The sequence below is a fragment of the Schistocerca gregaria genome, chromosome 3, assembly GCF_023897955.1.
Source record: "Schistocerca gregaria isolate iqSchGreg1 chromosome 3, iqSchGreg1.2, whole genome shotgun sequence".
In the NCBI taxonomy this organism is placed as follows: domain Eukaryota; kingdom Metazoa; phylum Arthropoda; class Insecta; order Orthoptera; family Acrididae; genus Schistocerca; species Schistocerca gregaria.
Genome location: NC_064922.1, coordinates 876,025,576 through 876,602,291, shown reverse-complemented (window position 1 = coordinate 876,602,291; position 576,716 = coordinate 876,025,576). Strand labels below are relative to the sequence as shown.

General features: G+C 43.0%; 2 protein-coding genes and 2 non-coding genes across 6 annotated transcripts; 2 read left to right on the top strand and 2 right to left on the bottom strand.

The window, feature by feature from the left end:
* The first annotated feature begins 183,030 nt into the window (after window positions 1-183,030).
* LOC126354972 (cytochrome P450 4g15-like) lies at window positions 183,031-515,705 on the top strand. Of its 3 annotated transcripts, none has more exons than XM_050005056.1 (7): window positions 183,031-183,278; window positions 225,012-225,213; window positions 291,445-291,672; window positions 353,491-353,721; window positions 404,306-404,506; window positions 448,049-449,390; window positions 515,636-515,705. In XM_050005056.1, exons 1-6 carry the CDS (start codon window positions 183,067-183,069, stop codon window positions 448,487-448,489), a joined length of 1,515 nt encoding a protein of 504 aa, XP_049861013.1. In that variant the 5' UTR covers window positions 183,031-183,066; the 3' UTR covers window positions 448,490-449,390; window positions 515,636-515,705. The 3 variants fall into 3 exon arrangements, with proteins under 3 accessions (XP_049861013.1, XP_049861014.1, XP_049861015.1); XM_050005057.1 differs by lacking the exon at window positions 515,636-515,705 and adding an exon at window positions 492,668-492,867; XM_050005058.1 differs by lacking the exons at window positions 291,445-291,672; window positions 515,636-515,705 and having other exon boundaries at window positions 183,049-183,278.
* On the bottom strand, window positions 406,191-406,265 carry Trnas-cga (transfer RNA serine (anticodon CGA)). Its single transcript has one exon. It is a non-coding gene; the product is annotated as a tRNA-Ser (tRNA).
* Window positions 407,991-408,065, bottom strand: Trnas-cga (transfer RNA serine (anticodon CGA)). The gene has a single exon. It is a non-coding gene; the product is annotated as a tRNA-Ser (tRNA).
* A 2,091-nt stretch (window positions 515,706-517,796) lies between the features above and the next one.
* On the top strand, window positions 517,797-549,219 carry LOC126354971 (dehydrogenase/reductase SDR family protein 7-like). Its single transcript, XM_050005055.1, has 6 exons — window positions 517,797-518,121; window positions 530,367-530,510; window positions 543,797-544,016; window positions 548,329-548,413; window positions 548,506-548,666; window positions 548,952-549,219. Exons 1-6 carry the CDS (start codon window positions 517,972-517,974, stop codon window positions 549,137-549,139), a joined length of 948 nt encoding a protein of 315 aa, XP_049861012.1. The 5' UTR covers window positions 517,797-517,971; the 3' UTR covers window positions 549,140-549,219.
* The last annotated feature ends 27,497 nt before the right edge of the window (window positions 549,220-576,716 follow it).

Below are 576,716 nucleotides of genomic sequence, written 5' to 3'. Positions count from 1 at the left end.
AGGTAAGACATGAATATTCGGATCTTTCCCACAGGGGAAGGCAGTGTAGTGAGGCGAGCCAGTCTTTCGATGAAGAATATTTAGTCTTTAACAAAAGTAAGTAAAAGTGGTATTGAAGCGCCATAGAGTGTTGCGTTAACAGTCGCGGATCGATAATTACAAATTGTGCGACCTGTGGGCTGCAGTAATACACATGCCAGTGCGTTATACGTTGAGGATAGCCGAGCTCGACGGGAAATGGAGCTGCACAGCCATAAGCGTGCAACAAGTGGGGTTCACAGCAAACATAAACATAGCCAAAGCCTTGAAGACAAACAAAAATTACGCGAAGCGAAATGTAGTGTGAGGAGGGCTATGCGAGAGGCGTTCCATGAATTCGAAAGTAAAGTTCTATGTACTGACTTGGCAGAAAATCCTGAGAATTTTTGGTCTTATGTCAAAGCGGTAGGTGGATCAAAACAAAATGTTCAGACACTCTGTGACCAAAATGGTACTGAAACAGAGGATGACAGACTAAAGGCCGAAATACTAAATGTCTTTTTCCAAAGCTGTTTCACAGAGGAAGACTGCACTGTAGTTCCTTCTCTAGATTGATGCACAGATGACAAAATGGTAGATATCGAAATAGACGACAGAGGGATAGAGAAACAATTAAAATCGCTCAAAATAGGAAAGGCTGCTGGACCTGATGGGATACCAGTTCGATTTTACACAGAGTACGCGAAGGAACTTGCCCCCCTTCTTGCAGCGGTGTACCGTAGGTCTCTAGAAGAGCGTAGCGTTCCAAAGGATTGGAAAAGGGCACAGGTCATCCCCGTTTTCAGGAAGAGACGTCGAACAGATGTGCAGAAGTATAGACCTATATCTCTAACGTCGATCAGTTGTAGAATTTTGGAACACGTATTATGTTCGAGTATAATGTCTTTTCTGGAGACTAGAAATCTACTCTGTAGGAATCAGCATGGGTTTCGATAAAGACGGTCGTGTGAAACCCAGCTCGCGCTATTCGTCCACGAGACTCAGAGGGCCATAGACACGGGTTCACAGGTAGATGCCGTGTTTCTTGACTTCCTCAAGGCGTTCGATACAGTTCGCCACAGTCGTTTAATGAACAAAGTAAGAGCATATGGACTATCAGACTAATTGTGTGATTGGATTGAGGAGTTCCTAGATAACAGAACGCAGCATGTCATTCTCAATGGAGAGAAGTCTTCCGAAGTAAGAGTGATTTGAGGCGTGTAGCAGGGGAGTGTCATAGGACCGTTGCTATTTACAATATACATCAATGACCTGGTGGATGACATCGGAAGTTCACTGAGGCTTTTTGCAGATGATTCTGTGGTGTATCGAGAGGTTGTAACAATGGAAAATTGTACTGAGATGCAGGAGGATCTGCGGCGAATTGACGGATGGTGCAGGAAATGGCAATTGAATCTCAATGTAGACAAGTGTAATGTGATGCGAATACATAGAAAGATAGATCCCTTATCATTTAGCTACAAAATAGCATGTCAGCAACTGGAAGCAGTTAATTCCATAAATTATCTGGGAGTACGCATTAGGAGTGATTTAAAATGGAATGATCATATTAAGTTGATCGTTGGTAAAGCAGATGCCAGACTGAGATTCATTGGAAGAATCCAAAGGAAATGCAATTCGAAAACAAAGGAAGTAGGTTACAGTGCGCTTGTTCTCCCACTGCTTGAATACTGCTCAGCAGTGTGGGATCCCATACCAGATAGGGTTCATAGAAGAGATAGAGAAGATCCAACGGTGAGCAACGAGATTCGTTACAGGATCATTTAGTAATCGCGAAAGCGTTACGGAGATGATAGATAAACTCCAGTGGAAGACTCTGCAGGAGAGACGCTCAGTAGCTCGGTACGGGAAAAGTTTCGAGAACGTATCTTCACCGAAGAGTCAAGCAGTATATTGCTCCTTCCTACGTATATATTCGCGAGGAGACCACGAGGATAAAATCAGAGAGATTAGAGCCCACACAGAAGCATACCGACAATCCTTCTTTCCACGAATAATACCACACTGGAATAGAAGGGAGAACCGGTAGAGGTACTCAGGGTACCTTCCGCCACACACCGTCAGGTAGCTTGCGGAGTATGGATGTAGATGTAGATGTAGAGGTGGCACCAAAACAGGGCCTGTCTCTTGTTTTGACTACGTAACTAGTCACCGGCATTTAGAGAAACAAATGGGCTCTTGAGGCACATAAATAAGTCTCGATTTTAAGGTAGTTATCACTTCTCATCGTCAGAAGCCAGTAGTACCACCGCAATACCAGAGCGTCGCGAAACAGTGAGACAAATGGGCTGCGCCAGCTGTAGGCACGGGTTCGAGACCGGGATGCATTTGGCATGCGCATTAAGTCTTTGACGGGACTTGATGGCTCAGCCCTGCCGATCTGCCACGCACGTCTGCCGACTCCAGCTCAGCACAGCGTACTGGGACTCGGAGCCAAAGCGCCAACTGCCAGCCATTTACTGTCGGAGGTCAGCGAATAGTACCCTGCGCAGTCGCCCGGTTTGAGGCGCTTTGTCGCGGTTCGTGCGGTTCCCCCCCCCCGGTCGAAGATTCGAGAGTCCTCCCTCGGAAATGGGTGTGAGTGTTGTCCGTAGTAGAAGTTAGTTTAAGTGTATAAGCCTGGGGACCGATGACCTCAGCATTGTGGTCCCACAGGAACCTACCACCAAGTACCTTGCGCACAGCCATGTTCACGTTCCGTCGTGGTGACATGAGCGGGGCGAGAGGCCGTCGCGCCTACACAATGCTGAGGGAAGCAGCGCACAATAGTCTCCACACGCTACCCCCGCAGCCACGTGTGAATCCGAGGAGCCGTCTCCCGAGTGGGGCGCCATCGCAGAACAACACGACGCCCCACTGACGCAGGGGCCCGTGGCCCACAGAGGCTGCTGGCCTTACAGAGTGTGTTGGTAACCCAGCACCACCAGGCACAACCCGCTGCTCGTTCATCACCTCAACCGGGGCCAGGAGGAGAGACGTTCCTGCCTCACTATGCCCTGTACCAAGATCAATATAATTCTTTGTAATTGCTAACCGTGTTTGCCTGGGCCCAACGGCCTGTCACCTCCACTCAGCCGTTCCCCAGAGTGCCCAGCACGCTACAGGGCTCTGTAACTGCGAGGACTCAAAAAGTTTTTATGTACCAGATACAAGCACACTGCGCTGTTGCATAAAGTACACACTGAAATCAACATTGAAGGCCCGGCTTAGGTTCCTGGCCAAGTTGGAAATTTTCTTCTTTCGGAGACTGGATGTTGTGTTGTCTTTACTTTCGTGTCGTCATTATAGACATTCCACTGTTGAGGTGCCTGTATGGAGACGTGTCAAAAGCCAATACATTAAAAGAAACATTGGGGGATACGTGAGAGTTGGCAAAGTTAAGGAGTCATTGGGAATGGCGATTTTACTGTGTGAAGGTGTCAGCTTCATAGAAGTAACATATCTCCCGGGTGGGAGAGGAATATTGTGCCACGCTAAAGGAGACTTAACTTGTTAAAGGATGTCGTATTCGGTGTTGACTGTAGAAATTATTTATTTCACAATTGCAGTATCGGCCTTAAGACCATTATCGAGTGGGTCTGTAAAATATTTTGCGTCAAACTTTAAAACCGTCTGACTTGTAAACAGATCATCTTCAAAAAATCAAATCAAATGAGTGTGAAACCTTATGGGACATAACTGCTAAGGTCATCAGTCCCTAAGCTTACACACTACTTAACCTAAATTATCCTAAGGACAAAAACACACACCCATGCCCGAGGGAGGACTCGAACCTCCACCGGGATCATCTTCAGAAGTAAATCTTTTCATCTTAAGAATACAGCAACCTTAAATGTGTGCGAAGCTCTATACCTCGTGAAATGATGTAAATCACGTGAACTATTACCAATGTTAACATCCTTAACACGAATCGCAATACGCAATGATGTTACATGTTGTTTACATGAAAAGGACCATTTCCAAATGTACGCCAACGTCAAAATACAGTTTAAAACGTTTTCAGCCCAAGTGTGGTACGCTCTTCAGCGCTGTTCAGCCTGATCAGGTCATTTCGTAGTCCTTCGCATAGGAATTTAGTGTTTGAAAACATGAATCGGCTCAAATAATGTTATGAACGCCGTAGCCGACGGTTAGAAACGTGGCAAGTTCCTCAGCCTGCGTTATTATCCCGCTGTTTTGCTTGCTGTTTCCGCTTTTTTCTTCTTAAATGTCACAGTATAGTGTTGACTACACAACTGTGCAGTTTAGATCACCATGACGGGCTGTTTACCCGGGGAAGAGCGACAGAAAGGAAGTAGGATGACAATTAGATGTGCAAAAATCAGAAGACAGCCTGAAAAGGAAGCTGAATAAGTAAATAATCTGATGTACTTCACGAATGATGAGTTTCAGTGAAATTTGTAATTTCGGCGCATTGATGTGTTACTCGTGTGGGAAGGAGACTGCATAAATGCATGTTTTTATACTTCGATTGAGCTTTACTCTCTGTGGTTATTATGTGACGAGATGTGTTTCGTCTTAGGTGATTCAACCGAGATCCACATTTGAGTAATTTTGAGCTGTCTTGTAATCACAAAGAAGGGAGCTATCTTGTAATCACAAAGAAGGCTGACTGAAGTGCGGAAGCATCCCAGTATTGTACCTGTCGAAATCGAAAAATAAAATTTACAGGCTATCGATCAAAGAGGAAAAAGATTGCACACTCAGTTCTACGCTGAAACTTACATCTCCAAAACAACGAGAAACTGGAAAGCAAGAAGCAGGAAAGCGTAGTCGAAATTTCATTGATAAACCGAGAGAATTACCTGACGCTAAGATATTGGATATCTATAAACCGCTGAAAACAAGATTTGGAGGCGACTGGAAGGAGGCTGATAGAGTGCGGTTTTATATTTCGGCACTAAACGTCGACGTGACGTCAGCTGAAACTAATTAGGACGACGATTGAGACTTTATATATATACATATATATAGGATGGGGCCCCCACGCCCACACCGACGTGGTGACCAAACCAAAAGTTCTACTGTCACCTACGTATAAAATGTTAGTTCTCGAATCTGGAGTCACAGGACGCTGGCTGTGATGTTGCCCAAGCGTCTAAGTAGGATAACTCATTAACATCTGTCCGCAGCTCGTGGTCGTGCGGTAGCGTTCTTACTTCCCCGCCCGTGTTCCCGGGTTCGATTCCCGGTGGGGTCAGGGATTTTCTCTGCCTCGTGATGACTGGGTGTTGTGTGATGTCCTTAGGTTTCAGCAGTTCTAGGGGACTGATGACCATAGATGTAAAGTCCCATAGTGCTCAGAGATATTTTTTTTTTTTTTTCATTGACATGGTTCATCAGGAGACAGAAAGCGGACGAAAGCGATCGAAGGGTAGCGGTTTGTAAGGGCAGAGGAAAAAAAAGTGCCAAGGCAAGCACCAAGGGAAAAAAAGCCTCTGCGTCATCGGAGGTCTAATAAGTGTGGTGTACATGGACCAGGACACTCTCCTATTCAGTGTGCTACACCTGTAAAGCATAGGACAGAGTTGTTTGAGCCTCGCGTTTGCTTTGTTGCTCACGTGTTGAATGTGCCCCCCCCCCCCCCCCCCCCCCCCAGAGTAGTTTCCGGTCCAGCCAGACACCGAGATATCTGACCTTCTCACGGAAACGTATTGGGCGTGCATGTAGTGTTATTGGGTTGCAGTGTTGATGTTTGTGCAGTAGCTTCGGTCTTCAAGTGAGCAGAACGGCTTCGCACTTGTCGACGTTTACTCTAACACGCCATTTCACCAACCAAGGCTCTGCCGCTCTGAGTGCATTTGTAGTCGTGAGTTAATGTTAGACGGCTTCCAATCTTGCGCAAGGATGGCAGTGTCATCCGCATAGATTGCCCCCGTTGTGTTGCGTGTAGCTGGAAGGTCATTAATGTAGAGGTTAAACAGTATGGGCCCTAGGATGCTTCCATGGGGCACTCCAGCCTGAATGCCATGTCATGTTGATTGTTTGCCCTGCACGTCGGTGTTTAAACTCCTGTCCGTGAGACGTACAAGCCCGTCGGGGAACCCTGCGTAGCTGAGTTTGTGTACGAGGCCGTTGTGCCACAGACGGTCGAAGGCCTTTTCTGTGTCTAGGAACACTGCCCCAGTTGCTTTGTGTTGTAGCCGTGTGTTATGTATTCAGCGACGCGGAGGAGGTGTTATGTTGTCGAGTGATGATTCCGAAGCCGAATTGCTCCGGCTTCAGGGTGTCGTTTGTAGTGCAGTGCCTAGTGAGTCGTTTTAGTGTTACCTTCTCAACGATCTTGCTGAGCGCACTCAGCAGACTGATAGGTCGGTGTTTTTGTGGGAGGGAGTGGTCTTTCCCCGGCTTCCTGTACATCATAACCTTGGTCGTCTTCCAAAAGGCGGGGAAGTGTTGGTGTTTAAGGATGGCATTCGTAATGTGTGTAAGGTATTCTACTGCTTTATCCGTGAACTCCTGGAGGACACGGTTTTGAATGCCATCGTGACCAGGGACCTTCCTAGCTGTGATATGCATGATGGCCCATTTGACTTCAGCTGTGCTAGCCTGTCGGATGTCGTTGCGCGATGGTTGGGCCAAGATGCGTGTAACCGCCTGATCGGTCTGAAGTGTGAACGCTGGATCTGAGGCATCCAAGTTCGGTGTGAATGAGGCTGCAAGTGTGTGGGCCATCAGTTCCGCTTTTTCTTGCGCAGAATATGCCGGTCCGTCGGGCCCTTGCAGCGTGGGTGTGTACATTTTCTCCCTGGTGAAGTCACGGGCCATCTACCACCCGTCAGGTCGCGTGGTGTCCAGCTCTTTAAGTTTCTGGTCCCACTGTTGTGTTTTGAATGTTTGGATTTTGTCTCGGATTACTCTCTGGAGCCTGTTCATGTGCTGTTTGAAGTGCTGGCGCCTAGTACAGTGCCAATGTCTCCTGAGGGGGGTTCCTCATTGAGATAAGGCCCAGGATCTCCTGTGGCAGGGCTGCACTGTGCTGTTAATGTGTACGGATTGGTATGCTGTCGGCTATGGCGTCTTGGACGGCGCTAGTGAGGGTTTCGACGGCCTCATGAGTTTGGGCTGTCTCGTTAATCGCGTGGGTGGGTGGGATGCGACTGTCAAGCGTTACCTTCAACACTGTCCAATTCGCGCGCCTGTAGTCTAACATCCTGCGTTGGTCCATGTGCTGCAGTGTTTTTTCAATGTACTGTATAATAGGTTGGTGGTTTGAGGGCAGGTCGTTTTCAACAGCAATGTTGAGTGTCGTTGTGCCCTTGATGAGGACCATGTCTGTCACATCTGGCCTGTGCTGTGACTCCTCCGGCAGGGAATGTGCGTCGGTTGGGTCACCGCTAGTGTAATGTAGTTTCGTCCTAGTGCGTCTTCGTATAGTTTCTTGCCGTTGGAGTTTCGTGTGTGCGAGTTCCAGTCAGGATGTTTTGGGTTAAGATCTCCAGAGGTGCGGTGATATGTTGAGTACAGTGCTGATCCCGAGCGTCTTGATGTTCTTAGGGCTGTTGTATACTGACACCAGTGTAGTGTAGGCTCCGTTGATCATGATCCTGACGGCGGTTGCATTTAATTTTTCAAGGTCAGGAAGCACTATGTTTGTGTGTTCAATGTCTTTGTGTATGATGATAGCTGTCCCAATGTAACTGGAGACGTCCGGTTGTTCAGTACGATAAACGCAGTAGCCGGTGAAGTTTAGGTGGTTGTGTGGTTTGAGGTTAGTTTCGCCCAGTAGTTTTACGTTCCGCCCTTTTGTTGTTGATCCCGTCTGCATTCAAGAACAGCATCTGTGATAGTGTCTGGTTGTTTGCGGTGTGTGTCGGGTGTGGCGTGTTGTCCATGAAGGGGTGTGATGAGCTTGGTGAGTGCTATTTGTATGGCAGCCCTATACTGGCCGGGTTGAGCAGTCATGAGCTGTGTAAAAAGTGGGGTGACGACCGCCATGATCTTGCTTGAGATCTGAGCAGTTGTATGCTGCGAGATAGTGTTTCCAGTATTTCCTCTAGTCTTGTGTTGGTGTTGTGCGTGGCGGCCTGTGGTTCGATTATAGTGTTAGCGGCCGCTGGTGCGGGTGTTGGCGTTATGTGTGGGCTGGCGCTTGTGTTGCTGCTGTGTGGTGCAGTCTGTGATGCCTGTGTTACAGCTGTGGTGAGTGAGGGGGGGGGGGGGGGGGGGGAGTAATGTGTGTGCTGGTGTCGCTGGCTTTCTGACTGTGTGCCTGCATTTCAGTGTTCTGTTGTTGCTGAGCGGTTTGTTGTGGTGCATGTGTGTTCCCACTCCTGTTCCCTCGTGGTCGCCTAAGCTTTCTCTGAGTTCTGGGGGTGTGGGTGTGTCTTCCTGTGCGGTGTGCAGGGTCCGCAGGCCGTGGCCCCAGTGAGTGGGGTCTTGTTGTTTGGGAGAGCTGGTGTTGGTAATGGTGTGGTTGCGGTGTATTGTGTTGGCTGAGGTGGTTGTGTTGTTGTCGTAGCGGTTGTGTCGAGTACATGTGATGGGCGCAGAGGTTCCGCGGCCCATCCCGCTCTTCCAGGACGCATAGCCATGGCAAACGAGACACCGTTCCTGACTGGGTTTGGTGCGGGCCTTGGAGATGGTATGGCGTTGGGTGCCCTCAGTTTTTGTGTTTTGCGCCTCTGTGCCCCTTTGTATACGTCGCAGCCCCTGTAGTTGGCCGCGTGGCCTTGACCACAGTTGGCGCAATGGCGTTCGTTTTGCTGTGTGAGTGTACATGTGTTGGTTGTGTACTTGCCAGCGCATCCGCGACAATGGGGTGCCAGGCCACAGCGAAGGGCCGAATGACCGAATCGCTGGCAATTGTTGTGTTGTTGGAGGACGTATGGTGGTTCGTATACTTCTAAGCTGACGTCCATCCGCAGAAGGCTCTTAATCTGCAGAAGGCCGCGGGAGGTGGCTGTACCGTCCATCTCGACCAGGTAGTGTGGCAGCCGGGCGTGTGAGCGGAAGCCCGTCATCCGGGAAGCACTTTTGCAGTCGAATCCCAGGAAGTTGAGCGCCGCTTGAACTGTTTCTTTTGGGGTACTGGGGTCCACTCCCTTGACCACGTACTGCTGTGTTTGTTGCTCGATCCCATTATCTTTGAGGAAGTTAAGGACATCTTTATATTCTGTATTGGTAGAAACTTACAATGAGGCCCTATCCCCAGAGTACTTGGTGTGAAGCGTGTAAAGTGTATGCCTATCCCCGAATGTGGTGCTAAGGACACTGAGGTCCCCACAGTTGTGTATTACGACGGGGGAAAACCAGTCTTTTGTTGTGCGGGCGTAGCTGCGGTTGGTGTTTGTGTATTGTTGCTGACCGCAGGTCAGTTCGTGTTGGTAGATGTGTTTGTGTCCCTAGTCGGAAGTTCGGTTTTTGATGTAGGCTGCCTTGCGAGTGTGGTTGCTCACTTGTTTGTGACATATTCTTTTGTTTGCGTCGAGAGCCCTCCACCTGCCAGGGCCCAGTGTAATTGTGTTCTGGGTCCGAATCTGCGGCCGCTAATTCCGCCGCTGGAGTCAGCGGCTGCAGCGGGACGGTGGAGCAGGACTCACCAGTTGCAGGTGAATGTAAGGTGATATGAAGTGTGCTTGTTCGTGTAGGGGAGTCGCTTGCGCCGCAGAGGTCAGTGATTATCCGGCGCTGGTTGAGCAGTTGCTGCGCTTGCGCAGCGATCTGGCGATCCTTGCCAGCGAATACCTCCTCTACGGCAGCAAGCAGGACGCTGACGTCGACGGAAACAGCCGAGTAGCCCGCCTCTTTCGCTGCAACCTTGCTGCGGGTGAGGGCTGCGGAAATACCGGCGGAATGTGCCATCTTGGTATTGAAGGAATTTTATTTGGCGGGGAAGGGCACGACAATTTGCTTTTTCGGAAAAGAAAAGAGCTAACGAATTGGCCCTGCGGAAGTGGGGGGATGGTCTACGGCCTAGCGTGCGCCGTTAGCGCAGTGGCGTGGCACCTGAAGGAGGTGCTGAGGAAGAAGGTGGCCTGCAGTGCGCGGGGTTATCCGACGTGAACGGGCCCCTGATTGACGCAAACAGAGAACGAGATAGCCTCGCTGGGGAAGTTGGTAACCGAAGTTACGGGGTAGTTGCGAGTCTAGGACTCTTCACGACAATCTGCTTCTCCGCGATTACGCGGCTTTTCGACGAAAGGGAGCAAGGCTCTTTCTCCGCCGACCCGCCGGACGCTACGGTCGCTTCACAAGAAGACTCTCTGTAGAGCAGAGCGGTCAGCGCGGCATAAGCCTCAATTGCTACCGATGCACCAGCCATCGCCGGCTGAGAGCTCCGGCCGGAGGGCGTCTGACGTGACAAGTGAGACTTTTCTAATGCCTGAAGGAGCCATTATAAATTTTAAACTCACTTAACAAAATACGTTTTAGTCCGTTCATGTTTTCACATAACACTATTTGCAACGTTAATTTCAATTTTTTTATTGATTTTTGTTATTTGCAGAGGAAATAGAGTTATTAAAGTGTTGTTGATGGTAGATCGATGTGTTACAGTCTTGCACTTCGTCCTTCTTCCTCGTGCAGACAGTCTCTCTCTGCACGAGGAAGAAGGACGAAGTGCAAGACTATAACACATCGATCTACCATCAACAACACTTTAATAACTCCATTTCCTTACATGATGGGCTCTGAAAACAATAAAAATCAATAAAAAATTGAAATGAACGTTGCAAATCAAGTTATGTAAGAACATGAATGGACGAAAACGTATTATGTTAAGTGAATTTAAAAAAATTATAATGACGTCTTCATGCAGCAGAAAATGATTTCAATCATGACTGATTCTGGAACACAATCTGAATACCCAGGTCCTGCCGACGAGAGTTTTGACATGTTTCAGTGGGTTAGGAAGAGAAACTTTTTATTCGATTTCTGTAGAATTATGACCTGTGCACTTAATACAATCTGAAACGATGCTCCACACATGTGAATTGAGGCAGCTGAGCCAATGTGGCGCTGTACGATGCTGGCAGCGGCGGCAATTGAGGTCAGCGCTGCTAGCAGGAGCGCCAGACACGATGCATGGGACAGAGCGGAGCCTGCTGCACGTGGCAGCTGCTTCAAAAGGACCCCATTTGAGTGCGAGGTCGCAAAAAGCCCCACATATTGTCTACCATGCAACCACAATACTGGCTGTTAATGGTGACAGGGGACGGGACTCGAGGCATCCAGTGGAGAGCACACCATGAGGGTACGGAGAGTAGTTGAACTGCTCAGTCGACGAGTACCACACAACAGTGGAAGTGCTTTTGAAAAAGAACAGAGAAACAGCAACGGTAAACAAAGCAAATATTACATTATATCTACAAAAAGCAGTGCGGTCTAAGGCATCTTGTCATGGTCCGTGCGGCTCCTCCCTCGAGCATGTGTGTGTGTGTGTGTGTGTGTGTGTGTGCGTGTGTGTGTGTGTGTGTTTTGTCCGTAGCGTAAGTTGAAGTTAGATCACGTAGGGTGTAAGCTTAGGGACCGACTACCTATGCAGTTTGGTCCCAAAGATCTTACCACAAAAGACATTATACACATCTACAAAAACAGCTCTCGAAGTTGACACTTCGTCAAAAACGACTCCAAGGAATTTGACAGAGTGATAAAGACATAGCAGATGATATATTAGCGTTTCTGAAAGAGGAATCAGTACAGTGCGTGGTGTCGCATAGGCTCCACTGTGCTGGCAATGTACATGATGAGTACAATGATGATGACACGCGCTTAACAAGTAAAAGTGATATTGAAACAGGTGTCGATCAATATAGTTCATCATCCTTTTCGGTCAGGGAGCCCCAAATCCCGTCTCCCATGAAACATAATAAATGGCAACTGTTGTCCAAGCAGTGGGTACTAAACATGATTACATATATGCAAGGTCACGTGCAGAATAGTAAGAAAACAATTATGAACAGCTTCGAATCAGTCCGCACCAATATGACTCTGTAGTGCGTAACAAAAACTACAGATATTCAAGGGAGGAGAAGGCACACTTTTTACAAAAACTGTTTTCAAGGATGCTCGATACATTTTACAGAATGTCCGTGATAGTAACCTACTACAATACAGATTACAGTGATTTCAGGGGAAGCAGTGCCTGGTTGCATAATTTCAGTCAGTGGGACAAAATTGGAAGACTTTAGGTAACGAAATTTCAAACAAAGCGTCAATTTGACGATGCACAGCAATCTGCGGAATCGGCCCGAAAATTTGTAGATGAGATGAAAAAACTTATTCCATCAATCAGTAAGGAATTTGTTTTAGACTCCGATCGCTCGTGATCTGAAGAGGAAAATCATATGAAAGGAACCCCGGAAATCATAGGTACCAAGAGTGTTGTATCTAGATCGACTAACTCAAAGGCTTTACGTATTCGTGTACAATTGCGGCGACTGTTAATCTGGATGGTGAATTGGCTGGAAAGTTATTTACCATGCTGCGAGAAGTTGGAGGTACTCTGCCCTATACGATTCTTTCTCGTGTGCGTGATGTTGCAAGGGCAATACGAAATACTCAGATTATAGCAAGTAAGAGTGGAAAAATGGACGTAAGAGAACTACAGCTATGGTATGAGCACGAGTTTTGGCCAATAGCTGGTAAAAATAACTTGCTTTTGCTAGATTCCTGGTCTTCGTATGAAAATCACACTTCTTTAGATCAAATTACACCTCCTGAAAAGAGTTTTACATGAAAGTTCACACCATCCAGAATCACTAGACAAATTCAGCCTGTGTATGTTTGTTTTTTTCCGTGCCTTCATATATTCGCAGTACCTGCAGCTACGCCTTAAAGGACAGCCCGTTCCACGATAAGCTCCATGGAAGACTGCTCTGCATGGCATCACGTTCCATCACTTCTCATCATTCCCTTACACCAATATGATTCTACATGCATTCTTCAAGACTGGACACAGTTTGTAACTTCCAAGGAGTTCGCCTTCGATCTTGATAGCGCGAAGTTTTATGATGACCTTAGTGTGCCATTTTTCATTATGTATTACGAGGTGCATTCAAGTTCTAAGACCTCCGATTTTTTTTCTACGGCCTGGAAAGAGATAGAAACATGCGCATTGTTTTAAAATGAGGCCGCGTTCATTGTCAATACGTCCCAGAGGTGGCAGCACCGTACGGCAGATGGAATTTTACCGCCAGCGGCGAGCATGAGAACTGTTTTAAATACTTAAAATGGCGACGTTTTCCTTAGTTGAACAACGTGCAATCATTTGTTTTCTGAATTTGCGTGGTTTGAAACCAATTGAAATTCATCGACAGTTCAAGGAGACATGTGGTGATGGAGTTATGAATGTGTCGAAAGTGCGTTCGTGGGTGCGACAGTTTAATGAAGGCAGAACATCGTGTGACAACAAACCGGAACAACCTCGGGCTCGCAGAAGCCGGTCTGACGACATGATCGAGAAAGTGGAGAGAATTGTTTTGGGGGATCGCCGAATGACTGTTGAACAGATCGCCTCCAGAGTTGGCATTTCTGTGGGTTCTGTGCACACAATCGTGCATGACGACCTGAAAATGCGAAAAGTGTCATCCAGGTGGGTGCCACGAATGCTGACGGACGACCACGTGGCTACCCGTGTGGCATGTTGCCAAGCAATGTTGACGCGCAACGACAGCATGAATGGGACTTTCTTTTCGTCGGTTGTGACAATGGATGAGACGTGGATGCCATTTTTCAATCAAGAAACAAAGCGCCAGTTAGCTCAATGGAAGCAAACAGATTCACCGCCACCAAAAAAATTTCGGGTAACCGCCAGTGCTGAAAAAACGATGGTGTCCATGTTCTGGGACAGCGAGGGCGTAATCCTTACCCATTGCGTTCCAAAGGGCACTACGGTAACAGGTGCATCCTACGAAAATGTTTTGAAGAACAAATTCCTTCCTGCACTGCAACAAAAACGTCTGGGAAGGGCTGCGCGTGTGCTGTTTCACCAAGACAACGCACCCGCACATCGAGCTAACGTTACGCAACAGTTTCTTCGTGATAACAACCTTGAAGTGATTCCTCATGCTCCCTACTCACCTGACCTGGCTCCTAGTGTCTTTTGGCTTTTTCCAACAATGAAAGACACTCTCCGTGGCAGCACATTCACTGCTAATACCTCAGCTATTTTCTAGTGGTCAAAACAGAATCCTAAAGAAGCCTTCGCCGCTGCTGCCATGGAATCATGGCGTCAGCGTTGTGAAAAATGTGTACGTCTGCAGGGCGATTACGTCGAGAAGTAACGCCAGTTTCATCGATTTCGGGTGAGTAGTTAATTAGAAAAAAGTATCGGAGGCCTTAGAACTTGAATTCAGCTCGTATTTTGCCAGTTGTTGTTTGTTTTGAACATGTCTTGAATGTGGCCGATGTTCATTTTGTGAAGTGTAATGCATACCTCGCATAGAAGGTTGATCTCTGTACCTCGCGAACACTCATTTTCTGTCGCTCTCTTGGTGCACATGGTGAGTAATTAGCCGCTAATATTCTTCCTGTCGTAATTGTCAACACAACGCTTTCATTTGGACGTTACCAAAGATTCTCTTACGACCTCGCACTCAGTCGGTTCCTTCTGAGTGTCGCAACTGCGCCAGCAGACCTCCTACCCCCTCCTTTTTCGCCCGAACGCTGCCAGTGGAAAGCGGGGCATCTTACGGCCGCTCCCAAACCACGACGCCAGCAGAACCGCCAAGCGCTATCTGTCACTCACCCACATACAGGTTTCTTCTAATGCCCTGCGCGCGTTGTCGATAGTTTTGGCACTGAATCTTTAATCTCCGAGCCTTCGTTGACACCTGCAATTTACGACAGTTCATTTCAGGATTATCCAAGGCGCAAACTTTAAGAAGTGTGTTGGGAAGACATTCTGGAAATTTCCAGAAGAAAACAATCCACTTTGAAAGACAAAAAAGAGCTGGGTGTGTAAAAAACACTGTATTTTATTTTACTGAAAATAAGTATTTCGCAACATAAGCGGATCGTGTTTAACAAAATACTCAGTAAATTTGTCTCACTGCAAAATCGCCTTCCTCTCTTTGAGTACCTAACACATTCACTACATTAGGTTCCCTGGTTCGATTCCCACGGGGTCTGAGATTTTCTCTGCCTCGTCATGACTGGGTGTTGTGTGATGTCCTTAGGTTAGCTAGGTTTAAGTAGTTCTAAGTTCTAGGGGACTGATGACCATAGATGTTAAATCCCATAGTGCTCAGAGCCATTTGAACCATTCACTACATCACACTCCGCAAGTCACCTAATGGCGCATGGTGGATGTTACTTATGATACCACTAACTGCTTCCCCCACCCTGTTCCATCGCGAATGCCGTGTAGCAAGAATGATTGTTCTTTTGGTCTTGAACTGTACCGCAGAAAATCTGTAAAGTCAGGTTCAGGATCATTCGAAGGAAGAGCGAATACAGGTTTCATTCATATGTCGTTTCTTAAGACCAGTCCCAGCATAAAAGAACAAAACCAGGAAAAAGAAGTATCTGTCGTCCGGTTGCATCAAGAAAAAGTAAAAAAAAAGGCAGAGACAAAATACGATGACTCCTTAATTACGGAGCTTAACGCAAGTCTGCAGTAAAGGGAATAACTCGAGCGGCAAGGAAAAGACGACGACGACAAATGCTTTTATTGTCTCTACTGAACCCAGTTCAAAGTATTCCCAAAGCAAAAGAAATGACCACTAGAATTAGAACCATAAGGGCCTAGTTCGCAGAATACATCCTTCCATGTGACAGCCACATTCGAACTACGCATAACCACGCACTTTCTGGACAATGTCAGTTGGAGAAAGTATAAATTACCGTCCCTCACTTTCCTCACATCGTGTTCCTCGTGTTCCACGCCAATGACAAGAACTTCACAACTCGGACAAAGCGCATTACTACCCAGGATACCGAAGTTTTTCTCGAAACTAGTTCCAGATTGAAACAGTACAGCTACGTCTCCTGCTGCAGAATTATTTTAAGAAGTAAGACGTGTAAACAAAAGAGGTAGGTCTCCCTATCTTTCTCTCAACCAGTTATAGTATTTGAGTTAAGTATAAAGTGTTTTTGACGTAAAAGTTGAAATATCAATTCCATGTATACGTTACCGTTATGAGAAAGGCTGTAAAAATCATAATTAGCTGCTGATAAGACCTTCATGTCAGGAAAATCTTTCTTTCCGGCTAGAAGGATTTCGTTTTCCCCTCAGCAGACCTCCAGTAACTCATCGAACGAACATAGTAACATGCACACGTAACTGAAAATTCATCACAGTAATTTTTTAGATTACTGTGCTGTGAGTGAAATAACCCGTTTATGTAACAATGAGCAGTGAAGAAATGCACCAAGAATTACTTCTTTTTCTGTAGTCTCTGTTTTTTTCGACGTCGCACACAAAGCACAGCTACAGCCTTCCTACGTCCATTTCGACACTGAGAGCAGACAGAATAAATCTCTCTAGCGTCTAATCCTGGCAGACCGGAGCGCCGCCAGCAAAGCTGTCAACAACCTGTGAAGGCATCTCAGTGAGACAGGGCCCGAAGCGCTCTTCTGCTGCACCACGGCATGGAAGTCATACGGCACCGCGCGTAGAGTATATACACTGATGAGCCGAAACATTACGACTACCTGCTTAATAGGTTGTTTGTCCATTTTGGAACTAAATACATCACTGATCCTGCGTATCAAGGAACCGACAGTTTGTTGGTAGGTTTGTGGAGGTATGTGGCATTAGATGTCCACGCACAAGTCATATAGCGACCCAGATGATTTCCACCGGATCAACATCAGGCGATTTTAGTCGCCGGGACATCAACGTGAGTTCACTATAATGGTCCTCAATCCACTGTAGCATGGTCCTGGCTCCGAGACAGGGACAGTTACACTGCTGAATGATGACATCGCCGTCGTTGAAGAGATCGAGCATGAAGGGATGCAGGTGGTTCGCAGCTATCAGTGTGTCATCGATTACCATCATAGGTTCCATGCAAGGGCAGCAGAATGTCTTCCGTAACACAATACTGCTCCCACCACGCTGCGTCCATGTCGCGCTGCACGTTTCGAGCTGCCGTTCACCACGATGTCGGCGTTTGTGGAGACGATCGTCCTGGTGTAGCAAAAACGACACCTTTCAACTGATGCTCCATGTTCAGCAATGTACGATGAACGTGTAACACGCCCAGGGCTACAATTGGGTGGGGTGGTACCCTATACTGGCTGTCGTTTCGACCGTGCACCCTGTCCACTTCACGTACCTGGTAATGCCGCGGCGGTGGTACTGTTCTGCCCGCACTACAGCTGGCTTGTCTGAAATTATCTATCTAACTATGCAAACGGGTTTAGGGGAGCCACTCAACGTCAAGCACAACACTGTCTTATGTCTGGTATGAACATCTGTATTCTGAGACGATATGAAATCACAGGTTGCACTGTTTACACTCTAAGTCATAAATGTTTACTCCAATTGACAGTCTTGATGATTATCTGTCCACCATATCACTCAGACGAGCGTAAGCGTACCAAACATATCGCGGATGATTGTTGATGATGCGAAAGCCGAATAATCGACCGAAAGTTCTTACGCTCGCCAGATTTCCTTAAGCACCAGTCGTCCGTGACACTAGTAATGATATAACACTGTCCACAAAGTTAATTTCTCAGTTCACACTTGTACGAGCGTGCCCGTAACCGTCGTGGCGCGGCTGATTGTTGATAATGCGGAAACGCGATGATCGAACGCACGTCCTCACGTTCGCTACAAGACGCTGGCACTTGACTGCACTCTTCTATGGTAACTAATTTCTACTGATTCACATCAGTTCATTCTGGTAGACCGAACGCGGCAAGAATGATTGATATAAACTCCTGGAAATTGAAATAAGAACACCGTGAATTCATTGTCCCAGGAAGCCGAAACTTTATTGACACATTCCTGGGGTCAGATACATCACATGATCACACTGACAGAACCACAGGCACATAGACACAGGCAACAGAGCATGCACAATGTCGGCACTAGTACAGTGTATATCCACCTTTCGCAGCAATGCAGGCTGCTATTCTCCCATGGAGACGATCGTAGAGATGCTGGATGTAATCCTGTGGAACGGCTTGCCATGCCATTTCCACCTGGCGCCTCAGTTGGACCAGCGTTCGTGCTGGACGTGCAGACCGCGTGAGACGACGCTTCATCCAGTCCTAAACATGCTCAATGGGGGACAGATCCGGAGATCTTGCTGGCCAGGGTAGTTGACTTACACCTTCTAGAGCACGTTGGGTGGCACGGGATACATGCGGACGTGCATTGTCCTGTTGGAACAGCAAGTTCCCTTGCCGGTCTAGGAATGGTAGAACGATGGGTTCGATGACGGTTTGGATGTACCTAGCACTATTTAGTGTCCCCTCGACGATCACCAGTGGTGTACGGCCAGTGTAGGAGATCGCTCCCCACACCATGATGCCGGGTGTTGGCCCTGTGTGCCTCGGTCGTATGCAGTACTGATTGTGGCGCTCACCTGCACGGCGCCAAACACGCATACGACCATCATTGGCACCAAGGCAGAAGCGACTCTCATCGCTGAAGACGACACTTCTCCATTCGTCCCTCCATTCACGCCTGTCGCGACACCACTGGAGGCGGGCTGCACGATGTTGGGGCGTGAGCGGAAGATGGCCTAACGGTGTGCGGGACCGTAGCCCAGCTTCATGGAGACGGTTGCGAATGGTACTCGCCGATACCCCAGGAGCAACAGTGTCCCTAATTTGCTGGTAAGTGGCGGTGAGGTCTCCTACGGCACTGCGTAGGATCCTACGGTCTTGGCGTGCATCCGTGCGTCGCTGCGGTCCGGTCCCAGGTCGACGGGCACGTGCACCTTCCGCCGACCACTGACGACAACATCGATGTACTGTGGAGACCTCACGCCCCACGTGTTGAGCAATTCGGCGGTACGTCCACCCGGCCTCCCGCATGCCCACTATACGCCCTCGCTCAAAGTCCGTCAACTGCACATACGGTTCACGTCCACGCTGTCGCGGCATGGTACAAGTGTTAAAGACTGCGATGGAGCTCCGTATGCCACGGCAAACTGGCTGACACTGACGGCGGCGGTGCACAAATGCTGCGCAGCTAGCGCCATTTGACGGCCAACACCGCGGTTCCTGGTGTGTCCGCTGTGCCGATCGTGTGATCATTGCTTGTACAGCCCTCTCGCAGTGGCCGGAGCAAGTATGGTGGGTCTGACACACCGGTGTCAATGTGTTCTTTTTTCCATTTCCAGGAGTGTAGTACAGTACGACACGAAACGGTAGGATACACAAATACGTTATCAGCACCACTGCTCTTTTTTAAATACTTCTTGACGAACTTTCCTCTGAATCATTCATCACTAATTTTATCGCTTTACCGTAACAGCACTTGTAGCAACATTTCAACTTCCATACCCTGCAGACGCGGCTGCCCGCGAAGATACTCTACAACTAAGCCAGCGATATGACAATACGCTTACAAACGGCGTGCTCCGAAACACAGCATTGTGCTCTTTCGGCGGAGATGCCACAGACTACTGTCCGTCCTACTTTACAGAGCAGACAAACCTCCGAGCCCCACGTTCTGTGCCGGCCGGAGTGGCCGTGCGTTTCTATGCGCTACAGTGTGGAACCGACCGAGCGCTACAGTCGCAGGTTCGAATCCTGCCTCGGGCATGGATGTGTGTGATGTCCTTAGGTTAGTTAGGTTTAATTAGTTCTAAGTTCTAGGCGACTGGTGACCTGAGAAGTTGAGTCGCATAGTGCTCAGAGCCATTTCATCCTATACACTCACTATTCGATTCAACTGCTCTTCCAAGCCCATTGCTGTCTCTGACAGAATTACAATGTCATCAGCAAACCTCAAAGTTTTTATTTCTTCTCCATGAATTTTAATACCTACTCCAAATTTTTATTTTGTTTCCTTTACTGCTTGCTCAATATACAGATTGAATAACATCGGTGAGAGGCTACAGCCCTGTCTTACTCCCTTCCCAGGCACTGCTTCCCTTTCATGTCCCTCGACTCTTATAACTGCCATCTGGTTTCTGTACAAATTGTAAATAGCCTTTCGCTCCCTGTATTTTACCCCTGCCACATTTAGAATTTGAAAGAGAGTATTCCAGTCAACATTGTCAAAAGCTTTCTCTAAGTCTACAAATGCTAGGAACTTAGGTTTGTAGGTTTGCCTTTCCTTAATCTTTCTTCTAAGATAAGTTGTAGGGTCAGTATTGCCTCACGTGTTCCAGTATTTCTACGGAATCCAAACTGATCTTCCCCGAGGTCGGCTTCTACTAGTTTTTCCATTCGTCTGTATAGAATTCACGTTAGTATTTTGCAGCTGTGGCTTATTAAACTGATAGTTGGGCAATTTTCACATCTGTCAACACCTGCTTTCTTTGGGATTGGAATTATTATATTCTTCTTGAAGTCTGAGGGTATTTCGCCTGTTTCATACATCTTTCTCACCAGATGGTACAGTTTTGTCAGGACTGGCTCTCCCAAAGCCGTCAGTAGTTCCAATGGAATGTTGTCTACTCCGGGGGCCTTGTTTCGACTCACGTCTTTCAGTGCTCTGTCAAACTCTTCACGCAGTATCATACCTCCCATTTCATCTTCATCTACATCCTCTTCCATTTCCATAATATTGTCCTCAAGTACATCGCCCTTCTATAGACCCTCTACATACTCCTTCCACCTTTCTGCTTTCCTTTCTTTACTTAGAGCTGGGTTTCCATCTGAGTTCTTGATATTCATACAGGTGCTTCTCTTTTCTCCAAAGGTCTCTTTAATTTTCCTGTAGTCAGTATCTATCTTACCCCTAGTGAGATAAGCCTCTACATACGTACATTTCTCCTTTAGCCATCCCTGCTTAGCCATTTTGTACTTCCTGTCAATCTCATTTTTTAGACGTTTGTAATCCTTTTTGCTTGCTTCATTTATTGCGTTTTTATGTTTTCTCCTTTCATCAATTAAATTCAATATTTCTTGTGTTACCCAATAATTTCTACTAGCCCTCGTCTTTTTACCTACTTGATCCTCTGCTACCTTCACTACTTCATCCCTCAAAGCTAGCCTTTCTTCTTCTTCTACTGTATTTCTTTCCCCCATTCCTCTCAATTTTTCCTTTATGCTCTCCTTGAAACTCTGTACAACCTCTGGTTCTTTCAGTTTATCTAGGTCCCATCTCCTTAAATTCCCACCATTTTGCAGTTTCTTCAGTTTTAATCCACAGGTCATAACCAATAGATTGTGGTCAGAGTCCACATCTGCCCCTGGAAATGTCTTACAATTTAAAACCTGGTTGCTAAATCTCTGTGTTACTATTATATAATCTATCTGATACCTTTTAGTATCTCCAGGGTTCTTCCATGTATACAGCCTTCTTTCATGATTCTTAAACCAAGTGTTAGCTATGATTAAGTTGTGCTCTGTGCAAAATTCTACCAAGCGGCTTCCTCTTTCATTTTTTAGCCCCAATCCATATCCACCTACTACGTTTCCTTCTCTCCCTTTCCCTACACTCGAATTCCAGTCACCCGTGACTATTAAATTTTCATCTCCCTTCACTATCTGAATAATTTCTTTTATCTCATCATACATTTCTTCAATTTCTTCATCATCTGCAGAGCTAGTTGGCATATAAACCTGTACTACTGTAGTAGGTGTGGGCTTCGTATCTATATTGGCCACAACAATGCGTTCACTATGCTGTTTGTAGTAGCTTACCCGCGTTCCTATTTTCCTATTCATTATTAAACCTACTCCTGCATTAGCCCTATTTGATTTTGTGTTTATAATCCTGTAGTCACCTGACCAGAATATATCTAACTTTAACCTATCGACTTCCCTTTTTAAATTTTCTAACCTACCTGCCCGATTAAGGGATCTGACATTCCACGGTGCGATCCGTAGAACACCAATTTTCTTTGTCATGATAACGACATCCTCTTGAGTAGTCCGAATGGGGGACTATTTTACCTCCGGAATATTTTACCCAAGAGGAAACCATCATCATTTAATCATACAGTAAAACTGCATGCCCTCGGGAAAAATTAGGACCGTAGTTTCCCCTTGCTTTCAGCCGTTCACAGTACCAGCACAGCAAGGCCGTTTTGGTTATTTGCTACAAGGCCAGATCAGTCAATCATCCAGACTGTTGCCCTGCAACTACTGAAAAGACTGCTGCCCCTCTTCAGGAACCACACGTTTGTCTGGCATCTCAACAGATACCCCTCCGTTGTGGTTGAAGCTACGGTATGGCTATCTGTATCGCTGAGGCACGCAAGCCTCCCCACCAACGGCAAGGTCCATGGTTCGTGGGGGGGGGGGGTGCTTTTGAACTACTCAAAGTTATAATTAGCTGTTCAAATTACAACATTAAATTCTAGTTAACCCCTTTTTTTCCTTATATTTATTTTCTTTTTTTTTATACTCGGAATTAAATTTACTAGGATAGGATTGCTGTCCAGGTTTGTGATGTGGGATAATCACGGATGTAAGATAAAGTTTTTAGTAACACCACCATTATTATTAAAGACAAGTAATTTTCACAAATACCTGGTCCATTTACAGAGTGCCAAATACAAAACAATTTAGTGTATGGAGGAGGAGATTAGTGTTTAACGTCCCGTCGACAACGAGGTCATTAGAGACGGAGCGCAAGGGAAGGATGGGGAAGGAAATCGGCCGTGCCCTTTCAAAGGAACCATCCCGGCATTTGCCTGAAGTGATTTAGGGAAATCACGGAAAACCTAAATCTGGATGGCCGCAGACGGGATTGAACCGTCGTCCTCCCGAATGCGAGTCCAGTGTGCTAACCACTGCGCAGTGTATGGCTGGTGGCACTGGTGGCGTAATTTGCAGTGGCTGTTAACCTGTCGGCGATGCAGTCATAGCAATATTGGTGGCCTCGCCCTATTACTGATCTTCTTCGCGTCGAAATAATATTTTATGGGCCAAAAAACATGTCATGATAATGGTATCACCAAATGCAGCATGCGAGGCCCATAAATACTGCCATTAAGCTTTTCTGTCATCAAAACTCCAGGAATACGTGCCACTATGATCCGCTGCTGTTAGCAAGGTGTTAATCCCAGCACTGTTCAACCCAGACTCCTTACTTGTCACAAAGGACGAGTTCCACTTGCGCGCCAACCACATCTTTGCCCCTCTGCCAGGCTACTTCGTAACTGCGGGTCTTCCCCATATCTTTGACATTTAATTTTAAACAACATCGCTCAAAATTTCACATAACTGAAACATGTATAGTAGTCAAAGAATTTCCATGACAGATACTAAGTAAATAGGCAGATAAAGCTTGTACACGACAATATGACTAATTTCTTCCCATTTATGCAGCTTGTGCATGATAAGTTTCCTACCGATTGTCATTCTAACGAAATTACTCGTAATTAAAACAGATTCGACAATGTAAATCATTATTTGAAAAGGATTTTGTATTAATTTATTCTGAGGAAAAATTTTTATGGAATGAGATGATATAAATGCTAGAATGTCAAAAGGGAAGTTTTCTAAGGTAATCTAGTATTTTTATATACGTATATTCGTATTATGTATTTCCTTATTGTTAGAACATTGTGTATGGTTAAAGTTTACTGTAAGAAGTGTTATAGTGAAGTACATGGATTTGTCTTATAATTGAAATAAGCGACAAGGAAAATAATTGAAGACAAGAAAACTATTAAGAAAGAATTTTTGCTAACTTGTCTAGTTGTAAGAAACCTGTGAAAGGGTGTGTTGTTATGGATCAATGAAGCAAAGTTAATACTGACAAATGTGTTTTGTGTACTCGCATTGCACATCACGAGTTGTGTGCCGGAGAAGCATTTTTATGAAAAGTGGTAAGATACCATTTTGCATTGCACATCGCAAGTATGGTAAATAAAAATTGATTTTGACAGTTTCATCATTATCATAATAATAACAGGTTGAGAACAGTCGAGCATTTCGTTTGTACATGTAGGTCAACAAATTTCATTATCAGAAATCTTCATGTCCACTGTAAGGTACAGTGATTGTCGGAATGTATTTGTGAAAATATCGTATCATTTCAGAGGCTTCAAATCAATAACAAATTTCACTTTCGAGTAGTTTTAACACAGTCAGATGTGTTAATTTTTAAGTCCTTTTCTTCTGTAATTACAGTAATAGTTCTGGTATAGTGAATGTTTGCAGACTAAAGATAAAGACTGACAACATTAAGAGGCAAGACTTATTTGAACCATTCTGTTATACAGTCAGGTAGTATATGTAATTTCTATTGAAAATGGAATGCCCTCTGGCAGGGGAATCGTTTGAAATACTGGCTAACCTGGATTTCGCATCATGTAGTGTGAGCTTCACGTATTTCTGTTCAAAATAAAATTTTCATGTAGTCCGGTTACCCTGCTCTGAGATTTACTTATTATGATATTATAATAAGTTTTATACATTTATCACATACCTGACACTGGCAAACACGAATTTAAGTAGAAATGTTACACATTACTTTCACATGTCGACCTTTTCTGTTAGTGTGCATAATTATATGGTAGTCTGCTCATTTTTGCAATCAGATATTGTTTTGCAACCATATATAAATTAATATTTCAATTATTGCTTTTGACTTATCAATTACTTACAAGATTTGTGATGTAACAATCAAAGTGATTTTACACAGCATACCATTACAGCAACACAGTTGTTTTGTATAATTATTACCAGCAAACAATAAGACGAAATTTTCTTGAGAACAATGTAGGTGTCAGACAAATAAAGCACTATATAACACACCTTACACTAAATTCCTGAAACAATTCCAGTTAACTCGATATTTCACACGACATAGTTAAGTGAAAATGTACGAACTTATTTGATAGGCAAAGCAAAGCAGATAAACAAACCAACACTTCGTGAATATAAACTACTAACACTCACACTAGTAATTGCACGCAAGTAATTCCCCTGGTCCGAGCTACGAGGTGCAGTTCTGAGGGAAAGGGTAATTTTCTGATGGCACACCGTCTTGCGCGGCTGAGACCCTCGCCATGGGACACCTGGCGCACACAGTGAGATGCTGCAGCCACTGCGTAGGTCGCCAGCAAAAGCAGCCCTTGCCCCTGGTTTTAATGGCGACATTCGGAAAGCCTGCTACACGAACATGGCCGGAGTTCGCAGGCAAACGTCTGGAGAAACTCAACTCAAAACATTGGTGACTCACTGTAGCTGCCTGCGTTAAGATACGCATGAAAGAAACAGCTGGTTATCTCAATGTTACGTAGCAGAAGTTAAACTCTGCCCTACGAAAAGAAACGACACCTATGATAGGCTACAAAAACTCTAGTGGGTGGAGACATAACAAGTGAGATGCGAGAAAGAAAATGTGTGGCCACCAGCTTTGATATAGGCAAATTGCAGACAGAGTAATTAGCTCCTTCCCTTGCAGAAAATCGTCGAGTGTTTGAGCAAGGCGACTCGCGCCGCGCTGAGACAATTGCGAGAGTCATTATGTGAAAATTTCTTTAAAGGCGTCCTTGCGCAACTGTGGTAGAAAGATACATCAGAACCCGTCTCACACGTGTCAGAACAATTAAAATTTGTTTGAGCATGATCAGAGTTCTGTGTATTTTCTGCAACTTTGAATACCGGTTTCTGACAGACAGCAGTGCAAGAGAGATTCTTCTATTTTATGCATTGTTAGTGTTATATTGTGCTTAGAATAAGTAATTTAGCTATTGCTCTTTGCAGCTGCCAATGATATACTGCCATTTAAAACTATTTTTGTTTAATGAATGTTGAAGTGTTATATGGTTAAACAGACAGTGATTTTTTATGGTGAATGCAGCATTGTGTCCTGTACTCACGTATAGGTATTTCATTGCACAGTGATATTGTCAGAAGCTTGTATTTGCATCTGTTCAGTGAACCCTGTCAGTGATAAATTTAATATTTTTTCTGTTTTCATTAACATTTTAGGAAGTGATTTTTAGTAGCTATCTATGTAGTATTGATCTTCTGTGTGTGACAATTTTCCTTTTTGTTTGCTGTATTACTATAATTGCTTTAAAATTTCAAAACTTACCAGAGCTAGGTCAGACGCCAGAGCTGCATCTGACGTCACTTCTGCTAATTCCGTAGATAGAGATGGGGCAGTTGAACAGGTTTCCTCTCAAAATATTGATTTAACTGAGAGGATACGACAATATCTGTCAGGATTGATCAGGGAAATTTTTCAGAATCAAGCATGGAGAAAGAAAGTGCAGTAGGGACTCTACTTTGGAAACTGAGTCCCCTGAAAGTAATTTTTCATAGCAGTTAGATTCTGTAGTTAAAGACTGAGGTTTTGAATCCACTACTGTTAATCAAACTGAGGCAGTCTCCACCCCTTCCTGTAGTAATGGCAAAGATAATGAAAACGATCATTTGCATATAATAGTATTATATATTAAAAGTATTTGGAAGACAATGAAGAAAGTGACAGGAGATTGGGCAATGTGACAAAAGACATTAAAGAAAGCGTTAGGGAAGATATTAACTGCTTCAAGGGTGAGATGAAACAGATTAGGCAAACCTGTAATCAATAAAGTCGAGAGTGAACACATTGAAATAGTCGAGATTTCACAGTAAAAACAACTGGGAAGTCAGTTTGAAACCTAGATTCAAAGTATCGAAGATCAATGTGCATCGCTGAAAACTAAAGAGACAGATACTGGAGAGCAGTTAAATACCATTACCACAGAGGTAGGCGAACTTTCTGTAACTGTGACCCAACCGTCTAGAAATGAGAATAAAAATTCGAATGTTACACAACCTGTTCCGTCTGTAGAATCGGAAGAATATCTTTCTCTTCATCCTTTTAAACATGGACAAATTACCAGTATACAATAGCGCAAATCAGATGTAAAGAAACTGGATGACGGATTATCGCGCGTTGAACAGAAAATGATGATGCCAATAGCCATACTTTGTGTTTTAATACTTCTTACGAAGTTTCTGATTCGTGGCACGTAGGTGAAGTGATACGTAAATGCAGTGCATTACACAGTCAAGATAGCGCAGAGAGCGAAAAATAATTTGCTCTCTGATCAGAATGGTCCATTCTATTACATTTTGTTACAGTTCGAAAGTTTAAAGTGTTTCAAAATTCTCCCAATGACATGCACCCCAGAGAGTGACTTCAGCAATCCCAGTATTGTCTTCCACCTTTATGGCCAATTGGTCATAAACGTGAATATATGTGTGGCTATTTAGAATCTGAATTGAGAGGAACTGCGCAAGAATTCCAAACAGAAGGCGAATTTTATCACACATTCCTGTCAGTAGATGCTACTGAAGCAACACAAGGCAGAGTCAAAAACAGTATCAGCACGCTAAAGAATTTTGTTCAGTCAGACTTTTCCATCCTGGCAGGCTATTATCAGCACATGATATGTAAGAATTGCTTCTTATCGAATCCGTACAGTCCCTCTGAATTAATGAGGATCTGTTTGACTAAATTACCGTCACACTTGCGACACACTATTTTGTAAGGACGCTTTAAAGATAACATTCAGCCTTTTAAAATTTACTACCAGAACTTGAAGTTCACGGTGAGGAATTTTACTCACAAAATAAATACAGAGACAGCAACAGGAAAAATTTCCAGTCACAACGAAGGAGCTCAGATGACGGGTATTCTACAAATACTAACAAAAGCTGTGATCAGAATAATCAATTTTCTAATGGCCATTATCATAACTATTCATACAATTGGCATCTGAGAGAACGGTCTGACAAAGCAGCAATTTCAAGGCATTAAAAGAGGTCATGGTTTTAGGAACCAAAGAAGCTAAGGAGGTAATGGCGATTCCAAGAGATATCAGAATAAAGAAAGAAATAACAGTAATTGGCTTGAAAGACAAAACTTTAATTCAAATCGAGAAACTAAGAACACTGATTTTAGAAAAAATGTTCAAATGTGTGTGAAATCTTATGGGACTTAACTGCTAAGGTCATCAGTCCTTAAGCTTACACACTACTTAAACTAAATTATCCTAAGGATAAACACACACACTCATGCCCGAGGGAGGACTCGAACCTCCGCCGGGACCAGCCGCACAGTCCATGACTGCAGCGCCTGAGACCGCTCGGCTAATCCCGCGCGGCCACTGATTTTATATCACACGTCTATCATTACAACCAAACACGAGACTATCCGCATGATCGTAACACTTATTACTAAAGAAATAATCAGGAGAGGCGCGATCGTGGAAACTTTAGTCCTGAACGACGCGCTGAAGTATTTGAGATGAGGTCACATAATCCTCGTGATAATGTTAGACGTGACGAGCCATCTCACGGATGTCTCATGCCACGTGTGGCAAACGACGTTTGTCGCTACAGAGACTAACGCCATTCCTACCATAAAATTCATACAATGTGAATCAATTAACGAACAAAGTAAATGGTGTGCGACATTAGTAATTAAAACGACGACCAGATATTAGGTGTAACAGACCATAGTCCAGTTAACAGAGAGACTGCTGAGGATCAGGCAATAGACTTAGGAGAAATCAGTGTTTTTGGCTGGATCAGTATTTTTGGCTTGGTCAGATGATGATAGTGAATCTGGATCAGATGTATATCCACAAGCAGTAGGGAACATAACTAATTAAATGTTAGCGTATGTTGGAGACACTTTCTGAGGAAAAATATTTTTTGACATGGATTCAGAGAAGAGACGAATAAATTTTGTCCAGTTTGATGATACTAGAGATACCTCGCTGGAAGAGAAAATAGTGAATCAGAATATCTTAATCCATCCTATAGTGTAAGTTTCTGTTGTTTCCTTATCAGTGGTGTTAGACTCAGGTAGTCTTATTTCGGCCGTCCAACATTTCCATTGCATGGAACCAAAAGTAAGGGTGTGATTGCTGGAAAAGCTGTAGAAGTTAGAAACAGACACATTTAGATTTCATTTTCCAAGGCCACCAGTTCTCTGTCAACTTCTTCACTACACAAATGGTACTAGGTGTTGATTTCTAGGCGCTGCAGTCCGGAACCGTGGAACTGCTACGGTCGCAGGTTCGAATCCTGCTTCAGGCATGGATGTGTGTGATGTCCTTAGGTTAGTTAGGTTTAAGTAGTTCTAAGTTCTAGGGGACTGATGACCTAAGATGTTCTGTCCCATAGTGCTCAAAGCCATTTTTTTGTTCATTTCTTGACTGAATACAAGGCTATTCTAAACTTTAATGATGCTAAGGCGAAAGCTGAACTCGGAGGCACGCTACTCTGCTTGTAGTTTGAAGTCCTACCGTTAGTCTAACCACAGCGGCAGCATATTGGCGAGGCATTCGTCTTCATAGACGACAATTCGCGCCCCATCGTGCACATCTTGTTAATGACTTCCTTCAGGATAACGACATCGTTCGATTAGAGTGGCCAGCGTGTTCTCCAGATATGAATCCTATCGAACATGCCTGGGGCAGATTGAAAAGGGCTGTTTATCGATAACGTGACCCACCAAGCACTCTGAGGGTTCTACCCCGAATCGCCGTTGAGGAGTTGGACAATCTGTAGCGACAGTGCCTTAGTGAACTTGTTGATAGTACGCCACTACGAATACAGGCATGTGTCAATGCAAGAGGAGGTGCTAGGGCATTAGAGGGACCGGTGTGTACAGCAATCTGCACCACCACCTCTGAAAGTCTCGCTGTATGGTGGTACAACATGCGATGTGTGGTATTCATGAGCAATACAAAGTGCGGAAATGATGTTTATGTTGATCTCGATACCAATTTTCTGTACAGATTCCTGAACTCTCGGAACCGACGTGATGCAAAACGTTTATTTTTTATGTGCGTATAATAGCAAAGATTGTAAATGGAACTGTCTTTCAGTATTTATTGAAGTCCCCCAAATAACGTTCTTCATGTGACTTCACAAAAGGTACTGGATTTACTTGGTGAAATATTCGGTGATCCAGGCACATGTTTGTGAAGACAGTATGATCGTAACTTTGTTAGACAACGCCGATGCAGATCGCCTTTCGGAAATATAAGAGGACGCAAACTACAGTATACGTTCACGTGCGTCTATTGTCTGCAAGATGTCGTGCAAAAAGAGAGCAAACTGCATTTGAAGCGATTCTTATCCCTTAATCCGTTGTGTGAGATAAGCTTATTTTTCTCCACAAACGTCATAACTAGGTTTCCATCTGAGCTCTTCACTTTCATGCAAGTGGTTCTCTTATCTCCAAAGGTCTCTTTCATTTTCCTGTAGGCAGTATCTAACTTACCCCTTGTGAGATAAGCCTCTACATTCTTACATTTGTCCTCTAGCTATCCCTGCTTAGCCATTTTGCACTTCCTGTCGATCTCATTTTTGAGACGTTTGTATTCCTTTTTGCCTGATTCATTTACTGCATTTTTATATTTTCTCCTTTCATCAATTAAATTCAATATTTCTTCTGTTACCCAAGGATTTCTATAGCCCTTCTCTTTCTACCTACTTGATCCTCTGCTGCCTTCACTACTCCATCCCTCAAAGCTACCCATTCTTCTTCTACTGTATTTCTTTCCCCCATTCCTGTCAATTGTTCCTTTATGCTCTCCTTGAAACTCTGTACAACCTCTGGTTCTTTCAGTTTATCCAAGTCCCATCTCCTTAAATTCCCACCTTTTTGCAGTTTCTTCGGTTTTAATCTACACTTCATAACCAACAGATTGTGGTCAGAGTCCACATCTGCCCCTGGAAATGTCTTACAGTTTAAAACCTGGTTCCTAAATCTCTGTCTTACCATTACATAATCTATCTGAAACCTGTCATTATCTCCAGGCTTCTTCCATGTATACAGCCTTCTTTTATGATTCTTGAACCAAGTGTTAGCTATGATTAAGTTGTGCTTTGTGCAAAATTCTACCAGGCGGCTTCCTCTTTCATTTCTTAGCCCCAATCCATATTCACCTACTACGTTTCCTTCCCTCCCTCTTCCTACTACCGAATTCCATCACCCATGACTATTAAATTTTCGTCACCCTTCACTATCTGAATAATTTCTTTTATTTCGTCATACGTTTCTTCAATTGCTTCGTCATCTGCAGAGCTAGTTGGCACATAAACTTGTACTACTGTAGTAGGCGTGGGCTTCGTATCTATCTTGGCCACAATAATGCGTTTACTAAAACTTGTGCATAAACTGACAGAAAGAACATACTTTACCTTTGTAGACCTGTCGCGTAATATCGGATAAATCCAATATTTTTTTGTCACACTTGCCTTTTCCGATGCCTCTGGAGTTCAAATGGTTCAAATGGCTCTGAGCACTATGGGACTCAACTTCTGAGGTCATTAGTCCCCTAGAACTTAGAACTACTTAAACCTAACTAACCTAAGGACATCACACACATCCATGCCCGAGGCAGGATTCGAACCTGCGACCGTAGCAGTCGCACGGTTCCGGACTGCGCGCCTAGAACCGCGAGACCACCGCGGCCGGCCGCCTCTGGAGTATCGCAGCACTTATGGGGCGTTGGGGTATAATCGGGTGTGCGGGTGAAACTGGGAACACTCCTATTCCTCTTTACGACTTGGTAACATTGTTTTTTTTGGCCGTTGGACCATGAAGACAGTCGCAAACTTCAGAGCCGCCATGAGTCTGGTAGTGTCAGGTGCATTGTTATTAAGCAAAATAATTTGTTAGATTATTGTGGTTTTGTATCGTACTTTGTGATATTTTGTGTTCAATGAGGAACCTATACCGTTGTATTACAACCTGAAACTTTTAATACGATGAATAATACATTTAACAGATTTTTATGAACATATGCTAAGTTAAGCGATGCTTCGCCGTCTTTCTTATACAGAAGGAATTTTACAGATACGGTTCATATGAGATAAAACCGAGTAGAAGCAGTTGGGTAAAACCGGAACTACCTGATATTACCCAGGGACTTCGTTACATATGACTTACATGTGTCACCTAAGAGGTATATACCTTTAACGGTACTCTACTTGTGTGTACACGTTTTAATAACTACAATTTAATAATTACGTGTACAATTTACAACTATTTCGCACCATTTTTGGGTAATTTTTGTAACTAGTAATTTGATTGATTACCCATTATTCAAGAGGAATTTTTCATTTGAGGCGGGATCGTTAAGCGCTTTATACGGTCAGGAAATTAAGACACACCTTAACAGACACCTGAGAAGAGTGTCAACTTAGTATCAAATAGCTCAGTGGTTGGGACTTGCATGTACTAGAATAGCAAAAAAAAAAGTGACCTATATGGGCTTATCAACACAGGCGTTTCCCCGCTTAATGCAAATGCCTATGGTGTAAAGGAATTTCCACCGTCACATACAACAGTAAGGATAATGCCAGATTCCCAGAAGACAATAGAGTCAGTTACTGCTTCTTCTCCACATCCCGGTCCGCCGATTGAGGTGCAAGCACGGTTTTCATTCACTGTATCAGCGTAGAATGTATAGTCAGTACCCCGTTACGAGAGCCCGTCATCAACCAGATGAAGGCGAAAATGCACCGCAATCACGGAGTCTCGCTACAAAAATGAACTCAATGCAACAAAAGCATCTTCCCGTTAGGGTAATAAAATGTTGAACGACTCCGTATCTAGGTCACAAAGAAAAAAAACACTCAAAAGAGTGTAAAGACATGTGAGGCAAACAGCTCTTTTGAAGATAAGAATGAAACGCCTCGTCTTCGTTGGAAAGAAACCTAGTCGTCAACAAGAAAATCAGATTGAGTAAAGTACTTAAAGTGTGAGAAGTTTGCCCAAGGGTATTGTACAGGCTGAAATGAAGATGACTTGCGTGAGTATCGGTGTGTCTCATGACACTGATGGAAAAGGTAACATCGCCCGTTTGTGTCCCACAAATTACCTGCCTTTACCCGAAGGCATGGGATATCACTGGGCTGATCAGAAGTCCCAGTTATTCCGGGACGGTTCCAGTTTTTACATGAGTGTGCTGGTGTCCCCAGTAAACCATTCAGAATACTGAATTGTCCCGGTTCTTAATCGAGAAATAAAATGCGTGCAATAATATTTTTCATACAATTAAATATAGGTGAAAAACAAGTTTTCTGGAAGTATAACGTTACGGAAATACATACATTCACAGCATGTTTGCCTGCCGCATATAGTTTAACTCGTCTTTTGCCTAAAGAAAGAGAGAGAGATATGTTGAAACGAAAGGCTGGTATTACCAGCCATAGCCTCTAAAGTGCCGACCTTCCACATTATGGTTCTCAAGACAAATAAACACAAAACCGAAGGAGTTATAAACAAGCATCACTTACACCATTTCTTCTAACGGGACTGCAGCCATATGGGGGTTAATTTTGCGAAGAATGCGTGTGTTAACAATGCTTATTGAATATTGTTTGTTATTCATACACACTTGCGTAACAGTCTGAAATATTAAATTTTGGTACGAAATGTGTAATTTGAAACTGATTACTGATTAGTAATATTACATAGTTTTTACGATTAAAGAATTGTACCTAAGTAAGTGACTAAACTTTGCAGAAAAGATATCTGGGGTATTACAATAAAAAGGCTGTATCAGTCTTTTTTATTTCTGAAGAAAAGAATTTTATTAATGTGTAATCTACCCACATCTCCTTTTCCAATTCACAAAATGAAAATACAGTATTGATATGGGTTTTCAGCTGCTGCACCGTAATAGTCCATATCGATTTCACAATACCAGGATAGGTGACATGAAAGATAAATGTAACTGCAGTAATGAATTTAAGTGTAAAGTACGAACACAACTGTAGCTGATTTTCCTCTCTGAAATCTGGTCAGCATAGGTATAACCGTATATCGCACAATTAGTTACATAGCTACATGCTGCCGACCATTTTCCACGATAGATCGTAATGATATGGAACGATCAATTTTACATTCACACTGCAAATTAATTTGATCTTATTCTTACATTCTGAACATTTCTAAGCCTTTTTTCTACAAACAGAAAAAAGAAATACAGACGTGAGTTAGTAATTCCTACCCACCACGTTCTAAACATTTTCTGCGCCATGAATAAGCACAGACATGGATATGGGGAATTCTTGTAAATTTCGCCAGCTATGGCTGGAAGGCAATAGTTAACACTATGCCGCCCGGCGACACCACAGTGGTGTCGTGTGCACAGTATCGCTCAGTGGCCGGCGACAGCACGTTAGTATCTTTTGCATTCTGTTGGTGTTTTGTTTAGGTAACAGTAAGCTACACACGTCAACAAGTGTTTTGTTTTTATAAGTACACGTGGCCTTTAATCATGGCGGACGAAAGAGGCAATAGGATTATTTACGATGAATGCGCGGACGTCTTGTCTGACGCTCCGGACGACTTGGCCGATTGGGAAGAAGACAATAGATATAAAAAAAAAAGAAAGTGAAGCAAAATCTTAGGAAGATAATGAAATACGTCCAAGATGAATTCGGCGAACGCTAGGATTGCCAACTGATTCGGCTGAATCAGACGAAGAAGACGGTGTACATGGTCTGACTTTGATTTACCGAGGACCAATAATAAATCTGAAGGATCCCCGGGTCCAAACATATTTCCCAAAGATACACAGAGCGTCGAGGATATCGTACAGGTATATATTGGAAACGATCTATTTGAATATACTAGCAACGAAACCAAAAGGTACTACAGTCAACATTGCAATAGAAGTAAACAGGATTAAAGAAACGTCGACGTTACGGGACCCGAACTTAGAAAATGGTTTGGGCTTGCTATCCTTATGGGAACTGTAAGAAAGGCAAGGACCAATGACTATTGGTCAACGAATACGTTGACAGACACGCCGATATTTCGCAAAACGATGTCCCGCAACCGATTCAGAGAAATATTATGACTTTTATATTTTTCCGACAGCAACAATAAACTGGATAGTGCGAAACGGCTTGTCAAAGTGCAATTCTTAATTGATTATTTTTCCAAAAAGTTTAAAGAAACGTTTAATCTAAGTCAAAACATCTCAATAGATGAAGGAATGATACCGTGGCGTGGACTGTTAAATTTTAAAGTTTGCAATCCGTCGAAAATTACGAAATACGGCGTACTCATTCGGATGCTGTGTGATTCTAGTACGTGATACATTTCCTCATTCAAGATATATTCCGGCGCTGGACAGCCTTTAGCAAAAACAGTGACGGAACTATTGATACCTTCTGATGGAAAGTGGCATAACCTCTGCATGGATAATTATTATAACAGACTAGAACTGGCAGAAAAGTTACTTGAAAAGAAACTTCGAGTTTGTTGAACGATACGGCAAAATAGAGGATTTCCGGAAAATTAAAGCGAGCAAAAGTCAATGTGTTTGATGCTTGTCATCAATGGAAAGGTGACAAGTCAAGTAATCCGAATTAGCACAGCCGGCGCCAAGCGAATAAATTTGTACGAGACGTACGGACGGCTAAGTGTTGAGGGATCGATTGGCACGTTGGATCGCAGGCGCAGGCGGTGTTGATGTTTTGCAAACAATTCTCTGAGGCAGGTGTACGACACTGCTCACAGGCTAGAAGGCACGGCACAACGGGTACTGTATACAACTGCGAAGTAATCGAAGGAGCCCAAGGCACCGATGTCCTGTGAAGAATCCATGCTTTGCAGTTACAACAGCACCTAGTTACCTGTGTGTAGGAAGGCTGGCGACGTAATTATGAAAGAGCACTCCGCTTGTCCCCTCCAGACGCGTGGGTAGCTGCGCGGCCTTAGGGGTCTTGCCACGGTTCGGGCGGCTCCCCCAGTTGGAGGTTCGAGAGCTCCCTCGGGCATGGGTGTAGGTGTTGTCCTTAGCGTAAGTTAGTTTAAGTTAGAATAAGTAGTGCGTTAGGTTAGAGACCGATGACCTCAGCAGTTTGGTCCCACACGAACTTGTCACCACCAATTCTCCCCTTCAGAAAAACTACGTTAGAGGCGTAGGGAGAAAGATGTATAAACAGGCGATCCCGGAGGCTCAAAGCAAGCAGTAGTGTCACCATTTTGTCCGCGTCCAGAACCGGAGAGAAGGACTATTAAGTTTCAGGCCAACGGTGATGACCTTTTGGTGATGGATATCGGCGGTCAACCAGGGCGCTGAAGCTACCTCCAACCTCCGCTGCACGGACGCGTCGTTGCTGTGGCGGGGCCCGTTGCATCTTTGAGCTACAACGACGCAGGTAGCGAGATGGCTGCTAACCTCTGCTCTGTGGGTTGCATCGCCCGGCGGACTGCAAGCTGCCGTCCGCATGGACAGGGCAGGGGCGCGAACTCGCGGCCTCCCGCGTGCACAACCGTCTGCGGCCACTGAACGAGCTGCCCTGGGGGCGACAGCGACCGACCGCGGCTGCAGAAGACAGATGGCGACGCTGCCGCCTGCAGTCGGCGTGTTGCGGAACGCAGCGACAGACAAGCTATGCAGTTGCCGGGAACAACTGCGCGAGGCGAGATGTCAGTTAACACCACCGCTGTTGTTGCGCTGTTGTTGGAAGAGGAAGACGATGACATTTTATTGTTGCATTCCAGGAAAAGATGAAAGCTGGTAATAAAAGTAGAACTGCACAAGGTAGTTACACAGCAATGATAAAAAGACATTTGTTAGGTGATGAAAATATCTTCAGGAGCTATTGCCGTTTAAATAAAAGACAGTTTAATTTCGTGCTCAGTTTTATTAAAGATGACATAATGCCGCAGTGCCTAAGAAACGCAATAAGTGCAGAAAAAAATTGTATTTGACGCTGAGGTAGGTCCACAAAATGTTATACAGTATTAGATTATGCTGCAGTTCCAAGACTTTGTGAGAGAGTTGTGGAGGATGGGCTGCTGTTATCACTTGGCTGATATGTGTTGGGCTGTGCAGCCATTACTTCATAAACAGAAACGATCATACTAATTTTTCTTTTGGCTTCTGCCTTATAAACTGGAGGTAAACTCCTTACAACTGTGTAGATTTGGCGGAAAAATAAGTCAATATCATCATCTTTGTGTTCCATAAACGTCTTTAGTAAATTTTGCCTAATTTCGTCCCTTTCTTTCCACATTTTTAATATTGTATCATCATTACTACGAACTTCACTGCGTTTTCTTTTCCGTGCTGGCACATAACGTTCATCGTTTGTTACCACAGATGTTTCACCACTATTTCCTATTGTATGTGTTTCTGCCGTATCTTCTTCCTGTGATGCCGAAAGGTCCAGTTGACGAGTTCGATCTCCACTGTCTTCTTGGCTTTCTTGTATTGTTGTCTGTGATGATGTCAGTGTAATATTTGTTCCTCCAGATCTGTGCTGTGCAACACTGTCAAGGAACGATAGCTGTTTGTGTCTTTTTGTTTTTGAATTTTTTGAGGCAGCGGAGCTTGTTCCTAATTTGCTTTTCTTCTTGAACTTCTGGTAACCATCCCTTAAAAATTTCCACTTCTTCTTACAGTCATCACCTGTAAATGGAAATTATATTGGCTGTCTGTTTTCGTTTGTTTCAGATTCTTGGCCACAGGCGAAAGTTACCGGTCTTTATCATTTGCCTATCGTATACCACCATCTTCCATATCAAGAGTTGTTAAAATGTTTTGAAGATATTAAGAACAAGGCTGTAGCCCTTGTTGATGCCACCTTCTACTGAATCAGATTTCAGACGTATTGAAGAAGAATTTTGGCCTAAAAGGAATATACCTAATTGTGTAGGCGCTATAGATGGAAAACATGTTCGGATAAGGGCACCAGAGCAAAGTGGATCTCTGTTTTTTAATTACAAAGATTTTTGTTCAGTTGTTCTGCTGCCGCAGCGTTCGGCACGCCTCACGTTGCAAACAATGGCAACCGGTGGTGCCGCCTGCAGCCGGTCGGTGCAGCCTGCGGTCTACGGAGCTCTACACGGGTCCTCGAGTTACGAATGAGGGAGCAGTCAGCCGTGTTCTGCGCAGCGGGCACAGTTAACGCACACGGTGGCCACTTCGCCGTGGTGAAAGTGGGATCTCTACAACCGCAAGGCGGGGCAACCAGATGTCGACTTTGGTACTGAGCCACCGAAGCTGTGCGGCGCCATCGCTGAGTTCAGTGGGAGGTCCGCTGTGTATCTTCGACGTAATCTACATCTACATCTGCATGGATACCCTGCAAATCACATTTAACTGCCTGGCAGACGGTTCATCGAAACCACCTACACAATTCTCTATTATTCCAACCCCCTATAGCGCGCGGAAAGATTGTACACCTATATCTTTCCGTACGAGCTCAGATTTCCCTTATTTTATCATGGTGATCGTTCCTCCCTATGTAGGTCGGTGTCAAAAAAATATTTTCGCAGTCGGTGGAGAAAGTTGGTGATTGGAATTTCGTGAGAAGATTCCGTCGCAATGAAAAACGCCTTTCTTTTAAAGATGGCGGGCCGGAGTGGCCGTGCGGTTCTAGGCGCTACAGTAAGGAACCGCGCTACCGCTACGGTCGCAGGTTCGAATCCTGTCTCGGGCATGGATGTGTGCGATGTCCTTAGGTTAGTCCCATAGTGCTCAGAGCCATTTATTTTCTCAATGATGTCCAGCCCAAATCCTGTATCATTTCTGTGACACTCTCTCCCATATTTCGCGGTAATACAAAACGTGCTGCCTTTCTTTGAACTTTTTCGATGTACTCCGTCAGTCCTATCTGGAAAGGATCCCACACCGCGCAGCAGTATTCTAAAAGAGGACGGACAAGGGTAGTGTAGGCAGCCTCCTTAGTAGGTCTGTTACATCTTCTAAGTGTCCTGCCAATAAAACGCAGTCTTTGGTTAGCCCTTCCCACGATATATTCTATGTGTTCCTTCCAATTTAAGTTGTTCCTAATTGTATTGCTTAGGTATTTAGCTGTGATTACGGCTTTTAGATTATTCTGATTTATCGTGTAACCGAAGTTTAACGAATTCCTTTCAGCACTCGTGTGGATGACATCACACCTTTCGTTATTTAGCGTCAACTGTCACTTTTCGCACCATTCAGATATCTTTTCTAAAACGTTTTGCAGTTTGTTTTGATCTTCTGATGACTTTATTAGTCGATAAACTACAGCGTCATCTGCAAACAACCATGAAGGCTGCTCAGATTGTCTCCGAAATCGTTTATATACACTCCTGGAAATGGAAAAAAGAACACATTGACACCGGTATGTCAGACCCACCATACTTGCTCCGGACACTGCGAGAGGGCTGTACAAGCAATGATCAGACGCACGGCACAGCGGACACACCAGGAACCGCGGTGTTGGCCGTCGAATGGCGCTAGCTGCGCAGCATTTGTGCACCGCCGCCGTCAGTGTCAGCCAGTTTGCCGTGGCATACGGAGCTCCACCGCAGTCTTTAACACTGGTAGCATGCCGCGACAGCGTGGACGTGAACCGTATGTGGGGTTGACGGACTTTGAGCGAGGGCATATAGTGGGCATGCGGGAGGCCGGGTGGACGTACCGCCGAATTGCACAACACGTGTGGCGTGAGGTCTCCACAGTACATCGATGTTGTCGCCAGTGGTCGGCGGAAGGTGCACGTGCCCGTCGACCTGGGACCGGACCGCAGCGACGCACGGATGCACGCCAAGACCGTAGGATCCTACGCAGTGCCGTAGGGGACCGCACCGCCACTTCCCAGCAAATTAGGGACACTGTTGCTCCTGGGGTATCGGCGAGGACCATTCGCAACCGTCTCCATGAAGCTGGGCTACGGTCCCACACACCGTTAGGCCGTCTTCCGCTCACGCCCCAACATCGTGCAGCCCGCCTCCAGTGGTGTCGCGACAGGCGTGAATGGAGGAACGAATGGAGACGTGTCGTCTTCAGCGATGAGAGTCGCTTCTGCCTTGGTGCCAATGATGGTCGTATGCGTATTTGGCGCCGTACAGGTGAGCGCCACAATCAGGACTGCATACGACCGAGGCACACAGGGCCAACACCCGGCATAATGGTGTGGGGAGCGATCTCCTACACTGGCCGTACACCTCCGGTGATCGTCGAGGGGACACTGAATAGTGCACGGTACATCCAAACCGTCATCGAACCCATCGTTCTACCATTCCTAGACCGGCAAGGGAACTTGCTGTTCCAACAGGACAATGCACGTCCGCATGTATCCCGTGCCACCCAACGTGCTCTAGAAGGTGTAAGTCAACTACCCTGGCCGGCAAGATCTCCGGATCTGTCCCCCATTGAGAATGTTTGGGACTGGATGAAGCGTCGTCTCACGCTTTCTGCACGTCCAGCACGAACGCTGGTCCAGCTGAGGCGCCAGGTGGAATTGGCATGGCAAGCCGTTCCACAGGACTACATTCAGCATCTCTACGATCGTCTCCATGGGAGAATAGCAGCCTGCATTGCTGCGAAAGGTGTATATACACTGTACTAGTGCCGACATTGTGCATGCTCTGTTGCCTGTGTCTATGTGCCTGTGGTTCTGTCAGTGTGATCATGTGATGTATCTCACCCCAGGAATGTGTCAATAAAGTTTCCCCTTCCTGGGACAATGAATTCACGGTGTTCTTATTTCAATTTCCAGGAGTGTAGATAAGGAACAGCAAAAGATCTATAACACTACCTTGGGAAACGTAAGAAATCACTTCTGTTTTACTCGATGCCTTTCCGTCAGTTACTGGGAACTATGAACTCTCTCACAGGAAATTATAAATCCAGTCACAAAACTGAGACGATATTCCATATTCCATAAGCACGCAATTTCACTACGAGCCGCTTGTGTGGTACAGTGGCAAAAGCCCTCCGGAAATCCAGAAACACGGATTCGATGTAAAATTCCTTGTCAATAGCACTCACTTCATGGGAGTAAAGAGCTAGTTGTGTTTCCCAAGAACGATGTTTTCTAAACCCATGTTGACTTTGTGTGAATAGACAGTTTTCTTCGAGGTAATAAAGTCAATAACACTTGGCTGTGCTTCCCAAACCATACCTCTCGGCCGTTTTGACATATTGCAACCCCTGAGCTCTGGTGCTCAGGAAGTGGTTGTTTCGCTTTCCAACTCTGAAAGTGTCCCTCCAAGTCCAACACTACGTTTTGGTGAGAGAGTTGATTTTGGGGAGCGGTGAGTGAGGTTAGTGGCACTGAACGTAAGTGTCAGTTCAGTTCTCGCTGCAATTTACAACTTACAGGTAAGTCACCACAAACACAGCAGAAGGCATCAGACGCCAGGAATGGCAGTAAATAAAGTTTTAAGGCTTACTGCTAAAACAGAAATACCAAATTAGAATTTTAAAGCAAATGACCAGAATAATGGCTGAAGGCCTTACAACGCCAGGAACGGCAATAATATAAAAAATTTGTAAATCTGCTGTAAAACAGCAACTGATCACCAAACTGATGAAATAAGATGATGGTAAACTTTGTAACACAAGGGACCACAGGCAGTGCCCCAGTAATCGACCTCTGAGAAGGTCCGGCAACAAACACTTTCGCGAGCGGTGAGATACGGAACCAAGAGTTGCATTGACTTCACGAGATGATAACTCAGACTAGTGCAGTCTGACGAATGACTAATGATAATCTTGCTAAAGCTACGTGACGTCCGATAAAGCAGATGCAACGATGCGACAATGCGCCAAAGCCGGAACCGACGGTCTGTATTACTGTCCCCATAACACTGTGTTTAGAACGCCTGGAACGAGAAAGGATCGACTACCACCAGAGTAGAAAGCACTCCACTCGCTGCTCTTCGCCTCGGCGACAGTACGAGCAGCAACACGAACCCAAGTCACTGGAGAACCGCGAGATATCACAATGGTGGTTTCTCTACTTGGACTGAAATGCACTCACCTTAAAGCTTGCTGGGTCCGGTTTACGAAAGAGGTCGTGCGCCCCGACGACCACAGTCCTTCCATCCAGCAGTCCACGCGCGCTACGAGTGGTCCCGACGTGTTCTCGGACTGCGCGCACCCGGCTCATCCCGAGTCCCCAACTGAACTGCCACGCTCACATTACCCGGCAAAAACTAAGACGTCGTCCAAAAGATAGGACAACAGTTTCTACATATCGATAACCGCAACGCTTGCGAAACCGAGTGGCGCCAGTCGACACACGAGAAGAAGACAAACAACCGCAATCATGCCGACTACACAATACTGTCTGGCCTCCAACAGAGGACAGAAACCCACAAACAACACCAAAGCGAGCCGCAGCACGGCTCAGGTACACGATGCTTAGAGTTACTTTTGTGAAGACACAAGGACTGTAGACTTATCTTTGTTTAGAGGTAATGGTGGACGGAGTAATTTATTCGCGGCCGCTGTGAGCTAGCGGTTCTAGGCGCTTCACTCTGCAACTGCGCGCCTGCTATGGTCGCAGGTTCGAATCCTGCCTGAGACATGGATGTGTGTCATGTCCATAGGTTAGTTAGCTTTAAGTACTTCTAAGTCTAGGGACTGATGACCTCAGATGTTAAATTCCATAGTGCTAAGAGCCATATGAACCATTTGTTTTATGAAACTTCCTGGCAGATTAAAACTGTGTGTCGGACCGAGACTCGAACTCAGGACATTTGCCTTCAGCGGGCAAGTGCTCTGCCAACTGAGCTACCCCCACTAAGAAATATGCACTCAACAATGCACATGCCCCCACCAACAACAAAAATAAGAAAAACACCGAAAATGTCGAAAAATTCTGAAACACACTCAAAATACTATGAGCAAAATTCACCAAGATGACGAGAAAATACTAATGGGACACTTCAACTCTATATTTGGGACAGAAAAAACCTGTAGAAAAATCATTGGTACAAATTCAACTCACCGAAACGCTTAGACCAACGGTACACATCTGACTGACATTTGTCAACACTTCAACCTCAAAAGAATGCCTTCAAACTTTAGGAAAAAAACAGTTCCCATGTAACACGCTTGGCTACCAGGTGCAAGCTGCTTTCGTTAGCCTTTCGAGACTCGCTGAAAGTCAGAGCCGGCCGTGGTGGCCGAGCGGTTCCAGGCGCTACAGTCAGGAACCGCGCGACCGCTACGGTCGCAGGTTCGAGTCTTGAATCGGGCATGGATGTGTGTCATGTCCTTAGGTTAGTTAGGTTTTAACCAGTGTAGTTTTAAGAGTATTTTCGTCTAGAAATGAATTGCCTTGACGGTTGATCGATCATGAGTGGGAAAGGTAAAATTTTACGAATATATGACAAGAGGGACAAGTGCTTGAAAGAGTACTTACTTATCAATACAAACGCCTGAGAGGCGACTTTCCTATCAATCTCCTGGATAGTTTTGTTACTCAAATCAACAGAGTGCTTTATCATGCAGTAGCACAGGAGATGTAGTTTTGTTGCTCGATTTTCTTACACTGCGATCGAAAGGTGTCTCAGTTGTTGGCAACTAATTCCAGCTGTGTTGCACACACCCCGTGGGGCAGAATTCGTAGCCCAGTTCACACTTTTGGAGCTATCAGATGTAAAATATTATGTTCACATTACTCTTTGCTCGAGTTTGCGTCTTTTAGTGGGGGCTCAGCCTTGCATTTATTCTTAGGAAGTTAACGATAAAGGCATCATAACACGTCACCAATAACAGTAATGCATACGAATGCTCAATGAGCGACCTGATGACGTTCAATAATAGTCACTCCATGATTTTTGTTGTTTCGAATCTTAGCGTGCAGTACAGCTTCGAGCTTCGCCAGACTTCTGAACTTTGCCTGTTGAATGCAAATGCCGCATGATGTTGAAATGGTAATCCATCACATATATCAGTAGTCGAGACTTCCTTAATGTGGAAAATCAATCATGCCAGAACGATCTTTGTTGAAACAAGAATATCTTTTTCTGGCGTATTTTCCCCAAAAGCACTTTCTCCACACACAGTTCAAATCTTTCTAGTTGCCTCCTCTGCATTTACGCCTCTGTTATACCAAAAGTAAACGTTGTGTTGCAGATGTTACACCTTCTTCCACTTGCACCTCAATTTTACAATGCTTAACCGTAGTTCATGATTTTCAGGTATGCAAAATGCAATGCATAACTGCAAGATGATAACTAGAACTTCAAGTTTGAAAATGACAGTTAATATATACACTGACAGCGTCTGGCCGCGTTCACATGTGTGGCGCCGGATTTCAGGCGGCGGGTGGCGTCTGGCCGGTGGCCGGTAGCCGCTGCAGCGCGAGGAAACGCTCGAGCATAAGCTGTTATGATCGCGACGCAGCCTAGATCTGTCCTGCGGAATTGTTTGTGGAATACTTCTTATTGCTGGTGGGTAGAATGTCAAGAGATTTGTCTTCGATGTTCAATCAAACTCATAACTTTAGACGAGACCCGAAACACAGTAAAAAAAAAAAATGCAGGTGGACGCAGGACCATTTCCATTAGGCCACTTTTTTTTAATTATCAGATTGACTTGGTATTTTTCACGAGAATTCAGACAACCATAGTCAATTCATCATTTAATATTAGCTGCAAAAAGAAAATCAACAAATTAGTTGAAACACAAATAAAACATTTCTTCTGAAGGGGAGGACCAACCCGTTATCCCACCCGTATGAATTTTGGGTGTATATATATACATGCAAAAAAAAAATTACGAAAAAATACAACAAGGGAGGGGACTCAAGCTCAGGGAAGAAACAGGAATCACAGGGGAACTTAACCAACACCTTGACGGTTAAACACAAGAAAAAGCATATTCGCAAAAAGCGTTCGGTATTGTGGTAACCGCTGCCATTTCCAATGCGCAGTTGACAAATAATGGTGAAAAACGCGGGGATCTGGGTCATTACCGCCTTCAATAACGTAGTGGACATAGTAACCCAAGAGCCAGACAATCGTGTTCGTTTTCGTCTGAGGAAAATAAGAGATGTCCGGGTGTAAGAAGATGTCGTCTGGGAATGCGGTTTCAGGCCCTCTAGTAAGAAAAGCTAAGTGACGGCGGAGCCAGAGCCAATGATCCCGTCCGCAAGCAACTAGCCTGTGAAGTAAGGTGTCAGTTTGATGACAGTCCTCACACTGATCAGTCGGACGAAGGCCAATACGAAAAAGACGATCACCAGTAGGTATCAGACGGTAAATGACCTTATACCACGTTGAAACAATCTCCATCGGCAAAACGGGTAGACTAAGATGAGACCAGACCGTTTCCCATGACGTTGACAGGGAAGCAAGTTCAACAGAAGAAGGGAAACATGCTGTACCCCAACGGATTTGTAGCATGTTGGTAGTAATATGAGTCATAGAAAGTATATCAGCACCCAGAATACCGACAAGTACAAAGTATTCACGAATGTGCCGCAATTTAGGATTAATCCGTCCAACATCAACAGGAGGGGTCAGACTGGCCGGCCGGAGGCGGGAAAGTAAACGAGAGGTGACTGAATGCGGAGCCCGCGTACAGGTTAAAACATTGCGGCGGGCAAATAAGATGGACGTCTTCACTTTGATATCTGAAAGACCCAATCCTCCAAGCTTCCGAGGCCTGGCCACAACTTCATACCGGACACGGAAGACATGGCGGCGCCACAGAAATCGACTAGACAGCTGTTTCAGCCTGCGGCCCATCATCGCGGGAAGCGGGAAGACCTGCGCAACGTAGTATATTTTACTGAAGGCATAGGTCTCTAAAACCCGTGCCTTGTGAAGGAGGCTAAGGGAACGGCGGTCATGTTCAAGGATCGCCCCGTGAACACGACTCGTAACCTCACGCCAATTTAGTGCCGCCATTTTGATCGGATTACGATCCACTATGATCCCCAAGGTCTTATGGCGATCGACAACCGTCGCCCAAGGAATGACGACATGATCAAAGCCTCTCAACGGCAGGAACGTGCATTTGCGATCATTAATGCGAGCACCAGCAAGACCACAAAATGAATCCAAGGTATCCTTAAGCCGCGGTATGTCCTCGGCATGTCGTACTAAAACCATGACGACATCGGCGTATGCACGGACTGCAAGAATTTCCCCCAATATATTCCAGCCACGTAATTGCATGGTGAGATGGCGAAGTAAGGGCTCTAAGGATAGAACAAAAAGTGACATGGATAAGGGGCTTCCCTGGGGTAACCCCCGTCTGATCGATATCCGGGGGGTAGGGTGACCGTTCACAATCACCGAGACACTGATACCGGTAAAAAGATTAGTTAAGACTTGTCGAGCATCATTATTAAAGCCGACAGCGGTGAGCACTCTCGATAAAAAATCATGACTGACGCGATCGAACGATTTTTGGAAATCAAGAAAAAGCAAAGCCCCTGGAATATTAGCGGCAGCCGCCACCGAGATTACATCGCGACATTCGAGAACGGAAGTCAGTATCGTGCGTCCAGGCACACAGCTTTGGTGGGCGGCAATAATGGTATCGAGCAGCTTAGAGAGACGGATATTAATTGCTCGAGCGACAAGTTTATAATCAAAGTTAAGGAGAGTAATAGGACGGAGGGAATCAATTGCAGGTCGACCTGTGGATTTCGGGAGGAGGACCATTCTGCCTTCCTGAAAAGGAGCAGGAAGTGAGACTCCCCGCATCACTTCATTTACCATTGACGTTAAGGTGTCACCAATGAGCGGCCAAAATTGAACATAGAACTCCTTAGGAATACCATCTAATCCAGGCGACTTGCGGGACTGCGATCCTGCAACAACATCATATATGTCATCCTTCTGAAAGGGACGCAGAAAGGCGTCGTTTAATTGAGGAGTGACGACGCGAGGCAGCAAGGAGGTAAAGTCGTCAAGAGAGGTTTCCTCCGGGACATGAGTATCGTACAGATCAGTAAAATAGGTGTAAACGAAGTCAGAAATGTCACGGTGAGAGGTGAACACGCGGCCGTCAGCGGTTGTGAGGGAGGCAAGGCACCCACGTTTCCGGCGCGACCGTAAACGGACTAGATGGTAGAGTGACGTCAGTTCCTCTTGTAGAAGGGAACGTGGTTGAGACCTCGTCCGCAGGCCCTCCATTTGAATGCGTTTGAGCTGCAGCAATTTGGCTTTGATGCGCTGTATATCAGTAACCCGTAGGGGAGCATGCGTAGCACTATCGTACAGTTGACGTAAGACAGAATAGTAAAATTCTTGCGTTCGTCGATCTTCTGCCACCTTCGCAGCCCCAAAACGCATGAGAGCCCTACGGATGTGTGGTTTTGCATAGAGTGTCCACCATGCCACGATAGACGGGTACCGGTCCATAGTACGAGAACAACGAGTCCAAATGTCCTCCAGGACGATACCAAGGGAAGTATCTTGCAAATACGCGATATTGAGCATCCAAGGAGGACGAAACAATTTTACCGGTTGTCGCTCGTAATTAAACGTAACGGCTACAGCGCAATGATCGGTAAAACAGGCTGGTATCACATCAACAGCCAGAAGTTGCCCACACAAGGAATCGGAAAGGTAAAAGCGATCGAGGCGACTGCTAGACGTGGGAGTAAAGTAGGTATGTCGCACAAGTGTAGGATAGCGAGAAACCCACACGTCACGCAGGTGCAAGGAGCGCACAAGGTCGTCGAGTTCTTTACTGAAATTAAAATTAGGAGACTGATCTACCGGCCGTAGAACACAATTGAAGTCCCCACCTAAAATTATCTTTGTCGGGGATTTACGAAGCAGGTAAATGACTTCTTCTTTATAGAAACTCGAACGTGCGGTAGTACAACCCGAACCAGAAGGGGCATAAAGAAGGAGTAAACTGAGATCATAAAACGTGCACCCGATCCCCCTTCCACTGTCGAGTACTTCGAAATTCATCAACGGAATGCCTTCTCTATAAAACAAGGCAGTGCCCGTAGAAAGTTCGGAAGCGACATTAAAAAACGTCGAGAACCCAGGAATGGAAAACTGGTCGAATAGGACTTCCTGTAAAAAAACAACATCTGCCCCAGACTGATAGATAAACTGTCGCAAAGCGGCGAGCCGAAGCTCAGAACATATTCTGTTAATATTCAGAGTAAGAAATGTATATGCTTGCATGGAACTTCAACCCAGAAAGAAGAACAAAGATCGGTAGAGAGCCGTCAGCTGACGGAGCAACATGCAAGTAATCATACCAGAAACAAGCGCTGAACCACAGAGAGAAAAACTACGAAACAGAACCCTCATCTTCCCACTGCTTTTTCTTCGGCCGTGACGCGGTTCTCTGTGGCTGTTTACGGATTCGACTGCGGCTCCGCGGTGCCGACGCTGCAGCGTTCGGCTGCGTGGAAGCATCATGTAGACATTCCGTGTCAGATTGCGGGAGAGAGGCCTCTACATCCCACTCGTCCGCAGACATGGGTTCACGGTGGGACAGTTGGTGAATAACAACGGGATCCACTGGCTCTGGAGAATCAATCAGTTGTTTGATGGGAGGAGGCTGTGACCCAGAGGGGGCGACAGAAATTCCAGAAGGGGGATGCGAAACAGAGTCAATAGGAGAAGTGTCAGAGAGAACCGGAGAAGACACGTGGCAACCAGAAGCAGGTTCCGTCACGGGCGTCTCCGAAGAGGCTGCCGCGGCAGCAGGAACAACGTCAGATAAGGTATCAGGAGCTTCTGCAAAGGCGGGATAGCACCTGTGGCGTCCTCATCCACGATTTCCGACTGAGAAAGAGAGTCCTTTACTGGAGGCCCATAGGAAGGGCGAGCCAATAAGGAAGATTCATCAGCCGCATCATCCTGTGTTCGCCGACGCTTGTTGTGAGAAATTCGCGCGGGCACATCGGAATTAAGGGCAGCAACATCCCTACTCAAGGACAACGGGGGAAAATCACGGCCGTTGTCGGGCAACGGATCACTGCGTCCGTCAGTAACAGTGAGCGATTCAGTCCGAGATCCTTGCGGGAGAAGATCAGCTAAAGTCAATTTTTTACGCTGTTCGTATGTAGGTTTTAATACCACCACACGCCACGGACAATTAGTACGGAAATGACCAGTTTCATTACAATAATAACATGTTCCTTCCTGGCCACTGTACGTGATATGGACCCTATAACCACATACCTGTAGGTGAGAAGGAATAGGTTTTTTGACCACCATTTCCACCGACCGAATACCACTATATACCTGTAAGCGGTGCTGAGCAGACCAGCGTTCCTTTCGAATATGGCGTACGTCCCCATAAGGAAGCAAAACGGACTTCAGAAAACAGTCGTCAACCTCGGGCGGAAGGTTAAATATCCGAACATTCGTATATATCACTTCTGCATTTGCCAAGAGAACCATACTAGTGGAACCATCACGGTGCGTAAAGGGTACCTGAGAACCATGACGAGAAAGTAGCCTATCAACATGGAGCGGGTCAAGAAACTTAACAAAAAACACATATAATTCGCTGTCGAAATATGCGGTATGCACCTGATGAGTAGTGACCTTAACTGTATCGACTAACCAGTCATGTATCTCCAAAGAACCGGGCTGGACGTGACGCGTGGATTTGTCAAAGGTAAAACTGACTGTACCTGTACGCGGAACTTTCGTGGGAACCATGGTGGACATCACGGCGAGAGACGACGCCGCGACAGGAAGGGCCGCACGAACACCAAACACCAGCCGACAACCAGCGATGCGACGCGCACGGAGACCAACACGGCACTAAACTGACAAGAGGAAAACACGCTGCGCTACGGTAGAGGCGGAACTAAGAGCACAACCTAGTCGCCCGACGCGCGAAGCGAGAATACCCGGCCACGGGCTCACACAGTCCGAGAACACCTCGGAAGTAGACAACACTTGCTCCTAACACTTCCGCATCTTACAGTGTTGCCAGATTGTGCAGATGGCCGGACTTAGCGTTGTCAGGGGCGGCCAGTTTTATTGGCCACCTTAAGTGAACGACTCGGACTTAAATCTCTGTGGCGGTCAGTTTTTATGTCTAAGACTGTACATCTAGGCTGCCATGGCCTCTAGGTAACTTTTAATCATCAATCCACCTTAATCTTGTTCTACTTTTAAGGTTCTCTTCATGGTCTGCCTTCACCAACTTTTTTCGTGTCCTAGATTCTGGTCCCTGCCATTAAATTTTTCTGCTGTTTATTACAGCAATCACATTTGGTTCATGAAACAGCGTGTTAATTTATGTTTTCCTCTCTTCTGCTTCTTCTTGTCCTTATTCTTCTTACAATTCCCCTTCCTCCTCCACTACAACCACAGTCTCATCCATCTACATTTACATCTCTAGCAATCGTCGACGCTCTTCTTAGGAACTTTTGAATACTAAGTGAAATACACGTTTAAGAAATCGTACAAACATACTGTCGTTCGATCGTGGCACTGACTTCCCTCTGGCAAGAAATCGGCGTCCTTGGCGTACAGAACAAACTAAAAGAAAGAAAGAAAAAATAAGCCAGCAGTTCCAGACAGAAACTCAATTTAGTTTTACAGACATTAGTCTATGGCATGAGCCTCTTACTTTGCTCGCCTGTATTGCAAATCTCTCTCCCAGTGTAGAGTCCCAAGCGACTACAAGAAAAACAGGTGACTCCTGTATACAACACGGCAAAAGAACCTACCCATAAAATTACACACCAATATCCTTAGCATCGGTTTTCTGCAGAATTCTCGAACAAATTCTGAGTTCGAATGTAAATTTCCTTGAGACGGAAAAGCTTCTGTCCACAAATAAGCACATTCCGGAAGCGTCGCTAAAGCGAAATCGGCCATTTTCTCGCATAAAATCCTACGTGCCATGGGTGAAGAGCAACATGTAGTTTCCATATTCACAGTATTTCGCAATATGTTTGAAATGGTGTCACCTGCAGACTGTTAATGAGGGTATGAGTATGTGCAATAGTGGCTCGAAAACTTCTTAAGTAAAGAACCCAGCACGTTCTCGACAACGGCCAGTGTTCATCAGCGACAACTCTATCGTCACTAATGTTCCAGTCAAGTGTGATAGAAAGGCTCATATCCTCTATACATTTACTTGTAAATGGTCTGGTAGTCTTGGATAGAAGCTGTGTGTAGCTGTTTTCTGTTTATGTTGTTGTATACAGGAGCGTGCCAACGTTGAGTAACTTTAGGAGTGTACAAGTTGACTTAGACAATATTTCTAATTTTGTTTTGTGAATGATATCTTGCTGTAAACGTAGAAAAATATAATTTAATACGAGCAGAAAAAATTCGAGTACAGCAGTGGTAGAGTGGCGCTTGACAGAGTCACCTCAATTAAATACCTAGGCATTACACTGATGCATTTTCTCTGTTTGACTCCTCTCTGCATTGCAAAACGGACTCCCAAGCTTCAGCCATCACTAACCATATAGGCAAGGCGGCAGGCTGGTCTCGCGAGTGAGCAGAGCAGTCTTCGTCACAGTCCCCAGAAGTAAACCTACTGACTGCTGGGCTGCTAGGGCACTGCGCGTATGGAGGAGGGACGGCAGTGTCTGAAGCCATACTGAGGTGGGGCTGACCAAGTCGGGTAGCTTCTGCCAGCTGTGGCCTCGTACATGACTTGCATTTGGCACTGTTAATGTAAGTTACGTGTTAACGAATGATCTTAGGTCGATCTCTGTACCCATGTATTGAAGAAGTCAAGGAGTGCTTGTATTCCAGAATGAGATTTTCACTCTGCAGCGGAGTGTGCGCTGATATGAAACTTCCTGGCGGATTAAAACTGTGTGCCCGACCGAGACTCGAACTCGGGACCTTTGCCTTTCGCGGGCAAGTGCTCTACCAACTGAGCTACCGAAGCACGACTCACGTCCGGTACACACAGCTTTACTTCTGCCAGTATCCGTCTCCTACCTTCCAAACTTTACAGAAGCTCTTCTGCGAACCTTGCAGAACTAGCACTCCTGAAAGAAAGGATATTGCGGAGACATGGCCTAGCCACAGCCTGGGGGATGTTTCCAGAATGAGATTTTCACTCTGCAGCGGAGTGTGCGCTGATATGAAACTTCCTGGCGGATTAAAACTGTGTGCCCGACCGAGACTCGAACTCGGGACCTTTGCCTTTCGCGGGCAAGTGCTCTACCAACTGAGCTACCGAAGCACGGCTCACGTCCGGTTCAGTGCTTGTATTATTTGTCGAGGTATGTAGAAAATTGTTCTGTAGCATCATAAACACACATGGCATAACTGCTGATGTAAGTTACTGTTAGAGTGCACAAGCGTACAAGATTTTATTTTTATTTTTGCTCTAAACTAAACGTTATTGCCACTTCAAAACTCTTTGTCAAAATTGGCCTTAGTCAGTCTCATCTCAATATGAAAATCATCCAGAAGTTGTAACGACCCCCACGTCGGGGAGTCAACATTATCTTGCAGTACAAAACATTTATCATTCTTTGCTGATAATGCTGAGATATGTCATCGCACAGTGGAGACTACAAGATATTTCTCACACCATACTTCGTCATTTTACTGAAACCCATCGCAAATGGTGCTGACTTCATGGTACAACAAATAGTAAAAGCTTCTGACAATTTGGTGTAGCATGGGGATGTGTAGGGTATTTCACGATAGTTTTGGAGTAGCACATCGAAGTATGCCAAAAGTTATTATAATTTACGTGCAGCATGTGTATTTGTTGAGTAGTTAGTTACAATTTGGGGTAAGTTTTTGCGATTTGTTATAACACGCTGAAGTATAAAGTATTTTGTTATACACTGGGCAATTTGTTACAAATTTGATGTAATATGTAGTATAGTTTTGTTACAATTTTGTTGTGGCAGAGCGATGTTTGTGGTAATATCTTACAATTTTACTGCAATGAAATGATGTTTCGAGCACTTTGTAACAATTTCGCTGTAAATAAGACGATATAAGAGGCAATTTCTTACGATTTTGCTCTGACATGGGATAATCTATTATAATTTTACTGGAACCTGGTAATACTCGAGGCAATTTGTTATAACTATCCAATGGCAGAAATAGTTGATTTCTTTGTTTGGGGGTCACTGTGATGTTTTGTTGACTTCGATATTGGCTTCAGTTGAACTAAGATTAGTTTCGGCAGGTAATGCACATGATTTAGCTATGGAAATAACGCTGTTCAGTTTCGTACGAACATCGATATATTCTCAATGACAAGTGTTCTTTAGGCTCGCATTCAGATCACGTGCAATGTGTGTTTTGTATTCTTCTAGGAAACAGTTCTACGTATATTGATAAATAATACATATAACTCTGCTTTCTTTAATCTGTGGTGCAAGACTCGGCATGAAATCGTTGATAAACATCAAGTTGTATCACTGTTGCCACCATATGAGTCAAACGTATTGTGCAGGCTAATATAGACAATTTCTCTTAGGAAAGAGCTCTAAGCACTTTAATGAGAGAATATATATATATATATATATATATATATATATATATATATATATATATATATATATATATATATATATATATATAAAAGAATGGATGAAAATGGGGAAGAACTGGCTTTAAATATTTTTGTTATTTACTCTTTCAGTACGAACTTTGTTGTAGAACCCACTTTTTTATGTGTGGTAATAAAAATTCATTTAGACAGAATTAAGCACATTTAAAATTACATGAACTTTAGTAACCCTCTCATGCTGATAAATTCAAACTAACTGATTAATAACATTTATGACTTTGAAAATTACTTAAATTAAATTTTTTTACGTATTTCGGCCTTGGCACATATTTTCTAGATGCAGTGGGTTTTTAATTACACTCCTGGAAATTGAAATAAGAACACCGTGAATTCATTGTCCCAGGAAGGGGAAACTTTATTGACACATTCCTGGAGTCAGATACATCACATGATCACACTGACAGAACCACAGGCACATAGACACAGACAACAGAGCATGCACAATGTCGGCACTAGTACAGTGTATATCCACCTTTCGCAGCAATGCACGCTGCTATTCTCCCATGGAGACGATCATAGAGATGCTGGATGTAGTCCTGTGGAACGGCTTGCCATGCCATTTCCACCTGGCGCCTCAGTTGGACCAGCGTCCGTGCTGGACGTGCAGACCGCGTGAGACGACGCTTCATCCAGTCCCAAACATGCTCAATGGGGGACAGATCCGGAGATCTTGCTGGCCAGGGTAGTGGACGTACACCTTCTAGAGCACGTTGGGTGGCACGGGATACATGCGGACGTGCATTGTCCTGTTGGAACAGCAAGTTCCCTTGCCGGTCTAGGAATGGTAGAACGATGGGTTCGATGACGGTTTGGATGTACCGTGCACTATTCAGTGTCCCCTCGACGATCACCAGAGGTGTACGGCTAGTGTAGGAGATCGCTCCCCACACCATGATGCCAGGTGTTGGCCCTGTGTGCCTCGGCCGTATGCAGTCCTGATTGTGGCGCTCACCTGCACGGCGCCAAACACGCATACGACCATCATTGGCACCAAGGCAGAAGCGACTCTCATCGCTGAAGACGACACGTCTCCATTCGTCCCTCCATTCACGCCTGTCGCGACACCAGTGGAGGCGGGCTGCACGATGTTGGGGCGTGAGCGGAAGACGGCCTAACGGTGTACGGGACCGTAGCCCAGCTTCATGGAGACGGTTGCGAATGGTCCTCGCCGATACCCCAGCAGCAACAGTGTCCCCAATTTGCTGGGAAGTGGCGGTGCGGTCCCCTACGGCACTGCGTAGGATCCTACGGTCTTGGCGTGCATCCATGAGTCGCTGCGGTCCGGTCCCAGGTCGACGAGCACGTGCACCTTCCGCCGACCACTGGCGACAACATCGATGTACTGTGGAGCCCTCACGCCCTACGTGTTGAGCAATTCGGCGGTACGTCCACCCGGCCTCCCGCATGCCCACTATACGCCCTCGCTCAAAGTCCGTCAAATGCACATACGGTTCACGTCCACGCTGTCGCGGCATGCTACCAGTGTTAAAGACTGCGATGGAGCTCCGTATGCCACGGCAAACTGGCTGACACTGACGGCGGCGGTGCACAAATGCTGCGCAGCTAGCGCCATTCGACGGCCAACACCGCGGTTCCTGGTGTGTCCGCTGTGCCGTGTGTGTGATCATTGCTTGTACAGCCCTCTCACAGTGTCCGGAGCAAGTATGGTGGGTCTGACACACCGGTGTCAATGTGTTCTTTTTCCATTTCCAGGAGTGTATTAATAATATGAGACCCTGAGAACACATATAGAATATTATGCAGTACACAAACTAATCACTACTAAAGTGTTCCTCCTGACTGACCTCTCTCACAGTTTAACACTACAAATAATTGCACTAATCAGGTTATCTGTGCAGACATTTAGAGCATGTTTAAGGTAACACTAATTAAAAAGATGACATAACACAAATAATCATAAACAAAAAAGAAAGTCAATCATATTCTTATAACTAAATACTTCTACACTAGTACATTATCTCTACAGATCACACATCATCAATGTTCATTCATTTCCAAAAGAATGGTGCACCTTTTTACACATAACACATAGGAGTATTAGTAATTTACTGTGGGAATATTTTCACATCCTTACGTGGTACAGTCCCCGTACTCTCCCTGATAGGGGATCTGCTAAGAGATAGCTACTATTTCCTTCTTGGACCAAGGAATGGAGTATGAGGCTCGACGGTAGGTTTTGTGAGGCTTCACCTCGATATTGTATTGACATCCCTTAACAATTCCTGGTCCTTCTGAAAATACATCTGCATAGTCAGATAATAACTGTACCAAATCCTGCTGTTGCATTGAGTTCAAATTTTCGGACTGTGATACTTTGTTCACAAGTGCGTCCACATTTGCTTTTAATTGATCACTTTGTACGTCTGGATAATAGAGATTTTGTCCTAGAGAATGATTGTCTAAATGTAGTATCCACTGATTCCTACATTTTATGTTAATAGCATTACAATTAGGCACAGGTATCTCTTCAGATCTGAGCATGGACAATTACATCCTTCTACCCGTGTTCATCAAACTTAAATTTCCCCGAGAAATGTCGATTACTGCGTCACTTTCTCTCAAAAAATCTACCCCAAAAATGCAAGTTCCCTTTAAACCCTTTACTACCAGGAACGAGCTTTTCCCCCTATATACATCTCTACCCGCACTTCAAGTTTAATTATTTGTCTCTGTGCACTGATGGCTCCAGTGACTTTGCAGTTGTTCACAGGAACAGTCAGCATACGCTTTTCTTTCCCCAGTACTCTGAATAGGTCCATACTCATGACACTGACAATAGCACCTGTATCTACTATTGCTTGCACATCAATGTTGTTAATTTTGATCTCTATTATCGTTTGTACTTTATCTTTGTGTTCCTTTATGCACGTGGGTGGTTCAGTTATTAATTCATGTCCCATCTGTACCCCGTCATTATACCTGAGAATACAGATTTCCGATGATTTTTTTTTCTGTGTCGGGCTGCTCTCACTCCAAACCTCAGTCGACGATGGAGAGCGTATCTCGGCTGAATCTAGTTTGTTGGATTATTGCTGGTAGATGGGTGTCGCTGCTCTGTGTCGCTGACCTCCACTATGTGTAAGTTGTGGGCATTTTGTGGTGGCGGTCGGTTATTGTCATAACTTTCACTGCTTTGCCGGTCCGGACTGGGCCTCTGGTTCTGTGGCCAAGTTCGGTTTGCATCGTTATAGGTATTGGTGTTCCACGGCCCCCTGGCATTTTTCCATCTAATATTGCTTGGTGGGCCTGTTTCATATCGGTCATCGAACCTCCTTTTCCGGTCATTGTTCACCGGCGGACTATTGCCGTCCCGGTCTCAACCTCTATTCCCGTTTTGCACATAATCTTGTCTCCTATTGTTACCTCCGCCGTTTCCGTTATTTGGTGGAGGCGTGTTATTTCGAACATTTGTGTAACCGTTTCCGTTACATCTAGCCTGTTCAGAGGCTGCCTTAACATCCTCCTGAATCAGGTCAATTGAGTCCAGAACAGACAAGAAATGTTCCATGTCGTTCTCCGGTACGTGTATAACTTTTTCCTTTACGTGTATCGGCAAGTGTGATTTCAAAAGTCTGATCAAATCCCGGGATGAAATCTACTCGTCCCAGTAAAGGGTCTTATTCATGTATTTCTCAAAATATTTTCGCAAATTGCCTAATCGTGGAGAATGCGGCTCTGGATTATATACCTATTTCCGTAATCTCTCCTGAATACATGTTGTCCAATATTTGGCCAAGAACGCCTTTTCAAATTGCTCATATGTGTCGCAACTGTCAGCTGCTTCGGTTGCCCATAATGCAGCATCTCCTTGTATGTAAGACATAACGAACTGTATTTTCCGTGTATGACCCCAAACACTAGGCAAAATGTTTCTAAATCCCTTGATAAATACTACAGGGTGAACAGATTTCTTCTCCGTTGTAAAGATCTGAAACTGTCAGTTTTTAATCAGGCTTTCTTCAATCACTATTTTGGAGTGACATTTGTGGTTCATGGTGTGGGTTCCTGTAGTAATGTCCTAGTTCATGAACCACGGGCAACGTATGAGTGGCCAAGTAAGTGGTCCCGACAGTCGGGATACCAGTTACTTTGGAATAAGGCTGGGCATCTCGGACATATTCTGAGTCGTGGTCACCTTTGTGCTCATACGGCAAAGACTACCAAATCCACTTAAAGACTAACATTCCATCTTGAGGGCTGAAAAAGAAATTGCTTAACCTAATATTTCACATACATATATATTCATTGGAGTTGGGAGGTGGCAATCTGCTACTTCCTTCCGTATCTCCTTTCACCAATAACGGCATTCCTCAATGCCAACAGCAAACTTGGACTGCTTACACCTATGACTAACTTAGAACTAACTGAGAATCTGTCCTCTCAAATGGAATGTGCTTTCTTTTTCGTACGTCATAATAAATCAAATCTTCAATTACCTCCATAGTTTTTCGCCAAAGTGTGAGTACTCGTATTGGTGTGTTTGAATACCGAAGTGTTTCACAGGTTAAACCTTAGGCTAATGTTCCTTTGCTTGTTACTTTGCCTCGTTATACTTCTTGAGATCCTGGTGGTGATACAATCCTTTAATTCTGCCAGATGCTGGATCCGCTGTTAGATATCTTCCTGTATGTGGTTTTCTAATTACTACAAATGGTCAGTCGTACAATAGCCTCCATTTCCGATTTCTTTTCAACAACTTCGATGACTTAAAATGTGTCCGTAAAAGTACCTTTTCATTAATATCATATGTAAGAGCCTTCTTGTCATAAGACTTCTTGCGTAGATTCGCCTGTACAGCTAAGGATACCAATGCTTGCCTAAGTTTTGCATCTAAATCTAATTCTGGTTCTACAATTTTAGGTATGAGATCTAACCATTCATTTCTTTCCCGATGACTCGTCATTAATTCCGCAGGTGTAAATCCAGTTGAGAAGTGTGGAAGATTGTTGACAATCTGCTCGAACGAAGATACAAAGTCAATCCAACGGTTTTGTCGATTAGATATGTAGGTTCGAATGAATCTATTGAACTCTTTGAAGATACGTTCGGTGGGATTAGATTGCGGTCTGAAACGAGATATAAGTATTTGTTTGATGCCATGTCTGGCAAGAAAATTGCGCCATTGTCTGCCAGTGAAATTCGATGCATTATCTGATAGAATGGCCTCCGGCTTGCCAAATCGAGGAAAATAGTCTTGTTCGATTCGACGGATGATCGGAAGTGCACTGGATGATTTCACTGCATAAAGTCTCACATGTTTTGTGAAAAGATCCAACAATGCGACTAGGTATTTCACCCCTCCCCTCCCTTGCGGCAGGGGGCCGAGATCAAGGACCAGAACTTGATTTGGTCTCTCAGTAATAATTGGATTCAGAGGAATTAGGTTCGAATGGTTGAAGGGTTTTGCCTTCTGGCAGATAAGACATGTACTTAACAACTTGTGGATTCGATGGTGCAAGTTTGGTACATAGCAATACGCAGAAATCTTTCGTTTGCATTTTTCAGGTCCATAATGACCCCAGGAAAGATGTGTGTACCAGATAAGGTGTTCAACGCATGCGTGTGGTATACACACACACCATCTACCAGAGAGGAGAGAAGTTCGATGGAATAAAACATCGTTGTGTAGTTTATAAAATCCGGACAAGTGGTGATCGGGTTTTGTTAGAAGAAGTTGTTTGACCTTACGCCATTTGGGATCTGTTTCTTGGAGTATACGCATCTGCTTGCAGAGCTGAAGGAAATACTTTCTATGTAGTGGGTCATTCATTAGAAGAATTCGGTAGTTAGACATCTGCTCGATAAGTTCACTGGACTCGGGAAGTCCTTGCGGCATGCGTGACAAAGCATCCGCGATAATGTTGTTTTTACCCTTGTTGTATACTATTTCGAAATGATACTCTTGCAAGAAGAGACTCCATCGTGTAAGACGAGGATGAAGAAGTTTACACGAGAGCAAGAAACTAAGAGCTTGGTGATCAGAAAAGACCTTAATTTTCCGACCATGGATGTAGTAATTGAACCTTTTAAAGGACCATACAACGGCCAGTGCCTCCAACTCTGTCACCGAGTATGACCTCTCACATTCCGTGAGAACCTACTTGCAAAGCTGATAACTCTTATCTCTTCTTTTCCATCAATTACTTCTATTTGAAACAAAAAAGAACCAAGCCCCTGAAATGAAGCATCTGACGAAATACAGATTTCTTTATCCATGTCTGGATGGAACAAAATATTGCTGTTAAGAAGTGCTTGTTTAATGCGATCAAAATCTGCCTGACACTCTGGCGTCCAATGCCAGTGAGTATTTTTCTTTAGAAGATCATGCAATGCTTGACTGTTCATCGACTGGTCCGAAATAAACTTTCTGAAAAAGGAAATCATTCCGAGGAAGCCTTTCAACTGGCGTTTAGAAGAGGGCACAGGAAAGTTTTTAATAGCTGCTAGTTTGTCTGGATCTGGGGTAATTCCCTGTGATGATACAAGATGTCCTAAAAATTTAATCTCGCTTTTACCAAATTTAGACTTATGTAGATTAGCTGTGACTCCATAGTCAACAAACCTCTGGAAAACTTTGCTTATTATGTCTAAATGTTCTTCCCAAGATTTCGTAGCAATCAGTATGTCATCAACATACACTGTTACTCGATCCAACAGTTCAGGTCCTAATACATGATCAAGTGCAGCTATGAATACGCCTGAACTCACATTCAAACCAAATGGAACTACTTTGAATTGGTATGATCTACCTGCAAATATAAACGCTGTATATTTTCGAGACTGTGATGTCACCTTGACCTGCCAGTAGCTCGATCTCAAGTCTACCGATGTGAGGAATTTTACTCCATGAAACCTTTGTAATTGTTCATCCATAGCCTCAGGTCGAGTTCTTACTGGAATAATTATTTTATTTATGTTTCTTGCATCCAAAACTATACGTACACTACCATCCTGCTTCAAAACTGACAATAACGGACTACTGTAAGGTGAGTCTGACGGTTCAATGATCTCCCACTTAAGCATTTTACGTACTTCATTTTTCACAGCCTCGGGCCTTGCATACGGGACAGAGTACGTTGTCTTGCAAAAAGTAGAATGGGGAGCGATCTTGATGTCATATTTGTAGTCACGTATTACTCCAGGTTTCGAAGAAAAGACATGAAGGTACCTCATAAGTAAGTGCAGTAAATCTTGCCTTTGTCTGTAAACAAGTTCACTTGATTCGCTTACTTTATTCAAAATCTCTTCTCTAGTCGGAAGTCCGTCATCAGTATCAAAATACGTCCAACTGTTACCCTGTCCTGTCATGTGTGCTTGGTTCAAAAACATTCGCTGTACCAGTCTGCGTACCTTAACTTTGTGCTCAGTGTTGACTCTTTTGACCTTGCCGCGCAACAATTGCAGCGTTACCTCCTCTTCACCTACTCGGATTGTACAGATACCCTTTTCTATATCAATCACTGCCTTATTCTTCCTCAGCAACTCCATTCCTAATAAGCCTGACACTGACAAATTCTTAACTACTAGAAATACACACATGAAAGAAGCTTGCAAATTGACTCGCTGTGATAAAGATCCTACCGCTCCTGTTACTGAACAATCTTGTACTGGTAACGTTAAAATTTTCATCCCTGCAGAAACTTTCTTAAACATACATAGTGATAAAGCATTTATGTTCGCACCAGTATCAATAATAGCTTCTATTGGTGTATTGGTTATGTAAATTTTAGTCATTGCTTGTACTTCGTCTTCCCATACGTCAGTCAAGTCTGTCTCAATATTTTCCTGCAACAAATCGTCTCTCAATCAGTATCGCGATCATAAGGTATTACGTTAAGTCGTTCAAGGTCGAGTTTGCCCCCATTGTGTCCCGCAGCATCCCCAAGGAGGCGAAAAGGTGCTGCCTTTAGTTTTCCGCTTTCTTGTAATGCGACTGATTTGATTCTTCTGTCACATCACTTGACCATCCTCGCTGGTTTTTTACCCATTGTGTGTGTTGATTTTTATCAAACCCTTGTTGGTACTGCACTTGGTTACCAGGCTGAAAAATCGGTACATTACTTGCCTGCGTGGATTGTATTGTTTTCTTGGTTTATTGTTATTGTCTCTAAAGTCCTGTTGTGGTGGCGTGTACTGTTGTTGTTGCATGAATGGTTGTTGCTGAGGCGCGTATTGCTGTTGTTGCTGGTGTTGTGACTGCCCATAGGGTTGTGGTGGAGGTAGCTGACCTCCGCGATTTCGATCGTTGCAACGTTTACCCTTGTATTTGTTCCCATTCTGGTAGAAGTTACTACCGTTATTGTTTGATTGGTATGGGGCATTCCCGTAATACTGTTGTTGCGTGTTGTACACTCCTGGAAATTGAAATAAGAACACCGTGAATTCATTGTCCCAGTAAGGGGAAACTTTATTGACACATTCCTGGGGTCAGATACATCACATGATCACAATGACAGAACCACAGGCACATAGACACAGACAACAGAGCATGCACAATGTCGGCACTAGTACAGTGTATATCCACCTTTCGCAGCAATGCAGGCTGCTATTCTCCCATGGAGACGATCGTAGAGATGCTGGATGTAGTCCTGTGGAACGGCTTGCCATGCCATTTCCTCCTGGCGCCTCAGTTGGACCAGCGTTCATGCTGGACGTGCAGACCGCGTGAGACGACGCTTCATCCAGTCCGAAACATGCTCAATGGGGGACAGATACGGAGATCTTGCTGGCCAGGGTAGTTGACTTACACCTTCTAGAGCACGTTGGATGGCACGGGATACATGCGGACGTGCATTGTCCTGTTGGAACAGCAAGTTCCCTTGCCGGTCTAGGAATGGTAGAACGATGGGTTCGATGACGGTTTGGATGTACCGTGCACTATTCAGTGTCCCCTCGACGATCACCAGAGGTGTACGGCCAGTGTAGGAGATCACTCCCCACACCATGATGCCGGGTGTTGGCCCTGTGTGCCTCGGTCGTATGCAGTCCTCATTGTGGCGCTCACCTGCACGGCGCCAAACACGCGTACGACCATCATTGGCACCAAGGCAGAAGCGACTCTCATCGCTGAAGACGACACGTCTCCATTCGTCCATCCATTCACGCCTGTCGCGACACCACTGGAGGCGGGCTGCAGGATGTTGGGGCGTGAGCGGAAGACGGCCTAACGGTGTGCGGGACCGTAGCCCTGCTTCATGGTTGCGAATGGTCCTCGCCGATACCCCAGGAGCAATAGTGTCCCTAATTTGCTGGGAAGTGGCGGTGCGGTCCCCTACGGTACTGCGTAGGATCCTACGGTCTTGGCGTGCATCCGTGCGTCGCTGCGGTCCGGTCCCGGGTCGACGGGCACGTGCACCTTCCGCCGACCACTGGCGACAACATCGATGTACTGTGGAGACCTCACGCCCCACGTGTTGAGCAATTCGGCGGTACGTCCACCCGGCCTCCTGCATGCCCACTATACGCCCTCGCTCAAAGTCCGTCAACTGCACATACGGTTCACGTCCACGCTGTCGCGGCATGCTACCAGTGTTAAAGACTGCGATGGAGCTCCGTATGCCACGGCAAACTGGCTGACACTGACGGCGGCGGTGCACAAATGCTGCGCAGCTAGCGCCATTTGACGGCCAACACCGCGGTTACTGGTGTGTCCGCTGTGCCATGCGTGTGATCATTGCTTGTACAGCCCTCTCGCAGTGTCCGGAGCAAGTATGGTGGGTATGACACACCGGAGTCAATGTGTTCTTTTTTCCATTTCCAGGAGTGTACAGGTATATTGGATTGTACCGTTGGTTGCCGTAATGCTTGTTTTTGTGTTTACCATTACGGTAACCAATGTTTCGGCCTCTATTGCGGTTATTGTACTGTTTGTTTCCGTATTGTGTTTCGTGTGAACCATTTCCATTACTACCGTTTCCTTTCGAATACGTGCCTGCGTTGTTGTTCTTACGGTTAGCATTCGTACGCGCGTCTTCGTGTATAAGATCGAGCGAATCAAGGACGGATAAAAATGCGTCCTGATCTTCCTCTGACACGTTCACTAATTTTTCGCGTATGGAAATGGGTAGTTTTGACTTAAGAATCATAATAACATCTTTTGTTGTTATGGGAGTGTCCCAATATTGTATCTTTCTCAAGTACTTTTCAAAGTACCGGCGAAGTCCGCCACTGTTCGAATAGAAAGGTTCGGCGTTCTAGACCTCTTTGCGTAGGCGTTGCTGAACACCTGCGCTCCAAAATTTGCTTAAAAAGTTCTTCTCAAACTCGCTAAATGTTTTGCACCTATCAACCATCTCGGTTCCCCATATAGCACTTTCTTCTTGTATGTATCCGGTAATGAATTGTATTCTCTGTTTGTCATTCCAGGCAGCTGTAAAGACTCCTGAAAAGTTCTTTAGGAAAACGACTGGATGAATATTTCGCTTTCCCGGTTGGAATGGTTGAAAAACTCTGTGTTTCAATACACTCTCCTCTTTCATAAGGGTTGTGAGTGTCAATTGTTCAGTGTTGTTGTTGTTGTTGTGTGAATCGTTAAATTCATTTTTCGGTCGCGGAATGTACTGTGGTGTGTTGTGTTGTCTGGTATTGATGTTCATCTGGATCAGAAGGTAGTGAGTGTTTCCCGTCACTCTGGTTATCATACTGTAGTGTTTGAATTTGCTGTTTCAGGTCGGATATCTCATCTGTTACCTGCTTCCGCCATTACGGCAAATCCCGGGTAAACACTCGTCTAATTTGGCCTAGTTCAGTACAAACAGTGTCTCCTGAACTGCCAGGTGCAGATAATATGTCTAAAGTTGCGGATTTAACAACATCTTTCAAGTCACGTGTGACCTTCTCCTCAACAAGCTTCTCTTGTACATCAATCCATTCTTTGTAATGTTCGGTAAGTGCTTTAGTGTGCGAAGCAACACTATTGTTAACTCTTTCCTTAATAGTTCGGTCCGAAATGTCATTCGCCATTGCACTTACTTTTGATTCTACAATGGCTACCGCTGTCGCTAACTCGTCTACCTGTCGTGCAACTGTTTTATACGCAAGTTTTACCGAATCGGTTTCTTTGCGACACGCTTCGATTTGAATTGTGAGATTCTGACCAATGTTATCAATTTTGTTATCCAGAGTACTTATCTGTGTTGTCAAAGTGGTTACTTGCGCCGTGACGTCACCCTTAACCGAATCTATCTGTGCTGTGAAAGAGCCTACTTGCGTAGTGAGGGTACCTACTTTCGCATCAAATGGTGGTATTTACGTCAGTTTTAACGGCCTCGAGTTGCGTAGTGAGGGTACCTACTTTCGCATCAATGGTGGTATTTACGTCATTCCTAACTGAGTCAATCTGTGCTGTGAGAGAGCCTACTTGCGTAGTAACTGAGTATGGTTAGATTGCGTAGTCAGAAAAATATAAACATGGGTAATGAACAACAGTTAGCAATCAGTGATACCGAGTTAGAAAGTGGGGCACAGGGTAATGTTAGTGGCGTAGTTCAGGAAGTACAATGTGAGAATCTGGGGGCAGAAGGGCAAGAAATGCTGCCACTGCCAGCCAATGATTCAGTTGAAAGTAGAAATACTGTGCCACCCACAAGCACTAGACACGGACCAGAGAGTGGTGAGGTGTCAGAAGTGCAATCATTAAGAGTTATGTTCGAGCGCATGCTCAATTTCCAAGCTACGTTTATGCATGAACAAGCAGAGCGTGACCAGAGATTGGTAGCTGAACTTGCACGTATGCAAGCAGAGCGCGATAGAGAACGTGATGCTATGCATGCAGAACGAGAAACCGAACGTGATGCTAAACAAGCAGAGCGTGATCGGTGCCAGCATGAGAGAGACTTGCAGTTAATTAAATCTTTGGAAGCTATGCAAAGTGAGATTGTTAGTTTGAGACAAAACTATGAAACCATACTCAAAGCGGTGCAAGAACTGAGCGAAAGAGTAGATAATATCCAGGTGGCTAACGCCAGTATCGTAGATGAAATCAGTGTACTGGCTAACAGGATGGAAAAATTAGAAACTGACACAAGTCAAGCAATAGAGCAGAAAATATCCCAACAGGCGAACAAAACTGAAAAGGAATTTACGAACTGGTTAGAGGCAAAAGACACCGACCTTAGTTAAACAACAGACGAGAAGGTGCACGCCGCGATTGAGGCCAAAGACTTGGGCTCGAGTGCGGAAGTGCACGGCCTACGAAGGGCGGTGCACACTGACATTCCGCCTGTAGCAGCGGAATGTCAACCGTCGCCTTGCGGAGCTGGAAAACAGCTTGTAGCACTGCGACGCGCAGGCATGTGTGACGCCAGCTAGGTTCAACAATGATAGGCATATAAATAGCAGTGAAAAATTGCGACTGCGAGACAGAACAGCCAACGAATGTTAGCGAAACAAACAAATCATCATCATCATCGTTTAAGACTGATTATGCCTTTCAGCGTTCAGTCTGGAGCATAGCCCCCTTATAAAATTCCTCCATGATCCCCTATCCAGTGATAACATTGGTGCCTCTTCTGATGTTAAACCTATTACTTCAAAATCATTCTTAACCGAATCCAGGTACCTTCTCCTTGGTCTGCCCCGACTCCTCCTACCCTCTACTGCTGAACCCATGAGTCTCTTGGGTAACCTTGCTTCTCCCATGCGTGTAACATGACCCCACCACCTAAGTCTGTTCATCCTGACTGCCACATCTATAGAGTTCATTCCCAGTTTTTCTTTGATTTCCTCACTGTGGACACCCTCCTGCCATTGCTCCCATCTACTAGTACCTGCAATCATCCTAGCTACTTTCATATCCGTAACCTCAACCTTGTTGATAAGGTAACCTGAATCCACCCAGCTTTCGCTCTATAATGTAATAAAATGATAATAATAATATAATAGGATAGGAAATTAATGATAATAAAATGTTGGAATGTGTGGCTTTTTTAAAATGGATGAATTAAAGAGATTAATTCTTTGGCATGAAGGACAAGCACAATAAGCTAGGCATTGCCTGTAACGGGAAAATAATCATTTTAGTTTATATTTATATAAATAAGTCGTCTTCATAGTATTTTATGCGTACCAATTATTAATATTATGTCCGATCGCCGTCTCCTTGACTGTGGCCGGGTTGTTATATTCGGATCTTCGTAAATTTTTCCGAAGTACACAGGTGGGCTTCCGTTCTTCTTATTGCATTACTACTTGAAATAATAATAACTCTCACAAATATTCTGTTAATAAAACACTACTATATTTCTGTTCGATGCACATAGAAAATACACACAATGGCGGTCTGCAATTACTCGCTAAAAAATGGCGGTTCTCACTCGTTCACTCACTGAGCGAAAACTTCCTTCCAACGACTCGTACAAGAACAAAAACTGCTCTGTCTTTTAACATCTGAAAGTCAAAAATACCTGACGGTAGGCACAGGCTCTACGCTGGGCTACTACCACCTCATCTTTTCTCTTTGCTTTTAAAGGGGATGACAACATAAAAGTAAGAAATGCAAAAGGTATATCACAGCCCCCATACAACAAAGTTGGTCGAAAGATTGAACGGTGCACAGATAACTTAGTCTTGGTACTGACTTCCTTCTTGCAGAAGAGAGTAGATCGTAGCTGAGCGCCCACAGCATTAGCTTTGCTACACCTCGCTTCCAGTTCTTCACTATGTTGCCATCCTGTAAGAATATGCATCCTAAGTACTTGAAACTGTCCACCTGTTCTAACTTTGTTCCTCCTATTTGGCACTCAATCCGTTTATATTTCTTTCCCACTGACGTTACTTCCGTTTTGGAGATGCTAATCTTCATACCATAGTCCTTACATTTTTGATCTAGCTCTGAGATATTACTTTGCAAACTTTCAATCAAATCTGCCATCACATCTAAGTCATCCGAATATGCAAGACTGCTTATTTTGTGTTCACATATCTTGATCTCACCCAGCCAGTCTATTGTTTTCAACATATGATCCATAAATAATATGAACAATAGTGGAGACAGGTTGCAGCCTTGTCTTACCCCTGAAACTACTCTGAACCATGAACTCAATTTACTGTCAATTTTAACTGCTGCCTGACTATCCACGTAAAGACCTTTAATTGCTTGCAAAAGTTTGCCTCCTATTCCATAATCTCGTAGAACAGACAATAACTTGCTCCTAGGTACCCGGTCATATGCCCTTTCTAGATCTATAAAGCATAGATACAGTTCCTTGTTCCACTCGTAACACTTCTCCATTATTTGCCGTAAGCTAAAGATCTGGCCCTGACAACCTCTAAGAGGTCTAAACCCACACTGATTTTCATCCAATTGGTCCTCAATTAATACTCGCACTTTCCTTTCAACAATACCTGAGAAGCTTTTGCCCACAACGCTGATTAAAGAGATACCTATGTAGTTGTTACCAACTTTTCTGTTTCCATGTTTAAAGATTGGTGTGATTACTGCTTTTGTCCAGTCTGATGGAACCTGTCCAGACTCCCAGGCCATTTCAGTTATCCTGTGTAGCCATTTAAGACCTGACGTTCCACTGTATTTGATGAGTTCTGACTTAATTTCATCCACCCCAGCTGCTTTATTACACTGCAATCTATTGACCATTTTCTCCACTTCCTCAAATGTGATTTTATTTCCATCCTCATTCCTATCCCATTCTTCCTCGTAATCTGAAACATTGGTGATCGTATTTTCACCTACATTGAGCAACTCTTCAAAATATCCCCTCCATCTGCCCAAGGCATCTACAGGATTCACCAGCAGTTTTCCTGACCTGTCCAAAATACTTGTCATTTCCTTCTTACCTCCCTTTCGAAGACTGCTAATTACACTCCAGAATGGTTTTCCAGCAGCTTGACCCGCAGTCTCTAACCTGTTTCCAAAGTCTTCCCAAGATTTCTTCTTGGATGCTACAATTATCTGTTTGGCTTTGTTTCTTTCTTCAACATAACTTTCTCTGTCTACCTGAGTTGTGGTATGTAGCCATTTTTGATACGCCTTCTTTTTCCTTTTACAGGCTGCCTTGACTGTGTCATTCCACCAAGCTGTTTGCTTCATCCTACTTTTACTCACTACTGTCCAAGACATTCCTTAGCCTCTTCTAGTACTGTGTCCCTGTACCTTGTCCATTCCTTTTCCAATGACTGTAATTGACTACATTCACCTAACTGGTACCTTTCTGAGATCGCTGTTATGTACTTTAGCCTGATTTCCTTATCCTGGAGTTTCTCCACTCTTATCCTCCTACATATGGACCTGACCACCTGCACTTTCGGCCCCACAATCCCAATTTCACTGCAGATTAAATAATGATCAGTGTCATCAAAGAATCCCCTGAAAACACGTGTGTCCCTCACAGCCTTCCTGAATTCCTGATCTGTTATTATATAGTCAATGACAGATCTGGTTCCCCTGCCTTCCCAAGTATACTGGTGAATGTTCTTATGTTTAAAAAAGGAATTTGTGATTACTAAGCCCATATTGGCACAGAAATCCAAGAGTTGTCTCCCGTTCCTGTTGGCTTCCATATCCTCTCCAAATTTACCCATAACCTTTTCATACCCTTCTGTTCGATTTCCAATCCTGGCATTAAAATCACCCATGAGCAGAACACTGTCCTTGTCCTTTAACAACTACATCACTGAGTGCCTCATAAAAACTAACCATCTTATCTTGATCTGTCCCTTCACAATGCGAATAAACTGACACAATCCTAATTTTCTTGCTAGACACTGTCAAATCAATCCACATCAGTCGTTCGTTTACATACCTTATTGCAACTACGCTGGGTTCCATTTCTTTCCTGATGTAAAGCCCTACACCCCATTGTGCTATTCCTACTTTGACTCCTGACAGGTAGACCTTGTATTCTCCCACTTCCTCTTCTTTCTCACCCCTTACCCGACTGTCACTAACAGCTAAAACGTCCAGCCCCATCTTACTTACAGCCTCTGCCAGTTCTACCTTCTTCCCAGAGTAACCCCCATAGATATTAATAGCTCCTCATCTCATTACCATTTGTTTGCCAAGTCGTATCTTAGGAGTCCCTGGTTTGTCAGTTAGAGGTGGGACTCCGTCACCTCCAAGGTCTGAGGCATTTTGCTCTGATTGTTGCCAGCATCACATTTCAAGTACCAGGAAGCAGGTTGCTAGCCGTACTTGCCCTGAGTCCCATTGGGTATTACCCCTAACAGTTGAGGGTCTAACCGGTGGATTTGGTACTCTTTGCCGTATGAGCACAAAGGTGACCATACTCGGAATACGTCCGAGATGCCCAGCCTTATGCCAAAGTAACTGATAACCCGACTGTCGGGACCACTTACTTGGCCACTCATACGTTGCCCGTGGTTCATGAACTAGGACATGACTACAGGCACCCACACCATGAACCACAAATGCCACTCCAAAATAGTGATTGAAGAAAGCCTGATTAAAAACCGACAGTTTCAGATCTTTACAACGGAGAAGAAATCTGTTCACTTTGTAGTATTTATCAAGGGATTTAGAAACATTTTGCCTAGTCTTTGGGGTCATACACAGAAAATACAGTTCGTTATGTCTTACATACAAGGAGATGCTGCATTATGGGCAACCGAAGCAGCTGACAGTTGCGACACATATGAGCAATTTGAAAAGGCGTTCTTGGCCAAATATTGGACAACATGTATTCAGGAGAGATTACGGAAAGAGGTATATAATCCAGAGCCGCATTCTCCACGATTAGGCAATTTGCGAAAATATTTTGAGAAATACATGAATAATACCCGTTACTGGGACGAGTAGATTTCATCCCGGGATTTGATCAGACTTTTGAAATTACACTTGCCAATACACGTAAAGGAAAAAGTTATACACGTACCGGAGAACGACATGGAACATTTCTTGTCTGTTCTGGACTCAATTGACCTGATTCAGGAGGATGTTAAGGCAGCCTCTGAACAGGCTAGAAGTAACGGAAACGGTTACAGAAATGTTCGAAATAACACGCCTCCACCAAATAACGGAAACGGCGGAGGTAACAATAGGAGACAAGATTATGTACAAAACGGGAATAGAGGTTGAGACCGGGACGGCAATAGTCCGCCGGTGAACAATGACCGGAAAAGGAGGTTCGATGACCGATATGAAACAGGCCTACCAAGCAATATTAGATGGAAAAATGCCAGGGGGCCGTGGAACACCAATACCTATAACGATGCAAACCGAACTTGGCCACAGAACTAGAGGCCCAGTCCGGACCCGCAAAGCAGTGAAAGATATGACAATAACCGACCGCCACCACAAAATGCGCACAACTTACACATAGTGGACGTCAGCGACACAGAGCAGCCACACCCATCTACCAGCAATAATCCAACAAACTAGATTCAGCCGAGATACGCTCTCCATCGTCGACTGAGGTTTGGAGTGAGAGCAGCCGGACACAGAAAAAAAACATCGGAAATCTGTATTCTCGGGTATAATGACGGGGTACATATGGGACATGAATTAATAACTGAACCACCCACGTGCATAAAGGAGCACAAAGATAAAGTACAAACGATAATAGAGATCAAAATTAACAACATTGATGTGCAAGCAATCGTAGATACAGGTGCTACTGTCAGTGTCATGAGTATGGACCTATTCAGAGTACTGGGGAAAGAAAAGCGTATGCTGACTTTTCCTGTGAACAACTGTAAAGTCACTGGAGCCATCAGTGCACAGAGACAAATAATTGAACTTCAAGTGCGGGTAGAGATGTATATAGGGGGAGAAGCTCGTTCCTGGTAGTAAAGGGTTTAAAGGGAACTTGCATTTTTGGGGTAGATTTTTTGAGAGAAAGGGATGCAGTAGTCGACCTTTCTCGGGGAAAATTAAGTTTGACGAACACGGGTAGGACGATATAATTGTCCATGCTCAGAACTGAAGAGATACCTGTGCCTAATTGTAATGCTATTAACATAAAATGTAGGAATCAGTGGATACTACATTTAGACAATCATTCTCTAGGACAAAATCTCTATTATCCAGACGTACAAGGTGATCAATTAAAAGCAAATGTGGACGCACTTGTGAACAAAGAATCACAGTCCGAAAATTTGAACTTAATGCAACAGCAGGATTTGGTACAGTTATTATCTGCCTATGCAAATGTATTTTCAGAACGACCAGGAATTGTTAAGGGATGTCAATACAATATCGAGGTGAAGCCTCACAAAACTTACTGTCGAGCCTCATACTCCATTCCTTGGTCCAAGAAGGAAATAGTAGCTGTCTCTTAGCAGATCCCCTATCAGGGAGAGTACGGGGACTGTACCGCGTAAGGATGTGAAAATATTCCTACAGTAAATTACTAATACTCCTATGTGTTATGTGTAAAAAGGTGCACCATTCTTTTGGAAATGAATGAACATTGATGATGTGTGATCTGTAGAGATAATGTACTAGTGTAGAAGTATTTAGTTATAAGAATATGATTGACTTCCTTTTTTGTTTATGATTATTTGTGTTATGTCTTCTTTTTAATTAGCGTTACCTTAAACATGCTCTAAATGTCTGCACAGATAACCTGATTAGTGCAATTATTTGTAGTGTTAAACTGTGAGAGAGGTCAGTCAGGAGGAACATTTTAGTAGTGATTAGTTTCTGTACTGCATAATATTCTATATGTCTGTCAAACTTGAAATATTTCTTGGTACAGTCTTTTCTATTACAACACACACACACACACACACACACACACACACACACACACACACACACACACACACACACACACACACACACACACACATATATATATATATATATATATATATATATATATATATATATGTGTGTGTGTGTGTGTGTGTGTGTGTGTGCGTGTGTGTGTGTGAAGCTGTCAGATTGACAGGTTCGAACCCAGAATAATACCCTCCTGGAAATTGAAATAAGAACACCGTGAATTGATTGTCCCAGGAAGGGGAAACTTTATTGACACATTCCTGGGGTCAGATACATCACATGATCACACTGACAGAACCACAGGCACATAGACACAGGCAACAGAGCATGCACAATGTCGGAACTAGTACAGTGTATATCCACCTTTCGCAGCAATGCAGGCTTCTATTCTCCCATGGAGACGATCGTAGAGATGCTTCATCCAGTCCCAAACATGCTCAATGGGGGACAGATCCGGAGATCTTGCTGGCCAGGGTAGTTGACTTACACCTTCTAGAGCACGTTTGGTGGCACGGGATACATGCGGACGTGCATTGTCCTGTTGGAACAGCAAGTTCCCTTGTCGGTCTAGGAATGGTAGAACGTTGGGTTCGATGACGGTTTGGATGTACTGTGCACTATTCAGTGTACCCTCGACGATCACCAGAGGTGTACGGCCAGTGTAGGAGATCGCTCCCCACACCATGATGCCGGGTGTTGGCCCTGTGTGCCTCGGTCGTATGCAGTCCTGACTGTGGCGCTCACCTGCACGGCGCCAAACACGCATACGACCATCATTGGCACCAAGGCAGAAGCGACTCTCATCGCTGAAGACGACACGTCTCCATTCGTACCTCCATTCACGCCTGTCGCGACACCACTTAGGCGGGCTGCACGATGTTGGGGCGTGAGCGGAAGACGGCCTAACGGTGTGCGGGACCGTAGCCCAGCTTCATGGAGACGGTTGCGAATGGTCCTCGCCGATACCCCAGGAGCAACAGTGTCCCTAATTTGCTGGGAAGTGGCGGTGCGGTCCCCTACGGCACTGCGTAGGATCCTACGGTCTTGGCGTGCATCCGTGCGTCGCTGCGGTCTGGTCCCAGGTCGACGGGCACGTGCACCTTCCGCCGACCACTGGCGACAACATCGATGTACTGTGTAGACCTCACGCCCCACGTGTTGAGCAATTCGGCGGTACGTTCACCCGGCCTCCCGCATGCCCACTATACGCCCTCGCTCAAAGTCCGTCAACTGCACATACGGTTCACGTCCACGCTGTCGCGGCATACTACCAGTGTTAAAGACTGCGATGGAGCTCCGTATGCCACGGCAAACTGGCTGACACTGACGGCGGCGGTGCACAAATGCTGCGCAGCTAGCGCCATTCAACGGCCAACACCGCGGTTCCTGGTGTGTCCGCTGTGCCGTGCGTGTGATCATTGCTTGTACAGCCCTCTCGCAGTATCCAGAGCAAGTATGCTGGGTCTGACACACCGGTGTCAATGTGTTCTTTTTTCCATTTCCAGGAGTGTATTAATAATATGAGACCCTGAGAACTATATTTTCAATCCAGTATTATCAAAGAGAGTAATGCACCCAGTAGTGACCCGTGGGCACCATGGGTGGCAAACGTATTGCAAATTTAAGTAACGCAAAGTTACACACAAAGAATCTTCAATTGAAGCATATGCAGATTGAATCAGTAAAAAGAGCTAGCCTGATACAGTCCAAGTCAATTTTAGCCAACAGAGACTACACTGTAGTTACGTAGGGCCTTGCAAGTAAAGAGAGATATAATTTCAAAGTAGTTATTGAACAATTTGCCTGAATCCGGCTGGAATGCACAAATAAAATCTACTCCAGCATAAATATAGATGATTTTTGGGCAAACAAACTCGAAATTTTAATATTTATTACCATGTACGCAATTATCACACACCTTGGTAAAGAGCGAACAAAGAAGTTACGAATGTGCTGTTACAAAAAATTGCACAATTGACATTGTAACTGAAAAAACTTAAACAAAAGTGTAGTATTCTGTGGCAGAGACAGACAGTGACTGTTAAAACTGCAGCAATACGTCACGAGATTGTTTCGAACAAGCAATAAGAAACTGTATCGCCGTGTGTGCAAATGGACAAACAAAATTCTTTGTGTGTCAAGGGACGCCAGGAAAGCGCACTGACTACAAAAAAAAAAAAAAAAAAGGCTCTGAGCACTATGGGACTTAACATCTTAGGTCATCAGTCCCCTAGAACATAGAACTACTTAAACCTAACTAACCTAAGGACATCACACACATCCATGCCCAAGGCAGGGTTCGAACCTGCGACCGTAGCAGTCCCGCGGTTCCGAACTGCAGCGCTAGAACCGCACGACCACCGCGGCCGGCCCACTGACTACAGAGATACATTTTTTTAAGGTGAAAATTTGCGTGTGATTAATGACAAGTCATGACATGGTCAAAAAATATTGTATGCCCATGAAACGCGTTACTATGACAACGAAACACTGTGCAAACCAGACTAGTGAAGGCCTACTGAATAATAACTGCCAATAACTGTGTGCGTTCTTTCCCACAGCAGGATAAATGACCATAAGGATAGCACACGGTATGTGAACTTGTTGCATGTTTGGTGCAGCATTGCGAGAAGAATTCACACGGGCGAGCTGATACACAACGCAACAGCAACCCGCAGCAGCCCAGACACCTCTCCGCGCCGTAGCTGTCAACACCGGGGGCGGTGACCTACACGGAGTCGACGCGCCGCGCCGAGGGCCGCTCAACAATCACTCTGCACCGCTCACCAACTACAGCATTATTGACATATTCGAAAATATTTACATAAACTGCATAACATGTCAATGAACTCGGTTTTTGACAAACATTGAACACTTATTATGTATACCCATAAACTGACGAGAGAAAATGAACACTAACAAGTGTAGGAGATGGATTTGTAACACGTAGGTAGCGAGGACATTATGAAAGTGACGTTGTACTAAATGATTTCAAAAAACTAAGTGATATATCCTAGGACAAGTGACCTTGCAGTATATCGCAAAATGATAATTACGAGTTGTTAAACTCACACAACAAACTTTCGTTAAACTGTATGTGACTGTGATATTATGTAACCGTTGATGACAAACTGCTAAATTATTTCAAAAGAATTACCGTTAAAGAGACAAGATTAATCATGAACTAACTGGGATGGCACAGTTTTGCCCAGGTTTCCTGTCTGCCTTCGCCCAAATGGGGGAGCCATGAACATATATATCCCTGGGACTAATTAAAAGAGCATTTCCACAAAAAAAACACCGAATTGTAAAGACCGTTACTGACAACATTATGTCAAAGTATAGAAACTCTTGGCCAAATGCTGCCAGGGGGCAATGTAACGTTCCCTGCAGCACACACACTATTAAGAATCTGAAATTTCATTTAATTGTACTATGTACGCCGCTATGAAGCAATTCGTATGTACTGTAATTGTTTAACAAAAAATGTTATTTAATTTTGTATAAAGGACGTTGGTTATTATTGTAATATTTTCTCTAATAATATTCTCGATGTATTTACGATTGTTATATTTCTATACTCATAACGTAATTACGAAATATGTTAATATCTGCAATGCAAAAATTTAAAATATGGCCACAGAGGAGAATAATTATGCAGGATTACGAAGAGATGTTATGGTCAGCAATAATATAAATACCACTACATGGTGTGCGTTCTTTGTCGTCTTCCTCGAGAGCTGAGAGAGAGACGAAGCTGTGACGTAGCATTATATGAATGAGTAGACTTCTTTTGTCTGTATCTAACTTTAGCCGCAATTAGAGGAGAAATTGTAGAGGTGTGTAATTTTAATTATTGTTGTGGTCTAAAGACATTCTAATTTATCAAAATTGCGTCTTACAAATGTAAATTAGCTTGCCCTTGTCATCTATAATATTTCTTTAAAGAATTTTCAGCACATTTAAAAAATTGTTCCGCTATTAAATTAACCAAACCCGTAAATCGGGAGCAGGTAAAATTAGCAGTGAATTATGAAATATTTTTCTTTTACAGCGATTCTGAGGCTGATTGAATTTATTACTAGTTTTACATTTGTGCATTCATAGGCGGGTAATTAACGTTGAAGTTGTTAATCTGTTGGTTCTTTCAATTTATAATGCAAATAACTTAAACGTCTAGTGAAGTGTGTTTTGTCAATGATAATTAAAAGTTCAGGTCGGCTTGGCAATATTTAACCATTTTATGCTAACAGAGACAGTCTTGTGTTCTATAGCTAACGCCGGGAAAGAATTCAGTAAATACACTCCTGGAAATGGTAAAAAGAACACATTGACACCGGTGTGTCAGACCCAGCATACTTGCTCTGGATACTGCGAGAGGGCTGTACAAGCAATGATCACACGCACGGCACAGCGGACACACCAGGAACCGCGGTGTTGGCCGTCGAATGGCGCTAGCTGCGCAGCATTTGTGCACCGCCGCCGTCAGTGTCAGCCAGTTTGCCGTGGCATACGGAGCTCCATCGCAGTCTTTAACACTGGTAGCATGCCGCGACAGCGTGGACGTGAACCGTATGTGCAGTTGACGGACTTTGAGCGAGGGCGTATAGTGGGCATGCGGGAGGCCGGGTGGACGTACCGCCGAATTGCTCAACACGTGGGGCGTGAGGTCTCCACAGTACATCGATGTTGTCGCCAGTGGTCGGCGGAAGGTGCACGTGCTCGTCGACCTGGGACCGGACCGCAGCGACGCACGGATGCACGCCAAGACCGTAGGATCCTACGCAGTGCCGTAGGGGACCGCACCGCCACTTCCCAGCAAATTGGGGACACTGTTGCTCCTGGGGTATCGGCGAGGACCATTCGCAACCGTCTCCATGAAGCTGGGCTACGGTCCCGCACACCGTTAGGCCGTCTTCCGCTCACGCCCCAACATCGTGCAGCCCGCCTCCAGTGGTCTAACGACAGGCGTGAATGGAGGGACGAATGGAGACGTGTCGGCTTCAGCGATGAGAGTCGCTTCTGCCTTGGTGCCAATGATGGTCGTATGCGTGTTTGGCGCCGTGCAGGTGAGCGCCACAATCAGGACTGCATACGGCCGAGGCACACAGGGCCAACACCTGGCATCATGGTGTGGGGAGCGATCTCCTACACTAGCCGTACACCTCTGGTGATCGTCGAGGGGACACTGAATAGTGCACAGTACATCCAAACCGTCATCGAACCCATCGTTCTACCATTCCTAGACCGGCAAGGGAACTTGCTGTTCCAACAGGACAATGCACGTCCGCATGTATCCCGTGCCACCCAACGTGCTCTAGAAGGTGTACGTCCACTACCCTGGCCAGCAAGATCTCGGGATCTGTCCCCCATTGAGCATGTTTGGGACTGGATGAAGCGTCGTCTCACGCGGTCTGCACGTCCAGCACGGACGCTGGTCCAACTGAGGCGCCAGGTGGAAATGGCATGGCAAGCCGTTCCACAGGACTACATCCAGCATCTCTATGATCGTCTCCATGGGAGAATAGCAGCGTGCATTGCTGCGAAAGGTGGATATACACTGTACTAGTTCCGACATTGTGCATGCTCTGTTGCCTGTGTCTATGTGCCTGTGGTTCTGTCAGTGTGATCATGTGATGTATCTGACCCCAGGAATGTGTCAATAAAGTTTCCCCTTCCTGGGACAATGAATTCACGGTGTTCTTATTTCAATTTCCAGGAGTGTAATTAAAAACCCACTGCATCTAGAAAATATGTGCCAACGCCGAAATACGTAAAAAAATTTAATTTAAGTAATTTTCAATGTCATAAATGTTATTAATCAGTTAGTTTGAATTTATCAGCATGAGAGGGTTACTAAAGTTCATGTAATTTTAAATGTGCTTAATTCTGTCTAAATGAATTTTTATTACCACACGTAAAAAAAAGGGGCTTCTACAACAAAGTTCGTACTGAAAGAGTAAATAACAAAAATATTTAAAGCCAGTTCTTCCCCATTTTCATGCATTCTTTTTTACATAATATTCTCTCATTAAAGTGCTTAGAGCTCTTTCCTAAGAGAAATTGTCTATATTAGCCTGCACAATACATTTGACTCATATGGTGGCAACAGTGATACAACTTGATGTTTATCAACGATTTCATGCCGAGTCTTGCACCACAGATTAAAGAAATCAGAGTCATATGTATTATTTATCAATATACGTAGAACTGTTTCCTAGAAGAATACAAAACACACATTGCACGTGATCTGAATGCGAGCCTAAAGAACACTTGTCATTGAGAATATATCGATGTTCGTACGAAACTGAACAGCGTTATTTCCACAGCTAAATCATGTGCATTACCTTCTAAAACTAATCTTAGTTCAACTGAAGCCAATATCGAAGTCAACAAAACATCACAGTGACCCCCAAACAAAGAAATCAACTATTTCTGCCATTGGACAGTTATAACAAATTGCCTCGAGTATTACCAGGTTCCAGTAAAATTATAATAGATTATCCCATGTCAGAGCAAAATCGTAAGAAATTGCCTCTTATATAGTCTTATTTACAGCGAAATTGTTACAAAGTGCTCGAAACATCATTTCATTGCAGTAAAATTGTAAGATATTACCACAAACATCGCTCTGCCACAACAAAATTGTAACAAAACTATACTACATATTACATCAAATTTGTAACAAATTGCCCAGTGTATAATAAAATACCTTATACTTCAGCGTGTTATAACAAATCGCAAAAACTTACCCCAAATTGTAACTAACTACTCAACAAATACACATGCTGCACGTAAATTATAATAACTTGTGGCATACTTCGATGTGCTACTCCAAAACTATCGTGAAAAACCCTACACATCCCCATGCTACACCAAATTGTCAGAAGCTTTTACTATTTATTGTACCATGAAGTCAGCACCATTTGCGATGGGTTTCAGTAAAATGACGAAGTATGGTGTGAGAAATGTCTTGTAATCTCCACTGTGCGATGACATATCTCAGCATTATCAGCAAAGAATGGTAAATGTTTGGTACTGCAAGATAATGTTGACTCCCCGACGTGGGGGTCGTTACAACGTCTGGATGATTTTCATATTGAGATGAGACTGACTAAGGCCAATTTTGACAAAGAGTTTTGAAGTGGCAATAACGTTTAGTTTAGAGCAAAAATAAAAATAAAATCTTGTACGCTTGTGCACTCTAACAGTAACTTACATCAGCAGTTATGCCAAGTGTGTTTATGATGCTACAGAACAATTTTCTACATACCTCGACAAATAATACAAGCACTCCTTGACTTCTTCAATACATGGTACAAAGATAGACCTAAGATCATTCGTTAACACGTAACTTACATTAACAGTGCCAAATGCAAGTCATGTACGAGGCCACAGCTGGCAGAAGCTACCCGACTTGGTCAGCCCCACCTCAGTATGGCTTCAGACACTGCCGTCCCTCCTCCATACGCGCAGTGCCCTAGCAGCCCAGCAGTCAGTAGGTTTACTTCTGGGGACTGTGACGAAGAGTGCTCTGCTCACTCGCGAGACCAGCCTGCCGCCTTGCCTATATGGTTAGTGATGGCTGAAGCTTGGGAGTCCGTTTTGCAATGCAGAGAGGAGTCAAACAGAGAAAATGCATCAGTGTAATGCCTAGGTATTTAATTGAGGTGACTCTGTCAAGCGCCACTCTACCACTGCTGTACTCGAATTTTTTCTGCTCGTATTAAATTATATTTTTCTACGTTTACAGCAAGATATCATTCACAAAACAAAATTAGCAATATTGTCTAAGTCAACTTGTACACTCCTAAAGTTACTCAACGTTGGCACGCTCCTGTATACAACAACATAAACAGAAAACAGCTACACACAGCTTCTATCCAAGACTACCAGACCATTTACAAGTAAATGTATAGAGGATATGAGCCTTTCTATCACACTTGACTGGAACATTAGTGACGATAGAATTGTCGCTGATGAACACTGGCCGTTGTCGAGAACGTGCTGGGTTCTTTACTTAAGAAGTTTTCGAGCCACTATTGCACATACTCATACCCTCATTAACAGTCTGCAGGTGACACCATTTCAAACATATTGCGAAATACTGTGAATATGGAAACTACATGTTGCTCTTCACCCATGGCACGTAGGATTTTATGCGAGATAATGGCCGATTTCGCTTTAGCGACGCTTCCGGAATGTGCTTATTTGTGGACAGAAGCTTTTCCGTCTCAAGGAAATTTACGTTCGAACTCAGAATTTGTTCGAGAATTCTGCAGAAAACCGATGCTAAGGATGTTGTGTAATTTTATGGGTAGGTTCTTTTGCCGTGTTGTATACAGGAGTCACCTGTTTTTCTTGTAGTCGCTTGGGACTCTACACTGGGCGAGAGATTTGCAATAAAGGCGAGCAAAGTAAGAGGCTCATGCCATAGACTAATGTCTGTAAAACTAAATTGAGTTTCTGTCTGGAACTGCTGGCTTATTTTTTCTTTCTTTCTTTTAGTTTGTTATGTACGCCAAGGACGCCGATTTCTTGCCAGAGGGAAGTCAGTGCCACGGTCGAACGACAGTATGTTTGTACGATTTCTTAAACGTGTATTTCACTTAGTATTCAAAAGTTCCTAAGAAGAGCGTCGACGATTGCTAGAGATGTAAATGTAGATGGATGAGACTGTGTTTGTAGTGAAGGAAGAACGGGAATTGTAAGAAGAATAAGAACAAGAAGAGGCAGAAGAGAGGAAAACATAAATGAACACGCTGTTTAATGAACCAAATGTGATTGCTGTAATAAACAGCAGAAATGTTTTAATGGCTGGGACAAGAATCTAGAACACGAAAAAAGTTGGTGAAGGCAGACCATGAGGGGAACCTTAAACGTACAACAAGATTAAGGTGGATTGATGATTAAAAATTACCTAGAGGCCATGGCAGCCTAGATGTACAGTCTTAGACATAAAAACTGACAGCCGGCCGGCCGCCACAGAGATTTAAGTCCGAGTCGTTCACTTAAGGTGGCCAATAAAATAGGCCGCCCCTGACAACACTAAGTCCGGCCATCTGCACAATCTGGCAACACTGTAAGATGCGGAAGTGTTAGGAGCAAGTGTGGTCTACTTCCGAGGTGTTTTTGGACTGTGTGAGCCCGTGGCCTAATGGAAATGGTCCTGCACTATAAACTTAATAGTAGCCTGTTCGCGTCCACCTACATTTTTTTTTACTGCGTTTCGGGTCTCGTCTAAAGTTATGAGTTTTATTGAACATCGAAGACAATTCTCTTGACATTCTACCCACCAGCAATAAGAAGTATTCCACAAACAATTCCGCACGACAGATCGAGACTGCGTCGCGATCATAACAGCTTACGCTCGAGCGTTTCCTCGCGCTGCAGCGGCTACCGGCCAGACGCCACCCGCCGACTGAAATCCGGCGCCACACATGTGAACGCGGCCAGACGCTGTCAGTGTATGTATTAACTGTCATGTTCGAACTTTGCATACTTGAAAATCATGAACTACGGTTAAGCATTGTAAAATTGAGGTGCAAGTGGAAGAAGGTGTAACATCTGCAACACAACGTTTACTTTTGGTATAACAGAGGGGTAAATGCAGAGGAGGCAACTAGAAATATTTGAACTGTGTGTGGAGAGAGTGCTTTTGGGGAAAATACGCCAGAAAAAGATATTCTTGTTTCAATAAAGATCGTTCTGGCATGATTGATTTTACACATTAAGGAAGTCTCGACTACTGATATATGTGATAGATTACCATTTCAACATCATGCGGCATTTGCATTCAACAGGCAAAGTTCAGAAGTCTGGCGAAGCTGTACTGCACGCTCTAATTCGAAACAACAAAAATCATGGAGTGACTATTATTGAACGTCATCAGGTCGCTCATTGAGCATTCGTATGCAGTACTGTTATTGGTGACGTGTTATGATGCTTTTATCGTTAATTTCCTAAGAAGAAATGCAAGGCTGAGCCCCACCAAAAGACGTAAACTCGAGCAAAGAGTAATGTGAACATAATATTTTACATCTGATAGCTCCAAAAGTGTGTACTGGGCTACGAATTCTGCCCCACGGGGTGTGTGCAACACAGCTGGAATTAGTTGCCAACAACTGAGACACCTTTCGATCGCAGTGTAAGAAAATCGAGCAACAAAACTACTTCTGCTGTGCTACTGCATGATAAAGCACTCTGTTGATTTGGGCAACAAAACTATTCAGGAGATTGATAGGAAAGTCGCCTCTCAGGCGTTTGTATTGATAAGTAAGTACTCTTTCAAGCACTTGTCCCTCTTGTCATATATTCGTAAAATTTTACCTTTCCCACTGAAGATCGATCAACCGTCAAGGCAATTCATTTCTAGACGAAAATACTCTTAAAACTACACTGGTTAAAACCTAACTAACCTAGGGACATGACACACATCCATGCCCGATTCAAGACTCGAACCTGCGACCGTAGCGGTCGCGCGGTTCCTGACTGTAGCGCCTGGAACCGCTCGGCCACCACGGCCGGCTCTGACTTTCAGCGAGTCTCGAAAGGCGAACGAAAGCAGCTTGCACCTGGTAGCCAAGCGTGTTACCTGGGAACTGGTTTTTTCCTAAAGTTTGAAGGCATTCTTTTGAGGTTGAAGTGTTGGCAAATGTCAGTCAGATGTGTACCGTTGGTCTAAGCGTTTCGGTGAGTTGAATTTGTACCAATGATTTTTCTACAGGTTTTTTCAGTCCCAAATATAGATTTGAAGTCTCCCATTAGTATTTTCTCGCCATCTTGGTGAATTTTGCTCATAGTATTGTGAGTGTGATCCAGAATTTTTCGACATTTTCGGCGTTTTTCTTATTTTTGATGTTGGTGGGGGCATGTGCATTGTTGAGTGCATATTTCTTAGTGAGGCTCTGAAAGAACATAGTCATAAAACGGTTGTTAATAGGCAGGCCGTGGTGGCTTAGCGGTTCTAGGCGCTTCAGTCCGGAACCACGCGACTGCTACGGTCGCAGGTTCGAATCTTGCCTCGGGAATGGATGTGTGTGATATTCTTAGGTTAGTTAGGTTTAAGTGGTTCGAAGTTCCAGGGGACTGATGACCTCCATTGTTAAATCCCACAGAGCTCAATGCCATTTGAACCATTTGATTGTTGATGGATATGATTTCTTTGACAGAGTTGATGATAGATCTGTGTTCGAGAAATGCAATGCCGAAGATTGGTACGCCTTTCGCTACCTTTTTTTGTATTTTGCCCTTGAAGATTCGATGGTTTCAGTAATGTAAGGTTTCATTGTCTGTTAGTCGTGGTTCTTGAAGAGCAAGGATGAGAATTTTTTGTCGGTCGATTTCTTATGTGAGATTATTTAGTTTTCGTGTTTGGGTCAATGTATCAATGTTGGTTTTCAAGTGCATGTTTTCTGCTTGTAGAGAAATTTACCAGAGATATTCGATATTCTCTCCCGTGCTAACCTGGACTCCCCAGAGTCCGAAAAGGCAACTGCCGCCTGTCGACGGGCGGGTTGTGTACCACCTGGGGTTTGAGTTTGCTTTCGTTGTTCATGTTTGCTTGTGGCTCATTGGTTTGGCCTGGGTGATTCCAAGACCGGACAGGACCATAGGGTGTTGAAGCCTTTGCAGCCAAACATTTTCAACAGAGCTCATTGAGCTAACAGACGGTGACCAGAGTAGCGGTGATTTTCACTCAGACGTGTTTGGATTTTGGGTTCAACGGATTGAGTAGCCGTTCAGGATTGTGTTAGTATTTGGTTCACCACAAGTATTAGATTTCCTCGGTACCACCCATATGGGGGAGGGTTTCCCCTATCCGCCACACAGGATTATTATTATTATTATTATTATTATTATTATTATTATTATTATTATTGTCATTATGTCATCAGCAAATCCGTATTGGTGTATCTTCGAACCACTGAAATAGATGTGTATTGTTCGATTCAGTATTTCCATCACATAAATATGGGTTATAATTACGTTACATTGCTGTTAGCAGACATATTTCTCACTATATCTTAGAAAGTTGCTACCTGTTACTCCATCATAGGAATTTATGTGCGCAGCATTGTTGCAATAAAGTCGACCAAATTATACGATTCCTGTAATTTCATTTCGATACCAGATCGTTCTAATCGGATTGAGTCAGTCAGTCTTAATGTGGATATCCGACTACGACTCTCATCATATGATAGGCTGGGTAAACCACATTCTTAATCGGACTGTTGAATCTCAAGCACTTATATATGATAGGACCTGAATTCTTAAACACTGTGGAAAATAATAATCCAATGTGCTTATTACAAACACATTATTTAAATATAAATATATGAACTAACTACATAACAGTTTATATACAGGAGCAGTGTCCCATCCATCATAGCAATGCAGTGCGAGATTGGTTTCAGGGCCAAGAGAGGATAAAGCTGTTGCCGTTTGTTCCACGATCGCCGAACATCACCCAGATAGAGAATATGTGGGCAGAAGTAATAAGGTCATTGCCATGTTGACCTACAAACGCAAGCGACCTTTGGACGCATATAGACAACGTAAACCATAACGCTACACTGTCGACCGCTTAATGAAATCAATGCCCCTACGTCTGCGAGAAATCTTACGTAATGATCGTTGGTGGGCTGGTTACTAAAAGTATACTCGTCCACAAAAACCATGTGGACAATTATCTGATTTTCGGACAAGCTTTGATTTGTCTCAGCTATTTGGCATAAAAGTCCATTTACTTTCAGTCTCCTCCTTACAATTCTTGCAATGGAAGGTAATTGAAAAATCTCATCCACTCGACGCCTACTGAGGAATTGACTGGTGCTTGTGTTCTACTAACATTAGAGAGACAACCAACAATAAATATTGCATCAAATGTTACAGTAAAGTATTTTAATGCGTTGGGAAGTTGCAGACTGAATTTTTACCCAACCCACGTCCTGTGTATGATGTATTAACTCCATAGTATCGTTAGCAGAGACAGTGCGCGATTAGCAGTGCCCAATGCCGCCGCGCTTTGTCTATGTTGGCTGAGCGTGGACACTGCAGCAGACGCTTCGCCATAAACAGAAAGAAATCACCTTGGCTCTGACTGCAGTGAGCGGATATCACTGCCTGCGTGTTCTTATAGTAACCAACGTGAGACTCAACTCACAGGTGCCATGGAGCAATTGCAACGGGTATCATGTCATTAGCCATCAGAATATCAACCAGTAATGAAATGTCCACTCAATTTGAATGCCACAATCCCACGAAAATAGGAACTTTCTCACAAAGGAATGTGAGGTGATATCAAAATTTATCCAACATACAAAAATTAACTGCAGGGTTTTTATGTATGCAGTAGTGGCACACAAGGAAATATTACGTTTTGGAAGCGTATATTTCTTTTCCTCTTCTCATATTAACGCCATTGTTATAGTATGAAGTGAGAAAATAAACACGAAAAACTAAAGTTCCTAAGGAGCATTTAACTCATAACCTCTTCTCATATCACGACTTTTGTTTTAGTATGAAGTAAAAAATAAAAAGCTTAGGGTTCCGAAGCATAGTATGACACCAGATTCTTATCTTAGGCGCTATCGGAAACGCAAAAACAGGGAGCTGTCCATTATTTTGTCCAACAGTCTGTTTCCTTTCATGCATTACTCTCGCTAGGAGACTCTTATTTAAGGACTTGTGGGCATATTATTGTGATAATTACGGTATGGAAAAAATTCTACAAAGACGAGTTCCCCTAAAGCAGTGAGGTTATTTGCACATGTCTGTATTCAGCAATGACTGCCAGCTGCCACAACACTTCACAGAAACCATCCGGAAGGGCAACCCAACTGTGCATGCGCTTCAGACTTCATTCAGTAAGCCGTCAGGAGATGGATGGAAACGTCGAATTAACGTCGCTTTCCGAATCGTATTCAATACAGAATGAGGTGTTAGTAAGGTAGTTGAGCGTTCTAGCAATTACACTTTCATAATTCCAATATGGATATTCCGACAGCCAAAAGAAGCCGTTAGTGTGAAACCATCGGGAACTCCATGAATAGCAAACTGCAAGAACTTGAGGCAATACGTCGACTCTTCTCTTCGCTGGGTGACCTATTACTGTTATTTACGATTCTCTGTGTCCTAGTCGTAATGCAAATGGAACTTCAGAGGCACTTTCCGCTATTCCTGACAAACATCAGCAACTTGCTGCGAGTTACAACTGCCTGATGATAATGGTTCAGGTCGTCAGTAGTTGTGGTGGAGTCATGCTGTCAAACTGCTTACAGCCTGGGGAGTCCAGGTTAGCACGGGAGAGAATATCGAAGATCTCTACAAGCAGAAAACATGCACTTGAAAACCAACATCGATACATTGATCCAAACACGAAAACTAAATAATCTCACATAAGAAATCGACCGACAAAAACTCAACTCTGTCAATGAAATCACATACATCAACAATCAAATGGTTCAAATAGCTTTGAGCTCTATGGGATTTAACAATGAAGGTCATCAGTCCCCTAGAACTTCGAACCACTTCCATTCCCGAGGCAAGATTCGAACCTGCGACCGTAGCAGTCACGCAGTTCCGGACTGAAGCACCTAGAACCGCAAAGCCACCGCGGCCTGCCTATTAACAACCAACTTATGACTATGCTCTTTCAGAGCCCCACTAAGAAATATGCACTCAACAATGCACATGCCCCCACCAACAACAAAAATAAAAAAAAACACCGAAAATGTCGAAAAATTCTGGAACACACTCAAAATACTATGAGCAAAATTCACCAAGATGACGAGAAAATACTAATGGGAGACTTCAAATCTATATTTGGGACTGAAAAAACCTGTAGAAAAATCATTGGTACAAATTCAACTCACCGAAACGCTTAGACCAACGGTACACATCTGACTGACATTTGCCAACACTTCAACCTCAAAAGAATGCCTTCAAACTTTAGGAAAAAACCAGTTCCCTGGTAACACGCTTGGCTACCAGGTGCAAGCTGCTTTCGTTCGCCTTTCGAGACTCGCTGAAAGTCAGAGCCGGCCGTGGTGGCCGAGCGGTTCCAGGCGCTACAGTCAGGAACCGCGCGACCGCTACGGTCGCAGGTTCGAGTCTTGAATCGGGCATGGATGTGTGTCATGTCCCTAGGTTAGTTAGGTTTTAACCAGTGTAGTTTTAAGAGTATTTTCGTCTAGAAATGAATTGCCTTGACGGTTGATCGATCTTCAGTGGGAAAGGTAAAATTTTACGAATATATGACAAGAGGGACAAGTGCTTGAAAGAGTACTTACTTATCAATACAAACGCCTGAGAGGCGACTTTCCTATCAATCTCCTGGATAGTTTTGTTACTCAAATCAACAGAGTGCTTTATCATGCAGTAGCACAGGAGATGTAGTTTTGTTGCTCGATTTTCTTACACTGCGATCGAAAGGTGTCTCAGTTGTTGGCAACTAATTCCAGCTGTGTTGCACACACCCCGTGGGGCAGAATTCGTAGCCCAGTTCACACTTTTGGAGCTATCAGATGTAAAATATTATGTTCACATTACTCTTTGCTCGAGTTTACGTCTTTTAGTGGGGCTCAGCCTTGCATTTCTTCTTAGGAAGTTAACGATAAAGGCATCATAACACGTCACCAATAACAGTACTGTATACGAATTTTCAGTGAGCGATCTGAGGACGTTCAATAATAGTCACTCCATGATTTTTGTTGTTTCGAATTAGAGCGTGCAGTACACCTTCGCCAGACTTCTGAACTTTGCCTGTTGAATGCAAATGTCGCATGATGTTGAAATGGTAATCTATCACATATATCAGTAGTCGAGACTTCCTTAATGTGTAAAATCAATCATGCCAGAACGATCTTTGTTGAAACAAGAATATCTTGTTCTGTTCCCCAAAAGCACTCTCTCCACACACAGTTCAAATCTTTCTAGTTGCCTCCTCTGCATTTACCCCTCTGTTATACCAAAAGTAAACGTTGTGCTGCAGATGTTACACCTTCTTCCACTTGCGCCTCAATTTTACGATGCTTAACCGTAGTTCATGATTTTCAAGTATGCAAAATGCAATGCATAACTGCAAGATGATAACTAGAACTTCAAGTTCGAAGATGACAGTTAATACATACACTGACAGCGTCGCGCCGCGTTCACATGTGTGGCGCCGGATTTCAGGCGGTGGGTGGCGTCTGGCCGGTGGCCGGTAGCCGCTGCAGCGCGAGGAAACGCTCGAGCGTAAGCTGTTATGATCGCGACGCAGCCTCGATCTGTCCTGCGGAATTGTTTGTGGAATACTTCTTATTGCTGGTGGGTAGAATATCAAGAGAATTGTCTTCGATGTTCAATCAAACTCATAACTTTAGACGAGAACCGAAACGCAGTAAAAAAAATAAAACAAAATGCAGGTGGACGCGAACAGGCTACTATAAGTTTATAGTGCAGGACCATTTCCATTAGGCCACGGGCTCACACAGTCCGAGAACACCTCGGAAGTAGACAACACTTGCTCCTAACACTTCCGCATCTTACAGTGTTGCCAGATTGTGCAGATGGCCGGACTTAGCGTTGTCAGGGGCGGCCAGTTTTATTGGCCGCCTTAAGTGAACGACTCGGACTTAAATCTCTGTGGCGGCCGGCCGGCTGTCAGTTTTTATGTCTAAGACTGTACATGTATCACATTGGAACAACCGAAATAAAATGTTCAAACAAACCTACTTTAATTTAAAAAACCCACCTGTCACCAACTGTTCGTATAAAATTGTGAGCCATGTGTTTGTGACTATTACAGCGCCATCTATCACAAAGCGAAAAAAGTGGTCCAACTAAAAGATACTTATTTCCTTACGTACTACATGAACATGTAATAAAAACAGGGGTTCCTATTAAAAAAAAAAAAAAACGCAGTTAATATCCGTTTGACCTATGGCAGCGCCATCTAATGGGCCAACTATAGCGCCATCTGGTTTCCCCCTTCAAGCTAAACAAGTTTCGTTCTTTGTAGTTTCTTCGTTTGATGCTTATTTCGAGAGATATTTGGCCCGGTCATGATCAATTGACCACCACGATATATATATATATATATATATATATATATATATATATATATATATATATAAGTGTGTTATTGAAGGTGACTAATGGAGCGAAGGGAAACAGTCAACTGCCGTCGTTGCGGTGATCCGTAGCAGCTCTGGCTGTCCGCACAAGGCAGCTCGGTCAACAGCCGTAGACAGCTCTGCACTCGGGAGGCCACGAGTTCGCGCCCCGGCCGTGCCCCGATGGAAGTTGCGGCTGACCGCCACAGCAATGACTCATCCGTGCAGTGGAGGCTCCACGTAGCTTCAGCGGGCCGTTGGGCCCCCGATACCCATAGCCAAAAGGTCGTCGCGGTTGGCCTGCAACTTAAACCATCGTCACTCTCTCCGGTTCTTGACGCGGACAAAGTGGCGACACGACTGCATGCTTTGAGCCTCTGGGCTCGCCTATTTACACATCTTCTTCCCGACGCCTCTGACGTATTTCCTCTGGAGGGGACAAGCGGAGTGCTCTTTAATAATTAGACCGTCATCCTACCTCAGCCCACTCTGGACCTCAAACGCAGCTCACTTGGCGCTGTTGTCACTGCAACGTATGGATTCTTCACAGCACGTCGGTGTCCTGTGATGCCCCGATCATGGCACATTTGTATACATTGCCCGCCGGACCGTGCCTTCCAACCCGCGAAATATGTAAACCTGCCTCGCAGAATCGTTTGAAAGATATCAACATCGCCCGCACCTGCCATCTAATGTGCCAGTCGGTTCCATAGCTACTGCCTTCCAGCCGCAGCAGCTTGGAATTTACAAAAATTCCCCAAATCCACGCCTTTACTTATTTGTGGCGCAGCATAAATCCTTCCTTCTCAGAAGATTTGTCCTGAATCTTTAACATCGTGCTCCTACCCTCCTACCGTAACTCTAATAGTTTATGCATTTAGGACAATCTCCTGAATTCATCATACAGGGCTTCCGTTCCTACCATGTATCCCTTGACATACCCTTACACACTAATTAAGACCTTAAAACCAGTTGCTTCCCCGACCAATGCCGGTCATCCATTCTACTGGTAATTGGTGTGTTGGCACGTCCACAGCCTGTGCCCTATTGCGTCTTACCCAGATACACAGTACGCAAACACCTGCTAAAAACACGCCACAACGAGTGGCCGATACGCTCACCTCTAATACTTTGTGCCCCTGTTCTTTGCGGAAATGGTGTACATGCTGCCACATTTGATCCATCGAAATTCCCCCTTGCTGGGTCTCCATTAATCTGTCTAAAGACTGAAAAAGCTCTGGATTCAGTGTGTCTTTTAAATACGTTAATTTTTAAACGGGTAATATCCTCAGAGACCCTCTTGGTCGATGCAATGTACTCCGCGACAGTGTCATAACAGCTGAGCCTGTGAGCATGGCCGGAAGACGAAAATCCGTTCCGACTACCTCACAAGTCGTGCCATTAATTATCATTCTGCTTTCCCAAAATATGAGCTTTTTCCACCTGACCGGTCTGTCTTCTTCCTAGCAATTCAGCCATAATCTTTCTGGAGTGCATACGGAGAATAACCAATGAGTACCCACGCTTCGGAAGTACATTCTGGCTGGTGGAAGCTCCTTCCCACAATTTGTTCCACATACTTCCCCCGGAAACAAACTCTTTCGCATATCCGCATGTCAGTCCGTACTTGGCCACCCGGACAGAACGCAAACTAGTCTAACACTCTCCCCTCTTTCCGAGAACGCAAAATCCACGAAAAAAAGCACTTTCTGTAATAACTACACGAAAAAAGAAATAACAACAAATATCCCTGTGTCAAAAAATACATACTCCCTCATATACTAAACCAAAAAAAAAACAACAAGTTAGAAACATAAAATTTACTTACGCGACTTTGACCTATACGGCACATCATGCACCTTAAGTTGCTCACCAATTCGAGGTTCCTTCTTTTTACCCTTTGTAACTTTCACCTCCTGATTTGCTGCCGCCAACTGTGGTATCTCTTCCACCATTCCTTTAAACGGTTTTATGCGACTGACGTGTATAATAGACGTTTTTATGGGATACTGTATCTTCACATTGACAGTTGAGGTTATTTCCACGACCTAGTATGGTCGGTATTTTGTTTAAATTTTTTTCTTTTCCCCTTTGATATATAGGCACTAGTGACCATTAACCATAGCCCCACCGGCCGGTGTGGCCGAGCGGTTCTAGGCGCTACAGTCTGGAAACGCGCGACCGCTACTGTCGCAGGTTCGAATCCTGCCTCGGGCATGGATGTGTGTGATGTCCTTAGGTTAGTTAGGTTTAAGTAGTTCTAAGTTCTAGGGGACTGATGACCTCAGATATTAAGTCCCATAGTGCTCAGAGCCATTTTGGACCGATTGCCCCAAGTGGTATTCCTTCAATTTGTCCATGCGTATGTTTGGTTGTTCCTGGCGTCTTGCGCCTTCGTGTCTGCCTTTTGCACCTTCAGACTTCCCTTCTTCTTCTGGAAAACGTCCTCACCTGCTCACCATCCGGTCCTAATTAAGGAATCAAAACGTCATAGGGAGAAGGCACTTTTCTGCCGTACACCACCTCAAATGGCGACAAGCCCGTTGCATTTTGATCCTACGAATTATAGGCGCAAAGCACTTATAGTAAAAAAAAAAGGTGTCCCAATCGTCGTGTCTGCAACCTACATAATAGCTCAACATCTTTTGGATTTTCTTGTGCATGCGTTCCGTTCTCCCATTGGTCTGCAGATGAGACAGACTTGTGCGTAACTTCTTTATACAAAAAATGCGGCATACCTGCTTCATTAAATCCGAGACAAAATTCATACCTCGGTCCGAAGTTATAGTCTCAGCACGCCAAACTTTAATATCAAGTTGTTTACTAATGCCTTCTCTACAGTAGTAGCCCGATGCTCTGGCATCAGTACCATTATCAAAAATCGAGAAAAATGATCGATGATCGTGAGTACATACCAATTTCCTGCAGGTTAAATTGCCCGAGGACATCCAAACCCAACACAGAAAACGTACTGTGGTAACCTTGGCAGAGACCCTTTCTGACGGTGCCTATGTCGGCCCTCTGCGCGCATGGCACACAGTCCTTAACATACTGCTCTAGGTCACGCCTCCTGTTCCTTCACCGAAACTGCTCTGCAACAAGTCTATCTATCGCAATTCGCCTACCATATTATCGTGAGCTTGGTGCAAAACTTTCTCCCGGAAATCCTCTGGAACAAACTTACTTACGCGACTTCCACACCTTATTGTTCTAGACAACAATTCATGTAGCTGTGACTTAACTGGCTGACACTCCTTATCCCTTGCCTGTGTGTGCTGCCACTCTTCAACGCTTGTCCCTAGCGTGCTTAACATTGCTACCCCGCGGGTTAACGAATCTGCATTTGCGTGTGATCACCCTAGCTTATGAATTACCTCGTACTCAAATTCACTAAGCTTAAGTATCCACCGAGTTAATCTACTAGATGGACCTTTCAAACCAAGCAACCATTTCAATGACGCATGATCTGTCGCGACCTTCAAATTCCTGCCATACAGATAACATCGAAAATATTTAATGCCTTATATGACCGCCAAAACATCTCTTTCTCCATTGTTGAGTAGGTACGTTCCAGCTTGTTTAACTGCCTTGAAGCGTAAGCTGCCGGATGTCCCAAAACACAACCGACTGCCTTATTTGGAGCATCACACAAAGGGATAAACTCTCTCTCGAAATCCGGAAAAACCAGTACTCGATCTGAAATTAATATTTCTTTCAATTTTTCAAATGTTTCCAGGCATTCCTGCGACCAATAGACTTTCGTCCCCTTCTTCAGTAGCTTGTTCAAGGGTCTGGCTGTTTTCGCAAAGTCTTTCATGAATTGTCTATAATAATTACAGAGGCCAATGAACAACTGTACTTGCTTAGTTGTTTGTAGTATCGGATAATTTTGAACTGAGTGTGTAAGATGCCACGTTCAATGGTCACTTGCCCCACATGGTTTGTTAATTTCGTGCAAAATGTCACTTGTCCACAAATAACGTTAAACGAGACGATCGTAGTCTGCTAAAGACATCCTCCAAACGTCTCACATGCTCTGGTAAATCCTTTGAATAGACAGTAGTGTCATCGAGATAAACTAGACAAGTTTTTGGCTTTAATCCTCTTAGTAGTGCTTGTAACAACTGCTGAAGAGTTGCCGGTGCGTTCTTTATTCCAAATGGCATGTATTTGCAATGACAATTTCCTGCAGGGATGGTAAATGTTTTCGGCCTATCTTCAGCCGCCATCTCCCGAGGTCCATAGTTGTAAAGAATCGATACTGACCTAGATTATCCAAAGTTTCCGTGATATTTGGAATTCGATAAGCATTCGAAATTTTAGCTCGTTTAGATATCTGTATTCACAGGAAAATCTGTATTTTCATGTCCCGTCCGCAGACTTTTTTTGGCATGATCTCAATATTGGCCTCCAGGGATTATCACCCGGGTCTATGATCCCATCTCGTAGTTGTGTTCAATAAATTCTTCTAGCAAAGGTTGCGGCTGCATTGTTATACGGTATGGCTTCCTATAAATTGGTCCACCATCCCGTTTTGGCATGTGATCTTGCATCAGCAGGGTTGCTGATAACCTACCGCTCGCACAAAATATATCACTAAATCTCAACAACAAGTTCTCCATAGCCATTCGACCACTGCCCTTCAAATGACCCACTTCCTCTCGTAACACTTCCATATTGACGTATAGCTTGTGGCTTTCTTCTTGGCTCGACCTATCGAAGTCTTCATCTTAGACGTTCAGAGTGGGTATTATTGCACCCTTTGACAGAGTCACCTCCCTTTCGCCAAAGTTATCCACACTAACACGAATCATCTGTTCCCCATTAATGTCACTCACATGTCCTAAACTCGTGTGGATAAAACAATGCGAACAATCCAACTCTTCATTGCTTAAGAGTGGTTCAATCACATATAATGTTTCCCTCAGCAAATCGGTATCTACTCAAACCCACACTATCTTTCCCATACATGCTGGTATTTTGTCCTACTGACCGGTATTTACTGTAAAGGTATTTACTTTAGTTGGTCTCACCTCCATGGCAGGTGAATCCTGCGCCACTGTCCCAGTGAGTTCCACTGTGCGTTGCAAAAGATCATTCTGAGCCTGATGTTTGTGAGAAAATCTAGCCCAACAGTCACTGAATAACCTCCACCTACACATCGCAACACCTCCATGCGTTCGCTAAACTTAGTTTTCCCAACTGAAAACTCCAGTACTGCCGTACCCTATCATCGCCAGCACCACTAAACCTGCACTGTCGTGGCCCCAGTGTTCTCTTCCCCATGAGGTCACATTTGCACCTGTGTCTACCAAAAATCTCTGTTTCCTGCCTCCCAATAAGCCCAGCAAGCTGCATTCCGTCTGTGCATTAACTTGAGCCGTGATACGGTCTATCAGAACTGCCTTCCGACTGCTGAAGCAACCCCGTTTCCATTTAACGGTTGCTACTTTTGCCGATGCTTCCCACCCTTCCTACCTCTACACTCAAACGCCTAGTGGCCCATTATACCATACGCGAAGGACTCTGGTTGCTTACACTGCATCCTTTCATGCCCCTCCCGACTTCATCTACAACATTTGATTTCAGAAGCGAACAATCGATGGTCCACTCTCTGCTTTATGGCCGAATCCACCTCCTCCATAAGTGTTGCGATCCTAAGACCCTACTGTAAGTCCTGTGGCTTCTCCATCCATACCCTCCGTGACATTTCAGCGGTTATACCACGCAAAAAAGAAAACATCCACAGCTCGATTTTCTGGCTCCTGTAACAGTAAGCCATTAGCTTCTGCGTTCTGGATCTGTACACATATCTTTGCGTTTAGCTTACATATTCTATCCGAGAACGCTCCCACAGACTCGTTGTGTTGCATCGACAACATACTTAATTTCTCCCGAAAAAATCGCTCTCTGTTCTGCTTTTGGTACCGCTGGCCCACTCCTGGACCGTATGTGCTATGCTCAATGTCTCGTGGTAGAAAACATATGCTTCGGCGTCCCTCGCCAAACGTATTGTACGAATGTACAGGGTTACTTCATCTGACAACCCGTGTGCTTCGTCCCGAGTACCCTTAACGAAAATTGTCACGTCCTCCATTGCCTTGCCCAAGACGGGTTAATCAGTGCGACCACTGCCGGGTTATGTGAAGCAGAAGGCGCTCTCAATCCAGACTTACTTTCCCGATATTCTGACTGCGACTGCTCACGACTCTCCCTACGAGCCTCTAACTCGCGATTAAGTTCGAAATTTCTCTCATTCATGCTTTCAAACTGCTCTGTTAACGCTTGTATTTGCCGAGTTAAAGCAGCAACTACATCTGCTGTGGTAGCACGTGTTTCCACCGTTTTGCGTACTCTACTTCCATCTTCATTCAATTGTTTTTTCTCTTTAAAGATAAAACACAAACTTCTATTTAACCTCACACAAAAAATGCAAACATAAATTAATTCCTCTGGCGAATCGTCGCCGATCTACACTCAGTACAACTACTAGACAGATGATCAGTGCGCCTGCATACAGAACAAACAGCTACTGCCGCTCTGGTACAAGCCAGCTAGTGCCCAGACAAATGCCACGCGGGGTAGCCACGCGGTCTTAGGCGCCTTGTGACGGTTCGCGCGGCTGCCCCCGTAGGAGGTTTGAGTCCTTCCCTGGGCATGGGCGTTGTGTGTTGTCCTTAGCGTAGTTAGCTTAAGTTAGACTAAGTAGTGTGTAAGCCTAGGAACCGATGACCTCAACAGTTTGGCCCTATAGAACTTACCACAAATTTCCATTTTCCTAAGCAAATTACCAAATGGACCCCTCACTGGCACTAAATTGTAAAAAAAAAAAAAAAAAAAGAAAAGATTTTAGAATGAAATTTTCACTCTATAGCGGAGTGTGCGCTGATATGAAACTTCCTGGCAGATTAAAACTGTGTGTCGGACCGAGACTCGAACTCGGGACCTTTGCCTTTAGCGGGCAAGTGCTCTACCAAATGAGCATCCCAAGCACGACTCAAGCTCCGTGCTCACAGCTTTACTTCTGCTAGTACGTCGTCTTCTACCTTCCAAACTTTACTGATGCTGTCCTGCGAAACTTGCAGAACTAGCACTCCTGAAAGAAAGGATATTGCGGAGACATGGCTTAGCCACAGCCTGGGGAATGTTTCTAGAATGAAATTTTCACTCTACACTTCTTTCAGGAGTGCTAGTCCTGCAAGGTTCGCAGGAGAACTTCTGTAAAGTTTGGAAGGTAGGAGACGAGGTACTGGCAGAAGTAAAGCTGTGAGGACGGGGCGTGAGTCGTGCTTGGGTTGCTCAGTTGGTAGAGCACTTGCCAGCGAAAGACACAGGTCCCGAGTTAGAGTCTCGGTCCGGCACACAGTTTTAATCTGCCACGAAGTTTCATATCAGCGCACACTCCGCTGTAGAGTGAAAACTTCATTGTAGAAACATCCCCCAGGCTGTGGCTAAGCCATGTCTCCGCAATATCCTTTCTTTCAGGAGTGCTAGTTCTGTAAGGTCGCAGGAGAGCTTCTGTAAAATTTGGAAGGTAGGAGACGAGGTACTGGCAGAAGTAAAGCTGTGAGGACGGGGCGTGAGTCGTGCTTGGGTAGCTCAGTTGGTAGAGAACTTGCCCGCTAAAGGCAAAGGTCCTGAGTTCGAGTCTCGGTCCGACACACAGTTTTAATCTTCCAGGAAGTTTCATAAAAAAAATGGTTCATATGGCTCTTAGCACTATGCAATTTAACATCTGAGGTCATCAGTCCCTAGACTTAAAAGTACTTAAAGCTAACTAATCTATGGACATGACACACATCCATGTCTCAGGCAGGATTCGAACCTGTGACCATAGCAGGCGCGCAGTTGCGGACTGAAGCGCCTAGAACCGCTAGCTCACAGCGGCCGCGAATAAATTACTCCGTCCACCATTACCTCTAAACAAAGATAAGTCTACAGTCCTTGTGTCTTCACAAAAGTAACTCTAAGCATCGTGTACCTGAGCCGTGCTGCGGCTCGCTTTGGTGTTGTTTGTGGGTTTCTGTCCTCTGTTGGAGGCCAGACAGTATTGTGTAGTCGGCATGGTTGCGGTTGTTTGTCTTCTTCTCGTGTGTCGACTGGCGCCACTCGGTTTCGCAAGCGTTGCGGTTATCGATATGTAGAAACTGTTGTCCTATCTTTTGGGCGACGTCTTAGTTTTTGCCGGGTAATGTGAGCGTGGCAGTTCAGTTGGGGACTCGGGATGAGCCGGGTGCGCGCAGTCCGAGAACACGTCGGGACCACTCGTAGCGCGCGTGGACTGCTGGATGGAAGGACTGTGGTCAGGGAGGCGCACGAACTCTTTCGTAAACCGCATCCAGCAAGCTTTAAGGTGAGTGCATTTCAGTCCAAGTAGAGAAACCACCATTGTGATATCTCGCGGTTCTCCAGTGACTTGGGTTCGTGTTGCTGCTCGTACTGTCGCCGAGGCGAAGAGCAGCGAGTGGAGTGCTTTCTACTCTGGTGGTAGTCGATCCTTTCTCGTTCCAGGCGTTCTAAACACAGTGTTATGGGGACAGTAATACAGACCGTCGGTTCCGGCTTTGGCGCATTGTCGCATCGTTGCATCTGGTTTATCGGACGTCACGTAGCTTTAGCAAGATTATCATTAGTCATTCGTTAGACTGCACTAGTCTGAGTTATCATCTCGTGAAGTCAATGCAACTCTTGGCTCCGTATCTCACCGCTCGCGAAAGTGTTCTCAGAGGTCGATTACTGGGGCACTGCCTGTGGTCCCTTGTGTTACAAAGTTTACCATCATCTTATTTCATTCGTTTGGTGATCAGTTGCTGTTTTACAGCAGATTTACAAATTTTTTATATTATTGCCGTTCCTGGCGTTGTAAGGCCTTCAGCCATTATTCTAATCATTTGCTTTAAAATTCTAATTTGGTATTTCTATTTTAGCAGTAAGCCTTAAAACCTTATTTACTGCCATTCCTGGCGTCTGATGCCTTCTGCTGTGTTTGTGGTGACTTACCTGTAAGTTGTAAATTGCAGCGAGAACTGAACTGACACTTACGTTCAGTGCCACTAACCTCACTCACCGCTCCCCAAAATCAACTCTCTCACCAAAACGTAGTGTTGGACTTGGAGCGAAACAACCACTTCCTGAGCACCAGAGCTCAGGGGTTGCAATATGTCAAAACGGCCGAGAGGTATGGTTTGGGAAGCACAGCCAAGTGTTATTGACTTTATTACCTCGAAGAAAACTGTCTATTCACACAAAGTCAACATGGGTTTAGAAAACATCGTTCTTGCCAAACACAACTAGCTCTTTACTCACATGAAGTGAGTGCTATTGACAACGGATTTTACATCGAATCCGTGTTTCTGGATTTCCGGAGGGCTTTTGACACTGTACCACACAAGCGGCTCGTAGTGAAATTGCGTGCTTATGGAATATGGAATATCGTCTCAGTTTTGTGACTGGATTTATAATTTCCTGTGAGAGAGTTCATAGTTCCCAGTAACTGACGGAAAGGCATCGAGTAAAACAGAAGTGATTTTTGACGTTCCCCAAGGTAGTGTTATAGATCTTTTGCTGTTCCTTATCTATATAAACGATTTCGGAGGCAATCTGAGCAGCCGTCTTGGTTGTTTGCAGATGACGCTGTCGTTTATCGACTAATAAAGTCATCAGAAGATCAAAACAAACTGCAAAACGTTTTAGAAAAGATACTTGAATGGTGCGAAAAGTGACAGTTGACCCTAAATAACGAAAGGTGTGAGGTCATCCACACGAGTGCTGAAAGGAATTCGTTAAACTTCGGTTACACGATAAATCAGAATAATCTAAAAGCCGTAATCACAACTAAATACCTAAGCAATACAATTAGGAACAACTTAAATTGGAAGGAACACATAGAATACGTCGTGGGAAAGGCTTACCAAAGACTGCGTTTTATTGGCAGGACAGAAGATGTAACAGACCTACTAAGGAGGCTGCCTACACTACCCTTGTCCGTCCTCTTTTAGAATACTGCTGCGCGGTGTGGGATCCTTTCCAGATAGGACTGACGGAGTACATAGAAAAAGTTCAAAGAAAGGCAGCATTTTTGTATTATCGCAAATATGGGAGAGAGTGTCACAGAAATTATACAGGATTTGGGCTGGACATCATTAAGAAAATAAATGGCTCTGAGCACTATGGGACTTAACGTCTAAGGTCATCAGTCCCCTAGAACTTAGAACTACTTAAACCTAACTAACCTAAGAACATCACACACATCCATGCCCGAGGCACGATTCGAACCTGCGACCGTAGCGGTAGCGCGGTTCCTTACTGTAGCGCCTAGAACCGCACGGCCACTCGGGCCCGCCATCTTTAAAAGAAAGGCGTTTTTCGTTGCGACGGAATCTTCTCACGAAATTCCAATCACCAACTTTCTCCACCGACTGCGAAAATATTTTTTTGACACCGACCTACATAGGGAGGAACGATCACCATGATAAAATAAGGGAAATCTGAGCTCGTACGGAAAGATATAGGTGTAGAATCTTTCCGCGCGCTATTGGGGGTTGGAATAATAGAGAATTGTGTAGGTGGTTTCGATGAACCGTCTGCCAGGCAGTTAAATGTGATTTGCAGGGTATCCATGCAGATGTAGATGTAGATGTAGATTACGTCGAAGATACACAGCGGACCTCCCACTGAACTCAGCGATGGCGTCGCACAGCGTCGGTGGCTGAGTACCAAAGTCGACATCTGGTTGCCCCGCCTTGCGGTTGTAGAGATCCCACTTTCACCACGGCGAAGTGGCCACCGCGTGCGTTAAGTGTGCCCGCTGCGCAGAACACGGCTGACTGCTCCCTCATTCGTAACTCGAGGACCCGTGTAGAGTTCCGCAGACTGCACCGACCGGCTGTAGGCGGCACCACTGGTTGCCATTGTTTGCAACGTGAGGCGTGCCGAACGCTGCGCTAGCAGCACAACTGAAAAAAAATCTTTGTAATTAAAAAACAGAGATCCACTTTGCTCTGGTGCCCTTATCCGAACATGTTTTCCATCTATAGCGCCTACACAATTGGGTATATTCCTTTTAAGCCAAAATTCTTCTTCAATACGTCTGAAATCTGATTCAGTAGAAGGTGGCATCAACAAGGGCTACAGCCTTGTTGTTAATATCTTCAAAACATTTTAACAACTCTTGATATGTAAGATGGTGGTATACGATAGGCAAATGATAAAGACCGGTAACTTTCGCCTGTGGCCACGAATCTGAAACAAACGAAAACATACAGCCAATATAATTTCCATTTACAGGTGATGACTGTAAGAAGAAGTGGAAATTTTTAAGAGACGGTTACCAGAAGTTCAAGAAGAAAAGCAAATTAGGGACAGGCTCCGCTGCCTCAAAAAATTCAAAAACAAAAAGACACAAACAGCTATCGTTCCTTGACTGTGTTGCACAGCACAGATCTGGAGGAACAAATATTACACTGACATCATCACAGACAACAATACAAGAAAGCCAAGAAGACAGTGGAGATCGAACTCGTCAACTGGACCTTTCGGCATCACAGGAAGAAGATACGGCAGAAACACATGCAATAGGAAGTAGTGGTGAAACATCTGTGGTAACAAACGATGAACGTTATGTGCCAGCACGGAAAAGAAAAGGCAGTGAAGTTCGTAGTAATGATGATACAATATTAAAAATGTGGAAAGAAAGGGACGAAATTAGGCAAAATTTACTAAAGACGTTTATGGATCACAAAGATGATGATATTGACTTATTTTTCCGCCACATCTGCACAGTTGTAAGGAGTTTACCTCCAGTTTATAAGGCATAAGCCAAAAGAAAAATTAGTATGATCGTTTCTGATTATGAAATAATGGCTGCACAGCCCAACACACATCAGCCAAGTGATAACAGCAGCCCATCCTCCACAACTCTCTCACAAAGTCTTGGAACTGCAGCACACTCTAATACTATATAACAGTTTGTGGACCTACCTCAGCATAAAATATAATTTTTCTTCTGCACTTATTGCATTTCTTAGGCACTGTGGCATTATGTCATCTTTAATAAAACTGAGCACGAAATTAAACTGTCTTTTATTTAAACGGCAATAGCTCCTGAAGATATTTTCATCACCTAACAAATGTCTTTTTATCAGTGCTGTGTAACTACCTTGTGCAGTTCTACTATTATATAAAGGCATTACCAGCTTTCATCTTTTCCTGGAATGCAACAATAAAATGTCATCGTCTTCCTCTCCCAACAACAGCGCAACAACAGCGGTGGTGTTAACTGACATCTCGCCTCGCGCAGTTGTTCCCAGCAACTGCATAGCTTGTCTGTCGCTGGGTTCCCCAACACACCGACTGCAGGCGGCAGCGTCGCCATCTGTCTTCTGCAGCCGCGGTCGGACGCTGTCGCCCCCAGGGCAGCTCGTTCAGTGGCCGCAGACGGTTGTGCACTCGGGAGGCCGCGAGTTCGCACCCCTGCCCTGTCCATGCGGACGGCAGCTTGCAGTCCGCCGGGCGATGCAACCTACAGAGCAGAGGTTAGCAGCCATCTCGCTACCTGCGTCGTTGTAGCTCAAAGATGCAACGGGCTCCGCCACAGCAACGACGCGTCCGTGCAGCGGAGGTTGGAGGTAGCTTCAGCGGCCTGGTTGAACGCCGATATCCATCACCAAAAGGTCATCACCGTTGGCCTGAAACTTAATAGTCCTTCTCTCCGGTTCTGGACGCGGACAAAATGGTGACACTACTGCCTGCTTTGAGCCTCCGGGATCGCCTGTTTATACATCTTTCTCCCTACGCCTCTAACGTAGTTTTTCTGGAGGGGAGAATTGGTGGTGACAAGTTCGTGTGGGACCAAACTGCTGAGGTCATCGGTCTCTAACCTAACGCACTACTTAATCTAACTTAAACTAACTTACGCTAAGGACAACACCTACACCCATGCCCGAGGGAGCTCTCGAACCTCCAACTGGGGGAGCCGCCCGAACCGTGGCAAGACCCCTAAGACCGCGCAGCTACCCACGCGTCTGGAGGGGACAAGCGGAGTGCTCTTTAATAATTACGTCGCCAGCCTTCCTCAGCTCGCTTCGGCCGCTACACACAGGTAACTAGGTGCTGTTGTAACTGCAAAGCCTGGATTCTTCACAGGACATCGGTGCCTTGGGTTCCTCCGATTACTTCACAATTGTATACAGTACCCGTTGTGCCGTGCCTTCTAGCCTGTGAGCAGTGTCGTAAACCTGCCTCAGAGAATTGTTTGCAAAACATCAACACCGCCTGCGCCTGCGATCCAACGTGCCAATCGATCCCTCAACACTTAGCCGTCCGTACGTCTCGTACAAATTTATTCGCTTGGCGCCGGCTGTGCTAATTCGGATTACTTGACTTGTCACCTTTCCATTGATGACAAGCATCAAACACATTGACTATTGCTCGCTTTAATTTTCCGGAAATCCTCTATTTTGCCGTATCGTTCCACAAACTCGAAGTTTCTTTTCAAGTAACTTTTCTGCCAGTTCTACTCTGTTATAATAATTATCCATGCAGAGGTTATGCCACATTTCATCAGAAGGTATCAATAGTTCCGTCACTGTTTTTGCTAAAGGCTGTCCAGCGCCGGAATATATCTTGAATGAGGAAATGTATCACGTACTAGAATCACACAGCATCCGAATTAGTACGCCGTATTTCGTAATTTTCGACGGATTGCGAACTTTAAAATTTAACAGTCCACGCCACGGTATCATTCCTTCATCTATTGAGATGTTTTGACTTAGATTAAACGATTCTTTAAACTTTTTGGAAAAATAATCAATTAAGAATTGCACTTTGACAAGCCGTTTGGCACTATCCAGTTTATTGTTGCTGTCGGAAAATTTAAAAGTCATAATATTTCTCTGAATCGGTTGCGGGACATCGTTTTGCGAAATATCGGTGTGTCTATCAACGTATTCGTTGACCAATAGTCATTGGTCCTTGCTTTTCTTACAGTTCCTATAAGGATAGCAAGACCAAACCATTTTCTAAGTTCGGGTCCCGTACCGTCGACAAATTTGACGTTTCTTTAATCCAGTTTCCTTCTATTGCAATGTTGACTGTAGTACCTTTTGGTTTCGTTGCTAGTATATTCAAATAGATCGTACCCAATATATACCTGTACGATATCCTCGACGCTCTGTGTATCTTTGGGAAATCTGTTTGGACCCGGGGATCCTTCAGATTTATTATTGGTCCTCGGTAAATCAAAGTATGACCACTGTGCACTGTCTTCTTCGTCTGATTCAGCCGAATCAGTTGGCAATCGTAGCGTTCGCCGAATTCATCTTGGACGTATTTCATTATCTTCCTAAGATTTTGCTTCACTTTCTTCTTTTTTTATATCTATTGTCTTCTTCCCAATCGGCCAAGTCGTCCGGAGCGTCAGACAAGACGTCCGCGCATTCATCGTAAAAAATTCTATTGCCCCTTTTCCGCCATGATGAAAGGCCACGTGTACTTATGAAAACAAAACACTTGTTGACGTGTGTAGCTTATTGTTACCTAAACAAAACACCAATAGAATGCAAAAGATACTAACGTGCTGTCACCAGCCACTGAGTGATACTATGCCCACGAAACCACTGTGGTGTCGCCGGACGGCATAGTGTTAACTATTGCCTTACAGCCATAGCTGGCGAAATTTACAAGAATTCCCCATATCCATGTCTGTGCTCATTCATGGCGCAGAAAATGTTTAGAACGTGGTGGGTAGGAATTACTAACTCACATCTGTATTTCTTTTTTCTGTTTGTAGAAAAAAGGCTTAGAAATGTTCAGAATGTAAGAATAAGATCAAATTAATTTGCAGTGTGAATGCAAAATTAATCGTTCTATATCATTACGATCTATCGTGGAAAATGGTCGGCAGCATGTAACTATGTAACTAATTGTGCGATATACGGTTATACCTATGCTGACCAGATTTCAGAGAGGAAAATCAGCTATAGTTGTGTTCGTACTTTACACTTAAATTCATTACTGCAGTTACATTTATCTTTCATGTCACCTATCCTGGTATTGTGAAATCGATATGGGCTATTACGGTGCAGCAGCTGAAAACCCATATCAATACTGTATTTTCATTTTGTGAATTGGAAAAGGAGATGTGGGTAGATTACACATTAATAAAATTCTTTTCTTCAGAAATAAAAAAGACTGATACAGCCTTTTTATTGTAATACCCCAGATATCTTTTCTGCAAAGTTTAGTCACTTTCTTAGGTACAATTCTTTAATCGTAAAAACTATGTAATATTACTAATCAATAATTAGTTTCAAATTATACATTTCGTACTAAAATTTAATATTTCAGACTGTTACGCAAGTGTGTATGAATAACAAACAATATTCAATAAGCATTGTTAACACACGCATTCTTCGCAAAATTAACCCCCATATGGCTGCAGTCCCGTTAGAAGAAATGGTGTAAGTGATGCTTGTTTATAACTCCTTCGGTTTTGTATGTATTTGTCTTGAGAACCATAATGTGGAAGGTCGGTACTTTAGAGGCTGTGGTTGGTAATACCAGCCTTTCGTTTCAACATATCTCTCTCTCTTTCTTTAGGCAAAAGACGAGTTAAACTATATGCGGCAGGCAAACATGCTGTGAATGTATGTATTTCCGTAACGTTATACTTTTAGAAAACTTGTTTTTCACCTATATTTAATTGTATGAAAAATATTATTGCACGCATTTTATTTCTCGATTAAGAACCGGGACAATTCAGTATTCTGAATGGTTTACTGGGGACACCAGCACACTCATGTAAAAACTGGAACCGTCCCGTAATAACTGGGACTTCTGATCAGCCCAGTGATATCCCATGCCTTCGGGTAAAGGCAGGTAATTTGTGGGACACAAACGGGCGATGTTACCTTTTCCATCAGTGTCATGAGACACACCGATACTCACGCAAGTCATCTTCATTTCAGCCTGTACAATACCCTTGGGCAAACTTCTCACACTTTAAGTACTTTACTCAATCTGATTTTCTTGTTGGCGACTAGGTTTCTTTCCAACGAAGACGAGGCGTTTCATTCTTAGCTTCGAAAGAGCTGTTTGCCTCACATGTCTTTACACTCTTCTGAGTGTTTTTTTTCTTTGTGACCTAGATACGGAGTCCTTCAACATTTTATTACCCTAACGGGAAGATGCTTTTGTTGCATTGAGTTCATTTTTGTAGCGAGACTCCGTGATTGCGGTGCATTTTCGCCTTCATCTGGTTGATGACGGGCTCTCGTAACGGGGTACTGACTATACATTCTACGCTGATACAGTGAATGAAAACCGTGCTTGTACCTCAATCGGCGGACCGGGATGTGGAGAAGAAGCAGTAACTGACTCTATTGTCTTTTGGGAATCTGGCATTATCCTTACTGTTGTATGTGACGGTGGAAATTCCTCTACACCATAGGCATTTGCATTAAGCGGGGAAACGCCTGTGTTGATAAACCCATATAGGTCACTTTTTTTTTTTTTTTTTGCTATTCTAGTACATGCAAGTCCCAACAACTGAGCTATTTGATACTAAGTTGACACTCTTCTCAGGTGTCTTTTAAGGTGTGTCTTAATTTCCTGACCGTATAAAGCGCTTAACGATCCCGCCTCAAATGAACAATTCCTCTTGAATAGTGGGTAATCAATCAAATTACTAGTTACAAAAATTACCCAAAAATGGTGCGAAATAGTTGTAAATTGTACACGTAATTATTAAATTGTAGTTATTAAAACGTGTACACACAAGTAGAGTACCGTTAAAGGTATATACCTCTTAGGTGACACATGTAAGTCATATGTAACGAAGTCCCTGGGTAATATCAGGTAGTTCCGGTTTTACCCAACTGCTTCTACTCGGTTTTATCTCATATGAACCGTATCTGTAAAATTCCTTCTGTGTAAGAAAGACGGCGAAGCATCGCTTAACTTAGCGTATGTTCATAAAAATCTGTTAAATGTATTATTCATTGTATTAAAAGTTTCAGGTTGTAATACAACGGTATAAGTTCCTCATTGAACACAAAATATCACAAAGTACGATACAAAACCACAATAATCTAACAAATTATTTTGCTTAATAACAATGCACCTGACACTACCAGACTCATGGCGGCTCTGAAGTTTGCGACTGTCTTCATGGTCCAACGCCCAAAAAACAATGTTACCAAGTCGTAAAGAGGAATAGGAGTGTTCCCAGTTTCACCCGCACACCCGATTATACCCCAACGCCCCATAAGTGCTGCGATACTCCAGAGGCATCGGAAAAGGCAAGTGTGACAAAAAAATATTGGATTTATCCGATATTACGCGAGAGGTCTACAAAGGTAAAGTATGTTCTTTCTGTCAGTTTATGCACAAGTTTTAGTAAACGCATTATTGTGGCCAAGATAGATACGAAGCCCACGCCTACTACAGTAGTACAAGTTTATGTGGCAATTAGCTCTGCAGATGACGAAGCAATTGAAGAAACGTATGACGAAATAAAAGAATTTATTCAGATAGTGAAGGGTGACGAAAATTTAATAGTCATGGGTGATGGAATTCGGTAGTAGGAAGAGGGAGAGAAGGAAACGTAGTAGGTGAATATGGATTGGGGCTACGAAATGAAAGAGGAAGCCGCCTGGTAGAATTTTGCACAAAGCACAACTTAATCATAGCTAACACTTGGTTCAAGAATCATAAAAGAAGGCTGTATACATGGAAGAAGCCTGGAGATAATGACAGGTTTCAGATAGATTATGTAATGGTAAGACAGAGATTTAGGAACCAGGTTTTAAACTGTAAGACATTTCCAGGGGCAGATGTGGGCTCTGACCACAATCTGTTGGTTATGACGTGTAGATTAAAACCGAAGAAACTGCAAAAAGGTGGGAATTTAAGGAGATGGGACTTGGATAAACTGAAAGAACCAGAGGTTGTACAGAGTTTCAGGGAGAGCATAAGGGAACAATTGACAGGAATGGGGGAAAGAAATACAGTAGAAGAAGAATGGGTAGCTTTGAGGGATGGAGTAGTGAAGGCAGCAGAGGATCAAGTACGTGAAAAGAATAGGGTTAGTAGAAATCCTTGGGTAACAGAAGAAATATTGAATTTAGTTGATGAAAGGAGAAAATATTAAAATGCACTAAATGAAGCAGGCAAAAAGGAATACAAACGTCTCAAAAATGAGATCGACAGGAAGTGCAAAATGGCTAAGCAGGGATGGCTAGAGGACAAATGTAAGGATGAAGAGGCTTATCTCACTAGGGGTAAGTTAGATACTGACTAAAGGAAAATGAAAGAGACCTTTGGAGATAAGAGAACCACTTGCATGAACGTGAAGAGCTCAGATGGAAACCTAGTTCTAAGCAAAGAAGGGAAAGCAGAAAGGTGGAAGGAGTATATAGATGGTCTATACAAGGGCGATGTACTTGAGGACAATATTATGGAAATGGAAGAGGATGTAGATGAAGATGAAATGTGAGGTATGATACTGCGTGAAGAGTTTGACAGAGCACTGAAAGACGTGAGTCGAAACAAGGCCCCCGGAGTAGACAACATTCCATTGGAACTACTGACGGCCTTAGGAGAGCCAGTCCTGACAAAACTGTACCATCTGGTGAGCAAGATGTATGAAACAGGCGAAATACCCTCAGACATCAAGAAGAATATAATAATTCCAATCCCAAAGAAAGCAGGTGTTGACAGATGTGAAAATTACCCAACTATCAGTTTAATAAGCCACAGCTGCAAAATACTAACGTGAATTCTTTACAGACGAATGGAAAAACTAGTAGAAGCCGACCTCGGGGAAGATCAGTTTGGATTCCGTAGAAATACTGGAACACGTGAGGCAATACTGACCCTACGACTTATCTTAGAAGAAAGATTAAGGAAAGGCAAACCTACGTTCCTAGCATTTGTAGACTTAGAGAAAGCTTTTGACAATGTTGACTGGAATAATCTCTTTCAAATTCTAAATGTGGCAGGGGTAAAATACAGGGAGCGAAAGACTATTTACAATTTGTACAGAAACCAGATGGCAGTTATAAGAGTCGAGGGACATGAAAGGGAAGCAGTGCCTGGGAAGGGAGTAAGACAGGGCTGTAGCCTCTGACCGATGTTATTCAAACTGTATATTGAGCAAGCAGTAAAGGAAACAAAATAAAAATTTGGAGTAGGTATTAAAATTCATGGAGAAGAAATAAAAACTTTGAGGTTTGCTGATGACATTGTAATTCTGTCAGAGACAGCAATGGGCTTGGAAGAGCAGCTGAATCGAATGGACAGTGTCTTGAGAGGAGTGAGTGTATAGGATGAAATGGCTCTGAGCACTATGCGACTCAACTTCTCAGGTCACCAGTCGCCTAGAACTTAGAACTAATTAAACCTAACTAACCTAAGGACATCACACACATCCATGCCCGAGGCAGGATTCGAACCTGCGACTGTAGCGCTCGGTCGGTTCCAGACTGTAGCGCATAGAAACGCACGGCCACTCCGGCCGGGACAGAACGTGGGGCTCGGAGGTTTGTCTGCTCTGTAAAGTAGGACGGACAGTAATCTGTGGCATCTCCGCCGAAAGAGCACAATGCTGTGTTTCGGAGCACGCCGTTTGTAAGCGTATTGTGATATCGCTGGCTTAGTTGTGGAGTATCTTCGCGGGCAGCCGCGTCTGCAGAGTATGGAAGTTGAAATGTTGCTACAAGTGCTGTTACGGTAAAGCGATAAAATTAGTGATGAATGATTCAGAGGAAAGTTCGTCAAGAAGTAATTTAAAAAAGAGCAGTGGTGCTGATAACGTATTTGTGTATCCTACCGTTTCGTGTCGTGCTGTACTACACTCCTGGAAATGGAAAAAAGAACACATTGACACCGGTGTGTCAGACCCACCATACTTGCTCCGGACACTGCGAGAGGGCTGTACAAGCAATGATCACACGCACGGCACAGCGGACACACCAGGAACCGCGGTGTTGGCCGTCGAATGGCGCTAGCTGCGCAGCATTTGTGCACCGCCGCCGTCAGTGTCAGCCTGTTTGCCGTGGCATACGGAGCTCCATCGCACTCTTTAACACTGGTACCATGCCGCGACAGCGTGGACGTGAACCGTATGTGCAGTTGACGGACTTTGAGCGAGGGCGTATAGTGGGCATGCGGGAGGCCGGGTGGACGTACCGCCGAATTGCTCAACACGTGGGGCGTGAGGTCTCCACAGTACATCGATGTTGTCGCCAGTGGTCGGCGGAAGGTGCACGTGCCCGTCGACCTGGGACCGGACCGCAGCGACGCACGGATGCACGCCAAGACCGTAGGATCCTACGCAGTGCCGTAGGAGACCTCACCGCCACTTCCCAGCAAATTAGGGACACTGTTGCTCCTGGGGTATCGGCGAGTACCATTCGCAACCGTCTCCATGAAGCTGGGCTACGGTCCCGCACACCGTTAGGCCGTCTTCCGCTCACGCCCCAACATCGTGCAGCCCGCCTCCAGTGGTGTCGCGACAGGCGTGAATGGAGGGACGAATGGAGACGTGTCGTCTTCAGCGATGAGAGTCGCTTCTGCCTTGGGGCCAATGATGGTCGTATGCGTGTTTGGCGCCGTGCAGGTGAGCGCCACAATCAGTACTGTATACGACCGAGGCACACAGGGCCAACACCCGGCATCATGGTGTGGGGAGCGATCTCCTACACTGGCCGTACACCACTGGTGATCGTCGAGGGGACACTAAATAGTGCTAGGTACATCCAAACCGTCATCGAACCCATCGTTCTACCATTCCTAGACCGGCAAGGGAACTTGCTGTTCCAACAGGACAATGCACGTCCGCATGTATCCCGTGCCACCCAACGTGCTTTAGAAGGTGTAAGCCAACTACCCTGGCCAGCAAGATCTCCGGATCTGTCCCCCATTGAGCATGTTTGAGACTGGATGAAGTGTCGTCTCACGCGGTCTGCACGTCCAGCACGAACGCTGGTCCAACTGAGGCGCCAGGTGGAAATGGCATGGCAAGCCGTTCCACAGGATTACATCCAGCATCTCTGCGATCGTCTCCATGGGAGAATAGCAGCCTGCATTGCTGCGAAAGGTGGATATACACTGTACTAGTGCCGACATTGTGCATGCTCTGTTGCCTGTGTCTATGTGCCTGTGGTTCTGTCAGTGTGATCATGTGATGTATCTGACCCCAGGAATGTGTCAATAAAGTTTCGGCTTCCTGGGACAATGAATTCACGGTGTTCTTATTTCAATTTCCAGGAGTTTATATCAATCATCCTTGCCGCGTTCGGTCTCCCAGAATGAACTGATGTGAATCAGTAGAAATTAGTTACCATAGAAGAGTGCAGTCAAGTGCCAGCGTCTTGTAGCGAACGTGAGGACGTGCGTTCGATCATCGCGTTTCCGCATTATCAACAATCAGCCGCGCCACGACGGTTACGCGCACGCTCGTACAAGTGTGAACTGAGAAATTAACTTTGTGGACAGTGTTATATCATTACTAGTGTCACGGACGACTGGTGCCTAAGGAAATCTTTGTTTGCGTGGCGAGCGTAAGAACTTTCGGTCGATTATTCGGCTTTCGCAATCATCCGCGATATGTTTGGTACGCGTACGCTCGTCTGAGTGATATGGTGGACAGATAATCATCAAGACTGTCAATTGGAGTAAACATTTATGACTTAGAGTGTAAACAGTGCAACCTGTGATTTCATATCGTCTCAGAATACAGATGTTCATACCAGACATAAGACAGTGTTGTGCTTGACGTTGAGTGGCTCCCCTAAACCCGTTTGCATAGTTAGATAGATAATTTCAGACAAGCCAGCTGTAGTGCGGCCAGAACAGTACCACCGCCGCGGCATTACCAGGTACGTGAAGTGGACAGGGTGCACGGTCGAAACGACAACCAGTATAGTGTACCACCCCACCCAATTGTAGCCCCGGGCGTGTTACACGTTCATCGTACATTGCTGAACATGGAGCATCAGTTGAAAGGTGTCGTTTTTGCTACACCAGGACGATCGTCTCCACAAACGCCGACATCGTGGTGAACGGCAGCTCGAAACGTGCAGCGCGACATGGACGCAGCGTGGTGGGAGCAGTATTGTGTTACGAAAGCCATTCTGCTGCCCTTGCATGGAACCTATGATGGTAATCGATGACACACTGATAGCTGCGAACCACCTGCATCCCTTCATGCTCGATCTCTTCAACGACGGCGATGTCATCATTCAGCAGTGTAACTGTCCCTGCCTCGGAGCCAGGACCATGCTACAGTGGATTGAGGACCATTATAGTGAACTCACGTTGATGTCCCGGCGACTAAAATCGCCTGATGTTGATCCGGTGGAAATCATCTGGGTCGCTATATGACTTGTGCGTGGACATCTAATGCCACATACCTCCACAAACCTACCAACAAACTGTCGGTTCCTTGATACGCAGGATCAGTGATGTATTTAGTTCCAAAATGGACAAACAACCTATTAAGCAGGTAGTCGTAATGTTTCGGCTCATCAGTGTATATACTCTACGCGCGGTGCCGTATGACTTCCATGCCGTGGTACAGCAGACGAGCGCTTCGGGCCCTGTCTCACTGAGATGCCTTCACAGGTTGTTGACAGCTTTGCTGGCGCCGCTCCGGTCTGCCAGGATTAGACGCTAGAGAGATTTATTCTGTCTGCTCTCAGTGTCGAAATGGACGTAGGAAGGCTGTAGCTGTGCTTTGTGTGTGACGTCGAAATAAACAGAGACTACAGAAAAAGAAGTATTTCTTGGTGCATTTCTTCACTGCTCATTGTTACATAAACGGGTTATTTCACTCACTGCACAGTAATCTAAAAAAATACTGTGATGAATTTTCAGTTATGTGTGCATGTTACTATGTTCGTTCGATGAGTTACTGGAGGTCTGCTGAGGGGAAAACGAAATCCTTCTAGACGGAAAGAAAGATTTTCCTGACATGAAGGTCTAATCTGCAGCTAATTGTGATTTTTACAGCCTTTCTCATAACGGTAACGTATACATAGGATTGATATTTCAACTTTTACTTCAAAAACACTTTATACTTAACTTAAATACCATAACTGGCTGAGAGAAAGATAGGGAGACCTACCTCTTTTGTTTACACGTTTTACTTCTTAAAATAATTCTGCAGCAGGAGACGTAGCTGGACTGTTTCAATCTGGAACTAGTTTCGACAAAAACTTCCGTATCCTGGGTAGTAATGCGCTTTGTCCGAGTTGTGAAGTTCTTGTCATTGGCGTGGAACACGAGGAAAGTGAGGGACGGTAATTTATACTTTCTCCAACTGACATTGTCCAGAAATTGCGTGGTTATGCGTAGTTCGAATGTGACTGTTACATGGAAAGATGTATTCTGCGAACTAGGCCCTTATGGTTCTAATTCTAGTGGTCATTTCTTTTGCTTTGGGAATACTTTGAACTGGGTTCAGTAGAGACAATAAAAGCATTTGTCGTCGTCGTCTTTTCCTTGCCGCTCGAGTTATTCCCTTTACTGCAGACTTGCGTTAAGCTCCGTAATTAAGGAGTCATCGTATTTTGTCTCTGCCTTTTTTTTTACTTTTTCTTGATGCAACCGGACGACAGATACTTCTTTTTCGTGGTTTTGTTCTTTTATGCTGGGACTGGTCTTAAGAAACGACATATGAATGAAACCTGTATTCGCTCTTCCTTCGAATGATCCTGAACCTGACTTTACAGATTTTCTGCGGTACAGTTGAAGACCAAAAGAACAATCATTCTTGCTACACGGCATTCGTGATGGAACAGGGTGGGGGAAACAGATAGTGGTATCATAAGTAACATCCACCATGCGCCATTAGGTGACTTGAGGAGTGTGATGTAGTGAATGGTTCAAATGGCTCTGAGCACTATGGGATTTAACATCTATGGTCATCAGTCCCCTAGAACTTAGAACTACTTAAACCTAGCTAACCTAAGGACATCACACAACACCCAGTCATCACGAGGCAGAGAAAATCCCTGACCCCGCCGGGAATCGAACCCGGGAACCTAATGTAGTGAATGTGTTAGGTACTCAAAGAGAGGACGACGATCTTGCAGTGAGACAAATTTACTGAGTATTTTGTTAAACACGATCCGCTTATGCAGCGAAATACTTATTTTCAGTAAAATAAAATAAAATGTTTTTTACACACCCAGCTCTTTTTTGTCTTTCAAAGTGGATTGTTTTCTTCTGGAAATTTCCAGAATGTCTTCCCAACACACTTTTTAAAGTTTGCGCCTTGGATAATCCTGAAATGAACTGTCGTAAATTGCAGGTGTCAACGAAGGCTCGGAGATTAAAGATTCAGTGCCAAAACTATCGACAACGCGCGCAGGGCATTAGAAGAAACCTGTATGTGGGTGAGTGACAGATAGCGCTTGGCGGTTCTGCTGGCGTCGTGGTTTGGGAGCGGCCGTAAGATGCCCCGCTTTCCACTGGCGAAAAAGGAGGGGGTAGGAGGTCTGCTGGCGCAGTTGCGACACTCAGAAGGAACCGACTGAGTGCGAGGTCGTAAGGGAATCTTTGGTAACGTCCAAATGAAAGCGTTGTGTTGACAATTACGACAGGAAGAATATTAGCGGCTAATTACTCACCATGTGCACCAAGAGAGCGACAGAAAATGAGTGTTCGCGAGGTACAGAGATCAACCTTCTATGCGATGTATGCATTACACTTCACAAAATGAACATCGGCCACATTCAAGACATGTTCAAAACAAACAACAACTGGCAAAATACGAGCTGAATTCAAGTTCTTATGCCTCCGATTTTTTTTCTAATTAACTACTCACCCGAAATCGATGAAACTGGGGTTACTTCTCGACGTAATCGCCCTGCAGACGTACACATTTTTCACAACGCTGATGCCATGATTCCATGGCAGCGGTGAAGGCTTCTTTAGGAGTCTGTTTTGACCACTAGAAAATCGCTGAGGCATTAGCAGTGAATGTGCGGCCACGGAGAGTGTCTTTCATTGTTGGAAAAAGCCAAAAGTCACTAGGAGCCATGTCAGGTGAGTAGGGAGCATGAGGAATCACTTCAAAGTTGTTATCACGAAGAAACTGTTGCGTAACGTTAGCCCGCTGTGCGGGTGCGTTGTCTTGGTGAAACAGCACACGCGCAGCCCTTCCCGGACGTTTTTTTTGCAGTGCAGGAAGGAATTTGTTCTTCAAAACAGTTTCGTAGGATGCACCTGTTACCGTAGTGCCCTTTGGAACGCAATGGGTAAGGAGTACGCCCTCGCTGTCCCAGAACATGGACACCATCGTTTTTTCAACACTGGCGGTTACCCGAAATTTTTTTGGTGGCGGTGAATCTGTGTGCTTCCATTGAGCTGACTGACGCTTTGTTTCTGGATTGAAAAATGGCATCCACGTCTCATCCATTGTCACAACCGACGAAAAGAAAGTCCCATTCATGCTGTCGTTGCGCGTCAACATTGCTTGGCAACATGCCACACGGGCAGCCATGTGGTCGTCCGTCAGCATTCGTGGCACCCACCTGGATGACACTTTTTGCATTTTCAGGTCGTCATGCAGGATTGTGTGCACAGAACCCACAGAAATGCCAACTCTGGAGGCGATCTGTTCAACAGTCATTCGGCGATCCCCCAAAACAATTCTCTCCACTTTCTCGATCATGTCTTCAGACCGGCTTGTGCGAGCCCGAGGTTGTTTCGGTTTGTTGTCACACGATGTTCTGCCTTCATTAAACTGTCGCACCCACGAACGCACTTTCGACACATCCATAACTCCATCACCACATGTCTCCTTCAACTGTCGATGAGTTTCAATTGGTTTCACACCACGCAAATTCAGAAAACGAATGATTGCACGCTGTTCAAGTAAGGAAAACGTCGCCATTTTAAGTATTTAAAACAGTTCTCATTCTCGCCGCTGGCGGTAAAATTCCATCTGCCGTATGGTGCTGCCACCTCTGGGACGTATTGACAATGAACGCGGCCTCATTTTAAAACAATGCGCATGTTTCTATCTATTTCCAGCCCGGAGAGAAAAAATCGGACGTCTTAGAACTTGAATGCACGTCGTAATACATAATGAAAAATGGCACACTAAGGTCATCATAAAACTTCGCGCTATCAAGATCGAAGGCGAACTCCTTGGAAGTTACAAACTGTGTCCAGTCTTGAAGAATGCGTGTAGAATCATATTGGTGTAAGGGAATGATGAGAAGTGATGGAACGTGATGCCATGCAAAGCAGTCTTCCATGGAGCTTATCGTGGAACGGGCTTCCGCTCACACGCCCGGCTGCCACACTATGGACGATACGGCCACCTCCCGCAGCCTTCTGCAGATTAAGAGCCTTCTGCGGAAGGACGTCAGCTTAGAAGTATACGAACCACCACATGTCCTGCAACAACACAACAATTGCCAGCGATTCGGTCATTCGGCCCTTCGCTGTGGCGTGGCACCCCATTGCCGCGGATGCGCTGGCAAGTACACAACCAACACATGTACACTCACACAGCAAAACGAACGCCATTGCGCCAACTGTGGTCAAGGCCACGCGGCCAACTACAGGGGCTGCGACGTATACAGAGGGGCACAGAGGCGCAAAACACAAAAACTGAGGGCACCCAACGCCATACCATCTCCAAGGCCCGCACCAAACCCAGTCAGGAACGGTGTCTCGTTTGCCATGGCTATGCGTCCTGGAAGAGCGGGATGGGCCGCAGAACCTCTGCGCCCATCACATGTACTCGACACAACCACTACGACAACAACACAACCACCTCAGCCAACACAAAACACCACAACTACACCATTACCAACACCAGCTCTCCCAAACAACACGACCCCACTCACTGGGGCCACGGCCTGCGGACCCTGCACACCGCACAGGAAGACACACCCACACCCCCAGAACTCAGAGAAAGCATAGGCGACCACGAGGGAACAGGAGTGGGAACACACGTGCACCACAACAAACCGCTCAGCAACAACAGAACACTGAAATGCAGGCACACAGTCAGCAAGCCAGCGACACCAGCACACACATTACTCCCCCCCCCCCCCCCCCCCCCACTCACCACAGCTGTAACACAGGCATCACAGACTGCACCACACAGCAGCAACACAAGCGCTAGCCCACACATAACGCCAACACCCGCAACAGCGGCCGCTAACACTATAATCGAACCACAGGCCGCCACGCACAACACCAACACAAGACTAGAGGAAATATTGGAAACACTATCTCGCAGCATACAACTGCTCAGATCTTAAGCAAGATCATGGCGGTCGTCACCCCACTTTTTACACAGCTCATGACTGCTCAACCCGGCCAGTATAGGGCTGCCATACAAATAGCACTCACCAAGCTCATCACACCCCTTCATGGACAACAAGCCACACCCGACACACACCGCAAACAACCAGATGCTATCACAGATGCTGTTCTTGAATGCAGACGGGATCAACAACAAAAATGGTTCAAATGGCTCTGAGCACTATGGGACTCAACTGCTGTGGTCATCAGTCCCCTAGAACTTAGAACTACTTAAACCTACCTAACCTAAGGACGTCACACACATCCATGCCCGAGGCAGGATTCGAACCTGTGACCGTAGCAGTCGCACGGTTCCGGACTGCGCGCCTAGAACCGCGAGACCACCGCGGCCGGCGATCAACAACAAAAGGGCGGAACGTAAAACTACTGGGCGAAACTAACCTCAAACCACACAAACACCTAAACTTCACAGGCTACTGCGTTTATCGTACTGAACAACCGGACGTCTCCAGTTACATTGGGACAGCTATCATCATACACAAAGACATTGAACACACAAACATAGTGCTTCCTGACCTTGAAAAATTAAATGCAACCGCCGTCAGGATCATGATCAACGGAGCCTACACTACACTGGTGTCAGTATACAACAGCCCTAAGAACATCAAGACGCTCAGCATCAGCACTGTACTCAACATATCACCGCACCTCTGGAGATCTTAACCCAAAACATCCTGACTGGAACTCGCACACACGAAACTCCAACGGCAAGAAACTATACGAAGACGCACTAGGACGAAACTACATTACACTAGCGGTGACCCAACCGACGCACATTCCCTGCCGGAGGGGTCACAGCACAGGCCAGACGTGACAGACATGGTCCTCATCAAGGGCACAACGACACTCAACATTGCTGTTGAAAACGACCTGCCCTCAAACCACCAACCTATTATACAGTACATTGAAAAAACACTGCAGCACATGGACCAACGCAGGATGTTAGACTACAGGCGCGCGAATTGGACATTGTTGAAGGTAACGCTTGACAGTCGCATCCCACCCACCCACGCGATTAACGAGACAGCCCAAACTGATGAGGCCGTCGAAACCCTCACTAACGCCGTCCAAGACGCCATAGCCGACAGCATACCAATCCGTACACATTAACAGCACAGTGCAGCCCTGCCACAGGAGATCCTGGGCCTTATCTCAATGAGGAACCCCCCTCAGGAGACATTGGTACTGTACCAGGCGCCAGCACTTCAAACAGCACATGAACAGGCTCCAGAGAGTAATCCGAGACAAAAACCAAACATTCAAAACACAACAGTGCGACCAGAAACTTGAAGAGCTGGACACCACGCGACCTGACGGATGGTAGCTGGTCTGTGACTTCACCAGGGAGAAACTGTACACACCCACGCTGCAAGGGCCCGACGGACCGGCATATTCTGCGGAAGAAAAAGCGGAACTGATGGCCCACACACTTGCAGCCTCATTCACACCGAACTTGGATGCCTCAGATCCAGCGTTCACACTTCAGACCGATCAGGCGGTTACACGCATCTTGGCCCAACCATCGCGCAACGACATCCGACAGGCTAGCACAGCTGAAGTCAAATGGGCCATCATGCATATCACAGCTAGGAAGGTCCCTGGTCACGATGGCATTCAAAACCGTGTCCTCCAGGAGTTCACGGATAAAGCAGTAGAATACCTTACACACATTACGAATGCCATCCTTAAACACCAACACTTCCCCGCCTTTTGGAAGACGACCAAGGTTATGATGTTCAGGAAGCCGGGGAAAGACCACTCCCTCCCACAAAAACACCGACCTATCAGTCTGCTGAGTGCGCTCAGCAAGATCGTTGAGAAGGTAACACTAAAACGACTCACTAGGCACTGCATTACAAACGACACCCTGAAGCCGGAGCAATTCGGCTTCGGAATCATCACTCGACAACATAACACCTCCTCCGCGTCGCTGAATACATAACACACGGCTACAACACAAAGCAACTGGGGCAGTGTTCCTAGACACAGAAAAGGCCTTCGACCGTCTGTGGCACAACGGCCTCGTACACAAACTCAGCTACGCAGGGTTCCCCGACGGGCTTGTACGTCTCACGGACAGGAGTTTAAACACCGACGTGCAGGGCAAACAATCAACACGACATGGCATTCAGGCTGGAGTGCCCCATGGAAGCATCCTAGGGCCCATACTGTTTAACCTCTACATTAATGACCTTCCAGCTACACGCAACACAACGGGGGCAATCTATGCGGATTACACTGCCATCCTTGCGCAAGATTGGAAGCCATCTAACATTAACTCACGACTACAAAATGCACTCAGAGCGGCAGAGCCTTGGTTGGTGAAATGGCGTGTTAGAGTAAACGTCGACAAGTGCGAAGCCGTTCTGTTCACTAGAAGACCGAAGCTACTGCACAAACATCAACACTGCAACCCAATAACACTACGTGCACGCCCAATACGTTTCCGTGAGAAGGTCAGATATCTCGGTGTCTGGCTGGACCGGAAACTACTCTGGGGGGGGGGGGGGGGGGCACATTCAACACGTGAGCAACAAAGCAAACGCGAGGCTCAAACAACTCTGTCCTATGCTTTACAGGTGTAGCACACTGAATAGGAGAGTGTCCTGGTCCATGTACACCACACTTATTAGACCTCCGATGACGCAGAGGTTTTTTTTCCCTTGGTGCTTGCCTTGGCACTTTTTTTTTCCTCTGCCCTTACAAACCGCTACCCTTCGATCGCTTTCGTCCGCTTTCTGTCTCCTGATGAACCATGTCAATGAAAAAAAAAATATCTCTGAGCACTATGGGACTTTACATCTATGGTCATCAGTCCCCTAGAACTGCTGAAACCTAAGGACATCACACAACACCCAGTCATCACGAGGCAGAGAAAATCCCTGACCCCACCGGGAATCGAACCCGGGAACACGGGCGGGGAAGTAAGAACGCTACCGCACGACCACGAGCTGCGAGACAGATGTTAATGAGTTATCCTACTTAGACGCTTGGGCAACATCACAGCCAGCGTCCTGTGACTCCAGATTCGAGAACTAACATTTTATACGTAGGTGACAGTAGAACTTTTGGTTTGGTCACCACGTCGGTGTGGGCGTGGGGGCCCCATCCTATATATATGTATATATATAAAGTCTCAATCGTCGTCCTAATTAGTTTCAGCTGACGTCACGTCGACGTTTAGTGCCGAAATATAAAACCGCACTCTATCAGCCTCCTTCCAGTCGCCTCCAAATCTTGTTTTCAGCGGTTTATAGATATCCAATATCTTAGCGTCAGGTAATTCTCTCGGTTTATCAAGGAAATTTCGACTACGCTTTCCTGCTTCTTGCTTTCCAGTTTCTCGTTGTTTTGGAGATGTAAGTTTCAGCGTAGAACTGAGTGTGCAATCTTTTTCCTCTTTGATCGATAGCCTGTAAATTTTATTTTTCGATTTCGACAGGTACAATACTGGGATGCTTCCGCACTTCAGTCAGCCTTCTTTGTGATTACAAGATAGCTCCCTTCTTTGTGATTACAAGACAGCTCAAAATTACTCAAATTTTGAGCCTTCAGAACAGATCAGATGACTGAGAGTGCTGCAGCCACTACGGCAGCCCCTCGTGGCCACGGTTAACGTTAAGTATGGCGAGCGACAGCGGCGTCCACTAACAGAGTTGCTGGGTGTATGTAAAGATTTCCGATTGGCATTATGACTTCCATCTTTTCAGCTTAATTGAGTTTACTGGCAATCTCGAACACAGCACGTACTCAGTCAAGACAGTGGGTACAAGCATGAGTACTTCTGTACTTCTTTCTTTCATATCTGTTTAATATTTGGGAAGTACTGTGAAACTTTTGCGAACTTGGTTGTTTCCCCAATGTCATTAACCAATCTTTGCCAAAATATGGGTATTTTAATTATACTATGACCTAAGTTAAGTCTTAATGAACATAATAGTTTCCTGTCCTTGTTCGCTCGTGTTTAACATGACATCTATAGCGAAGTGTAATGTATAGAGTCCTATAGTGACCATTGTTTCATTCAGTAGTATCATAAAATCCCTACTTTATCGTCTTATAACATCGTTAGGACCAAATTTTTTTAAATAAATTCAATTTATTAAATTTTGTGTTGCCCAACACCTTTAATTAAACTCATGTGATCGTATAGGACGCGATTTCTTTATTGGTAAGGTCACTCGGTGCAGATATTTCTGACTTCCACAGAGGTATGTCGATGGCTTCGTCGTACCCTCACACAGGGAGCTTTCTAACGAAAACGTAATTTATTTTTACATTATTATCCAGAATCTTGTGCCAAAGTATGTGGATTCTGGCTCTGAGCACTATGCGACTTAACTTCTGAGGTCATCAGTCGAATCATGTGGAGTTTATATGTCAGTTGCCCTGATAAGACATTACTCCTTATATTGAAAGTATTTAGCGACACATAGTAGAGTTCCATGCTGTTCCTTTATAGTATCAGAGCCTCTGTAGCTGCTCGAAGGTTATTAAAGCAGCACAGTTGTGTCAGTTCACACTTACTATATTAGAGCCCTTTATACACTCCTGGAAATTGAAATAAGAACACCTTGAATTCATTGTCCCAGGAAGGGGAAACTTTATTGACACATTTCTGGGGTCAGATACATCACATGATCACACTGACAAAACCACAGGCACATAGACACAGGCAACAGAGCATGCACAATGTCGGCACTAGTACAGTGTATATCCACCTTTCGCAGCAATGCAGGCTGCTATTCTCCCATGGAGACGATCGTAGAAATCCTGGATGTAGTCCTGTGGAACGGCTTGTCATGCCATTTCCACCTGGCGCCTCAGTTGGACCAGCGTTCGTGCTGGACGTGCAGACCGCGTGAGACGACGCTTCATCCAGTCCCAAACATGCTCCATGGGGGACAGATCCGGAGATCTTGCTGGCAAGGGTAGTTGACTTACACCTTCTAGAGCACGTTGGGTGGCACGGGATACATGCGGACGTGCATTGTCCTGTTGGAACAGCAAGTTCCCTTGCCGGTCTAGGAATGGTAGAACCATGGGTTCGATGATGGTTTGGATGTACCGTGCACTATTCAGTGTCCCCTCGACGATCACCAGAGGTGTACGGCCAGTGTAGGAGATCGCTCCCCACACCATGATGCCGGGTGTTGGCCCTGTGTGCCTCGGTCGTATGCAGTCCTGATTGTGGCGCTCACCTGCACGGGGCCAAACACGCATACGACCATCATTGGCACCAAGGCAGAAACGACTCTCATCGCTGAAGACGACACGTCTCCATTCGTCCCTCCATTCACGCCTGTCGCAACACCACTGGAGGCGGGCTGCACGATGTTGAGGCGTGAGCGGAAGACGGCCTAACGGTGTGCGGGACCGTAGCCCAGCTTCATGGAGACGGTTGCGAATGGTCCCCGCCGATACCCCAGGAGCAACAGTGTCCCTAGTTTGCTGGGAAGTGGCGGTGCGGTCCCCTACGGCACTGCGTAGGATCCTACGGTCTTGGCGTGCATCCGTTCGTCGCTGCGGTCAGGTCCCAGGTCGACGGGCACGTGCACCTTCCGCCGACCACTGGCGACAACATCGATGTACTGTGGAGACCTCACGCCCCACGTGTTGAGCAATTCGGCGGTACGTCCACCCGGCCTCCCGCATGCCCACTATACGCCCTCGCTCAAAGTCCGTCAACTGTACATACGGTTCACGTCCACGCTGTCGCGGCATGCTACCAGTGTTAAAGACTGCGATGGAGCTCCGTATGCCACGGCAAACTGGCTGACACTGACGGCGGCGGTGCACAAATGCTGCGCAGCTAGCGCCATTCGACGGCCAACACCGCGGTTCCTGGCGTGTCCGCTGTGCCGTGCGTGTGATCATTGCTCGTACAGCCCTCTCGCAGTGTCCGGAGCAAGTATGGTGGGTCTGACACACCGGAGTCAATGTGTTCTTTTTTCCATTTCCAGGAGTGTAGCTGTGAACATTGTCCTTGCTCTTAATTAGTATCTTTAGGTGCTAAAACTTCAGTATTTATGCTGATCGCGAATGAAGTGGAAATACAGATGTCATGACATCCAGTTTCGTCCTTGCAGTAAACCTATCAGAACCTGCACCAACACTCCTGGGCCATCCCTGATTGTCTCCAGTGAGAGGCAGTAACACTTTTTCACGATTTGTGCTATTGATATTGCCTGTACTCTACCGGCTGATCCTACTATTGTTTCACACAAATAGTATGGATTATTTATGTAGTTGCAAAGTCATGCTCATGTCATCACATGAATAATTGTTGATGGAGTTGTAAGAAACCAGAAAATACCGCACTAAAGTATAACTGATTCTCTTCATGTGTCAGGTCTGTTTCAAGAAACTTAAAGTTGTTCTCGCTGTACCATTTGTGTCAGTCACAGGGGATTTCATTAATACGGTTGGAATGTATATGAATTTTAATTTTGAGCAATTCTTACCAAGTCTTCTGCTATGTTATGGCAGTCATTTGGTTTCTAACATCTTAGATGAGTCACTACTTTCTTGCTGGCATAAATCGCTGATTTGTTGTAACAGTTTCCGGGTGCTTATTAGTTCCTTACTGCCTCATCATTGTCATTGATGGTATTTGCGGCGTCATTGATTTCCAGCTTGTGGTTTCGTGCCTGTGTACCCTACTCAAGTCTTTAGTTCCGCTAATAGTTTGGGGTAATATCACTTATACCTATATTTACGTACAAGGCAGTTTCCTCTTTGATGTGATAGGTCCTGGTACTGGTATTTCTGCTCAGTTTCGGACTGACTGGACGACTGCATAACACCACGGACTATGGTTACCGTGAAGCTAACTTCCTCTTTCCTTGCTAGCAAATAGCTAAGGACGAAATCAGATCGGAGCTAGAGGTTCTTAAGCTCACCCTTTGCTGAGCCAACCAATCGACCAGTTCAGCTCTCAGGTCTGATACATACGCGACATTTCATGTCGCTGGAATAGACAAGCTGAACAAAGACAGTATTTCCAGCATATACTTTAAACAGATGAAGAGGCTAGTTGGTTAAGACGCATTCCCGAAATCAGTATGTGCTCAGTTAAATTCACGTCGTCCAATCGGATTGCGGTTCTTCGTGTTTGCATGAATTATATAAAACCGTTATCGGCATACTTGCGTTTAGAACGAGTCAGACGGTTTCATTACCTGACATTCCACACTTCGAACACGCGCTACATCTATAATGTATTCGTCGAAACTGAAAGTCGTCTGATAGTCTTACACCATGACCTCAAACCTGCAGTATTGTTGGACGCATGTGTCTCCGACTGGCAGTAGTCATTGGTCAGTTGTGACTCGCACACCTGCAGGTCTATAATTGGTGCATGTGAAGCTGCTGTGTTTCACACGAGTGTTATATTCCGAAGCCGTGGATATTTTACATCGAACCCTGCTATCCTACAGTTATAACTATCCGTACGACGCAAGATTTACCTCATCATCTTGTAACCAATCTCTTATATGATTGCTATAAAGTGTATCCCTTAAATTGTCCTTCCGGAATTTATAGTCGAGGCGGCATGTCTGCAGCGTCAGAAATTCTCGACAGGCATTATCTGGCAGAGTGGCTGGTTCTGCAATGCGTGCAGTTTGAGAAGTACCTGTTGTTTCTTAGCTCTCATCCTGTCTGCCCGTCTCTCCCTGCTTGCTCTCCATGGTAGTAATGACGCTGACTTACCCCAGCAGGGCCCTCCTGTGCCGCATCGACCAGTTTATTCTCACGTCTCTTGCGGCGGCGGCGACGCTGCTCGGTGTGTTTGCGCTCGCGGTCGTCAGACGGTGGTATTTCTTCGGCTGCCTTCCTCTTCTTGACGCGCCCAACAGCGTGGCCCTGCGGATGGTTTGATTTTACCATCGCCTATTCAGCTAGGGTGCCATATGTCTAATACATAGAAAACTTGAGACAACACACTTGGCTTTGTTAAATTTATTGTATATTAATTAAGCGGCCCATCACTATGGCTAATAAAGAATGTGAAGTGCGATGCTACAGACGTTTGTCAAAAATTATATCAGATAGAGAACAGAGAGGCACACAAAGGGTGAGAGAATGTTTTAATGTGACAGAATGTTTTAATGGAACACGCTTAACACAATAAGGGCTGGTCGAAACTGCTAAAGTGCGCGTCATTTATGACGACGGCCGAGTTTAGGTTCGTTCTGCGCATCTGACGTCACAAAACACAGTCAGCCAATAAACAGAGGACGACGTTGCCAGAGCTCGATTGCAGTGTAGAGCACGGACTAGTGCCTTCAGTTTTAGAAACCTTCAGTCATAAATAAAGGAATTGAATAAAAGCAGTGTTTTGATAGCAGACTTCTTTTATAGGAAGTTTGGAAAAAGCATTCTTTATAACCATTGCTTCATATTGTATTAATTAATTAAAGCAAACAAGCAATAAGCCTCCTAATTCAGGCCGGAACAAGGAAAGCTGTTTGTATCATTCTCACAAACCGCTTTTTCGCAATAAAGAACAGTGGTAATTGTTTATTTCCTATTGTACTTCGACAAAACGTGAATAATTCATAGTCATACCAACAGTGTTTGTCGGTATTTTTCGTGACCTTTTAAAATCCTCTGGGGAGATTTATTTTGATTGACGAGCTGCGTTAGCGTAATGGTTAAAGTGTATGGTTGCTAAGTGAAAGGTTCTGAGTTCAAGTCTTGTTTGGTGCTTAATATTTTCTTTATTTAAAAACAATATCGAAGTGTCTTACTTCATGAATTTTATTCGTTTGAATGTAATTTTGTGAAATTTCTAGTGACAACTAAAATCGACTATACGGAAAGTATACACTATGGTCTTTTACCTCTGCAAACTCTTCAAAATTTCGTGCAATGGTTTACTACATCTAATGCTGCACAATAACTGCGTTGAACTTCAAAATTAGGTCATTTATGGGGGGAAGGTATCAGTCAAGAAGATGTGTAAAAATCAAATATTTGGGCCAATTAGTTTTTGTGAAATCAAGTGATAAAGTGTGTCAGAGCAGTCGAAACATCATGTGTCTGCACAGGCGAGCAGTGCAGTGATGAGAAAATCGCGCACATTGCGAAATGCGTGGAGCACGTCTCTGTAGCAGCGAAAGCGTTAATGCGGCCGTGGTGGCTTTACTTCATAAACTGCGGCCTCCCCCCTAAACATAAGTGTGCGAACTATACTATGGCGCTGCTTCTCTTGGCGCGTACATCTGGCAATGCAGCAATCACCCGCGTCTGGGCGGGCATGCGCGAACCGTCAAGATAAATGAATTGAACTATAGTGATAAGGCACCCAGGAATAATAAACCACGTATTTGAAAGGGGAAAATATGCAGGTATGCAAAATTAAGTATATAAAAAGGGGATTGTTGCCCACGCACTGTGTAGTACACGTGAAGATATAAAATGATTAACACATGAAGAAAGATGAAACTAGTCAATACACGTTTGATTCGAAAAACACATGGAATTGTCTGTGATCGGTTTTGTATATACCGTTTGTGATGCTCCTTTGTTTACTAATTGCGACAGCACAGCAGGAGTACAAGTACATAATAAAATACGCAGGCAATTGTAAACAAACAAAATTTGGTTAACGACAGCCTGATACCACCCTAATTTCTCACACCTGATCCTCTCATCGACACATGAACGTACGTACAAAGCTCTATGACGCCGTCCAATCTACCACGAATTCCGATTCTGGAACGCACTACGACAACATCGTCATCTTTTGTTTAAGAGCCCCGACATTCTACTTATACCTTCGTGTGGTTTGGTCTGGTTAAATATTCCCTTATCAATTATTCTTCATGTTTCAAAACCTTATTCTGCATGTCGCATTTATTTGTTGTTGTTGTGGTCTTCAGTCCTGAGACTGGTTTGATGCAAACTCCCCATGCTACCCTATCCTGTGCAAGCTTCTTCATCTCCTAGTACTTACTGCAACCTAAATCCTTCTGAATCTGCTTAGTATATTCATCTATTGGTCCCCCTCTACGATTTTTACCCTTCACGCTGCCCTCCAATGGTAAATTTGTGATCCCTTGATGCCTCAGAACATGTCCTACTAACCGGTCCCTTCTTTTTGTCAAGTTGTGCCACAAACTCCTCTTCTCCCCAATTCTATTTAATACTTCATCATTAGTTATGTGATCTACCCATATAATCTTCTGCACTCTTCTCTAGCATCATATTTCGAAAGCTTCTATTCTCTTCTTGTCCAAACTATTTGTCGCCCATGTTTCACTTCCATACATGGCTACACTACATACAGATACTTTCAGAAACGACTTCCTGACACTTAAATCTATACTCGATGTAAACAAATTTCTCTTCTTCAGAAGCGCTTTCCTTGCCATTGCAGTCTACATTTTATATCTTCTCTACTTCGACCATCATCACTTATTTTGCTCCCCAAATATCAAAACTCTTTTACTACTTTAAGTGCCTCATTTGATAATCTAATTCCCTCAGCTTCAGCCGACTTAATTCGACTACACTCCATCATCCTCGTTTTGCTTTTGTTGATGTTCATCCATTCCGTTCAACAGCTCTTCCAAGTCCTTTGCTGTCTCTGACAGAATTACAATGTCATCAGCAAACCTCAAACTTTTTAGCCGGCCGCGGTGGTCTCGCGGTTCTAGGCGCGCAGTCCGGAACCGTGCGACTGCTACGGCCGCAGGTTCGAATCCTGCCTCGGGTATGGATGTATGTGATGTCCTTAGGTTAGTTAGGTTTAAGTAGTTCTAAGTTCTAGGGGACTGATGACCACAGCTGTTAAGTCCCATAGTGCTCAGAGCTATTTGAACTATATCAAACTTTTTATTTCTTCTCCATGGATTTTAATACCTACTCTGAATTTTTCTTTTGTTTCCTTTATTGCTTCCTCAATATACAGATTGAATAACATCGGTGAGAGGCTACAACCCTGTCTCACTCCCTTCCCAACCACAGCTTCCCTTTTATGCCCCTCGACTCTTATAACTGCCATCTGATTTCTGTACAAATTGTAAATAGCCTTTCGCTCCCTGTATTTTACCCCTGCCACCTTTAGAATTTGAAAGAGAGTATTCCAATCAACATTGTCAAAAGCTTTCTCTAAGTCTACAAATGCTAGTAACGTAGGTTTGCCTTTCCTTAGTCTTTCTTCTAAGATAAGTATTAAGGTCAGTATTGTCTCACGTGTTCCAATATTTCTACGGAATCCGCACTGATCTTTCCCGAGGTCGGCTTCTACCAGTTTTTCCAATCGTCTCTAAAGAATTCGTGTTATTATTTTGCAACTGTGACTTATTAAACTGATAGTTCTGTAATTTTCACATCTGTCAACACCTGCTCTCTTTGGGATTGGTATAATTATATTCTTCTTGAAGTCTGAGGGTATTTTGCCTGTCCCATACATCTTGCTCACCATTGATAAGGGGCCACAAACACTGGAACGTTGGTATCGTGTGTATTTTTACTCCAACTACTGAACAGGAATTGAGGTCTGCTTTCGGCTCCTTATTACTGACAGCATATACCCCATTTCAGATGATAGCAGGGCTTAGTTTTATGCTCAGGTATTCAATTAACAGTCCGTATCGTCATACATCGTGTACTGGACACTTGATGTAGCACGTCGAACACACATGGGAAGTCATGGACGACTGAATCAACTGTTAACCTGCGTCTTTAGCTTGTGTTTCAAATGGGTGGTATATTCCGAATTCCTCGTAATTTTACAATGGAAGCTTATTTTCACTGCGTTGTATGTTACATTTATTTTAGAATATTGTAATCAGTGCTGTTTTGTATTAATGGATTAAAATAAAGTGAATTCCTTACTTAATCCTACGTATAAAAATGAGAGATTTATCTGGGAGAATGACTGATTCTGCGATGAATACATGGTAATACTGATGCTGACTCACCTCTGCACGGCCGTCTTTCCGAGTATCGTCCATATTGCTCTCTTCTTTCTTGATGCGAGAGGAAGGACCTGGAGTCGGTTGACAGGGAAAGATCTCGAAGATGGACGGATACTCTGGCTCCCTCCTCTCTCTGAAGCGTCCGTACTCCATAAACTGTGGGTGGTTTGTTTTTACCATTACTGACTCACATAGCATGGTATATAGCCGACAAATAGGAATGTTCTAGAGGTTCGACTTACTACACATGAAAAGATTTTATACCACGTAGACAGTCCATAATCGTAAAGTTTAAAGAATTTGTTACTTAGTGCTATAGGTGCCTGTTATAAATTTAAAAAATCAAATAAAGTAGAGAAATGAGAGGTAGAAGAGTGAAAAGGTGAGTTAAGCATTTAAAGGAACATGCTCAACAGGATTGGACGCAGGTTAATGGGACTGCTGTTAAGCAATCCTAAACTAGTTCACGGCCACTTGAAAGCAAAACTTTTGTGAAAATGCAAAGGTTAGAATATATGAAGCAGACTATTGCCGATGCAGTGTGATAAACATACGACATAAAAAACTAGCCCATGAAGAAAAATGAAACCAGTCAAGAGACTCATGTTCTAAAGTTTTGTTTACTAAATAATGCTGTATTGAAGTTAGCACCCGACATGGGAACGTTACCATCGACACTGGACGTTGGCATAGTGACAGAGCATTTCATGGACCGATGAATCCCACTACCTTCTTCATCACGCCAATGGGCGGACACCAATCCATCGTCATCCAGGTTAAGAACTCCTAGACACCTGTACTGCGGGAAGGAGATAAGTTGGCGCCGGCTGCATTATGCTCTGGGTAACATTTGCGTAGGCATCCGTGAGTTCAGTGGAGTTCGTGACAGTCACCAAGACGGCCAGGAGAATCGTACACTGGTTGCAGACCACGTACATCCCTTCATGACCATCACGTTTTCCGGCAGCTGTAGGATTTTTCAGCAAGATAATACACCATGTCACAAAGCCAGGAGTACGACAGAGTGATCTGTCGAACACAGTCGTGAGTTTCAATTGATGTGTGGCATCGCAACCCACCAGATCTGAACCCTTTCGAATTCATCTGGGATGGGATTAACCGTGAGGACAGAGTTCATGGCCCCCCTCCCCGGAATTCAGGGGAATTACGTGACCTGTGTGTGCAGATGTTGTGACAACTCCCTCCAGTAACCTACCAAGGTGTTATTTCTCCCTTGCCACGATGCGTCAATGCTGTTATCCGTGCCAAAGGAAGACATACAGGCTATTAGGTAGGTCTCGTATGTTCTGGCTGATCAGTGTATAAGTAAAGCCTGTATGTAGCAAAGTTCATGGGCAACTGAAGGCAAATATGTTCAACACGATATCCATTGAAAACCTATATTTATGATAATATTGCCACGGAAATTAATAATAAAAGTGAGCAGACATTATATCATTTGCAATTATTAATAATACACCCCTTATTTTATTTATACAGTCTTCTTTAATTGTTAGTATTTGTGCTGTTATAAGACAAATCTTTCTACTAGATAATACGACGCTTCTCCTTTAAATATAGGTTCATTAGCGATGAAAATATAATTTCTTTCTAATAAAATCGTAATGTGAAATCGGAACCTTTTAGTGGGAAGTGATTGTGGATGGAGTAGAGCTGAGAGATTTGGACAGTGTATCACCAACAATAAAGCAGAGCGCCTACTTGAGTGTTCAGATGAACATGACATTATACAATAAACACAATATTTGAAGCGCATAAAAGAAATTTCAGTGTGATAATGACATCTGTCTTATCGATTTTCAATTAGTGTTGAGAGCGTATAGACATCAAATAAAGTATAGCAACAGTTCTCCAGAATTAGACGTACACATATGAAATGTGTGTATGTTCGTAAAATCTAATTGAAGATTTAATATAAACCAGAAAATCTAAACAAATAGTTAGGTTACTGAAAAACTCTGGGAAGTTAAAAGAACACATTATGCTACTAGAGTAAACATTTTGCTAATTTCAATACTGCTTTAACACCGCTGTGGCGTTTTTGATACATCTTTGAGTTGCTCACCATGTTCAGATCCATTATTCCAACATCAAGGTCTTTCTTCCACTCTTTTCTACTTGTGTAGCGCTCCACATAAGGTGTCGGTGTCTTTGTTTTCTTCGTTTTCTTCCTGCAGGGAAGACACCAACAGCACAAGATGCAGCGTAGCATCTGCGAAGGCATAACAAAATCACGATACGCGTGATCCAGAGGCTGTACATTCATCTAGCGATGAAGCGGCCCCAAACGTGGACTACATAGCACTCAGAATGTTGAGATTTTTTGTGGGCTGGCTCTGACAAGGTGTCGACCGATGCCTCATTTTGTTGGAAAAATCCCTTGAAACTGTAAAATCTGTGTTAATAGACGTATTTTTTCCAAACGTAAAGCAAATAATGCATTATAAATTTCGGACAATGCTTCATGTTCTGTAGGATTATGGTGAAGCTCAGTGTCGTACAGTGCGGGTATACAGGTGTTTTCGAATTAGTTTTGTGTTCCATCAGATGAGGAGTTATGAAACACAATGGAGGCTAGCCCATTATCCTCCCACTTCATATATCCCAGGCGAAAAGGGTGACTATCTTGCCATGTGGTAAGACAGAGGCAGCGCAGATGTCAAACCTGTAGTATTCAGGACGTTCACGACGGTTGGCAGCTTCAATCAAGCCATAGATAATATCCGCAGTCTCTTATTAACAGCTGATGCACAGTCACCTATCAAAGTAGAGTTGGAAAAGGGAGACTTAAGAAATGGATTTTGTAAATATTATTTCCTATCAATGTTTTCAGGAACCTTCAGTGGAACGTTGAGTTAGACAACTTCATCTACAAGAAATATCTGTAGCTTATTTCCGAAAAGTAGTTCAGACTAAACAGGCATATCAAATGTGAAGAGTCCTTTATTACCAAATTGGAGAGACTCAACTGTAAGGGAGGAGAAAGAAGTTAATGTTTCGGATGCAGACATCAGCTCCCTTACTAAGGACTGCAGATTACGGTAAAACAAATTAAATGACGTTTTGTTTCGTCCACGCTGTTGGCGGGATATTGCTTCCCCACAAGTGACGTACGCAAGGCTGTTTGGAGCGGACTGTTACTCCAACTTGAACCACCTGTGGTGCGTGTGGAGATTTAAGACTAGGCAGGCAAGGTGGTGTAAGTTGGAGAAATTTGTGTACAGAAGTCTCAGGGAAGGGCAGAGATCACCCAGTTTAATGGAAGATCTCATTGCTTAATTAACTCTGGAATTATTAGTATACTGCATTTGTACTAAAAATATGGGACTGAGTTGTCTTTATTTGGCTACGCTAATACTTTCACTATGCTGTTCAACACAATTCCTGTTTCCTTATGAGTAATTAGACCGACTACCAAGGAATCTCTCCTCGCTTTCAGAGGCTCACAGTACCAATACAAAAAGGCTACCTTTATTAACGATAAAATGCCAGTTAACCGCTCTTTCACTCTGCTACCCCTGAAAGTATTTGAAATGCTATTACACCTCTACAATAACTATCAAGGGTGAGTCACTAACTATTGCCACCTAGAATAACTCAGAAAGTATGATAGTAGCTCAAAAGATGGTGGGACGAATGTTACATGGGACAATAGCTCTGGTCATAATATGACGATGGTTGTTTGTTGCTAGGTGGGGTCGCATGAGAGATATGGTCAACTTTGTTATTTTTTTTAATGGGATGCTATAGTGCAATACTTATTTTCTAACAGCTGTTATCGAGACGAGTCCAATGATGTATTAACAGTAAGGTCTTTGAAGGTCAACGAACGTCAAAAAAGTGGCATGAACGTCCATTTACAGATGGTGTTCGAAGTGATGACCGTTGGTATCAGTGCAGTACTGCAGTCATCTTATCATGGATTTAGTGGTCTTCCTTACCACTTCGGCACCTACCGAAGTACATTCTTTCTTTTTCTTCTTTTGCTCGTGTCGTTTTTCCCGCGGATACGCAGGGTCAGCATGGTTAATCGGATGTATGCCCTTCCTGCCGCCACCCCCTACCACGCCCCCCCCCCCCCCCCCCCCCCGCGAAGGAATTAGTGTACCCTAATGGTCTGTGACTAGTGTAATCCATCGAATAGTACGAAAGTGTGCAGATGTCTGCAAGCTGTGTAGACCAGCCCGGTATTCACCTAGGGGGATGTGGAAAACCTCCTAAAAACCACATCCAGGCTGACTGGTACACCGGCCCTTAATCCGCGGGGCGGATTCGATTCGGGGCCGGCGCGCCTACCCGGGTGCAGCAAGCAGAGCGTTAGCCCGCTCGGCTAACCTGGCAGGTTAGTTATCGAAGAACATGCTCTGACAGTTCTCTCTAGTATATCGCGCAAATAGTAAATAGTCGCGGAATGCGGCGTATCCATCTAACATGCCATTCACATGTAAACACCATTCGACGGTTTCGCAATACACCACCAATAGAAACGGTAAGACCAGTATCGTCGAATCAGGCGAATGTGAATGATATATTCCTTTGAGGAACAACCACCAATAGAAACGGTAAGACCAGTATCGTCGAATCAGGCGAATGTGAATGATATATTCCTTTGAGGAACAAGTCGATATGCTTCCCATTTACGGAGAATGCCAACGAAATTCAGTGACAGCAGAGACTTGTACGCTGAAAGATATCCTCAACGTACTTACCCTACACGTCGTACATATAAATATGTGTGTTATAAATTGAGAACAACTGGATCTTTAACGCATCGGGAACACATCCGGCAAAGGAAAGTTACTAACGAGGAAACGGAAATTAGTACTCTTGCCATTGTGGTTCGAGAACCTTGTGTTAGTTCGCGTCAAATCACAAGGGAATCTGGCATGAACCAGAGTAGTGTCGTTCGTGTTCTGCATCGCCATAAATATCATCCTTACCACATCAGTCTCCACCAAGAATTAACTGGTACGGATTGAATGCGTCGCACTGAATTCTGACGATGGGCTCAACTTCAGATTCAGAGGGATGATACATTTATTAATTTCATTTTGTTTACTGACAATGCTACATTCACGAACCATAGAAATGTTAATTTGCATAACATGCATTATTGGGCAACTGAAAATCCATGTTGGCTGAGGCAAGTTGCACACCAAAAACGTGGTCGACGAATGTATGGTGTGGGATTCCTGCAAGAAACATTAGGCCTGTTATTGGAAGAAATACCTTTAGGAACAAGGAACAGAGTGTGGTATCAACACGATGGGTATCCGGCACAATTTTCACTGATGGCTAGAACGAGTTTCAGAGACAATTCCGAAATAGTTGGATTGGACGCGGAGGAGATGTGTCGCGGCCAGCTCGTTCGCCAGACTTGACGCCTGTGCACTTTTTCTCGCGGGGATTCATAAAAGACATTGTTTACAAAAACGTTCGAACTACACCTTGAGATGCGCTAGAGAGAATTGTCAGAGCATATGCCTCGATAGGTGCTGATGTGATAAGGAATATCACTGAATCCACGATAAGAAATTGCAGCACGGCACTGACACCAATGGTCTTCACTTCGAACTCCTTCTGTAAACGGACGTTCATGCCACATTTGTGACCCTCGTTGACCTTCGAAGACCTTACTGTTACACATCACTGCATTCGCCTCGATAGCCGCTATCAGAAAATAGTTACCAAACTATAGCATCCCATTAAAAATGAAAAATAAAAAAAACCTTGCCCTTCATATTTCTGAAGCGACCCCTCCTAGCAACAAAAAACCAACGTCTTATTATGGCCCCATTTTTCCCATACAACTTTTGTCCCACAAACTTTTCCGCTACTACGATACTTTCTGAGTTATTCTAGGTGGCAATAGTTAGTGACTCACCCTGTATATTAATCCACTCTATCTACAATTCCTTCAACGTATTAGCACCTAAGGTACCGTTTTGGTACGGACGCCATGCCAATGCGGAAGGCCACACAGAACATACACATAAGTAAAAAAGTAGTTCCTATCATTTGGATGCAAGAGCACAAAATACCATAATCATTTATGCCTTATCTGTATAAAAACAAGGACAGAGTACTTTAAAGGAACATCGAAAGTGGATGTTAAAAGATATCTGATCTAATTCAAAAAAGGTACAACAAATTTGTAGTAAATTCTGAAAGGTCTCTGAAAGAGGAAATATTAGATCACCAAACCAACCGTACTGACGAATTTAGGAGAATGTTACCATCTAAGACTGTGCGTGTCGTCGTATAGAAGAGAGCTGAAGTCATATCCAAGGTCAATATAGTAAAGGTGGTGTCGCTGTCCTGCTGCAGAAAGAAGTTATTTTTCGGAAGAACATATCAGTTCTTCAGCAGGACTGCAGATTTCGCTAGCATCAATTAAATTATGGTCTGCATTATTCACCCTGTCATCCGGTTATTGCTCCCAGAGAACCGAGATAGGTGAAGCAGAGTGGAAAGAACAATTGTATCAGTTCGAGCCGCCTCTGGTGGACTGTGGGGATTTCAGGGCTCACAGCACTATTTAGGGAATTCGTGTACGGAGACCCAGGACAAAGCTCACATAGTGTAATGGAAGGTAGTCAATTCACAGTCCTCAACGACGTCTGTCCTATCTTGGCGTCTCTTCCCCAAAAAAGCGGCTCTGTTGAGTACCTTGGTTCAAATGGCTCTGAGCACTATGGGACTTAACTTCTGAGGTCATCAGTCCCCTAGAACTTAGAACTACTTAAACCAAACTGACCTAAGGACATCACACACATCCATGCCCGAGGCAGGATTCGAACCTGCGACCGTAGCAGTAGCGCGGTTCCGGACTGCGCGTCTAGGAACCGCTAGACCACCGCGGCCGGCCTGAGTACCTTGTGCAACACTCGCCGCCAACTGCAAATGTTTCTACTCTGTCGAGAATAATGACATATTAGGATCATGTCATTTTCCTATTATTTTGGCAGTAGATGTGACGGCAGAAGATGTGAAATTCTTTCCTAACAACCTTTCGAACAACACCAAAGCTAACTGCCGCTCTTTCACAAAATAATCGAAGACACGGCTGCCGTAGTAGCAGAATCGGACCCAACGCAAGTTTTTTGCTACACATTCGTCATAGCATTAACAGACTTCGTTTCCCAAAAACGACATGAGACTACGTTACAGGTTGGAAACTCCGTGGTATGGCGAAATACGCAAAGTTCACGAATGACTGCCGAAATTTGACTAGAACTTCAGCAATATTAAGATCTTCTCATCATGGAAAGATTTTCTGTACTACTGATGGACAGATGCTAAAATCAAGAGGTTTTTTAAAAAGCAAAAACATCTTAACGGACATATTTTTGTGAATAGATGAACAGAGATATCAGGATGTCTGACATGTGGAGAACAACAAGGAAGGTCAGAAGTCCGGAGCAGGCAGAAATGGATGATAGCGTGTCAGAAGCTGTGCTTGACAACGAGGCTTTCTCTTGCGCCATGAGTCCCGCTATTACCGCAGTAGTCAAAGCAGCTGACCGTTTCCCAAGATCGCCATCTTAGCTGAGAGAGCTAAAGTAAATCCTGAAGTCCTCGACCAACATAGTCCTTGGAATGGAGTGTATTGCTTATCTTACACTTTTTGTTCTACCAAGTCGTGCTTTGACGACATTTCCACGAACATTTATCGTCGCGTGGATTACAGTCTGCTTCCTTACTTAACAATTCAAAGAATGGTTCCAGCGCCCTAACCTAAAGCAATGCCTGCAAGTCTAACGATCTTTTATGTCCTTCCAGTTTTCGGCGTGTCAGAAGTGCCCCGTTTGAAGTGGTGCTTGGAATTCGAGAATTTGCTTTCAGAAACCCACTTTGGATTTCTGTAGGGGGTTGAGGAACACTAGACAGTACTTCTATTCAGCACTCTGAAATTTTTCGTGCATTCAACAACAGGCAGCAAGATTTTGTATTTGAAATTCTAACTTTTCTGAATCACGTAATTACGTGTGTATGATCCCAGAACAAACTATTCATAGATCCTCGAGAAGACTACCTCAATGCTCACCTCCCAGTTGTCTTCTGTTTTAATAAGAGCACGAGTTATGGACAACATCATTACATCAGATGCTGAAACTCTCCAGTATGCAAAGATTTACACCTTATTTTCTACATATCGAGATTAACTCTCTTGTCCCAACTTTACGAGCCATTTACGCATAAGCCCGCAGGTTGAGTGCTAACGACCCAACAATTTGACTGAGACACCTTCTGTAGTTCTCTTCAGCTGCAGAAGGGTACGATCGACTAATTCAACCATTTATTAGAAAGCTTCTCCTTGCCGCTGGTGACTGAAGTGAAATTTTCAGGTATGTTATTTGATAATCGCTTAACGTACCTCTTAAAATTAAAATTAAAGGTAACAGAATGAGACCTGTAGTTGGAACTTTGCGGGTTGTGGACCCGAACATTCTCTTCGTCCCCTTTGTCGTCGATCATGGATGCTTCTTACATCACAACTGTGATAATCGTCGATGTCATAAACCTGACACAGGACAATTTCCATGCGTGTAGGTATGCCAGGAGGAACGGGATCGACTTACTAGTGGAAGCTGTTGAATCTCCGCTGTATTTTCGACGTCAGTAGTTGTCTAGAAAATTTATTTATCAAGAGAAACAGCAGCCTAAGAGTAGATTGGTCACCCTTCTATGAAAACGACCGTCTTCCGCGCGTAAAGTCTGCATCGGAAATGAGGAGCCTTTACCATCTACTGGTGGAAGCATTAGACTCAGTGGACAGCATCTACCGCTCAGTTCAAACAGTCACCTCCACAGGCCCATCTGAAACTTCTCTCTGATATCATTTGGAAACCTCCATATTCCACATTACAGTTTTAGGAAAACACAATAAGTTCATGTTTCAGTACTTAAGTTAACCTTTATTGACGCACGTTATTCACGTTTATACTGACAGATTTCTACTTCAAGAGACTTCTGCAGTAGAATGTTTAGTTCTTTTTCCAAAGATGAAATTTTCTAAGCAACTTCATGCATCCCCGTGTTGTTCAATTTTTACTGCGGAAGCGGTAGCGATTCGAGAGGCTTTTATATTTGATGTTCATGGGGGCTGCAGAACCTGTTGCAGTGTTGGACTCAAATATCATATTACAATCCAAGCAAAATCTAAAATGGAACAGTGAACTGAATATTCAAATACTAGAAATTTTACGAGAAACATTGCTATATAGACGAAGAGATATCAGAATCTCCCTTATTTGGGCCCCAGCTTACGTACGATTCACTTACAAGACATAGTCAAACACCTCGCGAAGAATGCCAGTGGTTCTGGCTGAGCAGTCAACGTCAGTCTACGATCCCCCGATTTCAAGCTGAGGGTATGGAATACGACCGTAAAGCCAATGCGACACTGCGATACAACCAATAACTAAGTCCCCTTCCTTCAAGAATTTCAGATGAACGGGAAGCTGATACCAACCTTGGAACTAATTCGTATCAACCATAGTTAATCCTACCCACTTACTTGTAGTAGGTATCAAGGATAACCATTTCTACGACTATTAGGAAACAGAAGAAGATGTAAGCAATTCGCTGTTCGCCAACTATTACTTCGAAACATACAGTACTGTCCATTAAAATTCCTACACCAAGAAGAAATGCAGATGATAGACGGGTATTCATTGGACAAACATATCACTAGACAAACATTATACTAGAACTGACATGTGATTACATTATCACGCAATTTGGGTGCATAGATCCTGAGAAATCAGTACCCAGAACAACCACCTCTGGCCATAATAACGGCCTTGATACGCCGGGGCATTGAGTCAATCAGAGATTGGATGGAGTGTACAGGTACAGCTGCCCATGCAGCTTCAACACAATACCGCTGTTCATCAAGAGTAGTGACTGACGAACTGTGACGAGCCAGTTGCTCGGCCACCATTGGCCAGACGTTTTCAGTTGGTGAGAGATCTGGAGAATGTCCTGGCCAGGACAGCAGTTGAACTTTTTCTGTATCCAGAAAGGCCCATACAGGACCTGCAAGATGCTGAAATGTAGGGTTTCGCATGCATCGAATGAAGGGTAGAGCCACGGGTCGTAACACATCTGAAATGTAACGTCCACTGTTCAAAGTGCTGTCAATGCGAACAAGAGGTGACCGAGACGTGTAACCAATGGCACCCCATACCATCAGGCCGGGAGGTACGCCAGTATGGCGATGACGAATACACGCTTCCAATGTGCGTTCACCGCGATGTCGCCAAACACGGATGCGACCATCATGATGCTGTAAACAGAACCTGGATTCATTCGAAAAAATGACGTTTTGCCATTCGTGCACCCAGGTTGGTCGTTGAGTACACCATCGAAGGCGCTCCTATCTGTGATGCAGCGTCAAGGGTAACAGCAGCCATGGTCTCCCAGCTGATAGTCCTTGCTGCTGCAAACGTCGTCGAACTGTTCGTGCAGATGTTTGTTGTCTTGCAAACATCCCCATCTGTTGACTCAAGGATCGAGACGTGGCTGCACGATCCGTTACGGCCATGCGGATAAGATGCTTCTCAGCTCGACTGCAAGTGATACGAGGCCGTTGGGATCCAGCACGGCATTCCGTAATACCCTAATGAACACACCGATTCCATATTCTGCTAACAGTCATTGGATCTCGACCAACGCGAGCAGAAATGTCGCGATACGATAAACAGCAATCGCGATAGGCTACAATCCGACCTTTATCAAAGTTGGAAACGTGATTGTTCACATTTCTTCTCCTTACACGAGGCATCACAACGTTTTACCAGACAACGCCGGTCAACTGCTGTTTGTGTATGAGAAACAGGTTGGAAACTTTCCTCATGTCAGCACGCTGTAGGTGTCGCCACCGGCACCAACCTTGTGTGAATGCTGTGAAAAGCTAATCATTTGCATATCACAGCATCTTCTTCCTGTCGGTTAAATTTCGCGTCTGTAGCACGTCATCTTCGTGGTGTAGCAATTTTAATGGCCAGTAGCGTAGACAAACGCTTTGTTACAAAACCTTGTGAAACTGAAAATTACCGTTTCAACAAGTGCTCCTGTTTTGCCATTCGAGTTCTAAAATATCTTCAAATGGCTCTGAGCACTATGGGACTTAACATCTATGGTCATCAGTCCCCTAGAACTTATAACTACTTAAATCTAACTAACCTAAGGACAATACACAACACCCAGCCATCACGAGGCAGAGAAAATCCCTGACCCCGCCGGGAATCGAACCCGGGAACCCGTGCGCGGGAAGCGAGAACGCTACCGCACGACCATGTGATGCGGGCTCAAATATCTTCCTCGCTGTTCAAGACGCATGTATGCTACATCGAAATATTTTATTTTTTCTTCTTAGTAAATTAACTAAACTCGCTGTCCTTGATAATAACTTGTACTTTACGCCAGATGCTGCCTGTTCAACACTTTCTTTCGTTTCTGCAAGCTACTAATATGTGTGTTATCATGGTTTAGAGAAATTGAGGTACTTTCTGATAGTTTTTAATAATTTTAACTGGAGTGTCCGTAGAATGCGTTTCAAAATGCTAACAAAGCATACGCTATTTAGAGAAAAAATTATTTGTTTCCCTATAACATTAAGGGCGATATCTTGCATGAATGTAGCACTGAGTTTACGACTTGTATTTTCACATTCCCAATGGGTAATACAAGACGTGTAAGGTAGCGAGGAAGAAGATACTGAAAATGATGGCAAAGGAGATGGATTTCCATTGAGCAAACGCTTCAGAACACCAAATCCTGTCCCAATACCAACAGGAAGGATGTACCATGCAATGTGGCTACCTGAAATCTTGAATAAAACATATAAAACTTGATTCCGACGTGCGTTGCAGGATCACACATTTGTGGAGCGCACTCAAAAAAAACATACTTTTGCTGCAGAGAAAAAATGAACTATTTTTTTCAATTCCATAAGTAATAGCAGAAAGGAGCATACACGTAGGGATTTCAAAGATTAAGTGACACGTATCGCTCCACCTCTAAGACGATTGCGCAACAAGAGTTACGCGTTGTCAGAGGACAGTAAGTGCTCTGGGTGTCATGTAGATATAGTTCAGTTTTAGGAAAACACAATAAGTTCATGTTTTAGTACTTAAGTTAACCTTTAGCTGTTTTACGGGTAACTGGTGACTCACAATGTGAGAGTGAAATGACACGGCAACTGGAAACGAACTCCAAAGCTCACAGCGGCACAGTACGATTGTAGTGGGTAAAACGTCTAAATTGCACACAGATTAACCATGAACTCTGGTAGTATATGGACCAAATGCGATGTTGCATCCAGGCACAGGGAAGTGGTTCCCACAATTTGAGCAAGGCCGCACAGACACGGGTGATGCTGAACGGGAAGGAGGGCCATCGACCTCGACGTCTGCCATACACGACAATGCGAAGGTATCGACGAACTGCTTCATAACGATTACAGATTTTGCGACGACGAAGAAATTTACACAGCGGTTCCGGAATGGCTCCGTTACCGAGGGTCTGATTGCTGTAGTCGAGAGACTGAACGACTAGTGAAACGTCCCGAGAGTTGTTTAGAGAGTTCTGATGATTATATTGCAAAATAGCATCACGTGTTTGTGTCAGTTCGAAGTGTAGTGCAGTATTTATTAAACGTCATTTGGCCTGCCACAATAATGTGTAACTTATTTCTTAAAGCCCTGGAATGACCAGTTTTCTCACAGTATTTTCAGATATAACAAAATTTTGCGGTACTTATTAATACATTCATGTATCTCAGATGACAGTTTACAAATAAAATCCATCAAAGTAACCCGTGAGAATGTCATTACTAGGATGAGAAAGGAGGTTGATTTATGATGTAAACTATGTGCTACATGCCCCAATAAAAGGCACCAAGTAGACTCGCAAGTGAGGTTTCTTTTTCACTTTATTGTTGTGGTCTTGTTTGGAACCAGAACAAATCATTGATCACCATTATTTTCTTTCGAGCCGGCCGGTGTGGCCGTGCTGTTCCAGGCGCTTCAGTCTGGAACCGCGTGACCGCTACGGTCGCAGGTTCGAATCCTGCCTCGGGCATGGACGTGTGTGATGTCCTTAGGTTAGTTAGGTTTAAGTATTTCTAAGTTCTATGGGACTTATGACCTCAGATGTTAAGTCCCTTAGTGCTCAGAGCCATTTGAACCATTTTTTTTATTTTCTTTCACAAACTCTAAGCTTAGGACCTAGGAAGATTAACAAAGCTGTATTATAGTCTGTCTATGGTTGATATGTGAAGATTCCCCATATATATATATATATATATATATATATATATATATATATATATATATATATATATACATATATATATATATAGAGGACGTATGTGAAATAGTCATTGTAGACACTATTTATATTCTGCTTTCTTTGCAATATGAGTATATACACTGAAGAGCCAAAACTCTGGTACACCTGCCTAACATCGTGTAGAGCCTCCACGAGCACGCAGAAGTGCCGCAGCACGTCCTGGAATGGACTCGACTAATGTCTGAGGTAGTGCTTCTAGGGAACTAACACCGTGAATCCTGCAGGACTGTCCATAAACCAGTAACAGAGCGAGAGGGTGGAGATCTCTTCTGAACAACATTTTGCGAGGCATTCCAGACATGCTCAATCATGTTCGTGTCTGGGAAGTCCGGCGGCGAGTGGAAGTGTTTAAGCTCAGAAGAGTGTTCCTGGAGCCACTATGCAGCCATTCTGGACATGTAGGGTGTCGCATTGTCTTGCTGGAATTGTCCAAGCCCGTCGGAATGCGCAATGAACGTGAACGGATACAGGTGATCAGCCAGGACGCTTGCGTACGTGTTACCCGTCAGAGTCGTATCTAGACGTATCAGGGGTCACATATCACTCTAGCTGCACAACCCTCACACCATTACAGACCCGCCACCAGCTTGAACAGTCCCCTGCTGACATACAGAGTCCATGGAAACATGACGTTGTCTCCATACCCGTACACGTCCACCCGCTCAATAAAATTTGAAACGAGACTCGTCGGACCAGAAAACATGTTTCTAGTCATAAAAAGTCGACTGTCGGTGTTGATGGGCGCAGGCGAGGCGTAAAGTATCGTGTCGTGCAGCCATCAAGGGTATTCGCGTGGGCCTTCGGCTCCGATAGGCCATGTCGAAGATGTATCGATGGATGGCTCGTACGGTTAAATTGTTGATGATCCAGCAATGAAATCTGCAACAATATGTGGAAGGGTTGCACTTCTGCCACGTTGAACGATTCTTTTCAGTCGTCGTTGGTCCCGTTCTTGCAAGATCTTTTTACGTTCGCAGCGATGTCGCAGAATTAATATTTTACCGATTTTCTGATATTCACGGTACGCTCGTGAAATGGTCGTACGGGAAACTCCCCACTTCATCGCTACCTCGGAGATGCTGTGTACCATCGCTGATACGCAGACTATGACACGACGTTCAAACTCGCTTAAATCTTGATAACCTGCCATTAGAGCAGCAGTAACTTGTTGTCTTATAGAGGCGTTGCCGACCGCAGCGCCGTATTCTGCCCGTTTACGGGTCTCCGTATTTGAATACGCATGCCAATACCAGTTTCTTTGGCGCTTAAGTGAATTTGAACCAAGCTGTTTGCCTTATGGATAAATAACGCCAAACCAAATAATAATAATAATATAAGTACCACAAAATAAAGCCCCAATTGTGTATTTCCTGCCCTGATAACGCCTTATTCACATTACACTTTGCCTACTCTGCGCTGATTAAAGTCGATGTGGAAGCTGAACACACAGGCCGAATCATAAAGAAACAACAGATTTCAGTTGTTTATTACAGACAAACTATGAAGGACAGAACACTTCATGCACGTCACTGGATAGAGGAAGGTTGAAAGTTAATGTTCGCACAGACGCTATGCCAAACACTCATCATGAGAGCCATGCGTTGCTCGAGAAACAGCAAAACGGTAGTCCATTTCATGCCGCACACGAATCAACAAGTCACTGTTTACTGAAGTGACAGCTTCAACAATTTATTAGTTTTTGGCGAGTAGGTGCCATAGCTGGAACGAAGACTTTCTTTTATGCATCCCCAGAGAAATAAATCTCAAGGTGTGTAGTCTGGTGACCTGGGAGGCCAAAAGCAATGAACAGGATCTTGTTGCTCAACTCTTCCTGTCCAGCGTTGTAGGAAAGCGTTCTTAAAAAAACGCTGCAGCTTTAGGTGAAAGTGACGCGGGCACCGTCATGAATAAAAAATATGGTCATTCGAATCTTCGTGAAGCTGAGGAAACTACCAATTTTGCATAATGTTCAGGATGACACTGCTGCCACTGTTTCCTCCGCATTAAGGAAAGCTTTATAAACACTCCGAACAGAAACGGAACAAAACGCGTTCATTGTCGGTGTTCGAAGACGACAATAGGATTCTGCGATCCCCAAATTGTTACATTATGGCGATTTACTTTACCACACAGATGAAATATCGATTCGTCTGAAAAGCTGAATCCTTCGGGAAAAGTGTCCTCTGCCATATTCTGAAGAAATGAAATGTAAAATTCGTACCTTCTGTTATGGTCGCCGGGACACAATTGCTAAAGCAGCTGCAACTTGTAAGGTTTTATATGTAGACGCCGTTTCAGAAGACGCCACACCGTTGTTTGAGGTACTTTAAGTTCCTGTCCTGCCCGTCTTGTGGACTTGCGGAACCTCTTTGTGAACGCATCTCGGATACGCTCGACCTTTCCATCACACGCGGCTAGCCGACCAGTGCTCTTCCCCGTGAGTATGCAACCAACTTCGAAGGATTTTGTACGCCAGTCATAAATCTGCATGTGCAGAGGTGGCTTCTTGCTGTATCGGCGGCGAAATGCGCGTTGGACGTGAACAATGGACTGATTTCACCAAAATTCCAACACACAAACGATTTCTCTTGTGTTGCAATAGTCATGTTGCTAAAAGCTTTGAAACCTCCCCTATCTAGTGACATACGCAATGTGTAATAAACAACTCAAATCTATTCTTTCTTTTTGAATCATTTGGCGTAAGAGCACAACCTGCAATTTCATCAGATTAACGACCTCAAAAGAAAAAGGGGATAGATGTGACAAATGTATGTAATGCCCGGCAGTTCAGATCCGTTTTCTTAACGAGCAACGACGTATGTTTAGTGCAATGCACTAGAAGGAAGAGCAAGATGTGTTGGCGGAGTGGTTAACGCACTGGAGTTTTATACGTCTCAAGCTACTCACACCATCATTCAGCGATCTCACTTGAAATTAAATTCATTTCCTTTAGCCACTTAAAAAAACCAGATTTGTTCACCTGCAAGGTTTATGATCCATTTAATGGTTCATCTTTGCCCAATCTGGAAGACGACGAGACGGCAAAATCAAGTTTCCTCGTCTGTTATCTAAAGCTTTACAGCATAAGCCAAGCTCCAACATAGCTCTAGAAATCAGGTGGTAAATTTTTGCAGCCTTAATCGATAGATTTCGTCCAAATAATCAAGTTTGCATCATCTAACGTCCTTCTTGGAGCTTACTAAAATCGGTCATTTTTATTTAGAGATGAAGAGTAAGTAGTATTGGAAATGCGTCATAGACTACATTGGCCAAAGTTAGCATCCATACCCATCCGTCTTCTTAGGGTTTAGCTTGTCTCCATCAATCTAATGAATGTTTCCCATGACCAACAACGCTAAACAGTTTCCTTCACTGCATTATTCATAAGTTTCAGTAAACAATCATGATCAGACACTAGAGATTTGCAAAATAACTGCTAGTTGCGCTTACTGTAAATGGTTATCAACAGTACAACAGAGGTCAATGTGGAGCAGCAGCAGCAGCATCAAGAAATTCGGTAACCATGCAGCGTACATCTTGAAATGTATCTGCACACCGGACTTAAGAACAATTAATTAATTATATTCATGTTGCACCTTTCTTGTGACTGATGTATCGTTGTTTCCGAAGAAGAACACTGAAGATCGTGGTTTCAAGCGCATGCAAATAAGTTTTTAAAGTGTAAATTATCATCTTATATCTCTCACTTAGATACAAAATGCTGCGGAAAGGAGCGAGAGTATTACGTACATCCGCTGGCGACATTGTTCGGACACGCATGATGCAGTGTCTTGACCTTCTAACGCCTAAAAAGAGTTACGTTACATAGTTTACTGAACATTTAAACCTTTGTAAAAAGTTTCGAAGAACTTCAGTGGTAATGTTAATGCCAAGCTGATAATGACATTCAGTATGAACGCTATCACTACGAAACACTTCAGTTCTGTCCCCCATAATGTATGGCTCTAAGTAGTAGAACAGTAAATTCTGGCAATCTGAAGCAATAGCGAAAATGATTCAATAACTGGGATTATTTTTAATTATTTTTCCTAGAATTCTTTTAAGATGGATCTAACAACGTATTTTACTTCACTTGCATCTTCTTGTGAGCTGGAAAAAAAACATTTAATCGTAATCAGACAAACAGGTTCGTACGAACTGACAAAACTCGTTATTTAATTGGGATGCTTGTTTCACTAAACTCGTTATTTAATTGCAATACTTGTTTTACTACTTTAGTTCTACATGTACACTACAAACACAAAACAGCTCGCTGTACTGAGTCTCAAAAAAAATAATAATAACAATATTGTTGACAGTGGACATAAAGCGATCTGCTTGCGTAGCATATATGACGAAGGATTTATTTACGATGCCGGTTGGTCGGAGGGTTACAGATGAACCATTTAACAGACCTATTTCCTTCGGAAGCATACTTACAGCTGTTTGGAGGAAGATCCACAGGCCTCGGATGGAGTTAAAATTTAGCAGCGTGCCTTTTTGATTACTGGATCTACGCTGTGGACTGAGGAAACTAGTTTTACGTGATTTAGAGAAGAAGTATCCGTTGCTCGCTTTGTCAGTTTGGTGAAACTCAATAGGTTCATACCAAGACCACAGTAAAAGTTACTCCACTAAAGAAGTGTGAGTTCATTGCAAGTTCCCATAAACAAAAATCTTCTAATCAGTCGCTGCTTTAGCCATACTGGTCCAGAAACAGAAGACAATAAAGAGAGGGTCGTCTCGCTGTATTTGATTTTCAGGAAAAGTTTGAGCACTTAAGATCGTATAACCATTGCTCCTTACAATAATCGCACAAATCCCGAAGAGCTGGTTTTGAAACAAGTGGTCACGAGATAGAAAATTAACTTAAATCGCTCATCAGAGGAAATGCAGTGGGGCGATATGGGATAATGCTACGTTCTACGCAGATTACTCGCACCCCTTAAAGTACCAGTTCATCATAGGTCGCTGGAACTACTGAGGGTACCAAGCGATTGGAAAACAAGCGCAAGCCATTCCCTTACTCAAGAGGGGTCATCGGGTAGACGTCATGTCAGCATGTTATAGAACTGTGGAACATGTCTGATACACACGCATTACGACCTTGTTGCGAAAGAAAATCTGTATAAGGGCGTTCTGCAAACATGGATCTTGGACAACTCGGTGGATAGCGTCAGAAGCTCACTGAGGCTACATGCAGACGAGTCTGTTGGCTATAGGAAGGCCACAACGTCAGAAGGGTGTGAGCGAAATGCGGAAATATCTGAGGAGAGTCGATTAGTAGTACAGAGACTGGCAGCGCCCTTACAACTAAGTGATTTATAACACACTGCGTATAAATAGGCGAAGAAATCCGTTACTTTTCGATTATGCCATTGGCGTTAAATCCCTGAAAACGGCAACTTCAATAAAATATCTGGGATTAACTGACCGAAGCGATCTAAGGAGAAATGATGACATCTAACTAATTCTAGGAAAAGCAGGTTCCAGGCTGGGGTTCACTGGAAGAGACTTAGGAAAATGTAACTCATCCATGAGAAAAGTGGGTTACAAAAATCTTGTTAGACCGATTCTTCACGATTACTGATCAGTCTCGGCCGTTTGTCTGGTTCGAGAAATTGCCGAGATTGAGAAGATCCAATGAAGGTTGGTGCATTTCGTCAAAAGATCGTTGAGTAGGCGCTAGAACGTTACGGATACGCTCATCCTACATACGCAAGTCGCAGACGGCACAAGAGGTCGTTGTGCCCCACGAAGAGGTTACTGTAGAAATTCTAAGAGCGTAAGCATCGAAAGGAGTAGTGCAGGATATTGCTTCCTCCCATACAGGTCTCATGAAACAACAGAGACTCGGAAATCAGAGTAATTGGAATCTTTACGATGGTTTGTTTATAAGAGACCTTCCCCCATACCATGATACCATGTGCAAAATGCTCAAGCACTCTCCACCATACAACGCAAAGTGGCTTTCGGATCGTAGTTGTCGAAGTAGATACACGATTCACACGAGCCTCCCAAGCCAAAATACTCAGAAAATAGCCGTAAAAATCCTCCGTAATATTTTTGGTGTTGGTCGGATTCAAGCTGTATCTTATTCTGATTAGAACATTTAGCATTCGGCAGTAGAAGCTTTTCAAGTCTTTACCTACAGCATAAAATTTCAGCGTGGACGCGTTATGATGCATGGGTATGGATTGATCACTTACCTCCATTCTTCTACCTCGAAAGTCTGCTTTTCTTCAACAGTTAACCTTCTTCCAAACTCTTAATAAACCTCTGTTTGCGAAGATTTGTGGCAAACTTTTTAATCACTATATTCCTCTCAAACAACACCGACACACGTCCGGATAACTTCACCTCTCAAAGCAGACAATTGCTAAGCAACGGCAGCGTCACTTCGCGCGATATTTTCATTGTTGTGAGCCTGGCATGGGACCGATGCTAAGCAGCGAATATTGCTAATGACTAGCGCCCGGATTATTAGGTTTTTGTGAAACTCATTTTAGCACTCCATCTTCTTGGGAAATATTTTTGCCTTTTTGGAGTCACCTATTTAAAATGTAATTAACTCCACTATCAACATAGTAAATTTTTATTATATTTTCAACATTGTCATTCTAGTTCTCTGTGGAAAATCAGCAAGTAATTATTTTCTGTATCGAAACTCGAAAAAATTCATGAACAGTCAAGATATTTGCCGGTGCTAAAACCATTTTCTGCTTTCGTAATACTCTAATGGAAAATCTTCTACGGAAAAATACCTTTCATATGTCACTCACATAAAAACACACACTTGTTATACGTACTTGAGTATGACCACAGTCTGAGGCCTTACGCTACAATAATTTTACATTTTGGAATTGCATTACGCAATGAACTACATTTCTAAGCTGTGTAATGTGAAACTTTTGCTACTGTCTCCCGTGCATTTTTACAGACTGAGGAAGTTCAGCCATAGACGTTAGTAGCCTCGTCGACTGAAAGTCAAATCCAGTGCTCACAAATGTCTTTTTTAATGCCAGCAATAGCCTTTTCATACATCTGTTTCAAATAATTATTCCAGTCTCTACTTTCCTGGTACAATGCAGAAAGTTCTTAAAATGTGGTGTTCTTTACCACGTTCCAGGACACATTAGTCAACACTAAAGCCTCACACAAGTCTAGATGAAAGCTGTTCACTGCAATATTTGTCATAGAACAAAGCAATAATTCAGTCTGTTGTTTTTTCTTCTTCCTAGTGGGGGCGTAATGTGAGCTGTGGAAACTTCGTGTTGAAGGAAACGTGACTTTTTTGGAATGGATTACCTAAACAAACGAACACTAAGAAGATGGCAGTAACTAAAAAATAAGATCGTGGTCATGTAAAATGTCAAGTTCAGTTGAATCACACATGCAAGTCAGTTATCTAATTTTATGAAGGACGGTCAATAAGTTTCTGCTCAGAGGCCGTAGAGTCCAGATCAGGAAAAATCACTTCGCCCATTGAGGAAATCATCCCATCAACGCACTAGGTTGAGGATAACAGTTAGGTAAATCAACGTCTTTTGCTGCTTCAAGAAGTCCGTAACTACCTGCTACACGTCCTTGTCCGACAGGAATCGTTGACTTCCCAAGGTTTTATTTTAAGAGAGCGATGGCGTGGTAATCGCATGGGACGAGATCAGCTCCACAGGTCAGGCGCTCAAATGTCTCCCACTTGAGTTGTCATAAATTCTACGTCACAACATTTTCGATGTGTGACGTGCCTTGCCATGAAGCAGCAGCGCCCCTTGTAGCAGTTTTCCCGGACGTTTCGCCTTACGGCGCAGTACCGTTATGCAGTGAAAGAGACACCATGTTCCTTAAAATCAATAATCAACGGCTTCTGATAATTAAATAACAAGTTAAACAGATGGCTGGCTCTTGAACTTCTTGGGATGAAGGGACGATGGATAACAACAACGTATCGCCAACGCTTTCTACCCTGTGATGGCGCCACATTTGCGACCTGACGCAATGCGCTCAGAGAATGTGTCGCATCAGGTGCCAACAGCCATCCGGTTTGCTTTTGAAGGACATCATCTTTACGCCAGTGACTGTTATACGTTTTTATTACACTATTGCAATAGAGCAATAAGAACTTAGAACAGTCACTGGCGCTAAGATGATGTCCTTCGAAACACTTTTTAGGACTGTGAATCCAGCTGCAACAGGTTTGCTTTTTGTTCTGAATTCTACGCTCGATATCGACGGTCTGCAGACCTTGTGGTAGAATAAATCATGCCAAATAATGTGTTGCATGCTACGAAGCTAATGTTGAGATCCGTTGCTAGCGTACGACTTGTCATGCGCCTGTAGTTTTCCGTAACTATGCGGGTAGCCTCCTAGATCGACCGGCATTTTGTGTCAAATCGTAAACACCGCGGAACTTGGCGCAGCATTTCACCACGATGGTTCCAGACTGGTATGCTGCCCACACAACATTTTCAGTCCGTTGGATGTCTACTGGTGTTCGGCCTTCGACAATCAAGGAAGTAGTAACAGCACACTGGTCCTGTTAGGAGGAATTTAGTAATAATATCGCCGTTCTTCACGTTTCCACATTTATCGCACGCACATAGTACATGTACGAATGCCACACTAACAGCATACGTAGATGATGGCGCGTATGTACCTGCATCGGAGTCGCGCTACGTTGCGTATGCACTACAGCAACGCTCTCAAACGGAAACTTTCCGATCGCCTCTTATAAATTTCGATTTTAAAAACTGAGGGAAGAAGAGTAGCATGAATACTGGAAGATAAAATGAATCATAAGAAGTTTGTTGAGTCTCTGTTTTGATAAATTATGTTTCGGTGGCACTACGAAATGACTTCTTAGTACGTCGAAGTGAAAAAAAAACCGAGTATGGAGCTATGATAAGCAGTAAATTAGCGAATTAACATCCCAATAAATATTTTTTGGAACGAATTTTTTTTGTTCTTACGTTCTGGTACCATATATTTAATCTTCTTTTATCCTTAGAGAAACAAAATATCAATCTCATATACTGACATACTCATAATCCTGTCACAGATACTAGTTCTTCAGTTTCCTATTGCGACTAATATTCTACACCAATAACAAATCTGTAAAACCGCCAAGTCCGTGTGTTTACCTGTTTGAACACACTTCTTCAAAACTATTAGACGAATTTTCATGGGGTTTCCACAGGTAACTCGAGCGTAACATGAGACTCCTTATAGACTTTGTTTCATCAAAATAGGACCACGGAAACGATTGTTATTGCAAGTTTTCTCCCTACTATTATTGTAAATGCGAAAGTAACTCTGTCCGTTAGGTTTTCACTAATGGAACTGACCTCAATTCTAGTTACCGATTCCAGCCATTCGATGGTTCATTAATTACATCGTTTATTAAGCATGTATGTGTACTAAAATGTAGTTAATAGGATTTCTGTACTTGTAACTGATCTGTGAGCTACTGCAAAAAACCGACTAGTATTGGAATCGGTAACTAGAATTGACCTATATAGAAGGTCAGTTCTAGTTATCGATTCCAATTTTTGTTATACACCGCAGTAGTTTTAGAGAATAATTATAAATGTAGCAATGCTATTACGCTTCAGTGCACAAAACTGCAACCATAATTTAAATATGAATAATTGAGCGGTTGGAATCTATAACTGTAATTTTCCTGCATAGGTTAATTCTAGTTATAAATTACAATTTTTTTTTATTTTTTGTAACATTCGTTATTCATGTACGAAATTTCTTCTACAATGTTTTGTGTCAGTTTCTCCACATTTCATGCTATTGTTTCGTGTTTGTTTTTATTCATTTCATTTTCCTTTTTTCTGTTACATTTTAGTTTCTGCTCGTCCAAAACCTCAGCTTTCCTGCGCTTCTCCCGTTAGATTCTATAATTAATAGTCACATTAACGTTATTCTGTAGCAGTATGACTTCTCCATGCGCTTTACTGTTATCCAATTTAAAGGTTCTCTGTGCTTTGGCTCTGAGCACTATGGGACTCAACATCTATAGTCATAAGTCCCCTAGAACTTGGACTACTTAAACAGAACTAACCTAAGGACATCACATAACACCCAGTCATCACGAGGCAGAGAAAATCCCTCACCCCGCAGGGAATCGATCCCGGGAACCCGGGCGCGGGAAACGAGAACGCTACCGCACGACCACGAACTGCGGACACTCTGTGCTTTTCTACTTGCATAAAGCATACTTCTTTCAGACATGAAAATTTGTTTTCAATTCTTGTTCTTAATTATTTTCGTTATATTCAGTTCGTTTCGATATAATTCATGACTTCGTAAATAACTGCGTGAATGTGATTGTAATTTTATTGTGTGCTACATTCTTTTGTTTACGAGATGATCCTTTGCTTTCATAGATTGCCTGTACGTATTGTCTTCGCATTAGGTATGACGTCATTGCTCAAAACCGACGATTGGAATCGAACACTAGAATTTATCCGATTTTAAAAATATTATACGAATTCGAGAAAATTATGTACTCTTTGGAAATATGTTTATTCTCTGAGTTTTGATCTTGTCATATTTCTGTAAATGCTTTTATTGGTTGGTAAGTGCTATGTGAAACAACTTAAAGTAATGAATACTATGCTTATACAATCTTCCACACTATTTCTTGCAAAATGTACATGGTTCGTAACGTGTAGACCACGAGATGCGGGCTAACGTGTAGTTACTTCAGTAACACAATGCATAGATACATGTTCCTGCCAAAGCGTCTCTGTATGCACTGCTCGCCAGCGGCGCTGCGTGTGTCGACGCATTGTGCGTTGGGACAGCTTTGGAGTGGGAAGAAGGGGTGCACCTCACGAGCCGTGCTTACCCAAACAGGCAGACACGTGAAGGCAGCTGATGTTACTGCATATACAGTAGCGTACTTACCCCCACTCACCATAAGAAAACTACCTATAAGTGAGTTCAGCTGCCAGTAACATCTAGTATAAAATAAATCAAATGGTTTGGTGATGTATGTAGTGTAGAGGTATGGACCCAGACTGCCATATATAACTTCATCTGAAGGCGAAAGTTCAAATGGTTCAAATGGCTCTGTGCATTATGGGACTCAACTGCTGTGGTCATTAGTCCCCTAGAACTTAGAACTACTTAAACCTAACTAACCTAAGGACATCACACACATCCATGCCCGAGGCAGGATTCGAACCTGCGACCGTAGCAGTCGCATGGTTCCGGACTGCGCGCCTAGAACCGCGACACCACCGCGGCCGGCGGCGAAAGTTCTTTGAAATGTTTACTGTCTCAACGAATTGATTGGCAGTACAATCTCACATGACCTATTTTGTCTACCACTTTTCTCATTAATATATAGCCAAACAGTCACATTAATTAGCCCTATAACATTAAATGTTTATTAGAATTGTAGTGCAAGATCTCAGTGGGAATGGAATTTGGCTCTGGGTTGTGCACATGTGGGCTCTTCACCGAACACTATGATTTGTTAACGCAAATAACTTACAATGCCAGACTACTTTCGTAAATAAAACAAGAGAAGAATTCGTGCACAGATTTCCTGATTAGTTAACTTCTGATATAACAATTTAAAATTGGTCAAAATAATTACTCGGCTCACAATAATAAAATAAATAAATATCCAAGTGTGCAACAATGAGCTTACTACAGAAATCTTAGTCTAAGGTGCATATTTACATAACATTCCTAGTAACGGCTTCACCTGACAAACTAGCTTTACAGAAGGGAAGGGGTCAGAGGGTACCGAAATCCTGCAGCAACATATACTAGCTCGCTAGGAAGTACAGTAACACCCAACTATTACCAATACTTTGTCCGCCCCCGGTAGCTGAGTGGTCCACGTGACAGAATGTCAATTGTAGGGGCCCGTGTTCGATTCCCGGCTGAGTCGGAGATTTTCTCCGCTCAGAGACTGGGTGTTCTGTTGTCCTAATCTTCATCACTTCATCCTCATCGACGCGCAAGTCGCCGAAGTGGCGTCAAATCGAAAGACTTGCACCTGGCGAACGGTCTACCCGACGGGAGGCCCTAGTCACACGACATTTATTTTCCAATACTCTAATCACACACTGGATAGACAACGCATACTAACGTACACTATCTACACAAACTAACGTACAAAGGACTGTAAAAGTACATAGACTGGCATTTGAATCACACAAAGTTTGTCGCTAGGATGCAGTGCAGGCCATACCACAGCTTCGCCATGCTTCATCAGATAAGTAGAGTTATACAAGGATCTGTGTGTTCTGTTTTGAACAAATAAAACAGTCAGTTGAACAGCCTAATAAAGTAACACTTTATTGAAGCAGAAAATACATTTATATTTAGATATCCACAACTGTGGCTGTGTGACCATGCACGGAATTAATTTCACAAGCAAATGATTTGCTATTCAGATACTCGAGAGGCAGCTGTAGACACTGAGGTGTGTTTAAGTGTCTCCAGATAATAAACTCTGAATGTTTACTGCAGCTTCGGTGAATACATGTCCATCGATGGTGCTCAACAAACTGTACATTTAAGACTGAACTAGGCTGGGATGACGATACGATGACGCTGTCCTCGGAAAGCCGAAGTAGAACTCTGACGAGTGACTGCACTCGGGAACAGACTGCTATGCGGTCAGGACTTCTAACACTGCGTGAAGCGACACAAATTGTGTCTTGATCTTAATCTACAGATTACGCATCTGTTACTAGTGTAGTAACTAAGACCCATACGAAAACTAGCTTTTCCTACTTTGACGAATTTCGATTTCCATATGCAATGGCAACAACTCAACACCATTACTTTTACTTATAAACAAATATGTGAAAACAGGACAATATTATTACAAAATAGTAAAGCGTCGGTATCAGTGTGAACTGTAAACAACAGTATCAAACCAGTACGAATGACTCTTTCGGCTTGATGTTGGCAGCATGCAAAAGATTGAGTACCAGATTCCTAAACTGTGCCCGTAACAGAATAAACTGATGTTGCGGTAGTCCTGCGTCGCCAACAGTCTCAGTACGTGACTTCTTTTATTGCAGATCTGGACATCCGCTACCAGATCGAGGCGGGAAACGAAGACGGAGCCTTCTCCATAGAAACTCGTCGAAGTTACTGTTTTAAATATCTGTGGCGTATATTCTTTAAGGATACAGGGTACTTTTTCGGCTCAATATTTTGTAAAAAATCAACACCTATTTCTTTCAGGCACTGTTTGTTGAAATCAGGTAATGCAGCTCACTTTGTAGATAAATGAGAAGTATTTTCAATATTTTTAAACCTGCTTAGGGTTATTACAAATTACAAAGAAATTGATGCAATTTTTTCCAAATTCTTTCTCAAATTCAGGTACCATTTAATCCAATGTTACACATTTGAAGGAGACCAATTTTTTACCAGATATGAATGACATGATGGCTGAGGTACTATACCTACTTAATTCCACCTATTTTGTACACTACAAGGATAAAAAATATCGTATCCTACATTTTAATTTTGTAAATGTCTTTCCTAATAAAAACGTTATTCTTCTATAATTTAGTAGATTCTGCGAAAAAGCTTAGGTCTAATACGTACGTATAGACTATTGCAAGTTACAGAAAAAAATTAGAGTAAAGCTACATAAATTTTAGGAAATATTTGTACCTGAATTCTGAAAAATACAACTTGAGGTAAATTGCGAATCAGGATATGAGTCCAATTAAACTGTGCCTCAGAACATTCCTGAAGCGTAGTCTTCATCCTGCAGCATTTCTTCATCTTTAAGCTTCCTCTAGGCATTCCTTTTAGCACTTCTTGCTTCTTTGGCAACTTGAAGAGCTAATCTTTCATCTTCAATCACCCGTTTCTGTCACACGCAAGCAATTGATCTTCCATATTAGATCCACATTTTATACCTAAATTTCTCAGGACTTCCAACCCTCCTATCACTCCATCATTGATACATATCACTTCATCTAATACACCAACTTTTAATGTATTTAGTCCTACAAAAACATTCTTGGGTAACATTTCCCACACGCAATGGTTGAAACTTTCATTTCTATTCTGAGTGCTCCCATGAAGACATTTACTGAGCCAAACAGGGTCACTCAGGTCACCAAAATTTGGTTTTATTTCATTCATGACAAGCTCAGGAAGCGAAAGCTTACTATGGTACATTTGATCACTTTCTTTTGCTTTTTGGTAACCACACCAACAATCTGCTCCTTTAGAGCAAAGTCCATGAACAGGGCGGTCATCTGTGGACAACTTATGAACGTAGGTGGCAAATACAGCTTTTCCCATTGCTGTAACATCATTCAGAGGTGCGGTTTGTCTAATTGCCAGTCCATAATAAATTTGAAGATCTACTTCAGTTTCTGTCAATCTGCCTCTGACAGACAGAGATTTTCCATCAGATAGCAACTTTCCTTTCATTTTTCTTCGTAGCTTCCTCAAACTAGCACTAATCCTCTTTTGAACATGTCCACAAGACTCCAGTTTTGTTACCAAGGTATCACCATAAATAATGAACTCATTAACTTTATTCAAAGCTTTAGAGTCCCCTTCGCCTAGGTACTTCTTATATCTAACGTTATAAACTGACACCGACCTCTGAAATATTTGTAGCGTTCCACCACACTCCATACCTCTATTGTAACCATCTTAATGCGTAGAACACTGATGTTCAATATATTCTTCAGTGTTACCATTGCAGGCGTGGCAGTACTTAGATAAGCACTCAACATCAACAACTTTTACATTCCCCAGAGAAGTAGAACTTACAACACCGTTCAAGGAAAGACAACCTAGACGTTGCCCTGTCCCATCAAGGGCAACAGCAATGTCCCTGGTTCCACTAATATTTACAGTTTCTTCAACAGCACGTTTCATACATGCTTTAGACACAACAGTCAAGGAACCTAAAAGTATTTTTATGTAGTTGCTGAGCCTACCGGGAGGAGGAGCAAGGTCTATCTAATCGCAAAAGTTTGAGCACCCTTTTTTTTCCTTTTCCTATTGCACACATCGCATACACTAACTTCAAATCCACATCATTTGAATTATGCACATTATTCGAAATCATTTTCGAGGTGGATTTCTTGCAGGATCTACACAGAACAACTAATTTTGGCACTAAACCCTTCCTACTACTTTGTTGTTCAGTTTCCAGACAGCCTACACCATCACATTGTTTACATTTCGCCACTTCCTTTGTCAAAGAATATAAGATGCTCACATCAACAACAAATCCACTACAAACAGCGTCATTGTTAACACAAAAATACGAGTCTCAGGAGGCGTGCCATGTGGGAGTTTCTTCCCTGAAGGGCTGATACATAGGTTACTTTCAACAGTGTGGCTTGATTTGTTTGTGAACTGGTTACCAAGGAATTTCCTTTTACTGAATTACTTGATGCGAGGCATAGTTCGTATTTATTGCACACTGAAAGATATGTACTTCCACAAATATAAGTTGTACGTGGGCTACAAACATTCAGTAACACATGAACAAACTGTCTCAGCGAAACAAAAGTAAATACTAGCAAAGATAATCATTTAAAGACACTAGAAACCTGCTCTGTTACCAACATATACAATGTATCATACATATAATCGCTGGAAGCAGAACATTCACAGTTCTATTCGAAATAATACTGGTTTCTGCAACAGAAATAAAGTGGGCGTGGCGGCAGACATGACCGTAGCTTTAAAATTTGGTGCATATAGGTCATATTTCATTTGAAACTCTATAATGTATATATCAATGTTGTTGTTGTTGTGGTCTTCAGTCCTGAGACTGGTTTGATGCGGCTCTCCATGCTACTCTATCCTGTGGAAGCTTCTTCATCTCCCAGTACCTACTGCAGCCTACATCCTTCTGGATCTGCTTAGTGTATTCATCTCTTGGTCTCCCTCTACGATTTTTACCCTCCACGCTGCCCTCCAATACTATATTGGTGATCCCTTGATGCCTCAGAACATGTCCTACCAACCGGTCCCTTCTTCTGGTCAAGTTGTGCCACAAATTTCTCTTCTCCCCAATCCTATTCAATACCTCCTCATTAGTTACGTGATCTATCCACCTTATCTTCAGTATTCTTCTGTAGCACCACATTTCGAAAGCTTCTATTCTCTTCTTGTCCAAACTAGTTATCGTCCATGTTTCACTTCCATACATGGCTACACTCCAAACAAATACTTTCAGAAACGACTTCCTGATACATAAATCTACACTCCTGGAAATTGAAATAAGAACACCGTGAATTCATTGTCCCAGGAAGGGGAAACTTTATTGACACATTCCTGGGGTCAGATACATCACATGATCACACTGACAGAACCACAGGCACATAGACACAGGCAACAGAGCATGCACAATGTCGGCACTAGTACAGTGTATATCCACCTTTCGCAGCAATGCACGGTGCTATTCTCCCATGGAGACGATCGAAGAGATGCTGGATGTAGTCCTGTGGAACGGCTTGCCATGCCATTTCCACCTGGCGCCTCAGTTGGACCAGGGTTCGTGCTGGACGTGCAGACCGCGTGAGACGACGCTTCATCCAGTCCCAAACATGCTCAATGGGGAACAGATCCGGAGATCTTGCTGGCCAGGGTAGTTGACTTAAACCTTCCAGAGCACGTAGGGTGGCACGGGATACATGCGGACGTGCATTGTCCTGTTGGAACAGCTAGTTCCCTTGCCGGTCTACTAATGGTAGAACGATGGGTTCGATGACGGTTTGGATGTACCGTGCACTATTCAGTGTCCCCTCGACGATCACCAGAGGTGTACGGCCAGTGTAGGAGATCGCTACACACACCATGATGCCGGGTGTTGGCGCTGTGTGCCTCGGTCGTATGCAGTCCTGATTGTGACGCTCACCTGCACGGCGCCAAACACGCATACGACCATCATTGGCACCAAGGCAGAAGCGACACGCATCGCTGAAGACGACACGTCTCCATTCGTCCCTCCACTCACGCCTGTCGCGACACCACTGGAGGCGGGCTGCACGATGTTGGGGCATGAGCGGAAGACGGCCTAACGGTGTGCGGGACCGTAGCCCAGCTTCATGGAGACGGTTGCGAATGGTCCTTGCCGATACCCCAGGAGCAACAGTGTCCCTAATTTACTGGGAAGTGGCGGTGCGGTCCCCTACGGCACTGCGTAGGATCCTACTGTCTTGGCGTGCATCCATGCGTCGCTGCGGTCCGGTCCGAGGTCGACGGGCACGTGCACCTTCCGCCCACTACGGGCGACAACATCGATGTACTGTGGAGACCTCACGCGCCACGTGTTGAGCAATTCGGCGGTACGTCCACCCGGCCTCCCGCATGCCCACTATACGCCCTCGCTCAAAGTCCGTCAACTGCACATACGGTTCACGTCCACGCTGTCGCGGCATGCTACCAGTGTTAAAGACTGCGATGGAGCTCCGTATGCCACGGCAAACTGGCTGACACTGACAGCGGCGGTGCACAAATGCTGCGCAGCTAGCGCCATTCGACGGCCATCACCGCGGTTCCTGGTGTGTCTGCTGTGCCGTGCGTGTGATCATTGCTTGTACAGCCCTCTCGCAGTGTCCGGAGCAAGTATGGTGGGTCTGACACACCGGTGTCAATGTGTTCTTTTTTCCATTTCCAGGAGTGTATATTCGATGTTAACAAATTTCTCTTCTTCAGAAATGCTTTCCTTGCCATTGCCAGTCTACATTTTAAATCCTCTCTACTTCGACCATCATCAGTTACTTTACTTCCTAAATAGCAAAACTCCTTTACTACTTTAAGTGTCTCATTTCCTAATCTAATTCCCTCAGCATCACCCGACTTAATTCGACTACATTCCATTATCCTCGTTTTGATGTTAATCTTATATACTCCTCTCAAGACACAGTCCGTTCCATTCAACTGCTCTTCCAAGTCCTTTGCTGTCTCTGACAGAATTACAATGTCATCGGCGAACCTCAAAGTTTTTATTTCTTCTCCATGAATTTTAATACCTACTCCGAATTTTTCTTTTGTTTCCTTTACTGCTTGCTCAATATACAGACTGAATAACATCGGTGAGAGGCTACAACCCTGTCTAACTCACTTCCCAACCACTGCTTCCCTGTCATGTCCCTCGACTCTTGTAACTGCCATCTGGTTTCTGTACAAATTGTAAATAGCCTTTCGCTCCCTGTATTTTACCCCTGCCTCCTTTAGAATTTGAAAGAGAATATTCCAATCAACAGTGTCAAAAGCTTTCTCTAAGTCTACAAATGCTAGTAACGTAGGTTTGCTTTTCCTTAATGTTTCTTCTAAGATAAGTCGTAGGGTCAGTATTGCCTCAGGTGTTCCAGTATTTCTACGGAATCCAAACTGATCTTCCCCGAGGTCGACTTCTACTAGTTTTTCCATTCGTCTATAAAGAATTCGCGTTACTATTTTGCAGCTGTGGCTTATTAAACTGATAGTTCGGTAATTTTCACATCTGTCAACACCAGCTTTCTTTGGGATTGTAATCAGTAAAAAACATAGAATTTAATAAAGTCATACAAAAATTCGGTTTTTCCACCATTTATAAGTACCCTGTACCCTTCAGAAACTTACCTCCCTTTAATTCTAACTGCAGCTCGGTTGCATTACAATTTGCTATACAGGGAACCCACTGAAATGTCGACGGTATGACGTTCACATTGATCACCTGGCGTATCACAAATGTTGTACCTTGTAAATCTCATTCAAGAATTTAAGAACTTCCTAATTCTGAGTTACCGTCCATTAGCGACACCAGATTCAGCATCTTCAAAAAAGATGTCTGCCCTACATAAAACGTGCGATTTCATACGCATTTTGAAAGTCATATACTGACCGACAATGGTAACATACTCACGATTAGTATACCTATCGGTCCATAAATCCATTTCCAAACCAAATGCGTTGGTCACTAAGCAACCTTTGGTTTCCTGATGGATTTGTAGGCCTGCTCTGATTTTTTCAGCGGCCATCGAAATGTTGTATGAAATGGTTTACGGATTAAGGAGGCTGTACGGAAGCAGAGAGATTTCTCTTGTTGTGCAGCTACGGCTAAAACTTCTGATAGAGGTTCCTGAAACCTTCATCTGTATCATTACATTAGGAACATAGGACTTGGCGAAAGGCCGAACGCCACTACTGCACCGAGCGAGGCGGCGCAGTGGTTAACACACTGGACTCGCATTCGGGAGGACGATGGTTCAATCCCGTCTCCGGCCATCCTGATTTAGGTTTTCCGTGATTTCCCTAAATTGCTTCAGGCAAATGTCGGGATGGTTCCTTTGAAAGGGCACGGCCGATTTCCTTCCCCATTCTTCTCTCACCCGCGCTTGCGCTCCGTCTCTAATGACCTAGTTGTCGACGGGACGTGGATATCTCTTGAAGGGATAAACAGAATCAAACGAGCTATGCTTCTCGAAATCTATTTAATCGTTCGAGCGCGTAGAATTACTTCTGTTTCTTCTTCTCCCTTTCTTCTTCTTGTGCCTTTCACAGAGTGGAGCCTGAATCTGTTCTGGCCTTAACGCCAACTTTTAGCTGTTCATCCTATGTTCCCTTTTCATTGGCGTTTGTATCAGAAAGTCGTCTTCGAATTTCTTCTTTCTTCCATTCGTTCCCAAAGTTTCTTCCACTGCAGTGTGCAGCCAAAATCTATTTCCATGCTATTGAAATCTCATTCGTGTTTGAAAGAACAAAACATGTTTTTTTTACTTAACTCTGCCTTCACTGTCTCCTTGGTAAGAACGCCCTGTGGCGATGGTAACCTAAACACAAATGACGAAGACGCGGGTAGCAGCTGCGGTTTACCTCCCACATATGAAGTTTCCGAAAGCTCCATGTATCAAAGATACGTCACCACTTACTCTCACATAAAGCTTCACTCTTCCCTAACAACACATCAAGTAGCAGAGTCAGAACTAAACGGGAGTGCATTCGTGCTGGGTTAAAATACTCACCGTGCTAATTTTAGATTATTTCTTATGGTTAAAATAATTCCGAGTACTTCTCAGCTTACTCGATATAAAATTATGAAGCACAATTAAATATTCAGCGAACTTCATCGATTAGCTGATATTCATTTCTCTCACAGACGGTAATATGCTGTTATGTTAAAAGTTATACAGGGATAAAATGTGAACTTACAAGACAGAACTGCTATGTTTCACACTTTCCTTTATATTACTTATTTGGTCGCACAGAGAAAAGCCGGTCCATTGCGTCAGTCATCAGCGTCTTCGAGTCCTCTCTTCCGCTGGCCATGTACAGTCTTAGACATAAAAGCTGACCTCCGGCCGGCCGCCACAGAGACTAAGTCCGAGTCGTTCACTGCTCAGTCTGCTGCCGGCAGTGCTGCGAGGCGGCCACGCGCCAGAGCGCTGCGGGCGAGGCGCGAACGGTGTCTTTGTGTTTACTTCGGCCGCTTTCCCTTCTAGACCACCATGGCGCACAACTATCGGGAGAAGACATTACGTTTCCACTTTTGTTCCGACTTCACCCGACCCAAGGCCCTGCAGGTAGAACGATTTCTTCGCGATGAAGTTAAAATACCACCAACGGATCTAATTGGTGTCCACTTGTCGATAGGTAGCAGTACCGTCTACGTCAAAATGATCAACGATGCGGTGTGCGACAAGGTACTTCAAGAGGCAAAACGTGGACTGCGCTTCTGTCATTCCGACGGCAACGTCGGACACGTTACCGTCAATCACGCAGGTCTCGGCACCCGGACGATAAGGATCTTCGAACTGCCGTTCGAACTACCTGCAGACGTCGTCATCGAGGCGCTCCGTCCAAATGGCAACGTTCTGGAACATGTTGCCGAACGATTGGTACAATTTTTAAACGGTCTTAGACAGGTCCGCATCGAGTTGCAGAAACACGTGCCTTCCTATCTACGTATCGGAGGCTGCCATGCCATTATAATGTACGACGGCCAACCTCGAACCTGTTCCGGTTGCGGGAAAGAAGGTCACCTACGGTCTGAATGCATTCAACGACGTGCCGCGCAGCTCCCGTTGTCGGAAGCGTCCTTCACACCCACGATGACCGCCCTACCGGTCACTTACGCAGCGGCTCTTGCCACGTCTACAGTTTCGTCCAGTCCGTCGCCCGTTCCTTCCGATCGGCACGTCCCACCGTCCCAGTCACCTATGGACGTTGCGGACGTCCCACCTGACAACCTTGCCGCCGAACAGGCTCCCTCACCGGACGCTGAGGAGAACAGTACTTCTTCACAACACCTGTTTGACAATTTCATTGTACCCACCGACGCCTTCGAACCAGGTCGACGCTCTTCCTTGCCGTCGTCCGACACTGAGGAACACGTGTGCAAACAACGCTCGCCACGTAGGCGCAAACGACGTCGCCGTTCATCCACGGGCTCTCAAAGCGTCGCCCCCCTCGACGACGAAGACGACACCCAACCAGCCGACATTTCCACGCAGAGGTCGGCGGACAACTTTCACAATGAACAAGACGTTTCACAGGACGGGACCACTATGGAGGTCGCCACGCACAAGGTAACTATCGGTGCGCCGGTTGAGACGCCTGTCTCCCCGCCGACAACTCCAGATCTCTCTCACCACGACGCAATTCCCATGGACATTGGACGGACCCACGACACAGGAGCATGGGCCGACGAGATTTAGGAAGATACGCCCCCTCCTCCAGATGAGTTGCCACTGCCGGACAAGGCTGCCTGTTAACATCAAAAGCAAGGCACTGCAGCTGATGGGACGGGACTTCCTGTCGGTGCCCTCCTCTTACTTCCCTTGGTGATGGTAGATGCGCGTCCACCACCACTGAAACAAACGTACCAGTTTGCCACACTGAACATCAACATGATCGGCACTGCACCCAAGCTGCAGCTCCTATGTGACATGCTTCGGGCCTGCCTCTGACGTCGACGTCGCCCTTCTTCAGGAAGTACGCGTTGCCACACTACCACCAGTCTACGGCTACGACTCATACACGTCCACATGTGATCAATCAGGGCGTGGAGTGGCTTTTTACATACGCAAAGGAATCCCACTCAAGGACACGACAATGCTTCCCTGTGGAAGAGGCATGCCTGTTACCATCTTCGACACGCGCGTCATCAATATCTACGCTCCGTCTGGCTCCTCGAACCGTCGGCAGTGGTCCACTTTCTTCGGACATGACGTGGCGCCCCTGTTTTCTGGATGCTGTGATCGCCTTATCATGGGAGACGATTACAACTGTGTCCTCCATCCGCAGGACCAAATGCCTGGTTAATCGCCATGTCCGGCGCTTCTCACCTTAATCGAAGATGTTCATCTAGTGGACGTTTGGGAGAAAATTCATGGCAATACCCCCGGTTTTACCCATTATACAGCACATTCTGCGAGCAGACTGGACCGGTTTTATGTCTTTGCCCCCCTTGGCAATGACGTCGCCCAAGCTGAACGATGGCCCCTTGCATTTTCGGACCACTGAGCCGTCATTTGCTCCCTGGCTCTGCCACCTCAGTCAGTGTGGCGCAGCAGAGGTTACTGGAAGCTTACTACCTCCCTCCTTAATGATCCACACTGCCGATAATGTATTGGCACTACATGGGCGTCTTGTGAAAGACGCCTTCCGCAGTACACATCCACGTTTCATTGGTGGCTCAAATGTGCCAAACCTGCGATCAGAAAGGCCTTCATACAATGTGGCAAGGAAGCAGCAGCATGGCATCGAGACACCACAAATTTTCACTACGCCGTCCTCCTTGAGCTCGATGCGCTCCGTCCATCACCTGACACCCATAGGGAACGACAACATACTAAAGCTCGGCTCCTCTCTCTTCACCGTGCATGACTGCATGCTGTCGTGGTGCATTCCCGACGACAAGACCTCCTTCACGACGAAACCCCATCCACAATCCATGCCGCATCCGACAATAGTCGTCGACGTCGACTTTTCGTCCCCAACATCACGACCTCCGATGGTGTTCACCACACAACACAGGCGGCGGTGGTGTCTGCCTTTGCTGAACATTATCGCCAATTTTATGATGATGAACTGATGGTGTCCTCCCCCAGCTCGGACCCTCAAGATAGCGGAGTCCACATCCATGAAGTCTGCAATCACCGCAGAAGAGGTGGTAGATGCGATCAACAAAGGGGCCAAAAACAAATCACCCGGACCAGATAGTCTCCCAGTGGAGTTTTACCGGGCGTTCACCACGTTAATGCTTCCTCGCTGGACGAAAATGATTCAGGAACTCTTTACTCTGTCCTTCTCAATTCCACCTGAATTCGTCACTGGCATTCTTTTACCTGTGCCTAAACCGAAGGGAGGGTCTCATGTCTTACCTACGGTCCTTTCACCTGAGAAGACTGCACGTGGTTGTGGGGGCACCTTACAAACAGCCCTAGGCGAATGCCGTGACCTCATTGCACTGGCGTCGGTTTGTCGCCTTCGTGCAGCACTGGTATCCGTCGAATTCATGAGTGCCTTTGATCGCTTTCGACACCCATTCCTCGTCATGGTGGCGACACGTATGGGGTTCCCATTACTTTTTGTCGATGCCATTCGCCGGTTACTACTTCCCGCTGTCTCGATGGTAGAAGTCAATGGGAGGCTTGTAGGACCGATTCCTATACGCCACTCTGTACATCAAGGATCCCCTATGTCTACTTTACTATATGCCATTGCACTTGAGCCCCTCATCACTGGACTTGACTCTAGACTGCAGGGCCTCACTTTGCGTGACTACACCTTTCACTGTAGGGTTTATGGGGACGATCTCCTCTTTCTCACCTGCTCCTCCACAGAACTCAATGACGCCATCCAATGGATCCACCAGTATGGACATCTTTCTGGTAGCATTCCTAATGTCTGTAAATCGACTATGATGCACATTGGGCGCGGCCTCCCGTCTATGGTGCCGAACCCACTCCCAGTCAGTACCACCCTTCGTTACTTGGATATCGAATTTACGAGCTCCACACACCGCACAGTGGCCCTGGCATATCGGCGGCTTTTTCAGTCGATTCGGCACCATGTCCGCGGCCAAGTGCACTGTAACTTAAACCAACTCCAACGTGTGTCCTATGTCAACATGCATGTAGCCCCTAAACTAGTACACGTCGCCCAGATCCTCCCAATGCCGTTACTCCTTGGCCGCCGCATCCAATCAGCCTTTGGATATTTCGTGTCCGCAGGTGCACTTTTCAAAGTCCGCTACAACACTCTAACATTGCCTCGTGCAAAAGGTGGCCTCTGACTTGTCAACGTGCGGGCACGATCTTCTGCACTCTTTGTCCACACTCTGTTGCGACACTGGCAGGGGATGGTTCTGTCTTTAACACGCAGTATCTTAGATATCCCCCAACCAGCTTCTCTCGATCCATCAATCAATGTGGCACCTATTTCTCCATTGTTGTACCACGTCGCCAATTGTTTCACAGAACTCAGCTACGTTCGGGCCGATCTTCCAGTCACCCGTCCTCCCCGTACAAAAGATTATTATCATTCGTTTATGTTTTCATTCGTTTATGTTTTCCAACCCTTGCGACTCCATGGTGCTACAGCACCATGACATTAACTGGCGCACGGTTTCTGGGTGTGTGCATGCACCCTTTTTACAGTCGTCTGTGTCTGCACACTGGTATGTTTTAGTCTATGGAAAATTCCCGACTTAAAGTCGACTTTATTGCATAGGACTGGCCACCTCCCCACTCTGCCCTGACTGTCAGCTCGAAGACATCAACGCGCACCGTCTTACGTGCCCCCTGAAGCAAAACATATGGCTCCTCATCCAACGAATCGCGGGCTTTTACCTCCGTGCCCCGCCAACAACGGTAACCCCGGATTTCCTGTTGTTGCCCCAGACATTTCTCTTCCCTCGTGCTAAGCACCATACCCTCATCTGGTTTCGAGGACAGGTTTTAGAATACCTCTTTCAAAGTGGTCCGCACACAGTCCTTGACTTCTGGTACAAAGTTGTGACCGCGCATAGCACCCTCACCCGAAAACCGTCTTACAGACAAACTTTTGCTGGTTATCTCTGCAGCGTCTTCCTTGACCGCCCTCAAAGTTGGGGTGTACCATGCCTACCTGTCACATGATACAACACCCTTATCCACGTTCCCATGCATTGACAAAAAAAAAATTTTAAAAAGGAAGAAGACAGAATATGTTATAGTTTGTTGTATTTAATGTTCTTGTTTTTTTTGCTTAACTAACAGTCATTTGTATATGTTTAAATGGAATGGTACCTTGAAGAACTCTTGCATAGTGAATATATATCTACTTTTAGTTTGTTCAATGCAAATTATTAAAAATAAAAAATGAAACAAAAAAATGAAAAACAGGATATGTTATATTTTATTGTATTTAATGTTATTCTAATAATTTGTTTACCCAACACTCATTTGTATATGTTTAACTGGTATCTTGAAGAACTGTTGCTTTGTATTTATATGCATATGTACTCTTCGTGTGTTTAATAAAAAAATGGATAGAGTGTCTGCCCTATAAAAAAAGTGGTAATAGTCGTGCACTATAAACTTATAGTCGCCTGTTCGCGTCCACCTGTAATTTTTTTTTTTTTTTTGCTACGTTTCGGTCCTCATCTAAAGTTATGAGTTTGATTGAACATCTATGACAATTCTCTTGACATCCTACCCACCAGCAATAACAAGTATCCCAGAAACAATTCCGCAGGACAGCTCGTGGCTGCGTCGCGATCATAACAGCTTACGCTCGAGCGTTTCCTCGCGCTGCAGCAGCTACCGGCCACCGGCCAGACGCCACCCGCCGCCTGAAATCCGGCGCCGCACATGTGAACGCGGCGCAACGCTGTCACTGTATGTATTAACTGTCATTTTCCAATATGAAGTTCTAGTTATCATCTTGCAGTTAATCATTGCATTTTGCATACTTGAAAATCATGAACTACGGTTAAGCATGAAACGTCCCCTTAGAAAAATTATACAAGACTGGGCTTAAACTGACACACAATATTTTTGGCGCAAAGCAATTTGACTTTCAATAATCCCTACAAAAGAATGGCCCTGACTAACATTAACCTATACCTTTCACAAATCACTTACCTCACCAAAAATCTTCGTTACTCGAACTACTGCAATACAGCAAGCGCCACTACTGCCAGCTAACTAAAAGATTCAAACTACAGAAGTCACTAACTACTGATAGGCACAGTTAGCAAATGAAAGATTTTAATAGAGAACAAACGATGTATTTACCTTAATAGTCATAATATATATAGCAGTTCATGACATCCAGTCTTACAAATTTCAAAACTCCGCCATCTCTCTCCCCACATCCACCACTGCTGGCGCCTCACCTCCAACTGCGCAACACTTCGCGTTGTTAGCATCCAGCTGCCCAACACTACAATGGCAGACAACAATGCAAACCAGCCACAGGCTGCACATGGCACAGCCAGTAATTTTCATACACTGCGCTACGTGGCGGCGGCGTTACCAATAAAAAATACCTGAACAGCCCACTTACATAGCCCCCATGCTCCCCACAAAAAAATTTACAAATTGTTTTGGGCAGTGGCCAACACAGATTTGAAAACATTTTTCATAATTACAACAACAAAGATATCAAATGCACACGCTTATTGATACAATGTTTGTCAAAAGCTAAAATTTTCTCACAGTCCATAAAGACAGTCCTGATCGTTCATCACAGTAAAATTTCAGTGTGTTTCTCAAAGTCAGAGCAGTAAAAGAAAATGTACACGGAAGCAATGGATTTCCATGCAGTCTTAAAGAAGTAGTGTTGTCCTTCCAATGGACAGACAGTGCTGACTCTTGACATGCAGACAGGTAACAACAAAGCAAACCCACAGCAGAGTCGGTCAAAGATGAATACTATTGGTAGGTAGATCATCACAGAGCAGCCCCACTATAGTCCTAGTAGAGATTATGGTATTGGTGGGCCACCAGAGGTGCAGACCCACTGCAGTCCTTGTAGAGATGGCTAGCAGCCAACTGTTGTGACTATGCAGGTGCACAATCACCATCGAAGAGTCTTGTGGACAATATAGCAAGTCCATAAACCACCACTTGTGCTCTCACAAATTTTTTTGAAATGTCCTTAGAACCAGCAATGCTGTTACCCAGTCCCTTACTGAATTATTAACACACGTGCAAACACTATCAGTCCCTGCTTCTCACATATTATCCATATACTATGGCCAACATAAATGTGTGCAGTGAAATGAAAGAATTTGATGAACTGGTGTCAAATAGAATTTTATAACGTAAGAATACAATGACAAAGGTACAAAATATATCATTAAAGAACATAATAGTACAGATAACTTTTGTAGTAAAACAGGCTTTACAAAAGAATAGAAATAAACATGCACATCAGTGTTACAAAAATTATGACATAAGTACATACATAAAAGATCAGAATAACTTTTGAAACATCAACTTCACTCATGAGCATTAGAACAAAACAGAATAAATAATGTGTAAACATCTTTATGAAGTAAATAACATGTTATTAATGCAAATTATATTTGAGGATAACAGTATTCCTCATCATAGTGAATGTAGCTTAGTATTAGAAGAAGAAAAAATTCTATGAAACAGTACACAGAGACAGAAAGAAATCAAATACACAAGGGTACACAAACACATAGTGGGATATCACAAAAGGAAAGGACAGGGTTTGTTTTCACTGTAACATTTGGTACTGCAGTCCAACCCAAAACTTCATTCTGTAGATCTTTCGTCATATCTCAACATTTGTTTCCACCAAAAATATCCTATCCAAGCATGCTTTCTGTATTTTGTTCATATCATCTTTCAAAAATAGTTTTTCTCCACTGTACACTACTTTTTTTGGCCAAACCATTTTCTTATAGCTTCTCAATGCTTTTCTTCCAATTCATCATAGTTAGTTTCTTATATAGTCCACCCCCTCTTAAGCTAACTTAAACCTACTGAGCTCAGATGCTAAACTAAGGGACGACGCAATGCAGCAGCACAAAACAACTTAACACAAACAGCAATGACCCAAAAAAAGGCAGATTTGCAAAGCAAGCAGCAGTAAATGTAATAACTTATATCTAAACATGACAAACCTACAAGTAGAAAAAATAGTATACTAAAGACAACACTGCAGATAAGGGAAAGTTATAATCACATCTTAATGTCTATGTAATTAAAGTGGTGCACCACAAAAACTAATGCTACAACAAATTACCAAATACTTGAATAGAAAATTATATATACAGTTCCTGTTATTAATCGCATCTTATTGCTGTTTCCATTCCAAGAGCTCCTTTTTCGAAGAATGAGGATCATAAAATAATTATTTAATAGATCTGTTGACAGAAAGTGTTCACATTAGAAAATGCATTTAATTTTATTTAATAAAACCAATGCTGCAACACAGCTGGAAAACAGGCATCAAATGAAATTAGCAACTATGTACAAAGCATTAAAATATCATTCAATAGTCATGCGACATTTCATAAGTTAGTAGAATTCTCTCAACTCTCGTAGAAAGACGTTTGTTGTAATCAGGTGTCAGATGTAAGTATCTTTCCAAGTAATGGGCGTGTTGTATTTGCGATGCTTTCTACAAAGGAATGTCAATAGCGAGGATAATGCCCTTTTTTTTCTCTACCTAATGGCTATCTGTTGTCAGACGACTACCTCTCAGCCGGGCGCCCAAAACGCATTACATCAAGGTCACTTACCTTTCTTACTGAAATATTTATGACAGCAGTTTCCGTTACAGTGGCAGTCTCATATAAAAAATTTCACAGGTCAAGAATTTGCGTTACACATCTGTAGAAAAAATCCTATTGTAATAAATTCACGCATTTACATACATTTCATAACTCTTAAAGTACGATTCTTGGTTTCCAACCACCTTTCTCACAACCCAAAGTCCCTAACCACTACTTATTATTCCTTACCTTATTCGTCGACACTTGTTCAATATTTCATCACAACAGATGCGTAGCATAATCAAATAAGTCATATAGCATCAGCTTATTGATCATAAACATACCGCAACAGCGTAATACACATCGTCATCATAACATCATAAAACCTCAGCCAAAACCTAAAAAAAATTCTCTGCTGATGTCAAAAATGTCAGCTACCTCAAACGTACTTTAAAAATCATGATCCCATACCAAATACATCATTCAACGCTCTCATAATATCACAATGGTTCCGAAAAAATATGGACAGTTCACAAAGTACAGACAAAATACAATTTCGTAAGTGTGAAGTTATCCAACGGTGTAATTACGTAAACATGTGTCACTGACATAATAAAAAAAAAAGTTTGTCTCTCAGTTAAATGATCAGATAGCTGTGTAATTTATGTATTAGAGAAATATGGTACCGATGTGTAAAGTTGTATAAGCAAATACCATATTAGCTAGGGCTCCTTGTGCTTGCCAGACACATGGTACACAAAGTAGGCGTGTACCCCCTGAGGATCAATGCAATTATACCCTCAGGTGTTACATATTACAGCAATGGAATGAAATATATCACGGAAAACCTTTGTATCATTGTACTTCAAATATCTTTAAAAATAAATGTTTTAAGTACAAAATTAATCACTCAAATACGTGTACTGTAGCGCTAAACTGTGCGTCTTGTTGTAAGATAATCTCTGTGGAAGTGTCGTAGTTATCGTCCTCCGAAAGCTAAGTTCTGCAGAAGTCAATGTACTCACCTCATGATAAACAAAAGTGAAATGCTTTGCGTATAGATATCGTAGTTACTACGCTTATTGCTGTGATGAAGTAAGTACTGTACTGTAACGTATTGTTGTGCTGCAGAAAAGGGTGTCTCATTGTAGCTGTACCACAAAGTTACTACTAAAACATGTTTTCCTTTCCAGAAGAATTCAGAAAAACTGTGCAGATATAAAAGAGATACACCACAAAAGCACAATGTAAATTGTGTCACACATTGGTAGCGTCGTGATATAATCGTGTAGCTATCAAAGAAACCAAATGCTAAGTCATCTTTAATCCCACAGAAGGTACTTCAAATAAAGAATGTCTTTTCAAGTAAACCAAAATATTGCATTAAAATCTCATTAGCAGTATATGTTCTAAGTACGTGAGCCTTATGGTCGTTACGTAATCGTGCAACTAACAAGCAAGAATGTACACACACAATAACACTGTGTCGTCTGTTCGCTGCAACAATGCATTCGTAATTTCTGTTTAGATAAGTTCTCTTGGTTCTTGATTGGATATTTAACTTCAAATATTGTTGCATGTTAACAGATTATAAGTCTGACAAAGCATACTAGTAATGTGAAGTGAAATGTTTTATGGCAAAGACAAAGTTAAAAAGCAGATTATATTTCAATAAACGGTTTTACATGTGAAATATGGTGCAATCCTTTACTCTTCATAGTACTCAGAGATTCAACTTGAACGCAATGGTCAAGCGATAAATGTCGGTAAAGAATACTGAAGTTTTTCTCAAGGTTAGCGACTATGTTATTTTTCTCTGAGCCAGCCGGCGCATGCGGCTGCCTGCGGTACGAGTCAGTGTCTGTCTCTTTGTTGGCGCGCGCCGTTCTTGGGATTAGGAGACCTAACTTGCCGAGAGGGCCGAGCCCTGTTTGAATCCTGCCAGTCCTGATACAATTCAGGTCTGTCGTTACGATCATATCGTCTGTCGTCATGTCGGTAGATTCCATAGTTTCTTTCTTGTCGGTCACGTGGTGGAGAATTTCTCCCTGAATCGTAACTGCGCGCTGGACCGTTGCATCTAAAGTTATTCTGTCTCCCTTGATAATAATTATTTTGGTCTCCATATTGTCTGTTTCTAGGGGTATGTCTGTCATATTCATTACTACGGAAATGCGATCTTTCTCTGTAACTATTATTACTCTGCCAGTGGTTGTCATATGGGTGGTGTCTGTTTTGGCCACGATTTGTGTTGTGAGAATAGCCTTGTCGTGTCCAGTTATTGTTTCTTTCATCGCGGAATTGCGACGGATGTGACCTGTAGTGATTGTTTTCCTGTTTTCGCATTCCCGCGACTGTCTGTGTCAATTTCTAATTCTTGTAAGAGTCCCTGAAAAACTTCTATGTCGCTTTTGCATCGTCCTGCTAAAATAATATTCCTTAAATGTTCCGGCAATTTCATTAAGCAAATGCGGATGAGTTCTGAAGGGCTGTATGGGTTTGAAAGATATTGATTCTTATGCAACATGTCTTCAAAATATTTGACAAGACTGGAAAATTCAGATTGTTCAAAGTGTCTCATCATCATGATGCTATGTTTTACTCGGTCCTGTGTAGCTTGAGACCAATATGCTGAGAGGAAGGCAAGGTAAAATTCTCCTTCACTGTGACAATCGTGAATGCCGATCACATTCTTACAGCTGGTTCATTCTCCAAGTAGCCACACATAAATTCTAATCTGTGCTCTAATGACCAGTTGGGAGAATTGATGAAGCCACGCTTGTGGATGAATGTCGTTGCCAGAATTCTTAAATGTATTGAATTTACGTGTAGTAATGAACAGTTATAGTCAAAATCATCATGTCGGCGAGTCGCATGTCGGTCATTGTTACATCGTTTCGGCGGTTCCATCTCAAAATTCGGTGTACCTTGCCAATTTCTTTCATAATTTTCGAAGTGCCTTGTGTTGTTATTTTGTGGTTGTTCCGTATTTCTATGTCCCTCTTCCCGTATTGGAGCGCGAGTGTCCTCTGAAATACGTAATTCTTGTATTACCTGTGTCAGCTGATCTTATACTTCCCGGATTTCTCATTGGTGTTGCGTATTAATTTGATTCTGATTTTCTTTGAATTTCCTAATTTGTTTTCACTCTTCTGTGTCATTCAGATCATCATCTACCTTTGCAGATAAGTTAATGAACTGATCCGAAAGTTTGGCTACTTTCTCCGATAGTGTATTTATTTGCTCAGTGTGTTTTTCTGAACCAAATTTCAGAGTGTCCATTTGTGTTGAAATCGTATCAACTGTGTCCTTTAAGTTTTCCTGAGTTTTTGCAAGTTGCGTAACCGAATCGGTAGATACAACTGAGTCAATTTTGGCTTGCAAGGTCTCATGATTTTCATGAATAATAGTTTGCAGTTCTTCTATGGCTGCTTCGTGATTCTGTAATGGATTTTCATGCCGCGAAAAAATAGGTTGAAAAAGCTCACAAATTTGTGTTTTTACGTCATTACAGACTTTTTGACATTTCGATTCAATGTTATGTAACTCATTAGTTAAATCTTCACGTGTTTGTTCAAGCGTGCTGTGTCACTTTTGATGCTTTTGTTCCATTGTGTCTAACTTTTGAAGATTTTGTTCCATTGTGTCTAACTTTTGAAGCTTTTGGCCCATTTGTTGCATTAATTGTAATAACAATGCACTGGTGTCTGAAACATGTTCCTCAGTGCTTTTCGGCAGTGAAGTTGCACCGGCAACATTCACATTTTGACAAGAAGAAAATGTGTCTTGACTTATTTTAGAAAACGGCGAGGACCCAAAACCTGGATCTGCAGTATTTGCAAGATTGTATCCTGTCATTCCCGATTCCTGAGGCGAGCTGTTGCCGACCGATCGATCGATAATGCTTCCCTGTTCACTAATTGTTTCACTGTCTACACCATTATTTGACGCCCGCTCCATTTCCCTATGCATAGTTACCAAATTACTACTTAGAATGTCTGTTAATTCATTACACAGTGGTGCTGGTAAGCTACGCTCGCTGTCACTATTATTTCTCAGTTTACTTTGGAGCCTAGTGTTACGTTTTTCACACGCCATTATTGTCACAATATTTCACACGACAACACAGAAAACCACAATTTGAAGAGCAAAATAAGAGAACACATTAACGTACCACTGAAAATAATATCTAGTTAATTGCAAGTGTAGCTGCGAAATACTTGGTGCAAATCTACATGCATGCCACAACTGTGTTACTGTACAACAATGAAAAACTACAACTACAGAGGAAATTCTCTCTACAATTACGCGCTAGCAATAAACAAAATCTACACTAATTACACAAACTACAAGAATAAAATCAGAAGATTTCAGTGAGGTATCCTCGGCTAAGGGTCGACATATGAAACGTCCCCTTTGAAAAATTATACAAGACTGGGCTTAAACTGACACACAATATTTTTGGCGCAACACAGTCTGACTTTCAATAATCCCTACAAAAGAATGGCCCTGACTAACATTAACCTATACCTTTCACAAATCAGTTACCTCACCAAAAATCTTCGTTACTCGGAACTACTGCAATACAGCGAGCGCCACCAGTGCCAGCTAACTAAAAGAATCAAACTACGGAAGTCACTAACTACTGATAGGCACAGTTAACAAATGAAAGATTTTAATAGAGAAGAAACTATGTATTGACTTTAATAGTCATAATATATATAGCAGTTCATGACATCCAGTCTTACAAATTTCAAAACTCCGCCATCTCTCTCCCCACGTCCACCACTGCTGGCGGCTCACCTCCAACTGCGCAACGCTACGCGCTGTTAGCATCCAGCTGCCGCTGCCCAACACTACAATGGCAGACAACAATGCAAACCAGCCACAGGCTGCACATGGCACAGCCAGTAATTTTCATACAGAGCGCTACGTGGCGGCGGCGTTACTAATAAAAATCCTAAACAGCCTACTTATAAACATTGTAAAATTGAGTCGCAAGTGGAAGAAGGTGTAACATCTGCAACACAACGTTTACTTTTGGTATAACAAAGCGGTAAATGCAGAGGAGGCAACTAGAAAGATTTGAACTGTGTGTGGAGAGAGTACTTTTGGGGAAAATACGCCAGAAAAAGATATTCTTGTTTCAACAAAGATCGTTCTGGCATGAATGATTTTCCACATTTTCGACTACTAATATATGTGATGGATTACTATTTCAACATCATGCGACATTTGCATTCAACAGGCAAAGTTCAGAAGTCTGGCGAAGGAGTACTGCACGCTATAATTCGAAACAACAAAAATCATGGAGTGACTATTATTGAACGTCATCAGGTCGCTCATTGAGCATTCGTATGCAGTACTGTTATTGGTGGCGTGTTATGATGCCTTTATCGCTAACTTCCTAAGAAGAAATGCAAGTCTGAGCCCCACCAAAAGACGTAAACTCGAGCAAAGGGTAATGTGAACATAGTATTTTACATCTGATAGCTCCAAAAGTGTGTACTAGGCTAAGAATTCTGCCCCATGGGGTGTGTGCAACACAGCTGGAATTAGTTGCCAACAACTGAGACACCTTTCGATCGCAGTGTAAGAAAATCGAGCAACAAAACTACATCTCCTGTGCTACTGCATGATAAAGCACTCTGTTGATTTGAGCAACAAAACTATCCAGGACATTGATAGGGAAGTCCCCTCTCAGGCGTTGGTATTGGTAAGGAAGTCCTCTCTCAAGCACTTGTCCCTCTCGTCATATATTCGTAAAATTTTACCTTTCCCGCTCATGATCGATCAGCCGTCAAGGCAATTCATTCCTAGACGAAAAATCTTTCTAAACCTAACTAACCTAAGGATGTCACACACATCCATGCCCGATTCAAGACACGAACCTGCGACCTTAGCGGTCGCGCGGTTCCTGACTGTAGCGCCCGGAACCGCTCGGCCACCACGGCCGGCTCTGACTTTCAGCGAGTCTCGAAAGGCGAACGAAAGCAGCTTGCACCTGGTTGCCAAGCATGTTGCCTGAGAACTGGGTTTTTCCTACAGTTTGAAAGCATTCTTCTGAGGTTGAAGTGTTGGCAAATTTCAGTCAGATGTGTGTCGTTGGTCTAAGCGTTTCGGTGAGGTGAATTTGTACCGATGATTTTTCTAGAGGTTTTTTCTGTCCCAAATAGAGAGTTGAAGTCTCCCATTAGTATTTTCACGTCATCTTGGTGAATTTTGCTCATAGTATTTTGGGTGTGAACCAGAATTTTTCGACATTTTCGGTGTTTTTCTTATTTTTGATGTTGGTGGGGGCATGTGCATAGATGAGTGTATATTTTTTAGTGGGGCTCTGAAAGAGCATAGTCATAAGTCGGTTGTTGATGGGCAGGCCGTGGTGGCCGAGCGGTTCTAGGCGCTTCAGTCCGGAACCACGCGACTGCTACGGTCGCAGGTACGAATCTTGCCTCGGGAATGGATGTGTGTGATGCCCTTAGGTTAGTTAGCTTTAAGTAGTTCTAAGTTCTAGAGGAATGATGACTTCCATTGTTAAGTCCCATAGAGCTCAGAGCCATTTGAACCATCTGATTGTTGATGGGTGTTATTTATTTTACAGAGTTGATCATAGATCTGTGTTCGAGAAATGCAATGCCGAAGATTGGTACGCCTTTCGCTACCTTGTTTTGTATTTTGCTCTTGAAGATTCAATGGTTTCAGTAATGTAAGGTTTCATTGACTGTTAGTCGTGGTTCTTGAAGAGCAAGGATGAGAATTTTTTGTCCGTCGCTTTCTTATGTAAGGTTATTTAGTTTTCGTGTTTGTATCAATGTATCGATGTTTAGTTTTCAAATGCATGTTTTCTGCTTGTAGGGAAATTTACCAGAGATCTTCGATATTCGTGGCCGTGCTAACGTGGACTCCCCAGAATCCAAAAATCCGACTGCCGCCTGTCGACAGTCGGGCTGTGTACCACCTGGAGTTTTACTTTGCTTGCGTAGTTCATGTTTCCAGGAGTATATATATATACTCCTGGAAATTGAAATAAGAACACCGTGAATTCATTGTCCCAGGAGGGAGAAACTTTATTGACACATTTCTGGGGTCAGATACATCACATGATCACACTAACAGAACCACAGGCACATAGACACAGGCAACAGAGCATGCACAATGTCGGCACTAGTACAGTGTATATACACCTTTCGCAGCAATGCAGGCTGCTATTCTCCCATGGAGACGATCCTAGAGATGCTGGATGTAGTCCTGTGGAACGGCTTGCCATGCCATTTCCACCTGGTGCCTCAGTTGGACCAGCGTTCGTGCTGGACGTGCAGACCGCGTGAGACGACGCTTCATCCAGTCCCAAACATGCTCAATGGGGGACAGATCCGGAGATCTTGCTGGCCAGGGTAGTTGATTTACACCTTCTAGAGCACATTGGGTGGCACGGGATACATGCGGACGTGCATTGTCCTGTTGGAACAGCAAGTTCCCTTGCCGGCCTAGGAATGGTAGTACGATGGGTTCGATGACGGTTTGGATGTACCGTGCACTATTCAGTGTCCCCTCGACGATCACCAGAGGTGTACGTCCAGTGTAGGAGATCGCTCCCCACACCATGATGCCGGGTGTTGGCCCTGTGTGCCTCGGTCGTATGCAGTCCTGATTGTGGCGCTCACCTGCACGGCGCCAAACACGCATACGACCATCATTGGCACCAAGGCAGAAGCGACTCTCATCGCTGAAGACGACATTCGTCCCTCCATTCTCGCTTGTCACGACACCACTGGAGGCGGGCTGCACGATGTTGGGGTGTGAGCGGAAGACGCCCTAACGGTGTGCAGGACCGTAGCCCAGCTTCATGGAGACGGTTGCGAATGGTCCTCACCGATACCCCAGGAGCAACAGTGTCCCTAATTTGCTGGGAAGTGGCGGTGCGGTCCCCTACGGCACTGCGTAGGATCCTACGGTCTTGGCGTGCATCCGAGCGTCGCTGCGGTCCGGTCCCAGGTCGACGGGCACGTGCACCTTCCGCCAACCACTGGCGACAACATCGATGTACTGTGGAGACCTCACGCCCCACGTATTGAGCAATTCGGCGGTACGTCCACCCGGCCTCCCGCAAGCCCACTATATGCCCTCGCTCAAAGTCCGTCAACTGCACATACGGTTCACGTCCACGCTGTCGCGGCATGCTACCAGTGTTAAAGACTGCGATGGAGCTCCGTATGCCACGGCAAACTGGCTGACACTGACGGCGGCGGTGCACAAATGCTGCGCAGCTAGCGCCATTCGACGGCCAACACCGCGGTTCCTGGTGTGTCCGCTGTGCCGTGCGTGTGATCATTGGTTGTACAGCCCTCTCGCAGTGTCCGGAGCAAGTATGGTGGGTCTGACACACCGGTGTCAATGTGTTCTTTTTTCCATTTCCAGGAATATATATATATATATATATATAGGGTGGAGAAAAATTGTGTCATGAAATTTTAATCCTGGATAGCTGATGTCAGTGGAAACCAAAATGTTATGTAGGTCGGCAATGCACCATTTTTTAGATTACGGAAACTTGGCGCGACGCTCTCCGATTGGCCGTGGAATTGCCTTGGTGCCGTTCGTCGGTTGATGCCAGCGCTATGGGTGTCGGTTCACACATACAAACGTCTCTTGCTCCGACACTGCCCCAACGTGATACAACACACACGGGTTGAATAGGTTTTGCTGTTTGTCTCCACCTCCACGTCAGAGGCATCCACATCTAAGCTTTGCCTCTGAGCACACGCACGTCACCTGCTATTTAGTCATACAGTAAGCACGGCGGCACAGTATTCGATTGAAGAACAACAAGATATGGTTTTTGTTTATGGACTGGCCGACGGTAATGCGCATGAAGCTCGACGGTTGTGTGAGGAACGGTATCCAGAAAGACGCCACCCACACCCACAAACGTTTGCAGTACTTCACCGGCGATTTAGCGGAACAGACACTTTAGAGGGATAACATGGTGATGCTGGAAGACCTCGAACACGACGGGATGCTGCACTTGAAGAGACGCTTCTCGAGCGCTTCGAGGAAGTACCTACGACAAGTACTCGAGCGGTTGGACACGACAGTGGGGTCACTCATCGGTTAGTCTTGGAGGTTTTGAGGGATGACTGCTAGCATCCATTTAGCTTCCACCCTGCCCAAGACCTAAATCCTGCGGCGGACTATGAACAAAGCCTAGGGTTTTGCCGGTGATTTCTGCGACGTGTTGCACGAGATCCCGACTTACCCGCCATTGTGTTGTTTACCGACGAGTGCACCTTCCCTCGGGATGGCCTTTGCAACACTCGAAACGTTTATTCCTCACGTCGTGTTCGTCCACGGACACCAGGAATCATTTTCGCTGAACATTTGGGCAGGCATTGTGGGTGACCATCTGATTGGGGTGGTCCGCTTACCTTCTCGACTCGGGAGGAAAACGGTTCAATCCCGCGTCCGGCCATCCTGATTTAGGTTTTCCGTGATTTCCCTAAATCGCTCCAGGCAAATGCCGGGATGGTTCCTTTGAAAGGGCGCAGCCGACTTCCTTCCCCGTCCTTCCCTAATCCGACGAGACTGATGACCACGCTGTTTGGTCCCTTCCCCCAAACAACCCAACCCCCAACCAACCTCATCGACTTACCGGAGTAAGTTACCTTCGCTTTTTGCAAGAAACTCTACCAGGCCTGCTGGAAGATGTTCCCCTGGACATACGGCTATGCATGTGATTGCAGCATGATGAGGCGCCCGCACATAACAGTCGTGCTGTGAGCGGATATTTAAATGAACTCTTCGACGTCGGGGTAATTGGTGAAGGTGCTCGCAGGACATGGTCACGGCGATCACCAGACCTCACGCCACCGGACTTTTTCCTGTGGGGTCTCTTCAAGGTTATAGTTCACCCACCTGGACGCGAACCACCTAGAAACGAAGAGGAATTAATGGATCGCATTCAACATGCCGCCAATCACATCAGGGCAATGCCAGGAATCTTTGAAAGAGTTCAGCAAAACACCATTCGACGTTCCGAAGCTTGGGTTGCTAGTTCGAGCAATGCTTTAAGTAAACAATGTCCTAACTACAAAAAAGGCCCTTTTCAGGGCCAGCACAATTTGTAAAAGACTTTCTGTACGTGAACTAACAGCTATTGACGGGTTTGTTCCCGGTACGTCATATCATGACACTACAATGCACGTCTCGGGACTTAGGCGAATTCGCCCCTAGACCCCCAGAGTGCTGGCGCGCTACCACCGAGCGTGCGGGCCGGCTTCGATACATCGCAATCTCCGGCAGGCAGAGCATTCGCGGCCATGCGTTGTCCAGAGTAGCCGACAACAGGGCAATCCAGAGCGGCAAATAGGAGCACGTGGCGCCAAGTTCCAGTAGTGTAGAGGTTTGTACGTTGTCGACTACACAACATAAATAATTTTGGTTCCAACTGGCATCAGCCATGAAGGTTTAAGTTTTTCCTTACGTTTTTCTCGTGGCCATTGATAGTGACTGGGCCAAATGTCTCACGAAATAAGCGTCAAACGAAAAAACTAAAAAGAACGAAACTTGTCTAGCTTGAAGGGGGAACCAGATGGCCCTATGGTTGGCCCGCTAGATGGCGCTGCCATAGGTTAAACGGATATCAACAGCGTTTTTTAAAATAGGAACCCCCATTTTTATTACATATTCGTGTAGTACGTAAAAAAATATGAATGTTTTATTTGGACTACGTTTTTCGCTTTGTGATAAATGGTGCTGTAACAGTCATAAACTTATGGCTCACAATTTTAGACGAACAGTTAGTAGCAGGTAGGTTTTTGAAATTAAAATACAGAACGTAGGTACGTTTGAACATTTTATTTCAGTTGTTCCAATGTGATACACGTACCTTTGTGAACTGATCATTTCTGAGAACGCATGCTGTTACAGCGTGATTACCTGTAAATACCACATTAATGCAATAAATGCTCAAAATGATGTCCGTCGACCTCGGTGTATGTGGCAATGTGTGTAACGACATTCCTCTCAACAGCGAGTAGTTCGCCTTCCATAATGTTCGCACATGCATTGACAATGTGCTGACGCATGTTGTCAGGCGTTGTCGGTGGATCACGATAGCAAATAGCCTTCAACTTTCCCCACAGAAAGAAAGGGACGTCAGAACCGGTGAAGGCGCGGGTGACGGTATGGTACTTTTACGACCAATCCACCTGTCATGAAATATCCTATTCAATACCGCTTCAACCGCACGCGAGATATGTACCGGACACCCATCCTGTTGGAAGTACATCGCCATTCTGTCATGCAGCGAAACATCTTGTAGTAACATCGGTAGAACGTTACATAGGAAATCGGCATACATGGCACCATTTAGATTGCCATCGATAAAATGGGGGCCAATTACCCTTCCTCCCATAATGCCGCACCATACATTAACCCGCCAAGGTCGCTGATGTTCCACTTGTCGCAGGCATCGTGGATTTTCCGTTGCCAAATAGTGCGTATTATGCCGTTTTACGTTACCGCTTTTGGTGAATGACCCCAAACCATACCTGTCGGTCATTCTGACATATTACAACCCCTGAGCTCGTGAGCTTGTAACACATTACGGTAAGAGAAATTCTTCTACGGAATAGGAGTTACTATGGAGAAATTTTCTCAGTTTGTTATCAAATTTTACTCTCTGCCATACATTTTCTCTCACTAGCTAATTGATCAATAGTCTTTGCTCCAGCATTGTACACCCCTTTTCGTTCTAAAGGCAACCTTAATGTGGAGTAGTGAAAGTGATTTTCCCTTCCAGTATTGTGATTATGCACCTCACTGAGGTACATAATTTATTCACGAAGGAATAAATATACTGTAAAGCGGTAGTCAGATGCTCAACTCCTTAGACAGATATTTATAAGATGATCGTTGGTGAGCACCACATATTATTCTTACAGCACGTTTTGCGCAGTGGAGACCTTCTTTCTTAAGGATGGGTTACCCCGGAACATTATTATATGACATTATTGAACGAAAATATGCAAAATATGTCAACTTACCGACTTGTCTCTCCCCAACATTTGCAATAATATTATTCTAAGCGCAAATGTGGCTGAACTAAGTTGTTTTAGGAGTTCCAAGATGTGTTTTTTCCCAATGTTATATCAAATATAAATGAGACCAACAAAAATAAGTGCGTATATGTTTTTCATGCCTTTTTTATCATTCCCTGGAATAAATTTGAAGTCTTAACAATGAAAATTGTCATTGTTATCTAGCTTTCTCCTTAGCTACCTGATTGTATCCAACTTCTCCTAACGCGAGGACGGCGGTCTTGTTTAATGAAAGAGAATACTAACTGCGTGCAGTTAACTTTGCGCATCTCGTTCCGACACGTTGCTGATGGAATTTCCCGTGGCTTCGTACTGCGTGAAGAAGCGGCCTTGCGCCTACTGCCGACAGCGTCGCACGTGTTGCGTGAACGACCAAACGAGCGCGTGCCGCCGTAGCTAAGGCAGTTTTCTAGCAGGCAGGTTCTGGAAAAACTAGTATACCTGGTTTGAGCGGCGTATATATAAAGGTCGGAGGAAGGGGGCGGCTCTCCAGTCAGTGAAACATGCCTGTGCTAATGGCTGTGTGCGCGGCCTTAGCGTCGCTGTTTTCCGGAGTGCTAGTACTCGCTGCCTGGCTGTGGATGACACGACAGCGGACGTCGATCCCAGGACCTCCGACACTGCCGCTGCTCGGAAACGCTACGTTGTTCTACAAACTGCCCGTGCTCTTGAACCGACTCGGAGACTTAAAGCATCGTTATGGAGACATCTTCAGGTAAATGAACGCGCAAAGTTCTGAGAACTCAAGCCCATCTATTATGATATAACTATTATTATTTTTATGCCCAAACGCGATCCGGTACATTTGCGTCTCATCGGTATGTATTCTTATTGCGGTCGGTCCAATAAACTACTGGCCATTAAAATTTCTACACCACGAAGATGACGTGCTACAGATGTAAAATTTAACCGACACGAAGAAGATGCTGTGATACACAAATGATTAGCTTTTCAGATCATTCACACAATGTTGGCGCCGGTGGCGACACCTGCATCGTGCTGGCATGAGGAAAGTTTCTAACCGATTTCTCATACACAAACAGTACTTCACCGACGTTGCATGGTAAAACGTTGTTGTGATGCCTCGTGTAAGGAGGACAAATGCGTACCATCACGTTTCCGACTTCGAGAAAGTTCGGATTGTAGCTTATCGCGATTGCGGTTTATCGTATCGCTACATTGCTGCTCGCGTTGGTCGAGATCCTATGACTCTTAGCAGAATATCGACTCGGTGGGTTCAGGAAGGTAATACGGAACGCCGTGCTGGATCCCAACGGCCTCGTATCACTAGCAGTCGAGATGACAGGCATCTTATCCATATGGCTGTAACGGATCGTGCAGCCTCTCGATCCCTGAGTCAACAGATGGGGACGTTTGCAAGACAACAACCATCTGCACGCACAGTTCGACGACGTTTGCAGCGGGATCAACTATCAGGTCGGAGACCATGGTTGCGGTTACCCTCAACGCTACATCACAGACAGGAGCGCCTGCGATGTTGTACTCAACGACGAACCTGGGTGCACGAATGGCAAAACGTCATTTTTCGGGTGAATCCAGGTTCTGTTTACAGTATCATGATGGTCGCATCCGTGTTTGGCGACATCGCAGTGAACGCACATTGGATGTGTGTATTCGTCATCGCCATACTGGCGTATCAGCCGGTGTGATGGTATGGGGTGCGATTGGTTACACGTCTCGGTTACCTCTTGTTCGCATTGACGGCGCTTTGAACAGTGGACGTTACATTTCAGATGTGTTACGACCCGTGGCTCTACCCTTCATTCGATCCATGCGAAACCCTACATTTCAGCAGGATAATGTACGACCGCATGTTGCAGGTCCTGTACGGTCCTTTCTGGATACAGAAAATGTTCGACTGCTGCCCTGGCCAGCACATTCTCCAGATCCATCACCAATTCAAAATGTCTGGTCAAGGGTGGCCGAGCAACTGGCTCGTCACAAGACGCCAGTCACTACTCTTGATGAACTGTGGTATCGTGTTGAAGCCGTATGGGCAGCTGTACCTGTACACGCCATCCAAGCTCTGCTTGACTCAATGCCCAGGCGTATCAAAGCCGTTATTACGGCCAGAGGTGGTTGTTCTGGGTACTGATTTCTCAGGATCTATGCACCCAAACTGCGTGAAAATGTAATCAAATGATTCAAATGGCTCTGAGCACTATGGGACTTAGCTTCTGAGGTCATCAGTCCCCTAGACTTAGAACTACTTAAACCTAACTAACCTAAGGACATCACACACTTCCGTGCCCGAGGCAGGATTCGAACCCGCGACCGTAGCAGCAGCGCGGTTCCGGACTGAAGCGTCTATAATCGCTCGGCCACAGCGGCCCGCAAGTAGATGAAGTTATAACCGAAACACCACTGCTCAGTGCTTTAGCAATGACTATTAGAAACAAAGTTCGGTTGACTTTATACATTTTTATTATGTACTCTAATTTTTAATGAACAGTAGTAGGGTGGAAAATTTGGAAAAAAGGGTTTTCAAAGTATGTCATTAATGAAAATAACCAACGTTCCTCGGTTCCTCACCGGAAAAAGAATAATCAAATTGAAACTCAACTGTATACTCGTAATCAATCTTACGTAAGAACTGTTGTCATGACGTAGGAACAGTACCTAACGCACACTTTCGCGTACTTCACACCACACATGTCACAGTAGTCAGGTAATAACCAAATGGCAAACACATAAAACATATTATATTAATATGCAAAGATCAGTTAAAGTAAGATTGTTTACTGGCTGTGGACAAAAACTTTTTGTTGCATTAGTCACTGTGATACTGACTGTAGTACTTGCACCAAACAGAAAGGTTGTTTGAATTTACTCGTTGGTAAGGACTGTCATTTGCCTAGCAGGTACTCTCATATTTCCTTTTAATAAAAGTTATAAATTGTGCCACATGCTATAAATTACAAACTGTGCTTCGACAGTGAGATTGAGTGTCCAAGTTACGTAAAGTTTTGCCACCAACTTCTTATTATGAAAGTTACTCTATTTTTAGCAAATGTATTAAAACTGGCTTTTGCAACATTCTCTTTCTGACACTATTCACACGACAGACAAAGATTTCACTACAACATAATTGTCCCAATGTTCACTTCATTTACAGTTCATTTTCTGATTATCTCGGCTCTTACAAATGGATAGAACAACGACTTAGGGAAACTATTTACGTGAAAACATGCACGATAACAATGTTATTTAAGCGATAAAATTGTAACTACGCTGGTCAGCCTATTACACTTCTAGTTATAAAAATTCTAGATGTTACTTCACGTTATGATGCCATTGGTTTTTCGAGAGGTTTCATTTAGCGGTAAAATAGGACACAGGTTGATTTTCTTGCCATACCATAGCCGGAAACAAGGGTCCATAGTACTCTTGATGTTATGTGAATTACTCTTGCTGCATTTGTACTGTGCCCAATAAATTCCATACACATAGCTTGCCCGTATTAAACATACGCCGAAACAGCCATTTCAGTTTTCACTGCTCCATACATGGGAAACAGACTTTTTATCTCCGCACTTCTGCACAGCCACACCGGCGAATACACACAACCGACAACAATCGTCTCCTAGCAACTCCAAATTACTACTTTTTTGGCGCGCTCTGACGCCCAGCGATAATGCATTTACAATTTATTATACTCTTCGACAATAGCTTTTCCCCTGACTAGTTCAGCGTGTCTACTTACAAAAGTTAATATTCCATGTGTACTCTCTTTTTGTTACATAACAAATAGCAATTATAACTTGACAAGATATTTACAAGAATAATATTCAGCTCAACTAATAAACCAATGTTTGTAAAACACGTAGAAAATGTATGATCATCCGCAGAGTTGTGGTGTTATATAAAGTAACTGACCTCTCGACTATGTCCGTTAAACATTCGAAGGGGTTGATGTCGGGCGATCTGGGTGTTCAAACGAGTCGTGATCAACTGTGGTCCCGTGACATGATGCACTGTCATCCATACAAGTTCCATCATTGTTTGCTGAAAATGGGTCCTGAGTCACACTCTAACCCTACCATCAGCTCTTACAGACTGAAATCGTGACTTATCTGACCACACCACCATTTTACTCTCGTCTAGCGTCCGACCGATACGGTCACGAGCCCAGGGGAGTTGCTGCAAGCTATGTCACGCTGTTAGCAAAGGCACTCGCGTCGGTCATCTCCTGCCATAGCCCATCAACGCCAAATTTCGCCGCACTGTCCTATCGGATAATTTGATACTCTCGGCACACTATTGGTACTGTGAATCTCGGAAGATTGAATTTACTAATGATTCCTGAAATGGAATGTCCAGTTCCAACTACCATTCAGCGTTTAAGGTCTTTTGATTTCCATCGTGCAACCATAATCACTTTGGATACCTTAGGCTATTTACAATTTGTACAGAAACCAGATGGCAGTCATAAGAGTCGAGGGGCAGGAAAGGGAAGCAGTGGTTGGGAAAGGAGTGAGACAGGGTTGTAGCCTCTCCCCGATGTTATTCAATCTGTATATTGAGCAAGCAGTAAAGGAAACAAAAGAAAAATTTGGAGTAGGTATTAAAATTCATGGAGACGAAGTAAAAACTTTGAGGTTCGCCGATGACATTGTAATTCTGTCAGAGACGGCAAAGGACTTGGAAGAGCAGTTGAACGGAATGGACAGTGTCTTGAAAGGAGGATATAAGATGAACATCAACAAAAGCAAAACGAGGATAATGGAATGTAGTCAAATTAAATCGGATGATGCTGAGGGAATTAGATTAGGAAATGAGACACTTAAAGTAGTAAAGGAGTTTTGCTATTTAGGAAGTAAAATAACTGATGATGGTCGAAGTAGAGAGGATATAAAATGTAGACTGGCAATGGCAAGGAAAGCGTTTCTGAAGAAGAGAAATTTGTTAACATCGAATATAGATTTGTCAGGAAGTCATTTCTGAGAATATTTGCTTGGAGTGTAGCCATGTATGGAAGTGAAACATGGACGATAACTAGTTTGGACAAGAAGAGAATAGAAGCTTTCGAAATGTGGTGCTACAGAAGAATACTGAAGATAAGGTGGATAGATCACGTAACTAATGAGGAGGTATTGAATAGGATTGGGGAGAAGAGAAGTTTGTGGCACAACTTGACTAGAAGAAGGGATCGGTTGGTAGGACATGTTTTGAGGCATCAAGGGATCACAAATTTAGCATTGGAGGGCAGCGTGGAGGGTAAAAATCGTAGAGGGAGACCGAGAGATGAGTACACTAAGCAGATTCAGAAGGATGTAGGTTGTAGTAGGTACTGGGAGATGAAGCAGCTTGCACAGGATGGAGTAGCATGGAGAGCTGCATCAAACCAGTCTCAGGACTGAAGACAACAACAACAACAACCTTTTCACATGAAGCACCTGAGTACAAGTGGCAGGTCGGCCATTACACTGCCCCTTAGTGCCTTGTGTAGTTGATACTGTATGTGCGCATATCATTATACCATGACTTTTGTCACCTCAGGGTATTGTGGAGTTAGTTGACGAGCAACCCGGTAATTTCACCGAAAAACGTATTGTTCACGCGTGAAAATATTTCGCGACCTAGTTTAGCGATCTCCGGCAGGCAAAGCATTCGCGGTCATGCGTTGTCCAGAGCATCCGACATCAGGGCAATCCCGTGGCCAATAGTAGCTAACGCTATGGATGGGAAATCTGGATGTATCCAAGCCGGCCCGCACGCTCGGTGGTAGGCCCCCAGAGCGTGAGGCTGCTAATCTCCAAACAACTGTAGTGAGGTATGTAGGATGTTAGCAGGGGACCTGTGAGCAAAAGCAAAATTCGAAGGCTGGAAACTGTTAGTGGAGGAAGAGTTCTCAATAACTCGCTAATATTAAGGGTCGGAAAGTGACTATAGAGGAAAGGAAACGTTCAAACAATTGTAATATAACGAAATAACTATTAATGTTAAATATGCAGATCACAGAATTTTAATAGCAGCATTCATTCCAATTGTATGGTACTGTAGATATTAGAAAACGTCGCTGAACTGGTATAGAGACGTCAACGGCTTGGTAGCAGGAAATACGGCCTCAGAAACAGCGAGCGAGGTGCACCATGGGTCGTGAATCAATAACTGGAGTAAATGGAGAATCAATTCCTAGGCAGTAGCTAAAGTGAAGAGTCAACAATAACTACAGAGAAAAGAAACAGGGGCATTGTTGTATACTTTTGTTACAGTGGAATAACTAGGTCAGAAATACTCTTCATGAAGTAAATATAACTAGCGACATTCACATACGTTTTATGAAATAATTACAATAGGTTTGACTACCTGACCGTGAATGTCTAAAAGTGCTTAATAAATCTAAACACTACTTGCAGAGTCCGCGCAATCTATCGTGGCCGATGCGCAGTGACCAACTTGGGTCCAAAGCGCTGGGCGAGTTCAATCCTTTGTTCGGAAGGGGAGGCCGCCACTGGCAGCTTTCGGCGACGACAAAATTGAGGCGCACGCCCAGCAATCTTTCTCAACCACTTTTACAGAAATTATTCGTTTCAAAAATTTCATTTTTGCTGTACTTGTAGCTTTATATGTGAGGTTCATTAGGATGTGCTTATCATTTCGTTGATAGTCATAGTGTAACATCATAGATTAAGGGTCGACCTGCGACAGCAACCGCACAACTTGCGTACGGTCCGCTAGACGCCGCCGCGAGCGCTAAGAGTGCATTGCGATCGCAGGCGCGCGTGTTGCGTAGGCTAGGCGCAAATTGAGAAGCGTATAGCACGTGTGACGTGACACGACACTACAGCCCGACACGCACGGTTCACGCGGGTCCAGCGCATATAGCGACAGGTACACCACACCTTGCACGCGCCAACTGGCGACACTGCGCTGACTGACCCGAAGTGCGCGCAACCTCTTATCTTTCTCAAACGATTTTACAGAAACTATTCTCTGTAAATATACACTCCTGGAAATAGAATAAAGAACCCATTGACACCGGTGTGTCAGACCCACCATACTTGCTCCGGACACTGCGAGAGGGCTGTACAAGCAATGATCACACGCACGGCACAGCGGACTCACCAGGAACCGCGGTGTTGGCCGTCGAATGGCGCTAGCTGCGCAGCATTTGTGCACCGCCGCCGTCAGTGTCAGCCAGTTTGCCGTGGCATACGGAGCTCCATCGCAGTCTTTAACACTGGTAGCATGCCGCGACAGCGTGGACGTGAACCGTATGTGCAGTTGACGGACTTTGAGCGAGGGCGTATAGTGGGCATGCGGGAGGCCGGGTGGACGTACCGCCGAATTGCTCAACACGTGGGGCGTGAGGTCTCCACAGTACATCGATGTTGTCGCCAGTGGTCAGCGGAAGGTGCACGTGCCCATCGACCTGGGACCTGGGACCGCAGCGACGCACGGATGCACGCCAAGACCGTAGGATCCTACGCAGTGCCGTAGGGGACCGCACCGCCACTTTTCAACAAATTAGGGACACTGTTGCTCCTGGGGTATCGGCGAGGACCTTTCGCAACCGTCTTCATGAAGCTGGGCTACGGTCCCGCACACCGTTAGGCCGTCTTCCGCTCACGCCACAACATCGTGCAGCCCGCCTCCAGTGGTGTCGCGACAGGCGTGAATGGAGGGATGAATGGAGACGTGTCGTCTTCAGAGATGAGAGTCGCTTCTGCCCTGGTGCCAATGATGGTCGTATGCGTGTTTGGCGCCGTGCAGGTGAGCGCCACAATCAGGACTGCATACGACCGAGGCACACAGGGCCAACACCCGGCATCATGGTGTGGGGAGCGATCTCCTACACTGGCCGTACATCTCTGGTGATCGTCGAGGGGACAGTGAATAGTGCACGGTACATCCAAACCGTCATCGAACCCATCGTTCTACCATTCCTAGACCGGAAAGGGAACTTGCTGTTCCAACAGGACAATGCGCGTCCGCATGTATCCCGTGCCACCCAACGTGCTCTAGAAGGTGTAAGTCAACTACCCTGGCCAGCGAGATCTCCGGATCTGTCCCCCATTGAGCATGTTTGGGACTGGATGAAGCGTCGTCTCACGCGGTCTGCACATCCAGCACGAACACTGGTCCAACTGAGGCGCCAGGTGGAAATGGCATGGCAAGCCGTTCCACAGGACTACATCCAGCATCTCTACGATCGTCTCCATGGGAGAATAGCAGCCTGCATTGCTGCGAAAGGTGGATATACACTGTACTAGTGCCGACATTGTGCATGCTCTGTTGCCTGTGTCTATGTGCCTGTGGTTCTGTCAGTGTGATCATGTGATGTATCTGACCCCAGGAATGTGTCAAAAGTTTCCCCTTCCTGGGACAATGAATTCACGGTGTTCTTATTTCAATTTCCAGGAGTGTATAATTTTTGCCTTACTTGTAGCGTTATATGTCAGCTTCGTGCCCATCACCTCGCTAATGACCAATCTTATTGTGATGTACACATTTTAGTAAGACACTACGCAAAATTCAAAAAGTTTGCAACGAAAATTAGGGGTCGCTATGATTTTGCGTTTGGTGCGTATTACACCATATGTTGCTGCGTATGAAATTCAGCTAACATGCTGAATTTTTGTTTAGACTTGGGAGGAGATATCTGCCTCCGATGTCGAGAAAATGGATCCCATGTAGCGCGCTCACTTCCGATCTCACGCCCGCGAGAATAAAATACTCGCAACATCTCTCGTATCCCCTAAACCGCTGGAGACATCGAAACGAAAGTTTGGCGAATGATAGCACACAAGGAGGAGAGTGTTTTGCCAATTATTAAACACACGGAACTTTCTTATCTATGGCGATATATCACTACTTATACTTCTTCTTTTATTTATTTCACTCCAGTGACTGTAATTTTTTAAGAGTTATCGACAGCTAGCGAAACAACAGCTTCCTAGTATGAAAATAAACATGAAATTTCTTCTTTTATGTTACTGCAAACCGATACTATGAGGTTTTTCGTAAACTATTGAGCTCTGTAATTGTCAATTACTTGTTTAATGAGGCCCTACGTTCCGGAATTTTATCTCAATAGCTGCTGTGAGATGAGTTTGGTTTAATTGTACTTTCTTTGTCACAATGTAATTTGCCAGCCACCAAGAGAAATGTGGCCTTTACCCATAAATGATGATGCTTCTTTGAACGAGAAAATTGGCAATTCTGTTGGAATTTTGGTGGAATCCCTGTAACCCATCGTATTTTTAACACTGAGCGACGGGAATGGAAACGTACCAAAGGATTTTATTCCTTCTCTTGATCTGAGCAGTATTAAAATAATGACGAGCGTTCCTTCGGGCGGAATGATAGGCACATGCCAGATACTGTTTACTCACCTAGGGCTCGGCAAACTGACAATGCGTGATCGCGAATAAAATAGTTGTTATTGAGAAAAATAAACAATTGATTTGTCGCACAACACAATGGTCAGTGTATTGTCAGCAGCTAAGGATAATGCGCGCGACAGGAATGCACAAGCTAGCCAAGTGTGGCTTGTGAGATGGAGTTCGAAAAACATTGTCATGAAAGTAGATCTGCCTTTGTCAGCAGCACATGTCAACAAATTAAATATATCTAATCATAACACTCTTTTAGGGTATTCCTACTTTCGTAATAATACTGACCATTTTCTTCATTTGTGTAGCCTGTTGTTGTATAATTAGTTTATTAATGCTGATAATGTCCATGCAACAATTGAAATACTTTTTCTCATCACGGCGAACCAATTAAAACATTGTCATTTGTGACTGCTTTTCGACTGTTTCTAGCTTGCAGTGGAAATATGTTGTTCAAGTGCATGTAGTACAGTGTGCCGTATTACATTATTACATACATATCAGAGTAATCACAGTGAAACTTCTATACTTCAGATCTTGGACGCTTTTTACCACAAGAACAAAGTGATCACACCTGTGGAGATAATTCCTTTCTAAATTTTTGTAACAGATCGTACAGATACGCTAGCTTACTAGGCAGCGAGAATATAACCTTGCTTTACTTTCCTGCCTTGATTCTTAATCACATGATTTTATAATATTCCTTGCTTCCTTATTCACTACCCTCTGTCCCTTCTTGCTATCTGAAAACATCACGGAGGCATATGGTGCAAATTCCAGCGGCCAATGGCTCATCAGTTACTGAAGTATACATTTTTCTTGACAGAAGAAAAACAAAACAAAACTATGCAGATATAAATAACAGAAAAGTATAACGTGCTAACGAAGAAAGCTGGAGCGTTTAAATGGCGAAAAACGAAACACTACCCAAAGGCAATAAAATTCAGTACACAGTAAGGAAAAATTTATCGTATTGGCAATACTACCACTGCTAATATGCGCCGTTCCGATGTGAGCATATGGCCGGGCTACTTTTCCGCTCCCCCCCTCAAATTTCCCACGGTGCTAGCGAGGCAAGCGCGACGCGCGGCGCGAGAAACTGTGCCTCAACCACAACGCCGCGCGACCTGGCATAGTCGCGTCCCAGTCGCGTCGCGTCGCAATTTGCGCGGTCCCATTTGAACCTGTGTTGTTTCAAAAACGCGCGCTGCGCTGCGTCGCGCCACACGCGCTATACGCGTCTCAATTTGCGCCTAGCCTAAGGGCCACGAGGTGCTGCCACGAGCGCAACCGTATGTAAGTGCCGACGGAGTTCGGCCAGCTCTCATGTGGTTGGCATCTCATTTTTGCCTATTCTCTTATTTGCTTAGTTGCTTAGCTCCTATTCGTTTATGGCACATGTTATTGTGCTCTCTTTCAGCCATTCCGAATGTTTTGATTTACTCCCAATTGAGAAGTGCTCATTTTGGCATTTCACTTTTGCATATTTCTCATTTTGCAAATAATATGCTCCTTAGCTTTTTACAGTTGAATTGATTAACATAGTCTCATGTACTGTTTGTTCATTTCAGCCTGTTCATATTTTGATGTTCTTTTAATAGTGCAATAATTATCGGAATCATTTGTTCCCTTAAACATGTGTAAAGTATTATCGATGTAGGATTTGTTCTGTGACACAGGTGTAAAGTTTTGAATATACGAAACTGTGCTTTAAAAGGAATTTATTTTTTCAGTTTGTACTACATCGGACGACAATTTTGTGATATGAGGGAGAAATTTGAGGGGCGAACCCATGGAAATAGTCTTAAGTGATCCCCTTTAAAAATAAAAAAATTGTGTGACACTGATATATATATATATATATATATATATATAGAGAGAGAGAGAGAGAGAGAGAGAGAGAGAGAGAGAGAATAGTAATTGTTATATGTATACAGAAGTAAGACACTATGTGAAATTCGGAAAAGTTTGCAATGAAAAATAAAGGTCGCTGTGTTTGGTGCATATGACATAATATGTTGCTGAATATGAAATTTAGCTAACATATTCAATTTCTCTTTAGACTTGGATGGCGGTCTCTATCTGTCACAATCTCGAGACAATTTACCTGACGTAGCGCATACATTTGCAATCGCGCCGAGCCAGCGATAAAGCCAGGGTGAAATATACACAACATTCTTCATACTTTACAAACGGTTCGAGATATCGAAATGAGATTTTGGTAAATGATACCACCTAACGGGGAGAGTATGTTGCCTTATGGTTATTATGCAAAACTTCATTATCATCGTGTTACTACACTAACTACAGACTTTGTCGATGAAAAAATTTAAATTTTAAGGGTCATCGTTAGCTGGTGAAACGAGAAATTCTATGGATTTTGAAACAACGTTTATTTCGTATCAACGATGTGCTTTTTCATAAGATACTAGCCTGACTTTTCCTCAGTTCCTCACTTAGTACGCTTAATAAACAACTGTTGAGAATTCTCTCACAGTTGCGTCTGCACAACGTGTTATTCAGGTGAGACTGTAAACCCTGCTGTGTTTTGGCGAAAGAAGCAAGTATTAACATGGCAAGAAGAGAAATGGGTAGGTTTCACTAAAAATTCGTCACTTGTGACACTTCTCTGAACATTACAAATGGTTAACATGTCAGGCGAAAATCAATTGTTGCATTTTCGGCGGAATTCCTTTCAGATACGTACCAAAACAGAGGTGACAAATCTTTTTGCATGGTCATCAAGCAAGTATGCTCGTAGAGGGTCCCCACTTTTTATTTACAAAACATGTGTGTGAAGGTTTCAGTTCAGAAGTTCGCTTAACCTCCAGCCCTCAGCATTTAACCCACTGCGCCTGCCTACAGCCCCCACCATTACCACTCTCCCCAGGTGTGCCCTGCCAGCTGCGCATCTACTGACCATGCTATTCTGGGTGGACTACAGCCTACAGCATCTGTAACTTTAAGAGCAGAATATCTACAGGTCATTTTTTTTACATACAGTTAACCAGCTGTGGCAAAAATAAGCCACGTTCGTTAGTTAGGCAGTTTCATATGTGCAATAATAAAGTATTACTTTCTTAATGTAAATTGTTAATGCTTCACCACTTCTAACTGTAGATGAGTAACAAACTGTAACTGTGGATGACCATCTTACTAAAAATCTACGTAAAATTAAAAAAAATACATATAACAATGTACTAAACAGTAAAAGGTTGACTGTTTGTAGCTGTGAGTAGCTGTTTGAATGTGTCAGTACGAGGGTCGTTTGAAAAGTCCGCGCAAAGTTCGAGAGGTGGCACCACCGGTGCGTATCGAGGTCATGTTTCGTTAGTAGCATCTTTGGAAACAACGCACACCAGGTTTCAGCCATATTGGTCTGTTTCTCTGTGTTTGGCATCCGTGTGAATCAAGGAAGCCGAGTGATTGTCAAAAAATGTACGAAAAAGAATTTCGTGTGGTGATTAAACATTACTGTATGAAACGCAAAACGCCTCAGGAGACTGAAGAGAAGCTTGATAAACATTACGGTGACTCTGCACCTTCTATCAGAACAGTTTATAAGTGGTTTCAAAACTGTCATAGTGGCCATATGGGCACAAGTGACGCTGAACCTTCTGGACGCCCTGTGGAGGTTACGACTCTAGATATCATTGATAAAATCCATGATATGGTGGTGGATGACAGAATAGTTAAGGCGCGTGAGATAGCTACTGCTCTGGGCATCAAGAACGAACGTGTACATACTATTTTGCATAAACATTTGGACAGGAGAAAGCTATCCGCAAGATGGGTTCCGCGATTGCTCAGGCTTGACCAAAAGCGTAATCGTGTGAAGTGTTGCAAGAATGGTTTGCAACTGTTCAGGGAGAATCCGCAGGATTTTAAGCGTCATTTCGTCACTGTGGATGAAACATGGATACATTACTGTACTCCTGAGACCAAAGAGCAATCTAAACAATGGGTTTCCAAGGGAGAATCTGCACCAAAAAAGGCGAAGACCATTCCTTCGGCCGGAAAGGTTATGGCCAATGTCTTTTTGGATTCACAACTGATAATCCTCATCGACTATCTGGAAAAGGCTAAAACTATTACAGGTCCATATTATTCATAGTTATTTGGCCGTTTGAAAACAGAGCTCCAAGAGAAACGCCGGCGATTGGACCGCAAAAAAGTCATTTTCCTCACGGCAATGCACTAGCACACACCTCAACAGTTGTGGTCGCAAAATTAATGGAAATAGGATTCCAACTCGTTTCACATCCAACCTGTTCTCCAGACTTGGCTCCCTCGGACTACTATTTGTCCCCAATTTCAAGAAATGGCTGGTGGAACAAAGATTCTCTTCAAACAAGGATGTGATTGCAGCAACCAATAGCTATTTTCCACAGTTGGACAATTTCTATTATTCTGAAGGGATCAACAAATTAGAACAGCGTTGGACGAAGTGTATAAGTCTAAAAAGAGAGTATGTCAAAAAATAAGAAAGGTTTACCCCATACAAGTAAATAGGGTTCTTTTTTTTTCACGGACTTTTCAAACGCCTCTCGTATATAGCTAACTAACGGAAACTAAACAGTGTATGTCCAGATGTCCAGGCTATAGTGTGTAAAGTAAAACTAATGATTGTTGTAAATAGAAAATCAGTAACCATATGAGTATAGCTACTTACTGAAATAATCAATTGCTAGCGCAATTTTCGGAAAATTGATCCGTTATCCATGGTTTGCCGCGAAATTATAGACAGTGCATGAAATCTTCAGCCATGTTAATGACGTTTTTTTCTCGAGTAAGATTCACATGAAGAAATGTCACTGTGGCAAACCTGCCTTCGAATATTTCTATGGGTCTATCATCCGAGGGAATGAACCAAATCTTCCTCAAGAATAAAATATAAGAATTCAGAATTGATATAAGAATATGAAAATACCATATACACACACGTAAATAAATGACACTTACTTTGAAATTCACTCGTAATTTTACAACCAATATTGCCCTCTTATATGCCCTAATTTGATAAAAAAAACCATTCGAGTAGTAAACTTCTGTGGACTAGGGTAGGTAAATTAACAAAAAATCAAATAAATATAAACAATAGTCAGGTTTCGAATGCAGGACGCAAAAAGTGAGAAGCTGCGACGCTAGCCGCTGTGCCACCAGTTAATTTGAGCACAAGGAGGCATCTCAAATACGCCGAAAACAATCCTGTACCTGCGAATAAAACTAGGCAAGTGTTCGCTTATTTAGCTCCTCTCGCATTGAGCTAAGTTTCTGGGAAATCAGGTGATGGCAATTGCCGTGTTCTCGTTAGCTCCAGTCTTTCCAAGCAAGTCAGAGCCGTTGTTTCTGCCAGAAGTTCTGGCACTGTGAACTAAAAACTTTCGCAGCCTTTGCACTCCTAAATCACCCAGATATTTAATGGTGTATCCTTTCTATTGTACTGTAAGCGCGCAATGAATAATATTTCGTTTCTTGCAATCCTTCCTTTTGTTGTAATTTTAATGACGAGCAGTACCGATACGCAGGGTACAGTGGAGATGGGCAGCTCTTTTGAAATATTTGTATATATTGAATCGATATGTATGAAAGTCTAAAATACAAAAATATTGGTATATTAAAATATCGATATTTCAGTCCCATCTCTACGCATGAGCAATTCGGGTTTGAAAAACTTCTGATATGTGTTCTGCGCATTAAATATTGTACTTGCCGTAAATATTTGAGGTAACAAGAGTTCATTTTCCATTAAATACCAGTGCAGTAATGTGCGTGACTTTGTGCTGAGTCTATCCTAATTTTACAGTGTGTCTGTCCTTTGTTGATCCAGGCACGCAGTGGGTAAGGAGAGCGCACATTCTGCGTCATTTTTGGGAGCAGGGAGTGGTAATTGCCACCATTCTCATAGAGTGCTGTCACCAAACATGTTCGTTTTGCACTTCGTACCGTCCATTCGCAATTGGAAATGACACACTGCAGTAACAAACTCTCATGAATGTTAATATAGATAGATTCATGTTCAAAACTATTGTTTATCTGTAGTACTGAATATGAAATTAAATTAAGTCCATTATAAGAAATTTACTGTTAGACTGCAGAGATTGGTAGTAGCTGGAATGGGCAGGAAATCTCCCAATCATGATTATAGTGCCCATGAGTCAGCAAAAGAGACACAATAAAAAAATATCTCCTTCGACACACTACGTTTAATGTCGATAATTTAGATATCGGCGATGTACACTATGTGATCAAAAGTATCCGGACACCTGGCTGAAAATGGCTTACAAGTTCGTCGCACCTTCCATCGTTAATGCTGGGATTCAATATGGTGTTGGCCCACCATTAGCCATGAAGACAATGTCCACTCTCGCAGGCATACGTTCAATCTGGTGTTGGAACTTTTCTTGGGGGAGATCTGCACTGAGGAGAGGTATCTATGTCGGTCGGTGAGACCTGGCACTAAGTCGACGTTGCAAAACATCCCAAAGGTGTTCTACAGGATTCAGGTTAGGGATCTGTACAGGCCAGTCCATTGCAGGGATGGTATAGTCGTGTAACCACTCCGCCACAGGCCGTGCATTATGAACAGGCGCTCTATCGTGTTGAAAGATGCAATCGCCATTCTCGAATTTCTCTTCAACAGTGGGAAGGAAGAAGGTGCTTAAAACATCAATGTAGGCCTGTCCTGTGATAGTACCACGCAAAACAACAAGGGGTGTAAGCCCCCTCCATGAAAAACACGACCACCTCATAACACCCCCTCCGAATTTTTCTGTTGGCACTATACAAGCTGGCAGCTGACGTTCACCGGGCTTCCGACATACCCACTCCCTGTCATCGGATCGCCACATTGTGTACCGTGATTCGTCACTCCACACAACGTTTTTCCACTGTTCAATCGTACAATGTTTACGCTCCTTACACCAACAGAGGCGTCATTTGGAATTTAACAAACTGTCATAGTATTTCTAGTGGATCCTGATGCAGTGTGGAATTCCTGTATGATAGTCTGCATAGATGTCTGCTTATTACACATTAAGACCCTCTTCAACTTTCGGCGGTCTCTGTCAGTTTGTGCTGTAGTGTCCCTTCACGTTTCCACTTCACTATCACATCGGAAACAATGGACCTAGGGATGTTTAGGAGTGTGGAAATCTTGTGTACAGACGTATGACGCAGGTGACATCCAATCACCTGCCCACGTTCAAAGTCCGTGAGTTGTGCGGAGCGCCCCGTTCTGCTCTCTCACCACGTCTAATGACTACTGAGGTGTCCGGTGTGGAGTACCTGGGAGTAGGTTGCAGCACAATGCTCCTTGCATGAAAAACTAATGTTTTTGGGGCTGTCTGGATACAACTGATCAAATAGTTTACATCGATAATATTATGAAAAATATCGTTATTTTGATACACCGATATTTTATGCCCACCTTTAGGGTACAGGAGGTCTTAAGGCTTGGCTAACGAGAAACATCTGTCTAGGTGGGTCAGTGCTAGAGTCTTGCATCGTTCAAGTTTCGCTCCATCGAGTGCGTGTACCACATGCTGGGGCTCTACTCTGTGTTTTTGGCCACTCTGCTGATTGGGTCCGTAGGCGAGCACACCGAGCAGCCTTGTTTTCGAAAGAGAGCCCCCACATTATTCGGTAAGCAGTTCGGAAGTAATGCCGCTCGGTTTTGGCGAACCGAGGCACTGCTGTCAGTTCTCCTCACACCAACCAATCAAAAACAAACTGCTGCAGATACACATACGCACACTGTAGTATGCCCAGCGCCACATACCAAAATTGGCTAGCACAGCTGACACAGGCATACTATTCTTTGCAGTATCGAAAAGTGTGTTTAGAGTACATAGTAATAGTCAAATTTTGCTGATCAAGTGTTTCCAGGCATGCATAATAACGATGGGTATGTGAGTGTGTTCTGAAAATTATCATTTTATTCTCATTCACATTGACACATTGTTTTGGATTTTACGTTTCGGAATATGAGTTAGGTCGGTTGGTTTGTGGGATTAAAGGGACCAGACTGCTACGGTCATCGGTCCCTATGAGTTAGGAATGGTGTGTAGTACAACACTGTAAATTTACATCTATAAAAAAAATTGTTTGAGAGTGTGTCAAAGAATAAGAAGATGAATATAATGTGGTTGCAGCTCGCTCCAAGAGATCAAAATGAATAAGACAACTTCCCTATATGATACATGAATGATTTCGGTCTTACAAACAAAATTTAAAAGACGCCTTAGTGCGAGAGTGTGGCGAGTGAAGCTATTGAAGTTCGTTGTAGTTCATAACATACATCTGCTAAACAAGAATGTTTCATATATGGCGGTATAGCCAAAAAATGTTATGGGGGCAATCTTCATCTTTGTCTACTGCTGTTATGGATTCGACTGCAGATAAATACCTGTCAAAAGCAAGAGTATGAAGATGACTGATGCTAATTTCTTTCACAGTAATTTAAGCTGGGCTCTTAGATTCCTGCGTATTCGGAGAAAATAGTGAATTAATTGTGACAAGAAAAATACAAATGTCACTGTCGGATGTTTCGTGCATGGCAGTTTCGTCTGTAGCAATTTCATTTTTCATTTTTTAAACACACATAAGCCACAAAATCGAAAATACTCATCACTGAGAAAGCGTGTACTTACATGTAAAAGAACAACTTCCACGAACAGTAAAGTCACAGAATGTGTTACAAACACGAAGAGAACAAAGGAAATACCCAGCAGGATGCGAACCTACTACTAGGTCTACAAATTTGCTTCCGCCGTTTTATCCGAATTTCGGGGCTTTATTGCGAAAAACTTACAAAAAATTATGATTCATAATATCGCCCATCGCTGGCTACTACATTCTCCCATCTTCCGGATGCATAAGAATCCCGTGACGGAAGAACTGGGCGTCTTTTGTGGGGATCCATGAATCGATTCAATTTTGCACTTGTTCATATGATCAGAATTGCTGGTCAGCCAGACTGTATGCCACTGATCGAAAAAGATGGTAGTCAGAGAGAGCAACGTATGGAGAATACGGCGGGAGGGATAGAACTTCTCATTTCAACGTTTCCATGTATATTTCGCCGAGTTTTTCGACGTGGGATCGAGCAGTGACCTGCTACAAAATTGCCTTTACGTGTCTAGCACTGTATTGTAGCCGTTTATGTTTCAATACTGGGCTCGAACGCATCAATTGCTGTTGATAATGATGTCCTGTGACTGTCTTCGTCTATTTCAGTAGCTGCGAAAACGTTCTGTCTTCCCCCGCCATGCCAGTCATAGACATCAAAATCACCGTTCTTAAGGCGTTGAAAACGTTCTCTGATCATTCTTCCACTAATTGTTCCCTCACCATTGGTCTTACCCAGCATTTTAAGAGCCACAGCCGCAGGTTTCTTCGTGTTAAAGCAGAAAATCAAAATTTCCCGTAAATAGCGAGAAATGGGTACGTGAGTTGACGTACGTAATCGAGAATAGCCTTATGATGCAATCACAAATCGACTACTATTTTCATGGCATTATGTTTGTAGATGCCTACGTTTATTGTACTACACCTATGACCAACCACTTGAACCCCACTTGCGTCTATTGCAAAACGGCGGAAGCAAAGTTGTAGACTTACTACCTTACCTTAACCGATTGGACACGAAAACTATTACTTAATGAGCGCTCTATTCCTGCTGATTTAAATCAAGTCGGACACAGGCTGACTTCGTTGCCAAACGGTGAACGCATAAGCTGTAAATTTATGAAATTATATAAGATTTCTACTCTCAGGCTTCAGAAAATTCCGTTCCATTGTTACTTAAAAATTGTAAACATGTTTCGATTATTAATAACTAACCCACTTGCGGGAAAAATGCCCAAAGTCACTAGTAATTTTAGTTAATACTCATGTAGTATACGTAGGCAGAGCCGACTTCTTGAAATTTAATGATTTTTTTAATTACCTAAAACACCACTCAGATGCGTCCTGATGATTCTTCAGTAAAAAATAATCACTAAGTCCGAAACTGAAACCACTCAATATTCTAGCTCTAAACAAATCACACCAAACTAAATGAGTGGCCATACCGAAACCGAACCACCTCTCGGTACAGTTGTCGCAAATCGGCGGGCGGACTGGTCGTTAACAGGTCTAAGAAGCTTACAGAACAGCAACTTAGGCTAACGAACCGAAAATGACGTCACTACCGAGCCTAAGACACCGCATCCATCAGTATGAGCGATACAGATAGGGCCCCTGGCCAGTACTCATGGCGGGTCTGATTTGACTCCAATGCGTTGCTTGCAGTTCGCCATGATAACGACAGACAGCGGCGTGTTAAGGCGCCTATGCCTTCAACGAGCAACCTTGTTCATCGAAGTTGCACTCACCTTACTGTGGATTTGTCAAACAAGCCCGTACACGCACAAACAAAGCTTGTCAGTTTAACCTCACTCGTGAACATTTTGACGGTAGTGATAATCGCCACAAATACATACAAAGCAGTTCTGGGACTGATTTTGACACTGTGTTTAAATAATAAGAAGAAAACAAGACGCTCATGCAGGGAACAGCTTAAAATAAGTGAGAGATTTACCTGTGAAAATATTCTAAACAAAATATTATTATTACAGTTTTCTTCAAATGGACCATGAAAGTTTCATTATTTTGTTCAGGCCCTCCTAAAACAGCAAACCTTTTTTGTTACATCCCCCCAGGAGGGGCCCAACAAGCTCGTTCATGTATCAGACAAGTTTGTAAAACCTTACTTTTCAAGCAGACGATTTTCGTTTATGCTGTATTTTGACACAAGGTGGAATGGCTACAAATGCAAATGAAGCATTTTAACATTGATTCTGGCACTGTGTTTACAGAAGTAGAAGAAAACAAGACACTGGTCGAGGGAATGGTTCAAAATGAGAGAGAAATATATGCATGAAAACCTGTTAACTCAAATATTACACACAGAACCTGACGATTACATCGGCTTTCTCCGATACGGTATAGAAGTTCCTGTTGTTAAGGTGAACGATACGGCTACTACAGATGTTTGAAATGTATTCGCAGTTGCGAGTACGAACAATCATTAGCTCCATAGGCAATGACGAAAATGATGATTTGTGCCACACTGGGGCTCGAACCCGGATTTACCTCTTCATGCGAGCGGTCGCCTTAACCGCTTTGGTTAACCGTGAACGAATGAGGGTCACACCCAATATTCCCATATGTCGTCGTTCCCGCTCACAACCTGTGCTCGTACAAACATTATGTAATTCCTGTAGGCGAGAGGACTTCTTAATCGAAAGTGGTTGGCTGGTATCGACAGATAAATACGACATTGCAGTGCCTGTGTTGTTAAGGAAAAAAGATGTAACGTCCCTTCGGACATGCAGAAGTGTTTAAACAGGTTCTCGAAATGAAAGTTGAGCACACTCTCTTTTCTGAGACATCTACTTTAGTAATAACGTAGAAGAAATCGCTTCAATAAAGTGTCACATTCATGGAAATATTTTCACATGCAATTACTCTAAAATAAGAACAAACTACACGAAAATTAAAGAGAGCTTTGGTGAAAAGAGAACCACCTAAAAGAGCCCACATGGAAAACCAGCCCTAAGCAAAGATGGGAAAGATGAAATGTGGAAGGAGTATATAGAGGATCTATACAGGGGAGATGTACTTGAGGTCAATATTATGGAAATGGAAGAGCATGTAGGTGAGATGGGAGATATGATGCTGCGTGAAGAATTTGACGAAGCACTGAAAGGTCTATTCAAATAGAAGCCCTGGAAGCAGACAACATTTCATTAACTACTGATAGCTTGGGAGAGCCAACTACGACAAAACTCTTCCGTCTGGTGAGCAACATGTTTGAGACAGGCGAAATATCCTCAAACTTCAAGACAAATATAATTCCAAAGAAAGCAGGTGATGATAGGTGTGAAAATTACCGAAATACCAGTTTATTAAGTTGGTTGCAAAATACTAACACGAATTCCTCATAGAAGAATGGAAAAACTGGTAGAAGCCGACCTCAGGGAAGAAATGTAGGAACAAGCGAGACAATTTTGAACCTACGACAGCTCATAGAAGACAGGCTGAAAAAAGGCAAACCGACGTTTACAGGATTTGTAAAACAGCATTGTTGACTTGAGTACTCTCTTTCAGATTCTAGGTGTCAGGGACAAATTTGAGGGAGCTAAAGGCTATTTACAATTTTTACAGAAGCCAGATGGCAATAATAAAAATCGAAGGGGGTGTAAGGAAAGAAGTAGTTTAAAAAGGGAGTGAGGCACGATTGTAGCCTATCCCTGTTGTTATTCAATCTGTATATTAAGCAGGCATTAAAGGAAACAAAAGAAAACTTTGGAGTAAGTATTAAAGTCCGCCGACCAAGGTGGCCGAGCTGTTCTAGGCGCTACAGTCTGGAACCGCGCGACCGCTACAGTCGCAGGTTCGAATCCTGTCTCGGGCATGGATGTGTGTGATGTCCTTAGGTTAATTAGGTTTAAGTAGTTCTACGTTCTAGGGGTCTGGTGACCTTAGGAGTTAAGCCCCATAGTGCTCAGAGCCATTTGAACCATTAAAGTCCAGGGAGAAGAAGTAAAAACTTTGAGGTTTGCCGATGGCATTGAAACTATCAAGAGACAGCGAAGAGCAGTCGAACAAAATGGACAGTGTATTGAAATGCGGCTGTAAGATGAATATCAATAAAAGCAATACAAGGATAATGGAATGTAGTTGAATGAAATCGGGTAACACCGCGGGAATTAAATTGGGAAACGACACACTTAAAGTAGTACATAAGTTTTGCTATTTGGGCAGCAGAATAACTGACGACGGTCAAAGTAGAGAAGATATAAAATGAAGATTGCCAATGGCAAGAAAAGCGTTTCTGAAGAAGTAAAATTTGTTAACATCGAGCATACACTTATGTGTCAGGAAGTCTTTCCTGAAAGTATTTGTATCGAGTGCAGCAATGTATGGAAGTGAAACATGGACGCCAAACAGTTTAGGCAAGAAGAGAATAGAGGCTTTTGAAATGTGTGGCTACACAAGAATGCTGAATATTACAAGGGAAGATCACGTAACAATGAGAAAGCACTGAATAGAACTGGAGAGAAAAGTAATTTGTGGCTCAATTTGACTAAGAGAACGGGTCGGTTGATAGGATACATTCTGAGACATCGAGATATCACCAATTTAGTACTGGATGGAAGCGTGGGGGATGAACATTGTAGAGGAAGGCTAAGAGATGAGTACAGTAAGCACATTCAGAAGTATGTAGGTTGCACTAGTTATTCGGAGATGAAGACGCTTGCACAGGATAGAGTAGCAGGGAGAGATGCATCAAACCAGTTTTCGAACTGAGACCACTACAACAAGGAGGAACAATCGCCCTGTAAACAACAATAGACCTGAGCTACAGACATTTCCAAAGTAAATGCAAATTTCTGTGCAGTGGCATGTCTTATCCTTACCTGTTACTCCCCCCCCCCCCCCCCCTCTCCCCTACAATGTTGGTTTTCCATGTACTACATGATTTAAAAGCTGTAGTTTTCTCACTGGATCAGGCCCCAAGGCTGAAAATTTGACAAAAGCCGAAATTGAACGAATTAAAAGTCTTGAAGCTAAGCTGCATTTAAAGTAATATTACTGAAGAGTTTATTTGCGTGGCCACCCTCCGCAACAAGCACAGAAGTATTTATTTTGTAAATAAAAATCGTTTTTTCTTACTGCACTGTATTTAATTTCTCCGAGGTGCGTTTCGCCTTTTTCACTTCACGACATCATCAGTGGGATCTAGAATGACACAGTTTTGTTTTGATATGTGTTATTTGTAGGTTACAGAACACTTCATGTCTCGTTTCTTATGTAAATAAGTGATTTCTTACAGTTCTTCGAGTTTTCGGTTGGCATCTGCGTTTACTTTCATCTGGTCACATGCTGGAGGTCCCACTACAGCTCTATTTGCGAAACATCAACATGTTTTTATGTTCCGAACTTTTTCTTGCTATTTTTCTCTTTGTTTGCCCTCACAAGTCTTCTGTTACTAATTATACATATTTGATCGAAAACTGTGATTTCAAGACATAACTGCTGTGAGTCCACTATGAATCTCATCCTGTTTTGTTTTGTTAACATACAAGTTGCCAGCATACCCAGATGTATATGTGGAAACTAACGTCTATTCATTTCTGTCATGTTTATATCTGCATATCTGTGTGTGTGTGTGTGTGTGTGTGTGTGTGTGTGTGTGTGTGTAATGAGTTGGGTACTAGCATTATTATTACTATTATTTTGATAATAATCCTCTGTTACTCTGTTATTTTATTAATTAGTGTGAACAATGAATTGTTGGCATTTGTACTTGATCATTCAACAGAAAACACGAAGAATTGTGAATAGTCACTTCTTTACATAAAAAAATGAGACATGAACCAAAACTGTATCATTGTAGACCCCACTGACGATGTCTCAAACTGAAAAAAGGGAAACGCCTCTGTGAAAAATAAAATACAGTGCAGCAAGTAAAGGCGACTGTTATTTACTAAACAAATAACACTGAAGTGTGTTTATCGTTGTTATTCCTTATTCATAGTTGCTACACAGCTTAATGTAAACTGTGTCTAATAAACAGTGTATGACGGTTTTCGAGTTTGCACCAAGATTTCATACTGGAATTCTCACTGTGTGTCAATAAAGCCATCACGCCTGTGTCAGTGGGTAGCACTAAAATTGTGACGTCACTGCAGGCAATCTGCGGCCCACTAGAAACTGGGCCCCGCAAAGAAACTTGTGACGCCACGCTAGTTACTTTGTTCGCCGTTACTCGCGAACGCTCGGCTTCGCGCAAGGCCAACAGCAAGACAACATGTCAATCAGAAAGTCTTAACTTTGTTTTGCCCTATCGAGAGCTTTCAAGAATTTAAATGCGTATCAAGAATTACGAAACGCGTCTGAAATAGTTACCCGCTGCCCATCGAAGACAATGTTTCTCATTCTGGAAATATCCCCCAGGCTGTGGCTAAGCCATGTCTCCGCAGTATCCTTTCTTTCAGGAGTGCTAGTTCTGCAAGGTTCGCAAAAGAGCTTCTGTAAAGTTTGGAAGGTAGGAGACGAGATACTGGCAGAAGTAAAGCTGTGAGTACCGGCCGTGAGTCGTGCTTCGGTAGCTCAGATGGTAGAGCACTTGCCCGTGAAAGGCAAAGGTCCCGAGTTCGAGTCTCGGTCGGGCAAACAATTTTAATCTGCTAGGAAGTTTCAGTTCATAGTACTGTTTATGATGAAGACACCGTTACTATTATCATTATCAGGAATATTACTGTGTTCTGCGTGTGAACGGTTCTAAAATATAATGGTATCAGTTAGAACTCAAAACTTCTCTATAATTACAGTTTCTGATCCAGCTGAGTAAACAGAGAGTAGAAAAATATCTTTCAGTGAACAAAAAATGAATGTGGACTTGCAGACTGGAAACTAAGGTCAATATGTTCCCCATCGCTTTCTGGCTGACTCTAAAAATATTTTTCGGGCTCTCGTCAAAAGACGGCGCCGCCGCCCCACAATACCTTCCCTCCTACCGCCCCTCCTCCCTCCCTCTCCACCCCTATAGGTAGGGATACTGCTTCTCCATATCTGTTCTAATCTGTTGACTATGGTACACAGAGATTTCCATCCACTGCACATGGTCTGCTTTGCCCATAGCCTGCGTGCTCTCCTAGCCTCTGGGCACCCAAAACTAGTGACTCTGGAAGTCTTGTAAATGAATGGTCATGCATACACGTACATACACACAAAAATCAATACAGAATAACGCTTCCATGATATCTATTCGCATGTCGGAAAAAACCACTCTCATATTTACACAAGCCAGGAAGCTACAATTCACATTCCCCCCCCCCCCCCCCCCCCCCCTCTCCTCGTTATTTCGTAATTTCTAACTACAAACTCTGTCTGCGGTACAGTTGTCAATGACGGATTAGTAAACTTCAGAGATTGGAGCTTTATAACCATCATTTATGTCGTAGTTCCCTCAATTGTACGAACTTTCCATCAGTTTTAACAATTTTACCAGGTTTTCCATAATTTCAACACGGTTTACCCAATTACTCGAGTTCCAAACCACCACTCTCGACTACTTGTCACATCAGCAAAACGTCTCTTTACGTCGATCTCATGACGTTATCAGTCAATGACATTGCAGAATGATTCTTAATTTCTGTATCATTGCTAAATCACTCCCTCCATTACTTTACAAGTGCTATGTACATATGGACATACTGTGAACCCTGCTACACTGCCTACATCACAAATACTGTTTCATAGCGTGGGAAATAGCTAGCAGCAGAGAGAAGGCGCAAAAACTATGTTCCTTGGTCGAAACGCTTTTTAAATTCGGTAAGATTGTATTACATCTACATCTACATCTACATGGATACTCTGCAAATCACATTTAATTGCTTGGCAGAGGGTTCATCGAACCACCTTCACAATTCTCTGTTATTCCAATCTCGTATAGCACGCGGAAAGAATGAACACCTATATCTTTCCGTACGAGCTCCGATTCCCCTTATTTTATCGTGATGATCGTTTCTCCCTATGTAGGTCGGTGTCAACAAAATATTTTCGCATTCGAAGGAGAAAGATGGTGATTGGAATTTGGTGAAAAGATTCCGTCGCATTGAAAACCGCCTTTCTTTTAATGATGTCCAGCTCTAATCCTTTATCATATCTGTGACACTCTCTCCCATATTTCGCGATAATACAAAACGTGCTGCCCTTCTTTGAAATTTTTCGATGTACTGCATCAGTCCTATCTGGTAAGGATCCCACACCGCGCAGCAGTATTCTAAAAGCGGACGGACAGGCATAGTGTAGGCAGTCTCCTTAGTAGATCTGCTACACTTTCTAAGTGTCCTACCAATAAAACGCAGTTTTTGGTTAGCCTTCCCCACAACATTTTTCTGTGTTCCTTCCACTTTAAGTTGTTCGTAATTGTAATTCGTAGGTATTTTGTTGAATTTATAACTTTTAGATTAGACTGATTAATCGTGTAACCGAAGTTTAATGAGTTCCTTTTAGCACTCATGTCGATGAACTCACACTTTTCGTTTTTTAAGGTCAACTGCCACTTTTCGCACCATTCACATATATTTTCAAAATTGTTTTGCAATTTGCTTTGATCTTTTGATGACTTTGTTAGTCGATAAACGACAGCATCATATGCAAACAACCTAAGGTGGCTGTTCAGATTGTCTCCCATATCATTCACATTGATAAGGAACAGCAAAGGGCCTATAACACTACCTTAGGGAACGCCAGAAATCACTTCTGTTTTACTCGATGATTTTCCGTCAGTTACTACGAACTGTGACCTCCCTGATAGGAAATCATGAATCTAGTCACATAACTGCACGCAATTTCACTACAAGCCGGTTGAGTGGTACAATGTCAAAAGCCTTCCGGAAATCCAAAAATACGGAAACGATCTGAAATCCCTTTCCAATAGCACTCAACACTTTGTAAGTAGGCTGTTTAGGTTTTCTTATTGGTAACGCCGCTTAGCGCTCGGTATGAAAAATCACTGGCTGTGCTGTGCGCAGTGTGTGTTTAGTTTGCATTGTTGTCTGCCATTGTAGTGTTGAGCAGAGGCAGCTGGATGCTTACAGCGCGTAGCGTTGCGCAGTTGGAGGTGAGCCGCCAGCAGTGGTGGACGTGGGGAGAGAGATGGCGGAGTTTTGAAATTTGTAAGAATTGGTGTCATGAACTGATATATATATTATGACTATTAAGGTAAATACATTGTTTGTTCTCTATTAAAATTTTTCATTCGCTAACTATGCCTATCAGTAGTTAGTGCCTTCTGTAGTTTGAATCTTTTATTTAGCTGGCAGTAGTGGCGCTCACAGTATAGCAGCAGCTTGAGTAACGAAGATTTTTGTGAGGTAAGTGATTTGTGAAACGTATAGGTTAATGTTAGTCAGGGCCATTTTTTCGTAGGGATTTTTGGAAGTCAGATTGCGTTGTGCTAAAAATATTGTGTGTCAGTTTAAGCACAGTCGTGTATAAATTTTTCTAAGGGGACGTTTCATATGTCGACCCTTAGCCAAGGATACCTCACTGGAATCTTCTGATTTTATTCTTGTAGTTTGTGTAATTAATGTAGATTTTGTTTATTGCTAGCGCGTAATTGTAGAGAGAATCTCCTTTGTAGTTGTAGTCTTTCATTGTTGTACGGTACAACAGTTGTAGCATGCATGTAGAGTTGCACCAAGTATTTCGCAGCTGCGCTTGCAATTAACTAAATATTATTTTCTATGTTAATGTATTCTCTTATTTTTGCTCTTCAAATTGTTTTTTTCTGTGTTGTCGTGTGAAATATTGTGACAATAATGGCGTGTGAAAAACGTAATACTAGGCTCCAAAGTAAACTGAGAAATGACAGTGAAGACGAAAGCAGTGTGTTAGCGCCACCGAGTAATGAATTAACTAATCTTCAAAGTAGTAATTTGGTAATTGTACATAGGGAAATGGAGCGGGCTGCAAACAATGGTGTAGACAGTGAAATAAGTTGTGAACAGGGAACAATTATCGATCGATCAGTCGGCAACAGCTCGCCTCAGGATTCCGAAATGACAGGACACATTCTTGCAAATACTCTAGATTAAGGTTTTGCGTCCTCACCACTTTCTCAAATAAGTCAAGACACATTTTCTGTTTTTCAAACTGCGAATATTGCCGGTTCAAATGCATTGCCGAATAGCACTAAGGAACATGTTTCAGACACCAGTGCATTGTTATTACAATTAATGCAACAAATGGGACAAAAGCTTCAAAAGTTAGACACAATGGAACAAAATCAGAGATAAACACAGCAAAAGCTTCTAAAGTTAGACACAATGGAACAAAATCTTCAAAAGTTAGACACAATGGAACAAAATCAGAGACAAACACAGCAAAAGCTTCTAAAGTTAGACACAATGGAACAAAATCTTCAAAAGTTAGACACAATGGAACAAAATCAGAGACAAACACAGCAAAAGTTAGACGCAATGGAGCAAAAGCTTCAAAAGTTAGACTCAGTGGAACATACACTTGAACAAACACGTGAAGATTTAACTACTGAATTACATAAAATCTAATGGAAATGTCAAAAAGTCTGTATTGACGTAAAAACACAAATTTGTGAGCATTTCCAACCTATTTTTTCGCGGCATGAAAATGCATTACAGAATCACAAAGCAGCCATAAAAGAACTGCAAACTATTGTTCATGAAAATCATGAGACCTTGCAAGCTAAAATTGACTCAGTTGCATCTACCGATTCGGTTACGCAACTTGCAAAAATTCAAGCGAACTTAAAGGACACAGTAGATACTCTGAAAATTGGTTCAGAAAGACACATGGAGGACATTAATTCATTATCAGAAAAAGTAGTTGAACTTTCGGATCAGCTAAATAATTTATTTACGAAGGTAGATGACAATCTGAATGACACAAAACCGGTAGTCTTTAATGACACAGAAGAGTTCGAACAAATTAGGAAATTCAAACAAAATCAGAATCAAATTAATACGCAACACCAAAGAGAAATCCGGGAAGTACAAGATCAGCTGACACAGGTAATACAAGAATTATGTATTTCAGAGGACACTCGCACTCCAATACGGGAAGAGGGACATAAAAATACGGAACTGCCACAAAATAACAACACAGGGCACTTTGGAGATTATGAAAGAAATTGGCGAAGTACACCGAATTTTGAGATGGAACCGCCGAAACGAAATAACAATGACCGACATGCGACTCGCCGACATGATGATTCTGACTATAAGCTGTTCATTACTACACGTAAATTCAAAACATTTAAGAATTCTGGCAACGACATTTATCCACAAGCGTGGCTCCATCAATTCTCTCATTGTTTTCCTCCCAACTGGTCACTAGAGCACAGATTAGAATTTATGTGTGGCTACTTAGAGAATGAACCAGCTGTAAGAATGCGATCGGTCATTCACGATTGCCACAGTGAAGGAGAATTTTACCATGCCTTCCTCTCAGCATATTGGTCCCAAGCCACACAAGACCGAGTAAAACATGGCATCATGATGATGAAACATTTCGAACAATCTGAATTTTCCAGTCTTGTGAAATATTTTGAAGACATGTTGCACAAGAATCAGTACCTGTCAAACCCATACAGCCCGTCAGAACTCATCCGCATTTGCTTAATCAAATTGCCTGAACATTTACGGCATATTATTTTGGCAGGCCGTTGCAAAGACGACATTGAAGCTTTTCGGGGACTCTTACAAGAATTAGAAATTGACACTGACAATCGCGGAACTCGAAAACAGGAACACAACAATTACAGGTCACATCCGTCGCAATTCCGCAATGAAAGAAATAATAACTGGACACGACAAGGCTATTCTCACAACACAAATCGTGACCAAAACAGTCACCACCCGTATGACAACCGTTGGCAGAGTAGTAATAATTACAGGGAAAGGTCACCTCTCCGCGGTAGTGACTATCACAGAGACAATCAGAGAAACAGACAATATGGGAACCAAAATAATTACTATCAAGAGAGACAGAATGACTTTAGACGCAACGGTCCAGCGCGCAGTTACGATTCAGAGAGAAATTCTCCACCACGTGACCGACAAGAAAGAAACTATGGAATCTACCGACATGACGACAGACGATATGATCGTAACGACAGACCTGAATTGCAGCAGAACTGGCGGGAATCAAACAGAGCAGGGCCCTCTCGACAAGGTGAATTTGTAGAAGTTAGGTCTCCTAATCCCAATAACGACGCACGCCAACAAAGAGATAGCAGACAATGACTCGCACCGCAGGCAGCCACGTGCGCCGGCTGGCTCAGAGAAAAATAACATAGGCGCTAACCTTGAGAAAAACTCCAGTATTCCTTACCGACGTAACCACATGATAATTGCGTTGAAGTTGAAACTCTGCGTACTAGGAAGAGTAAAGGTTTACACCACATTTCACATATAAAACCGTTTATTGAAATATAATCTGCTTTTTAACTTTGTCTTTGCCATAAAACATTTCACTTCACATTTCTAGTATGCTTTGTCACACTGAGAAACTGTTAACATGCAACAATGTTTGAAGTTTACTATCCAGTCTAGAACCTACGGAACATATTTAGACAATATTTGCGAGTGCATTGTTATAGTGAACAGACATCGCTGTGTTATTGCGTGTGTACATTGTTGCTTGTTAGTTGCACGATTACGTAACGACTATAAGGCTCACATACTTAGAACATTTACCAGTATTGCTAATGAGATTTTAATGCAACATTTTGGTTACTTGAAAATACATTCTGGATTTAAAGTACTTTCTGTGAGATACCAGATGCTACAGTGGTTAGTTTATGTGACAGCTACACGATTTTATCACGACGCTACTAATGAGTGACAATTTACAATGTTGCTTTTGCAGTTTATCTGTTTTATATCTGCACAGTTTTTATGAATTTTTTTGGAAAGTAAAACATGTTTTAGTAGTAACGTTTGTGGTATAGCTACAATGAGACTGCCTTTTCTGTAGCACAACAATACGTACAGTACAGTACTTACTTCATCACGGCAATAAGTGTAATAACTAAGATATCTATAAGCAAAGCATTTCAATTTCGCTTATCATGAGGTAAGTACATTGACTTCTGCAGAACTTAGCTTTCGGAGGACAATAACTACGACACTTCCACAGAGATTGTCTTACAGCAAAACGCACATTTAGCGCTACAGGACACGCATTAAACTATTTATTTTTCAACATATTTGAATTACAAAGAAAGTTTTCCGTGATACATTTCATTCCATTGCTGTAATCTGTAACACCTGAGGATATAATTACATTAATCCTCAGGGGGGTACACGCCTACTTTGTGTACCATGTGTGTGGCAAGCACAAGGAGCCCTAGCTAATATGGTATTTGCTTATACAACTTTACACATCGGTACCGTATTTCTCTAACACATTAATTACACAGCTATCTGGTTATTTAACTGAGAGAGTCAAACATTTATTTTACTACATCAGTGACACATGTTTACGTAATTACACTGTTGGATAACTTCACACTTACGAAATTGTATTTTGTCTGTACTTTGTGAACTGTTCACATTTTTTCGGAACCATTGTGATACTATGAGAGCTTTGAATGACATATTTGGTATGGGATCATGATTTTTAAAGTACGTTTGAGGTAGATGACACTTTTGACATGAGCAGAGAATTTTTTTAGGTTTTGAAATTATTGGAGGAAGCTACGACGATTTTGAGAATTTGACTGAGGTGTTATGATGTTATTATTAAGATGACGATGTGTATTATGCTGTTGTGGCATGTTTATGATCAATAAGCTGATGCTATATGAGGAATTTGATTATGCTACTTATTTGTTATGATGAAATATTGAAGAAGTGTGGACGAATATGTATATGTGTAATAAGGTAAGGAATAATGAGTAGTGGTTAGGGACTCTGGTTTGTGAAAAAGGTGGTTGGAAACCAAGAATCGTACTTTAAGAGATTAAATGTATGTAAATGCGTGAATGTACCACAATTCCGCCGAAAATTTTTTGGACACTGTTATATTTACAGGATTTTGTTCTACAGATTTGTAACGCAAGTTCTTGACCTGTGAAATTTTTTATATGAGACTGCCACTGTAGCGGAAACTGGTGTCGTAAATATTTTGGTAAGACAGTTAAGAGACCACCTGCTCGTAATGCGTGGTGGGCACCCAGCTGGGCGACAGCCACCGGGAAACAAGTCATTAGAGTGTGCCTTTCAGAGGCACAGGTGGAGAAAAAAATAAAGAGGCCATTACCCTCGCTATTGAAATTCCTTTGTAGAAAGCATCGCAAAAACGACACGCTCATTACTTGGAAAGATATTTTCTTACATATGCATGCCTGACAATGACAAGCGTCTTTCTACGAGAGTTGAGAGGATTTGTACTAACTTATGAAATGTCACATGACTATTGAATGATATTTTTATGCTTTGCCTTTCATTGTTGCTTGTTTCATTTGATATCTGTTTTCCAGCTGTGTTACAGCATTGGTTTTATAAAATAAAAGTAAATGCATTTGCTAATGTGAAAACTTTCTGTCAACAGATCTGTTAAATAATAATTTTATGATCCACATTCTTAAAAACAAGGAGCACTTGGAAAGGAAAGAACAATAAGAAGGGACTAGTAACAGGAACTGCATACATAATTTTCTTTTCAAGTACTTGGTAATTTATTTAATAGAATAAGTTGTGGTGCACCACTTTAATTACATAGTCATTAAGATGTGATTATAACTTTCCCTTATCTGCATTGTTGTCTTTATTGTACTATTTTTTCTGCTTGTGGGTTTGTCATGTTTAGGTATAAGTTATTACATTTATTGCTGCTTGCTATGCTTACTTGCATTTTTTATTCATTGCTGTTTGTGTTAATCGTTTTGTGCTGCTGCATTGCGTCGTCCCTTAGTTTAGCATCTGAGCTCAGTAGATTTTAAGTTAGCTTAAGAGGGGGTAGACTATATAAGAAACTAACTATGATGAATTGGAAGAGAAGCATTGAGAAGCTATATGAAAATGGTTTGGCCAAAAAAAGTAGTATACAGCGGAGAAAAACTATTTTTGAAAGAGGATGAGAAAAGTACAGAAAGCAGGTATAGATAGGACTTTTTGGAAATAATGAAGAACGAAGGGAGGTCTCCGAGAAGTAAAGAAAGTTTTGTTTGCAAAATACTGCAGTAAAACAAACCCTGCCCTTTCCTTGTGTTATCTCACTATGTGTTTGTGTACCCTTGTGTATTTATGTTCTTCCTGTCTTTAAATGTTTATCTGATAAGACTTATGTTGCAGAATTTTTCTAATACTAAGCTACATTCACTATGATGAGGAATACTGTTATCCTCAAATATAATTTGCATTAATAACATGCTATTTACTTTGTAAAGATGTTTACACATTATTTATTCTGTTTTGTTCTAATGCTCATGTGTGAAGTTGATGTTTCAAAAGTTATTCTGATCTTTTATGTATGTACTTATGTCATAATTTTTGTAACACTGATGTATTTGCTATTTCGATTCTATTGTAAAGCCTGTACTACTGCAAATGATATCTATAGTGTTATGTTCTTTAAAGATGTATTTTGTACCTTTGTTATTGTATTCTTATGTTATAAAATTGTAATTGACACCAGTTCATCAAATTAAGTAACTTGTAAATTACATTTCACTGCACACGTTTCTGTTGGTCATAGTATATGGACAATATGTGAGAAGTAGGGACTGATAGTGTTTGCACATGTGTTAATAACTCAGTAAGGGACCGGATAACAGCATTGCTGGTTCTAAGGACATTTCAAAAACAATTTTTCTGAGTGCACAAGTGGTGGTTATGGACTTGTTATATTATCCGTAAGACTCTTCAATGGTGATTGTGCGCCTGCACAGTCAAACAGATGGCTGCTGGCCATCTCTACAAGGACTACAGTGGGTCTACACCTTTGATGACCCACCAATACCATTATTTCTACAAGGACTGCAATGGGTCTGCACCTCTGGTGGCCCACCAATACCGTAATCTCTACCAGGACTACAGTGGGTCTGCTCTGTGATGACCTACCTACCGATAGTCTTCAACGTCGACTGATTCTGTTGTGGCCCATTTCCTGTCTGCATGTCAAGAGTCAGCACTGTCTTTCGTTGGAAGAACAACACTACTTCTTCAAGACTGCATGGAAATCCACTACTTCCGTGTGCATTTTTTTTATTGCTCAGTCTTTGAGAAAAGCACTACTATTTTACTGTGATGAATGATCAGTACTGTCTATATGGGCTGTGAGAAAATTTTAGCTTTTGACCAACATTGTATCAATAAGTGTGTGCATTTGATATCTTTGTTATAGTAATTATGAAAAATTTCATCAAATCATTATTGGCCACTGCCCAAAACAATCTGTAAAAATTTTTTGTGGGGAGCATGGGGGCTATGTAAGTAGGCTGTTTAGGTTTTCTTATTGGTAAAGCCACTTAGCTCTCGGTATGAAAAATCACTGGCTGTGCTGTGCGCAGTGTGTGTTTAGTTTGCATTGTTGTCTGCCATTGTAGTGTTGAGCAGAGGCAGCTGGATGCTTACAGCGCGTAGCGTTGCGCAGTTGGAGGTGAGCCGCCAGCAGTGGTGGACGTGAGGAGAGAGATGGCGGAGTTTTGAAATTTGTAAGAATTGGTGTCATGAACTGGTATATATATTATGACTATTAAGGTAAATACATTGTTTGTTCTCTATTAAAATCTTTCATTCGCTAACTATGCCTATCAGTAGTTAGTGCCTTCCGTAGTTTGAATCTTTTATTTAGCTGGCAGTAGTGGCGCTCGCAGTATAGCAGTAGCTTGAGTAACGAAGATTTTTGTGAGGAAAGTGATTTGTGAAACGTATAGGTTAATGTTAGTCAGGGCCATTCTTTCGTAGGGATTTTTGGAAGTCAGATTGCGTTGTGCTAAAAATATTGTGTGTCAGTTTAAGCACAGTCGTGTATAAATTTTTCCAAGGGGACGTTTCAACTTCATGTGAACAAGTGGATGAGGGTCACAAAGTATTCTCAGATTCGTAGGATACGGAGATTGACTTGCCGATGTGGCCGAGCGGTTCTAGGCGCTACAGTCTGAAACCGCGCCATCGCTACGGTCGCAGGTTCGAATCCTGCCTCAGGCATGGTTGTGTGTGTTGTCCTTAGGTTAGTTAGGTTTAAATATTTCTAAGTTCTAGGGGACTGATGACCTCTGAAGTTAAGTCCCATAGTGCTCAGAGCCATTCGGAGATTTAAAGATCTCACCCACACTTTTGATGAACGCCACCCCCAATAAGCGAATCACATCAATAGTAGCACTCCTCCCTCTATTTCGAAAACAGCGGCCTCTACGTTGAACCCATCAGCGAAGGATCCTTACCAAAATTCTAGATGTCCCTCTATGCTTCTTGTAACTAGTCCTCTGTCTTTAACCAACCCTCCCTCCCACGTTGTCTCCGCTTTATTCTGGAGTTGACCGAAAGTAGGAGGTCACTATATCTGCTATGCATGATCAGTATGCTTTGACATTTTGCTTTCAGAAAGAGTAAAATACTTGTTCCAAACGTTCAAATCCAACCGACCCTGGTGATATAGACTGTCATTCTCATTCGAGAAGTATAACCACCATTATGAAAAGATTCTTCCATATCAGTCTTATTCACGTCGCCCATTCCATTGCACACGATCCCTCTAGATACATGCTTCCTGAGAAGTTAAGTACTCCTTATTGATGTGGTAGTAGATACGAGCGTGATATATCTGAGAGTGTTGTGGTTATATAACTGACGGTCAAGAAGAAAAATAGTTTGATCAGCAGATTGCTGGATGCTTTTAGAATACATACTGTCATATGATGGACGTTTCCTCGGAGATTACTTTATTTTATTTTATTTACTTTACACGTCTAGTTCTGTAGGACGAAATTCAGCAGCAAATCTCCATTGTCATGTAAAGTGTCAGTACATGAAATTACGACAGGAAAGCTATAACAGATAAAAGAAAATGTTTGTGAATCCGAAAAAGATTACAAGGTAAAAATTCATATAAACTCAATAAAGATTGTAACATAGGAGTTAGCATGAATTTTCAAGGAACTCCTCGGCAGAATAGAAGGATTGACCCATGCGGAAAGTCTTCAGTTTAGATTACTGCTAAGATTTTTGAATTGTTGTGGTAGTTTACTGAAAGTGGATGGAGGAGAATACGGCATGGCTTTCTGCACAAGAGTCAAAGAGTGGTAATCCAAGTGCAGATTAGATTTCTGCCTAGTATTAACTGATTGGATGTTCCTAATTATTGTTAATAAGCTATTACTGTTAACAAGAAACTACATTAAAGAACAGGTATGTTGAGCGGCCAGTTTCAGGTTACCCATACTAAGGAACAGGGGTCAACAATAGGTTCTTGAACTTACAACACTTACTGCCCAAACTGCCGACTGCTGAGCCAAAAGTCCCCTTTGAGAATCAGAAGACATACTACAAAATATAATACCATACATCATAATCGAAGAAAATAGGGAAAATAGACTACCTTTCGTATCGAACTATCACATACTTCATATACTGTTCTAATAGTAAAAATTGCAAAATAAAGTCTTTGAATAAGAAGCCTTTGATAAGAACATGAGCTTTCCAGAGCAATTTACTGTCTATCTGAACATCTAGAAATCTGAACTGTTCAGTCTCACTAATCACATGCCCATTCCCTGTGATTATAACATCAGGTTTCGTTGAACTGTGTGATACAAACTGTAGACTTACTCGTACTGTGATTTAGCGTTAGTTTATTTTCTACAAGCCATGAACTGCAGTATCTGAAAGAGTGTCAATGATGCACACAATATCCTTCATTAACAAACAGAAATATTTTATAATCACCTGTAATACTAGAAAGCGTAGGAGTGGCCCAAGCACTCATCCCTGAGGCACGCCCCCCCCCCCCCCCCCCCCCCAAATTTACTTGTGCCACGCTTAGACCTCATATCATAGCCATTCTCGGTACGCTGGAGAATCTTCTTTGCTGTCTGATCTTAAAGTAAAAATGAAGCAATAGTGAACTACTCGCCTTATTCCATGATGGCCCAACTTATGGAGCAATATTTTGTGATCAATACAACCAAACGCTTTAGTTAAATAAAAAAATATGCCTATCATTCGAAACATTTTGTTTAGTCCATCCTGTGCCTCACAGAAAAAAGAAAATATAGCATTTTCAGTTGTTAAACCACTTCTAAAACCAAACTGTACATTTGACAGCAAATTATGGAGTATGAAATAATAAATTATCCTTACATACACAGCCTTTTCACTAACGTTAGCAACCATTAATGGCACAGAAGTAGATCTAAAATTGCTAATTTTCTCATTTTGAGAGGAGTGAAGTGGGAGCTGTTTAATTGTTAAAAACCATTCAGCTGCCAAGATCGCATTTTTTTTAAGAAAACCAGTTTCAACAGACTATGCTGTCATAATCAGCTCTTAAAATCTTTTGTTGTAAAACATGTTCATTTTATTATGACCTCACACAAAAGATGTCAAGTGGATTCACTGTACTGTACTTATACTGATTTATCAGTAACTCAAACATTTTTATTGCCTACTGAATTTATATCCTCGACATTGTGATGCCGACGAGACACTTTCTTCACAACTGATCATATGATTTAATTCTGTCCTGTGAATTAGCTATTCTATTTGCATACCACTTACTCTTTGCCTTCCTAGTAACATTTTAAAGCTCTAACATTCATGGTGGTGTCTGTTTGTTCTATACCGTGTCTCCCTACCACTTTCGCGCAACGACCCTCAGAGCGTGGTTTTTAGGGAATTGACCAGTTTGAACCTGGGACCTGATGCTGGTAAGGAGACACCAGACCACACATGACATGTAGAGTTCAGAAGAGTTCAGTGAGACTAGCGATGATATAACCAAATACTTAATGATTTCAGCATCAGCACCACTGCACTCCCTGTAAAAGAATCTTAATACTAACTAAATTTAGTGGAAGGGGTTCAAGGCTTTCCTATTTTTAGTTAGCTGGTAAAATAACGTCGAAAAAGCAGTTAAGTTTACCATTGGAAATTTTATTCTACTCACAAAACATTGTTTATAAATTGCACTATTGATAAAAGGAAATGTTTCAGTACAAGATGGTAAAAACCAACTGCATTCAGCAAAAATGTGCACGAATATTCCCTGAGTGGGTTTCCAAGTTCTACAATGGATCGAAGGATGACCTATGCCATATCACATATATAATCTAAGTTTAAATTAAGTTTCACAAAAGAGAAAACTATCAAAATGGTCTACAGTGACCCTCAGTTATCTTTAATTACTTATCTAACTTGTCGTAAATTACAGTGGCTGATGTGGCTTCTCAATGACTATATAACAGAAAAATCATCGCTTTTCAGATCTGCACTTCAAGTGGTAAATGTGAACACCATGAGTTTTAATTAATGATAGACACTAGTATTACGCAAAAAGGGGGTGTAACAGATGAGACTTCTGCAGTTCTGAGTGAAGCTTTATGCGCTGTTATGCGGCATCGCGTGCGTTCATTACCTTGGTGGTGTTCGTCAGGAGGCGGCGGCCGGCGCAGCAGCCATCCAGCTCGCCGTCTCGGAACTAACTTCTCCTTACTACCATTTACCGAAGATGGTTTTGAAAAAACCGTCTGGCTGTGTTTTCATCTGACCAAGCAGGGTCTCAATGTTAACCTTAAGCTCCGCCTACAAAAATTCTGTCTATCCAATGAGAAACGTTATACTTTTCGTGGTGGGGCAATGTTTTTAAAGTTTGCAACGTAACAGAGACGCAAAAAAGTCTCACGCTAAAACTTGCGGCTGGGATGGTCCTAGCGGTTAGCTGGCGACGTGGGTGTAAGTCCCTTATCGTAGGGCCTTCCAGCTTAACACGGTTCAGCTCTCGGCTTCTGTTCTCGTTTCTCCCCTCGGAACTGCGTGTGCCTCACGGTGGGAAGGTATGACATGCATTTAGGCATTCTTGTGTTAGTCTGTGGTATTCCATTTGCTCACTCGTTACTCGTATTACTTTGGTTAATGTAATGTCACGATTTATTCGAAGATATGTGACATACTACTGGATTTGCTTATCATGTCAGGGTTTTCATGAAAGGTGTTGGATTTGCCTGACACCTTACAAAGCATCTTACAGTACTGTTTGTGATGTCCTAACTTAGCTCGATTGTGGCTACTTCTAACATTTTGATATAATTCACGCTTTGTTCTATGTGATATCCTTATCCCACTAGTCAGTCACTCAGGCTGCCTTTTACTGCTGGTAATTTGTTTTGAACGTTCTATTGGAAAGCATCTGTCAAAGAGCAAGACATATGGGTTAAGGAAAGTATTATATTTGTCATCTGTATATCAGCGCTACAAACAGCTGGTCACTCTTGTTCCTTAACGAGGTTTAAAAAATTTCCTATTGCCGTTGGATTAGCTTTTCTACATAGTTTGTAATTATAATGGGTGAACATTAATAAAACAGAGAAACCGCAGGGATGGATTCCTGTCAGGAAAAGGAAAAAAAGAGGTCCTATAAACAAATACCCGGAAAGTCATCGTTGCCACGGTAGATGGCGCTGAGAAATGACAGTTCCTCCAAACAAGTGCCCTGCGTTCCTTGTGTGTTGCGGGCTGCGTAATGGACGCAGCGTTCTGTAAGCAACAGACTGGTCCAGTAATCATGTGGGGAACAAGCCGAGACGGTGTTCGTGTTCGGCCAAGTAGATGGAAATGGTCAAGAGACAGCACGGCTGTACCAAAACGAGTACCCTCACAAGACACCAACCACATCACACAACATTTCAATCCCTCTTTGGGCGTTTGTGCGATGAAGAATCCTTTCAGACAGTGGAACATGCAGGGAGGCGGCGGACTGTGCATACACCAGATCTTGAGGACCGGGCTCTGTAGCGTATTGAGACGAACCTTGGTACGAGCTCCAAGCGCGTGGTCCAACAACGTGGTATCAGCCAAAGTACGATTATGTTTATCGTGCATGACAACCACTACTTTCCGATCACCTGTAATACATAAGGAAAACACGGCACTTGATAAGAGGAACGGTCTTTCGTCAGCGCCATCTCCTGTAGCAACGATGCATTTCTGGACACGTGTTCATAGGACATTTTTCCCTCCGTTTCCAGTCGGGATCCGTCCCTACAGTTTGTGGGTGTTACTAATGTTCATCCCGTATCTAACATCTACTTGAGTACAAAAACCTTTTATTTATAAATTTCATAATATGCTAAGATAATCTTAGTAATTGGTTAAATCAATCTGTATATTAGATTTTTGTTATAAGTCTTAGCTCTAGAGCAATAAAATTTAAATTTATATATATGATAAATAGCAATTTTAAGTTCAAAAAAATTAAATATATTTTACAATAATTCACTTTGAAAAGATTTTGTACTACAAAAAGTTGTGTCATGGCATATAAAAAGTCTGTGGCAAATTCCAACTTTTTATCTGTAATGGTTCAACAGAAAATATTCCTTGTACATTGAAAAATGAATTTTGCAAGCAATACAGATAAAAGATTTTATTGGTTTTTATACGGCAAACAAGTACCATGATGTTGGCCGGAGCTACATATTTGATCTTGTTGGTCTTCATGTAGCTCTTTTATTTTAGTCTGATCTTTCTGGGGTGCCCTTTTGGCAGGATCCTTCACTGACATTTCGGAACAAGCATTATGCAGATCATTAGTCTTCTTCAATAAATTATCAGCAACATGCATCGAATCCTAGTCTCTTAAAATTCCTGATTCTTGATCCTGATTCCTTCTGTGTTACCACCAATGAACACCAGAAAAACATGTGAGGAACTATCGACTATAGTAGGCGAGCAAAATGTTGTGTTTGGGCGCCTCTTCTAAATGACGTTATTGAAGTTTCGTTCCGGTCTTGTGTTTCAGAACGCCTGCATTTCTTTAATAAATCGTAATTAATTGCATCGCAAATCGGCTCACAGTCTTGTGTACTGTACAGATATCTTTTCGGAATGGTAGGAAATAATAAAATAGATCAAAAAAGGAGAGAGATGAGTAGAAAAGGAGCGGGGCTCTGCACATTGGTTGAAACAACATGAGTTTTATATCATTTGCGGCCCAAATTAAACTCTGAAATTGGAGGCAGTATTTCTAACGTGCTACAGAACTATCTGGTGGGAAAAAACCTTTTTTGGCCGATTTTACATACATCCCCCCTTAAGTCATGTTTATGTTCCCTCACTATTGTGAAATATTTGGGACAGAGTTACTACGAGTCGTTTCTTAAAATCAGCAGCGTATTAGAACGTTCTGATATTTGCAATGGTATTCTAATGCTTTTCTAAAGACATGTAATCAGATGTTTTGTCGGAGAGCTCATGCTCCTGGTGACCTGAATCCAATACGAATTTTAAAGTACATGTCATATTTTCAGCGAAGTTTCTCTCTTTTTTTCATCCAGGCCGCGTTGGTTTACACAATGCTGTGTGCAACGAAAACGATGAAATGATACCTCAGGCAGTAGGCTGATTCCTGTCAAAGGTATGCCGTAATATCAGAGATATTTGGCATCTAATAAGTAGTTCCTGTTCTGTCTTTAAGACACAGGTATAAAACTGTTTAGTGAGTGGGATTTACTGGTGAAGGTTTAGAGTGCTGTAACGTCTTTTTCAACGTACGACTTTCTCTTACGCTTTATCTACTTTACTTGTGCAGAAATTACTGCAGTATGACTTTTTAAAATGAAGTGTTTAGCTAAAATTTTACACTTTTTCTCTTAATCTTTTAATGATCAACAGGTGTAAAACATCAGCGCACTGGTAGCCTTGTTTTATGGTAACCCAGCCCTTCGAGCAAGCTGATACTCTTCAGTAATTCACATTGTTCGGTCACTCACGTTTGACTTAAATTCGACTGACAGGTACTTTCAAAATCATTCCAATTTCATTTCTCATAGCCGGATTCCCTTTTTTTAATCACACTTCAGTTCTTCCCTACACAGCAGATGCAGTTCACCTACCCCCACCTCGATGCAGCAAGGCGGCAGGACATTTCTGTGTAGCCCAAACGCTATAACGCTCCCCCGACAAACTCCCATCTCCAATCCACGCCGTATCCTAATCTCCTCTTAGAAACTAGTATCCCTCCCAAACATTATATCCATATCTGGTCGTTAATCGTCAGAAGATCGCCTCAAACTCACACGCACAACAACATTTGCATCATTACATTTTGTGGAAACACAACATCACCAGGATGACCTCCATCTGTGTTTGCAATACCCTGAATTGCGGTAGATTCTTTTCCGGACGATGAAATATTGGAAGTCAGAATGTAGAGACGGATAAAAGCATAACAAAATCAAAGAATCGTTGAGAGGTGTATTTGCTCGGTCATGTCAACAGCGATTTCCTACAACTACTTAACTTACTTGTATTTCTTATGCCACGTTACAGGTTTTACATCGGGCCAAAGCTAGTCATTGTGATAACGGAACCCGAGGACGTGCAACGGCTATTGGTGACCAGCAAACCTCGTGAACGGGACCCGTACCTCGGCTTCATGTTAAGCAGAATCCAAGGCAATGGGCTACTCGTCAACAAAGGCGACGTCTGGAAACTCCATCGGAAGTTTGTCGAACCTGGCTTTCATAATGAGGTAAGTTGAATGAAGCAAGGGACTCTTGTACTTAAATATGTTTTCGAATACAGCTTACATTTGAGTTTCCCTGCGTATTGAAGAAACTTAAATGTTCGGAGGCTTTTGAATACGAAGACAGCACGTACAGTATGGACCTAACGTGAATTATTGACTCCTGTCAGTCTTTAACAATCACCACCGTGCTATTACAAATCTTGCAACAAAACAAATCGGCACATTTTTTTTTTCTTTTTTGTGTTGGTCAGTGACGATTCGTTACATTTTAAGTCACTGCTGAAAGAGTTCTGCAAGTAACAAAATTACCATGCAATTATAAAATTGAAAACAAGCAACATGAGACACAAAAATCGGCATTGCGGAATAGCTCGTGAATGACATAAAATCAATAGACATTAAGAGGAAAAAGTGTACCTGAAAAAGAAAGTCACTCGCTGTTTAGCGTAATAAAGAGTTTTCCAAAATAAACCCCGCACTTGTAATAAAACTGTAATCATGTCTCTATATACAGGATGGTCCATTGATAGTGACAGGGCCAAAATCTCACGAAATTAGCGTCAAACGAAAAAACTACAAAGAACGAAACTCGTCTAGCTTGAAGGGGGAAACCAGATGGCGGTATGGTTAGCCCGCTAGATGGCACTGCCATAGGTCAAACGGATATCAACTGCGTTTTTTTAAATAGGAACCCCCATTTTTTATTACATATTCGTGTAGTACATAAAGAAATATGAATGTTTTAGTTGGACCACTTTTTTCGCTTTGTGATAGATGGTGCTGTAATAGTCACAAACGTATAAGGACGTGGTTTTCACGTAACATTCTGCCAGTGCGGACGGTATTTGCTTCGTGATACATTACCCGTGTTAAAATGGACCGTTTACCAATTGCGGAAAAGGCCAATATCGTGTTGATGTTCGGCTATTGTGATCAAAATGCCCAACGGGCGAGTGCTATGTATGCTGCTCGGTATCCTCGACGACATCATCCAAGTGTGGGCCGTTCGCCGGATAGTTACGTTATTTAAGGAAACAGGAAGTGTTCAGCCACATGTGAAACTTCAGCCACGACCTGCAATAAATGATGATGCCCAAGTAGGTGTTTTAGCTGCTCTCGCGGCTAATACGCACATCAGTAGCAGACAAACTGCGCGAGAATGGGGAATCTCAAAAACGTCAGTGTTGAGAATGCTACATCAACATCGATTGCACCTGTACCATATATCTGTACACCAGGAATTGCATGGTAACGACTTTGAACGTCGTGTAAAGTTCTGATACTGGGCACAAGAGAAATTACGGGGCGATGACAGATTTTTTGCACGCGTTCTGTTTAGCGACGAATCGTCATTCACCAACAGCATTAACGTAAACCGGCATAATATGTACTATTGGGCAACGGAAAATCCACGATGGCTGCGAGAAGTGGAACGTCAGCGACCTTGGCGGGTTAATGTATGGTGCGGCATTATGGGAGGAAGGATAATTGGCCCCTATTTTATCGATGGCAATCTAAATGGTGCAATGTATGCTGATTTCCTACACAATGTTCTACCGATGTTACTACAAGATGTTTCACTGCATGACTGAATGGCGATGTACTTCCAACATGATGGATGTCCGGCACAAAGCTCGCGTGCGGTTGAAGCGGTATTGAGTAGCATATTTCATGACAGGTGGATTGGTCGTCGAAGCACCATACTATCCATACTATGTCCCGCACGCTCACCGGATCTGACGTCCCTGGATTTCTTTCTGTGGGGAAAGTTGAAGGCTATTTGCTATCGTAGTCCACCGACAACGCCTGACAACATGCGTCAGCGCATTGTCAATGCATGTGCGAACATTACGGAAGGCTAACTACTCGCTGTTGAGAGGAATGTCGTTACACGTATTGCCAAATGCGTTCAGGTGGACGGACATCATTTTGAGCATTTATTGCTTTAATGTGGCATTTACAGGTAATCACACTGTAACAGCATGCGTTCTCAGAAATGATAAATTCACAGTCAGTGTGCTCCCTGCCGCCGTTGGATAAGCAGCTGCAGCAGCAAGTCGTATAACCCTAGCCTACTTGTTTGTTAGATAGTTTAATTAATTTCTTTGCGTGTTTTTGGGTACTTGCATTGTTTAATTCATATATTTCGGGCGTATTATAGTATTTGACAGTTGTAGCATCGCGCTATAGTGTTTACTTCGTAGATTCTTATTTAAATTGCGTGCGAGTTTCGTATAGGAGGTGCAATTTCGAGTTTTAGTTACTGTAATCGTAAATTCAGCAGATTGTAGCGCAGTCGTTAGGCATTTGTACAGGTTAGTTGATACATTCTTTGCGTGTTCCGCTTGCGTTATCTAGGCACGGACTCGTGTTTCAGTAACTGTTGTTAAACATCGATTAGAATGGACAGGGACTGCGATTGCTGTGTTCGGATGAGGGCTGACTTGGCATCCCTTCGCTCACAGCTGCAAACGGCGCTGACTTCGGTCGCGCAGCTTGAGGCTGTTGCCAATGGGCACCACTGTGGGGAGCCGGACTCGGGTATCACGGGGATGTCAACCTCGTCCCGTCTGTCCCCAGATCGGTCTGCCGCTGTGGTTGCCCCGGTTGCTGCCCGCAGTGGGGCTGAGCCCTCGCCTGTGGTTGATTGGGAGGTCGTTCCAAGGCGTGGCAGGCAGCGAAAGGCGTCCCCGGAGGCTGATCAGAAAGCCTCCCCGGCGCGTCTGACAAACAGGTTTCAGGCACTGTCTCTGGCTGAGCCAGATGCAGCTGCCTGCCCTGTTTCAGAGGATCATTCTCAGCCTTCAAGGTCCGGGCAATCGCAGAGGGTGGGCTTACTGGTAGTTGGGAGCTCCAATGTTAGGCGCGTAATGGGGCCCCTTAGGGATACGGCGGCTAAGGAGGGGAAGAAATCCAGTGTGCACTCCGTGTGCATTCCGGGAGGAGTCATTCCTGATGTGGAAAGGGTCCTTCCGGATGCCATGAAGAGCACAGGGTGCAGCCAGCTGCAGGTGGTGGCACATGTCGGCACTAATGACGTGTGTCGCTTTGGATCTGAGGAAATTCTCTCTGGGTTCCAGCGGCTATCTTGATTTGGTGAAGGCTACCGGTCTTGCTTACGAGATGAAGGCAGAGCTCACCATCTGCAGCATCGTTGACAGAACCGACTGCGGACCTTTGGTGCAGAGCCGGGTGGAGGGTCTGAATCAGAGGCTCAGACGGTTTTGCGACCGTATTGGCTGCAGATTCCTTGACTTGCGCCGTAGGGTGGTGGGGTTTCGGGTTCCGCTGAATAGGTCAGGAGTTCACTACACTCAGCTGGCGGCTACACGGGTAGCGGAGGCTGTGTGGCGTGGACTGGGCGGTTTTTTAGGTTAGAAGGCCTCGGGAAAGTGCGGGATGGGCTGCAATGTCAAAGGGTGCTTGTCAATTACAGGACGTGCTTGGATCAAGGAACAGTCGGAATTATAGTTGTAAATTGTTGTAGTTGCGCTGGAAAAGTCCCTGAGCTTCAAGCGCTAATAGAAAGCACAGAAGCTGATATCGTTATAGGTACAGAAAGCTGGCTAAAGCCTGAAATAAGTTCTGCAGAAATTTTTACGAAGTCTCAGACGGTGTTCAGGAAAGATAGATTAGGCAGAATTGGTGGTGGAGTGTTTGTGTCTGTCAGTAGTGGTTTATCTTGTAGTGAAGTCGAAGTAGATACTCCGTGCGAATTGGTGTGGGTGGAGGTTATACTTAACAGCCGAATTAAGTTAATAATTGGCTCCTTCTACCGACCCCCAGACTCCGATGATACAGTTGCGGAACAGTTCAGAGAAAGTTTGAGTCTCGTAACAAATAAATACCCCACTCATACGGTTATAGTTGGTGGGGACTTCAACCTACCCTCGGTATGTTGGCAAAAATACTTGTTCAAAACCGGTGGTAGGCAGAAAACGTCTTCCGAGATTGTCCTAAATGCATTCTCCGAAAATTATTTCGAGCAGTTAGTCCACGAACCCACGCGAATTGTAAATGGTTGCGAAAACACACTTAACCTCTTGGCCACAAACAATCCAGAGCTGATAGAGAGCATCATGACTGATACAGGGATTAGTGATCACAAGGTCATTGTAGCTAGGCTCAATACCATTTCTTCCAAACCCATCAGAAACAAACGCAAAATAATTTTATTTAAAAAAGCGGATAAAGTGCCACTAGAAGCCTTCCTAAAAGACAATTTCCATTCCTTCCGAACTGACTATGCGAATGTAGACGAGATGTGGCTCAAATTCAAACATATAGTAGCAGCAGCAATTGAGAGATTCATACCTCATAAATTGGTAAGAGATGGAACGGATCCCCCGTGGTACACAAAAAAGGTCCGAACGCTGTTGCAGAGGCAACGGAAAAAGAATGCGAAGTTCAGAAGAACGCGAAATCCCGAAAATGGGCTAAAATTTACAGACGCGCGAAATTTGGCACGTACTTCGATGCGAGATGCCTTTAATAGGTTCCACAACGAAACATTGTCTCGAAATTTGGTAGAAAATCCGAAGAAATTCTGGTCGTATGTAAAATACACAAGCGGCAAGACGCAGTCAATACCTTCGCTGCGCAGTGCCGATGGTACTGTTATCGACGACTGTGCCGCTAAAGCGGAGTTATTGAACGCAGTTTTCCGAAATTCCTTCACCAGGGAAGACGAATGGAATATTCCAGAATTTGAAACACGAACATCTGCTAGCATGAGTTTCTTAGAAGTAGATACCTTAGGGGTTGCGAAGCAACTCAAATCGCTTAATACGGGCAAGTCTTCAGGTCCAGATTGAATACCGATTAGGTTCTTTTCAGATTACGCTGATACTATAGCTCCCTACTTAGCACTCATATACAACCGCTCGCTCACCGATAGATCTGTACCTACAGATTGGAAAATTGCGCAGGTCGCACCAGTGTTTAAGAAGGGTAGTAGGAGTAATCCATTTAACTACAGACCTATATCATTGACGTCGGTTTGCAGTAGGGTTTTGGAGCATATACTGTATTCAAACATTATGAACCACCTCGAAGGGAACGATCTATTGACACGTAATCAGCATGGCTTCAGAAAACATCGCTCTTGTGCAACGCAGCTAGCTCTTTATTCGCACGAAGTAATGGCCGCTATCGACAGGGGATCTCAAGTTGATTCCGTATTTCTAGATTTCCGGAAAGCTTTTGACACCGTTCCTCACAAGCGACTTCTAATCAAGCTGCGGAGCTATGGGGTATCGTCTCAGTTGTGCGACTGGATTCGTGATTTCCTGTCAGGAAGGTCGCAGTTCGTAGTAATAGACGGCAAATCATCGAGTAAAACTGAAGTGATATCAGGTGTTCCCCAGGGAAGCGTCCTGGGACCTCTAATGTTCCTGATCTATATAAATGACCTGGGTGACAATCTGAGCAGTTCTCTTAGACTGTTCGCAGATGATGCTGTAATTTACCGTCTAGTAAGGTCATCCGAAGACCAGTATCAGCTGCAAAGCGATTTAGAAAAGATTGCTGTATGGTGTGTCAGGTGGCAGTTGACGCTAAATAACGAAAAGTGTGAGATGATCCACATGAGTTCCAAAAGAAATCCGTTGGAATTCGATTACTCGAAAATAGTACAATTCTCAAGGCTGTCAATTCAACTAAGTACCTGGGTGTTAAAATTACGAACAACTTCAGTTGGAAGGACCACATAGATAATATTGTCGGGAAGGCGAGCCAAAGGTTGCGTTTCATTGGCAGGACACTTAGCAGATGCAACAAGTCCACTAAAGAGACAGCTTACACTACACTCGTTCGTCCTCTGTTAGAATATTGCTGCACGGTGTGGGATCCTTACCAGGTGGGATTGACGGAGGACATCGAAAGGGTGCAAAAAAGGGCAGCTCGTTTTGTATTATCGCGTTATAGGGGAGAGAGTGTGGCAGATATGGTAAGCGAGTTGGGATGGAAGTCATTACAGCATAGACGTTTTTCGTCGCGGCGAGACCTTCTTACGAAATTTCAGTCACCAACTTTCTCTTCCGAATGCGAAAATATTTTGTTGAGCCCAACCTACATAGGTAGGAATGATCATCAAAATAAAATAAGAGAAATCAGAGCTCGAACAGAAAGGTTTAGGTGTTCGTTTTTCCCGCTCGCTGTTCGGGAGTGGAATAGTAGAGAGATAGTATGATTGTGGTTCGATGAACCCTCTGCCAAGCACTTAAATGTGAATTGCAGAGTAGTCATGTAGATGTAGATGTAGGTACATGTATCACATTGGAACAACCGAAATAAAATGTTCAAACGTACCTACGTTCTGTTCAAAAATGGTTCAAATGGATCTGAGCACTATAGGACTTAACTTCAAGGTCATCAGTCCCCTAGAACTTAGAACTACCTAAACCTAACCAACGTAAGGACATCACGCACATCCATGCCCGAGGCAGGATTCGAACCTGCGACCGTAGAGGTGGCGCGGTTCCAGACTGAAGCGCCTAGAACCGCTGGCCACTTCGGCCGGCCCTACGTTCTGTATTTTAATTTAAAAAACCTTCCTGTTACCAACTGTTCGTCTCAAGTAGTGAGTCATATGTTTGTGACTATTACAGCGCCATCTATCAGAAAGCGAAAAAAGTGGCCCAACTAAAACATTCGTATTTCTCTACGTAGTACACGAATATGTAATGAAAAATGGGGGTTCCTATTTAAAAAAACGCAATTGATATCCGTTTGACCTATGTCAGCGCCATCTAGCGGGCCAGCCATAGCCGCCATCTGGTTTCCCCCTTCAAGCTAGACAAATTTCGTTCTTTGTAGTTTTTTCGATTGGCGCTTATTTCGTGAGATATTTGGCTTGGTCACAATCAATGGACCACCCTGTATAGGTTGCTGAGTGTATCAGAACTGGTCCTTGGTTACTTTGTAACAGAGAACTTCCGTGCACACATTATCAGTTCTGCACGTTTCATCAAGTCGAGTGCACTATTTCAATACTTTCAGCAGTCATCAAGATAAATTAAAGGAATTTTGACAGCTGTCAGACTTTACTGAGGGAACGAAGTTCAGTTTCAGTAATGACAGAACATAACTGAGCAGCACCCCCACATGCAAATACTACCGGCATAATTAATTCTGAAGACAATTTTTACTTGTCTTCTATTCCTGGAACGAACTAATCTCACAGTTTAACGTTATAAACCCGTAATGTATCTTACTGTGCCCAATAAATTGCAGTTAATATCCACTGTTAATGTGTAGCCCACTAATAAAAGTCACAATTTATTCAGACAGGCAGCTAAAATAATGCGTGCATATATTCCCCATAGTTCCTACTTACATATTCTTTTCAGTCATCTTGAAATACTCAAATGACACTTCTGCAATACGATTAGCTTGATATGTGACTATTAATCAACGGTGATGCAGATAAGATAACAGAAATGTTTCGTATTCCAAGTTGCTTAAACACAAAATTTATCTCGTCGCATAACTTTATTAAAGTTAATACGAGATGTATGTACCAATCTGGAACAAACTGCCTAGTTGCCTGTCTTATCATCGGAGCTGGGCTCACTTGCTGTAACCTGCCAGTACAGTGGTAATGCACGTCACAGGCAAAGGGCTTTCTACATCACCAGGGTTTCGGTGGTGTCTCCGTGTACGTGACCAGAAGCAGTGCTCTGGCATAACAGGTGCGGCGCTCTATGGAAAAAATAGCTGTCGATTTTGTAGCATAATCATTCGCACCCCAGCTGTCTTTCTTACTGGTTTCGACAGCCGCTCCCCTCAGAGCCTTCATCGGCCAGCCACCCAGCCTCAACACTCAGCCGTTAGACTATTTTGACAATGCAGCCACCCCCACCATTCCTGGGTTTGGCTATAAGTTGGCGTCATAAATGGCGGCGACGTCTTCATTGCGCAGCAGAAGGTGTATCGTCCATGCAGCAGGACGTCTGCACCACAAGCTACAGTATGTTTATGACAGGCACAGGATGTAGGGGAAAATGTTACCGTAAGTTAAGGGTTGCTTTTCTTTATGCCAGAGGTGCTAGATGATGCGCCTGAGTTTTGGGGAAACAGCAAGGAGCAGTAATTGGAGCCTTGTGGATGTTCACAGTGTGACCTGCTTGGACATTCTGCGCCATGTGCTGAGTCAATGTCTGTATCACGTGCCACCATTTTTGTCGTGTTGCGAGGCAGTGCAGGGAGTCTAGATAGAAGATGATTGGATGGGAAATGTAATTTGTTATTCGTTTTTCAGTTTGATACTACTGATACAAGATTGTTCCTGCGTGTCTCTGTTACTTCTGGACAGTTCAAGTGGGTAAATTTTGGGCTGTTTAGAATCTGTCAAGGGGTCGCTTCATGATTACATTTAGTGGGTATGGGACAGGGGGTGGAATTGCTGGCCTATACAAGTAAGACTGCCATGTAAATATCGCTTTTATTGGGCCACATGCCACCACTCTGAGTGATGTACACATTAACAGTCATTAAATTGCAAGGACATGACGCGAGTAGAGGGACAAGGTTTGTGCCACCCCACTCACCATTGCTGCCAAATTTATTCAAGATGGCGGCGATGACGTCATCCAAGATGGCGGCATGTAGACTTGGCAACATTGCATGACGCCATCGAAGATGGCGGATTTTGGTGGGAGAATAGTCCAATTGTGCTACGTCCACTAACCTAACCTCAAGAAAAAATGGCGGGAATTTTGAAATTTGGCGGGAAAATAGTCAAATTGTGCTACGTCCACTAACCTAAGCCTCCAAAAGAAAAAATGGCGGGAAGTTTGAATTCCAACAGGATAGTGCATGCAAAAAACCTTACTTTTCTTTATTATTATTCATTAGCATTTATTAACATTCATTATCATTTATTATTATTAATTATTATTCATATCATGCACGCGTGTATACAATCCAACTGTGTTAGTTCATGCCCTTGCCACCAGAGAGCGCCACTGTGACGTCGTTAAAGATGGTTGATTTTGGCAGGAAGGAAGCCAATTGTGCTACCTCCACTGAACTACCATTACCGTTCTCCTGCACACTCAGTCTTTGCTGAGCTGTTGTTGCCATATGTTCAGTCATAGAGATGGATGTGGGTTATAGAGCAGCCTTCAATAACTGCATTTCATGTAGACATTCGAGGGAGGACTGTAGCCACAGTTCACTACATGAGGTGTGGAAGCGTGTGATAATGGAGGAGTGTCGGAGCAATAAGCACAAGAATTCTGTTCAGCAGATTTCGGCAATGCAGAGGGATGGAGCCAGGATGCATTCCATAACCAACATATGCTCATGTGCATGTGCAAACTGCAGGCTTATTTGTCATCAAACATTCATTCTTCCAAAACGCAAGAGATGTTCAGTTGACGCCAATTCATTTCGGCGTAAGCATATTCATATACAATGTACATACCATTGAAGCCCATCCTGCAGAATGTGTTCAATCGATGAGTTATTGGTGTTCGACTGCGATGAGTTTAACATCAGTGTAGTTTGCAAGCATACAGCCGAGGACTGCCCCCATAACCTCCTACATGCTGAATGGAAACGTGCATTAATCCTGGAAGATATGAATAAGAACACAGTCCTTCAAATAAATTCCCTCCAACGAAATGCTTTAAAAATGCATTACCCATCTCATGGAAACATCTGCTACTGTTGGGACTGTCTGCCTTTCCTAAAGCCCACATATAAGCTGCCAGCTTACAAGAGACGACTGCCTCCGATCCAGCAGAGCGACGAACTGATCTAGTTCACGAGTTCTCCGCTAGAGGGCACTTTGATAGGTCACCTGTTCATCTTATGCAACCAATAGCAGCTCAGCATCATGATGACGTAAGTGGCTTCTATATAAGGAGGAGTCAGCAGCTCCTCCATCTCTGCTCCAGTCGGTCAAGATGAAGCGTCAGTCACCACCACAGCAGAATAGCAGGAGGATCAAGCAGCGCCAGAAAAGTAATTCCTCGAATTATTATTATTATTATTATTATTATTATTATTACTATTATTATTATTTCTCTACCAACATCACATCATTTCTTATGGATATTCGTCTTGGTCCTCCAGCAGCTCCACCCGTGATGTCAGCATCAACAGGTCCCAGCATGTCCCGGTCCACGCAAGTGATGGCCTCGGACTCGTCCACACAGGATCCTGTAGCACAGCTTCTCAGCATGCTGGAGTAGGATAGCCAGAGGCTGCGCTTGATGGGGTTTCACAGTACTGGACTCCTTCGTACGCGCAGTCCACTGATCATAATCTCACAAGGGACATCCCACCATCAGTGCAAGAGCAGCAGGCTAACAGCGCTGGTGTGGATGTCGTGGATGAGACGATATCGACCGCCGCTTACCTCAACCTTCACTATTCGCCTCAAGCTATGTGTTAACAGTTAGTGGTTCAAAACGTATCCTACCTACAGTGTCCACACATACTTGGGCTATTAAAACATCAGTGCAGTTGGAGGCACCTCGATTCATCATACTCGCATTTCAAACTCAAAGGCATGCTAATGTATCAAAGGACTCAACTGAATTTGACCACTGCAAGTTAACTAACGCCAGAGTCTACTTGAATTCAGAATACTACCCATATGAGAATCTACATCTACAGTGGGAGAGCAATGTATACAGTCTGGCATTTGACATGTATGCGAGATTCCGAGCATCTTACTACGAAGGTGCCTAAAATGAAGGATGACTACTCAGCCCACTGAGTTTCAAGAAGCTAGCGCCAATAATCGTGATTGCCTGTTCAAAACAGAATGAGATAATTATGTACGGATTGAATTTGAATCTTCAGCAAACTTCCCTGATCAGACTTCGGCATGTGCTCTCGTTCTGCATGATCGTCTCGTTAACTACTGTCCGCTCATTGGTGTAGTGCAACGAGTTGTATAAATTAATACGCACTCTGCTAGCTCTAGTGTAGATCACGATGTTACCTGAAGGTGTGAGGATCGTAGCTGACGTTCAAGGATTTTACTACGATGAGTGCAGGCGTTTCATAATTAAAGGCTGTGCATTAGTAGCATTCACGCAAAGTGATGGAGTAATAGGAACCATTTAAAGACGTCAAGTGCAATAAGACAGTCAGAAGCGCGATGTGGCTAAAAAATTTCTATCACGGCATTATGTGGGACGCACCTGGCATCTCTTATGAACATTTGATGCAATTGCTGAGTATTTGATCACAAGGAGACAATAATCTACGTTAAAGGTGATGAGAAGAGTAGCTGGCTGCGACGAATCTTCAAATATGCGGCTATCCAGAACCTGGAATACTACGATTGTCTACCTATCCATCAACTTAGACAGCGAAGGTGTGAAGAAGAAAAAAATAGTTTTGTGTCAGCATCTGAAAACGTAAAATTACTTTTAAAATGGCTCACAAATAAATAATGTTTTTTCTCCATAAGAATTCTTGTTGTTATCTTTCTGTAACACCTACTTCCACAGAAGTAAGTTCATTGGTAATACTGTTCGTGAAACGCATTCCACTGGAGCTGTTTGAGCCAGTTTACCTGCTTCCACCTAGCCGGCGCGGCGATGAGTCAGCCGTTGAAAGTAACAGAACCTGAAAGAGAGAGTGCTAGAGTCGGCTTCGCCAGATGCCCGCCGTTTAAAGTGACAGGACCAGAAAGAGAATGGCGGGGTTTGTTAGTGACTGGCGGACGAAGTCCAGCACGTGTCATTCAGATTTCATCTCTGTATTTAAATCAGTAAAAACCTAATAGGTCTCTCTCTGTGCCAGTGCAACGTATATGGATCATGATTGAGGGTCAAATAATAACAAACTCAGGCTTTTTTTTACAATAAACTAATTGAATTTATTATTCAATACAGATTTTGTTTGCGACATATCGGTCTACAGTAAAATGATTCCCTTTTCCGTGTTTTTACATTATTCATAAATATATAAGCACTGTACTATATAAAGCAGAGGTACTAGAACGTAATTATATTATCTTACAAGCTGAATAATATCTCTAGTGAAGTTCCACAGGAAGCACTCTTTTTTAACTGAAGGTAAACGTATTTTTAGTTCAAGATAGTGGCTCTAAAACATTTTCCACCAGCAATTTAAATTATATTTCATTGAAGTAAGTGGCTCTAGACATTTTTCACTACAACAAGCAGGTGAACACATATTTCTCGGTATAAAGATTTTTTTTCCACAGTGAAGTATATACAAAGAATTTAATTGGTGGAACTCACATTCTTAAAAAACTAGTTCTGACTGGATGGCTACCAGCAGGTGAAACTTACAACTACTACTAAGATCAAAGCAGATACAAACTGCGAAAATTGTATTTTCGTCTTCTTCTATTTGATTATAAGAGGTGTAAAATTTTTATCTGCTTTCAGTCATATAGCCATCGACTAGTAATAGTGGGGGAAAAAATATAGAAATATATATAAAGACTTTTTTATAAATGGGATTATTTTAGTTTTTATGTTTTTATGGTTTTTTTCTTTGATAGAATAAATAATATTTACACACAAGCACACTTAACACAGGCTCGCACACATTCACACACACTCAGACATACACAGAAGTTCAAAAAAATGGTTCAAATGGCTCTGAGCACTATGGGACTTAACAGTCCCCTAGAACTTAGAACTACTTAAACCTAACTAACCTAAGGACATCACACAACACCCAGCCATCACGAGGCAGAGAAAATCCCTGACCCCGCCGGGAATCAAACCCGGGAACCCGGGCGTGGGAAGTGAGAACGCTACCGCACGACCACGAGATACACAGAAGTACGGAAGCTGTTACACACTACAAAACACTCACATTCAGTATTTACACTGATAAAAGGGTCGTACTATTACTCTGCAGACACCCTCGCCGTCTCTCTCTCTCTCTCTCTCTCTCTCTCTCTCAATCAGAGTCCCCCACCCCTTCTCTTGCTACAAGTGAGTAGTGGGAGTACAGGCCAGTTTCAATGCCGTCATCACAGAGGAGCCTTTTATCGTCATGAGGCGACAGACCGATTTTAAACTGCAGCACAGTGTACACCTCGTGCGCTATCGATCGAATACTTGTTTGCCGGACAATATGCGGCGGCTGCAGCTCAGCACCGCGAACACCACCACATAGGCGCTGCAAATATTCTTCGATAGACACAGCTCGTGATGCCATCCGTCGTACCCCCTTAGCCCGTCTCTGAGTGGGACCTTCCAATGTGCGATATGCGTACATCTTGGACCGAAGACTTACAAACTCTACAATCGGCAATCCATTCGTCTCATGAGACCGATAACCTTGTTTTGCGGAACAATACCATAAGGATATCGGCCGCATAAGAAGACGTGTCGAATTCCTTGGCGTGGTACGTAATTACTTCATATGGATCGCAGTTCTTCACCAAATAGATGAAACTATCTGTATCCATATAAAGTAATTTAGGATCTGCGAAATGAGTTTTACCAAGCTCATAATGAAAGCGGTACATGTGGAGTTTGGATAGGTCCAGTATGCACATCCCCACATATATAGGTTTAGTTAACTGTACTGCAGTTTTAGCCATTTCCACAGCAACTAAATTCTTGTTGAAAATAGTGACCCGTTGAAAATTTGGTCTGGCAATGCATTTTCGTACGCCATAAAACCCATCCCAAAATTTCACGTCGTTCCCTCAAATTCTCCATAGTTTTTCCGAAAATTGAATTATTCATTAATTTATAAAAATCTTTCTCAAAGTCACACGACGCGGAAGTTCTCTGTCTCGTATTCAGATCAACGTACTCCTTCAACCAGAGGGACTGCTTGAAGGAGATGGCCTGAGTGATTTTAACCAGCTCCACACCCAATCTGAGGCATTGCAGGAGGTTAAGATGGTGAATGATGTACCTCTGCTCATCCCCCAGCGTTGTCACCAGTTTCGGTGTGGAGCCTCCTCGCAGAACTAGTTGCTCTGGACACAGCGGCAAATCGGCATGCGCGTCATGCAAAGTAACAGGGTATGTGAGTTCTGCCTCCACAACATACCCTACATCAGAATCCCCCCCCCCCCCACGGTTTTTCCACCTAATCCCTTGCATTCATCTTCGGACAGCCACGTCAACTCGCGAATAGGCAGACATTCCTTCGTAGCGTGTCCGTATAAGTTATTCACATGTAGATACTTTATATAACTTGCATCAAGGGATGCGTTAAACCTGTCACCCATCCGTAGGTTATTTGCTTTCGCGTGTCTATGAATACATTGGCAGAGCCCTCCACGGATCCCTCTTTCAAAGAAAAGAAGCATGTCAGGATCGGTCAATAATTCGATACTGCACTTCGTTTTCTTGAGCATCGCGTCCCAAGACAACCTAGGTGCCGTGTAATAAAAGGCAGGGTCCAGAGAATATGTGGTCATACACAGACTCCGGAACTTCTCGAAAACGTTCGCAAGCAAGCACACGTCTGTGTCCATGTAAAGACGTGCGTACTCTCCTAAATTTGAAATGTTGAATTCCCGCCAGACATTCACGGCATGCTCATACTCTGCATCCGTTATCGTGTCGCCTGTGAGGTTGCTGGAGAATGCAGTCATGTCGGGTAGCCTGGTTTCGTCGAGTTTGACCATACTATTCACATAGTCGTATGGAAAAACCCCTTTCCTAGTCACAGGTTGAAACTTTTCCTCGTCGGGAAATGCAGCTCGAGTGATATGCATATCCCCCGTAAGTAGAGTTTCAACAAGTTTCTGTAGTGGTGCCTGCATAAATCGTAGTGTATCGAGGAAGCGCATCGTAATTCCTGGCGTCATTCGTTTGGAGAATGATATATACTTCTCGACGCTCTCAAGTAGGACACTCACCTGATCTTTCTCCAAACCGAAATCGGCCAAGTGCTCAACTAGAAACTGAGCGTCATACCCACTTAAATTATGAAAGAAAACTGGTATGTGCTTAGGTAATTGGTACTTCAAATTGCACGCATTGTGAGCAGCGCCACGGAATTTCCCTGTAAGGTGACAGTGGTCCCTACGAGGAGTTTTCGCCAACGGCAGCCCACAAATATGACACTCGGTGGCTTTATTATACAAATCTTCATTCTCCTTCGATTTGGTCATTGGAACGTTGCCTCTGTACAGCTTATCAACTTGAGAGCAACCAAATTGATGGATTATCGCCGACGTAAGATTTGTATCGGTTAAGGTTGGTGTCATATGACGATACAATTTGGTACGCTGCGGCATAAGGTACGTGTGTTTCTGTAAAGGTGGTGTGTGAGGTCGTAGGATCGCCTCCACAGCGGGTCACAGGAGCGAGGAGGCACTCAAAGTCGTCGTACACAACGAACGGACACCGGCCCTGGTGGTGAGCATTCCTAAACTTTGTGAATTTGTTTTCCTCAGTGGGCATAATAACACGTACCGCATCCTTGGAAGTTCGGTCTACTAGATGCGTAGCTAATAACTGTTCAGAGGAGAAATAATTGAGACACCTTAAACAAATATGTTTTACATTATGATGAGCTGATAGTTGGGCGGAAAGGAGTCGGGACATGTCCTTAATCCAGACATAGTGATAATTGTCACCTTCAGAAACGAGAAGCATATTTACCATGCAGCTCACGCTCACCGGCAAATTTTGAGAAATGGAGGGGGCCAACTACGACATCCTTGTCTTGCTCGTCTGACTTGCTTTTCTTCTTCTCCAGACCATAAACGTGCACCGATATTCCGGTATTCTGCGCCTCAACTTTAGGCATGTCCTGGATCTTGATGGGGAAGTCAAAAATGGTTCAAATGGCTCTGAGCGCTATGGGACTTAACATTTATGGTCATCAGTCCCCTAGAACTTAGAACTACTTAAACCTAACTAACCTAAGGACGTCACACAACACCCAGCCATCACGGGGCAGAGAAAATCCCTGACCCCGCCGGGAAGATGGGGAAGTTATAAGATGAATAAATATTATCACCTACATTGTATGTACTGGGACGTTCAGGATGAGCTCTATAATTGTAATTTCTATCGCAAGCCTGGATTGACCATGCAAAATAAGCGTGATCTTTTGTATTTTGCACATTAATGCATGCTTGTTTATTAGCTATTTCTTTAGGGAGCTTGATATAGCTGGACCCTCCATTCAATGGATCGTGGACATGTATATGGTGTAGAATTCTGCTGAGTGCCTTAGCTGAGCCTTTGACGTCCATCTCGGAAAAGCGGCCCAATACGACACTCAAGGTGGATTTACGGAACCACCCGGCGATTGATGTGCTCCGCGCTATCACGCCATTATCCCCCCCAAAGATAATGAATGCTGGTCTCTTCCTGACCAGACTGAACTTTGTGGGGGTGCGATAAGTCAATGTAGAGCACTGCACTCCACTTAACGGCGGGATAACGTGGATTATCGACTACCGCGATGAGGTCGGTTTCCAGGACAGGTAGGCACGCATTTAAAAAACCCCTGTCGGGTTTTCGATTCGAGTGACCGAGATTCGCTCCTCGAAGGCGTCGGCAATCGGCGAGTACTGCAACTGAGGTATGGTGTCACCGACCTGATCTACTTCACTAAAAGGGTGGGTTAGAGAACTGCCACTAGCCACAGGATGATGTCTAATACTATTACTGCTAATGATACCAGGGGTCCAGCCGGTGGATGACGGTGTTGGCGATGGTGCGTCATCATCATTTAATGGGAGGGGTACGCGTGTTGGTACACGAACCTTGCGCTGGCGGTGTCGTGGGCAGTCAGCTTCGGGAGGGGTAGCGGCGGTGGCCACCGCTCCCCTTGCGGCGGCTGTAGGCGGCCAGTGCGAGCAGCCGGGCAGAGGTTCGGCTATCTTGCCAGCTGCAGCTTCGCGCACACGTGCTGGCTGCTGCGAGGGACCCCTGGCAGTTCTGCTACCCGCTTGTTGGGTCGCCCATGGGCGCCAGATAGTTTGGGCCGCCGCCGCCGCCGCATGTCGAGCTGCGGTGATCGGTGCGATGCAAGGTGGAGCGTGTCCTCGCCCACCCTGCAACCCCGCGCCTCCAAACGCCGCTCGCGGAACACGGGCAATGCCGTGTGATATACCAGTAACATAAATATAAGTTTAGTGATCTGGATTTAAAAGAGGGATAAATAATAATAATTATTATAACAGCAAATAATGGTAATTATTTTAGACTAATGATGAAAGCTATTCACCTTCTCCGATCTCATTCCACGGCTTCAGCGTTTCATTGCCGCATTCGACAAGCCCCTCAAGCCAGTCAGGCATGTCCAGTTCGTCCTCATCTAAAAAGTTATTACTGTGTTCGGCTCCCTCGCTCTGCGTGGAATTAGGAGGATCTAGAAACAAAATATATGTTAACGCTAGATCAATACACTAGGAAGAAGAGTATATATTAAAAGAACAAGAAGAAAAAATTATTTAATTTTTTAGCGAGTATGATTTTTATTATTATTAGAGATGTACTTACATTCACGACGAGCTCTCTGCATTTCGAGTTGGCGATCAAGCTCTTCTAGCGCTGGGCCGATGTAATCTAGAAAGATGGAATATAATGAGTATAATATAAAGTAAAAAATCTTTGTAGACGAGGGCAGATATACAGGGAGAGTCACCTAACATTACCGCTGGATATATTTCGTAAGCCACATCAAATACTGACGAATCGATTCCACAGACCGAACGTGAGGAGAGGGGCTAGTGTAATTGGTTAATACAAACCATAAAAAAAATGCACGGATGTATGTTTTTTAACACAAACCTACCTTTTTTAAATGGAACTCCGTTAGTTTTGTTAGCACATCTGAACATATAAACAAATACGTAATCAGTGCCGTTTGTTGCATTGTAAAATGTTAATTACATCCGGAGATATTGTAACCTAAAGTTGACGCTTGAGTACCACTCCTCCGCTGTTCGATCGTGTGTATCGGCGAGCACCGAATTACGTAGGGATCCAAAGGGAACGGTGATGGACCTTAGGTACAGAAGAGACTGGAACAGCACATTACGTCCACATGCTAACACCTTTTTATTGGTCTTTTTCACTGACGCACATGTACATTACCATGAGGGGTGAGGTACACGTACACACGTGGTTTCCGTTTTCAATTACGGAGTGGAATAGACAGTGTCCCGACATGTCGGGCCAATGGATGTTCAGTGTGGTGGCCATCATTTGCTGCACACACTTGCAATCTCTGGCGTAATGAATGTCGTACACGCCGCAGTACATCTGGTGTAATGTCGCCGTAGGCTGCCACAATACGTTGTTTCATATCCTCAGGGGTTGTAGGCACATCACGGTACACATTCTCCTTTAACGTACCCCACAGAAAGATGTCCAGAGGTGTAAGATCTGGAGAACGGGCTGGCCAATTTATGCGTCCTCGACGTCCTACGAAACGCCCTTCGAACATCCTGTCAAGGGTCATCCTAGTGTTAATTGCGGAATGTGCAGGTGCACCATCATGCTGATACCACATACGTCGACGCGTTTCCAGTGGGACATTTTCGAGCAACGTTGGCAGATGATTCTGTAGAAACGCGATGTATGTTGCAGCTGTTTGGGCCCCTGCAATGAAGTGAGGAGAAATGAGGTGGTCGCCAATGATTCCGCGCCATACATTTACAGTCCACGGTCGCTGTCGCTCTACCTGTCTGAGCCAGCGAGGATTGTCCACGGACCAGTAATGCATGTTGCGTAGATTCACTGCCCCGTGGTTTGTGAAACCTGCTTCATCGGTAAACAGGAAGAACTGCAACGCATTCTCTGTTAATGCCCATTGACAGAATTGCACTCGATGATTAGTCATCACCATGTAATTGCTGATGTAGCGACACATGAAACGGGAGAAAGCGGTGACTATGCTGTATGCGCATGACACTTCTTTCACTCAGTCCACCGGCTCTCGCAATGTCCCGTGTACTCATCTGTAGGTTCATGGCAACAACAAGTAACACACCAACTGCACCCGCTTCTCCTGTGACGGGCCTGTCACGAACCCGTTTGCGTGCTACGACCATACCTGTTGCATACAGTTGGCGGTAGATGTTTTGCAATGTGCCGCACGTTGGATGCTCTCTATCTGGGTACCGTTATTCATACACCCTGCAGGCTTCAGCTGCATTTCGTCGACACTCGCCATAGATGAGAATCATCTCCGCCTTTTCAGAGTTAGAATACGCCATGGTCACAGTTCCTACAAAACTACACTATCACAGACGTCTGGTAACACGGTGTACTACAGTTGGTCTGCGTGTGGAGACGAATGCAGAATAACAATAGCAGCAAGCGCTACATGCGGACACTGCGACAGCTAGACCAAACCACAACAGTGCACTACAGCCACACTCGTAAACACGGTCGTCATCGTAAACATGTCCCTGCAGATGCTGCTCGCCGACCGTGGCCCGTGTTGGTTACAACACGCAACTGAACGTCGGAGGTTTCAAGCGTCAACTTTAGGTTACAATATCTCCCGATGTAATTAACATTTTACAATGCAACAAACGGCACTGATTACGTATTTGTTTATATGTTCAGATGTGCTAACAAAACTAACGTGGTTCCATTTTTAAAAAAAACTTAGGTTTGTGTTAAAAAACATACTTTCGTGCATGTTTGTATGGTTTGTATTAAACAATTACACTAGCCCCTCTCCTCACGTTCGGTCTGTGGAATCAGTTCGTCAGTATTTGATGTGGTTTACGAAATATATCCAGCGGTAACGTTAGGTGACTCACCCTTTATATAAAAAAGTGAAATCTTTATAGAGAGCGAGTGTAGCACACACACACACCAAGTGAAAAGCGGATCTTTATATAGAGCTACCCAAAACAGATGTAGCGCTCGTAGACGGAGTTAAAGGGTAGAGATATCAACACATTGAAAAAATGTACTTACCAGGTAACGGAACTTGTTCAGGAAAAGGCTGATTGACGCCACCTGCTGGTTCCTCAGACTCGATGATAAAGTCCGCGAGTTCAGCTATAGCAATGAGATATATAATTAATAAGGAGAATATATAAGACATAAATGAAAAATGATAATTAAAAATAAAAATTATTTGCTTACTCGATAATGGTGAATCGTGGAGTCTAAGTCTCTTCACAGCAGACTCCTGGGTGTTGTTAATTCGCATCATCTTAAGAAAACAGATACGGCACACACACACACACACGAGAACAAACGCACGATGCAGCGGACAACTGAAGAGTGAGAAAGATGACCAGGGGGTGGCTCCTTATATAAGTGTGATGACGTAGTGTTACATGATCTTAGGATGAACGAATGGCTGTTGAGAATTCTGTGGGGGTGGTGAATGAGTTCACTAGCGCCCCTAGTAGCTGAAAGCTGAACTAGTCAGATGGTTCCTGGACATGGTGGAGGGCTGAGCATTTTATAATTTATAAAATTATACACAAATAATTCGTAGTATGAGTGAAGATCTTATTTAGATTAGAGAGAGGATGATAGTGAGATTATGTGTGTGTTAGGATGAATGATTATTATTATTATTATTATTATTATTATTATTATTATTATTATTTAAAAGTATGTTGTACAGGCGTAATTGGAGGTTGATGGTATTAAGAATGGCGTTGAAGGTAATGTTTTTGGAGATGAATATTGTTAGCTATTTTTTATTGGCGAGGAGTTTATGGTAGGGAGCGAGTATATTTTGAATGAATAAAGGAGAGGTTAAGTATTTTGGGACCCTATAGAATTTGAGTGAGTTGATAGGTATGTGAGTTTGCTAGGAGCGTGTGATGGCTCCCGCATGTGCGCGTGATATTGACTTGTTAATTTTTTTTTTATTTGAGCTGAGAGCTTCGTGTTAAATTGGCTTGAGGAGGTACGTATCTTGACGGGAGCGACGGTTCACGCGTATGTGTGTGTTTTCGCGAAGATCCTGGATTAGGTAATGGGGGTATGTGGGGTGAATAATGAGAATCGGGTGATCAGTTGACTTAATGAGAGCGTTGTTTGTCCCACAGAGCCATGTGGTTGATCACCCGTTGTGACGTCAAGGAAGTTTCCAACTCGGTAGCAAACATTCCAGTTCGAGCTTGTCTGTTCCTGTCTATCGGTGAGAGAATTGCAGAGCTTACGGGGCGAGAGCGTAGTTTGTGCTCCATCACCACACGTGCTGGTGGCGCCGTGGAGTGGCGGGAGTGTGGCGTGAGGGTGGTTTGGAGAAAGCAAGCGTGTCGGTTCCTGTCCGTCGGTGCTGGGAGTTTGCGAACTTTAGGACCGATATAGCTTTTAGTGTGTCATGTGACAGAACTTTCCAAACATCTCGGGCGGTTGTGTGAGGTGGGTATCGGCAGGTTGGAATCTGTTCAGAGAAAAAAAAAAAAGAAAAAAGAAATTGGGGTGCACCGTGTCCTTTGTCCAGCACATGGTCGACAGGTTCCATCCTGTCCAGAGTTAAGTGCTCGCGGGCGGGTGAGGATGTTTACGTAGCTGGACTGTTTGTAGTGCCGCCCGGCGCCTACCTGGCCCGCTGGCCGTGGGGGCTGTGCGGGCGCCGTTGTATGATTCAGCTCCGAGGCAGACAATTTTGGCGAAAAACGTGCGTAGGTGACTAATACACGTGGTGAGCGGACAAGAGGCCGCTGTGACGTCAAACTCGACAAGTTCCGGCGCGTCCAGCGAAAACATGTTTACGACGTGGGAGCGATCGCTGGGCTGGCCCCCCGCGCTGGTGGCCGGCCGGCTCACGTGACAGGCGTAGGCAGGGTCTCCGCGCGCTGGCCAGGGGGTGGCGAGGATTTGAACTAATTCAGTTGGAGCGCGGACGTCGTGGTGACTGCACTGCGATATCAAAGATGTGTGTGCTGGCTGTGTTGGAGAACAAGTGATGACCGTACTGTTTGAAATAAAGTCTTCAGTCCCTCCCCCCCTGCAAAATCAAAGGACGTGAATTACGTTACTATAAAAGCAGTTTATTCTTTGACGCAATTATGATAGGCTACCAGCGAAAAAAAAAAAGATAAGTGATGGAGAAAGCTCGTACGAGTGATCAATTATGGTGTTGGGATTTGAACTTGTGATACATTTTTGTTATGGATGTAAGGAAAATGCCTTTCTCACCGACAAAATCGGACATCTTGAATAAATAATAGATTAATAATACATAGAAGTACAGTTTTCGAGAGAATATCGTGTTGGGATTTGAATTTGGCGCAATTTTCTAGTGGAGGTAGGCCTATAATAATAAATGACAATGAATGATAGTGAATGTTAATAAATGATAACGAATAATAATAAACAACAGTTAGGTTTTGCAGCCATTATCGTGTTGGAATTTGAATTTGGCGGGAATTTTCTAGTGGAGCCAGGTCAATAATAATAAAAAATAATAAATGATAATAAATGATAATGCATGATAGTAAATGACAATGAATGATAATGAATGTTAATAAATGATAATCAATAACAATAATAAAGACAAGTACGGTCTTTGCATGGAATATCATGTTGGAATTCAAACTTGCCGCCATTTTTTCTTCTGGAGGCTTACGTTAGTGGATGCAGCACAATTGGACTACCTTCTCGCCAAAATTCAAACTTCCCATCATTTCTTCTTGAGGTTAGGTTAGTGGACGTAGCACAACTGGGCTATTTTCCTGCCGATACCCACCTCACACAACCGCCCGAGATGTTTGGAAAGTTCTGTCACATGACACACTAAAAGCTATATCGGTCCTAAAGTTCGCAAATTCGCAGCACCGACGGACAGGACATCAGACACATCCATGCGCGAGGCAGGATTCGAACCTGCGATCGTAGCAGTCGCGCAGATCCAGACTGAAGTGCCTAGAACCGCTCGGCCACAGCGGCCGGCCCTTATACAAATAATGAAATGTCATATTTATTGCTATACATTGTTATTGTTATTGTTAAGTGCTTATCATTTACTATGTATGTGGTAATGATTACTATTGTTATTACTGCTACTACTGTTGACATGTCTGGATAGACAAGAGCGTTTTTTTGGGGCGGCGCGCCATCTCCACATTCCACCCAGTGTATGAACGATGAAGGCTAACCTGCATTTGACTTTTAGGCAGTTTCTCACATCAGCCTAGGTGAATACTGGGTGATAGTCATGTCCAGCCTCAGTTACATTTAGATAATGTTTGCACACTTTCACACTGGATAATACCAAACACAAATATATTTGGCAGGTAATTGCCATTTGGAAGAGGAGGGGGAGAGGGAGAGAAGGAGAGGGGAAGGGTGAGAGCATGGTGACAGGAAGAGCACCCCGGCACCCTCTGCTACTAAGATTGCCAAATTCGGTAACTAATATGCTAACCTCAGGAAGATACAGGAAGAAGGCCAAGGAAAAGAATGATTATTAATATTGTTACTTTTGGGGCTTCGATTTTTGTGATAATGCATATACACTAATCAACCAGAGCATTATGACCAGCTACCTTACAATCGATGTAAGTCCGTCCAGGGGATGGCAGCATCACCTGCTGTGGAATGACGGCTAGTCAGACTCATCCATGGTGCATGTACAATCAGTGAGTGTACTGCCCCATGTGTAGAATGGGGAAAGTGCACTATCTTTCTGTGATTCAATGAGGGCATATTGTAATGGCCCAGATGCTCGGCCCAAGAATTTCAGAAACTCCATGACTCGTCAGGTGTTCGAAGAGTGCTGTGGTGAGTGTCTTCAACACATGGCGAAACCAAGGTGATACCACATCCAGACATCATGGGGTTGGGCGGCCATCCCTCATTACAGATGTTGGACGCCATAGGCTGGGCAGACTGGTAAAATGGGACAGGTGGAGAACTGTGGTGGAACTAACATCAGACTTTAATGCTGGGCAGAGTGCTAGTGTTTCTGCCCTGAACAATACTAGCGATGAGACTCCGCAGCCGACAACTCACGCATGTGCCAATGTTAACACCACGACTTGAGCAACTGCAACTGAAATAGGCGCATTACCTCCGGCACTAGACGTTGGTCCAGTAGCAAAGAGTTGCATGGTCTGATGAATACCGATACTTTCTTCATCATGCCAACGGGAGAGCATGAATCCGCCGTGTTGCGGGGGGACAGCTCCTTGACACCTGTACTATGGAACGGAGACAAGCTGGCAGCGGCTCCATTATTCTCTGTGGGAACATTCACGTGGGCATCCGTGGGTCCAGTGGAGCTTATGGAAGATACCATGATGGACAAAGGGTATCGTATATCGGTTGCAGACGACGTACACCCCTTCATGACGATCATGTTTCCCTACGGCAGTGATATATTTCGGCAAGATAATGCGCCGTGTCACAAGACCAAGAGTATGATGAAGTGGAACATAGTAGCGTGTTCTGATTGATGTGATGGCCTCCAGTTCGCCAGATCTACGAGTAAACCCAATCGAACACGTCTGGGATGTGATTGAACATGGCGTCAGAGCTCATCGCCCCCCTCCCCGGAATTTACGAGATTTAGGTTACTTGCGTGTGCAGATGTGGTGCCAACTCCCTCAAGCGACTTATCAATGCCTCGTTGCTTCCATGCCACGATGCATCGCCACTGCTAGCCGTGGACATATTAGCTATTTGGTTGGTGGTCATAATGTTCTAGCTCATCAGTGTATTTTTCGATAAGGCTAACAAGTTCAGTGAATATATCTGAATCCTTCTCATGGAAAAACTAAATAAACTACTGATACGGGATTCCTTAATCGTACCACACTTACACACCATATCTTAAATACCATAAAAGAGGAAGTGGGATGGATTCATGGTTGGTGGTCACAAAAAATTTACAATTACCAATTTTTGGCAAAACCACTATATAAAACTTTGCAAATACAGTTAGAAACCCAGCGTATTCAGTACTCTAACAAACAATTTCAAATTAAGAGAAGGGTTACTGACAAACTTGAGAACTTCAAACTCCCGTATAGGACTTCCCTCAAATTTCATATAATGAAACAATTAAACGTAAAGGGTGATTTAATAACACTTGAAGACTAGTGTCAAGCTAAGATGCCATTACATAAGATAATAGAATCACTTAAATAAGAAAACTACAACAGAGACACTGATCTTTAAAAAATAAATGTTTACGTTCTCAGACGTGTAAATAAAAATTACTAGAAAAAGCTGCACAAGGAACTTAGCAAATCCTATGCAATTTGAGGTTTAGCCAGTTACCAGTCCTTAATACATTTCAGAAAACAAGTTCATATACAAACAGATTACATTATACACTCCTGGAAATGGAAAAAAGAGCACATTGACACCGGTGTGTCAGACCCACCATACTTGCTCCGGACACTGCGAGAGGGCTGTAGAAGCAATGATCACACGCACGGCACAGCGGACACACCAGGAACCGCGGTGTAGGCCATCGAATGGCGCTAACTGCGCAGCATTTGTGCACCGCCGCCGTCAGTGTCAGCCAGTTTGCCGTGGCATACGGAGCTCCATCGCAGTCTTTAACACTGGTAGCATGCCGCGACAGCGTGGACGTGAACCGTATGTGCAGTTGACGGACTTTGAGCGAGGGCATGAAGTGGGCATGCGGGAGGCCGGGTGGACGTACCGCCGAATTGCTCAACACGTGGGGCGTGAGGTCTCCACAGTACATCGATGTTGTCGCCAGTGGTCGGCGGAAGGTGCACGTGCCCGTCGACCTGGGACCGGACCGCAGCGATGCACGGATGCACGCCAAGACCGTAGGATCCTACGCAGTGCCGTAGGGGACCGCACCGCCACTTCCCAGCAAATTAGGGACACTGTTGCTCCTGGGGTATCGGCGAGGACCATTCGCAACCGTCTCCATGAAGCTCGGCTACGGTCCTGCACACCGTTAGGCCGTCTTCCGCTCACGCCCCAACATCGTGCAGCCCGCCTCCAGTGGTGTCGCGACAGGCGTGAATGGTGGGACGAATGGAGACGTGTCGTCTTCAGGGATGAGAGTCGCTTCTGCCTTGGTACCAATGATGGTCGTATGCGTGTTTGGCGCCGTGCAGGTGAGCGCCACAATCAGGACTGCATACGACCGAGGCACACAGGGCCAACACCCGGCATCATGGTGTGGGGAGCGATCTCCTACACTGGCCGTACACCTCTGGTGATCGTCGAGGGGACACTGAATAGTGCACGGTACATCCAAACCGTCATCGAACCCATCGTTCTACCATTCCTAGACGGAAAGGGAACTTGCTGTTCCAACAGGACAATCCATATCCGCATGTATCCCGTGCCACCCAATGTGCTCTAGAAGGTGTAAGTCAACTACCCTGGCCAGCACGATCTCCGGATGTGTCCCCCATTGAGCATGTTTGGGACTGGATGAAGCATCGTCTCACGCGGTCTGCACCTCCAGCACGAACGCTGGTCCAACTGAGGCGCCAGGTGGAAATGGCATGGCAAGCCGTTCCACAGGACTACATCCAGCATGTCTACGATCGTCTCCATGGGAGAATAGCAGCCTGCATTGCTGCGAAAGGTGGATATACACTGTACTAGTGCCGACATTGTGCATGCTCTGTTGCCTGTGTCTATGTGCCTGTGGTTCTGTCAGTGTGATCATGTGACGTATCTGACCCCAGGAATGTGTCAATAAAGTTTCCCCTTCCTGGGACAATGAATTCACGGTGTTCTTATTTCAATTTCCAGGAGTGTATATACCAGCTTATCGCACCTTGACGGAAGGAAGATAAATACTAAATTTTGGAAGGGGATAAGTGAAGAACTGCGGTAGTGGCCAGGTTCTTAAACAATGCCAGGCCTAGACCTCGGATGACATTTCACTCCCCGCCAAGGCACTGTCACAATTAAAAGTTTCCACCCGAATCACAAAGACATTCCAACAACTCTGAAACATAGAAACACTCGGCAGAACCTTTGACTCACACATGGACAACTGTATTAATAGAGTACAGGCTTTAAACACAGCAACATAAAATCATTTGATTGCAAGAGACACAAAGCACTAGTAAAACTTCTGAGAAAATTTTGAAACAATGGCCACAATTTAACTAGGCCAACTGAACTCTTCTACTCCTTCTTAAGGTTCGACTATGAAAGTCTCACCATAATAATAAAGTTTAAAATCTCTGAATGCGTCGGTGAACAAACAATTACAACGATTTACTCCATATCAGGTACACAATACGAGGGAGTGGGTTCCACAGCTTCACCACTTCCCTTCAAATTTTGTCCTCGGCGAAGTCACAGAACTTGTATCTCCAAGCTGCCCTCGTCGGCAAAACGCCCAACAGATTTCACACCACAACGTGTAACGGTCATCACACTCGTTCGGCAGCCGTTGGCACTAGTCTCGCCGCGAATGTCACGAGATCTCGGGGGTTACCCGTCGAAGGCTAACAACCAATTCGCTTCGCCTGCGAACCCGCAAGATAAGACACGCGAAAAGCAAAGATAGCTTACCTCAACCACAATCGATCTCAACGATACACGAAGAAAATAAGACTGGCGCCAGCTCGCCACGGCTCAACTACTGTAATAAATTAAGTCATGTTTATACATATGTGGCCGTTTCTCTCTGAAAGAACATATTTTAGTACAGTAGGTAAATGGTCATGTCAATAATACTACATCAAGACAAGTAGTTGCTTAACGTTGTTGCCAAAAATCTCGAAAAGTATTTGGCGATTCAGCTTCAGATCTATACATGATACTCTAATAACTGATAAACCTACAAATGTACATAGGCTACATATTTTAATGTACATGGTATATAAATATATATTTAAAATCGACACTACTGTATAAGGCCGAGTTGATGTTTAACATTGTTACCAAAAATCTCGCAAAATCCTTCACTGACTTACTTCAGATTTTTACACAATATTCCAACAAACTCAGAAAAAACATATTTGTGCCATCAGCTGTACAATTTTACGTTTATTCTCTGCCGGATTTGATTGTTACAATCATCTTCAAGGAGAGAACTGTAAGATACAAAAAAACAAAAAAAAACAAAAAAAAACAGAAATACAGAAGCTTCATAGCAAATGGAGGAATTAAAAAAGATTATTTTTAAACCGTAATACTCACACACTGTAAGCGGAGTTAGTGGAAGCGTACTACAACAATGCACCATCGTATGGCACAGTGTAGGCGCAGAAGATGTTTCCGGTGTGGTCAGTTCTGAATGACGAAGAACGAAATGGCTGGCCATCTCTCCCTGGAACACCAGGAACAAGTTAAGTGGCGGTCCTGATGCTCCAATAGCGGCATGTCATAATCGAGGTGATACGGGAAAAAGAAAAAAGTCTGTCATGAATTAGTTTTCAACACCTCTCACGACATTTCCAAAGAGACGGGGTTTGCAACCAGCAGGTTTCCGTGACTGTTCACACCGATTCAAACAGCGCGCCAAACCAAGGCAGCAGAGGAAATGTTGCACGTGGGAGTAGGCTGGTCCATAACCCTTTTTAGCTTCCTGATCACCATGATCGGGTGCTGTGTGTATCGCTATGATCACGAAGCAGAGGAGAAAAGCAAGAAATGGAACATATGCATTCATCACCGCCGAAAATGGCAAAGACAGAGCCATTTTCGGACATAACAAAATCCCTTCACGAGGCTGTGGGAGGATGTGAAGACGAGGCATCGAAGCATCGCAGCATGCCGTCTAAGGAGGTCTTTTTACTCCACATAATTCTCTGGGTGCAGTATAGCCACCGGCAGACGACTGTCAAAATGCGCTCCACCGAACCTACCACATTTCGTGACATGGAACAGGCGCTCACTGGTACAATTTTCTGCCATCACTGCCGGTATCCAAATCAAAACACTATTTTTTGCCCACTTGCAGGAAGCAATGGAGTTTGAGTATCTACGTAACTCAGAAACCGCAATAGCTATCCGGTGACATTCTGTCTGGCGTCCTGCCGCACTGGTCCACTTTAGCTGCTTACGCAAACTGTTTTCATTGGGCTAGCAGCTGCTGATCTCGCAGGGAGGGCCACAGTAAACGTCAGGTAGACATTTGTTGTATCGTAGGAATGATCTCTATTCAAGAGAGAACAATTATAGGGCACCGGTACCCAAACACTGTTAACCCTATTTAATACATTTTTATTAAAAATTAAACTCCTCCAGCTGTACTTAAGATTTCATATTTATTTGGCAACTAGTTTCAACGTTGCGTCAACGCCATCTTCAGGCCCGTACACTCTGATATCAATTGTGTGTGACTGAGAACAGGAAGTCAGCGGTGAGACCAACACTTGCTCCACATGGATCCATGTGGAGCATCAAAGTGTACGGACCTGAAGATGGCGTTGACGCAACGTCGAAACTAGTAGCCAAATAAGTATGAAATCTTAAGTACAGATGGAGGAGTTTCATTTTTATTAAAAATTATACCAGCTAATGTCCCACCATCATCCAGTTTAAATATGGATGTACGAATACTATTTGATAAATATCATATCCATCACAGAGCTTCCTAAAGCGACGCCAGAGCTGTAATTGTATGAGTGTTGGAACTTTAATAGTGGCAACTATTTATTTACAGCTCGTACAAAATAGATACGTGGTTCAAAGTTTTACTGACCTTCAAACTAGTCACCAGTATTGTGTATAACCCGTTACCAGCGATGTGGAAGTCGTAGGATACTCTTAGCAATGCCAGTTGTGTTTATAGTTCGAGTGGCGCGGTCTATTGCCCGAAGAATTTGCAGCAGTTCTGAAGCGAATGCCGTGAAGTGATTCCTTCAGTTTAAAAATCGAGTTGAGCTCACGAGAGCTTAAGACAGGGGAGTGCAGTAGGCGGTATAGTACTTAGCAGCCCCATTTGTCAAACAAATCAGTAATAGCTTGCACTGTAAGTGCTTGAGCATTGTCTTGCAAAACGATGGTCAGATCCTGCAGAAAGTATCATCACTTCTGTCTCTAAGCTGTTCGTAGGTTGTGTTCCAAAAGTGGACTGTCAAAGTTGCAACCCTTGTACGTGTCCGATTTACTGGATAGGTCAAGTGAAATAAAGGAGAACCCTAAAGACTTGCCGGCTTTTAAGCTTCAAGAATTTGTGTTTTATAAATGTCACAACACAGCAAATCTATGCTGACAGGCAGAAATGAATCCTCTTTGCCAAGTGGGACTTACCATAGACCGCTAGGATAGTTAATTAGACATTCTCCACGCTTGTAAATTCTACTGAATCACGAGTCGAGACAGAATCATGACACTTGAGTAGTGAACAGCTCACCAGCATACTGATGCCGCTCCCAACCTACCTTCTACATCTACATCCGTACTCCGCAAGCCACCTAACGGTGTGTGGCGGAGGGTACCCTGAGTACCTCTATCGGTTCTCCCTTCTATTCCAGTCTCGTATTGTACGTGGAAAGAAGGATTGTCGGTATGCTTCTGTGTGGGCTCTAATCTCTCTGATTTTATCCTCATGGTCTCTTCGCGAGATATACGTAGGAGGGAGCAATATACTGCTTGACTCTTCGGTGAAGGTATGTTCTCGAAACTTTAACAAAAGCCCGTACCGAGCTACTGAGCGTCTCTCCTGCAGAGTCTTCCACTGGAGTTTATCTATCATCTCCGTAACGCTTTCGCAATTACTAAATGATCCTGTAACGAAGCGCGCTGCTCTCCGTTGGATCTTCTCTATCTCTTCTATCAACCCTACCTGGTGCGGATCCCACACTGCTGAGCAGTATTCAAGCATTGGGCGAACAAGTGTACTGTAACCTACTTCCTTTGTTGTCGGATTGCATTTCCTTAGGATTCTTCCAATGAATCTCAGTCTGGCATCTGCTTTACCGACGATCAACTTTATATGATCATTCCATTTTAAATCACTCCTAATGCGTACTCCCAGATAATTTATGGAATTAACTGCTTCCAGTTGCTGACCTGCTATTTTGTAGCTAAATGATAAGGGACCTATCTTTCTATGTATTCGCATCACATTACACTTCGCTACATTGAGATTCAATTGCCATTCCGTGCACCATGCGTCAATTCGCTGCAGATCCTCCTGCATTTCAGTACAATTTTCCATTGTTGCAACCTCTCGATACACCACAGCATCATCTGCAAAAAGCCTCAGTGAACTTCCGATGTCATCCACCAGGTCATTTATGTATATTGTGAACAGCAACGGTCCTATGACACTCCCCTGCGGCACACCAGATATCACTCTTACTTCGGAAGACTTCTCTCCATTGAGAATGACGTGCTGCGTTCTGTTATCTAGGAACTGCTCAATCCAATCACACAATTGATCTGATAGTCCGTATGCTCTTACTTTGTTCATTAAACGACTGTGGGGAACTGTGTCAAACGCCTTGCGGAAGTCAAGAAACACGGCATCCACCTGTGAACCCGTGTCTAAGGCCCTCTGAGTCTCGTGGACGAATAGCGCGAGCTGGGTTTCACACGATCGTCTTTTTCGAAACCCATGCTGATTCCTACAGAGTAGATTTCTAGTCTCCAGAAAAGACATTACACTCGAACATAATACGTGTTCCAAAATTCTACAACTGATCGACGTTAGAGATATAGGTCTATAGTTCTGCACATCTGTTCGACGTCCCTTCTTGAGAACGGGGATGACCTGTGCCCTTTTCCAATCCTTTGGAACGCTTCGCTCTTCTAGAGACCTACGGTACACCGCTGCAAGAAGGGGGACAAGTTCCTTCGCGTACTCTGTGTAAAATCGAACTGGTATCCCATCAGGACCAGCGGCCTTTCCTCTTTTGAGCGATTTTAATTGTTTCTCTATCCCTCTGTCGTCTACTTCGATATCTACCATTTTGTCAACTGTGCGACAATCTAGATAAGGAAGCACAGTGCAGTCTTCCTCTGTGAAACAGCTTTGGAAGAAGACATTTAGTAATTCGGCCTTTAGTCTGTCATCCTCTGTTTCAGTGCCATTTTGGTCACAGAGTGTCTGGACATTGTGTTTTGATCCACCTACCTCTTTGACATAGGACCAAAATTTCTTAGGATTTTCTGCCAAGTCAGTACATAGAACTTTACTTTCGAATTCATTGAAAGCCTCTCGCATAGCCCTCCTCACACTACATTTCGCTTCGCGTAATTTTTGTTTGTCTGCAAGGCTTTGGCTATGTTTATGTTTGCTGTGAAGTTCCCTTTGCTTCCGCAGCAGTTTTCTAACTCGGTTGTTGTACCACGGTGGCTCTTTTCCATCTCTTATGATCTTTCTTGGCACATACTCATCTAACGCATATTGTACCATGGTTTTGAACTTTGTCCACTGATCCTCAACACTATCTGCACTTGAGACAAAACTTTTGTGTTGAGCCGTCAGGTACTCTGTAATCTGCTTTTTGTCACTTTTGCTAAACAGAAAAATCTTCCTACCTTTTTTAATATTTCTATTTACGGCTGAAATCATCGACGCAGTAATCGCTTTATGATCGCTGATTCCCTGTTCTGCATTAACTGATTCAAATAGTTCGGGTCTGTTTGTCACCAGAAGGTCTAATATATTATCGCCACGAGTCGGTTTTCTGTTTAACTGCTCAAGGTAGTTTTCAGATAAAGCACTTAAAAATATTTCACTGGATTCTTTGTCCCTGCCACCCGTTATGAACGTTTGAGTCTCCCAGTCTATATCCGGCAAATTAAAATCTCCACCCAGAACTATAACATGGTGGGGAAATCTACTCGAAATATTTTCCAAATTATTCTTCAGGTGCTGAGCCACAACAGCTGCTGAGCCCGGGGGCCTATAGAGACATCCAATTACCATGTCTGAGCCTGCTTTAACCGTGACCTTCACCCAAATCATTTCACAATTCGAATCTCCCTCAATTTCCTTCGATACTATTGCACTTCTTATCGCTATAAACACGCCTCCCCCTTCACTGTCCAGCCTATCTCTGCGGTATACATTCCAATCAGAGTTTAGGATTTCATTACTGTTTACGTCTGGTTTCAGCCAACTTTCTGTTCCTAGTACTATATGGGCGTTGTGACCGTTTATTAATGAGAGCAGTTCTGGGACCTTTCTATAGACGCTCCTGCAGTTTACTATTAGCACATTAATATTGTTATTCCTTGTTGCATTTTGCCTACTCCTGCCTTGCCGCGTCTCAGGAGGCGTCTTGTCGGGCCTAGGGAGGGAATTCTCTAACCTAAAAAAACCCCATGTGCACTCCACACGTACTCCGCTACTCTCGTAGCCGCTTCCGGCGTGTAGTGCACGCCTGACCTATTCAGGGGGACCCTACATTTCTCCACCCGATAGCGGAGGTCGAGAAATTTGCACCCCAGCTCTCCGCAGAATCGTCTGAGCCTCTGGTTTAAGCCTTCCACTCGGCTCCAAACCAGAGGACCGCGATCGGTTCTCGGAACGATACTACAAATAGTTAGCTCTGATTCCACCCCGCGAGCGAGGCTTTCCACCTTCACCAACTCCGCCAACCGCCTGTACGAACTGAGGATTACCTCTGAACCCAGACGGCAAGAGTCATTGGTGCCGACATGAGCAACAATTTGCAGTCGGGTGCACCCAGTGCTCTCTATCGCCGCCGGTAGGGCCTCCTCCACATCTCGGATGAGACCCCCCGGCAAGCAGACAGAGTGAACACTGGCCTTCTTCCCCGACCTTTCCGCTATTTCCCTAAGGGGCTCCATCACCCGCCTAACGTTGGAGCTCCCAATAACTAATAAACCCCTCCCCCCGTGTGCCTGCTCGGACCTTGCTGAAGGAGCAGCCACATGTCCACTCACAGGCAGAGCGGGCGATGCCACACGGCCAGCCTCCACATTGACCCACCGCCTCGTGCGCCGCGAACGCCGCTGAACCCGCCACTCCCCTTGGGGAGAGGGTGGCCCAAACGCGCCCGGTACCCGCGAAGATGTCTCGACAGCAGGGACAGTGGGTGAAGAATGTAACACCTGGGGTGTACCTTGCGACGCAGCAGACTCCCCACTGCCGCTACACTCCGAGGCAGCAGCCTGAAGACGGCTGACCGCGGACATCAACACGCTCAGCTGTTCGCGAAGAGTGGCCAGCTCCTCCTGCATCCGTACACAGCAGCCACACATCCTAGCCATCCTAAGAAATCAATTTACTATAGAGTGTTAATCAGCTTTTAACTAGACTGCTAATTCACTAAAGGCGGTTGATTATTGACTAAACTGTGATTGCTAACCACTTCTTGTAGAAACAAGGAAAATAGCACTACCTGTCTCAGGACGGTATTGAAAACAAACACTAGCACTACTAGCACTATGGCTGACTAAAGGGACTCCCTGGCTGTATTCAAAACAAACACGAGATCTATGGAACACTTAATAGCACTCGACTATTAAAGCTTCCTAAAAGCAAAAACACGCAGAAGAAGAAGTGACAAGTAAGAAAAATACAGATAATACTTAAATTAAGGTAGCTCGCTGCACAGCAGACGTGAAGCAGACGGCGGTTAGGGCGACACTGCTCATGAGTGCTCATGAGTGATGCACTGCACATGACATAAGCTTCACTCATTAATACTTGTGTCTAAACCTCAGCAGTTTGCCACCTACAGAAATATACTTAAGACGCATCCACTAAGTTCACTGCCTGCGCGGTTTCACTTAGACAACGTCAGAAGCACACGATGAGCATTACCAAATCTTATTGTGCAATCCCGGCAGAGCAACACTTGATCCACATCCGTCTGGTCCAAACTCTGAGCCGCGTCTCTCCTGACAATGGCGTGTAGTCCCAGTGCTCCCATTTTCGTGGCAGTCACGTCAGACCCTACAGTTCGCCAAATATTAACCCTGCTTCTAATTATATCACTCTCTACGATTCACTGCCTTGGCGACAAACTCTAAACATTACTTCAATAAATACTTCAAATTTTCTGCTACCTGCCACAATAAAATGTAAAAGGGATTGCCGGCCGGGGTGACCGAGCGGTTCTAGGCGCTTCAGTCTGGAACCGCGCGACCGGTAAGATCGCAGCTTCGAATCCTGCCTCAGGAATGTATGTTTGTGATGTCCTTAGGTTAGTTAGGTTTAAGTAGTTCTAAGTTCTAGGGGATTGATGAGCTCAGAAGATAGTTCTCAGAGCCATTTTTTTTTTTTTGTAAAAGGGATTATTTTTTCCTTAGGCTGCGTCTGCTGATGGGCCTGTCCACGGGAATCAAAGTGAAAATGTGTCCACCCCCAGAAACTACGTGTTAAATTTTCTTTGGTCTCTTTCCAAGTATCTATGCAACTGCTCCTGTTCTAGACCCCACTTGCTTGACACCCCATGCTGGCTGACAAACATCTGAGGGTCACAGACAATGCATGCCCACGAGTGTGCTATCTACCCTTCTCGCACTATACCCACCACTGAACGGACTCTAATAGGCTTGCTGAGTCGAAACTCAAGTTCCTTCACTATTTATACTCATATTGTTACGCTATTTTCAATATTATTAGTGTCATAAAATACATCAGTTAACGTGTTTTCCAGTTAGTAAATTATTATACTTAATTTTTTAATTTATTTCATTACTAACTTGACCATGTACAGTGTTAGCACAACACAGTGCCACATCTCACCTGGTGTCTTTTTTACACTTTTCATCAGCTTTAAGGAACAACATCATAAACTAAATTTTTTTATCAGTATGGCTAGAATTTGGGTATTTTTTCATTCCTCTTTCATTAACACTACACACACATCAGAAAAAGATTTGCATCACCTCAGTTCCTTCAGTTCAAGAACCTATTGAGCCGTGGTAAAAACCGCTGTTTTGAAGAGCGCGCCGCAGCGCTTAGTGTGAAGCAGTCGCCCTCCGTTTCTGGCGGTGGCGCCGCTGTGGCAATCGCAGCTTTGGTGTCTCCCTCTGGTGGGAAAGGGGAAAGGTTGCTGTTCATGTGCATTTAAGAGGCGCTATGAACTCGCCAGTCAGTCAGTCTGGGTCTGTCTCTCGTCCGCATTTGTGAGGCACTTAGTGTCTCTCTGTCGGTCGGAGTGCTAGTATGTCTGTCGTTCGGAACAACCTTTAAAGCCGGAAAAATGAGTCTTTCCACTCCGCCAGTAAGAGAACTCAGCGAGTGGTCGTCCGGTCGGGGATTAGTTCCGACATTTGAGTCTACGCGTTAGGCCGCCGTCTGCTCGAGTTTGCTCAGGCAATGGCCATTGGCGGTTGGATCGATCGGTTGGTCGGTCGCGCACTGAGACACAAGATGACTTGTCCGTCTTGAGGTCGGCGCATGTGAGGTCGCCACGTGAGCCCAGTGGACCGCGCCGTATAGCGAGGGGTAGTGGCTTCGCGGTCGACACGAGAGCAACAGGAGTCAACCCAAGACATCAGTCTGGCCGGTGCGAGCTGCGACGCCGTGAAAAGGAAGATCGGCGCGAATTCCTACATCCGTGGCAGCGGACGGTTCGGGAGAGCGATTTGCGGTTGCTGCGCCAGGACTTCTCAAGAAATCGCAGTCTATTAGAAGTTAAGCGATTGGTGATACGTTGTGTGATTTACTCTTGTTAAATTCTACTTGTTTTCTGGGTCAGTCTCTCGTCCCAAGCTTGCTAGTCTGTCTCTCGTCCGCGTTTGTTCGGCAGTTAGTGTCTGTCTGTCGTTCGGAGCTGCCTCTGTCATGCTTGTCGGATTTGGTGTGTTAACGAATTTATTGCTTGGAGTGTAACGGCCCAATGCCTGCAACATGTTTTGATCTTGCCTATCATCCTGAGAGGCGTTACTGTGTACTGTAGAGCATCTTAACTATTGTTTGGCCAACCTTGTAGAATTTTAAATAAGATTGTATTTCATGGGCTTTTATTTAAACGATCATTTTAATACATTAACTTGCTACCCATTCACCTTAACACTTTTCTTAGAAGTTAAAATCAAGTTGCACCTTCGGTAGCAACATTAATATTTTAATTGTTAGTGTTTTGTACCATTTCCATCCCTCCTGCGGAGGTGCATAGTTTGTGTGCTTGTGTAAATTGTTAAAACTTTTAATTTCAAGTAATCTGGTGTGTTGCAGATTTGCACCAGTGTAGTCTTTCAGAGGCTGTTGTGAACGGTCGTAGCTACGGCCATGTCAAAAGAGAGCAGCAAGGTTCTCTGCCCGAAAGCTCATACAGTCAAAACTTGTTTCATTCTGCAGCTGAATAAATTGTAACTTGATATTTAGAGGGTGCTTTATGATTATAATTTTAAATCTGATTCTTTTAAAAAATTCTTTTAGGCGCTAGTAAAGTGAATAAAATTCCCGTTTGTTAAAAGGAATTTGGTTATGATTTCATGTTACTCCCTGGAAACTACTTCCACGATTACATAGTGTGATTAAATGTGTTAATGTTCTTGATGAATCGCTAGTAAATAAAATAAATTCTTAAGATTATTCTTTGAAAATAAATCCCGGTTCACCTATACAGAAAATTGAAATATAGATCAACATAAACATCATTTCTGCCCTTTATATGGCTCATGAAAACCACACATTGCATGTTGTGCCATTATACAACGAGACGTTCAGAGGTGGTGGTACAGATTGCTGTATACACCGGTACCTCTAATACCCAGTAGCACGTCCTCATGCATTGATGCAAACCTGTATTCGTCGTGGCATACTGTCCACAAGTTCATCAAGGCACTGTTGGTCCAGATTGTCTCATTCCTCAACGACCATTCAGGGTAGATCCCTCAGGGTGGTTGGTAGGTCACGTCTTCCATAAATAGCCCTTTTCCATCTGCCCAAGGCACGTTAGATAAGATTCATTTCTGGAGAACATGCTGGCCACTCTGGTCGAGCGATGTAGTTATCTTGAAGGAAGCCATTCACAAGATGTGTACGATGGGGGCGCGAGTTGTCGTCCATGAAAATGAATGCCTGGGCAATATGCTGCCGATGTCGATCCACTATTGGTCGGATGATGGCATTCACGTATCGTACAGCCGTTACGGCGTCTTCCATGACCACCAGCGGCGTACGTCTGCCCCACATAACGAAACCCTGAAACAAGAGGGAACCTCCACCTTGCTGCACTCGCTGGACAGTGTGTCAAGGCGTTCAGCCTGACCGGGTTGCCTCCAAACACGTCTCTAATCATTGTCTGGTTGAAAGCATATGCGACACTCATCGGTGAATAGAACGTGATGTCAATCCTGAGTAATCCATTCGGCATGTTGTTGGGCTCATCTGTTCCGCGCTGCATGGTGTCGTGGTTGAAAAGTCTTCACCATGGACGTCGGTAGTAAAGTTGCGCATCAAATCAAATGGTTCAAATGGCTCTGAGCACTATGGGACTTAACATCTGTGGTCATCAGTCCCCTAGAACTTAGAACTACTTAAACCTAACGACATCACACACATCCATGCCCAAGGCAGGATTCGAACCTGCGACCGTAGCAGTCGCGCGATTCCGGACTGAGCGCCTAGAACCGCTAGACCACCGCGGCCGGCAAATTTGCGCATCATGTAGCCTATTGCGCACAGTTTGAGTCGTAGCACGACTTCATGTGGCTGCTTGAAAAGCATTATTCAACATGGTGGCGTTGCTGTCAGTTTTCCTCCGAGCCATAATACTTAGGTAGCGGTCATCCACTGCAGTAGTAGCCCTTGGGCGGCCTGATCGAGAACATGTCATCGACAGTTCCTGTCTCGCTGTATCTCCTGCATGACCGAACAACATCGCTATGGTTCACTCCGAGACGCCTGGACACTTCTCTTGTTTAGAGCCCTTCCTGGCACAAAGTAACAATGCGGACTCTGTCAAACCGCGGTATTGACGGTGTAGACATGGTTGAACTACAGGCAAACACGGGCTGTGTACCTCCTTCCTGATGGAATGACTGGAACTGTTCGGCTGTCGGGCCCCCACCGTCTGATAGGAGCTGCTCATGTATGATCGTTTAAATCTTTGAGCGGGTTTAGTGTAATCACTGGACAGTCAAAGGGACTGTATCGGTGATACAATACCCACAGTCAAGGTCTATCTTCAGGAGGTCTGGGAACTGGAATGATGCAAAACTCTTTTTTATGTGTGCAGTTTAAAACGTTCGTCCTGCAGATCCTGGCTGCTTTCACTACTTATCCTAAGTAGATTTTAATTTTTGTCATTACGGTTGAACGTTATTAGCTGCTGCTCAGTCGAAACATTTTTTTATTGTTATGAGAATTTTGTCTCTTATCTTATAACTAGTATCTGATACTAATACGAGCAGACGGAATTCTGACAGTTTCAGTTCATCACCTCCGTTCCGAGAATTCCGGAACCTATACAGAAAATTAGAATAGGGATAAACATAAACATCATTTCCGCCCTTTTTGTTGCTCATGAAAACCGCACACCGCATGTTGTTCCATCATACAGCGATACCTGTATGATCTAGATTGCTGTATATGTCGGCACCTCTAATACCCAGTGTGCAGTTTAGAACGTTCGTCCTGCAGATCCTGGCTGCTCTCTCTACGTATCCTAATTAGATATTGATTTTTTCATTAAGGTTGAACATTATTACCTGCTGCTCAATCACAAAACTCTTTTATTATAATGAGATTTTTGTCTCTCCTTCTAATACTAATAAGAACAGATGGAGTTCTTGACAGTTTCGTGTCACTCTGCTACAAACACATATTAAAAATTTTTTTACATCACCCCCGTTCCCAGAACTTCTGAAGGAAGTCGTTGACTGTGGATATTGTATCACAGACACAGTCCCTTTCACTGTTCAGAGATGTCACCAAAACCGCCCAAAGTTGTGAACAGTCATACATGAGACAGCTCCTATTAGACGGTGGGGGCCCGACAGCCGATCTGTTCAGGTCATCCCACCAACGCCACCACGTTGAATAATGCTTTTCATGTTGTTCTCTATTCCAATTTTCTGTACAGGTTCAAAAAATGGTTCAAATGGTTCTGAGCACTATGGGACTCAACTGTTGTGGTCGTCAGTACCCTAGAACTTAGAACTACTTAAACCTAACTAACCTAAGGACATCACACACATCCATGCCCGTGGCAGGATTCGAACCTGCGACCGTAGCAGTCGCACGGTTCCGGACTCCGCGCCTAGAACCGCGAGACCACCGCGGCCGGCGCTGTACAGGTTCCGGATCTCTCGGAACCGAGGTGATTCAAAACTTTTTTGATGTATGTATATCATTCCCTATGATTTGCTGACTTGGAGAAAAGACCTTAAAGGTTCTTTAATAAATGATGCGAAATCTCAAATGTTATAGTAGAGGATACTGAGAATTTCAAACGAAGCATTAGGCGACGATTTTCTGAAACAGGGAAAAACTATACAAATAGATGACAAAAGGATAACTTTGTGAGTGAAATTGAGACACTTACCTTGATAAACACAAGAAATTATGTTACGTCAGGAGCTTCCTGCTGCTGCAGCGAGCACTGTCGCTGAACGGGCAAGGCTACCTCAGATTATTACCAAGCAGAGTGGCCGGCGGTGCAGTGGCATTGACACAGCAGAAATGAAGAACAACAATGGTGTGGGTGGTCTGATTACTTCACTCTCCAAGACATGGTTCTGTTTTGACTTGTTATTGTTGTGGTCTTCAGTCCTGAGACTGGTTTGATGCAGCTCTCCATGCTACTCTATCCTGTGCAAGCCTCTTCATCTCCCAGTACCCACTGCAATCTACATCCTTGTCTCCCTCTACGATTTTTACCCTCCACACTGCCCTCCAATACTAAATTGGTGATCCCTTGAGGCCTCAGAACATGTTCTACCAACCGATACCTTCTTCTGGTCAAGTTGTGCCACAAACTTCTCTTCTCCCCAATCCTATTCAGTACTTCCTCATTAGTTATGTGTTCTACTCATCAGGTCTTCAGCATTCTTCTGCAGCACCACACTTCGAAAGCTTCTATTCTCTTCTTGTCCAAACTATTTATCGTCCATGTTTCACTTCCATACATGGCTATACTCCATACAAATACTTTCAGAAATGTCATCCTGACATTTAAATCTATACTCGATATTAACAAATTTCTCTTCTTCAGAAAGGCTTTCCTTGCCATTGCCAGTCTACATTTTATATCCTCTCTACTTCGACCATCATCAGTTATTTTGCTCCAAATAGCAAAACTCCTTTACTACTTTAAGTGTCTCATTTCCTAATCTAATACCCTCAACATCACCCGACTTAATTCGACTACATTCCATTATCCTAGTTTTACTTTTGTTGATGTTCACCTTATATACTCCTTTGAAGACACTATCCATTCCATTAAACTGCTCTTCCAAGTCCTTTGCTGTCTCTATCAGAATTACAATGTCATCGGCGAACCTCAAAGTTTTTATTTCTTCTCCATGGATTTTAATACCTACTCCGAATTTTTCTTTCGTTTCCTTCACTGCTTGCTCAATATACAGATTGAATAACATCGGGAAGGGGCTACAACCCTGTCTCACTCCCTTCCCAACCACTGCTTCCCTTTCATGACCCTCGACTCTTATAACTGCCATCTGGTTTATGTATAAATTGTAAATAGCCTTTCGCTCCCTGTATTTTACCCCTGCCACCTTTAGAATTAGAAAGAGAGTATTCCAGTCAACATTGTCAAAAGCATTCTCTAAGTCTACAAATGCTAGAAACGTAGGTTTGCCCTTCCTTAATATAGCTTCTAAGATAAGTCGTAGGGTCAGTATTGCCTCACGTGTTCCAACTTTTCTACGGAATCCAAACTGATCTTCCCCGAGGTCGGATTCTACTAGTTTTTCCGTTCGCCTGTAAAGAATTCGCGTTAGTATTTTGCAGCTGTGACTTATTAAACTGATAGTTCGGTAATTTTCACATCTGTCAACACCTGCTTTCTTTGGGATTGGAATTATTGTATTCATCTTGAAGTCTGTGGGTATTTCGCCTGTCTCATACAGCTTACTCACCAGATGGTAGAGTTTTGCCAGGACTCGCTGTCCCATGACCATCAGTAGTTCTAATGGAATGTTGTCTACTCCCGTGGCCTTGTTTCGACCCAGGTCTTTCAGTGCTCTGTCAAAATCTTCACGCAGTATCATATCTCCCATTTCATCTTCTTCTACATCCTCTTCCTTTTCCATAATATTGTCCTCAAGTACATCGCCCTTGTATAGACCCTCTATATACTCCTTCCACCTTTCTGCTTTCCCTTCTTTGCTTGGAACTGGGTACCATCTGAGCTCTTGATGTTCATACAAGTGGTTCTCTTTTCTCCAAAGGTGTCTTTAATTTTGCTGTAGGCAGTATCTATCTTACCCCTAGTGAGATAAGCCTCTACATCCTTATATTTGTCCTCTAGCCATCCCTGCTTAGCTATTTTGCACTTCCTGTCGATCTCATTTTGAGACGTCTGTATTCCTTTTTGCCTGCTTCATTTACTGCATTTTTATATTTTCTCCTATCATCAATTAAATTCAATATTTCTTCTGTTACCCAAGGATTTCTACTAGCCCTCGTCTTTTTACCTACTTGATCCTCTGCTGCCTTCACTACTTCATCCCTCAAATTTACCCATTCTTCTTCTACTGTATTTCTTTCCCCCATTCCTGTCATTGCTCCCTTATGCTCTCCCTGAAACTCTGTACAACCTCTGGTTCTTTTAGTTTGTCCATGTCCCATCTCCTTAAATTCCCACCTTTTTGCAGTTTCTTTAGTTTTAATCTACAGGTCATAACCAACATATTGTGGTCAGAGTCCACATCTGCCCCTGGAAATGTGTTACAATTTAAAACCTGGTTCCTAAATCTCTGTCTTACCATTATATAATCTATCTGAAACCTGTCAGTATCTCCAGGCTTCTTCCATGTATACAGCCTTCTTTTATGATTCTTGAACCAAGTGTTACGTATGATTAAGTTGTGCTCTGTGCAAAATTCTACTAGGCGGCTTCCTCTTTCATTTCTTTGCCCTAGTCCATATTCACCTACTATGTTTCCTTCTCTGCCTTTCCCTACTACCAAATTCCAGTCACCCATGACTATTAAATTTTCGTCTCCCTTTACTATCTGAATAATTTCTTTTATTTGATCATACATTTCATCAATTTCTTCATCATCTGCAGAGCTAGTTGGCATATAAGCTTGTACTACTGTAGTAGGAGTGGGCTTCGTATCTATCTTGGCCACAATGATGCATTCACTATGCTGTTTGTAGTAGCTTACCCGCATTTCTATTTTCCTATTCATTATTAAACCTACTCCTGCATTACCCCTATTTGATTTTGTGTTTATAACCCTGTAGTCACTTGACCAGAGGTCTTGTTCCTCCTGCCACCGAACTTCACTAATTCCCACTATATCTAACTTTAACCTGTCCATTTCCCTTTTTAAATTTTCTAACATGCCTACCCGATTAAGGGATCTGACATTCCACGCTCCGATCCGTAGAACGCCAGTTTTCTTTCTCCTGATAACGACATCCTTTTGAGTAGTCCCCGCCCGGAGATCCGAATGGGGGACTATTTTACCTCCGGAATATTTTAATGTGGTGCGTTAGCAAAACAAATATGGCCAGGACCATGTAAATATTCTTCATTTCGTGTGAGAGGATCCGTGGTCCACTAGTCTACAAGTCTATGAGGCTTCATGGTTCTACGGGTCTTCCCCTCCAGACCTCGCCACTGCTAACTGTGACACTGCTGTTCCTGCTGAGACTGGGGCCGTTCTGCCACTCATCCACAATTGCTCAGGCAGACAGATTTCTCGTACTAGCGTAGTCTACATAATGCCAATGTGGCGTAACCGATAGCCCATCTGCCTAGTAAGCAGAAGACTCTAGTTCGAATCGACGCGCTGTTACAAATTTTAACTCAATGCTGTGCCCTAGTTCATTATCAAAGATAAATACGTTAAATGTATTCGGCGTCTCGAATATGGACAACCATTAACTGTATAACTGAATATTGCATATTCCCTGAATTTATAAAACACGTAGAGGAACATGGAAGAACTTGGTTGAAGAAGCTCTACAATGATGTACTCAAGACCGGAAGGGTGCCTCAACAGTTCAAGATCGCACACACATTAGCAACCCTCAAACCTGGGAAGCCAATAATGACCCCTCGAGCTACCGGTCAGTTGCATTGCTGCGTGTGTGCTTCAAACTACTGGAGCGACCACTCTATAACAGAATACAAGGTATAATAAACAACATAACCCCAACATATCAGTCTGGTTTCAGAAGCAAACAGAGCTGCTGTGAGAGGTCATACCCTTGACATCCTACATTGAGGCTGGATTCCGAAAGAAACTAAAGACATTAGTGGCCTTTGTTGATCTGTCAGCAGAATATGACACTGCGTGGCTAGATGGACTCCTGCTGTAGTTAAAAAAAACTTTTCCCAAGTAAGAAACTGACGACACTAGTGGGATATATGTTAACCAACATCTACTTCAAGGTTAGTGTTGGACAAAAACAGAGCAAGTCATTTACCTTGAAAAATGGTCTCCTCCAAGGGTCCGTCCTAGCAACCCCACATTTCAATCTGTATACCAGTGACATGCTAAACACTGCTAGCGCACAGTTTTGCTATGCCGACGACCTCTTCATAGCTGTACAAACCAGCACACTTGAGGAAGGAGATGCTACGTTATCTAGAGACTTAGAAACTCTCAACACATACTACAAAGCATGGAGACTCCATCCAAATGCTGCAATGACAGAAGACTGCGCATTCCATCTAATCAACAGAATTGCAAACCAGCAGTTGACTTTGAGCTTCTGCCAACAAAAGGTTAGACATAACTTCCAGCCTAAATACCTTGGTGTCACACTAGATCGGTCTCTGACGTATAAAAAACACTTGGAAAATAGAAGCCAAAAACTAAAGAACCGAAACAACATCGTAGAGAAACTAGCTGGTCCAACATGAGGTGCCAACGCATCGACTCTACATACTACAGTATTTACACTGGTGTAGATAGTTGCCGAATACTGTGCTGCATTGTGGTAACACAGTGCCCACACGAGGAAGCTGGACGTACACTTGAACGAGTCAAAAAATGGTTCAAATGACTCTAAGCACTCTGGGACTTAACATATGAGGTCATTAGTCCCCTAGAACTTAGAACTACTTAAACCTGACTAACCTAAGGACATCACACACATCCATGCCCGAGGCAGGATTCGAACCCGCGACCGTAGCAACAGCGCGGTTCCGGACTGAAGCGCCTAGAACAGCTGGGCCATAGCGGCCGGCTGAACGAGTAAATGAGGATTATTACTGGCACATTAGAATCCACCCCGATCCCCTGGCTGCACACCATCAGCAACATCCCACCATCGGAATTACGACGCCAAGAAGCAATCGATCGAGAATGGAGGAAACTACACCACCCATATTACCCACAAGACTTCCCAGTTCATACAGTCTTAAACAACCCTCCCCCAGATCGCTTAAAATCTCGCAATCCACTGTGGCATAATTGAAAGAACGATAAGAAGTTCGTCATTAAAGGCCAGTGGCGCAAGAGGTGGAATGCTGCAACAGTAGCACATCGAGGTATCCAAGACCCAACTGCCAGCCTACCAAGATTTCGTCTGCAGAAAAGTGAGTGGACAAGGCTGAACAGAATTAGAACTGGCCGCGGCAGGTGCAGCACTATGGTGCACAAGTGGGGACTCCGGTATTCTCCAGCCTGTGATTGTGGGACCCGAGAACAAACTGTTCAACTCCTCAGAGCAAGTATCCTGGACCATATAGTGACTTTATTAATGCTACTTCCTCTGTTGTTAGTTGGCTTCAATCACTAGATATTGAACTGTGATTAAATGTATCTGCCTTTTTTTTAACTTGCAGTTATACCAGTAACATTAGTGAGTAATATTAAGCTAGTAGTTTCCACAATTTAAAAATGTGTAGAAAATTTGTGTCAAAAAGTAAAACTAAAGTACATGTAAATACTTAACTAGATATACATGTAAAATTGAACTTTATATACTTGTCAGTGTTTGCTATTGTTGCCATACGATAATGAGAGTTGAAACTTCCTGGCAGGTTAAAACTGTGTGCCCCACCGAGACTCGAACTCGGGACCTTTGCCTATGGCGGGCAAGTGCTCTACCATCTGAGCTACCGAAGCACGACTCACGTCCGGTACTCACAGCTTTACTTCTGCCAGTACCTCGTCTCCTACCCTCCAAAGCTGTGAGTACAGGGCGTGAGTCGAGCTTCCGTAGTTCAGATGGTAGAGCACTTGCCCGCGATAGGCAAAGGTCCCGAGTTCGAGTCTCGGTCGGGCACACAGTTTTAATCTGCCAGGAAGTTTCATATCAGCGCACACTCCGCTGCAAAGTGAAAATCTCATTCTGCATAACGAGACTTGGTAACAAGGAAGAGAGGATGAGTTACGATTGTGGACGGGGCCGTATTCAATTACTGTTGGTTACTTTATTTTTCAATCACGTACACTTTACTTGGAAACAACAACAATAAAAGGTGACAATAAATTAAGAAGTGTTTCACGACCGAAGGCCTTAATGACAACAAATTCAAAACTATTTCTCGATTGAAGGCCCCAATAGTGATAATTTAAAACTGTTTCACGGCTGACGCGTAAATAGCCATCTTAAGAAACAGATAAACTACTTCAACTTGCAATTACAGTTATTAAATTTTTTTTAAAGAACAATCATCAAAGTCTCACTGCTAGAATGGAATTGTCTAATTAAAATTTTAAGGCAAGTGACACTCACGGCTGAAGGCCTTAATGAGAGTAAATTCAAAATTACTTCTTGGCTGAAGGTTCCAATAGTAATAATTTAAAAACTGTATCATGGCTGAAGGTCTGACTAGCAATCCCATAAGAACCAGTTAAACATCTTCAAATTACAGTATTCAATTTTTTTAAGGTCTGCCATAAATCTGACCAAACGAAGGAAACCAAGGAGAAGGGGGGGGAGGGGGGGGGGGGCGCAGACGTTGCTCCAAGGATCAACCTGGGAAAGTCCCTCAAAACTTCGGAAGCGATGAGACAGGCAACCAAGAGTTGCATTCACTTCAGGAGATGGTATCTCAGACTAGTGGCAGTTTAAACACATGACCTGTAATCATTTGCCAAATCTACCTAACGATGGAATAACACACCCAAGCCGGAACCGGCGGTCAGCACCATGTCTTCAGACTACAGTGTTTAGAGCATCCGGAAGCAGAAAGGAACCACTACTACCAGAGCAGAAAAAAAAACACACCACCTGGTTCACAAATCAAGGAAGCTGTCGATCTACACTCCTTATCTGACAGCAGCGGCAAGGCGAGGAAAAGTACACTCACGTAACAGACACTAAGCTCCATGGCAGGTAACTGGGGCGTTGGCAGCCACTAGGCAGGAAAAATACCCTGGTTGAACTTCACCAGTAACAACATATAGAATTCAAAAATTGATAATAAGAAGTGGAGGAAGGCTAATTAGGTTCACCTTCCCCAAATGCCCCACTCACTGGTCTTCGTCTCGGCGACACTGCGAGCAGCAACACGGAAGCAAATGGCGAAAGCTCACAATGGTGGAGGTTTCACTGCGTGAATTATGGTCCACTCAACTTAAACTTCTTGGGTCCGGTTGACAATGAGGTTGTACCCCTCGCGGCTACAGCTCTACGGTCCGGCAGTGCTTGCGTGCCACCAGTGGTCCCGGCGTGTTCCCGCGCTCCGCGCACCTGGCTGCTCGTCCATCCCCAACCGAACTACCGACTCACACGACACGGAAAACACCACAACGTCGACCCCAAAGATAGTGCCACCATTACTAGATATCGATAACCGCCGCTGCTGCCACTAGCGGACACACAACACTTGGAAACGGATTGGCGCCAATAAACACAAGAAGAAGACGACAACCGTAACTGCACCAGCTAAACGATGCCAACCTAGCAACGGCACTAACGCGAGCCAGAGCACGGCTCAGATACATAAATAAATATACAAATGACGACATTGAAAATTTGTGCTGGACTGGAACTGAAGCCTGGATTTCCCACTTAGAGTGTGCAGACGTCTTACCATTTGGCTATCGGAGAACGACCCATGGCCAGACATAATCATCCGCACATCGTCAACTATGCCTCGTAATTTGGAATATCGCAGGCACTGCAATATCGACACGGGGCTAGTGACTGTCAAGTGAAGTGTCTCCCCTATACAGGAATATACGTAATGGATGTGTCAGAACCTACTGTAGGTACATAGTCGACGGCATATGGAAGTTTGATCTAGCAGTGGTCGTGCTCGGATATCCAATTGGTAAGGCGACCGTTAACGAGGAGCTGGAAATCCAGATTCAACATAAATTTTCATTTTCCTCACTCCATTCTACACCTGATGGTTGTCCATATTCAGAACTGCTAATACATTTAATGTACCTCTTAACGGCTGTAGTCGTCTCAGTGCCTGTTATTTAGTACACTACTGGCCATTAAAATTGCTACACCAAGAAGAAATGCAGACGATAACCGGGTATTCATTCGACAAATGTATTATACTAGAACTGACATGTGATTACATTTTCACACAATTTGGGTGCATAGATCCTGAGAAATCAGTACCCAGAACAACCACCTCTGGCCGTAATAACGGCCTTGATACGCCTGGCCATTGAGGTAAACAGGGCTTAGATGGCGTGTACAGGTACAGCTGCCCATGCAGCTTCAACAAGATACCACAGTTCATCAAGAGTAGTGACTGGCGTATTGTGACGAGCCAGTTGCTCGGCCACCATTCACCAGACGTTTTCAATTGGTGAGACACCTGGAGAATGCGCTGGCCAAGGCAGAAGTCTAACATTTTCTGTATCCAGAAACGCCCTTACAGGACTTGCAACATGCGGTCGTGTATTATCCTCCTGATATGTAGGGTTTCTCAAGGATCGAATGAAGGGTAGAGCTACGCGTCGTAACACATCTGAAATGTAACGTCCACTGTTCAAAGTGCCGTCAATGCGAACAAGTGGTGACCGAGACGTGTTACCAATGGCACCCCACCCCATCACGCCTGGTGATACGCCAGTGTGGCGATGACGAATACACGCTTCCAATGTGCGTTCACCGCGATGTCGCCAAACACGGATGCGACCATGATGATGCTGTAAACAGAACCTGGATTCATCCGAAAAACTGACGTTTTACCATTCGTGCACCCAGGTTCGTCGTTGAGTACACCATCGCAGGAGCTCCTGTCTGTGATGCAGTGTCGGGGTAACCGCAACCATGGTCTCCCAGCTGATAGTTCATGCTGCAGCAAACGTCGTCCAACTGTTCGTGTAGATGGTTGTTGTCTTGCAAACGTCCACATCTGTTGACTCAAGGATCGAGACGTGGCTGCACGATCCGTTACAGCCATGTGGATAAGATGCCTGTCATCTTGACTGCTGGTGACTCGAGGCCGTTGGGATCCAGCACTGAATTTCGTATTACCTTCCTGAACCCACAGATTCCATATTCTGCTAACAGTCATGGGATTCGACCAACGCGAGCAGCAATGTCGCGGTACGATAAACCGCAATCGCAATAGGCTACAATCCGACCTTTCTGAAAGTCGGAAACGTGATGGTACGCATTTCTCCTCCTTACACGAGGCATCACAACAACGTTTCACCAGGCAACGCCGGTCAACTGCTGTTTGTGTATGAGAAATCGGTTGGAAACTTTCCTCATGTCAGCAAGTTGTAGGTGTCGCCACCGGCGCCAACCTTGTCTGAATGCTATGAAAAGCTAATCATTTGCATATCACAAAATCTTCTTCCTGTCGGTTACATTTTGCGTCTGTAGCATCTTCGTGGTGAAGCAATTTTAATGGCCAGTGGTGTAAGTCATGAATTATCTTGTATGTTGTGACAGCCAACTACATGTGCCACACGGCGACATTATGAGCTTGAAACGCATGTGCGCTCAGAGTCTCAATGGGCTGTCATCTGTCATAGGAATCAGTGTGATTTTCTAGTGCCTCCATCCGAATGTTTGGGGTAGATATCCTTTTTTCTGATGTAGTTTAAGTACATCGTATTGTTACAGAGTGGCTCGCAAATGCCAAAAACACGAGCAATGACAACACGGGAGGTGGCTCAATGTTTCATAAAGCAGATGACCTAACTAGGGGAGAGGAATGCCGCGTTACAGAGGTAGGCAGACACTTTAATGGCAGATAGTGAGCATCGATAAGTCGGACAACGTATACCCGATCTTTCTGGGGGACTCTTACAGATAGTCTAGTGGCTCATTTTTCCAGTAACTGAGGATGTGTCAGGATTTATTGCCATACTGGAAGCTGCTGCTAGCATGGGTAATTGGCCACACGACATACATGTGCGTGTGGCTAAGTTACGATTAGTAGGCGACGAAAGTACGTACAAGTACCAGAATCTTGAGCCGTTAAATAAGGTGGACTCGTTTGAACAACTTTAGAATGTGTAACCTCCCGCTTCCTAATCGGCCTACTGGATTGCGATATAACTGACCACTACCGCATATGCCTAATGAAGTTTTACACTGGCGTGGCAACAGGAGATTGTCACGCTTTTCCACAGCACAACAATTCATGAGAAAATAAATGAATCAGAAGACACTGTATTTGCAGTCACTTATTCTGAAATACTAAATTTTTGAAAGTAAAATTAAATGAAGTTACTGGCTTATCTTAAACTTTGTTATATTAAAAAATGACTTTCAGTAACCTCAGTGTGACGCAACGCAAAATTTAGGAAGAGGCAAGAAATTTACTTGTGATTAGTGAAAGACTGAATTAATTTACTTTAAGCAAATAGCAATTGATTTTTCTTTTAAAATAACAACAATAAAATACATGTAAAGTCAGCAGAAATCACTCGCTACGCTAAATACAGAATAAATGAAATTGCACGCTCTTACTTTGTGCTGTATATATGTTTATTACATTTGACAGTGAAATTTTACTTTACTTTAAGTAGCCTCTGTCGTGCAATACAAGAATGAACAGTTGCTGAGGCAGAAAATTTAGGCTGAAACTGGTCATTAGCAAACACACAAAACGGGCGGTAAATACAGTATTTAATTACGACACTGGGCCACTGCATATAAAGGAAATGGACCTCGCCTGGTAATAATCTCTGAGGACAATGACATCACAGGTGCCCTGCAAGCTTTGACTATTGCAAGTTATTATTCAAGTTATTCATACTTTGCGAAAGAAATGTTGCTGGGCAATGCCTATGTAAGTTTATAATTTTTCACTTACCAGTCTTACGATGTTGTTGACGGTCGGACGACGAGGAATGTAGTGCAAGGCAACGCTGAGCTGCCGTTGTTGCTGCTGCTGCTGTTCGATGAGAACCCCGAGTCGCCTCCAGAGCCTCGGATAATTGTGGGACAGGCAGTTGGAACTGCAGCTTCCTCCCCCTGTCCACTCGCTCCTACCGTGCGCTCAGGTTAACAAACCAGGTGCGTCTACACTGGCGCAAGCATACCTGCTCACCGCGGTGGCGGGAGTCCCCAACAATCACTTTCGCACTCTTTCATGACTCAAGCTACTCTGCCTCCTGAAATGAAATGATCGTATGGCGTTGTTGGCCGGGGTTGCTCGGGCGCCGTATTAAAGTCCTTTTTTGGTGACGCCACATCGGTGACTTCCGAGTCAATGATGAAAATGATAATGAAGGATGCACAATACCTAATCCCCTTCCAGCAATCGAACTCGGGTCACCTGCACAGCAGCCGGTAACGCTACTGCTACGCTACAAAGGCGCAGTACTCTGCCTGGTTTCGCGACAGTGACTATCCATACGCAAAGATGAACAATGCCACAGCTCGTATCATTTTGTCGTTGCTATCGATACATTTCAGTTAAGTTCCCTTGGCTATTACCCAGCAATTACAATATTTTCTTTATAATTACAATCAATTATGTACAGTCAAAAATAAACACACTTGTACATCGGTTACGTATTAAGTATAGTTTATGTGACACAGCTTACAGCTTCAAAAACAAAAGTACAGCGCAAGTTAAATAACAGATATTAAACGGCGAAAATTTTGGATGGCGCAGAAGGTAGTTTATCTGTATTTTCGGTGGTACAAATGGACTGTATCAGGTGTATCACAAACAGAATAAGTCCTCAGGGAACAACTTAATGCGAGGTATCAGAAACGAAACGAGTAGGTGGAGACATTCTTGGACAGAATTACGAAATTTAATGCACTAATTTATGACGTGAGGCAGAATGACGAGATGGATAAACTTATCCTGCAAGATATAAAAAAAAGAATGGCTCTGAGCACTATGGGACTTAACATCTGAGGTGATTCAGTCCCCTAGAACTTAGAACTACTTAAACCTAACAAAACTAAGGACATCACATACATCCATGACCGAGGCAGGATTCGAACCTGTGACCGTAGCGTTCGCGCAGTTCCAGACTGAAGTTCCTACAACCGCTTTTTTTTTTTTCTTTAATCTCATTTTGTTCGCTTTTGTTCGTTGCATTTGCTCGGGGCGGACGTCGTAAGACATCCATTAAAGTTCGTTGTTGATCGATGAGCTCAGTTTTTTTTATTACAGAGGGCACATAACCCTCTGACCGAACACGCTAAGCTACCGTGCCGGCTGTCGCTCCGCCAATCCTGCCGGCTGCAAGGTATCCCGATATATCTAGGAGAGTACATATGGAAAATATAAAAGGACTGAAGTTATCACGAGATATGTTTTATGATGTAAGGGACAACGATGTGGTATCACTGAGGTCAGGACTGCTCAGTTTTTGCTTTGGCGCAAGGAATTTTTAGGAATTTATATAATTATTGCCCTGTGACAACAAGGGGTACAACATAATACTACGGCTGCAATTTTTGAATAAGTATCATGTAAAAATTGATCTTTCGCAGCATACTATCGAACTCAGTCAGATATTGATGCAACTGGGAACGATCACTGCAAGTGGTACATTGTCGCAAGGCTCACTGAATAAATTGTGAACGTGTTCGCACAATATACAGAACCGAGAAGCACAGGAAAATTACTCTGGGTGTGTGTGGATATTGATCTACCGAAATACGTAATGTCTGATAAAACCGTTGCGAAACAGTGACGAATTGAGGACGAATTCCACTGGGAACGCTATTCAATGACCGCAATATTAGTACTGCAAACAAGAAAAGTGGAAACCTTGGTTGTAATACACATGAAATGTATTCGCAGTTGTGAACGCGGACAACCACCAGCTGTATAATGGAATGACGACAGTCAAAATTTGTAACGGATCGGGACCCGAACCCCGATTTCCCGCTCATCGCGGTTGGTCGCCCTACCATTTGGCTTCCCGAGCAAAATCTACGACCAGACCAAAACTTCAATACACTGGTGAGACCTGGTGGTAGTCAAAGGGAAGCAGGATTCGGTTACGATTGTGGACGGGACCGTAATCAGTTACTATTGCTTGCCTTTTACAATTACACACAATTTATTTTAAACCAGTAATTCCAGACTCAATAATAAATAAAAAAAATACCAAACGTTATTAATGAAGGAATAAACACAGTATAAATAATAGTGGTTCAAATGGTTCTGAGCACTATGGGACTTAACAGCTGAGGTCATCAGTCCCCTAGAACTTAGGACTACTCAAACCTAACTAACCTAAGGAAATCACACACATCCATGCCCGAGGCAAGATTCGAAGCTACGACCGTAGCGGTGTTGCGGTTCCAGACTTAAGCGCCTAGAACCGCTCGGCCACTGCGGCCGGCAAATAATAGTGTTTTCAGTGAGTTACAATGTAGCAAATCACCATTAAATACAGATACAACAGATAATGCTTTAAAAGCAAGCTAACCTATCTACCTCTTATATATCTCTTTCACCCCAGTCTATCGTCTTATGTCTGTGCTCGATGAGAATAACTTACAAGCTGCAAGAATATAGCGAGAAAATTCCCAACTAACAATGGGACTGACATTCACAAAAGAAAAGTATGTTTACTTTCATATACACTCCTGGAAATTGAAATAAGAACACCGTGAATTCATTGTCCCAGGAAGGGGAAACTTTATTGACACATTCCTGGGGTCAGATACATCACATGATCACACTGACAGAACCACAGGCACATAGACACAGGCAACAGAGCATGCACAATGTCAGCACTAGTACAGTGTATATCCGCCTTTCGCAGTAATGCAGGCTGCTATTCTCCCATGGAGACGATCGTAGAGATGCTGGATGTAGTCCTGTGGAACGGCTTGCCATGCCATTTCCACCTGGCGCCTCAGTTGGACCAGCGTTCGTGCTGGAGGTGCAGACCGCGTGAGACGATGCTTCATCCAGTCCCAAACATGCTCAATGGGGGACAGATCCGGAGATCTTGCTCGCCAGGGTAGTTGACTTACACCTTCTAGAGCACGTTGGGTGGCACGGGATACATGCGGACGTGCATTGTCCTGTTGGAACAGCAAGTTCCCTTTCCGGTCTAGGAATGGTAGAACGATGGGTTCGATGACGGTTTGGATGTACCATGCACTATTCAGTGTCCCCTCGACGATCACCAGAGGTGTACGGCCAGTGTAAGAGATCGCTCCCCACACCATGATGCCAGGTGTCGGCCCTGTGTGCCTCGGTCGTATGCAGTCCTGATTGTGGCGCTCACCTGCACGGCGCCAAACACGCATACGACCATCATTGGCACCAAGGCAGAAGCGACTCTCATCGCTGAAGACGACACGTCTCCATTCGTCCCTCCATTCACGCCTGTCGCGACACCACTGGAGGCGGGCTGCACGATGTTGGGGCGTGAACGGAAGACAGCCTAACGGTGTGCGGGACCGTAGCCCAGCTTCATGGAGACGGTTGCGAATGGTCCTCGCCGATACCCCAGGAGCAACAGTGTCCCTAATTTGCTGGGAAGTGGCGGTGCGGTCCCCTCCGGCACTGCGTAGGATCCTACGGTCTTGGCGTGCATCCGTGCATCGCTGCGGTCCGGTCCCAGGTCGACGGGTACGTGCACCTTCCTCCAACCACTGGCGACAACATCGATGTACTGTGGAGACCTCACCACGCCCCACATGTTGAGCGATTCAGCGGTACGTCCACCCGGCCTCCCGCATGCCCACTACACGCCCTCGCTCAAAGTCCGTCAGCTGCACATACGGTTCACGTCCACGCTGTCGCGGCATGCTTCCAGTGTTAAAGACTGCGATGGAGCTCCGTATGCCACGACAAACTGGCTGACACTGACGGCGGCGGTGCACAAATGCTGCGCAGCTAGCGCCATTCGACGGCCAACACCGCAGTTCCTGGTGTGCCCGCTGTGCCGTGCGTGTGATCATTGCTTGTACAGCCCTCTCGCAGTGTCCGGAGCAAGTATGGTGGGTCTGACACACCGGTGTCAATGTGTTCTTTTTTCCATTTCCAGGAGTGTACATGGTCACTATCATTATTATTATTATTATTATTATTATTATTATTCCTGATTGTTATAATTATTTTTATTGTTATAATTATCATTTTACTACTGTTATAATCTCAATTTTTTTGTCTAACATCAATACTGCATAATACGTTAAATGTCCTTAATGTTATTTAGAAACTGTAACTCGTTCAATCTGAGTATGCCTGGTTAGGTGTAAGAGAGGTCCTGAAGGCCCTAATCTTGCCAGGTAAAATAAATGCATAAATAAATGCATAAATAAATAAATACTGTGATCTGGGCAGAAGACCTTACACGCCAGGAATGGCAATAAATTAAGAATTGTTTAAAAATCGCCGCAACTTACAAATTACAGGTTTTGAAATATTAAAGACAAGTCGCCACAAACAACAACAGACAGCATCAGATGCCAGGAATGGCAGTAATAAAGGTTTTAAGGCTAACTGCTAAAATACAAATACCAAATTAGAATTTTAAGGCAAATGACCAACAATCACGGCTGAAGGCCTTACACGCCAGGAACGGCAATGATATAAAAAAATTTGAAACCTGCTGTAAAACAGTACATACCGTAGCAAAAGTTAATTAAAAAAACAAGCAACTGATCCAGACGGTTCTCCAGGAATCGACCTCTGAGAAGGTCCGGCAAAAAACACTTTCGCGAGCGTTGAGATAGGCAGCCAAGAGTCGCATTCTGACTGACGTCCGATAAACCAAATGCAACGATGGAACACTAAGCCAAAGCCGGAAATGGTAGTCTGCACTACGTCGAGAATACTGCGTTCAGAGCCCCCAGAACGAGAAAGGAATCATTACCGCCAGAGTAGAGAAATCACCAACCGACCTACAATGAAGAAAGCTGTCAAAACTACGCGCCTTACCTGACAGCAGCGGCAAGGCCAGGAAACGTACACTGCCGTTACATACACTAACCCCAGGACAGGTAACTGGGGCGTTAGTGGCCACCAGGTAAGATAAATTACCGCTGACTGAACTTAACAAATTGTAACAAGTTGAACGCAGTAAATAATAATAAGAGGGCGAGGAAAGCTAATCAGATCCGCCGTCCCCAAGCACTCCGCCCGCTGCTCTTCGCCCCGGTGACACTACGAGCAGCAACACGAACCCGTCACTGGAGAATCGCGAGATATCACAATGGTGGAGGTTTCTCCACTTGGATTGAAATGCACTCATCTTAAGGCTTGCTGGATCCGGTTTACGACGAGGTCGTGCGCCCTTGTGACCACAGCCCTCTCATCAAGCAGTCCAAGCGTACCAAAAGCGGTCCTGTAATGTTCACGCACTACGTGGATCTGGCTTCCCCTGCGTCCCCAACCGATCTCGCCACTCACACGACCCAGCAAAACGACAACGTCGCCCCAAAGATAGGGCAACAGTCACATATATCGATAACCGCCGCTGCTGCCACTAGCGGACAGGCAATGCTTGCGAAACGAGTCGCGCCAGTGAGCATGAAAAGAAGAGACATAACCGCAACCATGCCAAGTGAACGGCACCGTCTGGCCTCCATCAGAGGGCGGGAATCTACAAACAGCACCAACGCGAGCCGCAGCACAGTTCAACTTCAACCATGTGTCTATAACCTGTGCTCAAACTTCCACTGTGTGTATTTCTGTGCAGTCACTCACCCGGTGTCGGTGGATAAATACGATATTGCAGTGCCTGTGTTACTCCGAATTATGATGCGTGGTTGGCGACGGATGGCAGTTTGGGTCATTCAAATGGCAGTCTGACTTTGGCAGGGCAACAGTGAGGAATGTGCTCGGCCGTCCACGCCGCTGCGCGCGCGGAGTGTTTGTTTACTTCCACGTCACCCGCGCTTCTCAGTCGAACAAACTATAATGGCCATCTCTGAAACGTCCCCTTAGAAAAATTATACAAGACTGTGCTTAAACTGACACACAATAGTTTTTAGCGCAACGCAATCTGACTTCCAATAATCCCTACAAGAGAATGGCCCTGACTAACATTAACCTATATGTTTCACAAATCACTTACCTCACAAAAATCTTCGTTACTCGAACTACTGCACTACAGCGAGCGCCACTACTGCCAGCTAACTAAAAGATTCAGACTACGGAAGTCACTAACTACTGATAGGCACAGTTAGCAAATGAAAGATTTTAATACAGAACAAACAATGTATTTACCTTAATAGTCATAATATATATATCAGTTCATGACACCATTTCTTACAAATTTCAAAACTCCGCCATCTCTCTCCCCACTTCCACCACCGCTGGCGGCCCACCTCCAACTGCGCAACGCTACACGCCGCTAACAGCCAACTGCCGCTGCCCAACACTACAGTGGCAGACAACAATGCAAACCAGCCACAGACTGCACACAGCACAGCCAGCGATTTTCATACAGAGCGCTACGTGGCGTTACCAATAAGAAAACCTAAACAGCCTACTTACAACTCTTACAGGAACAACACCTTTAAATTCACCTTTTCAAATGAATACGCATGGCCCAAAGCAATGGCCGTTGAACGCTTCCTACACGAGGACATGAAGATTCCCCGTGACGATCTCACCGGCATACACCTACAGATCATTTGCAGCGTCGTTTATGGTTCAAATGGCTCTGAGCACTATTGGACTTAACATCTGTGGTCATCAGCCCCTAGAACTTAGAACTACTTAAACCTAAAGACGTCACACACATCCATGCCCGAGGCAGGATTCGAACCTGCGACCGTAGCGGTCACGCGGTTCCAGGCTGAAGCGCCTAGAACCGCACGGCCACACCGACCGGCAGCGTCGTTTATGTTAGATGACTTCAGACATTACCTGCAACGAGATTATTCAACGGACGCGACATGGAGTAAAATTTCGACACTCCAACGGCAATGTCGGGCCTGTCGATGTGGACGACACAGGACTTGCCCTTCGAACGATCCGTGTATTCGAACGGCCTTTCGAGGTGCACGAAGAAAAGTCAGCGAGCCGCTAATCCCGTATGGATACGTCCACAGTCATGTAGCCGAGACATGGGCGCAATTTACGATGTATCTGGTGCTTAGTGGTCTGAGACAAATCTGAATAGATCACAAACGGAGCGTCCCATCGTACATTTCTATAGGCGGCTGCCGTGCTGTGGTCATTTACGACAGACTGGTTGTGGCAAAGAAGGCCACGACCGTAGTGAATGCCTGCAATGCTGCATCACACAACTACGGCACGACGATACAAACGGCGACGGAACCACAGCCACGCTTCCAATCACCTACGCGGTGACATCGCAATCCAGCCCTCAAAAGACGCAGTTGAGCGTCTCTCAGGACTGATACTCCCAAACTCGTCACAGCAGTTTGCCACCGGCAGTGAACATGACTTACAACCGGACACACACACACACTACGAGTTCAGAAGGATACCAGTGAGAGTCTTATGGAAACTGAAGCTCGCATCACAGCATCCGCACCGGAAAGGCACCACACGCCGATACACATTGCAGGAAGCAAAAGTCGCCTAAACGCCGAGAAAACCGCAGCAAGACATGAGAATCGGCCACTGATCCACCTCCGCAGGACGAAGAGACGAGCCAGCCGATGTGGTCGAGCGGTTCTAGGGGCTACAGTCTGGAACCGTGCTACCGCTACGGTCGCAGGTTCGAATCCTGCCTCGGGCATGGATGTCTGTGATGTCCTTAGGTTAGTTAGGTTTAAATAGTTCAAAGTTCTAGGCGATTAATGATCTGAGATGTTAACTCTCATAGTGCTCAGAGCCATTTGAACCATTTTGAACGAAGAGACAAGCATAAATCTGACGGCATACACAACAAAACATTCTCCGCTACTACGAAGACTCGTTCTCCACAAGAGGGCGAGGCGTCCAACAGAGATTGTGAGCAAGACCCGCGCCCAAAAGCCATGGAACATGGCACGCCCGTCGTCGCAGAAGCAATTGAGCCGACTCGGTCAGCACTGCCACCTCTCACCAAAGTTGAAACTGACGGTCCATTTTCACCGGCGGATCACAGGGATTTACGACCTCGACCCCAAGCGGAAGTGAGAGCTGTTCCTTCGCCAGACCAACACTAAAATGAGGGATGCTCCTACGACGACTCCTGCGACCACTATGGACTTTCACAATACTCTATCGCAACCTTCACCAGCTGTGAGCATACCGACAGCATACCAAATAGTTACCATCAACACCAATAACGCCAGCTCCCAAGTTCAACTGCTCCGCGACACGCTAAGAGCAGCGGACGTCGACATCGCCCTACTACAATAACTGAGGACAGCAACTTGGTCCGGGTCTTATGGATATAAGACGTACGCCGCGCCGGAGGCTATGGAACACACGGACGCAGCCATCCCCCTCCGAGATGTCGCATATCTCCCAACGACGCGAGGGGTGATCGTAGCAGTTGATAATAAATCTCTACGGCCCATCCGCACAGATAAATGAAGAAGTCGCTCCCAGTTCGTCACAGAAGATATCACACCTTTAGTTTTCGGCAGAGGCGATCACCTCATCGTGGGTGGAGATTTCAAATGTGTTCTCGAGAGTACAGACCAACCGATAATTGGACATCAAGAAACCGTCAGATTTTTAATGGAGGGAAATGTGTTGGCCACAAATTAAGGGAGACCAAGACTTGAATATAATAAGCAGGTTGAATTGGATTAAGTTGCAGTAGTTACTTAGAGATGAAGAGGCTTGCACAGGATAGACTAGCACAGGCAGAACGATAAAGCCAGCTGAAGACCACAACAACAGCATCTCACGACTGTGTGGCGCAGTTGTTTAAGCCGTAAACCACAAGTCCAAAATCCCAGGCTTTCTTCTGGAACTAGTCGCTTGTTTCACCGCCAGCAATGATTTATCAATAACAACAAACGCAACCCAGAGCCGGCCGATGTGGCCGAGCGGTTCTAGGCGCTTCAGTCTGGAACCACGCGACAGCTACGCTCGCAGGTTCGAATCCTGCCTCGGGCACTGATGTGTGTGACGTCCTTAGGTTACTTAGGTTTAAGTAGTTCTAAGTTCTAGGGGACTAATGATCTCAGATGTTAAGTCCCATAGTGCTCAGAGCCATTTTTTTGCTACCCAGAACCACAACTCGGGGACCACTTCAAATTTCAGGTGCTTCTACGGCAGTTTATAGAAAGGCAATGGTATGATTAGATTTATGACAAGTAAAGCATTGTGACGTATACACCAATCTCTGGCTTGATGGCAGTTTTACTTCCTTTCTGGGGACCGCCCACTAATATTGTAATATATCTGAAAGTGTCTGTTACGCAGTTCCGCAGTCTCGTCTGCCACTGATATCAATGGAGATGCTGTTTCATGTGGAAATGAATTTTCCAGAACTAATGGCTAACATTCCTTTGAAATTGATATTGTCCCCTGTTTAAAATCAACTTCGAGCTAAATTGCAGCAATTATTATGCTTTCTACTGGAGCCCAGGAGAAATTACAAGTCTTCCTAGGAAAGAAAACTTGAGACAAAACATTTACTCTTTCTTTCTTCTGATTAATCACATTCAACACATACGTGATTTCATGTGTGTGACAGATATAAAACTGAAGTCATCATCTTGTGGTTGAAGTTCTTCTGACCGTGTTTGCTTACAGACACATCGTTTTTTGGGAGGGGTCCACCCTGAGCTTAACTAGTTTCTTTTTCTTTTCTTCTATTGACCACACATGTTTAGTTGCAGTTTCAACATCATCAGTGGACATTCGTTTTCTTTCTATTAAAAAACAAGAAAAAATGTTCTTTACTGCTTTCGCAAATGTAAAACCGAGTTTTTAAGAAAGTGTTTAGAAATCTGATAAAGAAAGAAACATTTGTATAGCATATACACATTGTTACCACATGCTGTGATTTACTTGTTCTTTTATGTTTTCCATTACATTTGTTTTTCTTTCACTGTCTGTCATCTGTCTGCAATCGTATCCCCACACTGCATAATGTAGCATTTTTGCTACATGTAAGTTATTTGCTTGTAAATCTGTAGAATGCCAACAGGTGGCAGCAGCGCTTGTGTCAGAGTGTCTCCTTGACTTCTGTGAGCTTATGTGTAACATTGTTGTTTCTTAAATCTCTTAACTCTCTGTTGTATTGTTGTTGTATCTTTGGGCTGTTGTGGGGGAGGAGACCAGACAGCGAGGTCATCGGTCTCATCGGATTGGGGAAGGACGGGGAAGGAAGTCGGCCGTGCCCTTTCAAAGGAACCATCCCGTCATTTGCCTGGAGCGATTTGGGGAAATCACGGCAAACCTAAATCAAGAAGGCGGGACGCGGGATTGAAACGTTGTCCTCCCGAATGCGAGTCCAGTGTGCTAACCGCTGCGCCACCTCTCTCGATTTTTGTATTTTTGACAAACGTGTTCTGTGATCTGTAATGGCGGCTGTCTAGTGATATTGAATTAGAGTGCACATTTACAAAGCAAATATGGAATTCTGAAGTTTCAAAAATTATCTTCCTATAGAAAAGATACAGAATTATAGATATCAATGTTGGCTCCGTGGCTTTTTTTTTGTTTTTTTTTTTGTTCTAGTAAGGAAAATATGTCAAAATGTAAGTGTGGCGTTTTTGCTTCAACATGCAGCAAAGGTATTTTTTACTGTCTACAGTAATTGCCAGATACATTTATTTGTAGTTGTTTCTTACATAGAAAATCGCTATTTGAATCTAAGTAACAGTTTTCGCTGCTAATGCTGTTAATGGGAGTAGTAATGGATGTAAATTATTTTTATTTTAGAGGTATGGACGTACAATTCATTGACAACAAAGGTGACTCAGTTTCTGACCTGACTGTAAACATAGACACAATAGTTGACAATATTGAGGAGTATTGTCTAACAGACTCTGAATCTGACGACTGTAATAATGAAACTTTACATGTCTCCATAGTTCCAGCACCTGATTCCTTGCCTCATATGCCTAATATGAATGGTAAATCTGGGTCATCAACGAAAAAGCTGAGAAGAGATCATGTAATATGGTAGCTGCGTAGCTTTGATTTCCGACTTGACACAAAAACATTCAAGGAGAACCTCCATCTACCAGATGAAGTTCGCCCTTTGGAAACACCATTTCAGCCCTTCGAATATATGTTTACAGATGAGTTACTGAATGACATTGCAAAACAAACAATATTATATAGGTTCAAAAATACTCAACGAAGCCCAATAATACGAACTCTGAAGATCTTTCAAAATTCATAGGAATTTGTATCATATCATCAGTCATGTGTGCAAGAAACACTAGGCTAATGAAACCCAGCCATGGGGTTATCTCTGATACGTGAAACAATGTCAGTGAATAAATTTGAGAAATTGGGGCAGTTCTTGCATTTCAGTGACAACATCAAGGAAATTTCTCATGATCAACCAAATTGTGATAAGCTGCATAAAATTCGTCCAGTCATAGAGTCACTAAAGAAGCAGTTTTTCACAATACCACTTGAAGAAAAACTTGCAGTAGATGAGCCGATGTGTGCAACAGATTCAAGGCACCATCTAAAGCAATACATGCCTCATAATCCACACAAATGTGGCTACAAAATTTTCATGTTGTGTGGTATATCTGGCTTCACTTATGATTCTGAAATTTATACTGGACAAGAAAATCTTCCTGACACACCTCCTCGAAGATGAACTGGCCTTGGGTGACAGTAGCAATGGTTCTCAGAGTAGCACGATCTATTCCAAAGCATGTGGGTCATAAGTTGTACTTTGACAACTACTACACATCTTTACCTCTAATGACATACTTGGCTTCTCAAAGAATTTTGTCTCGGGGAACTGTGAGCAGAAACAGAATTCCAGACTGTAAACTTCCAACAGACGATGATTTGCTAAAGGAGTGAAGGAGAACATCTGTGAAGCATGTGACAGACGTAAGTGGAACAGATGTATCCGCTGTAGTGTGGAACGACAGTAAATGTGTGTCACATTACTGTCAAAGTGAGCAGAGGAACTACCGAGGTGTGCAGCCGAAAGGTATAATCGCGAGAAGAAACAGAGGGAAGTGATAAGGGTTATTATGTGATACAGGAATATAACAAACATATGGGGGTTGTGGACCTTCATGACAGTCTGCTTGGACGTTACAAAATTGTAATGGTACTTTAGACTATTTTATCATCTGATAGACGTTGCAGCCATCAATGCCTGGATTCTCTACAAGCTTGTTGCAAGGTAAAACACAGGTTTAAAAACACTGAAATTGTCTAAATTTCGGATGGACGTTGGGAGCACTCCCTGCAAAGTAGAAGGGACACAAGGAAAGCGAGGTAGACCAACATACAGTCCTTAAATGAAGTGAAAAGGTCTCCTACTGCAGCTCAGCCAACAATTGATGTACGGAGAGATGGTGTCATTGACCAAAAGTGATGGAAAAGTGTTAACGCTCTACGTGTGCCAACTGCAAGGCGTTTACGGTAGTCCAGTGTGAAAAGTGTGGAGTAGCTCTGTCTCTGAAGAAGAACACTGATTGCGTCAATTGAATAACGGTCCTTTTTTTACTGTGTGCGAGGTACCGGGGCTAGCAGTGTATTTAACACTAAATTCTTCTAGAATATTCATATGGAAATGATGCTCTAAGCCCCCCCTTTTCTAAATCCGACTTTTGATGTTGCACATGGATTAAGAAGAAACGCGAACTGACTGTAATCGACCCTGAAAGTGGAGTAGAAAAAAGTTTGGCACTTGCGATCATTTAATTCGATTGAAATTAATTAGATAAAGGAAAGTTTCATTTACATAGTGAGAAATGAAAGGAATGCTCTAACGATTAACAGAATGAAAGTTCTGTCCAAAATAACAATTTGATTTGTTATGACTAAATTCAAAATAGTAAACAAACACATGAAACATTTACAATACGTCAAACGGGATACTCAAATAAATGCTGTGAAGGTGAGGTTGTCCATAAACTAGATTGTGACATTTATGACCAAGTGGTATGTGGAGCCAATTCCTTGCAACCCAAATCTTAAGAGAAACACTCAGACAACCCTACATTAATTGCTGGAAGAGTAGTGAGAACTCAGGTAATGAACATCCAAGGCAGAACCACGTTAGAAAAGACGGGAACAGGTGCGCTCTGCTGATCTCTGGTTAATAAAGAGCAAATTCCCCAATCTGCCGGTGCTGCGGATACACATTACCAAGCTGTCTTCTTAGCTGCAAGGACACGATCTGGCGTACCGGAAGCGATGGCTGGTTGCTTCGACGTCCCGTCGTGGTGATGATAATGGTGCGAGTAAAGCCAGAAACAAATAGTCCTGGTCTGGTTGTTCCAGACTAAAACTTCCTATCAATACAAATGCCCTCTGAGGATGACGAATAAGGCTCACCACACAATCACTAATGGTACAGTGATAGACTTTAACAAGCGAAGTCACACAGTAACTCCAATACAGTAAACTTTAGCCAAAACTGCTCAAGATGGACAACATAGGCCGCTTGTACACAGAACGCTCAATTGCCAACTGTACTCATAAAGTTACATTGAAGTCGAAACTTTAGCAACTTCGTCAAACAGTTACAATTTATTGAAGGTATATTAGACAGCCAACAGAAGGCAGACTGTCCAGAGCAGCGAGAGCTCAGTCTTGTAACCTACCCCAACTGAAAGGCAAGAGACGACCCTCTCAAGAGCACCTGTACAAGCCAAACACAGAACATTCCTGCCCCCACGACAGTGGCCATGGTTAAACGTTCCAATCAGCAACTCGAAAACCGGCGGAAAATTCCACTCTATTGCCAACGCACTACTATTTCACCACTGGAGATACTTGGCGCCAATTTCTGCGCCGATTGTGCTACATCACAGAGCTATCCCCTGAGCCAGCCAATCACAGTTAGGATTTTGCAGAAAACGCGGGAATTAGCCCGCCAAGACTGCCTGGGAACACAAGTCATTCCCACGCCTCGCTGGTAGCCCGCCAGAAAGAGTTTTCAGTAAGTTTCTGTGCAGTAACGGAATCTCTAGCCCAGCAGCTCCGTCAGACCCCTGTGGGCATGTCGCTCCCTCTCTTACGACAATGTCGGCGTCTGGAAAGCATCCACTCGACTCCCTCATACCCATCCGCTTAGCCCTTTCAAGTTCAGCAGAACCCGACTGTTACCGGACCACCCGGGTGACGAGAGATGCTGCGTGGGAAGTCCGCATGTGAAGGAATAACGACTTTTCACCGTGCATGCAATTAGAGAGGAAAATCGTATTAGATAGAAATATCAGAGGGGGCTCATGCAACCTCTCAAGTGTCATGCCGTTTCTAAATATATCATGGTGACTGACAGTTTTGCAAAAATAAGACTGTTTTACTATATTGTGCTTAATTGTATCTTAGAAGTTATGAAATATTGATAGTACAGTTTGTTAAATTGTGCTAATCTAACCTATTTCATGTCACATTGTATCAAATATTAGTCTCACTGCATGATGTAAAGATTCGGCGCTTTTTCGTTTTGTACCCATAATGCAACAATAAATGAAAATTTAAGGAATCTTAATAGTTATAATTCACTTTTTCTACTCAAAATTATTGTAATAATTTTTTACCACGATTTCATAACCAAAAATAAATTCACGCAGTGTAGGGATTTACAAATGGTGCAGATGATTATTTTTTCCTGATTTTTTATAGAAAGAAAATTAAATCCCACTGATGATGTCGGAATTCCAGCAAAACAAGTCCGAAAAATTGAAAAAAAGAGAAAACTGAGTTATGTGCAAGGCGGGGCCCTTCCAATAACTAATTTATGTAAAGCTGCATTGTTGTGCCATCAGCACGACACAAACTTAATTCTAGTGGGGACACGGGCAAACAACTGATTAATTACATACAGTCATACAATTTTGAATAATCAGGATACCAGAATGCCCTTTTCTATTGATCGTTAAAAAGAATCAGTACTTGTTTAAAAATCTCCAAACACGATTATTCCTTCCTGACAGGAGCTGGAGAAATTCATTGACACGTTCAACGCAGAAGCGAGCTTCCTGTGCGAAAAGCTGGCGGAATCGAATGGTACAGAAATAGACCTGACTGTCTGGCTCATACTGACCACATTACGCACTATCCACGCCACAGTTTTTTCCTTCAAACTGGAAAATATAGAGCCAGATCTAAAGAAGCAGGAGGAACTTGCTGCTGAAATAGTTGATTGCACAAGAGCTTTCTCGGTAAGTTACTGAAATTTTCATCATCTGTTTTTTAACAGTTTTGCTAATTTTCAGATTATTTTCTGGAAATTATGGTGCTCACTCACAAATCCATAACTTAGTTTTATGCACACCTATTTTTATACAATTTAAGTTTTTCGTGACACAAGTGGAGAAATTATCGACGCATTTTCGCTAATCATTAGCAACTAATTCATCGTGCTTATTGGATATATTACATAGAGCTAAACTTCTAAAAACTTTGCAAAAATATTTCAATACTTATGCTGCATTAACATAAAACAATTAAAATAAGAAGTCTACCTAGTTTCGATTTTAAATAACAACCACCTTTAAATACGGAAGAAACATACAGAAAATCGCCTTAGAAAATTCTCTTAACAAGAGAAAGATGTTTGCAGAAAGTACAAGATGACAGAGTATATCCTACTACTCTGCTAAAAAATGATTTATCATAGGTGAAAACCATCATATATAAAAATAAACCTACATCACAGTCGCCTTTACAGTGTTGCTCGACAAAAATTTATACTTTTAAATTAACGTACCATGCATATACAAAACGCGGGTTGAATACTAACTGGATATACCAATAGTAATGATCGTGATTTGACATGCCTTCGTAAAGACATCAACATGAATAAGAAAAATTTTTTGCACAGCAACAACAATACTGAGTTTGGATGTAGAGCTGCAGAAATACACAAAAACAAACAAATATCTTAGCAACAAATATTTCTGCCATACTAGATAATCTAGAATTAGTCATAGCAAAAATTTAGTAAGCCGCGTTTGTAACAAATATCCTATAAATTAGACATTTGGAAATACAGGGTTCCAGTATAACATCGAAAAGTGTAACAAAATACCGTATTCTTACGATACGTGGGTTGAACAAACTAGCTGTATCAGTAAAAATCGCATCAGTCATTAACGTTTGACTGTATGAAAGGCAAGTTGAGCGAAAAAAGGCTTTTATGCAACGGCACAAAAACCGAGATAAATTCAATACCTGTAGGAAATTAACTATAGTAAATAGTCCAAAATGAGATCTAATATTACAAGCAGTAATAAAATTGAGGCGAAGAAAGTGCCCAGCTTGATTAAGTAGTAATCATCTCTACAGCAAATCATCAAAAATACTAATTAGTTTTACTGAACTCTTTCTGCTCTCGGCTAATTTATCAATGAAAGACCTCAGTATTTCCGGCCCTTGGGCTATGTGACTGCACAGCCCCCATTAGCCATCCTAACTGCCCTCTGTACGTAGATTTGCATTCAGAATCGCTTCTACGTCTCAAGAAGAGGCGCACTTTCATCATTAGCTTTTTCTCGCTGAGGCTTATATATATACTGTTACATAATGACTTCGAATGGGCTTCATTAGGTCAGTCCGGCTGGAGATGTTAACAGTGTATTAACACTGATGTAAAAATGGCTATTTTATATATTATGTTTAATGACTACTTTGTCAACCAGTTTGTAATATGAAATTCTCATTTTGGACTGTTTACTAAATTCTGATTCATTCATTTTCCATAGGTGTTGGACCACTCTTAGTTTTTGTGTCGTTGCATAAACGCCATTTTTTCCGGTCAGCTTTCCTTTCATGCAGTTTCAGGTTAGTGATTGGTGTGATTTCTACTGATTGTTCAGTCTCTGTCTCGTAAGACTGTGGTAAATTGATAAATTTTTCGGTGTAACACAGGAACCTCATGTATTTTCAAATGACTGTTTTATAGGATATTTGTTCCATATGTGACATGTTCACGTTTTATGACTTTGTTGTTTCCTTTAGTTACTTTAAAATTTTTGTCTAGTACGGCAAAAAATTTTTGTTGCTTAAGATATTTGTTTGTTTTTGTGTATTTCCAGAATGCACAGCCTGGACCTACTTTGCTGTTGCTGTCTAAATTGTTTTTCATGTTCATGCAGGTTTCTATACGAGTGCATGCCACAGCACGATGGTCACTACTGGTATATCAAGTTCGTGTTCAACCCACACTTTGTGTACGCGTGGTAGCCTAAAATCTTTGTTGAGCAATACTGTAAAGCTAACTGCTATATATGTTCACTTTTCTATATGATTGTTTCTGCCTACGATGCTACGTCATTTTTTTACCAGAGTAGTAGGGTACATCCTCGTATTTTGTACCTCCAGCAAACATTTTTATCTTGTATATTCAACTTGTTGAGAGGTTTTCTTAGGCGATTTTCTGTATTTTGGCTGTTTTGCTTCTTTGCGGATCTGAAGATGGATGTCGTTTACAGCCGAAACTAGCTAATCATCTTATTTTAGTTGTTTTATACAAATGTAACCTAGGCATTACAAGATTTTTGTAAAGAAAATAAATTTTAATAAATCACATAAAGGCCGCTTTTCCATTCCTGACAATGTCAGCCATTACTAACAGAGCTATTTCTCATCGGTATAGGGAAGAAAGCAATGTGTCAACATAAGAAAATGAAGAAAGTAAGCTAATTTCGTGATTGGTGAAGTACGATGTACGTACAGCTCATATAAATTAACCTTAGGATGCTACACAACGTAAACATTACGTGTGATCAATCAACGACAAATGTCGGTATGCAAAAATTTCGCTGTGTGTGTGTGTGTGTGAATGAGTGCTTGAGTGAGAGAGAGATAAAGTACACAGAAGTTGCTTAAGTTTAATACAAATGGCGAACGTGTAAATGGTCAGTATTTGCTATACTTTTTGCTAATAAATTGTACTGTAATTGTGGACTAACTGATTCCTTCCATATCATGGTGAGAGACAGCAATTTTGATACATGGAATATACTAATAAACAGCTAACTTACTGAATCTGCTCACTAGATGGAAACATAGCAGCTTTACGCAAGACCCTAAAGAGTTACATTTTAGAGCACATCCGTAATTGTTGTTTTCATAGGTGTATATATGTGCCTAGCATTCACGATATTTGACTGGTAGTGAATTTGTTTGTTGCCTTCCAACAGTCTGAAAGTGGCGAGTTTTTAATTTATTTTATAATGTAGGAAGCTAAAAAATTGTTCTTCGTGTTCTGCTGTATGTGTGATGATTTACAACTCGTTAAACGCTGTAAGTACTTGAACAATTTCATACTTGATTCCATCGAAAAGAATCAATATTTCATTGACACAGGATGATGTATTTGACACAGACCGCACAAAATATAAGCAGAAAGAATAAATATATTGAGTTGTCGTTTTCCTAAGCTCTGTGGACAGTGTAGCAGATGTTATCTTAAGTAAGTGCTTTTCAGTTTTTGTAGCTGCTGAGTTAGGACACGAAAGTCTTTGTGAATGGAATTCAGAGCTGGTTTATTTATTTTTTTGAACTCAAAACGATAACTTGTGCAGTACTGCAGGCAATTGAGCGGTTCCGGGCAGCATATTGTCATAAATAGAGTTATGTCGATGGAAACGCTTTTAACTGTCAAGACGAAAAAGCTAAAACCTTAAATGACTAAGACAGCAGAATACTGAAGTAAGATCTCTCACAGAACCAAAAGAAATTCCGGTTTCTTGTCAGTATTACCAAAGCTGAACGAAGCGAAAATGAGCGTAAGGAGATGAATGAGAGATGCTGTCAGTGACGTTAAAGGTAAAAGTTTTACGATACATCTCACACAGTGGTCCTTGTGGCGGAAGTGTTGAATGAGACACAGCTGTACAGAAACTTCATGGGTTTCGTGGTAGGTCCATAACAAAAGAGCATACGTTAACACCATAAATATAATAAATATTTAACCTTGAAGTCAGGGTAAACATTTATAGACACCCTGTATACTAACGACCTGACAAAATATATCAACAGCAATCTCAGACTTCGCAACATTTATAGACACCCTGTATATTAACGACCTGACAAAATATATCAACAGCAATCTCAGACTTCGCAGATGATTAAGTAATGTGTGGAAAAAGCTGCAGAAGTATTCAGCCAGATATTGATAAAATTTCGAAGTAGTGCTAAGACTGACAGCTTGCTTTCGATAAAATCATCTAGATCTAAATCTACATCTTTGCTCCGCAAGTCACCTGTGTGGAGTTCTTTGTGTGTCACCGTCGCTTCTCACTTTTCCTGTCCCGGCCGCGTATGGCTCGTAGGAAGCATGCTGGTTGGTAGGACTCAGTGCGGGCTCGAATGTCTCTAATTTTATCTTCATGGTATTTTGCCGAGATATGAGTAGAAGGAAGCAATATATTTGTTGCCTCCCCTACGAACGCAATCCCTCGGGACTTTAATAGTATATACCAATACCACCTATTACTACAAACTTAGCAATACACTGAAAATGTTACTCCATTGAGAGGATTTTAAATTTTGGCCGTGACAGAGTGCAACGGAAACGTATTGGGTTGTTTTTCGTCACTCGTAAGATTTCTAAAGAAAGGAAGCAATAGTAAAGCAAACGGGAATCGAACCATGGTTCTATTAGTAATAAAGTAAACTGTAATTATGTAGAAGGAAATGTCGCCAGCCTAATTAGGCTAAATTGTGCCAAGTATTAGCGCTGTTAATAAAGATAGTTAACAATTAAGACTGACTGTACTTGATACTGAAGTTCTGTTTTGCAAATAAGATACAAGGCAGTTGCATATTGTAGCAATTAATGTGCCATTGGTTTGACATGAACTAGACAGGCGTAGTACTAACGCGTTTTTCCAACAATTGGCTCTCAATAAAACTATCTGTACAGTAAAGCGGCAAAGTAATGATCTAAACTCCATCCGAACAGGTCTCGGAAAGCCCAACGAGACCGACCGACCGACACGTTATCCTCAGTCGAGGCGTCACTGGATGTGGATGTGGAGGGGCATGTGGTCAACACATCGCTGTCCCGGCCATTGTCGGTTTTTTTGACCGGAGCCGCCACATCTCATTCAAGTAGCTCCTCAGTTTGCCTTACTAGGGCTGAGAGCACCCCACTTTCCAACAGCGTTCGCTAGCCTGGACGGTCACCCGTCTAATTACTAGCCGAGACCGACAGCGCTTAACTTTGGCGGTACCACTGCGGCAAGGCCGTTTGCCAAAGTAATGGTCGTCACAGTTGAAGGATTTCCTTATGGTGAAACACTATTAATTTGGACCTAAGATTCTTTTATTAGTAGAATTATTGGAAAATGCTGTCATTGAAATGGTTTTCAAGTAATTACATACTCTATATATATATATATATATATATATATATATATATATATACTCCTGGAAATGGAAAAAAGAACACATTGACACCGGTGTGTCAGACCCACCATAATTGCTCCGGACACTGCGAGAGGGCTGTACAAGCAATGATCACACGCACGGCACAGCGGACACACCAGGAACCGCGGTGTTGGCCGTCGAATGGCGCTAGCTGCGCAGCATTTGTGCACCGCTGCCGTCAGTGTCAGCCAGTTTGCAGTGGCATACGGAGCTCCATCGCAGTCTTTAACACTGGTAGCATGCCGCGACAGCGTGGACGTGAACCGTATGTGCAATTGACGGACTATGAGCGAGGGCGTATAGTGGGCATGCGGGAGGCCGGGTGGACGTACCGCCGAATTGCTCAACACGTGGGGCGTGAGTTCTCCACAGTACATCGATGTTGTCGCCAGTGGTCGGCGGAAGGTGCACGTGCCCGTCGACCTGGATCCGGACCGCAGCGACGCACGGATGCACGCCAAGACCGTAGGATCCTACGCAGTGCCGTAGGGGATCGCACCGCCACTTCCAGCAAATTAGGGACACTGTTGCTCCTGGGGTATCGGCGAGGACCATTCGCAACCGTCTCCATGAAGCTGGGCTATGGTCCCGCACACCGTTAGGCCGTCTTCCGCTGACGCCCCAACATCGTGCAGCCCGCCTCCAGTGGTGTCACGACAGGCGTGAATGGAGGGACGAATGGAGACGTGTCGTCTTCAGCGATGAGAGTCGCTTCTGCCTTAGTGCCAATGATGGTCGTATGCGTGTTTGGCGCCGTGCAGGTGAGCGCCACAATCAGGACTGCATACGACCGAGGCACACAGGGCCAACACCCGGCATCATGGTGTGGGGAGCGATCTCCTACACTGGCCGTACACCTCTGGTGATCGTCGAAGGGACACTGAATAGTGCACGGTACATCCAAACCATCATCGAACCCATGGTTCTACCATTCCTAGACCGGCAAGGGAACTTGCTGTTCCAACAGGACAATGCACGTCCGCATGTATCCCGTGCCACCCAACGTGCTCTAGAAGGTGTAAGTCAACTACCCTGGCCAGCAAGATCTCCGGATCTGTCCCCCATTGAGCATGTTTGGGACTGGATGAAGCGTCGTCTCACGCGGTCTACACGTCCAGCACGAAGGCTGGTCCAACTGAGGCGCCAGGTGGAAATGGCATGGCAAGCCGTTCCACAGGACTACATCCAGCATCTCTACGATCGTCTCCATGGGAGAATAGCAGCCTGCATTGCTGCGAAAGGTGGATATACACTGTACTAGTGCCGACATTGTGCATGCTCTGTTGCCTGTGTCTATGTGCCTGTGGTTCTGTCAGTGTGATCATGTGATGTATCTGACCCCAGGAATGTGTCAATAAAGTTTCCCCTTCCTGGGACAATGAATTCACGGTGTTCTTATTTCAATTTCCAGGAGTGTATATATATATATGGAGGCGGGCTGCACGATGTTGGGGAGCAACAGTGTCCCTAATTTGCTGGGAAGTGGCGGTGCGATCCCCTACGGCACTGCATAGGATCCTACGGTCTTGGCGTGCATCTGTGCGTCGCTGCGGTCCGGTCCCAGGTCGACGGGCACGTGCACCTTCCGCCGACCACTGGCGACAACATCGATGTACTGTGGAGACCTCACGCCCCACGTGTTGAGCAATTCGGCGGTACGTCCACCCGGCCTCCCGCATGCCCACTATACGCCCTCGCTCAAAGTCCGTCAACTGCACATACGGTTCACGTCCACGCTGTCGCGGCATGCTACCAGTGTTAAAGACTGCGATGGAGCTCCGTATGCCACGGCAAACTGGCTGACACTGACGGCGGCGGTGCACAAATGCTGCGCAGCTAGCGCTATTCGATGGCCAACACCGCGGTTCCTGGTGTGTCCGCTGTGCCGTGCGTGTGATCATTGCTTGTACAGCCCTCTCGCAGTGTCCGTAGCAAGTATGGTGGGTCTGGCACACCGGTTTCAATGTGTTCTTTTTTCCATTTCCAGGAGTGTATATATATGTATTCCTCTATGTACTGTACACTCTGGCCTTAGTTATCTGAATAACCGCTCAAGTTATACAAATATGTAAGATGAAACTTCCTGGCAGATTAAAACTGTGTGCCGGACCAAAACTCGGGACCTTTGCCATTCGCGGGAAGGGCTCTACCATCTGGTGATCTCGAAAAGCAAGATTGCAAACAGAGTTTCGCAGTATTTATTTAAAGTTGTGCAGACATGCGTGAGTTAACCTGCGATGACTGCCATTTAGCATACCGGTATGTGTGAAAGACAAACACAATATTTGTCATAAGATACTCTGAACACCTAAAGTAATGAAATGTGGAAACACATACCATAAATCACATTTGCAAACCACTTCATACAACAGAATCACCACACTACTGGCATTAAAACGCCCGTAAGCAGCGGTAATAATTTTAAGATGGCTAATTCCATTCTACTACACCGAAAGACAGATCCCCTACAGTCACTATAAGCATAATATACGTCAAACTTCACAAGTGAACAAAATATTTTTTGAGGTTACAATCATACCTAAAATACCTGATAAAGATTTTGCCTACATATGGTTTCCAGCAAACGTGCGATTTCAGCTCACAGATTCCGAACTTCATCCCGATTATGATATTTTCAAGTCGGCTGTTGTGGCCCAGCGGCTCTAGGCGCTTCAGCCTGGAACCGCGCGACCGCTACGGTGGCAGGTTCGAATCCTGCCTCGGGCATGGATGTGTGTGATGTCCTCCGGTTAGTTAGGTTTAAGTTCTAGGGGACTGACGACCTAAGATCTTAACTCCCATTGTGCTCAGATCCATTTGAACCATTTTTTATATGTTGATCCACAGGATGCCGCAGAGTCACTCTTTCTTGGATTAAATTTATCAGTTTCTTACACTCAATATGTAGTGTGTGAGAACGTCGGTCGATTTGACCTAAAAAAAAACTAATTTGTATTTTACCGATTGTCGTCCGAAGCCTGTACATTCGGACGATGAGATCGGCTACAGTGTAACCGTGTACGTAGTGACGTGGCTGTTTGAAAAGACCGGTGTCGGTCGCCGGCGGAATCCACCGATATCGGTGCCACTGTGAGTGCAGCCTGAGGCCGCTTACGGTAGAGACGCGGATCAAGCCGACTCTCGACCACGAACAACTTGTAAGGCATGTATGAGTCTGGCGGGGAACGCCTCTGCGTAAGCTGTAATACAGCTGTTTTTGTCATCATGGTCCCCAGTGAAGCTATACGCTGGCGGTTGGAGAACATTGCTAGATTCTTCACTTCACACGGTTTCTTGAATTTTTTTTAAATAGGACTTCGCTGGATAATTTGCGCTTATCTTCAAAAATCTGCTACCAACCAAAGTGGCATAGTGGTTACAGCACACTGGACTCGCATTCTGGAGGACGACGGCTCAAATCCGTGTCTGGTCATCTACATTTAGGTTTTCCGTGATTTCCATAAATCACTCTACACAAATACCGGGATGGCACAAATAATATTGATCTAATAGACATCGTCATGGCGAATACAGGGATTAGTGAACACAAGGTCACTGTAGCGAGGCTCAAAACCATATCATCCAAAACCACTATGAATAAACGCAAAATATGTCTATTTAAAATAGCAGATAAAAATTCGGTTGATGCCTTCGTAAGAGAGCGTCTCCATTCCTTTCAAGCTAATTATGGAAGTGTAGACCTCATATGGCTCAAATTCAAAGATACAGTATCGACAGCAATAGATAGATTCATACCGCATAAGTTAATAAGAGACGGGACTGATCCACCATGGTACACAAAACACTGTTTCAGAAGCAACGAAAAAAGCGTGCCAAATTCAGAAGAACGCAAAATACCCAAGACTGACTAAGTTTCACAGAACCTCGAAATTTAGTGCGGATGTTACTGCGAGATGCTTTTAATAGTTTCCACAATGAAACATTGTCTCAAAATGTGGTAGATAACCCAAAGAGATTCTGGTCGTATGTAAAGTACACCAGCGGCAAAAAAAAAAAAAAAAAAAAAAAAAAAGAAACAGTCAATACCGTCACTGAGCAATAGTGCTGGAAATGTTAACGATGATGGTGTCACTAAAGCTGAGTTACTAAATATAGCCGTAATTCCTTCACGAAAAAAGACGAAGTAAATATTCCAGAATTTGAAACCAGAACAGCTGTTAGCATGAATGACATAAAATTAGATATCTTAGGTGTTGTGAAACAAATCAAACCAGTTAAAAAAGGCAGGTCTTGTGGCCCAGATGGCATACCAATCAGGTTCTTTTCAGAGTATGCAGACACAATAGCGCCTTTCTTAGCAATCATATACAACTACTCACTTGACTCAGGGTCTATTCCTAAGGACTGGAAAGTAGTACAAGTCACACCAATATTCAAGGAAGGAAATAGTAGTAACCCATTGAATTACAGACCCATATCACTGACCGCAATTTGCAGTAGGATTTTGGAGCATATACTGTACTCGAACATTATGAATCACCTTGAAGAAAATGACTTACTCATACATAACCAAGACGGATTCAGAAAATATCGTTCTTGTGTAACGCAGCTAGCTCTTTATTCCCATGAAGTAATGAGTGCTGTCGACAAGGGATCTCAGATCGATTCCATATTACTAGATTTCCAGAAGGCTTTTGATACCGTTCCTCACAAGTGACGATTAATCGAATTGCGTCTATATGGAGCATCGTCTCAGTTGTGCGACTGGATTCGTGATTTCCTCTCAGAGAGGTCATAGTTCGTATTGACAGACGGTAAACCATCGAGCAGAACAAAAGTGATATCTGGCGTTCCGCAAGGTAGTGTCATAGGCCCTCTGCTGTTCCTGATTTACATTAATGATCAAGGTGATAATCTGAGCAGTTCCCTTAGATTGTTTGCAGATGACGCTGTAATGTACCGTCTAGTAAAATCATCAGACTATCAATTCCAATTAAAAATGATCTATAGAGAATTTCTGTATGGTGTGAAAAGTGGCAATTGGCACCAAACAAAGAAAAGTGCGAGGTCATCCACATGGGTACTAAAAGAAAGCCGATAAATTTTGAATATACGATAAATCACACAAGTCTAAGGACTGTCAATTCGACTAATTAGCTAGGAATTACATTTACGAGCAACTTAAACTGGAAAGACCACATAGATAATATTGTGGGGAAGGCGAAACAAAGACTGCGCTTTGTGGCAGAACACGTAGAAGATGCGACAAACCCACTAAAGAGACAGCCTACATTAGACTTGTCTGTCCTCTGCTGGAATATTGCTGAGAGCTATGGGATCCTTACCAGGTAGGATTGACGGAGGACATCGAAAAAGTGCAAAGAAGGACAGTTCGTTTCCTGTTATCGCGTAAAAGGGGTGAGAGTGTCACTGATATGATACGTGAGTTGGGGTGGCAGTCACTGAAACAAAGGCGGTTTTCTTTGCGGCGAAATCTATTTACGAAATTTCAATCACCAACTTTCTCTTCCGAATGCGGAAATATTTTGTTGACATCCACCTACGTAAAGAGAATTGATCATCATAACAAAATAAGAGAAATCAGAGCTCGAACGGAAAGATTTAGGTATTCTTTCCTCCCGCGCGCCTTTCGAGAGTGGAATGGTAGAGAAGTGGTATGTAAATGGTTCGATGAATCCTCTGCCAGGCACTCAAGTGTGAATTGTAGAGTAACCATGTAGATGTAGGTGGTTCCTTTAAACAAGGCACAGTCGATTCCGTTCCCTGTCCTTTCGTAATCCGACGTTAAACTCCAACGTTCCTTCTTTCTTCCTGAAGAGTCTGCTGATTGAAGTTTTTCGACTCTTGTGTGAGTTAAGCACACCTGTTACCATTCGTGCAACCCTACTTTGTGGACATTCGCTACCACATATTAGCCATGTCTGGTACGTAGGAGACAGCTGAGCTATGTTCTGAGACAGGACGCGGAACTGGTACACTTATACACTGACAGGATTTTACCAGTACCCAGCGAATGAACCCAAGTCTCCCACCTACGACTGAGCATTTGCGAACATTCCGCTTAACATACGCTTATAAGCCAAGTCATTATGACCACTGCCTATGACAAGGGATTTCAGATCGATTCCGTATTTCTGGATTTCCGGAAGGTTTCTGAAACTGTAACATACAAGCGGCTCGTGGTGAAATTGCACGCTTATGGAATATCGTCTCAGTTATGTGACTGGATTTGTGATTTCCAGTCAGAAAGGTCACAGTTCGTAGTGCCGAGCGGGATTTGCCGAGCGGTCTGAGGCGCTGCAGTCATGGACTGTGCGGCTGGTCCCGGCGGAGGTTCGAGTCCTCCCTCGGGCATGGGTGTGTGCGTTTGTCCTTAGGATAATTTAGGTTAAGTAGTGTGCCAGCTTAGGGACTGATGACCTTAGCAGTTAAGTCCCATAAGATTTCACACACATTTGAACGTTTTGAACAGTTCGTAGTAATTGACGGAAAGTCATCGAGTAAAACAGAAGTGATTTCTGGCGTTGCCCAAGATAGTGTTATAGGCCATTTGCTGTTCATTATCTATATTAACGATTTGGGAGATAATCTGAGCAGCCGTCTTCAGTTGTTTGCAGATGATGCTGTCGTTTATCGACTAATAAAGTCATCAGACGATCAAAACAAGCTGCAAAACGATTTAGGAAAAATATCTGAATGGTGCGAAAAGTGGCAGTTCACCCCAAATAACAATAAGTGTGAGGTCATCCACATGAATGCTAAAAAGAACTCGTTAAACTTCGGTTACACGATAAATTAGTCTAATCTAAAAGGCGTAAATTCAGTTAAATACAATTACGAACAACTTAAATTGGAAGGAACACATAGAAATTGTTGTGGGGAAGGCTATCCAAAGATTGCGTTTTATTGGCAGCACACTTAGAAAATTTAACAGACCTACTAAGGAGACTGCCTACACTACGCTTGTCCGCCCTCTTTTACAGTACTGCTGCGCGGTGTAGGATCCTTACCAGATAGCACTGACGGAGTACGTCGAAAAAGTTCAAAGAAAGGCAGCACGTTTTGTATTAGCGCGATATATGGGAGAGAGTGTCATAGAAACGATACAGGATTGAGGCTGGACATCATTAAAAGAAAGGCGTTTTTCTTTGCGACGGAATCTTCTCACGAAATTCCAATTACCAACGTTCTCCCCGGATGCGAAAATATTTTGTTGACGCCGACCTACATAGGGAGGAACGATCAACAAGATAAAATAAGGGAAATCAGAGTTCGTATGGAAAGATATAGGTTGTAATGGTTCTTTACTTACGTGACCATTACGGCACTCCAACACCAGTTCTCGATACCAGTAATATCGTACTACTTTCTGCGAAGTAACAGACATATTTTTGTGACAATACTCACATTTGGTTTTATTAATGTATAGGTACTCCGATGTATCGATATATTCCAGTGATATGGTTCTTGTGTGTATTCATTTCTGTGAGACAGTCATAATCTTTGACTTACTTGTAACTGTTTTGGCGTGAATGCTCACAGAGAAGTCTTTGTTTCACTTTGCAGAAGTTAAGTTGTTATTTCGCTTTGTAAAAGAACAGTCAAGTCTTGTGTTTGGTTAAAGTGGAAATTAAATATATGAAAATTGATACAAAACCGTTTTCTTGATGATGTGACAAGTAAGAAGAAGTATATGTGAATTTACAAGTTTAATAAAAATGTGGATCGTGAACACCAAGTCAAAAATTATTTCTACCATACCATTGTTCTGATCTGGGATTGTTTGATCATTAAGAATTTCCTGAAAAACGCATTTGTTAGGTCTTCAAATATTGCAAAAATCCAGATCTGTACCTTCTAGCAGTCAAAGTGGAATCACCTTAGAATCAACAAGATGAGCCATCACAACTTCGACGAAATCTACTTGGGTATCCATTCAAGGTAAGTGCCAAAATTAATGACTTTTTTTACAGAGACTTCATTATTTACATTCTGCCGATACCTTCCACAGTCAATAACTTTGTTGCTGCCCGATAAAGCGAACATATTCTGCGTGAGCAACATTATTAATCTGATTTCTAACTTACTTTGCAAGTGGTGGTATTGTTAGAAGGTGTTCATTCTTTCCGCACGCTATACGAGATTGGAATAATAGAGAATTGTGAAGGTGGTTCGATGAAGCCTCTGCCAGCACTTAAATGTGATTTTCAGAATATACATGTAAATGTAGATGTAGATGTGGACGCAGCCTGGTGGCGATGTAGGCACGTGACAGGGTGAAAAACGTATGTAAGCGGAGCGGACTCCAACAGGGAATCACCTTAGCGAAGATATGGGCCGCAAATGGGGGAGACCATTGAGATAGGCGACTTTGACAAAGGGTAGATTATTATTGCGCAGAGCTTGTGAACAAGTAACCCGAGAACAGCGAAGCTGGTCGTATGTTCACGTGCTCTTGTCGTGAGCATCGACAGAAAGAGGTAGAGGGTCAGTGAAACTACCACTACGCGTTAAATGGTTGGACATCCACGACTCTTCACAGAACTTCGGGTTTGGAGGCTTGTCTGCTCTGTAAAGTATCATAGATGTTGATCTGTGGCACCTCTGTCGATATGCAGGTGCACGCACAAGTGTTTCTGGGCATACCGTTAATCGTACATTGTTGAACATGGAGCTCCGCAGCAGACGACACCTATGGGTTCAAATGTTGACCCAATGTCATTGTCAGTCACGATTGCAGTGAACACGGGACCATCGGGATTCGACAGATGACTAATGGAAATGTGTCGACTCTTCGGATGGATTACATTTTTGCTACACTACACCGTCATCGAGGTGACCATTGACTCGGTACGTGCAGCGCGCCACGGACGCTGGCTGGTGGGGGTAGTATTACGGTAAGGCCGTTATTACAGTATCAAATTTCTTTGTCCAATATCTTTCTCAAATATCTTTGTCAAAGAAATTTAATGGTGTAATAGGGAACTTTGTCAAATGTCGTCAAATATTTGATCAAATCTAGGGCCTCGCAGCATATTTGATCAAAGACGTCGCTTGTCTTCTGTTCACTGCAATGTGACATGTTACCACGTGGAGCGCTAGCATCGCTGCCGCGGTCTGTCATCTATAGTGTTTTTATAAACATTGCCGGGCGCTTTATAACGTGACGCACCCTGAATACAAAACTAGATTAAGAAGATTGGAGACCTGACGTTACCTAACCTAACCTAACCTAACTCTCTCCTGTAGCAAGGAATCGGAGTGTTACAGTGAGCTTGTCTTCTACAGATGCAGCAGTTTTTAAATGAGTATTCTGCTTTGTGATATGCGGATACACTTCACTGAGCACATACAGAAATGTATGCTCATCCGTTCTTAAGTATTGATGTATGACTTGACGTCCTCCACTATAAGCTCACGTAACAAGTTTTGTTGAATGCTTTTATCGTGTCGTCCTAAAACCCACGGATTCACCTAGGTACGTTTCCTTTTTTTCACCCACTTCTCTTCCGCATGTGCACACAGTGCAGTTGTGGTACATGCAACTGCTGCGGTTAATAACAAGTTGTTGTTGTCAGCCATCTTGAACTTTGACGATAAATATTATGACATTGTAATACCCCTTTTTAGCGCCACATCAAAGATCTTTGTCAAATACATTTGACGAATATTTGTTCACATCTTTCATAAAATCTTTGACAAAGAAATTTGATAGTGTAATACCAGCCTAAGAGAGATATTAGGCCTATCCTAGGCTTGCATGGTACCAATGGTAGTAATGGAAGACACTCTGACAGTTGCGAACCACCTGCATCCTTCCATGCTTGATGTGTTATGTGCGGTGTCATCTTTCAACAGGGTAATTATCCGTGTCACAGAGCTAGAATCGTGTTACGGTGGTTCGAGGATCATTATAGTGAGCTCAAGCTGATGTTTCGACTATCAAATTCGCCTGATATAAATGCTACGGAACCGATACGGGTCGCTACCGGGCGCCACCACTGCCTACGCAAATCAGCGGCCTATTATTTACGCGGATTACATGACCTGTGTGTGGACATCTAATGCCACATACCTCCACAAACCTTCCAACAAACTGTCGGATCCCTGATACGCAAAATCAGCGATGTATTTCGCTCCAAAGACAGGCACGCTATTAAGTCGGTGATCATAATGGTTTGGCTAGTCAACAAATTATCACATATGATATTTACATGCTATTAGTCATTCTAATTGTGACTTCTGGCGTTTGGCGTTTGCTGTTTCCCTCTGAAAATCTCTGAAACTGTGTGCTATAACTGTAAAGAATGCGTAGGCTGGGCACTCCCACACAATGTAGTGAAATTTGCTTTTAAGCCAAAAACGGGGTCGTTCTTCCTTTCCCTCGGGCAAATGCTGCTGTCTGCTCTATGGGTGGTCACCAGCCGACATACACTCCTGGAAATGGAAAAAAGAACACATTGACACCGGTGTGTCAGACACACCATACTTGCTCCGGACACTGCGAGAGGGCTGTACAAGCAATGATCACACGCACGGCACAGCGGACACACCAGGAACCGCGGTGTTGGCCGTCGAATGGCGCTAGCTGCGCAGCATTTGTGCACCGCCGCCGTCAGTGTCAGCCAGATTGCCGTGGCATACGGAGCTCCATCGCAGTCTTTAACACTGGTAGCATGCCGCGACAGCGTGGACGTGAACCGTATGTGCAGTTGACGGACTTTGAGCGAGGGCATATAGTGGGCATGCGGGAGGCCGGGTGGACGTACCGCCGAATTGCTCAACACGTGGGGCGTGAGCTCTCCACAGTACATCGATGTTGTCGCCAGTGGTCGGCGGAAGGTGCACGTGCCCGTCGATCTGGGACCGGATCGCAGCGACGCACGGATGCACGCCAAGACAGCAGGATCCTACGCAGTGCCGTAGGGGACCGCACCGCCACTTCCCAGCAAATTAGGGACACTGTTGCTCCTGGGGTATCGGCGAGGACCATTCGCAACCGTCTCCATGAAGCTGGGCTACGGTCCCGCACACCGTTAAGGCCGTCTTCCGCTCACGCCCCAACATCGTGCAGCCCGCCTCCAGTGGTGTCGCGACAGGCGTGAATGGAGGGACGAATGGAGACGTGTCGTCTTCAGCGATGAGAGTCGCTTCTGCCTTGGTGCCAATGATGGTCGTATGCGTGTTTGGCGCCGTGCAGGTGAGCGCCACAATCAGGACTGCATACGACCAGGGCACACAGGGCCAACACCCGGCATCATGGTGTGGGGAGCGATCTCCTACACTGGCCGTACACCTCTGGTGATCGTCGAGGGGACACTGAATAGTGCACGGTACATCCAAACCGTCATCGAACCCATCGTTCTACCATTCCTAGACCGGCGAGGGAACTTGCAGTTCCAACATGACAATGCGCGTCCGCATGTATCCCGTGCCACCCAACGTGCTCTAGAAGGTGTAAGTCAACTACCCTGGCCAGCAAGATCTCCGGATCTGTCCCCCATTGAGCATGTTTGGGACTGGATGAAGCGTCGTCTCACGCGGTCTGCACGTCCAGCACGAAGGCTGGTCCAACTGAGGCGCCAGGTGGAAATGGCATGGCAAGCCGTTCCACAGGACTACATCCAGCATCTCTACGATCGTCTCCATGGGAGAATAGCAGCCTGCATTGCTGCGAAGGTGGATATACACTGTACTAGTGCCGACATTGTGCATGCTCTGTTGCCTGTGTCTATGTGCCTGTGGTTCTGTCAGTGTGATCATGTGATGTATCTGACCCCAGGAATGTGTCAATAAAGTTTCCCCTTCCTGGGAGAATGAATTCACGGTGTTCTTATTTCTATTTCCAGGAGTGTAGATAGGCTGAGTCGTCCTCTGAAGGGACTGGCTCCCCGGCGTGCGGTTTGCGTCTCCCGAACTAAAAGCTCCTGTGACCGTCGCGTCTGGAATGTATGTGTGTACGCCAGCCTCGAGTATTTCAACGCCAGTGCGCAATTGATTTTATCTTATCGAGTCTGGGTTCGAATGAAGCGTTTTGATGTGCGGAATATGATTATGAGGGCGGAATATGTAAGCAATGAAGGTATCTTGCTGCCTTCTGCCCTTCTTCATTTTGCATCTTCTGTTCTTCTCTTCTTTCTTGCATTCTTCTGTTCTTCTTGGGCTAGGAATATGTAAATTTTAGTGTAGGAGTGATATAGGATTTTTAGGATCGGACTGCCTTTCCAAATGTTACTTGATGAGTTTGTAGATCTTAGTAATTTTTTGTACCTTCATTGTCGTCTCGTCGTATTATGATTCTGCTCACGCTCTTCCGTTGTGTAGCAGTGTCATGAGATATGAAATGTCCGTGCTGCGCGTTGTCCTCCTGAAGTCCAACCTGGTTGCAACCTGCATTTCTAGTGTGGCGTTGGTCTTCATGTTGTTGTTGTCATCTGAAGTAACTCGTATTTAATTTTGTTTTGCGCCTCCTTAGACCAGTATCTTTCGAGAAATGCTGTTCTGAACTGTAGGTAAGACGTACAGGTATCCGCGATCTTTTGCATCACCTCTGATACTGTCCCTGACATGTGTGCACAAATGAAGTCAAGTTTGTGAGCTACACTCCAGTGGTTTGGTAAGCCTACTTGAAACTGATAGATGAATGTGCCTGCATGCAAGCTACCGCCTTCTTCCTTGAAATGTTGAACTTTTCTAAATGTAAGGAAGTGGTCTCTATCATATCTACTCATAAATCCGGTTTGAGGCTGATTCATGGACTCAAATAATCTGCCACTGCTTGTGTCGTCGTGTTTATTCTCTGGTAATCTACTGCCTGTCTGCCTATTCTCAATTTTCTGACTCATATCCGCGTCATATCGTATCATTGGTGAACAAAAGTGTTGTTCGTGTGTTTCTACTCTCGTCGTTCGCGGTATAACACATGTGCTGCTATTATGTTGTGTTATTGGATTTACTGGTTCAGTTGCCTGTCTTTATTGGCTGAATGTATGTGTTCCGTTTTTCTAGATACTGTGTCTGGTCCTGTGGAATGTCATGTATTACTTCAGTCGGGGTTTTCTGTTTGTCTTTGTTTATCTGAGTGATCTGACTATCAATTCTGGCGAGCCCTTCTTCCATCTGGATTTTAACCTGTTGGATCTGTGTCTTAATCTCTTGTCTCAAGTTCTGATTATACTGTTCCAATTCCTGACATTGTTTTGTCATCTGTGTATTCTGTTTCGTTATCTGTGTATTAATATCCTGATTCTGTTTCTTAATATCCTGATTCTGTTTCGTCATACATATTACATGTTTTGTAACATATCAATGATCGCGTCCTGTCCTGTAACACTACCTTCTGCTGAACTATGTATTCTCGATCTATTGTTTTCTACTCAGTCAGTTACGTCGTTTACTGGGCTATGCTGTGACGTTTCTAAGTTTGATAACTGCAACAACCCGTGCTGTCTGTGTTGAGGACTAGTTGCGTTTGTCATTGAACCATTACGTGGCGCAAACAACACCGCATTCTGCCCTCTCTGTTGTGTATGTCGTCTGTTTGGTGGTACAGTTGCGTCTGTCACGGAACCTTTACGTGCCGCTCGTAACTCCGCAAAATTCTGTGTCTGTTGTTGGGGCATGTTTAGAATGTGTATGATAGGTACGACATATTCTAAATGTTCCCCCTCTTACTCACTGTCTACTTCTCTTTGAACGTTAGCTAACCGCCTGTTCATTGATTGTATTGACGCGTATTCTGTCCCTGAATATGCGGCAACCAAACGCGTTTCCTGTGCTGGTTTTGCTTCTAATCTTTGCCATTTCCTACGTGGGCTCAGAGTGTGCCCCACCTGGGATTTCATATTCTGGAAATTCGATGTTCTCGTCACTTCGATTCCCATCTGTCTGATCTGCTTCAATTTCATCCCAGGTGAGCCTGCTGATTCTGCTGCTCCCCGACTGTCCTATTCTCTGATTCACCGTCTGTCCCATTCTCAGGTTCACCTTCTGTCCTATTCTCAATAAGCTCGTTTACTTGCTGTCTATCTGGTAGGTTCTCTCCCATCTTGTCTACTTGCTGTCTCTCACGTAACCTTTTGGCTTGTGTTCTCGATAACATGGAAATTCTTTCAACACACCACAACCCTATCTACAAAACTGTACGACCACTTACCAATTGGTTGAACCAAAAACAACAACAACGTCGTGACTTCTTGGCTAATGTTCTGTCTGCTCTACTACAGACTCCAATCTCCACCTGTGCACTTTCAAAGAGAGAAAAATGTTATTTCTTAATTCTCACTTATATGATGCTGTGTCACACTGCGTCTATGCGTCACTCTGCCTCTGTGCCTGTCGCCTGAAAATCTTATGCCCTAACAGCTACACAAAAATCGTAAAAAATGCTAAATTTTCCAACACAATAACAGACGCCTTTGTCCCTACAATTATCCTTTCTTCACTACCTGTATCTATTCTGATCCCAATCTTTGCAAATACCTATTTAATACATGAAAGAAATGAAATTTTCACTCTGCAGAGGAGTGTGCGCTGATATGAAACTTCCTGGCATATTAAAACTGTGTGCCCGACCGAGACTCGAACTCGGGACCTTTGCCTTTCGCGGGCAACTGCTCTACCTGGCGGAAGTAAAGCTGTGAGTACCGGGCGTGAGTCGTGCTTCGGTAGCTCAGTTGGTAGAGCACTTGCCCGTGAAAGGCAAAGGTCCCGAGTTCGAGTCTTGGTCGGGCACACAGTTTTAATCTGCCAGGAAGTTTCTCATGAAAGAAAGTTCTTCAGTGCTACTGCTGCGACCTACCATACCTTACTATCCTGATACTTTCCTATCCTGGTAGTTTACCTATTTTACCTATCCTGGCAGAGTCGCCATTTTCTGTGAGCGTGTGTGTGCTATTCTGTCATTCTGCGCAAGGGATTCATCTGAGATGTACCCTTTACCCTGTGGCTCCTGCTAGATGCAATTTCCACCCCCACACTACTACAGAAGTCAGACACACTCCTAACGTTCTAAAGAGAAATGCCTGGAAACCTGTCAGCAATAAATATCTTCTGGAGTCATCCGCTGTAAGGAAATGACACAAAAGTTTCTTACGTAACTAGTGGGATACTTGAGTACTGGAGTAGTGCTAGTTAGTGTAAGAAAAACATGAAACTAACGAAAATTATTATTTATTTTGCTAAAATTCTGAGAAATCACAATGGCACCTTTATTTATGAACTGGGAAGTTTATTTTTGGGTTCTTTTCGGAATATGAAGTTACCTCTTAAGGATAGGATTCGCTAATGTAATTTCTATACAAAGTTTAAGATTGTTAATGACTTGGCAGAATGGCTGAGAGCTGCGCCTACTGAACTTGAATAATTATCTGTTAGATTGTTGCTAGGTACGGTCAAGGCTGCCGCATGTGAAATTCAGTGAAGTGTACTGTTGTGGAGGAAATATGGGGCTCACAAGAGCTGTAGCGTACAATACCGTAACCTGAGATGACTGCTGTCTGCGCCGCTCGTTGCTGACAAATAAGATAACTCTCGTTCTATCTGGATTTACCTTCGCCAATCAAACACTCCCTACACCTTGATGAAGTCAAAGACTCCTATTCGCCCCTAGTCTAACTATTGGCGTGGTACACCAGTCAGATAACCAGTCCACTGCGATGCCACTCAAAAATTCACTCTCAGGTGTTTAACTGTAACTCTGTCCGTTCACACAGTGAACAACGCTTAATCGCAAGGACTCAATATAGAGTCGCACTCCCATTCCCTCTCAACAGAGGTGCTCCCCCAGTGAAGTACTGAAGAGAGACTTGTTCCTCGCTCTTTGAGTACATGTGCGAGCACGCACGCACTCGTTGTGTGTTCTTGCTCCAAGAGCGACAACAGAACGGCCCCTCTCCACGCCAGAGGAGAAGGGGTATATTCTTCGCTCTCTTCCTTTGCTCCTTCAGCTCAAGGCGTCAGAAGTATCGTCTGCCAATCAGCATTGCTCTTCTAAAATGGGAGAATGACGTTTCGTTTAAGGCGACCAATCCGTAAATCTGTAGCATCAGCGTTTGGTGTTTGCTGTCTCCCTGTGAAATCTCTGAAACTGCGTGCTATGTTTATAAAGAATGCGTAGGCTGGGCGCTCGCACCCAAAGTAGCGGAATTTGCTTTTGAGCCAAACACGGAGTCGTTCTTCCTTTCCCTCGGGCAAACGCTATGGATGGTCACCGGCCGACATAGATAGGCTGAGTCGTCCTCTGAAGGGACCGGCCCCCCGGCGTGCCGTTTGCGTCTCCCAAACTAAAAGCTCCTGTGACCGCCGTGTCTGGAATGTGTGTGCGTACGCCAGCCTCAAGGATTTCAACCCTGGTGCGCACTTGTTATTTGCGTATCGTTTACATGAATTCATACAACACTGACTTTATCTTATCGAGCTTGGGTTCAAATGAAGCGTCTTGATGTGCGGAATATGATTGTGAGGTCGGAATATGTAAGCAATGAAGGTCAGGAGACCATGACGTCTTACAACGTAACTAATGAGGAGGTACTGAACAGAATTGGGGAAAAGAGGAATTTGTGGCACTACTTGACTAGAAGAAGGGATAGGTTTTTAGGCCATGTTCTGAAGCATCAATGGATCACCAATTTAGAACTGGAGGGCAGCGTGGAGTGTAAAGAATACACTAAGCAGATTCAGAAGGACGTAGGTTGCAGTAGTTACTTGGAGATAAAGAAGATTGCTCGGGATAGAGTACCATGGGAAGCTGCACCAAACAAGTCTCGGGACTGAAGACCGTAGCAGTAACAACTTTTTTGTCTGATTTTATTTAATTTAACTTTTGTATAACCATGATATTTGATATGACAATTATGTGAACGTTTTATTCTTTATTTATAACCATTTTTTAATTCTAATTAATCTATCGATGTAATTCCAAAAGTAATGTATTGTAAAAGAACGGAAATGTTAAAAGTTTACTCTAAATAGTTGTTCATGCGTGTTGGTTTGTAAAAATTTAAAACGTGGAGGGAAGCAGCTCTGCAATGAACCTGGCTTGTTTAAAATAGAAGAGGTGGGTTTGGCCGGTCGAACTGCAGGGTTGCTTTGTGCCAAGAGTTAGTCAGTGGTAGACAGTGAAAGTCGATGGTTAGGTAGTGAAGTGTTCATATCTTGTAAACTCAACGAGGCAAGAGGAGTAGCAAGATTATATAATATAGCCTCGGATGTGGAAGAAATTTGGCTTACTAATCATGGCATACTTCGGTTAGCTCTGTAATGCGATAATCGGACGCTAAAAAAAGAACTTTCAGAACTTGTTACACAGCAAGAACCATGGATAGTTTTGCCGACTTTTTTGAATAGCCACATGAAATCGACACTGGCACTACCTTCATCTCAAAGAATCGGTTGAGTAGTGTACAACTGCGTGGACCATTATACAGTTCATTATGCAATAATAAGTTTGTATTCTTTAAACTTTGTGTTGAGCACCCATATTTTATCATTAGTCATTTACCTAAACAGGGCCCTTTTCCAAGTGCTGCAATAATTCGAGTAACCTATTTTATTAAACTGAAAATCAGTTACCCTCCTTAATAAAATCTAATAACTTTTGTGGAGTACTAAATTTCATAAGAACTCAGTGGACCTAATTTTTAAGGTACTCCACGTATGTATCAAAAAAGGATAGTTGGAGTTTTACTAAAGTATAACTGCCAAGAAAAGATTTAATGTATTAAGCTTTAAAATTGTTCCTGTTGAAATCTCAGTCCAATATTATAGTTGTCTGCAAAAACCATGATAGTTAAGAATAATGACTGGCTAGTAGACTTGAAGGGTCAGATTAAGGATTAATTATTTCGCAGCTTTGAAAGTAAAAGCCTTTACATTTTTAATAGCAAAAGCCGCAATGCAGCAATCTTCTACACGTTCTGATCTATACCTAACCTCTTTGTTCCCGCCCAAATACTGAGCTGTGACCACATTGTCGACAGATTTTGTTGCATGATCTCTGGTGACGGCGTCTCATGACCATTGTCGGTGCCGTTGTGAACGCATCCTAAGCGTTGCAGTGTTCTGACCCGATCATGCGGACTCCTGGGACACTTGGCATGCTAACACGAGCCTGGACCATGTTTACTCGACCTAAAGGGGCGTTTTTTCAAGAGTCGACAAATGGAAGAAACAGTAAATATTTCAGAAAGCGATTTCTTAATTGTCATACCGAAATATTAATTATATAACCGAGATACTTAAACATTTACACTGCTTTGTAGGCACGATTCCTATTGTGTTGCAGGGTTTTCTAAAATTACCATTGTTTACATCAGAATGGAGGGACAAAGTTTCCCAGTTTTTCAAAAGTCTACATATGTAAAGGTGGAAGTCAAAGATTTTGTTAGTATACACATTCAACGTGATATTTTTTCTGTTTTTTTATCTTTAATTACAAAGAAAGCTACTTTATAGTTAATTTTGCAAAGAAGTATACGACCTCCCCACAGTTTCGTGCCAAACTTTATTATTCGCATACGCTGAAGATGGAGTTATATTTCATTAATTTTGCATCAAACTCATTGTACTCTTCTGTTATTCTGAAATCTAAGGAAAACTACTAAATGTTAACATGTTCTTTCTCCACTACTGGATTTTATTAATTAAAACACCCTTTTGGTAAACCAACGTTTATTAACTCTCAGTGGAAACCAAATACTGTCTGCCATTACATTTTGCCACTAATCTCCGGCCTCGCTACCGCGCAAACGTCTCTGGCCTCTCGTACACCCGACTTCCACTCATGGACTCTTTAACAGTCGACTCCCTCTCACTCACTCGCACATTGTTGACTGCACTGCAGTCTTTGCTTTAGTTTATGATCGCTGCATAGAGCGTATGATCGATACTGTGTACGGTACAGGTAAGAAAAGGTACTGCACCCTTGAAAGTACAATAATGCATTAAAATATAATACTTTAGCATATCACATTTCCATAAATGTTTGATAAGCAGAAGAGCAAAATAGCAACAAATGCTAATGTAAGACCACACGAAATAATGACTACAAGAATACCAAATTGGAAAGATACTGATCACTTTCAACTATGTCCTCATAGAAGTCTTCTCTTCCTTCTGGAACGTTAAAATGCCTCATAAGCTTTAAGACATTCTCTTTCTTTTCCTTGCTGACCATCTTCTTTTGCATTGTTTTTGCATTCCTCATTACCTGGCCGCAGTTTCACGATTTCCGTACCTAAAACTCTATAGGACTTTCATTATAAGTGTACGATACTGATGATAATACCTTCTTAAACTTAGCAGTTACTTTGAAAGGCATCTTAGATCGGAGGGCTTTCACTGCACTGGGTTGGACTAATTGCGAATCCTTTGCCCTCCAGTCTTTATTTAGTGTCTTGAGTATGCCGTGTTCTTCCAGCACTTTGTAGTATTCATTCGTTGCAAGAATGTCTTCCTTTCTTCTGTAGTTTTTATCCAATCTAACAAACATTCTATTAACAAGCATATAGCTGTGACCATGAGTAGGGAAATAATGTACCACCTTACCAAATTATCTGCTTTCTTCCATGAAGGTCATTAATGTGCATATCGTTACTGTGTTTATATTAGGACTGCGGCAGGAGTCAGAAAATAAAGGAATTTCATTTGGAACATTTTCTCGTTGCAACACCTCAAGCCTTCTGAGAAAATACAATAGAACAGAGGCTACTTGGTTTGATCTTCACAGTCCTTATGTTTCTGGCCGACTATAAAAAGCAATCCTTCACTCCGTCTGCTTGGGAATAACTTATAACGCAAAAACGTTTTTTCCATGTTGCTATCAAGATATGACTTCTGTAAACACCATATGTAGGCTGAGTAGTAAATTCCAAAAAATACACTTACGTATAGTAGTGGTACATTAATTCAACTTAATAATCTAAATATGTTACATGTTGTAAAGAGAGGACTTGTAGCTTATTACCACTGAATGAATATAGATACTTGTTTACTAGGAAAGCTGTTAATTCCCTTCAGTATAGTTTTCTTCACGGGTTTCCAAAATGTGTGGCAGCTTATTGAAGCACATCTGCCCCTTAACATAAGGAGAAGTTTCATTTATTTTTTTATTCGCTACTGTTATTTATTTTTAACTTAGTCCTCTGCTTGAAACGCTTACTCTTACTTCTAATAACATAGTTATGTGTGTCAGTGCACTTATTTATTTTGTGTTTACATTCACAAAAAGTATAAAAAGATTACAAAAACATAAGGAATATATTCTTAAATATTTATGTTGAACAAAGGTTTCATCAAAGGTCTGTCTGGACATTGCTTGCTCCATGCGTTAATCTAATTGCTCCCTTCTGTATTAATAATGTTTTGTTCAGATGCAGGTCTGCCACACAGTCCCATAGTTCAGTACCAAAATTAAGAAAAGGATAAATTGTTCCATATCACACGGTTTTTAAGATTTGATTTGGAACTATTATTGCCAATTGGCTTATCAAATACATGCTACTGCCGATTTCCTCACATACAGAATTAATATGATTTACCAACGAAGATTTTTGATCAGGTGGACACCAAGAATTTTAATATTATCTATTGCTACTTACATAAAATGACATACGTTGTATATTTCAACCTTATGAGAATTCGTTGTTTCAAATGTTGGAAGCATTAAGGTCGTGGTGTAGAAAACAACTTGTGGTTGCTTGTGTGACACCCTCAGCAGCAACTGACTATAATTCCTTATAGTCTTTCTCATAAAATGAGAGGAAGGTGTCATTAGCAACGCTTATTATATGTTATTTGAAGGAAGCGACCAAGGACTGACCCCTGTTGTACCCACTCGATTAGTGTATCTGTAGAGGACTCGAATTCTATGAGCTTGTTATCTATTTTACATGAAAGCTTAATACTCTGATAGCAATTTGTTGAGCATGTGGACAGTAAATGCATAGACCATAGACGAGTGTTTGATGTAAGCCTTCACTTCCAAATGAACAGCTCATGCATGACAAAATTGAAAGCTTGGGAAAGATCTAAGAATATGTCCATTGTCTTCATTCCTTTATCTTGGAGGGTGTACAATTTATGGAGCAAATCAGTAACTGCAGTGATCTTTCCTAATGCCATGCTGTGTTTCTGTTAGCAACTTTTTTTTGTAAGATAAGAAGAGAACTGAGAAAGGATAACCATTTCAAAAGCCTTACTAAAGATAGGGATCAGTGATGTCAGATCATAGTTTGAAGGCTATTTTGTACTTCCCTTTTCATCCATTGATTTAAAGATGCTTATTTTCAAACTACTGGGACAAGTCTTTACCCAAACACTCCTATTTATGAGGTAAGTTAGGGGTTTAATACTTCTTTTAAGAATATGTAAGTACAAAACTCGACACACCATCCCATCAAGTAGAGTATTTGGTTTTTAATGTGAGAATTAGTTTGCTTACTGCAGTTTCCTTAACCTCATCAAACTCAAAATCTAATGCCTGAGTAATGTGACTCAGTATCTCACAGTACATGTCTATATTGTGTGTTGGTTTTCCTGTAGATGAAATGTCTGTCAAAAATGTTGTGTACTACTTTTGTGTCTTTTATAATATCTGTCTTCAACAAAATACTTCGCCTATGGAGAGATTTGCTTTTCGCTGATTCTGTTGTGTAACGAAACTTACTTTAACCAAATTTGGATTTTTTCTGCCATTATTGCACAAAACTTTTTCCACAAAGTTTGTGCAACTTGTGATATTTTATTAATTGATTATTTTTCTCCAGATCTTATTCGTAATTTCAATAGGACAATCTGTCTGTCTCTATGGGGAATTTCAAATGACAAATTAAACTGCTGCTAGAAAAGATGTTTTACTTAAGTAAAAAGCAAGTAGGAAGGACCAACGCTTCTCTTTTTTTGACGAAATGTTTCCACATAACGACTGTATTCAACTTCGATGGTAAATATCCTCGTTTTGGACTTTTCCCTTTAACAGACGCTCTCTCCGCACCTGTATGTCTTGATATTATTCTTTACATCTTGTGCAACTTCTTTATTTCTAATAGCACTGCAGTCTCCCCCTCGGTTTCCAGCTGTTAACGTCCATGTTACATGAATTTATTGGTCAAATTTAAGAGTCTGTCTTTGGTCATCCCTATGTTGCTTGAAATGTTGGGGCACATACAGGTACTTTCAGGTCGTCATTTTTCTTTATGCTGCATTTTATCGAAATAACACTCTCAGTTTTTGCTTCTTTCTTGTTATTCCTTCGTTTTGGTGATTCCTTTAGCACACAGTTTAGAAATACTTCATCCCCAGTTTCGCTTAAACTATTTGTATGAGGATGAAAATGTGTGATACCGTCATAAATGATATCAGCTGATCTGTATTCTTTTCTTCATAAGCCTTTTGGGTTCACTGCTATGTATGGTACCCTTGCAAGCCAGCTCTAGCTTTAACATAAATACGTCTGAGTGTTGCTAAAATTTATTATTTTTATGTAAAGAAAAGTGTTACCTTCTCAATAATATTCGAATTGTGAGTTACACCCTTAATTTCTATATATGAATTGGTGAATTTACTCATAGCACTTATGTGATCACTTTCAGAACACAAATTAATAGTCAAATTCATTAATTTAATAAGATGTAACCTTAAATATCTGGTGTACTCATGTACCACCACCACAATAAAACAAAAACATTGAAAGTTAAGGTAATATTAATGAGAAATGTTGAAATGGCTCTGAGTACTATGGGATTGAACTGCTGTGGTCATCAGTCCCCTAGAACTTAGAACTACTTAAACCTAACTAACCTAAGGACATCACATACATCCATGCCCAAGGCAGGATTCGAACCTGCGACCGTAGCAGTCACACGGTTCCAGACTGAAGCGCTTTTAACCGCACGGCCACACCAGACGACTATTAATGAGAACAGTGGCATATTTAAGCTTATAAAATAATGACAGGTTTTATTAATCCTTTTGCAACTGCAACTAGCTCATAAATCTTACACAAAAATGACAAACACAAATCATAAAAGGAATGGTGTTTGATTGGTAAACCATTCACTCAGGTGAAAGCTATAGAAATTCTTCCCCGAATTAATCCGTTTTAAGACACAACCTGACTTTGCTTACATGAATCCACTGTGAGTCCCAACACTATTCAAATGGAATCCACTACGACCAAATAAACCACAAACTATGGTTCACCTCAGAACAGGGAGGTGCGAATATCATTTGACAAACTTACGCCAGTGTAGCAGTATTTTATCCTTTCAACGTGATTCAGGGGCACCAGGGAAAGAGCGCACTGTGTGTAAGGAGCACTGCGCTGTCAGTTATGAAGATGTAATGGATCCACAAAAATTTGCAAACTATGCAGTCTGGCGTTCTGATTATCAGAACGCGGGACACTTCCCTGTCAGAGCCCTGAAATCTTGGGTGATATCAGTGTGAGGTGCACTCGTTCACCGGTATCGCCGAAGCACTTTGATTCACAGGCATGACAGTTATGCTGAAATTGTCAAACATGAGACGGCTGACTCAGGACGAATAAGATCACCCTCATGAGATACGATATGTCTGATACGCAGTTCCACTGTCAGTACAGTTGGAAACTGCCCCTGGCTCTTAGATCACCACAATGTGCAGACCACAAGTCCCACCCACTAGGCAAACACGTGTAATTCTCCACCAGGGATGGACCATAAGAGAAAGAAAGCGAAGAATCACGATCTCTTTCCACCAAGCCTTGGTATTGCAGCTGAATTAGCAGAAAAGAAACCTTCCCCACATTGCACAAACCAATTGAACCATCCTCTACTCATTGACTCTCCCCTCTTGACTATGTTGGCCTGGTAGCCAATGCAGGCACAGCACCGGGGTTCCCACACAGGGGGAGCAAGCCTCCACTTTACATATCTTGAAAGGAGCTAGTAAACGCCTCCAAAATCTCTTGTCTGAAAAAAGAAGATTTTAGACTAGAATGGCGACTTTCTCTCGGAAGGCATGGTCATCTTTCGGCAAAAAACTTCTACCTAGATGAGACCATAGACCCTCATTTATGGCGAGATCTAATCTTTCCAGGCCGACCATTTCCAATTTCTGAAATACAGCTGTTAAGCTTCCCAGAGGTCATGCCCATGAAATATATGTTTTGCCGCTCCCTAAGTCTTCCCCCCCCCCCCCCCCCCCCACTAAACATCTTCACCGGCTGGTCCCAGCATAGAGTTTTATGATCTTCCCACCACTTGCATTGTTTGGTTACAGCAGTCTCTCTTAAATGACCACCCAGTTTCTGCCAACTGGTCGCCTTCACAACAGACTGCCACCTGGCCCAGGTAAAGTGTTTTGCAAGCTGTCACTCTCTTCTCTGACCCTAAACAGAAAGAGGAGAGGGCTTCCGCCAGGAGTCCCTCTGCAGCTAAAATCCACTGAGCGCTGGTTCTCAGAATCACTTACACAGCCTGGTCGCCGCAATCAGTATTTATGGCCCCCAGTTCATCTATCCTATTCTCTGGCGTCTAAACTGTGACCCCTTAGGTACAATTTGCTTTCACTATCGACTTGGACTTCCTACCACATTAGCACTCAGTTACATGTAAACAATTTTCTGAAGCACTTGTGTTGCCTCCATTTAATTGTTTAACAGCCCATTCTTTTGCTTCAAACTTCTTCCCAACAAACTGAACAATAATCAGGAAATACTGTTGTTCTGTAAATCACTAATTTTTATTGTTGGTTCTGGCTGTAAGTGCTTGGCTACAGCTTTTCCTCCTTTTTTTGCAGAAAACTATCTCACATTATCATTGACATTGATGTCCTACACTGTAATTCTCCCTTCAGGTTCTCTCTGACGCAAAGCACAGTTTGAGTTTATTGACTTTTGATCTAAGAGGTTGAAAGCAAATATCGAATTCGCAAAATCTTACCATTTTCAACATCCTGTAACAACAGCAAATATCATAATCTGACCAAACCAGAATCTGCCAGGAAGTTTCATATCACCGCACACTCCGCTGCAGAGTGAAAATTTCATTATGGAAACCTCCCCCAGGCTGTGGCTAAGCCATGTCTCCGCAGTATCCTTTTTTTTCAGGAGTGCTAGTTGTGCAAGGTTCGCAGGAGAGCTTCTGTAAAGTTTGGAAGGTAGGAGACGAGATACTAGCAGAAGTAAAGCTGTGAGTACCGGGCCTGAGTCGTGCTTCGGTAGCTCAGAAGGTAGAGCACTTGCCCGCGAAAGGCAAAGGTCCCGAGTTCGAGTCTCGGTCGGGCACACAGTTTTAATCTGCCAGGAAGTTTCTGACCAAACCGTTTCAAAAGATCATGCAAGGCAACAAGCTTGATTTATAACAACAAAAATATGTACTTCGAAAAACTGAGTGTATACCAACTTTTGAAAAAACATTCATCTCCGGTGTAGGCTTGCTTTGCATAATTGTTAAATTATTCACGCTGCCAAACTCTTAAACTTTTAGTGTTTATTCCTGACCGTGTTCTTCGGACATTTAGCTCGCTGTCTTGTTTGTGATCCGGTGTTCCTCATGGGCACCACGCATACTGGTACTCTGCACACACTACGTTAGATGCAACAGATGGCGACTTCTATTTGCTCTTGCGTACACATTCGCTTTCGTAACATTGTTGTGTATTGTGGCCATCATGGACGCAGCGTTTCCACAGTGTTGAAGATAACAAATGTAGCTGGAGGAAGGGCAGCTGAAAAAGCAACAGCAGTACAACAACAATGCAAACGGCAGTTGGCAACACCAGTAGTAACGCCACCAACACCTGCTGCACCGGCAGTGGGAGCGAATACAGGGGCTCACCCATTTGTCGAGAATGCACCAATTGAAATGTCCCCTTAGAAAAATTATACAAGACTGTGCTTAAACTGACACACAATATTTTTTTAGCGCAACGCAATCTGACTTTCAGTAATCCCTACAAGACAATGACCCTGACTACCATTAACCTATACCTTTCACAAACCACTTACCTCACCAAAAATCTTCGTTACTCGAACTACTGCAATACAGCGAGCGCCACTACTGCCAGCTAACTAAAAGATTCAAACTAAGGAAGGCACTAACTACCGATAGGCATAGTTAGCAAACGAAAGATTTTGATAGAGAAGAAACAATGTATTTACCTCAATAGTGATCAAAAGTCATAATGTATATAGCAGTTCATGACATCCAGTCTTACAGATTTCAAAACTCCGCTATCTCTCTCCCCACATCCACCACTGCTGGCGGCTCACCTCCAACTGCGCAACGCTACGCATTGTTAACATCCAGCTGCCCAACACTACAATGGTGAGTATTACAACAATGCCAACCAGCCACAGACTGCACACAGCACAGCCAGTGATTTTCGTACAGAGCACTACGTGGCGTTACTAATATAAAAACCTAAACAGCCTACTTACATAGCCCCCATGCTCCCCACAAAAAATTTTACAAATTGTTTTGGGCAGTGGCCAATACAGATTTGAAACAAATTTTCATAATTACAATAACAAAGATATCTAATGCACACACTTGATACAATGTTGGTCAAAAGCTAAAATTTTCTCACTGTCTATAAAGACAGTCCTGATCATTCATCACAGTAAAATTGCAGTTTTTTTTCCTCAAAAGTCTGAGCAGTAAAAGAAAATGCACACAGAAGTAGTGGATTACCATGCAGTCTTGAAGAAGTAGTGTTATCCTTCCACCGGAAAGACAGTGCTGACTCTTGACATGCTGACAGGTAATGGGCCACAACAGAGCAAACCCACAGCAGAGTCAGTCGAAGTTTTCAAGAATATTGGTAGGTAGGTCATCACAGAGCAGACCCACTGCAGTCCTGGTAGAGATTATGGTATTGGTGAGTCATCAAAGGTGTAGACCCACTGCAGTCCTTGTCGAAATAATGGTATTGGTGGGCCATCGAAGGTGCAGACCCACTTCAGTCCTTGTAGAGACGGCCAGTAGCCACCTGTTGCGACTGTGCAGGTGCAGAATCACCATCGAAGAGTCTTGCGGAGAATATAGCAAGTCCATAAACCACCACTTGTGCACTCACAATTTTTTTTTGAAATGTCCTTAGAACCAGCAGTGCTGTTATTCAGTCCCTTGCTGAATTATTAACACACGTGCAAACACTATCAGTCCCTACTTCTCACATATTGTCCATATACTATGACCAACAGAAACGTGTGCAGTGAAATGTAACTTATAATTTACTTAATTTGATGAACTGGTGTCAATTACAATTTTATAACATAAGAATACAATTACAAAGGTACAAAATACGTCATTAAAGCATAACAATACACATAACATTTCTAGTAAAACAGGCTTTACAAAAGAATAGAAATAAACATGCACATCAGTGTTACAATAATTATGACATAAGTACATACATAAAGATCAGAATAACTTCACATATGAGCAACATAACGGAACAGACAAATAATGTCTAAACATCTTTACAAAGTAAGTAACATATTATCAAAAAAATTCTACAACGTAACTCTCATCAGATAAACACATAAAGAAAGGAAACCTAAACAGCCTACTTACACAATTTGTGAATAGTTGAGCTTTGGTGAAGGCTATTGGCCATTCAGAACCATCCGAAAACTTAAGGGACGAAATCGCTTCCACTCCATACTGGGATGTGACTGTCACGATTATCCATGGCAAGCCCATTGTACTTGGCATCAGGCATGGCGCCACCTTGGGAAGATCCCTAACCCACTGAAAGCATGTTGACAGGCGGCCGTCCTTGTACAGCTGGTTTAGGAGGCATGCAATTTGCACCACCTGGGGAATACACTGGCATCGTACGTTATTGTACCCAGGATCAACTGCAAGTGTTTAAGGTTGATATGGCTCGGCATATTAGTGATCATGGCGACTTCGCTACGCGTGGGCATGACACCTTGAGGATAAGGTCTCAGGTATTTCATTCTGGGAGCGAAGAAACTGCACTTTCCCGACTGACACTGTAAGCGATTTACTTGGAGCGTTTCCTGAGATTCGAAGTGCTTCCGGTGTTCCGGATGCACCGACTCTGCGACAGTGATATCATCGGAATAATTAACACAACACGGACACCTTAAATTTTGGAAAACGATGGTTGCACTAGCAACCTCAAACAGTAAACGATTGTACCTTTATAATTCGAACGGCGTAATTAAGACTAACAGCTGATGTGATGTCTCATCCAGCGGCAGTTGCAGACATGCTTTCTTTATCTGTCTTTCAAAAATAACGGCCCCCAGCCGGTCTAGTTAACAAATTCTGCTGTCGAGGCTTAGAATAGAGATCAATGTCGGACTTAAAATCACTACATATGGCTAATGAACGGCGTGCTTTTCGAAGGACAACCATAGTAATCGCCCATTGACTGTGGGAAACCTGAGAAATGATGCCTTGGTTCTGAAGCCAGACGAGCTCTGCTTGAACAGCCTCTCAAAGGCAACGGCCACACCGTATGTGTTTCGCTTGGTGCCTATGTACCTGGCAATTCGCCTGATGCCAAGGCTTGGATGCTTCGTTCAAAATGGCTCTGAGCACTACGGGACTTGACATCTGAGGTCATCAGTCCCCTAGAACTTAGAACTACTTAAACCTGACTAACCTAAGGACATCACACACATCCATGCCCGAGGCAGCATTCGAACCTGCGACCGTAGCCGTCGTGCAGTTCCAGACTGAAGCTCCTAGAACCGCTCGGCCACACCGGCCGGCTTAGATGCTTGGTGGCCACACCAGAGCGTCGATACTCGTCGCCATGGGCGTGTTGCTCGCTCGCACTGTGAGAATATCTTTCCTTTCCAATGCTGCATCAGATAATGTTCCTGGTGGAAAATATTTCTTTGAAATAGTTACAGTCACTACCATCATGCTGGATACATTGTACTAATTGTGAGAAAAGTGAAAGTAATGGTTTATAAACTACTTCTGGAGGTTCAAGACACATTTTTTGGTTGTTTACGAATGACTGAAAAATCGTTCGACATCCTTCTTAAGGCTATTACAGAGAAACTACAAAATACTAATTACAGAGCTAGTATATTTGCTGACTATATCTCCATGAAGTGGAGATGGAACTGATGATATTGCCACAAGCTCTACAAATCTTGAACAGATACAGTTTCCAAAACTACCGCAATTACCTCCAAACACAGAGATTCTAGTATTTTCGAAATTGAATGCCAATCAACAACACATGAAAGCGGACGTTCACTCTCCGGAGTTGCCAGATGTTCCTGAGACAGTTAAATCACCTGAATCACAGAGGGACAAAAATGCTTTACACTGTGTCTAGTAATAAAAGCAGACCAGTTGATGGACGTTGATCGAAACAAAAACTGAAATACGGGAGCAAGACATTGACAGGAGCTAAAATGACCATCTTCTGTTTTCCAGAGTCGGTTACCATGTAGAGCTGAAATTCCATTTTTGCAAAATCTTATAGTACGAAGCATAATTCAAAATTTAATTGTGCAAGACTTCACTCAGTTCGCAATGTCATTTCACTTTTGAAAACCGCTAATATTAATACTTTCTCATCCACGGTACACAAAAGAAATCACGCAACTCTAGTCTGGTGAGTGTTCCAGCTTCCCCCCACAACTGCACTGTTCCGAGAAAATGTGTGAGTGAGACAGCTGTATGGCAAAGGAGCACACCCGGGAAACTTAGGAAGACTAGTTCGCAACGCACTTAGACTCTTCTAAGCAGGAATTTGCCACCAGAGTTTATTTTCAACTTTTTTCTTGCAATGCAATAATTTTTTACTTAATTAAATAAGCATGTTAGATAGCACTAGTAAGTTCAGCAGGACTACAAATAATAAATAAATGTCGTGTGATTAGGGCCCTTCGTCAGGTAGACCGTTCGCTGGGTGCAAGTCTTTCAATTACATCTCACTTCGGCGACTTGCCCGTTGATGGGGATGAAATGATGATGATTAGGACAACACAGCACCGAGTCCCTGAGAGATGAAAATCTCCGACGCAGCCGGGAATCGAACCCGGGCCCTTAGGACTGACAATCTGTCGCAGTTATCACTCAGCTACCGGGGGCGGACAGCATGACTACAGAGAGCCTTATATGCAGCCCTTTAATAGCAATTTATGTTGTTTATAAATTTATACACATTCAGATTTCGAATACGTAATATATTTGAAAGTATGATTAGTGATACAGTCAAACATATGCATTCACGAAGGTTAAAATTTGTTAAATCCGAACGTTGGTGGGACTTTGTCAATTTCATAACATGATATTGCTGTTGGGGTAACATTTTATACAAGATTTATAAATTCCTCTATTGGTCAGACAGAGAACAGGCGGACAAAGAAATCGAAATCACTCTTCAGCCATGCAAAGTTTTTGAATCTCTTTGAGAACTCATGATGAAATATTTCAGTTACTGAAACATTATCAATCATATCTTGTTCAAAAATGACTGCTGTGAGATCCGCAAAATGTTCCATGTCATGAACTTCATGCTGATTTTTTCCACATGATTATTTTTTGTTTAATAGGCTTTGTCATCCAGTCATGCCCTCTTTGCATTAAGAGATTCAGTGAATTCTAATAATTGGTGATGTTGACCGGAAAAATTTTGTCACCACTCTGTTTACCCTTAGCTCACTTTTTCCCTAATGGCCACCTCCAGTACAGCTAGAATACTTATCGTCTTTGTGGGTGGAGTTGTAATGACTGTTTTTGGGGCTCGTAATAGTGTAATGGCAACTTCAGCACCTTAAGTGGCCTTCAAACTGTAGAAAAGTAAAGCAATTCCCATCCCACACTGAATATTGTGGGCTCCTCACTTTTTTTTTAACGAATACATATATGCCATGGTCTTCCAAATGCAGAATATGGATCTAACTGAAAGCAAGTAGTACCGCTAGCGGCCGATCTCTTAAGTTAACATCTGTTTGTATAGCAAGGTGAGAAGCCTGGTGACTCCCGAGGTACCTAGGCGACAAGCGAGGCGCGTCCGGCGTGGCCTCAGCCTAACCTCAGACCTTCAGCAGCTCTTGGCCTTGTCTATAGCTTTGCTGTCTCTCGATCACATGGTTCGAAGCCAGGGCGGGGATTTTTCTCCACTCGGAACTGGGAGTGTGTGTGTGTGTGTTATCCTCATTATCATTTCGTTATCATCGTCATGCAAGTCGCCGAACTCAACTAAAGAGACTTGCACCAGAATGGGACTCCCAGCCACACATACCAATCACACACATTTCTAACCGCAGACGATAGTGGGTGACTTGTACAAAATTTTGATACCGCTGAAGACTTGATATAAATCTAAATCCACGTGATTACTCTGCTATTCGCAATAAAGTTCAATGAACCACATTCAAGCTGTCTCTCTACCGTTCCACTCTCTAACGGCGCGCGGCAAAAACGAGCACTTAAATGTTTCTGTGTGAGCCCTCATTTCTCTTATTTTATCGTCATGACCATGTCTCCCTTTATAGGTGGGTGCCAACAGAATGTTTTCGCAATCGGAGGAGGAAACTGGTGATTGAAATTTCTTGAGAAGATCCCGTCGCAACGAAAAACGCCTTTGTTTTAATGATTGCCACTCCAGTTCACGTACCATGTCTGTGGCACTATCTCACCTATTTCGCGATAACACAAAACGAGCTGCCCTTCTTGAATTTTTTCAACGTCATCCGTCAGTCTCACCTGAAGCGGAGCCCACACCGCACAGCAGTACTCCAGGATATGGCGGACAAGCGTGGTGTAAGCAGTCTCTTTGGTAGACTTGTTCCACCTTTTAAGTGTTCTGCCAATGAAACGCAGTCTTTTATTTGCTTTACCCGCAACATTATCTGTGTGATCGTTCCAACTTAGTTTATTTGTAATTGTAATCCCTAAGTATCTAGTTGAATTTACAACCTTCAGGTGTGTGTGATTTATCGTGTAATCGAAGTTTAGCGGATTCCATTTAGTACTCATGTGAATAACTTCACACTTTATTTAGGGTCAATTGCCACTTTTTGCACCATACAGACATCTGATCTAAATCATTTTTAAATTCGTTTTGGTTATCTGATGACTTTACAAGACGGTAAATGACAGCATCATCTGCAGTCTAAGAGGGCTACTCTCTTTGTCTCCTATGTCGTGAATATAGATCAGGAACAATAGAGGGCCCATAACACTTACTTGGGGAACGCCGGATGAACCCGCGAAATTATTACTTGTTCACCAAAGCTTATTAATCACAATTAATACACAAAATGTAAACTGTAAGTAGGTGCAAAAGAATAACTGGTGAAACTACACACAATTTTCAGTAACACTCTTTATTCAAATTTGGTGCAAGACTTTACTATATTTTTAAAAAAAACCAACAATCATTTAACGAATAAGTCATAATTTACGATAGGAAATGACTTTTAAATAACCAAATTATTATAAAAAATTTCACGCTAGTAAAAGGCAAGTACAGGCAATCGATTTAACGGATACAACGCGACGCTGTATAATATTTTAAGCTCAGCTAAATTATAGGTGAATTTCACTCCATTAATACATGAATACAATTTGAATATGTGGCTTCGCTTTTGGGCAGACAAATTTCCCATTTGGTTACAACAGCCATAGCTACAGCCGCTCACAACAGCCTCACTCAGGCTCATTAAATGGCGCAGAATCTAACTTGTCTGTAACATATAAAGACAATCCTACAAACCTATTTACAAAAGTTCTCAAAATAGAAAAGCCAAAACGCATGAATCATGCACACGGGGGGAGGGGGGGACACTCTCACAATTAATAAGATAAACATTTCCAAAATATATAAAAAAAGAAATTTTACAAATTTCTGCCAGTTAAATTACGGTAAACACACACGCTTGCAAGGTAGGACTTGCGAACTTTTACATCATTCTACTTTCAAGGCAACAATTTCTACCCGTAATGGAATGGCAAACTTTTGCATGGCAAAAATACACTAATAACCAACTACTTGTATTGAGTAAAAGCCTTAAAAGGTATTGAATTGGAAAAACACACAACAGTTTTTGCTGACTAGAAACAATATAAAAAGATCCACTACGGCGTACATTAACAATCTTGCTTGATTGTAGCCAAAAATACATAAACATAAATTTACGTAAGTTACAGCTTCCAAATGAACAGGAATTCGTTATGCAATTGACTAGTTCTTACCACGAGGCAAAAGGAATTTTTCTTCTTTCTTAGAGTACCTTTTACACGTGAGTCTAGTAATGCTAGTTATGGCAGGCGAGGGAGTGTATCAGGTCTTAGTGCCTTGCATTTTAAACAGTGCAGTCATTGGTGTCTTAGACTTTCACAGACATGGCAGAGTCTAACAGTCGGATAAACCCGTAGGTAAGCTGGGAGGGGAAAGAAGCAATCCGAACCACAGATTTACTCTGACACCCCCCCCCCCCCTCCCCTTTGCCAGCCGCTGTGGCCGAGCAGTTCTAGGCGCTTCAGTCCGGAACCGCGCGGCAGCTACGGACGCAGGTTCGAATCCTACCTCAGGCATGGATGTGTGTGATGTCCTTAGGTTAGCTAGGTTTAAGTAATTCTAAGTCTAGGGGACTGATGACCTCAGATGTTAAGTCCCATAGTGCTTAGAGCCATTTGAACCATTTTGAAGCTCCCCTCCCCCGTTTCGTCCTCAAAAGGGGACAAACGGACCCCCCACTCTAATATTACCACCTTCCCGCTGGTGGGCAGACGAGAATAAATGGCGGAAACCCCCAAAATATACGGCTTGTATAATTAACAAGAATAAGAAAATTGAATTCAATTAAACTTCAAAAAAATCTGTTAACAATCAATACTCAACTCCTGGTGCGTTACTACTCCCAGGACTGAACCAACGCAGCACCTCCAAATGCTCTGCCGAGTCGCCGTTGCCAGCCGTTTCAACGGACGCAGGAAGACTCGCCGATTTTCAGAAACTCCTCACGGGTCGACGGCATATGGCCGAACTGTAAATTAGGCCCCTCGCGGACGCACGCTCAGGAAGATTCCTTTCGCGACGAGCAGTTACCGCCCCATACAAAGGATCCGCTGCTCGCGTCGCTTACGCTGATGCAGCGGTCTGCGTGCTGTCCCTCTAGCATAAGGTGTCCATTCGTCCCGTTTTTCCCGGGACAGTCCCGTTTTTTACCAAAATGTCCCGCTGCCCCGAAAGTTTTTTTGGGGACACTCAAATGTCCCGTTTTTTTATGATTCCGCTTGGCTAGATTATTTTACGCTACTGGTTGTTGGACTTGTTATTAACTGCGCAATTATTTACGCTAGGAAGCGTGTGATGACTTTCAACATACCCCAAACATGTACCGAACTGTCAAAAATCGCAAGTAATTTTAAACGCACAATAGGTTACGAATAACAACGAAGATTCTTCTCTTCTAAATCGATGCACTGAATCCGTCCCTTCGGTCCAGAGATACTGTACACCACTGATACTTGCTTTCTGGCTTTCTTCACCATACTGTTAATGTTTTGCACTGTGCAATCACTGTTTCATTATGCCAAAACGAAAGTGTAATTTTAACAGCAATATAGAAAGCGAGTTTCCTTTTATCACTGGTAGTGGAGAAACTGCAGAATGTACGTTGTGCAGATCAAAATTTGCTATTGGTCATGGTGGAAGGTCTGACATTGTGAATCACATTAAGACGAAGAAACATCGCATGAGTGATCAAACGAAAAGAGCAAATAAATGCGTGAGTGACTACTACATAAACTTAAAATCAGTAACAGAAATGGATAGGCAGTTGGCAGCACAAGAAGCTACGCTTGATTACTACTGTGCAATACATAACCATAGCTTTAAATCAATGGACTGTACTACAGCAGTTGTTAAAAAACTTTTCAATCCTAAATTCACATGTTGACACACAAAATGTAATGCAATCATAACAAATGATATTGCACCGTATGCAGCTCAGCAGGTTTTAAATGAACTGAAATTGCTCGATTCATTTCTGTAATGATTGATACATCGAATCATCTGGATTTGAAGTTGGTTCCTCTCCTTATTAGGTATTTTTACACTGAAAATGGCATCATGGTGAAAGTGATCGAATTGGTTAATTTATCTAGAGAACTTCAGATTTACTTCAGAATTATATGCTGGAGATTTTAAAGAAATATGATCTTGAGGGAAAGGTGATTGCAGTTTCTGCAGACAACACTAACACCAATTTTGGTGCTAAGCAGAGGAAAGGAAAACACATTTTGTTCTATAAACTACAACACAACACAGTGAATAAAATAGTAGGTGTTGGCTGTCCAGCACATGTGGTGCACAATTCCTTACAAACTGGATCAGACTGCCTACCCATCGACTGCCAATTAACTGTAAACAAACTGTACCAGCATTTCCACATATATACAGTAAGAGTTGAATCTCTGAAGTAATTCTGTAAGTTTACTGAAACTGAATACAAAACTGTACTTGGGCACAGCAAGACAAGGTGGGTATCTCTGCTATCAGCATTGGAAGGAACTGTAGAGATATTTCCCGCTTTGAAATCATATTTCATTTCCCTTGATAAGTGTCCTGTTATCCTTAAACAATTCTTTGATAACCTTGTGTCTATTGTTCTTATACATTTTCTTGTTAGTCAGCTAAAACCTTTCTCCACAACAATTAAATGTATTGAGAAACAAGAAATCACAACAGTGGAAGTTTATCAAGAAAGAAACAAATTATTGGGCAAATTACAATGTAGAAAATCTGAAAGACTTCTCACATCCATTGTACATGAGACTCTAAGAAAGCTGGAAGAAGAGGGTGAAATTATTGTAGAACAATTTCATATTTATGCTAACATCTTCTATGACTTGCATTGAGTATATTAAGGAATGGTGTTTACCATTTCTCACACCTTTTAAAGCATTTGACTAGGTTAATACTGAAAAGGAGTAGCTACAGTGGAAGGATATTCAGGACTGTTGTGTTTTTGTTAAAAGTATTGTACCAAATTTTCCTGTTGATGAAGACGAACTGTTCGATGAATTTTCATGTCGACAGAACTTCATAAAAAGTGAAGAAGGAGACAAAGAAAGTGTTAGTGCATTGTGGTGTAAAATATTAGCTTATTTCAAAAGTAAAAACATTTACATGAAAAACATGATTCATTTGGTGGAGTTTTGTCTGGCAATTCCTGGGTCAAATGCTGCTGTGGAACGTGTGTTTTCGTTAGTGAACTCTTTGTGGTCAGATGAAAAAACAGAATGAAAGTTGAAACAGTGAGGGCCTTGCTCATTGTCAAAACACGCTTTAATGGTGTATCGTGTACTGACTTTTATTACACAATTTCAAACGAAAATGCACTTCTTGATAAAGTACATAAAAGTGAAAAGTACGGTGATAGCGTGGCAGAATAATTGTAAAAAGTTATTTGGGATCATCTGAGTGCACGTTGTAAAGGTAAACCTCTATGTCTATTAAATTTAGGTAATACAATATTTATGTCCCGTTTTTTTTTCTTCTTCTTTGTCCCAGGTTTCTCTCTAATTTATTTTAAATGTCCCCTTTCTCAATGAAAATGAAATGGACACCCTACTCTATCACTGGCAGAGAAGTCGCTTCTTGATGCCCCGACTGCCAGCTCTCCACGAGAGCCCGTACAGCCACTTCTTAAACCCACGTGAACTGCCCACTTTTCCCTTTCCCGCTAGAGGGAGACACCGAAGCCTTCAATTGCGACAACAGCGCCACCGCCAGAAAACGGAGGGCGACTGCTTCACGCTACGCGCTGCGGTGCGCTTTTGAAAGCTAACTTTACTACGGCTCACCGGATACTATTTCTGTTTTACTCGACGACTTTCCAGCCATTACTACGAACTGTGACCTTTCTGACAGGAAATTACGAATACAGTCGCACAACTGAAGCTATATTCCACAGGCACACAGATATCTTAGAAAATGCTAGTGAGGAACGGTGTCGAAAGCTTTCTGGAAATCCAAAAATATGGAATCAATTTGACATCCCCTGTCGATACCACTTATTACTTAATGAGTATAAAGAGCTACTTGTGTTTCACAAGAACGATATTTTCTGAATCTGTGCTATGTGTCAATAAATCGTTTTCTTCGAGGTAATTCATAATGTTCGAACACAGTTTATGTTCTAAAACCCTACTGCAAATCGACTTAGGGATATGGGCCTGTAATTCAGCGGATTACTCCTATTTCCCCTTCTGGGTATTGGTGTGACTTCAGTAATTTTCCAGTTTTTAGGTGTTCATCTTTCTGTGAGCGAGTGGTTGTATATAAATGCTAAATATGGAGCTATTCTATCGGCATACTCTGAAAGGAACCTGACGGTTATACAATCTGGACCGGAGGTCTTGCCTGTATTAAGTGATTTAAGCTGATTTGCTACACCGAGGATATCAGCTTCTATGTTTCTCATCTTGGCAGTTGTTCTTGATTGGAATTCAGGAATATTTACTTCTTCTTTGGTGAAGGAGTTTCGGAAAACCGTGTTTAATATCTTTGCTTTAGTGGCACTGTCACCAGTTCAAATATTTCCTTATATGAACTGCACCGAGCATCAGGGTCAGGAAAAGACACTGCTGCAGACACCAAATTGACTTGATCCACTACTTTTCAACCAACGTGTTAAAGTGTCTAAAACTGCAATGGCAGCAGAGGTAGGGGAGCACACAACTTAGACTAAGGTAGTTATACGTTCAAGGTTTGTGGGCTGCCAGCAACATGTCTCCGAGAAGCCGAATGACCTTGTGGCAGCAAGACAGGATGCAGCGCTGCGCCTTTAGCACTGAAGGAGTCCGCCCCCGGTAGCTGCGTGGTTAGCGCAACAGGCTGTCAATCCTAAGAGCGCGGGTTCGATTCCCGGCTGGCTCCGCTCAAGGACTGGGTGTTGTGTTGTCCTAATCATCATCATTTCATCCCCATCGACGCGCAAGTCGCCGAAGTGGCGTCAAATCGAAAGACTTGCACCAGTCGACCGGTCTACCCGACGGGAGGCCCTCGTCACACACCATTATTATTGTTATTGTTATTATTATTATTAGCACTGAAGGAAGGGCCAGCTGACGTAGGGGAGTCCTGGCTGCCACCTTCTGGCCAGGTATGGAGTTTCTGCGATTTGGGTAAAGAACGTCGCAACGTCCAAGAGCATGGCCGTTTCCGCTGCTCCCAGTTAACGTTAGTAGGAGTAGGAGGAGCAGAATGATCGACGTACTTAAGCTTCTCACGAGTCACCAACAACCTGGACGCCGTTAGCTTGGGTTGGACTTATAGTCGGATGAAGAAGAACGTGAGTCCGAATTACAAGGTGACTGCTGCTCGCAATGACGACAAAATACTTTTGATACTTCAGTTTGTTAAAGAATACTGAGTCTCAGAAGCAGCGTCGTAAGATTTAACCATTTTAAGCACTTTAGAAAGAGTACGACCGGTCGTGGGTAAAGCTTTTGGTGTGACCGTCCTGTCGGAGGCAAGGTGCAGGATCACCTCCCGCATCACATCGTGCATCACATCATGTAAACTACTACTAGAAGACAATAGCAACGCATTTAAATGGCTGCCATGCACTGAGGTGATAAAAGTCATGGGATAGTTACATCCACATATACAGGTGGCGCTAGTAATTTTTACACAAGGTATACACGGTGGCCCATTGATAGTGACCCAGCCAAATATCTCACGAAATAAGCATCAAACGAAAAAACTACAAAGAACGAAACTCGTCTAGCTTGAAGAGGGATGGCGCTCTGGTTGGCCTGCTAGATGGCGCTGCCATAGGTCAAACGGATATCAACTCCGTTTTTTTTTTAATAGGAACCCCCATTTTTATTACATATTCGTGTAGTACGTAAAGAAATATGAATGTTTCAGTTGGACCACTTTTTTCGCTTTATGATAGATGGCGCTGTAACAGTCACACACGTATAAGTACGTGGTATCACGCAACATTCCGCCAGTGCGGACGGTATTTGCTTCGTGATACATTACCCGTGTTAAAATGGACCGTTTACCAATTGCGGAAAAGATGGATATCGTGTTGATGTATGGGTATTGTGATCAAAATGCCCAACGAGCGTGTGCTATGTATGCTGCTCGGTATCCTGGACGACATCATTCAAGTGTCCGGACCGTTCGCCGGATAGTTACGTTATTCAAGGAAACAGGTAGTGTTCAGCCACATGTGAAACGTCAACCACGACCTGCAACAAATGATGATGCCCAAGTAAGTGTTTTAGCTGCTGTCGCGGCTAATACGCACATCAATAACAGACAAATTGCAACGAGGATCGGGAATCTAAAAAACGTCAGTGTTGAGAATGCTACATCAACATCGATTGCACCTGTGCCGTATTTCTATGCACCAGGAATTGCATGGTAACCTCTTTGAACGTCGTGTGCAGTTCTGATACTGGACACAAGAGAAATTACGGGACGATGACAGATTTCTTGCAAACGTTCTATTTAGCGACGAATCGTCATTCACCAACAGCATTAACGTAAACCGGCATAATATGTACTATTGGGCAACGGAAAATCCACGATGGCTGTGACAAGTGGAACGTCAGCGACGTTGGCGTGTTAATGTATGGTGTTGCATTATGGGAGGAAGGATAATTGGCCCCCATTTTATCGATTGCAATCTAAATAGTGCTATGTGCTCATTTCCTACGTAATGCTCTACCGATGTTACTAACAAGATGTTTCACTGCATGACAGAATGGCGATGTACTTCTAACGTGATGGATGTCCGGCACATAGCTCGCGTGCAGTTGAAGCGGTATTGAATAGCATATTTCATGACAGGTGGATTGGTCGTCGAAGCACCATACCATGCCCCGCACGTTCACCGGATCCGTCCCTGGATTTCTTTTTGTGGGGAAAGTTGAAGGATATTTGCTATCGTGATCCACCGACTACGCCTGACACCATACATCAGCGCATTGTGAATGCATGTGCGAACATTACGGAAGGCGAACTACTCACTGTTGAGAGGAGTGTCGTTACACGTATTGCCAAATGCGTTCAGGTGGACGGACATCATTTTGAGCATTTATTGCTTTAATGTGGCATTTACAGGTAATCACGCTGTAACAGCATGTGTTCTCAGAAATGATAAGTTCACAAAGGTACATGTATCACATTGGAACAACCGAAATAAAATGTTCAAACCTACCTGCGTTCTGTATTTTAATTTAAAGAACCTACCTGTTACCAACTGTTCATCTAAAATTGTGAGCCATACGTTTGTGACTATTACACTGCCATCTATCACAAAGCGAAAAAAGTGGTCCAACGAAAACATTCATATTTCTTTACGTACTACACGAAAATGTGATAAAAATGGGGGTTCCTATTTAAGCAAACGCAGTTCATGTCCGTTTGACCTATGGCACCGTCATATAGCGGGCCAACCATAGTGCCATCTGGTTTCCCCCTTCAAGCTAGATAGGTTTCGTTCTTTATAGTTTTTTCGTTTGACGCTTATTTCGTGAGATATTTGGCCCGGTCACGATCAATGGGCCACCAGTGCCTCGGCGGAGGTGTCATTTGTACTTAGGTATAACCGTGAAAAGGAGTTCGACGTGATTATGGTCGCACGACGGGGATTAACAGACTTTTGAACTCTGAATGGTAGTTAGAGCTAGACGCATGGATCATTCCAATTCAGAAATCCTTAGGGAATTCAATATACCGAGATCTACAGTGTGAAGAGTGTGCCGAGAGTATTATATTTCAGGCATTAGCTCTCACCACAGACAACACAGGGGCCGACGGCCTTCACATAACGACCGAGAGCAGCGGCGTTTCCATAGAGTTGTTAGTTCTAACAGATAAGTAACACTGCTTGAAATAACCGCAGAAGTCAATGTTCCACGAAAGTATCCGTTAGGATGGATAATGCGGCGAAATTTGGCACTAATGGGCCATGGCAGCAGCCACGACATCGCCTGCAGCGCCTCTCCAGGGCTTGTGACGATATCGCTTGAAAACTAGACTACTTGAAAATCATGGCCTGGTGAGATGAGTCCCGATTTCAGTAGATAAGAGCTGATTGTAGGGTTCGAGTGAGGAGGGGGGGAGGGGTGGAGGGTGGGGGGAGCCCACACGAAGACATAGACCTAGAAATTGTCAACGGGGACCGTGCAAGCTGGTAGTGGCTTCACAATGGTGTGGGTTATGTTTAGATGGAATGTACTGGGTCCTCTAGTCCAACTGAACCGATATTTGACTGGAGAGAGTTTGCAGTCATTTGTGGAGTTTGCAAAAATTTGCAGATCTGAAGATGGTTCTAGAGGATATCAATAAATATTTTGCAAACAACACGGATTGTAAGTAACATTGCATTTGTGGGATTCATGTTTCCAAGCAACAACTAATTTTTGTGGATGAGACTGCGTCATGTCATCGGGTCACAAGTGTTCGCGACTGGTTTGAAGTACATTGTGGACAACTCGAGCGAATTATTTGGCCATCTAGATCACCCGACATTAGTCCCATTGAACGTTTAGAGGACATAATCAAAAGGTCAGTTCAACGTGCACTAAATACAGCACCGGCAATACTTTCGCAATTGCGGACGTCTATAAACATTTCATGGCTCGGTGTTCCTGTTTGTTGAGTCTATGCAACGGCGAGCTGCGGCACTACACCAGGCATAGGTATTAGGACGTATTCCAGGACTCTTGTCATGTCACTGTAAATGCTCTAAGCAAAATAGTACAGTTAAAACCGATGCAGTTAGACTTCCCAGCTCTCGAAAAACTCGTCGAAGGCAGCGAAAGGCAGTGGGCCGTGCTCGTGACCACCTACTGGCGCTGTTGTTGCTGCTGAGACATGAAATGCAGGACAGCAGCACGCTGTTCACGTTACTGTTGCTGTTGTCCATCGTACTGCTACTGTTGCAGTGACAGCTGTTGCTGCCGAAGTCCTAGAAACTTGAGATCTATAACACTGGTAGTGGGTTTGAATGTATCGCCACTTTTCGGTCTGCTCACAATACGAATGAATAACAGCGACCAAAAGCAATTTATCGAGGGTACATCACTGAATGAAAGCCAATAATGAGATCCAGAAACATAGGTACAGCGAAAGTACGAAACCCAGTAAGCAGAACGGCACGATCGACAGTGGCCCACGCAACGGACTGTATTTATTAATTTATTTACACGGCAAGTTCCGTAGGACCAAATTGAGGAGAAAATCTCTAAGGTCATGGAACGTGTCAGAACATGAAATTGCAACATAAAACTAATAACAGATAAAAATAAATGTTCATGAATCTGAAAATAATCAATCCATATGTTTAAGAAAACGCTATCAGCAACACAATAAGAATCAGCTCAATTTTTCAAGGAACTCCTCTACAGAATAGAAGGAGTGACCCATGGAGAAACTCTTCAGTTTCGATTTGAAAGCGCGTGGATTACTGCTAAGACTTTTGAATTCGAGTAGCAGCTTATTGAAAATGGAAGCAGCAGTATACTGCACATCTTTTTGCACAAGAGTTAAAGAAGTCCGATCCAAATGCAGGTTTGATTTCCGCCGAGTATTAACCGAGTGAAAGCTGCTCATTCTTGGGAATTGACTAATATTGGTAACAAGAAACGACAATAAGGAATATACATATTGAGAGGCCAATGTCAAAATACCCAGACTAGTGAACAGAGGTCGACAAGGGGTTCGTGAACTCACACCATTTACTGCCCGAACCGCCCTTTTCTGAACGAAAAATATCATTTTAGAATGGGAAGGTTACCCCGAAATATAATACCATACGACATAAGCGAATGGAAATAAGCAAAGTAGACTAATTTTCGTGTCGAACGATCACTCACTTCTGATACCGTTCGAATAGTAAAAATGGCAGTGTTAAGTCTTTGAACAAGATCATGAACGTGGGCTTTCCACTACAGCTTGCTATCTATCTGAACACCTAGAAATTTCAACTGTTTGGTTTCATTAATCATATGCCTGTTCTGTGAAATTAAAACGTCAGGTTTTGTTGAATTGTGTGTTATAAACTGTAAAAACGGAATCTTCCCTTGATTTAGCGTCAGTTTATTTTCTACACGCCATGAACTTAGGTCATGTACTGCACTATTTGAAACCGAGCCAATGTTACACACAACATCCTTTACTACCAAGCTAGTGTCATCAGCAAACAGAAATATTTTAGAGTTACCCATAATACTAGAGGACATAACATTTATATAAATAAGAAACAAGAGCGGCCCCAACACTGATCCCTGGGGCACCACCCACTTGAAGGTACCCCACTCAGATCCCACATCACAGCCGTTATCAACATTGTGAATAATGACTTTTGCTGACTGTTGCTAAAGTAAGAGGTGAACCAATTGTGAGCTACTCCCCTTATTCTGTAATGGTCCAACTTTTGGAGTAGTATTGTGAGATCAACACAGTCAAATGCCTTTGTTAAATCAAAAAATACGCCAAGCGTTCGAAACTTTTTGTTTAGCCCATCCAGTACCTCACAGAGAAAAGAGAATACAGCGTTTTCAGTTGTGAAGCGACTTCTAAAGCCGAACTGTATATTTGATAGCAAATCGTGTGATATAAAATGATCGATTGTCCTTACATATACAGCCTTTTCAATAACTTTTGCAAAAACGGATGGCATTGAAATAGGTCTAAAATTATCTACATTATCCCTTTCTTCCTTTTTATAAAGTGGCTTTACTACTGAGTACTTTACTCGCTCAGTAAACTGACCATTCTTAAAGGAAAAATTACAAATATGGCTAAATACAGGGCTAACATGTGCAGCACAGTACTTTAACATTCTGCTAGACGCTCCATCATAACCATGAGTCCTTAGTCTTCAGTGATTTAATTATTGACTCAATATCCCTCCTGTCTGTATCCCAGAGGAGTATTTCAGACGTCAATCTCGGAAAGGCATTTGCCAAGAAAGTTATATGATTTCCTGTAGAAACTAAATTTTTATTTAACTCACCAGCAATGTTCGGAAAATGATTGTTAAATACTGTACATATATCTGATTTATCAGTAACAGAAATATTTTTACTGTAAACTGACTTTATATTGTCGACCTTGTGCTGCTGACCAGACAGTGAATCATGGCAGCCTGCCTCTGCCTGTTGCTGCAAACTGCTCGGCCCTTGCAACGTGCCACTCACGCCAATGGTGGCGATCGTCAACCGTGACCTCTGGCGCCTCTCCGTTGCAGCAGATATCGGCCGCTGGTGGGGATATGTAGTAGTAGTAGTAGCTTTATTCATCTGTAGATCTCTTTCTGCAAGGATATAGGACATGTCAAAGTATTTACAAGTTTAGACCAATTTAAAATAAGCTAATTCGTATACACACACATTTACAGACTTCTAGTTAGAGACAATCATTAGACTTACTCCTAGTATACAATACTTTTTTTTACAAATAACTTATTAAATAATATAATATCTCACTATCAGTCACTGCGCACACTATACACACATCATTTCATAACACTTCACTCACTACACATACAACACATACACACTGGTGATCTCTGAGCCATTTTCTATAGAGCAACTTCCCCTTTGCTATCCTGAAAAACTGAGTCAGTATCCCTCTATAATGAGTGAGATGTTGAGCTCAGAAAGAGGAAGTATTGTACTATGCTTAGCTTGGGGGTAAGTATTTCTAGAAAAGGAAAAAAGAAGGGAAAAAATAGTGTGAAGGTGTTACGTGGAATGTTGGATGTTCCATAATTGTTATTTATTTGCCTAGTATTTTTTTAAAAGCCCTACTCTTTTTTATATAACTTATCCTACAATGTATAAAATGTATTGCAGAACAGGTACTTTTTAGCTGCTTTTTTAATAAGTGTTTTTTTTGCAACTTCTTTAATCTCTATTGGTAATTTATAGTACAGTTTTATTCCTTGGTAGAAAATGCTGTTTTCAGTTTTGTGTTTATTTTTTCTTGGTAAATATAAGTTGAGTCTAGCTCTTGTTCCATGGTCATGGACAGAGCTGTTTGTACAGTAATTAAGAATGTTATTTTTTATGTGTACAGTTTACTGGTAAATATATTCACATGGAGCAGTTAAAATTCCCTGTATTTTGAACAGATCTTTGCAGTGAGCTCGATTACCATTTTTGCTTGTTATTTGTATGGCTCTTTTCTGGAGTTTGAAAATTGCGTTCATATTTTGTGCATTTGTTCCCCATAAAAGAATGACATAGATAAGAACTGAGTGTATGTATGAATAGCGTATAACTAAAAGACACTGCATGTTACAAACTGATGATAGGATTCTAAGGGCATAACATGCTGAAGACATTCTGTTTGCAAATACCTTTGTGTGTTCATACCACTTCAACTGAGAATCAATATTCATTCCTAGAAATTTTGCATTTGTTACACAGTATATAGGGGTGCCATCTACATTGAATTCAACATTGACATTTTTCTCTTCAAACTGAAATTAATGGCATTAGTTTTCCTTACGTTCATAGTCACTTTATTGCTCATTGACCAACCGTAACCTTCTTTGAGAGCTTCATTTGCTTTCTCGGCAGTTCTCTTGTTTTCTCAGTGGCTATAATATTGCTGTCATCAGCGAAGAAGATTTTCTCACCATGAGTAACACTACTGGGAAAGTCATTGATGTATATCAGGAATAGTATTGGTCCTAATATGCTACCTTGTGGAACCCCTAATTAATGAATTTTCGTTCTGATGAATCTTTTACTAAATGTTTAGATCTATTTTAAGTTTGTGTTTTCTCTACTCTTTGTACCCTATCTGCTAGGTACGATCGAAACCAGTCATTAGCTACCCCTCTTATTCCTAATGCTTCTAATTTATTTAATAGAATCTTGTGTTCGACTGTATCAGAGGCCTTAGAAAGATCCAAAAATGTGCCTGTGACACTATACCGTGACGTCGTTGTGTTGCATTGTAAGGCGCCACGTATACCATTTGTATATGTATACGGGTATGTCGTCGTTGTCGTCGCTTCTTTCCCTCGTCGATATCGAAGCATGAGAAATGTTTATGTTTGTGTTTACTTACTTGTTGTTGACAACACACAATTGCACGCCCACGATACCACCTGATTCCAGAATAGCTAGCAAACTATAATGTAAAGATAGTGAGCTTCGATGCAGCACTATCTAAGTGTGATTTTATTCTTCACTTAATCTTTGAGACTCTAAGAACCATCTACTCTTAATCAGGCCCAAAACTCGACTTGTAACGAGAGCAGTTACGACCAGCCTGTCACAATATTAATAGTATGTAGGGCTCTACACCACCATAAGAAAATATCACTGCCCGTAAAATAACGAAATATACGAATAAACTTCTTTATATCTTTCCTTTTATTCACTCAAATGTTTTCAAAAGTTTATTTCGCACCCACAAATCATCCACACCTCTATTTAGAGTGTAAACGTGTGCATGGAAAATAATACGCTGTTTCTGCTGATAACCGCGTATGAGCTTTTGCGTTGCTAGGCTACTTCGATCAACAGGATTTATATTGGATTTTGAAACTGATCTTTCTATCCAAACTTACGTCCTCCGCAATGGCCCATCAACAGTGCGATAACCATCAAATATTCTACCCTTTCGCTATAATTAAGAATTCGCGAAAATTGTATTCTCGCAAGTTTATAGCAAACCATCGGCGGCGCGAAAGCAGTCTTGAATCTGCGACACACTCGCGGCGCTTACTAGCCTCACGAAATTGACCTGCATACATCTGCAATCAGTTCCAAGGTAATATAATTCGCCCCACACAATTGTGTGAAATTGAACTTCGTCAAATCAATTATTTCTCGAATCGTAGTCACTGCTCGCGACAGTAACCGTTCAGAAACGCACAATTAACACTCTTTTTTTCCTAAGACTAAAAGAATGACGTCATGCCATCTACATAGCTATTAAGATATAATTCCAAATGACCTCAAACATTTATCGTCATTATTTTTAACGGCAATCAGAAAAAATATTATTTATTATCGGAAAATAAAACATGACATGTGGAAAATCGCACGTAACGAAATGAAGTTTTGCGTAGCGTCGGTACTTAGTCACGCAAAACTATATAAAGAAATGCCCGAAATCTCAATTCCTCCCAAATAAGATTTTCTAGACTTCACAGATCAATCCCGACCTTTAATATTATAACACACTCATCTTTATCAAAAGCATCAAGTACAACTTCTTTGAATTCTACTACGGCTGACACCGTATTTTTGCCGCTTCGGAAACGAAACTGTGATTCGCTTAAAAGATCGTATTTATTCAGGTAATTCATTAATCTGTCTTTCATAATTGCTTCAATTATTTTTGAGAATGGTGACAGCTGGGAAATGGGCCAGTAATTTTCTGTCTTCTGCATTACCTTTCTTAAGCAAAAGTACAACTCTTGCCTGTTTTAACTGCTCTGGAAATGTCCCTCATGTGAAGGATTCATTTATTATATTTGTTAAGGGGCCTTGTATAATCCCTATGCATTGTTTCACACATTGGTACTTCATCTAAGCCTACTGACTTTTATTTTTTAGTTTTTGAACAGATTTATTGACTTCATTCTCTGTGATTGTAAGTAACATCATTGTATTTAGTATTTTACAGGTGTTATATTTGTTTTGGGGAATTTGCGCTGCACCTTCTCTGTGATACTTGAAAAATGCTCGTTCACATAGTTTTCTAAGTGTTGTGCATCATTTATTACTTATCCCCCTCTCTTAGCAGTATGTTATTTAATATCCCAGACTGCTTTGCTTTTCTTCTCTGAATTATATATTATTTTTTCATTAAAAGACTTTTTGCCGCAATCAGCACCTTCCTATAGATTTCAGGGAAAGAAAAGGTTCCTAACATTCTGCGTGGTGTCTGTTTGTTCTATATCGTGTCTCCCTACCACTTTCGCGCAACAGCGCTCTGAGCGTGTTTTTTAGGGAATTGACTAGTTTGAACCTGGGACCTGCTGCTGGTAAGGAGACGCCAGACCACACATGACATGTAGAGTTTAGAAGAGTTCAGGGAGATTAGCGATGATATAACCAAATACTTAATGATTTCAGCGTCAGCTCCACTGCACTCCCTGTAAAAGACTCTTAATACTAACTAAATTTAGTGGAAGGGGTTCAAGGCTTTCCTAGTTTTAGTTAGCTGGTAAAATAACGTCGAAAAAGCAGTTAAGTTTACCATTGGAAATTTTATTCTACTCACAAAACATTGTTTATAAATTGCAGTATTGATAAAAGGAAATGTTTTTATACAGAATGGTAAAAACTAACTGCGTTCAACAAAAATGTGAACGAATATTCCCTGAATGGGTTTCCAAGTTCTACAATGGATCGAAGGATGACCCTTGCCTTATCACATCTATAATCTAGGTTTAAATTAAGTTTCATAAAAGAGAAAACTATCAAAATGGTCTACAGTGACCCCCTATTACCTTTAATTACTTATCTAACTTGTCGTAAATTACAGTAGCTGATGTGGCTTCTCAATAACTATATAACAGAAAAATCATCGCGTTTCAGATTTTTACTTCAAGTGGCAAATGTAAACACCATGAGCTTTAACTGACGATCGACACTAGTATTACGCAAAAAGGGGGTGTAACAGATGAGACTTCTGCAGTTCTGAGTGAAGCTTTATGCGCTGTTATGCGGCATCGCGTGCGTTCATTACCTTGTCGGTGTTCGTCAGGGGGCGGCGGACAGCACAGCTCCTCTCACCGCGTCGTCTCGGAAGCAACTCTTCCCTAACTTCTCCTTACTACAATTTACCAAAGTTGGTTTAAAAAAGCTATCTGGCTGTGTTTTCATCTGACCAGTCAGGATCTCAATGTTAACCTTAAGCTCCGCCTACAAAAATTCTGTCAATCCAATGAGAAACGTTATACTTTTCGCGGTGGGGCAATGTATTTAAAGTTTGCAACGTAACAAAGACGCAAAAAAGTCTCACGCTAAAACTTGCGGCTAGGGTGGTCCTAGCGGTTAGCTGGCGACGTGGGTGTCCAGTCCGTCCCTTATCGTAGGGCCTTCCAACTTAACACGGTTCTGCTCTCGGCTTCTGTTCTCGTTTCTCCCCTCGGAACTGCGTCTGTCTCACAGTGGGAAGGTATGACATGCATTTAGGCATTCTTGTGTTAGTCTGTGGTATTCCATTTGCTTACTCGTTACTCGCATTACTTTGGTTAATTTAATGTCACGATTTATTCGGAGATATGTGACATACTACTGGATTTGCTTATCATGTCAGGGTTTTCATGGAAGGTGTTGGATTTGCCTGACACCTTACAGGTTTTGTCCCAAATCCTGTCGACACACGATCTGTATCCTGCAGTCTGGGAGCATCATTTGTCTCCGAAACCTCCTGTAATACACCGAGGTGACGAAAGTCGCCAGATACCTCCTTTTGCCACTGCGTAATGAAGCTCCTCGACGTGGCATGAACTCAACAAGTCTTTGGAAGACCTTTGCAGAAATATTGAGCCATGCTTTCTCTATACGGTAGCCGTTCATAAATGCGACAGTGTTGCAGATCTTGGACGTAATCTCTCGATTACGTCCCATAAATGTTCTATGGATTTCATGTCAGGCGACCTTGGTGTCCAAATAATTCGCTAGAATTGTCCACAACGTTCTTCAAAACAATCGAGAACAACTGTGGTCCAGTGACAGCGCTATCTCATCCATAGAAATTCCATCGTTGTTGGGGACATGAAGTCCATGAATGGCTACCAATGAATTGCAGACGCAATTCCCAAATCGTTGTATTGGACGCGGAGGAGATGTGTCATGGCCGGCTCCTTCGCCGGACTTGACGCCTCTGGATTTTTACATGTAGGGATTCGTAAAAGACATTGTTTATAAAGACAACTACGCCTGAAGACATGCGGGAGAACTGTCAGAACATGTGCTTCGATAAGCGCCGATCTGATAAGGAATACCACTCAGTATATGATAAGAAGATTGCAGCACTGCACTGATACCAATAGTCATCACTTCGAACACCTTCTGTAAATGGACGTTCATGCCGTCTTTTGAACCTTCGCTGACCTTCGAAGACGTTACTGTTACCCGTCTCGATAGCCACTATCAGAAAATAAGTACCAAACTATAGCATCCCATGTAAATAAATAAAGTTGACCTTCATATCTCTGAACCGACCCCACATAGCAACAAAAAACCAGCGTCATATTATGGCCCCCGTTGTCCCATGCAACATTTGTCCCACAAACTTTTCAGTTACTATCATGCTTTCGGAGTTATTCTAGGTGGCAATAGTTAGTGACTCACCCTGTGTATGTTAACACGTTCGATGACATAGATTAAATATCAGACATGATAAATTGTTCAGTTTTGTGGTTTAACAAAGTAATAACCTGATTTTCTAAAAACTAAACCTAAACTCCTCGCGCACGGGCCATGAAGGCCCAAAGGTATCGACTGGCCGCCGTGTCATCCTCAGCCCACAGACGTCACTGGATGCGAATTTCGAGGGGCATGTGGTCAGCACACCGCTCTCCCGGCTGTGTGACAGTTTGCGAGACCGGAGCCGCTACTTCTCAATCAAGTAGCTCCTCACTTTGCTCCACAAGGGCTGAGTGCACCCCGCTTGGCAACATCGTTTGGCAGACTGGATGGTCACCCATCCAAGTGCTAGCCCAGCCCAACAGCGTTTAACTTCGGTGATCTGACGGGAACCGGTGTTGCCACTGCGGCAAGGCCGTTGGCAATAACTGATTTTAGTACAAAGTAATTGTTGGTAAGTTTAGTTGTGTTTCACGTGGTGGTGCGAAGTGTGGTATGTTGCATCACAGTGTTTCAATGTACCACGTTCTTGGTTAGCTTGACTTTTTGAGCGTGTTGGATAACATAATGCTTTTATTTTCCTTCTTCTTGTGTTTTACGTTTACTCAGTTTAAATTTTTTACTTTCGGATAAACAAAATGCTTGTTTACACACGCAAAACAGAAATAGGAGTGACACAGTTAGTTGTGATGCAGAGAGCAGCCACTTTGGTTCCGGAGAATAGAGGAAATGGCAACTATTCTATTAGAAAAATTGCAAAAGAATGTAATATTTGTTACTGACCTTCTCTTTATTCATCAAAAAGAAAAGGGAAGCAGGTGAAACAGTTACTTGTGTGTACTCTAAACACATGAAAAAAATTTTCTGACATATTCATGGATTATATCACGAGATTCAGACAAATTACATTCTGGTTGACCAAAGTGGAAGTACGAAAAACGGGGTACCTTTCTAGAAAATACTTTAACCTGAAAATGCCATCTTCTTGTGCATGCAAGGAAACATCTGGAGCTGACTGGCTTTCAGGGTTTTTGGAGAGAAACAATGATCGCTTCATCGGGCAACCCTAAAGCACAAGCATGGTACGAATGACACAATTTAATAAGGAAAGTGTTGGTTAGCTTTTTCCAAAAGGGTAGGAATTCTCGTCATCCTCTTAAGCCTTCAAGCATATGGAATGTGGATGAAACAGGTGTAACTACAGTGTTAAGACCAGACAGAATAGTTTTGCAGAAAGGTGTGAATCAAGCTGGAATTGGGAACTCTGCTGAATGGAGAGAAATGGTAGTGGTGGAAGCCGCTAAATGTATTAAAGAGACCTTATTTCCACCTATGACAATTTTTCCGAAGAAGAAATTTAAAGATCATTTTATCCGTGACGGGCCTACAAGATGCATCAGTGCTGCCACATGTTCTGAATGGGTGGTGGAACAATCTTTTTCAACATTTCTGGATTATTTTATTAGCCAAACCAGACCAACAAAAGAAGACCCTGTCCTACTACCTCTGGACAGCCATTCGTTCTATCTCAGTTATCATTTCTACTCCACTGTTCTCACAGATTGCACCCCCTAGATAGAAGCGTTCACAGCCCTCTCAAGAAGATGTGCAGCAGGAGAATCGGTGTCCGTTTGAAAGCTAATCCAGGAAAGACAGTGATAATTCATGATTTATCTTCGATTGTAAACAAAGGACTTCTCATTACTTTCACACAGCAAACATCACTTCAGGATCCTCAGCAATAGGCATATTTCAGTTCGACCCCGAAAAATTCCAAGAAAGTGATTTTTCTGCATCTTTTGTGACCAATATGCCTATTCCAGAAGAGAAACTTTCCGATCTTGTGGCTAACTCCGAGAACGTGGCGAATGCGTTAATGCTGTTGTAGGAACTTCAGTGGAGACACTTTTTTCCCCCTACGTACATTCGACCTTTCCCTCATGCTGACCAAGGAAAGATAGAAACCATGGAAGAAAGAAGAGGAAGTGCGCTATCTTAACAGACACACCTGAAAGATAGGCTCTAAAAAGGAGAGGAAACAAATGATGAGAAGGTACAGAAGCATGGAAAGAAAAAAAGGAAAGAAGGGAGCAACATCTAGCAGCATCTTCCGAAGAACAAGACGAAGAGGAACTTATTGTTTGATCTGCGGGAATGTTTATAGAAAAGGAGAGGAATGGATACAGTGAACTAAATGCAATTATAATCGCACTGGTCATGGGCGAATAATGATCCATTCTACGTGTGTGCAGAGTGTGGACACAATGAAGACACTTCTGATATGTCAGACATTTCAAACTGAGTAAGCTATTGTCAGTGAAATTTTGGTATATTGCAATGTGACCCACTGGCGGAGTAAATTGAAACACATGTCAACCTCTCTTCTACATTTTATTTTAGCCATTCTAACGGTCGAATCGTGCATTTTGCTTGTGATTTCTAGGTGTAATAGTACGTAGTTTCTCAACAACGTTCTCAAATGTAACTAGTTTAAAGTAAATAAATAGTAAAAATTGAAAAATATTTATTGTTGCGACTTGCCACTCCATCCCCTATATCGTCGCGCTGATGGTCTTGTTTAAATAATTTAAAAAAGCGATAAAGCGTCTAACTAGGAACCGAAAGGTAGTGGAATGAAATCCAATGTACGTCAGTTTTTTTTATTGTGCCTTTTACCCAGCATTCACCTCTCAATGATGTGGAAATTCGCTAGAAAGGAAGTGTGTTCAAAAATGGTTCAAATGGCTCTGAGCGCTATGGGACTTAACATCTGTGGTCATCAGTCCCCTAGAACTTAGAACTACTTAAACGTAACTAACCTAAGGACATCACACACATCCATGCCAGGGGCAGGATTCGAACCTACGACCGTAGCAGTCCCGCGGTTCCGGACTGAGCTCCTAGAACCGCGAGACCACCGCGGCCGGCTAAAGGAAGTGTGTCCCGCATTTCATGTTCCACTGTAGCTCCTCTTTCCCCAGTTGGATAGCTGGTTAGGAACATAAATGCTGTATAAGTGTCATCCAATTGATTGCAATCGTTTCAGAACAACTACACAAGAAAACGACACGCGAATACAAAATTTGTGGGTTTCAATTCTTTGTACATAAAGTACAATGCAGCGCACGACACAGCTTTGCTCCATTTGAATTAGGAAAGTTTTACAGCAGTGCAGCATATGGATTCAACTTACAGCTTTCTGCTGTCCTTGAACCAAACATAGGTGCTGGGACGTTAGAAGGAACAATACTGGGGGAGGGGGGGGGGCATCTTTGCCTTTAGAATGCTCTGTTCTTCTTGCTTGATGAAAAAACTGAGTAAGGGTGAGGTTACTAACTGTTGCTTACATTAAAGTTCGACCCGTGACCGCCCGCATGCGTTATCAGGAATAAAAAATTAAACAAAGCTAGAAAAGCACTTATCATAGGGTTTCCCAGTGCGCGGCTGAATTTCACATTATTCGGTTCACTGTCCAGACGCCAACCAAGACATCTATCGCATTTAGCCCTAAATGAAAGCAGTCACACTAGTTTATTGAAATTGTAGGCAGGAGATAAAATAATGTTCACTTCTCACTTTTCACAGACTGAATTTATTCCAGAAAAAACAAACGAAATATCCTTTCACACTCTTCACAACAGTTTATTATCAAAATAATATTTGTCAGTGCGAGAAACTAAGTAGGTCAACCAGCATCAAGCGTTCGCTTAACGACTTGAAGGGGCAAGAAAATTATTCAAAGTGCTTCAACACACTTCTAAGTTGGAGTTCTGCAAATCGCGAACTAACGATATTTTTAACTGCAGATCGCCATCAGAGGTAACTGCAGAACAGTTCGTAGATGTTTAGACAAAGTCTACAAATCAGAATCCAAACGTTGAACAATGTTTTAAATTCCACAATGAGATTTTCACCCTGCAGCGGAGTGTGCGCTAATATGAAACTTCCTGGCAGATTAAAACTGTGTGCCCGACCGAGACTCGAGCTCGGGACCTTTGCCTTTCGCGGGCAAGTGCTCTACCGGCTGAGCTATCCAAGCACGACTCACGCCCCGTCCTCACAGCTTTACTTCTACTAGTATCTTGTCTCCTACCTTCCAAACTTTACAGAAGCTCTCCTGCGTAGGAAGGAAACAAGATACTGGTAGAAGTAAAGCCGTGAGGACGGGGCGTGAGTCGTGCTTGGGTAGCTCAGACGGTAGAGCACTTACCCGCTATAGGCAAAGGTCCCGAGTTCGAGTCTCGGTCCGGCACACAGTTATAATCTGCCAGGAAGTTTCAATGTTTCAAATTCTTTGCGATCGACGCTCGCGAAATGTTAAAAGCCCCAACCATCCGTTCACGCGACTTGAATTTCTTCTAAGTACGCAAAATCTAAAATTATTTTTGCGTTCATTTTGCGTGAATCTTTTACCATTCCCGACCGAATACCTCGAAAATTTTTCAGTTACACATATGAGAAAACTTTCAACCGCACATACGACCCCGACCTGTCTGTATGCTAACTCTGCTACAACCAGGCTCCGAAATCCCAATGTGTCACGTGAAACTGGATTCTGATTCTTATACCTCGCATTAAACATGACTCATCTCAAGTATCTCCGACTTTGGGAAACATATACAAACTATAAATTTAATGTTATATGAATCTGGGCACAAATTTCATTAGGCTTTCAATGCTGCTCTTAGTTTTCGTATAGCTTAATGGGGTTCCCACAGAAAATATTTTTGCTCGTATACAAGCTATTTTGCTTCGTTATATCACCAGTAAATATTGAACAATTAAACTAATTACAGTCATACATCTTTACTTAGCTCTGTTTACTAATGATGCCGCTTCTTCTATTATTGAATGTTTTGTCACTTTTTTATGCACGGTATATTCACCCACAGCGTAATTTGAAATACAAAATATTCACAACAGATTTGTCAGAACAGTCCGATAGTGGTTACTGAGCCTGCGTTTGTCTGAATCTCTTAAGGAGTTAGTAAGTTATTAATTTTTGTAGATCAGTTTATGTCCAAAACGTTTAACAGTTAATAAGTCTGAAACCAAATCTCATAGGGTGAGTGCGTCTTCACCTCTGCACTCATCTAATTTTTCCCATTAAAACCATGTTACTGGTTTCTCTATCACTGGTTTGGTACAGTTTTTATTTAGTCTCCCTTGTTTCATATTTTCTTCTTAGTTCGTTCAAATGGTCTGTACAAGAAAATTACTTCTTTTAAGAAATTTATCGGCTGATACTGAAGAAAAGCTATTGACATGATGACAGCTTTGAGAAGCAAATTCTAGCTCATGATAGTCATGATTACATAAACATTTGTTTATAATATTTTAGTTTGCAATCTTTAATACAATCTCTACATTTGTAGCTACCTACTCATTATATTTCAGTTAATGTTCCTCAAGGAATAAAAATACTTGCATGTACTATGAAACTTTAATATTGTAGAAGTTACATTACATATAGATAATGCATTACAAATATTTAATTAATTTAGTTATTAATACTCCTGTAATGAATGAAACATTAAAATTTCAAAATTTTAAGTTTAGTGTGTTTTTGTTATTTATGCAGAAGAACATACCTAATGTTTGAAGTATTAGAAATTTATGACTCATGAAGACTAACCATTTAGGAACAAAGCAGTTCTATAATATTTCCAAAGAGTTCAAAAGTAAATATGTTAAAACAAGATATTTCGCTCTACTCATAAAAATTCTATGACTTACAAAGGTATACTAAATGTGTTAAAGATGCTACAACCATTTGAGATACCTGATGTGGCTGAAACGTCTACTTATTCTAAAACATTTCAGACACAGCAGATAACAAATATATCTGTTATCATTTAACTTCATATTCTTTTTCTTTCTTACATGTAATACAAGTAAGGCTAACGCTGAAGAAATAATCAGTTATTAATTGAATGACTTATTACTAACATAATTTCTAAATCATTTATTTTATTTTAGAAGTATATGTTTCTGTAATGTCTTTTGTACCATTTATTTATTCCGTTGCAAAATGGGACACAATTTTCAATGGAGTTTTTTATTCACACAGACATAAATGCTCACACATTTGGGTGATTCATCTATTACTAGTTTGCGTTTTCTTGTATTTTATGCTACTGATATTACCTCATTCTACATGTCATTTATTTCTGTTTCAATTACAAGCTTATGAAAACAAAAATCACTTGAAATTATAATCGTTTGTTTTTAGTATTTTTACAACTTCTAACCTGGTTGATTAATTAGTTTCAAAGTTGCCTCTCACTAGAAAACTCTCGTCTTCATTTTCAGAGGATGTTATACCGCCCATGGACAGCAATCAGTTTTTTCAAGTGGTTGACTGAAGATGGTCGGAAACTTGTAAAAATTCAAGCTTTTACCAAATCTTTCGCGGAGGAATCAATTTCCCTCGTAAGACGAAATCTTTCTAACAAAAATATCAGTGCAAGATCACTGTTAACTTGCCTTCTGCCAGAAAACAAACTGGGAGTAACGGCGACTGAAAAGGAGATAATTGACGAAGTGAGTATTTCGCTCTGCAGTCACAGGCAATTTGTTCATAATTTTGTGCAATAATATTAGATGATTTACTCACAGTAGCATGATATATGAAATGTCCATTAGGGCAGATGTAAAATTTTAAACAAGGTTATTTCAAAAACTGTTTTATACATTGTTTAGTAGCATTTAGCATCATCTGAAATTTATTTTCTGGTCGGACAAATTAACACAAATTAGAGTGCATACAATCACAGCATCACACACAATTAAGTCGTCATGCATTAAACAAGCCAAACAGTACCATAATTGAAGCTTGTAGGTAATGAAACCTCTGGAAGTGGTTTATGAATAGGGTCAATTGTAAAAATATATATCTCGAAGAGGTACCACTATCATAATGTAACTAGTAAACAATAATCATATAGCTACGAATACATCAGATGTATTGCAGTCTTACTATGTCAGATATGGTGTCCTTATACTCTTGTTGCTAGGTAAAAAATCTTTTGTTGTCACGATGCCATGAAATATTTATTACACATACACACCCTACATAACGTAGCTTATGCTAATTCTCCCATTTTACCATTATATTATTCACCGAATTCCTAGGACTGACAAATAGCTAGTGTGTATAAACTATTGTATACCATTTCCAAGTCGTTATTATCAGACTGTGATGACGAATCGAATGTGGCATCAAAGAGATTAATAAAATCAGCTATACAACACGCTGATTATATCTCATATCAAAGACTGGTTTATAGTGCAACGTTGGTGGTTTTTAAAAGTGTGGAAAAGCACATAACTTTGCGACACAATGTGCAGAAATTGTTTTCAACGCTACTTATTCCCTTCTTCCAGTGGAAGTTTAGATACAGGGAATCTGGGGACACCGTAAATTGTGTAACAGACAGCAAGTGATGTCCCATGAACGACACAGCACGATGTTTCCCATCTCCTAATATGAAGACCCTCCTGTTAATGAAATGCACTCAGTTCTATACAGCACTCCGAGTGTTCCTACAAGCAACAGCGATACCGACACTCATGTGGCCTCACTTATCGTGTCATGTGATAAGGCGTTTTATGGAGAGCTGTAAATGTCCCTTGTAGAGAAAAGTAACAGGTTTTGTGAAATTACATTATCGTGAGTGATCCTTTACAGGTCCTTTTTTAAGTGGTGTAAAAGATTCACACAAAATTTTCAGTTTTTTGGAATGCTTAAACCTCATCAAGAGCTTGTGAAAATTTGAAGGACCTCACAACCTACAGAGGCGCTGCTCAACTGGTACCTATTTTCGACCAAAACTCTCTATGCTTTGCTTCTCTGGGGCTGCCACCCTCAATCTCTTCTATAATTTTGCGATATAGCATTCAGGCTCTACTCTAGATTTAAAAGCTATTGGGGTTGCCACTTTTTGTTGCCAGTCTGTAACTGCTTTGATGTGGCCTACCATAGTTTCCTCCAGTATCACCGTCTTCATCTCAGAGTAGCGTTTACACACAATGGCTCTAGTTATTCGTTGTATAAATTCTAATTTCTGTTCTCTCTTATAATTTCTGCTCCTTACACCTCCCTCTACTACCGTGAAAATTATTCCCTGATATAACATATTTCTTACCATGCTCCCTGTCATTGTAATTAATGTTTTCCACAGATTCCTTTCCCTGCCCATTATGCCATCCTTTATGTGTTTACTCAAATTTCAACACAATCCTACTAGCCTGGATGGCTACTGTTGTCAATTCACCAGGCACCAATAGCACAAACAGTAGTGCTGCCAAGCTAAGAACCCAGGCCAGATCAAGGTGAATTTTATTCCAATTACAAATATTATCAATATTATATATTAATTGCTGATTCCTCAGCTCTTTACAACAGGCAAACAACAATCTTCATGAGTTCATATACATTGTAACAAGATAAATAAGTCTCATAATTATCCAGTTCGTTAACAAGACTGACCATCGCCATTATAACACTTTTTTTTTAAACTGAAAGGACTGTTTTCAGTTTTTCTACAAATATTGGATATTTCCAATTTGCCTGAAGGTTTGCGAATAAAATTATATCTTTTTTAAACTTAAAGTAAACCATAGTACTAACAATAAGTTCAGTTATTTAAATTAAATTCTCCAGTTAGTTAAGCATGACTGATAAATGGTCTGAAAACCGTAAACGAGCACAATATTTTTGCTATCAAAGTCACTTCAATAATAGTTTAGGATACTGATTTGCATTTAATGTCATATCAGTATTATATACATCAAAACCTATAGATTTGCTGTGACAGCGGTCTGGGGATAACCCACAATATAGGCAGCCATACTGTAGGTACATTGGAGAGGTATCTGTGGAGAGGCAAGAAAAACTTATGGTTTCGATTGTTGTAGGGAAAACAATATGGAAGACTGGCTGATCTGGCCTTGTAACATTAACCCACATAGCCTTTATACACTGGAACTACTACTACAACCATATGAAAATTAGAGGAAAGTTCAGTCATTATATTTCCTGAGAACACGTAGCTCGGCTGTATAGTTTAATAATGACAGCCTTCTCCTCGGTAAAACGTTCTTGAAGTAATATAGTCACACATATGAATGTGGGGATGGGGTTACTCTGAAGGATGTTATCGTTAGAGAAAACAAATCTGCCATTCTACTGGCTGGAGTGTGGAATGCCAAAACCCTTAATCAGATAGGTAAATTAAAGAATTTAAAGTGAAACATTATTAGACAGAAGTTAGACATTGTGGGAATTGATGAAGTGGACTGGCAGGAAGAAATGGCCATCTGGTTAGGTGATTTGAGGCTAGCAAACTCAAAATCAGATACGTGTAATGTAGGAGACTTGTTGTTGTTGTTGTGGTCTTCAGTCCTGAGACTGGTTTGATGCAGCTCTCCATGCTACTCTATCCTGTGCAACTTCTTCATCTCCCAGTATCTACTGCAACATACATCCTTCTGAATCTGCTTAGTGTATTCATCTCTTAGTCTCCCTCTACGAGTTTTACCTTCCACAATTCCCTCCAATACTAGTCAAGTTCTGCCACAAACTCCTCTTCTCCCCAATTCTATTCAATACTTCCTCATTGGTTACGTGATCTACCCATCTAATCATCAGCATTCTTCTGTAGCAGCACATTTCGAAAGCTTCTAGTCTCTTCTTGTCCAAGCTGTTTATCGTCCATGTTTCACTTCCATACGTGGCTACACTACGTACAAATAATTTCAGAAACGACTTCATGACACTTAAATATATACTCGATGTTAACAAATTTCTCTTCTTCAGGAACACTATACGTGTTATTGCCAGTCTACATTTTATATCCTCTCTACTTCGACCATCATCAGTTATTTTGCTCCCCAAATAGCAAAACTCATCTACTACTTTAAGTGTCTCATTTCCTAATCTAATTTCCTCAGCATCATCCGACTTAATTCGACTACATTCCATCACCATCGTTTTGCTTTTGTTGATGTTCATCTTATATCCTCCTTTCAAGACACTGTCCATTCCGTTCAACTGCTCTTCCAAGTCCTTTGCTGTCTCTGACAGAATTACAATGTCATCGGCGAACCTCAAAGTTTTTATTTCTTCTCCATGGATTTTAATACCTACTCCGAGTTTTTCTTTTGTTTCCTTTACTGCTTGCTCAATATACAGATTGAATAACATCGGGGAGAGACTACAACCTTGTCTCACTCCCTTCTCAACCACTGCTTCCCTTTCATGTCCCTCGACTCTTATAACTGCCATCTGATTTCTGAACAAATTGTAAACAGCCTTTCGCTCCCTGTGTTTTACCCCTGCCACCTTTAGAATTTGAAAGAGAGTATGCCAGTAACATTATCAAAACCTTTCTCTAAGTATACAAAAGCTAGAAACGTAGATTTGCCTTTCCTTAATCCTGCTTCTAAGATAAGTCATAGGGTAAGTATTGCCTCACGTGTTCCAATATTTCTACAGAATCCAAACTTCCCTGAGGTTGGCTTCTACCAGTTTTTCCATTTGTCTGTAAAAAACTCGCTTTAGTATTTTGCAGCTGTGATTATTAACCTGATAGTTGGGTAATTTTCACACCTGTCAACACCTGTTTCCTTTGGGATTGGAATTATTATATTCTTCTTCAAGTCTGAGGGTATTTCGCCTGTCTCATACATCTTGCTCACCAGATGGTAGAGTTTTGTTAGGCCTGAGTCTCCCAAGGCTGTTCTAACGGAATGTTGTCTATTTCTTGGGCGTTGTTTCGACACAGGTCTTTCAGTGCTCTGTTAAACTCTTCACACAATGTCATATCTCCCATTTCATCTCCATCTACTTCCTCTTACATTTCCATAATATTGTCCTCAAGTACATCTCCCTTGTATAGATCCTCTATATACTCGTTCCACATTTCTGCTTTCCCTTCTTTGCTTTAAACTGGGTTTCCATCTGAGGTCTTGATATTCGTACAAGTGGTTCTCTTTTCTCCAAAGGTCTCTTTAATTTTCCTGTAGGCAGTATCTATCTTACCCCTAGTGAGATAAGCCTCTGCATCCTTTCATGTGTTCTCTAGCCATCCCTGCTTAGCCATTATGCCCTTTCTGTGGACCTCGTTTTTGAGACCTTTGTTTATTTTTTGCCTGCTTCATTTACTGCATTTTTATATTTCCTCTTTTTATCAGTTAAATTTAATATTGCTTCTGTTACCCTAAGATTTCTACTAGCCCTCGTCTTTTCACCTACTTGATCGTCTGCTGCCTTCACTACTTCGTCTCTCAGAGTTACCCATTCTTCTTCTACTGTATTTCTTTCCCCCATTTCTGTTAGTCGTTCCCTTATGCTCTGCCTGAAACTCTATACAACCTCTGGTTTATTCAGTTTATCCAATTCCCATCTCCTTAAATTCCCAACTTGTTGCTGTTTCTTCAGTTTTAATCTACAGTCCATAATCAATAGATTGTGGTCGGTGTATACATCAGCCCCTGGAAATGTCTTACAATCTAAAACCTGGTTAATAAATCTCTGTCTTACCATTATATAACCTGTCTGATACCTTCTAGTATCTACAGGCTTCTTCAATGTAGACAACCTTCTTTCATGGTTGTTGAACGAAGCGTTAGCTATGAATAAGTTATGCACTGCGCACAATTCTACCAGGCGGCTTCCTCTTTCACTTTTTACCCTCAATCCATATTCACCGACTGTGTTACCTTCTCTCCCTTTTCCTACTACTGAATTCCAGTCACCCATAACTATTAAATTTTCGTCTCCCTTCACTACCTGAATAATTTCTTTTATCTCATCATACATTTCATCAATTTCTTTGTCATCTGCAGATCTAGTTGGCATATAAACTTGTACTACTGTAGTAGGCGTGGGCTTCGTGTCTGCCTTGGCCACAATAATGCATTCATTATGCTGTTTTTAGTAGCTTACCCTCACTCCTATGTTTTTATTCATTATTAAGCCTACCCCTGCATTACCCCTATTTGATTTTGTATTTATAACCCTGTATTCACCTGACCAAAAGTCTTGTTCTTCTTGCCACCGAACTTCAGTAATTCCACTATACCTAACTTTAACCTATCCATTTCCCTTTTTAAATTTTCTAACCTATCTGCCCAATTAAGGGATCTGACATTCCATGCTCCGGATCGTAGAACGCCAGCTTTCTTTCTCCTGATAACGACATCCTCTTGAGCAGACCCTGCCCAGCGATCCGAATGGGTGACTATTTTACCTCTGGAATATTTTACCCAAGAGGACGGCATCATCATTTAATCATACAGTAAAGCTGCATGCCCTCGGGAAAAATTACGGTTGTACCTTCCCCTTGCTTTCAGCCATTCGCAGTACCTGCACAGCAAGGCCATTTTGGTTAGTGTTGCAAGGCCAGATCAGTCAGTCATCCAGACTGTTGCCCCTGCAACTACTGAAAAGGCTGCTGCCCCTCTTCAGGAACCACACGTTTGTCTGGCCTCTCAACAGATACCCCTCCATTGTGGTGGCACCTACGATATGACTATCTGTATCGCTGAGGCACGAAAACCTCCCCACCAATGGCAAGGTCCATGGTTCACGTAGAGGGGGAGGGGGGTGTAGAAGACTAATACTGAATAATAAAATAAAATGAAAGAGTGGGTGAGCTACTTTGAATAGCAGTTATGCGGCTACTAGCTCCACAAATGATAAAGAGAATGAAAGAACGTACAATGAGATAAATTATTCAGATTGATAAGGGAAAATATAATTCAATTGTTCTGATTTATTGTAGTTCGATGGAAGGAAAAATTTTATGAGAACATGGGCTGGGGTGGGGGAAGAACAAAAGGGGGGGGGGACAATGAGAAGGAACTCAGTCGAACTGCAGAAAAGGTGTGGTATGGAACAGCTTGATTAACAGAAGGAATCAGTAGGAGGTAAGTTGTGGGTGTTCTGGCCCAAAATGTGTCACTGATGACCATCAATAATGGCATCAAAGACATCATCTATGAATCATGGGATTTCCCCCTCCCCTTCATGACATAGGCCAGTTGCCCTGTATAAAAAGCAGTAAATTCAGAATTGGCGAAAAATCCAAAAAATAGTCCAATTGCACTAGTGTGTGTCCCCACTCCTATGGCGTAGGGCTGTATAAATTGGCGGGAAATAAAGAAAAACAGCTGGTGTATCGTCATGCAGGCTGATGTGGAATACTGGCACTGACTGCATGACGTTAGAAACCAAGATGGCAATGCAGGATGGCTGACCCACAATAGTGGGACAGTCTCTGTGACATCAGATTCCAAGTTCTGGAATAATGGCCCTGGCTCTGTGATGTGAGAGACAAAGGATGTTTTTGCAGGTCTAGGCTGTGTGCTGGGCAAAGGTTGTCCTGCGTAAAATCTTTCCCTCCCAGCTATTATTCACTCGAAGGTGTATGGTCACTGCTTCTCCTTATTCTAGATTTGTATCTGTAACACCACACCAGATAGCACTGTCATCAGATATGATTTCAGACACCATAATATAGTGCATTCTCATTAAGTATTTCCCTCTGATGTCATCATTTAGATAGTCAACACGTATGTTTGTGTGTGTGTGTGTGTGTGTGTGTGTGTGTGTGTGTGTGTGTGTGTGTGTGTGTGTGTGTGTGTGTGTATGTTATTTCAGTTCAAAAATGAAGGGTCCACATTTCCTCCCAACCCACTTGCATTATGCTTAAGCTGAATGATTGTCACTATCATGTATAATTTAACAAGAGCAACTGCATCTTAATTTAAACAAAGGCTGGGAGATGAGAAGGGCCCTATACCCCTATGCCAAACCCAAACAGCTCCCACCGCACCTGCATTGCCCCCCTCCCCCAACTCCAAATCACATTTACGCCACTGTTTCCACATGCAATGCGTCAACCAGGCCACAAGTCTCTGCACCACTCTGGGATTGGTTCACTGTAAGGCAACAACATCCGCCACTGGATGAAGCATGACTGTACCAGAAGTAACCAAGTTGGCCACCATGTGTCCTGCTGGTCCCACCACCTGTGACCTGCAACAACAGGCTAGCCACCCAACTGCAGGTAGACTGGAAAGTCCACTACTGATGTGGCACACGACATTTACTAATGGCCACCTCCTTCCACCCAGCCACCAACTCAGTGCAGCACAGCACTATATACCATGTGGCATCACTTGATTCACAGCAGTGGCTACTGTGGTTCTCTTGCATGTTCAGTCACATTATGAAATGTAACCCTTGATACTGTGCTGCACCAGTCCAAGACACATGATTAACCCTATAGGTATCGGCATGATCGGAAACTCAAACATGCTTGTTTGGGTTTCACTCTGCTTCTAGCTAGGTGTTAAGACAGAATATGTTTTGTCTAAACCCGTTAGGTACTGCCCAATACTTTCACTCTATAGTCTCCTGTTAACTCAGATGTTCTGTGTATGCAGTAATCAGCCTCCTATGTATGTAGCTGTCATGCTTTACCCTTCCATATTGTTCACTCAGTAGGAATTTCGGTGCTATTTGCAACAGACCCATGAAAATTTAACTTCTCAGGAATCCAAACAAATGTACTGCATAACTGACAAATTCTGATCAAGTCTAATGAATATCAGAGCAAGACAATTTGGCATGTGCTAAGCAAAGAAATGTGCTAAGCAAAGAGTACTTTGATTCAAAGCTAGTAGAACTCAGTCATGGAATAAAAAGCTTGAAGATGCTAACCATACATGAACAGTGTTTCTTTTTGACCGTCGTTCACCCACAAAATGATTTAAGTCGTGAGATCAGTGTATCAGAACTCTTCTAGTCGTAAATTCGACATAGAGCTGTAGTATCATTCAACAAACACAATCTTCTATCCTAGCAAACATTCTAAGATTAGGTTCTTCCCTCACATACAGCCACACAGCCACAATACATTGATCATACATTTTTCTTCCTTGAAGTTACCAACACTGTATTGCGAAATATGTATTTTGCAATGTAGTGTTGGTAGTATAATGAAAAGTCGGCTACACCTACATCATGTATGCATCATCAGTGTTCTTGAATGTGTGGTATACACTGTGTGTGTGTGTGTGTGTGTGTGTGTGTGTGTGTGTGTGTGTGTGTGTGTGTAATCTACTGTGTGTCTATGTTTAATGCGTTGTAGTTTCCAATTTCCAGATGATGTTGTGGAGTACCTCCTAATGAACAGATCTCAACAGGAGTACACTTTTATTTTCAGTTTTTCTTTCACCCAAATTCAATGTTGGAATGCTTTATGATCGTTAATTCAACCCAGTCGTGGTTTTTGCAGACACACGTTAAAGTGATACGAAATTAATATCTCCGTTACAGATTAGTGTAAGCTGCGTGACAACTTAATAGCGATTGCAGGCATCTTTGTTGCTCAAACAAAACCTTCAGTGATACCAGATGATCACAAGATCGGTGCTGGTGAATCTCCATGAACAATAAAAATTTTCTTACTGAATAGAATCGGTTCACATAAAGAAACAGACCTTCAAGAATTTAATGTACAGTAGTTTTGCCATACAGCATGCAATCGACCAGAGATTCAGTCAGCAGCCTAACGTTTATAGCTTTTACGAAGCATTGTGGATTAATTTACAGGAATTTTTGCTGCGAATCCACTGGGAGAAGATGTAGTACAGTATTACGAGGTACGTTGTAGGTCAGTACATGGAAGTAAGTTTGAGTTTACAATACTTCATGTAGGCATAGAACTGACATATTCTTTGGCTATATGTACATATCTGTAGAAATAAATGAAGCATATTTTTGATCTTACTTTATCCTATAAAACCCCTTCAATGCTAGTGTAGCCGTATAACATTCATTATGAGTGGATGGACGAAGCATCCTCGCCACAACGACTTCTTTGTAACTGATGATCTGATAATGCCTTAGAAAAATATATAACAAGAATGGGGCGCTACCGCCCAGTATATCAGGTCGATTGTTTGTTCAGCGTCTTATGTAAAAACGACTCTCCTCATGTCATTGCTAATACATCCAGATGATATTCACTTTGAGAATGTGTATATATTTTCAAAAATACTGTTTCAGGCAAAGTCCCAACTACTGGAGGAAATACCCTTTCAGGTGTTGACGGTATTGCGTATAAGACTTTCAACCAAAGTGATGGAGTACCACCACTTGAAGGGGTAAAATATAATAAGGTGTTCATATGCGACACTGTCATCGTGGAAAATCAATATCAAAAATCCAAATACTTCTGTTTTGACAGATAGATAGAAGTCTTAATATCTTCCAGACAAATTCAAGGATCTCGACGAAACTGATATTACAAATCGTATTATTGCCTTCAAATACACACACTCAGAGACACGGTTTTGCCTGTCACACTATCTCTCGGATGATTCTTGAAGGCTAAAGAATAGGATGAAGAATATACTATTGGTGATTTCATTAAACATTATATCGATAGTGGGATACGTAGAACTTACAGAGTCAGCAAGGAATAATCATATATGCTGGGTAGTCAGGCTACAAATTTAACCAAGAATGTAGCACAGATAGGAGACACATAATCCGAAAGAACACCTCATTTACTGAAGCTAATATTCTTAAAAACTACAGAACTAGACAGATATTGAAAATTATGGTCGGATATTACGTATGGTGGAGGTATTTAAGAAAGCCAGTGACGTAGCTCGAAATACAAAACCTTTCAAATACGCATAACACATGAACCTGGCAATGGTATTATCGGCATTCAGAATAAACAATAGATCCCCACCAATACGTTCATTACATCGATCCGAACGAAACAGTTGAACAATTACAGCTGCTCATAGTATTGTCTCCAGTAGGGAATGGAGCACATTCGAATGACATCATTTCTTGAAGTTCAGAAGATGTACAGGGTGATTAACCAATACGTAATGGCACTGCAACTTATGTTACAATAGGACATAATTTCAGTACATTTGAATGTGACCACCTTGCATGTCTAGGTACCCTCCACCCCCCCCCCCCCCCACCCCCCACCCCAGCACTCCACTATAGGCCGAAAAACCTGCTCAAGCATATCTGGTGTAATCTCAGCAGCTGCGGCTCGAATCCGCTGTGTTAAGTGTTCATTGCTGCGCATCTTCACCTGGTATACCTTAGACTTGATAAACCCCCATGCAAAAAAGTCTAACGGTGTCTAGTCCGTAGGGAGGCACGACCAATCCATCTGCCGGGAAATGCTTGATTCAGATAAGCCCGAACAACGAGGGCAAAATGGGGTGGTGCACCATCCTGTTGAAAAACAACAGTAGCCATAATCCCGTCAGATATCAACTGGGGCTCCAAAAACTGTTCCAACATATCTAGGTGTATGGTTCCAGTAACGGTTCGTTCTGCGAAGAAGATGGGCCCGTACACTGTAGACCTCCTTAACCCTAACCACACGTTCAGTTTCGCTGTGTGCGGTTGCCACTCCTGGAGCACACTTGGTTGTTCGTCTGCCCAGATCCTGCAGTTTTGTCTGTTCACATGTCCACAGGTATGAAACGTAGCTTCATCGCTGAACAAGACATTTTGCATCAAATTATCATTTTCCACAGCTTGTAGCAGGTCATGACACGTAGTCCTCCGCTTCAGGCTTATGTAAGACCTGGAAATGGTACACACGTTTGTGCAGCTTGTAATGAAGAACTCTCCACACAGTCGTTTGAGGAATACCAATCTCCCTACTAAGTCTCCTGGTAGATGCGGAAGGGCTACATGTGATCGCATCCTGTACACTTTTCACGGTGTCTGGCGTTATGGCCGACCTCCCTGGACGTTCTTCATCTGCAGCACTACCAGTAGGCTGGAATTTATTGACGAGGGTCTTGATGGCAAGCCTGATGGGTCCTGTTTTCCGGAATCGACGGGCAAAGTCTGTCCACACCTGCTCATACGTCATTCCACGAAGACGAGCAGAAACAACATTGATTCGTTCTTATTTGGATAGCAAATATTCCGTTCCTGTATCATTGAAATGTGTAGTTACTTTAGAATCACCCTGTATTATCGAATAATTATGGAGACAGTTGTTCAGGAGCTCCAAAAATTAGCACAAAAGACAGTCCCACGTAGGCAGGTTATAATTTGATGCCTTATGGCAGGGAGATCTTGTGAATACGAGGCAATATTCACAGGAGAATAAATATTTCAAATACATTTAATGGTCACTGATAGGTACGTACTCGAACTTTGATTGGGTTCTAGCTGTGAAAAAAAAAAGGTGAGGAAGGCTGTTGTACAGGTTTCTGAACTACTGTTATAGACAGGAACCAACCACAACACACACAATCTACGAACAGATGATAAGGGTGAGTTCTGTAACTCATATTTGAAGGTGGTAATCCAAGAGTATGGAATCCATCACTATTCGACGTTCTACTAGGTGGAAGCATTTATTGTTGAATGTTTGAACAAGACAATAAAGGGGCAAATGTGGACGTATTTTAATCATAGCAGTTCTTTTAAATGGACAGAGGTACCCCCAAAAATCATCAACATGTACAACTGCTCTGTCCATAGGCGAATAGAAACCAGTCCAATTCACATACATGATCATGAGAATCTAAATACCGTTTATGGTCGTATTAAAATGTTAGATCCACCCAAAAAGAAATTTAAAGTAAATGATTTTGTACATATTTCAAAACAAACTGCTCAACAGAGATATTTACGGTTTCCAAGGTGCAACCAACAAATCCTAGAACTCATACCTCAAAGGATAGCGCCGGTGGTCAAATTCTCAAGCTTGAGAAATGACTCACCGCTGGTGACAAGCGGATCACTCTTTTAGACGAGGTCTGCAGGCGTCACCATATCATGTAAGCAGCAAACTGCAATCTCTCAAGATGTAACACTGAAGATAGAATATTAGCTGACCGAGCTAAGGAAATACGTACAAGGAGGCATATCAGTATCTGTCAGTGTATCTTCACATTTCCAGTAATAGAAAGCAATGTCCATAACGTTTGACCTGGGTATGGGATTAAATTTCAGTCGAGGTACGAATACCGCTTATAGTCTACTGAAGAATAAAAATAAGAAACAGAAGGGTATGTAAGGGTGTTCAAAAAATGTATTCAGCTATCAGTCGATGCAGCTAAAAGATCTACAAAAGGAAAACTGGTTAAAATGCATATACTTGGAAGGTAAAGTCACTAAAAAGAATGGGACTCCCTCGGCAGCATTCCATATTATATGCAAGGCAATTCTGTTCTTAATTACAGTATTGGCAAGTCTTTCAGCGGGCGGCTCCCTGGTTTGACGAAGCCAAAAGGCGTAATAAATCCATAGAATCTGTAGCTCTTGGGAAGGGATTACATTTATTAAGTCACTGCAATGGGCTTGGATTGCTCATTTAAAAGAACTGTTTGCTATACTACTTGACAAAAGACTTATAAATGCCTGTCTACTTAAATTCGTCAAAAAGTTATCTAACCCCAGATTTCCTGGAGACTTCATGTGGAATACACTACCCGAGAAAATGTGGGAGTCTAATCAACGCAGAATTCTAAATTTACAAGTTGTAGGAGCTCCTGGCACTCACCGGGTTGAGTGTATTGGAAGAAGAACCCAAGAGAACATTTATTACTTAGACTCATTTGGTGATTTGCAATCTCCAGAAGAACTACGCCGTTAATTTGAAAGTAATCATATATTTTACAACTTTCAACGATGCGAGAAGTTCAATGCACACCTCTGTGGACTCGTATGTCTCAAGTTCTTCCTGACAACTAAAAGGAAGATACAAAAACAGTAGTGCCGCACGCCAACATGTCAGTTGATCTTGAGAAGCGATGTCATAAACGTTGACTTTCAATGGCCTATCGTAAGTTGCTTCTCATCAATCGAGCTAGGCGAAGGCGGTTGTAGTACTGCGCTGATAGATATGGTTGTGCAAGTACCTTGCGGTAGATACGACATTGATGATTTAAACAAATATATTAAACAGGCAGTACAAGGTTGAATGCTACGCGTGAATGTCAACAAACTTAAGAAGTAAATGAGAATGACCGAGAGCATAATAGACTTTGCAAAGGAAAATTAATTTGGATCGATATTACGCTTCACAAAACATCAAATTCTGCAAAAAGATCTGAATAAATTTTGTCATTCAGCTCTTTCACTGGATATACTAACGGTTATCACACGTTGAGTCGAGTGCAGTATTGCGACAAATGCATTTCTCAGCAACAAACTGCGTTTATGGGTTTTTCCCTACATTAGGTCCAGGATCTAAATTTGTGGAGACACCAAGTCACATGATTTACATCCCAGTGATTGTTCAGACATTAGACAATCTTGAGTGAGGATTGTGGACCACAGTGGCTGCCTTGTCAATTTTCGCTGTGGAGAGATCGTGATCATGATATGTCTTTATTTGAAGCAGGATGGGCGTACAATGTAATACCAGCATACACAGCGAGCAGCACGTCACCTTACAACTTAAACGAGACGTATTGACACCAGAGAACCGCCAGTTCCTTACATCGCTAGGTTTGAAACTGTGCAAGAACGTAACGGCTCCGGTTGAGTATGAAGAATGAACCACTTGTCAAAAATGCTTCACACGCAAACCTTTCCCATCAGTCACATTCAAGAACAATGAGATCCACATTATGATCCAATATCACAATGCTTTGACCATTTCAAGCAGGAGTTTCCTGTACTTGGAAGGTAAATTCACGAAAAAGAAATGAGATACAAGCTGAATGTTGCAGAAATTGACTGCAGTAGGAATATAAGTATCACATTACCCTTAAAAACTCATGTTTCAGCGTCAAAATCGGTCTCGATCGCTTTGGAAAACGCGTGATAGTTTGTAGATAAACCACCATCAGCAAATGAGTATAATCAACTTAGTGCATGCATACCTGTCCAAAAGCTTGTGGGATACTTTGAGGATATGATGAGAAGTCTAGTTAATTTCAAGCAGGAAATTTTATTAGTAACATGTGGAACACACCGTAATGCATAATATCCAAGGTGTCAGTGGAGAAGAGAACAACAGTGTGATCGAGAAATTAATTTGTAAGGTGCTTCATGCCTTTATAACCGATAAAGAACATTTGAAACTTTTAAAAACACTTGTATCTATCACTCAGCCGCTGTTAAATTTCAAATCATGATAGCTCTTTCGGTACCGTCTACTTCCAAGCTAATCCTCTCATTCGTGGACCGTTAAAACGCCAGTCCCGTTAAAAACACATCGATTTATCGTCCTTGAATTTCAAACAAGGAAAGCGAACCTCAGACTGATTCGTGTGAATTCGACAATTTTCTTAGTATACTCATATGCCAATATAGAGCAATACAGGTTAAAAATGTATACAGCCTCATTTTTTATATGTACGACACGTTTCATCCAGCGTACTATGATAGTGAAGAGAATGAGGAATGTCTGCTCGGTCCAAAGGAATTTAAGGTGCTAAATTGCATTACAGACTGTTCCAAACAAAATGAGTAAGAGAAGGGAGGTCCTTATGGTCATATTGAATCAGAAGCCTCTGAGACCTTTCCAGGACACGCAGCAGATTTCGATTAATATTATACCAACGGTCCATCAACTACAGCCCACTTACTTGAATCATGTAGAGATTCGTACAAATTATTTATAGGTGTAGCACAACGACTAAACCATTTCGCGATGGCATCACAAACTGCTAACATTGCAATCGATGTGCAAGGCTTTCTTGACGAATGTGGCTGTTTTGTATTCAAAGACGTTGCATCTTACGCCTTTATGAATGAGGGGTGAATTAGCACAATACTTTCAACATTCGTGGCTCCTAGATAACCTTTCAAAGACATCAGCTGTCTCAAAACGCATAAACGTATGTTTTGGGTAAGCCGATATTATCGTGATATCAACTGGGAAGTATACGCAATGAGTTTTGAAGGTCAAGTGATATTACATCGAAATTTCAGTTATACTGCCTCGATTTTCTATGTGAAAGGTGGTGGGAAACCTTTATGGATTTGTGACATTTGAGATCTACAAAGATATGGATATCCTGACTTACGCTGAAGAAGAAGTACTGTCATGTAACTGCATTGGATAATGTGTACTGTATGTACTATTTAACTGGATTATAAGTAAATTATTTGAAAAGTACATGTCATGTCTACTTATTTCACAAAAACCGTCCCCCTATGGATTTGTAATGACTTAATGACTTGCTTCCATTCCTTGTGAAAGGTACAGGCATATTGGCTTGATTTTACCCCCACTACCTCTCCAAAATGAGGCCCACCTCTCCACTAACCGAGTATATAAGATGGTCCATCAGGTGCGCCTTCGCCTCAGACTGCTTCTAGCACCCGTTAGTGTCGTGTGTGTGTCAGAACTCGTCATGATGAAAAGATCAGCAGCAGCAGGAAGCATTCTCGTTTCGAGGGGGTCACCAATGAGGACAGTGTCGCATTGAATCTTTTTGATGATGATGAATCTGCTGCTTTGGTGCAGAGCGTTGGAGAGGATGGTTCAAATGGTTCTGAGCACTATGGGACTTAACTTCTGAGCTCATCAGTTCCCTTGAACTTAGAACTACTTAAACCTAACTAACCTAATTACATCACACACATCCATGCCCGAGGCAGGATTCGAATCTGCGACCGTAGCGGTCTCGCGGTTCCAGACCGTAGCGCCTAGAACCTCTCGGCCACACCGGCCAGCTGGAGAGGATGCAAATCATGATCGTAAGTATCAGCCGGCCGCGGTGGCCGTGCGGTTCTAGGCGCTTCAGCCCGGAACCGCGGGACTGCTACGGTCGCAGGTTCGAATCCTACCTCGGGCATGGATGTGTATGATGTCCTTAGGTTAGTTAGGTTTAAGTAGTTCTAAGTTCTAGGGGACTGATGACCTAAGATGTTAAGTCCCATAGTGCTCAGAGCCAATTGAACCATTTAAGCCAAGTATCATTTCTAAATATGTGCTTATGTATATGTAACTGTCTGTCTGCATTTTCGATGCCTACAGTGTCTCATGTGCTTTTCCATCTGAGGTCTTGATGTTCATGCAAGTGGTTCTCTTTTCTCCGGAGGACTCTTTAATTTTCCTTTGGACAGTCTCTGTCTTACCCTAGTAATATATGCCTCTACATCCTTAAACTTTATATACAATTTAATCACAAATTTACATCCAGGCTTTGAGTATAATCGATAGCCTCCTCTTTTGCAGTTAGGAAGTCGACGAAGATTAGGTTGTAAGCTCGAACTGGGCATCCTTCTACTATGTGCTAGATTGTTTGGTTTTCAGCAACGTAGCTGCAGTTTGGATTTGGTATCTACCCCCATTTGTAGAGGGCGTCAGCGCTTCTTCCGTGGCCAGTGTGTATGTGGTATAAAGTTGTCCACACTTTGCGTGACTGAGTGAAACCAGATGGCTTCTCATTTACGAGATACATTCAAGTTCTAAGGCCTCCGATTTTTTTTCTCTGGGCTGGAAAGAGATAGAAACATGTGCATTGTTTTAAAGTGAGGCCGCGTTCATTGTCAATACGTCCCAGAGATGGCAGCACAGTACGGCAGATGGAATTTTACCACCAGCGGCGAGAATGAGAACTATTTTAAATACTTAAAATGGCGACGTTTTCCTTACTTGAACAGCGTGCAATCATTCGTTTTCTGAATTTGCATGGTGTGAAACCAATTGAAATTCATCGACAGTTAAAGGAGACATGTGGTGATGGAGCTATGAATGTGTCGAAAGTGCGTTCGTGGATGGGACAGTTTAATGAAGGTAGAACATCGTGTGACAACAAACTGAAACAACCTCGGGCTCGCCAAGAGGGTCTGACGACGTGATCGAGAAAGTGGAGAGGATTGTTTTGGGGGATCGCCGAATGACTGTTGAACAGATCGCCTCCAGAGTTGGCATTTCTGTGGGTTCTGTGCACACAATCGTGCATGACGACCTGAAAATGCGAAAAGTGTCATCCAGATGGGTGCCACGAATGCTGACGGACGACCACATGGCTGCCCGTGTGGCATGTTGCCAAGCAATGTTGACGCGCAATGACAGCATGAATGGGACTTTCTTTTCGTCGGTTGTGACAATGGATGAGACGTGGGTGCCATTTTTCAATCCAGAAACAAAGCTCCAATCAGCTCAATGGAAGCACACAGATTCACCGCCACCAAAAAAATTTCGGGTAACCGTCAGTGCTGCAAAAATGATGTTGTCCATGTTCTGGGACAGCGAGGGCGTAATCCTTACCCATTGCGTTCCAAAGGGCACTAGGGTAACAGGTGCATCCTACGAAAATGTTTTGAAGAACAAATTCCTTCCTGCACTGCAACAAACACGTCCGGGAAGGGCTGCGCGTGTGCTGTTTCACCAAGACAACGCCCCCGCACATCGAGCTAACAGTTTCTTCGTGATAACAACTTTGAAGTGATTCCTCATGCTCCCTACTCACCTGACCTGGCTCCTAGTGACTTTTGGCTTTTACCAACAATGAAAGACACTCTCTGTGCCTGCACATTCACCAGCCGTGCTGCTATTGCCTCAGCGATTTCCCAGTGGTCAAAACAGACTCCTAAAGAAGCCTTCGCCGCTGCCATGGAATCATGGCGTCAGCGTTGTGAAAAATGTGTACGTCTGCAGGGCGATTACGTCGAGAAGTAACGCCAGTTTCTTCGATTTCGGGTGAGTAGATAATTAGAAAAAAATATCGGAGGCCTTAGAACTTGAATGCACCTCGTATCATGAAGCTTTGGCATTCTGGTAGGCAGTGTTCTCGCCAGTGTTGTTTCCAGCGATTGTGAGTGTCATACTTAGAACTACTTAAACCTAACTAACCTAAGGACATCACACACATCCATGCCCGAGGCAGGATTCGAACCTGCGACCGTAGCAGTCGCACGCTTCCAGACTGCGCGCCTAGAACCGCGAGACCACCGCGGCCGGCAGTTGAGTAGTCCTGACCTTCCCGATTTAAGTCTTCTGCACTCTAGGTCAGCTGTATCATTATCTGAGGCTTATTAATTACGTCGTTGTGTTCTCTGAGAAGAGCACTTTTTCACCGTATCTCTGGTAGTATATGGCTCAGGGTTGTCATCCATACGGTAAGGGTGGATTTTATTGTGCCGCTGATGATGCGGATGATATCGTTTGATATCGCATCAATTCTGTACAGGCTATTAATCCATACTGGAGATCAGTATTTTGCCACTGAGTAGACAAGTTCAATTGTAGATATACGGGCGGAGATTATGAGCTGTGGAGCCCCAAGTAGTGCCACACAATTTATGGATGATGTTATTTCTCATTTTGCCTGCAGTCTTTTTCTGGTGCTCCTTGTAAGAGAGGTATGTGATACGCTAGTGTCATGTGACAAAATTATGTCCTGCTGATAAACGGCGAGAACTAGATAACGCACGTCTAAAAGTAAAAAGAATCTGACGAGGATTCGAACCATAGCTCCGTGTTGGATGTGTCTGATATCCGAGCAGCCTACTCGGTGAGCTGCGGTGGCTGTTGTGGTAGTATGGGGTGATACAGGGTTCTCTGTACATTCCAATGCGCTGAACCATACGACAGTGTTGTCAGCCCCTCGTTTTTACACCTGTATTTTCAAATTTCATCCAGTGTGAGTTTGTTAGATGTTTTTTTGTCTTGTATCTGCATGAGGAACCGCATTTCGACCCCAAGTGTGGCACTTTTTCTTCACCCTGTAGTTAGGTGGAATGCTTTGATAGTTTTCAAGGAAAGCCGGATTGCCTATTTGCAATGTTATAATTTTATTCATTGTGTTTGTGCCGTTCTGCCTGGTTCCTCCACATGACGTTCGTGCAGAATTACTCCTAGATGTCTTGTTACTGCACATCTCCTTATCGTTAGATCATTTCATTTTATTTTAGGTTCCTTTTCAGCAGGATTCACGTTGCTTCGCGAGCTGCTAGTGACCCTTTAATACTTCGACACCAGCCCTCAAGTTCGTCGGCCGCCGCATTACATTTGTCTTCTGCACCAGTTACAACGACCAGAACGTTATCCGCAAATGCTACAAGTCCGCTTATGCTAGCGCTACCGTGTAACTTCTGTAGTATGGGCTACAGTGCCGCAACTCAAAACTCCGGACCACACACTGATCCCTGCAGACAAACTTTGTTATAGTCTTAGGCATTTTCTTTCTTCGACATACTAAAGAAGCATGTCGCCCACGGCAATAATCTCTAAGGCAGTTGAACAGCGGTTCTGGGCACTTCAACTCCCTTACATGACGACCACCATAGATTATCGAAAGCACCAGCAACATTGACAGTCATCGCTAGAGCGTATGTAAAATGAGTATCTTTCGACAGCGAAACTACCTTATTAACATCGTCTTCAGCTGACTTGCCTCTTCTAAACCCGCACTGGTGCATGTTCATCCCGTGTAACAGGTGTAACAGTCTATGGTCTTGTAATCTCTTGCATAACAGTTTTTCCAATATCTTTCTGAGAAAGTTCAGAAGACAAATTGGTCTGTGGGGCTTGGACGTCATTGGATCATTGTCTTGTCCTTTGATAATTATTACCACCTCAGCATTCTTCCATGGTGGAGGGATCCTTCCTGATCTTGGAGAACGTTTCTTTCGTTCTTAAAAGTATTTTCCAAATTTCTTCTCGTGCAAAGGGGTACACAAGTTTATTGTATTTATAGTTTTCCCATTACATTTTTCAATACCTACACTAATCTTCTGACAGTTGGGCAACAAGATCCGATTTCCTCATGAATGGATGCCTCCTTGTTGTGGAAATGGATCTTTCCTAGATCTTATTCGATCGGTGCTACGCCACTATAAGTGCTTTGCTATGATATGCTGAGAGTTTACGATCCCACCTAAGGGTGGTAACTTGAAGAATGTCGTCATATCTAAGTGAGCTAATAATGGTGACGTACTGCTGGAGAGTTCGATTGCTAAATGGTTTGATAATTTTGCCTTGAAGCCAACACGGACCCAGCTCTCTGATTTCCCACAAAGCGATTCAGGCAAAGCTCTGCATACAGTCCTGCTTTTGAACGTTCGTGCACGTGAGAATGTTGCAGTATGTGGAGGATCCTCACATACCCGACTTCCAGATGATGCAACTGATAAAAATGTCATAATTATTGTCCAAAATAACGACCAGTACTGGTTTCTGCGGTCGCTTCTTGATTGTGAATGACATTATAAGAAAGAAGAATAACGTCCAGAACCATACCATGTGAATATTAATGAATGTTATAAACATAGTGGTATTAAGAAACTTCCTGCCAGTTTAAAACTGTGTGCCGGACCGAGACTCGAACTCGGGACCTTTGCCTTTCGCGGGCAGGTGCTCTACCGTCTCAGCTACCCGTCTCCAACTTTCCAAACTTCACAGAAGCTGTCCTGCCAACCTGGTAGAGCACCTGCCCGTGAAAGGCAAAGGTCCCGAGTTCGAGTCTCGGTCCGGCACACAGTTTTAATCTGCCCGGAAGTTTCATATCAGAGCACACTCCGCTGCAGAATGAAATTCTCATTCTGGAAACATCCCCCAGGCTATGGCTAAACCATGTCTCCGCAGTATCCTTTCTTCCAGGAGTGCTAGTTTTGCAGGTTCGCAGGAGGGCTTCTGTGTTTGGAAGGTAGGAGACGAGGTACTGGCGGAAGTAAAGCTGTGAGGACAGGGCGTGAGTCGTGCTTGGGTAGCTCAGACGGTAGAGCACCTGCCTGCGAAAGGCAAAGGTCCCGAGTTCGAGTCTCGGTCCAGCACATAGTTTTAATCTGCCAGGAAGTTTCATATCAGCGCACACTTCGCTGCAGAGTGAAATTCTCATTCATAGTGGTATTAAATTTCCCATGAGCCGCCAACACATCGGTAAATTTGAGAAGAAGAATCCCTAAATATCTATTAATTTATATACTGCCCAAGCCTCTTCATTTCTGAACGACGACCTACACCCACTAGAACCTCATTACTCATTCCTTGGTGTCACTCTACATTTCTTCCAGTACCAAACAAACAATTTCTTGATACCTCGGAACGTGTCCTATTGACCAATCGTTTCTCATAATAATGTGGTGTTGTAAATTTCTTTTTCCCCAACTCGATTCGCTACCTCCCCATAAGCTATTCGATCAATATATCTAATTTTTAGCATGTCTCTGTAGACCAAATTCGAAAAGTTTTTTCCTTCCTGTCTGAACTGTATTTTGCCCACATTTCACTTTTGTACAAGGCTACACTCCAGATATACGTAGGTTGGAACTTAAATAGTGGCAACACTGCTGTGGAGACACTATGCATTGGAATCCACTATTGTCGCTGATAGCACAAGTTGTTGACATACCTACCTTACCTCAGAGCAAATGAACTCGCCCGTCCTACGTCACCGGCGTACGCACAACCGGGGGAAACACAGTCACTAGCGAGCGAGAGGTCTAACGCAACGGTGTCGCTATCTTTTCGAAACAGGAACAACGGAGTTTGATCAAAACTGAATGAGACAGATGTCGTACAGCACGACAGTGTCATCAAGGTCTTCAGGAGGCGCGCGCGGAATCGGCATTGCCGTACAGAACAGTGGCGCGTTGGGTAAAAGCCTTAAACGAAGGTCGGCAAACTGTGGCAGACACGCATCGGGCAGGTCGTCCTAGCGCCTCTGAAGAAGAGCTGCATGGTGTTGCCGCGTTAGTGGAGGGTGATCGTCGCCATACGATTCGTGAACTCGCCCACGAAACCGTGTTAGCGCATACGACTGTGCTAGGCATCCTGAAGGAACGCCTGAGCATGCGAAAAACTGCATCACCATGGGTTCCGCAGGAATTGACGGAAATGCAGAAATGGATGCCTTACAACGCCGCTCAGACGCACATGGAGCGCTATGAGCCCAAAAGAGAGGCTTTCTCACGCCGTATCGTAACACTGGATGAGACATGGACCACATCGTACGAGCCAAAACTGAAACGCCAGACCAACGAATGGCGCCATTAGGGGTCGCCACGGAAGTCGAAAGTGCGCCAGAGTCCCAGTATGGTGAAAGTTATTGTGATTCTCGTGTACGACTGTGATGGTGTTATCCTAACGCATTACGTTCCTCCTCCTCCGTCAGTGCACAGTATTACTGTTCGTATTTGGAGCACCACCTGCGACCAGCTTTGTGAAAGAAGCGGTGACCCGTTCTGCGCAACCCACCCATCATTTTGCACGACAATGCGCGGGCGCATACAGCGCAAGCTGTGGCTGCTCTGTTTGGTCGATTGGACTGGGAAGTACTGTACCGTCCACCATACTCCCCGGACTTAAGTCCTTGTGACTTTGATTTGATTCCGAAGATAAAGGAATCACTTCGTGGCATTCGCTTCAGAAATGTTCCAGAGATTCGACGTGCAGTAGACCGCTCCATTCTCACCATCAACAGAACAGGCTCTGCTAACGGTATACTACGCCTTCCACAATGTTGGCAACGGGTTATACACAACGCTGGTGACTACTTTGAAGGACAGTAACAGGTGCAAACATGTAACTCTTTTGTATCGGCTGTGAATAAATAATTGCCACAATTTCAGTTCCAGTCCTCGTTTATCTTGAGAAAATATACACTAATTGTTAAATTTATAGCAGCTGTTAACAAACTCCCCTTTTTCAGATGCTTTTCTAATTATAACCAGTCTACATTTTGTGTCTTCTCTACTTCAGCCATCATAATTTATGTTACTGCCCAAAACCGAAGTCATCTATTACTTCTAGTGTCTCATTTCCTAATTCATTTCCCTCAGCATCGCCTGATTTAATTCGACTACATTGCATTATCTTTGTTGCTCTTCCAAGTCCTTTGCCATCTCTGAGACAATTACAATGTGGTCGGAAAACCTCTTAGTTTTTGTTTCTTCTCTCTGTCATTTATTAGCCCTTACCAGATTAATCCTTGGTTTGGCGTAGTACTTCTTCCATGCAGGGACTGAATGGAATACAACCGTTTTTCACTCCTTTGTCAACTACTGCTTCCCTTTCATATCCTTCGACTCTTAAAATAGCAGTATCGTCTCCGCAAAAGTATCTTCACAGATTAATCGTGGATTCAGTATTGCCCCCCATTTTCCTAAATTTCTCTGGTACATTTCTCTGGCACCCAACTTATTTCCCAGAGGTCGGCTCTACTAGTTTCTCCATTCTTCTATAGATACTTAGTACTGAGCAACTATGATTTTTATTAATCTTTCTGATTCAGCCGATGGTTTGTTAGTATTCATAAATATCAGCACGTGTCATCTTTGGAATTGAAATCACTACATTCTTCTTTAAGTCTCAGGACATTCTGTCTGTTTCGTGTACCTTCCATACAAAGTGTAATAGTTTTGTCATGGATGGCATCGCCAACGAATTCAGTAGTTCTGAGGGAATGTCTACTCCAGGGGCCATGTTCCCACTTACGTCTTTCAATTCTCTACCAAATTCTTCTCGCAATATCATATCTCCCACCACAACTTCATTTAGTTCCTCTTTCCTTTCTACAATATCGCCATCAAGTTTGTCTCCCTTGTATGGCCCACTTATGTATTATTTCTATCTTTCAGCTTTCCCTTTCTTCTTAGTATTGGCTTGCCAAGTGAGCTGTAGATATCCTTACAGCTGCTTCTGTTTTCTCCAAAGACCTCTTTAATATTCCAATAGGTGGCAGCTACATATCCCCTAGTTATGTATGCTTCTATAACCTTGCAGTTGTCCTCCAACCATTGCTACTTTGCCATTCTGGATTTTACCTGTCTTATTTTCAGACGTCTGTATTCCGTTTTCCTGCTTCATTTGATGCGCTTTCTTAGTTCCTCCTCTGTCCATGAAGTACACTATCTCTCATGTTATCCAAGTGATGGGTTCTCAGTAAACCGCGCTAATTAATTTACATAATAATTTGCAAAATTATTACAGTGAACTGCCAATTCCTCAATATTACAAAAAATTTCCTGTAAGGTATTGAAGTAAAATTTCTGGTATCTAAACATGCTAAGATTGATAATAAAAAAGAATAAAATAGCTAAAGAAGTGAAAATTGACACATACGCCTGAAATCACATGGGGTTTTATTGAAACCAGTAATGGTTACAAAAACTGGCCAACAGAAGACACTGGACAGGAACACGTCAGTGATGCCTCATGCAAATCGTGTATAAAATGGGCTTTAGTGAGAGATGGAGTCAGGTGCGCAAGCAAACGCGGCATTTTCACTTCACCAGAAAAGGTAGTGTCAGCGCAATTTTCTTCAGAGCATGGAGAATCCGCTGCTCCAGCTTAACGATCCTATTGCCATAGTCGCATAAGCGAATTGGTAAAGGTCCAGTGACAAGTGCTGCTGCCAAGAAAATGATTGCGGGGTTAGCAACCCTGGGTTGTTTAGACGATCAACCCCTTAACCGACGACCAGACACAGGTGCTACTGCTGCCTGGAAAGTTCGGGCAAGAAATGGAGGCTTCAGTGGGTTCATGTCCGTATGGTGAAGTCGGCGCTCGTAATGCCGCACTTCGCACCAGTATTCCACACACTCTGTCTGGAGAACACTAAGGCGTACCTTCCAATGCTATCCGTACGAAATCCTGCGTCATCATGAACTTTTAGCCATCGATTTTGTGACACGGAGGCACTTCAAAAAATGAGAGAGGACGGCGACCCGCAGTCTGACGTGTTATGGACCGACGAAGCTGATTTCACACTTCGAGGTTCTGTCAACATGCAAAACTGAAAGATTTGGGCTATCCAAAATCCTAGGACTATCGTGGAAACCCCACTGTGGTTTGCATTTACCAAATCAGTTGTGATCGGGCGCTTTTTCTTCGAGAAAATGTGGGGTGCTACTTTTGAAACAGTCAGCGTGACGGCTGCGAGGTACGCCGATATGTTACAGAATTGCATCGTTCCTAGCCTGGTTGATAAACTCTTGATGGAAGGCATGACTTTTGTGCTGGATGGCCCTCCACCCCATATTGCTATGCGCCTGAAAGATCTCTTGTTGACGTCGTCTGGCGAGTATCGCCCATTGGGCCATCACTTCCGCCATGCTTGGCCTCCCACGTCCCCAGACCTCAGTCCGTGTGAGTATTAATTGTCTGGTCACCTGAAGTCGTAAGTCTACCTCGATCGTCTGACATTATTAGGGATGCCAAAAGACAATATGCGACAGCAATTTCTCACCGTACCCACTGACATGCTAAGGACGGTGCTTTTCACAACATTGTCCCTCGACTACAGGTATTGTTGATGATTGACTGCCGACATATTGAGCATGTGTTATAAAGAACGTCATCGCCGCGTAAATAAAATTTCCTCCACTGATATTTCAGCAGCGTATCGTCCGGCGATCCTCAGAGTGAGTCACAAGACTGCCGAAAACATGCCAAGCGCCAGCCGGGATGACCGAACGGATCTAGACGCTACGGTCTGGACCGCACGGCCGCTACCGTCGCAGGTTCGAACCCTGCCTCGGACATGGATGTGTGTGATATCCTTAGGTTAGTTAGGTTTAAGTAGTTCTAAGTTCCAGGGGACTGACGACAGCAGAAGTTAAGTCCCACAGTGCTCAGAACCTTTTGAACCATTTTAGAACATGCCAAGCGCGGCCTTATATGCTCCACCGCGGCGGTACTGCGCATGCGCGTGACAGATGCTGGTAATCGGCCAAGAAATACGCTTACGCACGCGACGCCAGTGGCGAAGGCGTACAGACTTTCGATTCACTTATCGATCTATGATCGTCGGCGGTGACGCCATGACGACTTCCCTGCAGTTTAATTACCTCAAGAGCCGGATTCCATGCTTGATCCAAATTAAAACCATTATCTCTATTTATTAAATTATTAGCTAATCTTATTTCTATAGCTTCCTTGAAAACAGACTCCAAAAAGGAAGAGGTTGATGTTATAATCTTCACATCATTGTAATTAATGGCATGCCCTGTATCATTACAATGTTCGGCCACAGCTGACTTGTCTGGCTGTAATAAGCGTGTGTATCTTCGATGCTCCACACATCTCTCCTGAACGGTGCGTGTTGATGTACGACTTCTCACCATTTCTGCAAGGAATCTGATAGACACCCGCTTTATGAAGCTGTAAATCGTCCTTCACAGAGGCGTACATAGGTCAAACAACGCGCGCTGTTTATGAGAGATGCGTGGAGCATCGAAGATACAAATGCTTATTACAGCCAGACAAGTCAACTGCGGCCGAACATTGTATTGATACAGGGCATTCCATGAATTACACCGATGTGAAGATTTTAACATCCAACTCTTCCTTTTAGGAATCTGTCTTCAAGGAAGCTACAGAAATCATATTAGCTAATAATTTAATATAGATAATGGTTTTAATTTGGACAAAGTATGGAATCCGGCTGTTGGGGAATTAAACGGCAGAGAAGTCGTCATGATGTCACCGCCGACGATCATTCATCGATAAGTGAATCGAATGTCTGTACACCTTCGCCACTGGCGGATCGTGTGTAAGCGTATTTCTTGGCCGCCGACCAGCATCTGTGACCCGCTTGCGCAATACCGCCGCGGTGGAACATATAAGGCCGCGGTTGGCATCTTGTCGCCAGTCTTGTGACTCACTCTGAGGATGGCCGGAGGAATCGCGGCCGAAATATCAGTGTAGGAAATTTTATTTGCGCGGCTGCATGCCCGAAATTTAATGGACTATTCATTACGCAGCGAGAAGTTGAAAATGCACATCAATTGTTACGCTAATTATTGTTCTTGTGTCTTGTGAAGATCTATTTGTTCGTCATTATGTGCACTTTTGTATTTTCTTTTTTTTTTCAGTAAAATCCTATGTCACTTCGATCATGAGTGCGGATTTTTATCTCTGTACCTACATCATTCCGTGAAGTACTGAATTTTCAAATGTTAATGTTGTTTTGGGTAATCCTGTATTTAACCCTAAAACACTTTTCATAAACACTGACTAATGATATACCCCTTTATTTAGATGCGTGCCATGTTTAGTTAGGTACTTTCTTTCCAGATCAACAATGCTGAGAAAGGGAGCATTTGAAGCGGACTGTCACATAACATTCAGTTTATTGGCGCTTAATTCTCGTGACGTACGTCAACATCTACACGCGTCGGAATTTTTCTAGCACAGTGCACTCATTTCCATTCCATCTGATCTGTGATGGTTCAAGTCCGTCACGTCACCGAGGTGTATGGAACACCTGCCGAACGGCTTTGGCTCCTACAGCGCACGACGCCGAAGAAGTACACACGCTCACCGCAACAACAGAGGGGGCGCTTCGGGGTTCGTTCTGGAGACACGGCTGCAGAGCAGGGATGGCGGTTGTCGCTAAAACAACCGGTTTTCTGTTATATCGGTTTCTTTCGATGCCATTCTGAGCTGGTTGTTAAAACCGCTCAGAATAACCGGCTCTTGAAAAAACAGATGTTCAGGTTTTCATTCCTTTTATTTCCTACAGTAAACGTAAAAATTGAACAACAATTGAAAAACAAAATGACTTCAGGATGCAAAGAATCAAAATATTTAGCTAAGTAGGCAAAAAAAGAGAACTTAATCGATCCACCGCTCGCTGCTTTTCTCGGAAAGTGATAACAGGTTGAATACTGCGAAAAATGACCATTGACTATTGATTCTAATTTTTTGAAACTGTGCTCAAAAATCATACTACTATCGCGGATCCTACTACAATGTTAAAGGGTGAAAAATGGGCTTGAAGATATTTTTCGTGTTAATTTGTCCGCTTTCAAGGAGTAGAAGCAGATAAAGACATATTATGTAGACACAGACAGCAGATTATCTGCTTTCTATTTTCATTACATACTGTGACTGAATTATCGTTAAGTTTTTAATTTATTACTGTTATCACAATGTCCTTCCACTTATTTATTTCATAGACTTCTTTTAAACAAATGAAGCACTGTACTTCATTGCTATGCCACTCCACAAAAGTATTTCCAGATTAGAGTTGGTGCCATTCTGCAACACAACAGATGTCCAGTGACGACACTGAGAAACTACCGTATAGGTGGGGACAAGTCTTGTATATTGCACATACACATGTATCACACGGCAAGAGGGACATTATTGTTTCAGCAACGCTGTACTAATTCTTATGCCATATGTTTGACGCTCGTTTCTGTTTGTGTTGTTATTAAAACAGTATTGATCCTATTCCAATTTTCTATGATACCGCAGTGTACATTTTATGGATAAAAGTTACTCTTTTCTTTAAAAAAACATTTATATTAAAACGAATAATTTTGGCACTACTGCTATGGCTAACTGATGTTTCTGTTTCTTACTCGGTTATTAATAGAAAACGAAAAACACTTGTTGTTACCGAGGCCAAACAAATACCGAAAATTCAGAATTAAAATACCAGTACCATATCGGTTTTTCCCATCCCTGTAACAGAACGCGGTCTCCCTTTTTGAGCCATCAGCACGAAAACATTCTCTGCGGTCACACAAGCAGCCCGTCGTATGATGATGATGATAATGATGTTTGGTTTGTAGGGCGCTCAACTGTGCAGTCATCAGCGCCCGTACAATGTCCCAATCATTACACAGTCCAGTTTTAGCCACGTTCACAAATGATGATGATGATGAAATGATAAGAAGAACACAAACACCTAGTCCCTGGGAGGAGAAAATCGCCAAAGTGTTCGGGAATCGAACCCGGGACCCCGTGATCCAGAGGCAGCAACGCTAGCCACTAGACCACGAGCTGCGGACGCAGCCCTTCGGTTGAGAATCCCACATGTCTCGACCTGCACTTGCCAACAAGATTTGCCACTGGCCTGTTACCTTTGTCTGTGTCGACTCAGTTTCACTTGTATGGAATGGAGCTCAAATTTATTGTATTTTTGGCTCTCTAGAAACTTGAGTGGCATAGGCACTTTCCACACTGGACAGACACCCATTCTTGAAAAGAATCAAATCCTAATTGTCTGTATTGTGTATGTAGGTGAGCAATATCCTGTCTCCAAGTGTGGCTCAAATCACTGCAAATGGTAATTCTGTGTGACACATCTGAATATCCTCATTTTTGTTGACAGAGTGGGTAGAAGGGCTGCTGCACTAATACTACATGAACCCCATCCGGATGGCCCAGTTTTCAGTGACAGTGACACTATTCCTCACAACGATGGTGATGCTGACGTGGACGGCGCGGCTGCTGTTCACGATGGTCCAGCTGCTGGCACAGGCGCGGTCGCTGCCATCTGAGCAAGTCGTGGTCCAGTTCTGTGTTGTGTCGTGGCCACAGATGGCGTGAGTGCTCGCAACGCTCATGGTGTGTGGTGACAGGGGTGGCAGCTTCAATCCGTCGAGCATTTCTGAAACAGCGCAGTACAATAGTCAGCATCAAAAAAATTATACACACACAAACACAAAACACAAGTATAATGGAGGCAGGCAAATATTTACGGAGGAACTCTGTCTCGCTTGACTGTCATGGGTCCGTATCCTTCATTAAGCCTCTCTTCCAGCTCCTTCACGACCAAATTATTCGGAACTGAAGGCTCGGCGGCGTTACATGTGGGGGTCATGCAGGAGGCACCTGTAATGCAATGATAATTTCTAAAAAAAAAAAACAGTCCTAGAGTACCGGAAAATTTCCATACTCACGCACGTACACACACACACACACACACACACACACACACACACACACACACACACACACACACACACACCTACCGGGTGATCAAAAAGTCAGTATAGATTTGACAACTTAATAAACCACGGAATGACGTAGCTAAAGAGGTAAAAATTGGCACACATGCTTGGAATGTCGTGGGGTTTTATTAGAACCAAAAAAACCAAAGTTCACAAAAAGTCTGACTGATGGCGCTGGACAGCAAAACGTCAGTGAGTGCGCATAACAATCGTGTATAAAAGGAGCTGTAATAAGAGAGAGAATCAGATGCGCCAGCAGTCGCAGCATGTTGACGTTACCTGAAAAGGCGCGTTTAATGAAGCTGTATTATCAGAATGGGGAATGTGCTAGTTCAGCGTTACGATCCTCTCGCCATAGGAAGGGGATTCGAACGGGTAAAGGTCCGTTGACAAATGCAGCTGTGGCGAGAATGATTTCGAAGTTCGAAGCTACGGGTTGTTTAGACGATATACCCCGTAGTGGCCGACCGAGCACAAGGCGTAATGCTGCTGAGACAGTTCATGAAGAAATGGAGACTGTAGTGGATTCGTCTATGCACGGGGAAGTCAGCGCTCGTGCAGTCGCACCGGCATTCCATACACTACTGTTTGGTTGGCACTGAGGCGTACCCTCCGATGCTATCCATACAAAATCCATCGGCATCATGAACTATTACCTGGCGATGGCGAAAGCTGGCGATTGGTTGAGCAACGTGTTGTGGACCGGCGAAGCTCATTTCACGCTCCGAGGGTCTGTCAACGCCCACAACTGCAGAATTTGGGCTACCGAAAATCCTAGAACTGTCGTGGAAACTCCATTGCACGACGAGAAAGTCACGGTATGCGTTGGATTTACCACATCTACCGTTATCGGGCCTTTTTTCTTCGAGGAAATGCGTGATTCTGGTTTTGTAACTGCTACCGTGACGAGTGAGAGGTACGCCGATATGTTACAGAATCGCATCATCCCCAGCCTGGCTGATAAACACCTGCTGAAACATACGATGTTTATGTAGGATGGCGCTCCACCCGATATTGCTAGATGCGTGAAAGATCTCTTGCGCGCGTCGTTTGGTGATGATCGTGTGCTCAGCCGCCACTTTCGTCATGCTTGGACTCCCACGTCCCCAGACCTCAGTCCGTGCGATTATTGGCACGCAAGTGTATGGTGATCGACCGACATCTCTAGGGATGCTGAAAGACAACATCCGACTCCAATGCCTCACCAAAACTCCGGACATGCTATACAGTGCTGTTCACAACATTATTCCTCGGCTAAAGCTATTGTTGAGGAATGATGTTGGACATATTGAACATTTCCTGTAAAGAACATCATTTTTGCTTTCTCTTACTTTGTTATGCTAATTATTGCTATTTTGATCAGATGAAGCGCCATATATGGCATGAGCAGCATCTGAGTACACAGGGTAATGTTTACCTGCTAACCATCAGATGCTTACGGTGCTCAAAAGGGTGTGGGAGATGGAACATTAAGCCATTCTGAAACAGTATGAACGATACTGCCTAAGTAAAAGGCGAGAAAAAAATACAAACACTCGCGCATGTATAGAGATTAGGGACCCTGGAATGGTACACTCACATCAGGCTCCTGTGACTGCGGAGCCATAGCGGTTGCCCCCAACGTGTAATCATTCATCACCCCTATAACAACAACGTAACAGTCAATAAGTACCGTAAATACAGAGAGGGGACATGCGTAATTATGGAAATAAATAATACTTACTTTCAAGTTTCCCGTCGTCTCCAGTGTACCACAATAAAGTAGCAAACACCGCATCATCGAAAATGTTCAATGGAACATTATCCTCATGCGCAGCCCCCACAGAACAACGATAATTGTTGCTGCTGCTGCTACCAGTGTCACTGCGTGACCGAATCATGATGGATGCCAGGTATACATATCACCTGTGAATACTAGGAGTAGACTGAGTGAAACTAGGCATGCTGAGCCACCTTAGGTAGACGCAATCAGTGGAGTAGTGGTGGGGATGGATTTCAGACAGTACCACTCCAGCGTGGACTGATGCTGCGGTAGCTCTTAAGGTGAAGTGCTAGGGGCGTATCCGTGAAATAAGAAGACTGAGAGACAGTTTCAAAATAATTTATTTGTAATCCAATTACATACCACTTTTAATTATCTAATGCATACACAAAACAATTATTTTTTTCTTCTGAGCCTAAAAGGATACAGTAGAGGACATCCATATCTTTGTAGATATCTAACAGAGGCATTCTTGTAAATGTCATGTATCCATAAACATTTCTCACGGATACAATTGAGCTTGTATGATCGAAATTTCGAATTAATGCCTCTACATATACAAAAATCATTCCGTCTCCTTCCCAGCTGACATCATGACAATATCTATTCAACCATGCCCGCATTTTTACGTGTTTTGAGGCACCTAATAGCTGTGGAAGGCTTACTAGCAGCTATGATTGTTGAAAATGTTTCGGCAACTCTCCCCCCATCTGTAAAGACGAAAATTGCCACGCTTTTAAATACGAAACGTCCATGTTTATTAAGAAAGCCTTGTACATCGATTATAACATTAGCAGTTTGAGGTGCCATCCTGAAGTGTTTCAGCTGTTGTGTTACACCTTTTAATTTATGCAGGTCTCTGCACTATTCCGTTAAGTGGGTTGTAGTTGATGATCCAATTGTGTAGTATTAATGTTCTGTTTTCTGGGAAGTTTTTAGAGGCTTCAAATTCAATACGAACGTTAGTGGGACCGCTTTTCACTGCCTCGTTCAGTCTGGTTCAAATTGCTCTGAGCACTATGGGACTTAACATCTGAGGTCATCAGTCCCCTAGAACTTAGAACTACTTAAAGGTAACTGACCTAAGGACATCACACACATCCATGCCCGAGGCAGGATTCGAACCTGCGACTGCAGCGGTCGCGCTGCTCCAGAGTGTAGCGCCTAGAACCGCTCGGCCACACTGGGTGGCCGTTCAGTCTGGAACAATTTATGACGACAATATGAGCTAGCTCCTTACATTTGTTTGGATTGAGTAGACCTTGTTCCTTTCACTTTCGTAGTATGCATGACGAAACTTAGTGCATATAAAAAGACAGGCTGTGGACATTACTCGGCTAATCCTGCTGCAAGCGGTCATATGGATACAATTCCTCATTAAGTATACTCGTGTGTTAGTAAAATTAATTTGTCAAATTCACTTAAATCACGTTTGAGGATTGCTTTCCTAGCGGACTGAAATGGGGAGATAATAAATTGAGGTGGAACAGATTTCTCAAAGGTCCGTAATCGTCTAGATGAACGTAGATGTAGAGGTTATTTAAACAGTGGCCATGACCTCAACTTTAAAGGCGGTTGAGTCACAAATCCAAGTGTTTTTAGAAGTTTTTAAGTCTTCTTCATCGGTTACAAAGACACGAGGCACCATCCAAACTAATTACTCGAGCACAATCTTGTTCTCTTTTTCATTAGCACCGTGAATATTATGCATTACCGAGTGCTCCACTAGTAATTAATATAAGAGCCTCCTTCAAATGAACTAGACTTCTTGTATCCCCAAAGTACTCCGTAAGCATTTTGAGACGTGTGCATGCACTAAATCCCTTGTACTCATTTGTTGTTCTCGCTTCCCGCGCCTGGGTTCCCGGGTTCGATTCCCGGCGGGGTCAGGGATTTTCTCTGCCTCGTGATGACTGGGTGTTGTGTGCTGTCCTTAGGTTAGTTAGATTTAAGTAGTTCTAAGTTCTAGGAGACAGATGACCATAGATGATAAGTCCCATAGTGCTCAGAGTAATTTGAACCATTTTGAACTCATTTGTTAAGGGAATATCCACAAAACATGCCACATTTTCTAACATGATTTGAAGCTGAAACCTATACTTTTAGGTTGATGTGATGCCTATATTCCTGCTGCAGTGAATTTCTACACCATACACCTCTTACCTAATTTTCTGAGACGGGAGGGCGAATGCGTTACATGTAAGATGTCATGCTGCGGTGGGGCTCCCAAGTATAGGAAACTCCTACTTGGAATGGTCAAAGAATTTTGGTGTTCAATCGTATTGCAGATCTCATTGTTTTCGGATGTGACTAATGGAAAAGGTTTGTGTGTGAACTATTCTTGTCAAATGCTTCGTTCATCTTACTGAACTGGAGCGGTTATGTTCAGTGATGTCATTGTTCGTATACAATTCCAAGCCGAGAGATTTAAGGAACTGACGGTTCTTTGAAGTTAACACGTCGCGTTTCATTTGCAAAGTAAAGTGCTGTAGGGAAAAACTCATAGATGTAGTTTGTCGTTGACAAATGAATTCATCTCAACGACCATTCAAATCTATTTGAATTCTTTATTGTCTCATATTTACGAGACCCCGTCGTGTAAGTCAACCAAACATTGACTTATAACCTGCCTGTGTGGGAACGTTTTGTGTGCTGGTTTATTGAGGTCCTGGACAGCTGTCTCCACAATTATTCGGTCGTACATCTTTCTCTAAGCTCTGAAGTTACAGAAATGATTTCATTTGAATGTGATTTATTCCCAGTTGCATATAGTGCTCTAAGCAGCCATAATCGAATTCCGTTGGGGTCGTCATAATAGATGTGTCAGAGGGATCTGTGGTTAATTTTCTTCTCCTACATTTCGATAATGCCATCCCCAGGTATGTAAGCTAAGACATGTTTAAAAATGTTTTCGTATTTCGAACTATCGGTGCACTTTGCTCATACTCCATTGGCTTCCTTATATACCTATGCCATTCGTAATTTTCAATCTCTTTCAGTGAAGAGTGGTCTAGTTTTGTAATTTTAAAGAATATTACATACAGTTAAAATGTCATTCTTTAGACATCTCTATACTGATCTTTATTGCATTCGTGGTTAAACCTATAGGTAGCTTTTCAGTTACATCAACCCTTGCAGTTAAGTCATTGTTTAATCTAACAATGGTTTGAGAATAACTGTTTAATTCCTTGATACATTACGTTGAGTCGGTTTTTGCCCTCTACAGCTCCCTCTAGTACCATGGAAGTCATTCCCTCATGTCATAGCAGATGTCCTATCATCCTGTCCCTTCTCCTTATCAGTGTTTTCCACATATTCCTTTCCTCTCCGATTCTGCGTAGAACCTCCTAATTCCTTACCTTATCAGTCCACCTAATTTTCAACATTCATCTATAGCACCACATCTCAAATGCTTCGATTCTCTTCTGTTCCGGTTTTCCCACAGTCCATGTTTCACTACAATACAATGCTGTACTCCAGACGTACATTCTCAGGAAATTTCTTCCTCAAATTAAGGCCGATATTTGATATTAGTAGACTTCTCTTGGCCAGGAATGCCTCTTTTGCCATAGCTAGTCTGCTTCTTATGTCCTTCTTGCTCCGTCCGTCAATGGTTATTTTACTGCCTAGGTAGCAGAATTCCTTAACTTCATCTACTTCGTGACCATCAATCCTGATGTTATTTTCTCGCTGTTCTCATTTCTACTACTTCTCATTACCTTCATCTTTCTTCTGTGTACTCATAAGACTGTTCATTCCGTTCAGCAGACCATATAATTCTTCTTCACTTTCACTCGGGATAACAATGTCATCAGTGAATCGTATCATCGATATCCGTTCACCTTGAATTTTAGTCCCACTCCTGAACTTTTATTTCCATTATTGCTTCCTCGCTGTACAGATGGAACAGTAGAGGAGAAAGGCTACATCTTTGTCTTACACCCTTTTTAATACGAGCACTTCGTTCTTGGTCGTCCACTCTTATTATTCCCTCTTGGCTGTTGTACATATTGTATATGATCCGTCTCTTCCTACAGCTTACCCCTACTTTTTTCAGAATTTCGAACAGCTTGCACCATTTTACATTGTCCAGCGCTATTTCCAGGTCGCAAATCCTAAGAACGTTTCTTGATTTTTCTTCAGTCTTGCTTCCATTACTAACCTCAACGTCAGAATTGCCTCTCTCGTCCCTTTACTTTTCCTAATGCCAGACTCATCGTCATCTAGCGCATCCTTAATTTTCTTATCCATTCTTCTGTATATTATTCTTGTAAGCAACTATGATGCGTGAGCTGTTAAGGTGATTGTGCGATAATTCTCGCACTTGTCAGCTCTTGCCGTCTTCGGAATTGTCTGGATGATACTTATCCGAAAGTCAGATGGTATGTCGCCAGACTCATACATTCTACACACCAACGCGAATAGTCTTGTTGCCACTCCCCCCAATGATTTTAGAAATTTTGATGGTGTGTTATCCCTCCAGCCTTATTTGACCTTTAGTCCTCCAAAGCTCTTTTACATTCTGTTTCTAATACTGGATCCCCTATCTCTTCTAAATCGACTCATGTTTATTCTTCTAGCACATCAGACATATCTCCCTGCTCATAGAGGCTTTGAATGTATTCTTTCCACCTACACTGTCAACATACAGATGAGTATTCTGCCTTCAACTATTTGTGGTTGGATGGTTTTATGAACGTGTCCAGAAAGCAGCATTTTAAATAACTACTTTGGCTTGTTAGCGTTCCGTGATTTTTAACAAACTTGTTGTGTATTCCGTGACTTTACTAGTGAATTTCTTTCTCATAGTAGACTTGACTACTGAAGGACGTGTTTGAAAATGGTTCAAATGGCTCTGAGCACTATGGGACTTAACAGCTGTAGTCATCAGTCCCCTAGAACTTAGAACTACTTAATCCTAACTAACCTATGGACATCACACACATCCATGCCCGAGGCTGGATTCGAACCTGCGACCGTAGCAGTCGCACGGTTCCGGACTGCGCGCCTTGAACCGCAAGACCACTGCGGCCGGCGACGTTTTTGAAAAGGAGGAGTACTTCAATTATTTAAAAAAAGAATCTACAGCCGCCATTGCTGAGAGATAGCAGAAAATATTAATTTTTGACAATACACGATCTTGTAAGAGGCTGAATATATACTGTAATAGTTGAGCTCTGAGAAGAACGTTTTTATGAAATAATAATTGTTATCTTAAAAGGTAATTTTTTTCTCGTTTCTGAAGTGAATAATATGCTCATCTTTCCTCTCCTAGTAATTACGATACAAAGTGCAAGCAAGGAGAAGACAGGATTTTGAATGCTAGGTAGTCCTGTGCGATCCCTGTTTAATAACACTGTCTTTTGGAATGAACAGATTCTCTTTTGTGATAAGAAAATTTGTGGAACTTGCCCTACCGACACAGACCATCATAGTTGTTCAGAATCGTATCCGTCTGACTTGCTCTTCGCTAACAGCGTCAAGAATTTTTCAGAGCTACATTACGACGCAAATCTTGAAAAGATGTTTCTTACGCTGGCTGATAAGAACTTTAACCTCGTGTGGGCTCGATTGCACTCCGGAGACGCCAAGCATTACTGCAAAATTAATAATTTAATCTTTTTCAGCCAAGAAGACAGTAATTAAGATCCACGGCACTAAATATTTTATTTTCGATGAAAAGGTCAGTTTCAAATTTCATATTCAAAAGTAACACCAAAGGAAATATTTATTTAAATCATTTAATACTAGGTAGGAAAGAGGACCTGCTAAGAGTAGGGAACAGTAGTTATAGCTAATTTTGCAGCGCAAAGTTTCGAGGCAACCTGTCTGTTCTTTTTGCTCTTATCAAGAATACTTAATAATTTTTCTTGTGGCCGAGGGAGGGTCATTAGAAATATCATCAACTCTTTTTGGAGACCGAAAATCTTGTCTATAAAAATACCTAGCATCAGAACAGATTTACGACTGGATTCAAAACTTCCTTGCAGATAGTACTCACCACGTCATGGCGCTCTTAACGGAAGAATATTGCGAAGTGTAAACGCAATATCCGCGTACTCCAAGGAAGTCTGAAGGTACCTTTACCGTTCACAGTGTATATAAATGACATGGTGTAAAGTGTCGGATGGTCTTTAAGTCTGTCGCAGATGATGCGGCTGTCTATAACAATACCAGAAGACAGTATCCATTTTGCAGTATGGCCTGCAGAAGGAATGATTAACGCTGCAGGCTCTAGTAGTTGACCTGAACGAAAATAAATGAAACATATTGTGCATACATAGGAAGAGATATCCCTACTGGACAGTTACTCTACTGATGATATTATCTACCATAAAGTACGTAGGAGTAGCTATGTAGAGTGACCTTAAGTGGAATGACCACATAAAGAAAGTAGTAGGAAAAGCAGTTGCCAGACAGATTCATAGGAAGAATGTTAAGGAACTGTAACTCATCCATGAATAAGTGGCTTAAAAGCCGCTTGTTCCACCGATTCTTGAGTATTGTTCATCTACACGTACATGGATACTCTGCAAATCACATTCAAGTGCCTGGCAGAGGGTTAATCAAACCACCTTTACAATTCTCTATTATTCCAATCTCGTGTAGTTCGCGGAAAGAATGAACACCCACATCTTTCCGTATGAGCTCTGATTTCCCTTATTTTATTGGGTTTGATCGTTCGTCCCTGTATAGGTCGGTGTCAACAAAATATTTTCGCATTCGGAGGAGAAAGTTGGTGATTGGAATTTCGTGAGAAGATTCCGTCGCAACGAAAAACGCCTTTCTTTTAATGATTTCTAGCCCAAATCCAGTATCATATCTGTGACACTCTCTCCCATATTTCGCGATAAGACAAAACGTGCTGCATTTCTTTGAACTTTTTCGATGAACTCCGTCAGTGCTATCTGGTAAGGATCCCACAACGCGTAGCAGTACTCTAAAACAGGACGGACAAGCGTAGTGTAGGCAGTCTCCTTAGTAGGTCTGTTACATTTTCTAAGTGTCCTGCCAATAAAACGTAGTCTTTGGTTAGCCTACCCCACAACATTTTCTGTGTGTTCCTTCAAATTTAAGTTGTTCGTAATTGTAATACCTAAGTATTTAGTTAAATTTACGGCTTATCGATTAGATCTGGGATCCTTACCGGATATAACTGACAGAATACATAGAGAAGATCCAACGAAGAGCGGCGTATTTCGTCACAGGATCGTTATCACTTTAGCTGTAAGTCTTACACGTGATATCCAATAACTGAAAATACGTCCTTCCATGAACCACGGACCTTGCCGTTGGTGGGGAGGCTTGCGTGCCTCAGCGATACAGATGGCCGTACCGTAGGTGCAACCACAACGGAGGGGTATCTGTTGAGAGGCCAGACAAACGTGTGGTTCCTGAAGAGGGGCAGCAGCCTTTTCAGTAGTTGCAGGGGCAACAGTCTGGATGATTGACTGATCTGGCCTTGCAACACTAACCACAACGGCCTTGCTGTGCTGGTACTGCGAACAGCTGAAAGCAAGAGGAAACTACAGACGTAATTTTTCCGGAGGGCATGCAGCTTTACTGTATGATTAAACGATGATGGCGTCCTCTTGGATAAAATATTCCGGAAGTCAAAAAGCCCCCCATTCGCATCTCCGGTCGGTGACTATTCAAGAGGCCGTCGTTATCAGGAGAAAGAAAACTGGCGTTCTACGGATCGGAGCCTGGAATGTCAGATCCCTTAATCGGGCAGGTAGGTTAGAAAATTTAAAAAGGGAAATGGACAGGTTAAAGTTAGATATAGTGGGAATTAGTGAAGTTCAGTGGCAGGAGGAACAAGACTTTTGGTCAGCTGAATACAGGATTATAAATACAAAATCAAATAGGGGTAATGCAGGAGTAGGTTTAATAATGAATAAAAAAATAAGAGTGCGGGTAAGCTACTACCAACAGCATAGTGAACGCATTATTGTGGCCAAGATAGACACAAAGCCCATGCGTACTACAGTAGTACAAGTTTATATGCCAACTAGCTCTGCAGATGATCAAGAAATTGATAAACTCTATGATGAGATAAAAGAAATTATTCAGGTAGTGAAGGAAGACGAAAATTTAATAGTCATGGGTGACTGGAATCCGAGAGTAGGAAAAGGGAGAGAAGGAAACATAGTGGGTGAATATGGATTGGGGGAGAGAAATGAAAGAGGAAGCCGTCTGGTAGAATTTTGCACAGAGCATAACTTAATCATAGCTAACACTTGGCTCAAGAATCATAATAGATGATTGTATACATGGAAGAATCCTGGAGATACTAGAAGGTATCAGATAAATTATATAATGGTAAGACAGAGATTTAGGAATCGGGTTTTAAATTGTAAGACATTTCCAGGGGCAGATGTGGACTATGACCACAATCTATTGGATTAAAACTGGAGAAACTGTAAAAAGTTGGGAATTTAAGGAGATGGGACCTCGATAAACTGACTAAACCAGAGGTTGTACAGAGTTTAAGGGAGAGCATAAGGGAACAATTGACAGGAATGGGGGAAAGGAATACAGTAGAAGAAGAATGGGTAGCTCTGAGGGATGAAATAGTGAAGGCAGCAGAGGATCAAGTAGGTAAAAGGACGAGGGCTGGTAGAAATCCTTGGGTACCAGAAGAAATATTGAATTTAATTGGTGAAAGGAGAAAACATAAGAACGCAGTAAATGAACCAGGCAAAACGGAACACAACAGTCTCAAAAATGAGATCGACAGGAAGTGCAAAATGGCTAAGCAGGGATGGCTAGAGGACAAATGTAAGGATGTAGAGGCTTATCTCACTAGGGTTAAGATAGATACTGCCTACAGGAAAATTAAAGAGACCTTTGGAGAAAAGAGATCCACCTATATGAATATCAAGAGCTCAGATGGCAAACCAGTTCTAAGGAAAGAAGGGAAGGCAGAAAGGTGGAAAGAGTATATAGAGGGTCTATACAAGGGCGATGTACTTGAGGACAATATTATGGAAATTGAAGAGGATGTAGATGAAGATGAAATGGGAAATACGATACTGCGTGAAGAGTTTGACAGAGCACTGAAAGACCTGAGTCGAAACAAGGCCACGGGAGTAGACAACATTCCATTGGAACTACTGACGGCCTTGGGAGAGCCAGTCCTGAGAAAACTCTACCATCTGGCGAGCAAGACATATGAGACATGCGAAATACCCTCAGACTTCAAGAAGAATATAATAATTCCAATCCCAAAGAAAGCAGGTGTTGACAGATGTGAAAATTACCGAACTATCAGTTTAATAAGTCACAGCTGCAAAATACTGACGCGAATTCCTTACAGACGAATTGAAAAACTAGTAGAAGCCGACCTCGGCGAAGATCAGTTTGGACTTCGCAGAAATGTTTGGAAAACGTGAGGCTATACTGACCCTACGACTTATCTTAGAAAATAGGTTAAGGAAAGGCAGACCTACATTTCTAGCATCTGTAGACTTAGAGAATGCTTTTGATAATGTTGACTGGAATACTCTCTTTCAGATTATAAAGGTGGCAGGGGTAAAATACAGAGAGCGAAAGGCTATTTACAATTTGTACAGAGATCAGATGGCAGTTATAAAAGTCGAGGGGCATGAAAGGAAGCAGTGGTTGGGAAGGGAGTGAGACAGGGTTGTAGCCTGTCCCCGATGTTATTCAATCTGTATATTGAGCAAGCGGTAAAGGAAAGAAAAGAAAAATTCGGAGTAGTTATCAAAATCCATGGTGAAGAAATAAAGACTTTGAGGTTCGCCGATGACATTGTAATTCTGTCAGAGACAGAGACAGCAAAGGACTTGCAAGAGCAGTTGAACGGAATGGACAGTGTCTTGAAAGGAGGATATAAGATGAACATCAACAAAAGCAAAACGAGGATAATGGAATGCAGTCGAATTAAATCGGGTGATGCTGAGGATATTAGATTAGGAAATGAGACGCTTAAAGTAGTAAATGAGTTTTGCTATTTGGGGAGCAAAATAACTGATGTTGGTCAAAGTAGAGGGGACATAAAATGTAGACTGGCAATGGCGAGGAAAGCGTTTCTGAAGAAGAGAAATTTGTTAACATCGAGTATAGATTTAAGTGTCAGGAAGACGTTTCTGAATGTGTTTGTATGGAGTGTAGCCGTGTATGGAAGTGAAGCATGGACGATAATTAGTTTGGACAAGAAGAGAATAGAAGCTTTCGAAATGTGGTTGTACAGAAGAATGCTGAAGATTAGATGGGTAGATCACATAGCTAATGAGGAGGTATTGAAAATAATTGGGCAGAAGAGGATTTTGTGGCACAATTTGACAAGAAGAAGGGACCGGTTGGTAGGACATGTTCTGAGGCTTCAAGGGATCACAAATTTAGCACTGTAGGGCAGCGTGGAGGATAAAAATTGTAGAGGGAGACCAAGAGATGAATAAACTAAGCAGATTCAGAAGGATGTAGGCTGCAGTAGGTACTGGGATATGAAGCAGCTTGCACAGGATAGAGTAGCATGGAGAGCTGCATCAAACCAGTCTCAGGACTGAAGACAAGAACAACAACAACGTTCTCAAGTAGCAGATTCATGAGCTAAGAAAGAGTTTTTGAAAATATATAAACATTCTAGAAATGAACACCATCTTAATGCATTAACAGGGACTTGTGAATGTTCCTCTCCAGGTGGATCAACGATAATCAACCGGATGCTGCAGGGCAGCAATGACACATTCTTGTTTTTTTTCTGAAGTATTCGCAGACCAGTCAGCTATCACGAAGGTCTTGTGAAGAGTATGTTTCGTCCTTCCACTCATGTTGAATGCTATATGACTTCACTAGCATACAGGAGGCTTGAGAGGGAAAAAGAAGAACAGAGATGTCATAAACATGCTTCGTTTATTTCTACAGGTAATTAGGAACATATACATACTCAAGAAAGATCGCAATCCTATACCTACGTCAAGCGTACATACTATCATGTCGTGACACGTGACACACTTCAAACTACTGAGTAATATCTCCTTCCATGTAGAAGATACTGTATAAGCGTAAGGCTGGCAACTGAATCTCTGGTCGATTTCATTCTGTATGGAAAAGCTGCTGCACACAAAGTTCCTGAGGGTCTGTTCCAGCATGTAATCGACTCTGCGTTGTTAAAAACATTTATTGCTGGTGGGAAGTCGCCAGCATTGATCTTGAAGTCACCTGATATCATTGTCGGTTTTGTTTGAGTAAAGATTCCTGCAGTCGCTACTGATTTGCCACACAGCCTAACTACTCTGTAGGGGTTAATATTACTTTCGTACATCTATAACGTGCGTTGTCAAGAATCATACCTGGGTTGAATTCACAATCAGAAAATACTTCAACATCACGACGTATAATTCACTACAATTTAGGGTGAAAGACGTATTGGAAATGTATATTTACTTCTGCCAAGACGTGGATAGTCCACAATATCATCTGGAAATAAGAGAATGAAACGAGTTAAATCCTAGACCCACGGTACACGACGCCCATACACATACACGAGAATATTGATGGCGCTTACATGATATTCATTGGTTCGATGGAGATTGACGTTTCATGATGGTGATATTACCTCACTGATGGCTCATTGTTAACTTAAATAATTACTTATTAATGTTATATATATATATATATATATATATATATATATATATATATATATATATATTAATTTCGCAACATAATATTGGTAATTTCATGACAAAAATTGTGTGGTCGGTGCATTACATTGGTATGTGCGGGGGAACCTAATGATTGAATCTTTGTTACAATTGAAGATTATGTTGAATCTGTGAAATGAACATGTTATCACAACTCTCTGTGGAACCTATTACTAAATTTACTGCGCCACACCGACCACATGGCTCAAACCACATATTATTAGGCAGATGATTGTCTACCAGAAACACTATTACTGTACGGTTACCATCTTCAAGCTTCTTTATTCCCTAATTGAGTTCTAACAGCTACAACCCTGTCTCACTCCATTCTCAACCATTGCTTCCCTTTCATGTCCCTCGACTCTTATAAGTGCCTTCTGGTTTCCGAACAAATTGTTAACAGCCTTTCGCTACCCGTATTTTACCCTTGCCACATTCAGAATTTGAAAGAGAGTATTCCAGTCAACATTGTCAAAAGCTTGCTCTTAGTTTACAGATGCTAGAAATGTAGGTTTGCCTTTCCTTAATCTATTTTCTAAGATAAGTCGTAGGGTCAATATTGACTCACGTTTTCCAACATTTCTGATGAGTCCAAACTGATCCTCCCCGAGGTCGGCTTCTACTAGTTTTCAATTCGTCTGTAAAGAATTCGCGTTAGTATTTTGCAGCCGTGACTTATTAAGCTTATAGTTCGGTAATTTTCACACCTGTCATCACTTTCTTTCTTTGGGATTGGAATTATTATATTCTTATTGAAGTCTGAGGGTATTTCGCATGTCTCATACATCTTGCTCACCAGATGGTAGAGTTTTGTCAGGACTGGCTTTCCCAAGGCCGTCAGTAGTTCCAATGGAATGTTGTCTACTCCCGTGGCCTTGTTTCGACTCAGGTCTTTCAGTGCTCTGTCAAACTCTTCACGCAGTATCGTATCTCCCATTTCATCTTCATCTACATCCTCTTCAATTTCCATAATATTGTCCTCAAGTACATCGCCCTTGTGTAGACCCTCTATATACTCTTTTCACCTTTCTGCCTTTCCTTCTTTCCTTAGAACTGGTTTGCCATCTGAGCTCTTGATATTCATACGGGTGGTTCTCTTTTCTCCAAAGGTCTCTTAAAATTTTCTGTAGGGGGCATCTGTCTTACCCCTAGTGAGATAAGCCTCTACATCCTTACATTTGTCCTTTAGCCAACCCTGCTTAGCCATTTTGCACTTCCTATCGATCTCATATTTGAGACTTTTGTGTTCCTTTTTGTCTGGTTCATTTACTGCATTATTATATTTTCTCCTTTCATCAATTAAATTCGATATCTCATCCCTTAGGCAAGGATTTCTACTAGCCCCCGTCTTTCTACGTACTTGATCCTCTGCTGCCTTCACTATTTCATCTCTCAAAGCTACCCATTCTTCTTCTACTGCATTTCTTTCCTCCATTCTTGTCAATCGTTCCCTAATGATCTCTCTGAAACTCTGTACAGCTTCTGGTGCTTTCAGTTTATCCATGACCCATCTCCTTAAATTTCTACCTTTTTGCACTTTCTTCAGTTTTAATATACTTTTAAAAACGAATAAATTGTGTCATAGTCCACATCTGCCTCTGGAGATGTCTTATAATTTAAAAACTGGTTCCTAAATCTCTTTCTTACCATTATATAATCCATCTGAAACCTTCCAGTGTCTCCTGGCCTCTTTCACATTTACAACCTTCGTTCATGTTTCTTAAACCAAGCGTTAGCTATGATTAAGTTTTGCTGTGTGCAAAATTCTGCCAGGCGGCTTCCTGTTTCATTCCTTACCCCCATTCCATATTCACCTGCTACTTTACCTTCTCTTCCTTTTCCTGCTATCGAGTTCCAGTCCCCCACGACTATTAAATTTGTGTCTCCCTTCAATATCTTAATAATTTCTTTTATCTCATCATACATTTCTTCAATCTCTTTGTCGCCTGCGGAGCTAGTTGGCATATAAACTTGTACTACTGCGGTATGCGTGGGCTTCGTGTCTATTTTGGCTACGTTTACTATGCTGTTCGTAGTAACGTACCCACTCTCCTATTATTATCTATTTTTAAACCTACTCCTGCATAACCCCTATTTGTTTTTGTATTTATAAAATCTTGTTCCTCCTGCCACCGAACTTCACTATTTCCAGTATATCAGACTCATACCTGTCCATTTCCCTTTTCAAATTTTCTAACCTACCTGCCCAATTAAGGGATCTGACATTCCTATCTCCAGTCTGTAGAACGCCATTGTTTTTCTCCTGATAACGACGTCGCCCTGAGTAGTACCCACCCAGAGATACGAATGGGGGACTATTTTACCGCAGAAATATTTTATCAAAGAGGACACCATCATCATTTAACCATACAGTAAAGCTGTATACTGAAACTAAATTTTGTGATTCTGAACCCATTAACAATAGGTCTTTTTCACATTCTTAGGAAGACTGCACACTTTTCAGCTCATGTGATCAAATTATGTCATGTAGAAACTGCTTCAGTAGTTCACCCACCCGATAATAATTCTTCAGACACGAACTTTGTATTTTAGTCCTTCTTACGCAATGTCTATGTTGAAATAAAGACGTCTATTATCGACACATGAATGTAACGTGCCTACTGCTGCTCAGTAATTGTATGGAGGTGGACTGTACACAAGTTTTGTGGTCGCTGTTATTTATCCCTATTAACCGTCTGAGCGGACCGTGTAACTATACCTTGAGGCAGCAGTCTTCGTTATCAAAGATGGCAAATCGATGCCAGATGGAAAATCTCAAACACCAGTCAATACAAAAAAAGGTCAAGTGCTGTTTGTTTTTCACTCACGTATTTCACCTCCATTATATGCATTCCATGTTACAGCATATGACTTTAACAAAGTTCACAGTACATATTATCCTTTGTGCTTTCACTCTTTACGTCTTCTCTGAGTTTCCCGTAAGAAGAGACGTTATGACCATTGCCTTGCTCGACAAGATTCTGTGTTCCGCAACGAGTCTTCAAGGCGGGGTGACGTTTTCTTGGAATGACTGCCCTGAGCACCAGGTGCCTCCATGCACGGGAATCCAGGTGCACATCGCACCTACAGTGCAAATATGCTGCGTCTACTTTCGTTCTAAAGACATGGGAACAGAAACAAAATTTCTCGCGCAATATGTGGCCCGAAACAAACACTCACTTACTAAAATAGCAAAAATACATGCTTAAGGTCATGACTATCCTTCGTCGGATACAAAGACAGAGGGAATAACACACCACTTTCTGAAAGTGATTTATTACCTCTCAAAGCATATCTTACTTTTATGCCTGAGACCTTCTATCGTTTTGTATTAATTTTGACTTCTTGAGTCTCCAAGACTGCAGCCATCTCCTAGTGAGAAGTTACCTCTTGAGATCGCTAAGAATTTGCTATTTAACTAGTTCTGCAACCTAATACCCAGTCCCAGCAGTGATTCCCAATATCACCAACAGTCTACAAATAACGTAAGGAGTCCTGAGAGACTCAAGAAGAGATCTAACTACCGGGTGATCAAAAAGTCAATACATATTTGAAAACTGAATAAATCACGGAATAATGTAGATAGAGAGGTACAAATTGACACACATGCTTGGAGTGACATGGGGTTAGAGGAATAGTAAACTGCTGTCAGTTTCGTGCTCTAAAGTAAACACAATTTTGCTATGCGTGACGTTGAACATTTTTACAATTGTATCATTGACTTCATTGGAACGTCAACAAACAACAAAGTATGGTCTGTGTGTCGTTTATAACAAACAATTTTATCCACAATGGATTGGTAAAACTTTGAAACATTGTCTTCTAAATCACCAAAAAAATGTCAGCAATGGTACGTGAAAAGCTGGACCTCTTGGCTAAACCATTGTCTTGAACATAAGACTTACGAGTAATACTGAAATGGTGAAAACTTGTAAACAGCTGTAAAAGTTCAGTGAATTCGATGGTCTCTTCTCTTGAAATTTTACTGAACTTAAGTAAATTTCTTTTCCTTTTCACTATCATGTCATTAACTGGAACACTGGAGCATATATGAATGTCCAGTGAAACCAAACAGCAAGTGTCAGATCGATCACAGTCATCTATGATGTACAGAATAGTTATTTTCATAGACTTAAATTTAATAGGTATTTGGTTGAGCAGTGTACTTATACTCTGCGCTTGTTGGTACAGTTCACTATTGGACGAACTGGATGGCGATTCTTATTTATCTTCAGCTGTGATTTTAATTTATAAACAGTTAATAGCAACAAAGATAGGAATAAGCAACAACAGGGCTCCTTATCAGTCAATTTTCGTCTATGGGTGATCAACAAAACTAACATTACATTTGATAATGAGGAAGTATTAAAGTTAAATAGAGGGCTAAAGCTTAATACTGAACCGCCATTTAAGGAAAACATCATGAATAAAATAACTGCTCTCGCTAAAATGACAACTAAACCTAACAAATTAAATAATAATGAAATGGGTCTCGTCAGTCATAAGATGCTGAAATTAGTCAAGACTGAACTGAACAAAGCAAATCAATAAGAATCATAAGACTAAAGTTGACCAATTAATCGTCAGTTCCATAAATAAGAAGCTTAATTAAAAGAAGGCCATTGCCAAAAAGCAGAGAAACGTAATACAGTCGTAATATTAAAGGTGGAGCAGTACGCTGGGAAGATATTAGCTTTTTTGTCGAAAATGACTAAAGGCCTTAACATCAGACTTCCAAGGCAAACTAAAAAATATTAAAACTAAAAAATATTAAACGCTTGAATTTCCTGCTAAAAGACGTTGAAAAGAGAATATGTATTATTATATTAGATTATAGCTGAAGATACATAAGGATCAACATCCAGTTGTCCAAATAGTGAATTGTAGAAACAGTCGAAACAGTCCAGTCTATAAAATAACTAGACTGCTCGACCAAATTTCTAAAAACTTTCATCTATGACAACAAGTATTCGGTAAGTGACAGTGCGACTCTAATCGATGAAAATAAGGAAAAACCAATCACTGGTGCTTCCCGTTTGGTTTCACTGCATGGCTCTATAGCGATTAAGCGGCAAACTGATAATACTGAAAACAGCAAAATGAAGGCAAGGGCTATTGATTTTCTTATTACAATCTTCAGAAACTGATAGAAGATTGCTTGTTGTCGCTGTCTGCTCTTCAATAGTAGGCACTGGTTTTATGAAGAAACAGAGGTGGATGAATGCCGGAGAATTACTAGTGTAAGCCAATTGTCTCCAATCCCTACATTTATTAGAAGCTAATCAGATCATGTTCACAAGACTTGTACCGAACCGACTAGGCATCTGACTGATGTAATAACCCTTTGGTATTAAGCTGTCATTGTTATTCGCTGATTTATCTTGAAAATGGCCAAACAAAGAATGTTCAAGATAATTAGTTTCCTCTTTTTATTAAATCTGAGGACCATTATTGCTCTTGTTGTTTTGGAGAACGATGTGTGAAAAAATTTCTCTTCTTCTTTTATTTAACAAATCGACAATCACTGGTTTTACAGTAATAAATAATTCTGAAATTGACTGTAATGATTGTCATCCATTTATCACTCATAGCATTCTTCAATACGACAATAATATCTTACCGAACAATCGCATTGTGCATTGAAGAATACAGTAAAATTATGAAGTTCGGAAACTAGATTAGTGAACAGAAACTATATTTCAGTGGTTGCATTGCCTACCTAAAGCCGACTTCAGCTATACCTATTTTTAAAATAATTTCCACATGAAAAGGCCTCAGTCCAGAACGGTCATCGGTATGGAAGTGACATTAAATTACCATGATCGTGTTGTGACAAGATTGTAGATTACTTTCTATAAACAAATTTCTCTTCGCAGACTTTATTGTTATGCTGGTCTGCAGTAACAATTTCGGCGCTTTAATCTGACAGTTGTTTGTTGTTGTGGTCTTCAGTTCAGAGACTAGTTTGATGCAGGTCCCCATGCTACTCTATCCCGTGCAAGTTTCTTCATCTCCCAGTACCTACTGCAACCCACATCCGTCTGAATCTGTCTACTGTATTCATCTCTTGGTCTCCCTCTACGATTTTTACCCTCCACGCTGCCCTACAATACTAAATTGGTGATCCCTTGATGCCTCAGAACATGTCCTACCAACCAATTTCTCTTCTCCCCAATCCTATTCAATACTTCCTCATTAGTTATGTGATCTACCCACCTAATCTTGTGCATTCTTCTGTAGCACCACATTTCGAAAGCTTCTATTCTCTTCTTGGCCAAACTAGTTATCGTCCATGTTTCACTTCCATACATGGCTACACTCCATACAAATACTTTCAGAAATGACTTCCTGACACTTAAATCTATACTCGATGTTAACAAATTTCTCTTCTTGAGAAACGCTTTCCTTGCCATTGCCAGTCTACATTTTATATCCTCTCTACTTCGACCATCATAAGTTATTTTGCTCCCCAAATAGCAAAACTCCTTTACTACTTTAAGTGTCTCGTTTCCTAATCTAATTCCCTCAGCATCACCCGACTTTATTCGACTACATTCCATTATCCTCGTTTTGCTTTTGTTGATGTTCATCTTATATCCTCCTTTCAAGACACTATCCATTCCCTTCAACTGCTCTTCCAAGTCCTTTGCTGTCTCTGAGAGAATTACGATGTCATCGGCGAACCGCAACATTTTTATTTCTTCTCCATGGATTTTAATACCTACTCCGAAATTTTCTTTTGTTTTCTTTTCTGGTTGCTCAATATACAGATTGAAGAAAATCTGGGAGAGGCTACAACCCTGTCTCACTCCCTTCCCAACCACTGCTTCCTTTCATGCTCCTCGACTCTTATAACTGCCATCTGGTTTCTGTACAAATTGGATCTGACAGTAACAATACCATTCTGACATCTAGAACACATTCTGGGCGGTGTTGATGATTATATAAGAACGACGAACATCCGTCTGATTTAGCACTATTGCACGTCAAGTAGCACTTTCATGCGCTCTGTTCTTTCCCCCGCAGGCTCTCACACTTTCTTCGACCGGTACGGAGACAACGGCGGACACAATGGGTTACCTGATGACTCTGCTCGGACTGCACCCAGAATGGCAAGATAAGGCACAGCGCGAGCTAGACGATGTTTTCGGGGCCGGAGGCGACTACCTGAGGCCAGTCACCACTGCAGACTTTGCCCAGCTTCCAGTACTCGACGCCATCGTCAAGGTATGTTGGAAGATATATGCTGGAAGATAGCCTAACCGATTTTAATGGTTATCTTCTTTTCCAAGAATCGGCTACCAAAAATTAAGCAGCTGCAGCTACCATCGTTACAAAATGTTCCTTATTCTAAACTCAGCTGCACTTTATTTATTTATTTTATTTATTTATTTATTTATTTATTTAACCTGGCAAGATTAGGGTCATCAGGCCCTCTCTTACATCTAACCAAGCATCCTACTTATTTTACATTCATATGTTTTAGTAGGCATGTTAAACTACATCTAATACAAAAAGTGAAATAAACAATTAGAAAGGTACACCTGGAAAAATTCATTATTGAAGAGAAAGATTTTAGACAGGAGTGCTGGCAGCAGGGAGTATGAGGAAGACTCATGGTGAAGGGAGGAGAAGAATAGGGAGACATGATGAAACATAATTAAGGAAATGCACTTTAAATGTTATAGTGTGCAGAACTCATTCCCTTTAACGAAGTAACGAAATGTAAGTAATTTTGAAACTAACTTTTATAAAAACATGCAACTCCAAGGAGGATACGTCCGACTTTATGCCATAGATGAAGTATATGCCAGCATACAAGTAACTAGAGTGACGCAACAGTAATCGGTGTCTCTGTCTGAGAATTCAGTGTGTGTCAAAGTCCCATGTGCAGATCGTAGTCTCTGAGTGGCGAGGCAATGGATGCGTGAAGAGCTCAATATCCTTTCTTCCAGGAATGCTTCTGTGAAGTTTGGAAGGTAGGAGACGAGGTACTGGCGGAATTAAAGCTGTGAGGACGGGGTGGGAGTCGTGGTTGGGTAGCTCAGCTGGTAGAGCACTTCTCGCGAAAGGGAAAGGTCCCGAGTTCGAGTCTCGGTCCGTCACATACTTTTAATCTGCCACGAAGTTTCAGAGCTCAATAAGTTCATCGCTGATACAGAAATTTCTTGTCACGTCTTCGATAACTGTTCTTCTTAACTGAGAATTAAACAATGTAGCCTTTATAAGAATGAATCAGTCTCCAGAATGAGATTTTCACTATGCAGCGGAGTGTGCGCTGATATGAAACTTCCTGGCAGATCAAAACTGTGTGCCCGACCGAGACTCGAACTCGGGTCCTTTGCCTTTCGCGGGCAAGTGCTCTACCAACTGAGCTACCGAAGCACGACTCACGTCCGGTACTCACAGCTTTACTTCTGCCAGTATCCGTCTCCTACCTTCCAAACTTTACAGAAGCTCTTCTGCGAAACTTGCAGAACTAGCACTCCTGAAAGAAAGGATATTGCGGAGACATGGCTTAGCCACAGCCTGGGGGATGTTTCCAGAATGAGATTTTCACTCTGCAGCGGAGTGTGCGCTGATATGAAACTTCCTGGCAGATCAAAACTGTGTGCCCGAACGAGACTCGAACTCGGGACCTTTGCCTTTCGCGGGCAAGTGCTCTACCAACTGAGCTACCGAAGCACGACTCACGTCCGGTACTCACAGCTTTACTTCTGCCAGTATCCGTCTCCTACCTTCCAAACTTTACAGAAGCTCTTCTGCGAAACTTGCAGAACTAGCACTCCTGAAAGAAAGGATATTGCGGAGACATGGCTTAGCCACAGCCTGGGGGATGTTTCCAGAATGAGATTTTCACTCTGCAGCGGAGTGTGCGCTGATATGAAACTTCCTGGCAGATCAAAACTGTGTGCCCGACCGAGACTCGAACTCGGGACCTTTGCCTTTCGCGGGCAAATGCTCTACCAACTGAGCTACCGAAGCACGACTCACGTCCGGTACTCACAGCTTTACTTCTGCCAGTATCCGTCTCCTACCTTCCAAACTTTACAGAAGCTCTTCTGCGAAACTTGCAGAACTAGCACTCCTGAAAGAAAGGATATTGCGGAGACATGGCTTAGCCACAGCCTGGGGGATGTTTCCAGAATGAGATTTTCACTCTGCAGCGGAGTGTGCGCTGATATGAAACTTCCTGGCAGATCAAAACTGTGTGCCCGACAGAGACTCGAACTCGGGACCTTTGCCTTTCGCGGGCAAGTGCTCTACCAACTGAGCTACCGAAGCACGACTCACATCCGGTACTCACAGCTTTACTTCTGCCAGTATCCGTCTCCTACCTTCCAAACTTTACAGAAGCTCTTCTGCGAAACTTGCAGAACTAGCACTCCTGAAAGAAAGGATATTGCGGAGACATGGCTTAGCCACAGCCTGGGGGATGTTTCCAGAATGAGATTTTCACTCTGCAGCGGAGTGTGCGCTGATATGAAACTTCCTGGCAGATCAAAACTGTGTGCCCGACCGAGACTCGAACTCGGGTCCTTTGCCTTTCGCGGGCAAGTGCTCTACCAACTGAGCTACCGAAGCACGACTCACGTCCGGTACTCACAGCTTTACTTCTGCCAGTATCCGTCTCCTACCTTCCAAACTTTACAGAAGCTCTTCTGCGAAACTTGCAGAACTAGCACTCCTGAAAGAAAGGATATTGCGGAGACATGGCTTAGCCACAGCCTGGGGGATGTTTCCAGAATGAGATTTTCACTCTGCAGCGGAGTGTGCGCTGATATGAAACTTCCTGGCAGATCAAAACTGTGTGCCCGACCGAGACTCGAACTCGGGACCTTTGCCTTTCGCGGGCAAGTGCTCTACCAACTGAGCTACCGAAGCACGACTCACGTCCGGTACTCACAGCTTTACTTCTTGCAGTATCCGTCTCCTACCTTCCAAACTTTACAGAAGCTCTTCTGCGAAACTTGCAGAACTAGCACTCCTGAAAGAAAGGATATTGCGGAGACATGGCTTAGCCACAGCCTGGGGGATGTTTCCAGAATGAGATTTTCACTCTGCAGCGGAGTGTGCGCTGATATGAAACTTCCTGGCAGATCAAAACTGTGTGCCCGACCGAGACTCGAACTCGGGACCTTTGCCTTTCGCGGGCAAGTGCTCTACCAACTGAGCTACCGAAGCACGACTCACGTCCGGTACTCACAGCTTTACTTCTGCCAGTATCCGTCTCCTACCTTCCAAACTTTACAGAAGCTCTTCTGCGAAACTTGCAGAACTAGCACTCCTGAAAGAAAGGATATTGCGGAGACATGGCTTAGCCACAGCCTGGGGGATGTTTCCAGAATGAGATTTTCACTCTGCAGCGGAGTGTGCGCTGATATGAAACTTCCTGGCAGATCAAAACTGTGTGCCCGAACGAGACTCGAACTCGGGACCTTTGCCTTTCGCGGGCAAGTGCTCTACCAACTGAGCTACCGAAGCACGACTCACGTCCGGTACTCACAGCTTTACTTCTGCCAGTATCCGTCTCCTACCTTCCAAACTTTACAGAAGCTCTTCTGCGAAACTTGCAGAACTAGCACTCCTGAAAGAAAGGATATTGCGGAGACATGGCTTAGCCACAGCCTGGGGGATGTTTCCAGAATGAGATTTTCACTCTGCAGCGGAGTGTGCGCTGATATGAAACTTCCTGGCAGATCAAAACTGTGTGCCCGACCGAGACTCGAACTCGGGACCTTTGCCTTTCGCGGGCAAATGCTCTACCAACTGAGCTACCGAAGCACGACTCACGTCCGGTACTCACAGCTTTACTTCTGCCAGTATCCGTCTCCTACCTTCCAAACTTTACAGAAGCTCTTCTGCGAAACTTGCAGAACTAGCACTCCTGAAAGAAAGGATATTGCGGAGACATGGCTTAGCCACAGCCTGGGGGATGTTTCCAGAATGAGATTTTCACTCTGCAGCGGAGTGTGCGCTGATATGAAACTTCCTGGCAGATCAAAACTGTGTGCCCGACCGAGACTCGAACTCGGGACCTTTGCCTTTCGCGGGCAAGTGCTCTACCAACTGAGCTACCGAAGCACGACTCACATCCGGTACTCACAGCTTTACTTCTGCCAGTATCCGTCTCCTACCTTCCAAACTTTACAGAAGCTCTTCTGCGAAACTTGCAGAACTAGCACTCCTGAAAGAAAGGATATTGCGGAGACATGGCTTAGCCACAGCCTGGGGGATGTTTCCAGAATGAGATTTTCACTCTGCAGCGGAGTGTGCGCTGATATGAAACTTCCTGGCAGATCAAAACTGTGTGCCCGACCGAGACTCGAACTCGGGTCCTTTGCCTTTCGCGGGCAAGTGCTCTACCAACTGAGCTACCGAAGCACGACTCACGTCCGGTACTCACAGCTTTACTTCTGCCAGTATCCGTCTCCTACCTTCCAAACTTTACAGAAGCTCTTCTGCGAAACTTGCAGAACTAGCACTCCTGAAAGAAAGGATATTGCGGAGACATGGCTTAGCCACAGCCTGGGGGATGTTTCCAGAATGAGATTTTCACTCTGCAGCGGAGTGTGCGCTGATATGAAACTTCCTGGCAGATCAAAACTGTGTGCCCGACCGAGACTCGAACTCGGGACCTTTGCCTTTCGCGGGCAAGTGCTCTACCAACTGAGCTACCGAAGCACGACTCACGTCCGGTACTCACAGCTTTACTTCTTGCAGTATCCGTCTCCTACCTTCCAAACTTTACAGAAGCTCTTCTGCGAAACTTGCAGAACTAGCACTCCTGAAAGAAAGGATATTGCGGAGACATGGCTTAGCCACAGCCTGGGGGATGTTTCCAGAATGAGATTTTCACTCTGCAGCGGAGTGTGCGCTGATATGAAACTTCCTGGCAGATCAAAACTGTGTGCCCGACCGAGACTCGAACTCGGGACCTTTGCCTTTCGCGGGCAAGTGCTCTACCAACTGAGCTACCGAAGCACGACTCACGTCCGGTACTCACAGCTTTACTTCTGCCAGTTTCGCAGAAGAGCTTCTGTAAAGTTTGGAAGGTAGGAGACGGATACTGGCAGAAGTAAAGCTGTGAGTACCGGACGTGAGTCGTGCTTCGGTAGCTCAGTTGGTAGAGCACTTGCCCGCGAAAGGCAAAGGTCCCGAGTTCGAGTCTCGGTCGGGCACACAGTTTTGATCTGCCAGGAAGTTTCATGAATCAGTCTTACTGTAGCATACTTTGGAGGGATTCTTTCTCAGTAAGGAAAATGTGCACTTATATTTTAATTTTCCCTTATGAGAAAAAGTGAACTTGTACTTCCTTTTACCCACTTTTCTAAGAGCAAAATCTTCTTTGCATGTCTTTCCATACATCACACAGATTTCCGTATTTTCTAGCGACAGATTAAAAAAACTGCATACACTTTTTAAGGTAAAGTGTTTCATTCACTCTGTTGAGCTGGGTAGTACGAAAGTGGATAGCTGTCACCCTCCTCCGTTGTGTGCCCTGATTGTGTTTGGTGGGGAAAAATTAACGGTAAAGAAAGTTTCTTCAGTTAGAAGACAAGAAAAAGTGCTATTCCCTCTGTATCTATAAAGGAAGATTTTGATATTTCCAATGGGAATCAGATAACTGAAATTTCTATGAAAACGGAGCTCAAGGCAGAAATTCAAAAACGGCAGCCCCATAATAAGAAAGGACTGGAACAGTAATACGGTATATTGGCCATAGTAATTCAAGAACGTATACACTTAACATGAAGTTACTGGCTATTTTAATACACGTTGTATGACATAGAACGTGAGTAATCAGATTTTAAATGAATGCTACTGAGATTTAGAAAAAGGAGGTAAATTACATTAACAGTATGATCAGTACAAGATTTGGTATGTAGGACATCCACAACTGAGAGACATGATAATTAATTTAGAGGGATCCGCTTCAGTTGTACTAATTATTTATTCAAACCATGACCGGTTTCGAAATTTTAAAATCCAATCTTCAGGCATGAAATTATTATATTTGGTAACGCATAACATGCGGTCGGGTCAGTCAGTGTAAGAGCTCGAATCACTGCGTGCTGGCGGAAACTGTCCATCGCCGAGCAGCCGCACAGTAGAAACACCAACTACAACTCAGGTTCCGCCAACATGCAATGATTGGAGCTCCAGCACTGACTGGCCCAACCGCATGTCATTTGTTACCAAATACAATAATTTCATACCCCTGAAGATGAGATTATAAAATTCCGAAACCAGTCGTGGTTTGAACAAACAATTAGTACAACTGAAGCGGATCCTTCTAAATTATTTTGTATTATCAGAGATCCAAGCAATGCTGAACCCAACACGGAAGACAAAGGCAACTTCTATAACTGTCATAATGAGTCATTAAGTATCAACGTGAAAGTTACAATAGAGGATGCAAATACCTTTACCTATTCAAATAGTTCAAATGGCTCTGAGCACTATGGGACTTAACATCCGAGGTCATCAGTCCCCTAGAACTTAGAACTACTTAAACCTAACTAACCTAAGAACATCACACACATCCATGCCCGAGTCAGGATTCGAACCTGCGACCGTAGCGGTCGCGCGGTTCCAGACTGAAGCGCCTAGAACCGCTCGCCCACATCGGCTGGCTTTTACCTATTCAGCAGCGAACTTTGGATTTGAAATAAGGCTGGCGAGTTAAACAATTAATTTTTTCCAGTATAGAAACACTATTACGTCTCTAAGTTGGCCATCCAACACTTCCTTTCCCAGCAGGCTCAAAACATGAAGGGAGGAAGATTAGTGTTTAACATCCCGTCGACAACGGAGTTGAAATGTTCAAATGTGTGTGGATTCCTATGGGACCAAACTGCCGAGGTCATCGGTCCCTAGACTCACACACTACTTAAACTAACTTATGCTACGAACAACTCACACACCCAAGCCCGAGGGAGGACTCGAACCCCCGGCGGGAAGGGCCGGACAACGAAGTCATGAGTGGAGCACAGGCTCTGATTAGAGAAAAATGAAAAAGGCAGTCAGCCGTGTCCTTCCAAAGGAACCATCCCGGCATTTGCGAGAACCTTAAGCGATTTAACCGAGCGAAGTGGCGCAATGGTTAGCACGCTGCACTCGCATTCGGAAGGAAAACGACTCAAACCCGCTTCCGGTCATCCTGGTTTAGTTTTGCGGACGTCCTTGCCGCAGGGGTAACACCGCTACCCGTCAGATCACTGAAGTCAAGCGCTGTCGGGCCAGGCTAGCTGCTGGCAAGCGGGGTGCAGTCATCCCTTGTGAGGCAAATTGAGGAGCTACGTGACTGAGAAGAAGCGGCTCCGATCTCGTAAACTGACATACGGCTGGGAGAGCGGTGTGCTGACCACATGCCCCTCCGTATCCGCATCCAGTGACGCCTGTGAGCTGAGGCTGACGCGGCGGCCGGTCGGTACCGTTGGGCCTTCCAAGGCCTGTTCGGACAGAGTTTATTTTCTTAAGCTATTTAAGGAAATCCCGAAAAACCTAAATCCGGATGGCAGGACGAAGATTTGAACAATCACCCTCCGGAATGCAAGTCCGGTGTGGTAACTAACCACCGTGCCACCTCTGTCGGTGGGCACGCTGATGATCTCAAAGTCTGCTCCTATCTTTAGATGACACGATGATTGTCTCCCGTTCATCGAGATCCACTGATATTGCCATGACTCTGAACCAATGTTTCCGTGTATCTTTCTTGACTTTATTTTTCGTTGTTCTCTTAGTCGCTCTGACAATTAATTGTTTTTTAAATTTTATTATTAATATATATTTCACTAGATACTACACATGCACACCAGAAAGTTGAAGAGATTATGTATTTGTTGAAAATTTTGTCATCTCCAAGTGACAGGCAACTTTCCCACTAAAGCCATCACATTAAAATTTACTTTGCAGCCAATCAAATAAAAATTCTTAGTTATACAGTGTGTTCGTAAAGTTGCTTTGAAATTAAAATATGTGATGCGTTATCAAAAATACGGTGGATAATTGTATTAGAAATAAATTAACAAGCTTACGTGGAATTTGATGTAGTCTCCTTCTAGCTACTGTCAGTAGGTAGCAATTCATTTATGCCAAAGTTGAATACACGACTGCAAGCTTCTGTGAAAGGCTTCTTTTGGAAGGGCGTTCAGAGCTTCTCTGTCATTGCCCTTTCAATGTCAGGCATGATGTCAAAACGCTTTCCTTTTAGCACGGTTTTAATTTTTAGGATGAGCCAGAAAGTCGCACGGTGTTAAATCTGGTGAATAAGGTGGACGTGGACAGGCAGGAAAACTTTCTCCTGCCACAAACTCTCGAATCAAAAATGAGGCGTGTCACGGCGTGCTATCGTGATGAAGGAAGCCATTGGCGCATTTTTTCTGGTCTCTTTCTTCGTCCATCGTTTCACAATCGTTGCAGTGCCCCCTTGTAAAATTCGGCGTTTACAGTTATTCCCCTAGGAACGAACTCTATCGCACTATGTCCTCAATATCGGAAAAACAATGAGCATGACTTTTGTGAGTAGGCTGTTTACGTTTTTATGTTGGTAACGTCACGTAGCGCTCTGTATGAAAATCACTGACTGTGCTGTGTGCAGTCTGTGGCTGGTTTGCATTGTTGGAATATTCGCTTGTGTAGTGTTGGGCAGTTGGATGTGAACAGCGCCTAGCATTGCGCAGTTGGAGGTGAGCCGCCAGCAGTGATGGATGTGGGAAGAGAGATGGCAGAATTTTGAAAGTGGACGATCTGGACGTGGGTCCATCAGAAAGAGTAAATTTGTAAAAATGGATATCATGAACTTATATATATATGATCACTTTTGAACATTATTGAGGTAAATACATTGTTTGTTCGCTATCAAAATCTTTGATTTGCTAACTATGCATATCAGTAGTTAGTGCCTTCAGTAGTTAGAATCCTTTATTTAGCTGGCAGTATTGACGCTCGCTGTATTGCAGTAGTTCGAGTAACGAAGATTTTTGTGATGTAAGTATTTCATGAAAGGTATAGGTTATTGTTAGTCAGGGCCATTCTTTTGTAGGGATTATTGAAAGTCAGATTGCATTGCGCTAAAAACATTGTGTGTCAGTTTGGTGTTGATCAGAAGAAAAAAAGATGGAAATGTCTGAGTACGTTCAGTTCTGCTCATTTGTTTGAAAATCAAATAACGTAAGCGGTTTTCCAGCACTTTCATTTTTAAATTTGTCTAAGGGGACGTTTCATACTTTGATATTCGATTTTGGCTGAGGTGCCTGTGTAGGGAGAGGAGATTCACTAGTTATCTATTGATAACTCTGAATTTCCATCTCAGGGTCATGGCCCCAGACCCCAGTTTCATGTCCAGTAAGACTTTTGGACATGAAGTCCGTATCTGAATGAACGCAGTCCTTCAACTCCGTGCAAAGTGACACACGATATTCTTTCTGTTAACCACTGAAAAGCCGGGAACAAATTTTGCACTCATTCGTCCCACTTGCAAATTATTGTTTAAAATGCGCGTCTTCTACCGACGCAATTTTTTCAACTTGTAATAGATCTTAATGTTCACGCGTTGTTCGAAATCCACGATGTGCGACAAACACGGTAAACACAGGCTCACTCTAGCGTCTCAGAACGTTGATTGACAAGTCTGAGCGAGTTCTAAGTGGTTGTAGCGTGTGCAGTTACTGCTAAAAAAATTCATTCACCGTATTTTTTGTTCACCTTATGCGATTTATAAAATCACAGAAAATTTCAATCTGGATGGCCAGACGAGTATGTGAACAATCACTAAAAATGGTTCAAATGGCTCTGAGCACTATGCGACTTAACTTCTGAGGTCATCAGTCGCCTAGAACTTAGAATTAATTAAACCTAACTAACCTAAGGACATCACACACATCCATGCCCGAGGCAGGATTCGAACCTGTGACCGTTGTGGTCGCTCGGTTCCAGACTGTAGCGCCTAGAACCGCACGGCCACCCCGGCCGGCGAACAGTCACTCTCAAGAATGTAAGTGCAGCGCGCTAACCACTGCCCCGCCTCTGTTGGTGGGCAGACTTATCATCTTATATTCTGCTACTACCTTTAGTATAATGAGCTAGTTTCCAGCTCACTGATGTCCACCGATGTTGCCACGACTTTGCACCAATGTCTTCGTGTACCTTCCTTGACTTTATTTTTCAAAGTTCTCTTAACTGTTCTGAATTATTTTTAGTTTCATTATTAATATCTATTTCACTTAAATATAATACACGACTCGCTAGGAAGTCAAGAAATTTAGGTACCCATTGAAAATATTGTCGTCTCCTAGCTGACGTAATTTTCTCACTGAAGTAACCACCTTTAAATTCCTTTACAGCAGATCAAATGAAAATTGTTAGTTATGTAGGGCGTTTTGAAATTTGCTGTGCAATTACAACAAATGTTCGAAGTGACACTCATGGGCGGTTATACAAGTCCGAACCCGTTTAATTTGGTGGGAAACGCAGACTTGATTATGATATGTCCCTACTTACCCAGTTATTTCAGTTTTTGTGTCACAAAGAGTGTGTGGGCGATTGCGGTACCCTACAGTTTTGCTGCTACCAGAAGAAAGAAGTCTGGTGGAGTAAGGTCAGGCGAGCGAGGGGACCACTGGTGTATTGAGATGCAGCGTCCACAAAAAAAAAAAAAACAAAAAAAAAAACGCATAGTGTTGTTGCCTGCGTTCGCACTAGCACTGTCTTGTAGAAACTGCGAGTAGCTGATTTCGTCTTCCTTTAGCTAGCGAATGGAATCTTGGGTCATTAAACAATAACGTTCAGTGTTTACAGTTTGTTCTAAAAATAGAGGTCCAATAATACGCTATGGGATGGGAAATTTCGAAATTTCTGGTAATGTCTTATGGGACCAAACTTAAACTACCTTACAATAAGGACGACACACGCACCCCTGCCCGAGGGAGGACTCGAACCTCCGACGGGGAGAGCCCCACGGACCGTGACAAGACGCCACAGCGGCTACCCCCCGCGCGGCGCGCATTATCTCAGTTGCATTATCCTAGTTGCTGCACACAATCCAATTTCCTGATCACGCAGTGGCGTTTCAAGCACCGATTCTCCGTTTATCATAATAGTGTGTTAGTATTATCAGAGAGGTGGAACCAGACTTCGCTTGTGTATAAGGTGAAATCAAGGATATCAGCGGTATTCCTCCCATTGAAAGATGTACACAGTTCGCAGTAACGGATTCGCTTTTCATAATCTCCATCTTTCAGTTCTTTCACTAATGTCACTTTATAAGAGAGCAATTTCAGTGTTTCTCTAAATTCTTTCTGCGCGGTTTTCTTGAGCCAGCGCGCGCCGTTATTTTACTGGGCTCTGCTGCGCAGACTCAGAGATATCCAGCAGCTTCTGTTCGTTTAGTTTACGTGGTTCTAACTCTGAGCCTGCCTCCCGAAATTTCTCAGTAGGCAAATGCCTCCTGCACTAAATCTGTGTCTCTATCGTCTTGATGAAAAACACGCTCGCCAAGAAAAATACGTTCGCCAAGAAAAATACGTTCGTCAGTTGAAAGCGCCATAATTTAAGAACAAGTTACACGTTTAAACACCACACATCGTAATTAGTAGCTTTCATTAACTGAAGCTAACAGTTAAATGCTACGCAACAGTACAACGAATTGAAAAACAATAACGTACCTAGTATAAGGCAGTTTTACCAACTTATGTTCTGCCATCTTCCAACTTGGTTTCGAATTTCGAACGCAGTTTACATCCATAGTGGGTAGTGAAGTGCACCCCACCTGTCTGAACTCGCTGTATTATGAAGTTCAAATAGCCTCTGTGTAAAACATATCCATTATTTGAAGAAGTCATTGGCATATACGTTGAAGCGCCAAAGATACTGATATAGGCACGCGTATTCAAATACAGAGATATGTAAACAGCCAGAATACGGCGCTGCAGTCGGCAAGGCCTATATAAGGCAAGTTGTATCGAGCAAATGGACGTGTACGGGTATGGAGACAACATCATGAATCCATGGACCCTGCATGTCAGCAGCGGACTGTTAGAGCTGTTTGAGGCTCTGTAATGGTGTGGGGCGTCTGCAGTTGGAGTGATATGGAACCCCTGATTTGTCTAGATACGACTCTGACAGGTGACACGTACGTAAGCACCCTGTCTGATCATCTGCATCCATTCATGTCCATTGTGCATCCCGACGGACTTGGACAATTCCAGCAGGACAATGCGACACCCCACACGTCCAGAATTGCTACAGAGTGGCTCCAGGAACTTTCTTCTGAATTTCAACACTTCCGCTGGCCAGCAAGTTCCCCAGTCTTGAACATTATTGAGCATATCTGGGACGTCTTGCTGTTCAGAAGAGATCTCTACCCCTCGAACTCTTGCGGATTTGTGGAGAACCCTGAAGGATTCATGGTGTCTGTTCCCTACAGCACTGCTTCAGACATTAGTCGAGTCCACGCCACATCGTGTTGCGGCACTTCGTGCACGCGGGGGCCCTACATGGAATTAAGTTACCTTTTCCTAGCTGCGGGAATTTTCAGATCGTGCAGTGGAATACGCCGTGCGATGCGGGTTGTAGGGTGCTGCGTGAAACGTTTACCTAGGCGCGGCGCGGTGCGCGTCAGAACCTAAAAAAATAAAACTATTTTTTTTATTTATTTATTTTTTTTTTTTAGATTTGCCAACTGATACCTTCTTTTAACTCAATGAAAATTTTGTGCTATTGAAATAGATAAATACTTGAGATTTTAAGACAAGTTGATTTTTCGCGCTGCTCGATATTTATCACGCCATATCTCCAAAGTAAGTGTCGTACAACAACATAACTTTATAATTGCCTTCAGCAGTGAAAGCGAGAGGAGCCATCTGCTAGGTCCGACGCTGTGCAGCGCTACAGTAGCAGCGAAGGCAGTGAAGACCTAACATGCAGTGCACTGATCGAGCTAAAAAACTGTTAATTTTGGCGCTCCGAAAGTACATGGAAGTTAGGGAAGAGGAGATGGCCTGTATTTGATTGCAAAGAGTACTCAGGAAGCCCAATACAATGAGACGAATGTTCTTGCATCGTGAAGAAGGAGCAGCACATAAAATTTTAGTTACAAAATATTTGCTCGACGATTCGGAGAAGTTTATGGCATTTTTCAGTGTCACACTCAACCAGTTTCATTATTTCCTTTCGTTAATTGAAGACAAACTGAGAAGTAATTCCTGTAACCGAATGGCAAAATGTATTCCATTGGACATAATAAAAGACATCTACATCATACTCCACAAGCCACCTAATGGTGTGTATCGGAGGGTACTTTTGCTATCACTACCTGATCCCTCCAACCCTGTTCCACTCGCGAATAGTTTTATTCGTTTTTCTTTCGATTTATGACCAAATTAAGTCTTTTTTTTTAAAATTGATTTTCCCATCTGCGTCTGCCATATTCGACAAAATTTGCTTTTCGGGAACTTGTTCGGTAAGTTGCTCATCCTCTGAGGCATAAAAGCGGTCAGCTGACATTTCTGGTGATTGTTTCTATAGCAACGCTGTTAAAAATTGTCTGTTGTCGCCTGTGCGCGCGATAAAGCAGTGCATCTGTCGTCTCGCTGGTGTCCAGATCGACTACCGCCGCTCCTCCGACCAAGCAAATCGCTGCGACGTGCGGGACAGACTCCTTCCGAATAACGCAAACGTTTCTCGCAGGCGGAGCCCGCTGCGGCACTGCGTTGTCCGCACTCGCGAACTAAAGGGTCCAAAGAAACCGCTCACTAAGATGAACGGAACGAGCGAGGAACGAATTCTAAGGAATGGTCTTTCATAGTTCACTTCTGTCGGTCTCGTTCCCGCAACGGCACGGCTCTCGTTCCATCCTCGGTCCCGTTCCCACCGATCTCGGTCTCGCTCGGCTGGACTCGTCATTCTTCGCGTGGCCGCTCGTCGCAGTTCCACTGCCGACTGCTCATAGTTCAGTATCGAGTTGTTGTTCGTTTCGTTCGCTTCGCACGCCCTTTCTAGATCTGCTTCAAACCTTTTTCTGAACTCTGAACTTCTGGTTCTTTTCGTATTCTATTCAGCGTCCACGACCGGTAATTAAAATGTATTTTATAATTACGTAAATTGCATAAAAATTACGTGGTACGTAATACATACACCTTTTCAGGTAAGAAAACGGCGTATCAGCTTACTTCACTATTTCCATAAACAGCAGAAGAAATACTTGTAAAAAGGCAAGACTTTTTGTTATTACACATGCAAACGACGTCGGCACGGCACACACGAGTGGCCATTTTCGGTCTTTTTTTTTATTCAAGGTAAAAGAGCGTGTTTATTGTTATGGAAGGCAGACCGACTTACAACCAAATCAATCCTGCGCTTCGCAATCGAGTATGTGGTATCACATTTTGTAAAGAGATGCGATAACTCCTACAATATTATTTCGGTGGCACAGGGTGGCGCACGAAAAATCGTCCCCGAGTACTAGACTGCTCATTGTCGCTTACCAATCGTCATCTGTTGTTTCAAAGTTCTTTGCATTAGCTTATCTGTTATTTCTTCACTGCATGTTTATCTGTTCTGCTCGTAGTGATCAACAAATCGTGCGTAATTGGCGAGCAGTCTGTACTCGGGGCCGGTTTTTCAGGCGCCACATAATATTATTTCACTGCGATCAGCCACATAACACTATAGTTGGCTAAACGACAGGTTTTGCTGAATCACGAAAATTACAAGTGTGTGAGAATTCTGTTATGTATAAAGACTCTGTACTCCAGGGGGGAGGCAAGTGCCCCCTCTCGGCGCCTTCCATCTTTAGTCACCTAGGCTACTAATTTCCAATTTTTCATGAAAACCTATACCAAGTATAATGAACGGTGAACGAGCAAAAATGGACGGTTCCCAAAAAAGAGCGAACACCAGTGACTTAGTTCCCAAGCATGAACGACTTTGACCATCTCTAGACCGCAGCCTAGGAAAACGGTCTCGTATGTTTGCATTGTGCTAGTCAGCAGCGGGGTCTCGCAGGCGTTTTACGCAGCGCGCTGCAGGAAATCCCCGCAGCTAGGAAAACGCAGCTGTAGGCAGGTGTACCAATTTCTTTGGATCTTCAGCGTGTAAACCACGTTGAAGATATAGTGAGGCAATCTCACAAGAGGAGTAAACTCTGTAAAGAAACCCCCACCTCTCAGGAACCAAGGAAAGACAAATATGTTTACAAATTTAAATATAAATGGATTTACAACTTGTTAGGAAAGATAAAGGGACGCATTTTTGTCCAGAATCAGATAATCATTTCTAAAATATAGATACAATGAACCTGTGCAATTTTTACTCTGTACTCCAGTTCTCCGAGTAACATCAAATAACACACGCCAATCTGAGCGCCTGTCTTTTCTGATTTACCTGTTTACTAGAGACAAAAAAAAAACGCGTCTGAGACGACAGGAATCTTTCGTTACAAGTATGATACGGAAACTGACACATTTGCGATGTCTGCCGCCTCTTTTGAGAACTACGCCTTTCCAACAGCGAATGCCTTGATGTCAGTTCTTTCACACATTCGTATGTGTAACAACAACTTTGTGCCATATTAGATACAAATAATACTATAGCATAACGGAGCAAAAATTTGCTTGTTCTTATAATCATCTAAAACAGTTATTCATATTTGGTATTATGATATCGTTTCACACATATTCTAAATTATTCTTACTTCCAAAAATGAACAAAGAGTCACATAAACAAGTGCATTATGGCCCCTTGTTACTAAGTGACTGCATCCGTGTAACAACTGGAGTTAACCTCTGTCGGACATTTCTCTCTCTAGCCACATAATTTTTTATCCACTCTTTCGTCTAGCATCCCAATCCAGCAACACTTCCTTAAATTGATTGCTACACGCTACTGAATGCAATTTCCGCTTAGTTGGATTCACACATTCAAATAGTAATTGTTAGACAAAAAATCATTCCCATCGCCGCTTCTTCTGGACAGTTATTACAATACCCACCCTGTTCATATCTTGAGTCTTCTAATTTCACCGAGCGAGGTGGCGCAGTGGTTAGCACACTGGACTCGCATTCGGGAGGACGACGGTTCAAATCCACGTCCGGCCATCCAGATTTAGGTCTTCCGTCATTTCCCTAAATCGCTTCAGGCAAATGCCGGGATGGTTCCTGTGAAAGGGCACGGCCGACTTCCTTTCCCATCCTTCCCAAATCCGAGATTGTGCTCCGTCTCTAATGACCTCGTTGTCGACGGGACGTTAAAACACTACTCTCCTCCTCCACCTCTTCTCATTTCTTCAGTAATTTTCCTCATTGGTCCACTAAATTCGTCCAACATATTAATTCTGTTCACCTGTGTGATCACTGGAATTCGCTACTTATACAGGAACATCACGTGGAGCGTCGCCAACGTGGATCACTCTTTTGTTTCATCATTATATTTTTCTGAAACATGTCAGTTTTGAAACTTACGGTTGATTGTGAAATATTTATACTTCCAATTTATGCAGCTTGTGGCTCATAGTTTTTCTTAAGCAGTTCGAAAGAACTTCCGATTTTTTTTGTGTGTGTTTTGATATAGCTTGATGAACAGCACCTACATGTACATGGATACTCTGCAAACCACATTTAAGTCTCTGGCTGAGGGTTCATCGAACCATCTTCACACTTCTCTTCCATTCCAATCTCGAATCTCGTATGGCGCCTTGCCATGGTTCCCCCGTCGGAGGTTCGCGTCCTCTCTCGGGCATGAGTGTGTGTGTGCGAGTATGTGTGTGTGTGTGTGTGTGTGTGTGTGTGTGTGTGTGTGTGTGTGTGTGTTGTCTTTAGCGGCAGTTTAATTTAGATTAAGTAGTGTGTAAGCCTAGGGACCGATGGCCTGAGCAGCTTGGTCCCATAGGAACTTACCACAAATTTCCAACGCGCGGAAAGAACAAACACCTGTATCTTTCCATGCGAGGTCTGATTTATCATATTTAATCATTGAGATCGTTTCTCCCTTTTATAGTCTTTTAAAATGTTCGTTAAGTGTTCTCTAACTCGACACATATCCTCTTTTTCCTATTTGTTCTACGTCTGCATATATACATACTCCGTAAGCCAACGTAAGGCGCATGGCGGATGGCGTCTTTTCCCACTACCAGTTATTTCCTGTCCTACTCCAGTCATAAACAGAACGAGTGAAAAGAGAGTATCTATATGCCTCCTTGCGCGCCCCAATCTCTCTTATCTTGTCTTCATGGTCTTAATGTAAAATGTTCGTTGGTGGCAGGCAGCAGAATCGTTCTGCAGTCGCTTTAAATGTCGGTTATTTAAATTTTGTTAACAGTGTTTCGCGAAATAACATCTTCCCTCCTGGGATTCCGGTTTGAGTTCACGAAGCATCTTCGCGATACTAGCATGTTGATCGAGCCTACAAGTAACTAATCTAGCCGCCAGCCCCCAACTTCGATGTTTTCCTTAAATCCGAAATGGCGTGGATCCCAAGCACTCGAACAGTACTCAACAACGGGTCACACTAGTATCCTATAAGCATTATCTTTTACAGAAGAACCACATGTTCCTAAAATTCTCCCAATACCACGAAGTCGACCATTCTGCTTCCCTACTATCTCTCTAAGCCCTTCTTCTATTTCACATCGCTTTGCAGCGTTACCCCTAGATATTTAATCGACTTGACAGTGGCAAGCAGTAACGCTTTGTTCAGACAGCATCGGTATGTTTTCCTACTCATCTGCATTAACTTAATTTCTCTACATTTAGAGCAAGCTGCCGTCCATTAAACCAACTAGAAATTTTGTCTTAAGTCGTATTGTATCCTCTTACAGTTACTCAACGACGACACCCTGCCGTACCTCACAGCACCATCACAAAACAGCCGCAGATTTCTGCTCACTCTGTCCATCAGATCATTTTTGTACTAGAGAATAAGAGAGATCCTACCGCACTTCCCTGGCGCACTGCTGAGATGCTGTTCTCTATGAACTCTGGCAGTCGAAAACGCCATACCTGGTTCTATTACTTAAGAAGCCTGCGAGCCACTCACATACCTGGAAACCTAATCTGTATTCTTGGACAATCATTAACAGTTTGTAGTGGAGCGCCGTGTCAAATGCTTTCTAGAGAACTAGAAATATGGACTGTGCCTATTGCCCTACGTCCATTGTTCGCAGGATATCACGTGAGAAAAGGGCACCCAAAATACACCAAAAATTATTAATGTAGTTATATCAAAGTTCGGGAACACTTGTGTCTACTTAACATACGAGGACTATTCGGAAAGTAAGGAACTATAGGTCGCGAAATGGAAACCACAGTGAAAATCAAAACTGTTTTATTTGCAACAGTTAGCTACAACTTCCAGCTACTTATCTCCATAGTCGCCGATCCGACTTAGACGTTTGTCGTTGCTTTGAACCAACTTTCCAATACCCTCGTTATAGAAGGCAGCCGCCAGTGCTTTCCGCCAGTTCTCTACGCTGGTCCATAGCTCGTTGTCTGTGCCAAAATGTTGTCTTCATAACCAGATAACCAGCGGTTCACGTGAGCAGAGATGAAACAGAGGGAGACACTTATGGGCCGCATTGTAGGTAATCAAACATTTCCAACCGAAAACGATGCACAAGAATCTTCATGGCTCCTGCAGAATGCGGCTGAGAATTGTCTTGAAGAAGAAAGCGCACGACAGTTATGTAATGTTGGCTGCAATGTCAAGCGAAATTTCTCACCAGGCCCTCGTACTAGGCGGGAGACACTATTGTTCTAGGTATCTTTATGTGCTGCCTGTGTGCGCAGAACTAAAAAGAACGACGTAACGCGATCGACAGGCATACTAGAGACGCTACCCAACACACGTGTGCAAAACGTCATCGGATATTCACTGTGGTTTCCATTTCGCGACCGATCGTTCCATACTTTCCGAATACGTTTCGTACCAGGTAATTCCAAAAGTTTACATCAGTTTACAGAGTGAACATTTAGCTATTTTTCGACATAATTATCATTTCTGTCGATGCATTTTTGTAGACGCTGTGGCAGTTTTTGTATGCTCATGTCATACCAGCTCGCCGCCATTCTGTTCAAAAAGCTATGAACCTCTTCTTTCACCTCGTCATCGGAGCTGAATCGCTGGGACAACAATTAACGCTAACAGGTACTGTGAGACTCTGAAAAAAACTCAAACGGACAATTCAGAACCGGAGAAGAGGAATGTTGATCAAGAGCGTACACATTCTCCATGACAACGCTCGCCCACACATCGCTCGGCAAACCTTTGCTCTCCTGCAACAGTTTCAGTGGAACATAATCACCCACCCACCCTATAGTCCTGACTTGGCGCCCAGTGACTATCACCTGTTCCGTAGGTTGAAAGAACATTTGGCCGGAAAGCGATTCAGCTCCGACGACGATGTGGAAGAAGAGGTTCATAACTTTCTGAACAGCATGGCGGCGAGCTGGTATGACATGGGCATACAAAAACTGCTACAGCGTCTACAAAAGTGCATCGACGGAAATGGTGATTATGTCGCAAAATAGCTAAATGTTCAAGCTGTAAATGTTGTAATGGTATTGTAGAAATAAACAGGTCTATCTACTTATAAAAAAAATAGGAGACCTGACTTTTGGGATTACCCTCGTATTTAGGTCATTAACATAGCAAGATCACAGGTTAATGTAAACGCGAGATAAGCTATTGCATATGTGAAATGCTGGGACATTAACAACCATTGTAGGTGCCATAATATTGAATGCAAGCATGCAAACGTGCTTGTATTGTGTTGTACAGGTCATTTTGTGGGATGGAGTTCCATGCCTGTTGTACCTCGCTAAGACTGAACGAGGTGTGTTATAGGGCTACGGGAAGCTGTATGGTCATTGTGCGATATTGCAGAAAGACTTAGCAGGAATGTAGCCGCTGTACTGACTGCTGGCAGTGGTTCTCACGAGAACGTTCGGTCGGAAGTTTAAAGTTCTTATTTTTATTCTATTATTTAGTGAACGTTTTATTAATGTGATTAAGTATTATTATTAATTGATTTTTATTTATGGTTTGGTTTAGCGATTCCTTTTTACTGTCGCTACTTTTATTTAAGTCGAGTCTTTTTAATTATGCTTGTGGTAGTTGTGAAGTCTATATTGCTTACTGTTCTCCGTAAGTTAAGGAATACGGTAATACCACACGCGTTTCGCAGCAGCAGATCTCGTTGAGTCTCCTTGCTGGAACTTCTCTACCTGAAATCGCTAAAGATAATTTATCGCTGTACGGAAATCGATCGGTACAGCCAAGTGTTATGCTGTGTCATGTGTATGGAACGTGCTGTCCAACTTTAGTTCGTGAAATTATTTAGGTCTTCGGAGAAATATTCTCGACGAATCCCAAAACCGTGTAAAACTGCAGGTTCGCACCATCAAACCACACAACGCTTCCGAAAGACTAGCGTCTTTATAATGACAATATTTCTTTTGAAATGATTCAGGGTTATGAACTCTACACTTGATACTCCTTTTGTGCTTTTATGTGTATTTATTTTCTTCAATACCATAAAACATAGATTAGTGCCTTAATGGCGGCTTCCACCAATCTTCTCTCAATCCGACATAGAATATCTCTCTTCCAGTGTCCAACATGGGATAATTATCTATTTTCCGAAGCTTAATACAGTCTGTATATCTTTGTTCGAGTTCGCACGGAGATGCTTAAATTCCACCAAGTATTTATCTCTCGCGCAGGTATTTTACTTTTATCGTTGTATTAATAGTCCGTCGCAATTTGTCTCACCGTAATGTCGAGCGAGACTCCGCCGCAGCAGGTTGTGTTACGGCTACGGCTACGCTCTTGTTAAGCGCTCGCGCGCACAGCACACCCGACAAATCTATCTTGTCTCTTTCATAAAAAGCAAATTGTCATGTCTGATAGGGCGTATCAGAGATAGGGCAGATTTTCCAGAGAGCTGGAATTAGGGCGGTTAGATAGGGTATACGCGAACCAGGGCCCCGTTCACGTCGGACCAGCCCGCGCTCGCAGAGGCAAAGAAAAAGGTGCAGGGCCAGAACAGTACACCCGCGGAAAGAGAAAGGTATACACCTAACCAAATAGGAGACACAAACGACACGCACCACGCGCACGTGGGCGAGCCGCCATTGTTCACCGGCCGACCCCACTTCCGGTCCAGCCATGGACAAAGAAAAGAAAAACACAAAGGCTAAGACACGATCCAAAACGGCAGCAGCCCCCAAAGGGCCAAGCCCACAAACACCGGCAGGAACTCGAAGATCATACTCGGACATCACGGCTACACCATGTGCCAAAACTCCGAAGTATGTGGCATCGCTGACGCCGAACGGCAGGAACATCGTCGTGTCGACACAAAAAACAGCGAATACAGACGAACCTAAGGCAGAAGAGAGCAGCTCAGAACAACCATACACTAAACCCACAACCCTGACGGTGCAAAACCTGGCCGCAGAAGAGACACAAAAATCGTTATGCTATGCGCTGAAAGCGCTAAACGTGGCACAACACATAACGGAGGTAGTGGTACACCGCAACAGATCCGCCACCATACACAGTTCGCATCCTGACATCAAAGGCAAGATAGACAAATTCTTGGCACATCACCGGCCAGAAGCGAACTGCATCGTCAAAGAATACCGCTCGCCCAAGGAGAGGAACACCACCAGCAAACCATGCATGTGCGTGGTAATTAAAAATATCGACTTCGATATCACCACTAATGAAATTGAAGACCAACTCACCACTCTGGGATACTCTTTCGAGCGTGCGATCCGGATCCGGTCTCGCAACACGTCAGAACTCACGCCGAATATCCGGGTTCTGACCAGGGACCAAACCACTGTAGACAAACTCCTCACTGAGAATTTCAGAATTCACATGCGATCATACAAGGTAGAACCACCTCACCTGCCCCCACCACAACCAGCCCATTGCGCAAAGTGCTTTAGCTTCGAGCACTCTACCGACAAATGTTCCCAATCACCAAAATGCGCCAGATGCGCGGGGAACCATTACGCAAGTGAATGCAGCTCAAAAGAAGTAAAAGTCAAATGCGCAAATTGCGAAGGCGATCATCATCCAATGGACCCTAAATGCCCGAAAAGGCCATCAGCCCCTGCTAACCTAGAATCAACGCAAACGGTGAAGTGCATCGACAAACCCACAAAACATGAACCAGTAACAACCACAAGTGACCAATTCGTCAAAACTGACGACCTGATCAGAGCCATCACGACAGCAATGATAAACATCCTTCCAGACAGGAAAGCAAAAGTCGTGGAAGCAATGAGAGAGGTATCAAAGTCCTTCCTGGGCAGAAAACTAGAACCGGTACCGATCGGAAACAAACTGCACTTCCACCTGCAGAGTACAAAGACTACAGAAGAATCCCGCTACAACAAAGGCAGCAAAGAAGCACCAGAAACATCCGAACACACCAGAAAACAACAAACACCCAAGGAAGACACAACGTCAGTCACTTACAATCAAGAACCGAAAGCACAGCCACCCACCACACGCAAAGAGAACAGTCAAAAACAGATACCAGCTGTGCAAGAAGTACAGTCCCAAAAACCAAAGCCTTCGCACCTATAAACCAGAGGGTACAACAAAAAGAACACAGAACCAGTATGGATGACACGGGTCAAGAGGACTTAAACATGGGCTTCGTAAACGCCAATGGCTTCAGAACGAAGCACCCATTACTGGAAAGGTTAGTCACGAAAGAAAATCTAGCTATCTTAGGAGTGCTGGAAACGAGGACTGTCAACTACCCACTCCGTATACAAGACTATATAACACACGAACTAAAAGCAATTCCAGTACCGAGAAGCTCCCCAAAGGGCGGCGTGGCGGTATTCCATAACAAGAAAACACCAGCCATTAAGATCGATCTGCCTCCGAAATTCTCGAATATCCAAGCCATACATCTTCAACTTCAAACCCGCTCAAATAAATTCTTACATCTAATAACGATCTACAATCCACCTGATGAAGAAATTCCAATTGACTTCTTAAACTATATCAAAAACCTAGGCGACTTCATCATCATGGGGGACTTCATTGCCAGATCTGAAACTTTCGGCGACTCAAGATCCAACAGGAACGGAATAGCTCTAACAATACACCTGGATGACATCAATAACGGAGTTAGACTACCCTACAACAAGACCACGTTTATAGGACACCAAGGAACATCCATCCCTGATCATATCATCTGCGCAAAAACCATATATAGACACCTCAGCCCCCCATGGGCGGGAGATAGCATAGGGTCAGATCACCTGCCATTAATCATACGCACGCACCTGATGAGCGCACCACACCACAGGAAAGATAGAAAAACCATCATAGACATGAAAAACCTAAACATCCCAAATTACGAAAACGAACTAAGGGAAAGCTTACCAACGACTAGAAACATTGCAAACATTGAACACCTAGAAGAGTACAACAAAGAAATCATACAAGCAATCACCAAAGCGACAGAAAACAATGCTCCAACCAAAATCATTAAACCAAATGCGGACCGCATACCGCAGAGAATATTAAACACGATAAAAGAAAAAAGGCGAATATACAACCTTTTCAAAAGAACAACGGATTGCGAGTACAAGAGAGAATGGAACAGACTAAACAACTTGGTAAAGCAACAACTGAAAGAATTCAGAGCTGACAAATGGGGAATAATAAGCAAAAACCTAGATCACAAACAAGTAAACAGATACTGGCACACGTTCAGGAAAATCACAGGTGCAGATCATAAACAGGATCCACCCCTCTATCAGGATGGTAACATTATCACCGACGACAGAGAAAAGGCCAACCTATTCAGAGCAGTCCTCAACGAAATTCACAGCTTCCCAACCGACCCTAACTTTGACCTAACGCACGAAAAAGAAATCACAATAGAATACGAAAAATTGCTTAAAACACTAAATACACCAACAGAAGCCGAAGCCTCACTCACAGAGGAAATCACAAGCACAGAAGTGGAGGAAGCATTACTAATAGGAAAAAACAGCGCGCCAGGCAAAGATGGGATTAAAAGAAACCAGCTACGTCTAGCCCCCAGAGAAGCAATGATAACTAGCCTCAAGACCCTCTACAACGCAGCGCTGACGTTAGGCGATATCCCTGTGCAGTGGAAGGAAGCAAAAATTGTAATGCTTCCCAAACCGGGGAAACCACCAAACGACCCGCGATCGTACCGCCCTATCACCTTGCTTCCAGTACTAGGAAAAATTTTCGAAACCATAATCAAAAACAGATTAAGCAACTTCGCAGACAAAACTCAAGTAATACCTGCCTGCCAATCAGGCTTCAGAAAATTCCACTCCACGATAGACCCCATAGTACAACTATGCAGCGGCGTCATCAAAGGCCTAAACATACTGGACTGCGCCGCTGCGATATTCTTAGACATAGAAAGGGCGTTCGACAAAGTGTGGCACAAAGGCCTATATTATAAACTTCTCAAAATTGGCGTACCAACGAAGATAACCACACTTCTGTCGAACATTTTAGAAAACCGCCCATCCAGAGTAATCGTCAACGGCGCAGAGTCGGACCCTTTCACGCCAAAAGCGGGTGTCCCACAGGGAGCCATCATCTCTCCCCTGCTGTATACACTATACACAGCAGACATCCCACTCACGAACAAATGGAACGAGGGCCTAACGCTATACGCTGACGACACGGCTTACTGGTGCCATGCACCAACAATACAAGAAACCAACAGGCAAGCGCAAGAATACCTAATTCAACTGCAAAAATGGCTCACCCAATGGAAAATAAAACCCAACGCAAGCAAAACGCAGCTAATCCTCATTAAACATAGACATGCTCGCACCCGTCAGCAAAACCCAGAAAACTGCAAATTACAACTATGGGGACAGACTATCAAGGCGACAGACAAGGCTAGATACCTGGGCATTACCCTAGACAAGTACATGTCATGGGAGCCACACACAAGAGACATCACAACAAGAGCGAAAACGAGAGGGAACCTACTTCGCCTACTCAGAGGCAGAACAAACGGAGCGAAAACAGAAACAATTATCTACACATATAAAACGTTTATTCGCCCCATACTGGAATATGCTGCTCCAGTATGGATGACCAACAAAACAGCTACAAGGAAAATAATGGCGACAGAAAGAAAAATATTAAGGATAGCAGGCAACATGAATCCCAGGACAGGAAACGAATTAGTATACCAAAACGCAAAAGTAAAACCTGTAAAGAAAAGATGGCTGGAATTAACTGCCAAAATTGGCTCCAACAGACTACAGAATAAAACAGCAACAACAGAAATCCTGCTAAGAGACTACACAACACTGAACTATCCGAAAACAAAATATCCATACCCACCAATAACAATCAAAACTAGCATGAAGGCTACAGACATGAATGCAGCAGCCCACTTCACGAACAATGACATACAAGAGGACACGATAACACACCTGCAAGACGACGGACCAGAAGAAGAAGATGAAACATAAATCAAGAACACAACACATTCTGAAGCAAAATCAAAGAAAACACTCTACAAAGAAACAGCATACAGAAGACTACACAGATCCTTGCTGAGGTTTTAGGGAGGTTTCCCTCAGCACTTGGGCAAATGCCAGGATCTCATCACCCTCCCACGCGACAAGCGATCAAATAAGAGTTGAAACTCGAAATATAATGAACAGAAAAATATCATTCCCCATTCTTCCAAATAAAATGTGCCACCACAGCATAACTTAAGATAATATAAGGCACCAAAGAGCAATAGGCTCTCCATGTGCCCGCCTCACCCCTTCTGGGAGAGGAATGAAAGATGAAAAAAAAAAAAAAAAAAAAATGCCAGGGCTGCTGACGTTGTGATCGCACCCATCATCGCCACTGAGATTGGACTCCAGTGCTGCCGCCTCAACCCCAAGAAGGCGGGTGGCTCCGACCGGCGATCCATCACTCACTGGCGGACACTCTCAACTGTGTTCTCAGCTTCGGGATCCTCCCTTCCGCGTGGAAGCACGCGGAAGTGGTGGCTGTGCCCAAGGCCGGCAAAGATCCGCGTCGGGTGGAGCAGTACCGGCCGATCAGCCTGCTCCTGTCTCTCCAAGATCTTTGAGAGACTGTACGTGGAGCGGCTGTGGCGCCACGTCGCTGCCGAAGGGCTCCTTCCAGCGGAGCAGTTCGGATTCCGGCGGGGCCACTCGACGACGCAGCAACTCCTACGCCTGGTGGAACAGGCGCTGGAGTCGAGGGAGTACCTTGGGGCGGTACTCCTCGACGTCTCCAAGGCGTTCGACTGCCTGTGGCACGAGGGCCTCGTGTACAAGCTCCTTGTGCATGGGGTCCCGACGTCACACGCCCTTCTGCTGCGGTCCTACCTCGCAGGCCGCACCTTCCACGTCCGGGCCGGCGGCGGAACCTCCACTGACCGGCCAATTCGTGCGGGGGTACCGCAGGGGTCGGTCCTCGGCCCCCTGCTGTACACCTTGTACACCGCTGACGCTCCGCGGGTGGCGCGCGTGGAGTTGGCTCTTTGTGCCGACGACACTGCGCTGATCACCCGCAGTATGAACGTGGTCGCGATGTGCCGCCGGCTCCAACTAGCGTGCGATGTCCTGGGGGCGAGGTCCACCAAGTGGCGACTCAATTTTAACGCCGCCAAGAGCCAGGCGGTCGTTTTCACTCGGAGACGGCTGCCTCCTGACCTGCCGTCTGTCTCGATCTCGGGAGGCCCCATCCCGTGGTCACCGACCGGCACATACCTCGGTGTGACGCTTGACAGGCATCTCACCTGGCTGCCGCACATCCGCGACATCAGGGGGCGGGCGATTGGGCGTCTCCGGGCGGTCTACCCGCTGCTGAACCCCTCATCCACGCTCCCCCCTCGGCATGGCCTGACCGTGTACTTGGCCCTCATCCGACCGGTACTCAAGTACGCCGCCGTTGTGTGGGGGAATGCCGCCCCATCGCACGTTGCGATGCTCCAGCGTGCCCAGAATCGGGCGCTGCGGCTCGCTCTCCACAAGCCGCCTCGTTACTCCACGAGGCTCCTTCATGAGGAAGCTGGCGTCCTGTTGCTGCGGGATCGCTTCAGGCAGTCCGCCAGGGTGTTCTATGCCTCTGCAGAACATTCTGGCAGTCGTCTTATCCGTGGACTGGGACACCAAGTCCACCGCAGGCCGACCACGCGTTGGCCTGATCTGCTGCGGGAGTAGTTTCTTCCGCAGCCTCTATGACGCATTTTACGCAGCGTCCGCCCCCACGCGACCGCTCCCATAGGCCAATCCTAACCGTGAGGCCCCACAATAGTTCTTGAGATCCACACAGGAACAGTAGCTTCGCTGCTTAGCCTGTCTCCCTCTGGTAGATGTAACCAGAGATTTGCAGTGCAGTGCAGTGCAGTCGCCGTAATGCTGTATTGTAACATATCACGAAAAAAACGTATGGAATTGTATCATAAAGCGTAACAGAGAAGACACTCCTGATGGCTAAGTGGAACTGCAGAGGGCGTCTTCGAAGTATCAGTCTTGCACCCCTGGCGCATCGCATTGCATCTGTAGCAGAAATCGGAGCAGCAGTTAACACCACAGTGGCTCAACGAGCTGTTACAGATGCCCGTTGTGGATGACGATGGAGTTGTCCGAAGATGACCCATATGAGCCCGATTGCAGACAGGTCTAGTGATCGGCAGCCCGAGGCAGCGTGTTGACACCCAGTAGAGCACGATGGGTTACAACAGCGGTATGTGTGCGAGAGTTATCCTGTTGGAAAACATCCCCCGAAATGCTTTACATCAGTGGCAGCACAACAGATCGACGCACAGTTCTGCCGTCAGGGTGCACGAGGTGGTTGTGAGAGTGCCCCTGCTATCAAACAGACCAAAACTCCAGGTGTACGTCCAGTGTGTCTAGCGCGCAGACAGGTTGCTTGCAGGCACTCAACTGGCCTCCTTCCAATCGACACATGGTCATCGCGTCGCCGAGGCAGAACCAGCTTTCATAAGAAAACAGAACAGACCTCCACCGTGTCCTCCAGTGGGCTCTCGCTTTACGCCGCTGAGGTCGTAAACGTCAGTAGTTTCGGGTCAGTGGAATGAACATTTGTTTCCGAGCTGTCGTTGGAGCAGTCGATTTGTAACAGCTCGTTGTGCCACTGTGGTGCCAGCTACTGTTCAAGTTTCTGCTGCAAACGCAGTGCGATGCGCCAGAGATGTAGGTCTGATACGAAGGTCTTCCCTCTCTGTAGTGCCACGCGGCCGTCTGGAGTCCGGTCGTCTTCCGACCGAAGGTTCTCGTCAGCACCACTGCCAGCAGTCAGTACAGTGGCTACATTCTTACCAAGTCTTTCTGCAATATCGCAGAATGAACATTTCAGCTTTTTGTAGCCCTACTAAAATAGTATCTTTTTCGCCTTAAAGGTAATCTTTATCAATATAAACTCACTGGAACCTACTTCAACCAATAAATCCTGTTGTTACGGAGATGATTCAATTCCTGCTTCCTCATAGATTGAGGTGACAATACTCACGAGATAGAGAAATGCATATACACATGCGGCAGTCCTACCGCGCACACAAGATATAAAAGGACAGTTCAACGGCGGAGCTGTCTTTTCTTCTCAGAATATTTATGTGCAAAGCTTTCTGACTTGATTATGGCCACACTACGTGAATTAACAGACTTTGAGCACGGAATGGTAGCTGGCGCTAGAAACATGGGACACTCCATTTAGGAAATCGTTGGGAAATTAGATCGATAGCGTTAAGAGTGTGACGAGAACATCAAATTTCAGGTGGTTCAAATGGTTCAAATGGCTCTGAGCACTATGGGACTCAACTGCTGAGGTCATAAGTCCCATAGAATTTAGAACTACTTAAACATAACTAACCTAAGGACAACACACACATCCATGCCCGAGGCAGGATTCGAACCTGCGACCGTAGCGGACGCGCGGTTCCAGACTGTAGCGCCTAGAACCGCTCGGCCACCAGCGGCCGGCTACCCCTCAGTGGCTAACGACCTTCGCTTAACGACCGAGAGCAGCGGCGTTTGCATAGAGTTGTCAGTACTAACAGATAAGTAACACAGTGTGAAATAACCGCAGAAGTCAATCTGGACGTATGATGAATGTATCCGTTAGGATAGTGAGGCGTAATGTGGCATGAATGGGCTGTGGCAGCAGACGAGCGACACGAGTGCCTTTGCTAACAGCACGACATCGTCTACAGTGCCTCTCCTGGCCCGCGACCGTATCGGGTGGATCAAATGGTTCAAATGGCTCTAAGCACTGTGGGACTTAACATCTGAGGTCATCAGTCCCCTAGACTTAGAACTACGTAAACCTAACTAACCTAAGGACATCACACACCTCCATGCCCGAGGCAGGATTCGAACCTGCCACCGTAGCAGCCGCACGGATCCGGACTGAAGAGCCTAGAACCGCTCGTCTACAGCGGCCGGCTCGGTTGGATCCTAGACGACTGTAAAACCGTGGCTTGGTCAGATGAGTCCTGATTTTAGCTGTTAAAAGTTGATGATAGGGTTCGACTATGACGCAGGCCCCACGAAGTCATGATTCAAAGTTGTCAATAACGCACTCTGCAAGCCGGTGATGGCTCCATAGTGGTTTGAGCTATGTTTACATGCAATGTACTTAGTCCTCTGGTCCAACTGAACCGATTATTGACTGGAAGTTGTTATGTTAGGCAACACGGAGAGACCATTTGCAGTCATTCGTAGACGTCAAGTTCCCAGACAACCGTGGAATTTTTATGGATGTGGCCGAGCGGTTCTAGGCGCTTCAGTCCGGAACCGCGCTGCTGCTACGGTTGCAGGTTCGAATCCTGCTTCGGGCATGGATGTGTGTGATGTCCTTAGGTTAGTTAGGTTTAAGTATTTCTAAGGCTAGGGACTAATGACCTCAGATGTTAAGTCCCATAGTGTTTAGAGCCATTTGAACCATTTGAACAATGCGCCATGTCAATGGGGCACAATAGTTCGCAATTGGTTTGAAGAACATGCTAGATAGTTCGAGCGAATAATTTGGCCACTCAGATTACTCTACGTGAATCTCAACGAACATTTATGAGACATAATCGAGAGATCAGTTCGTACACAAAATCCTGCATGGAAAACACTTTCGCAGTTTTGGACCGCTATGGAGGCAGAATGGCTCAGTAGTTCCGCAGGGAACTTCCAACGACTTTTTGAGTCCACGTCACGGTGAGTTGGAATTAAATAAAGTCGTTGGTGATTGAAATCCTAAAAGAAACAGAAGAGGAGCTGGTTGGCACGGTCCCAACGGCTTGTATCACGTCACGTTTGACAACAGGATATTGGGAATCATCAAACTCAAATCTGATTATTAATTTCCGTGTGACTGGCGCAAAACATGTTTAATATGCTGTCCACCGTTTTCTGCAACGAGAAACAGCATGTTCCACAACTGATCGAAGTGTTGCCGGGGTCACGTTCAGAATTTGTTGCTTAATGTGTGCCTTCAATGCAGCTAAGTTTGAAGTCGGAACACTGAACACAACATCTTTCAGATAGCCCCATGGCCAGAAGTCACATAGATTAAGATGAGGTGATAGAGACGGTTAGGAAGTAGGGAAATGGAGGGTGATAATTTTGGCATTTCCGAACTGCTTCAGCAGCTGCTTAACTGGATTTGCAATGTGCAGAGGTGCGCCATTTTGCATAAAAATGTTCCCATCTACACACCCACGATGTTGGAGAGCTGGAATGACGCGGCTGCGCAAAAGACACTCATAGCCCTTCCGACGAGAAGGTGCATCAATCATGACAGACTTCTTCGCAAAGCAGGAAATGGCGCCTTACCGAACGGTTATCATCGACCTGGTGTGTCCGTAGAATGATTGCCTCAATGTTCACTGCGATTTTGCCTGATCGCATACCGATTGTTAGCTACAGGGCCTTAGAACGAAAACATTTTGATCGCATCCTTATAACTTTTATCATTTTCCTTTCTATTCTTGTACATATGGTCTCAACTTCTCCCATGAAATCAAGAGTCAGCTCTCAACGTTATTGTCCCATGGGCTGTGTTAAGAGTTCAGGTTAATCGGGAGTAGTGGTTTCAACTTAGAAGATTTCTATTTGCGCTGAACAGCCAATTCACGATGTTTTTCTCGTATTACTAACCAGTGCAGAAACTACTAAAGCCACGAATACAGCAAGTATTCACATGTATCTAAATGTAATTTGCCTGACAGAAAAAGAAAGTGTAGTAATCTCATAAATAAAAACTATACTTTCACAGTTGAACAGATACCTTGTAAGTAGGCTGTTTAGGTTTTTTTATTGGCAACGCCGCCGCCACGTGGCGCTCTGTATGAAAATCACTGGCTGTGCCATGTGCAGTCTGTGGCTGGTTGGCATTGTTGTAATACTCGCCATTGTAGTGTTGGGCAGCGGCAGCTGGATGCTAACAGCGCGTAACGTTGCGCAGTTGGAGGTGAGCCGCCAGCAGTGGTGGACGTGGGGAGAGAGATGGCGTAGTTTTGAAATTTGTAAGAATTGATGTCATGAACTGATATATATATTATGACTATTAAGGTAAGTACATTGTTTGTTCTCTATTAAAATCTTTCATTTGCTAACTGTGCCTATCAATAGTTAGTGCCTTCCGTAGTTTTAATCTTTTATTTAGCTGGCAGTAATGGCGCTCTCTGTATACCAGTAGTTCGAGTAACCAAGATTTTTGTGAGGTAAGTGATTTGTGAAACGTATAGGTTAAAGTTAGTCAGGGCCATTCTTTTGTAGGCATTTTGAAAGTCAGATTGCGTTGCGCTAAAAATATTGTGTGTCAATTTAAGCACAGTCGTGTATAATTGTTCTAAGGGGACGTTTCAACCTATTATAAAGTGGTAGTATTGCGTTCAATTAATAATAAAAGCAGTGTTTAGTAGTTCTGAGTTACAACTGTGTTGTGCATCCGTGAGCATACAGTCCATTGTGGAATTGTTGAATAATAATAATGACCCATTCAAGGGGAATGGTCACACTCTCTCAGTGAACACTAAATGGGAAAATGATTTTCACTTGAACAACGTCACATTAGCCATTGTAGAGAGATGAATTGGCTTCATTTTCAATATGGTTCAACGTGTTTTAGTGATAAATCCCAAATTTTGAAAAGAAGTTGTAAAGCTTCCTTGTGGCATAGACCTTCTCTTCTGTAGAGGAGCTCCCTGCAGTAGTTTAGAACCTTGCGTTGTAGCGTGTTCTTTCTGTTTTGTAATTTTAAGTCTCCTTTTCAAATTTTCTTACAGCCATATGTGAATTATGTAGTGACTCGCGCCAGTACCATATTGCTTTGGCTAGCATGGACCCATGCAGTATTACGGGGGTTGTTTGAAAAGTTCTCGGAATCACCACAAGTTGTTTACGTGATATTCAATGCTATGTTGCCTTTAAACATGTGCCACGTCAGTCCTCTTGGAAGAGAGCTGTGGCGGAGGCGTGGCTCTGTTGTTCCCGCGAAGTGATTTACAAAGACGGAAGAAAATCGAGATTCAAGCAGTGATTAAGTACTTTGTATAGAAAGATATGAAAGCAAAGGAGGTTCATGCCGATTTCCAGAATACACTGGGAGACTCTGCTCCTTCATATTCAACTGTTGCCAAGTGGACAAATGAATTAAAATTTGGTCGGGACAGCTTAGATGATTATCCACGTAGTGGTCGGTCAAGATGTGTCAGTACTCCAGAAATCATTGCGAAAGTGCACAAAATGGTAATGCAGGATCGCCGATTGAAAAGTGCGTGAAATTGCTCGCGCTTGCCAGATGACATCTGAAAGGCTATATCATATTTTAACTGAAGAATTAGAAATGAAAAAATTATCTGCAAGATGAGTGCCGCAACTCTTGACGTGCGCCCGCACACATGGGCCGTCGCCATGGCAAAATTACACGAACTAAGGTATTAATTGTTGCCACACCCGCCTTACTCACCTGATATTGCTCCGTCAGACTTCCATCTCTTCCCAAAGGTGAAAATTTTTCTTGTGGACGAAGATTCACTTCAAACGAAGAATTGATAGCTGCAGTTGACAAGTATTTTGCAGGCCTGGAAGAAACTCATTTTCGAGATGGGATCAAGGCACTGGATCATCGTTGGACCAAGTGCGTTAATCTACAAGGAGACAACATTGAAAAATAAACAAGTTTCACTGATGTAAGTAATTTTTTCTATTCCTTTCTGAGAATATTTCAGACCACTCTTGTATTAAAAAAAAAAAATAAACAGAAGAAGCCTTGAAAGCAAGAGGCGAAAATAGAAACAGCCTTCTAAACCATACGAAATATTTAGAAGTGCCTTTCCATAAACATCAAAATTTATAATCAGAACGCCATCTGTCATAAAACCAGCGTGTCTATACGCTTCCTGTCTTATTCTTACTGAGAGATGTTTGCTGGGATAATTAGAGAGGAAAGAGAGAAAGCTCTCACACAATATGCCGGGTGAGGTTGTAAAAATGGTATCTAAGTAAGAAAATCGAGTAAAAAATATATTCTATAGTAGAAAACATTACAGACGCAAAGTGCAAACGCAGAGCAGGGTTTCCTAGACACATCATAAGTACGATGATTCCAGATAGACGAAATGTATCTTCATTATCTTTGTCTTTAAACCGAAAACAAGAATACTCCAGCAAGAGTGCTCTATCATGCTAAAGGAATATAGGCATACAATCAGAAGCGGCGCTGAACTGTGACAACTTCAGAACAGCTGTAGGGACGTTTGAGACTTTCCGCGACGAGAAAAGAACAGGTGGTACCAAATGGTCAGATGAAACACCGCGGCAGTCACAGTGTATTGATAAAAACCCTCTGACCTAAAAAAAAAAAAACTGAGCCTAACTGTCATAAGGGTTGTAAATGTAACGTGGCCCTTAGATGTCCGATTAATTACATGACAAAAATTTTTAAAATAAAAGGCAGAGACAAACGTCAGATCAACTATTAGATATGGGAAGAAACAGTTACAACACCTGGAGGTTACTTAGACACCTCAGTAACGATACAACGAAGTCCTCACTACATAGTAACATCTCTGCAAATCAAACTGCAAGTCAGCCCGTGGAGAACGGCAAACCAAAAGCTAGAATTGGACCCAAACGAAAATCCGAAAAACTGATGTGTCAGGAAAACAGCATGCTCTCTTACCATCTTACAGTGAAAGATCTGAACAGAGCACTAAATAAATGCAAAACTGTTAAGGCGGCAGGTATGGATGACATCTGCGTTGAACGACTTAAAAGCTTTGATCCTGCCAGTAAGCAATGGCTCTTGCACTTATTCAACAATTGCAACAACTACTGAGAAATCCCTAAACTGTGGAGAAAAGCCAGAGTTATTGCAATACTCAAGCCTGGCAAGAACGCAAGCGATCCCAAGAACTGCCGACCAATGTCCTTACTGTGTCATTTATATAAAATCTTGGAGAGGATGATTTTGGACAGACTACCTGATGTGGTAGAACCATTTCTCATACCAGAACAAGCCGCATTTCGACCAGGGAGAAGCTGTACTTCACAAGTACTTCACCTAACACAATATATAGAAGACGGCTGTGAAAACAACAAAGCCACTAGTGTACCTTTTATTGACTTGGCGTCAGCGTAAGATACTGTTAACCAGCGTACACTGCTAAATAAAGTGCTTAAGATAACTGAGAATTACAAACTCACCCAAATGATTGAGTGCTTTCTTCAAAACAGAAGGCTTTATGTTGAATTACGAGGTCAGCGGAGCAGATGGAGGAATGTAAAGAACGGCCTTCCACAAGGGAGTGTGCTAGCGCCTATACTTTTTAACATCTACACAAATGATCAGCTCTGCCCGCAAGGGACAAAGAGATTTATATACTCTGATGATGTCACTCTAGCAGTTCAAGGAACATCTTGTGAACATTTTGAAGAGAAGCTCTCTCATGCTCTAGAAATTCTAAGTGGCTATTACCATAGCAACCAGCTGAAGCCAAACCCAGCAAAAGCACAGATTTGTGCGTTCCATCTTAGAAATAGAGATGCAGCAAGGAAATTGCATGTGTTCTGGGAAGGTAAGCAATAAGAACACTGCTTCACTCCCAAATATCTTGGAGTAACTCTTGATCGAGCACTTACCTACAGAGTACATTGCTTGAACACCAAACAGAAGGTCTATGCAAGGAACAACATTCTCCGGAAATTATCGGGTACAACCTGGGGGACGCATCCTCGCATCTTAAGAACTTCTGCTGTAGCTCTTTGTTAATTGTCTGCAGAATATGCTTACCTGTCTGGTGCAGAACTGGTCATGCTAAAGCCGGCCGGTGTGGCCGAACGGTTCTAGGCGTTACAGCCTGGAACCGGGCGACCGCTACTGTTGCAGGTTCGAATCCTGCCTCGGGCATGGATGTGTGTCATATCCTTAGGTTCGTTAGGTTTAAGTAGTTCTAAGTTCTAGGGGACTGATGACCTCAGATGTTAAGTCCCATAGTGCTCAGAGCCATTTGAACCATTTGGTCATGCTAAACAAGTGGATATCGCCTTGAATGAAACCTGCAGACTCATCACGGGATGTCTGAGATCTACACCACTTGACAAAGTTTATTGTCTAGCGGGCATCCCACCTCCAGATATCCGTGGTGAATGTGCATCCAGACTGGAAAAGTCTAAGGCATTGTATCTGAAGACCCACGCATTACGCGGGTAACAGCCAATAGTACCAAGGCTCAAGTCATGGAAAAGCTTTTTCCATTCAACTGAAAGCCTCACTGAACCACCTTCGAACTTCAGAGTCAATTCATGGCGTTTCCAGCCACTTTGCAGGGTGGATGATCCCGACCGAAAGCCTCCCACCAGTCACGAAGAAAGCTGGTCAGTATGGAAGACCCTCAACAGGCTGGATTTGGAAGAACGAAGACCAAGTTGAAAAAGTGGGGATATGCATGCGACTCCACAGCATGTGAATGTGGTGAAGAACAGAGAATGACTCATCTTCTTGTCTGCAGCCTATGCCGAACGTCATGCTCGCCACAGAATGTCATCGATGCCACCAAGGAAGCATGCGAAGCTGCTGCGTACTGGAAACACCGCATTTAATTGTAATTGTAATGCTTATAGTACCATGTTTTGGAACATTTTATATAATTTGTAAACTGTAGTGTGTGTTTCTGACACGAGTAAATAAAAAGCTACAAAAGATTTCGTTGTTTTACGTATAGAGCTCAAATAAGTGCGGTAGTAAAAAATTTGTAATCAGCATCTTGAAAAATATAAAATTACGTAAGTAACTTTTTATTTGTTTTCAGTTAACTGTCTGCACTCGTGTCTGCTTGAAATCCGCGAACAACAGTGCCATAGCACGACGCTAGAAGGACTAAAGCAAAACAGTAGTGCTCATTGCTGTAGTGGAGCACCGTGCACTTATTCGCTTGCTGCATTTGAAGGGGAACAACGCTGCTGCAGTCCGTTCTGAGTTGGTTGGAAGTGTACGGCAACAGTGCTCCATAATGCGGCACAGTGATTATATTGCGTATATCAGCGATTCCCAACCTTTCTGAGTCCATTAACCGCGAATGTAATCACATATTATCCAATGACCGTCCCCCTCCCTCTTTCTAACACCGACAGCTTAAGAATAAAAAAGAATTTTCTTCCAATGGTTATTTTCTTAAATGACGAAAGATAAATTATTTTTAGTCTTAATAGGTGTGTTGTTAAACCACGAACTAATGAGTCAATGAGGCATTTGGTGCTGCTTACTTCTAACAACCTTCTTTATAGAATGATGAAGCAATTCTCAGTATATGCTGCCTACACCTTCTCAGAAGAGAAAAGTAACTATCCACATTGACGTCAGACACTTGTAAAAAGTGCTTCCAGTGCACCAATCCTGTGCCTAGCGACACTTGCTTCATCAACACCCTGCATCCCCATATAAAATTAACCAAGCTAAAATGTGTGCGCTATGCTTATTGTTTGTAAATCACTTGATTGCCTGACTTCTCACTTCTGAACTGGCAGCAATTGGATGACTTATGCCTACCAATGGTTTTTGTTTGACCACTGACACACAATAATAATTATAATAATACTGTGTATACCTTACAGCAGTTTAGCAACCATTGACTAGTTAACTGTTGAGTTGTGCTTCTGTTGCGAAGTGAATAATGAAGCAATTTCTGCTCCATTGTGGATGAGATACTGACATATTTAAGCGTACTCTAAGACAATAAAAGATGCACTACGAAGAAGTAGATGTGATGTAGATGTACAGGCACAAAAATGACTGCAGTTTCAGAAAAATTGGATGATTCATTCAAGACAAAGAGCTTCACAAATTGAGCAAGTTAATAATACTTCGGTCCAACTCAGATTCTTATGTAAGCTGTACATGGTGGCAGCCAGTCAAGGATTATTTTAGGGAATTGGTTTAAAAAATTTATTTCAATGGCCCAGTCAGATCTTTACAAGTCTACTCCCAGAGCAACTTACGCTGTGCCTACGTGAGACAAGTTGCCTGTCTTTCAAAACCGAGGCAGTTCTGTCCAGTTCAAGCTGCTGACGAGAGACGCCTTGTGCCCTCTGCTGAAACTGCTAGCGAATTCACGTCATTGGTTTTATCCAATAGCGTACGTGGGATGCAGATCACGCGAGTGGACGCAGGGGTGTTCTGCGGAGCGGAACACAGTTGCCTCTCTCCTTTGTAATCCAGACTTCGAGCAGAACAGACGTCTTCTTGGAAGTCAGAGCCTCTGGCTCTGCTTTTCACGACCGGCCACCTACGTAAGTTACCATGAGCCGCTTCCCCTTCCGTTGCCCATTTCAGTTAATTGTTCGACCTCGTAGACTGGCCTAAACCTGGTAACTTCCGACCCTAGGCGCACCGTACATTGAAATACATCCTCTTTATTGTACATAATTTCCTGTTTTGTCATTTAACGGCAGCCCTGTATGCCCTCTCACTAATGCTGACTGCTCGACCTCGTGCACCCTATCGTCACGAGGCCTATGCACAAACCTTCACTCCCCCTCCTCTCTGCCCACGTACACATTAACACTGGTGTCAGATGTGGGGTTCGTTCCCACCGTTCGATCCATAGGGTGGCCGTTTTCTTTTTGGTCATGTTTGACGTTGTGTGGTCGGTCAACATCGGCCGCTGTTTTCTCGCTACGAGCCGAGCCTGGGCGCTGCAGCCCGCCGGGCGCGAAGCCGCGCCACACCCTACGTTCGCACATACATCGAGTGAAAATTAAAAATCAAATTTTTATACTAATAAATCCATTCAGTAACGGCCCCCACTGTACAAAGCAGTTAATTGGCTCAGCATTGATTGATAGAGTAGTTGGACGTCCTCCTGAAGCATATCGTCCCAAATTCTGTCCAATTGGCGCTTTAGATCGTCAAAACCGCGAGCTAGTTGGATCACTCTGTCCATAATACTCCAAATGTTATGAACTGGGGAGTGATCCGGCCATCTTGCTGGCCAGTGCATGGTTTGGGGAACACCAAGACAAGCGGTAGAAACACTAAAGATGTCCAGGCAGACATCATGGTGAAATGAAAGTCCAGGATGGCTTGCAATTAAGGACAACGAAACGGGGCGTAGAATTTCGTCGACGTATCGCTGTGCTGTAAGGGATGACAACCAAAGCGTTCCTGTTATGAAATGAAATGGCAGACCATCATTCACTGTTCATTGGATCCTATGGCAGGCGACATTCTTGTTCGTATCCCAGTGCATTATTAGCTTGCTCATTTTGTGAAGCTCTTTGTCTTGAATAAATCATCCAATTTCTCTGAAATTGCAATCATTTGTTTTTTCTGTACATGCACAGTCGTGGACAAAACGAGCGAGACCCCTCGCCTTTTCGTTACGCTAATCCGCACAGCTTTAAAGTCTGCTACACAGCATAACGGGCAAGGCGACGAAGTGCTACCAACATACTATGCACTGGCGTGAAACTGAAAAACCATCCGAACTTTGTCAGACTGCTTTCAATCACGTGTTAAATACAAGACGTAGCCGGCCGCTGTGGCAAAGCGGTTCTAGGCGCTTCAGTCACGAACCGCGCGGCTGCATCAGTCGCAGGTGGAATCCTACTTCGGGCATGGATGTGTGTGTGATGTCCTTAGGTTAGGTAGGTTTATGTAGTACTAGGTCTAGGGGACTAATGACCTCAGCAGTTCGGTCGCATAGTTCTTAGAGCCATTTTCTGACCTTTCGCGTAAATTTTCTTTACAGAAACGGCCGTATCTTTAGATAACGTTGACATAGAAACTCAATTTTTTACACCACCAAGGGACCGTACACCGCAGGAAGTGCGAAAAATTTCCGCTTATTATGTCTAACCGTACTCGAGGTAAACGGGTTTTAAGCGTTGGGTAGACAGATAGGCGGTCAAGTAGGGATCCAGTTTACCGATTTAGGTGACGAAATCCTAACAAACAAAATAGCTACGACAGTTACTGAAGATAGGGTCCTCATAAATAATTCTCCCTGCTCTTTATTCGAAATGTTCTAGTTGCAGTCGATACATCAGCATATTAATCATAGCTATGCTTTCGATCCAAATCATGTTTACGAGAATGCAAATAAAATCCATTTGCCTATACACATGATAATTCAGATCCCACTTCGGCTAATGAACGTTTTCTGGCTGTGGCGAGTCTAATGGAGAATTCGAAACATTGTAGAATACGCTGGGCAGCTATGTCGCCGTTTATTTCCTGGGGTGGTGCAGAATTATCCTACTAAATTTACTCTCTAATAACAATATTTTGTTATTTCGATAAACATCCCGAATGATTGTCACATAAGCTGTGACATAAAGGTAGACAATTAATGTTTTTCAGTCCAGAAAGCTCTATGCAACAGAAACTGTAGATCATTTTGTCATTTTCATTGCGAAATTGCCGGTTTATTCATGTCTGGGGTAATAGTAGAGGGCTGTTAGCCTGGATTGTCTGTTAGCGTAGTGAAAGGTGTTTGCTAATGCAAGGGAGGTGCGGTATGTTTTCGGTTATAATGTCGATGGAGCCAGACAGACTAACAATAAAGCAATTTTAAGAAATTCTCACTCCCCCAATACGTTTTATTGCTACCTTTATTCTGCGCCAGCGCCCTGTGCATATCAATATGAAACTCTTGTAGAGTTTTGTACCTGATACTGCCTACTTTTTCCGCTTATGTCAATAACTGAATTGACTTAAGTGTGGCATTGAACGATTTTTAACTGAATTTCGTTACGAGTCTTCCCCCATTGCTAAATTTGCACACCTTCATGGTTGGTCAGCAACGGTAACACAGTATGACTGCTCTGAACGTTGACACAGACCGTTTCGAGGCCGAATGCGCATAATATTTTGCTAATTCGCAACGATATGGGGTACTTTGTCTTACTAAAACAGTTTTATTATCCCTAGAAGCTGAAATTTAATTTTATTAGTACACTACATACTAATTAGCGTTTCTTCTTCCATTTATATCTAATATTTACGTGTTACGTTTAACAGACTAATCAGCAGTAAAATAGTCTTACACACGATTGAAAACAGGCTGACAAAGTTCGGATAGTTTTTCAATTTCACGCCTGTGCATAGTATGTTGGTAGCACTTCGTCGCCTTGCCTGTTATGCTGTGTAGCAGACTCTAAAGCTGTGCGGATCAGCATAACGAAAAGGCGAGGTGTCTCGCTCGTTTTGTCCACGACTGTACATCACATCTACGTTTTCGTAGTGAATCTTTTGTTTTTTTGTCTTAGAGAACGATTAAATATCTCAGTATGTCATATCCCATGCAAATGTCATGTCTTCGCTGATCACCTGGGCTAAATTCGAAGCAGGACTCATCACTGGAGACAATTCTATTCCAGTCAATGAGATTGCACCCGAAGACGTGTCTGGAGACGACCTCAACAGCGGTGGGATACTGCCACTTCCGACCTAGACACACAGACTTTTGAATGACACTCCCATTTGTCATCTGACACAGTAGTTTAGAACTGTTTTTGTAGGATCGTTTCTATTCACGCCATTGCTTCTAATCATCCCTTTTTATGGAAATTTCGGGGCAGAATATTTCCTGAAAAGTACAAATGCAGACTTACACACCACTGTCTCTGACAAGTCATCCACCATTGGCAAAAATGTGTCATAGTGAAGGTCGAGTGTGTAGCGAACAACTAACACCATCATCACGTATTATGCTCACGATTTCATATTTTTCGAGGTGATATTTATAACAGTGACTAACATAGTGTTCTACTGGTCTTGTATGCTACCGCTTCTCTTTTGCTCTTTTTTGCTTATGGGTAAGCCTGCGAGCCGAACGCATAAGAGAAAAATTTTGCATAATGGATTTTATAACGCTAATTTGTCGCCCTGACACTTATACGCTCTCCAGAACGGTAAGCTTATCCTTTGCTCTATATGTGACATCAACTAGTCGTATGCAAATCTGGTTGATTTCTAACCATATCCTCAGTATATGCTAGAATGTTCAGATGTGCTGACCTTCAAACATTGCCGCCACCAGGTGGTTGCATACATGAAATAAATAAGGAGATAATAAATGACAAAGGAAAGTACCAGCTATAAAATGATATACTCAGTAGTGTTACTCTTCTGCAATTTACTCTATACAAGATTACACAGTACGAGGAACATTTTAGTTCAGCCTATTCACATTTGGTAATCGCTCTGTCTGCCACTAAATAAATAATTGTCGTGTTACTAGGGCCTCCCGTCGGGTAGACCGTTCGCCAGGTGCAAGTCTTTCGATTTGACGCCACTTCTGTGACTTGCGCGTCGATGTGGATGAAATGATGATGACTAAGACAACACAACACCCAATCCCTGAGCGGAGAAAATCTCCGATTCAGCCGGGAATCGAATCCTAGCACTTGAGATTGACAGTCTGTCGCGCTGACCACTCAGCTACCATGTGCGGACTGTCTGGTACTGTCCTGTGATATATTCGCAGTCCTTAATTCAATACTGACGTCAGCTACGACAATTGCAATTATGTTTAGAAATACAATCACGACTAGCAACGTGAAGCCTCAGCATAAAACGTAAAAGACACGTGATCAGCAATTTACTTTACTTCCCTAACCGCCATTGCGAATGCACGACCACTACAGTGATCTAACGCTTATCGCTGCAAAGATAACATAAATTCTACCTCACCAAAAGCTTCCGTAGGCACCTCCACGGCACCGTGGAACACCAGACGATCCTCAGGCTCTCGCTACAAGTGCTCTGTCGCAGTAACGAGGTTGCACATCTCGCCAGGACCAAACTCTCTCCTCGACGCCCCAGGAACAAGTATTTCACAGTCGCTACACTTTTTCGTAGCTCCTGTTCTTTTTTCTTCCCCCCTTTAATGAGCGTGGCCAATCATGTTGCTGGAAGGCGGTCGTTTCCGAGCGCCGGCCAATCTCAGTTTTGCAACCGACTGAAGCTTCTAGAAGCTTCCAGACTGTTCGAGAAGCTTCCGCTCCGGCCTTTGGTAAAACCACCTACACGCCGCCACGCATTTTGTGAGCGAGCCCCTGTGTCTTCTCCTTGTCCTCGGCCACGTGGCTGCCGCTAAGCCGTGGTCCACCCGTATGAGGTTTCCAGGAGCTTACGGGAGCTGTCGTCTTCGAACTCACCACAAGAATCTACAGAAACTCCAGACATTCGCAGAACCCATTTATTCTGAATCTGAGGAACTACGACCACAACCATAGATGGAAACATAAAAGACCAAAAGACATACTTGTAAGGACCTAACATCTATGGCCAAGCATACGCAAACATAACGGTACAGGTGAGCCCGTGTTAATCAGACACCATTACCACGCAGGGAAGCCGTACTGTACACTGCATGCAAACAAGCTCCACACAACCCCCACACAGTGAGATGATCTATGGCCGATCTCCCACTACTGTATAACGATCTTGATTGTTCCAGGAATGTAGCGGCTGCAGCAACTGGGATACATCGCCATCGCTTGCCACGATAATGGTGCATAATACCCGTACTAAAAAATCCAACCTTGCATGAACTGTCGCAGCTAGTAAGCCACTACTGCTCTTACTACCCATCCCACTGTCGCAGAGGTTTTTTTCCCACGACACGATCCTTGGCACTTTTTTTCCTCCGCTCTTCAAATCGCTACCCTCACTCGCGTTTCGTCCACTATCTGTCACCTGATGGAGCGTGTTAATGCTTAGTCTTACCCAGACGCACGGATAACATCACAGCCCAGCATCCTGTGATCCACTTACTAAGATAACTAACATGTTTACGGAGGTGACAGCAGAACTTTTGGTTTGTTCACCACGTTGGCGCAGGCGTGGAGGGGCCCCATCTCTACGTAAAAGCTCTCAGGCCTGCCTGCCCCACTTGTGTCTCTCCCATTCCCCTTTCAGCCTCCCGTCTCTGTTCGCTTCGCTATCGCCCAACACGCAGATATTCTGCTACAAATTAAGATCCCTAGACGATGTCAGTATCGTTTATGGTCTCCTGTCTCGGTGTGTATACTATTAAAGGGTCTTCTTTCCGGAGTGGTAGTTGTAATGTGGCTCAAAATGATGCCACCTTACAAAATGATGCCACCTTACAGTCTCAATAAACAAAGCTGAACATGTAGCAGACATTGTCCAACCTCGCAGCCACGTCATGTGACGGTCGTTCATTGGCGTTCCTAATACGTGCGACTTTTTGTGCACATGCTCTATGTTACACTTTTTTTGTTGCAGGAGACGCTACGGCTGTTCCCAACAGCGCCTGCCGCACCATATCTGGTGACTGAGGACACCCCCCTGGCAGGGGGTCGGTATGTGGCGCCACGTGGCAGCACCGTGATGGTAGCCTACTACCTGTTGCACCGCCAACCCCAGCTGTTTCCAGACCCGCACAAGTTCGACCCCAGTCGCTTCCTGGAGGGTGGCAGCGCGACAAACAGGAAGCCCTACAGCTACGTGCCTTTTGGCGTCGGCCCTCGCAAATGCGTGGGCGGCCGGTACGCAACTTTGCAAATTAAAACTGTACTGTCAACGGTGCTGCGGCGTTATCGTATACTGCCTGGATCCAGCAGGAAGGACCTAGAAGAGAGTGTATTTTCCATAGCACTCTTTCCACTCACTGGCTATAGAGTTACTTTTGTCCCACGAGACAACATACCTTCGAGTTCTATGTGAAACATTTCCGCAGTGGAAAATTAAATGTCAGCAATCTTTCTACAAAGTTTTAGCTGTCACTAGGGCATTTTTGCTGAGATTTCCCGTTAAAATAATGACAAGTGAAGCTAGTTAATTCCATATTCCAAGGATTATATCGTCTTTGAAGAAGCAGTATTATGTAAATGACTTTTCCGGATTTCAGTCGGTTCATCTATTTCATATTGTTACTGCGGGAATAACAAATTTTCAAATATGTGCAATGAAAGTGAAGATGAAAGTCAAATGAGGTAAAAAGAGACGTTTACACCACATAAATGCGAAAGAATAGAACAATTCTAGAGGGGAGGAGCTCCATAAGGCTGTTAGCAGATATTGCTGTCGTCTATAGGGAGATGGATACGCTGGAAGACTGTAGCGAAAAGCAGGAAGGCCTGCACACAGAGTATCTAACATGGTGGAGTGATTGGTAGCTGTCAATCACTCTCAGAAACAAATCTCCTCTTTCATACCCTGTTATCGATGAGTATCGATTTCTTTCTTGATTAAAACACTGTCTTGTGATGTGCTGTATATTCTCATCAATCGAAAGTTTCACCAGAGATCCACTTTTCAACACAGAGAGAAATATAACTGTAGAAGGTGCTGTCATTTATGCGCTTCTGAACTCATGTGGCAAATTGGTAGAGTCAGTTACACGGTGTTTTTTCTTCAACAATGATATTCAGAACAAATGTTATGATATGAAACATCTTCCTTGAACAAAAAACATAGCACAGAAAATTTAAAAGCATATATGGATACATGCTGATCATATACAGGTTTATATCTGACTACACATTTCTATTGAAGAAGAAGTTGTTAAAGAAAAACAACTTTACATTTGAGAACACCGCTTCTGCCTATGAGACGTTTTATTTCCGTAAGTAGATTGTCAATTTTTTTATAATTAAGTATTTTTTAAAATTAGATTCACTTTTTCCTTTTATTATTTGTGAATATCTCTATTGCTCTCAAGATGCAATGGACTGATGAGATCAATTTTCAAAATTGAATAAATCTGCTATAATGCTCTGGTTAATATTCTTAATTGCTAAATAGATCGTTAGATTCTACATGTAGGTAAACCCTATAAATAATTCTAATTATTACCTTTTATGCAATGAACACTTTTTAAGTGAGGAATTACTCCACAATACTATCGTGTAGGACATCAGTGAATTAAAATTTGCTGTAGCATCTGAATCTTAACGTTTCAGTCTGCTACATAATCATTCCAGTTGACAACAGTATGTACACACAATTTTGTCCTCTGTAGTCCTATTTATAATTTTTTGTAGGCACAATACATTAATTGGAGGTAGGGGTTTTAAAAACCATAAAAACGCGTGAGGTGTGGTTGTTCTAAATTTAAAGCTACTCCACTTCTGCAAAGATTGCTAGAAACTTCAACAAAACCGTAATTTACTATGATTGCTGTTAATATATCTTTGCTCAACTTGACAGTATTGCTTTTAACATCTGCAAAAAGGACTAACTCTGCCTCCTGACTCAAATAAAAGATTAGATCACTGACATACATGATGTGTCAAACATGTCTTTTTCTTTACTACCATTTGTCTATATTAAACTGGTCCTTGTGTATAGGTACTACTGCACAATGAGAAACCTTCCAGACAGTTTACTGTACCCGCATTAGTAAAACAGCTAATGAATACTGGACATAAAATCCAAAAGATTATAATAAATAGCAAGAGTAAATTAAACAATATTGTGTTGACACACAGCCTGGTGCAAACTTCTTTATTTAACGACATTTTGACTGAAAGTGAATTTCATTAATTCCCGTATGTTATGACTAGGTCACCAGGAGTGTGACAACTCCAATAATACAAGAAATTAGGTAAATTTTTGCTCATTAATATAATATTAGTAAGGTCTTTAGCTTAGCATTAGAACAATGCAGGAGAATGTTGTACCTGAAGGATAGTGCACCTAGGAATACATGATGTTTCTGATTGGTGTTTCAATCTAGTGATCGATTTTAGAATTACGTGAAGGAATGTGGACTAGATACTACCAGAAGGAGTTTCTGGCTTTTTATACTGTTTTTGGTTTTGTGAGACGTGGGGCTGTGTTTTGTACAGCATCTGCAAATATTACAGGTTGTACCTATTTAAGAACTACATAATATATTAGAGCTATCTGGGGATATTGTTACTTCCTCGTTTAGAGAAGAAAAGTTTGCATATTTTTGGAACTAGTTACCTAACATGTGGGTGGTTAAGCGACACTTCGTCAGTTGTGCACCATCTTGTACCTTGAAGCGGAAGAAGATCTACGATGGAACGTGTGATATTTACAAATGAACTATGTTTCTTTAATTTTCCCTGTGTTGAAAATGTGAATTTGTCATAGTGGCCAGTACGTATATTTCAAAATGCCTTAACTGTTTTTATATTACTTCTTCTTAATTTGATTTCACTTACTGATAATTGATATGTATATCAGCAATAATGTAACACATAGACTATGAAATTCAATACTGACAAGATTTTTTCGACTGCAGCGCACATAAATTTGACTACAATATTTGTTCCTAGACATATACTGTGGCTCCTCTATACGAACCTCTTAGTATTTCACGAGACAGTTTCCTTTTTTTAAGTAATTTTATGTGTATATAATGAAAATGAGTATAGCTTACAGTGATATAATTTATGTACAGTTCAGTGTTCGTCAAAGGGTAACAACACATTAAGGAGCCAGTACTCCAAGTCTGTTTCCTTTTTCATGTTATATTGCCATATGCTACAATGAAACGCTCATTGCTGTCTTTGTTCTGATTGAGATCGTATCTCATAGCACTTCTTTACTAATGAGTGTAAGTTTCTTGTTCTAATTGGAATAATAATAATTGAAATGACTTCTTTAACTTACTTTATTTAACTCTCCACCATTTTATAATCCTGAAGAATTGAAGTTAAATGTGACCCCTGTGGCCGTTCTAGTGGAAGCTACTGTGGATTTGCATAACACAGTTAACTTATTTTCATTTTTAAAAGCTATTTCTAGAATCAGCCGTTTATCATAACCTTAACATGGTTTTGTTACTTTGAAGTTCGATGCTTTCATTGGGTCACGCGATGTAAACTAATTTTCAGTAACTATGTTTTTCAAACGCAACCATACAAGCCGAAGCTACTCAGTAACTTTTACTTGACCATAAAAATTAGTTTATTTTAAGAAAAATGGAATTAAATCAAAATAAGAGTTAAAATGAATTTCCTACAAGCAATCTTTGCTGACAATTCAGTGCTTGATTCAGATACTGTTTAATGCAGATAATCATTTTCTCAGTTACAACTAATTTATAACTGATCCTCACGAAAAAATACCGCAGTCCATTGACGTAAGGATTTCGTTACGTTCTCGTTATAAAATAAAGTCAAATTTTAATAAATTGTGGGAAAATCTTAGTCTTTGGGAGTAATTTCTTTAATTTCAGAAAAAGAGCGCATCACACATAAATTGAGTGCTATGATTTCAAAATGGAGTAAGAAAACATATTAAACTTATGGTACAAGGCTGGCTAGATGCCGAAGTCTGAAAAGTGTTTCAAGACACAATACTCTCCCTTACTACAAACTTCAACATGTTTAATACGCTTCTGGTAACAACACTTATGTATCGCAGTAAAACTACGCACGGGCATCCTATAATTTGTAGAAGGAAACGAATTCAAATGCCGCTACCATTTATACCAAGACGGCATAGCAGTCGATCTACCTGTCACCTGCAGTACACCGAGCTTCCGAGAGAAGTGAAGGCCACCAAGCATAAACTTCAGCAAAGCTCTACTGGAAGTAGTTGCTTCCCGGGAGAAAGACATCACATTTTTACTCTCCAGAATTTCGCAGTCTTTATGCCCTTTATGGTGGCACTTAAAACATCATCTTGGGTATAGGACTCGTCCATGTTTTAGCATTCTAGTAGGAGGGGTAATTAAGAGTCTGGACTGCTCCGTAACTGCACATAACCTCATCTTCATAGTCCATGAGACGAAATTTGTTCTGCACCTTCACATTCCCACTGTTAATCTATTGAGACTCCCGTTCTTATCTATTAACGTTTATCCAAGCTGTGCAGCTAATTTCTTCCCTTGGAGTGAAGCCTTTTTGCTTAGGAGCACTTACCTGTCACATAGAAACATGTCTAAGATGTAACTGTTTGTCTAATGGTAAGGTTCACCGCAAATATACTTACATCTGGGCCTGCAGCTTTGTTTCTGTTCATTTGCTTTATGGCACTTATGGTACCAACCCGGTCCTTGTAAAAAGCAAGACCGAAAAGTTATATTCCTCTGTGTATCGCGAGGGTTTGTTACTTTCTGATTTCTTCTCTGTTTTACCTTTAATAAGTAGTTGGTTAGCTATTTCATTTGGCTTTAGTAAGGTGAATTCCTCTTCTGCTTGTTTAGGTTCATTGCTTAATGGGTCCCCAAAAGCTCAACATTCATTGCACCATAACACTGCGTCACTGTATTGCGGGAAACTGCAAAGCTAAGCACGGCAAAGTAGTATTGCCCGATATTTAAGCCAGGGACGCTTCAGTTGTAATTCTGCCTTCGGCTCTCGACGATGTGGAGCTATTACAATGCATTGCGACTGAGTTGGTTCCCTTGAAAAACACAAGTAGAAGTTGCGCACGATGGACGAAATAATTCTCAGTCGCTTCCAGAATCATTTCAATAGACGAAGGGCTCATTCACTGCAGCATCGATCCGTGAATAACAACTACTAATTACAAATTAAACAAGTGAATTGCGTAATTCATCGTGTATATGTGCTGTTTCTATGTACCTCTCTAATGTTATAGCTGTTGGAAACAACATAAAACAATTGTTTACTGATTGAAAGTTTACATGGCCTTATGTACAAGGTGCAACAAGTCTTGAAAAAAAAAACATATGTTTGCTTACTGGACAGATGCCTTGATCTTATTTGTCATTTCTGAAAACTGTTACCAGCGAGATAAATATTTCTGCTTACTGTAGCCAGTATTCCCTGACAGTCATTTCCCTTGATCTTTTGTCATCTGCATGAATGGAAACAAGTAATCAAAATGCCTGTTTATAAGTAACACAGTTCAACTAATTATTAACGAAGCAATACAGACAATCAAAAAACTTATTATTGGTAGGTGTCTTTAACATGTCGTTTAGAACCTCTTGAGCCGGCCGCGGTGGTCTCGCGGTTCTAGGCGCGCAGTCCGGAACCGTGCGACTGCTACGGTCGCAGGTTCGAATCCTGCTTCGGGCATGGATGTGTGTGATGTCCTTAGGTTGGTTAGGTTTAAGTAGTTCTAAGTTCTAGGTGACTAATGACCACAGCAGTTGAGTCCCATAGTGCTCAGAGCCATTTGAACCATTTTTTTTTTTAGAACCTCTTGCTTTAACTTTTTCCGCAGTAGATTTTGAAACTGCGTCGTAAAAACTGATACCTTTAGCTAAACTATTTTCGATTTATTCTGTACTTGGCCAAGTGGTGTAACAAGGTAGAACAGAAATAAGTACTTTGCAATAACACCTTTTGATTATTCAACATGAATTAAACACAGCACACCTTCTGAGGACGAATTACACAGAACTTGGTTGCAACTGAAATTTCAAATCTTGATTATGCCTAACAGGTGCTCATTGTCACGAAGTGCATTAGCGTTGTTGTGAGCGATGATCAGGGAGCGCAAATGAGGAGTAAACGACAAGATGCCATGAGACTGGGGGCTCGTGGGCAGGCAACATGCAGATCCTGATAATCAGTGCACTCGGAAGAGCGTAATGGAAGTCCATTGTCATCCAGTGCTCACAACGAGGGCGAGACGACACCTTCTGGCAGATACTGGTGTGGGGTTGGTAGCGGAGACCCGACGCAACTGATGGTCAGTCTGGAACCTGGAGTGCAACTGGCTCTCGAGGAGCCGAGCAGTGACTCAACTACCCACAAGAAGAAGATTACAAGCGTGGTGTCACATGGACAGTAGGCTGCATCGGGGCAAATAGGTGCCTGCGACTGTAGGGCTATTTACCGGACCTACACACCACATACCACATACCGCCCAGACTACAGCTGAAGAAGTCTTGGCGGTAAACAGATCAGAGGCTCTTCTGCTGATGAACAATCTCCAACGTGAGGCAGATGCCTTACCTGAAAGCCCACCACGAGCGTGGTGGCCGAATATGTAGGAGTGAGGTCCTGCATACACCACAGCCCGGGCACGGCCCCCACCATTAAAGAGACAGTGCAACCATCTTAGATAAGTGCGACACCCACAGAAAAAGCACAAAGCAGCCACCAGAGCAGACTGCCCCAACAATGAAGCTATAGCACAAGCAGCCAATGTGCAAACATTTGTCTGTGAATTTACCAAGAAGTTGCTGATTAATGTAACACAACCTTGTATGCCTAAGATCATTGAACACGCCCAAAACACAAATCACATATACACTACTGGCCATTAAAATTTCTACACCAAGAAGAAATGCAGATGATAAATGGGTATTCATTGGACAAAAATATTATACTAGAACTGACATGTAATTATATTTTCACGCATTTTGGGTGCATAGATCCTGAGAAATCAGTGCCTAGAACAACCACCTCTGGCCGAAATAACGGCCTTGATACGCCTGGACATTGAGTCAAACAGAGCTTGGATTGCGTGTACAGGTACAGCTGCCCATGAAGCTTCAACACGATACCACAGTTCATTAAGAGTAGTGACTGGCGTATTGTGACGAGCCAGTTGCTCGGCCACCATTGACCAGACGTTTTCAGTTGGTGAGAGGTCTGGAGAATATGCTGACCAGGCCAGCAGTCGAACATTTTCTGTATACAGAAAGGCCCGTACAGGACCTGCAACATGAGGTCGTGCATTATCCTGCTGAAATGTAGGGTTTCGCAGGGATCAAATGAAGGGTAGAACTACCGGGCGTAACACATCTGAAATGTAACGTCCACTGCTCAAAGTGTCGTCAATGCGAACAAGAGGTGACCGAGACGTGTAACCAATAGCAAACTATACCATCATGCCCGGTGATACGCCGGTATGGCAATGAATACACGCTTCCAATGTGCGTTCACCGCAATGTCGCCAAACACGGATGCGACCATCACGATACTGTAAGCAGAACCTGGATTCATCCGAAAAAATGAGGTTTTGCCATTCGTGCACCCAGGTTCATCGTTGAGTACACCAATGCAGGCGCTCCTGTGTGTGATGCAGCGTCAGAGGAAACCGCAGCCATGGTGTCCGAGCTTATAGTCCATGCTGCTGCAAACGTCGTCTAATTGTTCGTGCAGATGGTTGTTGTCTTGCAAACGTCCCCATCTGTTGCTCAGGGATCGAGACGTGGCTGCACGATCCGTTACAGCCATGCGGATAAGATGCCTGTCATCTAGACTGCTAGTGTTACGAGGCCGTTGGGATCCAGCACGACGTTCCGTATTACCCTCCTAAACCCAACGATTCCATATTCTGCTAACAGTCATTGGATCTCGACCAACACGAACAGCAATGTCGCGATACGATAAACCGCAATCGCGATAGGGTACAATCCGACCTTTATCAAAGTCGGAAACGTGATGGTACGCATTTCTCCTCCTTACACGAGGCATCGGAACAACATTTCACCAGGCAACGCCGGTCAACAGCTGTTTGTGTATGAGAAATCGGTTGGAAACTTTCCTCATGTCAGCACGTTGTAGGTGTCAACACCGGCGCTAAACTTGTGTGAATGCTCTGAAAAGCTAATCATTAGCATATCACAGCATCTTCTTCCCGTCCGTTAAATTTCGCGTGTGTAGCACGTCATCTTCGTAGTGTAGCAATTTTCATGACCAGTAGTGTAGATACCATCCCACGGGCGTCATAGCAATGGTATTGCAAGTGTTCGTGAGACACCGACAGTGGTCGTGCATGATCTGGTGGACCCAGTGAAGAACGCCCACTTGGCTACACCTCCAGCAGCTCGCTACTCCGATCTCCCTCTGCCGCCACAATATAGAGGAGCCGGCAGCAACGGCTCAATCCCCTCAAGCGCGGAGCGACATCGCTACGCGCATGTGGGAACGGCAGCCGCCGCCGCAGGTGACAGAGAAGTCTGTACACAGGCAGGGCAGAGCTGGCGCGGACAGGAAGGCGGACTGTGAAAGGACCAGCGATGACTGGGCACACGCAGAAAGGGCCAATGATGAGAGGGTCAGCATCCAGTAGTGTCAAGCGCAAGTGCTGGACCAGTAGCAGAGGGGACGGCCACGGTGACCGAGCGGTTCTAGGCCCTCAGTCCGGAACCGCGTGACTGCTACGGTCTCGGGTTCGAATCCTGCCTCGGGCATGGATGTGTGTGATGTCCTTAGGTTAGTTAGGTTTAAGTAGTTCTACGTTCTAGGGGACTGATGACCTCAGATGTTAAGTCCCATAGTGCTCAGAGACTTTTGAAGTAACAGAGGGATTTCCGCCATAGAACTCTATGAACTAGGAACCGAGTGCTGCACAGCGTGACAACATTCCAAGGAGGCCCCGCTTGCCAAACACAAACCTCTTGGACCGCCAGTCCGGCAACTATTTATGAAAACATGAAATGTATTCGCAGTTGCGAATATACAGGGTGGTCCATTGATCGTGACCGGGCCAAATATCTCACGAAATAAGTGTCAAACGCAAAAACTACAAAGAACGAAACTTGTATAGCTAGAAGGGGGAAACCAGATGGCGCAATTGTTGGCCCGCTAGATGGCGCTGCCATAGGTCAAATTGATATCAACTGTGTTTTTTAAAATAGGAACCCCCATTTTTTAATACGTATTCGTGTAGTACGTAAAGAAATATGAATGTTTTAGTTGGACCACTTTTTTCGCTTTGTGATAGATGGCGCTGTAATAGTCACAAACGTATGGTTCACAATTTTAGACGAACAGTTGGTAACACGTAGGTTTTTTAAATTAAAATACAGAACTTAGATAAGTTTGAACATTTTATCTCGGTTGTTCCAATGTGATACATGTACCTTTGTGAACTTATCATTTCTGAGAACGCATGCTGTTACAGCGTGATTACCTGTAAGCACCACATTAATGCAATAAATCCTCGAAATTACGTCCGTTAACCTCAATGCATTTAGCAATACGTGTAACGACATTTCTCTAAACAGAGAGTAGTTCGCCTTCCGTAATGTTCGCACAAGCATTAACAATTCGCTGACGCATGTTGTCAGGCGTTGTCGGTGGATCACGATTGCAAACGTCCTTCAACTTTCTCCACAGAAAGAAATCCAGGGATCCGGTGAACGTGCTTAGACGACCAATCCACCTGTCACGAAAAATGCTATTCAATACCGCTTCAACCGCACGCGAGCTATGTGCCGGACTTCCATCATGTTGGAAGTACGTCGCCATTCTGTCTTGCAGTGAAACATCTTGTAGTAGCATCGGTAGAACATTACGTAGGAAATCAGCATACATTCCACCATTTAGATCGCCATCGATAAAACGGGGGCCAGTTATCCTTCCTCCCATAATGCCGCACCATACATTAACCCACCAAGGTCACTGATGTTCCACTTGTCGCAGTGGGGGTTCCTATTTAAAAACCGCAATTGATATCCGTTTGATCTATGTCAGCGCCATCTTGCGGGGCTACCATAGCGCCATCTGGTTTCCCCCTTCAAGGTAGACGAGTTTCGTTCTTTGTAGTTTTTTCGTTTGATGCTTATTTCGTGAGATATTTGGCCCTGTCTCTATCAATGGACCACTCTGTACACAACCATCAGTTGTGCAATGGAATGATGAAAATGAAAATTTGTGCTGTACTGGGACATGAACCTGGATTTTGCGCTTATCGCTTTGGTTGCCTTATCATTAGAGTATCAGAGCACACTTCACAGACAGACCCAAACTTGCAGATGTCGTCAACCATGTGTCTATTAGCTGCACTCGTACATCCATTCTGTATGTCCCTATACAGGTGAGACATTTTAATTCAAACTCGCTTGCTCACTGTTGGCAGATAAATACGATATTGTAGTATAACTGTTGTTCAGAGGTACGACACACGCACTGCAGTATCGTGTGTATGAACACGCTCACTCGAACACTGTGGGAAAGACAATTCATAATTAACGAAGAAACTGGTACACTCCCTGCTTGCCTGGAGGCGTCTGTCGCTACAAAAATGCAATCTAACTATTCTACTACTAAGTCAAAGTCTGACTCTTTCAGACTATAGTCTGGGACAAGCAACAACATAAACTAAAGGTTTCCGCACACGCATTTACAAGGAAGTCAGCTCAGCGCTGCATATAAATGCTGTATACTATGAAGTGCATCTCCAGTTGTTAACGGTATATAGCCGTGCAGAAACCAGTCTCAGGACTGAAGACCACAATAACAACATGTGGGACCGCCTTTCCAAAACGTGGCCACCGTAATAAGAAGCTGAGTGAGTTGAATTACACTCAGTAGCCGTTTCTAAATCTTCTCCTCCTGTCACTGAATGGCTTCAGTTAAAGCCAGATATGACGATTGGACATATATGGTAATTAATAAGGAAGCTCAAACCATGTGTGAAAACAAGCCACCAGCAAACTGGAAACATAACTTTCAAATCATCAAGTAAGACAATTCTTCAATCGACAACAGACGAATGGACCACACTGGCTATGTAAAAAGAGAAGTGTGACAAACTGGTTGAACGATCTCACATAACCTGAGAAACTTGCACCTTCTTTGGAAAATCAATGCTTACCAAAAGCCAGACAATCAATTATTGAGAAATTTGAACACCATTTGCAAAACCATCTTTAACCTGGACAACCAAATAGACACACAAGTGTTGACTCCAAGGAATGAACAGTTATTGTCCTGTAGTTGGTTGGACATATTCGCGTTGTAGGAAAGTACTGTTCTACAGTAGAGTAGTAAGTAAGTGCATGAATAACATTTTGTTATAAACCAACGGAGACGGCTAAGTGGGGCCCATCTGCCGACTACACAGTGGCGTAAATTAATGTCAACATGAGGGGCGCAAGGGACAACATATAAGTGAGCTCATTTCATGACAGTATTTGAGAGGCAAGCCAAGAACAGTTGATTCAGCTCTTTGGCAACAGTGCACAACAGACAGAACGCGCTAGTGAATGAGGCTAAAAGTGGCAACCCACTTACAAGGCAACCCTTGAATGCGAGGTCGCAAAAGACCAATGATGTTTACGGCATTCGACGCCCCACATATTGTCTGCCATGTTAACACAATATTGGCTGCTAATGGCCGCAGGGCGAGGAGTGCAGTACCACAAAGTGAGCACAGCATGAGGCTATGGAGTATAGTTGAACCGCTTATTCGACGAGTAACTCGCTACACTTCTACAGTGCTGGTGAATTTGATACACAACAGAGCAACGGCAACGATAAACAAAGCGAACATTGCATTATATCTACAACAACAGTTGCCGAGGTTGACATTTCATCATCAAGAAACCCAAGGAATTTCGCAGACAGACAAAGAAGCAAATGAAATATTAACGTTTCTGCAAGGTGAGTCAGTGAAGTATGTGGTACCGTATACACTGCTACAATGCACATGAGAACTGCAGTGGTGACGATCCGTGCTTAATAAGTGAAAGTGCTACTGAAGCGGGTGTCGTGCCATGTAGTTCATTTCCCTCGTAGGATACAAAACCACGAGTCCCGTCTCTGCTGAAAAGTAGTAAAGCACAACTGTTGTCCAAAAGGTGAGTACTAAAAGTAATTACGTACACGGGAAATCAGCCGGCGGGAGTGGCCGTGCGGTTCTAGGCGCTACAAACTGGAGCCGCGAGACCGCTACGGTCGCAGGTTCGAATCCTGCCTCGGACATGGATGTGTGTGATGTCCCTAGGTTAGTCAGGTTTAAGTAGTTCTAAGTTCTAGGGGACTGATGACCTCAGATGTTGGGTCCCATAGTGCTCAGAACCATTTTTTTAAACGGGAAATCATCTGCAGCATAGTAGAGATAAAAATTATGAACAGATTTCGAAAAGTTCGCAGTAGTATGACCGTGTAGTGCATAAGAAAAACTACGAACATTCAAGGGAGGACAAGGCGCGCTCTTTACAAAAAGTGGTGTTTGCGCGTTTCAAGGACGCTCGGTGCAGTTTACAGCATGTTCATGACAATGACCTACTACTTAATTGCGCGTGACATAGATTACAGTGATCTCAAGGAAAGCTGTGGATGGTTGCATAATTTCAAACAGGCCTACAGAATTGTAAGATAACCAAATTTCAAACAAAGCGCCAATTTGACAATGCGCAGCCAATTGTGGAATCGCCCCGAAAATTTGTAAATGAGATAAATAAACTTATGCCATAGGTCAGTAAGGAATTTGTTTTCAACTCCGAACAACCGGGATTTGAAGAGGAAATGTATATGAAGGAACCATGGAAATTAGGGGTACCAAGAGAGTTGGTCAATGGCTCTGAGCACTAAGGGACTTAACATCTGAGTTCATCAGTCCCCTAGACTTAGAACTACTTAAACCTAACTAACCTAAGGACATCACACACATCCATGCCCGAGTCAGGATTCGAACCTGCGACCGTAGCAGCAGCGCAGTTCCGGACTCAAGCGCCTAGAATCGTTCGGCCACAGCGGCTGGCTAAGAGAGTTGTATCAAGATGAACTAACATCAGTGCCTCAACGCATTCGTATACTATTATGCCGACTGTTGATCTAGGTGGTAAATTAGCTGTAAAGTTATTTATGGTGCTGTGGGAAGCTGGACGTGCTTTGACTCCCATGATTCTTTCTCCTGTGTGTGATCTTGCGTATGCAATAGGGTAAGCAAGAGTGGGAAAATTGCCGTAAGAGAACTACAACTATGGTATGAGCTCAGCTTTTGGCCAATAGCTGGTCAAAATAACTTGCTTTTGCTTTATTCCTGACCCTTGATTAATAATTATACTCCTTAGAGTAAACTATCTGTCCTGAAAATGTGTGTTCGTACCACCTGGAGCAACTGGACAAACTAATATCTGGGTGTATGTTTTTTTCCGTGCCTCTAAAACATATTATTGCACTGTCTGCAGCTACGTCATAAGTGACAGCCACTTTTACGACAGTCTGATTCACATTCACTGCAGCGACTACGGCCGTTATGAAACATGTGAAATGTATTCGTAGTCGTGAGTATGAACAACGAGCAACTGCATAATGGAATGGCAACAATAAAAATTTGTGCCAGACCGGGATTTGAACCCAGATTTCCCACTTACCGTGAGCAGTCGCCTTACCATTTTTTTTCTTTTTTGTTCGATATACACTCCTGGAACTGGAAAAAAGAACACAATGACACCAGTGCGTCAGACCCACCATACTTGCTCCGGACACTGCAAGAGGGCTGTACAAGCAATGATCACACGCACGGCACAGCGGACACACCAGGAACCGCGGTGTTGGCCGTCGAATGGCGCTAGCTGCGCAGCATTTGTGCACCGCCGCCGTCAGTGTCAGACAGTTTGCCGTGGCATACGGAGCTCCATCGCAATCTTTAACACTGGTAGGATGCCACGACAGCGTGGACGTGAACCGTATGTGCAGTTGACGGACTTTGAGCGAGGGCGTGTAGTGGGCATGCGGGAGGCCGGGTGGACGTACCGCCGAATTGCTCAACACGTGGGGCGTGAGGTCTCCACAGTACATCGATGTTGTCGCCAGTGGTCGGCGGAAGGTGCACGTGCCCGTCGACCTGGGACCGGGCCGCAGCGACGCACGGATGCACACCAAGACCGTAGGGTCCTACGCAATGCCGTAGGGGACCGCACCGCCACTTCCCAGCAAATTAGGGACACTGTTGCTCCTGGGGTATCGGCGAGGACCATTCGCAACCGTCTCCATGAAGCTGGGCTACGGTCCCGCACACCGTTAGGGCGTCTTCCGCTCACGCCCCAACATCGTGCAGCCCGCCTCCAGTGGTGTCGCGACAGGCGTGAATGGAGGGACGAATGGAGACGTGTCGTCTTCACCGATGAGAGTCGCTTCTGCCTTGGTGCCAATGATGGTCGTATGCGTGTTTGGCGCGGTGCAGGTGAGCGCCACAATCAGGACTGCATACGACCGAGGCACACAGGGCCAACACCTGGCATCATGGTGTGGGGAGAGATCTCCTACACTGGCCGTACACCTCTGGTGATCGTCGAGGGGACACTGAATAGTGCACGGTACATCCAAACCATCATCGAACCCATCGTTCTACCATTCCTAGACCGGCAAGGGAACTTGCTGTTCCAACAGGACAATGCACGTCCGCATGTATCCCGTGCCACCCAACGTGCTCTAGAAGGTGTAAGTCAACTACCCTGGCCAGCAAGATCTCCGGATCTGTCCCCCATTGAGCATGTTTGGGACTGGATGAAGCGTCGTCTCACGCGATCTTCACGTCCAGCACGAACGCTGGTCCAACTGATTCGCCAGGTGGAAATGGCATGGCAAGCCGTTCCACAGGACTACATCCAGCATCTCTACGATCGTCTCCATGGGAGAAAGCAGCCTGCATTGCTGCAAAAGGTGGATATACACTGTACTAGTGCCGACATTGTGCATGCTCTGTTGCCTGTGTCTATGTGCCTGTGGTTCTGTCAGTGTGATCATGTGATGTATCTGACCCCAGGAATGTGTCAATAAAGTTTCCCGTTCCTGGGACAATGAATTCACGGTGTTCTTATTTCAATTTCCAGGAGTGTAGTTCGCTGCGTTTGGTCTGGGCAGACGTCACAAGACATCCGCTCAACTTGATCAGTGGTGTTTTTTTTTTTTTTTTTTTTTTTTTTTACAGAGAGCACGCAGGCCTCTGACCGAAACGCTGACCTACCGTGCCGGCAACCATTAGGCTATCCGCGGATGACTCAGAACCATAGCCAAACTTCCATATGTCGTCAACCACGTGTCTACAGCCTGCACTGGTACATCCATTTCGTGTATTTCAATACAGGGGAATATTTTACTTGAAAGTCACTTGCCCGGTGCTGGCATATGTATACGATATTGCTGTGCCTGTGTTATTCCGAATTACGATGTAATGTTCCTTCAGACATGCATATGTGTCCAAAGGAACAGGCACTGCAGCGATCGCGACCTCTGCGGTCGCAGCTTCGAATCCTGCCTCAGGCATGGATGTGTGTGATGTCCTTAGGTTAGTTAAATGTAACTAGTTCTATGTTTGAGGGGACTGATGACGTCATAATTTAAGTCCCATAGTGCTCAGAGCCATCTGAAGCTTTTTTTTTGTTTTTTAATAGCCGTTATGACACGTATTCGCACTTGAGAATATGAACAACTTTCAAGTAAAGTGTCTCCTCTGTACGGAAATATACACCATGACGTACGAGTCATTTTTAGGTGCGTGGCTGACGAAATATGGCAGTTTGATCTGGTTCGTAGTCAGCTCAGGTGGCTAATGGCTGTCTGATTTCCACAGCGCTGCGTCGAGGACGTCTTGTTTAGGTCCCGTCCACGCGGTCGCGAGTGCCCGTAGTTGCTTACTACTTCGTTAAATGGTTCAAATGGCTCTGAGCAGTATGGGACTTAACAGCTGTGGTCATCAGTCCCCTAGAACTTAGAACTACATAAACCTAACTAACCTAAGGACACCGCACACATCCATGCCCGAGGCAGGATTGGAACCTGCGACCGTAGCTGTCGCGCGGTTCCAGATATAGCGCCTAGAACCGCTCGGCCACTCCGACCGGTATTACTTCATCGCCGCTAGTTTAGAGTCCATCACTGCCGGCGTAATATGGCACATTCGTACAGACAAACCACCACCAAGATCAGTTTCCAACCTGAGATTTTGAAGTGGAACGTTTTCTACGTGATGATGTTAAAACTGATCCGCATTACATAACTGGTATTCCTCTCTCTGTCGCGAGCAGTGTTGTGTACACCAAGTTAGTAACGAGGTGTGCAAAAGAATCGTGCGCGCACATGCGAACGATCGTAAATTCAAACATTCTGATGGCCATTCTGGGGCAGTCTCTATCGATCATGCAGGACTTGGCCTCCGTACAATACGAGTCTTCGAACTCCCGTTTGAAATACCACCGTACGTAGTCAGCGCGGCTTTCCAGCCTTACGTCACAGTGGTCAGCCACATGGCCGAAAAATGGACCACCTGTGCAACGCACCCGGCTCTAACGGTGTACGACAGATCAAAATTGAACTGACAAAACATGTACCATCCTTTAATAAAACATTCTCGGGTTTCAAACCGCTTCAAGCGGTTTACTGCCCACGAGCTTTCTGTAGAGATCTCCTCTGCCATTGTCATGTGTATGACTGTCGTGTGTTTGCCATTGCCGTGCTTATATAGGCGCGTCGTCGCTCGTGACGTCACTGGTGCTCGGTCCCGCACCATATATGGTAATGTTTTGGCCGTGCGACCGCCGGGCCCGCTTCAACTCCATCAACACCGGATCCCACGCTGTACTCAGCTACAGTCCACCGTCTCTATTGAATGTGTTGTCAGAAATTCTAATCTCTATGGCCTCGTTTATCACGCTGTCCCAGAAGCCATTAGTCCGTTTAATAATAGATGTCTCATCGAATGCAATTGGGTGTCCGTTTTCCAGAGCATCTTCTGCTGCAGCTGACTTTTCGGGATAGAGCAGACGGTAACACCTTTCTTGTTCTATGCTGCGCTGTTCAATAGTGCGAACAGTCTGGCCGACATAGAACTTCCCACACCCACACGGTATCTTGTTAATTCCTGGTGTTCTGAGGCCTACATCGTCTTTTACAGATTTCATTAGTTGCCGCATCTTTGCCGGAGGCCTGAATATTGTGTCTATTTTATGCCTCTTCAGGTGCCGACTAATCTTCCCTGTTGTCGAACCACAAAACGGTAAGAATGCAACTTGCTTGGGGTCTTCTTCAGAGATCTTCTTCCTTTGAGGCTTGGATGACATTGCTTGTGAGATCTGTTTGTTGTTGTAACCGTTTTTCTTAAAAACTTTGCGAAAGTGGCTCAATTCTCTCGGCAAGTTTTCAGCGTCTGAGACGGTTTCAGCTCGATGTACTAAGGTCCTCAGAACTGTCTGTTTCTGTGCTGGGTGATGGAAGCTGGTGGCGTGCAGATACCGATCCGTGTGGGTGGGCTTGCGGTAAACGCTATAAGCTAGAGACCCATTGGGTTTACGGCGGACAAGCACGTCCAAGAACGGCAGGGAACTCTCCTTCTCTACTTCCATTGTTAAACTGATGTGGTCGTGTATGCTGTAGAGGTGCTCCAGGAACTCTTCTAACTTTTCTTGTCCAAGTGGCCAAGTGACGAAGTTATCGTCATTTGTCCATGTGGCCAAATGACGAAGGTATCGTCGACGTAGCGATAAAAACAGCCCGGCTTTGCAGGAGCCGTGTCCAAGGCAATATCTTCGAAATGCTCCATAAAGACGTTGGCTACTACTGCAGCTAATGGACTTCCCTTCGCCACGCCGTCAGTTTGTTTAAAATATTCTCAATCGTGTAAGAAATATGATGACATCAGAGTGTGCTTAAATAAATCCACGATGGTGTCGTCAAAGAGCTGGGACAAGAAGTCAATAGAGTCTGTGACGGGGACACACGTGAAACCACATCGAAGCTAACCATAATATCCCCTTCAGTAAGTCGCAGACCTTTAATCCGATTCTTTGTATGGTGTCCACAGTGTCCAACGTGCGTAGAGAGGAGGCTGGCCAGATGTTTAGCAGGTATGTAGGTCGGCGATCCGATGGTACTCACTATCGGCCTCAACGGTGTGTCCTTCTTATGCACCTTCGACAGACCATAGAACTTGGGCGGTCTTGGTGCCTTGGGGAGGAGGTTCTTAATAGTATTCTCTTCCAGTGGCGACCGTTTGAGAAGCTCTGAAGCACGCATTTGTACATGTACCATCTTATCTTGTCATCAGTGAATGTAGGGCGATTATTTTGTATGACGGGCAGCCACGCACTTGCTCCGGTTGTAGTCAGGTCGGATTGTCTTCGACGATGGCTTGCTTAAACCCCGACAGGTGAACCTATGACTCCTACGGTGGCGACCCTTCTTCTCAATTACGTCGGGGTTGCACGGGCAGCCACTCTTTCCGATACCGACCACATTCGTCCGATAGCCACTATGGATTCTGCAGTTCCGGATCCAGCCACTACAACTGCACCCCCTCTGTAGGACAATAACACACCGACCTTGCAAGAAAGCACGGATGACAGGATGGACATTGACCCACGGGTTCTGCTGACAGCGACTTTTCTTCCAGACACCGGAGCAGCTGAAGAGGTCCACCCACATTCGGATACTGAAACACACGTCATTAAACAGCGATCCCCGCGGAAACAACAGACGGCGGCGTGCTCCATCAGACGAGTGCTTGCAGCGAACTTCTCACATGGACTGTGGACAATCCGACGACGGTACCGGCGGTACAGAGGCCGCAGTAACATCCCATCCAACAGATTGCCTTGGTGATGGCTTCAGTCCCTCCGACCCCACAGAACAGCAGGCCCACATGCAGACAGCCGCTGGCGATTAGCAGCCAGTAGCGCAGAAGGAGGCTGCGCCGAGTGACGCACCAGTCACCAACAGCCGATGGTATTTCTTGGCGACTAGGCGACGACGGTGAGGGAAACTCCTCGCCCATCGTGTTGTATGACACGCAGGACAATTCACCCCACCAGTGTTGATCCTTTTCCACAATCAGTGAGAGCGATGAGACAGCTTGACGTCACGTGCACACACCCCTTACAAGGGTGTTGATGGCCCACACGGGTGCTATGGATAGACCTTCTACTTATCGTGTTGCGACTATATAAACATCAACAATATACGGTCGTGCACTATGTTATCCTTGCTTCAGGATATGTTGAATTATGTTTCCATCGATATATCCCTTCTCCACGAGATGTACGTCGACGAATTCCCAGGCATGTACGGTTATTAGGTTCCTTTCAGATTACGCTGATACTATAGCTCCCTACTTAGCACTCATATACAACCGCTCGCTCACCGATAGATCTGTACCTACAGATTGGAAAATTGCGCAGGTCGCACCAGTGTTCAAGAAGGGTAGTAGGAGTAATCCATTTAACTACAGACCTATATCATTGACGTCGGTTTGCAGTAGGGTTTTGGAGCATATACTGTATTCAAACATTATGAATCACCTCGAAGGGAACGATCTATTGACACGTAATCAGCATGGCTTCAGAAAACATCGCTCTTGTGCAACGCAGCTAGCTCTTTATTCGCACGAAGTAATGGCCGCTATCGACAGGGGATCTCAAGTTGATTCCGTATTTCTAGATTTCCGGAAAGCTTTTGACACCGTTCCTCACAAGCGACTTCTAATCAAGCTGCGGAGCTATGGGGTATCGTCTCAGATGTGCGACTGGATTCGTGATTTCCTGTCAGGAAGGTCGCAGTTCGTAGCAATAGACGGCAAATCATCGAGTAAAACTGAAGTGATATCAGGTGTTCCCCAGGGAAGCGTCCTGGGACCTCTACTGTTCCTGATCTATATAAATGACCTGGGTGACAATCTGAGCAGTTCTCTTAGGTTGTTCGCAGATGATGCTGTAATTTACCGTCTAGTAAGGTCATCCGAAGACCAGTATCAGCTGCAAAGCGATTTAGAAAAGATTGCTGTATGGTGTGTCAGGTGGCAGTTGACGCTAAATAACGAAAAGTGTGAGATGATCCACATGAGTTCTAAAAGAAATCCGTTGGAATTCGATTACTCGATAAATAGTACAATTCTCAAGGCTGTCAATTCAACTAAGTACCTGGGTGTTAAAATTACGAACAACTTCAGTTGGAAGGACCACATAGATAATATTGTCGGGAAGGCGAGCCAAAGGTTGCGTTTCATTGGCAGGACACTTAGAAGATGCAACAAGTCCACTAAAGAGACAGCTTACACTACACTCGTTCGTCCTCTGTTAGAATATTGCTGCGCGGTGTGGGATCCTTACCAGGTGGGATTGACGGAGGACATCGAAAGGGTGCAAAGAAGGGCAGCTCGTTTTGTATTATCGCGTTATAGGGGAGAGAGTGTGGCAGATATGATACACGAGTTGGGATGGAAGTCATTACAGCATAGACGTTTTTCGTCGCGGCGAGACCTTTTTACGAAATTTCAGTCACCAACTTTCTCTTCCGAATGCGAAAATATTTTGTTGAGCCCAACCTACATAGGTAGGAATGATCATCAAAATAAAATAAGAGAAATCAGAGCTCGAACAGAAAGGTTTAGGTGTTCGTTTTTCCCGCTCGCTGTTCGGGAGTGGAATAGTAGAGAGATAGTATGATTGTGGTTCGATGAACCCTCTGCCAAGCACTTAAATGTGAATTGCAGAGTAGTCATGTAGATGTAGATGTAGATGTTATGACACATGCGTCTCTCTTCCCCCACAGGCATCGGCGTTGCTGTACCTCTTCTGGAAGGGATAGTGGCGGACGATCTCCTCTTTCTGCCTAGAGCAAGAGTATAAGTAGCCTGTTTAGGTCTTTATGTTGGTAACGCCAAAGCGCTCTGTATCAAAATCACTGACTGGGCTGTGTGCAGTCTGTAGCTGGTTGGCATTGTTGGAATATTCACTATTGTAGTGTTGGGCAGTTGGATGTGAACAGCGCGTAGCGTTGCGCAGTTGGAGGTGAGCAGCCAGCAGTGGTGGATGTACAGAGAGAAATGTCAGAGTTTTGAGAGGTCACTTTAAGCGGACGATCTGGACATTTGTAAAGATGGATGTCATACATGACTTTTGAACATTATTAAGGTAAATACACTGTTCTCTATCAAAATCTTTCATTTGCTAACTATGCCTATCAGTAGTTAGTGCCTTCCGTAGTTAGAATCTTTCGTTTAGCTGGCAGTATTGGCGCTCGCTGTGTTGCAGTAGTTCGAGTAACGAAGATTTTTGTGAGGTAAGTGATTCATGTAAGGTATAGGTTATTGTTAGTCAGGGCCATTCTTCTGTAGGGATTATTGAAAGTCAGATTGCGTTGCGCTAAAAAAATATTGTGTGTTAGTTTAGTGATGATCAGAATAAGTAAAGAGAGAAATGTCTAAGTACGTTCAGTTTTGTTCAGCTGTTTGAAAATCAAATAACGTAAGAGGTTTATCAACACAGTCATTTTATAATTATTCTAATGGGACGTTACAAGAGGAATGGCACTCACAGTACTGGGTGTCCGCCTTATCAATATCTATGCACCTTCCGGGACGGACAAACGTCGTGAACGTACACGATTCTTTGCGGAAGACGTCGCCCCGCTCTTCCAAGGCCGCCACGATCATCTGGTGTTTGAGGATGACTACAATTGAGTACTGCAACCCGGAGACCAACTCCCACGACATAATCCGTGCCCGGAACTCGCCACGCTAATCCGAGACCTGCCGATGATGAACACTTGGGAACATCTTCACGGCCACCGACCGGGATTCACACACTACACGAGTCACTCTTCCAGTCGCATCGACAGGATTTATCTCCCAAGGCTCTGCTGGGAAACAGGATGCGGAACTGTGGCCTGCAGCTTTCTCGGACCATTCAGCTTACATCTGTGCCATCACCCTACGGTGACAACAAGTGTGGAGAAGCCGCAGCCCGCGGAAATTAAACGTCGCTCACCTGCCGTACTAGGATTGCCGCCAAGCCGTTGAGGATACCTGGCATTCGTGTGAAAATCGCCTCCGCGCATATCCCACAACGATCCGCTGGTGGTTGGACTGCGCCAAACTGGCACGGAGGCTAACGATGATAACCTACGGCCACGACCACGCTTCATCGACACGGAGGACGGTCATCGCCTCACCACGCAACAAGACATAAACACAGCGTTCTACAATCATTATTCCCAGCTCTATTCCGCTCAGACCCCTGATCCGACAGCACTGGAGGACGTCTCTCAGACGACTTACGGCGCTGTCACCCCGGTAATGGAAGTGGATTGAAGGAAGAAATTACGAAAGACGAAATGACCATTAGAAAATGAGCTATAAACAAGTCTCCGGGTCCTGACGGCCTACCCTTGGAATTTTACCGGACTTTTCAACATTTATTAGCCACCCGATGGACGGACATCTGTCATGAACTACTATCCCTAGTAGTGCCGCTCCTTCGGCCCTTGTAGAAGGGATGATTATTCCTATTCACGAACCGTCCGGTGGCTCACGGATGCAGGACCACCGTCCGCCGACGCTTTTGAATTGCGACTTTGTGATATTTTCTCGACTGTTGGCGGCGCGGAAACGCCAGACCTTACAACATGTCATCTCACCCGATCAAAAGTCATTAGGAGGAGACAATAATATTCAAACATCACTCAATGAATATCGTGACTTGATCTCACTGGCAAGGGCATGTCATCTGAAGGCTGCGCTGGCGGCAATCGATTTCAGTCCAGCTTTCGATCGCATGGACCACGACTATTTGGAAGCGGTCCTCCAATACACGCGATACCCGCAGCCGTTCGTCACTGTCGTCATGCGACTACCCCATAGCATGGCATCCAAGGTGATCGTCAACGGCCGACCTACGCAGCCCCTCACCATTTCTCGATCGATACGCCAAGGCTGCCCTCTGTCCACTTCACTTTACGCTGTGGTCATGGAACCATTCCTATGCGGCCTGCGCCAAGGACTAACGGGCATGACGTTACGGGGTCACTCCTTCCGATATAAAGCATACTCTGACGACCTGGTGATCTACATCTACATCTACATCCATACTCCGCAAGCCACCTGACGGTGTGTGGCGGAGGGTATCCTGAGTACCTCTATCGGTTCTCCCTTCTATTCCAGTCTCGTATTGTTCGTGGCAAGAAGTATTGTCGGTATGCTTCTGTGTGGGCTCTAATCTCTCTGATTTTATCCTCATGGTCTCTTCGCGAGATATACGTAGGAGGGAGCAATATACTGCTTGACTCTTCGGTGAAGGTATGTTCTCGAAACTTTAACAAAAGCCCGTACCGAGCTACTGAGCGTCTCTCCTGCAGAGTCTTCCACTGGAGTTTATCTGTCATCTCCGTAATGCTTTCGCGATTACTAAATGATTCTGTAACAAAGCGCGCTGCTCTCCGTTAGATCTTCTCTATCTCTTCTATCAACCCTGTCTGGTACGGATCCCACACTGCTCAGCAGTATTCAAGCATTGGGCGAACAAGCGTACTGTAACCTACTTCCTTTGTTTTCGGATTTCATTTCCTTAGGATTCTTCCAATGAATCTCAGTCTGGCATCTGCTTTACCGACGATCAACTTTATACGATCATTCCATTTTAAATCACTCCTAATGCGTACTCCCAGATAATTTATGGAATTAACTGCTTCCAGTTGCTGACCTGCTATTTTGTAGCTAAATGATAAGGGATCTATCTTTCTATGTATTTGCAGCACATTACACTTGTCTACATTGAGATTCAATTGCCATTCCCTGCACCATGCGTCAATTCGCTGCAGATCCTCCTGCATTTCAATACAATTTTCCATTGTTACAACCTCTCGATACACCACAGCATCATCTGCAAAAAGGCTCAGTGAACTTCCGATGTCATCCACCAGGTCATTTATGTATATTGTGAATAGCAACGCTCCTATGACACTCCCCTGCGGCACACCTGAAATCACTCCTACTTCGGAAGACTTCTCTCCATTGAGAATGACATGCTGTGTTCTGTTATCTAGGAACTCTTCAATCCAATCACACAATTGGTCTGATAGTCCATATGCTCTTACTTTGTTCATTAAACTACTGTGAGGAGCTGTATCGAACGCCTTGCGGAAGTCAAGAAACACGGCATCTACCTGTGAACCCGTGTCTATGGTCCTCTGAGTCTCGTGGACGAATAGCGCGAGCTGGGTTTCACACGACTGTCTTTTTCGAAACCCATGCTGATTCCTACAGATTCCCAACGGCGATGACAACGCCTACGCACTGAATTGGATAGCTATATATAGCATGGCCATTGGTAGTCGTATCAACATCGCAAAATCAGTGGCGATGAACATCGGAGTCGGGCTGCCTGAGGACAGCGTCACCCCCTTACAGCTCAAAGATACTTTGAAATGCCCCGGCATTGATTTCACAGACGATATATAACGAACCGCTGCTCACAACTTTCGACGGCTTTTACGAAATGTTCGGAATGGGATAGCCAACAACTGCCTACGAGCACTGGACATCGTCCAACGGAGCCAGTATTTCAACACACATTTAGCGTCAAGCATTTCGCACATCGCCCAGATTTTACCTATACCGGTGATGTTAGCTCGACGTATACTGGCGCCTTTTGGGTCTTCCGTTTGTTCAGGAATGCTTTTCAAGATCACCCTTCCCCCTGATCGGGGAGGGCTTGGGCTTTACCACGTTCATGACAGAGAGGTCGCCCTATTTGTGAGCACGTTAGCCAAACTATGGCACCGCCATCCTGACAGTCTGACGAGTTTGTTATTATAAGAACTAGTGCCGCCCTCCCTCTCGCCACCTGTACCAATACACCACATCCCCTCGTCACCCTTATATATCGGTTACGTTCGACTTGCCTTACCAGCGACTTGACTGGCGACGGCGCGAACGGTTTATCGGGTCCTGCAGCGTGGACGACCCGAGGAGAGGAAGCATCCGAACGTCAACTGGCGAGTAGTGTGTAGGACGATTCACCCCGTAACATGGGACACTGCCGTCACGGCGATGTGTTATATCAAATGTTAACTGCAGATTTTTCAGCGCTCTTTTAACTTTAGGACTCTGTATCTCAAAATGAAGAAAAATGGACTTATACCACTATTGAAATAAGCCCTTCATACATTGTTGTAAGTGAGACATTAGATAATGTTCAGGCATGTCCAAGGACGATATGCCAGTTGCAGTTAACTCAGCAAAAAATAAATAACTGTAAATCTTATTACAGCTTACAGCGCAGAAAATATTTACCTTAGGCAAGTACCGTACATGTTTGATTATGTGAGTTGTTTTCTGCTTACCCCATATCTGAACTTTATTACAATTCACCTACCCCAGGTAAAGAAGGTGGCTTCATCAGTGAACACATATTTCATTTTTTTAAGAAAATCACTTTCAGTCGGCAGTTTTTAAACATTTCTACGGAAAACTAAGATCGTTTTTCTTTGTCACTTTCTCTTAAAGTTTGCAACAGTTCTAATTTGTATGGTCTGAATGACAGGCGTTTCCATAATACCTTCCACACTGTAATAATAGATATATTCAATTCTAAACTGGCACATCTCGTTGATTTACCTGTACTATGGATGTAAGACTACCTAACTTGTTCAACTGCTGTGTCAGAGACAACTGGCCAACCCCGACTCGGCATCCTACGTGATGCACAGTCAGTTTCGGTAAAATGGTTGTACCAATAAACAACAGTTTGTCTTTGAGGTGGTGGCTTGCAATATTTAGTCCAAAATTCTCTCTGAACTCTAGTTGTGGATCTGGATCCATGAAAACAAACAATACTGCGTATTCTCTGCACCGTTATACAATTCCATGATGACTGTTGGAATAACTGATTCATGCATGTCACGAAACAGGAACGTCAGGGCTAATAGTGTTAAGTGGCAATAAAACTTGAAGATATACTGCACTCAGTGCTGTATCGAACATTTCAGTACGTTATTTACCATTTTTTCAATTAAAGGTTATTTTGTGTAACTAATTTATAAGCACTCAGTACTCCGGATACCAAGGTTTTAAATTTCCTTGCACAGAGGCCTCTCACTGCATGTGTGTCCTGAAATGCCATGGTATACAACCACTGAAATATCGGCGGTTGTCGAAGATGTCACCCAGATGCATCCCTATGACTTATTGAAACAATCATTTGGTTAACAGAACAGAAAATTATTACTGAGCTTATCTGAAGAAACTTGATTTGACGCACACAGTATCAACAGAATCTCTTTACAAAATAACAATGAGGGATTGTAGCTATGGTTCTAAATTACATAAACAAAATTCAAAGAAATAAGTATAAAAAAGTCACAAACAGTCTTAACGGAAATGGTTAAATGGTGAGCTCTCTCTATCACAATCAAAATTAACTCATCAACTTTACAAATAACGATTATATAATCTCTCTGTTTTTAATGGTTTAGAACTGTTTGAGTGAAATAAAAATGATCAAAATTCAATGCAGCTCCAACACTAAAAACCGAAACGCAAAGCAAACTGCAGAATTTTTTTTTTCAAGTTCGAAAAAAAATAGTTTTAGTATGCCAGTATTATTGCATAAATAATTTTACTGTTTTTTTAACATCACTTTCTTTGAAACTGTAATGATTTGCATTGTCTCTTATTGTTTAATTAAACAAACTGTTTGATTGATTAAGCAATTATTTGTTAATGATTTAGATCGCTCTCCAACAAAACAAAATTCATATAACTTTGAAGTACTTTTTTTCTTTAGTTAAAAGATTAAGTAGTTGTCAGCGGCACTTGTTTTATAACTGTAAGAACAGCTAATTTCCTTTAACTGGTTCCTGTTGCTGTTACCATTAGATAAAGACTGTTATATGTAACTCAATACTGCTGTAGCCCAGCTATGGGTCCTATTCTACAGGGGCATACAACCAAACATCTGCCATTTCTCTATATTTCAACTCACTTGACCGAGGTTGCAGACACAAAACACGATATCACACACAAAATGAATACATGTAAGTTATTCACGAAAGCATATAAATCGTATAGTAATATTTGAGAGTAAGTGTTGATGTGATAAACGTCCCTATGACTATCAGTAGACATAGTTCCAAGAGATCAACAAAGCGAGGAAGCAGTCTACTTCCAATAATTTTGCAAAATACCGTTCTTTACGCTTCAGTTTTGTCATGTCTGCAGAGTAATAAAGTAGTAAACTAGCGTCTTCTATGTAAATCACTGTGTCAACACACTTTGTTACGTGGCAATTTATGAAAGGTCCTTGCATTGAACTGGTCATTTACAGCACATATGTCTTTTTATCTGCTGAGCATTACAAAAGAGATCTGCACCCATTTGACACTCTTTAAATGTTTATACTCGGTAATTTTGTATTGAGAAATCCAGTTAACATCTAGCGATGTGATTGCACAGATATGTATTTAGCTGTTCCCTACCTGGATAATTGCTCCGATATCTTTGGTGCCGACACTTCGTTGTCTCGTTGATCGCTGGTCTGGAGCAAATACAGCGATGCTAATTTTCATAACTCATATGAAGCGACTCCAGACCCTCCTAAAAATACTGCGACATAAAAGTCACCCTTTCAAAATTTGCCCATTTATTCATACTTCTCATAGTCAACCAGTATCTGACGCTCGACCTGTACATACAATACCAGTCATGACTGCATCTAATCATGAATACAGTTTACTACATAAACGGCTATAGTACATCGTACTTGTCTCGACAACGTAACACAGCTCAGAATCTATTTTCGAACGTCAATTACACTCATGTGTCTGGTCCTGTATACTCTGGAATGATCTGTAGCATAGCTGAATTATTCCAGTTTACCACCAGCTGTATCTGACACGTTCTGAGGCTCTAATATGCTCTTAATATATTGTGTCTTCTATGATGAATCTTCCTCAATCTCCTCTCTCTTCCAGGTCTTCCTCTTCTGCTTATTTCTCTTCTTGCGATCTTCTCCTCTTGCAAATTCCCTTTCCTCTTTAAATTATTGGTTATTACAAGCCACAGAATAATAATATCGGGTATGCAAAAGTAGCTTTATCTCTAAATACCACTGTCCTCGCCCTACATATCTCCAACAAACTACATTGACCAAAACTCTTTCTCTTACCGATAACTATCTCTCTTCTCAATAAAACTGGCGAGCTTTTTCCATAATATATTTCTTCTTGGTTCTGTTCTGAACTGGCCCTAAACACCCTTCAACCGTCTCTCTCTCTCTCTCTCTCTCTCTCTCTCTCTCTCTCTCTCTCTCTCTCTCTCTCTCTCTCTCTCTCTCTCTCTCTCCCCCTGTGTGTGTGTGTGTGTGTGTGTGTGTGTGTGCTATTGACATTACACAGTGATATTAAATTTCCTATCGGGCCGAGACTGAGAATTAAAATGAAATTACATATGCATCTAAAATACATAGATACACATTACATGAAATTATCACAACACAAAAAGTATGTAATGTAAAGAAAATCAATAAAGAAAAGATGATTTTTTTTAAAAAAAGGTGTACTGTAGAGGGACGCACAAGGCCTGGTTCAGATTGGCCACAGGTTGTATTACAATAGGAAAGGTGAGGAATTCTAGTCGGGGGAAAAATGACGGAGGATAATGACAAGATGAACGAGTTAGAATTTTACACGATGAGCGTTATCATTCACTTGAGCAGTTCTGAATGAAATTCAGTGGGTATGCATTACGAAGGTTCTAGTCTAATCTGATGCGAATAGTCTTAAAGGTTGTAGATGTTGCTGAGGCGACGGTATCGGCTTCTGCAATAATGTTCGATTACCTGCAGTCGTTACGAAAAGGCATTGGTTTAATTGATGATGATTTCGGGACAGTCTCTTAAAGTTATTTGGAGCTTAACTCGTCTGCCCACATTCTCGGTCGCACTGTGTCTCATAAACAAGACCTGACCTCACGTGGACCAATACGATTACACACACACACCACATCGTGGCTGGCATCGGAGCGCCGAGCGCGCCTCTGGCGGAACAAAAGCAAGGCCCAGAGGCGAAGCTAGCATCACAGGTTACTTCCCAACAAATATAAAAAAGACGTAATACTTTGGCCAATATTTCCACACCGACATAACCCAGTGCAATAATAGTTTACATAAATTCGTAAAGGTTGTTAAGGGTGTACAAAATCGGTATCAACGAAAAAATATTTTGTTTTACTCACAGTGAAATTTCGAAGTTAAAGAGAAATAAATATATTATCGTGCGAAAGTAATGGACGAAATTAACTTTCACATGAAGTGTCACTGTCAAATAACATAGCTCGATGGAACTTGGACCACACAGTGCGCAAAACAAGCTGCAGAACAGTACAGTACAAAAGGCAGCTGAAAGAAGTACATCTACATCTACATCTACATGACTACTCTGCAATTCACATTTAAGTGCTTGGAAGAGGGTTCATCGAACCACAATCATACTATCTCTCTACTATTCCACTCCCGAACAGCGAGCGGGAAAAACGAACACCTAAACCTTTCTGTTCGAGCTCTGATTTCTCTTATTTTATTTTGATGATCATTCCTACCTATGTAGGTTGGGCTCAACAAAATATTTTCGCATTCGGAAGAGAAAGTTGGTGACTGAAATTTCGTAAAAAGGTCTCGCCGCGACGAAAAACGTCTATGCTGTAATGACTTCCATCCCAACTCGTGTATCATATCTGCCACACTCTCTCCCCTATAACGCGATAATACAAAACGAGCTGCCCTTCTTTGCACCCTTTCGATGTCCTCCGTCAATCCCACCTGGTAAGGATCCCACACCGCGCAGCAATATTCTAACAGAGGACGAACGAGTGTAGTGTAAGCTGTCTCTTTAGTGGACTTGTTGCATCTTCTAAGTGTCCTGCCAATGAAACGCAACCTTTGGCTCGCCTTCCCGACAATATTATCTATGTGGTCCTTCCAACTGAAGTTGTTCGTAATTTTAACACCCAGGTACTTAGTTGAATTGACAGCCTTGAGAATTGTACTATTTATCGAGTAATCGAATTCCAACGGATTTCTTTTAGAACTCATGTGGATCATCTCACACTTTTCGTTATTTAGCGTCAACTGCCACCTGACACACCATACAGCAATCTTTTCTAAATCGCTTTGCAGCTGATACTGGTCTTCGGATGACCTTACTAGACGGTAAATTACAGCATCATCTGCGAACAACCTAAGAGAACTGCTCAGATTGTCACCCAGGTCATTTATATAGATCAGGAACAGTAGAGGTCCCAGGACGCTTCCCTGGGGAACACCTGATATCACTTCAGTTTTACTCGATGATTTGCCGTCTATTACTACGAACTGCGACCTTCCTGACAGGAAATCACGAATCCAGTCGCACATCTGAGACGATACCCCATAGCTCCGCAGCTTGATTAGAAGTCGCTTGTGAGGAACGGTGTCAACACAATGAGAAGAATAGGAATGGCACTTATTCAAAGGCAGTAATTACACTGAAGTCTCTGCCATTCATGCCCTTGGACATCACAAAAGGCGGAACGTGGTTCTTATTAGGGTGTGTGGAAACCGTGGACGGCATGCTCTGCAAGACATTCTGGTGCTGGCCACAACACCAACGCATCGCTCACGTGCTCGGTGGGATTTAACGTGGGGGAAGGAGAGGCCAGTCCATTCGCCGAATATTCTCTCGTTCCATGAGCTTCTTCAACTGCGCTGTTCTATGCGGTCTCTCATTGTCATCCACAATAATAAAGTCAGGGCCAAAAGACCTCTGAAAAGGCGCACGTGTGGACAGAGTACAGTGGGCACAAAACGTTGAGCGGTGACTGTAGCGTGTTCGAAGATTTGGGGGTCAGAATGCCCAGCCAACATTATGCTTCGCCACATCGTAACACCTGTGTGGTGCGGCGAGTTAATAATAATAATAACAATATCAGTCATAAATCAAAGTAATAGGAGAATATTTTTCGCCGTCTTTTACGGCAGCCTGTGAACTATTTTTGTGGTCAGCCAGAAAGTGATGGAGAACATACTAACCATAGTTTCCAGTCTTCCAAGTCCGCATTCTTGCCCAGCCCAATGAAAGAAATGTTTCGATTCTCTATCTAATCAGTGGGGTCAGGAACTATGATTATAAATGAATATTTTGAGTTCTAATTGATAGATATATTTTTGATTCACTTTCACATGCTCGACATAGTAACATTCCTGACGATTATACTATTAATAAATGACTCTATCCTAAACAGCACTATTAGCAGTTCAGAGACGACCTCTACAGTAAGTTCCCGTTAAGTGGTCTATCGCCCTGACTTCTGATAGTCTAAATAATTGCTCGCCAAAAGAGTGGAAAATAATTATAACCACTTGCCACGCAGATTTGTTAACATTGTGGGCGGGGCACTGACAGTTACTTTCGTAAGCCGGTCGCTGTAGCCGAGCGCTTCTAGGCGCTTCAGTCTGGAACCGCGCGCATCCTACGGTCGCAGGTTCGAATCCTGACTCGGGCGTGGGTGTGTGTGATGTCCTTAGGTTAGTTAGGTTTAAGTAGTTCCAAGTCTATGGGACTGCTGACCTCAAATGTTAAGTCCCATAGTGCTTAGTGCCATTTGAACTTCCGCGAAATCTAAGCGACCCAAGACAGTGTACAGTCCTCTCGAGTTCACTTCCTACTTGAACTGATAAAATTAGTTTAGTTGCAGTCTGTCTGTGACGTAATTCGAGGCAGCGCGTACTCTGACGTTTGACTGACGTGGGCCGCTTGGTAGCTGGATGCGAAGTGAAGTCTTACCTCTCAGGCCATATTTATATACGGGCGCAGTGGACGACCAAGGGAACACCTGCTGTTACCCGTTCTATGCCCACGATAGTAGCCTCTAATCGGCCGCTTTCTCGGACACACAGTATTTTATAAACCCGTGAATCAATTTAGAATCTTCGTAATTTTTTGTACGAATGTAGTCAAGTTGATGAAAATCACAAAAAAAGTTTTAGCTCGTCTGCATTTAAACTTTGCCGTCTAGAATTTTTAGAACGGTACTGACAGTAGAACATGACCTCTGAACTACAACTTTAAGAGACCTTTTATGTGTTATTATTTACACCCAGGCCTTGAAATTTGTTATAGATCTATTGTTTAATAGATTTCATCAAGTTATGTAATCAGAAATTTCTAGCATTAACATAACAGATACTTCATCTACGACAAGCAAGGACGTTTTTTGTGGTGTCACCAACAGACACCACACTTGCTAGGTGGTAGCCTTTAAATCGGCCGCAGTCCGGTAGTATACGTCGGACCCGTGTGTCGCCACTATCAGTGATTGCAGACCGAGCGCCGCCACACGGCAGATCTAGAGAGACTTCCTAGCACTCGCCCCAGTTGTACAGCCGACTTTGCTAGCGATGGTTCACTGACAAAATACGCTCTCATTTGCCGAGACGATAGTTAGCACAGCCTTCAGCTACGTTATTTGCTACGACCTAGCAAGGCGCCATATTCAGTTACCATTGATATTGTGAATCATGTACTGTCACGAGCGACGTTCATTTTTAATGGATTAAAGTTAAGTATTCCACAAGCTACGTCCGTTTTTCTCAATTCTAATTCCCTTGTCATGTTCCAGACCTCACGCCAACCTGCGTGAGCTAAAACGCGTGCATTTCGGCCTCCTCTAGTAACACGGTGTTGGCTCTCCTGCCAACCACAACACTTTTGTTCCAAATTTAGTTTGTAGTAAATTATTAGAAAACTGTTAGATGAAGCTCAATGGGATCACGTAGTCACTCCTTTTATGTTGAACTGAAGCTTCATACAAATTTTCTTATTTCTAAATCTAATATTTAGCGCTTTAAGTTTTTCTTGAAAACGTGGACTCTGACCAAAATATTTCTTTAATCACGTTGAGACTTGTACCACTTAATTTTGACGTACATCTGCACATTCTGACCAGTTTTTGGCTTTCTAGCTTTATTGTTTAGCGCCACTTATTTTTTTCTCAAAAACATGTATTTAGGGAAAGATATTCATCCAATTACTCTGAGTTTTCACAATTTAAACATTAATATACTAAATCACAGGCTAACGAAGTTTGGAAAAGCAACTTGACCTTTTAATTTCGTTCTTAAATTATGGTGCAATACTTGTGTGCTATAGTCTGTCTGTAAATTCAAGAGCGAACTGCGCTTTTGGTGGGGAAAGTGGCCTTTCCCGGAAAAACGCTGCCACTGGACTTCAGGGGCACCCAGAATCTGTTGCCCGTTACCTGTTTAGCGGTGTAGATCGGCGTGCAGTGATATACGTGGTTTCTGTTCGTGGGATTTTAGTTGCCAGTGTCAGTTAACTTTGTATACTTACTGATATACTTCGATATCCGGAAGTCATGTATTATCGTCTAGCATTGCAAGAAAATGTGCAGAGTACGAAGAAGAGGAGGTATTTGCGGAGTAACGAGCGTTCGATCGTCTCTAATGTTAGTACAGCGTATGTTAAAGAGGCGACGCAAAAAGACCTGTTGGCTTATATTACCACTCCCAACCAAACGGCTGCAATTTAGGCAAACGTCAGCCTCGCCCAATAGGACGCATAAAGAAGGAACGCAAAAATAAGCCGCATGGTTTACTGGAATCGCCACGAAGGAAATGGATAATTTTATGAGGAAACCCATCGCTATAAACAGTTTTAAAATCACGTAAAACCTTTGATGCTGATGGAACACTAATCTCTATCTCGGTCACTATTCAACCGATTCTAAGACATGTTGCTTAAAACATGCGCGCACTAGCTGTTCTAAACACTGCTGAAATTTCCTTCAAAACACACACCCCGATTTTGGACTTCTAAGCAGAAAGTTTGACATACGAGGTGCGCTTACATATTAACTTTTATTTTTTTGTAAGAACTTTATTTGTTAGTTTACAGCAATGTTATACTCTTCAAAATATCCCCCATGTAATCTTTTTGACAACTGACAACAGAGTAAATAGCCAATATGCATAACAATGTACGCATAGTTTTGAGACATGTTTACGAAGACAGTGACAAAAAAAGTAGTGCAAATCGGACTAACACACAAAATTATATATTTCTACTTACTTCTTAAACACTCTTCATGTTGCAATAATTGTTAAATTTCAATACAATCCCTCAAAGAATACTTCTACCTTTCAGTAGACACACAAAGTAAGAACAAGCCTTAAATTCTACAGATTGATTGCATTATGTGCGGTTCGTTTTACGAATAGCAATAGAGGAATATATATTCACATGAACAGGCATTTGGTTCTATGTTTGTAGTAGAATCATGACTTCCGTTCTTATGTTAATATTATTTACTCTATTGTTGTGTTTCGAAAGAAACTATCGTTTTTGTATTCCTTGTGGTCTTAATGCATTTGTCTAAAAATAAACGCAGCCGAGACGTATCTGTAGACGGCGTCGCCACAGATTTAAAGCGCGCGCTGCGGCAGGGCCGGTACTACGTTGTGAAACAGCCTGTAGAAGTGCCTTGTGACGTAACTGGGTTGGCAGAGTGGGGACTCGCTCGCTCGCTCTTAAGTTTACCCTCGCTAATACAAACGATCTGAGATTTTGTAGTGCTACTACCACCTCCAAAATATTCCTTGGTAGATTTTTGTGACATACTGCAGTACCACACCTAAAATAACAAATATTAATAATCGTACATAAATATCAGCCTTGACCCATGGATCGATGTACACATAAAAAGGGAACGAAAAGTTAGATACTAAAATTTAAAAATGGCGCTATAGCCACTAACAATGTGTCGCAAGTAGGAGGAATCACTGTAAACATTTTTGAACATCATACAGTGAATTACAAAAAGGTCGCAAATCAGATCTTAAAGCAATACTGCAGTATAAATGGAAGAACATTAACATCGGATAGAACAAACTTGCACTGATACCAAATCAGTTACCACTGATGATTTATTAGAAGGAAACTCACATGGTGAGTAACATATTTTCATCTGTACAGATAATGTGTACTACCATTTTGTTCAATGATGAGTTGGTAGGACAAGTTCTGAGGCATCAAGGGATCACAAATTTAGCCTTGTAGGGCAGCGTGGAGGGTAAAAATCGTAGAGGGAGACCAAGAGATGAATACACTAAGCAGATTCAGAAATATGTAGGTTGTAGTAAGTACTGGGAGATGAAGAAGCTTGTACAGGAGAGTAGAGTAGCATGGAGAGATGCATCAAACCAGTCTCAGGACTGAAGACCACAACAACAACAACAGCAACTGATATTCTTGGTCCACTGTTGTTGTTGTGGTCTTCAGTCCTGAGACTGGTTTGATGCAGCTCTCCATGCTACTCTATCCTGTGCAAGCTTCTTCATCTCCCAGTACTTGCTGCAACCTACATTCTTCTGAATCTGCTTAGTGTATTCATCTCTTGGTCTCCCTCTACGATTTTTACCCTCCACGCTGCCCTCCAATGCTAAATTTGTGATCCCTTGATGCCTCAAAACATGTCCTACCAACCGGTCCCTTCTTTTTGTCAAGTTGTGCCACAAACTCCTCTTCTCCCTAATTCTATTCAATACCTCCTCATTACTTATGTGATCTATCCATCTAATCTTCAGCATTCTTCTGTAGCACCACATTTCGAAAGCTTCTATTCTCTTCTTGTCCAAACTAGTTATTGTCCATGTTTCACTTCCGTACATGCTACACTCCATACAAATACTTTCAGAAACGACTTCCTGACCATTAAATCTATACTCGATGTTAACAAATTTCTCTTCTTCAGAAACGCTTTCCTTGCCATTGCCAGTCTACATTTTATATCCTCTCTACTTCGACCATCATCAGTTATTTTACTTCCTAAATAGCAAAACTCCTTTACTACTTTAAGTGTCTCGTTTCCTAATCTAATTCCCTCAGCATCACCCAATTTAATTTGACTACATTCCATTATCCTCGTTTTGCTTTTATTGATGTTCATCTTATACCCTCCTTTCAAGACACTGTCTATTCCGTTCAACTGCTCTTCCAAGTCCTTTGCTGTCTCTGACAGAATTACAATGTCATCGGCGAACCTCAAAGTTTTTATTTCTTCTCCTTGAATTTTAATACCTACTCCAATTTTTTTCTTTTGTTTCCTTTACTGCTTGTTCAATATAAAGATTGAATAACATCGGGGAGAGGCTACAACCCTGTCTCACTCCTTTCCCTTCCACTGCTTCCCTTTCATGTCCCTCGACTCTTATAACTTCCACCTGGTTTCTGCACAAATTGTAAATAGCCTTACGCTCCCTGTACTTTACCCCTGCCACCTTTAGAATTTGAAAGAGAGTATTCCAGTCACCATTGTCAAAAGCTTTCTCTAAGTCTACAAATGCTAGAAACATATGTTTGCCTTTTCTTAATCTTTCTTCTAAGATAAGTCGTAAGGTTAGTATTGCCTCACGTGTTCCAACATTTCTGCGGAATCCAAACTGATCTTCCGCAAGGCCCGCTTCTACCAGTTTTTCCATTCGTCTGTAAAGAATTCGTGTTAGTATTTTGCAGCTGTGACTTATTAAACTGATAGTTTGGTAATTTTCACATCTGTCAACACCTGCTTTCTTTGGGATTGGAATTACTATATTCTTCTTGAAGTCTGAGGGTATTTCGCCTGTCTCATAAATCTTGCTCACCAGATGGTAGAGTTTTGTCATGTCTGGCTCTCCCAAGGCCGTCAGTAGTTCTAATGGAATGTTGTCTACTCCCGGGGCCTTGTTTAGACTCAGGTCTTTCAGTGCTCTGTCATACTCTTCCCGCAGTATTGTATCTCCCATTTCATTTTCATCTGCATCCTCTTCCATTTCCAGTACATCGCCCTTGTATAAACCTTCTATATACTCCTTCCACCTTTCCGCCTTCCCTTCTTTGCTTAGAACTGGGTTTCCATCTGAGCTCTTGATATTCATACAAGTGGCTTTCTTTTCTCCAAAGGTCTCTTTAATATTCCTGTAGGCAGTATCTATCTTACCCCTAGTGAGATAGGCCTCTACATCTTTACATTTGTCCTCTAGCCATCCCTGCTTAGCCATTTTGCACTTCCTGTCGATCTCATTTTTTAGACTTTGTATTCCTTTTTGCCTGCTTCATTTACTGCATTTTTATATTTTCTCCTTTCATCAATTAAATTCAATATTTCTTCTGTTACCCAAGGATTTCTATTAGCCCTCGTCTTTTTACCTACTTTATCTTCTGCTGCCTTCACTACTCCATCCCTCAGAGCTATCCATTCTTCTTCTACTGTATTTCTTTCCTCCATTCCTGTCAATTGTTCCCTTATGCTCTCTGGTTCTTTCAGTTTATCCAGGTCCCATCTCCTTAAATTAGCACCTTTTTATAGTTTCTTCAGTTTTAATCTACAGTTCATAACCAATAGATTGTGGCCAGAGTCCACATCTGCCTCTGGAAATGTCTTGCAATTTAAAACCTGATTCTTGAACCAAGTATTAGCTATGATTAAGCTATGCTCTGAGCAAAATTCTACTAGACGGCTTGCTCTTTCATTTCTTCCCCCCAATCCATATTCACCTACTATGTTTCATTCTCTCCCTTTTCCTACTACCGAATTCCAGTCACCCATGACTATTAAATTTTCGTCTCCCTTCACTACCTGAATAATTTCTTTTATCTCATCATAGATTTCCTCAATTTCTTCATCATCTGCAGAGCTAGTTGGCATATAAACTTGTACTACTGTAGTAGGCGTGGGCTTTGTGTCTATCTTGGCCACAATAATGCATTCACTATGCTGTTTGTAGTAGCTTACCCGCACTCCTATTTTTTAATCATTATTGAACCTACTCGAGCATTACCCCTATTTGATTTTGTATTTATAACACTGTATTCACCTGACCAAAAGTCTTGTTCCTCCAATCACCGAACTTCACTAATTCCCACTATATCTAACTTTAACCTATTCATTTCCCTTTTTAAATTTTCTAACCTACCTGCCTGATTGAGGGATCTGACATTCCACGCTCCGATCTGTAGAATGCCAGTTTTCTTTCTCCTGATAACGACGTCCTCTTGGGTAGTCCCCGCCCGGAGATCCGAATGGGGAACTATTTTACCTCCGGAATATTTTACCCAAGAGGACGACATCATCATTTAATCATACAGTAAAGCTGCATGCCCTCGGGAAAAATTATGGCTGTAGTTTCCCCTTGCTTTCAGCAGTTCGCAGTACCAGCACAGCAAGGCCGTTTTGGTTAATGTTACAAGGCCAGATCACTCAATCATCCAGACTGTTGCCCCTGCAACTACTGAAAAGGCTGCTGCCCCTCTTCAGGAACCACATGTTTGTCTGGCCTCTCAACAGATACCCCTCCGTTGTGGTTGCACCTATGGTACGGCCATCTGTATCGCTGAGGCACGCAAGCCTCCCCACCAACGGCAAGGTCCATGGTTCTTGGGGGGAGGTTTGGTCCACTATTAAAGAGAAAAGGGGGATTCTGCAATATCTTTGTGATTATTGATGTCTGTTCTAAATTTATTAATCCACTGACAAAAGCAACAAGCAAAAAGAAAATTTCTAAACCAACAGGTAACTATTTTAGAAAATTTAGTATACTACAAACTTTTCTATCTGACAATGGGTCTCAGTTTAGACATACATCATGGAAAATCTTTGTGGCAGAATCAGAACTAAAGCCATTGAAATTTTAGCGTGTCACCCTACAAGTAACGTGTCTGAGAGATACACAAGAGCAATAGACAGACATTGCAGTACATGTAGGACATGTTAATTGTATTGACTATGCCAGTCATTTCGATGGCATAATAAATCGTTTAGAACATTCTTCAGCTGGAAATTGTTGTTGTAGTGGACTTGAGTCCAGGGCCTGGTTTGATGCAGCTCTTCATGCTACTCATCCTGTGCAAGCTTCTGCATCTCCCAGTACATACTGCAACCTATATCCTTCTGAATCTGTTTAGTGTACTCATCTCTTGGTCTCCCTCTACGATTTTTACCCACTGTGCTACCCTCCAATACTAAATTGGTGATCCCTTGATGCCTCAGACTATGTCCTACCAACCGATCCCTTCATCTAGTCACGTTGTCCCACAGATCTCTCTTCTCCCCAATTCCAGTTAATACCTCCTCATTAGTTAAGTGATCCATCAATCTACTCTTCAGCACTCTCCTCTAGCACCATATTTTGAAAGCTTCTAATCTCTTCTTGTCTAAACTATTTATTATCCATAGTTAACTTCCATACATGGCTACATTCCATACAAATACTTTCAGAAAAGGCTTCCTGACACTTAAATCTATACTTGATGTTAACAAATTTGTCTTCTTCAGAAAAGCTTTACTTGCCATTGCCAGTCTACATTTTATACCTTCTCTTCTTCGACCATCATCAGTTATTTTGCTCCCCAAATAGCAGTACTCATTTGCTACTTTTAGCATCTCATTTCCTAATCTAATACCCTCAGTATCACCCAATTAAATTCGGCTACATTCCATTATTCTCGTTTCGCTTTCGTTGATGTTCATCTTATATCCTCCTTTCAAGACACTGTCCATTCCGTTCAACTGCTCTTCCAGGTCCTTTGCTGTCTCTGACAGAATTACAATATAATCGGCGAACCTCAAAGTTTTTATTTCTTCTCCATGGATTTTAATACCTACTCCGAATTTTTCTTTTGTTTCCTTTACTGTTTGTTCAATATATTACTGTTTCCTCCATATACAGATTGAATAACATCAGGGATAGGCTACAAGCTCCTCTAAATCCCTTCCCAACCACTGCTTCTCTTTCATGTCCCTCGACTCTTATAACTGCCATCTGGTTTCTGTACAAATTGTAAATAGCCTTTCGCCACCTGATTTTACACCTGCCACCTTCAGAATTTGAACTAGAGTATTCCAGTAAACATTGTCAAAAGCTTTCTCTAAGTCTACATATGCTAGAAACGCAGGTTTGGCTTTTCTTAACCTATTTTCTAAGATAAGCCATGAGGTCAGTTTTGCCTCATGTCTTTCAACATTTCTATGGAATCCAAACTGATCTTCGCTGAGGTTGGCTTCTACCAGTTTTTCCATTCGTCTGTAAAGAACTCATGCTGGTGTTTTGCAGCTGTGGCTTATGAAACTGATAGTTCGGTAATTTTCACATCTGTCAACATCTGCTTTCTTTGGGATTGGAATTATTATATTCTTTTTGAAGTCCGAGGATATTTCGCCTGTCTCATACATCTTGCTCACTAGGCGGTAGAGATTTGTCAGGGTTGGCTCTCCCAAGGGTGTCAGTAGTTCTAGTGGAATGTTGTCTACTACCGGGTCCTTGTTTCGACTTAGGTCTTTCAGTGGTCTGTCAAACTCTTCGTGCAGTATCATATCTCCCACTTTATCTTCATCTACATCCTCTTCCATTTCCATAATTTTGTCCTCAAGTGTGTCGCCCTTGTATAGACCCATTACATACCCATCCACCTTTCTGCTTACCCTTCTTTACTTAGAACTGGGATTCCATCTGAGCTCTTAATATTCATGAAAGTGGCCCTCTTTTCTCCAAAGGTCTGTTTAATATTCCTGTAGGCAGTATCTATCTTACCCCTAGTGAGATAGGCCTCTACATCTTTACATTTGTCCTCTAGCCATCCCTGCTTAGCCATTTTGCACTTCCTGTCAATCTCATTTTTTAGACGTTTGTATTCCTTTTTGCCTGCTTTATTTACTGCATTTTTATATTTTCTCCTTTCATCAATTAAATTCAATATTTCTTCTGTTACCCAAGGATTTCAGTTAGCCCTCGTCTTTTTACCTACTTGATCCTCTGAGGCCTTCACTATTTCATCTCTCAAAGCTACCCATTCTTCTTCTACTGTATTTCTTTCCCATATTTGTGTCAATCGTTCCCTAATGCTCTCCCTGAAACTCTCTACAACCTCTGATTCTGTCAGTTTATCCAGGTCCCATCTCCTTAAATTCCCACCTTTTTGCAGTTTCTTCAGTTTTAATCTACAGGTCATAACCAATAGATTGTGGTCAGCGTCCACATCTGTCCCTGGAAATGTCTTACAATTTAAAACCTGGTTCCTGAATCTCTGTCTTACCATTATATATCTGAAACCTTTCAGTATCTCCAGGCTTCTTCCCTCTATACTACCTTCTTTTATGATTCTTGAACCAAGTGTTAGCTATGATTAAGTGATGCTCTGTGCAAAATTCTCCCAATTGGCCTCCTCTTTCATTTCTTACACCCATTTCATATTCACCTACTATGTTTCATCTCTTCCTTCTCCTACTACTGAATTACAGTCACCCATCACTATTAAATTTTCGTCTCCCTTCACTATCTGAATAATTTCTTTTACCTCATCATACATTTCATCAACCTCTTTGTCATCTGCAGAGCTAGTTGGCATGTAAACTTGTGCTTCTGTGGTAGGCGTGGCCTTCGTCTCTATCTTGGCCACAATAATGCGTTCACTACGCTGTTTGTAGTAGCTTACCCACACTCCTATGTTTTTATTCATTATTAAACCTACTCCTGCATTATCCCTATTTGATTTTGTATTTATAATGCTGTATTCACCTGACCAAAAGTCTTGTTCCTCCGATCACCAAACTTCACTAATTCCCACTATATCTAGCTTTAACCTGTCCATTTCCATTTTTAAATTGTCTAATGTACCTGACCGATTAAGGGATTTGACATTCCACACTCTGACCTGCTGTCCGCCAGTTTTCTTTCTCCTGATAACAACGTCCTCTTCAGTAGTCCTCGCCCGGAGATCTGAATGTGGCACTATTTTACCTCCGGAATATTTTACCCAAGAGGACGCCATCATCATTTAACCATACAGTAAAGCTGCATGCCCCCGGGAAAAAGGCTGCAGTTTCCCCTTGCTTTCAACCGTTTGCAGTAGCAGCGCAGCAAGGCTGTTTTGGTTACTGTTACTAGGCCAGATCAATTAATCATCCAGACTGTTGCCCCTGCAACTACTGAAAAGGCTGCTGCCCCTCTTCAGGAACCACACGTTTGTCTGGCCTCTCAACAGATACCACTCCATTTTGGTTGCACCTACGGTATGGCTATATGTATCACAGAGGCACCCAAGCCTCCCAACCAATGGCAAGGACCGTAGTTCATAGGGGGGGGGGGGGGGAGCTGAAAATTATGTTTAACGGAAAACCTACCAGTTCCACTTTTTGAAGTATTTAATACTCACTTTACCAACTCATTACACCTCAGAAAAGGGAAGGAAATGGTAAATAGCCCATGAAAATGCGAGGAGAAACAAGGAAATTGTGACATGATGCAAAAGGTAACTGTGGTCAGTTTGGGATTGGAAATTTTGTTTCGGTGAAAACACAATTAAAAACGTAAAATAATGACTTCTAAGTGACAGAATTTTTTCATATTTACATAGCGCCCTTTGAGATTAAGCAGAAGCCTCACCCAAATGCGCGAATGCTCAAAAACACAAATCTAGGAGATGATTTGGACTTCATAATGTAGATCAATTAAAACCTTACAAGCATGATCCTTAAAGCAATGATTTGTCTTGTGGATGTTTTCTGGGTTTTCAGCATTACAAATTACAAGAAAATAGTGAAAATTTTCGCAACATTTGAATACTCACCTGTCTATGATTGAAAATTGAAAAACCTGTTCTTTACGTGAGAGAGAAATAGATTTAAATGACAATTGCTCTATGTGTACTTTAACTGGAATAACATATAATGATGTTGAAATGCAGTATTCAATAAGCAATAAGTTGCAATTGAATAAAACTACATACATACACACACACACACACACACACACACACATATATATATATATATATATATATATATATATATATATATATATATATATATATATGATTGAACTGTGATTTTCATATAAAAACTATATCTATCCCTATGACACTTACATATTTTTTCTGTCATCCTATAAAAACCTCAAGTCTTGTTTGTCAGAGAGAAAAAGTAAGACAGATGTATAGGTGTAAGTTTAATGGAGGGGGAAAGAGCATTAACCTCAAGTTATATTTTTTATTTTTTTTTGCAAGCTTTTCCTGATTCATATGTTAGCAGTCAGAAAGCAAAAGTTGATGAAGATGATTACATACCTAATGGTAATGAAGTGAGAAGTAGGAGCAATAAACATATTAAGTACTGATTATTACTATAATTTTGTTATCAATATATTTTGAGTCTGTCATCAGCATTCTTGAAATAAAGACTGTATCTACTTTGCTACCCCATGGTGGGTTATAGAATTCATAATTTAGTAATTAGAATTCTGTCTGCACTTACATGTTCCTGTATATCATTATTTTTCTGTAAAAATGAATATTTCAAATGTGGGGCTTTGCAGAACTGTGCATTTGTACATTGGAGTATATTAGTCTATAGATGGAGGGATGGTAGAATTTGCAAGTCTGCTCAAAACATAATGTACTATAAAATTCAAATATAAATCTTAACAATTAGCCTATGAATAAAAAGATGCTGATTCAAGATTCAACTGTGATGAAATAAATTATTTGCATTAACTGTACTATTTTTCTTACAGGCAGAAGAAAATTTTATTCGTTATTGAATTCTAAATTTATTACCATGTTATGTGTAATTGTTTGTGTTACGTAAAGGGAACTTTCAGTTTTGCTATCTACTTGTGTTGTGTGTGGGCACCAAATGCATAGACATTGAAACAAATATGATAATACAATGATAATTTTAAAATGATTGTAAATGTTTGTAGAACTGTTTCCATTTTTCTGAGTTACAGGGAGTCATGATTAGGCTTTACATAGATGTATCCTGTTAAATCCTGAAGTCCAGCTAAAATGTCCAAAGTTTTTACTTTTGTGTACATGTGATTACGTTATTTTTCGGAATTGTGGGAAAAATGTGAAAAGCATTACACTGTTGAAAATCGTTAGTTACAGCAAAGTTTAGTTTTGTTGTATTTACAATGAGCTACAAGAAATTTTCATTACAAAAACAAAAACTTATTTAAAATTCAGAATATTTTGGCAAAAAAGTGTTTCAAAACTTATGGGATAATTAATGTTGTTACAAATACTTATGTTCCATAGAGACACGCAATCTTATCAATATATGATTTTGTGTATGTGTATGTGTGGTGGAGAAGTGGGATGGGCATTATAACGAATCCATAGTATAGGGACTTCTTTTCAATAGAAGAGTGTAATACATATTCTGTTTAACGAAATTTTCAACTATGTTTTATCAGACCTTTGGGATTCTTTCGAAATTTCTTTCTTTTCAACGATGTCTAAAATATTTTGGAAATCAGTTTAAATCTTTGACTACTAAAAACGTTAGTTCCCCTATATATTTCAATTATTTCTTTTGACTGACATTGGCACATGTTTACATAGTGAAATATTTAATTACAAAACGTCCATCATAATGTCAACTATCCATAAAATAAAAACTGTTATAAATTTTCAGAAGTACCAGAAAAGACTGTGATGTTAATATTGTACAACTGTATTTTGATGCTTTGCCTGGTAAGTCGTGCTTTGTGTAATCTCTGGGTAGTAGTTTGGAGTGACGAATTATTTTGTGAACTGTTGACTGTATACACTGTGTACCACATAAACTGTCCATTTTTGTAAATCTTGAATAAAGAAAAGAAATGCAATAACATCAATTACAAAGTCAATGAAAGTAACCAAGATACGATTTGTTGGAGACATTGAAATTGACAATAAGCCATGATGTTTTATCCTCTACAGATTAATATCTTCACTGAAACATTTGAACCCTGGCCCTCTTGAACTATCATTACCCAAAATATATTGGGCAGTGTGCCTAGCCACAAATTTGTTAAAAAATGCACATGAGTGTTATTATTGATTTATAATTTATGCAACAATGAACAATGGAGTTTCTGTTCTACAGTGCCACTTCACATCACACATATACTGATATACATTTACATGTCTGGTAGTGCCAACAAAGAAATGTTATTATTAAAATTAAATAATTTTAGTAATCATTCTTTGACTAGACTACAGGGACAGGACTGTTAGAACAAGTGAACTGTAGACCTCAATCTGCATTAATATTAAACGATCTCTCACTATATTGAAATGTACTATTCATATCTGCTCTAGCTGAATTGTATCTTGTAATGTAAAAAGAAAAACACCTACTTTGAAAAAAGATGTTGGCTCCACAGTTTTATTAAATAGTTGTTGTATATTTCCTGCTAGTACCTTAAGATTTACTTGACAATGCTTGTATTTTGTAAACATAATAGTTACATCTGTTGTATACGTGGAAGAACCCTGGAGATACTAAAAGGTATCAGATAGATTATATAATGGTAAGACAGAGATTTAGGAACCAGGTTTTAAGTTGTAAGACATTTCCAGGGGCAGATGTGGACTCTGACCACAATCTATTGGTTATGACCTGTAGATTAAAACTGAAGAAACTGCAAAAATGTGAGAAATTAAAGAGATAGGACCTGGATAAACTGAAAGAACCAGAGGTTGTACAGAGTTTCAGAGAGAGCATAAGGGAACAATTGACAGGAATAGGGGAAAGAAATACAGTAGAAGAAGAATGGGTAGCTCTGAGGGATGTAGTAGTGAAGGCAGCAGAGGATAAAGTAGGTACAAAGACGAGGGCTGCTAGAAATCCTTGGGTAACAGAAGAAATATTGAATTTAATTGATGAAAGGAGAAAATATAAAAATGCAGTAAATGAAGCAGGCAAAAAGGAATACAAACGTCTCAAAAATGAGATCGACAGGAAGTGCAAAATGGCTAAACAGGGATGGCTAGAGGACAAATGTAAGGATGTAGAAGCTTATCTCACTAGGGGTAAGATAGATACTGCCTACAGGAAAATTAAAGAGACCTTTGGAGAGAAGAGAACCACGTGTATGAATATCAAGAGCTCAGATGGCAGCCCAGTTCTAAGCAAAGAAGGGAAGGCAGAAAGGTGGAAGGAGTATATAGAAGGTTTATACAAGGGCGATGTACTTGAGGACAATATTATGGAAATAGAAGAGGATGTAGATGAAGACGAAATGGGAGATACAATACTGCGTGAAGAGTTTGACAGAGCACTGAAAGACCTGAGTCGAAACAAGGCCCCCGGAGTAGACAACATCCCATTAGAACTACTGACGGCCTTGGGAGAGCCAGTCATGACAAAACTCTACCAGCTGGTGAGCAAGATGTATGAGACAGGCGAAATACCCTCAGACTTCAAGAAGAATATAATAATTCCAATCCCAAAGAAAGCAGGTGCTGACAGATGTGAAAATTACCAAACTATCAGTTTAATAAGCCATGGCTGCAAAATACTAACGCGAATTCTTTACAGACGAATGGAAAAACTGGTAGATGCAGACCTCGGGGAGGATCAGTTTGGATTCCGTCGAAATGTTGGAACACGTGAGGCAATACTGACCTTACGACTTATCTTAGAAGAAAGATTAAGAAAAGGCAAACCTACGTTTCTAGCATTTGTAGACTTAGAGAAAGCTTTTGACAATGTTGACTGGAATACTCTTTTTCAAATTCTAAAGGTGGCAGGGGTAAAATACAGGGAGCGAAAGGCTATTTATAATTTGTACAGAAACCAGATGGCAGTCATAAGAGTCGAGGGGCATGAAAGTGAAGCAGTGGTTGGGAAAGGAGTGAGACAGGGTTGTAGCCTCTCCCCAATGTTATTCAATCTGTATATTGAGCAAGCAGTAAAGGAAACAAAAGAAAAATTTGGAGTAGGTATTAAAATTCATGGAGACGAAGTAAAAACTTTGAGGTTCGCCGATGACATTGTAATTCTGTCAGAGACAGCAAAGGACTTGGAAGAGCAGTTGAACGGAATGGACAGTGTCTTGAAAGGAGGATATAAGATGAACATTAACAAAAGCAAAACGAGGATAATGGAATGTAGTCAAATTAAATCGGGTGATGCTGAGGGAATTAGATTAGGAAATGAGACACTTAAAGTAGTAAAGGAGTTTTGCTATTTAGGAAGTAAAATAACTGATGATGGTCGAAGTAGAGAGGATATAAAATGTAGACTGGCAATGGCAAGGAAAGCGTTTCTGAAGAAGAGAAATTTGTTAACATCAAATATAGATTTATGTATCAGGAAGTCGTTTCTGAAAGTATTTGTTTGGAGTGTAGCCATGTATGGAAGTGAAACATGGACGATAACTAGTTTGTACAAGAAGAGAATAGAAGCTTTCGAAATGTGGTGCTACAGAAGAATACTGAAGATAAGGTGGATAGATCACGTAACTAATGAGGAGGTATTGAATAGGATTGGGGAGAAGAGAAGTTTGTGGCACAACTTGACTAGAAGAAGGGATCGGTTGGTAGGACATGTTTTGAGGCATCAAGGGATCACAAATTTAGCATTGGAGGGCAGCGTGGAGGGTAAAAATCGTAGAGGGAGACCGAGAGATCAGTACACTAAGCAGATTCAGAAGGATGTAGGTTGCAGTAGGTACTGGGAGATGAAGCAGCTTGCACAGGATAGAGTAGCATGGAGAGCTGCATCAAACCAGTCTCAGGACTGAAGACAACAACAACAACAACAGTTACATCTGTAAGTACTAATTCCTGTTTGCAGTGCATTATTACTTGACATTTAGCTGTACAACAAACACTCATACTTGCCATGTAACAAACAGAACTTTTTAATCTTCAGTCCAGATCTTCAGATAATTTTTAGAGAGTGGCTAATTAAGCATATTCTTAAATTTTTAATTTGAACTGGTAGGAATTTCCAGTTTCTTGCTTTATGTTTCACAGGAGCCTGTTGAATACCTTATCTGTGCAACAGAATCAATAACTTCCCTCTGATCTCTAGGCCACAAGGCAAAGTGCACATTAATGTTATTTCAAGTGTGTTGTATTTTGGTTGTACATCACGGTTGCACTGAATCTTCTTTTCATTAGCAGTAACAGAAACGACTTCTGCTCATGTACTGGGAAGTGAGTGTAAGAATTCCTGGAGCCTGGAAACTCTTTCTCTACAGTGTATTTTTATCAATTTTACAGCATAATCTTTTTTATCACTCTGGTGAGTAAATGCTTCATTTACTTTACACCCACATTCATTGACAACAAAGAGTGAAAATATGCAAAGAAGCCCACATCAATGTTTAATCCACCCAACCCCCAAATACTTTATCATTTACATAAACAGTATTGCATTTCTGTTCATCCTAAACATTTCCATTTATATGTGGATAATCATGAGACTAGAGTATTTGTCTTCATATTATGGTTTGGTAGTTTTCTCTAGTAGGTGCAGGAATCATACAACTAATGAAGAAGACACATTGATATGATAATACTGCTTTATTACTCATAACCCAACATACAAGACATTCACACAGTGTGAGATTCTAAAGCGAACTAACTTCCCTGAAGCCCGCCCAGATATTGTACTCAGCCAGTCTGTTTTCTGGTTGAATGCTCATGTGTCCACAGGGCCTACGCTCCCCTCCCCCCCTCCATAATGGCCATAAAGCTGGCCAGATTATATCACCCTCTATCATTATGAAGTCACACTTACTCAGTGCCTTGTGGGCGAAAACATGTGGATTAGTATGTGAGGTAGACATTGGCTCCCACATATGGTTAATATGGATCTTCTACATTTACATCTACATGGATACTCTGCAAACCACATTTAAGTGCCTGGCAGAGGATTCAACGAACCACCTTCACAGTAATTCTCTATTATTCCAATCTTGTACAATGCGCAGAAAAAAACGAACATCTATGTCTTTCCATGCGAACTCTGATTTCCTTATTTTATTATAATGAACTTTTCTCATTAAGTAGGTCGATGTCAACAAAATATTTTCGCATTCGGGCGAGAAAGTTGGTGATTGAAATCTCGTGGAAGGATTCTGTGCAATGAAAAACAAATTTGTTTTAATGATGACCACCCCAACTCCTGTATTATTTCAGTGACACTCTCTCCCATATTTCATGATAATTCAAAATGTGCTGCCCTTCTTTGAACTTTCTCGATTTACTCCTTCAGTCCTACCTGGTAAGGATCCCACACTGTGAAGCAGTATTCTAAAACAGGATGGACAAGCATAGTGTAGGCAGTCTGTTTAGTACATCTGTTACATTTTCGTAAGTGTAACGCCATTAAATCGCAGTCTTTGGTAAGCCTTCCCTACGACATTTTCTATGAGTTCCTTCCAATTTAAGTTGTTTTTGCAATTCCTAGGTATTTAATCGAATTGACAGCCTTTAGATTTGACTGATTTATCGTGTAATCGAAGTTTAAAGGATTCCTTTTAGCACTCACTTAGATGACTACACACTACTCGTTCATTAGGATCAACTACCAAGTTTTACACCATACAGATATCTTTTCTAAATCGTTTTGCAATTTGTTTTGATCTTCTGATGACTTTACTAGTCGATAAACGACAGCATCATCTGCAAACACCTTAAGACAGCTGCCTAGATTGCCTCCTAAATCGTTTATACAGATAAGAAATAACAAATGGCCTCCTATATCACTACCTTGAGGAACGTCAGAAATCACTTGTGCTTTACTCGATGACTTTCCTTCAATTACTAACAACTGTGACCTCTCTGACAGGAAATCACGAATCCAGTCACATAACTGAGACGATCTACCATAAGCACGCTGCGATACAAAGTTAGAAATACGGAATCACTTTGAAATCCCTTGTCAATAGCACTCAACACTTCGTGTGAGTCAAGAGTCAGTTGTGTTTCACAAGAACTATGTTCTTTAAATCCATGTTGACTGTGTGTCAAGAGACTGTTCTCTCTGAGGTAATGGTTAGTGTTTGAACACAATATATGTTCCAGAATCCTACTGCATATCGACGTTAATGATACGGGCCTGTAAATTTGTGGATTACTCCTACACCTTTCTTGAATATTAGTGTGACCTGCACAACTTCCCAGTCTTTGGGTACGGGTTTTTCGTCGAGCGAACGGTTGTATATAACTATTAAGTATAGAGCTATTGTGCCAGCATACTCTGAAAGGAACCGAACTGGTATACAGTCTGGACTGGAAGACTTGCTTTTACTAAGTGATTTAAGTTGCTTCATCACTCCGAGGATATCTATTTCTACGTTAATCATGTCTGCAGCTGTTCTTGGTTCAAATTCTGAAATATTTACTTCGTCATCTTTGGTGAAGGAATTTCTGAAGTCTTTGTTTAGTAACTCTGCTTTGGCAGCCCTGTCGTCGATAGTATTTCCATTGCTGTCATGCCAAGAAGGCACTGCTTGTGTCTTGCTTCTATTACACTTTACGTACGACCAGAATCTCTTTGGATTTTCTGCCAGGTATCGAGACAAAGTTTCGTTGTTCAGACTATTATAAACATCTTGCATTGAAGTCTGCCCTACATTTCAAGCTTCTGTAAAAGATAGCCAATCTTGGAGATTTCACGTCCATTTAAATTTGGTATGTTGTTTCCGTTCTTTCTGCAATAGTGTTCTGGTCCGTTTTGTGTACCAAGGAGGATCTGCTCCGTCTTTTGTTAATTTGTTTGGTATAAATCTGTTAACTGTATCCGATGCTATTTCTTTGAATTCAAGCTACATCTCATCTACACTTACATTGTTAATTTGGAAGGGGTGAAGATTGTCTCTCAAGAAGGCGTCAAGTGAATTTTTATCTGCTTTTTTGAATAGGTATATTTTTCGTTTAACTTTATTTGCTGTACCAGCGCCGGTAGGTCTGTTGGTTCAAGAGGTCAGTAGAACAAACTTTGTGGGAAGTATGAACAATTCTCCTTACAAGATGTCTGCTAGTGATCTGTGAAGGTCTTCACTGAATGCAGTATGAACACCTAATAGTACCCATGGCAAGGCTTCCATCCACAATCCTCCATGGTTTAGGGCTCTGTGCCATCACTCCACAAGCCCATTACTCTGAATGTGGTATGTGGTCATACAATTACATATAATGGAAGAGGTTGTACAGTGCCTCGAACAGAGCGGACTCAAATTGTCTCCTGATTTGTTGTTATTGTTTCAGGGCAGTCGAATCGAGCTATATAAACGTCAATGAACGCACGAGCTGTTGCGTTACTGTAACGTCTTTAACCCCAGAACGGTTCAGCAAAAAACAGTTTTGAGAATGGCCAGGCTGCGTCTGTGGGACCCAATAAAAAAATCAGTTATAGCAAGTGACAAACAGTATATTAACATCAAATAACGAATTTTTATTTTGTTCAGGTAGATCTACATGCTATAGTGACATTGTTCTAACTTTCTGAAGTATACAATACCTAAAAAATGGAAAACATACTTCTTTGTAATGCTAAATTTAAGTGAACTGGAAATATAAGTAAATTTGATTGAAATACGAATGTAAATGACAATAAGTTGTAGAACTAAGAAGAAAATATGTCGAATTTCCACTAGAAACAGAAATTGTGAAATAATAAACAGTGGCTGCAAATCATTTCAGGAGGCACTAAGCGTTACCACACTTTGCAAACTTGGCAAAAATATGTGGTTTCGCTGTCCTTAAATTTGTAGAACCTTCCCCTTTTTCCTAGCTGTGGATCTTAAACTATTCTTTGTTCCTGGGTGCTGGAGAGATTAGAGGCAAGCCTGCGAGCTTTGCACAGGAGGTTTGGCTGGATTTCACATACTGTCAAATGCGATGTTATGAGAGACTTTCCTAGGGTTCTGAGGTATTCTCTTGTAACTGAAACTTTTTTTATAATCTTTGAATACGATGTAGTCATTGAGACCCATAATGTCCAACAACTGAAAAAAAACAGGGAGCTCACTGTCTTGTACGACACCTACATCGCCCTTTGTTTTGTTGTAGAACATTACCATACTTGGTTTTTTTATCATAACTAATCTGACATATGCCTGAAATCCAAACATACTTGAGTACTCATTTTTAGATTTTTTGGGTAAAAATCGAATGGAATTTCAAGCTTTTTTTAATGTATCAACAACAGTAATATTCTTTTGTTGTACTACTGTTTTGACGACTGGGTAGAAGTGAACCAACTGTCTATTGTCACATTTCTTCCAGACCCTTTTCTGGGTCTGTTGTTGTTGTTGTCTTCAGTCCTGAGACTGGTTTGATGCAACTCTCCATGCTACTCTGTCCTGTGCAAGCTCCTTCATCTCCCAGTACCTACTGCAACCTACATCCTTCTGAATCTGCTTAGTGTATTAATCTTGTGGTCTCCCTATACGATTTTTACCCTCTACGCTTCCCTCCAACACTAAATTGATGATCGCTTGATGCCTCAGAACATGTCCTACCAACAGTTCCCGTCTTCTAGTCAAGTTGTGCCACAAACTCCTCCCCAATCCTATTCAATACCTACTCATTAGTTATGTGATCTACCCATCCAGTCTTCAGAATTCTTCTGTAGCACCACATTTCGAAAGCTTCTATTCTCTTCTTGTCCAAACTGTTTATCGTCCACGTTTCACATCTATACATGGCTACACTCCATACAAATACTTCCAGAAACGACTTCCTGACACTTAAATCTATACTCGATGTTAACAAATTTCTCTTCTTCAGAAACGCTTTCCTTGCCATTGTGTCTACATTTTATATCCTCTCTACTTTGACCATCATCAGTTATTTTGCTCCCCAAATAGCAAAACTCCTTTACTACTTTAAATGTCTCATTTCCTAATCTAATTCCCTCAGCATCATGTGACTTAATTCGACTACTTTCCATTCATCTCTTTTTGCTTATGTTGATGTTCATCTTACATTCTCCTTTCAAGACGCTGTCGATTCCGTGCAACTACTCTTCCAAATCTTTGCTGTCTCTGACAGAATTACAATGTCATCAGCGAACCTCAAAGTTATTATTTCTTTTCCATGGATTTTAATACCTACTCCGAATTTTTCTTTTGTTTCCTTTACTGCTTGCTCAATATAAAGATTGAATAACATCGGGGAGAGATTACAACCTTGTCTCACTCCCTTCCCAACCACTGCTTCACTTTCATGTCTATCGACTCTTATAACTGCCATCTGGTTTCTGTACAAATTGTAAATAGTCTTTCGCTCCCTGTAATTTACCCCTGCCACCTTCAGAAATTGAAAGAGAGAATTCCAGTCAACATTGTCAAAAGCTTTCTCTAAGTCTACAAATGCTAGAAACGTAGGTTTGCCTTTCCTTAATCTAGCTTCTAAGATAAGTCGTAGGGTCAGTATTGCCTCACGTGTTCCTATTTTTCTACAGAATGCAAACTGATCTTCCCCATTTCGGCTTCTACCAGTTTTTCCATTCGCCTGTAAAGAACTTGCGTTAGTATTTTGCTGCTGTGGCTTAGTAAACTGATAGTTCGGTAATCTTCGCGTCTGTCAACAACTGCTTTCTTTGGGATTATTATATTCTTCTTGAAGTCTGAGGGTATTTCGCCTTTCTCATACATTTTGCTCACCAGATGGTAGAGTTTTGCCAGGACTGGCTCTCCCAAGACCATCAGTAGTTCTAATGGAATGTTGTCTACTCCCGGGGACTTGTTTCGACTTAGGTCTTTCAGTGCTCTGTCAAACTCTTCGTGTAGTATCATACCTCCCACTTCATCTTCATCTACATCCTCATCCATTTCCATAATATTGTCCTCAAGTGAGTCGCCCTTCTATAGACCCTCTACATACTCCTTCCACCTTTCTGCTTTCCTTTCTTTGCTTAGAGCTGGGTTTCCATCTGAGTTCTTGATATTCATACAGGTGCTTCTCTTTTCTCCAAAGGTCGCTTTAATTTTCCTGTAGGCAGTGTCTATCTTATCGCCAATGAGATAAGCCTCTACATCCTTACATTTGTCCTCTAGCCATCCCTGCTTAGCCATTTTGCACTTCCTGTCGAACTCATTATTGAGACTTTTGTATTCCTTTTTGCCTGCTTCATTTACTGCATTTTTGTATTTTCTCCTTTCATCAATTAAATTGAATATTTCTTCTGTTACCCAAAGATTTCTACTAGCCCTCGTCTTTTTACCTACTTGATCCTCTGCTACCTTCACTACTTTATCCCTCAAAGCTACCTACTCTTCTTCTATTGTATTTCTTTCGCCCATTCCTGTCAATTGTTCCCTTCTGCTCTCCCTGAAACTCTTACAACCTCTGTTTTAGTCAGTTTATCCAGGTTCCATCACCTTAAATTCCTACGAGTATTTCGTCCGAGGTAACGTTTTCTGACTGAGCAAAATATACTTTGCGGTTGGAGACAATCAAATCGAGAATGTCTCTTATGGCAGCAAGATTTTCTTTCTTTCCTTGTATGAATTAGTCAAAACTCTGAACCTTTGCAATGATGCATTTTCTCGAAAGATTTCTGTTACAGTCCCACCTGTATTCCAAAAGTCTTCAATACTGGTGCACCATATCGTTATGTATGGTGTATTGTTTACCTTTCATTCATGGCTGGTTGGGTGGGGGAATAGTACACTCATTCAGTGAGATAAGGGACAAGGCTAAGTACACCATAGTGATCTACATTAAACACAGTGTGCTCGGGATCATTGACTGAGTGACTTGGGTCATAATGGCAGTGAGACATGGTCGACCAGAGTCGACGTGGCAGAGGCAATGCCGACATTGGCTGTGTGATGCATGACCCTCTTGCTTTGCTCACACACATGTGTGAGTGCAGCAGACACGTTGTGTGTGCACTGATGCACCACTGCGTTTTTGGAACACAGTGCATCCAATGCTTTGCATGTGTCCAGATAAAGCTGATTACCTTCTTTATCATTGTGATGCACGACTTTATTGCGTTAGAGTACACATCATAGTCTTGCTGATGGCCAGTGGGGCATGAGGTAGTTTCCAATGGACGAGGAGGTTTTGAGGCAAAGAGCCTCAGGATGAATCCTCCAGTGTGCAGTTTTTAAATCCGGTGAAAGGTGAAAGCATAGTAGAAAGTCGATTCCTATCACTTAGTTTCGTGGTACAGTTGGTGGTTCCATGCACGGTGATAAGCGAGTGATCTGCAGCACAAAGTTATAGAAAAGTTGTACCAGACAAGGTTGCATTTGTGTCTTTTTGGAATATACTTGTCTCTGACCCTGTGTCGACATGGAAGTGTTTATGCGTGCTTCGATCATATATAGAGTTGTGCACCCATAGCCCAAAGTTGAAAGAGACGCAAAGAATAATTGCCCCATTCATTGTGGGTGTTGGCACTTTGACATGGTGCTGCAAGCCGGTGCGCCTACTGCGGCCCACTTTTGGAGTTTGGGTAGCTACAGGGAGGCCAGCAGTTATGTATGGCTTCGCCGAAATGGATATAATACCAACAATTGGCGGTATCAGGGCTTGGTGCATCGTTGCTGGCTAGGACAGAGGAGTGTGTTTGTGTCATGCAGTTTGGTGTCCTGGCCAGGGGTGATGATGTCACTGTTGTGTGCTTTTGACACAAGTCAGAGTGGTTCAGCAAGCATGACATTCGAAGAAGATCGAGTATTGATACACTGTCTATGCTATAGCACAGTGAACATTCCGTATGCCAGGTACAATTTCTTGTCTAATGCCTCTGTCTCACAAGCCGTCATGGTGAGCTTTAGCTGCAGCAGAAGCTTGACAGTCCATAGAGTTCATACTGCGGTGTCTGGCATGAGGTTTGCATCAAGTAGAGTCCATAGTCAGCACTACAACTGGGTCGGCGTCTTGTTGGCGAGTCGTTTGTTATAGATTGCCCGTTTCAGTTCTTCTGAGATGCATGACAGGCATTGGATCCAGGCAGATTTTACCGCTTCATACCTGTTTTGATCCGGTGGCATGGGGGTGTCATTGGTGAAAACATCAGCATGCTTTGCTATGTGGCAAATTAGTGTCTCAAATCGAGACCCAAAGCTCCCAATGAAGTAAACACCCAGTGTATTGTCACAGACCAAAGTACTGATTGCTCCTACCAGACTAGTGGAAGCTTAGATTGTGTGCTGGGTCTTTGACTGAAGTATGACTGAGTTGGGGTTTCAACGACGCTGTTGTACAAAATTATATAAGTGACAAAGAATCGTGGAGCATTCACAGCAGCGTTATGAAGCCAGTAATTGTGCCCAGATGGTCTCTACCACACCTGGAGATCGTATTTCTTAATAGCATGTGCGACACGGCTGATGCAGCTAGCATGGGAGTAACTGTTCATATTTAGTTAGCCCCATTCTGCTGAATCATGAACTGATGCACTTCAAGCACTTCATACCTAATCTTGTACAATGCCCAGCAGTAGAAGGTTTGATGGTGGCCACTTTTGAGGCATGCTGAAGCGTGCATCTCTGTGCAAATATAGTACTTCCAAAGCTTTCTGGACACTACTCAGTCCAGATTCATCAACATTATAATACCTTCAAAAATCGTAAAGAATCTGTGACAGGTTTGTTAAAACTTCCTAGGCTAGCTGCAGGGTTGCTGCAGGTTTACACAGCTAACATCTGGATTTCACTTTAAGAAGCCAGCAACCCAGTCTCACCCAAACATCTTCTTTTCCTTGTTGAGTCTGTGCTCAATGCAATTTTTCTCAGCTATGTGGAATGCAAGTTTCTCACCTCCTTCATAGTCATACCAAACATGTGCAACTCCAATAGTTTCAGGTGTTGTACCAGTTAATGCCCCAGTGCAGTGTTGAAAGATGGGTGGAATCTACGCAACCCTTTCTGAACACCAGTGAAGATTTTGTTTGTATTCCTAGTTTATCTTCTAAGCATAGCTGGGGAACTCCAAATGCTTTCTATGCCTGCAGACATTCCAACTCACCTCTGGTAATAGCATCTACTGCCTGCTGCATTTGCATGGCCTGTCTTGACGATTTTCTTACTTTATTGCCTGCCATCTGAAAGGGGAACTTCATGTACTTATATGTGGCCTATGCAAATGCATTGCATTTGTGTTTCATTGCACATTTATCAGTTCAAGGGAGACCAATTATATTTAATGTCCTGTCGACATCGAGGTCATTAGAAATGGAGCACAAGCTCGGATTGTCTCAAGGATGGGAAGGAAATCGGCCATATCCTTTCAAAGGGACCATCCCAATATTTGCCTGGAGCGATTTAGAGAAATCAAGGAAACACCTAAATCTGGATGGCCGGACATGGATTTCTACCATCATTCGTCCTGAACGATTCATCAATTCACGTATAATGTTTTGTTTAATTTATTTTATTATAGAGTGATCTACTGCTATAGTTATTTAAATTTAAACAGCTACATAAAATCAATAGCTTAATTAATATCAAAGTTCGCACATAATAGCCATAGAACCTGCACAGGGGGTAACATGACACAGTGTTCCACTTTGACTTGACACATGGGATGTCATTGAGGTCTGAAACGTCTTCTTTGATTCATTCGAGAGACTTTCAACTACTGCATGCTCTAGCAGTATCTCTCAAAACATAGCTAAAGGTATGCTTTACAAGATAAAGTATACTATTCTCAAACATGTCTTTACCTACAGTACTAACGAATGAATATATGTAGATAAAAGTAAAAACTTGTAGACTTCACTATAATATTTCGTACACACTACCAAGAAGGAAACTACCAGTTCATCGCCATATACATAGAAACAGGATTGCCAAATGATCTAACGCTACAGCTTAGTACAGCTGATGCCACACATCTGGTTTCATCTATAGACTTGCTTATGTTATTTTACCCAGGTATGTCATTATAGCATGACTTCACCTTATAGTGAGTAAACACAATAAAGTGTTGACTGCTTTTATAGTTATATGTTTTACAAGTGAATACAGAATCCCCCTAAAAAGTGGTGAGTGTCATTTAACCTTCAAAGAACAACTAGGAATCTCACTTAGGTATTTCTGGGGATTACTCGCTGAATTGCTTTGTTTTGAAATGCGAAATAAATAGCTCAAACTGTTATTCAAGTCGCTGGTTGACACATAACGAAATTTTATTACCACTCTTATCGCTGCAGTTCCCAAGCAAAAAATGTCAAATCTGACTGTGACCTCCTTATGACATTTGTAAACAAAAAGTCCCCATTACTTTGTATTTAAAATATCTGTTATTTAGATAATGAGTTACCCCATTCTAGCCTTGTGTTTCTTTTCTGTCGCCTTTCACCACAATTAACGCTGCACATATTGCCATCAAAGAAAGGTGTGCGCAGTTAACTTCTTGAAGGACGAGGCAATGTGTGGATGTGAGAAAACGCGTTCTTCTTACTAATTTTTGTGCATGCGTTTTTGCTCCAGTGCATCAGGGAACAGGCATCATGTGGATGTGGAGTGTGCTCCCTGCTGCCGTTGGATAAGCAGCTGCCAGCAGCAAGTCGTTTTACTCCTAGCTCACTTATTTGTTACATAGTTTAATTCTTAATCTCTTTGCGTGTTTTTGCTACTTGCATTGTTTAATTCATAAATTTCGGGCGTATTATAGTATTTGAGAGTTGTAGCATCGCGTTTTAGTACCTGAATAGTGTAAAATCGCGTAGTCTCCTTCCGCCGCCGAGCAGTGTGTCAGCAGTGCGCAAGTAGCGGCATTACAGCATTTACTAGGCAATATTGTATTTTAATAACCGTTTAAATTTTGTGTCGAATTGTTTGTGCTCTCTGTAGATTAATTCAGACGTTCTTGTTCTTTGCACAACAGTTTTTGGCATGGATAGGGACTGCAACTGCTGTGTTCGGATGCAGGCTGAGTTGCCATCCCTTCGCTCCTATCTTCAGGCAGTGTTGGCTTCGGTCACACAGCTTGAGGTAACAGCCTCAAAGGGTGTGGGGCAAAGTCAGGACATGCAGGAACCAAGCAGCAATCGGTATTGTAATTGTAAACTGTCGAAGCTGCATTGGTAAAGTACCGGAACTTCAAGCACTGATAGAAAGCACCAAAGCTGAAATCGTTATAGGTACATAAAGCTGGCTGAAGCCAGAGATAAATTCTGCCGAAATTTTTACAAAGGCACAGATGGTGTTTAGAAAGGACAGATTGCATGCAACCGGTGGTGGCGTGTTTGTCGCTGTTAGTAGTAGTTTATCCTGTAGTGAAGTAGAAGTGGGTAGTTCCTGTGAATTATTATGGGTAAAAGTTACACTCAACAACCGAGCTAGGTTAATAATTGGCTCCTTTTACCGACCTCCCGACTCAGCAGCATTAGTGGTAGAACAACTGAGAGAAAATTTGGAATACATTTCACATACATTTTCTCAGCATGATGTAGTCTTAGGTGGAGATTTCATATTACTAGATATAGACTGGGACACTCAGATGTTTAGGATGGGTGGTAGGGACAGAGCATCGAGTGACATTATACTGAGTGCACTATCCGAAAATTACCTCGAGCAATTAAACAGAGAACCGACTTGTGGAGATAACATCTTGGACCTACTGATAACAAACAGACCCTAACTTTTCGACTCTGTAAGTGCAGAACAGGGAATCAGTGATCATAACGCCGTTGCAGCATCCCTGAATATGGAAGTTAATAGGAATATTAAAAAAAGGGAGGAAGGTTTATCTGTTTAGCAAGAGTAATAGAAGGCAGATTTCAGACTACCTAACAGATCAAAACGAAAATTTCTGTTCCGACACTGACAATGTTAAGTGTTTATTGAAAAAGTTCAAGGCAATCGTAAAATGCGTTTCAGACAGGTATTTGCCGAGTAAAACTGTGAGGGACGGGAAAAACCCACCGTGGTTCAGCAACAAAGTTAGGAAACTACTGTGAAAGCAAAGAGAGCTTCACTGCAAGTTTAAACGCAGCCAAAACCTCTCAGACAAACAGAAGCTAAACGATGCCAAAGTTAGCGTAAGGAGGGCTATGCGTGAAGCGTTCACTGAAATCGAAAGTAAAATTCTATGTACCGACTTGACAGAAAATCCTAGGAAGTTTTGGTCTTACGCTAAATCAGTAAGTGGCTCGAATCAGCATATACAGACACTCCGGGATGATGATGGCATTGAAACAGAGGATGACACGCATAAAGCTGAAATACTAAACATCTTTTTCCAAAGCAGTTTCACAGAGGAAGACCGCACTGCAGTTCCTTCTCTAAATCCTCGCACACACGAAAAAATGGCTGACATCGAAATAAGTGTCCAAGGAATATAAGAGCAACTGGAATCACTCAACAGAGGAAAGTCCACTGGACCTGACAGGATACCAATTCGACTCTACACAGAGTACGCGAAAGAACTTGCCCCCCTTCTAACAGCCGTGTACCGCAAGTCTCTAGAGGAACGGAAGGTTCCAAACGATTCTTCAAGAAGGGTCGTCGAGAAGATGCACAAAACTATAGACCTATATCTCTGACGTCGATCTACTGTAGAATTTTAGAACATGTTTTTTGCTCAAGTATCATATCGTTTTTGGAAACCCAGAATCTACTCTGTAGGAATCAACATGGATTCCGGAAACAGCGATCGTGTGAGACCCAACTCGCTTTATTTCTTCATGAGACCCATAAAATATTAGATACAGGGTCCCAGGTAGATGCTATTTTCCTTGACTTCCGGAAGGCGTTCGATATAGTTCCGCACTGTCGCCTGATAAACAATGTAAGAGCCTACAGAATATCAGACCAGCTGTCTGGCTGGAATGAAGGGTTTTTATCAAACAGAACACAGCATGTTGTTCTCAATGGAGAGACGTCTACAGACGTTAAAGTAACCTCTGGTGTGCCACAGGGGACTGTTATGGGACCACTGCTTTTCACAATATATATAAATGACGTAGATAGTGTCGGAAGTTCCATGTGGCTTTTCGTGGATGATGCTGTAGTATACAGAGAAGTTATAGCATTAGAAAATTGCAGCGAAATGCAGGAAGATCTACAGCGGATAGACACTTGGTGTAGGGAGTGGCAACTTACTCTTAACATAGACAAATGTAATGTATTACGAATACATAGAAAGAAATACCCTTTATTGTATGATTATATGATAGCGGAACAAACACTGATAGCAGTTACTTCTGTAAAATATCTGGGAGTATGCGTACAGAACGATTTGAAGTGGAATGATCACATAAAATTAATTGTTGGTAAGGCGGGTACCAGATTGAGATTCATTGGGAGATTCCTTAGAAAATGTAGTCCATCAACAAAGGAGATGGCTTACGACACACTCGTTCGACGTATACTTGCTTATTGCTCATCAGTGTGGGAAACGTACCAGATCTGGTTGACGGAGGAGATAGAGAAGATCCAAAGAAGAGCTGCGAGTTTCGTCACAGGCTTATTTGGTAAGCATGATAGCTTTACGAAGATGTTTAGCAGACTCAAGTGGCAGACTCTGCAAGAGAGGCGCTCTGCATCGCGATGTAGCTTGCTCGCCAGGTTTCGAGAGGGTGCGTTTCTGGATGAGGTATCGAATATATTGCTTCCCCCTACTTACCCCTCCCAAGGTGATGACGAATGTAAAATTAGTGAGATTCGAGGGCGCACAGAGGCTTTCCGACAGTCGTTCTTCCCACAAACCATACGAGACTGGAACAGGATAGGGAGGTAATGATAGTGGCACGTAAAGTGCCCACCGCCACACGCCGTTGGGTGGCTTGCGGAGTATAAATGTAGATGTAGATAAATATTGTTTGAATTGTTTTTTATAATACATTTGCTAGTAAATAAATGTAAAGGTTTTCACATGATGTTTCACTTGTCAGCAGTTTGTCACACAAAACTGATTAAGAAAATACTTTATGAAGTGTTCTCTGGCCGTTAATAAACTTTATCATTACTAGTTCCTGAATTCCAGTACTACACTCTGACTTTTTGCATTGTGGATGGTATTTCATAATCACACTTTCGTCATTTGTTACTAATCTGGAAGACTGTCAACATGCAGTGATCTGTCAGTGCAAATCACTTCTGGTCAGACAGACCATTGAGTGTTAACAGGAAGTATGTGCAGAAACGAGATGTGTGCAATACTTGGAAGTTGAAGTTGCAGGTTTGAGCAAAACTGCTCAAATCTGCGAGGCCAAATAACGTCTGCACAGACAGTTGGAGTGTGTGGATAGGAGATTGCCATAATCTGGCATACAAAATTGTTTTTAGCTGTTTGCTCAGTCTAGAGTTTCTCATCTGTGCACACAGACAATTTTGAAACAGCAAATATATGTCAATTCTCCAGAGAGTCGTCATATTTGTTTCACAGAAGAGTGCAGTCAGAATATTGTGTTAAGCTTGTAATGGAGTACCTTGCAACAGTGCCTTCAAGAACAAAAGCATTATTACACTTGTTTTATAGAACTTCCTAAATCATTGCATGGTTCATAAGACTGATTTAGAGATGAATCATAGAATTCACTAGCGCAAGATGAACTGTAGAAATCATTTCCACCAATACTAGAAATAAAACTTTCCAGATAGACTATGAACCCCTATCTAGAGTTAATAACAAAGTTTTATAGTCTACTACAAAAGTTTTCAACAGATTGCTGGTAGAATTGAAAACCCTAACTCTTACAGAAACTAGATTGTAGCTCATAGGCAATGTACATAATTTCTAAGAATATACTGTGTTTCAAACTTGTCTAAAACAGTAAAAATATTATCTGTAATTCGTCAGGACTGAAGTACAGTAATTTACGTAATTTCCTGAAATCATCTTTCAGAACAGCATAAACAGCTTCCAGTGTGTTGGGTATGATGTCACTCAAGCCTTATTTCGAAACTGGAGTAGCAAAATCTCGATAATTCGTGCTTCCAGGAATCTTAAAGTGACCATTAGCCACACATGTAGAGAAACTGATTCCCTCATACAAGTGATTTTCTGTGTTACACAGGAACTTATGATGCTATTTCGCCTAAAACTGACGTAGTGAGACTGTGGCTGTGTACAATTAATGTAGGTTAATTCTTACAAAGAAGAAGACAGCAACCAGTCACTATTAAGACTGCTATTTATTTAAGTAAATAGCGCCATTAGCTGTTTCGAACTGACAAGTTCATCATCAGAATCATGTGAACAGCTGTCTGATGATGAACTTATCAGTTCTAAACCGGTTATGGCGCTATTTACTTCAGTAAATAACAGTATTAATAGTGGCTGGTTGCTCTCTTCAGCTTTGTAAGAATCAACCGACATTAATTAGAAGTTATGAACATTAAAAGATAAGTAGACGTTTCCAAATTCACACCTACATAATTATGCCAGTCATTGGGTTCACCCTGCAACTCATGAACTAAATTTATGAGCGAAAACTGCCTTCACTTAGGCAGCCACTGTCTAGACCAGTTTGATCAGTATTTCTGTACCTTGTGTTTTGGCTGCATTTCCTTAACATTTCAAGTTGTGAACACACACCATAATAGAGTTTTTTTCCATTAAGTCACTGAACGCAGGATGGGGTAGGGCAAGGTAAGCATGGAAGAGCGATCCCAGAATAGCAGCATTATTTGTCATTTGATAGCTTACATTTATTTAACCACCACATTATAGCATGATTAAATTGATACAATAACCACAAATAATTATGAGTGACAGAGTAAGGCTAATTAACTGCCTACACCAATAAACTGCTTCAACGAATGATTTTATCATAACATGCCACAAAACTCAGTGCAAGAATAAATATAAACAGTATAAACGTTTTTAAAAACTTCTTTCCTTATAAAACAAACTATTCGAAGTGTAACAACAACAATCTCTTAAAGCAACTTAAGAAAAAGTGAGAAAGCCTTCAAAGGATTTTTGGGAAACTAGTTGGCAGTTCTTCTATCAAACAGGCCCTTAACGCACACAAGAGCAAATACACTGCTAAAATTCAGTGTAAATCTACTGAAAATCTTATTAGGCACCAAAACAGCAGAATGGATTTAGATTATCCATATCTGAGGTAAGTACAATGTCGAGTTAGCCTCAGATAGTAATTATGGTTAAAACATTTAGAAACATTTGCATAACATAATAACCAAGACAGTGCTTTGTTTAAGAAAACCTAGCCACCCATAATTCACAGAAAGTAATATAGCCACTACTTAAAATCTTTTGGCAGGCAGCATAAATCAGCAGGCTAAGGCAATCATGGACATGCCTCAAAGGTAGCTGATAAACACTAAAGTGGTGTGTACAGAATCAAGCCGCACACTCACCAGCCGCTGAAAACCTGACTGTCAGGCTCAGAAGACCACACAAGGCTGTTAACAAACGCCATTTAGGTGAAACAGTGACCAAACAAACAAGTTAAGCAAATATTAATCCCACCATCTCGAGGAATGGTCAATGTAAGGCCTCTTAATCCTCCACGAAATTCCAAAATTTTACCCTTAACCAAATTTACATAACATAAAATGTGTAACAGTGGCGAAAGTAAGGTCTCTTAAGGCAGTTAGCAAAATAAAATGTGATACATGAAAACTTAATAAGTGCTCGGAATAAGATCTGACAGTAACTTAGCCAAATCACATGGCAAGGAACCTTGTGTGAAGCAGACAATTATGTAAAGAAAATGAAAGCTTTCCCCAGAAAGGCAGTACTTTTAGATCTTACAAGCAATGCCTCCTTCCAAGGTATTTAGACATGTAAAGCCACAACACGATTTTAATACATTAAGGGGAGTTAGAGCGTTGGGTGGCTTGCGGAGTATAGAAGTAGATGTAGATCTAAAACATATTTCAGATTTTTGGATTTTTATCTCATTATAAAGTTCGCAATTTTCCAATACATGGGAAGCATTTTATTTTATTTTTTTAAATATAACCTACACCGGTTCAAAATGTTAGAATTTTTACGTGCATTCCTTCAAGATATAATAAAATCGGTAACTTTTTATATAGGCTGTGGATTTCCGTATTATAAACATTAAATTACGTGTTTGTATGGGTATCACTCTTGAAAAAAACGGTATTGTATCGTTTCATAGTATAAACAAGCGTTGTATGTCGAAGTACTAATGTTTTTCAGAGGAAAAGTGATGAATAGATTGGTAAATCTCTCAAAAAGTAAAGTATGGCACCAAAACAAAGTATTTTTAAGAAACGTGGGTTCCATGGTAATAGATTTGCGAATAAAGGGAAACATGGTGTTCAACATGTGGCGTGTGAAGTTACTGACAATGAAATACAAGCAAACTTGTCAGTATCTAGAGAAACACCCATTAGTGCTTCAAAGATTAAAATAAAACGTTGTGATACACAGTTTTCTCAAAACAAAAGCGATGTAAATGGTAATTTATGTTACATTCTGATAGATTTACACATCCTAACAGGTGTGTTAGGTGAATGTGAGTGTTGTAAAATATGTGGAGGACCAGTTAGTTTACATAAAGACAGTGAGGTATCAAATGAACTAGCCAGGAAACTTATTAACTGTGCCAGTTATAGATATACTAATTCATTTTAGAATTCTGATAAGTGTAAAGATAATTTTTGAAGTGCATGTTAGGTGGTTTTATGGATTGAGAGCTATTGGCAAGCAGAAACAAAGTGTGCCACAATGAATATGCCACAGCCACCTTGTAAAGTCGACAGGTATGCAGGATTATTGGACCTGCTGTGGAATCTGTTGTATGTGAGTCAATGAAGGGGGCTGCAAACGAATCTGTTGAAATAAATGATGGTATGTCTGACATACCGGAAGCTTTTGACGCCACATAGCAGAAGTATGGGTACAGTTCTAAAAATTCTGTTGCTATGGTGACCAGTGTGGATGCTGGAAAGGTAATAGATTTCCAGATTTTAACCAAACATTGTTACAAGTGTAAATAAGGGAATGATGAAAGGCATATCTGTAGCAGAAATTATGAAGGAACAAGTGGTGGTATGTTAGTCGATCTATCAATGAAAGAGGAGTGTGTTACACTAAGTTCTTAGGTGATGAAGACTCAAAAGCATATAATAGTGTAGTAGCCACTCAGCCTTATGGTGAGAAGATTGTCACAAAACTTGAATGTGTTGGTCATGTCCAGAAGAGGATGGGCACCAGGAAGAGGAAGTTGAAACAAAGTTTGAGAGACAAGAAACTTTCTGATGGTAAAATCGTAAGAGAAAGGGTGACAGACAAAATGATTGATGAACTACAACAGTATTTTGAGATGGCCATTAGAAATAATACTGAGGATTTCTTGAAAATGAAGCAGGCTGAATGGGTTACCTTCTTACACACTGTCAACTGATGAAAAACCAGTACACCACCTTTGCCCTCATGGACCTGATTCATGGTGCAATTACCACAATGCCCAGTACTAAAACAGTTCATACATTCCATCCCGCCAACAGTCGTGGATATCATATAACCTATTTACAGATACCTGGCAAATCCTGAATGACTGAAGAAATGTCTGCATGGTCAGTCTCAAAATCCTAATGAGTCATTCAGTAATCTTATATGGACTCGCTTATCAAAAAATGTTTTTGTTGGAATGAAGACACTAAACGGGGGAGGGATCAGTGATACTGGTATTGCTTTTAATTATGGCAACATTGGTATGGTGAAAGTGCTACAGCATATGGGAATTAATCCTGGAGGAAAATGCATCAGAGAACTTGAACGGATGGACAAGGTTTGCACTGATAAAGCAGAGTATGCGGCACGATTGGCCACTAAGGAGTCCAGGAAGAAAAAAAACAGTAAAAGATCAAGAGGATGATACACAGTATGGTGCAGGGTGCTTCTAAGTGACTAAAACTAAAAAAATAAGCATATACTAAGTGAGTTACTAAAAGAAGAACATAATGTTATGTATAATTAATATTGTGTGGAATAACATACAAAAAAGGTACACAAAATTCTAACTATGTAATTAAAAAATTGTATTTCCTAAAGCAGTGGCTGAAATGTAATTATTGTAATTCAGTAGACTCAGAATGTACAGTTTAATGCCCTGTAGAAGTTTCATGTCAATGGCTACAGTGGTTCATGAAACACAGGGAAGCCAAGTCACTAACTTTAACATTGTTGGGAGAGGACGTTCCAACTCCCCGTAAATACAGGAACATTTTTTATTAAAGTAACAAATATAAAATAAACGATTAAATGCAAAATGCTTGAAACACTGAAAATACTAGTACAGTTATACATATAGCCAAATTTTACTTATCAGAAATATGAACAATCTGAAGCAGAACCTTGGCTTAGATAATTACAGTCAAACAAATACTTCAGCAAGCCACCAAGTGCAGGCAATGGGGACAGACGAATCGTAGTATGAGAAATAGTGACAATAAGCGCACAGTGTGGCAGATATTTGATAATCCTGGAGATATCCAGTCCAGCTCCCAGCACCCAGTCGCACACAGTATAGAATATCAAGTCCAGACAAATCCGCAGCCATAGACAGGAGGACACTGTGCATAGCTCTATGTTGCAACTCCAACTTCACCAAATCTGAACATAAAAAGAACTAACAACCAGCTGGCCCACTGTGTTCAAAATTCGGCTCGTAATGCCCTTTAGTGCACTATGACTCGCTGCCTGGATCTTACTGCTCTCCTAACGTTTTTCTTTTATTGTGTTTCAGTGCCCCATCTGGGTTGGACTGGCAGCAGTATATGTGCTGCTCTTCAGCCGAAAGACAGTAATTATACAAAGAAGACATTTAAAATAACAGAATGGAGAAAATGTGGGGTACATAGATATAAAAAATGGGAACAGTACGAAAGAGAACAGACAAAAAGGAAAGACTGTAAAATGGAGATTAAAACATTAAAAAAATTAGCCCACACAAAACAAAACCACACAATGGACCATAAAAGTATCGACAAACGGTGTAGCACATAACAATCACTGACAATAACACTATGTGCAAGTCCAGCACATAATTAAAACAGAACAGAACAGAACAGCACCAAATACAACGCTGTCATAGTTCACTGATGATGATGAGCAAACAGAGACGATCTTCCAGGGGAATACAGACGAAGGAGGAGGGAAGAAGGGTGGGAGGGGAGGAGTGAGGGGAGGAGGGAAGAAGGGAAGAGAGGGGGAGAAAGGAAGAGGGGAGAGAGGGGAGGAGATGGGGCAGATGGGCGGGGAGGGAAGGATGTGGCAGGAAAGCAGCCGAGGAAGGCGTGCAGGGACTCAGGGAGGGAAGGAGAAAAATCTGCTCTGAAAGAAGGGAAAAAGGGGGTCTTGGGGAGGGAACAAGGCAAAGTTACAGTTGGAAGGAAGGGTAGCTGTCACAGTGAAGTTCAACATCTGGGAGGGGGAGGTGCTGGTAATTGCCCTGATGAAGGAGATGGGGGGTACGGAGGTGGAGAGAGAGAGGGATACAGCGATAGAGGCACAGTAATGGGTGTGGGGTGGAGAGGAAGAAGGAAACCAGGAGGTGAGGGGATCAAGCCTGCAGACAGTGTAAAGGATGCGGAGATGTTGGTGGAAAAGGAGGATGTGGGGGAAGGGGATGAGGTCATACAGGAGCCGTGTGTGGGAAGGAAGGCGTGTGCGGAAGGCAAGGTGGAGTGCATGGCGTTCGAGTATTTGGAGAGCCTTGTAAAAACGGGTGGGTGCGGAGATCCAGGCAATGCGTGCATAACAGAGGATAGGATGGATGAGGGATTTGTAGGTGTGGAGGATGGTGGAAGGATGCTGTCGCCATGTCCGGGCAGACAAGAGTTTAAGGAGGCAGAGGTGGGAATGGGCTGTCTGCTGGATGGTCAGCAGGTGAGGGATCCAGGTGAGGTGACGATCGAAGGTGAGGCCAAGGTACCTCAGGGTGCGGGTGAGCTGGGTGGAACGATCATAAATGGTGAGATAGAAACCTCCCAACGGTGCGCAAGACGTACTTTAGTAGTCGCTGTGCCAGGGATAATCAGCGACAACCTACAATCGATTCACGTTTCCGGTAGTGACGCCAGTGAATAATGCTCGGAACCCAGGCACACGACATCTAATGCGAGCCTGTCACAGCTCGCTCAATTTCTGAACTAATGAAATAAACTTTGGTGGTACGAGAGCGCAGTCGCTTGCCACTTTGCCACAGATTTTTTTTTTTTTTTTTTCGACAGGCTGCGGGCGAATCGACTGGAACTTGTGTCGCGTGAACACGTCATATTTGCAGCGATCTATTGCATGCACAGATATTTGCGTAAACAGATCTTTGCGTATAGACGGACCTTAAGGGAAGTGACGTCGTGTTGATGTTCCTTATAGCGTGAACTCACCACCATTTGACGCATAATTTACAAAAGATTTTTCATTTTACATTTGGGTCCTAAAATTTAACAAAGTTTTTGTGGACACATAGCGTTACACTTATATACGCTCTATACGTTTTACTTACTTCCTGAAAAGTCTCTTTTGTAAACCATGCATCACAAAAAGTTTGCCATATTTTAGAATACAAATGTAAAACTTGCAAGAAGTCAACGCTACTATCTGACGATGGACTCAAGCCTGAAACTAGTAACGGCCTAATAAAATCATTTCAAGAAAACTTGTGGCTGGTTGCAGTATTTTCTACAGTGTAACTTATTAAAACAGCTGCGCTATTCTCCATCCAAAATTGACACAGTAACGTAGTATGAATCAGCCTTTTAACATATAATGTTGTATACGGTAGTATAATTCTATGTATCTTCTAGAGATCTGTTGGCGAGGAGCATGTAGTTTCGATACCGATCAGGAAAAATAAAAATATAGTAAACAAGCAGCCTTGTCCTTCTCTATACACAAATGTTACTATTTCGTATTCCGTAATCGATACATCGATATGAAACAAAATTTCGATAAATTGCAAACAATATGATCTGTCAAAAACGAAGTTAGGTTAATGTTCCCATCGTGATGATTGATGACGGTAGCATAAGAACGAATGAGAGGTGCATGTCATAAAGTAAGCAGCGAAGGGCCACGACAATGAGAAGTATAGTTAGTGAAATAAAAGACATGTCTGTATGGCGAATACTGGCTGCTGTTTGCGCTTCAGTTACATTTGTCCCGTTTTCGATATTTTCTGCCTACAATGCAATGCAGAGGCGCCGTCTTAAACATAGATTAAGAGACAAGGTATGTTGTATGGCAGAGTTTGTAAATTTTCGATGATAGAAGCTTTAAGTTTTGCGGGGTAGTAATTTCATGTGTACACAATAGGAAGTTTTCCGCATTTGTATCGCCTCTTACTGCGAGTGTTTCTTCTTTGGGTATGGCTGCTTTCTAGTGTTTCCTTTTGAATCTATATACTTTAGCGTGTTTGTAATTTACCACTAAATTAGAGATAGAGAAAATAGCAAGTGCTGGCCGCGGTGGCCGAGCTGTTGAAGGGGCTTCAGTCCGGGACAGCGCGACTGCTACGGTCGCAGGTTCGAATCCTGCCTCGGGCATGGATGTGTGTGATGTCTTTAGGTTAGTTAGGTTTAAGTAGTTCTACGTTCTAGGGGACTGAAGACCTCAGAGGCAAATAGCAAGTCACTGTTTACCTTATGCAGAAAAATTCTATTGCAGCCAATAGAAATATTTTAATAATTAGTAGAGGATACTAATTCAAGGCTTGAGACTGTGTACGCTCCTTCAGCTTTGAAAGCAGGGTTCGTTGAATAGGAGTCAAATCCTTGTTTGGGAGGGACCTGCCAGTTGAGAGGACAAGATGGAAGAAAATGTTAGGTAGGGGATCCTAAACTGAGTCTACATGGTTAGAAACTAATGTTCAGAAATGAGTAATAGTTTGTTTTTATTGGCATAACAACTGCTCAAAGTAACAACCTCCAGTCTCGATGGGTGGGCGTGAGAGCTGGTTACTGCATTATACAGAAGTTGTCACCCTTCCTGTCCGTTCTAACAGTTGAAGTTACACGTTGTGTTACTTGTACACATTAATTCCGAAGTGAGGTGGTGCATCAATATATTGAAATTACCTCTTCCCATGGACATAAAGATGTATAGTTTCCAATAACAATAGCAGCTTACCTATATTTAATACCAGGTAATTTGCATCATTCAAGCTAAATGGCAGCAAATAATGGTCTATTACTCCATGTTGTACAATTCCAGCTTGGTGATTTTATTTTATTGTTGTGCATTTTACTTGTTTACTTATCCATCTATCACCGTACAATGGTATTGGGTTTGTCGTCATAATACAATGAAAATAAGTAGGTCTGTAATCTACATTTAAACACTGACTATGCAAGTATGCTTTTATGAGGCTAGGGTCGCCATGAAGATGAAACTATCTAGCTTTTGTCTGAAATTATTGAGGAAAACCTAAGCCACAGTTGTCGGATAGAACAAATTTTATCCTCTCAAATATGGAGCCAATGTCTTAAGAGCTGCATGGCCTTATTCAGTTGTACTGTTTATTGCTACACTTGAGGATACTCACTGGTGATTCTGAAGGATGCTCATTGGTGATCCAGAACCATAAACTTGCTGCTGTGCTCCTTGCACTAACTCTAATCAGGAAATTGACTCCATGCTCATAAAATACAGCATTACTCTAGTGTACTGTAGATCCTGGCACATGATTTTCTTGCAAAAGCATTACAGTATTGTAATATGGCAAGGTGTTTTAGTTATTCCCTTTTATGTAGTACACATTACTTATGAAAAATGTTTTAGCTCCCTATTTAAACAGATGTTTTAGTAATCTTTAATCTCACTGGACAATTTATTATGCGATTTTATTTCCTGATAGGAAGCGCTGTTTGGTACATACAAGCTTATGGATGTAACATGTGTAGAATTGATATTGAAGTATTAGCATGAAAGCAAAAGAACACAGACCTGAATATAAAAAACATACAACAAAGGTTTGATGGTGCAAGCTGTGTTGATTTGCCTGTAAGCAAAGGAACAGGAAGCCTTACAGGCAAACCTGACTTTTCGTGGGATGGCCCAGTTTTGAGTTATTTTGTTGGTTTTTTCTTGGTAAATGTAAGTCCAGACTGGCTCTTATTCTAAGATTGTATGTAGAACAGTTAGTGAAATACTAAGTAATGTTTTCTGTGACATGTACAAAAGTTTGGTAGCTGTACTGGATATAGAGGAATGTTCAATACGGCTTTGATCAGTGAAACAGAAAACATCCGACAAATGCTATAAACCATGGTGACTATAACATGTATTTTGGCAATTTTTTTCCATATGTGCTAAACTACAGATCAGATGTCTCCACAACCAGGCTTTTTTAGTGTCACATTCATTGGCATAGCCATCTCGTAACCAAACTGTGTTCAAACCTAACCTATACCTATGGCAAAGCTATAGATCAATCTATAACCACAACCATATTGTTTTTTTTTTCACTAGATAACAACAAAACTGTGAATATGTGCATAAAATATGATGTAACAACATCCATTACCACTGTCACTGGCCAAAGCCAATGACTCGTATCAACCATTCCTGTTGATCCAGTGTATTCATGTAATTCTTTTTAAATAGTTATTTACAGTGAGCCTGGCTACTAGCTACTATTCTGCAGGGCCTTTTCTCCTATTTAAAATTTTATCTTTTTTTTTTTTTTACCTTTGATTTCAAAACAGAATCCCACAGGTAAGAAATGAGTGTACATAGGAATGATGTCACCACAAGGCATTGGCTGTCCGTTACAAACTGATGATAGAACATTACGAGCAAAATGTGCTGAAGACATTCTTTTGCCACCATCTTTTTTTGTTCATTCCATATTGATTCTCAGTGTTCATCCCTAAATCTTTGTGCTTATTACACAATCTACAAATATGTTCCGTATGGTTAATGTTACAGAATTTGTTTTCTGTTTATGCTGAGTTGCATATGATTTGTTTTCTTTATGTTCACTGTTAATTTATTACATACAGCCTTGTTGTAAAATCGTTGGAAGTTTCATTTGCTTTCCCTAATAGGAGTTCTGATGTTTTATAAGTGATCATGATTTTGCTGTCATTAACAAAGAGAACTACTACTTCATACATCATACTGTCTGCTTGTCTCACATAAAAAATTATCAGATGTGTGAAATATTTTTATATTCTGCACCCATTTTCCCAGTAAGACTGGTATAATCATTTGCTGTTCCTCTTACACCTAGTGCTTCTAACTTGTTAGTAGTATTTTGTGCCCAACATTAACAAAACCTGTTGACAAGTCAAAGGATATGCCTGTAACACAAGCCTTGTTAACAGCTTCAAACAGACTACCAATTTTGTGATGGCTGATATTGTACTTCTCTCATTTTCGATACCAAACTGTGCTTCATTAAATAGATTCTATTTACTAGCATAATTCGCTAATCTGTATAATATCTGCAGTTATCCGTCTGTTTGCCTTAGCTGCTACTGTTGAATTTGTTAGGCTACTTTTGGAAATGTCTCCACAAAAATTAATTTAAGCAACGCACAGAATTTTAGGAATATAGGAGCTACAGTGTTTTCCATATACAACACATCCCAGGTTTGATTTTCCAATGCCCTATAAAAAGCATACACTTTATATGCTGAGAATATCCTTATGTTGACATGCAGTTTTTGTGTGTTTTGCGAGACCAGCCTTTAGCTTCATTTTCAGACAGTAATGATCCAAAAAGGCCAAGATGTCATAAATGTGTAACAATTTTCCCTGTTGATATATGCAAGTACATTGTCTAAGTCTGATGTTGACCTTTTTGAAACCTTACAGTAGTGGTTTTAGCATTTTTGCCATTCCAGATGTGCTCAAAATGTTTAGGATGTTGTTACTAATATCAGATTCAACACTTGTGTTAATATTCATGTCTCCACAAATTATTACATTGGTTTCTTTTTTTTGGGGGGGGGGGGGGGCTTTGGCTTCCAAGGACTTCAATTAATTTGCAGAAGAAAGTGTCCCCATTGCCACTGAGTGACACACACACACACACACACACACACACACACACACACACACACACACACACACACACACACACACACACAATGATTAACTCCTTATAGGTTTCTAACTCTGTTAGTTCAACAGCTGCAAATTCAAAGTGTTGCTGAAAGCAGTATAATAATTGAAGCCTCATCCTAGAATAATGCAGAATGTGAAAACTTAAGCCTTTTAGTACTGTGGTGGGTGATCCAGTGACAGAACTGTACTCTTGTACCCATTGTTAATGAGAAGAGTGCAATAGCAGCTTCACTAGTACTCCACTGTATACTACAATGTGTGCACTTCATATAAAAATTGATGAGTGCCTATTCATGAATCGTCTCCCATAGATTCCAACACTCTCCAAGTTCTGCCCAGCAAACATTTATTTGTCTCTCCCAGGGAACACTACCGTATCATAAGCATCTTTAGTGCTGAGTGGGAGAGTTTGAATGACTCAGTGATGCTGAAAGCTAGGCCAGTGGCAGCATAGCTACTGGCATGATCCCTCAAGCTGCACAGGCCTCATCAGAGGGACCTGAGAAAGAATGTCCCAAAACTTAAGGAAGGGAGCACCGTTTTTCCTAGGGAGCTTCACCAACAGTGGTTGAGTACGTGTAGGGTGACCTTGGGTTTCCTCAGTTGTGGACTCACCAGCATCACCCAATCTCTTCTGTCATAAATTCTGGGCGTACTTCAGGGGCCATCATTAGGCACGGGGGCAGGATGTTGTGTGTTTAGGGGAACGGGGCCACTGGCTTCACCATCTAGACAGTGAGGAAGATCTTCGGCCTGAAGGTGTGTTACATGCTGATCAGGTAAAAAAAAGTCTCTAGTGTGCAACCTCTGGGGCACCACCCCCTCCCCCAAACCCACCCCAAGTTGTATGGCTGCCTCAGACATGCAGGGCTTTGTCTGAATCAACATTTGTTTCCCTAGTGGCTTGTGGGATCCCTGTGAAGTGACCTAAATTCACATCTACTGCAGGATGGGATGGTTTTTGCATCAGGTAGTACCTAAACCCAATCAACAAAGAGAGCGCAGTTGCCCAGTCCACCCAAGTAGTAGTCTCAATATTTCATAATAGGGCACTAGTCTGCCATAATACTTCCATCATAATCAAAAGAACAGGGGGATTTTTTTGGGAAAGTCTCTTCCCCCCCCCCCCCCCCAAAGAAACTTCCACATGGGAAAAATAGATTAAAAACAAAGATTCCAAGACTTACCAAGCGGGAAAGCACCGGTAGTTAGGCAGAATAAATAAAACACACACACACACACACACGCAGAATTTCGAGCTTTCGCAACCTGCGGCTGCTTCGTCAGGAAAGAGGGAAGGAAAAGGAAAGATGAAAGGATGTGGGTTTTAAGGGAGAGGGTAAGGAGTCATTCCAATCCCGGGGGCAGAAAGACTTATCTTATGGGGGGAAAAAAAGGATAGGTATACACACACACACACACACACACACACACACACACACACACACACACACATACATACATACATACATACAGACACAAGCAGACATATTTAAAGGCCAAGGCCTCATACTAATGTTTGGAATTTTTGGGTGTACTCCATACTATTGCTAATAGTTCCTTGTCAGTAGCTGTGTAGTCCTTTTTCCCCCTTACGGAAGTCTTTCCGCTCCCGGGATTGGAATGACTCCTTACCCTCTCCCTTAAAACCCACATCCTTTAGTCTTTCCCTCTCCTTCCCTCTTTCCTGAAGAAGCAACCGTCGGTTGCGAAAGCTAGAAATTCTGTGTGTGTGTGTGTGTGTGTGTGTGTGTGTGTGTGTGTGTGTGTGTGTGTGTTATTGGTAAGTCTTGGAATCTTTGTTTTTAATATATTTTTCCCAAGTGGAAGTTTCTTTCTATTTTATTTAATTCATGTTTATTAAGACTATGGCTTTCAAAAGTTATAGATCTGGGTTTTACATTATCTATACCCCACTCTCCCTGGAATAGTTTTGCTGAAATTCCATAATCAGATGCATCGGTTGTAATTTAAAATAGTTCGACCATACTCGGATGATGCAGTATGGGTGCTTCAACTAGTGCTCTTTCTGCATTTTCAAACACATTATTTGCCTCTTCATCCCAAACCCACAGTATTTCTTAACAAATGTAAAATTCTTGCGTCATTTAGTCCTTGTCCCCTAATATACCGTCTATAGTACCTGACCATTCTGATAAATCCCTTCAATTGTCTCAGGTTTTTAGGGGGTGGACATTCTTTAATAGCTCTTATGCACTCAGGACCCAGTCTAATCCTCTTTACCCCTACAAGATGCCCTAAAAACTTAGCTCTTGCCTCGCAAAGTAAAATTTCATTGTAATACCTTTTTCTTTAAGTTTTTTTCAGGGTCTTACTCAATGTTAGGCAATGTTCTTCTCAGGTAGATGAGGTTATGAGAATATCATTGTGGTGTCACCGCCAGACACCACACTTGCTAGGTGGTAGCCTTTAAATCGGCCGCGGTCCGTTAGTATACGTCGGACCCGCGTGTCGCCACTATAAATGATTGCAGACCGATCGCCGCCACACGGCAGGTCTAGAGAGACTTGCTAGCACTCGCCCCAGTTGTACAGCCGACTTTGCTAGCGATGGTTCACTGACTTCTACGCTCTCATTTGCCGAGACGATAGTTACCATAGCCTTCAGCTATGTTATTTGCTACGACCTAGCAAGGTGCCACTATCCGTACTATTGATATTGTGAATCATGTACCATAAAGAGCGACGTTCTCCATTAATGGATTAAAGTTAAGTATTCCACCAGCTATGTCCGTTTTTCTCAATTCTAATTCCCTTGTCGTGTTCCAGACCTCACGCCAGCCTGCGTGAGCTTAGACGCGTGCATTTCGGCCTCCTTTAGAAAAACACAGTTGGCTCTCCTGCCAACCACAACAATCATCTACATACATTACTAAATCCGTCAATAAATCTCTTCCTAATGCTTCATCCAGAGCATGTATAAATACTGATATGGATATATTAAGTCCGAAAGGTAACATCTTGAAGTGATAAGATTTACCATCAGACAGGAATGCGGGGGAATGCTGTATACTTTTTGACTCTGAGTGTAACCTGATTTGCCAATATCCAGTAGTCAACCATTGTGCTAAAAAAACTTTGCTTTCTCAAATTTGGATAACAGTTAATCGATATTAATTGGTCTATCTTGTTCTGTTTCTGTATGCTTGTTCAATGTATGCATGTCTAGCACTAATCGCACACCACCTGTAATCTTTTTTACCACTACTAAAGGGTTATTCATGACACTAGAACTATGTTCTATTATATTGTTGTAAATCATTTTGTCAATTTCCTTCTTAACTGCTGCTTTCAAACTTACCTGTATTGGATATGGCTTACAGAAAAATGGAGTGTCATCTTGCATATGTAATCGCTGATATTACTGGGACGATTGGAAAATACTTTTTCATATTCCATTAGAATTCTATATAAATCTAGTTTTTGTGCATTGGTTAATATTGGGGATTCTTTTACTTTGTTTTGCAAGTCAATCCTATATGCTAATTGGTCTACATTATAGATCTCCGTTGACAGTTGTGGTGTAGCTGCTAATCAGAGACACTGACTCTCAGTTGTTTGACTCTGAGCACTATGGTTCAAATGGCTCTGAGCACTATGCTCAGTTGTTTGTTTACCAATGTAGCTGTCTACCAGAAATGGTACCCAATGTCTACTGTCCCCTTTCCCAAAACATAGAAGATTTTCTTCAAAATTTAAAATTACTTTAAATTCTAATAACCAATCTAATGCAAATAATACATATCTATTGATATTTTCTACTGTTAACAATTTCTGATAAAACAAATTACTTCCAAGATTGCAATTCACCTGGATTTCGTGTTTCACAACTTTGGTCTTTGTTCCTGTTAAACCAACTGTGTAAACTCCAGTTACTGGTAACAGACGTAGGTGATGTTCACTTTGTAATAAATTAAATAACATGCTATAAATGAGCGCACCTCACTCCCTGAATCTATAAATATGTTAACTTCAAAAGTCTCCACGTTTCCTACTATTATTGGTAGTGAAGTTTGGTTCTTCCAGTAACAACCATTCTTTTGTCAGTATTTTGTGCATGAAATTAGCATACTTATAATAAACCAGGCCTCCTAGTGTATCTCAACAACCTGGGCCCTGGCCCTGAATCCAAATCGCACTAAGTTTTCCTCATTACTAATAATTATTGGTTGGTTACCAAAGCAGGGTACTACGTTACCACTTTGTGGCACAAATTCATGCGAAGTTACTGGACCTCAATTCGAAGGTGGATGCTTTTTCTGATAATTGTCATTAACATAATTTCGGTTACACTGGTATACTCGGCTAAGTTAGCCTCATGTCTTTTAAAGTTATTATTACTATTCGTTTTGTAACTCTGTTTTTCACTTTGGTGTACACTCATTGCACTCCAAAGGCATCAAGTACGCCCACAAAAGATAATAATTCTTCAACCATTCTCCACACACTACATAGTATATCCTTCTACGTGTAAATGGGCAATCATCTTATAAAATTCAAACTAACCCCTCTTCCTCCATTGGCTTATCCAAGTACTTGGCTCGTGTTAAATGCCAGTTGAAATACTTTCGCATTGTGCCCCACATATTACTGTAATACTTCGGGTTCCACAAATCCGATAACAGTTTTTCTTGGGCACTAGCTGACCAATACTTTTCTTTAAACTTCTATTGAAAATCTTCCCAAGAGGAAAAGTTTTCAATGTTTACCCTACGTCACTCTGAGGCTTCGTCTAATAGATGCCCCACAGCAAAGTCAAACTTTTTCGCATCCTCCCAGTTGCTGGGCAAGGCTTGGTTGAACCTTTTAAAAAAATGGGTAGGATGTACTTCCCCGTCTGGCTTAAACTTAGGGAATCGCCTGGATAATCCAGAATTGGCTCCCGATTGTAAATCTGTCATTACCTCACTAGTCAATACCACATTAGGAAAAGTCACCCTATTGTCTACTTTGTCCTGAATAAGTCTGAATTTCTCCCATAAATTATCTATACCTCCCTTGGTATTCAGAAGGCAAATTTGGAGACACTTTGTCGGGGGTTATTCTAGTGGCCACTTTTCGGCCTATCATTTCCTCTACTTGTTCCTCCTGGCTACTTATATTTGTCATACCTGAAGTTGCTAGTTTCTCTGTAAAGTTTTGTTCCACGTTATCTACTCAATTATTGATGCCTGCAATTTGTGATTGGACTATAGGAATTAGCTTATCCTGTTTCTCGACACTCGGCACTTGCCTTTAAAGTGTGTAGTCTCTGCCTTACTACATCAAATATAACATTACATATACTTTGAAATGATCCTAATCTTTCACCAATTTCAGCTTCTTCATTATTACATTTATCTTCAGTATCCAATTCTAATTTTTTAGCTAAGTCCTGAAGTTGGTGACTCTGTGTCTGACTAAGGTTACTGAACAGTTGATTTACATGACTGCTTAATGGACTAGTTAATTCCTCTTTCAAATCTATTTTAAAATTTTCTACTTTAGTTGTTAAAGTATCAAATTCAGTCTTCAAATTTCCCATACCTTCACATAAATTAGTAAAGTCTTTACTTTGTGAATCTCCTTTATCACTTAACAATCCCAAAGTTTCATTCCGAACATCCAATTTATTATTTAATTCAGTATTCACTGTATCTATTTCTCTACTTAAATTAGCACTCTGTGCATCAAGTTTTTCACTTAGTTGCACTTGTCATTTCTCAAAGGAGTATTCTGAGCAGTTTGTTCCTTTCTTAAAGCTTCTGAATCTGCCCTTTGGGCTTTGATTAACTTTACTACTTCAGACCAGTGAGGCATCTCCTTACTCACTTTCATAGCCATGGCTGGTTCTGAAGTTCCACCATTTCTATTATTCAACAGTTTCTTTTTAACTTTACTCTCAATTGTTGTTTTGTGTTCACCCAGTGTAGAGTTCTAGCTGTATTGGTGAGTGGATGCGTAATCAGCACAAGTGAACAGCACTGGCGCCGGCAGCGTCAATTTGTGGTTTCAGCATTGGTGGGCGTATGGGGAATCAGCACCAGTGATCAGCGACTAGTGCTGGAGTCGTCAGACTTAGGCTGGATTCCTCATCTGCATCCCCGCAAAGTGTGTGTGAGCTGCTTGCTCCTGACACCGGATCTTCTTCGATGAATTATTCTTGTCGTATTTCTTCTTAGTCTAAACTGTTGAGATTTTCCTTGTATGGTATTTATTAATTGTGGCCCATTTTAAACGTTTATGTAGAATCCAACTCTGCAAAACAAGTGTCTTGTCTTGTTATACCAGGTTTCTATGGCAATACATCACATCTTCTGCTTCGATTTCCTCTCAAAATTCCCGTTCTTTAAAGTCCTTTCCACTGGTCACCACATTCTAAAGATGTGCGATGATAAGAAGCGGTGTGACCTTGGATTTGCAAGTAAAATCCACACCTCTCTCACATTGGTTGACTTACTTGATCTGTGTAGCTGATCTTCTTCTCTGGATTGCCAGCTCTGTCATTCTCCAAAACCTTATTGTCCGAAGAATAATGCTGGTTATGGGATTTATAAGACATTCGATTTATTAAATAATTTAGTACTCGAAGAATACTTTTAACTCAGGCATAGTATATTTCAACTTCCACATAGAACAAATTCAATATTTCTCACATCAATATTCGAATGTTTATAAGTCAGCCAATTTGTTTCATGTTAAACTCAATGAAATACATCTGCAATAGTGTAGTTTCTACAGCTACACAATTTATGAACATGTCTTGCTTCTAGCAAGTCCAATACATGAATTACAATTAAATGTCTATAATGGGTTGTTCATTTTTCTTTAGCAATAATCACAACACTAAAACAGCAAGGAATACTACACAATTACTTCTGGCTCTTCCAATCTACTTCCGTGGCGCGAGCAGCAAAAACCTGTCAATGCCATTCGACCGTCACGTCTACCTTGTGCTCGTGACTCCTATCCAGCCTGCACACACAAACGTCACGTAGCATGTACATTCTCTCACACTTATTTTTTAAATATCTTGTGTTTGAGACAACAAAAGGATGAGTGGTTCTGGAATTTATGTGGAAATTCTTGAAGCACTACACATTCAAGTGCTGCTTTTGTTGATGTCCAAATGGATTTTCTCAGTCATTCTGAAATTTTATATTTCAGATTTTTAATTTCATTGTCATCCTAACATCATTAGAATAAAATAAATTTGTGCAAATTTTTTACGTCCATTTTATAACTTATTGTTTACCCTCTATGAAATAATATGGCGGCATAGTTTGACTGTTGAGCAAAAACTGGAGCATGCATATCCTTTTTAACAACATCAAAGGGTTGCATATACTATTGAAATATGCATATTGTTAGTATCAAAGTAATCTACCCTAAAGATACTAAGTGGATAATGATTGTGTTAGATACAATTACTTTTGTATACTTCCTGTCAAAATTAGGGCTTGGGGCATATTTCAGACTAACTGAATCAGTTATATCAAATATGACAATTTTAGAATGTTGCTCTTCCCCCTCCCCCCCTCCCCCTTGAAAAAAAATTGCAGGCATTTATAGACATTGTTGTTGTCTTCAGTCCTGAGAGACTGGTTTGATGCAGCTCTCCAAGCTACTCTATCCTGTGCAAGCTGCTTCATCTCCCAGTACCTACTGCAACATACATCCTTCTGAACCTGCTTAGTGTATTCATCTCTTGGTCTCCCTCTTCGATTTTTACCCTCCACGCTGCCCTCCAATACTAAATTGGTGATCCCTTGATGCCTCAGAACATGTCCTACCAACTGATCCCTTCTTCTAGTCAAGTTATGCCACAAACTTCTCTTCTCTCCAATTATATTCAATACTTCCTCATTAGTTATGTGATCTACCCATCTAATCTTCAGAATTCTTCTGTAGCACCACATTTCGAAAGCTTCTATTCTCTTCTTGTCTAAACTATTTATCATCCATGTTTCACTTCCATACATGGCTACAATCCATACAAATACTTTCAGAAACGACTTCCTGACACTTAAGTCTATACTCGGTGTTAACAAATTTCTCTTCTTCAGAAACACTTTCCTTGCCATTGCCAGTGTACATTTTATATCCTCTCTACTTCAACCATCATCAGTTATTTTGCTCCCCAAATAGCAAAACTCCTTTACTACTTTAAGTGTCTCATTTCCTAATCTAATACCCTCAGCATCACCTGACTTAATTCGACTACTTTCCATTATCCTCGTTTTGCATTTGTGGATGTTTCTTATATCCTCCTTTCAAGACACTATCCATTCAGTTCAACTGCTCTTCCAAGTCCTTTGCTGTCTCTGACAGAATTAAAGTGTCATCGGCGAACCTCAAGGTTTTATAAGTAATATTATAAGCCTGATTTGTTGACTGTTGTTGCAGGTGGTTCTTATAACAGGTGCTAGCTCTGGCTTAGGTGAGGCACTGGCCCATGCTTTCTATCAGGCTGGATGCAGGGTGATTCTTGCAGCAAGACGTGAAGATGAGCTCCAAAGAGTCAAGAATGCTTTGTTAACTACTCATAATGTAAGTAGAAAAAAATTGCTTATTTCATCTATTTATGGCTCTTTGTCTTGTAGCAAACTTTCATTGTTATATTTCTTCTCAGACTGGAAATATGCTTACGCCACACACACACACACACACACACACACACACACACACACACACACACACACACACCTCTTTTCAATTTCAGTCCCTGCTAACTTGTCATAATAGGCAGAACTACTGCATAGAAACTTGGATCTTAAGGTGGCTAATGAATAGCTGAAACCCACTGTTGTTATCCTGGCTGTTAATAAATTTGATGCATAAAAGGAGATTTACGTCTGTTAGAGACACAACAGTTAGACATATAATGGTATGTCATATTTAGGAATTAATGGTCTCACACTTACTGTCAATGATTTATTTTAAATTAAAGTATAATAATTTGCAGTAAGAAAAATTTAATAAATGATAGCTGAAGCTGAACAATAAATGCAAAGACTGGCATGTCTGGTGTCTGCGCATTCAGGTTTAAAAGGAGCACAGTGTAGGCAGATAGTCTTAATGGAGATTATAAGATATAGTTGTAACAAAATTTTTCTGTATTTGGGCAGTAAAAGCATGGGCTTTGGAGGCAGAGTGGGGATACGGTAAATAGCAAGCTGTGACAGAGAACAAGGAACAGTGTGTGAACCAGGCATTATCTTAAAAACGTTCACATGTTGTTGGAGTCTGAAAGTTTAATGGAAGTTATGGAGATGGACTGTAGGCAGCAGGAAAGCCACAGCATTGAACTTTGCACATTTCATTGCAGAAACTTTAGCTCCAGACTTGAAAGGGAAATCGCTCAGCAAACAGATTTTTTTTTTTTTCTGTAATTTTCTATATTCGTGGTATGTGAAGTTCAGAAATCGAATATTAATCATTCAAAGTAGTTCAATGTAACTTGCAAAAAAAAAAAAAAGAGAAAATCAACTTTGAAATTTTCTAAGTGTCTTTAATTCACTAAAACTTAGTAAGATTTTTGCTGGGCAGCTGTGATCTGTGTTAGAATGCTTGACTGTCACACCAACAGCCTGCATTAGATTCCTGGCCGATGCAAATTTTTAAACGAGGGTGGACATTCCACGAGCATTTTCTTAAAGCACAAAATGAATAAAGATTTGGTGGCGGGGGAGGGGGGGGGGCTGAGACTGGTAATCACTGGTTTCTCATTCTGGTCATTACTTTTTTCATTTTGTTTCCATTCTGTTAGAACACCTACATCATTTAAATATAAAATTCATAAAGTGTATGCTAATTAACACATATATCTAATTGGCATTTTGACGAAAAAATTTTATGCTTCGTGAAAATGCTTGTGGAATAACTTCATCCCCCTGGAATCAAACCCAGGCTGCCTGCCTGGCAGTCAAGCATTCTATTATAGAGCATTTGCAAAGCTGCCCAATGAAAAATTTACCCTGATTTAGTGAATTAAAGGTGTTCACAAAAACTTCATGCACCATAAATATAAAAAATTACAAAATTCCATTTGCCACATGGTCTCTTTGTTAGTAAAACTTGCCATACAGTGGAACATCAGAGGAGACATATCATGTTGGGCATAGCAGAATTTTGGAAAAGTGGTACCAAACTTGAATGATTTAGTGTGAACAGTTGGAACTCTGAGCTTTACTGGTTAGTGGTGATAGTCTTCAGATTAGTTTAGTGTTCAGATCTGAATAATCATGGGGCATAGACTGCAACATAAATCTGAAATATAACATCACTCCAAGGCAATCTTATACCGGACTAGATACTTATTTGCCCATTCTGTGTGACAGTGCCAATATTTATTGCTGTATTATGTTTAATAAATAGAACATCATAAAAATTCTCATATCACCTCGATTTATGGAGTGCCCATTTCGTACATTTCAATAATCACAGGGACTAGAGGCAAGAAATTTGAACTTCAGTGAACTGTCTAATGATATATGGTTGCTCCCATAGACAACAGTGCCAAACAAATTACAATGAAATGAACACCCTTAGCTGCTTACAGGCGTTGACGTACGTCAACAGGGACAGATGAAAATGTGTGCCCCGACCGGGACTCGAACCCGGGATCTCCTGCTTACATGGCAGACACTCTATCCATCTGAGCCACAGAGGACACAGAGGATAGCGCGACTGCAGGGATTTATCTCTGGCACGCCTCCCGTGTCCCCGTTGACGTATGTCAACGCCTGCAAGCAGCTAAGGGTGTTCATTTCATTTTAATTTAATTCTAACGAGCTGCTTGGTCACCGATGATATCTGTTCTTTTGGACATGTCCGAAAGGACAGATACCATCTTAGTAAATACAGAGCCAAACAATTTAGCAGTCACACATCATTCCTTGTTGCAGGTAGAAAATATTTTTCTTATGAGGTTCCAACAGTAACTTTTCAGTGAGTGATTTTTCACTGAAGGGTGCTTTCCAAAGTGATTGTACAATAGTTAGACACACAAATGATAGGATGATGTGGCTGTTCACTGAGGTAGTGCTTAAACATCAAAACTCTCAAGATGGCATTTGTTCTCCTACCAGGAATTAATAATGATTGGAGAATGACAAGCAAAAAGCAAACCAACAAATGTTGAAAAGAAAAGGAACACATTGAGTAATTTTACTATCCTTCCAGTAACCCCTAAAAGTGCCGAACAAAAAATGTTGTAAGAAGGAAACAGGATCTTCACGCATTACCTAAAAATCATTCCAGAGAGAGGCAATTAAAACATCATGGACCAAACCTAGATCATAGCAGAGTTTTCCTATGAAAAATCGAAGATCTGATTTTGGGCCATAGTCGAATACACCGGTTTAATCTGTTGGGGTGGATAATTTGTCAGTTTTCAGCTGCTCACTTACGTCAACTTTTTGTTGCAGAGTGAAAGTTTCATCCTAAAAATCTGCCTGTTAGGTGCTGGGTTCAAAGCTCCAAATACAAAAGTCAACGTACTAATTGAAGAAACTGCCCAAGGTCATGCAGAAAATCATTTCTTTGATGTATTTTTTGAGAACTTGTGTCTTAATTCACGAACTATGGCATTTTTTGTTTTCAGATATTCAACTGGTTGGTGGGAAAGCCTACAATCATGTACAAACCATGGTATCATGGTGGTAAAAATGTGCCAGCAAAATTTTTTTGTGTGAAGAAATAGCTGTTACCTTATGGTATTCTGGTCTGTTACTGTGAGTTTCGTTAAAGAATTTTAGATCAATATAATCATTGTCAAACAAAATCTACTATTTTTGGGTAGCATGACAGATAGTTCAAATTCCACAGGTATTAGTACTGTGAAGGGTAGATAACGTCGAGATGAAGAACAACAAAATAAGTACCACAACAAACAAGTGAAACTGCTGCATAATAAGGCCACAAGTTGGCCCCAATGAGGATTTGTCAGTGTGCAAACTAAAAAACAGTAAGGACACCTGTTACAGCGTGTATCCAGCTCTTAAATAAAGATTCCTACTTCTTTTATTTAAATTAATTGGAAAGCCCAAAATGTCATTTACATCGATTGTAATCAACATAAGTGGATTTGACGTTTACAAAAGTTCTTTCACAGGACACCGGGGGCACGTGGTCAAATAATTTAACATAGAAAATATTAAATAAGAAATAAAAAAAATTGCAGAACTGTTACAAATTCCATTAACCACCTACATCTATAATCTGCAAATCACTGAGAGTTGCATGGTGCAGGTTGCTTTCCATTGTACCAGTTATTAAGGCTTTTTCCCCTTCCCTCCACATATGGAGCACAGGAAAAATTATGCTTAAAGTCTGTCTTCATGTTGTAACTTACCTTTGTGATCCATATGGGAGCAGTAATATAGAGGGTTCTAGCATAATCCAAGAGACATCACTAAAGTTGGTTTTAGAAAATTTCTAAGTAGGCTTTCACAGTACAGTTTGTGTCTATCTTCAGTAGTCTGCCTGTTAACTTATTTCAACATCTCGATGACACACTTTCATGCGTCAAATAAATCTGTGACCATTTGTGCTGCCCTTCTCTGCATCTATTCAGTATCCCCTGTTAGCCCTATTTGGTACAGTTCCACAACACTTGAGCAATACACCAGGATGGGTCATGGTCTTGGTCACATTAGTTCAGTTATGTCATGTTCCATAGATCATTTTCGCAATTTTTATCAATATCTACCAGTTCTGAAACAAACTTGTCCATGGAATAGGAGCTGTCCAAAAGAAATGATTTTAAGCTACGTTTAAAACGTGAGCTGCTGCCTGCCAGACACTTTTTGTTGTTGGGCAAATGATCCAAGATTTTTGTTTCTGAATAATGTACTCCTTTTTGAGCAACTGACAGCTTCAATAACGGATAGGAAAGGTCATTTTTTCCTCCAGTGTTGTAAATATGAACATCACTGTTCTTTAAGAATTGAAATGGATTATTTATAACGAATTTCATTAGCGAATATATGTACTCTGATGGTGCAGTTAAAATACCTAACTCCTTGAACAGGTACCCACATGACATCCTTGGGTGAACACCACTAATTATTCTCACTGCTCTCTTTTGTGCATTCAGTACTTTTTGTCTAAATGGTGAGTTACCCCAGAAAACTATTCCGTAAGACATTACTGAGTGGATATATGCAGAGTACATTAGGAAGCTGATCTGTGTATTACCAAGACTAGTGATTGTACGAAGAGCTAAAGAAGCTAAACTTAATTGTTTGAGAAGCTCAGTAATATGCTTCTTCCATTTCCAGTTGTCATCAATGTAAAGACCCTAAATTTTGGAGAAATCTACCCTGTTAACTGAGCCCTGTTCATTTGCTACATCAGTTGTCGATATGACTATTCGGTGTACAGAACTGGATATAGTGAGTTTTTTCCAAAATTAAGAGAGAGTCCATTTTCTGAGAACCACTTAATAATTCTTTGAAAGACATCCATCCTTAACAATATCTTCAGCTGCTTTTTCTGGAATGGGATTTATTATAACACTCGTGTCATGTGCAAAAAGTACTAGGTCTGTTTGCGGAACGTTAAGTGAGAGGTCATTCACATGAATAAAGAACATCAGAGGACCCAAAATTGAACCCTGTGGGACTCCCTTTGTGATAATTCCCCATTCACTAGAATTTACCACACTCCCAACATTATTTGTGTTATTCAGCGCAACTTTCTTGCTTTCTGTTCATGTATGATTCAAAGCAGCTGTGTATAGCCTTCAATTCCATAAAACCTGAGTTTTTCTAAGAGTGTGACATGATCCACACAGTCAAATGCCTTGGAAAGATAAAAAAATACCAACTGGCAATAATTTGTTATTTAGGGCTTGTACTATTTCATGGGTAAATGTGAGATTGGTCTATAATTTAAGTCACTCTTGTCCCCTTTCTTATGAAGATGTTTGACAGTTGCATATTTCAATCTGTATGCAAAAATTCCATGTGCCAACGAAGCATTACATATATCACTAAGTGCTCCACTTGTTAGACTAGAACAACACTTCAAAATTCTGTTAGAGACTCAAACACCACCACATGAGATCTTGTTTTTCAGTATATTTATAATTCCCCTAATTTCAGTGGGGGATGTTGGTGCTATTTCCAAAGGCCTGACGTCCTGGGGAATGACATTTTTAACATACTTTTTTGCTTCTTCGACTGAACCCATTAACCCGATTTTTGCTGCTACATTCAGAAAGTGATTGTTAAAAATACTTGCAACTTGTGAATTATCACTCTCATTATCATCATTCAGCTTTATTGCTATGGTATGCTGTGCACTGTCAGGCTGCCCTATCTCCTGTTTGACAATATTACATATAGTTTTAATCTTATTATCCACATTATTAATTTCTGTCAGAACACAGTCTTCTAGACTTCTTAATGACTTTCCTCAAAATATTACAGTATCTTTTGTAGTAAGCAAGTAATGTCAGATCCTGACTTATTCTGGCCTGTCTATATATTTCCCTCTTCCTCTTACACGATATCTTAATTCCCTTAGTAATCTATGGCTTGCTTTACTTTGTATTGGCATTCCAGGAAAGCAACTCTCCAATATTTAGCCAAATTTGCAGGGGAATAAATTGGCATCATCATCATTTTTCTGGGTATATTTCATCCCATTCTACCCTTTCTAAGCTGATCTTAAAACTGTGCCCAGTTCGCATCAATAAGCCTCCCTGCCTTGTATGAACCTGCCTGAAGCCTGTAAGGTGCTATATATGTTATTTCCATTAACTGTGCATCATGATCAGATAGCCCGTTAACAACTAGGGACACATTAATTGTTTGTGCCTGAGCACTGTCTATGAAAATGTTATCGATAAGTGGTCTACTATCCCACAGCACACAAGTTGGAAAATTTACAACAAATACTAGACTGAAACAACCAAACAAAGATTCTAGCTCATTTTTCCTGTCTAAATCTTTTAAGAAATCAACATTAAAATCATCACAAACCACTCACTAACTGCTTCTTTTTGTCTGACAGGTAGCTCAATAGTGCCTCTGGAATTTTCATGAGTAGCTGAAAGTTACCTTGAGGGGATCTGTAGACTGTTAAAATTACTACAGAAGTATATTGCAGAAGCAACTCACAAGTACATGCTTAAAGGATCTGATATACACAAAAACTATTTATTTCAATATTTTTGACTTTGTGTCCAGTTTTTGTATAAGTAGTAACTCCTCCTTTTCCCATGTTGACTCTACATAAGATGCTATTCTGTAATCCCTTAAATTTAACTTCTCCATCCCTGTGGTTACATGGTGTTCAGAGACACACAAAACGTCTATACCTTCAGAATTTACCCCATTTTCTAGGCATACAAGAAGCTCATCTATCTTACTTTTCAATCCTCTAATGTTCTAATGAAACACACAAATTTTATTTCCTTGGATACTGCTACAGACATTATGGCACTGTTCTGTTTAATCTCTTTAAATACTCTGTCTGTAACCTGACTCTAGCCTAAAAAATGTGTCCCTCTGACTCCAGTAACGACAGGTATTTCGTCTTTTGTGCATGTGCCCGTCCCCCCTCCCCCCCCCCCCCCCCCCCCCCAAAAAAAAAATATATTTTCTGCAGGCCATGACTAGTGTAACCCCACCTCCCAATTGCATCAACAGGCACAGCACAGACATGAGATTTACTTTCTGCCAACAGCCTGAAGAAGGAGCCACTGGCTCCGAAAGCTTGCTGGTCACAACCACCTTTTATATGTGTGTTCTGGCGCTGCTTGTTGAGTAGATTTTTCATCTGTTCAATTAAGTAATAATATCCAGACACTTGTACGAGTTGACCAATTCCAGCTGTGACTCACTGATGTTATAGTCATAGGATAATACTTTTCTTGTGATGTGTACAATTTTACACTTCTGAATATTTAAAGCAAGTTTCCAGTCTCTGCACAGCTGGGGAAATCTTACCAAGATATGACTGAATACTTGCGCAACTTTTTTCAGAATGTACTTAGTTACAGATAACTGCATCATCTGCAAAAAGTATAAGATTACTATTGATATTGTCTGGAAGCTCATTAATATACAACATGAACAGCAGGCGCTTTACTCCTACATCTGTCAATGATTCTCTATCCTCCAAGATAACGATGTTGTCCTCTCCACCAAGAAATCCTGAATCCAGTCACAAATCTCACTTTATACCTTGTGATTGTAATTTTGATAGTAAATGTTTGTTTTGATAGTAATTATATGTATGGTACTGAGCCAAATGTCTTTCAGAATTCATGAAACAATGCATCTACCTGCCTGCCTTGATTCACGGCTTTCAGGATGTTGTAAAAAAAATAAAATAAAATAAATGCAAGTCGGTTTTCATGTGATTGATGTTTTTGGACTGCTTGGTGGCTGCATGCGGGAGGTCCTTCTGTTGGAGAAATCTCATTACAATTAAACTTGGAATATTTTCTGAGATTGTACAACAAAAGGATGTCAATGATATTAGATAATAGTGTTGTGGATCACTTCTGCTGCCCTTGTTGTGGTTTGTATGACGTGCTTTCTTCATATTACCACTGGAGCCAGTTTTTTGTTTAAGAGTTCTTCTGTACATTATAGCTAAAAGAGAGGCTAACTCAGCCACAAAGTCAGTATAGAATATGGTAGGAATCCCACCAGGCTCTGGAGCGTTGTTCGGTTTTAATTATTTATGTCTATTTTTAAATGCACTGACACTAATATCTATTCCACTTACCTTTGCAGTGGTACATGAATTAAATTGGGGCAGTACTCCTGGGGTTTCCTTTGTAAAGCAATATTTTAACACAGAGTTAAACATTTTTGCTTTTACTCTACCACCCTACATTTCAGTTCCTGTCATATCCGTGATTGTTGGACACTAACTGTGGTGCAACTAACAGCTTTTACTTAGGGAAAGATTTATTTGGGTTTTGTGAGAGATTTTTCAATAATATTCTGCCAGGATAATTGCTGAAAGTGTCTTGCGTTGCTTTACATGCAGCCAAACTCGTTTCACTTTCTCTACCTTCAGCATTATTTTTTTCATATTATGCAGCAATCTCGATTTCTTTAAATGAATCTTTACAGTAGTGGGAGGTCTCTACCATCTTGAAGTGATCTACTATGTATTTATCTATCCAATGCATGGTTACCAGTTCTTTTAAACTTCAGCTATAGTTCCTCTACATGCTCTTGTCCTGGGCCTAAAAGTTTAAAGTTCCTCACTGGGATATGGCAGTTCTGCCTCTTTACCTAATTTACTGAACATGTCTGTTTGCTTACTTTATTTGCTTTTTGTACTTTAGTAAAAATTGTTGCCACAACTACTGCACGGTCACTGATGCCACTTTCAATGTGAACATCCTCAGAGGAGTCAGGTCTGTTTATTGCCATTACGTCAAATATATTTGCATCATTACTGGGATTCTGAACTACCTGTTCTAGAATAATTTTCAGAAAAGGTATTTGGCAATGTTTCACAGGGTTTCTTGTTATGCCTACTCCTAATGAAACTGTTGTTATCCCAGCTGACTGTTGGATGATTACAGTCTTGTCTGATTATTTCTATATGATTTGGAAATTTAAGTGACCTGAGGTTTTGTCTAAAGTTTATTGGTTACATCTGGAGGTGAGTGTGTTGGTTGACAAAAGTATCTAATTGTAAGCTTACACCAACATCTGATGTGTCTTCCCCAGACAGTCTCACAAGCAGCTTCAGTTTCTGTCTGAATGGAATGGAGTTTCATTTCTGACAAGACATTACCTTATTCTTTTGATATACTCTTAAATTTTCCCCAAAACTTTCACTGTTCATAATTTGGGTTTTAACCACCTTCCTGTTCCTAGTATTATCTGAACTTCGATGTTTTCTACGAGCATTTTAAGCTGTGCCAATCTGTACTAAATGTTTCAGCAGTTAACCACTAGGAATTTAATACTCTCACCTGAAGTGTTGATCAATAAGAATTCTTGAGGATTCATACCCTTGCCCAGAAATGTGTTGCTATGTTCGGGACAATGTTTGTTTGTGAACAAATGTTTTCAGTTATGAGTATTAACAAAACAAAAACAAGGTGAAGCTTGTCTGATGCTTCATTGGAAGTTACACTTTGAATTCCAACTGCCAAAACAACTGTTCCAAATATTGGAAAATTACTGGCTTCGAAGTGATACCAAAGATAAACAAGGAATCTTGTAAATTATTGCAATATAAGGAGCATAAGAAAACTATTCTTTCTGTCTGTACACAGAATTGGCAGTATTATCATTATCATCATCATCCATTTAAATACTGGTGCGTCACCTGACATGCTCTAATTTGCCCATCCCCATTCACCAAACAACAACATGACTCTCCCCTCACCTCGCTAAGCACTGCCACAACACGTTCCTCTCCTAAAACAGCCGCAACAGTGCTGTGTTTTCCCTCCATCAGCTTCCTCGGGCCAATTACCAATACAGGCACTACAGTGGGAAATTAGCAGGCAGTGATTATGCTTGTGTACCTACAGTTCATTCACTATGATCTGTCTGGAACACGTTTTGGAACTTCTACTGGCATAAGGAATCATGGTGTTTATCATAGGAACACCAGAGTATAAATGTGTGAATCAGATACTAATTTCTAAAATGAATGTTCGGAGACTTTCTCTTCTTTTATGCTGTTGACCAGCCAGGCAGTATTTCCCAGTTTGAGCTTAGGGGGAACTTTATGTTCATTAAGCAAACCAGGAAATCAATTTGTCTGGAAAGCACGCAATACAGAAACAACATTGAGATTCCTCTGAACTTTTTCATTTAGGTATAGCCCCATGTATTGCTGTCCACCATGTCAACATGAAATGTGCTGTAATGGGATGTGTGTTCAGTCACAAGCTTTTCATTCCATACAACAAGGAGGATTTATTTGTGATTGTATTTTAATTACTCTCTATAGCTCCAGATCATGTTTTTATCCTGTTCTTTACATTCGAGACACTTATTTTCGAAAAGGCCTTACTCCAAATTTCGACAAAATGAATTACGAACAATACCAGATGTTGTATACAGGATGTTCCAAAAAGGTACGGCCAAACTTTCAGGAAACATTCCTCACACACAAATAAAGAAAAGATATGTGGACATGTGTCCATAAACGCTTAATTTCCATGTTAGAGCCCATTTCAGTTTTGTCAGTATGTACTGTACTTCCTCGATTCACCGCCAGTTGGCCCAATGTTGACTTCGGTGCTTGTGTTGACATGAGACTCATTGCTCTACAGTACTAGCATAAAGCACATCAGTACATAGCATCAACATGTTAGTGTTCATCACGAACGTGGTTTTGCAGTCAGTGCAATGTTTACAAATGCGGAGTTGGCAGATGCCCATTTGATGTATGGATCAACACGGGGCAATAGCTGTGGTGCGGTACATTTGTATCGAGACAGATTTCCAGAACGAAGGTGTCCCGACAGGAAGACGTTCGAAGCAATTGATCGGCGTCTTAGGGAGCATGGAACATTCCAGCCTATGACTCGTGACTGGGGAAGACCTAGAATGACGAGGACACCTGCATTGGACGAGGCAATTATTTGTGTAGTTCACAATAACCCTAATGTCAGCGTCGGAGAAGTTGCTGCTGTACAAGGTAACGTTGACCACGTTACTGTATGGAGAGTGCTATGAGAGAACCAGTTGTTTCCGTACCATGTACAGCGTGTGCAGGCACTATCAGCAGCTGATTGGCCTCCACGGGTAAACTTCTGCGAATGGTTCATCCAACAATGTCTCAATCCTCATTTCAGTGCAAATGTTCTCTTTACGGATGAGGCTTGATTCCAACATGATCAAATTGCAAATTTTCACTATCAACATGTGTGGGCTGACGAGAATCTGCACGCAATTGTGCAATCACATCATCCACAGATTTTCTGTAAAAGTTTGGGCAGGCATTCTTGGTGATGTCTTGATTGGGCCCCACGTTCTTCCACCTACGCTCAATGGAGCATGTTATCATAATATCATATGGGATACTCTACCTGTGCTGCTAGAACATGTGCCTTTACAAGTACGATACAACATGTGGTTCATGCCCGATGGAGCTCCTGCACATTTCAGTCGAAGTGTTCGCACGCTCCTCAACAACAGATTCGGTGACCGATGGATTGGTAGAGGTGGACCAATTCCATGGCCTCTACACTCTCCTGACTTCAACTCTCTTGACTTTCATTTATGGGGGCATTTGAAAGCTCTTGTCTACACAACCACAGTACCAAATGTAGAGACTCTTCGTGCTCGTATTGTGGACGGCTGTGTTACAATACGCCATTCTCCAGGGCTGCATCAGCGCATCAGGGATTCCATGCGATGGAGAGTGGGTGCATGTATCCTCTCTAATGGAGGACATTTTGAACTTTTCCTGTAACAGTGTTTGAAGTCACACTGGTGCATTCTGTTGCTGTGTGTTTCCATTCCATGATTAATGTGATTTGAAGAGAAGTAATAAAATGAGCTCTAACATGGAAAGTAAGCATTTCCGGACACATGTCCACATAACATATTTTCTTTCTTTGTGTGTGAGGATTGTTTCCTGAAAGTTTGGCCATACCTTTTTGTAACACCCTGTATATAGGTACAGCTTTCTGCATGGAAAGAGCTTTATTCCTCACATTGTAAAGGTGTTTTTGCATCTTTGTTACAGATGCATCATTTTTGAAACGGCTTTACTCCTGGAATAATTTAGTAGCAGTGGTGATCATCTTTGCATCCCATTTGTTGAAAGCTAAACACTAAGTGTTAAATTATGCTTTTTGTAATTCCCCAAGTGTCAAGTATTGAGTTGGAACATATTGAAAGTATCAAGAATATTTTATTTCCAGAAGTGTATGTTGTTTTTAATTTTAAATATGCTTACAATTGGCCATTACCTATTAACAGTAACAAAATGCAAGGCATACAATGTTTACTTGATCATATTCCTCATCAACATAGGTATTGCTGCGCGGTGTGGGATCCTTACCAGGTGGGATTGACGGAGGACATCGAGAGGGTGCAAAGAAGGGCAGCTCGTTTTGTATTATCGCGTTATAGGGGAGAGAGTGTGGCAGATATGATACACGAGTTGGGATGGAAGTCATTACAGCATAGACGTTTTTCGTCGCGGCGAGAGCTTTTTACAAAATTTCAGTCACCAACTTTCTCTTCCGAATGCGAAAATATTTTGTTGAGCCCAACCTACATAGGTAGGAATGATCATCAAAATAAAATAAGAGAAATCAGAGCTCGAACAGAAAGGTTTAGGTGTTCGTTTTTCCCGCTCGCTGTTCGGGAGTGGAATAGTAGAGAGATAGTATGATTGTGGTTCGATGAACCCTCTGCCAAGCACTTAAATGTGAATTGCAGAGTAGTCATGTAGATGTAGATGTAGATGTAGATGTTCTTTCCTACCTTTCCATTCCCCTTCCCCCTCTATCATACCGCACCCCCTCCACCCCTCTGTCTCCCCATCCCCCTACCCACTCTGTCTCCCCGCCCCCCTACCCGCTATGTCTCCCTGCCTCACCCATATATCCTGGGATCATAATCACAAATTGTATAAATTTTATGTAACGTGTGAATAAATTTGTTTTCCATTCATTTAGATCTATGTCAGGATATTCATTTTCTGTTTTCTGTTAGTAACAGTTGTTCCTATTAAGAACACACTGCCTTGCTTTTATTGGGACTGACAGCTGTATCTCAATCTTAAAGATGGCAAACAACTAACATTTAATGTGTGGATACATTTCATTATTCATTTGGTCACAAGCAATCTTTTGTAAGCAGAAACTAAATTTGTTTCAGACAAAAGTTACACATCCTCCTGTTGTGCTGCCTCTGGATCTTTCTGATCTGAACGCTTTACCAGGGAAGATTGCAAAAGTCCTTGAGATAGTTGATCGTATTGATATTTTAATAAATAATGGAGGTATCAGTTATCGTGGCAATGTGTTGACTACGTCTGTTGATGTTGATATTAAACTTATGCTGGTTAACTACTTCGGACAAGTAGCACTTACAAAAGGTAAATTAATCGCACATTTAATATATACATAGAAATATTTATTCATGGCAAATACCTGTGTCAATAAATACTAGCCTTTTAACCATTGTGTCAATCATAAGATAATCCCTTTTGCTTCTGGGAAAAAAGGTTAGCAGCTGTCTGTCAAACCGTATCATTGTGATGCCCTCCAGTTCATCAGTTTTCATGTTATTTGTGGCCCCAAGCACCTATATAGTTGTAGAACATTATGCATATCTATTTAAAACAAATGAAGGGGCACGTTGTTGTCTGTGTGTTTCTTCCACACACTGGTGCCCAACCAAATGTTGGTGCTCCAGTTCAGAAACTTCAGTTATTCACATGAGAGATGAGGTGCCCAGCAGTTCAGATTTGGCACCAAGAGTCTTTCATGTTTCCCTGGAGTTTAAGTGACTGGGCTGTGGTGGCATTTAATCTTAAATTAGAAACAGCAGGGTACAGTGACAATATGACTTGACAGACATCGTACTTTTTTGCAGAAGGGATAGGAAAGGTGGTACACAGTTACCACTAATACTCCAGTCGCAGTAGAGATTATTTTGAAAAGGAGTCGGTAAGTGTACATAGTATCTGCACATAAATCCTTCCTGGTGGTTCCTTTTGCTTTTTATTCCTAATTTTATCAGAGTCTGGAAAAGCATTTGTCGTATTAATTTAACAGTTTGTCCCTTGTGGTAGTGTGCTTGTTTGTTGGTAACACTGAATGAATGATGCTCTACATTTGTAATTTATCTTTGAAGCTACAAAATGGATGTGCACTATGCCCACAGACAACAATGCCACCACATGTGTCTCTTTCAGTTACTGAATAAGATGTAGTGGTGTATCAGCTTTTGCTATGTTTCAGAACAGTCTCAGGCTGTGCAAAAAGCAGTCAGTCAAAAATGTTCTTTAAGTCCTACTTGGAGGTTGCCAAGAATGATGTCTTCACTGTCATGTACTAGTTCTTTGAAAGAAGAGCCGCCACCCCCCTCCCCCCCCCCCCCTTTCTCTCTCTCTCTCTCTCTCTCTCTCTCTCTCTCTCTCTCTCTCTCTCCCTCCCTCCCTCCCTCCCTCCCTCCCTCCCCCCACCCCTCTTTCTCTCTCCTGTGCAGTCTCCCAGTCCCAGCCTCGTTGGTTGAGGGTTTCAGATTTCTAACTTTGTACCTCCACGAGACATTTTATGAATCTTTCTGTTTCTAATTGGTCACTCTAGGGAAATCCATAATGCACATAACATGCAAATCCCCTAAATGAGCCCATGTGTACATCATTTTGCAATGAATGGTGGGACTGAAGCTATTTCTTTATCTTCTCATTTCATCCTTCTGCCACTCGTAACAGGCTCATCACACATTTGATCCTATAGACATAAACTGTATGACTGTCAGTTCTTACTATCTTATTTTTGATATTTTGGTTATACATTACATTAACATTATATTGTAACTGAGTTTAAAGCGTATTTAAATTTGCACTATTAAGTTCTTCCAGCCTTTGTTGAAGTTTATCTGTACTAAAGAAAATAATACAGTATCATCAGAATTTTTTTTGACATGTTGCTTCTAGTTGTGGCTAACACCCTCTTCCCCAGTTACAAGAGACAATTTCCTTGAAAAAGACTGGGAGGCAGTCAAACATTTGTAACTCAGGCACTGGATTTTTAAGCTTTAATATGTGGAGGAAGAACTGAACCACTTCCTCTGCACATGCAGTCAGGTATACATAGGAACCATCAAAAGGACCATCAGTACAAGTAGTTAGTGTCTGTGTAATATGGACAAAGGGACAGAAATGATTGTGCTCTGTATTCATCAAACAACCACATTTGTTTCTCTGACATGCAGTCATAGTATGTCCAGATGCAGTCATTGCTGTGGCAGAATATGTAGTCAGGCCTCTGGAATTCAAAAATATGAATTGTTTTAATAAAGGTTGTTGTTGTAGTTGTATGTGGTTGTGGTCTTGAATTCAAAGACTAGTTTGATGCAGCTCTCCATGCTACTCTACTGTGGAAGCCTCATCATCTCCAAATAACTTCTGCAGCCTACATCCTTCTGAATCTGCTTAGTGTATTCATCTCTTGGACTCCCTCTGTGGTTTTTACCCCCTCACATTTCCCCCCAATACTAAATTGTTGATTCCTTTGTGTCCTATCAACTAGTCCCTTCTTCTAGTCAGGTTGTACCATCAATTTCTCTTCTCCCCAATTCTATTCAGTAGCACCTCATTAGTTACTTGATCTCGCATCTAATCTTCAGCATTTCTTTATAGCACCACATTTGAAAAGCTTCAATTCTCTTCTTGTCTGACCTTTTTATTGTCCATGTTTCACTGTCATACATAAAATGTCATCGACAAACCTCAAAACCTTTACATCTTCTCCCTGACCTGTAATTCCCGCTCCAAATTTTTCTTTTGTTTCTTTTCCTGCTTGCTCATTATACAGATTGAATAATGTTGGCAATAGGTTGCAACCCTGCCTCAGTCTGTTCTCAGGCTCTGCTTCCGTTTCATGGCCATCAACTCTCATAATGGGCACCTAGTTTTTGTACAAATTGTAAATAGCTTTTCACTCCCTGTATTTTACCCTGCCACCATTTTACCCCTACTACCTTCAGGATTTCAGAGAGAGTATTCCAGTCAGCATTCTCAAAACCTTTTTCTAAGTCTACAACCGCTATAAATGAAGATTTGCCTTTCCTTAATCCATCTTGTAAGAAAAGTCATAGGGTCGGTATTGCCTCACATGTTCCTACATTTCTCCAAAATCCAAACTGATCTTCCCTGAGGTCAGCTTCTAAACCTGTCAGCATCTGCTTTCTTTGGAATTGAAGTTATTACAGTTTTCTTGTGGTCTGGGTGTATATTGACTGTCTCATACATCTTGCACACCAGGTGGAAGAGTTTTATAATAGTGGGCTCTTCCAATGCTACCAGTACTTCTGACAGAATGTTATCTACTCCCAGAGCACTTCTGATGTTATCTACTTCCGGGGTCTTGTTTCAACTTCATAGATCTTTCGGTGCTCTGTCAAATTTTTCTGACAGCGTCATATCTCCTCTCTCATCTTCATCTACATCCTCTTCCATTTCTATAAAATTTTGTTCATCTCTCTTGTACAAACCTCCTAAACAAAGAAGGGAAACATGAAAGGTGGAAGGAGTATGTAGAGGGTCATTGTTTCATTGTAGGTCACACAACTGGTTTCATAACTGAATTAGTCTTCTTATCACAGCATCATCAACATATGATCAATTTAAAAAGAAATAAAAAAAGAGGATAGCAAAATTCCAGGAAACTAAGTAACAAAATTAAACAAATTGTCATGACTTTGATCACTTGAATACATTACCTAGCTACAAACCAAAGTATGGTTGAGCAGTTGTACTTTGACAGGTTGCTGTTTAACATTTTCAGGTGCATATAGTTATGGGTAGAAGTTAATTTGATTTTATGTTTGTTTCCAAGTAGTTCACATTTTCCTTTTCTTTCTTTTTACACAGGTCATCCGATGATGACTTGTTAAAAATTCAAAACAAATTATGATACCATCCTTGATGCTGAGGCTGACAAATACAATAAGAGAATTTTGTTAACTGGGCATTTGCTGTGTTTCTTTTGAGCAGCAGGCCTAGTTTGTATAAATCAAACAGCACTTCCTCTTCTGCCAATAAATCACTAACATATATTTACATGAGTTAGTGATCTTCAGGTCATATGACCACAGTTTTGCGAATAAAAATAATAGTTCAGCTGTTGCTGCTAGCTGAGTGAGGAAAGTGTGGATTGTATTCATGTTATTAAAGTCAAAGAATCACCCAGCTATCGTCATAGCCTTAGAGGATGTCTCCAGCAGCAGAATGCAATACTAAAGGCAGAAAAATATACTGCATGCTGTATATGTGCAGATTGAAGTGACAATTGAAAATTTGTACCAAGGTTGGGATTCAAACCCGGATCTCCTGCTCACTAGGCAGATGCTCTAACCACTATGTGACCCTGGCACAATAGCTTTGCACAACTGCGCAGACTACTCTAGTATGCTTACCTCCTCAATCCAAATTCCCATTGCCTTAGTACACAAATTTTCATTCATAGCTTCAGTCTGCATATGAACATAATAGATGTTCAAGACTTGAAAACATCTCTGGAACAAGTTTCATTTGAGAACCAAGACAAAACACGAAGAACTGATTATTACCAAAAATATAAACAGTGACTGTGAAAGTGTGTATTTTACTGATTGTAAATGAAATTGTGTGTGTGTGTGTGTGTGTGTGGATTAATATATTCATTTTTACTTTTTAGCGGTCTTACCATCGATGATAGAAAAACAGAATGGACACATCGTTGCCATTAGCAGTGTCCAAGGAAAAATAGCAATTCCATACAGGTGAAGATCATTTTCATTTGTCTTTCTTGTGAAATGTAATGAAATGTAATAGGTTGCTTTTGACAGAACTTTGACAACAAATTTTCATTCAGATCAGCCTATGCTGCATCAAAGCATGCCCTTCAAGCATTCTGTGACACACTGAGATCAGAAGTTGCATCTCACAATATAAATGTCACTGTTGTGAGTCCTGGATACATACGTACGAAGTTGTCGTTAAATGCATTGACAGGAAGTGGACAGGCTTATGGAGGTGAGACAGCCAGAAAGGCTATTTGGAAACAATTATTTTGAATGTCATGTAGTGTTGTGAAAATATTTGCTTCTGTTATAACCAAATGACAATAGGTACCTTCTTTGAAATGATAAAAAATTCTACAATATAAACCAGTCACTATTTAATCAAAAATTTACAAAGTTCATTGTCACGTTACTGTTGCTGATTTGCTTATGCTTTCCAAATTTTTTAATAAAGTTAAAATTGAGAAACAGTACCTTGATACAATAATTTTGCACAGCATTTTTATAATATTTACAGTAATGGATGCAACTACAGAAAGTGGTTCACCGGCAGAGGAAGTGGCAGAAGACATACTTCATGCTGTTGCTGCAGAAAAGAAGGAACTCATCACATGTCCATTTCTCCCACGAATTGCAATACTGATCAGAACACTTTATCCAGATCTGTACTTCTGGCTGATGAAAAAGAGAGCAAAGCCCCATTAGCAGTGTTTGTTTAGACTTAGTACGAGTTATAATGTGAATGTTGAAGTTTTTAGATTTTTATATTAAATTATTGTTTTTTTCTTAAGTTACTTTCTTATTTATCTCCAGGTATATTTGGTATATCTGATCATATTATGCCTCTTAGTCAATGTCCCCGATAGATTTGTAATACAATAGCTCCAGAAAGAGAGAGAGAGAGAAATGCAAATGGTGATATAGCTATCAACAGAACAAAGTGTCTCTGCACTAACATGTGCTTAAATTTAGATTAACCAGAGGAAAGAAGAGGACTCAGCTAGCTGATCAATTACACTTCAGTGCTCGAGACAGTAGTGTGTGTATGTGGGGGGGGGGGGGGGGGGGGGTTCTTCTGGATGAGGACTTTGTCTGAAAGTGAATTTTTGTAACATTATTTTTCACTGAGGCTTAGCACCATCTCTTTGTGGTAGCAATCCATCTTTTTCATATTGTTGTCAGTTACAACTCTAATAGATATGGGAACATGATAATTGGAATATTGAACAGTACAATTATGTTTCTTTGTCCTGTTAACTTACGGCAATGATCTTAAAATATCCCAACGTGACTTACATAGGACCATTGTGGCAGTATTATGCTACGGAGAACATCAGATAAGATTTCCATGGGCTGTGGGTGTCGCAGAAGGCAACATAAAAGGTTTGCATAAGTCTGTATTATTGCCCTGTGTAATTCTTTGTAGTCTGATTTTGGTCTTGTGTTATTGATATTTTTTCCTACTTTAAAATGCCTTGTCAAGTGTTGCTGGTATCATCAGTCAGAATGTGAAAGAGTTCGCTTGACCACTGCTTTATTAGAGTTTATGTTGCTATCAGAATTAGTTTTTTTCTAAAAAAAAAAAAAAAAAAAAAAAAGCCAGTCAGTTTCCAATGATAAGGAAGTTAATTTGCCTGATTTCATCTTCATTGAATGTGAGAGGCAGGGATTTGAAGCTGACTGCCGTCCAATTCTACTGCTGCTCACATACATTGTGCGCAAGGACCACGAAGATAAGATACGAGAAATTAGGGCTCATACGGAGACCTAAAGACAGTCATTCTTCCCTCACTCTATTTGCAAGAGAAACAGGAAAGGAAATTACTGGTAGTGGTACAGGGTACCCTGCGCCATACTCCGTATGGTGGCTTGCGGAGTATCAGTGTAGATGTAGATTATTGTAATAATGCAACAGGACACAAATAAAGAGGAACAGGTTCTTCCAAACTAACAAAGAAAATTATGTTTGTAGTAAAATGCATATAAGTTATCTACAGTATGTATAACTGATATTCCTGAGCCAGTGTCCTAACTAAGAATTTACCATTTATCGAGATAGTATTAATTAACATACAGAAGAGTTATTCAATATTCGTGATGAATTATACAGTGATAATTCCACTGACATTTTCATATATTCTGGATTATGTGGTTTTTCTGCTGTTCAGCTCTTCCGTGAAGGCCTTACTTCATTCACTCCTGCAGCAACAGCAGGTACATACGGCCATGTTGGAACAGTTGTTAGCTGCATTGATCCAGGGTCAGCTGTCAGTTGTTCACCCACTGCCGTCCCCCACCTATGACGAATCCATGAACGACTGAGACACTTATGAGCAAGGCCTTCACCAACATTTCATGGCATTCCGAGTGGTCAAGATGGAGGTCTGTAAAGCTCTTTTCTTATTGTGGATAGTCCCTCATATGCATCATTTACTGTGCCTGTTGGCTCCGCTGCAAGAACCAGCATCATTTTCTTTTGACAATATGTGTCATTTTCTGTCATATACCACAAGCATAAGCACGTGGTCACTGTACATGTTGAATTCTAAAAATGCCACAACAATTGTATCGAGCTTTGGTGGTAAGGCTTCATGGCCTCATTTGTAAGTGTCAGTTTGTCGTGGTTAAGTCTCAGGAGTCTTATGCAGCCACCATGATTAGACACAGTCAGTCATTCAGCCCCAGGTAAGGAGGTGTTGCTCACAAAGTTGGCTGGGGGTCAGTTGTTTCCAAAAATAGATTTGGCCAAAGCCTAACTGCAGATTCAGTTGGATGAGGTATCAAAACAGTTACTTGTGGTTAATACACCTTTCAACCTCTACCAGTATCAACAGGTAATGTTTGTGGTCGATAGTGTGCCGGCCATCTTTCAACAGTTGTCCCTCATTGCATTAAATATCTTGATATCATCTTTGCAGGTGCTACCACGGAGGATCACCCACGTAACCTCCGTTCTTTGTTTACTGTTCTACAGGATGCAGGCCTCAAGTGTAATCTCACTAAGATTCACTTTTTCCAGCCTTCCATTGTTTATTTGGGTCATGAAATTTCCCAGCAGGGCATGCACTCAAAGGAAGGGCATTCCTCAGTGATTTGGTGTACTGTTAAGTTTATTCTCAGAGTGGCTACTATTGCACACCCTTTGCATCTGTTGCTTTGGAAAAGTGCTCCTTTTGTTTGGTCTGCAGCCTGTAAGTGTGCTTTTGTGCAGCTTAAGAACAGTCTTCGCTTAGTGTTGTGCTTTGGCACATTTCAGCCCAGCAAGCACACGGTCCTGGCCACAGATGTGTCCCAGTACGGGTGGGAGCTGTTGTGACCCATTGTCATTTGTATGACTCCTAACAGCCTATTGCCTTCGTGCTGACAACATTCTACTTGGCTCAGCAACCTTATTCTCAGGTGCAAAATGAGGGTCTTGCTTTTATCCATTCCCTAAAAATATTTCATGTATTCTTGAATGTTGCAAAATTTTAATTAATTGCTGATGATAAGCCCTTGTTTCCCTGTTTAGCCTGTTGGCAAGCTTACCAGACAAAGCATTGGGCTCTTTCTTCTTGTCCTGATATAATTGTGGGAGCCTTTTTCATCAACACACTGCAACATGCAAATGCAAATGCAGATGCCCTGCCCTGGCTCCCCATGGGCTTTGAATCCTCGTTTGACAAGGAAGAAGTGCTTCATTTTCAACCAGATACAGAGGCAAGGTGCACGGTGGATGGCTTCCGTGTTCCCCTATTGCTTCTTCTGTAGTGGTGGATCTGGTGCTCCACCAGGTCATAGATCATATGCATGATAAAACATGGGCAGCCTGACCATCCACTGGGACAAGCATCAGACCCACTTCAGAATTTATGCATTGTGCCATCACCCCTCCATCTTAGATGGGATTATTCTCCATGATGTGCCAGTGGCTCTCTGGTGGGACATCCTCTGCTTATTACATCAGTTTCATTGGGGATCTCTTGCCCAAAATAGTTAGTGCACTGCCACGTTTTTTGACCACTCTGATTTTGCTAGTCCTTTTTATACACTTTCTGGTTATTGAAAAGTGATGTTTTTTCTCATTTTCCTTATGTTGTCCGTTTGCCTATCTGTGACAACAGATGTGACTGTCAAGGCCCTGTTAAAAATATTGTCCATTGAAGGCTTGTCTTGCACCTTGGTTTCAGATAATGGTCCCTTGTTTGTAGTGCAATCTTTCAAAGACTTTTGTGCACACAGTGGCATTTGCCACATTGTGCGACACTTCCTTTCCATCTGCAACCGAACAACAAGGTGGTACACCTTGTCCAAACGTTGATGCAAATACACAAGTACTTAGAATGTATCCCAGCTGTGGAAGTTCTCACTTCTTTTTTAACTTACAGAATGACACCAATTGGGGCCAAGGGTCCCACCAAGCTCCTGCACAGCCACCTGCCATGGATGTTGCTCATCCTCTCACTGCCAGACAGGCATCTCCCAGCTGCACTGGTTTTGTCAATGTTTGCCTCAGACAATCCAGTGTGGATCAAGCATTTGGATGGCACCTTCACAGGACGCCACCAGTCGTCCACAACCAGCGTGATCATAACATCTTCATTGTTTGCACCGAAGGTCAACTCTTACCATGGCACCACAACCAGTGGTATTCCAGGAGGGTGCAGGGTCCCTTCTCTGGCCATGACCCTATGCCTCGTTCCTCATGGGCCCTGGTTCCGGAAGTCAAACAGACCTGGTTGTGTCCACCTACCTCAGCTGTCAGGGCTTCATGGGGACACTGTGCTGAGCAGGTGCCACCATCAGTGGAGACAGAAGCCAGGTCTCCGTCACCAGAGCCTCTCATCTCCAATATGCTGCTATCACTGTCTACACTGTCCTCATTGTGGACTCAGACATCCAAATGGCTCTCCCCCTCCCAGTAACCTATCCTGTGTACCAGTCAGCCAGTCGCTGCAGTGTCCACAGGCGGCAAGGGTCTACTCGCTTTCATCCATACGCACCAGTCCCGGCAAATCAGGAACTTCTTGTACCTTTGACTGCTGTCCTCTGCCCTGCCATGGACGTCTCTTCACTCACAGTAATGTGGATGACAGCATCTGATCCTTGCCCCTGTAATCAGTGTTGAGACTCAGAGAAAGTAATTGTTCACTGCTAAGCGAGCAGAGCAGATTTTGGCAGGACAGCCGACCACAGTTACAATGGCTTAACGGCTACGTGTGTCACACAACACCATGGGCCTGACCCCCAGCAAATACGGAAATGGCATAGAATGATTTGTTTATGTGTTTAGTGTGTTCATTTGTGCACTGTAATAATGTGGCACCCGCACCGGGCACCAACACTGACTGCATTGTGGGCTGTGCATTCAATGCTACATGAAGACAATTGGCGTGTGATGATATCAATAGGCGACATGTGATAAGTTAACTGTTATTGTTTTGTCATATGAAGGGAGTAAGTGCCTCATTCGTGCTGTTCAGACATTCTGTATATCACCTTGACAACAAAGTGTGTACCGATTACTGCTTCCTGACATCATACTTAGCTTTGTTGGCTTTGGTGTGAAACAATTCCCATGCAGATATAAACTGATCAGCCTTTATCAGTTGCACAGGGTCAGACTATTCTAAACTGTTAGACTATTATCCATTAGTTAATGACAGTGAGCTGACTCTGGGAATGTTTAAATCTGTAGCACACACCGTATGCAAGTCAGGCCAATACAGAAAGTGTCGTGCACGCTGACATTCTGGTAGTGTGCCTGCAACCACCCAAGGTGGCCACCAGGGGCAGCTGGATCACTGGATGCCATCACTAGGTCTGAACACCTGGTGTGGATAGCATCTCAATAAGGGCATGCAGAGGCCTCCGGGTCCTCAATTGTTAAATGTGTTAACTACATTTGTTGTTTTCTTGTTGATGCTTTTCTAGTGAGAACAACTGCCATTGCCTACTTTCTCACATGTCATTTAGAATACTCTTGAAACCTAATTAACACAAAATTTTAAAAAATGAAACAAACAACTGCTTACAATTTTAGACATTACAAAACTGAGTATGATGAATTCTATTTGACATCCTGATCTCTTCTCCCCCCCCCCCCCCCCCCCCACTCCCTTCACCATGAGTCACCTTTAAAAATATCTTGTATTTAAGGGAGAAGAGGGTAAATATCAACTGGGACATCATATAGCACCAGTTAATGATTCATAAGCCACCACTTTGCAACTCCTCCCCCCCCCCCCTTCCCCCTGGGGGGCTGGCTACTCTTTTGCGGGTTCATGCATGGCAACCACGGAGCGCCAGCCTTTGCAGCATTTTTTCCCTTCCATGCTGCATGACTATCCTCTTGCTATTCTTTTTCTCCTCCCTTGGGCAACATGTCTGGAGTATTATTGGGAATGTTCTGCATTCTGTCGTTGACATGCAAACAGTCTCCCCTTTGTTTTTCGCACCCTTCCCTTTTCTTTGTTTTGCTTCTCCCCTCATTCCTCCGCTTCAGCATTTGAGGATCCTCTTTATTTCTTCTTCCTCCTTGTGTGCTCCTGAAGGCCAGCCCACGCGCCTGACACGTAATAGGTGACTGGGTAATGTGTAATTTCCAGCCCCAGGTTGACAGGTAGGGCTCGCATGTCTCCCCTGGTACAGGCCACGCCCAGGGAGGGGTGATTCCCTGAGCTGTAACCTTCCCAATTTGACATTTGTTCCCCTGTCAGGCATTTGGGAGGTGTGAACAATCACCTAAGACGGGTGTGCCCACTTGTAAAGGGGGCCCCCTGCTAGAAGGAGTGCACCATTGGAAATGCTGGCAATCATGGGGATTTCCTCACAGTGAGTGAATCATCTTCCCACTCGGTGTCTACCAAACGTAAACGAGTGGGGCTAATGATTCAAATACCCTTCCCACTGCACCATGGTTCCTCGTGGGCTCACATGCTGAAGGCAGTCAGTCCTTTGCCGTGGTAAATCAGTTTCTTATTCATAAAGATGTAGATGCAGGTGTTGGCCCTGTGAAAGCCTGCTCTCATTTACGGAATGGCACTTTGCTTTTGGAGACTACTTCTGACTCTCAAGCACAACTACTGCTTGCTGCCTCACTTCCCTATGGTTACACTGTTCGTGTCTAGGCCCATAGGACTTTGAATTCGTCCCATAGTGTAATTTACACCAGGCTGCCCGATGGTCTAACCAAGGCTGAAATACAATCTTACCCCCTCTGATCAGGGTGTCATTGCCGTTTGTGTAATGAAAAAGGTAGATTCCTCCTTAGTGCCCACCTGCACTCTTTCTCACCTTTGATAGAGTGGTGCTTCTGTCAAAGCTCAAAGCAGGCTATGAAATTATCACAGTCAGGCTATACATTCCGAACCCGATGCGCTGCTACCAGTGTCATCGTTTCAAACTCACTAGAATGTCTTGTCGACACCCAGCCAAATGAGTCACCTGTGGTAGGGATGTGCACGAGGGCAGTTGTGCACCTCCTCCTCCCCGCTGTATCAACTGCAATGATGGCCATGCCCCCCCCCCCCCCCCCCAGTAGTGTCCCAGTGTCCCGTGTATCTTGATGAGCGGGCTGTTCAAGAGATACGGGTAAAGGAAAAGGTGCCTTATCCAGTCGCTTGCAAGTTACTGGCTGGTCACAAACCCTGCATTCTACCGTCTGGGCTGGTACCTAAAGTTCTGTTCTTGTTACCCCTCACTCCATGAAGGACATGGCCATGCAGACATGCAACCTGCAATTCAGCTCTGGTGTTGTGAAATCACAGAGTGTCAAGGTCGCATGCCTCCACCCCCCCCCCCCCACCCCCATCCCCTCGCATCCAGCTGTGCAACAAGCTGTCAAACTCTCGCCTCAAGGGGGCAAAGCCATCAGCTACGCAACCGGTAGACCATGAAGACTTCCTCCGTCCCTCCAACCAAACAACACCTGAGTCTTCACCTAACAGGAAAGGCTCAAAGAAGTCCACCAAAAGCAAATGGTCTCCTCCTTTGCCACCTAGAAGATCCTCTTCAATGGTGTCAGCACGTGATACCTTATCCCAGCAGCCTCCATGTCACTGGTGCACACCGACAACCGTTTGTCAGTGTTGGACTCCACAAACCGACTGCACAAGCAAGCTGATGCTTCTGTGGACCCCATGGGGCAGGATCCTCCTGCTTCTGTGCCCTGTAGTAGTGCCTCTTCCCCAGCTGTCACTTGGCAGCCGCCGAGGTGACACCCCTACGTCTCTTCATCGTGACTCTCCTTTAGTGGACATTCACAGCCTTAGCTCCCACAATGAGGATTTCCGGCTGCTTTTAGTGTCGCAGTGTCCACCTGTACTCTGCTTTCAGGAAATAAAATGGCACCCTCACAACCGTTCTGAGCTTTCACATTTCTTACCAATTTGTTTTGATCTTCCCCCTGAGGTCAGCATTCCCTCTCATGGGATGCTCATAAGGGATGACATTCATAATCAGCCCATTTCCCTGACTACCAATCTTCAAGCTGTTGCAGTTCGCCTTTTACTTCCCCACCTGACTTTTTCCCTCTGTTTCATATATGTCCCTCCATCATTCGCTGTCACAAGGACAGACTTCCTTCCACTTATTTGGCAGCTATTGCCCCCATTTTTGCTACTTGGTGACTTCAATGCAAATCATCCCCTTTGGGCTTCTCTCAGGATCTGTCAGAGAGGTGCCCTCTTGGCTGACCTCCTTAACCAACTTAAACCCTTCTGCCTTAACTCTTTCAGGGGCAGTGGCTATCACCAGGCATTCTCTCTTTCAAGGGCGGCGGTAATCAGTGTTGACCACCTATTTTACGACACCTGGTGACCGAATGGGGCAGCAGTTATCACTGCGAGCCACACAGTTAATTGAGGGAGTTCTTCCTAGATGTCACGGCATTGGATATCACGCATTTCGCTTTCCTGTTATTCGTACAGACAATTCGTTTGTTGCCTTGCAGCAGTTTTGTGCTGTTTGATTGGTGTATGTTTTGAAGAACAAATTTGGCACATGTATACTACTTTCATTTCCAAGTAAGTATTTCCATATGTAAATTTAATTCATGCTAATGTCCTTCAGTGCAATAGTTACATGAGACAAGTTTGTTTATTTCATATTTTTATTACTTTAATCTAGGTTAGTTCTGGTAACCACTGCACAAGTGGGATACGGCTTTCATTCAATATGGCTAGGAGGTGTCTTAGTGGTGATGAAATACGAAAACTACTTTTCGAGGACCTTCCATCAGACTCAGATAGTGAAATAAGTTTGTTTGAAGACTCTGACATCCTACATATGAACCTGACTGTAACAGTATTGTGTTATAATGTTCTGAAGAGGTAGCAATGAAGCAGATAATTTACCAGAAAGTAATCATCACTTGTGCGATAATAATCAACCTTGCATGGCTAAAATTCCATCAAATGATGATTCTTCAGCCTCTGAATCACTTTCTCTGTCCATGCCTAGACGTTTGAGATCACCATTGGCTAAAGAAAAAACATCTGTGACAGTTAGTTCTTGACATATACAGCCAAACATCCCGAACGACATACAGCCAAACATCCCAAATCATTCTGGTACCTCTGGTGGAACTAGAAGTGTACCCATTCATCAGGATGATCCTCCACAATGGATCCAAAATTTCAGAGTTGAAGCACTGCCTGATTTTGTGGAAAAAACAGGCCCTACAGCTGTTTTTACAGAGATATCAAATCCATCACCACGAAATATTTTGTGAATTTTTTACTGATGAAATGGTAAAACATTACATTTCACACCAATGTGTACAGCGCACAAAAAGAAAAGCCTTTCATCCCAACTACTGAAGGTGAGATAAGGGTTTTCTTACTCATCAATTTATTTATGAGTGCCAAAAATATTACCAAATTATTGAGATTATTGGCCTTCATCTACAGATTTAAATGAGTCCTATATATGTCACTTGAGGACTGTAAAATGATTCGGTTTTCTTCTCAGTCATATCCATTCAAATGACAACTCAATGATGCCTAAAAGGGGACAGGCCAATTTTGACAAGCTTTTTAAAATAAGGCCTCTTGTAGAAATGTTGAATAAAAGGTTTGCACAATGCTATCAGCCTCATCAAAAAGTATCAATTGATGAGCCAATGGCGAAATTTAAAGGAAGCAGCTCAGTGAAGCAATACATGTGGGACAAGCCTGTGAAAAGAGGTTATAAAATATGGATGCTGTGTGATTAATCTGCATATAATTTGAAGTTCGAAATTTATACTGGAAGATTAGCTACAGAGAAGTCTGAACTGGGACTGGGTGCAGGTAACAGATTTATGTGAAGGACTTTAATGCAAAAATCATATTGTTTTCATGGATAATTTCTTCACATCTTATAATCTATTTGTCCTACTAAAAGCCCAGAAAACATTTCCAGTCGGAACTGTGAAGCCTACACTTAAATTCCTCCCAAAACTGAAAGAAGATAAAAAGATGAAACAAGGGGACTTTAACAGCAAAGTCAGCAATAATGGTGTAGCATTTTACAAGTGGATGGTCAAATGAGCTATGAATTTGATCTCTACTATGCATGATCCTAGTGACACCACAAGTGTAAATAGGAAGGAAAACGATGGATCAACTAATGTAGTGGCATGTCCTCGTGTATTGAGTGACTATAAAAGGAGCATGAATTTTGTTGACAATTTTGATCATCGAAAAGGAGACTGGTTGTGATCGCAAAAGTAAAAAATGGTGGACTAGGCATTTTCCCCCACTTTATTGATAGTGTGTAGTGAATGTGTTTATCATACACAAAGAAATTGAAATGGAACACTTCACAAATAAAGACCTCCGAAGGAAAACATACAAAGGACTGCTTGCCAAGGCAATTTTCCATCGCAGTGGTCTAAGTCAAAAAGGGAAGAGCGTAACTCTCAGTAAACATAAACCACACGTGAACAAACATATCAGATTGGAAGGTAGTGCACATCAGCCAAAATAGGCCACATCAAGATGATGTGCAGTATGCAGCACACGTGCTGTTCCTGTTATAACAGTGTGTATGTGTTCATGTAATGTGCCTCTTTGTCTACGAAAAGGCAAAACTTGCTTTCAAACACTTCATTCTCAATAATATACTTTTGAGCTGTTTGTGTAAATAATTTCCTAAGAAAACTATTCAAAATTTTATTTCTCAAAATTTCTCCACAAATAACTAACTAATGCATATTATGGGCTTTGGTTAACAGAGGTAACCACAATTTAATTGACTGTAATTAAAAAAGTAAGCAAAATATTGTAAAACTGTATTAAAATAAATGGTTTTGTTCGGTAAGAAGTTCTATAATTTTAACAAATCATGTGTTTTCATTTTAATAAACTTACCTGCCCCTCAAAGAGTCAAGAAAAGGCACCCACTTTCCTTTCAGACTCCTCACACACCTACTCTCATTTGGACCTATCCTTCTGCACTGCCCAGCTTGCATGTCAAATTGAGTGGTCCATTATTTTTTATGCCTACTCATGTGACCATTGCCCATGTGCTATCTGTTTGCTGACTCCTACCCCATCTGCCTAAATGACAGCTTTACTCCACCCTAGTGTCCTTTGAAGAACAGGATTTCCCCAGTTGTGATGACCAGGTGGAATATCTCACAAATGTTATCCTTACTATAGAAATTCTTCCAATCCATATGTGGCATACAGCAAACCTGTGTGTAATAGTATTGGTTGAAAACAGTCTTGGTTGCAATTTTAGTTTTTTATTTTTCAACGACGCATTTCGCCTTATTTAGGCATCTTCAGGTTATCTTTTCTAAATGGACGCAAGAGGCATCAAGATCTGCATAACGCGTTCCCATTCACAGGAGTGAGTAACAGAGTAAGATGGGGGCTCAGGTAGACTGTTTTTAACCAATACTGTTATCCTTACTAACTCAGAAGGTTCCATCCCCCACACTTCCTCTCTATCACATCATGTCCCAGTCCCTTCGTGTACTCAGGCATGCCGTGACGCAATTCACGCATGTCAACGAGCTCTCCTCGTTTCTAACTGCCACTCTGCACTTATGAATTGCATTCATTATAAACTGATGCCTGCAAAGTGTCATGTTCTTCAGGACAGCAAAAGAGCTAGCTACAGTTCTACATGTTCGTCTTCCATGTGGACCAACCTGCGACAGCTCTTTGGAACCAAGATCCATTCACCAATTTCCAGCCTGACAGTCGCTGACAGTGTCATCGTAGACCCTATTGCTATCTCCAACACCTTGGGCTGCCATTTTGGGAAGTTTCGAGCTCTTCCCACTATAACCCTGCCTTCCTCCATTGGAAATGAGTGGAGGCGGCTCAGGTGATACCCTTCTCTTCTCTGAGTAGCGATTGCTACAATGCCATAGTTCATGAACTCAGTTCATCCTGATTTTCCGCCCCAGGGACAGACGCTTTCCACATTCAGATGTTGCAGCCTGTTTTTCTTTCAGGAAAGCAAGCACTTTCTGCTTAACACTTCTACAACCGCATCTGGGCCGAGGGCGCATTTCCTGGATGCTGGCATGAGGCCAGCCCAGTAAGGACAAAAACTTTCCTTCTAGTCACCGCCCCATCTCTCTAACCAGTTTCATTTGCAAGGTGATTGAATGTATGATACATGTGCCCAGCTGGTGTGGTTGCTCGAGTCTTGACATTAACTAACGAATGAACAGCGTGAATTTTGAGCACAGCGTTCTGCATTTGACCATCTCGTTACTTTGTCCACCAATGTCTTGAATGGTTTTCTGCAGAAATTCCAGACTGGCTGTGTTTTTCAATTTGAAGAACTGGTCTCCTCCATACTCTTTATACGTGGGGCTTCGGTGGGCATGTGCCCTGTTTTCTGTGGGCATTTTTACAAGACTGAGTTATCAAGGTGTGCCTCAGGGTTCCACCCTGAGCATTGTCATCTTTGCTATTGCCATTAATCCTATAATGGCCTGTCTCCCACTGGGCATCTCCAGCTCTCTATTTGTTGACAATTTGGCACTACTGCAATCTCCATGGGCCTGTCTCACTGAGTGGTGTCTTCAGAACTATCTTCGTCTTTACTCCTGGTGCATCGACAGTGGCTTTCGCTTTCCACTGGCTAAACTGTCTGTCTGAATTTCTGGCAGTGCAAATGGTTTCTCCCACCATCTCTCAGGCCTGTTTCCCTTCTGTTCATTGAAACTTCAAAATTTCTGGGGCTCATGCTTGATAGGAAACTCACTTGGTCCTCCCGTGTGTCCTACCTGGCAGCCCGATATACACATTCCCTCAATCTACTACGCGTCCTCAATGGTACTTTCTGGGGTGCCAATCGAACCATACTCCTCCTTTTGTACTGGTCCCTTGTCCATTCGAAACTCGACCATGGGTGATTTGTGTGTGCATCTGCACACCCATCCCTCTTACGCCATCTCAACACTATCGACCATAATGGCATCCGTTTGGCCATGGGTGCCATTTACAATAGCCTGGTTGAGAGTCTGCATGCTGAAGCTGCTGAACTACCTCTGTCCTACCGCTGTGACTTTTCCCTCAGCAGGTATGCATGCCATTTGTCTGCCACGCGTGGCCACCCCTCCTATGGCTCCTCATATGACAATTCCTGTGATCATCAGCATGGGGCTTGTCCCTCTTCTCTGCTACCTCCTGGTGTCCGCTTTCACCACTTGCTGTGGCGTCTTAACTTGACACTACCTGAAACTTTCCCAGTGGGTGTGAATCCTTCACCACCTTGGCTTCGTGAATCAGTCCATGTTAACGTTGGCCTTCATTCGCTTCATAAGGACACTACTCCAGCCTCGGTGTATCACCTCCAGTTTCTCGACCTTCGCATGGAACTTCACAATAGTACCTTTGTGCACAGTCATGGCTCTGTCTGACTGTGGGGTCGGGTGTGCTTTAATCGTTGGCACCCTTTCGATATCGGCTTCCAGCACACTCCTCAGTGTTTATAACCCAAGCTCTTCACCTCGTATCAGGCCATGGAGTATATCCGGTGACACAGCCTTTCCAATTGTGTCCTTTGCTCAGACTCATTCAGTGCCCTTCAAAGTTTGTTTGCTGTACACCGCCCATTCCTTAGTGCAGTGGGTCCAGGGAAACTGTCACTTGCTCATTCTTGGTGGAGCCAGTGTGATGTTTCTGTGGGTCCCTGGTCACGTCTGTCAGGAAATGAGGCTGCTGACACTGCTGCCAATGCTGCGGTCCTCGTACCCCAGCCTGTGAGTACCTATATTCCCTTTGATGATTGCTGCATTCCTGTCTATCAGGATTTGGTGTCCCTTTGGCATTGCCAAGGCGAGTAAGCTTAAGCTTATTAAGCCTCTCCCAGGAAGTTGGACAACCTCCTCTCAGCCCTCCTGCCGGGAAGAGCTTATTTTAACTCAGCTGTGTATTGGGCACTGCCTTTTTAGCCATCGTCATTTGCTAAGTGGCGCTACCCCACCACTTTGTACACATTGCACCCAAATTTTAACTGTCCCCCCACTTGCTGCTGGAATGCCCTTTTTTCAACCATTTACATTCCAGCTTGGGTTTGCTGCCTGATTTATCAGTCGTTTTGGCGAAAAATGCGTGGGTGGTTGACCATATTTTGCTTTTTATCCACCAAAACGATATGGTGCAGCCCATTTAATTTTTAGTTTTGGACCTCCATTTCTGTATGTTGTTATTTTGGTCCTTTTTCTATGTGCCTGATTTTAGCTGTCGTCTATTCTGTCCATTGGGTCTGTCGTATAGTCGTTTAACTCCTCTCTGTGTTTGTGTTCTATAATTTTGACTTGGGCTCATATGACACCAGATTGTTTTTGTACCCTAAAGCAAAACAAAACAATACTTTGCAACTACAGGAACTCCAAAACTGTGTGTTCATTTACTTTCATCTACCTACAGACGCACAAATTAAGGCTGGTAGAATCTATGTCTTGATGAACTGGGGTTCATTTGCATGCTGTTGATGGATTAATACACTATAATTGGTGCTTTCAGTGCTCTGGCAGGTCAGTATATGTAGTTATTGAATCATCTTTCTAAAGTATTTGCCAAATGCAAACTGCCAAAAATGTAACAATTTAACAAACCTAGTGTACATCCCAAAAACATACAAGATTACAGTTCAGTGTAATATTCTCTGAAAGAGAGCGAGCATGATGATGAGGTGTATATAGACAGTCTTAAGTCTATCTGTGGCACCTCTGCCTTTCGAAAATTGGTCAACGAAGGAAAGAATGCATCAGGTAATGATTCTGCTAGTGAGTTTATTCATGTAAAAATATCTCACATAAACAATCCATGTTTGTTGTGGGCCTCTTTAAGATGAGAGAAGGTACAGTTAAACTATATAAGCTTCTTTTTCTAGTGTGTAAAAAGAAATGCACTGCAAACCAGTAACTGTAAAGTAACTGATCACTGTTTGGAAAAGTACAAGATTACATGCTTGCTCAACTGCAGCTAGCTTGGCAAAAACGCAAAAACAATAATTTCAACAGTACAATGCTACAGCATTATAGTAACGAAAGTAGCAAAAGAAAAGGCAATTTAGAAGATACAGCAGCAGTGATACACAATAATCTATAAATAAGGTCAGTAACTATAATGCACCAAGAAAACATCAGCAAGGGTAGTTTTTGTCCCATATGGAATCTTGCATGTCACCTGGTAAGTATTAAATGGTGAGTGCTTCAACCAAGCACATATTCAACACTGGATAACCCCTAGGGGTATCCAACTTGTACTGGTATCTTCTCGTGGGAAACATAATGCTTCTCTCATTAACTAATAGTGCTCCCAATAGGATGGGCATACTCATGTATTCAGCAAGGTGGTGCGTTGTGAGCTCCCATCTACAAACAGCTGTTAAACGATGCAGAACTCTTATATGTTTAAGAATTTGAAACAAAGTTATTCAAAATATCACGGTTGGTTTCATCCAGAGTTGCAATGCATATTGACAACAAAGAGCTATAATACATTTTTAAAATGCAATGACAAATGTCACTGAATTGCAATTGAAAACAGATGCATTTATACTGTCATTCAGTTTGCTATTACCTGCAATACCATTCATCTGAAGATTGTCTCAGAATCCCAAAACATTACACTGTCCTAAGTATTGTCGCAATAAGAATACCAGTATCTGCTGTCAACTGCTTGTTTCTGAGCTGTTTGAAAAATAATCCAGTGTGGGGAAGCATTCCTTTTTCCAATTCTTTTTAGGTGAAGGCCATAAAATAGAACCGCAAAAAAAAAAAATTATACTGTGAACTTCTTTGAAGAACTGAAGCACCACCTGATACAGAGTCTTACATCAAAAATGTCCTGAGCCATTTTTAGTATCCGTACAGACTATCCAGAAGGCAAGTCTTCATATAGAAATAAATAATACTCATTCAGAGATCATGACCGGTGATGACCTCATCTTACTGAAAGAGGCACTTACAACAGTCTTTGCTATGTTTTTTTTTTTCTTTTTGGAAATGTGAGAGAGTATTATATTACTTCACCAACTTCGGGAATGGTAATTCTGGAGACATCTCACAAGTTTCATATAATCATTTCTTGAAATACAGTACATATTTAGAATGTTGTGAATCCACATCAACCAATTTTAATCTGAATAATGTGCAGAAAGGCACAGATTAGACATCATCGACAAAATTCTATCCACTATAAGAAGTCCAGTTACATTTGTGCTTCTTTTTGATGATTTTTCAAATTACTTACTCTTCATATGCTCTTATAACTAAAACGTCAGCTGCAGCTGGCTCTTAAAAAACTAATAGAATTGGCAGAAAAGTCAGACTGCAGGCGGGCATTAGTGAACAGAATCTGCGCGGCTGGAGTATTTGTATCAAGTTCAGAGATTTAAGGAACAGTATAGTTATATGAATTAGGAAGCCCTTGCTGTCCCAAAAATAATTAAGTTTCGTTTGTACTAATTTGTGTCTTTGTTTACAATGTTGACACAGTAGTTATCTATAGTAGCATGTGGTGGATTACCTGGCCACATACCAAACTTAAACTTCCAGCATTTTCAAAAATATTAGAAAAAATGATGAAGCACCAAATCAACAAATATCTAAATGACCATAATTCACTAAACAGAAATCAGCATGGCTTCCAAGCACGTAAAAATAGCGAAATAACAGTAATGTGATACACTGAACAAATAATCAAAAATCTAGATAAAGATTATAGTGTAGTAGGAGTAAATTTAGAACTCTCCAAAGCTTTTGACACTGTGAACCAGGACATTCTTCTAGAAAAATTGGAAGCATTGGGTATACATGGGATAGGAAAAGAATGGTTTGAATCATACCTAAAAAAAAAAAAAAAAAAAACACACAGGTTGTAGGACTGACATCAGCCTACTCAACCACAAAATAAATTCAGTATCAGAGGCAAAAAAGTAGAAATAAGAGTACCATAAGGCAGCATCCTAGGGCCCATATTGTTTCTCATTATCATCATCATCATTTAAGACTGATTATGCCTTTCAGCGTTCAGTCTGGAGCATAGCCCCCTTATAAAATTTCTCCACGATCCCCTATTCATTGCTAACATTGGTGCCTCTTCTGATGTTAAACTTATTAATTCAAAATCATTTTTAACTGAATCCAGGTACCTTCTCCTTCGTCTTCCCCGACTCCTCATACCCTCTATTGCTGAACCCATGAGTCTCTTGGGTAACCTTGCTTCTCCCATGCGTTTAACATGACCCCACCATCTAAGCCTGTTCGCCCTGACTGCTACATCTATAGAGTTCATTCCCAGTTTTTCTTTGGGTTCCTCATTGTCGACACCCTCCTGCCATTGTTCCCATCTACTAGTACCTGCAATCATCCTAGCTACTTTCATATCCGTAACCTCAACCTTGTTGATAAGGTAACCTGAATCCACCCAGCTTTTGCTCCCATACGTCAAAGTTGGTCGAAAGATTGAATGATGCATGGATAACTAAGTCTTGGTACTGACTTCCTTCTTGCAGAAGAGAGTAGATCGTAGCTGAGCACTCACTGCATTAGCTTTGCTACACCTCGCTTCCAGTTCTTTCACTATGTTGGCACACTGTGAGAATATGCATCGTAAGTACTTGAAACTGTCCACCTGTTCTAACTTTGTTCCTCCCATTTGGCACTCAATCCGTTTATATTCCTTTCCCACTGACATTACTTTCGTTTTGGAGATGCTAATCTTCATACCATAGTCCTTACATTTCTGATCTAGCTCTGAAATATTACTTTGCAAACTTTCAATCGAATCTGCCATCACAACGAAGTCATCCGCATATGCAAGACTGCTTATTTTGTGTTCACATATCTTAATCTCACCCAGCCAGTCTATTGTTTTCAACATATGATCCATAAATAATACGAACGTCAGTGGTGACAAGTTGCAGCCTTGTCTTACCCCTGAAACTACTCTGAACCATGAACTCAATTTACCGTCAACTCTTAACTGCTGCCTGACTATCCATGTAAAGACCTTTAATTGCTTGCAAAAGTTGGCCTCCTGTTCCATAATCTCATAGAACAGACAATAACTTCCTCCTAGGAACCCGGTCATATGTCTTTTCTAGACCTATAAAGCATAGATACAATTCCCTGTTCCAATCATAACACTTCTCCATTATTTGCCATAAGCTAAAGATCTGGTCCTGACAACCTCTAAGAGGCCTAAACCCACACTGATTTTCCTCCAATTGGTCCTCAACTAATACTCACACTTTCCTTTCAACAATACCTGAGAATATTTTACCCACAATGCTGATTAAAGAGATACCTCTGTAGTTGTTACAATCTATTCTGCTTCCATGTTTAAAGATTGGTGTGATTACTGCTTTTGTCCAGTCTGTTGGAACCTGTCCCAACTCCCAGGCCATTTCAATTATCTTGTGTAGCCATTTAAGACATGACATTCCACTGTATTTGAAGAGTTCCGACTTAATTTCATCCACCCCAGCTGCTTTATTGCACTGCAATCTATTGACCATTTTCTCCACTTCCTCAAATGTGATCCTATTTCCATCATCATTCCTATCCCATTCTACCTCGAAATCTGAAACATTACTGATTGTATTTTCACCTACATCGAACAACTCTTCAAAATATTCCCTCTATCTGCCCAAGGCATCCACAGGATTCACCAGCAGTTTTCCTGACCTGTCCAAAATACTTGTCATTTCCTTCTTACCTCCATTTCGAAGACTGCTAATTACACTCCAGAATGGTTTTCCAGCAACTTGACCCATAGTCGCCAACCTGTTTCCAAAGTCTTCCCAAGATTTCTTCTTGGATGCTGCAGTTATCTGTTTGGCTTTGTTTCTTTCTTCAACATAACTTTCTCTGTCTACCTGAGTTCTAGTATGTAGCCATTTTTGATACGCCTTCTTTTTCCTTCTACAGGCTGCCTTGCCTGTGTCATTCCACCAAGCTGTTTGCTTCTTCCTACTTTTACACACTACTGTTCCAAGACATTCTTTAGCCACTTCTAGTACTGTGTCCCTGTACCTTGTCCATTCCTTTTCCAATGACTGTAATTGACTACATTCACCTAACTGGTACCTTTCTGAGATCGCTGTTATGTACTTGTGCCTGATTTCCTTATCCTGGAGTTTCTCCACTCTTATCCTCCTACATATGGACCTGACCACCTGCACTTTCAGCCTCACAATCCCAATTTCAGTGCGAATTAAATAATGATCAGTGTCATCAAAGAATCCCCTGAATACACGCGTGTCCCTCACAGCCGTCCTGAATTCCTGATCTGTTATTATATAGTCAATGATAGATTTGGTTCCCCTGCCTTCCCAAGTATACCAGTGAATGTTCTTATGTTTAAAAAAGGGGTTTGTGATTACTAAGTCCATACTGGCACAGAAATCCATGAGTTGTTTCCCGTTCGTGTTGGCCTCCATATCCTCTCCAAATTTACCAAAACCTTTTCATACCCTTCTGTTCGATTTCCAATCCTGGCGTTAAAATCACCCATGAGCAGAACACTGTCCTTGTCCTTCACTCTAACAACTACATCACTGAGTGCCTCATAAAAACTATCCATCTTATCTTGATCTGTCCCTTCACAATGCGAATATACTGACACAATCCTAATTTTCTTGCTAGACACAGTCAAATCTATCCACATCAGTCGTTCGTTTACATACCTTATTGCAACTACGCTGGGTTCCATTTCTTTCCTGATGTTCAGCCCTACACCCCATTGTGCTATTCCTGCTTTGACTCCTGACAGGTAGACCTTGTATTCTCCCACTTCCTCTTCTTTCTCACCTCTTACCCGAATGTCACTTACAGCTAAAATGTCCAGCCCCATCTTACTTGCAGCCTCTGCCAGCTCTACCTTCTTCCCAGAGTAACCCCGATTGATATTAATAGCTCCCCATCTCATTACCATTTGTTTGCCAAGTCGTATCTTGGGAGTCCCTGGTTTGTCAGTTAGAGGTGGGACTCCGTCATCTCCAAAGGTGCAAGGCATTTTGCTCTGATTGTTGCCAGCATCATATTTAAAGTACCAGGGAAGCAGGTTGCTAGCCTTACTTGTCTAAGTCCCATTGGGTATTACCCCTAACGGTTGAGGGACTAACCGGTGGATTTGGTAGTCTTTGCCGTATGAGCACAAAGGTGACCACAACTCAGAATATGTCCGAGATGCCCAGCCTTATTCCAAAGTAACTGGTACCCCGACTGTCGGGACCACTTACTTGGCCACTCATACGTTGACCGTGGTTCATGAACTAGGACATGACTACAGGAACCCACACCATCTATATCAATGATTTTCACACCTCAGATGATGCAGCCAAAGCAATAATATTTGCAGATGATACTAGTGTGATAATAAGTGCACCAAAGCAATTGCTACCAACAACTGCTGAGAAAGTACTAAGTTACATCACTCTTGGTTCAATGCAAACGGGTTGAGATTGAATGTAAATAAAACAAATTATATGCAGTTTGGGAAAAGATGTCAAAATGTAAATCTCGGCCTAGTGTGGGGTGACAGAGTGACATCCACAAAATTACTGGAGATTCATGTGGATGAAAACTTAAATTTTAATGACCACTCAATAAAACTTGCTCAGAAACTTAATTCAGCCTGTTTTGCCCTCAGAATTATTGCAAATGTTTGTACCTCAGAGGGTGCCAGAATAGCATATTTCAGCTATTTTCAATCTCTTGCCACATACGCAATAATATTTTGGGGTACCACAACAGGGCGCCTAATACAAATTTTTTTGTTGCAGAAGAGGGCCATCGGGATAATAACTGTCATCCACAGACAAACTGCAAACCCATATTCAAAAAGCTTAGAATACTTACTGTACCATCATTACGCATATACAAATGTGTATTGTATGTCAGGACCCACATTGTAGATTTTCACACAAATGCCGACTTTCATAACTACAATAGCCGTAATAGAGCAGCACTCCATACTCAGCGAACAAAAAGAACGAATACACAAAGGCATGTGAGACATATCTGTGCAAAACTGTAAAATGCGCTGACAGTCAACATCAGGCAGTTAGAAGATGATGAGAAATTTAAAACAGAATTTAAAAAACTTCCAGTAGAACAGTGTTTTTATTGTGCAAGTGACTATGTAGGTCAATAAATTTTTTCTAATGATATTTATAAAGGCAAAACGGAAAATACTCTATCTGTACCTAATCATTCAATACATTTAAGTATGTAAAGTACAGCTGTTGTGTGATGTAAATATATACCGGTACTTAAGCAGTGTTGTGTATATAAGGTATTGCCGTTTAGGGAGGACAAAACTAAAGCCTTATGAAAAACAGACTATGCATTTAAAATAGCTAGCAGGGATGTATGTAGGTCATATTAATTTCATTGTATTATTAACGTCATTGTATTATTTTGTTTTGTACTTTTTACATATATATTGTTTGTGTCCCATTTATTTGAAATGGCTTACATGTATCCTTGACAACATTCATACAATATTTATTGTCAATAGATGGATAAATAGATAAAATAATAAATTCACATCTGGTAGCAGGGTGGCAACCCAGGGTGTGGAATGAAACCTTCAAGTAGTCACCATAGAAACTAAAAAATTATTTGTAAAAATTGAGGTATTCATTTACTTGGTAAAAGGGGAAAACTCAGTTACGTAAACTCGATTTGTTCGTTATTGGTTACACATGTTCACAATTTAGCAAAATAGAATTTGACCAAGAGTTAATTTCAGCCTTCTAGTCCTTACTGGAGACAGGCTGTATTCTCGCAAATAAGCCATTCTGGCCATTACTTTTGTGGTTGTGATTCTTGAGTTTCTCCCGGGGTATTTGATAATCAAAATATCCACGGGTGTACTGCCAGTCTACAGTGTCCAACGGGTACAATATTTCGGCGATCATACATATCACCATCATCAGGTGAACTGACTGACTGAGCTCCTGTGAACGTGCCGGCACGGAGATTCTATGCTATGGCTGTTCAGAGGGATCTGGGTTCGGTTTCACACAAAGGATGGGGACCCTCCACACCCACACCAACGTGGTCACCAAACCAAAAGTTCTACGGTCACCTCCATAAACATGTTAGTTTTTGAATCAGGCGTCACAGGATGCGGGCTGTGATGTTATGCTTGCTTCTGGGTAAGATTACTCATTAACATGGTCCATCAGGAGATAGAAGTGGTCGAAAACGATTGAAGGGTAGCAGTTGTAAGGGCAGAGGGAAAAAAAAGTGCCAAGGGAAAAAAACCTCTGCGACAGTAGGACGGGTAGCTGCGACAGAGCATCCAAGGTGAGGTAAGGGTAGTGTGAGGTAAGGTTAGTGTGAGGTATTGTGCAACGTTACGTATGTGCTGCGTGTTCGTTAGCTGGGTCCGTCCTGGACCTGCGGCTGGGCTCCCTTGTAGTCACCTGGGCCGGCTGCAGTGGCTTCCTCCCTGTAACATAGGAATTCGGCGCAGCAACGCCTGCGTTGCTGTTAGGCCCTCTGCTGCTCCTTGTCGTCAGTGACTTGGTGCAGCTTCATCAGGCTGGTGCAGAACGGCGGCGGCCGGCCACCGTTCAGCATCCTCCTCTACTGCAAGGCGCAGCCCTTCTGTATTGTAGCGTCGAGCAGCTCCGTTTGTTCAGAGAGCTGCGCCAGTTCAGCGTCGGAGAAATGCAGGTCGAACGCTCACGCTCGTGCAATGAAGGCTGCCTTTTTGTCTTCTCGGTCCCTTGCCGGGGCCACACCCGCAGCGGTCGGCGTCACCATCTGTTCCGCTGGGGCGGCTGTTTTCTTCATTGCACCTTTCACCTGTGGTGCTGCTGAGGCAACCGCTGGGACAGCCGCGCGAACGTCCTCCTTCGAGGTCGCAGGATACTACCCAGGTTCTGCTGTGCTGAGGCCTCAGGCGAAGACTGTTCACAGTTGCCTCGAGGCCTCTTCCTTCTCTGCAGCCACGGCGGCTGCGAAGGCAGCCCTCTCTGCCGTCATGACGGCTTTGAGGGCTGCAGTGGCCTCCTTCACGGCCGTGCCGAGTTCGAGGTCACCCTGACCGCCCGTTTCTGGGGCGGTCGTCCCTGCCCCTGGCAGGTGGAGCTGCTACTGCGCCGTCCCTCGGCTGTGCCGCACCCTACGACGTTTCCTACGTCGTCTTCTCTTCTTCCGCTGCGTCGGTGCGGCCGCCTCGCCGCCTTCGGCACGGTTGCGGCTCGTGAAAGCCGGGCAACCACACCAACTGGCGACGTGCGGGCCTCCACACCGCCGGACACAAGTCGGCTGAACGTTGCTGCCGCGGTCTCAGGCGCGGCTGTCGTGCTCGCCTGAGCACTTGGCGCACTGCGCCGCGTTGCGGCAATATTTCGCAACATGGCCCTCTCCCTGGCACCTGAAGCACTTGGACTGGGGTTCCATGGCGGTCGGGAGAGCTTCAGTCGTAACCGGGAAGTCCAGCAACTTCCGCAAGCCTAAGATGCCGCTCCCGCCGTCGACCGTTTGCTATTTGCACGGTCACTACATAGAGCGGCGCCCTCTTCCTGTCGGTCCGGTTGTGCAACCTTGTGGTTGCATTACCAAACCCGGCTCGTAGCAGCCCTCCCCGGACCGCTGCCTCGTCACAGCACCAAGGTAACCCCATGAGGAGTGCCTCGGTCGTCTTCACCCTTCCTACGGAAGGTGCCTTCTAGCGCGCCGGCGCCGCGCCGGCGATGTGGTCGGCTACGTTTGCAGCTCGAACGCAGATCAGCGAGTCGGTATTGACAGACTCGTAGACCACCTCGTTCCTAGCGCAATTCGTCATGGTGTCGAACAGCGCTGTCCACCCTGCCTAACTCCTCCCTCGTGATTTCATCCATCTCCACAGGTTGTGCTGTAGTGGTGGGGCGGAGAGCACGTTGAATCTGCCACTCTGAGTACCCATTTTTTCGAAATACAGTCCTCAGATGTTCCAATTCCTGGGGTAGACTCTTTGTGTCAGAGATAGCGCGCGCCCTATGTAGTATAGTTTTAAGTACCCCATTCCTCTGTGAAGGGTGGTGGCAGCTGTCTGCGTGCAAATACAGATCAGTGTGCGTTGTCATCATGCTATGCAGTATGAACGCGCGAGGGTTCTGGTACACACAGATACTGGGACAGCGTTGTTAGAGAGGCCATCGAAATTCGCACCAATGACGACCTCATACCGTGACTGTGGTTATGATCTTAGCAAGGCTTGGGAACCAGCGATTGGATTAATCAATAGTAAATCGATCAAACGTATAGTTGTGACGACCACGGCGGACAGAGACATCACACCGACGTCATCTCAGACGTCGTCGCAATCTGTTCCACCGCGCGACCGTGGCGCGGACAGCGGAGGGAGCGCGACACGGGCGGAGGGTATTTAAATCGGTCGCCGCTCTGGCCGTCGTGGCGGAAGGAGCTCTCAGCCGGTGATGGCCGGTGCATCGGTAGCTATTGGGGCTTAAGCCTCGCTGACCGCTCTGCTCTACAGAGAGTGTTCTTCCGAAGCGCGACAGTAGCGCCCGGTGGATCGGCGGAGGGTTGAGCTTGCTCCCTTTCGTCGAGAAACCGCGTAGTTGCGGAAAGCAGAATTGTCGTGAAGAGTCCTAGACTCACAGCAACCCCGTAACGTTTGTTACAAACTCCACAGCGAGGCTATCTCGTTCTTTGTAGGGTTAATCAGTGCCAGGGGCCCGTTCACGTCGGATCACCCCGCGTACTGTAGGCCGATTCTCTTCTTCCGCACCTCCTTTAGGTGCCGCGCCACTGCACTAACGGCGCACGCTAGGCCGTAGGGCACTCCCCCCACTTCCGTAGGGTAAAACAGTTAGGGCTTTTTCTTCTCAGAAAGAGCAAAATTGTCGTTCCCCTTTCTCGTCCCTCCCAGAACACCAAGATGGCAGATTCCGCCGGTGTTTCTCCCGCCATAACCCGCAGCAAAGCTGCAGCGAAAGAGGCGCTCGGGTCGACTGACCCCGTCGACGCCAGCGTCCCGCTTGCCGCCGTGGGGGAGGTATTGGCCGACAAGGATCGGCAGATCGCGCAGCAAGCGCAGGAACTGCTGGACCAACGTCGGCTGATAACCGACCTTTGCGGCGCAAACGACACACCGAAGCGCACCACGCTTCACATCACGCTTCACTCGCCTGCTACTGGTGACTCCTGCACGACCGTCCCGCTGTCGCTGCCGACTCCAGTGGCGGAATCAGCGGCGGCGGACGAGGACACAGAACAACACTACACCGGGCCCTGGCAGGTGGAGGGCCCATCACACAAACGCAGAAACACAAGAGGTACATGCGAGCAACCAAACTCGCTAGGCAGCCGAAAGGCGTTGCTGCCTACACAGAAACAAACACTTCCGGCTAGGAACACAGACACTATAACCAACACGAACCGACCTGCGGTCAGTAATAACTCAAATACACAAACCGCAGCTACGCCCGCACAACAAAAGACTGGTTTTCCCCCAGTCGTAATACAGAACTATGGGGACCTTAGCGTCCTCAACACCACATTCGAAGCGAGGCACACACCTTGCACGCTCCACACTAAATACTCTGGGGATAGGGCCTCACTGTACGTGGCTACTAACACAGAGTACAAAGATCTCCTGTTCTTCCTCAAAGAACAGGGGATCGAGCACTACACGTACAGAACGGCTGAAGAGCGGACACAGCTGTACGTGGTGAAGGGAGTGGACCCCAGCACACCAAACAAAACAGTTCAAGCGGCGCTCAACTTCCTTGGTTACGACTGCCGAAGTGCTAACCGGATGACGGGCTTCCGCACACACACCCGCCTACCACACTACCTGGTCGAGATGGCCGATACGGCTGCCTCCCGCGGCCTTCTGCAGATAAAAAGCCTTCTGCGGATGGACGTAAGGGTAGAATTATATGAGCCACCACTCGTCCCCCAACAATGCAACAACTGCCAGCGATTCGGTCATTCGGCCCTTCGCTGTCGCCTGGCACCCCGTTGCCGCGGATGCGCTGGCAAACACGCATCCAACGCTTGTACACAAGCACAACAAAACGCACGCCGTTGCGCCAACTGTGGTCAAGGCCATGCGGCCAACTACAGGGGCTGCGACGTATACAGAGAGGCGCAGAGGCGTAAAATACAACAATCCAGAGGACTCAGCGCCATACCACGTCCAAGGCCCGCACCAAACCCTGTCAGGAACGGTGTAACGTTCGCCATGGCTACGAGCCCTGGAGGAGCGGTGCGGGCGGCGGAACCTCCGCGCCCATCACACGCACAAAACACAACCGCTGCGACAACAATACTACCGTCTCAGCCAACAAAAAACACATCGACCACACCGGTTCCAACACCACCTCCCCAAAACAACACGACCCCACTCCCTGAGGCCACGGCATGCGAAACCACGCAGACCGCACAGGAAGACGCACCCACACAAGGACCCCCAGAACCGAAAACCCAGAGAAGGCGTAGGCGACCTCAAGGGAACAGGAACGGGTACACAAGATCGCCACAACAAACCACTCGACAACAACAGAACACGGAAACGCAGACACACAGTCAGCAAGCCAGTGACACCAGCACACACACTACTCCACCCATCACCACACCTGTAACACAGGCACCACAGACTGCAGCACACAGCAGCAACACAAGCGCCAGCCCACACACAACGCCAACACCCGCACCAGCGGCCGCTAACACCACAAACAAGCCACAGGCCGACACGCACAACACAAACACAACACAAGGGGGAATAATGGAAACACTATTCCCCCAGCATACGACCCAACAGATCTTCGCCAGGATCTTCGCGGTCATCAGCACACTGTTCACACAGCTCATGTCTGCCCAACCCGGACAGTACTGGACTGCCATACAAACAGCTCTCACCACACTGTTCCCATCCCTACATGGATAATACGCCACACCCGGCCCCCTTCGCAAACAACCGGACACTATCACAGATCCTGTTCTGGAATGCAGACGGGATCAACAACAAAAGGGCGGAACTTGCCGCGTTCATGGAGCGTAAGGGCATCCTTATCGCACTACTGAGCGAAACTAAACTCAAACCGCACAACCACCTAAACTTTACCAGCTACTGCGTCTATCGTACCGACCGACCGGACGGCTCTGGTTTCGGTGGAACGGCCATCATTATACACAAAGACATCGAACACACAAACATAGTGCTCCCTGAACTTGAAAAATTAGAGGCAACCGCCGTCAGGGTCAAGTTCAACGGAGCCTATACCACACTGGTGTCAGTATACAACAGTCCTAAGAACATAGTGACACGCGACATCAGCACTATACTCAACATATCACCGCGCGTAATAGCCGCTGGAGATCTTAACGCGAAACACCCAGACTGGAATTCACGTATACGAAACTCCAACGGCAAAAAACTATATGAACACGCGCTAGGACGAAACTACATTACACTAGCGCCGACCGAACCGACGCACATTCCCTACCGGAGGGGACACAGGCCAGACGTGTTAGACATGGCCCTCATCAAGGGCATAACAACGACACTCAACGTTGCTGTTGAAAACGATCTGCCCTCAAATCACCAACCTGTTATGCTGTACATTGAAGAAACACTGCAGCACATCGACCAACGCAGGATGCTCGACTACAAGCGCGCGAATTGGACATTGTTCAAGGAAACGCTCGACAGTCACATCCCACCTACCCACGCAATTAATGAGACAGCCCAAATAGATGATGCTGTTGAAACCCTTACAAACGCCGTCCAAGACGCAATAGCCGGCACCATACCAATCCGCACACCACAACATTACAGTGCTGCCCTGCCCCAGGAGATCCTGGGCCTTA

Excerpts from the sequence above, each read along its gene's own strand:
- LOC126354972 (XM_050005056.1), top strand. The coding sequence starts at position 183,067 with ATGCCTGTGCTAATGGCTGTGTGCGCGGCCTTAGCGTCGCTGTTTTCC. Across the intron at positions 291,673-353,490 it reads ATTGCACAAGAGCTTTCTCG|AGGATGTTATACCGCCCATG; the intron begins GTAAGTTACTGA and ends CTTCATTTTCAG. Across the intron at positions 353,722-404,305 it reads AAAAGGAGATAATTGACGAA|GCTCTCACACTTTCTTCGAC; the intron begins GTGAGTATTTCG and ends TTTCCCCCGCAG.
- LOC126354971 (XM_050005055.1), top strand. The coding sequence starts at position 517,972 with ATGAGAAGTATAGTTAGTGAAATAAAAGACATGTCTGTATGGCGAATA. Across the intron at positions 530,511-543,796 it reads CTTTGTTAACTACTCATAAT|ACAAAAGTTACACATCCTCC; the intron begins GTAAGTAGAAAA and ends AATTTGTTTCAG. Across the intron at positions 548,414-548,505 it reads AAAATAGCAATTCCATACAG|ATCAGCCTATGCTGCATCAA; the intron begins GTGAAGATCATT and ends ATTTTCATTCAG.